At 39.0% G+C, this 576716-nt stretch overlaps 8 protein-coding genes, 2 long non-coding RNA genes and 5 pseudogenes across 35 annotated transcripts in view; 7 read left to right on the forward strand and 8 right to left on the reverse strand.

Moving 5' to 3' along the window:
* Window positions 1-76, reverse strand: part of LOC127491546 (protein phosphatase 1G pseudogene) — a 5136-nt pseudogene extending 5060 nt beyond the window's left edge.
* Window positions 1-13117, reverse strand: part of LOC138849056 (uncharacterized) — a 108865-nt gene extending 95748 nt beyond the window's left edge. The window contains exons 1-2 of one of the 2 annotated variants that reach the window (XR_011387435.1): window positions 9416-13117; window positions 689-800 (exon numbers count right to left, since the gene is read on the reverse strand). This is a non-coding gene — a long non-coding RNA (uncharacterized lncRNA). Of the gene's footprint in view, window positions 1-688; window positions 801-8805; window positions 9376-9415 lie in introns of those variants that run through there. The other variant, XR_011387434.1, reaches the window with a different exon arrangement.
* Window positions 13118-44310: 31193 nt separating this feature from the next.
* IQUB (IQ motif and ubiquitin domain containing) lies at window positions 44311-180252 on the reverse strand. 6 transcript variants are annotated; one of them, XM_070071265.1, is made up of 15 exons: window positions 179822-180252; window positions 179485-179630; window positions 159514-159905; window positions 157528-157662; window positions 151549-151710; window positions 151292-151464; window positions 150943-151098; window positions 146963-147173; window positions 142786-142851; window positions 99997-100172; window positions 83470-83640; window positions 81746-81922; window positions 64736-64984; window positions 49305-49490; window positions 44311-44782 (listed from the first exon to the last, which is right to left on the reverse strand). In XM_070071265.1, exons 3-15 carry the CDS (start codon window positions 159899-159901, stop codon window positions 44600-44602), a joined length of 2433 nt encoding a protein of 810 aa, XP_069927366.1. In that variant the 5' UTR covers window positions 159902-159905; window positions 179485-179630; window positions 179822-180252; the 3' UTR covers window positions 44311-44599. The 6 variants fall into 6 exon arrangements, with proteins under 6 accessions (XP_069927366.1, XP_051704872.2, XP_051704871.2 ...); XM_051848912.2 differs by lacking the exon at window positions 179485-179630; XM_051848911.2 differs by lacking the exon at window positions 179485-179630 and having other exon boundaries at window positions 179736-180252.
* LOC100349074 (survival of motor neuron-related-splicing factor 30-like) lies at window positions 107381-108517 on the forward strand (annotated as a pseudogene).
* Window positions 180253-185139: 4887 nt separating the features above from the next.
* NDUFA5 (NADH:ubiquinone oxidoreductase subunit A5) lies at window positions 185140-208636 on the reverse strand. Its single transcript, XM_002712094.5, has 5 exons — window positions 207454-208636; window positions 207109-207153; window positions 200298-200414; window positions 190763-190828; window positions 185140-186895 (listed from the first exon to the last, which is right to left on the reverse strand). Exons 1-5 carry the CDS (start codon window positions 207550-207552, stop codon window positions 186794-186796), a joined length of 429 nt encoding a protein of 142 aa, XP_002712140.4. The 5' UTR covers window positions 207553-208636; the 3' UTR covers window positions 185140-186793.
* A 5622-nt stretch (window positions 208637-214258) lies between these two features.
* On the forward strand, window positions 214259-271932 carry ASB15 (ankyrin repeat and SOCS box containing 15). Of its 14 annotated transcripts, none has more exons than XM_051848916.2 (12): window positions 214272-214347; window positions 235778-235872; window positions 247034-247105; window positions 252144-252252; window positions 253810-253862; window positions 253951-254082; window positions 255481-255639; window positions 260744-260989; window positions 262983-263154; window positions 265012-265582; window positions 266082-266235; window positions 269527-271932. In XM_051848916.2, the coding sequence occupies exons 4-12, from the start codon at window positions 252146-252148 to the stop codon at window positions 269703-269705; spliced, it is 1773 nt and encodes a 590-aa protein (XP_051704876.1). In that variant the 5' UTR covers window positions 214272-214347; window positions 235778-235872; window positions 247034-247105; window positions 252144-252145; the 3' UTR covers window positions 269706-271932. The 14 variants fall into 14 exon arrangements, with proteins under 14 accessions (XP_051704878.1, XP_051704876.1, XP_051704879.1 ...); XM_070071267.1 differs by lacking the exon at window positions 214272-214347 and adding an exon at window positions 231186-231290; XM_051848919.2 differs by lacking the exon at window positions 253810-253862.
* Window positions 264593-288627, reverse strand: LOC138849058 (uncharacterized). The gene is made up of 3 exons (XR_011387437.1): window positions 288376-288627; window positions 287181-287243; window positions 264593-264895 (listed from the first exon to the last, which is right to left on the reverse strand). It is a non-coding gene; the product is annotated as an uncharacterized lncRNA (long non-coding RNA).
* A 4273-nt stretch (window positions 288628-292900) lies between these two features.
* On the forward strand, window positions 292901-302471 carry LMOD2 (leiomodin 2). Its single transcript, XM_002712092.5, has 3 exons — window positions 292901-294262; window positions 300135-301520; window positions 302027-302471. The coding sequence occupies exons 1-3, from the start codon at window positions 293990-293992 to the stop codon at window positions 302051-302053; spliced, it is 1686 nt and encodes a 561-aa protein (XP_002712138.1). The 5' UTR covers window positions 292901-293989; the 3' UTR covers window positions 302054-302471.
* A 16716-nt stretch (window positions 302472-319187) lies between these two features.
* Window positions 319188-402819, reverse strand: WASL (WASP like actin nucleation promoting factor). 5 transcript variants are annotated; one of them, XM_051848925.2, is made up of 12 exons: window positions 402291-402784; window positions 355706-355840; window positions 352001-352087; window positions 351556-351652; window positions 348797-348820; window positions 345723-345783; window positions 341484-341652; window positions 340010-340052; window positions 337432-337585; window positions 331523-332040; window positions 326912-327020; window positions 319188-321804 (listed from the first exon to the last, which is right to left on the reverse strand). In XM_051848925.2, exons 3-12 carry the CDS (start codon window positions 352084-352086, stop codon window positions 321743-321745), a joined length of 1323 nt encoding a protein of 440 aa, XP_051704885.1. In that variant the 5' UTR covers window position 352087; window positions 355706-355840; window positions 402291-402784; the 3' UTR covers window positions 319188-321742. The 5 variants fall into 5 exon arrangements, with proteins under 5 accessions (XP_051704885.1, XP_051704884.1, XP_069927372.1 ...); XM_051848924.2 differs by having other exon boundaries at window positions 345723-345813; XM_070071271.1 differs by lacking the exon at window positions 402291-402784 and adding an exon at window positions 378172-378280 and having other exon boundaries at window positions 345723-345813.
* Window positions 369183-369350, reverse strand: LOC127491955 (U2 spliceosomal RNA; annotated as a pseudogene).
* A 49899-nt stretch (window positions 402820-452718) lies between the features above and the next one.
* LOC100338811 (activator of 90 kDa heat shock protein ATPase homolog 1 pseudogene) lies at window positions 452719-454231 on the reverse strand (annotated as a pseudogene).
* A 9788-nt stretch (window positions 454232-464019) lies between these two features.
* On the forward strand, window positions 464020-480897 carry LOC100337977 (hyaluronidase-4). 2 transcript variants are annotated; one of them, XM_008258250.4, is made up of 4 exons: window positions 464020-464203; window positions 466177-467136; window positions 475677-475766; window positions 480431-480897. In XM_008258250.4, the coding sequence occupies exons 2-4, from the start codon at window positions 466216-466218 to the stop codon at window positions 480860-480862; spliced, it is 1443 nt and encodes a 480-aa protein (XP_008256472.2). In that variant the 5' UTR covers window positions 464020-464203; window positions 466177-466215; the 3' UTR covers window positions 480863-480897. The 2 variants fall into 2 exon arrangements, with proteins under 2 accessions (XP_008256472.2, XP_051704886.2); XM_051848926.2 differs by lacking the exon at window positions 464020-464203 and adding an exon at window positions 465253-465354.
* Window positions 480898-511116: 30219 nt separating this feature from the next.
* LOC100337723 (hyaluronidase-4) lies at window positions 511117-526637 on the forward strand. Its single transcript, XM_002712068.4, has 3 exons — window positions 511117-512409; window positions 520826-520915; window positions 522443-526637. Exons 1-3 carry the CDS (start codon window positions 511456-511458, stop codon window positions 522851-522853), a joined length of 1455 nt encoding a protein of 484 aa, XP_002712114.2. The 5' UTR covers window positions 511117-511455; the 3' UTR covers window positions 522854-526637.
* Window positions 524343-530716, forward strand: LOC127491547 (small ribosomal subunit protein eS27-like; annotated as a pseudogene).
* Window positions 530717-552486: 21770 nt separating this feature from the next.
* On the forward strand, window positions 552487-573574 carry SPAM1 (sperm adhesion molecule 1). Of its 2 annotated transcripts, none has more exon segments than NM_001082672.2 (4): window positions 552487-552677; window positions 564934-566094; window positions 566789-566878; window positions 572788-573574. In NM_001082672.2, coding segments are annotated over 3 exon segments (1584 nt in total). In that variant the 5' UTR covers window positions 552487-552677; window positions 564934-565140; the 3' UTR covers window positions 573328-573574.
* The last annotated feature ends 3142 nt before the right edge of the window (window positions 573575-576716 follow it).

Raw genomic sequence — 576716 nt, forward strand, 5'->3', positions numbered from 1 at the left:
ATCGGATGTGGAGAAACCAGGACGCGAACCGGCGCCAATATGGGAGGCTGGCATTGCAGGTGGCAGCTGCAACCATTATGCCACAACACTGACCCAGTGTTCTTATTTCAATGACCATATTTCTACAACAATCTCCACCTCAGAACCCTTGCAGCCTCTACCCATTGCCCAGTTCCAAAGCCACTTCCACATTGTTAGGCACTTATTACAAAAACATGTTACTCTTTTTCTTTAACTTTTATTTAATAAATATAAATTTCCAAAGTACAGCTTTTGGATTACCGTGGCTTTTTTCACTGATAACCTCCCTCCCACCCGCAACCATCCCATCTCCTGCTCCCTCTCCCATCCCATTCACATCAGGATTCATTTTCAATTATCTTTATATACAGAAGATCAATTTAGTATATACTAGGTAAAGATTAACAGTTTGCACCCACACAGAAACACAAAGTGTAAAGTACTATTTGAGTACTAGTTGTACCGTTAATTCACATAGTAACACCTTACTCTTGATACAAATCTGTATTACTTAGTGTTCTCCAGAGAAGGAGAGAGAGAAACAGAACAATACAAAGACAGAAAGAGAGAGGGGTGGGAGGAGGGAGGGGGTTGAGAGAGAGAGAGAGAGAGAGAGAAAGAGAGAGAGAGAAACAAGGAATTAACTCATAAAATTATGGAGACTCACCAGTCCAAAGATCTGTGTTAGGAAGCTGGAAACCCAGGAGCATTGATGGCATAAGTCCAGGCCACATGCAAGCAGAATTGAGACCCAGAAGAGTTGACATCTCAGTTTGTACCTAAAGGCAAGAAACATCTAATTTGGCAACCCAAGGTGATCAGGCAGGGAGAATCAGTCTTTTTGTTCTATTCAGGCCCTCAATTGACTGGATAAGGCCCATTCACACTGGAAGAGCAGTCTTCTTTACTCAGTCTACAGATTTAAATTTTGGTCTTCTCCAAGTACACTACTTTGAAAACTGTACACACAGAGTAAGTATTACTGTATGCAAGTCAGAAAACCAACCAGGGTGTTCGGGGAAATGCGAGAGAGAACACAGGCTATGACAGATGACTAACTGTATTACAAATTAATGACATATCCATAGTTCAAGATGTTGGGGAAGCAGAGAATTGAAATGTGTAGCTTCAAGAAACATGGTTTGGATTGGCTATGCAAGGCTAAAGAATATCAGTGCATTGTATTCTGACAACTATTTCTCATCAGAGTATAGGTTAGCAATTATGAATCTGTTTTATATGTATACTAAGCTTGAACAAAAAAGTAAATGTGCTGTAGACAATGAGAGTCAGGTGTCTGTCAAAGAAAAAAGTTATAAATAAACAAAAGAGGAATGGTAACAAAAATACCATGAGAGTGAACTGTAATCTAAGGTATCAGTATATACTCAGATTATTTTAATAGAGAATGATAAATTCAAAAATACAGAAGTATGTATACAAATAATCACACAAATATATATTTTCTAGTTTTGTCCTCTGTGAGGTCCAGAAAGCAGTGACATTCAACAATGAGTACACATTACACCCAGATATGGGCTTAGAAATACCATTATTCATGGGGCTAGCACTGTGGCACGGAGGGTTAAGCCTCCACCTGTTGCACTGGCATCCCATATGGGTGCCAGTTTGAGTCCAGGAAGCTCCACTTCTGATCCAGCTCCCTTCTGATGCACCTGGGAAAGCAGCAGAAGATGGACCAAATGCCTGGGCCCCTGCACTCATGTCATATATCTGGATGAATCTCCTGTCTCCTGGCTTTTACCTGGCCCAGCCCTGGCCATTATGGCCATTTATGGGGTGAACCAGCTAATGGAAGATTCCCTTCTCTCTCTCTCTCTCTCTCTCTCTCTCTCTCTCTCTCTTTCTCTCTCTCTCTCTCTCCCCCAACTCTTTCTTTCTAAATCTTTAAAAAATCACTCTACTCAAGACATCCATTTACAGAAAAAAGGAAGGAAAGGAGGGAGGGAAGGAGAGAGAGGAAGGAAGGAAGGAAGGAAGGAAGGAAGGAAGGAAGGAAAGAAGGAAGGCAGGCAGAAGGAGGGAAGGAAGGAAGGAAAAAGTAATACCATTATTTAATAAAAAGGACACAGGATTTCCTGGAGAAATAGCTGATTTAGGGCTACAAACAATAAAATATGAGTATAAGATGAGCTTGGAGCATTTTGTGGTGCTAGAGAGTAAGGCTGTGATAAAGTAGGATCAGCAGAAGGGGAAAGAAGAGAAGGGAAAGGAAGGGAAGAGAAGCTTTAGGGGCATGTCATAAAGACAAAGTAACCAACCTATGGGAGCTCTTCATAATCAATACTAGAGCAATTTGATTATAATATTAACAAATAAAAAGTAGGAAGATTCCACAGGATTGTAAACAATGACAATCATATCCGAAAATGATCATTTCATTCCTATACTTGTGTTGGTATTCTATATTAACTGCCACATGTCAGAGAAAACACATATTTCTGTTTTTGAGACTGGCTTATTTCATTAAACATAATGGTTTCCAGTTGTATTTATTTTGTTCCAAAAGACAGGACTCCATTATTTTTAATGGCTGAGTAATTTTCCATGGTGTGTGTGTGTGTGTGTGTACACATACATACCAATTTTCTTTATCTAGTCATCAGTTAATGGGCATCTGGGTTGATTACATATTTTAGCTATTGTAAATTCAGCTACATTAAAAATAGGGGTACAAATAACTCTTTCATATGCTGATTTCATTTCATTTGGGTAAATTTCCATGAGTGAGATGTGTGGGTCATACATTAAATCTATTTTCAGATCTCTAATAAATCTCCATACTGTCTTCCATAATGGTTTAATGGTTGTTCTGGCTTACATTCCCATCAACAGTGGATTAGGGTAACTTTTTCCAAATTCCTTGTCACAATTTATCATGTTTTGATTTTTGAATGACAGCCATTATAGCTGGAGTGAAATGATAACTCGCTGTGGTTTTGATTTGCATTTCCCTGATAGCTAGTGATCCTGAGCATTTTTTTTCATGTGTCTGTTGGCCATTTGTATTTCACCCTTTGAAAACTGCCTCCATGTCCTCTATTTTTTAACTCTATTGTTTGGTTGCTGAGTTTAAAAGCTCTTTTTAGATTCTGGATATTAATTCTTTATCATTTGCATAGTTTGCCAATATTTTCTCCAATTCTGTTGGCTACCTCTTGCCTTTGTGTTTTCTTTGCAGTGCAGAAGCTTCTTAACTTGATGTAATCCCATTTGTCTATTTTTTCTTAGATTGCCTGTGCTTCTGGGGTCTTTCCCAGGACATCTTTGCCTAGACCAATGACTTGCAGGGTTTCCCCAGTATTCTCTTTTAGTAATTTGTTGGCGTCAGGTCATAGATTTAGATCCATGAACTACTGTGAGTTGATTTTTGTATAAACTTAAGGTACATACTTCTGCATGTATAGATCCAATTTTCCCAGAACCATTTCTTAAAAAAACCATACCTTTTCAAGGGATTGATTTCAGCTCATTTGTCAAAGATTAATTGGTTGCAGATGTATGGATTAATTTCTGGGTTTCCTTTCTGTTCCATTGGCCTACATGTCTATTTTAGTGCCAGTACCAGGAAGTTTTGATTATAACTGCCCTGCAGTATGTCTTGAAATCTGATGTTGTGATGCCACTGGCTTTGTTTTTGTTGTATAAGATTTCTATATTTATGTGGGGTCTCTTGTGTTTCCATATGAATTTTAGGATCATTTTTTTTAGATCTGAGAAAAAAAGTCCTTGGTATTTTGATTGAGACCATAATGAATCTATAAATTGCTTTTGGAAATATGAACATTTTGATGTTAATTCTTCCAATCCAAGGACATGGAGGATTTTTCCATTTTCTGTGTCTTCTATTTCTTTCTTCCATGTTTTGTAATTTCCATTGTAGAGATCTTTCACTTCCTTGGTTAAATTTATTCCAAAGTTGAGACCGGCACCATGACTCCCTTGGCTAATCCTCCGCCTGCGGCGCCAGCATCCCATATGGGCACCGGGTTCTAGTCCTGGCTGCTCCTCTTCCAGTCCAGCTCTCTGCTGTGGCCTGGGAAGGCACTGGAGGGTGGTCCAAGTGCTTGGGCAGCTGCACCCATGTCGGAGACCAGGAGGAAGCACCTGGCTCCTGGCTTCGGATTGGCATAGTTCCAGCCATAGCAGCCATTTGGGGGGTGAACCAATGGAAGGAAGACCTTTCTCTCTGTCTCTCTCTCTCACTGTCTAACTCTATCTGTCAAATAAAAAAATTTATTCCAAGGTATCTAAAATTTTTTGTAGCATTGTGAGTGGAACTGATCTTACAAATTCTTTTTTAGTCATAGCATTGTTTGTATGTAGAAAGACTATTGATTTTTGTCTATTCATTTTATATGTTGTCATTTTACCAAATTCTCTTATTAGTTCCAATAGTCCCTGGGTGGAGATGTTTTCATTCCCCAAATATAGCATCATGTCATATGCAAATAGGGATAATTTGTCTTCCTCCTTTTCAATTTGTATCCCTTGATTTCTTTTTCTGGATAAAACTTCCAGGACTATGTTGAATAGCAATAGTGAAAGTGGACACCCCTGTCTGGTTATGGATCTTAGTGGAAATGCTTCCAACTTTTCCCCATCCAATATGATGCTAGCCATGAGTTTGTAGCATACTGCTTGGATTTTGTTGAGGAATGTTCCTTCTATACCCATTTTGCTTAAGATTTTCATCATTAAAGGTTGTTGTGTTTTATCAAATGTTTTTCTCATTTATTGTAATCATATACTTTTATTCTTTGTTAATATGCTGTATAACATTTATTGATTTGCATGTATTGAATAATCCTTGCATACCAGGGATAAATTCCACTTGCTCCAGGTGAATGACATTTCCTGATGTGTTGTTGAATTTGATTAGCCAGTATTTTCTTGAGGATTTCTGCATCTATGTTCATCAGGGATAATTAGTCTATAGTTCTCCTTCTCTGTTGTATGTTTTTCTGATTTTGGAATTAAGCTTGCTGTCCTCATAGGAATTCAGGAGTGTTCCCTCCTTTTCAGCTGTTTTGAGTGGCTTGAGAAGAACTGAAATTAGTTCTTCTTTAAAAGTTTGATAGAGGTCAGTAGTGAAACCCTCTGGTCCTCAGCTCTTCTTTGTTGAGAGAGTCATTATTACAGATTCAATCTTAATCATTTTTATTGGTCTATTTAGTTTTTCTATGTCTTAATGACTCAATTTTGTCAGATTTAATGTGTCTAGAAATCTATGCATTTCTTCTAGATTTTCTAAATTTTTTGGCATATAGCTGTTTGTAGTAATTCCTGGTGGTTCTTTTTGTTTCTGTGGTATCTGCTGTTACATCTCCTTTTTCATCTCTGATTTTATTACTTTGGGTCTTCTCCCTCTGTTTTTAGTTACTTTGGCCAAAGATATATCAATTTTGTTTGTTTGTTTGTTTTCAAAAAACCACCTTTTAATTTCGCTGAATTTTGTATCATATTTTGGTGTCAATATTTGTTTATTTCTTCGGTAAGATAATTAGTTCTTTTCTCCTACTAATTTTGGGTTTGGTTTGTGTTGTTTTTCTAGGAACTTCAGTTGCATTGATAGATCATTTATTTGATTTCTTTCCAATTTCTTGATGTTGGCACTAACTTCTATAAACTTCCTTGTGAAGACAGCTTTTGCTGAATCTCATAACTTTTGATATGTTGTTTTCTCATTATCATTCATTTCCAGGAATTTTTTAACTTACCTTTCTATTTCTTCTATGACCCATTATTCATTCAGAAGCGTGTTTTACAGTATCCATGTATTTGGATATTTTCTAGAATTTCTTAAGTTGTTAATTTTCAGTTTCATTCCACTGTAGTCATAAAAGTTACATGGTAGGATTTCAATGCTTTTTAATTTATTGAGACTTGTTTTATGGCATAAAGAAAGTTCTATGCACAAATGAAAAGAATGTGTGTTCTACAACCATGGAATTAAATGTTCTATAGATGTTATTTAGGTCTGTTTGGTCCAGAGTATCTGTTGTTTGTTGATTTTTTGTTTGTTGATATGCCTGTTGATGAAAGTAGGATGTTGGGGCTGGCATTGTGGTGTAGTAAGCTAAGCCAAGGCCTGTGGCACAGGCATCACATATGGGTACCAGTTCGAGACCTGGCTGCTCCGCTTCTGATCTGTCCCCCTGCTAGTTTTCTTGGGAAAACAGCAGAAGATGACACACATATTTGAGCAGCTTTTCTCACATGGGATATTAGAAGAACCTCCTGGCTCCTTGTTTTGTCTTGGCCCAACCTCAGCAACTGTGGCCATTTGGAGAGTGAACAAGCAGATGGAAGACCTCTCTTTGTGTATTTCTCCCTCTCTTTTTGCAACTGTGCCTTTTAAATAAATAAAATAAATCTTTTAAAAAATAAAGTGGGGCATTGAAGTTCCCCATTATTATTGTGTTGGAGTCCATGTCTTCCTTTAAATCCATTAACATTTGTTTTAAATCACCAGGCACCAGGCATTGGGTACATATACATTTACAATAGTCACATTTCACTTTTGAATTGACCTTTAATCATTACATAATTCCCTTCTTTGTCTTTTTAAACAGTTTTGGCTTTAAATTCTATTTTGTTTGATATTAGGATGATGATGCCTGCTTGTTTTTGTCTTCCATTAGCATGTAATATCTTTTTCCATACTTTTGTGTTCAGTCTGTATCTTTGTTGGTGAGGTGTGTTTCTTGAAGGCAGCAAACATGGGTCTTACCTTTTAATCCATTTAGCCAGTCAGTATCTCTTAATTGGAGAATTTAGGTAATTTACATTCAAGGTTATTATTGATAAGTAAACTTTGTCTTACCATTTTCCACAAATATTCCTATTGGATAATAATCCTATTGGATTTCCTTTGTACTTTTACTAGGAGACTTTCTGCCTTAACTTAGTTTCATATTGATGACTATCTTCCCTGATCTATGTAGTACATCCTTAAGCATCCTTTGTAAAGCTGGAAAAGTAGTGACAAATTTTTTCAATTTCTGTTTTTTTGGAAGGTCTTTATTTTACCTTCATTTATTAATGAACGCTTTGCAGGGTGCAGTATTATGTGTTGATAGCTTCTTTCTTTTAGGACTTGCACTATGTGTCTCCATTTTGTCCTAGCCTGTAGAGTTTCTGATGAGAAATCAGCTGTTAGTCTAATTGAAGATTCTTTGAAGGTAATCTTGTGGTTTTTGTGAACATTTTAGAATATTTTATTTATGTTTTACTGTTGAAAATTTCACTATTATGTGTCATGGTGAAGATCTTTGCTGATCATACCTGTTAGGAACTGTATGTGCTTCCTATCCTTGATGTCTCTTTCTTTCTCCAAATTAGGGAATTTTTCTGCTATTATTTCCCTGAAGAGGCCTTCTAATTCATTCTTTTTTTCCATACCTTCAGGAACTCCTAAGACACACATGTCTGATCATTTGATAGTATCCCATAAATCTTGAACACTGTTTTTAGTTTTTCTAATTTTTTCTTTTTCTTTTGTCTGAGATATTTCCAAGGATCCAAGGATTTGTCTTCTACCTCAGACATTCTTTCTGTGCCTCACCAAGTTTGTTATTGAGGTTTTCCACTTTATTTTCTATTTTACATATTGACTTCTTCATTTCTTTTTTTTATTTAGTAAATATAAATTTCCAAAGTACAGTTTATGGAATACAATGGCTTCCCCTACCCATAATTTCCCTCCCACTCGCATCCCTCCCATCTCCCGCTCCCTCTCCCATTCCATTCACATCAAGATTCATTTTCAATTATCTTTATATACAGAAGATTGATTTAGTATATATTAAGTAAAGATTTCATCAGTTTGCACCCACACAGAAACACAAAGTGTAAAATACTGTTTTAGTACTAGTTATAGCATTATTTCACATTGGACAACACATTAAAGATAGATCCCACATGAGAAGTAAGTACACAGTGACTCCTGTTGTTGACTTCACAAGTTGACACTCTTGTTTATGGTGTCAGTAATCTCCCTAGGCTTTAGTCATGAGTTGCCAAGGCTATGGAAGCCAGAAACAAAGGGACTTCTTCATTTCTAATATTTCAGTTTGATTTCTCTTCAATATCTCTATTTCTCAGTAAAATGTTTCATCCGTATTGTATATGGATTTCTTTATCTCATGAATTTGAATTGCTTTGTTTCTGAGTAATTTTTTCTTATTTACTTCTTTGTAAGTCAGAAGAAAGGTGTGTGTGTGTGTGTGTGTGTGTGTGTGTATATATATATATATATATATATATTTCATCCACAGGTTCATTCCCCAGTTGGCTGCAATGGCCAGGGTTGGGCCAAGTTAAAGCCAAGATCCAGGCGCTTCTTCAAGGTCTTGCTCATGGGTCCAGTGGTCCAAGTGCTTGGGCCATCCTCTCCTGTTTCCCAGGCACAATGGCAGGGGGCAGGATTAGGAGTGGAGCAGCTAGGACTCTAATCAACACCTATACAGGATGCCATCGTGCCAGTCCCTCTGAATGATCTTATGATCATTCTTTTGAATTCACTTTCAGGCATTTTATCAATCTCTTCATCTTCACATTCTAATATTGAACTGCATCAAGCATTATCTGCTGCTTTCTCAAGCACAGTACCACAGAATTGATGGGAAGAAGAGCAACCAGACTGCAATTTGGGATGCTGACATCACAGGCAGAAACTTAACCTATTATATGGCAATGCTGGCCTCTGCTTTGAAATCTTATCTCTGTGGAGGCACAAACTAGGAATAAAAATTGAAATACCTATTCCTATAACAGAAGGGCATAGTACAACTCAGCATCCAATTCTTATAAGTCTTCTGTAAATCTGAAATACATATTTTTTAAAAAATAAGAAGTTAAAAAAGAAACAAATTTCAGGACTACAGATCAGCAGAGGGACTGAGCCTTCCTGGGTTCTTCCTGCTGTACCATTACAGGGTGCATCACCACTTCCCCCACAATATGAGCACTAGGAAAACAGAGGATGAGATTGTTCTATTTGCCAGTGTATCAGCCAGTGTCTGTCAATGCCTAACATACAATAAATTCTCAATAAGCACTTGCCTAAGGGAAAAATTACTTTGTAGTATTAAAAAAATCTAGGTTATGGGTTACATCCAATACTCATATCATCAAGATGTCATTTTCCCTTTTGTTTTCAATCTTTATAAATTGATTTTATTAAGTGAACCAGCTCTGATCTCAGATTGATTTTTTTCCAGAATTCTTCTGATTTTGGCAATACATAGAAAAAAAGATCAATACAGGAGGATCCAATTCAAATGTTCAATATTTGTCAACCAGGTAAACAAATGCTTTCTGTTGTGGATGTGTAGCCTTCAGTCTACAGTAAATCATTGACTAAACTTACTGTTGTCAGGAAGAACTCAAGAACTTCAATTTTTTTCTAGGATAAAAGAAAATGTGCATGACAAAGTATATAGTTTAATTCATTTGTAGGCAGCTATGTTGTTTCATTATTAGCTATATTTAGAATTAGAATTAGAATTAGAATTACATATACAAGAGCAATTCTAAATCTGAAACACTTCTTAAAACCAGAAGAAAAAATGATCTGTTGAATAACTGTTTTTAATTTTAACCTGATATCCAATATAGAGCTTTTTATTAAAATTTTTATCATTAAAAAATGGAAAAAAATCTTCCATGGTCAGCGATTGAAAGAACAAACATCATCAAAATTTCCATACTACTGAAAGCAATTTACAGAGTCAATGTGATCCCAATCAAAATACCAATGACATTCTTCTCATATCTAGAAAAAAATAATACTAAAATTCATATGGAAACCCAAGAGAACCTGAAAAGCTAAAGCAATCTTATACAACAAAAACAAAGCTGGAAGCATCACAATACCATATTTCAAGACATATGACAGGGAAGTTATAATTAAAACAGCCTGGTATTAGCACAAATAAAGATGTGTAGACCAAAGGAACAAAATAGAAATTCCAAAATCAATCCGTGTATCTACAAACAACTTATTTTTGACAAAGGAGTTAAAATTAATTTGTGACCGGCGCCACGGCTCACTAGGCTAATCCTCCGCCTTGCAGCACTGGCACACCGGGTTCTAGTCCTGGTCGGGGCACCGGATTCTGTCCCGGTTGCCCCTCTTCCAGGCCAGTTCTCTGCTGTGGCCAGGGAGTGCAGTGGAGGATGGCCCAAGTCCTTGGGCCCTGCACCCTCATGGGAGACCAGGATAAGTACCTGGCTCTTGCCATCGGATTAGTGTGGTGTGCCGGCTGCAGTGCGCCAGCCGCGGTGGCCATTGGAGGGTGAACCAATGGCAAAAGGAAGACCTTTTTCTCTGTCACTCTATCTCTCACTGTCCACTCTGCCTGTCAAAAAAATATCAATTCATAGAGCAAGGACAGTCTCTTTAACAAATGGTTCTGGGAAACTGGATCTCCACATGCAGAAGTATGAAACTAGACCCATACCTTACACCGTACACAAAAATCCACTCAAAATAGATCAAAGACCTAAATCTACAACATGATACCTTCAAATTACTAGAAAATATTGGGGAAACTCTGCAAGACATTGACATAAACAAAGACTTCTTGGAAAAGTCTCCAGAAGCACAGGCAATCAAAGCTACAACTGACAAATAGGATTACATTAAGCTGAGAAGCTTCTGCTCTGCAAAAGAAACACTCAGCAAAGTAAAGAGGTAACCGACTGAATGGGAGAAAATATTTGCCAGCTATGCAACTGATAAAAGGTTAATTCAGAATCTATAAAGAGCTCAAGAAATTTAACAACAACAAAACAAAAATATATTTGAGAAATGGACAAAGGACTTGGACAGGCATTTAAGAGAGGAAATTTAAATGGCCAACAGACACTTGAAAAAATGCTCAGGATCAGTAACCATCAGGGAAATGCAAATAAACTGTATAATGAGGTTTCACTTCATCCCAGTTAGAATGGTTTTCCTACAGAAATCAACAAACAAATACTGGTGAGGATGTGGGGGAAAAGGTACCCTAATCTACCACTGGTGGAAACGTAAACTGGTACAGCCACTGGGGAAGACAGTATGGAGGTACCTCAGAAATCTGAATATTGATCCATCATATGATCCAGCCATCCCACTCCTGGGAATACCCAAACCAAAAGAAATAAGTATATGAAAAAGTTATGTGCCCCACTTTCATTGCAGCACAATTCATAATATGCAAGATATGGAATCAACCCAGATTTCCATCAACTGTTGACTGAATAAAGAAACCATAGTATATATACACTATGGAGTACTACTCAACTGTAAAAAAAAAAAAGAAATTCTGTCATTTGCAACAAAATGGATGCAACTGGAAACCATTATACTTAGTGAAATAAGCCAGTCCCAAAAAGAGAGATATCATATGTTTCCCCTGTACAAGGGTAAGTAATAGAGTACTTACAACGTAATAAATTGAGTTGAAATGAACATCTTTGTCTCTTCTGTTGAGGAATGGTGTTTTCTCTTTCTTCATACTATTTGTTGAGCTATTTTACTTAGTATAGAGTTAAACTTATTGTCATTAAGTAAACTGAAAAATCTCTAAAAATTAAGTGTGGGAATGGGGGAAGGAGGGGGAAGAAGGGCTGGAGCATTGGTGGGAAGGAGGGAGGTATCACTATTTTCCTAAATCTGTGTATGTGAAATACATGAAACTTGTATAACTTAAAAGCGGTGGGGAATATCTGACCCAAGGTCCATATAAGGCATGCAAAATCATTTTGTCTAGCCCTTCCAAGGCAACTGCAAATAGGCATCCTCAAAATTGAATAAATTCATAGCAGGCTAATTTTTAAGTTGATAATATTGCATGACCACAAGTGATGTTATAAAATATCCAAATGGCTTTTGGCATAAAATCTGCCCATCCCACAGCCATAAAAAAAACAAGTTCATAGCCAGAAATGACGGATGGTCAGAGATGACAATGCAGAGGGTTGAAACCTTAGTCATTTCCTTATAGTTTTTACAAGGACATTAAATCTCTGAGTGTCTGACAATCATAGAAACCACAATGTCCAAAATAAAGTCCTACCAAAAAAATAATTTTCACTGCTTAATAATCTCCTATACACTGGGTCTGAAAATGTACCTATGAAAATATCAAGATCAATTCATCCACACTGTAAAATTGATGGCATTTATGTGATTCTGGAAAACTTGAAAATAGAAGGAGGAAAAGCAGTCAATAAAAAATGAAATGACTGAACATAATTTTGAAAGATTCACTTAAAACAGAAATACTTTGCTCCTGGAGCACAGTTTTCACAAACAACACAAAAGCTCATAGTCAGCAATCAATGTAGTTCACTAAATGCAAACTGAAGAACACTAACAAAATAACCCAGATGCTATTGTTCTCCTGAACCTGTACAGATTCTCATCTGGTTTGTTAAAATCAAAAATGCTGATTTTGGCATTTCTTCTCTTCACAGGTGGAGTGTGACTTTGTTTACCTGCCTGAATAATGCCAGAAAAGGAAAATACAGGCCATTGCACAGAGGGTGCTATTTTATTCCCTGATTGGAACTGTCTTCCCTGGGATTAAGTTGTTTTTCACGGGTATGGACTTTTCTCAGACATCTTTAGCCTCTCCTACAATGTAGCATCAGAACAATTCAGAGAACAGGATAGGCACAAAGGGAAGAGGGAAATCAGAGTGTTTCAATATTAAATTTTAAAATTTTCATCATTTGGATTTTATTGGTGAGAAAACTACTACAATAAATTTATACTGAGTGAACACTCTTATTTCTTAGATTGAACAATTTTTAATATCTTCATAAATTCAGCTGATGTGATACTCTCATAAATTATTTTATAGGAAGTAATTTTTATGCCGAAAGTCAAATTATGCATACATATATAATTGCATATGAATGAAAACCTGCCTCAAACTTTCCTCTCAGAAATTTGCCTGCAGTTTATATGTGAATCTGAAGAACATAATCTGTATAGAATCAAATAAGGGACATGAGATTGAGGGGTTTTTTTGGAATATAGAGCTGCTATTAAAATAACAGCACCTATTTTGTATTTTTACTAAATAAAATTATATTAAATATACAAAATATTAAATTATTGAATATAGCTAAATCACTGCTTAAAAGGAAATTTACAACATGAAATACCTATGTGAGAAAAGAAACAAGGTTTCAAATGAATTATCTAATTTTCTATTGAAGAAGCTAGGAAAAGATAAACCAACCAGCCAAAGTAAGTAAAAGAAAGGAATTAATAAAAATAAGAGGAGGAATCAATGAAATAAGCAACAAATAACAGAAATAGTCAATTAAGTCAGAAATCTGGTCTTTGTAAAATGCAAAAATTTAAAAAAAGATAAACCTCAACAAGATAAATTTTTTGATCAATAGCAAAAGAAAGCACTAATTAATATCTAAAATAAACTATACAAATGATATATATATACACATGAATAGAATAAAATATTATTAACAATTTCATGCCAATGAATCCAATGCAGGTGAACATACATTCACAAAAAATGACACAAGAAGAATACAAAATCTGAATAGCCCAGGATTTATGAAGAAATCTGAATTTGTTAATAAGCTCTTCATATAACACCAATCCCAGATGGTTTCACTCATGAACATTTTCAGATTTTTGAAAGAGAAATGGCATTTCTACATTCCTACCAATGTTTTCATGAGGTCACAACAACCCCGATGCCAAAATATTACAAAGAAAGAAATTCAGAGACCAATACTTCATAAAATAGTTGAAAATATCTTGAAAAAATACTAGCAAATCAACAAAAGTAATACATACAAAAACATACTACATCACAACCAAATGAGGTTTCTCTCAAGAAAATAAGATTAGTTTTAACATCCAAAAATCACTCAATGTATCATCATGTTGGAAGAATAATGAAGGAAAAATGCATAATCACCACAACAGATTTTTAAGAAAGCTTTTGAAAAAGTCTAAAACCAATTCGTGAATAAAATAGTCAGCAAACTAGGAATAGAGAGGATCTTTCATTTAAGAAAGCCTGTGTATGAACAACTGATACTCATGTAATGTAGAGATAGCTCACATAATAAAGCAAGAAAGTAAAAGATGTAAAAATTAGAGAGCAAGTACACTTGCCTTTATCCACAGAAAGCATAATTATTTATGAAGAAAATACAAGGAGTCCAAAAATACTACTGAGGTTAATAAATAAATTTAGCAAAAGTTCAGATCCAAGCTGTGTTGTATGTGTATATATAAATGATATTCCTACATGCTAGAAACAATTAGAAAAAAATAGAAATAAGTGTTTTTAAAAAGTGTAGAACCTCTATACAGGAAACAAAAATGGCAGATGTGAATTTTAAGACACCTATAGAGGCATAATAATGAGTTCTGGGATTGGAACACCTCATCTGGATACGGTGTCAGTGCTCTCCAAACTGATCTGCAGACAGCGTAATTCCAGCCTCAACCTTAACATATTTTTTTCTGCAGTAATTGGTGAGTTGTTTCTAAGAGTTACACAGAAATGAAAAAGACCAAAGATAGCCAGAATAGTCCTGAAGAAGAGAAAAAATTGGAAATTTGTACCACTTGCCTTTAAGATCTAATACAAATTAATTAAAGCTTCATTAATCGAGGTAAATAGGCTAAGAACAGAAGTTGGAGTTATGAAACTAACCATCATATATTCAGTTAGTTGATTTTGGACAAAGGAATCAACACAACAAATAGAGGAAATTCTTTTCAACAAATGATGTTAGAAGAACTAGATATCCAAACATAAAAAAATGAAATGGGGACAAGCTTTTAGCCTAATGGTTAACATGCTGCTTTGGATGCTTGTAGCCTCTATCAGAGCATCTGAGTTTGATTCTGTTAATGCAGACCCTGGGAAGTAACAGTCATAGCTCAAACACTGGGTTCCTGTCACCCATGTGGAAGCTCTACATTGAATTTTAGGCTCCTGGATTTGGTGATGGTCCAGCTCCTCTGTCATGAGCCTTTGAAAAATACATACTTCGCTACATGCAAACTTTACCTCAGCAATAAAATAATGCAAGAAAAATTCAGTTCCTTGTCTACACTTCAGTCATTACAACTAAAAATTGCAACTACAGATTTATTGGAGAATTCAAGATCCTTTTTGTTAGTGCCTTGTCATAGGTTGTCAAGTTTATGTCTTAGAAAATATTGCTTTCAGGAGCAGGGGTTGTGGCACAACAGGTTGGGCCATAGCTTGCAACACCTGCATCTCCTTTTCTCTCCCTCTCTCTCTTTCAAATAAATACATAAACAAAATTATTTTATAATTATTTTTATTAAAATAATAACACCTTATTATGTTTATTTCTTACTCATAGTATTTATGCAAGTAGGTCAATGTTAAAACAAAGTATCCTTATGATTTGAAAAGTGCACTGCTTTCTTTCTTCACACTTCCGTATCTCATGGAGAGAGCCTGACCAATACATGGCATTTAGATTTATATCATGAAGGTCTTCCCCTAAGAATTATTAAAATGAAAAATGGAAAAACCATGACTAAAAAGTAGACCAATGTGGCCAACATTATGGCGCAGCAGTTTAAGCCAATGCTTGCAATGCCAGCACCCCATATCAGAGAAGTGGTTCAAGTCCTAGTTGCTTTTAATCCCTGCTAATATGCCTGGGAAAGCACAGAAGATGGTCCAAGGACTTGGCCCCTGCCAACCAAATGGGAGACCCATATGGATTTCCTGGCTCTTGGCTTCAGCTTGGCTCACTCCTGTCCCAATTCTAGCTGTTGTGGCCATTTAGGGAGTGAACCAGTGGATGGAAATCCTTTCTCTCTCTCTTTCTCTCTCTCTCTCTCTCTTTACTTCTCTCTCTCTCTCCCTCCCTCCACCCATGCTTTCTAAATAAAATAAAATAAAAAACAAGCAGAAATATCAACATGAGTTACAGGAAATAATAATGTAATTAAAAGCTGTAAAATGACAGAAATTAAATATGTTACAATAACAATTAAAATCTATCGAATTTTCTCCAAAGAAAATGATTGCGAAAGATAAACTGTTAATATAAAACAGCTCAGTTTTTTTTATCAAGTGAGAATTACTTATTCCTTATTCTAAAGCAACTTTTAAAATTAATTTCTGCGTTTAAAACTGTCACATTTTACAACAAATTTATAAAATAATAAAGCCTACAAAGATCAAGACAACCCTACAGTCTTTTTTTCAAAGTTAAATCAATCTTCTGAAGTTTGACAATGACTGGCTTTATAAACTAAAAAAGAGAGAATTAGTGAGTTGTTGTTTCCCTGAAATTGCCCAGCTGCCTCTAATTTGGGAAAGATAAATGCAGGTTAGGAAGACCATTTGAGTCTGCCAAACAGAAGCACTAGCAGGAAGCCACACTGAGTGGGAGGGAAGAGACTGAACAATCCATTTGCAGATAAAGCTCTTGAGAAGTTGAGGAAGTTTTCTGAGTAAATACCACAGGAGGTTCATAATAACATCAATACTTACACAGTTCATACCTGCAAAGTAGCAGCAGCAGTGACTGTTCACACTTCATACACCAGGACCCTCGCTCTGTAAAACAGAGTCCTCTTGTCAGTAGTTCTCATACACAAGAACAGTAATGACAAGGGATGTCACTTGGGTGAGATAAGAACATAAGTGCTATTGGACAAATCCCATGGTGCCATGCCATTCATCTTCAGTTAAGAACCATGTGTGCCACTAAGAAAATGACTGATCACTTCAGGATAAATCTAATTTTGCAAGAGTCTCCCGCCAACACACTGCTTATAAAACAATGAAAGGAAGAAAGGAATATATGCTATCTTACAAGAACAATACAAACAAGACAATATCACTTACTCATTCAACAGACAAGTGCTATGTCCCAAATACATATACACTCCAATTTTTAACAATCCTGCTGCTGAAGTATTGCCACTCTTTTTAAATAGATGAGACTCAGAAAGATTGTAGTTACTTGTCAACCAGATTTCCTTAAGGATATATATAGGTAGTATTTTACTTGACATTTTAGCTTTCAGGCACAAAGACTAGCCCATATTAAACTTAATCAGGATAAAAATCTAGCATGTGAAAATGCATATTACCAAAGAGAGACAGGCTTACAACTATAAATGAAAACATTTGATGGGTTATTAGGAAATAATAGCCCAATCTTTGGTTCATAACTGGTGCTTGTACATAATTCAATCCACAAATCCAATGCTCACATAAAACACAAAATTCCAATAAATTATTTTGTCAGAGTCAGAAAAATATAAGACTTCTGACTTGTGTAAAACTTTTATACTCTGTTCATGATCGATTTGTTTCTGCATCCCTCATATTCATCTTCATACCAAGCCCTTTGAGTCAGCAATGATTAAACCATTCTGAATAATTTTGATATGCTTTTAATTTGTTTTGACACTATATAAAAATGTCAACTCTCTATAATTTGAGGATAATCACTCTTATCATGTGTATGTTGGGATTGTGATTTAATTTTGCATTTCCTGGGGGAGTGAAAACATTCCTATTCAGCTTATGTTTCACAAGCATTCTGCAACAGCTGTCCACAGGATGACATAAAAAGCAGACGCTAACTATGTCATTATCACAAACTGTTCACACTTGAAAGGTTCGTGTTTAGTACGTATTTCTTTTTCCTGATTACATAAATGCCTAACATTTATGAAGCTATTTCCTTCTGCATCATTGAGAATGGAGTTAGGAATAAGTGTATAAATTGATGAAGGTACTTCAAAAACTCCACTGAAAATGAAATTAAAAGAGAATGGGATGTTCCAACATGGAGGCTAAGAAACTCTAACCACCAGCTCCCCACAGAGACACCAAAGTGAAAAGCTATATGCACACCAAGTTGCCCTCACAAGAGCTATGGAAGATAGGCCAGTGCCCGTAAATGGAGTCTGTGGACTTGTGCCAGTATCAGGTGGAGACCTGTACCCTGGTGAAAAAGTTTTGCTTTGGCGTGTATCACCACCAGCTCCCTCTAGGCCTGGTGTGCACTCCCAAAGTTGCACAAGATTTGGTGATTGTAAGACCCAAGTGTGACCCACCTAGGGCCTGGATGAGGAGCTGCCCCTTTCACCCCACCTACAACCTAGAGCTGACAGCAGAATATTACAGGATTGTTTTGGGACTCAGTGCCAAGCTGATAAATGCCAGCATGGAGCAGATTCCAAGGGTCTTTGTTCCCAAACCTGTGCCTGAGGGCAGAGCCTATACATCTATTTTCATGCCCGGTGGAGTTATATGGTCCTAGTTCACCCAACAAAGCTGTACTTCAGATATTGAGGAGAGAGACACACATTAACAGAAAAACAAAACTTGACAGAGATTATCACCACCAGACTTCTGCTACAAGAAATGTAAAATACGGGGCCAGCACCATGGCACAGTAGGTTAATCCTCCACCTGTGGCGCCGGCATCCCATATGGGAGCCGGATGTAGTCCTGGCTGCCCCTCTTCCAATCCAGCTCTCTGCTATGGCCTGGGAAAGCAGTAGAGGATGGCCCAAGTCCTTGGACCCCTGCACCCAGGTGGGAGACCAGGAAGAAGTACCTGGCTCCTGGCTTCGGATCGGCATAGCTCTGGCCATTGCGGCCATTTGAGGAGTGAACCAGCAGAAGGAAGACCATTCTCTCTGTCTCTCCCTCTCATTGTCTGTAACTCTAACTTTCAAATAAAATAAATTAAATATTTTTTAAAAAGAAAAAGAAATATAAAAGACAATAAGACAATATTTGAACTGAAAATAAGAGATGCTACCAAGTAAGAAGAAAATATCAGAAGATAGAAACAAAAGATTCAGAATGCTATAGTGTTGTGAATTTGTTGTGTAAATCATTTATATCTTTACTGTGAAGACTAAAAAAATATAATTACTATCCTAAAATGTTAAGAGAGAGGCAATGTAGAAAAAGAGGTAAAATGTAACAACAGAAGTTCAAAATTTAAGGAAAATAGAGCACAAATGTAGAGCATTTTATTAGAATGTCTTACGTCTTTAGTCTTTAATTATCTCTTTTCTTATATTTATAATGAATGTTAAGTTTTTTCCTATCAAGCTGACTTGTTATAGCCAAAAGAATCTTTTTTGTAAGCCCCAAGGTAATCTCAATGCAAAATCTATACATAGACTTACCAAAAATAACAAGCAAAGAATCAAAGTGCACCACTAGAGGAAATCACTTAAACACAAATAAATATTATAAGACAGAGAGAAAGAAAGAAACTACAAAAAAATGTAAACCAAATAACCAAAATGTCAAAAGTAAGGCCTTACTTATCACTAATTACCTTAAATGTCAATGGACTAAATTTTCAAAAAAAATATAAAAAATGACTGAATGGATTAGAAATCAGGACCCAATTATATATTATTTACAAGAAATTCACTTCGGGGCTAGTGTGGTGTAGCAGGAAAAGCTGCAGTCTACAATGCCGGCATTCTGTATGGGTGATGGTTCAAATCCTGGCTGCTCCACTTCCTATCCAGCTCCCTGATAATGCACCTGGGAAAGTATCAGAAGATCAGAGTTCTTGGGCTCCTGTACCCACTTGGGAGGCCCAGAAGAAACTCTTGGCTCCTGGTTCCCATCTGGCCGATTGTCGCTCCCCCTCTTCGCAGAGGAACGACACAGGACCCACGCTGTTCTTTTGTCTGCTCGGCCCTCCCCGGGTTTGCTGCTGGTTCTTCCCGGGTTGGCTACCATCTCTTCCACCTCTGTGGAAGGGCGGTTCCCCCTGCCACTTTCCCCACTTCCACAGGGGAGCAGCACACCGCCAGCCGGCTCTCTCGGGGGCTGCTCAGATGTTCCTCAGGTGTTCCTGGTGCATGTTGTCTCTCTCCTCCTTTATAGTCCTCTTCCGCCAATCCCAACTCTGCTACCCACACGCCGAGTACGCTGCTCTCCTCCAATCAGGAGCAGGATCAGCTCCTGCAGGTCATCACTCAAGTTGGCGAGAGGCAGCTGTGTAGAAGTTGTTACTCCCTTCTCAGCGCTATATTGTGGGAGAGCAGATGCATAGAATAAGTCTTAATTCCAGTAACAGTCTAGTCCGAGTTGCTCCCCACAGATCCCCCTTTCTTTTTATTTTTGGCGTTGATACGCTCCTGTCTTCGGTGCCCCGCGGCACACACTCTGCTCTGCTTGCTGGAGTTGCCCACAGGTGCTTACAAGCCCTACCAATCAGGCAAACCGAATCCGGGTCCTCTCTTCACCATGTTGTGAGGAGGTTTTTAGGCGCTGATGCGTGCCTGTGTTCGGTGCCCTGCAGTGCATGCTCTGCTCTGCTAGAACTGCCTGCAGGTGCTTACAAGCCCTACCAATCAGGCAAACCGAATCCGAGCCTTCTCATTGCCGTCTTGTGGGGAGACTTATTGGTGTTGATAACGTGCCTGTCTTCGGTGACCTGCAGCCACCCACAGGTGCTTATCGTCTTACTAATCAGGCAGACCAAATCCAAGCTCTCTCATTGCCGTGTTGTGGGGAGGCCTTATTTTTCTTTATTTCTCTATCTCTGGGCATTCCTAACTCTCCTATTTTACTTCTATCTGCCAGCATTCCTATTTCTCTCATTTTACTTCTAAACTTCTGTTTCTCTTATCCCCGCGGCTTCCCGGCGCCCGCCCCGAGGCTGCTTCTCGGCACCTCGCCCCGCGGTGGCTTCCCGGCTCTGCGCGGCTTCCCGGCTTCGCGCACACTCCGTGGTCTCTGGGCCCTTTGCGCCCGCACCACGGCCTTCGCGCCAGCCCCGCATTCCCTATCTACTTGCATCCCGTGCGCTCTCTCTGCGCGCAGCGGCTTCCACGAATCACACAGGCTAGCTCACGTTTCCACCACCGGTTGGTTTAGTTTTCAGTCTAAGTTCCCCGGGCTAACCTGACGAAATGCAACCTATAGCTTACGTCTCCACTCCCGGTTTGGCTTCCCATCTTTTGCTCCCCGGGCTAATCTGATGGATTCCAACCTGGCTTACGTCTCCGCCACTGGTTTTAGCTTTTCGCCTTTTGCTCCCCGGGCTGACTTGAAGAATTCCAACCTGGCTTACGTCTCCGCCTCAGCCTACCCCCGCGGCTTCATCCTCCCTAACATTTTTCTCTACCCGGTATGTTTCCTAACTTTTCTTCCAACAATATTCCCCTCTCATTTCTCCTGGCTTCTCCCCACAGTCCGGATCCGAGTCTAAGTTTCTTCTAGGTTTCACTTTCGCTTTTAATCTCCTAGCTTCCCCGCAATAGTCCGCATCCCAGTCTATGTTTCCTCCAGCTTTCACTTTCGCTTTCAATCCTAACTTCTTCCGGCACTTTTTCCGTCCGGCTTTTCCCTAGGCTCTTTGCTAGTCTCTCTCTCCGGTATTTTCCCACTTCTTCCCGCTTCTTCCCCCCTAGGTTTCCTATCCGAGTCATGGCACCATTATGTCTCCTAGGCTTCCTATCCGAGTCACGAGACCATTATGTCGCTCCCCCTCTTCGCGGAGGAACGACACAGGACCCTGCGCTGTTCTTTTGTCTGCTCGGCCCTCCCCGGGTTTGCTGCTGGTTCTTCCCAGGTTGGCTACTGTCCCTTCCACCTCCGTGGAAGGGCGGTTCCCCCTGCCACTTTCCCCACTTCCGCAGGGGAGCGGCACACCGCCGGCCGGCTCTCTCGGGGGCTGCTCAGATGTTCCTCAGGTGTTCCTGGTGCATGTTGTCTCTCTCCTCCTTTATAGTCCTCTTCCGCCAATCCCAACTCTGCTACCCACATGCCGAGTATGCTGCTTTCCTCCAATCAGGAGCAGGATCAGCTCCTGCAGGTCATCACTCAAGTTGGTGAGAGGCAGCTGTGTAGAAGTTGTTACTCCCTTCTCAGTGCCATATTGTGGGAGAGCAGATGCATAGAATAAGTCTTAATTCCAGTAACAGTCTAGTCCGAGTTGCTCCCCACAGCCGATCCCTGGCCATTGCAGCCATTTGTGGAGTGAACCAGTGAATGGAAGATCTCTCTCTCTCTCTCTCTCTGCCTTTCCCTCTCTATATATATATAACTCTGTTTTTCAAATAAATAAATAAATCTTTTTTTATAAAAGAAAAGAGAGAAATTCATTTCACCTATAAGGAAACACATAGACTGAAAATGAAAGAATAGAACGTGGTATTTTATGAAAATGGAACCCAAAAGAAAGCAGGAGTAGCCATATTTCTATAAGGTAAAAGAGATTTTAAATCAAAAGTGGTAAAAGGAAACTAGGAATGTCACTATACAATGGTAAATTGTTTGTTTGTTTTTTAAAGATTTTATTTATTTGACAGGTAGAGTTACAGACAGTGAGAGAGAAAAAGAGAAAGGTCTTCCTTTTGTTGGTTCACTCCCCAAATGGCCACCATGGCCAGTGCTGCGCCAATGTAAAGCCAGGAGCCAGGTGCTTCCTCCTGGTCTCCCACATGGGTGCAGGCGCCCAAGCACTTGGACCATCCTCCACTGCCTTCCCAGGCCACAGCAGAGAGCTGGACTAGAAGAGGAGCAACCAGGACTAGAACCGGTACCCATATGGGATGCTGGCACTGCAGGAGGAGGATTAACCCAGTGCACCACAGCACCAGCCCCTGTTTGTTTTTTGTTTTTTACCTTCTATTTTTGGATGCAGGTAGGTGGCTTATGACAAGAGAAAGCTACACCTATCAACAGCTTGTACCCTCCCACCTCCATTGAGAAGTGAGCCAGGCTCCAGTAGGCAGGGATTCCATGCTCAGGACCCACAGACATAGCAGCAGCAAACAGAGGGACTTGTGCTCACAGGAAAGTCGCCACAAATCAAAGGAGCAGGTCATCAAGCAGTCCGAACTAGTGCTGAAAACACCAGGGACTAACACCAGACATCCCATAGCTGTGAGAAGGATGGGACACAGCAACAGAGGTCAACACCCTCCTCCATACAGATAATCAGAGAAGAGCTACAAAGCTCTCTAATAACAGGAGAAAGATGGATGTGCATTTTTAGTATTATTCAACATAGTTCTGGAGATCTGAACTAAAACAATTAGGAAAGAGAAAGAATTAAGAGCATCTGAATTGGAAAGGAGTAAGTCAAACTGTCACTGTTTGCAGATTGCATGATCTTATTTATAGAAAACCCAGACTCTACCAAGAAGCTATTGGAAACTAATAAATTCATCAAAGTTGCTGGATGCAAAGTCAATGTACAAAAATCAGCTGCATTTTTATACACCAACAGTGAATCATCTGAAAAAAAGAATCAAGAAAGCAAAAAAGAATCAAGAAAGCAAAAAGTTAAGTAAAATATATAGGAATAAATTTAACCAAACAAGTGAAAGATCTCTACAGTGAAAACTACAAATCACTTATAAAAGAAACTGAAGAGGACACAAAATATTGGAAAGACATCCTGCATTCATGGATTAGAAAAATCAATATCATTGAAATGTAAATCACTACCCAAAGTGATTTACAGATTCAGTGCAATCCCTATCAAAATCCCAATGACATGAAAAAAAAATAGTAAATCATTGTCAATGAGATGCAAACCTAAACCACAATGAGCCATCATCTCACTCTAGTAAGATTGGTTATTGTCCAAAAGATACAAGATAACAAGTGTTGGTGGCAAGGATGTAGAGAAAAGGGAATGCTTTCACACAGTTGATAGGAATGTAAATTAATATAGCCATTGTGGGAAACAGTATGGAGATTCCTCAGAAATACCAAAAATAGAACCACCACATTGTGAGTACAGGAGGATAACTAGATAGGAATGGAGGTATGGAATCATAGAACTTTCCATGTCATAAGGCAAGTAAATCACAGGGTTAGCAGATGTCTCACAAAAAGAAGCTGTATTGTCAGCCATTTAGACTTCTAAACTGGCTGTGGTTTATTATAATATCATCAGCACTGCAGTTGTAGTACAACTAGACTGCAAAATCATCATGACATATCCAAAAGAACCTTCTTAGGGAATAAAGTAGGTGGTACCCCCCACCTTGAAAAACCCATCTTATTACCAGAACTCCCCCTTCCTCCCTGCTGAATATTCTGCTTCACCACTACAGGATGGAAATTTAAAAAAAAATATCCCTAGACCTCTGGGCATGTGCTATCTTTCCAGCCCTCTTGCTTTCCCTCTCTTTAGAGTATATTATCACTTACAGTATACTTTGTTTGCTAGTTTAATGCAATGTTGATATGTTCTAGAATTCTTTCTTGTGGGGGCACCAAGAACCTGGACACACTGTAATCCAGCAACCTTGGTTCTGATTAAATATCCAAAGGAAATAAAATCTGTATATGAGACATCTGTATTCCCACATTTATTGTAGCATTGTTTATAACAGCCATGAAATGGAAACAACCAAGTGTCCACAAACTGATAAATAAAGAAAATGTAATTCCTATAAACAATGGGTTATTAATGAACCATGAAAAAGGCTGAAATTCTATCACTGGTAATAATATGGCTGGATCTGGAGGTCATTATGTTAGGTGAAATAAGCCAAGCACAGAAAGACAAATATGTATATGTAGAGTCAAAAAAAAATAGGTGTTCTCTTAGAAACTAAAAGTGTAATTGTGGTTACCAGAGGCTGGGAGGAAACTAGAAATGTAGGAGTTGAGGAAGTTTGATTGAGAGGTATTGGCATATAGCTAGATAAGAATAAGAAGTTCTGGGATTCAGGGGCTGGTGCTCTTGTGCAGTGAACTAAGCTTCCACCTGCAGTGCCAGCATCCCATATGGGCACTGGCTCCTCTTCCAAGCCAACTCTCTGCTTTGGCTTGGGAAAGCAGTGGAGGATGGCCCTAAGGCTTGGTGTCCTACATGTGCATGGGAGACCCGAAAGAAACTCCTGGCTTCTAACTTTGCATCACGCTGGCTCCAGCTGTTGCAGCCATTTGGGGAGTGAACCAGCAGATGGAAGAACTTTCTGTCTGTAACTCTACCTCCCAAATAAACAAATAAATCTTAAAAAAAAAAAGTAGTTCTGGACTCTATTGCACAGTAGAATGATGTTAGTGTTAATTTACTCTATATTTCTCTATTTAAAAACACTAGAATATATTTACTCTGATTAAACATTAATACATGTAACAAAATGTAACTTTGTACCCCATATATATGTACAAATTTTATATGTCCGTTAAATTTTATGAAAGATAATGGAGGAGCTGTTGCTATGGTGTAGAGGGCTAAGCCTCCACCTGTGGTGCCAGCATCCCACATGGGCACCAGTTTATGTCCATCTGCTCCTCTTGCAATCCAGCTCCCTGGGAATGCAGTGGAAGATGGCCTGGAAGCAGAGGATGGCCTGGGAAAGCAGTGGAAGATGGCCATTTGGGAAGTGAACCAGTGGATGGAAGAGCTTTCTCCAAGATTCTCTCTCTTTCTGTAACTGCACCTTTCAAATAAATAAAGTCTTTTAAAAAAATATAATGAAAGATTACCATTGGCCTCACAGTTTACACACCTGTTGGATGCCTGCATCACAAAAAGGACTGTTTGGGTTTAGGTGCACGCTCCACTCTTGACTCTGGATTCCTGCCAGTGTGGATCCTGGAGGCAGAAGTGATGGTCAAGTAATTGGGTTCCTACCACTCACATGGGAGACCTGATTGGGTTCCCAGCTCCCAGATTCTGCTCTGGCCAAAAAGCCCAGATTTTGTTGAGATTTGGGGGAGTGAGGTAGTGAATGGGAGCCCTCTCCTCTATTTACATCATATCATATCATATCATATCTATCTAATTGTATTTATATCCTTATCTATCTATATTTCTGTCTCTGAGTGTCTCTGTGCCTCTCAAAATATTTTTTTGACAGGCAGAGTGGACAGTGAGAGAGAGAGAGAAAGGTCTTCCTTTGCTATTGGTTCACCCTCCAATGGCCGCCGCGGCCGGCACACTGCGGCGGGTGCACCGCGCTGATCCGAAGGCAGGAGCCAGGTGCTTATCCTGGTTTCCCATGGGGTGCAGGGCCCAAAGACTTGGGCAATCCTCCACTGCACTCCCTGGCCACAGCAGAGAGCTGGCCTGGAAGAGGGGCAACTGGGACAGAATCCGGGGCCCCGACCGGGACTAGAATCCGGTGTGCCGGTGCCGCAAGGCGGAGGATTAGCCTAGTGAGCCGTGGTGCTGGCTCTCAAAAATATTTTTAAAAATTTAGAATATCGGAGGAGGCAAGATGGTGGAATAGGAAGGGAGCACACTGATAGTCCGGGGAGAGATAGTTTAATAAAAGTGGAGATACTGCAGGTTCAAGGAAGAGTAGGGGAGGAAACAGCAGAAGAAACTCTTCCGGAACGCGTGATTCACAGCGGACCTGCGTGGAGAGCGTGGGAGCCCACAGTTCGGGACACCAGCGGCAGACTCAACACACCAGCACTGGAACGCGAGGTGAGCCGAACCTCAATAGCCCGAGACACCGGCAGGCAAGCGGAGAGAGGAGACTAGAGGGAACGACCCCCGGCGGGGGAAGTTCACCAGGCTAACTGGAAGAGAGAGAGAGAGAGAAGAAAAAAAGGTGACTGATACGGACATGGGTTTCTCTCTCTCTGCTCACCTCTCAAGGACGAGCAAGACAAAGAGCAGGCGCCATCTTGGACATACGTCATAAGCAGAGCGACCTCAGGTCTGCACCGGCCCTGAGCCTAGCAGAAAAACCTGACTCTGGGCGGGGCGAATTAACAGGAGATTAGGACCTAGTAAATTTGTGGTGCTACTGAACTGAGACTGTGAAAAAAGAGACGGTGGGGGAGAGAACTCACGGAATTCACGTAAGCACTCTCCAGAGACACTACAATTCCGTAACTTTGGCAACCCAGTGGGAGACTGAAGGAGAATTTGAGCCCACTCTGAGGGCAGAACAGATTCCCTGTGTGGTCCTTGGGAAAGAGCTTCCCATCTCTGGCTCCTGTGGGTATATCATTTGCCTGCTAACTACCTCCAACTTCGTTCAGCTGTGCGGAATTACTTCCCTTTTGAATCAAAAAAAAAAAAAAAAAAGAAAGAGAGAGAGAGAGAGATTTACCACGCCTAACCTGGGAGTGTCACCTTTGGCACACCAAACAGAGCTCTCAGGCCACACCCATCTCAAGCCCTAAGGCTCCATCAAAAACAGATAGTCCACTTAATCTAGAGTCATAGTATAACAAGAAAAAGCACCACAGTGAAGAAACCAAATATCTCCAATATGCCAAATAACAAATGCAAAAACCGAGGTAAGAAAAACAAGGAAGTCACCATGACGCCCTCAAATGAAAAAGACACCCCAATTCAAGATTATGAAGATGATGACATAGAAGAAATGCAAGAAGCAGATCTCAAAAAATTGATAAGAACATTAAGAAGTTCTCAAAAACAAATTCTTGAACTACAGAAATCCTTAATGGACAAGATAGAAAATCTCTCTCGTGAAAATGAAATATTAAGGAGGAATCAAAATGAAACGAAACTAGTACAACAGGAAACTGTGATAGTGACTGAGTGAAGAATTCAATAGATCAAATTAAAAACACAATAGAGAGCCTTACAAACAGAATGGGTGAAGCAGAAGAGAGAAGATCGGACTTAGAAGACAGAGAACAGGAAAGGATACAGTCAGACCAAAGAAAAGAAGAGGAAATTAGAAATCTAAAACATATTGTCGGGAATCTTCAGGATACTATTAAAAAACCCAACATTCGGGTTCTAGGAGTTCCTGAAGGCAGGGAGAGGGAGAAAGGATTAGAAGGCCTTTTTAGTGAGATATTAGCAGAAAATTTCCCAGGTTTGGAGAAGGACAGAGAAATCCTAGTACAGGAAGCTCACAGAACCCCTAATAAACACGACCAAAAGAGATCCTCACCACAACACGTTGTAATTAAACTCTCCACAGTGAAACATAAAGAAAAGATCCTAAAATGTGCAAGAGAGAAACGTCAGATTACTCTCAGAGGATCTCCAATCAGACTCACAGCTGACTTCTCATCAGAAACTCTACAAGCTAGGAGGGAATGGCGAGATATAGCCCAGGTACTAAGAGAGAACAACTACCAGCCCAGAATATTATATCCTGCAAAGCTATCATTTGTGAATGAAGGTGAAATAAAGACTTTTCATAGCAAACAGAAATTGAAAGAATTTGTTGCCACTCGTCCAGCCCTGCAAAAGATGCTTAAAGATGTGTTACACACAGAAACACAGAAACACGGTCATCAATATGAAAGAAGGTAAAGGAAGGAAACCAAGGAAGGAAACCTCACAGCAAAAGATCACAGGGAATTCAAAGCATATATTAGAACTTCTCTTTGGCAAATGGCAGGGCAAAGTTACCACTTATCATTAGTCACATTGAACGTGAATGGCCTGAACTGTCCAGTTAAAAGACACCGATTGGCTGATTGGGTTAAGGAACAAAACCCATCTATTTGCTGCTTACAAGAAACACATCTTTCCAACAAAGATCCATACAGACTGAAAGTGAAAGGCTGGAAAAAGATATACCATGCCAACAGAAATGAAAAAAGAGTGGGCGTAGCCATCTTAATATCAGACAACATAAACTTTACCACAAAAACTGTTAAGAGAGACAAAGAGGGGCACTATATAATGATTAAGGGATCAATACAACAAGAAGATATAACAATTATCAATGTATATGCACCTAACTACAGGGCACCAGTTTATCTAAAAGATTTATTAACGGACTTAAAGGGAGACTTAGACCCCAAATCAATAGTACTGGGGGACTTTAATACTCCACTCTCAGAAATAGACAGATCAATAGGACAGAAGATCAACAAGGATACGTAGATTTAAACGACACTATAGCCCAAATGGATCTAACAGATATATACAGAACTTTCAATCCTACAGCTAAAGATTTTACATTCTTCTTAGCAGTACATGGAACCTTCTCTAGGATTGACCACATACTAGGCCATAAAGCAAGTCTCAGCAAATTCAAAAGAATTAGAATCATACCATGCAGCTTCTCAGACCATAAAGGAATGAAGTTGGAAATTAGCAACTCAGGAATCCCTAGAGCATACGCAAACACATGGAGATTGAACAACATGCTCCTGAATGAACAATGGGTCATAGAAGAAATCAAAAGAGAAATTAAAAACTTTCTGGAAATAAATGAGGATAACAGCACAACATACCAAAAATTTTGGGACGCAGCAAAAGCAGTGTTAAGAGGAAAGTTTATATCAATAGGTGCCTACATCAAGAAATTGGAAAGGCACCAAATAGATGAGCTTTCAATTCACCTCAAGGATCTAAAAAACCTACAGCAAGGCAGACCCAAATCTAGTAGGAGAAGAGAAATAATTAAAATCAGAGAAGAAATCAACAGGATTGAATCAAGAAAAACATTACAAAAAATCAGCAAAACGAGGAGCTGGTTTTTTGAAAAAATAAACAAAATTGACACCCCATTGGCCCAACTAACTAAAAAAAGAAGAGAAAAGACCCAAATCAATAAAATCAGAGATGAAAAAGGAAACGTAACAACAGACACCACAGAAATAAAAAGAATCATCAGAAATTACTACAAGGACTTGTATGCCAGCAAACAGGGAAACCTATCAGAAATGGATAGATTCCTGGACACATGCAACCTACCTAAATTGAACCAGGAAGACATCGAAAACCTAAACAGACCCATAACTGAGACAGAAATTGAGACAGTAATAAAGGCCCTCCCAACAAAGAAAAGCCCAGGACCAGATGGATTCACTGCTGAATTCTACCAGACATTTAAAGAAGAACTAACTCCAATTCTTCTCAAACTATTCAGAACAATCGAAGAAGAGGGAATCCTCCCAAATTCTTTCTATGAAGCCAGCATCACCTTAATTCCTAAGCTGGAAAAAGATGCAGCACTGAAAGAGAATTACAGACCAATATCCCTGATGAACATAGATGCAAAAATTCTCAATAAAATTCTCGCCAATAGAATGCAACAACACATCAGAAAGATCATCCACCCAGACCAAGTGGGATTTATCCCTGGTATGCAGGGATGGTTTAATGTGCGCAAGACAATCAATGTGATACACCACATTAACAGACTGCAGAAGAAAAACCATATGATTATCTCAATAGATGCCGAGAAAGCATTTGATAAAATACAACACCCGTTCATGATGAAAACTCTAAGCAAACTGGGTTTGGAAGGAACATTCCTCAATACAATCAAAGCAATCTATGAAAAACCCACAGCCAACATCCTATTGAATGGGGAAAAGTTGGAAGCATTTCCACTGAGATCTGGTACCAGACAGGGATGTCCACTCTCACCACTGCTATTCAATATAGTTCTGCAGGTTCTAGCCAGAGCTATTAGGCAAGAAAAAGAAATTAAAGGGATACAAATTGGGAAGGCAGAACTCAAACTATCCCTCTTTGCAGATGACATGATTCTTTATTTAGGGGACCCAAAGAACTCTACTAAGAGACTATTGGAACTCATAGAAGAGTTTGTCAAAGTAGCAGGGTATAAATTCAATGTATACACAGACAATGCCATGGCTGAGGAAGAACTTCTAATATCAATCCCATTCACAATAGCTACAAAAACAATCAAATACCTTAGAATAAACTTAACCAAGGACGTTAAAGATCTCTACGATGAAAATTACAAAAGCTTAAAGAAAGAAATAGAAGAGGATACCAAGAAATGGAAAAATCTTCCATGCTCATGGATTTAAGAATCAATATCATCAAAATGTCCATTCTCCCAAAAGCAATTTATAGATTCAATGCAATACCAATCAAGATACCGAAGACCTTCTTCTCAGATCTGGAAAAAATGGTGCTGAAATTCATATGGAGGCACAAGGACCTCGAATAGCTAAAGCGATCTTGTATAACAAAAACAAAGCCGGAGGCATCACAATACCAGATTTCAGGACATACTACAGGGCAGTTGTAATCAAAACAGCATGGTACTGGTACAGAAACAGATGGATAGACCAATGGAACAGAACTGAAACACCAGAAATCAACCCAAACATCTACAGCCAACTTATATTTGATCAAGGATCTAAAACTAATTCCTGGAGCAAGGACAGTCTATTCAATAAATGGTGCTGGGAAAACTGGATTTCCACGTGCAGAAGCATGAAGCAAGACCCCTACCTTACACCTTACACAAAAATCCACTCAACATGGATTAAAGACCTAAATCTACGACCTGACACCATCAAGTTACTATAGAACATTGGAGAAACCCTTCAAGATATTGGCACAGGCAAAGAATTTCTGGAAAAGACCCGGGAGGCACAGGCAGTCAAAGCCAAAATCAACTATTGGGATTGCATCAAATTGAGAAGTTTCTGTACTGCAAAAGAAACAGTCAGGAGAGTGAAGAGACAACCGACAGAATGGGAAAAAATATTTGCAAACTATGCAACAGATAAAGGGTTAATAACCAGAATCTACAAAGAGATCAAGAAACTCCACAACAACAAAACCAACAACCCACTTAAGAGATGGGCCAAGGAACTCAATGGACATTTTTCAAAAGAGGAAATCCAAATGGCCAACAGGCACATGAAAAAATGTTCAAGGTCATTAGCAATCAGGGAAATGCAAATCAAAACCACAATGAGGTTTCACCTCACCCCGGTTAGAATGGTTCACATGCAGAAATCTACCAACAACAGATGCTGGCGAGGATGTGGGGAAAAAGGACACTAACCCACTGTTGGTGGGAATGCAAACTGGTCAAGCCACTATAGAAGTCAGTCTGGAGATTCCTCAGAAACCTGAAGATAACCCTACCGTTCGACCCAGCCATCCCACTCCTTGGAATTTACCCAAAGGAATTTATCTTGGCAAACAAAAAAGAGGTCTGCACCCTAATGTTTATTGCAGCTCAATTCACAATAGCTAAGACCTGGAACCAACCTAAATGCCCATCAACGGTAGACTGGATAAAGAAATTATGGGATATGTACTCTTTAGAATACTATACCGCAGTAAGAAGCAACGAAATCCAGTCATTTGCAACAAAATGGAGGAATCTGGAACACATCATGCTGAGTGAAGTAAGCCAGTCCCAAAGGGACAAATACCATATGTTCTCCCTGATCGGTGACAACTGACTGAACACCAAAAAGGAAACCTCCTGATGTGAAATGGACACTATGGGAAACGGTGACTTGATCAGCATAGCCCTGACTGTTAATGAACAACTTAATACATTATCCCTCTTAGTAGTTTTTTAATCTGTTCTACTTAATATGACTGGTTTAATTCTGTAATTAATACACAGTTATTCTTAAGTGTTGAAAATTAACTGAAATGTGATCCCTGTTAAACATAAGAGTGGGAATAAGAGAGGGAAGAGATGTATAATTTGGGACATGCTCAAGCTGACTTGCCCCAAATGGTAGAGTTAGAAACATACCAGGGGATTCCAATTCAATCCCATCAAGGTGGCATGTACCAATGCCATCTCACTAGTCCAAGTGATCAATTTCAGTTCACAATTGATCATAATGAAAGGACTAAGAGTCAAAGGGAGCACATAAACAAGTCGAGTACCTGCTAACACTAACCGATAGAATAAATAAAGGGGAGAGTGATCTAACATGGGAAGTGAGATACTCAGCAGACTCATAGAATGGCAGATGTCCTAAATAGCACTCTGGCCTCAGAATCAGCCCTAAAGGCATTCGGATCTGGCTGAAAAGCCCATGAGAGTATTTCAGGCATGGAAAGCCAAGACACTCTGGCAAAAGATCTCTGTGAGTGAGATCCCAGTGGAAAGAACAGGTCTTCAAAGAAGGAGGTACCTTTCTCTGAAGGGAGGAGAGAACCTCCACTTTGACTATGACCTTGTCTAAACAAGATAAGAGTCGGTGAACTCAGAGGGCTTCCATAGCCTTGGAAACTCATGACTGGAGCATAGGGAGATTACTGATGCCATAGACAGGAGTGTCAATTGGTAAAGTCAACAACAGGAGTCACTGTGCACTTACTCCTCATGTAGGATCTCTGTCCTTAATGTGCTGTGCATTGAGATTTAATGCTATAACGAGTACTCAAACAGTATATTTCACTTTGTGTTTCTATGGGGGTGCAAACTGTTGAAATCTTTACTTAATGCATACTAAACTGATCCTCTGTAAAAAAAAAAAAAAAAAAAAAAAAGAAATTATCAATTCCCAACTTGACTCTCACTGGGATTAAACATGACAATAGGTCTGATCTGATTTCATCATCATTTAAAAAAAAATCCATTATTTTTCACTTTATGTTTCTGTGTGGGAGCAAACTGTTGAAATCCTTACTTAATGTATACTAAGCTGATCTTCTGTATATTAAGATAATTGAAAATGAATCTTGATGTGAATGGAAGGGGAGAGGGAGAGGGAACGGGGAGGGTTGTGGGTGGGAGGGACGGTATGGGGGGGAAGCCATTGTAATCCATAAGTCGTACTTTGGAAATTTATATTCATTAAATAAAAGTTAAAAAAATGTGAAAGAATAAAATGCCTACATCAAAAAGGATGACCCTGTGGAAAAAAAATTTAGAATATCATTTGATATTGTCAGAGATCCTGATTTATATTAACAAAAAATATGAAAAAAAATTTTTCAACCAGCTATTGGAAAATAGAATTACAGCTTCTTCATTTAGAAAAATTTAATCACTTCTTAGACATCTGGGCTCTAACAAATTGCTTTTGAGTGTCAAATTCCAATTCAATGGAAATATTACTATATTCCTTGAGAGAATTCCTCCCTTATGCATTTAAACATCTAGATCTATTGAATCAAAGATTTAGGAAAGTGATGACTCTCTTCGTAGGTTGTGATACAATAGTTTAAGAGGCTACTCTCAGCTTTTTCTTCCCATCCTGGTACCTTATGAAGACAGGATAGATAGCACATCTATTAGACAATTTTACCTACTGTTTTATAAACCAAAGATTTTGACTATGAAAGAGAACCACTTTTGGGGAAATCATTTGAGGCATATGCTGCATGTGCCTTATATGGGAGAGCACTCCAACCTCTTAGGGTGTTGTCACACAGATGGTGTCATAATTTAACCTTTAGTAAGCCATTTTCATTTCATTTCATCAAGCTGGATATTTCTGGGGGAGAGGAAATAGTAAGGGTAGCAAATTCTGTGAATATGAATCCATCTCTTATTTCTCTGTGAAATGAATTCCTTCAGAAGGTAATGTTATCTGTGATATCATAGTAATAAATAAGGCTTTCTGTAGATCCATTAATGATTTTGTGGACAGAAATACTATAAGCAGATAAGACAAATCCATATGCATATTAAATATCAATCTTCTTTGGAACAAATTTCTGCCCACTTCATAATGGAAATGATCCAATACAATCAACCAGCCAGCGGATGGCCAGTGGTTTTCCTGAAGACTATTATGATCATGTGTTTTACTATTGGCCTATGCTTTGGTAGATGAGAGACTCAACGGTGGTGATGACCATCAGCCATGGTGAGGAAGAATCTTTGTGATTAAGCCCATAGATAAGCTCCACCCACATTGTTACAGTCATTTTGTAAATGGGCCCAGTGACCAAGCACCATGAAGGTAATGATATCCACAAGAGGAATCATCTTGTCCACTTATTGACAGGCTCCTTTGTAGTGAATGCCACTGGAGTATACTTACATAGGGTGTGTCCATCTACATGCAATTTCCACAGAACTCCTTGTCAACAATTTTCTGACATTATTATTCCCACATTTCTTGCCAACTGACCAACCTTTCAGTCACCACCATGCAGTTCTGTAGACCCATACTAACCATGATTTCCCATTCCACAAAATGTAGGTAACCAGATGTACCACCTGAAACTCTTTAACTTTATGTCTGTCTTTCCTGGCCAGCCTGATGGGAACTATGGCACAGTAGCAGCATGTGTGCAGACCTTGCTCTAAACCAGAGCATTTGTTGACACCAGTGTCGCTCCCCCTCTTCGCGGAGGAACAACACAGGACCCTGCGTTGTTCTTTCATCTGCTCGGCCCTCCCCGGGTTTGCTGCTGGTTCTTCCCGGGTTGGCTACCGTCCCTTCCACCTCCGTGGAAGGGCGGTTCCCCCTGCCACTTTCCCCACTTCCGCGGGGGAGCGGCACACCGCCGGCCGGCTCTCTCGGGGGCTGCTCAGGTGTTCCCTTTAGATGTTCCTGGTGCATGTTGTCTCTCTCCTCCTTTATAGTCCTCTTCCACCAATCCCAACTCTGCTACCCACATGCTGAGTACGCTGCTCTCCTCCAATCAGGAGCAGGTCCTGCAGCTTGTTGGTTGAACTGGAGGCAGCTGTGTAGAAGCTGTTTCCTCCTCTCCCAGCGCCATATTGTGGGAGAGCAGATGCATGGAATAAGTCTTAATTCCAGTAACTTAGTCTAGTCCGAGTTGCTCCCAGTTGCTCCCCAAACACCAGGTGTACAGATCCTTCTATCAACCAGTTCATTCTTTAAAATTCCATTTAAGTTGGGGCCAGCATTGTGGCATAGCAGGTAAAGCTGCTGCCTACAATCCTAGCATCCCATATGGGAGCTGATTTGTGTCCTGGCTGCTCCACTTCCAATCCAGCGCCTTGTTATTGGCCTGGAAAAAGCAGCAGCAGAGAGCCCAAATGTTCATATCCCTGCCACCCATGTGTGAGACCCAGATGAATTCTGGCTTTGATCTAGCCCAGCACTGGACACTGAGGTCACTTGGGGAATGAACCAACTGATGAAAGATCTCTCTCTCTCTCTCTTAATCTCGCCATCTCTCTCATCTCTTATTCTCTCTCTTTCTCTGTAACTCTTTCAAATAAATAAATCTTTTGAAAATTCCATTTAAGTTGTCAGAGAGAACTCTCTATGGGGTCCTACGTGTCAGTGGATGGATAAATGGGAAAGTGGGAAAAGAATGGCATATACTATGGGAATCTAAACTCACTACTTCATGCAGTTTACAAGTAACTTCCTTGTATGTGTGAAATATATATGTGTATATATATCCATATTTATAATTATTCACATTTTTCACTTAGAAATGGAACAATTTCGTGCTTAGCCAGCTTTGTGATTAGGTTAACTTGACATAAAATGCACTTTTTTGTGTGCATTTTGAGGACCACTGTTATTTAATGAATCGTAATTATATGTTCAACTTCTACCATGACCAAAAAGAAGTCAGGAGAACATTTTTTGACAGAAAAAAAAACAAAGACTTACTCCAACAGCCTAGGTGTCTATGTTGTTATTCTTTAAGAGGGCTTGTCACAGGATACATGTAGCATTTATGTCTTCTACAGACATTTCCAATGCCATCAAATTTTCTGAGACCATTGGCCCAAATGGAAGGAAAGCCTATATGGCTGAAATACCTTATTGAATCAAAACTAAGAGAGTTAAGGTTCACTCATAAATAGGAGAGAAAAGAATATCCAAATGTGATATATGTTGTCTCCAGAATCTAAGAAGTCAATTCATAACTGTGCCTCCTTCACTCTTTCAAACAAAGTATGACAAATGGCTTCTAACTTTAGAGAAGAAATTTGAACACTCCCTGTTGTATCAGTCAATATTCAGGCAGCAGACAAAACATCACCATAATATGAAAAGGAAAATTTTAATATAAAGAATTCTTGACTAATAACAAGGGATTATCTATTACCAATAGATACAAGAATAGAACAGTAGATGTAGGGAGCAATCAAAAGGTGGTGGCAGACATTGGCAAGGTTGACATTTAGAGCATATTGAAGATTGAATAGATATGGCAGAGAAGTTTGCTGTGGTGACACAAGCCGGAATTGACAAATAGGAAACTGCCTATCTGGTTACTGGCAAAATTTACAGGAAAGCCAACTGATGGGATGTTGACAAGACTCACTGCAGAATGAATGCCACCACCGTGTGTTTTAGTCATTATCAGAGGTGCTGGAAACGTGCTGGATAGTATACAACCCTGTGTGTTCTGCTTATTGTCCCCCGCACTTTATGTCTTGCACTCACTTATATGTACAGGCAGTAAGTAGCATATGAGAACCAGGAAAATAATCCCCTCAAGACATTGCCCCTTCAGTGGCCTCCACTTACAATACTTAACATGGTCCCAACTGGAAAAGAAGGAATATTTATAGTGTCTAGTTTCAGTGTCACAATTAGAGCAAAGAAAGATGGATTTAGTGCTGAGAAGCAGTAAAATGACAACTGACTCTGTGGACCCCTTTTGCTTCTTAGCTCCTACTGAAACTTTCAACCCATCTTTGCATGTTCTATACTTTCATCTAATAAGATAAGCTACCCTTTGTATGAATGATGACTTTCTTGCCATTTCTCCAAAATTAGGAAATTCATGTTCCAACAGTTATTGAATCTATCATTGGCTATACAATTTACTTTTCAAATTCAGTCACAATATGACTGAATTCCATTATCTAAATAATAAATTATAAATTTAATCTTCAAAAACATTTATATAAAATAGTAATGGGAAGAAGAAAAGAGAAAAAGAAAATGATTAACATATCCCAATACATACACATAACAAAGACAAAATATATAAGCCTTCCTTTCTATAACTGGTTACAAGGCTTCAGATATATGTTTCTTCCTTATTTCACATCCCATTCCATTCTTCCTTTGTTCTCAGCCAACCCCAGCTGGTCACCATTCTTTACTTGGTGGTGAGACTAAAATCCTCATTCCTGAAGGGTCTCAGTTCTCAATTCCTTGCCTTACTTAGATTCAGAAGTTTTCTAATAAACTTTGATATACAGCAAAAAGTACTAAAAGTGCCCCTGGGCTCCATACACAGTTCTATATTTGCACCACCACCATTTTCTTTCAGCAGTGTGACAGGATCCTGAACTCTCACAAGAATAATCTCTTACCCTTGGGCATAAAGATATCTTACTAAAATATGAAGGGTGCCTGCTACTTTAGGTTTACCCAGTTCAATTTACAAATATTGTACATGTAATGGGTCAATATTTTGGCAAGATATCCAGAAACCAAGGTGTCTCTGGGATCAGGAAGAAAAGTTGACAGAGATCAAGGGTAAAGGAGTGAAGAGTTACTATTGTTTATGCCTCCTGAAAGATAAACACATATATTTCTGCTAATGGGAATTGAAAACACTTAATAGGTCAATAGGTTTATACCAAGTAGTGGAGATGTGTAAGCTTGCTTCAATAAAGATGTCACAAATTGCAACAGGTTAAGCCACCGCCTGCCATGCTGCCATCTTTATTCCATCAGTAGATGCAAGATCTTTCTATTTTTTTTCTCTCTCTCTCTCTGCAACTCTGCCTTTCAAATAAACAAAACAAATCTGTTTTTTTTTTCAAAGAATAGGGGCTGCCATTATGGAGTAAGATAGAAAACTGCTGTATGTAACACTGGCATCCCATATAGGCACCAGTTCATGTTCCAGTTGCTCCACTTCCAATTCTACTGCCCACCAATGGCCTGGGAAAAGCAGTGGAAGATGGTCCAAGTGCTTAGTCTCCTGGTTTCTGGCTTTGGTCTGGCTCAGCCCTGGCCACTGTGGTCACGGGGGAAGTGAACCAGCAGATGGAAGTCTCTCTCTCTCTGTTTCTCCCTCTCTCTGTAACTGCACCTTTTGAATAAATAAATAAGAGATACTACAACTGTAGCCACAATTTGATGTGGTTTGCAATTGATGGCTGATAATCCACAGATTTTTAGACTTAAATAGGATTTACACAAGCCTAAAATGTGGTCAAATGGGAAGATGATGGGAATCATCACATTTCTAGTATCTGCTATCATTCCTTCATGGATATAGTATTGTTTCTTGTTTACTCCTCCTGTGGGAGAAGAGATTGGAATAGTATCAGAGGTTTTCATTTGGCCTTTCCAGCTCTATTAATAAAAACCTTCACACTTGGCTCAGGAAGCTTATGTAATGCTGCCAATTACTAAGTATATGTATTTCCCCTCTTGATATTATTTGACTGGGGGAAATGAGCATAGTAAGGGTCTACAGTTGCAATGCAGCCATTACTGGATTTATGCCAAGAATCAAACTGTAATTATCGTAGACTCCACTCTGACCATAGGGTTGCATTGTTTTGAACATCATTTCGGAGACAGTGACTAAGAACCCCTAGAATGTCTGGATCTTTTCCCTAACTGGTTAATGACATGGGTTCCACTAGTAAGAGGCCTTGGAGGAGCACTCACAGTAAACCCATGTGTGGAAGGGTTATTCATTAAAAAAGTCAACTTCCAGGGCAGGAGCTGTAGTGCAGTAGGCTAGGCTTCCGCCTGTAGAGCCAGCAGCCCATATGGGCACAGCTTTGTGCCCTGGCTGCTCCTTTTCTAATCCAGCTCTCTGCTATGGCCTGGGAAAGCAGTGGAAGATGGTCCAAGTGTTTGGGCCCCTGCACCTGCATGGAAAACCTGGAGGAAGCTCCTGGCTTCAGACCAGTCCAGCTCTGGCCATTGGGGTCATTTGGGAAGATGCCCAGAAAATGGAAGATCTTTCTCTTTGTCTCTCCCTCTGTCTATCCGTAACTACCTCTCAAATAAATAAATAAAATCAAAAAAAAAAAAAAAAAAACACCTCAACTTCCTCCTCCATTTAGGCTTTGTGTCTGTGAAGTGGTTTAGGTCTCAGAACTCTGTGAAAAAACTTGATTCCTCTCCACAGCACCTTAAGTTCATGTTACAGATAGAATCTGTTGGCTAATATAAGTTAATTAAAACAATAATGGGCTGCTTTAATGGTTTGAGTGGCGGCCCATATACATATGTGTCCATGTCATATCTTCACTCTAGGAATATGATCTTATTCTAGACAAAGGGTCTTTGTATATGTAGCTAAACTAAAGATCTTGAGATAAGAACACACCAGATTAGCCAGATGAGCACTAAATTTAATGACAAGTGTCCTTAGAAGAAAAGAGATAGGCATCTGAGGAGGAGAAGGTAGCATGACCACAGAGGCAGAGATCAGTTGGGGCAAGGCAGCCAAAGAAGCCAAGGAATGCTGAAAGTCATGAGAAGCTAGAAGAGGATTTTCCCATGATTCAGAAGCAGTGCAGCTCTGCCAACATCTGAATTTTAGATTTCTGCTTCTAGTTTTATGAGAACATGTGTTTCTGTTATGTAAGTCACACAGTTTGTGGCAATTTGTTATGATAGCCCCACAAAATTAATACAGCTGTCCATTCCATTCCTGTGGTTCTGATTATCAATAAACTATTGTTTTAAGCCTCTGCAGGGTCAAACCACACTGCCCTTCAGTGCTTTATTAAAAGATTTTTATCTTTTTTTTTTTTTTTTTTTTTTGACAGGCAGAGTGGACAGTGAGAGAGAGAGACAGAGAGAAAGGTCTTCCTTTGCCGCTGGTTCACCCTCCAATGGCCGCCGCTGCAGCCGGCGCACCGCGCTGATCCTGGCAGGAGCCAGGAGCCAGGTGCTTTTCCTGGTCTCCCATGGGGTGCAGGGCCCAAGCACCTGGGCCATCCTCCACTGCACTCCCTGGCCATAGCAGAGAGCTGGCCTGGAAGAGGGGCAACCGGGACAGAATCCGGCGCCCCAACCGGGACTAGAACCCGGTGTGCCGGCGCCGCAAGGTGGAGGATTAGCCTATTGAGCCACGGCGCCGGCTCAAGATTTTTATCTTGATAAGAACACTTGAGATCTACTCTCAACCTATTTTAAGTGTACCGTATCATATTATTATCTGCAGGCCCAGCACTATATAGCAGAAAAATGGAACTCATTCATCTTGTATAAATTTTATACCCACTGATTAGCAAAAGTGAAGCATCTTAAAACTAGCTACAAAAGAAAGATGTCATCATCCACAAGCTAAAGGAAGAAAACAAAAGAATAGTGCCAGAATTCACAGAAAGTTGTAGTGTAGGAGGAATGATCACCCAGTGTAGCCACTGATAACAGAGCAAACAGCAGTTGAAACAACCTACCTGAATAAATATTCTAACCTCTTTCTTTCAGCTCTCAAATTTCCTTGTCACTCCTCTCAACTCTACTCCACAAGGCTTCCATGCTTATGAATTAATGCTAGAGTCAGCATTAATGCATCAATGAGAGAATCTTTAAACAATTTAAATCTTTTATTTGCTTGTCCCTGGCTATTTCCCCCTTGCTGTCCGACTATTCAGCCCTCCATATTGTCTTCACTCATTATTCTCTGAGGGGTTCTCCTGAATCTTCTGGTGAAAATGTGGTCATTTTCATTCCAGTATAAACCTGCATTTGTCTTTATTAAATTGTTGATGGTTTATTATTGATTAGTCTCATCTGTAATTTGTTGCTTAGAAAGTTTCCAAAACTTTTTCTTTGCCTTATTGCATTCGGATCTGGCTGAAGAGCCCATGAGAGTATTTTAGGCATGGAAAGCCAAGACACTCTGGCAAAAAAAAAAAAAAAAAAAAAAAAAAAAAAAAAAAGACGTAAATGAAAGATCTCTGCAAGTGAGATCCCAGTGGAAAGAACGGGCCATCAAAGAAGGAGGTAACTTTCTCTGAAGGGAGGAGAGAACTTCCACTTTGACTAAGACCCTGTCGGAATAAGATCGAAGTCAGCGAACTCAAAAGGCTTCCATAGCCTTGGCAACTCATGACTAGAGCCTAGGGAGATTATTGACGCCATAAACAAGAGTGTCAAATTGTTAAGTTAACAACAGGAGTCATTGTGTACTTACTTCTCATGTGGGATCTGTCTTTAATGTGTTGTCCAATGTGAAGTAATGCTATAATTAGTACTAAAACAGTATTTTACACTTTGTGTTTCTGTGTGGGTACAAACTGATGAAATCTTTACTTAATATATACTAAATCGATCTTCTGTATATAAAGATAATTGAAAATGAATCGATGTGAATGGAATGGGAGAGGGAGCGGGATATGGGAGGGGTGTGAGTGGGAGGGAAGTTATGGGGGAGAAAGCCATTGTAATCCATAAACTGTACTTTGGAAATTTATATTTACTAAATAAAAGTTAAAAAAATTTTGCTTTGTCTATGAAACCTTGAAAATAGAAGCTTCAGTGTACTTTCCTTCTTGATGTTTGGTTCCTTAAGAACAACTGTCACATATTATGCTTTTGTTAATACAGAAAAACTGTAGACATCTTGGAAAATATGCGGCTAAAATGTTGTCAAATATTTATAGAGAGCAAATACTTAGATTAGATATCTCAAAAACGTTGAGACAACATTCTCATAACTGCTGAATGGAATTAACAGAAAAATTCTATACTTATATGGCATTCAAATATATATGTAACGTTATAATTTTATAGATATATATATATATTTGCCATTTAAATATAATATATAATTATATATAAAATTGCATTGGATGTGTTACTGAAATATTGCTATTTGAGTTATTTTCACTTATTGGGGGGAGGTCAGCATACTTTCTATGCAGCCCTCCAGCTCTTCTCTTCCCTTTATTTACCCTGCTTATTGCCATGAAGCCATTTGTATTATGTCATCTGATTCCTACAGTTCCAGTTTCCCATATGGGACCTGCCAATGGGAAACCTAAGCAGGAGAATAGAAGTGCAAAATCAGGTCTTGGTTTCACTGCTTCATGAGATCTCATAGGACTGGCTGTTCCTTGATAACTGGTAACTGAGCTCCTCAATCATCTTTGTGACATTCTTTTTCTGGTTCTAAGACTTCTCCCTCCCCAAGTTCATTTAAGATTAAGGGTAGAGTCTGTCTGATAGAGGCCCATGTTCCTCAATCATTGCTTTAGCTGTCCATACCTTATAAAAGTATCTTTTATAAATAAACTCTCCTTGAATTATGATACTTTGAGTGTCCCATCTATTTTTTGTCAAGACTGATACAACATTGCTCATCATTGTAGGTCTCTGACATATACAACAGCTGAGTTACTTCAAAAAGTTCATGAAAAATAAAGTTATAAGATAAATTTACTGCAGTGCAAAAATATCTTAAAATCCATGTATATATGGCTGGTGCCACGGCTCACTAGGCTAATCCTCCGCCTTGTGGCACCGGCACACCGGGTTCTAGTCCCGGTCGGGGCACCAGATTCTGTCCCGGTTGCCCCCCTTCCAGGCCAGCTCTCTGCTGTGGCCAGGGAATGCAGTGGAGGATGGCCCAAGTACTTGGGCCCTGCACCCCATGGGAGACCAGGAGAAGCACCTGGCTCCTGCCTTCGGATCAGCGCGGTGCGCCAGCCGCAGCGTGCCGGCCGCGGCGGCCATTGGAGAGTGAACCAATGGCAAAGGAAGACCTTTCTCTCTGTCTCTCTCTCTCACTGTCCACTCTGCCTGTCAAAAAAACCAACCAAACAAACAAACAAAATCCATGTATATGAGAAGTCTTCAAAAAGATTATGGAAAAATGCATACTATGAAAAATGTATGAATTTCAAAAACAATTTTTCACAGAAATATACATTTTAAATTCCATTTTCCATTAACTTTTTGAAGTTCCGTTGTGTGGTCAAAATTTATTGGAAGAGGCAGTTATTATAGTTTATTTAACTCATTCATTCTTCCTACACTGTTTTATTATTGGCGTTTCACTAAATTGCATCATATGGGAGTTGCTAACTACAGAAAACTTGTTTGGAGCAGAAAAATGGTACTTAACAAAAATGCAAATTTTTGTTTGGTGATTTTTTTTTTTTGACAGGCAGAGTTAGACAGTGAGAGAGACAGTGAGAGAGAGAGAGAGAGAGAGACCGAGAAAGGTCTTTCTTCCATTGGTTCACTCCCCAAATGGCTGCTACGGCCAGAGCGCTGTGCCGATGTGAAGCCAGGAGCCAGGTGCTTCTTCCTGGTCTCCCATGCGGGTGCAGGCACCCAAGCATTTGGGCCATCCTCCACTGCTTTCCTGGGCCACAGCAGAGTGCTGGACTGGAAGAGGAGCAACCGGGACTAGAACCCCGCGCCCATATGGGATGCCAGCGCCACAGGCAGAGGATTAGCCAAGTGAGCCATGGCGCTGGCCCGTTTGGTGATTCTTTTATTGGGATTCTGAGAAGGATGGAAGGTGAAAGTAGAGAATAAAAGGCAAAGATTCAATTATTAATACTGAAGTATTAAATCTCTTATCCTACTTACAAAAATTTTTTAAAAAAGAGGATTCTGCAACGTTTTCTCTCACCCACGTACTAACTACTCTCCTATAACTTTATTTTATCTAAAGTAGATTACACTTTGATTAAAAATTAAGATTATGTTTAGCTGTTGCATTTTAACTACAATATACTTGAATGTTACTAAAAATTTAATGTGAAAATATGTAATAATACAATGTTCTCTTTACTTTTAAATATGAATTTTAGGAACAAAGTTGCATTCCAGTTTAACACTAATTGCCTAACAACAAAACATTTACACACTGTTACTTCCTCTTCATACAAACTTACAATATTTTGAAAAACAAATAATTAAAATAGATAAAAAGATAAAATTCCATTTTCATATTGTATGATCTCTATATTACTGTATTTGCAATGGGCAAAAATGCTGATCATCAGACAAATATTCATGGTCTTCTAAAGATAAGGCCTTTGGATTTCTATAATCTTGGGTGCAGTATCTGGATGATATCTCTTTCTGATCTCATCTATTTCAGCATCATCAAGAATAAACGCAGCAAGTGCTGGAATCTGAGAAAAATAGTTCTTAGCCAGGATATGTTTGTGTTTGATCATGTGAATGAACAAGGGTCCATATCCCTGAAAAGAAAAAAAAAAAAAGATCAAGTTCTATTGAATATATCACAGATTGTGCTAGGTATCTAAGTTTTACAGATACATTTTGTCAGATCTCAGTGTCTCTGCTTATTAGTTCTTTCTGACCAGAATACATTTTGTTCTCACTTTCTCTATTGTCTTTCAAAGTCAAGCTCTTAGGAAGTTTTAGCTGGAAACCCTTCCCTGACTCCCCTTTTAATCCTATACCAATGTTAATTACTCCTTTTTTTTTTTTTTTTTTTTTTTTTTGACAGGCAGAGTGGACAGTGAGAGAGAGAGACAGAAAGGAAGGTCTTCCTTTGCCATTGGTTCACCCTCCAATGGCCGCCACGGCCGGCACGCTGCAGCCAGTGCACCGCGCTGATCCGAAGGCAGGAGCCAGGTGCTTCTCCTGGTCTCCCATGCGGGTGCAGGGCCCAAGTACTTGGGCCATCCTCCACTGCCTTCCCGGGCCACAGCAGAGAGCTGGCCTGGAAGGGAGGCAACCGGGACAGAATCCGGCGCCCCGACCGAGACTAGAACCCGGTGTGCCGGCACCGCAAGGCGGAGGATTAGCCTATTGAGCCACAGTGCCGGCCGCTAATTACTCCTAATAGTCATTGTCCTTTTCATGTGTATTTACAGGCTTGATTTTGTATAGCTGTGATGTACCCAGCTTTCCTAACCTTTATTCTGGCTAGGAGTGGCCACGTGACAAGTTTCTGGTGTGTGTGTGTGTGTGTGTGTGTGTATTCACATGCACAAGAAAGCTTTTTAAAAGGTTTTTTTTTTAAGAGCAGGAAGATTCAAGTAGGAAGCACCTTTAGCCTTCAAAGATATAAGGCAGGGAAGGAAGCACCTATCTTATCACCAAGAGTCCACAAACATTAGAGTGAAAGCCAAAGGTTAAACACAGCTGAAGGAAAAGTTAGAGGCCTGAGTTTCTGAGAGCACTGTGGGGGCTGCCATATAGCCACAAACTGCCAACCTCTGGAATTATTTCATAAACCACATTTGACTAAATCATTATAAATTGCCTATTGTGTATTTGCAATTGAACTCAAATGCAGCTGAAACAATGAAAACATGTTTTTTTAAATATTCTTCATTTCCCCCAGACACTTACAACATGTATTTGACACATTCAAAAGTAATTTCTTATTAAATTAATAAATACAACCTATTCTCCTTCTTAATCTTAACTGGCCCTCTTTTCAGTCATAAATACCACCTTCCTAAAATTTATTTTCTGAGAGTAAGACATTCCCTCACTAAAGATTAGAAAGTGCTAAGTTGGAGTATCCTGGTTTATTTTGAATTTTCATCTTTACAAGAAAATTTACTACACGGTAATATTCACCCTTTACATTAATTTAGCTTTGTCCCACTACTACTTAGTCCATATTTCATTCAAGGAAGATGAACACACTTCTGTTAAGGCATATTAATTTTTATATTACAGAATCTTATAGGTTTTCAAAGTGGCTTTAAAGAAAAAAGCTAAAAATAATCTATTAAAGTGAAATAAATATGGTACATGCATTAAAAGGAAAACTAAGTAACTACTAAAGAATAATGCAATATGGAAAGATCTAATATCTTCTGTTAAGTAAAGCAAATAAATCAACTTGCAAAACAATGTAATATGAAATCAGTGCTACAAAGTAGAAACACCTGCATACATATAAACAATCTTCTAGAATGACTTTAATAAATTGTGCATGACAAACATCTGTTATCCCTGGAATATGAAGATAGGGATAGAAGGATATGTGGAGATTTTTATTTTCTGTATTATATGATTTTATTCTATTAAGAATTTTTTAAATCAATAATCCATTGCTTTTGTTACAATTGAAAATAAAATGCACTGGGATGAGCATTTAGCCAAGCAGTTAAGATGCCTACATCCCATATCCAAGTAGCTGGGTTTGATACTTGGCTCTGCTTCCTGATCACTTTCTTGATAATTCAGACCCTGGGAAGCATTGGTGATGCCTCAAGTAACTAGGTTCCTTCCACTTTCCCCACACACACCTGGATTGAGTTTAGGCTGCCAGCTTTGGCCCAGCCCATTACAGGCCATTAGAAGTGTCTGAGGAGGGAATCAGCAATGGGAGCACCTCTCCCTGGGCGTGCGTGCGTGTGTGTGTGTGTGTGTGTCTAAAATAGTTTCTTAATTAAAAAATAAAATGCACCAAAAATTTTAAAGTACTTTCATATATGCAGTCATTGCCTAAACTGATTCAATCCAAGCACTATACCAAGAGGTTTAAACAACGGTCTGTTTAATCCTCCAAGTTTCTGTGTTATGAGAAATCATTATCTCCTTTTCAAAGATGAGAAAACTGGAGCATTGAGACATTAACAAACTTGCCCAATTTCCCCATCATAAGTGAAAGAGAGTATTCAAGGCTAGGGCTCCTTTTATTCCCTTTACTGATTCCATATTTTAAAATAATCCCTCTAAAAATTTATGAAGCAAACAAATCAAGTCGTAATGTCCTGCAGGTGGTTAATGACAGAGACATGGAAGAACTGAGTCAAGATGGCAGATTTTGAGTCCATGACTGTTCCTATTCTTCCAATGTGCACTCTGTAAGAGGTGGATCTGTCTTAAGATTCCCAGAGCAGAAATCCGTTCTCATGGCCTTCCTATACACTGCATCATGATTAAGGAAGTCAGATTACTTTAAGTATTTTTGAGTATTTTTTGTATTTGAGTATTTTAATTACTTTTTACTCACTGAGAAAGTATGTATCTCTGTGTACTGAGCAAATTCTAAAACTGTTTTAACCTCTTGGAAAATATACACTATTTTTTAACTAGACTGAATATTAATACGTAAAAGGTTAGACCAGCCCCAGACCATAAGAATGGCAAATGTTTTTTGAGTTCGTCTGGTTGAGAACTTAGATCCATTTAAGACAGAAGTTCTGAAATTAGAAATGCATGTGAATAGAACATTTAATTTGATACTGAAGTAATTTGATTAAATACACAAAGGGAATTGTGTGGATTTAATTGGAACAGCACTGGAATGAACAGCACTTTGGGAATGAACTTCAATCTCAATGCGGGTCTTAGATGAAATGATATTGCCAGTATTGGCTTTGCTTTCAGTAATTAAATATTTATAAGGCAGCTTAGCTTACTAAATATAACATTTAACACAACTTCAAATTCTTGCTGCCCTTTCTTTCAATCTGTAGAGAGAATCAGTTCCTAGCCTGGCTTCTTAAAACCAAAAAACTACTGGAAAAAATAGCTAAAAATTTAATTCTTAGCTTTTTCTCTTCATATCTCCCAACACCTCCCTCACAGAAGAAAAAAACAGGCAAGGAATAGCACTAATAAAATGACTATTACATTTAATGTCATTTCTTTGTTTTCTCTTAGCTAACATCCTGCATAGAATTAAAGGTAAATCAATTTAATTAATAGAAGGGAGAGAATTAGTAACAGTTCTTGGAATCTTGGGCTGACTTAGTGTAAATGGAGCTAAGAACTCACTAAGGGCCCCTCAATTGTGTTCATAAAAGTGTTTTATAGCCTGCATCTTGTAAGTTACTGAAATTAAATGGTATTTAATTTTTTCAGTCCTTTCTCCACTCCTACTTAGTTGGACAAAAACAAAAAAGGCATTCTCATCAATATGGTTGCCAAATAGAATTCAAAATTATGAACCAGATTTACTTGAGAATTGAGTGTGCCTTTAGGCAAATTTGTGATGATTACGCCAAGAAGGAAAGATGTTGGGTTCTATAAAACCTACCTCACACTACTACTCACATATTTATTACAAAAATACTTACTAAACCCCTACACAGTGACTGGCACTACTGTAGTATTAAAAATATAGATGTAAATAAATTAAACAGAATCCCTATGGCTGGCACTGTGGCACAGCAGGTTAACACTCTGGCCTGAAGCGCCGGCATCCCATAAGGGCGCTGGTTTGAAACCTGGCTGCTCCACTTCTCATCCAGCTCTCTTTTATGCCCTGGGAGAACGGTGGAGGATGGTCCAAGTCCTTGGGGCCCTGCACCCATGTGGGAGACCCAGAAGAAGTTCCTGGCTCCTGGCTTCAGATCGGCACAGTTCCGGCAGTTGCAGCCAATTGGGGAGTGAACAAACAGATGGAAGACCTCTCTCTGCCTCTCCTTCTCTGTCTGTGTAACTTGGACTTTCAAATAAATAAATAAATCTTAAAAAAAAAAAAAAACACACAGAATCCCTGCCTTCATGGAAATTTCTATAGAATTAATTGTACTTGAACTTGCTATCAGGAGGGAGAGGGATCCTGAGAGGATCTTTACCTTTTATTTGTCTTAGTTCCCTTTTAATGTTAATCTCTGCCATGCATACCATTAACACATTTTGTTACTGTTTATCCATGAGTTCTGTTTCTTAATCACATGGAAATATTTCAATTATGCATGGAATGCAATTTAAAACAGTCAAATTAGCTCTAATCACCATATTGATTCAATTAAATTCTCATAAACAGTTTGCCTTTCTTACCTGTACAACACTACTTAGCTTGAGATGAGCGGCTGCTTCATCTTTGGTAAGAAGAATGCAGTTCCAGGGGGACCACTCCAAGGACTTATCCCATCTGACCATGACCAAATCATTGAGATCATCCCAATCACTAAGTACTGACTGCGATGCCCAAATGTTCTCTGTCAGGTACTGAATATCCTGTAGCTGCATGTCAAAATAAGTTTGAAAATATTAGTTTTCTTCCAGAAATACTTTTTTAAAATTACTATGTTAATTGAGGGAATATTTAAATTATATTGAATATGTTATTTTAAATTTTATTCAAAGTATTCAAATTTCATGTATTTCCTACATATAGATTCAGAAGCATAGTGAAATTTCCCACCCTGCCCTCTTTCCTGCCCATGCTCCCAGCCTTCTTCCTCCTCCCTCTCTTATTCACATTCTTATTTTTTACAATGATTTACGTTCAGTTAATTTTATGCTCATAACATTAACCCTAACTAAGTAAAGAGTTCAACAAATAGAATGAAGAGAAAAAAACACTTGTCTTCAGCAGCGGAGACAGGGGCTGTAAGCAATCATTAAATCTCAAAATGTTCATTTCACTCCAATAGATTACCTTTTAGATTCTCTATTAGTTATCACAGATCAGGGAGAACATATGGTATTTGTCTTTTTGGAACTGGCTTATTTCATCAAGTACAATGGTCTCCAGTTTCACCCATTTTATTGAAAATGACAGGATTTCTTTTTCTTTCTTATTTTTACTGCTGTGTAGTATGCCAAAGTGTATATATATATCATTATTTCTTTATCCAGTCTTCAGTTGATGGACATATGGGTTGAGTCCATATCTTAGCTATTGGGAATCAAGATGCAATAAACATGGGAGTACATATAACTCTTTCATATGCTGATTTCATTTCATTTGGGAATAGGATAGTTGGATCACATGGTAGGTCTATATCCAGATTTCTAAAGTATCACCATACTGTATTCCACAGTGACTGCACCAGTTTTACATTCTCACCAACAGTGGATTATGGTACCTTTTTCCCCACATCCTCACCAGCATTTGTCCTTTGTTGATTTCTGTAAGAGAGCCAGTCTACAACTGGGGTGAGGTTAAATCTCATTGAAGTTTTCATTTTCATTTCCCTGATGCCTAGTGATCCTGAGAATTTTTTTCATATATCTATTGGCCATCTGAATTTCCTTTCTTTAGAAATATCTCTTCAAGTCTTTGCCCTTTCTTTGTAGGATTGTTTTGTTTTTAGGTATCTTGGTCTCTTTATGGATTCTAGATGTTAAACCATTATCAGCTGTGCAGTTTGCAAATATTTTCTCCCATTGGGTCGGTTGCCTCTTCATTTGCTAAGTGTTTCTTTTGCAGTGCAATAGCTTCTCAGATTGATGTAGTCCCATTTGTCTCCTTTTGGCTTTGATGGCCTGTGCTTCTGGGTTCTTTCCACTGCCTACATCTTGCAGAGTTTCCCCAGTGTTCTCTACTGATCTGATGGTATCAGGTCATAGATTTAGGTCCTTGATCCATTTTGAGTGGATTTTCTTGTAAGTGTAAGGGAGGGGTCTTGTTTCATACTTCTGCACTTGTGAATTCAGTTTTCCCAGCAACATTTATTGAAGAGATGGTCCTTGCTCCAAGGATTGATTTTAGTTCTGTGGGGAGCAACTGGGAGCAACTCGGACTAGACTAAGTTACTGGAATTAAGACTTATTCTATGCATCTGCTCTCCCACAATATGGCACTGGGAGAGGAGGAAACAGCTTCTATACAGCTGCCTCCAGTTCAACCAATAAACTGTAGGACCTGCTCCTGATTGGAGGAGAGCAGCGTACTCGGCGTGTGGGTAGCAGAGTTGGGATTGGCGGAAGAGGACTATAAAGGAGGAGAGAGACAACATGCACCAGGAACATCTGAAGGAACACCTGAGCAGCCCCCGAAAGAGCCGGCTGGCGGTGTGCCGCTCCCCTGCGGAAGTGGGGAAAGTGGCAGGGGGCCCGCCCCTCCATGGAGGTGGAGGGACGGTAGCCAACCCGGGAGGAACCAGCAGCAAACCCGGGGAGGGCCGAGCAGACGAAAGAACAACGCAGGGTCCTGTGTCGTTCCTCCACGAAGACGGGGAGCGACAAGTTCCTTTATAAAGTTTATTTTAGATGCATGGTTTGAGTACTGAAGTTTCAATTCTGTTCCCTTGGTTTACACGTCAAATTTTGTGCCAGTTATAATTAAAACTGCCCTGTAGTATGTCTTGAAATTTGGTATTGTGATGTCTCTGGCTTTGTTTCTGTTGTATAAGATTGCTTCAGCTATTTAGGGTCCCCTATATTTCCCTATGAATTTTAGCATCGGTTTTTCTAGATCTGATAAGAATGTCATTGGAATTTTGATTGAGTTCAAGTTGAAACGGTATATTGCTTTTGGTAGTATGGACATTTTGATGATACTGATTTTTCCAATCCATGAACATGGAAGACTTTTTTCATTTTTTTCTGTCTTCTTGTGTTTCTTTCTTTAATGTTTTATAATTTTCATCATAGAGATATTTGATATCCTTGGTTAAATTTATTCCAAGTTATTTAATTTTTTTATCTATTGTGAATGAGATTGATCTTAGAAGTTCTTTCTCGGGCCCAGTGCTGTGGCGTGGCAGATAAAGCCACTGCCTGCAATACCAGCATCCCATATGGGTGCCAGTTTGAGTTCTGGCTGCTTCTCTTCCAATCCAGCTCTCTACTATGACCTGGGAAAGCAGTAGAAGATGGCAAGTCGTTGGGCCTCTGCACCTACATGGAACACCTGGAAGAAGCTCAAGGATCTTGGCTTAAGAAAGTCCCAGTTCTGGCAATTGTGGATGTGTGGGGAATGAATCAGTGGATGGAAGACTTCTCTCTCTCTCTCTCTCTCTCTCTCTCTCTCTCTCTCTCTCTCTGTGTGTGTGTGTGTGTGTGTGTGTGAGCCTTGCCTCTGTCTCTCTGTAACTCTTTCAAACAAATAAATAAATTCTTTAAAAAGAATTTCTCAGTCACAGAATTGTGTATATACAAATCTATTTATTTTTATGGGTTACTTTTATATCCTGCCATTTTACCAAACTCGTTATGAATTCCAATAGTCTCTTTTTTTTTTTTGAGCACCAGACTTTATTTTTATATCATAAGCCACACAATGATTTTTTTCTTCTTACAATGAAAAGCCTGTTGTCCATGTTTTCTAATTACAATTTTTTTGATTTTCAAGGGCATACTCAGAGCATGGGTTACAATCACAGATAGGTGCAAGATACCAGGCTGCCCACACAAGCCAAGGTCTCGAGTGCTGCTGAACTATGCAGAAATTGGCTACATAAGCTAGAATAGTACCTTCCTAATCTAATCTTTACTAGAAGCCCCAAGTTCAAAGCAGACTCTTTTTAAAATGTATCCCCTCTTTGCAATTTTTTCTGTAATTATTTAATTTCTTTATTGCATTTATTTAAAGGTTTACTTGGATATATTCTACAGTTTTGACATCCTAACCATTGTAGTATTTGTAGCATATAGTGAATTAAAGCTTTATTAACATCTATCTTTATTCTAGTGGGAAGTATATACCAGAGAGCCTGTTGCCTTTTAATTCTTTTCTACAAACAGCTCAACCTTGCATAAGGCATTAACCCTTTCTTCTACACTAACATTCTGCTTGATTAAAATTCTACAAGGCAATGGACATTTTGGAGGTTATGAGACTAAGTGCTCTTCCAAAAAATTAGGAAGACAGCAATCATTAGCAGGACCACCAGGAAGCTCCGGCTTGCTTATGCAGAGTGTAGTTCCCAACTAACCTAAAGCCACCAAGAGGGCCGCAGCTGTCCTTCTCACACCTTGCTGAGACAGACCTTCTGCTATGACCTTGTCAGCCAGCCGAAGTTGCTGTATCAGGGGATACAGTTTTTTTAAAAATATTTATTTATTTTACTTGAAACTCAGGGTTATATGAGAGAGGAGTGAGGAGAGGCAGACAGAGAGAGAAGTCTTCCATCCGCTGATTCACTCCCCCAATTGGCCGCAATGGCCGGAGCTGCACCCATCTGAAGCCAGGAGCCAGGAGCTTCCTCGGGGTCTCCCACGTGGGTGCAGGGGTCCAAGGACTTGGGCCATCCTCTACTGCTTTTCCAGGCCACAGCAGAGAGCTGGATTAGAAGAGCAGCAGCTGGGACTTGAACTGGCGCTCATGTGGGATGCCAGCTCTGCAGGCAGTGGCTTTACCTGCTACACCACAGTGCCAGCCCCAGGATACGGGTTTTGTAAAACCCTATAGGTGCTTTCTAAAATACAGTATGCAATGACTATAACGAGCTCTCCTTGTCAGTTGCTGAGTTTTATCTTTTTAACTACAGCAATTTTAAGTCTCTTTCATCCACAGTTCTGACAATTACCTAAAAAATTTGCAATCAGATTCTTGGAGAAGACTCTAACAAATATCCCCAAATATGGGTTTCTGGCAGCTTTAAGTTCAATAGACTAGCTTAGAATTTCCATAACTCTGATTTTTAAAAATGCTAAATTCATAAAATTGCTAATGGAAACACTTAGCAAGAATTAGTTACAAGACTGAATTAATGAAATTTGTGAATTTCTTTTATTAAAATATTGATTTTGGTACTGAAATGCTTCACCTTTTAGTTTCAGGGAAAAAATTTTCCTGAGATGTCTATGATTTACAATGCTTTGGCAAAGGTATACTCTTGTAAAAAAGATGGAAAGATTTACCTTTTCCCTCTTAATTTCTCCAAATTTAAAAACTCCTGATAAGTATTTTTTTTAAGATTTATTTTATTCATTTGAAAAACACAGTCACAGAGAGAGGCAGAGACAGAGAGAGTTCTTCCATCCACTGGCTCACACCCCAAACGACCACAACGGCCAGAACCAAGCCTATCTGAAGCCAGGAGCCAGGAGCCTCCCCCGGGTCTCCCATGTGGGCGGCAGGGACCCAAGGACCCAGGCCATCCTCTACTGCTCTCCCAGGCCACAGCAAAGAGCCGGCTCGGAAGTGGAGCAGCCGATCTTGAACTGGCACCCATTTGGTATACAGGCAGTGCAGGCCGGGGCTTTAACCCACTGCGCCACTTCGCCAGCCCCATTTTTACTTTTCATGGCATGGTGGTTGTTTTCAGGAGTTCAGTAAGGGGCCAGTGCTCTGTTGCAGTAGGGTAAGCCCCGCCTGCAGCACCAGCATCCCATTGGTTTTGTCCCTGCTGCTCCCCTTTCGACCCAGCTCCCCGCCCAGGGCCCGGGGAAACAGAATATGGCCCAAATGCTTGGGACCCCACACCCACGTGAGAGACCCGGAGTAAGCTCCCAGCTCCTGACTGCCCCACCTCCAGCAGTTGTGGCCATTTGGGGAGTGAACCAGCAGATGGAAGACCCCCCTTTCCTTCCCTCCATAACTGTGCCTCTCAAGCAAACAAATCTTTTTAAAAGTTATTTATTTATTTATTTATTTATTTTGACAGGCAGAGTTAGACAGTGAGAGAGAGAAAGGTCCTCCTTTTCCATTGGTTCACTCCTAATGGCCTCTATGGCCGGCGCACTGCGCCGATCTGAAGCCAGGAGCCAGGTGCCCCCCCCCCCCCGTCTCCCATGCAGATGCAGGGCCCAAACACCTGGGCCATCTTCCACTGCACTCCCGGGCCACAGCAGAGAGCCGGACCAGAAGAGGAGCAACCGGGACAGAATCCGGTGTCCCAACCGGGACTAGAACCTGGGGTGCCAGCGCCGCAGGAGGAGGATCAGCTCAGTGAGCCACGATGCCAGTCCCAAACATTTGACTTTTAACTTCTAATCTCTCATGGATGGATACTTTTGTAAAATACGACAAAAAATGTTATGGCAATAAAAAATTGCTATAAAGTTCCCAAATATTTACTCTCATTTTCTGCATATATCTCATAGTTGAAAATTTAGAGACTGGCACTAGTCTCTGGGAAATGGCTTGGCTGACTTCCAGTTAAAGGCTTCCCTACAGTTCTGATTCAGTTTCTCATGCAGATTAATTCCCTGATGCACCCGAAGATGTTTACATGTCTATATGCCTTTTCACATTCCTTACATTTATAGGTTTCACGACAGTATGAATTCTCTGATGTGCAGCAAGACTGAACTAAGTTCAGGTCCTTCCACATTCCTTACATTTAAGGTGTTTCTAATAAGTATAAATTCTCTGATGCAGTCAGAATTTGTGCCATGAATAAAGACCGCCAGGGGCCGGAACTGTGGTGCAGCAGGTCAATGCCCTGGCCTACAGCGCTGGCATCCCGCACGTGCACCGGTTCTAGTCCCGGCTGCTCCTCCTCAGATCCAGCTCTCCGCTGCAGCCCGGGACAGCAGTAGAGGACAGCCCAAGCTCCCGGGCCCCCACACCCACATGGGAGACCCGGAGGAAGCCCCTGGCCCCTGGCCCCTGGCCCCTGGCCCCAGACCGGCACAGCTTCGGCCGTCACAGCCATCCGGGGAGTGAACCAGCGGATGGAAGACCTCTCGCTCCAACTCTACTTCTCTCTGCGACTCTGTCCCCCAAACAAACAAAAATAAATCTTTTTTTAAAAAAAGACCTACACATATTTCTTTCATTTAAACTGTTTTACATCCATAGAAATTGGTGTTCAGTAATATCACACAGAAGTGTAAAGGCATTTCATATTCCTTGTAGTCAAAATATTTCTAATGTCAATTTGATGGTAACAACAAGCTGCCCATATACAGGAGAGGCTTTTGCACATTCCTTACATTCATGGGATTTTTCAAGAGTAAGATTCCTCCTCACATTAAGTTACCCACAAACAAAAATATGTCCTTTCACATTTCTTCAATCACGCTGTTTCACGGTATCAGTCTTCTCATTTGAGGAAGTTGTCCATATACAGTCTTCCCCACAGTCTTTATATTTGTAGGGTTCATTACTACTAAGCGTTCTCTCACACTGATCCCAGTTCGAGCCATGAGAACAGGTCCTCCCAAATTCCTTACATTGATAACATTTCTCTCCAGTGTGAAATAAATCTCTGAGGAACAGTGAGTTGACAGCCATCACACATTTCCCCACTTTTTTACATTCATAGGATTTCTCACCACTGTGGACTCTCTCATGTTTAACAAGGTTTGAACCCCAACTAAAGGCCTTCCCACATTCCTTACATTCAAAAGGCTTCTGGCCAGCGGGAATTTTCTGATGCTGAGCTAGGTGACAGCCACGACGAAAGGCCTTGCCGCAGTCTGTGCACTCGTAAGGTTTCTCTCCGCTATGGATTCTCTCATGTTGAACAAGACTGGATCCACCGCTCAAGGCCTTCCCACACTTCTTACATTCGCAGGGTTTCTCCCCAGTATGCAATATCTGATGGCGAGTCAGTTGATAACCCCAACAAAAAGCCTTGCCATATACTTTACATACATAAGGTTTCTTCCCAGTATAGGTTTTCTGATGCTGAGTGAGGTGATAGCCACGACCAAAGGCCTTGCCAGTCTCTACACACGTAGGGTTTCTCGCCAGTATGGCTCCTCTCATGTTTAACAAGGCTGGATCCCCAGCGGAAGATCTTCCTGCATTCCTTACATGCGTAAGGTTTCTCCCCAGGGTGAAGCCTCTAAGGCACCGTAAGTTGACAGGCACTGAAGAAGGTCTTCCCGCATTCCTCACACTCAAAGCGTTTCTCATCTGTGTGAGTTCTCTCATGGTGAACAAGTTTTGACCCATGACTACAAGCTTCCCCACATTCCTCACACACACGGGGCTTCTCTCTGCTAGGAATGCTCTGATGTGCAGTGAAAGACCTGCTTTTCCTGTGGGTAGTTACTCTTGCGTAGCTGATTGCCATTTGGCTGAAATAGTCCTTCTTGATGTCCTTGCAGTCCTTCAAGTTGCTTTTTGAACTTTCAATTGTTTCCTAAAACAGATGCTTCAAGGTCAAAGGTTTTACTTTTTTCCTTTATCTCCCACTGGGAAAAATTTATTTCAAAAATACATCTTTGGTGTCGTATGTTGACTCCAACTCTACATTTCCAGTGGAGAACACGGATGGGCACAGGAGGCTAAGTGATTTCACAGAGGACCTCAGAGACAGCATCTTACTGTAGTTCTCCAGCATCACGCCCACGTACAAGGCCCTCTGACCAAGTCCAGGCACTCCCACTCCTCCTGAGAGAAGTCAACCGCCACACCCCTGAACATCACCAACCCCTGCAGTGCCAGAATCCCATGTGGGTGCTGGTTTGTGTCCCGATTGCTCTACATCTGATCCAGCTCTCTGCTGTGGCCTGGGAAAGCAGTGGAAGATGGCCCAATTCTTTGGGCCCCTGCACCCACGTGGGAGACCTGGAGGAAGCTCCTGGCTCCTGGCTTCAGATAAGCACAGCTCCAACCATTGAGGCCAACTGGGGAGTGAACCAGCAGATGGAAGACCTCTCTTTCTCTGCCTCTCCTTCTCTCTCTGTGTAGCTCTGACATCGGTCATTGTTACAGAATTGTGAGAAGTAATGAACACTCCATGAGGTCTCTCTATTGGTGAAACACGGAATCCAGAAAGAAAGAGCCAAGACCCCAAGCTTCTTCAGCAGAAGGCTTCTGGCAGTGCCGAGTTCTGAGCCCGCTGGCCAACACCAGGGACTGGACTGCTTCGTCTGGCCCAGATCAGACTCCCTCCTGCTAGGAGGAGCCACATGGTCCAAGCTCCAATCTCTTTCATGAGCTCAGGACTGAAGAAAGTCAATCAAGCCAAGGGAGCTGGGCAGGATATACATGAGCCCAAAAGCTGATTTCTTAACGCATGTTAGACCATCCACGATATGGAATACTACCAAGTTGGTAAATGGTAACCACGCAGAATCCACACCCTGAGGAGGACACCGGGAAGGGACCGGAGGCACTGCGGTTCGTCTGCATGCAGAGGCTTAGGGGAAAAGAGAGCCGGGAGTCCTGAGAGGCTGGGAGCCAATCTGCGGACGAGCTCTTCGCGGGCAAACGCGCCCCGCTCCCCCTCCAATAGTCTCCTAGTGGAGTCTTTCAATTCATCTCTATATAGTTATCATACCATCTGCAAATAGGGATAGTTGACTTCCTCCTTCTGAATTTGTATCCCTTTGAGATCTTTCTCTTGACTAATGGCTTTGGTTAAAACTTCCAGGACTATATTAAATAGCAATGGTGAGAGTGGGCATCCTTGTCTAGTTCCACCTCTTAGTGGGAATGCTTGATACTTTTCCCCATACAATAAGATGCTGGCTATGGGTTTGTCATGAATTGCCTTGATTGTGTTGAAGAATGTTCCTTCTATACCCCATTTGCTTAAAATTTTTATCATGAAAGGATGCTGTATTTTATCAAATGCTTTCTCTGCATCTATTGTGATAACCATATGGTTTTGTTCTTCAGTTTCTTAATGTGATGTATCACATTTATTGAAATGAATGTTGAAACATCCCAACATACCAATGATAAATTCTACTTGGTCCAGGTGAATAATCTTTCTGATCTGTTGCTGGATTCAATTAGCTAGAATTTTGATGAGGATTTTTACATCTATGTTCATCAGGGGAGATTCTAATACGGGAGAACGGAGACAAGGTGGACTGATCTAGGCTAGGAGAAAATAGTAAAATAAATAAATAAATACATAGAAAGAAAAAATGTGGAGAAAGTACATTCTCGGGGAGAGTGGGAAGGAAAACTGCAATGGAGATTCTGAGGAAGCAGGAGAGAAGTCACAGATCTATGTAGAAGGTGCAGATGCACAGCAATGAGCACAGACACAACACAGGACCCCAGCAGCACTGAGCTGGAGAATGCACCAGCTTTGGAGAACAAGGTGAGATCAGACTGCAGCAGCCTGTGACACAGGTGATATAGCCAGAGGGAGAGCCTAGCAGACTACACAGTCTCTGAGTCTGGCCCAGAGACTTGAGGGGAACAAGTACCTGCTCAACTGATGAAAAAAAAAGTGGGCACATCTCTCTCCCCCCATCATCTCCACAACAGCGATCAGCAACCAGCTGAGAGAGGGTGGGCACCTTTTTGTCATAAATACATAGCAGCTGATAGGGCCAGTTGCCATCTTGTCAGCAAGAAGACCTATCTATTTGCCTACTATAAGAAACACACCTCAGCAACAAAAATACACACAGACTGAAAGTGAAATGATAGCAAAAGGCATTCCATGCTAATGGAAAGAAAAAAAAAAGAGCAAAAGTAGCCAACCTAATAGCAGACAAAACAGGTTTAACATAAAAACTGTTAAAAGCTTCAAATAAGGGTACTATGTAATGATTAAGGAGCCAATTCAACAAGATGTAACTATAATATATGTATATGCACACGATTACAGGGCACCTGGCTATTTAAAAGAAATGTTAAGGGATCTAAAGGGAGACACAGACTCTAATACAATAGTAACAGAGACTTCAACACCCACTTTCATTACTGGACAGATCAACTAGACAGAATCAACAAAGAAACAACATAACTAATTGACACTATGGACCAAATGGATCTAAGTGATATCTACAGAACTTTTTACCCCACCATGGCAGAATACACATTCTTCTCATCAGTGCATGGAATTTTCTCTAGGATACACCATATGCTAGGCCATAAAGCAAGTCTCAGCCAATAAAAAAAAATATCTAAATCATACCACGCTTCTTCTCTGACCACAATGAAATGAAGCTGGAAATCAACAACTAAAGAATCTCTAGACCATATGCAAACATATGAAGACTGAACAACATGTTCCTGAATGAACAGTGGGTCACAGAAGAAATCAAAACAGAAATAACAAAAGTTCTGTAAATGAATGAAGATGACAATATATCATAACAAAACATAGGGGATACAGCAAAAACAGTTTTAAGCAGGAAGTTTATAAAAATCAGTGCTTACATGAAGAAACTGGAAAGGTACCAAATACATGAGCTATCCATGTATCTCAAGAATCTAGAAAAACAACAACAAACTGAACCTCAAAATAGTAGGGAGAAAGAAATAATTAAAACTAGAGAATAAACAAAATTTAAACAAAAAATACAAATGATCAGTGAAATGAAGATCTGGTTTTTCGAAAAAATGAACAAAATTGATACACCATTGGCCCAACTAACTAGAAGAAGGAAAAAAGAAGATCCAGAGCAATAAAATTGGAGATAAAAAATGCAATGTAACAGATACCACAGAAATAAAGACTAACCAGTAACTATTACAAAGAGCTGTATGCCAACAAATTAGGAAACCTAGAAGAAATTGATAGAGTCCTAGACACATACAATCTACTAAAATTGAGTCATGAAGACAAAGAAAAATTAAACAATAATGAATACACAAATTAAATCATTAAAAAAGACCCTTGCAACAAAATAAAGCCCAGAACCAGATAGGTTTACTGCTGAATTCTATCAGACATTTAAAGAGAAACTAATTCAAATTCTTTTCAAGCTACTCAAAACAATTGAAAGGGAGAGAATCTTCCCAAACTTATTGTATGAAGCCTGCATTACCTTAATTCCTAAACCAGAAAAAGATACAACAGAGAAAGAGAACTATAGACCAATATCCCTGATGAACATAGATGCATAGATGCAAAAAGCCTCAACAAAATATTAGCTAATTGAATCCAACAATATCATAAGATCATTCACCTGGACCATGAGTGATTTATGCCTGGTACGCAGGGATGGTCCAACATTCACAAGTCAACAAATGTGATACATCACATTAACAAACTGAAGAACAAAAACCACATCGTTGTGACCAGAAGAAAACCAACTTTAGTGCTTCCAGTAGTGTAATATTTGTATCTATTCTATGCCAGCAATGTCTGCTGTGCACCATGTCCTATTACTATAAGTCATCTGATTTATAAATCTAAAGCTAATTTGTTTTGTAATAGAATTGAAGGCAGATATGTATAATATAATCAGGATTGGCCTATAGATATATATAAGTCTTTTATTTTGACAACTTTTTACAAATACATTATATTAGGGTATGAATGCTCCAAATCATGCTCTTGTCTAAAGTTTTGGGATTTTTATTGTTAAATGTAACATTTTAATGGTTATAAAAATTTGTATAGATATGAATATAGTGTTTAAGAAAATAAATTCTACATTTTTACATGTGAAAAAAAAATCATCTGGTTATCTCAGTAGATGCAGAGAAAGCATTGTTTAAATATAGCAACCTTCATGATGAAAACCTTAAGCAAATTGAGTACAGAAGGAACATTCCTAAACACAATCAAGGCAATTTATGGCAAAACCATAGCAAACATCCTATTCAATGGGGAAAAGCTGGAAGCATTCCCCTTAAGATCCAGAACCAGAAAAGAATGTCCACTCTCACCATTGCTATTTAATATAGTCCTGGAAGTTTTAGCCAGAGCCATCAGGCAAGAAAAAGAAATCAAAGGGATACAAATTTGGAAGGAGGAAGTCAAACTATCCCTATTTCCAGATGACATGATTCTATATATAAGGGATTCAAAAGAATCTAAGAGACTATTGGAACTCATAGAAGAGTTTGGGAAAGTGGCAGGACATAATATCAACACACAAAAATCAATAGCCTTTGTATACACAGACAATGCCATGGCTGAGAAAGAACTGTTAAGATCAATCCCATTCACAATAGCTCCCAAAAGAATTAACTACCTTGGAATAAATTGAATCAAGGATGTCAAAGATCTCTACAACTAAAATTATAAAACACTAAAAAAAGAAATAGAATAAGCAATTTAAAATAAAAAAAAATCCATGTTTGTGGATTGGAAAAATTGATTTACAGTCTAGTAGAATAAACAGTCAAAACAAATCCTCATGCACAAATATATATATATAAGACTGTTACAATGACATGTATGCAAAGAAGAAATATACATTAATTAGAAATTCACATTTTGGGGCCAGCACTGTTACTCACTTGACTAATCCTCCGCCTGCTGTGCCAGCATCCCATATGGGTGCCGGGTTCTAGTCCCAGTTGCTCCTCTTCCAGTCTAGCTCTCTGCTGTGCCTGGGAGGGCAGTGGAAGATGGCCCAAGTGCTTAGGTCCCTGCACCCACATGGGAGACCAGGAAGAAGCACCTGGCTCCTGGCTTCGGACAGGCGCAGCTCCAGCAGTTGCGGCCAATTGGGGAGTGAACCAACGGATGGAAGACCTTTCTCTCTCTCTATCTCATTGTCTATAACTCTACCTGTCATATAAATAAAAAATAAATAAAAAATAAAAATAAATAAAAATTAAAAATCATTTAAAAAGAAATTCACATTTTAATATTTTAAATTTTCCATGTGTATGGCTAGATCTTTATTTTTAATTTTTAATGTTGCTTCTCTGATCACACAATCTGAAACACCCCCCACAGTAACTCTCTTTTGTATTAACCCATTAGCTTCTCCAAAGAAATTTACTATAGCTGAAAGAGAGATGACTTTGTCTATTTGTTACTTGTTTACTTCTGCTTCCTGCTCTCTCTTCCCCTATCTGTGTAGTATAGATAGGGTCTCATCTTTCAGCTCTTAGGAGACTGCTGGAGTACACAATAGGTTCTCAATGGCTCTTTTTACATGAGTGAATGAAAGTGTATCTTTATGGGAAATAAATTACACTATAAACTCATACAGTGACTTTTCAAGAAAGTATGAAGGAATTTTAATTATATATAATAGAAATTATTTTATAATGATACAATATATCATTGTATTGGAGTATTTAGAAGTTAGCAATTTTAATGTTCAAATATTTAATAAGATTTAAAAACTGTAGAACAAATTTTAGACTCTCAATAACTAATTCTTCACATGACTTCTCTCCTTTCCTAGTCAATGATTATTATCAATAAATTCAGTCTTGAGCTCATACAAGTATGGCACTCACAAGTAAATTGGAAGTGAAAAAAGGAAAAAAAGACCAGGAGAAGCACCTGGCTCCTGCCTTCGGATAGGCGTGGTGCACCGGCCGCAGCGCGCCAGCCGTGACGGCCATTGGAGGGTGAATCAACGGCAAAAAGGAAGACCTTTCTCTCTGTCTCTCTCTCTCTCACTATCCACTCTGCCTGTCAAAAAAATAAATTAATTTAAAAAAAAGAAAGAAAAAAGGAAAAAAAGTAGGAATGTGAGGTTCATGTGTAAAACAAAAATTTTCAAATTTTCATATATTTTAAGTTCTCTCTGAAACAGCCTTATAAAGGATTCAAGATGGTTTGTGTCAAAAATATCTTGCGTATATATTTTCCATCAATAGCATCCTTTTTCTCAATTAGCACAATGCTAATATGAGGAACAGCCCTTGTATTGTGTTTCTGCCCCTATAAACACCACCCTAAGAACCAGGAATGTGCTGCAAGCCCTAACTGTACCCACCTTCTTGCACCCCAGTGTTCTGCTCAGAACCAGGAAACCCTGAATCCAGATTCCAGAATCAGTGGCTCTTTACATTCTGCTCCAGTCCCATCAATACCCAAAAACAAGTTACATAAGTGTACTTTTTCAGAAAAGCCCCTCATAATCAGATTTTTCAGAGGCTTCTGAAATGGAAAAATCTTCCATGTTTATGGACTGGAAGAATTAATATCATAAGAATGATCATACCACCCAAAGCAACTTACAGATTCAATGTGATCTCAATCAAAATCCTAGGTGTAGGTACTAATAATATCCCCATTTTATAGCTAAGTAGATTGTGGTACATACAGGTTAATTCATGTGTCCAAAGACATAGCTGTTGAATGGCAGAGAGGAAATTTGTTATGCGGCTTCCAATATTCTGCACCTATGTTTGAACCTCTATCTTAACCTTCTGCATCAGCACTAACTGTGTTTATTTCCTCAGTGTAAAAATCAGATGCCCAAACTATGTAACTTCTCTGCTGTAACAGCATGGTGACATTTTTGCCTCAGATTTTCATGCACACTATTCCCATTGCCTAAAATACTTTCCTCTTCAAGGTCACAGGATTAATCCCCACTTGTGTGCATTCCATCATATAGAACACATCCTCAGGCAAGCATTTTTTAGTAATCAATTCACATTAATTAACCTTTCTAATGCTTAAATAGTGCTCAACACTAGCCCTTCTAACCCCTACTATTTGTTTTTGGGGTTTTTTTCCCCTCAGGAACTTGTAATTTTTTTAAAATTTCTATCTTCTTATCTAGTTTGAAAGATCTGGTTACCATTGCATTTCCAGAGCATAACATAGTACTTAAATATCATGAATAAGTTGACACCTATATCATAGGAATGGAATCATTGTCCACATTAAAAAATCAAGGGCACTATTTCTCATACAAGAAAATGTTCAATTGCTCTTCACTTTATGGCACTCTAACAATTTTGAAGACAGCCTCCTTGTCAGAAACAAATTTATGCCATGATTGGCTTCACTTATTGATCATACCTGCATCAAGAAAGCAATTTTAGAATCATCTTCATACTCAGTTTCTGAATGGTAGAGCCGCTGAAGTAAACACTTGTACTTCAAAAATGATTCTCGTTGTCGTGTCTCATTCTCAAGGTTAATACAATGACGACACCGATATATGCGGTGTGTGGTAGATGATACAGGAAATTCTGTAGAAGGCAAATAGAGCTGGCAACTGTGGCAAAAATAAATCTTCTTATAAAACTTCAATGGGTCTTGAGGGACCTAAATTTAAAAAAAATAGAAAGTATAAAATCTAAGCCAAGTACTAACCAAAAGATGCATTGATGGCTAAATTATATTAGAATTAGATTTTTTAAAATTGGTTGCTTTTTAAAGTTTTTCTGTTCTATACGAAATGTAAACTTCAAGCCATATTCATTTACTATGCTGAAATATTAAAATTATATTATCCATCATCATCTGATAGTAAATCACCTAGAAAATTAGTTGACTAAAGAAATACTGTAAGAAGCTTTTAGCACTTATTTTTAAGAATAATTTAGATTTTAATGCCATGCTTCATTAATTTTTCTTACAAGCAATAGCTAGATTCACATATAAATAAAAGTTCACTATACCAATTGTTTTTCTAATTTTATTTATCTTTAAAAATTGGATTAGTTCATTATCAATGTTAAAAATTTGAAACTCTCAATCTAAAGCAATGGGGTTTCCTTTTCTTCCACTTGGCCCCTCACCATCATTGCCAAAGCCCCTGGTGCACATGGCTTTCACTCCCCTTGCCAGATTAGTCACACAGTGAACACTCTACCCACTGCCATGTGCCCCACACTCACCTGAGTGGCTGTAGTACTCTCTCTCCCATGTGCCTATAGCCCTGTTGCCAAAGGCACTGTACCCAAATGCCTAACATTAGTTCTGAAGATTTAGGGAGACTAGAACATGATGACTGACTGAAAAGCATAGCCAACATAGCATACCAAACTAAAGGACATGTTTAGGACAAAGTCATTTACTATGAAAGCCAGCTTACGAAAGTGTTACAGAAAACTGATCCACTCGATGTGTAAGCCTCAATGTAGGGGTACAAGAAGTGTGAAAAGATGGCAACATCCCACCACCTCCAAACACTACAATAACTTTTTAGCAACATATTCAAGCAAAAGTTATTAACATAATGCCTCAGAAAAAAATTCAAAAGATTGATTATAATGAAATTTAATGAGATTCAACAGAATGTAGAAAGACAACTCAACAAGGCTTGGAAAAATTCAAGATATGATGGAAGAGTTTAGCAAAGAGATGAATATCATGAAAAAGAATAAAACAGAAATCTTAGAAATGTAATCCATAAATCGTACTTTGGAAATTTATATTCATTAAATAAAAGTTAAAAAAAAAAAGAAATGTAAGACTCAAGAAATCAGGTAAAATTATAGCTGAAATGCTAAACAGCCTAGATCAAGCAGAATACTACTGAATTTGAAGAAAGGTTTTATGAAAGATCCAAATTAGTAAAAGGATTAATATCCAGAACATATAAGTAACTCCCCATTCTGAGTATAAGATTCTGTTTAAACTAAGCTAAAAACTTTGGCCCTTTAATTCCTTGAAGTTGACTAAGTGCATCCTCTTCATCATCTGTTCTCTCCTAGAAAGTTGTGGTCAGCTCAGTGGTATTGTTTCAAGTTCTTTTACCAATGTGCAATCCAAAAAACTGCATACGAATCACTTCTTTTTGAAAAAAAAATCAGTATTTTTAAAATTCTAGCATATAGCTTAAGATATTAAGAGATACATTTCTTTCAAAATGAAAGTAACAAAAGATAATCCACAGACTTGTGCTAAATACAAGAAAAATATTAAATTTTGTTGCACTTAATGCTTTCACAAAGATATGAGCTAAATATTTGGTGTTTCTTTGCAAACAGAAGAGTAACATATTCAAATTAGAATAAAATGGGGAGTATATTGAATATTATCACTGATTGAAAAAGCTACTGAGCATCCCAAGATGGAAGAATAGTGACAGGGTGGTCTGATTTACACAGGGTGAAATTAATATTTAAAAAAGGAGAGAGAGTACACTCTCAGCTTAAAGCTGCAGGAGAGATGTGGTGGGAGATCCTACCAGAGCAATGGAGGTGATCCAGACCCATGCTGAAAGAGCAAAAACACAACAGAAGACCTGCCAACTTGGATCCAGAGAGGAGGACATCTGCCCTACCAAGCCAGGTGAGAGAGGACTCGACAGGCCCAAGGTGCTGCTGATACAATAGGAGGGAGAGCTTGGTGAACTGCTTTTGGAGTTGCACAGTGAACAGTAGACGACCAATTGCCCAGAGGTGAGGGAAAAAAGATGGCATGTCTCTCTCCCTCCCCCTCCACCTGGCTACAGCAGAGACCTATGGCCAGTTGGGGGACGGTAGCCGATGCCAGGGGAAGCTCCTGTGCCAGTTGCACGTACCAGTTGCCCAGCAAATGGGGAGGAGGAAGAGCCACCCCTGCAAGGGGAAGTGCCACATGTGGAACTCTCCATCCCTCCCAGCACAATTAAGAAGGCAGTGGGGCTGCAGCAGACAAGTACTTTGTGTGCCTCTAAACCACAGATATAACCAGAGGAAAAAAATTCTATAAATGGGAGCGGGAGAGGGGAGGGTTGCGGGTGGGAGGGAAGTTATGGGGGGCAGGGAAAGCCATTGTAATCCATAAGCTGTACTTTGGAAATTTATATTCATTAAATTAAAGTTAAAACAATTCTATAAATGATGAAAAATAAAAGCAAAAATTCAAAAAACAAGAAAAAGGAAGCCACTATGCGACCCCCAAGGAACACTACAACATTTCAATATTAGAATGTGAAGATGAAGAGATTGAAGAAGTGCCAGAAACAGAATGCAGGAAACTAATCATTGGATAAATCAGAAGCAATCAGAAGCAAATTAACAAATTAAAAAAATATATGATATGAATGAAATTTTTTCTCATGAAATTGAGATCTTAAAGAGAAAGCAAAAGGAAATGTTAGAAAGGCAGAATTCAATAAATCAAATTTTAAAATGCAGTGGAAAGTCTTAACAATAGAGTGAGTGAGGCAGAAGAAGGAATATTCAAGCAAGAAGACAAATGTCTGGAAATTTTACAGTCAGATCAAAAATAAGAAGAATCTTCAGAAATTACTACAAAGAGCTGTATGCCAACAATCTGGGAAACCCAGAAGAAATGGATAGATTCCTGAACACATACAACCTAACTAAATTGAGTCATGAAGAAATAGAAAACCTAAACAGACCCATAACCAAGACAGAAATTGATTCATAAGACCAGCCCAACACAAAAAGCCCAGGACCGGATGGCTTCACTGCTGAATTCTACCAAATATTTAAAGAAAAACTAACTCAAACAAGCTATTCAAAACAACTGAAAAGGAGGGAATCCTCCCAATTTTTTTCTATTAAGCCAGAATCACCTTAATTTCTAAACCTGAAAATGACACAACAGAAAAAGAAAATTACAGACCAATTTCTCTGATGAATATAGACGCAAAAATCCTCAACAAAATTATGTCCAATCAAATCCAACAAAATATCAGAAAGATAATTTAAACAGACCAAGTGGGGTTTAAGTCAGGTGTACAGGGATTTGTATATCCCAGGTATGCAGGTTTAACATTCACAAATCAATATATGTGATACATCACATTAACAAATTGAAGAACACTAACTATATTACCTCAAAAGACACAGAGAAAGCAATTGACAAAATACAACACCGTTTCATGATGCAAACTCTAAGAAAACTGGGTATAGAAGGAACATTCCTCAACACAATCAAGGCAAATTATCGCAAACCCACAGCCAGCATCCTTTTAAATGGGAAAAAGTTGGAAGCATTCACAGTGAGATCTGGAACCAGACAAGAATGCCCACTCTCATCATTGCTATTCAAGTTTTAGCCAGAGCAATTAGGCAAGAAAAAGAAATCAAAGGGATACAAATTGGGAAGGAGGAAGTCAAACTATCCCTATTGCAGATGACATTATTTACATATAGGGGATCCAAAAGACTCCACCAAGAGACTATTGGAACTTACAAAAGAGTTTGGTAAAGTAGCAGGGTATAAAATCATCACACAAAAATCAACAGCTTTGTATACACAGACAATGACATGGCTAAGAAAGAATTTCTAAGATCAATCCCACTCACAATAACTTCTAAAAAAATCAAATACCTTCGAATAAATTTAACCAAGGATGTCAAAGATCTATACAATGGGAATTATAAAACATTAAAGAAAGAAATAGAAGAAGATAAAAAAAATGGAATAATCTCCCATGCTCATGGACTGGAAGAATCAATATCATCAAATGTCTATGCTACCAAAATCAATTTAAAAATTCAATGTGGTATCAATCAAAATACCAAGAACATTCTTCTCAAATATAGAAAAGATGATGCTGAAATTCATATGGAAACACAGGGGACCCTGAATAGCTAAATCAATATTATACAACAAAAACAACAAAAACAAAGCTGGATGCATAACTATACCATATCCAAATTTCAAGACATACTACAGGGTAGTCATAATCAAAAAAGCCTCATACTGATACAAAAAACAGATGGATAGACCAATGGAACAGAATAGAAATGCCAGAAATCAGCCCTTGTCTTGACTATTGAGGAAACTTTTTTTTCCCATACTAACGCTGAACTCTTTACTCAACACAGAGATAATCATATTTTTATAAAGTAAATTGAAAACAGATACTAGTAGGGGCCAGTGCTGTGGCATAGTGGGTTAAGCCACTGCCTGCAGTGTCAGAATCCCATGTGGAATGCGCCTTCATGTTCAGCTGCTCCACTCCCAATCCAGCTCTCTGCTATGGCCTAGGAAAACACCCATGTGGGGACCCAGAGGGAGATCCTGGCTCCTGGCTTCAGATTGTCCCAGCTCCAGCCATTACAGCCATTTGGGGATTGAACCAGTGGATAGAGGATATCTCTCTCTCTCTCTGACTCTGCCTCTGCCTCTCTGTAACTATGCTTTTCAAATAAATAAATAAATGAAACATTTTTTTAAAAAATAGATCTTAGTAAAAATAAGATTGGGAATAAGAGAGGGAGGAGGAAGGTGGGTGGGAGTCTGGGAAGTGGGCATGGTGGAAAGAATAATCATGCTCTTAAAGTTGTAATTATGAAATGTATGAAGTTTGTAACCATAAAATGTAGTTATGCATACATTCCTACGAACTTACTTCTATGGGTACAGTTAAGAACTTCCCATGGGACTCCAAATCCCCTTAAACTAGGTAGTAAAAACAGCATTTTAAGTGTTAAAGTGAGCATATGAATAGGATTAAGTTTAAAGTGATCATATATATAGTACTAAGTATTAAAGAGATCATATAAAGAGGATTAAGTGTTTGGTAATAATAACAGAATTAAAAAGGAGTTAATGCTCCAATATGGGAAGCAGTCCACACAGCTGACTCATAGAATGACAATTGCTTTAAGTAGCACTCTGACCTCAGAATCAGCCTTTAAGACATTCTGGTTTGGCTGAAAAGCCCATGAGAGCATTTCAGGCTGGAAAACTAAGACACTGTGGCAAAAATTGACCTACATGCAGGACCTCTGTGGGTGAGACCCCAATGGAAAGAAATGTTCATCAAAGAAGGATTTACTTTTCTCTGAAGGGAGGAGAGAACTTCCACTTTGCTTATGGTCTTGTCGAAATATGGAAGGAGTGTGTGGATTCAAAAGGCTTCAAAAGCCTAGGCAGCTCATATCAAGAGCTTCTGGTAATCACAGACATCATACCTAAGAGTGTTAATTGTTAAATTAACAACAGGAGTCACTGTGCACTAACTTCCCATGCAGGACTTCTGTCCTCAAAGAGTTGCATTATGAAAGTTAATAGTAAAATCTGTTCCCAAATATTTATCTCATTAAGTGGAAGATATCCTTATGTCTCATAAGCTATAATTATGTCTATGTGCTATCATTTTGGGTCCTTCTCCAAAGTTAATTAAGTTTATATATATATATATATATAAACTTAACATAAATATATGTTATATATAACATATATAATATGTTCTTCAAAGTTAATTAAGTTTATATCTGTATATATATATATATTTATATATATTATAAATTAAACCTGATAAAGGTTTACTTTTATTGAATTAAAAAGTAGTTTTTTTCCTTATTGTAAAAATAATCATTCTGGTGTCCTATTTCACAGTGGGGTAACAACAGTTAACAATAGCATACAGCATTTTTCTAAATAGCTAGAAGAAAGACTTCTGAATGTTCACACTACAAAGAAATCTTGAATATATGAAGCAATGTATTCTGATTATCCTAATTTGATCATTAAAATCTATTCATGTATCAAAATATTATAGTGTACCCCATAAATATGTACAATTATTTTGTCAATAAAAACAAATAATCTTCAAAAAAAAGCAAAAGGTACTTAATTTACTTGATTATTTTATGTTAGAAGTGTATGTTCCTTAAATAACAGCACATTAATTTACTTTGAGAAATAAATTGCTTATAAGCATAATTTTCAAATAACTAAAAATTACCCCCTCTTTAACCTAGTTTAACTATGATTAATAGAACTCTTACTAAAATAGTATAATATTCTTTGCCTTATAAATACAACATATATAATATAATTTAAAAATTCTTAATGTGTCAGGATATTTTTATAAGCAAATACTATGGTATTGTGCTAATATAATACAGTTCTTTGCTTACTGTACAATGTATCTGCCTCTTTCTGCTATCAGCCGTCACTTTCCACTGCTGTAATTATGCCTGTATATAAAAGCTCTTACATCTTTTTAAATCTTTTTATATCCTTTTTGCAGATAAAAAATCAAGTCCCACAGTTTATTACACTTTCTTGTACTCCAGTAGCTTCAAATGTCATCCAAACTGTGAGTACCCTTAAGTCCATTACCAAGTCGACCTCTCCACAGGAACAGAAATAAACAAAAGAGATGTTTATTTCCCATTACACTAGAAACTCTTCACAGCATGTTCTTTGGAGAATCTGACCTTCCTCTTCTGTTATTCTACAGCACTTTGTTGTAAGCAAATATTCTAAGTAATCTGAGTAAGCAGATATTCTAAGGAGTTCAGAGATTATTTAGCTTGTTTTCTAGGTTACTGAATTAATCCCCCCTACAGCTGCTGTCTGTGTGAGCAGCTGCTTAACACTCCCATTAAAATCTGTATATCTTATTAAATATTGGACAATTTATTTGGACTTTTGTTATCTATTCTTTTGGAATGTAATTTTTTAAAAAAAAATCAATTAAAAAGAATTTAGAAATTAAGTAACTTATATTCTTCTAAAAGTTTTGACTAAATATTGAAATTTCATTTTGTCAAAAAAGTTAAAAAATGTTTATTCAGCCTTTTAAATAAAAGACCCAAACCATTCACATCCATAGACTCCACATCCATAGAGTCAACCAATTATAGATATTTTTTAAACATTTTAATTGTGTTTGCACTAGACATGTGCAAACTTTTCTTATCATTATTCATTGAAAAAATACAGTATAGCAATAATTTGCAATTTGTATAGCATTTACATTGTATTAGGTAAGGTATGTAATCTACAGATGATTTAAAGTATAAGGGAAAATGTATATAGATTACATGTAAATATTACACCATGTATTAAGGAACTTGTTATATCTGAGAGGGGTTCCAGAAACCAATTCCTTATGGATACCATGGATGATTGTATAACCCTAAAACTAATAATTGAAATAAAACACTACTTATAATCCTTTAGTATCAGTTTCCCTCCTCTTGCCCCCAAATTTACTTCCTGTGTTTTAGATGGTTCTGCTACAATAAAAGGCAAGGAAGCACTTATCTTGGTGTCCAAGAACAAAATCTCCACAGATGCTGAGCATCTGGGAGTTGGAGAACATTAATTCAAATACATGTTAAATTTGTAGTTCTCTCAGATTATCTTTACAGATATGTTCAGTAATAATTACAGCTATGTGATAGGTATTATAAAGAAAACAGACACAGGATCCTGTCGCTCCCCCTCTTCGCAGAGGAACGACACAGGACCCTGTGCTGTTCTTTTGTCTGCTCGGCCCTCCCCGGGTTTGCTGCTGGTTCTTCCCGGGTTGGCTACCGTCCCTTCCACCTCCGTGGAAGGGCGGTTCCCCCTGCCACTTTCCCGACTTCCGCGGGGGAGCGGCACACCGCCGGCCGGCCCTCTCGGGGGCTGCTCAGATGTTCCTCAGGTGTTCCTGGTGCATGTTGTCTCTCTCCTCCTTTATAGTCCTCTTCCACCAATCCCAACTCTGCTACCCACATGCTGAGTACGCTGCTCTCCTCCAATCAGGAGCAGGTCCTGCAGCTTGTTGGTTGAACTGGAGGCAGCTGTGTAGAAGCTGTTTCCTCCTCTCCCAGCGCCATATTGTGGGAGAGCAGATGCATAGAATAAGTCTTAATTCCAGTAACTTAGTCTAGTCCGAGTTGCTCCCAGTTGCTTCCCACAGGATCCAAGGTGGCTAGATAGAGTGTAGCCATGCTGGGATATCAAAAAAATAGAGGAAGGACCACGTTTCCACGAGTCTGACTGACAGAAATTTTTACTGGAGAAAAGACAAAACAGCAAAGACTCTGTGGGACAAGAAGGGGGAGAACAGAGACACTGCTGCATTTGGCACCCTGTGCAGCCAACTGCCAGCTTTGAGCCGCCATCTTATCAAGTCAAGGTAGAAAGAAATTGCTGCATACCCTGCCGCCCACGAACTTAGCTGAGAGAAAATTCTATAGTCACTCAATGACTTTTACTCCAGCCTGGGGAGCTGCAAGGGGTCTCAGCAACTGCTAAGTTCTGAGAAAGAGAGCCACATTATCTTCCTCCACTCCCTTAAGCTACAAAAAGTGTTAGACTAGGCTGTGAAAATCATATAGCAGACCTCTGATCCCCTAATACTAGAAGGGATAGAAGTCAGTCAGGACAACTTATGGAGATCCCCTGCATCTTGCAATTGTGAGAGTTTGGGACCATTAGCCCCAGAGCTACACCCACTGACTTTATGTGAGCCATGTGGTTCCCCTAAGCTTCTAGGGGCTGGCAGCAATAGCCCATAAAAATCTGGTTCCTACTATGGGTGATCTGGGTAATGATCTCACTGTACCCTGAAACACCAGGACTGTAACACTTAGTTCTAATTTCCTCGGTCCCATTGGAATATACCTGGTAGAACGAGGAAAGAACCAACCTAACTGCATTTTACCTCTTTTGAGTCTTATCTCTTAGAGCAAAATCTCCTAAATACCTTATAGTCACCCTATAGGGCTATAGCAGGGGTCCAGTTCATATCCCCTAGTCACAAAACCAGGGATGTTGATGTTATAAGTCACTGTACCAGTTGGGCTTTCTAAGAAAGACCTAAAATAAGGCCCACCCACATCACACAGTCCTAGAGCCACAGTAATTGGTGTCACAAACCCTAGCATCATTTATGTTTGCCTGTGGATCTAGGGGACAGCTATTTTTACCTCCCTCAGTCACCAAGGAGACTGACATTAAACTCTCTGTGGACTGAAGATACACACCCCAGGAAACCCACATTCATCTCAAAGCCACACTTCCATCTCTATGAACTGTAGCAGACTAGACCACTGTGTCACTTATAGATACAACTGACATTGATTAAAACAAAGGAAATCACCAGGGATGACACCCCTGGGCTCACCTAGAACCAAAGCCAAAGCAATAAGCCAAGTGATACCAGCATTCCTGCTAAGCCATAAACTCTTTTCCAATATAACCTACTAAATAAAGAAGGGACAGTTACACCAGAGACATAGATATCAACTTAGGGACAGAGGAGACATGAAGAAGAAGGTAGCATGACTCTTCCAAAAGAAATAATAGTCCTCCAGAATTACATCCTGAACTGATGGAAATCTATTAAATGGCAGAAAGAGAATTCAAATATTGATTGTAAGGTAACAAAATGAGATGCAAGAGAATTCAGACAGATTAAAGAAAGGAGGAAATTTAAAAAAGAAATGAGGAAATCAATGAGTGACATGAAAATACTACTAAGGAGACAGAACTCAGTAAGAAGAACCAAATAATTTTAAAAAGACTCTCACCAAAAGTAAAGTCCTAATTAAATTATATTAAGCCAATTAGGAGAAAAGAAGAACCAAATAGAAATTTTGAAGATTAAATTTCAAACAGAGAAATAAACAAATACAATTGAGAGATTCAACTCACCAGAATAAACTAAGTGGCAGAAATACTTTCTGACCTCAAGGACAAGACTTTTTAAAAAACCCTCCCGGCAACAAAAAGAAAAATAAATTTAAGAAAATAAGGAAAGTCTATGCAAAATATGGGATACCTTTAAATACTCAGTTATTTGCATTATAGTTATTCCTGAAGTAGAAGAGAAGGAAAATGCATTGAGAAGAGGATAAATGCAATTATACTTGAAAATTTCCCAGGTATTGAAAAAGACATGCACATCCCGATATAAGAAACTTAAAGAACTCCCAAGTAGAGTCAACCAAAAAAGATCTGCTCCAAGACATATTGTAGTCAAATTGTCAAAAGTTAAGGAAAGGTGAGAATCCTAAAATGGTAAGAGAAAAGTATCAAGTTACATTTAAAGGAAAACCAATTAGACCTATAGCAGACTTCTCAGTGGAAACCCACAGAAGAGTGAGATGATATATTCAAGGTTTAAAAAAAAATAAAGTTGAGGTCAGCAGGTTATGCCACTGTCTGCAATGCCGGCATCCCTTGTAGGTGCTGCTTCAAGTCCTAGCTACTCTGCTTTCAATCCAACTCCCTGCTAATAGCCTGGGAAAAGAAGCAAATAATGGCCCAAGTGTTTGGGCCTATGCCACCCATTTGGGAGACCCAGAGGTGGGACCTGGCTTCTGGCTTTGGCCTGGCCCAGCCCTAGCCTTGGGGAGTGAATCAGAGGACTGAAGATCTCTCTGATATCTCTCTCTCCCTCTCTAGCTTTCATTCTCTCTGTGTAACTCTTTAAAATAAATAAATAAATCTTTAAAAAAAAGAAAGAAAAAAACTTCCAGAGCTGGCACTATAGCAAACTGGTTAAATCTGCTGCCTACAAAGCCAGCATATCATACAGGTGCTGGTCCCAAAACCTAGCTGCTCCATTTTTAATTGAGCTCCCTTCTAATTGTCTGGGAAAAACAGTTAAAATTTACCCAAGTGTTTAGGCATCTGCCAGCCATGTGAGAGACCTGGAGGAAACATCTGGCTCTTGCCTTCAGCCTAGCCCAACCCTGGTTGTTGTGGCTATCAAGAGAGTGAATCAGCAGATGACCTCTCTGTTTCTCCCTCCCCCTCTGTAACTCTGACTTTCAAATAAATAAATATTTCAAAAAATAGAAATAAAATAAAATAAAAAATATAAAAAAGTAAAAAATAAAAATCTTCCAACCAAGAATATGATAACCCACAAAGCTATCCTTTAAAAGTAAAATAAGGTATTTTCCAGACAGTAAAAATTAACAGAATTTACCACTACCAGACCAACCTTACAAGAAATTCTGAAGGGAGTTCTGCATTTAGAAGAAATATCATGAAACACATGACACCATCAAATTCATCAACTGAAAAGTTATAATGAATAATCAACAAAATGACAGGTATTATTTCTTATCTATCTATACTGATCTTGAATGTAAACAGGTTAAATTCTCCAGCCAAAAGACTTGGGTCTTTTGACTTAAGTCTTAAAGACCCACTTTATGCTGCCTAAAAGAAAGACGCACATAGACTGAAAGTGAAGGGATCCAAAAAGATATATCAGGCAAATGGACACTAAAAATTAGCAGCAGTATCTAACCTCATATCAAATAAAACAAACTTTAAAACAAAAACTGTAAGGGCTGGCACTATGGTGCAGCTTGTTCAGGTGCCTCCTACAGTGCTGGCATCCCATTTGGGCAACAGTTTGGGTCCTAGATGTACCTCTTCTGATCCAGCTCCCTTCTAAGGTGCCTTGGGAGGCAGCAGAAGATGGCCCAAGTCCTGGGGCACCTGCAACCACATGGGAGACCCAAATGAAGTTCTTGGCTCCTGATTTTAGATTGGCTCAGCTCTAGCCATTGCAGCCATTTGGGGAGTGAACCAGTGGATGCAGGATCTCTCTCTCTCTCTCCATCTCTTTCTGTAGCTCTTCCTTTCACACAGACAAATAAATATTTTTAAAAATTGTAAAAAGAGACAGAAAATGATATTACATCTTGACAAAATGTTTGATTCAATAAGTTGGAAGAACCATAAATATATAGGCACACAACACAAGACTAAGCAGATATGTACAGAAAATACTATTAGACTCATTAGACTATTAGGGAAAGATAGACTCCAATACAATAATAGTGGGTCACTTCAAAATCTCCCTCATCAATGGACACATCATCCAGGCAGAAAATTAATAAATACACATTAGAGTAGAAACACACTATCAAGCAAACGGACCTAACAGACACTTACAGGACAATTCATCCAACAGCTACAGAAAACACATTCTTCTCATCAGTGCATGAAACATTTTCTAGAATGCAGAACATATATTAGGCCACAAATCAAGTCTTAGTAAATTTATAAAGACTGAAATCCTAACATGTATCTTCTCAGAACACAAAAGAATAAAACTAGAAATTATCAAGAACAATAGAATATTCATAAATACATGGAAGTTAGACACATGCTGCTGAATGATAAATGGGTCATTGAAGAAATTAAAAATGAAATTAAAAACTTACTTGAAATAAATGAAAATGAAAACACAACACATCAAAATCTGTGAAGTACAGCAAAAGAAGTATTGAGGGAAGTTTGTAGTATTATGTATTTATATTTAAAAAAAAGAAATTTCTGAAATAAAATATCTAAAGATACATTTCATTGACTTAGAAAAACAATAACAAACCAAACCCCAAATCAGCAGAAGGCAAAATTTAACGAGAATCAGAGCATAAATAAATGAAATTGAAACTAAAAAAAACAAACAAAAAATGTTCAACCAAAAGAAAAGCTGGTATTTGTGAAGATAAATAATATGGGTTAACCACAAGACAAAATGACAAAGAAAAAAGAAAAAACCCAAATACAATTAGAGATGAAAAACTAGACATTACAATGGACACCACTGAAATACAAATGATCATAAGAAACTACTATGAAAAACTACATGCTAACAAACTTGAAAGCCTTGAGGAAATGGATAAGCTTCTGATTACATAAAACCTACCAAGATTAAATCAAGAAAACTATAGACCATATAAAACAGACCCATAAGCAATGAGATTGAAACAGTAATCAAAAATTTTCCATCAAAAACATCAAAAAATCCAGGATCTGATGGCTTGCTACTGAATTATACAAAACATTTAAAGAGCAACTAATTCCAATGCTTTTCAAACTATTCCAAACTATTGAACAAGATGAAACTCTGCCAAGCTCTTTTTATGAGACCAGCATCACTATGACAACAAAAGCAAATGAAGATACAATATGAAAATAAAACTACACAGGGCTAACGCTGAGGCATAGCAGGTAAAGCCTCCACCTGCAGTGCCAGCATACTTATGGGTACCAGTTCGAGTCCTGGTTGCTCCACTTCCAGTCCAGCTCTCTGCTATGGCATGGAAAAGCAGCATAAGATGGCCCAAGTGCTTGGGTCCCTGCACCAGTGTGGGAGACTGGGAAGAAGCTCCTGGCTCCTGGCTTTGGATTAGTGTAGCTCTGGTCATTGTGGCCATTTGGGAAGTGAATCAGTGGATGGAAAACTTCTCTCTCTCTGCCTCTGTCTCTCTGCAACTCTTTCAAGTAAAATAAATAATTTTTTTATAAAAAAGAACTACAGACTTTATATTCTTAAGGAACATAGATGCAAAGAATCTCAACAAAATATTAGCAAATAGAATCCAAAGCCACATCAAAAAGATCATATACCATGACCAAGTGGGATTTATTTAAGAAATACAATGGTGGTTCAACATTTGCAAATCAATAAATGTCATAAATCACATCAACAGCATCATCAAATTACTAGAGGAAAACTTTGGTGATACTCTGTGAGACAATGGTATAGCCAAAGGCTTCTTGGAAAAGATTTCAAAAGCATGGGCAATAAAAGCAAAAATAGACAAATGAAATTACATTAAGCTATGAAGCTTCTGCACTGCAAAGGAAGCACTCAATAAAGTGAAGCAGTAACTGACAGAATGGGAGAGCATATTATCAAGCTACAGAAAATAAGAAATATCCAGGGTCTATAAAGAGCTCAGGAAACTCAACAACAAAATATACAATACAATTAAGTAATGGGCAAAGGACATGAATGGGTGTTTTTCAAAGGATGAAATTTAAGTGGTCAACAGATAAATGAAAAAATGCTCAGAATCTATAGCCATATGAGAAACGCAAATCAAAACCACAATGAGGGTCGGCGCCGCGGCTCACTAGGCTAATCCTCTGCCTTGCGGCGCCGGCACACCGGGTTCTAGTCCCGGTCGGGGCGCCGGATTCTGTCCCGGTTGCCCCTCTTCCAGGCCAGCTCTCTGCTGTGGCCAGGGAGTGCAGTGGAGGATGGCCCAAGTGCTTGGGCCCTGCACCCCATGGGAGACCAGGAGAAGCACCTGGCTCCTGCCATCGGATCAGCACGGTGCACTGGCCGCTGATCCATTGGAGGGTGAACCAACGGCAAAAGGAATACCTCTCTCTCTGTCTCTCTCTCTCACTGTCCACTCTGCCTGTCAAAAAAAAAAAAAAAAAAAACCACAATGAGGTTTCCCCTCACCCCAGTGAAAATGACTGTCATTCAAAATTCAAAAAACAATGAATGTTGGCAAGGACATAGAGGAAAATGTATCCTAACACACTGACAGCAACCAATCCAGTTAAAAATTGGGCAAAGACCCTCAACAGACCGTACTCAAAGGATGCAATACAGATGGCCAACAAATATATGAAAAAATGCTCAAATTACTAGCCACCAGGGAAAGGCAAATCAAAAGAACAATAAAATATTACCTCACTTTTGTCAGAATAGCTAAAATCCAAAAGACAGAGATCAACAAATGCTGGTGAGGATGGATGATGTGGAGAAAGGGAAACTCTTATACACTATTGGGGTATATAAATTAGTGTAGCCACTGTGGAAAACAGTATGGAGATTTCTTTAAAAACTAGAAATAGACTTGACATATGAGCCCACAATCTCACTATAGGGTATATACCCAAAAGACATTAATTCATTGTATCAAAGAGATACTTGCATCACCATGTTTATAGAAGCACTATTCACAGTAGCCAAAACATAGAATCAACCAAAGTATCCATCATGAGATGAACTAATAAAGAAAATGTGCAACAAAATGGATGTGACTGGAGGACATTATGTCTAGTGAAATAAGCTGGACACAGAAAGACAAACACTACATATGCATATTCTCCCTTATATATGGGAGCTAAAGTTTAAGAAAAAATTTGAAAAGAAAAAAAAAAGGGAAGAGATGCCTGCATAAAAATGGCTGCAAATATAGTTTTGTAAATCTTTGTTTTGTATCTTTCTCAAACCAATGGTTAAGAATGTTATATCACTGTAGTTTTAATGATCTGAGAATACTTTAAAATTTACTGTATGTGGGTGCAATTGTCATCTTTCCATTTGGTTACTGTTTATAGCTCTTGTTATAACTCTATATTCCTGCTAAACTAGGGTCTTTTTTGCATTTACATATTAACTTCCTATTTGGTAGAGCATTAACCTCTTGACTGTAATGTAAACTGAAAATATGTTATCTTCAAAATTGAGAAAGAAAGAGTGAAAAGGGTGGGTGATAGTCAGGAAAGGGAGGGAAGGAGGGAGGAAGGAAGGAATATCATTACATTCTTAGAAATTTTATCTGCCATCGACATTGAATCTGATAGAAGTAAAAAATTTTAAATAAATAAAAAAGGGAAGATAAAATCCAAGAAGGAAAACCTTTATTGCTAGCACCCTCTATAATGTTTGCAATGATAGACACTCAATAAACATTTGTTCAATTTAAAATATGTACATAGGCTTTTTAAACATTCCTTCCAAGGTTGATAAATGTGCTTATGAATATCAAAAAATCATGATACACAAAGTTGCCATTTTACTAACTAAATCATTCCACACACCCAGCAAATGTTCCTTAAATATAGAATATGTTCAATATTCTTATACACTATTGGGGTATATAAATTAGTGTAGCCACTGTGGAAAATAGTATGGAGATTTCTTTAAAAACCAGAAATAGACTTGACATATGAGCCCACAATCTCACTATAGGGTATATACCCAAAAGACATTAATTCATTGTATCAAAGAGATACTTGCATCACCATGTTTATAGAAGCACTATTCACAGTAGCCAAAACATAGATTATATGTTCATTAATTATATGTATAATTACATTATACATTCAATGTATTCTGTATTTATAGATTTATTTATAATGTGTTTGCCAAAGTAAAAAATCCAACAAGGTATAAGGTAGGATTTCAGCTAGGAATAGTTTTACTACCTCAGAGCCCCCATTAAGAAGACATGAAGTCTGAGTTTAAAAATGAGTAGGAGTTTGGCAAGATGAGCTAGAGGATGGCATTCCAGGCATAAGCAACTGTGTGTGCAAAATCATGGAGGTGTGAAAGATCACAATACATTTAATGTAATGCAATACTAAGTTGAAAGTTGGTTCAAAAATTAGGCAAGAATTTAAGGCTGGAAATGCAGACATATAAGAAGTTAAAATAGTAAGCTTAATTTATCAATATAAAGATGAAAATCACTCAAAGAAAATCTCACCAATAAGATGGTCTTCCATATGAATTCCAAATAAAGCATTAGGCAAAATTTGAATATCCTTTAATTTGCTATATTACATCCTAGGACTTTAAAAAGGAAGGCAGAGGCTAAAGTGTAGTACCTTAAGGTGTCTTGCAACTTCAGGATTAAACAGAGGTGTTTTTATATAATGGAAAAAGAGTGTTGCAATTCTTTTTCTGAGCCCTTCAAGGTTATGAGGTTTGACTCCTCTCATCATAAGGTCAACTTCTCTGTCAATCAATTCTAGGATTTCCTGGGTCAGTTTACATGCATGTTCCTATAAAAAATACAAAAATATCAGTATGAAATTTTAAAAACCACTGAGTTTGTTTTCAAAATTTACATCCAGCAAACTAATTCCACATTCCAGAAGAAATAAAACATTACTGACAAGAGTATGAACTGATACAACTAATTTTTTAAAAATTGGCATTATCTAATAATAAAATTTGAAGAGCTGCATAATCTATGACTCAGAAATTCTACTTTTAAGTGCTTCAGAGGAATATGCACATAGATTTATTGTTTACTGTAGCTAAAAGTTAGAACCAAATATCCCTATGTAAATGCTTAATAAAATTATAGCTTATTCATACAATGGAACATTATATAATACATGGAAATGGATGCACTATCATTATCTATAATAACAAGCTCAAATCTTCTACATTAATTTTGAGTAAAATAAACAAAGCACTAAATAATACATAGGTTCTAATTTCATTATAACATATAATTTCATTCTCTTTGTATCTCTGCCTAAAAAAATATGTAAACATTGATTTATTGAACTAAGTATTAATCTTAGTTCAATCTATATTTGCACCCAGTGAATAAATGTGTATTTACATTTAGAATATTCATACTCTATTTATATTCATAATGCACCACAATATGAGAATTCTTAGGTAAATATTAATATATCAATCCTATCCACCCCCAAATTATTTTTAAAATTTATTTATTTATCTATTTGCATGCATCTCATAAATTCAACTTTAGGAACATAGTAATTATTCCCACTGTACATGCTCTCCCATTCCTCTTCCTCCTCCCTCTCATATTCCCAGTCTTATTTTTACTAAGATGTATTTTCAATTAATTTTATACACAGGAGATTATTCTAGGTAAAGAGTTTAACATTTCATGTGAGAAAGAAAAAGAAAATGAAAAAAAAATTGTTCCTCAACAGTCCAGACAAGGGCTGTTCAAAATTATTGCATCTCAAAGTTAATTTCACTTTTTTTAGCATTATTTATTTGAGAAACTTAATTTTCTTTAAAGAAGAACCCAAAAATGATACATCTTTTGCAAGCACTCAGACAAAAATATAACTTTTGAGACATAAGACTATCCTCCGCTTAATACACTAAAATGAAGTAAATCTTTGAGAACAAGTTTTACTATTAACTCTCATAATACAAGTCTTTGAGGACAGAGATCCTGCATGGGAAGTTAATGCACAGTGACTCCTGTTGTTAATTTAACAATTAACACTCTTATGTATGACGTCAGTGATTATCCGAGGCACTTGACATGAGCTGCCTAGGCTATGGATGCCTTTTGAATCCACAAACTCCTCCAATATTTCGACAAGACCATAAGCAAAGTGCAAGTTCTCTCCTCCCTTCACAGAAAAGTGCATCCTTCTTTCCCATCCCCAAATTATACCTAAACAATATATTTGTTGATAAAATAATAAAATTTCATAAATATTAATAATCTTTATAATTATTTAATGCAAAAATAATTTGCTTCTTTTAGTATTCAACTTTTGATTGATTGTGACCCCCACACCCTGGAGTTAACAGAAAGTTAACATACCTTCACGGTGTGTTTAAGTGTTAGGAGTACATCCAGCCTCTCATCTTGAGAGAGATTTTTCAGCAATATGCATTTGTAGATGTTTTGAAGTTCTCTGGCTCTGATAGTGAACTGTGTATCCATCTTGATTATGTAGCCATTAGGTGTTCTCCATGTCTTTGGAGCTGAACACTTAAAAATGATATTATACTTACAAGTATCAGTTAATTAAAGGCTAAAACTAACCATTTTTTCCTTCTGCTAAAAGTTTAATATCATTTATGAATAAAAGTATCATTAAAACTTAAGACAATGAATTGAAGAATTTACAAACCAGGCAAAAGTGAAAGTTTTTTAAAGACAATAAAGAGCTTTGCAGTCTGAAGAAGTGAAAACATTTCTACAGGAATTAGGACTTGCTACTAATTGTACTAACTAGTATGTTGAATGGCTTGACAAGTATACAAAATTATTCATTAACCACATGGGGGAGTAGAGGAGCATGCTATTTAGAATGTTATCAAAAAAAATATGCTTGGTTCAATTATATTGGTTGTGTAAGTGTGTCTTCATCACGCCTTTCCAATTGAGGACAACTTTTTGTGGAGCAACTGTGACAATCTTCAATATATTTATGTTTAAAAACATACTAAAAAGGGGACTTTGTGCATTGTGTTTAGGTTTATTTTTTGGTGTCCCATAAAAATAAACCTAAACAAATTAAAAATCCTTCACAAAGCAGAAATCCATAGTGAAACAGCTATACAGTTTGCCTTCTGGATCCTTGTATTTCACATCTTGGAATTCAATCAACCAAAGAAGGAAAATATTTTGGAAAAAAGATTTCATCAGTGCTGAACATGTATAGACCTTTTCTTTTTGTCATTATTTCCAAAACAATACAGTATTAACACCTATTTACATAGCATTTACATTGTATTAGGTAGTAAGTAAACTACAGATTATTTAAAGCAAACAGGAGGGTGTGCATAGGTTATAGGCAAATACATCATTTTACGCAAGGTACTTAAGAATCCATGGATTTTGGTATCCTCCATGGTCCTGGAACCTATCCTCCATGGATATGAAAGACTAAATCATTTTGCTATGCTATCTTACGAGTTCTGTGGTCCCTACCTCTCTGATATTCCCTAAGATTCTCATTTCCTATTTCCCAGTATGCATTGGTACCTCCCAACCTAGCTCACCTCCTGAATTGAGGGCAACAGATGGAGTTTACTCTCTTTGAAGCTCATCTGAGGACTCCCACATTAAGAATTCAGAGATCAGAGGCAGTTGTTGATGGAATGAGTCTACAGACTCAGCAACACAAGAATAATCTATAATCATGTTACTTCTGACTACCACTAATTCAGTTCCGTCTTACTGAGATTTTAAGAGAAAATATAATCACCAGCTATTTCAGTTAAACCTTATCTATCGTTTCTCTTCACTTTCCAGTATAGAGCTGCTCGATTTCTTTCCCTAATTATAATTTTTCAGAAACAAAGTTCTGTTAATCCCAATTCTTAACTGTTCAAGTATCAAATGTTTTTGTAAATTACTTGATGTTCACTTTAGAGTCCATGTAGCTTGCTTTATGCCTATTTTGAATTATTTAATCCTTAAATGTGATATAATTTTGAACCTTAAATAGAAGTTCTATGTATTGGAATAAATCAGCAGGAATGTTGACTAACCAAATACAGGTATAATATAATGCTGTATTTTAAATAACAATATAATAAGTAATTTGTTTAGTTCTAACATCAATTTACTTTCAATTTGTACATTTTATACTAGCAAGATTGCATTGGTAACTGTAAGGCTAATTCTTAAAAACAACTATATCTGATATGTTTTCAGAGTAATGGCATTATATCCTGATGAGAACCAAAATGAGTGTTGTTTAGAGTTAAGAAATTTCACCCAAAAATTTAAATTCTCAGTTTTAATCCAGTAAAGGCAAAGCTTCAGTCCTATAATTTATTTTGTTATTTGATAAATATAATATTAAATAAAACATTAATAATAAAATAGTTTATCACTTAATTATGAGTACTTAGAAACACAGAAAATTTAAATGAATATAGCCTTGTTTTGGACACACCTCATAATTAATTTTAATACTTATTTCAAAGCTTCTTTAGAAAGTGGTTAGAAAGTAATCTTAAGCTAAGTCTCATATTGCAGTATTCTAAAGTCTATCTAACATCTTAATCTTTTTGCACGTAATTTTTCTCAGACTGGCTCTATTAAATATAATTTTCTTTTGGGGCTGGCATTGAGGCATGGCAGATTAATCCTCCACCTGCAATGGTAGCATCCCAGTATAGGCCCCAGTTCATGTCCCAGTTGCTCATCTTTGATTCAGATCCCTGTTGATACATCTATGGAAGCAGCAGAAGGTAGCCCAAGTGCTTGGGCCCTTCTATTCAATGAGAGATTCAGAAGAAGCTCCTGGCTCCTGACTTCATCCTGGCCCAGACTTGGCCATTGTGGCCATTTGGGGAGTGAACCAGTAGATAGAAGACGTCTCTCACTGTCTGTCTGTCTCTTTCTCTCTCTAACTCTGCCTTTCAAATAAATAAATCATATATAAATATATGTATATATAATTTTGTTTTAACCAGAGATACCAACAGTATCTTTTGCTCTACAGGTCAGTAACTTACTTCATTAGTAGTAATCCAAGTGTAATAACCTTTTAATGAAATGTCTACTTTATCTACTTCACTGTATTTTTTCCAGTTGGTAGACTGACTTAACTCTACATTCCTTCCAAGTTTTTAAAGCCCTGTGGAATACAGTATTCCATGGAAATAGTTTAGGCTTTTCTAAATACACTCTACAACAAATCCTTCCTGTCCTTCAATTCTGAATTAAAATCCTTCCTTTTCCATAGAGAGGGCTCTGTGGGAAAATAAGGGGTGATATGAGTAATGACCACAGATAAATAGATAACTAGAGGTTGCTATGAAGCACCTAACCGCTAAAAAGAAAAAAATGTAACCTAAAGAATAACCGAAAGATAGCCAGATTAAAGGGAATTGAGAGGTATAATCAAAAAATCCTAGATTTGAAATTTAAGTTCCCTAGAGTTGATACCAAGAAGATAGACAAGATCTGTTTAGTAAAACCGTTTTTATACTCGGATGTATTTCTGCAAACAGTGATAACTTAGTCTTCAAGTCTAAGCTTCTTTGATTTTAGGCTTTCAGGTGTTTTTTTATTCTGACAGGAAAACGTCAACTTTGCTTATTTCTCTTTCCATTTCCTTATTTCTTTGAATGAACTGGCTGTAATAAGAGATGTACAACAATCATGTTTTTAAATTGCTTTAGAAGAGAGCAGCATAATAAATTCCATTTAGCTGACAACAAATGAGATAGTACAGGCTCTGAAGGAGAAAAACAGAACAGCAGGGAGAAACGTTTCAGTGAGGGTAAGGTGGAGGGATAACAAAAACCTCAAGAGGAGCAGCCTTCCACAAAGAAAAGAAATGACTATACTGTAAAAATATGTCTTTTCTTCCTACTGAATTAGTCTTCAAGTCCCTAAGGGCACAAATTAAGAGAAACCTTAACCCCTCGAAAACTATTGGGTAGTGATCACTGTTTCCACAGCAAAGGGCCTTTTGTTCATCCATAGTGACACCCTTGTTTACTGTAGCTCTCAGAAAAAGATGGTTGTATTTTTGTATCCCATTAGCTGTTGGCCAGCTGAGTATGGAGAAAAAGCATTAAATTACACAGCTAACAAAAATTGCAGTTTTTAAGCTTTAATTTTTAAGTTTTAATTGCAATTCAGAACTGATGTTCAAGTAAAAAAAAAGAAAGAAATGGTCTTGACTATGGGGAAAATAGCTTACAGAAATTCAAATTGTCTCACAAGTTGGGTAAAGAGCACTCAAAAGATATATTAGAGGGGCAAGCACTGTGGTGCAGTGGGCTAAAGCCACTGCTTGCAATGTACACATCCCATATGGGCACCTGTTTGAGGCCTGGGTGCTCTACTTCCAATTTAGCTCCCTATTAATGCACCTGGGAAAGCAGTGGAAGATGGCACAAGTACTTAGGCCCCTGCTCCCACATGGGACACCTAGAAGAAGCTCCTGGCTCCTGGCATCAGATGGGCCCAGCTCTGGCCATTGCAGCCACTGGGGAAGTGAACCAATGGGTGGAAGATCTTTCTCTCTCTCTCTTTCTCTCTCGCACTCTCTCTCCTTCTCCCTATCTGTAACTCTGCCTTTCAAATAAATCTATATATACATCTATATCTATTATATCTATATCTATATATCTATATTAGAAACCAGCTAATGACCATTCATTCAAATTTTTGCCTGAATTTCTACACATCTCTACAAGTTTTTTAAATTTATTTAATAAATGTCAAATTTACAAAGTACAACTTTTGAATTGTTGCAGCTTTTTCCCCCATAACCTCCTTCCCACCCGCAACCATCCCATCTCCCACTCCCTCTCCCATCCTATTCTTCATAAAATTTTATTTTAAATTATCTTTATATACAGAAGATCAACTTAGTATATACTAAGTAAAGATTTCAACAGACTGCACCCACACAGCCACACAAAGTACAAAGTACTGTTTGAATAGTAGTTTTACCGTTAATTCTCATAGTACAACACATTAAGGACAGAGATCCTACATGGGGAGCAGGTGCACAGTGACTCCTGTTGTTGATTTAACAAGTGACACTCTTTTATTTATGGTGTCAGTAATCACCCAAGGCTCTTGTCATGAGCTGCCAAGGCAATGTAAGCCTCTTGAGTTCACCAACTCTGATCTTATTTAGACAAGGCCATAGTCATAGTTGAAGTTCATTCCTCCCTTCAGAGAAAGGTACCTCCTTTGATGGCCCATTCTTTCCGCTGGGATCTCATTCACCGAGATTGTTCATTCGGGTCATCGTTTTTGCCACAGTGTCTTGGCTTTCCATGCTTCCGAAACTCTCATGGGCCTTTTAGCCAGATCCAAACGCCTTAAGGGCTGGTTCTGACATCTCTACAAGTTTTAAACATTTCATAATCTGTGGAAGTCACTGCTTGAAGTGTTAAAATTACAAATTATTTAATAAGTCAAAAAATCTTTTGAGTCAGTTTTTATTAGACCTTTTATTAAAAGTAAGAACTTAGCATAAAATCAATTATAACTTATTAGTTCAGTTCCTTAAATGGACTAATCTAAAATCATATTAATTATTCAGATAAATTCAGAATAAAACAAAAAATAAAGTATTGGGGGCCAGCATTGTGGCACAGCAGATTAAGCCAGGATTTGTGACCACTGCATCTAATATTGGAAAGACAATTCCAGTCCCAGTTGCTTTGCTTCCACTCCAGCTTCCCACTAATGTTCCTGAAAAGGAAGCTAATGGTGGCCCAAATGCTTGGGGCCCTGCCACACATGTGGGAGATATGGATGGTTTTCCTGGATCTTGACTTCAGCCTGGCCCAGCCCTGGCTATTGTAGTCACCTGGGGAGTGAACAAGTGTGGATGAAAGACTCTCTCTATTTATCTCCATTTTCTATCTCTCTGTCTTTGTGTGTGGATGTGTGTGTGTGTGTATGTGTTCCTACCCTCTCCTTGTGATGTCCTTTAAATAACTTTTAAACATTTAAATAAACAAAATACCTGTTCAATAAGCCATATAGTATTTAAAATGAATGAAATTAAGCTAAAACCAAAACATAAAATTTTATTCTACAAAGTTGTTTCCAAATTATAGGAAAGTAATTATTTCTCTTTAAATATCTATTTTGGGGCCAGTGCTGTGGTGTAGTAAATTAAGCCACCACCTACAGAACTGGCATCCTATATAGACACAGTTGCTCCTCTTCTGATTCAGCTCCCTGCTAATGTGACTGGGAGGGTAGCAGAGGATGGCCCCAGTGCTTGGGTCCCTGTCAACGTTATAGTGATCAATTTAGAACTTATACTTTGCAGCCAGCACTTTGACTCACTAGGCTAATCCTCCACCTATAGCACCGACAACCCGGGTTCTAGTCCCAGTTGGAGCACCAGGTACTAGTCCAGGTTGCTCCTCTTCTAGTCCAGTTCTCTGCTGTGGCCTGGGAGGGCAGCAGAGGATGGCCCAAGTGCTTGGGTCCCTGCACCCGCATGGGAGACCAGGAGGAAGTACCCGGCTCCTGGCTTCGGATTAGTGCAGCGTCGGCCATGGTAGCCATTAGGAGAGTGAACCAATAGAAGGAAGACCTCTCTCTCTGTCTCTTTCTCTGTCTCTCCCTCTCTTTCTCTCTCACTAACTTTGCCTGTCAAAAAATAAAAAAAGCCGGCGCCGCGGCTCACTAGGCTAATCCTCCGCCTAGCGGCGCCGGCACACCGGGTTCTAGTCCCGGTCGGGGCGCCGGATTCTGTCCCGGTTGCCCCTCTTCCAGGCCAGCCCTCTGCTGTGGCCAGGGAGTGCAGTGGAGGATGGCCCAGGTGCTTGGGCCCTGCACCCCATGGGAGACCAGGAAAAGCACCTGGCTCCTGGCTCCTGCCACCGGATCAGCGCGGTGCGCCGGCCGCAGCGCGCTGGCCGCGGCAGCCATTGGAGGGTGAACCAACGGCAAAGGAAGACCTTTCTCTCTGTCTCTCTCTCTCACTGTCCACTCTGCCTGTCCAAAAAAATAAATAAATAAATAAAAAAAATAAAAAAAGAACTTAGAGTTTGCATCATGGCTCTGGTTGTTTGCTTTGACATCAGAAAACACTCTAACTTTATCTAATTTCAGGGATTAATTTTAATATGCTTTTTTCTGATGGATCCAGGATGGCTGAATAGGGAAAACAAATGCTGATTTCTGACCCCAGGAAGAAAGGAAAGCTGAGAAAGTGCAGACACTGGGGGAGTTGTTGACAAGTTTGCAGTGGAAGAGCTAAGAAAGAAGAGAAACACCGTGGAAGGCTGTGGATAGAACAAACATACAGCAGTGAGCCTGGACACCACTGGCAACTCCACAGCCACGGACTTCTGGGGGGATGCCAGGTGAGGAGATGCCAGGTGAGGAGAGTCTGTGATAGCCAGTGTCACTGGTGATATTTCTTGAGGGAGAACCTTGCAGATCACAGTGATTTTGAGTCTGGCCTAGAGCGCTAATAGGCAGCACAGTGCCCAGCTAACCCCATGAAGGGAGAGCACATTGCTATCCCCACATCCCCCAACAAGTTCACCTGATAACCAGCAGGAAGGCAGAGCCATATTAATAAGGCAAGTAGAAGCTGATGAGACTCACACACACAACTGGGGATTTAATCAGAGGGATACATTTGTTGTCCCCACTGATGTTGAGTCTGGCTTGAAGGGTTGGCAGGGAGCAAGGGGCTCATTTAGTTTTGCAAAGTGATCCCAACTCCTTGCTATACCACAGATGCCTGGACTTCTAGTTTCCAGGAAGAAAAATTGACTGGCAGCTAGCTTGGGAAAAGCTTTTGTTCTCTCAATGGACAGGGAAGTCTCACTGGGCTGACAGTGGAGTACCTGCTCTCTGTGATTGCAACAGCCCTGAGCTCTGTGTCACTGGGACTTCTATGACTGCACTACAGGCCTTGGGGTATGGTAGGGTCTCTGGGCAGTCGCCATATCTGGCTTCAGAGACTCAGAGTTTAACTGGGATAGGCCATTGCAGAGGGTTCTGTGCCAACACTGAGGACCATGAGGATACTTTGTGTGATCTGTGCATCTATGTGGGTGGGGTGTGTAGCCACTGTGGGTATTGGTCCCTAGGCAAAGAAGAGGTGATTCCATGATCATGCCAGCCAAAGTGATCATACCCTCCCCCATACTAATGAAAGAGATCAACTCTGCCCAACCGGGGTGTGACTCTAGACTCTTGCCCCACCCTTCAGCACTGAACAGACCTCCTTAGCCCCAACCAGGACATACCACTGGATATCCACTGAAGAAGCAGATATTACATTAAGCCACAGAGGCATAGTTCAAAAATAAAAGTCATCAGAGGAAAAAACCAACAAGTGTTTTCACAAATGCCTAAAAATAAATGTAGAGATACAAGAAACATGAACATGGAAGACAATATGATTCCCCAAAAGGAAGGCAACAAGACTTTAATATTAGAAAGTGAAGATGAAGAGATTGAAGGAATACCTGAAAAGGATATCAAAAGAATGACCCTAAGAGCACTCAAAACAACAGAGAAGCAAATACACAAGTTACAGAAATCTATACACAACATGGATGAAAATTTTTGCCAAGAAATAGATACTGAAGAAAAATCAAACTGAAATATTAGAAATTAATAATTCAATATGTCAAATAAAAATACAGCACTAATGACAAAATAAACTGAGGTAGAACAAGGAATAACTGAGCTACAAGACAAATCTTTTGAAATATCTCAGTAGACAGAAAAGAAAAAAATTAGAAAAATCTAAAATAGTGCTCAGGATTTATGAGATACAATCAAATGATCTAATACACATGTAATAGGAGTTCCTAAAGGTGTGGAAAGACAGGATAGATTAGAAGACAAATTTAGTAAAATAATAGCAAAAAATTCCCCTACTATGGACAAGATAGGGACATCTAAGTATAGGAAGCACATAGAACTCACAATAGAAATTATCAGCAAAGATCCTCACCATGACACATTATACTCTAGCTTTCAATAGTAAAAGAAATATTCTAAAATGTGCACAAGAGAAATGCCAGATTACATTCAAAGGATCTCCAATTAGACTGACACCAGATTTCTCATCAGAATTCCATAGGCTAGGAGACAATGGAAACATAGTTTTTCCCCAAAAGAAAAAAACTGTCAATCCAGAATACTGTACCTGCAAAGCTCTCATTTATAAAGAGAGGTGAAATAAAGACCTTCCAAAACAGAAATTGAAAGAATTTGTCACTATTCATCCAGCCTTACAAATGATACTTAAGGATGTGCTACACACAGAAACATAAAAAGATAGTCATCATCATGAAAAAATGTGAAGGTGGAAAATCTCATAGTAAGAGTAAAAAAGAAATACAAACCAAATAGGAATATTTATGAAAAATGGAAGGACCAAGCTGTTCCTTATCAATTACAACCTTTAATGTAAGTGGCTTAAATTCTGCAATTAGAAGATACAGACTGTCTGAACAGATTTAAAAAAATAAGATCCATATACTTGCTGGCTACAAGAAACACACCTCACCAAAAAAGAAACAGACTGAAAGTGAAAGGATAGAAAAAGATATTCCATGCTAACAGAAAGAAAAAAGAGCAAGAGTAGCCATCCTAATAGCAGACAAGCAGACTTTAACACAAAAATATTAAAAGAGACAAAGAAGGGCATTATGTAACGATTAAATGATCAATTCAAAAGTAAGAAGTGACTGTGGTAATATATATGCACCCAGTGACAGGGCACCTGGCTATTTAAAAGAAATGTTAATGGATCTAAGAAGACCTAGACTCCAACACAAAAACAATGGGAGACTTCAACACTTTCATCAATGGACAGCTCAACTAGACAAAAAAACATTAACAAACAATAGATCTAATCAACATCATGGACCTTTCAAATGAACCTGATTGATATCTACAGGACATTTCATCCCACAGCTGCAGAATACACATTCTTTTCATCAATGAATGGAACTTTCTCTAGGATACTGAATATGCTAGGCCATAAAGCAAGTGTCAACAAATTCCAAAACAGTGAAATCATACCATTGTCTTTTCTGACTACAATGGAATGAAGCTGGAAATTAACAACTTAAGAAATTCTAGAAAATATGCAAACACATGGATACTGAACAACAGCTCCTGAATGAACAGTGAGTCAAAGAAATAAAAAAAAATCCTAGAAATGAATGAAAATGTCAAAACACATACCAAAAGTTATGGGATACAGCAAAAGCGGTGTTAAGAGGAAATTTATAGCAATTAGCACCTACATCAAGAAATGTGAAAAACATCAAATAAATGATCCAACGATGCATCTCAATAACCTGGAAAAATAAGAATAAAGCAACCCAAAATTAATAGGAGGAAAGAAATAATAAAAATTAGAGAGAAAACAAACAAAATTGAAACAAAAACATTACAAAAGATCAGTGGAATGAAGAGCTGTTCTTTGAAAAAGTAAACAAAATTGATACACTATTGGCCCAACTAACTAAAAAAAGGGAGAAGATGCTGTGGGGAGCAACCCGGACTGGACTGAGTTACTGGAATTAAGACTTATTCTATGCATCTGCTCTCCCACAATATGGCGCTGGGAGAGGAGAAAACAGCTTCTACGCAGCTGCCTCTTGCCAACTTGAGTGATGACCTCCAGGAGCTGATCCTGCTCCTGATTGGAGGACAGCAGCGTACTCGGCGTGTGGGCAGCCGAGTTGGGATTGGTGGAAGAGGACTATAAAGGAGGAGAGAGACAACATGCACCAGGAACATCTAACAGGAACATCTAAGGGGAACACCTGTGCAGCCCCCAAGAGAGCCAGCCGGCGGTATGCCACTCCCCCACGGAAGTGGGGAAAGTGGCTAGGGGGAACCGCCCTTCCACGGAGGTGGAAGGGTCGGTAGCCAACCCGGGAAGAACCAGCAGCAAACCCGGGGAGGGCCGAGCAGACGAAAGAACAGCACAGGGTCCTGTGTCGTTCCTCCACGAATACGGGGAGCGACAGATACAAATTAATAAAACCAAAGATGAAAAGGGAGATGTTACAATGGGTTCCACACAAATAAAAAAATCAGGAATTACAACAAACAGATATATGCCAACAAATTAGAAAATCTAGACGAAATGGGTAGATTTCTCAACATAGACAATCAGCTAAAAACAAGTCATTAATATCTCAGAATCCTAATTAGACCAAAAACTGAGACAGAGATTGAATCAGTAATAAAGACTCTCCCAGCATAGAAAAGCTAGAGCTGGATGGCTTCACTGCTGAATTCTACCAATCTTTTAGAGAACTAATTCAAATTCTTCTCATATTACTAAAAACAATTGAAATGGAGGGGATCCTCCCAAATGCCTTCAGGGGAAGCATCACTTTAATTCCAAAACCAGAAAAGATACAACAAAGAAAAAGAACTATAGACTGATATTCCTGATGAGCATGAATGCAAAAATCTCAACAAAACACTAGCTAATCAAATCCAATATATCAGAAAGATCATTCACCAGGATCAAGTGGGGTTCAGCCATGGTATGCCAGGATGGTTCAACATATGCAATTCAATAAATGTCATACATCACATTGAAGAATAAAGTACAAATGCTTATCTCAATAGACACAGAGAACTCAATTAATAAAATACAACATCCTTTAATGATAAAACATTAAGAAAATTCAGTATACAAGAATATTCCTCAAAACAATGAAAGCAATATGGCAACCATAAAACAACACCGGATTTAGTAGAGAAAACCTGGAAGTATTTCCAACTAGACAAGGATACTCACTTTATAACTGCTGTTCAATATAGTACTGGAAGTTTTAGCCAGAGCCATAAACTAAGACAAAGAAATCAAATGGATACAAATTGAATGGAGGAAGTCAAATTATCACAGTGTGTAGATGACATGATCCTATATACAGGGGAGCCAAAAGACTCCACTAAGAGACTATTGGAACTCATAAGAGAGTTTGGTAAAGCTGCAGGATATAAAATCAACACACAAAAAATAACCATTTATATAGACAGACAATGCCATGGCTGAGATAGAACGTACAAGATCAATATCATTCACGATAGCTACCAAAAAAGCTTAAATACCTTGGATAAATTTAATCAATGATGTGAAAGACCTCTACAATGAAAATTACAAAAGAAGGAAATAAAAGGAGACACAAAAAATGGAAAAATTTCTATTTCATTGATTAGAAGAATTAGTATCATCAAATGTTCATACTACTCAAAGCAATTTTCAGATTAAATTGATTCCAATCAAAATACCAATGACATTCTTCTCAGATTAAGAAAAAATGCTAAAATTGATATGGAAACACAGGATATCCCAAATAACTAAAACAATCTTAAATAACAAAAACAAAGCCAGAGGCATCACAATATCAAATTTTAAGACACACTACAGAGTAGTTACAAACAAAACAGTTTGGTACCTGCGCAAAAACATACATGTTGACTAATGGAACAGAATAGATAGCCCAGAAATTAATCCATGGAGCTACAACTAACTAAACTTTGACAAAGCAGCTAAACTCAATCCCTGAAGAAAGTACAATCTCTTCAACAAATGGTGATGGGAAAATTGGATCTACACATGCAGACATATTAAACAAGACCCCTTCCATACCTTATACAAAAAACCAACTCACAATGGATAGGGATATAAATCTACAACCCAGTACCATCAAATGACTATAGGAAAATGTCAGGGAAACTCTCTAAGATGTTGATATTGCAAAAGACTTCTTGTAAAAGACTTTAGAAGCCCAGGCAATGAAAACAAAAATAGACAAATGGGATTACATCAAGCTTTGAGAAGCTTCTGCACTGCAAAGGAAACACTCAGCAAAGTGAAGAGGCAACAGACACAATGGGAGAAAATATTTGCAAACTATGTAAAATGATAAAGGATCGATATCCAGAATCTATAATGAGTTCAAGAAACTCAACAATAACAAAACAATAATCTAGATAAGAAATGGGCTAAGGACATGAGCACACATTTTTCAAAGGTCAAAATACAAATGGCCAACAGACATAGGAAAAAATGCTCAGGATCACTAGCCTTGGTCTAGTGATGCTAAGAGCTGGTGAGACTTTTAGGTGGCAGAGCCCAGGGGGAGGTGATTGGATCATTAAGGATGATGCCATGTGAAGAAATTTATACGGTTCTCATGGGACTCAGATTATTTCTTATAAAAGGGAAAGACTGGCCTTTCTTCAGTTTTCCTGGCTTCTGATTTACCATGTTACCACTCTTGCATATGTTTCCCTTTATGATGTCATCTGCCATAGGACTTTACCTAGAGGCCAAACTGTTGCACCCACACAATTTTGGACTTTCAGCTATCAGAATTATGAATTAAACAAACCTATTTCTTATAAGTTACCCAGCCTCAGGAATTTTATTATAGCAATGTAAAACATTAATACAAGCAATACCCAAAAACCATCTTCCTAGCACAGAACGACTCTTTCCATACACAAGATCTTTCTGCATCTCTGTTCTACCTCCACCAACTTACCAAAGTATTTTCCAAACAATGAAAACAAAAACTTCCTCACTGGAATTCTTGTGAACAAGATTTCCTTATCTCACCTTCTTTGAGCAAGATTCACATAAAGTCCACTGAGGGTACTAATACTTCATGAGAAAGGGTAACAATTATGAGTAGACTCTTGGGTTACTTTTATATGTTGGGGTTTGATCTACTTAGGAGCTGTCTCCATATGAGTTTAGGAGGAAAAAAGCTTACAGACATTGCTAGACAAGCAGCACTAGGTGGGGAGGTGTTCTGAGCTTAAAAAAAAATAGACATTATGTAAGTATTTGCAACGATTAAATTTAAAATAGCTTACATGAAATAGAAAGTGGCAATGATAGCACAAGTTAGAAATCTACAGAAGGTCAAGCCACAAATAAAGAGAGGTTCCCCCCCATCCTCTCCCCAGTTCCTTCAAACATGTGTGTTATTCTGGGAAAAGGCTACTCTATCTGATGTCATTAACAATCAGACATATAAGTAACAGTTCCCAGTGACAAAGCTGGAAGCAAGACAAAGCAACTTGCTAAGAGAATATGTTTAATTTGAAATATAACACTGGGGAAATATGAATATTATGGCTTCTATAAAGTAGACTCATCTTTCCTAGAGTTAAGATATGCATTAATCTAAAATGATAGTATCTAATTATATAATTTATTGATGATAATTGGAATATAAAATTATACCACTCTTATTTCTGTACCTTATTTTCCCCCATGCCTTCCTTCACAAGCATTCATTGATATTCTGTCGAAAGCAATGTGCTAAAATAGGAGGTGCAGAGACAAAAGTCAGCTTCAGTCATAAGAAATTCAGAATCTAGGAATTATTCAGACATCTAAACAGATATAATAAGGGTTGACCACTAAAAACAAAGAGTTGAGATAGAGTCTAATGAGGGCATATAATACAGGCTAACGACAGAACATCAGTTCCTTTCTGGAAGAAGTCATCTATGCTTGTTTTAAAGGGTGAGAAAGGAAGGAGAGAAGATTCCATGTAGAGGGAAAATCAGTTGCAAAAGCATCAAGGGTGCACAGTATTTCTGGGCACAAGCAGATAACTGATCATGGCTGGAGCAGTGTGGATGTGAATGTGCACTGAGAGATGACAGTGCGACAACAGTGTCATGTGCTTGGTGTGCAGAGGCAACATCACAAAAATACTTGTTCCCTGAGGGCAATGGGGAGGGACAAGATCAGAATTTTGTTTATGGATGTGAGAGAAGTGAATTAAGTGACTCTATAAGTAATAACCTAATTTGGAAACATAAAGTTATCCAGATGAGAAGGAAAATCAGATTCAATTAAATCAGTTTCAAGTTCACATACACACAAGGCAAGGCAAGGCAAAGAGGATGCCAGGCAAGACAGAGAGGAATTGCCCCAAATCAGTTCCCCAGAAGTCACATCCTTTCATGCTCCAGGAAAATCACAAGGCATTCCAACAGGCCTCACGTTAGCTGTGGTCTTTTCCTAAAAAACCCTATGCAAGGGCACAAGGGCACAACAGCAGAGCTATTTCCAGTAAAGATTTAAGGAGCTGTTAAACAGTAATAGAACAGGCCAGCACCGTGGCTCACTAGGTTAATCCTCTGCCAGTGGCGCCGGCACCCTGGGTTCTAGTCCCGGTTGGTGCACCGGATTCTGTCCCGGTTGCTCCTCTTCCAGTCCAGCTCTCTGCTGTGGCCCAGGAGTGCAGTGGAGGATGGCCCAGGTCCTTGGGCCCTGCACCCACATGGGAGACCAGGAGGCAGCACCTGGCTCCTAGCTTTGGATTGGCACAACGGCCACTTGCAGAGTGAACCAACGGAAAAAGGAAGACCTTTCTCTCTGTCTGTCTCTCTATCACTGTCTAACTCTGCCTGTCAAAAAAAAAAACAGTAATAGAATAAATAGGTTGTTGGTTAGATGGGGAAATCAAAAATAACATACAGTCTAAAGCAAATGAGTAGATGGGGAAGCATCCATAGAGATAGATTGCATGTATGCTGCAGGATAGGATCAGCTTGTGAGTGAGTGGGGCAAGGGAAGGTGAGAAGACTTAGGGTATCCATGTCAACGTGTACTCTTAAGATATTTGTAGAGCAATGACAGTAGGCAATTGGACACATGATTTGGAAACTCCTAAAATAATCTAGCTCTGGAACTGCAGAGTTACAGGATACAGGTAGCAGTTAACACCACCAGTAAACATACATCAACTAAGAGAACATACAAATTAGGAGAAAGGCATTTAGAAAATTAAAAATAAACAGTTGTTAAATAGTAATAACAATCATGGATTAGAAACAATACTGGCTGGGGCTAGCACTGTAGAGTGGCAGGTAAAGCAGTCTGCAGTTCTGGCATCCCATATATGCACTGGTTTGAGTCCTGGATGCTCCACTTCTGATCCAGAGAGAGCTATGGCCTGAGAAAACAGTAGAATATGGCCCAAATCCTTGGGCCCCTGAACCTGTGTGGGAGACCTGGAAGAAGCTCCTAACTCCTGGCTTCAGATCAGCCCAGCTTCAGCCACTGTGGCCACTTAGGGAGTGAACCAGCAGATGGAAGACTTTCTCTCTCTCTCTCTCTCTCTCTCCCTCCCTCCCTCCTGACTCCCTGTAACTCTGCCTTTCAAATAAATTAAAAGAAAATCTTTTAAAAAGAAGAAAAAGAAGAAACAATACTGGCTAATATCTTGAAGAACTGTATTCCTCTTCTTCTTATGGTTGGATTGACTACTAATTGCTTGGAAAGATCAGGTTTAGAAAAGGAAATTGGTCACTATGGAAACAGGCTATTCAATATCAAATAGGCATGTTGACCACAAAAGGGTAATTACTTTATTCTTTACCTTAATTGCATGTTTTTGTGGGCTTCAATAATCATGTATCCTTTTGTGCAGAAATTTCCTGCCAGGTTATGATGCAGTAAGCCGAAGCAAACACACTAGTCTCCAGCTAACTTCCCCAGGTTGCTTACCATCAGGATATTTTGTGACTTTAACACTCCATACTTTCATCAGGGTGCAACTAATCTAATTATTTTGCTAGCCTAAATCTAAATGAACTGAGTCACAGGAAAATGTTTCCATCTTTTCCTTCATGGTCAAATCTGTTTAGTGAAGAACATGTCAAATTATGTTAGTTGTTAATCTGTATTCTAGGCTGCAGTTAAAATCCAAAGCATAGTGTATTCACAAGAAAAAATAAGAAAGAGAATTTAAAGAAATGTTTGTCAAAATGTGCAACAAAATTCATGGAAATTCTTATGCTTTATGATTGTTCCAACTTTTTAAACTAAGGACACATTCATATTTAAATAGTATTTATTTCACTGACCTTATCCAAAAAAGCTTGTATTGCCACTTCCTGGCTCGTCATAGAAGCATCGTATCTATGTCTCCCAATGGAAGCAATTAACTGGGTCTCTTTTTCCAGCAGTTCACATAAAGCAGCTTTCCTTTCAGCTCCAGTGAAAGACTGGTTAATGCGTTTAAGTTCTTTTTGCTTCCACACTAAAGGAATAACATGAAAGACTCTTGAGTTTCAAAAATCTCAAATCTTTACAGAGCATTTTTACCATCACAGTTTATTTTTGTACCATTTCAAACAATATACATTGATATAATCATCCATACTGTATACCTGATATGTGGAGACAAGATAGGATGAAACGGAAGCTAAAAGACATGAAGCAAGCAGTAAAAATAAAGTCAAGCAGATGAGCAAAAAGAAATCTGTTCAGATAGCATCAAATTATGCCATCCAGTCAACATGTATACTCACCAGCACTAAAAAAAAAAATATGGGTTGGGTTTTGTGGTAGCCATAAACATGCACTACTCAGATTCCCCTTCAAGAGAGCACCTGCCACAAGGAGTACTTGTAGCTGACAATTCCAATACTTTGGATCTGTGGCAGTGTTGGAACAGAGGCCACACTCTGCCCACAAAGCTCTCAATCAATTACAGCAAACCAGGAGGGAATCAGGGCCTGCCTTGTGTCTGCCCCAAAATAGTTTTCTGTGATCAATCACATAAGTGCTGATTGATGAGATGGCTTAGATTTCATCAGGCTATATTAGTTTGAGATTCGCCAAACCCCATTCTTTTTTCCTTTCCTCTCTCAGGGTCTACAGGTTTTAAACTTATTTCCAATCTGAAGACCTGCTACTACCTCACCCTTTGTCTTTCATGTCTAACTCTACCTTGCTATCTCCTTCCTTGTATACCCAAAATGATACAGTTTTGTGTAGAACTATTGACTTTGTTTCCTTCATTCAATTACGTTCCATTTTCCATTTCTTCACAAAGTCCTACATTAAAGCAGTAAACATATAATTACATTCACTCTTTTTTTAAAAAAAAATTATTTATTTTAAAGGCAGAGTTACAGAAAGAGAGACAGGCAGACAGACAAAAAGAGATCTATCCACTGGTTCACTCCTCAAACATCTATAGCAGCTGGCTGGGCCAGGCCAAAGCCAAGAATCAGGAGTTTCATCTAGGTCTCCCATAGGGATGCAGGTGCCCAAGGACTTGGGCCATTTCTGCTGTTGTCTCAGGCATATTAGTAGGGAACTGGATCAGAAGTGGAGCAGCCAGGACACAAACCGGTGCTCATATGGGTTGCCAGTGTCACATGCAGCAGCTTAACCCCCTAGGCCTCGTCTCTGGCCCCTATATTTACCTTTTTCAATTGTTATAATGTTTCTGACATGTTTAAGTATTGATTGCTAATGTTTCTGACATGTTTAAGTATTGATTGCTGTCAATACCGAAGACAAAACATAAAATGTCAAAAACTTTTAATAGATTCGCCTTATATAAAGAATACCATATCATATTCTCAAAATTAAGCTGTATCATAAAATATGGAATGCTACATATTACTCCAAACTTAAATGAATAAAACTTTTTGAGCTCAGATATATGCATCTTAACATGTGTTCCATTCAATTCTTTTTTTTTAACTTTTATTTAATGAATATAAATTTCCAAAGTACAGCTTATGGATTACAATGGCTTGCCCCCCATAACGTCCCTCCCACCCGCAACCCTCCCCTTTCCCTCTCCCTCCCCCCTTCCATTCACATCAAGATTCATTTTCAATTCTCTTTCTTTACAGAAGATCAATTTAGCATATACTAAGTAAAGATTTCAACCGTTTGTACCCATATAGAAACACAAAGTGAAAAATACTGTTTGAGTACTGGTTATACCATTAAATCACAATGTACAGCACGTTAAGGACAAAGATCCTACATGAGGAGTAAGTGCACAGTGACTCCTGTTGTTGACTTAACAAATTGACACCTCGCTCTTGTCATGAGTTGCCAAGGCTATGGAAGCCTCTTGAGTTCACCGACTCTGATCATATTTAGACAAGGTCGTAGTCAAAGTGGAAGTTCTCTCCTTCCTTCAGAGAAAGGTACCTCCTTCTATGAAGACCTGTGCTTTCCACTGGGATCTCACTCACAGAGATCTTTCATTTAGGTTTTAATTTTTTTGTTTTGTTTTTGTTTTTGTTTTTGTTTTTGTTTTTCCAGAGTGTCTTGGCTTTCCATGCCTGAAATACTCTCATGGGCTTTTCAGCTGGATCCGCATGCCTTAAGGGCTGATTCTGAGGCCAGAGTGCTGTTTAGGACATCTGCCATTCTATGGGTCTGCTGTGTATCTCACTTCCCATGTTGGATCGTTCTCTCCCTTTTTTATTCTATCAGCTAGTATTTGCAGACACTAGTCTTGTTTATGTGATCCCTTTGGCTCTTAGTCCTATCATTATGATCAATTGTGAACAGAAATTAATCCATTCAATTCTTATAAACAATTTTAGGAAGAAAATTATTTTTTAGCCCATATTTCAAAAGTAACTATCTTATCCACACTAACTGAAGCATGGGGTCACAAGTACTTTTAGAAATTAAATCCATCAGCCCCTTGTTTAACCTCCCAGCAGTTTGGACAGGTTCTATTTGCCCACTGTAGTCTTAGTAATTGTGTGGGAGGCAACAGAGTTAATTTTTTCTGACTAAATAACATTTTTTGAGTATCTGAATATAGCTGTTACACCCCACTTGTATTTTCTCTTCCACAGATGTAAACACTTCCATTTCTTAAACTTCAGACCATTTGATGTCACTTCCTTTTCAACCAAAGTTCCTCTAGTGTGGGGAGCAACTGGGAGCAACTCAGACTAGACTAAGTTACTGGAATTAAGACTTATTCTATGCATCTGCTCTCCCACAATATGGCGCTGGGAGAGGAGAAAACAGCTTCTACGCAGCTGCCTCTTGCCAACTTGAGTGATGACCTCCAGGAACTGATCCTGCTCCTGATTGGAGGAGAGCAGCGTACTCGGCGTGTGGGCAGCCGAGTTGGGATTGGTGGAAGAGGACTATAAAGGAGGAGAGAGACAACATGCACCAGGAACATCTAACGGGAACATCTAAGGGGAACACCTGTGCAGCCCCCGAGAGAGCCGGCCAGCGGTGTGCCGCTCCCCTGCGGAAGTGGGGAATGTGGCAGGGGGAACCGCCCTTCCACGGAGGTGGAAGGGACGGTAGCCAACCCGGGAAGAACCAGCAGCAAACCCGGGGAGGGCCGAGCAGACAAAAGAACAGCGCAGGGTCCTGTGTCGTTCCTCCACGAAGACGGGGAGCGACATAATGGTGCCGTGACTTGGATAGGGAAACCTAGGAGGGAAGAAACAGGAAGAAGTGGAAAATTACCAGAGAGAGAGACTAGCAAACAGCCTAGGGAAAAGCCAGACGAAAAAGGTGCCGGAAGAAGCTATTGAAAGCCTAGGCATAGACTCAGATACGGACTATGGGGGGAAGCTAGGAGAAATCTCTAAGGTCGAAAGTGAAAGTGAAAGCTAGAACAAACAGACTCGGATACAGACTGTGGGGAGAAGCCAGGAGAAATGAGGGAGGAATACTGTTGGAAGAAAACTTAGGGAAATATACCAGGTAGAGAAAAATGTTAGGGAAATTGAAGCTGCGGGGGGCAGGCCGAGGCGGAAACGTAAGCCAGTTTGGAATTCTTTAAGTCAGCCCGGGGAGCAAAAGGCGAAAATCTGGAACCAGAGGCAGAGACGTGGGCCGCCAGGTTGGAATCCGTCAGATTAGCCCGGGGAGCAAAGGACGGGAAGCCAGACCGAAAGGCGCAGACGCGTGAGCTAGGTTGAATTCGCCAGGTTAACCCGGGGAACTTAGATTGAATACTAGTGGCGGAAACGTGAGCTGGGGCTGTGTGACTCGCGGAAGCCGCCACGTGCAGAGAGCGCACGGGGCGCTAATAGATAGGGAACACGGGGCTGGCGCGAAGGGCATGGAGACCGCGGAGCACGCGAAGCCAAGCCGCGCAAAGCCGGGAAGCCGCGCAGATGGGAGAAGCGCGGGCTGAAGCGGCTCAGAGCCGGGAAGCCGCCAAGAAGCAGCCTCGGGGCGGGCGCCGGGAAGCCGCAGGGATAAGAGAAACAGAAGTTTAGAAGTAAAATGAGAGAAATAGGAATGCTGGTAGATAGAAGTAAAATAGGAGCAATAGGAATGCCCGGAGATAGGGAAATAGAGAAAAATAAGGCCTCCCCACAACATGGCAATGAGAGAGCTTGGATTCGGTCTGCCTGATTAGGGAGGTGGTGAGCACCTGCGGGCAGCTAGCAGCTTATGCGCCGCAGGTCACCGAAGACAGGCACGAATTAACATCAATAAGTCTCCCCACAATACCGCAATGAGAAGGCTTGGATTCGGTTTGCCTGATTGGTAGGGCTTGTAAGCACCTGCAAGCAGTTCTAGCAGAGTAGAGCATGCACTGCAGGGCACCGAACACAGGCACGCATCAGCACCTAAAAACCTCCTCACAACATGGCGAAGAGAGGGCCCGGATTCGGTTTGCCTGATTGATAGGACTTGTAAGCACCTGTGGGCAACTCTAGCAAGCAGAGCAAAGTGTGTGCCGCGGGGCACCGAAGACAGGCGCGTATCAACGCCAAAAATAAAAAGAAAGGGGGATCTGTGGGGAGCAACTGGGAGCAACTCAGACTAGACTAAGTTACTGGAATTAAGACTTATTCTATGCATCTGCTCTCCCACAATATGGCGCTGGGAGAGGAGAAAACAGCTTCTACGCAGCTGCCTCTTGCCAACTTGAGTGATGACCTCCAGGAGCTGATCCTGCTCCTGATTGGAGGACAGCAGCATACTCGGCGTGTGGGCAGCCGAGTTGGGATTGGTGGAAGAGGACTATAAAGGAGGAGAGAGACAACATGCACCAGGAACATCTAACAGGAACATCTAAGGGGAACACCTGTGCAGCCCCCGAGAGAGCCGGCCGGCGGTATGCTGCTCCCCCGCGGAAGTGGGGAATGTGGCAGGGGGAACCGCCCTTCCACGGAGGTGGAAGGGACGGTAGCCAACCCGGGAAGAACCAGCAGCAAACCCGGGGAGGGCCGAGCAGACAAAAGAACAGCGCAGGGTCCTGTGTCGTTCCTCCACGAAGACGGGGAGCGACACTCTAGTTTAATCACAGTATCTTGTAAAATATGGCACACAAAATTCCTATCAAGGTAAAGCCTCCTACACAAGCAGCTACCTTCCTTCTCCCAGGTCTCTACTGAAATGATACAAGAAATATGAAAGGAGGGAGAAGAAAGTCTTGAATCAGTACAAGAAATTCAAGAGCATTGGGTCCATATGGTAAAAATCTTGAGTCAGTTCTAAATAATATAGTACAGATAGTATTGAATAAATGAAAGACATGGTCAAAAAGGTACACAAATACTGAGTCCAGACTGTTGTTGGGTCATCTCAGAAGATGGACATTGTAGCAGAAGATGGCAAATATCAGTTTAAGTGACTCAGAGCTAGAGAAAACTTTAGGCGATGGCTCCATTTCAAATGATAGTTCACCATGTTATAAGAAAGGCTTGGAAACACTTTAAGAATGCCTAACATTTCAACTTACTGAGGAAGGTAATGACACATGGGATGCTAGTGCTTCAGAACAGGGAGTTAACCCCCTGCACCACAGCACTGGCACCAGACATTTACTTAATTAATCATTAATAATAGCCACATAAATACTTTCTTTTACATGGAGATAATTCATCATTATATTGTCAAAATGATAAAGTTTTAATGTCTCATGAAATGAATTCTGACCATAGAATCAAACATTTTTTCTCTGAACTTTAAGGCTTATTTCTCTGATATGGTTACTATAACTACCAAAACCCTATCTCTGTTATTATTATTATTTTATTTTAAAATGTTCCAAACAGAGGCTGGCATTGTGGCAAAGCAGGTTAAGTTACCACCTGAAATGCCAATATTCCATATGAGTGCTGGTATGAGTCCAAGCTGCTCCATTTCAGACCCAGCTCCCTACTAATGTTCCTGGGAAGGCAGCAGATGACCCAAATCCATGGGTCTTTGACACTCATTTGGGAGACTGGATCAAGTTCCAGGCTCCTGGCTCCAGCCTGGCCCAGCCCCAGCCATTGTGGATATTTGTATAGTGAACTAGGAGAAGGAAGATATATATCTCTGTGCTTCTCCCTCTCCTTACCTTTCAAATAAATAAATAAATGTTTTAAATACTTTTAAAACTATGTCTATTTTTTTAAAAATTTTAAAAATACAGAAAATTATAAAAATATTCAAGGGTCACAAGAAGATTTAATAATTTTTAACATTTGTCATGTTCACTTCATATGTAAATATTATACTGATAGTAATTATAGTTTACATATTATTTATTAAAATGCATATCATTTTTCTAAAAATTAGGAAATAATAGCATCAGATTCACAACAAGGATCATAAAGTGAAGAAAGAAGGGTATAGTATCATATAAGGGATATAATTCAAAGAATACAAAATCTAAAAACATCTATATGTTGAATAATATGGCATCCACACATTTTTATATTTTAGATATTTTATATTTTTATTTATATCCACACATTTATATACATATATCCTATATATAAACTTCCACATATGAAAGAAACCATATGCAATTTGTCTTTCTGTGTCTGACTTCACTTGGAATAATGTTCCCCAGTTTCATCCATTTTGTTGCAAATGTCGGGTTTTAATTCTTTATATGGCTAAGTAATGTTCCATCAGGTATACATACCAACTTTTCTTTACGCAGACATCCACTGATGAAATTCTAGGTTGATCCAATATATTTGCTATTTTAAGAACTCAGATGCCTTAAACACGACAGTGCAAGCATCTCTTTTACACCTTGACTTCATTTCCTTTGGATATATTCCCAAAGTGGGATAGCTGGGTCCTGTGGTAGATCTATATTTAGTTTTTTCAGGAATCACCATACTGCTTCCCACAATAACTGTACTAACTGCCATTCTGATCAATAGTATATCGGGATTCCCTTTTATACGCATATTTGCCAGCAATTTTTTTAACTTATGGTTAAAGCCATTCTAACTAGAGTAAGATGATAACTTATTGTGATTTTATTTGCATTTCCTTTATGGCTAGCGATACTGAGCATTTTTCATGCGTTAGCTATTTGTATTTTTCCTTTTGAAAAATGTCTAGCTCTGCAGACCGAGTTCTTCTTTTTCACACCTATTGGCCTTGTCGTCACGGATACTTTTCCTATTGCTGCTTCCCCTGTTGCCACTGCCACCATCACTGGGCTAATTTGCCCCTTTCCCTTCCCACTGCTCCACCCCCACATCACACAAGATGTCCAAGGATCTAGCAAAGCAACTGGCAAGCTACAAAGCTCAACTCCAGCAAGTTGAAGCTCCATTATTCGGAAATGGAGAAAATGAAGAGTTGCTAAAATTGTAGAAAAATTTACAAGAATATTAGGACTCAAACAAATTTAACTTATCTGAAAAGGGTTCCAGATTTGGGATTCTGAAATAGTTTATCTGAGCATAATTAAGTGGCTCTCTATATCCCTGAAATGCCTTCCTTCAGTAGAGTACTTGAGTACACCCACTTTGACCTGCTGATACGTAGATCACAACACCTGATGCTTCCTGGAATTGCTGATTCTGTGACCACTGCCCATCTGTCACTGAAGGAACAGTTTCAGAACTCAGACCCGGGGGGGGGGGGGAGGAAAAGTAATTAATGGAAGTCATAGAACTAACCAAAGACCTTCTGTCAGCTCAACCTTCTGAAACCTTCAGAGAGTTTTGCTTCTACTCAGCCCACTCATTTATGGAAAGTAGGAGACAAATGTATGGCAATCTGGAGTGAAGATGGACAGTGTTACAAAGCAGAAATTGAGGAGATAGATGAAGAAAATGGCATCGCTGCAATCACCTTTGCTGGTTATGGCAATGCTGAAGTAACACCACTATTGAACCCCAAGCCTGTTGAAGGGAGGAAGGCAAAGGAAGACTGTGGCAACAAATCCATGTCAAAAAAAGAAATGATTGTCCGGCAACATGAATATAAAAAATAGATTGGTTTGGAAAAAAAGCACAGAGAATAAAAGAGCTTTAACAGGAAACAGAGGACCAGAAGGTGAAATGCAACAATTCAACAACAAAGCCAGGTAAAGGGGAGCATTTTTGCTTCACCAGAGAGTACAACTGGCAAAGTTGGAGCAGGAACTTGTGAAATTGCTGATAAACCCATGACACAATATCAAGATATCTCTAAATACAAAGTCAGGCATTTGATGCCTCAATAATCAGAAAAACTGTTGGATTTCATCTCTGCAGGGCTTTACATTTACCTTTTTATCCTTATATTTTTCTAAAGGTAAATTATTTGTTAGATGAGTTAGGAAGATATCAATGTCATTGTTTGCTTCAGGAGAATGAGACTTGAAGAAACTGCATTTGAGAACTGCTATTCGTTTAACTTTTTTCATTACTACTATCACAGTTCCCTCAGTTTGTTGAATAAAGCAACTTTTCTAGATAGGTGCTGTGAGTTCAGCACTAAATGAATTACTAAGATCTTAATATCAGGCCCCCACTAAACTGATAGTACATCCTTTTTATTATGAGTCATAACAGAATTTTCATATGCTTTGAACTTAACATATCACGGCAGTTCTTAGAAGCATCAGGGCAAAACACCAACCTGCTAAAGAGATCTTTATATATATATATAATATATATAAATATATATAATATATATAAAATGTATAAAAATATATAAATATATATATATATATCTTCAATTTTAAAGCCTAACTATTGTCCAGTTAAGCTTAAATATGAGTTAATTTGTAAATAGCCATTTGTTTAGAGTTTTTCCTTCAATAACCTGTTTTCTAAGCCTGTTAGGCCATCTCTAAAACTGATCTATTTTATGTTCATTCATGGAGCTTTGATTTTATGGGAGAAACCAAACATGTTTAGGATGAGCAGCTGTAAGGTTTGCTGTTTGGCTTTTTTTTGTATATTGGCTTTTTTTCTTGTGTTGATTTTTCACTTATGATGGTAGTACCATTTTTTGGATGTGTAATGTTTATATGGGAAAACAAAAAGCTGATGTATAGCTCTGTACATAGTGTGGATACTATTTATTGGTAAAAAAAAATGAGGCTATATTAATGAACAAGAATATTGAATGTTTCATCATTAAAAATTTTATGTGTTTCTACTGCATTAATCTGGCCATAATTTCCCTGTATATTATGTTCATGTAGCTGACTTTGTAATTTTTGTTAACTAGATTAAGTTGCCAGCATTTGTTGGTGTAAGTGATCACCATTAATCTTGAGTTGAATTTAAGCTAAAAACATGTATAAAAAAGACCCTCTAACTAATAGATGATTTTTAGGTTGTATGTTAATTTTAATTTTATATGTTTAACTTTTATTAAATAAACAGTTTTTAAAATCTAAAAAATAAATGTCTATTTAGGGGCTGGCATTGTGGTGCAGTGGGTTCAGAAAAAAATCAATGATGCCAACATCCAATATCTGAGTGTTGACTTGAATTCTGGCTGCTCCACTTCCTATCCAGCTCACTACTAATGCACCTGAGAAAGCAACGGAAGATTGCCCAAGTATTTGGGCCCCTGCCATTCATATATGAGACCTAGATGGAGTGCCAAACTCCTGGCTTCAGCCTGACACAGCCCTGGCCATTGTGGCCATTTGAGAAGTAAAGAAGCAGATGGAAGATCTCTTTCTCTTTTTGTTTCTACCTTTCCCTCTGTCATTGTGCCTTTCAAATAAATAAATAAACTTTTTCTTAAGGAAAAAATTTCTGTTTAGACCCTTTACTCACTTAACTGGATTACTTGTTTCATTGTTGCTGAATTTCTTGAGCTCTAGTCACTTCTTATGTGGAAGGAACTGTGCATAATTCTACAATATACACAAAATTGAGAAAAGACAGTTTCACTTGAATGAACCACCATGTTTCCTTGACTCTTCGTAGCTAGATGGACTGTAAAATCCCTCAACAAAAACAAATTTTCTGTTTTTTCTTTCCAGCGCTCATCATCCTAAAGTCCAACGTTTTCACCACAAGATTTAAAAACTTCCTTTAGGTAGATATCTGCTTGACAAAAGAGTACTTCCTCTTGAATTCTATTAGATATGATTCAATCAAGTTAAATGGACTTCATATTGTTATATTCCAGAAATGTTTACTTCTTCATAAACTTGCAGGACTATTTCAGAATATATTACATTTATACGTAATTTTATAATTAGAAACTATATTAGCCTTATATTTAAAATTTCTGGTTTACTTTAACATTAGTATCTGTGAATTGGAAAATAAATACCTGGAGCCATAAGTGTTTTTTCTGACCTTCCTGTTATAACCATTATCTTTCATGATATCTTATTTTGCAGTTTGATCAGAATACTCTTTCTCCCCTCAAATTTCAATTTGAAATCATCCTGATCAAGTCAAAGACTTGCCAGTCATGTTCTTCATAACAATCCACTATGTCCTTTAATAGGAATACATTATTCAGACACCGTACAGCTTGGCAGCTTGGACTGTCCAGCAAGAAGATTTGTAAATTTAAAAGATGAATTATGCTCAGCAAAAGGACTGTAAATTTAAAAGCTAAATTACATTATGAAAGTCCAGGAAATCTATGATTGATGAGTTTATTATTTAAGAACAGCTTTCTCAACCAAAGGAATTTTTAAAAATATGACAGAATCCATATACCAAAAAGTAGTGTATGAATGAAGAGAAAAACTTTGCTTGTAAAAATAATATTTGAGAATATTTATGTCATATTTGGATGTTCCCAAAAAGCAAATAAAAATTGAGTGATATTAGTAAACCTATTTTACTTTTTGGTTTTACATTAGACATCTTTAGAAGCTGTAAAATGCTTAGGACACCATGTTATTATTGAAATTATTCTGGAAACCTCAAAGAGCAACATACTTTTCTCCCATATTAATACTTAAGTACATATGGATATAAGTGTATATTCTAGTTCATTTACATTCATAAACATTCAGATTTTCCTCTTTGTTTAAAATATTAGTGTGACTTTTTAAAAAGAAGCAACTCAACCTAGCTAATTAGAAGTGAAGCTAACTGAACTTAATTCTAAGAAAATTCTCCATTAGATAAATAGCCTCCCTATAAGTCTATTGTAAGGGATAGAACCAGTCGACAGTAAAACAGAATGTCCTAACTACTAACAAGACATAGAAAAACACAAGACACAGAAAAACACAGGACACAGAAAAAGTAAAACAAATCTGATTGTATATCTGATCTCACAGTTTCCAGAACCATACAGAGAAGCTCTTGCATGAAATAACAAGAGAAAGTTCTCTCCCTTTCATAAAAATATATGCTCCCTAGTAATGACAATAACAAATTTTAAAAATTTATATGCTGTGTTGGTTTTCTAGGGCTGCCAAAGTGAAGTTGCATAGATTGGGTAGCTTAAATAACACAAGTGCATTTCCAAACAGTTCTGGAGGCTAGAAATCCAAGATCAAGGTGTTGGTAGGGTTATTCTCCACTGAGGTCCTGTCTCTTCGGCTGGCCATATTCATTTACCTTTATATGTTTTCCCTCTGTACATATCTATGTCCTAATCTTTTCTTCAACTAAGTAAAACAATTGTACTGGCTTAAGGATCACCCATATGAGTTGGTTTTTTTTTTTCTTAATTCTCTTGTTAAAAGTCCTATCTCCAAATATAGTCGCAGAGTAAATTACTGAAGGTTACAATTTAACATGAATATGGGGGTGGGAGAGTTGGAGACAATCTCAGCCCATACCAGATGTCATCGACACAAATATTTTTAAGCAAAAGATATCAAATTGGCTCTTTGAAAAAATGAATTTATTTTGTGTCCTAATCTTCTTAGACAAATATCATAATTTCCAGTGTCTTAAGTTCAACTATCAAGTAAGGGATAGGACTAGTATCTAAAGTCCATACTCATTCTAAAATTTCTGAAATCTAAACTGACAATTTCAAAACAAGAAATTAGAAAACACACAACGTTTTTTACCACTAGCAAATTAAGTGTACCTGTGTTTTAAAATTCTCCTCATAAACTCAACACCTGGGTGAAGAGAACTAAGATTTGCACTAAAGACCTACAGTTGGGTACATCAATGACTGAGCCCAGAAAATCTAATGAAGCTAGAAGTTAAGGTACACTGAGATCAAAAGGTGGTAATAAGAGAAAATTTTGAAAATATAATTTATACAGGTCAAAGTAAGTATAATTTATACAAGTCAAAGTAAGACAAAGGACTAGAAGATTCAATTCAACAAATATTTTTCAGACTTAATAATCAGGGACCTATTAGGTTCAAAATTGAACAGTTGATAGGAACTTAGAAAAGTCATGGAGAAAGAGTCTCTGGGAGATCCAAGATGGTTGAATAGGGTATAGCCACACTAACTTTAGCTGCTCTGGGACGTGAAAAGAATAAAGGAAGGACCACATTTCCACGGGTCTGACTGACAGAAATTTTCAGTGATGTGAAAATAACACAAGGACACCACGAGACAAGGAGAGAGAAGACAAAGACACCATTCCAGCCAGCCATGCAACAGAGTAAGCTGCTGGCTGTGAGTCGCCACATACCACATCAAGGTAGAAAGAAACTGCTGCCTGCCCTGCTGCTCGCAGTTTTAGCATAGAGGGCATTCCACAGTCACCCACTTACTTATAATTCAGCCTGGGGAACTGATGGCTCTGAAGAACTTCCAGGCTTGCAGCAGGGAAGCTACACTGCTTCTTCACCCCACCATTCCTGCAGAGCACCAAACATGGCAGTGTAAAGTCAGGCAGTGTGCCTCTGCTCAACTCCTACTAGCATCGGAATTAGGGCCAAGAGGAGACAACATCTCCATGGAGAGAAGTGAGGAGAGTCTGCAGCAACCCATGCCACTGCTGATATTGCTCAAGGGAGAACCTCGCAAAACACACTGACTTTGAGTTCAGCCTGGAATGCTAGCAGTGGGTAGGGTGCCACCTAACCCCATGAAGGGAGAGCACACTGCCTGCTTCCCATCCCCTCAACAAGGGCTCTGGGTGACTAGTAGGAATGAAGCACCATCTTAGTAAGGTGAATACAGACTGCCACAGCACACATGCATGCAACTAGCAGATTTTATCTCTGTGATAAATCTACTGTCCACATTGACTTTAAGTATGGCCCAGAGCATTGATAGGGTGCAGGGCACCCACTTAAGCTTGTGAGGCACTCCAATCCCCTCACTCTATCATGGATGCCTGTAATCAAACTGTCTAGATCAATAGTAACAGGCAGCTGGCTCCAGGAATGCCAAGGCTCTCCCCATGGATGGAGCAGGCTTTCAGGGCTAGTGAATGAGTGGAGCTTATGAACTGGGATTGTAAAAAAAAAACTGAAGGTGTGTGGGAGAACTCATGGAGTACCTGAACAAATTGGGTATAGAAGGAACATTCCTCAATACAATCAAAGCAATTTATGAAAAACCCATGGCCAGCATCCTATTGAATGGGGAAAAGTTGGAAGCATTTCCACTGAGATCTGGTACCAGACAGGGATGCCCACTCTCACCACTGCTATTCAATATAGTTCTGGAGGTTCTAGCCAGAGCTATTAGGCAAGAAAAAGAAATTAAAGGGATACAAATTGGGAAGGAAGAACTCAAACTATCCCTCTTTGCAGATGACATGATTCTTTATTTAGGGGACCCAAAGAACTCTACTAAGAGACTATTGGAACTCATAGAAGAGTTTGCCAAAGTAGCAGGGTATAAATTCAATGCACAAAAATCAACAGCCTTTGTATACACAGACAATGCCATGGCTGAGGAAGAACTGCTAAGATCAATCCCATTCACAATAGCTACAAAAACAATCAAATACCTTGGAATAAACTTAACCAAGGACGTTAAAGATCTCTACGATGAAAATTACAAAACCTTAAAGAAAGAAATAGAAGAGGATACCAAGAAATGGAAAAATCTTCCATGCTCATGGATTGGAAGAATCAATATCATCAAAATGTCCATTCTCCCAAAAGCAATTTATAGATTCAATGTGATACCAATCAAAATACCAAAGACATTCTTCCCAGATCTAGAAAAAATGAAGCTGAAATTCATATGGAGGCACAGGACACCTGAAATAGCTAAAGCAATCTTATACAACAAAAACAAAGCTGGAGGCATCACAATACCAGATTTCAGGACATACTACAGGGCAGTTTTAATCAAACCAGCATGGTATTAGTACAGAAACAGATGGATAGACCAATGGAACAGAATAGAAACACCAGAAATCAACCCAAACATCTACAGCCATCTTACATTTGATCAAGGATCTAAAACCAATTCCTGAAGTGAGGACAGTCTATTCAATAAATGGTGCTGGGAAAACTGGATTTCCACATGCAGAAACATGAAACAAGACCCCTAACTTACACCTTACACAAAAATCCACTCAGCATGGATTAAAGATCTAAATCTATGAACCGACACCACCAAATTATTAGAGAACATTGGAGAAACCATGCAAAATATAGTCACAGGCAAAGACTTCTTGAAAAAGACCCCGGAGGCACAGGCAGTCACAGAAAAAATTAACAATTGGGATTGCATCAAATTGAGAAGTTTCTGTACTGCAAAAGAAACATTCAGGAAAGTGAAGAAGCAACAGACAGAATGGGAAAAAATATTTGCAAATCATGCAACAGATAAAGTATTAATAACTAGAATCTACAAAGAGATCAAGAAACTCCACAAAAACAAAACCAACAACCCACTTAAGAGATGGGCCAAGGACCTCAATAGACATTTTTCAAAAGAGGAAATCCAAATTGCCAACAGGCACATGAAAAAAAATGTTCAGGATCACTAGCAATCAGGGAAATGCAAATCAAAACCACAATGAGGTTTCACCTCACCCCGGTTAGAATGGCTCACATGCAGAAATCTACCAACAACAGATGCTGGCGAGGGTGTGGGGAAAAAGGGACACTAACCCACTGTTGGTGGGAATGCAAACTGGTCAAGCCACTATGGAAGTCAGCCTGGAGATTCCTCAGAAACCTGAAGATAACCCTACCATTCAACCCAGCCATCCTACTCCTTGGAATTTACCCAAAAGAAATTAAATTGGCAAATAAAAAAGCTGTCTGTACTTTAATGTTTATTGCAGCTCAATTCATAATAGCTAAGACCTGGAATCAACCTAAATGCCCATCAACAGTAGACTAGATAAAGAAATTATGGGATATGTACTCTATAGAATACAATAGAGCAGTTAAAAAAAAAAAAACAATGAAATTCAGTCATTTGCAACAAAATGGAGGAATCTGGAAACATCATGCTGAGTGAAATAAGCCATTTCCAAAGGGGAAAATACCATATGTTCTCCCTGATCGGTGACAACTAACCGAGCACTAAAAGGAAACCTATTGAAGTGAAATGGACACTATGAGAAACAGTGAATTGATCAGCCCTTGCCCTGACTGTTGATGAACAACTTAATACTTTATCCCTTTTAGTATTTTTTGTTCTACTTAATACTGTTGGTTGAACTCTGTAATTAATACACAATTATTTTAAGTGTTGAAACTTAACTGAAAAGTGATCGCTGTTAAATATAAGAGTGGGAATAAGAGAGGGAGGAGATGTACAATTTGGGATATGCTCAGTCAGACTTGCCCCAAATGGTAGAGTTAGAAACGTGCCAGGGGATTCCAATTCAATCCCATCAAGGTGGCATGTACCAATGCCATCTCACTAGTCAAATTGATCAGTTTCAGTCCACAATTGATCATAATGAAAGGATTAAGAGTCAAAGGGATCACATAAACAAGACTAATGTCTGCTAATACTAACTGATAGAATTAAAAAGGAGAGAATGATCCAACATGGGAAGCAGGATACACAGCAGACTCATAGAATGGCAGATGTCCTAAATAGCACTCTGGCCTCAGAATCAGCTCTTAAGGCATTTGGATCTGGCTGAAGAGCCCATGAGAGTATTTCAGGCATGGAAAGACAAGACACTCTGGAAAGAAAAAAAAAAAAAAAAACACCTAAATGAAAGATCTCTGTGAGTGAGATTCCAGTGGAAAGAACAGGACATCAAAGAAGGAGGCACCTTTCTCTGAAAGGAGGAGAGAACTTCCACTTTTACTATGGCCATGTCTAAATAAGAATGGAGTTGGCGAACTCAAGAGGCTTCCAAAGCCTTGGCAACTCATGACTAGAGTCTAGGGTGATTACTGACACCATAAACAAGAGTGTCAATTGTTAAATCAACAACAGGAGTCACTGTGCACTTACTCTCCAGGTAGGATCTCTGCCCTTAATGTGCTATACTATGTGAATTAACGATATAACTAGCACTCAAACAGTACTTTATACTTTGTGTTTCTGTGTGGGTGCAAACTGTTGAAATCTTTACTTAATATATGCTAAATTGATCTTCTGTATATAAAGATAATTGCAAGTTAATCTTGATGTGAATGGAATGGGAAAGGGAGCAGGAGATGGGAGGGTTATGGGCGGGAGGGAAGTTATTGGGAGGGAAAAAGCCACTGTAATCCAAGAGCTATACTTTGTAAATTTATATTTATTAAATAAAAGTTTAAAAAAAAGTACTGTCAATCAAGAATATTGTACCTGCAAAGCTCTAATTTATAAATGAAAGTGAAATAAAGACTTTCTATAACAAGCAGAAATTGAAAAAAATTTGTTACCGCTTGTCCAGCTTTACAAATGATACTTAAGGATGTGTTATACACACAGAAACACAGAAATATAGTGATCATTATGAAAGAATGTGAAGGCAGAAAATCCCCTAGCAAAAGTAGAAAAGAAATTCAAAGCAAACAATAGGAATATTTATGGAAAATGAGAGGACCAAGTCATTATTTATCAATAATAACCTTTAATGTTAGTTGCCTAAATTCTCCAATTAGAAGACACAGATGAGCTGAATGGATTAAAAAACTAGGCTCATATACTTGATGCCTACAAGTAACACATCGTACCAACAAAGATATACACAGAATGAAAGTGAAATGATGGAAAAAGATATTCCATGCTAACAGAAAGAAAAAAAGAACAAGAACAGCCATCCTAATATCAAACAAATACACTTTCACAAAAAAAAAAAAAAAAACCTGTTAAAACAGACAAAGAATGGGATTATGTAATGAGTAAGGGATCAATTCTAAAGGAAGATGCAACTATACTACACGTATATTCACCCAATGCCAGAGTTCCTAGCTATTTAAAACAAATGTTAATGAATATAAATAGAGAAACAGATTCCAATACAATAGTAATGGGGGACTGCAACACCCCACTTCATCAATGGACAGATCAACAATATAAAAAAGCTTACAAAGAAGCAGCACAGCTAATCTACATTACAGACCAAATGGACCTGATTGATATCTGCAGAACATTTCATTCTACAGCTGAAGAATATACATTCTTTTTTAAAAAGATTATTTATTCATTTGAAAGGCAGAGTTACAGAATGGCAGAGACAGAGAGAGAGAGAGAGAGAGAGAGAGAGGTCTTCCATCCGCAACTGCCAGAGCTGCACTGATCCAAAGCCAGGAGCCAGGAGCTTCTTCCTGGTCTCCCACTCAGATGCAGGAGCCCAAGGATTTGTCCTATCTTCTACCACTTTCCCAGGCCAAAGCAGAGAGCTGGATCAGAAGTGCAGTAGCCAGGACTTGAACCAGCACCTATATGGGATGCCAGCACCACAGGTAAGAGCTTCACCCACTATGCCACAGCACTCACTCCAGAATATACATTCTTTCATTAGTGCATGGTACTTTCTCTAGGGTAGAGAATATGCTAGGCCATAAAGCAAGTCTCAACAAATTAAAAAAAAAAAATTTGAAATCATACCATGTGTATTTTCTGACCATAGTGAAATGAAGCAAGAAATTAACAACTTAAGAAACTAGAAAACATGAAAACACACTGAAACTGAACAACAGCTCCTGAATGAAGAGTGGGTCAGAAATTTAAAAAAATTCCTAGAAATGAAGATGAAAACACGATGTATCAAAACTTATGGGAGTGGAGCCAAGATGGCGGAATAGTGAGGGCGCGCACCGATAGTCCGGGAAAATTTAGTTTAATAAAAGGGGAGTTACGGTAGCCGCAGAAAAAAAGAACCAGGAAAAAATTGCACGGGAATCGTGAATCGGAGGACCTACTGGGAGAACAAGGTCGCCCACCGCGCAGAAGCCAAGTCGCAGGACCGAGCCGCAGAAGCCCCAGGGTCGGCACGCCAGTGCTCCAAGGGGAGTGAACGCCACACAGACAACAGCGGGGAGACTTGGGACGCTCAGGGCTCCGAGTCCACACATTGGCGCTGGAAGGGGAGGTGAGCTCAATAACCCGAGACATTGGTGGGGAAACGGGGGTCAGAATCTAGAGGGGGGCCGGAAAGTGCAGCAAACTCACTACCTGAAAGAAGGAAAAAAAAGCTTCGGGGTTTCTCTTCCCCCTAACCTTGCAAAGGTTACAAGGCTGCAAGGCTTGAAGAGACAAAGAGCAGGCCTCCTCTCTGGATTTACATATCAATGGGGGAGAGCTAAGGAACTGAGTCACTACAATTCAGTAGCCTAGGCAACCCAGTGGGAGTCCAGAGGAGCCAAAGACTGGAAGCTAAATACCATCAATTCTGCACAGCCATGCCCTGCAGTGTTACTTACCCCCTGAATAAATAAAATAAATCAATAAATAAAAAGAGAGAGATTTACCACGCATAACCTGAGGGTGTCACCTTTGCACACCCTTAACCAGGAAGAACCAGGCAGAGCTCTCAGGCCGCACCCATCTCAAGCCTCCAAGGCTCCTCCAACAGCAGGCAGTCCACTTAACACGGACACAGTAAAAAAAAAAAAAAAAAAAAAAAAAAAAAAAAAAAAAAACGCACAGTGACGCAAGAAGAATTAACTATGCCGAGTAACAAACACAGAAATAGAGGGAGCAAGATCAACGATGACACTATGATGCCTCCAAATAAACAAAACACCCCAAGCCAAGAGTATGAAGATGATGAGATAGAAGAAATGCAAGATACGGATTTCAAAAAATTTATGATAAGAACATTTAGAAGTTTTCAAAAGCAAATCCTTGAACTACAGAAATCCTTAATGGACAAGATTGAAAATCTCTCTCGTGAAAACGAAATTTTAAGGAAGAATCAAAATGAAACGCAGAAACTAGTAGAACAGGAAAGTGTTATAGTGAAGAGAAATCAAAATGAAATGAAGAGCTCAATAGATCAAATGACAAACACATTAGAAAGCCTTAAAAACAGAATGGGTGAAGCAGAAGAGAGAATATCGGACTTAGAAGATAGAGCACAGGAAAACATACAGTCAAACCAAAGAAAAGAAGAGGAAATTAGAAACCTAAAAAATATTGTTGGGAATCTACAGGATACTATTAAAAAAACCAACATTCGAGTTCTAGGAGTTCCTGAAGCCATGGAGAGACAGAAAGGATTGGAAGGCCTTTTTAGTGAGATACTAGCAGAGAACTTTCCAGGTTTGGAGAAGGACAGAGATATCCTAGTACAGGAAGCTCATAGAACCCCCAATAAACATGACCAAAATAGATCCTCACCACGACACGTGGTAATTAAACTTACCACAGTGAAACATAAAGAAAAGATCCTAAAATGTGCAAGAGAGAAACGTCAGATTACTCTCAGAGGATCTCCAATCAGACTCACAGCTGACTTCTCATCAGAAACCCTACAAGCTAGGAGGGAATGGCGAGACATAGCACAGGTGCTAAGAGAGAAAAATTGCCAGCCCAGAATATTATATCCTGCCAAGCTCTCATTTGTGAATGAAGGTGAAATAAAGACCTTTGATAGCAAACAGAAATTGAAAGACTTTGTGGCCACTCGTCCGGCCCTGCAAAAGATACTTAAAGATGTGCTACACTCAGAAACACAGAAACACGGTCATCAATATGAAAGAAGGGAAAGGAAGAACACCTACCAGTAAAAGAGCATGGGAAGCTCAAAGCATATACTAGAAAATATTTCCAGGAAAATGGCAGGGCAAAGTCACTACGTATCAATAGTCACATTGAACATTAATGGTCTGAATTCTTCAGTTAAAAGACACCGTTTGGCTAACTGGCTCACAGAACACAACCCAACTATTTGTTGCCTACAAGAAACACATCTCTCTAACAAAGAGGCATGCAGACTGAAAGTGAAAGGTTGGAAAAAGATATTCCATGCCAACAGAAACCAAAAAAAAGCAGGTGTAGCCATATTAATATCAGACAAAATAAACTTTAATACAAAAACTGTTAAGAGAGACAAAGAGGGACACTATATAATGATTAAGGGTTCAATTCAACAGGAAGATGTAACTATTATAAATGTATATGCACCTAATTACAGGGCACCGGTCTATTTAAAAGATATGCTAAGGGACTTAAAGGGAGATTTAGATTCCAATACAATAGTACTGGGGGACTTCAATACTCCACTCTCAGAAATAGACAGATCATCCAGACAGAAGATAAACAAGGAAACAGCAGATTTAATTGACACTATTGCCCAAATGGATCTAACAGATATCTACAGAACTTTCAACCCTACATCTACAGACTTCACATTCTTCTCAGCAGCGCATGGAACCTTCTCTAGGATTGATCACATACTAGGCCATAAAGCAAGTCTCAGCAAATTTAAAAGAATTAGAATCATACCATGCAGCTTCTCAGACCACAGCGGGATGAAGCTGGAAATTAGCAACTCAGGAAACCCCAGAAAGTATGCAAAAACATGGAGACTGAACAACATGCTCCTGAATGAACACTGGGTCATTCAAGAAATCAAAAGAGAAATCAAAAACTTTCTGGAAGTAAATGAAGACAACAACACAACATATCAAAACTTATGGGATACAGCAAAAGCAGTATTGAGAGGCAAATTTATAGCAATAGGTGCCTATACCAAGAAATTGGAAAGGTACCAAATAAATGAGCTTTCAGCGCACCTCAAGGACCTAGAAAAACTGCAGCAAACCAAAGCCAAATCTAGTAGGAGAAGAGAAATAATTAAAACCAGAGAAGAAATTAACAGGATTGAATCCAAAAAAAACATTACAAAAAATCAGCCAAGCGAGAAGCTGGTTTTTTGAAAAAATAAACAAAATTGACACCCCATTGGCCCAACTAACTAAAAAAAGAAGAGAAAAGACCCAAATCAATAAAATCAGAGATGAAAAAGGAAACGTAACAACAGACACCACAGAAATAAAAAGAATCATCAGAAATTACTACAAGGACCTGTATGCCAGCAAACAGGAAAACCTATCAGAAATGGATAGATTCCTGGACACATGCAATCTACCAAAATTGAACCATGAAGACATCGAAAACCTAAATAGACCCATAACTGAAACAGAAATTGAAACAGTAATAAAGGCCCTCCCAACAAAGAAAAGCCCAGGACCAGATGGATTCACTGCTGAATTCTACCAGACATTTAAAGAAGAACTAATCCCCTTTCTTCTCAAACTATTCAGAACAATCGAAGAAGAGGGAATCCTCCCAAATTCTTTCTATGAAGCCAGCATCACCTTAATCCCTAAGCCAGAGAAAGATGCAGCACTGAAAGAAAATTACAGACCAATATCCCTGATGAACATAGACGCAAAAATCCTCAATAAAATTCTGGCCAATAGAATACAACAACACATCAGGAAAATCATCCACCCAGACCAAGTGGGATTCATCCCTGGTATGCAGGGATGGTTCAACATTCGCAAATCAATCAATGTGATTCACCACATTAACAGACTGCAGAAGAAAAACCATATGGTTATCTCAATTGATGCAGAGAAAGCATTTGATAAAATTCAACACCCTTTCATGATGAAAACTCTAAGCAAATTGGGTATAGAAGGAACATTCCTCAATATAATCAAAGCAATTTATAAAAAACCCACAGCCAGCATCCTATTGAATGGGGAAAAGTTGGAAGCATTTCCACTGAAATCTGGCACCAGGCAGGGATGCCCACTCTCACCACTGCTATTTAACATAGTTCTGGAAGTTTTAGCCAGAGCCATCAGACAAGAAAAAGAAATCAAAGGAATACAAATCAAGAAGGAAGAAGTCAAACTATCCCTCTTTGCAGACGATATGATTCTGTACTTAGAGGATCCAAAGAACTCTACTAAGAGACTATTGGAACTCATTGAGGAGTTTGGCAAAGTGGCAGGATATAAAATCAATGCACAAAAATCAACAGCCTTTGTATACACAAGCAATGCCATGGCTGAGAAAGAACTGCTAAGATCAATCCCATTCACAATAGCTACAAAAACAATCAAATACCTTGGAATAAACTTAACCAAGGACGTTAAAGATCTCTACGATGAAAATTACAAAACCTTAAAGAAAGAAATAGAAGAGGATACCAAAAAATGGAAAAATCTTCCATGCTCATGGATTGGAAGAATCAACATCATCAAAATGTCCATTCTCCCAAAGCAATTTATAGATTCAATGCAATCCCAATCAAAATACCAAAGACATTCTTCGCAGATCTAGAAAAAATGATGCTGAAATTCATATGGAGGCACAAGAGACCCCGAATAGCTAAAGCAATCTTGTACAACAAAAACAAAGCCGGAGGCATCACAATACCAGACTTCAGGACATACTACAGGGCAGTTGTAATCAAAACAGCATGGTACTGGTACAGAAACAGATGGATAGACCAATGGAACAGAATTGAAACACCAGAAATCAACCCAAACATCTACAGCCAACTTATATTTGATCAAGGATCTAAAACTAATTCCTGGAGCAAGGACAGTCTATTCAATAAATGGTGCTGGGAAAACTGGATTTCCACGTGCAGAAGCATGAAGCAAGACCCCTACCTTACACCTTACACAAAAATCCACTCAACGTGGATTAAAGACCTAAATCTACGTCCTGACACCATGAAGTTATTAGAGAACATTGGAGAAACCCTTCAAGATATTGGCACAGGCAAAGAATTTCTGGAAAAGACCCGGGAGGCACAGGCAGTCAAAGCCAAAATCAACTATTGGGATTGCATCAAATTGAGAAGTTTCTGTACTGCAAAAGAAACAGTCAGGAGAGTGAAGAGACAACCGACAGAATGGGAAAAAATATTTGCAAACTATGCAACAGATAAAGGGTTAATAACCAGAATCTACAAAGAGATCAAGAAACTCCACAACAACGAAACCAACAACCCACTTAAGAGATGGGCCAAGGACCTCAATAGACATTTTTCAAAAGAGGAAATCCAAATGGCCAACAGGCACATGAAAAAATGTTCAAGGTCACTAGCAATCAGGGAAATGCAAATCAAAACCACAATGAGGTTTCACCTCACCCCGGTTAGAATGGCTCACATACAGAAATCTACCAACAACAGATGCTGGCGAGGATGTGGGGAAAAAGGGACACTAACCCACTGTTGGTGGGAATGCAAACTGGTCAAGCCACTATGGAAATCAGTCTGGAGATTCCTCAGAAACCTGAAGATAACCCTACCGTTCGACCCAGCCATCCCACTCCTTGGAATTTACCCAAAGGAGTTTAAATTGATAAACAAAAAAGCGGTCTGCACCCTAATGTTTATTGCAGCACAATTCACAATAGCCAAGACCTGGAACCAACCTAAATGCCCATCAACGGTAGACTGGATAAAGAAATTATGGGATATGTATTCTTTAGAGTACTATACCGCAGTAAGAAACAATGAAATTCAGTCATTTGCAACAAAATGGAGGAATCTGGAACACATCATGCTGAGTGAAGTAAGCCAGTCCCAAAGGGACAAATACCATATGTTCTCCCTGATCGGTGACAACTGACTGAACACCAAAGGGGAAACCTCCTGAAGTGAAGTGGACACTATGAGAAATGGTGACTTGATCAGCATAGCCCTGACTGCTGATGGACAACTTAATACATTATCCCTCATAGTATTTTTTTTTGTCTGTTCTACTTGATATGACTGGTTTAATTCTGTAATTATCACACAGTTATTCTTGAGTGTTGAAAATTAACTGAAATGTGATCCCTGTTGAACGTAAGAGTGGGAATAAGAGAGGGAAGAGATGTGTAATTTGGGGCATGCTCGGGCTGACTTGCCCCAATTGGTAGAGTTGGAAACATACCAGGGGATTCCAATTCAATCCCATCAAGGTGGCATGTGCCAATGCCATCTCGCTATTCCAGGTGATCAATTTCAGTTCACAATTGATCATAATGAAAGGACTGAGAGTCAAGGGGAGCACATGGGCAAGTCTAGTATCTGCTGACACCAACCGATAGAATGGATAAAGGGGAGAGTGGTCCAGCATGGGAAGTGAGATGCTCAGCAGACTCATAGAATGGCGGATGTCCTAAATAGCACTCTGGCCTCAGAATCAGCCCTAAAGGCACTCGGATCTGGCTGAAAAGCCCATGAGAGTATTTCAGGCATGGAAAGCCAAGACACTCTGGCAAAAAGATCTCTGTGAGTGAGATCCCAGTGGAAAGAACAGGTCTTCAAAGAGGGAGGTGCCTTTCTCTGAAGGGAGGAGAGAACCTCCACTTTGACTATGACCGTGTCTAAACAAGATAAGGGTCGGAGAACTCAGGGGGCTTCCATAGCCTTGGAAACTCATAACTGGTGCATAGGGAGATTACTGATGCCATAAACAGGAGTGTCAATTTGTGAAGTCAACGGCAGGAGTCACTGTGCACTTACTCCTCATGTAGGATCTCTGTCTTTAACGTGCTGTACACTGAAGCTTAATGCTATAACGAGTACTCAAACAGTATATTTCATTTTGTGTTTCTATGGGGGTGCAAACGATTGAAATCTTTACTTAATGTACACTAAACTGATCTTCTGTAAAAAAAAAAAAAAAATTATCAATTCCCAACTTGACTCTCACTGGGATTAAACATGACAATAGGTCTGATCTGATTTCATCATCATTTAAAAAAAATCATCTATTATTTTTCACTTTATGTTTCTGTGTGGGAGCAAACTGTTGAAATACTTACTTAAGGTATGCTAGGCTGATCTTCTGTATATTAAGATAATCGAAAATGAATCTTGACGTGAATGGAGGGGGAGAGGGAGTGGGAAGGGGGGGGTTGTGGGTGGGAGGGACGGTATGGGGGGGAAGCCATTGTAACACATGAGTCGTACTTTGGAAATTTATATTCATTAAATAAAAGATAAAAAATAAAAAATAAAAAAATAAAAATAAAAAAAACAAAAAAAAATAAAAAAAAAAAACTTATGGGATACACCAAAAGTAATGTGCAGAGGAAGGTTTCTAGCAATTAGCACCTACATCAAGAAATTGGAAAGGCATCAAATAAATAGTCTAACAATGCATCTTAAGGACCTAGAAAAATAATAAAAAAAATTAATTGGAAAGAAATAAGAGATACAGGCCAGCGCCGCGGCTCACTTGGGTAATTCTCCACCTGCAGTGCCGGCACACCGGGTTCTAGTCCCGCTTGTTCCTCTTCCAGTCCAGCTCTCTGCTGTGGCCCGGGAGTGCAGTGGAGGATGGCCCAGGTCCTTGGGCCCTGTACCCGAATGGGAGACCAGGAAAAAGCACCTGGCTCCTGGCTTCAGATCAGTCCAGCGTGCCAGCTGTAGTGGCCATTTTGGGGGTGAACCAACAGAAAAGGAAGACCTTTCTCTCTGTCTCTCTCTTTCTCTCTCTCTTTCACTGTCTAACTCTGCCTGTCAAAAAAATAAAAATAAAAAGAAAGAAGAGATTCAAATTGGAAAGGAGGAAGTCAAATTATCTGTATCTGCAGATGACATGATTTCATATGTAGGGGAACCAAAGACTCCACTAAGAGAGTATTGGAACTCATAAGAGTTTGGAAAAGTGGCAGGACATAAAATTAACAGGCAAAAATCAAGAGCCTTTGTGAATGGGCCATCAAAGAAGGAGGCACCTTTCTCTGAAAGGAGGAGACAACTTCCACTTTTACTATGGCCATGTCTAAATAAGAATGGAGTTGGCGAAATCAAGAGGCTTCCATAGCCTTGGCAACTCATGACAAGAGCCTAGGGTGATTACTGACACCATAAACAAGAGTGTCAATTGTTAAATCAACAACAGGAGTCACTGTGCACTTACTCTCCATGTAGGATCTCTGTCCTTAATGTGTTGTACTATGTGAATTAACGGTATAACTAGCACTCAAACAGTACTTTATACTTTGTGTTTCTGTGTGGGTGCAAACTGTTGAAATCTTTACTTAGTATATACTAAATTGATCTTCTGTATATAAAGATAATTGAAAATGAATCTTGATGTGAATGGAATGGGAGAGGGAGTGGGAGATGGGATGTTTGTGGGTGGGAGGGTGGTTATGGGGAACAAGAGCCACTATAATCCAAAAGTTGTACTTTGAAAATTTATATACATTAAATAAAAGTTAAAATAAAAAAGAGCCTTTGTATACATAATCTTATAGCTGAGAAAGAACAAAGATCAATCTCATTCACCTTAGCTACAGAAAAAAATTTAAATATCTAGGGATCAATTTAGCTTCCGAGATCAGACCCTGCATCTAGGGAACAATTTAAATAAAAGTGGGAAAGATGTCTACAATGCCTATTAGAAAACATGCAAGAAAAATAGAGAAAGACACACAAAAAAAATAAAATCTTCCATGATTGTAGATTATAAGAATTATCATCAAAATGTCCATACTATCAAAAGCTATTTACAGATTCAGTATGATCTCAGTCAAAATACTAAGGACATTCTTCTCAGATATAGAAAAACTGATGTTAAAGTTGATAAAGAACCAAAAGAGACTCCAAATAGCAAAAGAAATCTTATACCCCCCCCCCAGAAAAACAAGCCTGAGGCATCACAATACCAGATTTTAAGAAATACTATAGGGCAGTTAAAATCAAAACAGCCGCTAGCACTAAAATAGATATGTTGACCAATGAAACAGAATAGAAGGTCCAGAAATCAATTCACACATCTACAACCAATTAAACTTTGACTAGGGAGCTAAAATCAATTGCTAGTAAAAGACAGTCTCTTCAACAAATGTTGCTGGGAAAACTGGAAGTAGACATGTAGAAGTTTGAAACAAGACCCCTACAAAAATCAAGTAGAAGTAGATCAAGGATATGCATTTATGTCCTGATACCATCAAATTACTAGAGAAGAACATTGGGGAAACTCTGCAAGATATTTACATAGCCAAAGACTTCTTGGGAAAGACCCCAAAAACACAAGCAATCAAAGCTAAAATAGACAAATGGCATTACACCAAGCTGAGAAGCTTTTGCACTGCAAAGGAAACATTCAACAAAGTGAAGAGGCAACCAACAAAATGGTAAAAAATATTTTCAAACTATGAAACTGATAAAGGATTAATATCCAGAATCTATAAAGATCACAAGAAACTCAACAACAAAATTGAAATTTGGGCAAAGGAGTTTTTCAAAAGAGGAAATTCAAATGGCCAACAGACACATGAAAAAATGCTCAGGATCACTAGCCATCAGGGAAACACAAATCAAAACCACAATGAGGTTTCACCTCACTCCAATTAGAATGGCTCTCATACAGAAATCAACAAATAATAAATTCTGGCGAGATTGTGGGGGGAAAGGTACTCTAATACACTGCTGTTGCAATTATAAACTAGTACAGACATTGTGAAAGACAGTATGAAGATACTTCAGAAAGCTGAAAATAGATCTACCATATAATCCAGCAATCCCACTCCTGGAATGTTCCCATGAAAATTAAATGAAATCAGCATATGAGAGAGTTATCTGTACCCCCATGTTCATTGTAGTTCAATTCACAATAGTTTAGTTTTGGTATCAACCCAGATGACCATCAACTGATGACTGCATAAAGAAATTTTATATATATAAATAAATATAAATAACATTTATATATATAATATATATAAATAATAAATAATAAATAAATAGTATATAAATAAATTTATATATATATAAATAAATATATATATATTTATATATATATAAAATTTTATATAAAATATATATAAATAAATATATATATAATATATATAAATAATAAATAATAAATAAATAGTATATAAATAAATTTATATATAAATAAAATAAATTTTACATGTATGGAATATTACTATGTTGTTAAAAATGGAATATTGCTATGGAATATTACTCAGTTGTGAAAAAAAGAATGAAATACTGTCTTTGGCAACACAATGGATATAAAGGAAACTATTATATGTGAAATAATATGTGAAATAAGCCAGTTCCAAAAAGACAGGTACCATATATTTTCCCTGATCTATAGTAATTAACAGAGTACCAAAAATGTAAAGTATAGGAGTGAAATTGACATTTTGAGATTTGATGATCTTTTACAGCTCTTATCTCTATTGTTGAGGAACAGTGGTTTTCTTCTCACAACAAAATAAAATCAGAGAGGAAATTTAAAAATTGAAACAAAAGATCATTGTAATGAAGAGCTGGTTTTTGAAAAAGTGAACAAAATTCATACACCATTGGTGCACCTAACCAAAAATGGAGTGGGGAAGAAAATTCAAATTAATAAATTCAGATGAAATAGGAGATATTACAATGGATACCAAAAAAATAAAAAGAATCACCAGGAATTACTGCAAACTTTTATATGCCAACAAATTGGAAAATCTAGAAGAAATGTGTAGATTTCTGGACACAATCTACCAAAGTTGAGTCATGAAGACATAGAAAACCTAAATAGACCAATAACCAAGATGGAGATCAATCAATAACATAAACTCTCACAACAAATGGATTCATTGCTGAATTCTACCAAACTTTTAAAGAAGAACTAATTCCAATTCTTCCCAAAATATTCAAAATAATTGAAAGGGAGAAAATCCGCCCAAAAGTCTTCTATGAGGGCAGCATCACCTTAATTCCAAAACCAGAAAAAGATACAACAAAGAAAAAGAACTACTGACCAATATCCTTGATGAACATAGATGGAAAAATCCTCAACAAAGGACTAGCTAATCAAATCCAAGAACAAATCAAAAAGATCATTCACCCAGACCAAGTGGGATTAATCCCTAGTATACAAACATGATTCAACATATGCAAATCAATAAATGTGATACATCACATTAACAACTGTAGTATAACAAACTGTAGTATAAAAAACATGTTTACCTCAATAGACACTTAGAACTCACTTGATAAAATACACATCCATCCAGTATAAAAACCTTAAACATATTGGGTATAGAAGGAATATTCCTCAACACAATCAAGGCAATACATTACATTACCATATTAAGCAGCATATTTAATGGGGGAAAGTAGGAAACATTTCCACTAACAACCAGAACCAGACAAGGATGCCCACTTTCACCACTATATTCAATATAGTTCTGTTAAGTTTTAACCAGAGCCATTAAGCAAGACAAAGAAATCAAATGGATATAAATTGGAATAGAGAAAATCAATTTATTCCTGTTTGCAAATGACATGATTTTATATATAGGAGAACCAAAAGACTCCACTAAGAAACTATTGGAACTCATAAGAGAGTTTGGTAAAGTTGCAGGATATAAAATCAACACCAAAAAATCAATAACATAAGTATACAAAATTACATATTGACCAGTGGAACATAATAGAAACTCCAGAAATCTATCCACATATCTACAACCAACTAATCTATGACAAATGAGCTAAAATTAATCCCTGAAGAAAGGACAGTCTCTTCGACAAATGGTGATGGGAAAACTGGACCTATGCATTCAGATATATGAAACAAAACCTCTTCTATACATTATACAAAACTCAACTCACCATGGATAGGGATCTAAATCTATAACCTGATATCATCAAATTACTAGAGGAAAACATCAGGGAAACTCTGTAAGACATTGGCATAGGCAAAGACTTCTTGGAAAAGACCCCAGAAAAACCCAGGCAATAAAAAGCAAAAATAGGCAAATGAGATTACATCAAGCTGAGAAGCTTCTGCACTGTAAAGGAAACACTCGGCAAAGTGAAGAGGCAACTGACATAATGGGAGAAAATATTTGCAAACTATACAAATGACAAATGATTGATATCCAGAATATAAAAGGAACTCAAGAAACTCAACAACAAAATAAACTAGTTAAGAAATGGGCAAAGGACATTAACAAACATTTTTCAAAGGATGAAATCCAAATGGCCAAAAGACATATGGAAAAATGATCAGGATCACTACCCATCAGGGAAATGCAAATAAACACCACAACGAGGTTTCACCTCACTCCAGTAAGAAAGGTTATCATCCAAAAATATAAAAACAATAAATACGGTGAGGATGTAGGGGAAAAGGTACCCTAACACACTGTTGGTGGGAATGTAAACTAGTACAACCATTATGGAAGACAGTACGGAGATTCCTCAGAAATCTGAAAGCAGATGGACCATATGACCCAGCCATCCCACTACTGGGAATTTATCCAAAGGAAATGAAATCAGCATGTAAGAGAATTATCTGTACCAGAATGTTTATTGCAGCTCAATTCACAATAACCAAGATATAGAATCAACCAAAATGTCCATCAACTGATCAATAGATAAAGAAAATGTGGTATATACACACTATGGAATACTAGCCAGCCATAAAAAAAAGAATGAAATCCTGTCTTTTGCAACAAAATGGATGCAACGGAAAACCATTATGCTTAGTGACAATAAGCCAGTCCCAGAAGGACAAATATAATATGTTTTCCCTGATTTCTGGTAATTAGTGTATATATAGTATTTTTAGAAAGTGCAATATATATGAGCAATACTGACAGTTTGAGATTTGATTATTGTTTACAGTCCTTGTCTATATCCTTGAGGGACAGTGTTTTTTTTTTTATTTGTTGAATTTTTTATTTAGTGGGGGGTTAAGCTTACGATTATCAAATAAACTGAAAGTATTTTATTATAAAAATTAAAAGAAAAATAAGACAGGAAGAAAGGAGGAGTGAGTGTGGGACCATGGGTGAAAGGAAGGGATGGGGGGAAGTATCATTGTACTCTTAAATCTATATGTATGAAACACATGAAACTTGTTTATCTTATATAAATTTTTAAGGAAAAAAGAGTCTCTGAGCTCAATTCATACAATCAAGAGGTATTTTTAGAAGATGCTTGCCCCTGTGCTAAGTCTGAGATAAGAGTCATTGTTTGGTGAAAGGTAGGACTTTCCATGTGAAGGAGACAGCGTGTGTGATAAATACAAGGATGTACACCAGAGGCTCATACAGGCTGTTGAGTGAAGGTGAATAAGTCAAAAGAAGCCATCTCCTAAAGAGTCATGGACTTGACCATGTAGGTCAAGAAAACCACTGATCATTTAGGAGAAGAAAACCACTAAAGCATTTTAAATCAGATCTTCATTTTTGATAAATCCCTCTGGTCAGAGAATGGCCCACCAATAATCACCTGAGACCAGAAACGAGGGTAGATTTACATGTAGACTGTGAAATACAGATCTAGATCTCCAACAGTAATAATAATCCTTTCTGTGATTTCATATACACTGGACCTTAAACTGTGGGTCCATCTTTAGGAAGACTTCTCAGTCAAATCAAAAATCCTACAAATTTCTTGAAGCTTTAACAATATAATATTCTGAAATGGAAGTCATGTACCTAACTCTGTTACATATTTAGCCTATATTTATTTCTCTAATGAAGCAATTATCACATTATACATTGTTTTAAAATCATTACCAATATGACTTTCCTTTCCTACCCAGATCCTTCGTAGCAGTTAATTTGTACATAGTAATAGACTTAATAAAAATGTACTAAATGAGAAACATAATGACAAAGTTAACCACCTCTGAAGAGACTGTGTAAAACTTAACAGGGACCATTTTACAATTAGCACAACCATGTTGATTACTTATTAGTATAATCACTGTCCAGACTGCTTTATACATTAGTATATTCTCTCATTTAATTACCTCTATATTCTCCTCAGACTATACTGTACTCTTCAGGAGGTAGAAAATACAGAATACATAAAAACATCTACTCTATCAGCACTCCTGGCATTTGACATTGTCCTGAGGATGTTTCAAAGTTGCAAGCAGGTAACAAACTTACAATTTATTGCATTCAGCCTGATCAAGAGTTATTAGAAGGTTAAGAGTGTGAGTTAAAAAGATCTGAGTCACCTTGCCCAAGGATGACAAAAGTATTACAAGGCCAATTACAAAGACTAAGTACATAAGTCCTACAATGGCATAACAGAGAGCTCTACTCCTCAAACCAGAACACTTTGAACTCTACAAAGTGATATGCAGGTTTTTATTTAAAGCTAAAGTCCATAATTAATAAAAAATTTAGATGACAATTTTGTCTTAAGACAATTTTGTCTTAAATATGTTGTAATTAATTTTTCTTTCTCTTAACAGGATATTAGCATAGTATCGAAGAATTTTTCATATCTGGCAAAATAAGATTTGTTTGCATTTAGTCTTTTTTAACCACCATTTCCATGTGCTCTACTAAGTGGTGGATAGAGTAAAGTAAGTCATCAGGTTAACAGCAGAAATGCCAGTTCATTTACAGTATCTTGCTGAACTTCAGTAAAGCTGAGATAACTATATGCTGATGGTATGAAATTTATACATACTTCTACAAGTGTATACTGCTTTCTTCCACAGTAAAGGGTTTCATTCCAGGACTTATCCCTGGATTAAGTGCAAGGTGTCCAGCGCATAACAGATCTTCCCAGGCAGACGAATCAATTCATTCACAGGCTTTTATTGGGGTTCCGCTCCCGGGTGAGGTTCCCCGGTCCCAACAGAGCAACAGAGCGGGGGCCGGGGAAGTCACGCGTCAGAGATTGGGAGAGCTCCTTTTATAGATTCATGGCATGGGAGTTAAAGGTTGAGGCGGGTCTGATCCTCACTGGTTGACCTTAAGGCACCCGCAGGGACCTTGACAAAGACTTTTCTTCCCTGGAAGTACAGGTAGGAACTTTCCATTCCCAGAACTATAGGTCTTTCCTCCATGCGGATCCCAAAGCTACCATTAAAGAATCTAGGGATTTTTTTTCACACGGGACTCACTAGAAGGCCCTTCTAGGTGATTTTTTGTAGAGATAGTATGAAATACATTGAAAGCCAATGACCACCAGTAACTATCACTAAACAGTAGAATAGACCACCTTAAAAAATGATAAACACTTTATAAAAGAAGAATTTCCCTCAAAAAAAAAAAAACGGTGTAGAAAAATTCTGTGGGTCAGAAGGAAAAGTCATGAAACTAGAATCCATGGTGGCAAATGGGTATTAACAATTTCAAGAGCTCTCAGCACATATATTAGTCTCTGCACCCAGAAAGTTCTTGGAAGAGATGAATAGATGAGAAGGACTTTGAACTTGGAAAAGGAAAAAAAAATGAAGCTGAGACCCTTCACACTTCAGCCATGCACACAGAGTCAGGAACTCAAAAGTTTACTTTCAGTACCAAAAAGTATCCTCAGGCCAAGGGGTTTGATGAGCTGGAGGTTTATCTGAGAAAAATAACTTCACCCCAAGCCTTAAAAGAATTCTAAACAAGGGGCTGGCATTACAGTGCTGTGGGTGAACCTGTTACTTGTGAGGCTGGCAACCCATATTGCAGCAGCAGTTTGAGTTCCTGCTGCTCTGCTTCTGATCCAGCTCCCTGCCAATGTGTCTGGAAGATAGTGGAGAATACTCCAAATGCTTAGGCCCCTGGATCCATGAAGATGACCTAGATAAGAGTTCTTGGCTGCTGGCTTCAGCCTGTAACAGCCCTGGCCATGGAGTAAACCAGGGAATGGAAGATTATCTCTTTTCTTTCTTTCTCTCTCTCTCTCTCTCTCTCTCTGCCTTTCAAATGCATAAATAAATCTTTAAAAAATTTCAAAAGTTTCAGCTAATAAGCCTAAAATTCAATATTTAAAAATATCCAATGGATATAGTCACTAAAAGACATATACAAATAATATTAATCACAACTTCATTCATAAAAGCCAAAAAAAACCACATAACATTTACCAATTGGAAAATAAATTTTCATATAATTATTCAATGAAATACTATATAGAAATTTAAAAGACCAGAATAGAACAAGCAGAAAAAAGTAACTTAAAGAAAGGTCTTTTGAAACATATCATGGAGACAAAAATAAAATAATAATAATTTAAAAATGAAGCTAGCCTCCAGGACATTTGTGAATTCATTAAGTGAACAAATATTAGAATGTGGGGGTATCCCTGAAGGCAAAGAGAAAGAAAAATGCATAGAAAACTTATTAAATGAGACAATAGCTTAAAAACTCATCAATCCAGGGGAAGATAAAGATATACAGACACAGGAAGCCAATAAAGTTCCAAACACACATGACCAGAAATGATTCATTACATGTCATATTATAGTCAATCTAGCAAAAGGACAAGACAAAGAGAATTCTAAAAACTGCAAAATGAAAAGCACTTTTAAGGGAACTCTGATTATACTAACAGCAGATATTCCAGCAGAACTCTAAAATGCCAGGAGGGAATGGAAGGACATATTCTAAGTTCTTTTTAGAACTTTTTTTTTGAAAAAAGAAAAATGCCAACTACAAATGCTATACCCAAAAAAGCTTTCTTTCAGAAATGAAGAAGAAATAAAAGATTTTGCAGGACAAGTAAAGACTGAGGGAATTCATCACCACCAGACCAGCTTTACAAAAGATGGTAAATGAAGTCCTACATCCAGAAGCAAAAGAGAGATAACTATCATCATGGACACACCTAAGAGTATAAAAGCCACTAGAAGAGCAGACACACAAAAGAGAAATAAAAAAAAAAATCAAATCATGTTGATACATTAATCTATCAAACCACAAAGAAGAATCAAAAGAGAGAAACAAGAGAACAGATAATTAAAAACTAAACAGAGTTAACAAAATGACAGGTGTAAGCTTTTACTTATCAATAATAACCATGAATGGAAATGGACTAAATTCCAAAATTAAAACTTACAGAATGGCTCAATGGATAGAAAAACAAAACTCAGTGATAAACTGTGTAAAAGAAACTCAGGTTACCAGTAAAGACAGACGTAAACTGCAAGTGAAAGATAGAGGAAGGTATTCCAAATAATAGAAACTATCAGTGAGCAAGTGTAGCTATACCTACATAAGGCAAAACAAACTTACAGCTAAACATATGAAAAGAGACAGGCCGGCGCTGCGGCTCACTAGGCTAATCCTCCACTTAGCGGTGCCGGCACACCGGGTTCTAGTCCCGGTCGGGGCACCGGATTCTGTCCCGGTTGCCCCTCTTCCAGGCCAGCTCTCTGCTGTGGCCCGGGAAGGCAGTGCAGGATGGCCCAAGTCCTTGGGCCCTGCACCCCGTGGAGACCAGGAGAAGTACCTGGCTCCTGCCATTGGATCAGCGCGGTGCACTGGCCGCAGCGCACTGGCCGCGGCAGCCATTGGAGGGTGAACCAATGGCAAAGGAAGACCTTTCTCTCTGTCTCTCTCTCTCACTGCCACTCTGCCTGTCAAAAAATAAAAATAAAAAAAGGAAAAGAGGCAAAATAAGGTTGCTATAAAATCATCAAGGGATAATTTCAACAAGACATAACAACTGAAATATGTGTGCCCCTAATTCTAGTGCACTGAAGTTTATGAAACTGAAGTTTATGAAACGAGAATCATTTGTTCTAACTGAAGAGATCAAATCCAACACAGTAATAGTGGGGAAATTAAATACCTCACTTACATCAATGGACAGATCATCAGACAAGAAAACACACAAGAGATCACAGTGAAATTATATTATGACCAAATGGACCTAAAAGACATTTACAGAACATTTCATCCAACAATTGCAGAATATTCATTCTTTTCAGCAACACATAGAACACTTTAGGATAGACCATAAATTAGGCCATAAAACAAGTCTCAATCAATTCAAAGAAATTATACCATGTTTCTTTGCACAATGTAATAAAACATAAACAAAAGAAACTTTAAAATTTGTACACCAAACAACCCAGGACTGATCGAACAATGGATCACTGAAAACACCAAAATCAAGTTTAGAAATTTCTCAAAACAAATAAAAATAGACCTACAACTTACCAAGATTTATGAGATACATAAAATGAGTACTAAGAGGCAATTTTATAGCAGTAGATGTCTACATTTTAAAAGAAATAGCAGGCAGAATATTGTGGCACAATGGATTAACCAGCTGCTTAGGACACCCACATCCCACGTCCAAGTGCTTGGTTTGAGTCCCAGATATTATGCAGTTCCAGTACACCTTCTTGATAATGCACCTAAGAGGCAGAGAATAGTGGGCCAAGCAATTTCATTCCTACCACCCATGTAGGAGACTCAGATGGAATTCCTTGCTCATGGCTTCAGCTTGGTATAGTCCCAGCTATTACAGGCATTTGGGAAATAAATCAGCAGATAGATCTCTCTCCCTCTCTCACTCTCTCCTTCTTCCCCCTCTCCCCCTCTCCCTCTCCCTCTCTATCTCCTTTTCAAGTAAATAATTAAATCCTACTTAAAAATGGATAACTATAGGGGACACTGCTGTGGCACAGCTGGTAAAGCTAACGCCTGCGATGCTGGCATTTCATGTGGGCGCTGGTTCAGGTCCTAGCTGCTTCTCCACTTCTGATCCAGCTCTTTGCTAATGTTCCTGGGAAAGCAGTGGAAGATGGCCCTGATGCTGTGGGCCCTTGCACCTACATGGGAGACCAAGAAGACCAGCTCTAGTCGTTGCAGCCATTTGGGGAGTGAACCAGCGGATGGAAGACCTATCTCTGTGTCGTTTCCTCTGTGACTCTACCTTTCAAATAAATAATTCAAATAAATAATTAAATCTTTAAAAAAAGAAAAGAAAGAAAGAAAGAGAAAAAGAACTACTAGAACTGATTAAAAAATCAGTAAAGTTGCAGGCTCAAAATTCAACACACAAAAATTAGTAACTTGTTTTGCACCAATTATCTCATAATAGCTACCAAAAAAAAAAAATCAAAAAAACTTGGGATAAATTTAAACAAGGATGTGAGAGATTTCTGCACAGAAAATTATAAAACATGTGAATAAATTGAAGAAGATATTAAAAATGGAAAGACTTTCTATATTCACAGATTGGAAGGATTAGTATTACACCAAAATATATATATTACACAAAACAATTTATAGATTCAATACAATCTCCATCAAAATAACAATGACATTATTTTTTTGTAAAAATTCATTTTATTTATTTGAAAGACAAACTTACAGAGACAGAGAGAGAGAGAGGTCTTCCATCTGCTGGTTCACTCCCCAAATGGCCACAAAGCCAGAGCTGAGCAGACTCAAGGCCAAGAGCCAGGAGCTTCCTCTGCATCTCCCATGTAAGTTCAGGGGCCCAAGGACTTGGCCCATCTTCCACTGCTTTCCCAGGCACATTAGTAGGGAGCTGGATTGGAAATGAAACAGCGGAAACTCAAACCGGCACCCATAGGGGATGCCAGTGCCACAGACCAGGGCTTTAAGCCACTGCACCACAGCACCAGCCCCAACAATGACATTCTTTACAGAACTAGAAAATCTAATCCTAAAAATTCGTATGGAAGAACAAAAGACCTAAATAAACCAACACAAACTTTAAAAAAAAAAAAATCTGCAGGCATCAATACAGATTACGACACACAAAATGAACTATGGTTACCAAAATACTCAAGTATTGCAACCAACTGATTCTTGACAACAGTGCCAAAAACATACAACAGAGAAAGGACAGCCTCTTCAATAAATGATTCTGGTAAAACTGGCTATCCATATCCAGACTGAACATGACTCCCCACTTTTCACCCTGCATAAAAATATATTCAAAATGCATCAAAAATTAAATGTAAGACCTGAACTATGAACTTAGTAGAAAAAATGCAAATGAAACACTGTAAGTCATTAGTATAAGTAACTTTTTTTAAGAAGACAACAGAAGCAAAACTAGATAAACTGGATTATATCAAACTAAGAAGCTTCTGCACTGCAATCACCAGATTAACAAGAGAACAAATAGACTGGGAAAATATGTGCAAACTATTCATCTGAAAAAGAATTAATATCCAGAATAAATAAGAAACTAAAGAAACTCAACAACAAAGCAAACCATCCAGTTAAGAAATAGGCAAAAAATCTAAGTAGACATTCCTCAAAAGAAGAAACATGAATGGACAACAAATATGTGAAGAAATGCTCATTATCACCACCAGTCAGAGAAATACAGTTCAAAATCACAATGTATGATCTCACTGCAGTTAGAATGCCTATTATCCAAAAACATAAAATGACAACTGCTAGTGAGTATGCAGTAAAATGTAAAGTTTTATACACACACTGTTGGTGTCACTGCAAATAAATATAGCAATTATGAAGAACGGTATCAAGGTTCCTCTGAAATCTAAAAATAGTTCTATCATATGACCCAGCTATTCCACTTCTGGGTATGAATCTAAAGGAAATGAAATCAGCCTATCAGGAGACACCTGTACTCCTATTATCTGCAGCACATTACATTAAGTGAAATAAACCAGACACATAAAAGACAAATACTGCATGCTCTCTCTCATATGTAGAAGTTCAAAAAAGTTCATTTGAACTTAGAGTCATAATTACTAGACTGGTTAAGAGCATGCAGAGAAAGGATAGAGAAAGGTAGGATAAGGATACCAAAACACATGTTCTGTTTCTCCACAGCACAGTGGGGCAACTATTGTTCACAATTATGTATTACATATTACATAAAGAGCTGGGAAGGAGGAGCTGATAGGTTCCAAACATAAGATAAGGAAATGTAAATGCCAATTGCCTGATTCAATTTAACACTGTATACATGTGTTGAAATATTGCATGATACTTCATAAAAATGTGGAAGTACTATATGTTGATCAAATTTCAAATAAAATCAATGTAATTCACCATACCAAAAACAAAAAAGAACATCAATAGATATATTTGACAATTATCTAATATTCACTCTTATGATAAAAAAAATCAAAGAATTAGGAATAGAAGTAAATTTCCTCGGTCTGATAAAGGACATCAGCAAAAAAAATCTATGGGTAACATGATATTTATGGTGAAAAATGGAATGCATTCACCCTAAAATTAGTTGGGTGACTCAGTATTGATAAGAAATTAATTTTCCCTAAATTGAACAAGATTCAACTCAGTCACAACAGGTGTTTTGGTAAAAATCTACAAATTCATTCTAAAATTTTTTAAATGGAAATACAAAAGATCTAGAATAGCAAAAACTACTCTGAGACAGGAAAACAAAGTAAGAGAATTAATACTTCCTGATTTTAAATTTATAAAGCTACTGTAGCCAAGACAGTGTGGTTTTGATGTAAAGATAAATAGAAGAATGGGACAGAATATAGAGTCTAGAAATAGACCCACAAATATGTTGGCAATTTATTTCCCACAGAAGTAAAAAATAATTCAGTGAAGAATTGATGTCTAAAGCAAAAAGTGTTGAAAGAATTTAATACTCATATTCAAAAAAATGAGAAAATCTAGACTTCCTATGATTGAAAACAAGGTAATGAAATATATGCTCTCTTGGCCGGCGCCACGGCTCAATAGGCTAATCCTCCACCTTGCGGCGCCGGCACACCGGGTTCTAGTCCCGGTCGGGGCGCCGGATTCTGTCCCGGTTGCCCCTCTTCCAGGCCAGCTCTCTGCTGTGGCCTGGGTGTGCAGTGGAGGATGGCCCAAGTGCTTGGGCCCTGTACCCGCATGGGTGACCAGAAGAAGCACCTGGCTCCTGGCTTCGGATCAGCGCGATGTGCCGGCCGCGGCGGCCATTGGAGGGTGAACCAACGGCAAAGGAAGACCTTTCTCTCTGTCTCTCTCATCTCACTGTCCACTCTGCCTGTCAAAAAAAAAAAAAAGAAAGAAAGAAAAAGAAAAAGAAAGATATGCTCTCTTACCATTCCTATCAAGCACTGTATTAAAGTCTTAGTTAGTTCCCAAAATTAAGTTAGTTAGTTCTGAAACTACAAAATGAGTTTAGCCAAGTCTGAGAATGCAAGGTAAACATTGATAGAGATATCAACTGTATTTCTACATAGTAAGAACAGATCAATGGAATTTGAAACTTAAAGAAAAAAAAATGATTTCAAATGGCAAACGGCTGTGGCAGCCATTTGGGGTGTGAACCAACGGAAGGAAGACCTTTCTGTCTCTCTCTCTCTCTCTCTCTCACTGTCTAACCCTACCTGTCAAATAAGTAAAAAAAAAAAAAAAAAAAAAAAATAGGCCCAAGGGAGTTCTTTACTCCCTTCCATGACGGGAGTTCCAACTATGAACCAGGGAGAGAAGGCAAAACTATGAACCAGAAAAAAAAGCCCTCAGCAGACACCAAACTCTATGAAATAAATTTATGTTGTTTACAGACTACCCAGTTTGGGGTATTTTGTTAGAGCAGACCAAGTCAACTATAATATTAACACAAATACAGAGACAGCTCAATGGAGAAAACACAGTATTTTCAATGAATGGTAGGGAACAATTAATGTTCAAAAGCAAAAAAAAAAAAGAAAAAATGAAAACTCACCTCAAAATACACCTCACACACCATACAAAATTATTTCAAACTGTATTTATAGACCTAAATGTAAAACATAAAACTATAAAACTTCCAGAAGAAAACATGGGGAGAGAAGAGCTTATATTTGGTGATAGATTTTTAAATGTAACATCAAAAGCATGATCCACACAAGAATGAAATGATACACTGGACTTCATCAAAATAAAAATTTTTTGCTCTGAGAAAACTGAAAAAATGAAAAATCAAGCTGAAAATTGCAAGGATGGAAACCTTCCATAGAGGCTGCAGGGAACAGATAAATCCTTGTGAACTCACTCTCACATCTCAGGTTCTCTTTTAATCCTCAGCTGCTGTTTCTCCTCCCCATTCAGTCTGAGACAGGTGAGTAGGAAGGTGCAGTCCTTACTTAACTGGGTACATCCCTATTCTCCAGGCCTGACGGATGATTTAAATTCACTATCCAGAGCTGTGGAGCTGAATCTCTCTCCTTGTCTCTTTTGTGAAGCCAGAGAGATGCACCTATACTCCACACAGCTATTTATGGAGGACAAAATCTCCTCATTTCTCCAGTTTATCCCAATTCACAAGACCTAGGAGGATTTTGAATCACCTTGTTGCTCACTTACACTCTCTTCTTTGATAGAAAATAAACATATCTCTGCTTAAAAAAATCCTGAAGGGTGCACATTTAGCACAGTGGTTGACACATTCCATTTTGCAGTGACTGGGTTTGAATCTTCTTCTCCCTCTGATGCATAACCTGAGGCCAGCAGATGATGGCTCAAGCACTTGGGTTTCTGCCACCTGCATGAGATAATCAGACTGCATTCTGAGTTCCTGGCTTCAGCCTGGCCTACCCCAGCCCGTTGCAGGTATTTGGGAAATGAAGCAGTTATTGGAAGATTTCTCTCTGTTTCTGTATTATCTCTCTGTGTTTAAAATAAATACGAGAAAATTTTAAATCCTGGAATGCTATATCTCTCAATGCGGCAGCACTATCTAGTGTCAAAGAAGTTTGTCAGAGTCCCGAAGTTTGACACAGTGGGTTGAGCCACTGCTTGTGACACCAGCATCCCTTATCAGAGTGCTGATTTGAGTCCCAGCTGCTCCACTTCCAATCCAGATCCCTGCTAATGCACCTGGGAAGGTAACTAATGATGAGTCAAGTATTTGGCCCCCTGTCACCCACATGACTGACTCAGTTGGGATTCTTGGCTCCTGGCCTCAGCCTGGCCAAACTTGACAGCTGCAGCTACTTAAGGAGTGAATCAGTGTGTGGAAGGTCTCTCCCTTCTCTGTCACTCTGCATTTCAAATAATTTTTTTAAATCTTAAAAAAAAAAGTGTGTCAGCTCTTCTCCAGCTGTCTAGATTTTCTGGGCTGGAGTCAATCTCCAGTCTTCCAACCTAGGCAAAATACAGGCACCAGTGTCCACCAATCACAGGGAACATATTTCAAAGCTCTCCAAAAAGGTCTCATAAAGTTCCCCTCACCAGACATGAAGTTAGAAATAGTACAGCCTCCTGACCGTCTCCCCAAAGTACTTTGACTCCCTCCAAAAACTCCTTTCTCTATCCCTTCAGATCCTCTTTCCTATTGGTTTTTTATATCTTTGATCTTGCTGAGTACTCTGTGAGCCAAGGAACAGGGCCTTCCTCATTTCCCCTACAAATCTTTATGAGGAAGTAAAGCTGTCACACTAAACTATAGCATCCTGATATCTCATCCATTGGAGCCTCAATCAAAATGAGGCAGGATGATAGTAAAGTATTCTCTGCAGAATGCTAAAACAAGAAAGACAGAGGTGACCAATGCTGGAAAGGCTGATGGAGAAGTTAAAGCTCTCCCATTCTCCTGCAGGAGCACAAACTAGCACAACCTCTGAAAAATCAGCAGGATCCTCTAAAATTGAACATATGCATATATTATGAACCTCAAATTCCACTCCTAAGTTTATACACAAGATATATAAATGTGTTCATATATACCTTATGTGTATTCATCAAAATATGGTTGTAACAGTATTCCTTGTACTTACCAAACACTGAAGAAAAATTCACAAGGATACAAATAAAAAACTGTGGTACATTCATGCAATGGCACACTATATAAAAAGAAGGATAAACACAAGTACTTGCAATAGAATGGATGACTCTCATGACTATATTGAATTTTAAAAGCCAAATTTTTCAAAAATCATTCTTTATAATTCAATATATACAAAATTTCAAAGAGGAAAGACAAGCTCAAAAATTCAGGTTATCTTTAGGATATCGAATGCTTAATACTTGTTTTTTTTTTCAACTTTCACCACCAGTATCAACTCAGATCAATTAAAGTCAACCCCAAAATACTGCTGTAAGAAACAAAACATAGCAATAAAACATTGTTGCCTGTAAATATATACATATATATAAATTGCATAACATATTTAAATTATTTTTCATAAATTTATATCATTTTCTTTTATTACTGATTGATAGGTTAACTTAACTTTGTATTATGAATTATAGTTCAAGCATGATTATCACTATGAGCCACAAGAGGGCAGCAATTACAAAGACTGGAGTTTTAAATAAGGAATAAAGAAAACTATTAAATAAGAGAGCAATATAAATTATTAAGCTTATGAAACCAGAAATTTTAACCACAACAAAAAAAACTTAAAAAATTATTATTCAAAAGGTTTTAATTTAGCACTGACAAAAACAGAGATGTCTCTTTTATGTAAGAAATTTCAGTTGTCTCATTTTCTTTTCCCTACACACAAATCATGTGTGGACTTATATAAAATATACTTGCTGGCCGGCGCCGTGGCTCAATAGGCTAATCCTCCGCCTTGCGGTGCCGGCACACCGGGTTCTAGTCCCGGTCGGGGCGCCGGATTCTGTCCCGGTTGCCCCTCTTCCAGGCCAGCCCTCTGCCTGTGGCCAGGGAGTGCAGTGGAGGATGGCCCTAGTGCTTGGGCCCTGCACCCCATGGGAGACCAGGAAAAGCACCTGGCTCCTGCCTTCGGATCAGCGTGATGCACCGGCCACAGCGCGCTGGCCGCGGCGGCCATTGGAGGGTGAACCAACGGCAAAGGAAGACCTTTCTCTCTGTCTCTCTCTCTCTCACTGTCCACTCTGCCTGTCAAAAATAAAAAAATAAAATATATTTGCTAACTTTAATATGAAAGTTCTGCATAAAATTGTTTCCTTATAACAATAACTTACATCTGTTTAGAACATGATACTTTTTAAGTAATATTATAAATGTAATATTTTGCATTTTTCACTTTAAATTCTTTGAAGTAAATGGTCCAGAAATTATTAAATCCTTTTCATAGATGCAGAAACTGAAGCTTAAAAAATGAACAACTTTCCCTACTTAAAATCATTAATAAGTTTAAAAAGGAAAAACTTCCTTCAATATATTTTTTACTATATTATAGTTGCCTGTCAACCAAACAAAAATAATAATTATACTTGTAAATTTGCTTAATATAAATGCTGGATATTATTTTAAATAGTTCTCTGCTATAATATAACTTCAGTTTTATTCATAGACCCTTGGCTAACAATGCTCTCTATTGAACTACTGACACTTAGAAATAATCTCTTCTATCATATCACAGAGCAAAATGGAAATACAAGTAAGGTTTGAAGTAAAACAAATAGTATTTCCAGAGGTCAACAATTGAAAGAGGAAGAAAGATATGCACACATCTAGGAAGCAGGCTAAAAGTCATCTCAAACATTGTTACATGAAGTTGTAAACATTACTGAAGACACTCAATTTCGTGTTAGCAGAGACGTACTGTTTGTTAGATCTGGTGATTAACTACATCATCTTAAGTTTATAGTATATTACCTTATAGTTATTTTAACAGACCCTAATCCAAAACCTAAAACCGTATCCACACATAACACTCACCAAAAAGTAGTTTGTTTACAGAAACAAAGTGATATAAGGAGGCTTGCTTAAAATTATATTAAGAAAATCATGGAGAAGTCAGACTCAATTCCTTGAATAAAAGGATCATTTTTAATTAAAAAGAATGAGGGTCCAGCATTGTGGCATGGCAGGTAAAGCTGCCACCTACAATGCCAACATCCCTTGTGGGAACCAGCTCATGGATGTCCCAGCTGCTCCAATTCAGATCCAGCTCCACGCTAAAACACCTGAGAAAAGCAGTGGAAGATGGCTCCAAGTGTTTGAGCCTCTGCTACCCATGTGGCAGACATGGATGAAGCTCCTGGATCCTGGTTTGTGCCTGCACCAACCCTTGCTATTGTGACCATCTGGGAAGTGAACCAGTAGATGGAAGATCTATCTCCTTCTCTCTCCCTCTCTCTGTAACTCTCACTTTCAAATAAATAAATAAATCTTTTAAGATGATTTATGTCAAAATTCAAAATATAAGTGAATTATTCCCTCATGGAACCTGCAGTCCAGTGGTAGAAACATATATTAGCAAAAGATGTGGTGATATGAATTAAAATTTGGGGGTGCAAGAAGGACCATGATATGACAGGATATACAAGTTACATTGTCAGTCACAAAAATCTTCGCCTAGGTGACATTTTACTTGAGATTGAAAAATGGGCATTGGGGAAAGGACTCCAAGAAAGGGAATAGTGTACCTACCACTCTGAGTAGAAAGTGCTTGGCTTATTCAAGCAAATGAAGTTTCAATTTATTAATGACTAGCAAGTGTGAAAAATAAGGTATAAAAATCACAGTATAAGCTGGTGAGGACGCAGGGAAAAGGTGCCCTAATTGCAGGGAAAAGGTGCCCTAATCCACCATTGGTGGAAATGTAAACTAGTACAGCCATTGTGGAAGAGAGTATGGAGATACCTCAGAAAGCTGAAAATTGATCTACTATATGACTCAGCCATCCCACTCCTGAGAATTTATACAAACAAAATGAAATCAGCATATGAAAGCGTTGTCTGTACCCGCATGTTTATTATAGCTCAATTCACAATAGCTAAGATATGGAATCAACCTATCACGATTTATATATATAGTATAGAATACTCCTTAGCCATAAAAAAGAAAAAAATCCTGTCTTTTGCAACAAAATGGATGCAAGTGGAAACCATTATACTTAGTGAAATAAGCTAGTCCCAAAAAGACAACAGCATAGGTTTTCCCTGATGTGTGGTAACTAACAGAGTACAAAAGAAATGCAATGTGTATTGCAAAATTGACATTTTGGGATTCAATGACTGTTTACAGCCCTTGTCTCTGTTGTTGAAGAACGGTGTTATTTTCTGCTTACTATTTGTTGTATTCTTTAGTTAGTATAGGGTTAATCTTTGAGTATCAAATAAGCTGAAATTATATCATTGTAAAAATTAGTAAAAGAAACAATAAAAGAGGAAGGAGGAAGGGTGGGAGTATGGATGGGAGAGAAGGTAGGGTGGAAAGTTTCACTATGTTCATAAATCTGTATATGTGAAATACATGAAGTAGGTTCACCTTAAAAATAAATGAATTAATTTAAAAAAATGGGCAACACTATAGGGATTCAGGCCATGAAATAGAATGATTTAGCATTTTGCACAATTACCACTGGTGTTAATTTCCTATTAAGTCCTGGGTCTTATGTTTATTTGTTTGCTTACTTGCTTACTTCTGTTGTTTTGTATTAAACTATAACATGTGAGTAGATTTATTGCTCATGTTGAATTTTCATAAATCACCTTCAAAATAAAGTTTCATATTTGGAAAAAAAAGTCAGTATTTAGAGAATATGTGATTATATTTATATATTATTATAAATAGATTGGGATTAGAAAGCTATTGCCAAGCTCTTCCTCTAAAGACCAACATCAAATAGGATGCTAGATTGAGGGATTAAACAGCTCAACTCTAAGTTCACAAATCTCCCAAATCAACATAAAACCTGATGATACAACAACCTCTCTCTTTATCTTGCATGCAGAAATGTCTTGTTAAATAATATACTAAAATTTAAAAATTTATAAAGCAGTGTACATATTTTATCAATTAACTATTAATATAAAAGCAATTCCAATTTTATTCCAGCTTTAATTCGTGTCCCAAATGTAAGACATGATTCATCTTTCTAAATTCTCTAGTCCAGATTCCCAAGAAATCTACATAATAGTAATGGTCTTCTTTTTGTCTTTAGCAAAACTGTTTTCTCTGCTAATGAAAAATTTAACAAATGATATTTTAAACATCGTCAATGTCAAACTTACGTTCTAGTGCATTATAAAGAAGTTCAAAGTCTTCATTTGTTCTAGGATTATGCCTCCGGTAATAGTCCAGTTGCATCCATTCTTCTTTTTCTTTCTTCTTCCTTAATTCTTCCTCTGCTTCCCACTCCAATCTCAATTTTCTCTGTATGTTTAATTTCTTCACAAAGACTTTAGCATGCCATTGCCTGTAGTATGTCTGAATCCTGATCACCTATACTCATATTAAAAAGAAATTTAAAAAGTGTCTATCATTAACTTATTGATCAAATAATAAAATCCCAATTCAAACAACAGAAAAACCTGAGAGTCCAGTTGTAGCTCTCTGTAAGATATTCTCATGTAGACTAGCATAAAAATCATAGCTAATGTTTGTCATTGCTATTGGACTCTAAATCTAGCAAATATACTTTCATAGTAGGTTGTCAATACAATGCTTAAGAGCACAGATTCATGAGTAAACCTTAGTCTGAAACTTGCTTAGCTACTCACTAGTTGTTTGATTTAGGGTAAGCTATGTGTCATCTCTGCTTTGGTACACTCATATGTAAAATAGTGACATATAGATTGCTTAGCCCAATCTGTATATCGCAAGTCCTCAGTAAATGCTATTATTGTGGTGAATCTGAATTATCTCTAGCTTATCTTAACTTTTATTACTTTAGATTTATTTTTAAGCAAACTTTTATTCCCTAAACATATAGCAGGTAGGTATGTGTGGAAAGCACCAAGGGCAGATTAGATAAAAGAATTAAGCAATCAAATATTTATTAAATTTATATGAAATGTAAATATATGTGAAGATACGATATATTACTAGATTCTCAAAAACTTAATAATATAAATGGGAGAGTTGATAACTTTATTTACTAAACTCATCAATAAAATGTGGCGAGGCTGGATCAAGACTGAGGAAATAATATTTACTGTCATACCCCTTCTCCCCATCCTAATGATTGGTAATTACAGAAAGATTATATAAAGCAGAGGTCAATAAAGACACTACACCAGATCATACTAAAAGGGTCTGGCAAAGGAAAAGAAATTATGAAGAATGCATTTGAGTATCTGATTTATAATTCTGGAACCACTTCTGCAATTTCTAGCTTGCCTCTCCAATGATATAAATTTCTTCAATTTATTCCAATTGCCTATCAGATCCTCACTGGATATGAGGAATGAAAGATGAGGTAGAAGAAATGAAGAAAAGGCCGGCGCCGCGGCTCACTAGGCTAATCCTCCACCTAGCGGCGCCAGCACACCAGGTTCTAGTCCCGGTCGGGGCGCCGGATTCTGTCCCGGTTGCCCCTCTTCCAGGCCAGCTCTCTGCTGTGGCCAGGGAGTGCAGTGGAGGATGGTCCAAGTGCTTGGGCCCTGCACCCCATGGGAGACCAGGAAAAGCACCTGGCTCCTGGCTCCTGGCTCCTGCCATCGGATCAGCGCGGTGCGCCGGCCGCAGCACGCCGGCCGCGGCGGCCATTGGAGGGTGAACCAACGGCAAAGGAAGACCTTTCTCTCTGTCTCTCTCTCTCACTGTCCACTCTGCCTGTCAAAAAATAAAAAAATTAAAAAATTTAAAAAAATAAAAAAAATAAAAAAAGAAATGAAGAAAAGAAGAACTAATAAAGGTTGTTTATTTTTTCAGAAGATAATACAGCCTGATTACAGATATAGTTGGTATAAAAATTTTAGGAATGTTAAAAATGGAACTGCAAGTAACTATTAAAAAAATAAAGTACCTATTTCCAAATTATAAAAGGACAAAAAATAAACACCTTTGATCAAAGCAACAAACTGAAGAAAAGATTAATGAAAAGATAAACAATTAGTAAATAAAGATAGATGGCAAGAATGAAGACAAAAATATCAGTAGTTACTAATACAATCTTACCTAATATAAGACAAAAATAAATACTAAGCAATTAACTTATAAAGAATAAAATAAACATGACCTGGCAGAAAGGAATAGATGAAGATATAAGAAGAACTTATTATAAATTTACTTCTTCTGCTGGCTTTTAACTAATGCCTCTGTTCACAGCACACACTTCATTTCCACTCCACACAGAACCTCCAGTTCACTTTCTAAGTTTCCATGGGGCAAAATCAATGAGTCCTGATGCCATCCTCACTGTTATACATTTAGATTTCACTTTCTCCATTCTAATAGGTCAACACTTCTCCATCTGTTTTATGCCTTCAAAAATATCAACTGGCATTTACTCTTTCTTTTCATGTAATCTTGGTCCCTGTGTTTTTATTCCTCTAAAATTAATTTTTTTTGGAGTTTGGAATATGGCATAAGCAATTCCATTTTCCTGCCTCATTTCCAGTCTCATCTATTTCCTCACACTAAGAAAACTTCAAGCTTCTTGAGGAACAATATGCTGTTTTTTAAAATGCACTAATCACTACTGCCATGAGGGAGTTCACATGACACAGTTTAGGCCAATGACACGTAAGCGGAGGTCTTCAGGTGAGGCTTTCAAGGGAAAGCCTTAAAGACAGCACACATGAGACATGCTGCCTTGGCCTTTCTTTTCTTGTTGCATAGAATGAAGATATGATGGTAAAGGTGAGTAAACCATTTTATCATCGCACAGTAACAAGCTCACAATGAGATTAATGGAGTGCAAAGACAAAAGGAGCTAAAGTTTCTAATAACATCACAGAGACCCATCCAAGCCTAGCACAGTAAGAAAGTAAAAATTAGTTTGGACTGAGAAAGTTAAAGATCATCATGTTCTAATAACAGTCAGCTACAAAATTAATAGGAAACAATATTTCTCGCAAGGACACACCACAGTTACAAAATGTCACAACTGTCTCTGAGTGAATACTATTTTCTTGCTAGCTGAGAAACTCTGTTCCCCAAAATCACAAGTTAACTTTGCTGGTTGAAATTATTAGACCAGTAAGAATGAAACATCACATTCTGGCCTACAGGATGTAAATGACAAAGAGAAGCAGCTTTGGTTTATAATAAGGTACTGAATTTCTGAGAAGCTCAAAAAAACAATATTCTACATCTTTTTATTCCTAAGAGAATAAATCGGACCTTGGCCTGCTTCACAGTCCAGATCTGATGGTGATCCGTTCATACACAGCCTTCCTTTGCATTAACACTATCAAGATCCCATTTCACTTAAATTTTACCTAAACTTCATTCTTCTTCAAAATTCAATAATAACTTCATCCTTTCTTTTGTTTGGTAAAAAATTAGTTTAAACTGAAAAAGTGAAAATTCATCAGGTTGGTACAATAATTGGCACCCAGCTACAATGTGAGCAGTCTCCTTTGGGACAATGAGTCAGTGGACTTCACTGTTTTGGTACCAGAAGTTTATCTCTCAAGATTTAGTGTCAATCGAGCTAGAACAACAATCTCCAGATTTCTTGTTAACAGAAAACCAAAATCTGCCATTTAAATCACTGCTTCCGGGTCATTTTTACACATAGCTAAAATAATGGTAGGAGACGGATCCAACTATATGCTCCATGAAAGAACATACTGGTTGAAAGCAAAAGGATGACAAAAGATAGTCCATCAAACACTAAGATGAGAGAGTTATAATGGTTATAGGAATATCAGGGAAAGTGGATATTAATGTTACATTCAGTCTCAATTAGTCTGGAAAGCACCCTACATGATTTTTCTGTGACAAGAGTTAAGGTCCTGGGACAGAAGTGTTGAGAAGGCTAATAAAGACCAAGGCAACAACAACAACAAACACTCGAATTTCCCTAAGCAAAAGAGACGAATTAGAAGTATTTAAGCTTCTGGTCCTTCACATGGAGGGATATTAGATATAAAGACTGTTTTTATTACCAATGAAATATGACCCATACTCATGTGCATTCTTTCTAAAGCTGGTATGGCTTAGAAAAACTTACACAGGCACACACACACACACACACACAATAAGTAATTAGCTTAATTACTCTAATTTTAATATTTAATATTCATCTACCAAGTTATCTTACCGCCTGTAATATTCGATCATGGTATTCTTCAGCTGAAAAGTATTCTCTTGGTTTTACCAATTTATCAGTTATATTTGAAACATACACACCAATTTTAGTCATTTGTGTGGATGTTGTATTTGTAGTTTGTTGAAACTTTTTTCTCTGAAAAACTGTCTAAAATAAAAACATGGGAAATTTAAGTAAGTGTCCTCTCTATATATACATACATAAGTATGCAAAGAGAATTATGTTTCCATGTATTAACTTTTATTACTTTAATTTCTGTAAAATTATTTAGAAGAATTGAGAATCATATATTATGCATCCTATAACTTCAGAAACCAAAATGGAAAAATAAAAATACTACCTGTGTATCCCTACAAAATACATTAGATTTTCCAGAAATCTTCTTAGGTACAGTTTGTGTTCCAGCATTATGATACTCTACTCCTGTTATTTTGTGTCTGAATCCACCAAGAAATGGTTTGTGAAAGTCACATTTGATAATCTCAACAGCTACCTCCTGGTACTGATCAATGCCTGAAGAGATAAAACCAAAATTAAATGAAACTTCAACTACAAAGGGACTGTAAAATACTTTATCCAGGACATCAAATAACTAACCAGTTTCTATGGTGACAGTTATGATGTGAGAGATTTTATTTAGTCCATCTACTCTTTTGATTGGATACAGATCTGGATTTGTAGAAAAGATTTCCATTTGTATAATTTCCTGTGGCTTGACTCCATATTGAACTAGGGTCTCATTATTTTTAACAATTTGTCCTAAAAAATGAAAAATTTTAAGACATTTTATAACAGTAAAAATGGCTATCTTCTTTTGGCTGCTTTTTAAATGACAAAAATTATATATATTTATGGTATACAATAAAATCTTTTGATATACATATACATTGTGAAACAGTTAAACCAAGCTAACTGGTATATCTATTACTTTGCATCCTTATCATTTTTCGTGATAAAAACACTTAAAATCTACTCTCTTAGTAACTTTCAAGTATTAACTATAGTCACCATGATGTACAATAGATTTCTGGAAATGGTTAATTATATGTACTCATGTTAAGTGGATGGAAAACATCAAACATACTTGTAGCAACACATATTTAGTTAACAAATGTAGTACTAATGATTTCCACCTCTTGCTATAAAGTTAGTATAAAAAACTCCAAACTAGGAAAACCTATAGTGGCTTTCTTGAGCAGGAAATCAGCATTGTAAATAAAACTACAACTCTCAATCATCAGAAATAAATGCATAATAACCATGAAATTCTTAACATTTAAAAACAAATCATTCTACAATAGGAGCAGAATCATATTCTAAATATTGGCGCTATAAGAAAAAAACACAATGTGTTACATGCAACCACAAGCCATATCAGGGAAATCATGATTATTTCAATATCCCAGTCTCCTAGTACCGAAAGGCAGACACTTAGAATTCTGAAGAACCCCTTCCTTACTTTCTTTCCAAAATAATACGCCCACAGAAATTAATTCATGTCAAGGTAGAACTAAAATTCAGTTTTGGGTTAAAAAAGTAGATATACTGTTATTTTTTATCACTTCAACTTTTTCGCCCTTCTCCATCCTTCATGCACCTTGCCTTTGGTGCTTTGGATAAATTGACTAATTTTCTTTCTCTATTTTAAGATGTACAAAAACTATAATAATGCTAGAGGCTGCCATTTTGTGTCAGAAAGTTTATTAATAGAATCTATATTCAGGAGGTGGTGTTTAGCCTAGCAATTAGGATGCCTGAATTCCATATTAGAGTGCCTGTGAGCAATGTCCACCTCTGGTTCTCAACTCCAGCTTCCTGCTAACGCAGAACCTGGGAGACAGCAGATAATGGCGCAAGTAATTGGGTCTCTTCCACCCATGTAGAAGACCTCAACTGAGTTTTAGCTCTCAGCTTCAGCCTGGCCCAGCCCCAGCCATTGTGGTATAGGTAGGCATCTGGGGATTAAACCAGTGGATGCTAGATAGTTCTGTGTGTGTGAGTGTGAGTGTGCATGTGTGTGTGAGTGTGAGTGTGCATGTGTGTGTGTCTCAAATAAATGAATAAATAAATAAATAAGAATTTAATGCTTTTAAAAGTTAACATGAAAAAAAATTAACATGGTTGTTTGGGCTTCATAACAAGTTGAAAAGGGCCCCAAATATGTCTAGATCCTAACCTCCAGGGCCTATGAATGTTATTATTTTTTTTTTTTTTTTTGACAGGCAGAGTGGACAGTGAGAGAGAGAGAGACAGAGAGAAAGGTCTTCCTTTGCTGTTGGTTCACCCTCCAACGGCCGCCGCGGCCGGCGCACTGTGGCCGGCGCACTGTGGCCAGTAAACCGCGCTGATCCGAAGGCAGGAGCCAGGTATTTATCCTGGTCTCCCATGGGGTGCAGGGCCCAAGCACTTGGGCCACCCTCCACTGCACTCCCGGGCCATTGCAGAGAGCTGGCCTGGAAGAGGGGCAACTGGGACAGAATCAGGCGCCCCAACCGGGACTAGAACCCGGTGTGCCGGCGCCGCAAGGTGGAGGATTAGCCTAGTGAGCCGCTGCACCCGCCGAATGTTATTTTATATAGCACAAGTGACTTTGTAGATCAGATTAAGAATTTTGAGTTGGAGAAACTATCCTGTATATCTAGTTAGTTCCTAAATGTAATCACATGTGCTCCTGTAAAAGGAAAGAAAAGGATTTGACTACAGAGTGAGTTACATTACAGAACTGAAAGAGACTTGAAGACACTACATTTACTTTGAAAATGGAAGAAGGGACCAGTGAGCTAATGAGTGCAAGGAATGCAACTCTAGAAACTAGAAAGACAGGACGTGGATTCTCGTCCTGCTGATACCTTGACTGTATCTCAGTGAAACTGATTTAGGACTTCTGGCGTCTAGAACTGCAAGAAGAGTGTATGTGTTGCCTTAAGCCACTAAATTTTTGACTCACTATTACAAAAGCCATAGAAAACTAATACAGGTTCCCACAGAGCTCTTCATTCCTCTATTCATTTCCATAGCAGGCATACACCCACCAAACTTGAGCTTCAGTTTTAGTAGTAAATGAAAGTACCTGTTGGGGCAGGCATTGTGGCACATTGGGATAAACAACCCCTTGGGATGCCTACATCTGGTATCAGAGTACCTGGTTCAAGTCCCAGACATTCCAAGGTTTTATCCAGCTTCCTGCTAATGTATCTAGGAGGCAGCTGATGATGGCCCAAGTACTTGGATTCCTGCCACACAAAATGGGAGACATGAATGGAATTCCTGGCTCCTGGATTCAGCTTGACCCACTGTACATTGTTGTGGGCATTTGGAGAGGGAACCAGCAGATGGAAGATCTCTCTCTTCCTCTCTCTCTCTCTCTCAAATAAAGCACATGTTTTAGAGAGCAGTTGGAGTAGAACAAGGCTGCTTGCAATTGCTGCTGACATAAATCTGACTCAGTGGTGATAGCTGGTACTTACATATAATAAAAGGAAAGTCATGAAGTACAAAGAACAGAGAGATCTTTAGGTACCACTGGCCAGCTACCCAATCTCAAAGTGCTCTCCCTCAATTTTGAACTTTATGCCCAGCAATTTAAAATTTCATGTTTGGAGTATTAACAAGTTCAGAATATCACTTTTCAGCCATGTGACTTTGCAGAAGTTCATACAGCTTTAGTTTCCTCCTCTCATTTAAAAAAAAAAGCCTAAACTTCAAAGGATCATTGTGTGGATTAAATGATAATGCAGGCAAAACACCTTCTAGATATACTCACACACAGTAAGTGCTCAATAATTTAACCATTATGAACATTATCATTATTACTATTATCACTAATAATTATTTATATTTTAGTCTTGTTTCTCCAATCAGACTTTAATAATTAGTTATTTGAATATACAAGCACCTTACTTTTGGAGTACATTCCCTATAATATGTGGGTACTATAAAACATTCATGGAAAATGGATTCAAAAAATTATTTATTCTGGTGTAAAAAAATTTTGAAATCCATGCATACATGGGAACTTTAAAAGTTCACTGAAATACATATTATGAAAAAATTATACATGGGTTTCAAAAGTTTTTGTGCCAAAATTCCAATTTTCTACCAAAGTTTTAAAGTACCCTCATGGTTTACAAAAAAAAAAATGAAATGAAATTTAATTGAGTGGTTTTCTCTGGAAACTTTTTGTGGTATTTTATAAGTCACAACCAAACAGTTTTTTAAGCATAAGCTTTTCTTTTCTTCTTTATTTGAAAGGCAGAGAATGAGACAGAAAGACAGAGACCTCCCATTCACTGGTTCACTCCTCAAATATCCACAGCAGCCGGGGGTGAACTAGTTAAAGCCAGGAGATGTGAATTCAGTCCAGGTTTCCCACGTTGGGGCAGGAACTCAAGCATTTGAGCCATCACCTACTGTCTCCCAGGGTCTGCATTAGCAAGAAGCTGGAGTCAGGAAAAGAGCCAGGACTGGAACTTTGGCACTCCAAATGAGATGTGGGCATCCCAAGAAGCATTTTAACTATAAAACCAAAAGCCCACCCCAGCACTAAACTTTGAAAATTAAATATTAGAATCTGCTTCAGACATATTCTATGCAAACATATATTTGTTATGTTGGCCTCATTAATTTCAAAGAGCTCTTCCTATTATGATACAAAGAAATATAACTCCAGGGGGCAGCTCAATATTGTCCGCAAAATATAAATATTCTTGACTTCATGGAAATGACCTTACTGTATAGTACAATCTTTTCCTATACATTCTCCATTACTATAAATTTTTCCAGTCTCTACTCTGCCCATTCTCCATATTTAATCTATTTCCAATCATTCAAAACTTCTTACAACTTTCCACAAGTTCCAGGTATTCTCATCTCTTTGGGACTTGGCATACTGTTATCACTTCATTAATTTAAACTGTTTAGAATATCCTAGCTTCATTGCTCCTGTTCCCACAGTTTTTCATGCCTACTTCCATTGTATCACGTGGTAAAATTGCATACATCTTCTTCCTTACTAGTTTGTAAACAAATTGAGATTGGTAATTTTGTCTCAGGCTTCTTTTTATCTTCAGTTCTTAGCACGGTATGTAGAAAAGCATATGTCCTCATTAAAAATGTGTTTAGCCGTTGTCCTGTCAAGAAACAACTTACTATTTTATTCCTTTTAGTATTTTTTTGTTCTACTTAATACCATTGGTTGAACTCTTTAATTAATACACAATTAGTCTTTTAAATTTAACTGAAAAGTGATCCCTGTTAAATATAAGAGTGGGAATAAGAGAGGGAGGAGATGTACAGTTTGGCACATGTTCACTTGGACTTACCCTAATGGTAGAGCTAGAAACATGCCAGGAGATTCCAATTCAATCCCATCAAAGTGGCATGTACCAATGTCATCTTACTTGTTAAAGTGATCAGTTTAAGTTCATAATTGATCAAAAAGATAGGATTAAGTGTCAAAGGGATTACATAAATAAGACAAGTGTCTGCAAATAATAATTGATAGAATTAAAAAGGAGAGAATGATCTTACATGGGAAGCAGGATACACAGCAAACTCATAGAATGGTAAAAGCCCTAAACAGCACTCTGGCCTCAGAATCAGCCCTTAAGGCATTTGGATCCAGCTAAAAACCCCATGAGAGTTCTCAGGCATGGAAAGCCAAGACACTCTGGCAAAAAAAAAAAAAAAAAAAAAAAAAAAAAAAAAAAACACTAAATGAAAGATCTCTGTGAGATCCCAGAGGAAAGAACGGGCCATCAAAGAAGGATGTATCTTTCTCTGAAGGGAGAACTTCCACTTTGACTATGGCCTTGTCTAAATAAGATCGGAGTTTGTGAACTCAAGAGGCATCCATAGTCTTGGCAGCTCATGACAAGAGCCTCAGATGATTACTGATGTCATAAATAAGAGTGTCAATTGTTAAATCAACAATGGGTGTCACTGTGCACCTACTCCTCATATAGGATCTCTGTCCTTAATATGTTGTACTGTGCGAATTAACGGTAAAACTACTATTCAAACAGTACTCTGTACTTTGTGTGTCTGTGTGGGTGCATTCCATTGAAATCTTTACTTAGTATAGATTAAATCTCTACCTATTAAGTCTTCACAGGTGAACTCAAAAGACATTCCGGATTATTCCTGTAAGTCAATCAGAGACCTTACGTACCTCTTCAAAACAAAAAGGATAAACAAAGCCTTTGCTTTCTCACATCAAGACTGCTGCACCATCTGTTGAAATCTCTACTTAGTATATACTAAGATGATCTTCTGTATATAAAGATAATTGAAAATGAATCTTGATGAAGAATGGGATGGGAGAGGGAGTGGGAGATGGGATGGTTGCGGGTGGGAGGGAGGTTATAGGGGGAAAAGCCGCTATAATTCAAAAGTTGTACTTTGGAAATTTGTATTTATTAAATAAAAGTTGAAAAAAATGTGTTTAATAGATAATCGCATAACCACAATATCCAAAGAGTAAATAGCAAAACATTTAGTATAAGAAATCAAAGATTTTTATTGCTTATATGTTAAAGCTAAGGAAACCTTGATCAACTTACTAGCCTCCAAACTTACCTGCATATTTCACTTGCAGCAAGTAAGGTGGGACATCTAATAAGCGTGAAAAATGATCCTTGAGTTTTTTAAAAACGCTGTCAAGTTTAAAAGGAATTATAACTTCCTGGCCCACAGGGCTAAGTATAACTTTTACTGTAGGTAAAAAGACAAAAGAAAGGATTGAAGTCAAGCATAACAAGATTCAGCAACCTGGAGTTCCCCAAACAAATACAAAACTAACAGTCAATTTTTAATCATATGGAATGCAGCCTGCCTTTGCATGCTTCCCCACTACAGTGCAATGACTTTTAAGAAGTCACCGACATTCAGTTGCAAGCTTCTGCTTTGAAAATTAACCCAAAAATCTCAAGAATTAGCATCCATTTTTCAATGCCTGGTATATAGTATTCAGCTATAAGCATAGGAAATATTTCAGAAAATCAAGCATTATTGTGTAGTGACTACAGGAAAGTGAGACAGAAATGGTGTCCCAAAAGTTGGAAAGGTGCTGCAACTACTTTTCACAAAAATGGACATTATACAGCTCATACTCCACTCTACAAAACAGGAAATGAAGATGTTTCCATCTTAAAAATAAAAACTATTATTGCAAAACATTTACCTATTCATAAAGTATAGGAAGGAAATACAGCATTTTAAAAATAATGTAAACTTTTTTATTAATATCTATAGAATTTATATTTTAATGGAGAAAATAAAGATGAAGTGGAGAATGCACACTGTGGGCCAAAAACTTTTATGTATTTCTAGACACTTTATGTTGTTAACATAAAACTAAATGAGATACTTACCAATAATCCCATAACAAAATTTAACCAGGCATCAGCATTGTTAAGATTCTTTGAGTATGTTAAAGTTTGTTTCTCTAGTTATCTACCACAAAGAGAACACTTTCACAGCTTAAACACATGCTATATTATCAGAAAGCTACAAAAAGCTATGAATAAAGTATTTTTAAAACTTTCATAGCAGTGACTTCTTAAACTTTGGGAAGGGAAGCTATGTTAAGGAATTTGTGAAGCTCAGGAAGTATAGTACTCAAACAACTTTTTAAAAAATCACCATGTGTTTCTTATAAGTTATATTTTCAGGCAATGACAGAAACATCCAAATTGGAAGCCAAATTTCCAATGAATAATAAAATTGAGAGATTGATCTTAATTTGTCTTCTTGCTTTCCTCCTTCTTATTCTTCCCTTGTGTGTGGATGCTCCACACTATGGGAAAGTATCCCACTGGATTCAAAAGCTACATGTTGCCAGCCAAACTAAGCTATTGTTGTTATAATCATCAAATTATGGACCATGCACTCCACCCTATGGACAGAATCTCTCTCAAAACACGCCGCTATAGAGGGAAAAACAGCAGTTAAACGCCCAAGTAGAACAGGTCTCTTTGTAACCGCATTATTGCTCTTCACCCACTGCTTTGTCCCCAAGAATGTGGTAATTCCTACATGCCATCAATATTCTTTTGTCTAGCAATTTAAAATTAGCCTACAATGAGAGGCAGCAATTCTTCTGAAGCTAAAAAAAAGTTAACACTAAGCAGACTATAGAAATATGTAAAAGCAACATGATATATAGAATGAACACTGGATACAAAACCAGGAAATCTGGAGTCAGGCTCCCATCCGACCTCTTATTAGGTATGCACAATTAATTCTAAATTGGAATGCAAAGAAGTTTCAATTAAACTCAAGAATTTGTCCACATTTCTGAAGGTTCTTAAACATATTTAACACCTACTGTATTTGAAAATTTATCAATTTTAAAGTTAATGATGCTCATCTGTTGAGGAAGAACAACCCATGCAGGATAATGAGGTATTCACACATAGTTTAGAGATTCAAGTGCAACTATGGACCTCTAATGTTTAAGGAAAAGGGAAAGCAAGTATTCCAATAAAAATAAATAACCAAGAAAACGGAACCATTCATCACAATGAGGAAATGAAATATTCTGTCTCTCCTTGGTAATATTACCTGTTGCTGAAGACTCTACCACCGATGTTTGCAAAACCTCCTTTATGGCCTTTATTCTATCCAGAAATGCCAGATTATCATTTGCACTTGGTTTGTGACTCTGTCTTGAAGTAAGTAGAGCCGGTCCAGGTGACTGACCCTCTTCCATGGGTTGTTCTTCATCACTTGATTCTACACTTGAAACGCTGTGGTCAGTTTGCCCCTCATTAGGTATTTCACGGCCCTCATTGAGTTGGTTCAGTTCGGGCTCATGCTCTTCAGTTTGTGCTGACTCTGCAAGCTCTTCAGAGGGAACTGGAATGTCCACAGTGTCAAGGGTATCATTGCTTTCATCTGCCAAATCAACCGTCTTCTGAGCATCAAACTGTTCCTCCTCCTGATCAGACATTTTTCTAAATTAAGAGAAATAAACACATTTATTACATATGAAACAGTTTCTACACAAAATATCAAATCCATAAATGTTAACAATATACTATAATGTTGTTCCTTATTTTTTTAAACATTGATTATCCTAGTAAAAGCATCAGGCAAAAAATCACTGGTGAAATTTTAATAAAAACACTACAGAAACTAAAAATGAGTAACAAAAAGAGAACCTCAAAACAATAATAGAACAGAATTCTTGAAAAATTACAAAAATAAAAACCTTTAAAATATCCTGCCACCACCTCCTTATTAAATAAAATATGCCTTAAGAAAGAAAGAAATTGGCCGGCGCCGCGGCTCACTAGGCTAATCCTCCGCCTAGCGGCGCCGGCACACCGGGTTCTAGTCCCGGTCGGGGTGCCAGATTCTGTCCCGGTTGCCCCTCTTCCAGGCCAGCTCTCTGCTGTGGCCAGGGAGTGCAGTGGAGGATGTCCCAGGTGCTTGGGCCCTGCACCCCATGGGAGACCAGGAAAAGCACCTGGCTCCTGGCTCCTGCCATCGGATTAGCGTGGTGCGCCGGCCGCAGCGCGCTGGCCGCGGCGGCCATTGGAGGGTGAACCAACGGCAAAGGAAGACCTTTCTTCTCTCTGTCTCTCTCTCTCACTGTCCACTCTGCCTGTCAAAAAATAAAAATTAAAAAAAATTAAAAAAAAGAAAGAAAGAAATTTTGAATTACTTTTTGTGACTACATAACTGACATGTGATTTATGCTTTTGGTTTTACAAATGATTGGAAGCTCTAGAAAACCAGTCAGAGCCACAGCAACTGTACACTCAGTCACATGTCCTCTTGGCATACAGAGCAGGAGTTGGATCAGAGCAGGGAGGAAGCAGCACATCAGGGAGCTCACATATAGAAGCTGGAAGCCAGGAATGCAGGTGAGTAGAGAAGGAGCCCTGAGGACAAATTTCTGGCTACATCAGGGGGAAGATTAAACGTAGGAATAATGGAAAGCTCTACCTGGAGCTTCTACTTTGAACACAAATCCTGTGAAGGAAAAAAAAAATCCCTAGTCAACTAAATTCTCTGACTAGTAGAAAATGGAATACCTGAAATAAAAATATATAAATGTTGAACTCTGTGACTAATCTATGTAATATTTAACAGAGTTCAAGAGAGTTAGGAGACAAAAAGATTTTATATGGAATGTTGCAAAGGGACAAGGATATGAAAAATATTGGCAACTAAGAGCCATGGAGAAGAGAAAAAGAAAATCTAAAATATGTTTTTGCTAGGCATGTACTTTTCTGTGAGCTAAGTATGATAGAATATTGTTAAAGTAAAAAATAACTGATGCAGGCATTTGGCCTTCCTAGTGGTTGAGATGCTGTTGAGATGCCTGTGTCCATATTGGAGTACCTGAGTTCCAATCCCAGCTCCACTCCAGATTCTAGCTTCCTGCTCATGGAGACCCTCTGAAGCAGCAGGTTATGGCTCAGATAGTTGGGTCCCTGCCACCCACGTGGGGAGCCTGGATTGAGTTCTGAAGTTCTGTTAAATGCTTTTGGGGAGTGAACCAACAGATGGTACATCTCTGCCTCTGTGTGTGTGTGTGTGTGTATGTGCACACACATGCATGTGTGTACATATGTGTGTCATTCTGTCTGCCTTTGAAAGGAAAATGTTTTTAAAAAATAGGAAATTACAATAGTAATATGCAATTGGGAAGGGAAAGATTTATGCTGTTTACAAAATTAAGAGACATACACTTTTTAAAAAATGATTTTATTTATTTGAAAAGCAGAGTTACAGAGAAACAGAAAAAGACAGAGAGATATCATCCATCTGCTGGTTCACTTCCCAAATGTTCACAATTGCCAGGACTGGGCCAGGCCAAAGACAAGAGCCAGGAGCTCTATCCTGGTCTTCCATGTGGGTGGAAGTTACCTGCAGTTACCAAGCTGACTTTGTAGTGAGGAAAACAGAAAATAACTAAATTAGTAAAATATAGTCACAAAAAATATAATAAATAAAGGAAGGTGGCTAAGAAGTATGAGTGTTAAAGGGGAGAGTGCTAGAGAAGGTTTTGCTGACGTGTATCTGGTAGGGAAGGAAGACTCACTGTTAACATTTAAGCAAGAGGCTAAAATGAGAAAATAAGCCAGGCATGAGGACAAATTAGGAAATAAAAAACAGAAAACTTCTAAGAAATATGTGGTCATCTTGTGTGGCTAGAGAGCAGTAAACTGGCAGAAAAGTAGAAGAATTTGAAGTCTGAGAGGAGGTTATGGGGAGAGGGCTTTGGATCATATGGGGCCTTGTAGACAATTACAAGACTTTAGCTTTGATTCTAGGGGAGGCAAACAGAAGGTTTTAAGGAAAGAAATAATGCTCCAACGCACAGCTTAACAGAGGCACTAGACTGCTGTGTTACCAAGAAGACATCATGGGATACAAAGGAGTACAAAGCTGGTAGGCCATCAAGGGTCTACTGGAAGCCAGTGAGAGCAATTCAAGCATGAAAAGCCAAGACACTTTTGCAAAAAATATCCTACATGAAGGATCTCTGTGAGTGAGACCCCAGTGGAAAGAACGAGCCATCAAAGGATATACTTTCCTCTAAAGGAAGGACAGAACTTCTACTTTGCTTATGGCCTTGTCTAAATACCAGTGGAGACCGTGGATTCAAAAGGCTTCCATATCCTAGGCAGCTCATGTCAAGAGCCTCGGGAGATCACTGACATCATATATAAGAGTGTTAATTGTTAAATTAACAACAGGAGTCACTGTGTACTTACTTCCCATGCAGAACCTCTGTCCTCAATGAGTTGTACTATGAGAATTAACTGTAAAACTTGTTCGGTTTTTTACATTTTGTGTGTGTGTGTGCGTGCAAATTGTTCAAATCTTTACTAAGTACAGAGTTGGTCTTCTATGTATAAAGTTAATTGAAAACAAATCTTAATGGAGAATGGAACTTGTAAAAGGAAAAAGAGGAGGAAGTAGGGTGGGAAGACAGGTATGGAGGGAATAATCACTATCTTCCTAACATTGTACTTATGAAATTTGTACTAATTAAATGAAATTTTTCATTAAAAAAAAAAAAAGTAAAGAAAAGATTCCAAAATGTGCATGAGAGAAACACCAAATTACTTTCAGAGGATCGCCAATTAGACTCACAGCTTACTTCTCAGCAGAAACCCTACAGGTTAAGAGGGAATGACAAAATATGGTCCAAGTATTAAAAGAAAAAACTGTCAACACAGAATATTGTACCATACAAAGCTCTCATTTATGAATGAGGGTGAAATAAAGACTTCTATGACAAACAGAAATTGAAAAATGTGCAACCACTGTCCAATCTTATAAAGATTCCTAAGGATCTGCTACACACAGAAAGAAAACCGTCATTATGAAAGAATGTAAAGGTAGAAAATCGCCCAGTAAAAGTACAAAAGAAATCCAAAGTAAACAATAGGAGTATTTATGGAAAAATGGCAAGGTCAAGTCACTACTTATCAATAGTCACCTTGAATATAAATAGCCTCAACTCTCCAGGTAAAAGACATAGACTGGTTGAATGGATTAAAAAACAAGACCCATCAATTTGCTGCATACAATAAACACATCTCAACAACTAAGATAAATGCAAATTTAAAGTGAAAGGATGGAAAAAGATACTCCATGCTAATGGAAAGCAAAAAAGGGCAGGTGTTCCCATTCTAAGACAAAATAGACTTCAACAAAAAAAATTTTAAAAAAGACAAGCACATTATGTAATGATAAGGGATCAATTCAACAGGAAGATGTGACTATAATCAATGTATATCTACCCAATTATCAGGTGCCTGCAAATTGCTTTTGGAAGAATGGATATTTTGATGATACTGATTCTTCCAATCCATGAACATAGAAGAATCGGTGAACATAGATGTGTCCGATGGCGGAATAGTGAGGGCGCGCACCGATAGTCTGGGAAAATTTAGTTTAATAAAAGCGGAGTTACGGTAGCTTCAGAAAAAGGATCAGGAAAAAAAATTGCAGAGGAAACTCTTCCGGAGCTAGTGGCGGTGACTCAGAGGACCTACTGGGAGAGCAGGGTCGCCCACCACGCGGAAGCCGAACCGCGGAAGCCGCAGTCTGAGCGCCAGTGCGGGAAGGGGAGTCGATGTGACACAGACACCAGCGGGGAGAGGAGGGACGCCCAGGGCTCCGAGTCCACACATCGGCACTGGAAGCGGAGGTGAGCTCAGTAACCGGAGACATTGGCGGGGAAACGGCAGACAGAATTTTAGAGGGAAGCAGGCTTCTAAGCGGGAAAGTTCAACAGACTACAGGAGAGAAGGGAAAAATAAAAAATAAAAAAAAAAAAGGTGGGGGCGTACTGGTACAGACAAGTTCCTCATTCCGCCAACCTTGCAAAGATGAGCAAGAGACAAAGAGCTGGGATATACATAATAAAAGGGGAGAGTTAAGGCTACAATTCAGTAGCCTAGGCAACCCAGTGGGAGTCCACAGGAGAAACGGAGCCTGCACAGACTCTTTGGGTAGAAGCCAGAGATCTGAAGCTAAATACCATCCATTCTTCTCAGCATTGCAGTATTACTTATCTCCTGAACAAAAAATAAAATAAAATAAATAAATGAATAAATAAATAAATAGAGATTGACCACACATAACCTTTGCACACCTGTAACCCTGAAGAACCAAGCAGAGCACTCAAGCCACACCCATCTCAAGCCTTCAAGGCTCCTCCAACAGCAGGCAGTCCACTTAACACAGACATATAAAAAAAAAACACCTCAAAGGAAGCACATAAACAAGTCTAGTACCTGCTAATACTAACTGATAGAATAAATAAAGGGGAGAGTGATCCAACATGGGAAGCGAGATACTCAGCAGACTCATAGAATGGTGGATGTCCTAAACAGCACTCTGGCCTCAGAATCATCCCTAAAGGCATTCCGATCTGGCTGAAGAGCCCATGAGAGTATTTCAGGCATGGAAAGCCAAGACACTCTGGCAAAAAAAAAAAAAAAAAAAAAAAACCCTAAATGAATGATCTCTGTGGGTGAGATCCCAGTGGAAAGAACAGGTCTTCAAAGAAGGAGGTACCTTTCTCTGAAGGGAGGAGAGAACCTCCACTTTGACAATGACCTTGTCTAAACAAGATAAGAGTCGGTGAACTCAAAAGGCTTCCATAGCCTTGGAAACTCAGGACTGGTGCATAGGGAGATTACTGATGCCATAAACAGGAGTGTCAATTTGTAAAGTCAACAACAGGAGTCACTGTGCACTTACTCCTCATGTAGGATCTGTGTCCTTAATGTGCTGTACATTGAGACTTAATGCTATAATGAGTACTCAAACAGTATATTTCGCTTTGTGTTTCTTTGGGGGTGCAAACTGTTGAAAGCTTTACTTAATGTATACTAAACTGATCTTCTGTAAAAAAAAAAAAAAAAAAAAAAAAAAAGAAGAAGAAGAAATTATCAATTCCCAACTTGACTCTCACTGGGATTAAACATGACAATAGGTCTGATCTGATTTCATCATCATTTAAAAAATCATCTATTATTTTTCACTTTATGTTTGTGTGGGAGCAAACTGTTGAAATCTTTACTTAATGTATGCTAAACTGATCTTCTGTATATTAAGAGAATCGAAAATGAATCTTGATGTGATTGGAAGGGGAGAGGGAGTGGGAAAGGTGAGAGATGCGGGTGGGAGAGACAATATGGGGTGGAAGCCATTGTAATCCATAAGCCGTACTTGGGAAATTTATTTTCATTAAATAAAAGTTAAAAAAATAAAACACCTCACGGTGATGGAAAAAGAATTAACCATGCCAAGCAATAAACACAGAAATCGAGGGAACAAGATCAACGATGACACTATGACGCCTCCAAATAAACAAAACACCCCAAGCCAAGATTATGAAGATGATGAGATAGAAGAAATGCAAGATATGGATTTCAAAAAATTTATGATAAGAACATTTAGAAGTTTTCAAAAGCAAATTCTTGAACTACAGAAATCCTTATTGGACAGGATTGAAACTCTCTCGTGAAAATGAAATTTTAAGGAAGAATCAAAATGAAACGCAGAAACTAGTAGAACAGGAAAGTGTGATAGTGAAGAGAAATCAAAATGAAATGAAGAGCTCAATAGATCAAATGACAAACATATTAGAGAGCCTTAAAAACAGAATGGGTGAAGCAGAAGAGAGAATATTGGACTTAGAAGACAGAGAACAGGAAAGAATACAGTCAAACCAAAGAAAAGAAGAGGAAATTAGAAATCTAAAAAATATTGTTGGGAATCTACAGGATACTATTAAAAAACCCAACATTTGGGTTCTAGGAGTTCCTGAAGGCATGGAGAGAGAGAAAGGATTAGAAGGCCTTTTTAGTGAGATACTAGCAGAGAACTTTCCGGGTCTGGAGAAGGACAGAGACATCCTAGTACAGGAAGCTCATAGAACCCCCAGTAAACATGACCAAAAGAGATCCTCACCACGACACGTTATAATTAAACTCACCACAGTGAAACATAAAGAAAAGATCCTAAAATGTGCAAGAGAGAAACGTCAGATTACTCTCAGAGGATCTCCAATCAGACTCACAGCAGACTTCTCATCAGAAACACTACAGGCTAGGAGGGAATGGCGAGACATAGCACAGGTGCTAAGAGAGAAAAATTTCCAGCCCAGAATATTATATCCTGCTAAGCTCTCATTTGTGAATGAAGGTGAAATAAAGACCTTTCATAGCAAACAGAAATTGAAAGACTTTGCCACCACTCGTCCAGCCCTGCAAAAGATACTTAAAGATGTGCTACACTCAGAAACACAGAAACACGGCCATCAATATGAAAGAAGGTAAAGGAAGAACACCTACCAGTAAAAGAGCATGGGAAGCTCAAAGCATATATTAGAACTTATCTTTGGCAAATGGCAGGACAAAGTCACTATGTATCAATAGTCACATTAAACGTGAATGGACTTAGCTCTTCAGTTAAAAGACACCGATTGGCTGACTGGCTTAAGGAACAGCACCCAACTATTTGTTGCCTACAAGAAACACATCTCTCTAACAAAGAGGCACGCAGACTGAAAGTGAAAGGTTGGAAAAAGATATTCCATGCCAACAAAAACAAAAAAAAAGCAGGTGTAGCCATATTAATATCAGACAAAATAAACTTTAATACAAAAACTGTTAAGAGAGACAAAGAGGGGCACTATATAATGATTAAGGGTTCAATTCAACAGGAAGATGTAACTATTATCAATGTATATGCACCTAACTACAGGGCACCAGTCTATTTAAAAGATATGTTAAGGGACTTAAAGGGAGATTTAGATTCCAATACAATAGTACTGGGGGAATTCAATACTCCACTCTCAGAAATAGATAGATCATCCAGACAGAAGATCAACAAGGAAACAGCAGATTTAATTGACACTATTGCCCAAATGGATCTAACAGATATCTACAGAACTTTCAACCCTACATCTACAGACTTCACATTCTTCTCAGCAGCGCATGGAACCTTCTCTAGGATTGATCACATACTAGGTCATAAAGCAAGTCTCAGCAAATTTAAAAGAATTAGAATCATACCATGCAGCTTCTCAGACCACAGCGGAACGAAGGCGGAAATTAGCAACTCAGGAAACCCCAGAAAGTATGCAAACACATGGAGACTGAACAACATGCTCCTGAATGAACACTGGGTCATTCAAGAAATCAAAAGAGAAATCAGAAACTTTCTGGAAGTAAATGAGGATAACAACACAACATACCAAAACTTATGGGATACAGCAAAAGCAGTATTGAGAGGCAAGTTTATAGCAATAGGGGCCTGTATCAAGAAATTGGAAAGACACCAAATAAATGAGCTTTCAGCGCACCTCAAGGATCTGGAAAAATTGCAGCAAACCAGACCCAAATCTAGTAGAAGAGAAATAATTAAAATCAGAGAGGAAATTAACAGGATTGAATCCAAAAAAACATTACAAAAAATCAGCCAAGCGAAGAGCTGGTTTTTTGAAAAAATAAACAAAATTGACACCCCATTGGCCCAACTAACTAAAAAAAGAAGAGAAAAGACCCAAATCAATAAAATCAGAGATGAAAAAGGAAATGTAACAACAGACACCACAGAAATAAAAAGAATCATCAGAAATTACTATAAGGACTTGTATGCCATCAAACAAGAAAATCAATCAGAAATGGATAGATTCCTGGACACATGCAATTTACCAAAATTGAACCAGGAAGACATCGAAAACCTAAACAGACCCATAACTGAGACAGAAATTGAAACAGTAATAAAGGCCCTCCCAACAAAGAAAAGCCCAGGACCAGATGGATTCACTGCTGAATTCTACCAGACATTTAAGGAAGAACTAATTCCATTTCTTCTCAGAATATTCAGAACAATCGAAAAGAGGGAATCCTCCCAAATTCTATGAAGCCAGCATCACCTTAATCCCTAAGCCAGAGAAAGACTCAGCACTGAAAGAAAATTATAGACCAATATCCCTGATGAACATAGATGCAAAAATCCTCAATAAAATTCTCGCCAATAGAATACAACAACACATCAGGAAAATCATCCAGCAGACCAAGTGGGATTTATCCCCGGTATGCAGGAATGGTTCAACATTCACAAATCAATATGATTCACCACATTAACAGACTGCAGAAGAAAAACCATATGATTATCTCAATAGATGCAGAGAAAGCATTCGATAAAATTCAACACCCTTTCATGATGAAAACTCTAAGCAAATTGGGTATAGAAGGAACATTCCTCAATATGATCAAAGCAATTTATGAAAAACCCACGGCCAGCATCCTATTGAATGGGGAAAAGTTGGAAGCATTTCCACTGAGATCTGGTACCAGACAGGGATGCCCACTCTCACCACTGCTATTTAACATAGTTCTGGAAGTTTTAGCCAGAGCCATCAGACAAGAAAAAGAAATCAAAGGAATACAAATTGAGAAGGAAGAAGTCAAACTATCCCTCTTTGCAGACGATATGATTCTTTACTTAGAGGATCCAAAGAACTCTACTAAGAGACTATTAGAACTCATAGAGGAGTTTGGCAAAGTGGCAGGATATAAAATCAATGCACAAAAATCAACAGCCTTTGTATACACAAGCAATGCCATGGCTGAGAAAGAACTGCTAAGATCAATCCTATTCACAATAGCTACAAAAACAATCAAATACCTTGGAATAAACTTAACCAATGACATTAAAGATCTCTACGATGAGAATTACAAAATCTTAAAGAAAGAAATAGAAGAGGATACCAAAAAATGGAAAAAATCTGCCATGCTCATGGATTAGAAGAATCAACATCATCAAAATGTCCATTCTCCCAAAAGCAATTTATAGATTCAATGCAATCCCAATCAAGATACTAAAGACATTCTTCCCAGATCTAGAAAAAATGATGCTGAAATTCATATGGAGGCACAAGAGACCTCGAATAGCTAAAGCAATCTTGTACAACAAAAACAAAGCTGGAGGCATCACAATACCAGATTTCAGGACATACTACAGGGCAGTTGTAATCAAAACAGCATGGTACTGGTACAGAAACAGATGGATAGACCAATGGAACAGAATTGAAACACCAGAAATCAACCCAAACATCTACAGCCAACTGATATTTGATCAAGGATCCAAAACCAATTCCTGGAGCAAGGACAGTCTATTCAATAAATGGTGCTGTGAAAACTGGATTTCCACGTGCAGAAGCATGAAGCAAGACCCCTACCTTACACCTTACACAAAAATCCACTCAACATGGATTAAAGACCTAAATCTACGACCTAACACCATCAAGTTACTAGAGAACATTGGAGAAACCCTTCAAGATATTGCCACAGGCAAAGAATTTCTGGAAAAGACCCGGGAGGCACAGGCAGTCAAAGCCAAAATCAACTATTGGGATTGCATCAAATTGAAAAGTTTCTGTACTGCAAAAGAAACAGTCAGGAGAGTGAAGAGACAACCGACAGAATGGGAAAAAATATTTGCAAACTATGCAACAGATAAAGGGTTAATAACCAGAATCTACAAAGAGATCAAGAAACTCCACAACAACAAAACAAACAACCCACTTAAGAGATGGGCCAAGGACCTCAATAGACATTTTTTCAAAAGAGGAAATCCAAATGGCCAACAGGCACATGAAAAAATGTTCAAGGTCACTAACAATCAGGAAAATGCAAAAAAAAACACAATGAGGTTTCACCTCACCCCGGTTAGAATGGCTCACATACACTACCAACAACAGATGCTGGAGAGGATGTGGGGAAAAAGGGACACTAACCCACTGTTGGTGGGAATGCAAACTGGTCAAGCCACTGTGGAAGTCAGTCTGGAGATTCCTCAGAAACCTGAATATAACCCTACCATTCGACCCAGCCATCCCACTCCTTGGAATTTACCCAAAGGAAATGAAATTGGCAAACAAAAAAGTTGTCTGCACCCTAATGTTTATTGCAGCACAATTCACAATAGCCAAGACCTGGAACCAACCTAAATGCCCATCAACGGTAGACTGGATAAAGAAATTATGGGATATGTACTCTTTAGAATACTATACCGCAGTAAGAAACAACGAAATCCAGTCATTTGCAACAAAATGGAGGAATCTGGAACACATCATGCTGAGTGAAATAAGCCAGTCCCAAAGGGACAAATACCATATGTTCTCCCTGATCGGTGACAACTGACTGAACACCAAAAAGGAAACCTGTTGAAGTGAAATGGACACCATGAGAAACGGTGACCTGATCAGCATAGCCCTGACTGTTAATGAACAACTTAATTCATTATCCCTCTTAGTAGTTTTTTTTTTGTCTGTTCTACTTAATATGACTGGTTTAATTCTGTAATTAAAACACAGTTATTCTTAAGTGTTGAAATTTAACTGAAATGTGATCCCTGTTAAACATAAGAGTGGGGATAAGAGAGGGAAGAGATGTACAATTTGGGACATGCTCAGGCTGACTTGCCCCAAATGGTAGAGTTAGAAACATACCAGGGGGCCGGCGCCGTGGCTCAATAGGCTAATCCTCCACCTTGCGGCGCCGGCACACCGGGTTCTAGTCCCGGTTGGGGCGCCGGATTCTGTCCCGGTTGCCACTCTTCCAGGCCAGCTCTCTGCTATGGCCAGGGAGTGCAGTGGAGGATGGCCAGGTGCTTGGGCCCTGCACCCCATGGGAGACCAGGAAAAGCACCTGGATCCTGGCTCCTGCCATCGGATCAGCCCGGTGCGCCGGCTGCAGCGGCGGCCATTGGAGGGTGAACCAACGGCAAAAGGAAGACCTTTCTCTCTCTGTCTCTCTCTCTCACTGTCCACTCTGCCTGTCAAAAATAAAAAAAAAAAAGAAACATACCAGGGGACTCCAATTCAATCCCATCAAGGTGGCATGTACCAATGCCATCTCACTAGTCCACGTGATCAATTTCAGTTCACAATTGATCATAATGAAAGGACTAAGAGTCAAAGGGAGCACATAAACAAGTCTAGTACCTGCTAATACTAACCGATAGAATAAATAAAGGGGAGAGTGATCCAACATGGGAAGCGAGATACTCAGCAGACTCATAGAATGGTGGATGTCCTATACAGCACTCTGGCCTCAGAATCAGCCCTAAAGGCATTCTGATCTGGCTGAAAAGCCCATGAGAGTATTTCAGGCATGGAAAGCCAAGACACTCTGGCAAAAAAAAAAAAAAAAAAAACTAAATAAAAGATCTCTGTGAGTGAGATCCCAGTGGAAAGAACAGGTCTTCAAAGAAGGAGGTACTTTTCTCTGAAGGGAGGAGAGAACCTCCACTTTGACTATGACCTTGTCTAAACAAGATAAGAGTCGGAGAACTCAAAAGGCTTCCATAGCCTTGGAAACTCATGACTGGTGCATAGGGAGATTACTGATGCCATAAACGGGAGTGTCAATTTGTAAAGTCAACAACAGGAGTCACTGTGCACTTACTCCTCATGTAGGATCTGTGTCCTTAATGTGCTGTACATTGAGACTTAATGCTATAACGAGTACTCAAACAGTATATTTCACTTTGTGTTTCTATGGGGGTGCAAACTGTTGAAATCTTTACTTAATGTATATTAAACTGATCTTCTGTAAAAAAAAAAAAAAAAAAAAAAGAAGAAGAAGAAATTATCAATTCCCAACTTGACTCTCACTGGGATTAAACATGACAATAGGTCTGATCTGATTTTATCATTATTTTAAAAATCATCTATTATTTTTCACTTTATGCTTCTGTGTGGGAGCAAACTGTTGAAATCTTTACTTAATGTATGCTAAACTGATCTTCTGTATATAAAGAGAATCGAAAATGAATCTTGATGTGAATGGAAGGGGAGAGGGATTGGGAAAGGGGAGGGTTGCGGGTGGGAGGGACGTTATGGGGGGGAAGCCATTGTAATCCATAAGCCGTACTTTGGAAATTTATATTCATTAAATAAAAGTTAAAAAAAATAATCGGTGAACATAAAAGATTTTTCCAATTTTTTTTGTATCTTCTTCTATTTCTTTCTTTAAAGTTTTGTAATTCACATCATAGAGATCTTTGACATCCTTGGTTAAGTTTGTCCCAAGGCATCTTTTTTTGCAGCTATTGTGAATGGGATTGATCTTAGAAGTTCTTTCTCACCTGTGGCATTGTCTGTGTATACAAAGGCTGTTGATTTTTGTGTATTGATTTTATATCCTGCTACTTTTCCAAACTCTTCTATGAGTTCCAAAGGTCTTAGTGGAGTTCTTTGGATCCCCTAAATAAAGAATCATATCATCTGCAAAGAAGGATATAGTTTTACTTCTTCCTTCCCAATTTGTATTCCTTTGGTTTCTTTTTCTTGCCTAATGGCTCTGGCTAAAACTTCCATTACTATTTTGAATAGCAGTGGTGAGAGTGGGCACCCCTGTCTGGCACCAGATCTCAGTGGCCAACATCCTTTTGACTAGGGAAATGCTGGATGCATTCCCCCTAAGATCTGGAACCAGGTAAGGATGCCCACTCTCACCACTGCTATTTAATATAATCCTGGGTGTTTTAGCCAGAGCCATTAGGCAAGAAAAAGAAATCAAAGGGATTCACATCAGGAAACAGGATGTCAAACTATCCCAATTTGCAGATGACATGATTCTATATATAAATGAACCAAAAGAATCCACTGAGAGACTATTTAAAATCATAAAAGAATTTAATAAAGTGGAGGATATAAAACCAATATGGAAAAATCTATAGCCTTCGTATACATAGACAATGTCATAGCTGCATAAGAACTTTAAAATCCGTTCCATTCACAATATTTCCAAAAAGAATTAAATACCTTGGAATACATTTAACCAAGGATTTGAAAGATCTCTATGATGAAAATTACAAAACACTAAAGAAAGAAATAGAGGAAGACATTTTTAAAAAAATGGAAGAACCTTCCATGTTCATGGATTGAAGAATCAACATCATCAAAATGTCCATACTACCGAAAGCAATTCGCAGATTCAGTGTAATCCCAATCAAAATGCCAACTACATTCTTTGCAGATCTAGGAAAAGTGATGCTAAAATTCATATGGAAACACAAGAGACCCCAATAGCTAAAATTATCCTATACACCAAAAACAAAGCCAGAGGCATCACAATGCCTGATTTCATGACATACTACAGGGCATATATAATAAAAACAGCCTGGTGCCAGTAGAAAAACAGTTGTGCAGGCCAACGAAACAGAATAGATAATCCAGAACTCAATCCATGCATCTACAACCAACTTATCTTTGACAAAGGAGCTAAGTTGAATCCTTGGAGAAAGGACAGTCTCTTTAACAAGTAGTGCTGGTGAAACTGGATCTCCTCATGCAGAAGTATGAAACTAGACCCATACTTTACACCTTGCACAAAATCCACTCAAATTGGATCAAAGACCTAAATCTATGACCTGATACCATTAGACTACTAAAGAACTTTGGAGAAACTCTGCAAGACATTGGCATAGGCAGAGACTTCTTGGAAAAGATCCCAGAAGCACAGGAAATCAAAGCCAAAGTTGACAAACAGGATTACATCAAGCTGAAAAGTTTCTGCACTGCAAAAGAAACACTAAGCAAAGTGAACAGACAACTGACAGAACATGAGAAAATATTTGCTAACTATGCAACCGATGAAACATCCAGAATCTAAAAAGAGCCCAAGAAATTGAACAACAAAACAAGCAAGCCAGTTAAGAAATGGGCAAAGGACTTGAACAGGCATTTTTCAAAAGAGGAAATTCAAATGGCCAAGAGACTCTTGTGAAAATGCTCAGCATCACTAGCCATCAGGGAAATGCTAATCAAAACCACAGTGAGGTTTCATCTCACTCCAGTTAGAATGGCTCTCATACAGAAATCAAAGACAAATGCCGGGGAGTATGTGGGGAAAAAGGTACCTGGGCCCACCATTGGTGGGAATGTAAAGTGTGCAGCCACTGTGGAAGACATTATAGAGATTCTCTGAAATCTGAATATAAACCTAACATATGATCCAGCCATCCCACTCCTGGGAATTTAACCAAATCAAAAGAAATCAATATATGAAAAAGTTATCTGTACAGCCATGTTCATTGCAGAAAAATTCACAATAGCTAAGATAGGTAATCAATAAGACAGGTAATCAACCCAGATGTCCACCAATTGTTGATTGGACAAAGAAATTCTGGTACATATACATTATGGAGTACTGCTCAGCTGTGAAAATAAAAATGAAATCCTGTCTTTTGCAAAAAGATGGATGCAATTTGAAACCATTATTCTTAGTAAAATAAGCCAATGCCAAAAATACAGACATCATATGTTTTCCCTGACCTGAGAGAACTAACAGACTACTTGAAATGTAATGTATTGCAGTGAAATAGACATTTTGAGATTTGATGATTTTTACAGACTTTGTCTCTTCTGTTGAAGAACTGTGGTTTTTTTTTTTTCCTCTTCAGATTTTTTGACCTCTTTTACTTAGTGTAGAGTTACCTATACCACCATTAAGTAAATTGAAAATAGATCTTTGTAAAAAGTAAGAGTGGGAATGTGAGAGGGAGGAGGAGGAAGGGTTGGAGCCTGGGCAGGAGGGAGGGTAAGGGCTGAAATGTCACTATGTTCCTAAATCTGTATATATGAAATACATGAAACATGGATAACAAATAAAATTTAAAAAAAGAAGAATCAGAGCATCTGGGGAACAGAAACTGGCACTCCTAAATGGAATGCCAGCACTGTAGGCAGCAGCTTAGCTCACTGTGCCATAATAGCCCCACACTTATCTTCTTAATAATCAGCAATGATAAGCATGTATTCAACCTAAGAGTAAGAAATTTCAAGGTTTCTAAATCATAAAACTATGTCGATTATAGAAGCAGAAAGTACCTGACTGCCACCCAGTACAGTTCTCAGCTTTGGTCTGCTAAAATGTGCTTTCAGGAGGCTCCACTCAGGAGTCAAGACTGCCTGGATTTAAATCCTGACTTAATAACTTCCTGTTGAGAGCAATCCTCCAGCAAACCCAAGTGTCCCTATTTGTTCTTGCTGGATATGACAAAAATTCCAGGCCATGACCACTGTTTACCCAGATCACTTCCCAGGCCTGTGTTAGCAGTATAAAATTGTGACACTTGAGATAACATCTTCCCCCAACAAGACCTTCTTTAATTTCCTATAAAAGTAGTAAAATCCTAATGTGCAATCATCCACATAGGTTTGCTTAAATGGTTTGGATATGGTCTGAATATGTCCCCCAAAGTTTCAAGTGTTAGGAACTTGGTCCTCAGTGTGGCAACGTTGGGTGGTGGTGTTGACTTTTAAGATCCAGAGCTCAGTGAGAGGTCATTGGCAGTGTTGCCCACAGAAGGGATTAAAGTGATTCCCGTGGGCCTCTGAGTAAGTTCTCCTGAGAGCAAGCTGTCCTAAAAGAGACCCTTCCCCATGCTCTGGCTTCCTGTCTGGTGATATGACTGCTCATCCAACACATGCTCCTGCAATTATGATCACATCTGCCATAGCAGCCAAGACTTCTGCAAAGCCAGCGCCATGCTGTTTGGACTTTCTACCTCCCAGATGATGAGCTAAATAAGCCACTTTCCTTTATCACTTACCAGCCTCTGGAGTTTCATAATAGTAGCAGAAAATAGACTCACACATTTACTTACCTGTGTCACCCTGTAGGACTTGAGGGTCATGAGAAATTGATACAAATGTGAAGCACTGGCTACTTCTTTTGCCATGAGCTCTTTGTCTCTGATCCAGCACTCAGGAAAAAGTGACAGGCTAACTTACTGGCTTGCAAGTAGGGTAAAATGCCAAATCCTTCACAGTTCTTGATACTTGATACCTGTGTCACTTTAAGATACAGAGAGTTCCTAACCCCCTGAAATTCTTTTTCCTCACTTGTGAAATGGGAAGGTAATGGTTTTAACACCATCAGTTCTTAAAAGAATTAAATAAAATAATAATTCCAGCATATAGTAAGTGCTCAAGAAATGTTAGCCATAGTGGCTAACATAGTGGGTAAAGCTGCCCACTGTGACACTGGCATCACATACAGGAGCCGTTTCAAGTCCTGGCTGCTCCACTTCCAATCCAGCTTCCTGCTGATGTGCCTGAGAAAGCAGAAGATAGTCCAAGTGCTTGGGCCCCTGCATCCATGTGGGAGACCCAGAAGAAGCTCCTGGCTCCTGACTCTGGCCTGACCCAGCTCTGTCTGGCCATTGCAGCCATTCGGGGAGTGAACCAGCAGATAGAATCTCTCTCTCTCTCTCTCTCTCTCTCTCTCTCTCTCTCTTTCTCCCCTCTCTCTCTCTCTCTCTGCCTTTCAAATACATAAATATTTTTTTTTTTAAAAAGTTAGCTGGATTCAGCATTGTGGCACAGCAGGCTAAGTCACCACTTGTGACTATGGCATTCCATATCAGAGTGCCAGTTCAAGTCCTGGCTGTTCTGCTTCTGATCACACTGTCTGCTAATCTACCTGGGAAAGAATCAGATGATGGTCCAAGTACTTAGATCCTTGTCACCCCTGTGAGAGACTACAATGAAGTTTCTAGCTCCTGGCTTCTGACTGGCCCAGCCAGGCCATTGCAGCCATTTAGGCAGCAAACCAGCAAATAAAATATCTTTATTTCTGTCTCTCCCTGCTACTCAGCCTAATACATATATGTTAGATAATTACTAATGAAACTTTTCTAAAGTTTCCAAAAGACTAATGATAATAATATATTAAAATATCTCAGAGGAATCACATACTCATTTTAGTCAAAAGGGAAAAAATGCCTGTAACATAAGCCATAATGTTAGCAAATATATATACTAAATTACTTAATCCTCATGGGTAGGTGTCATTATGCTCATTTTACAGATAAGAAAATCAGCATGGTGAGTGTACATAATTTTTTTAAGATCACAAAGCTAGCAAGCAGTATTTATGGGATCAAAATCCAGGTAGTCTGGGTTCAGAACCCATGTTCTTAATCACTTCACTGTGTTGTATTTCAGTGTAGGCATCTGTGGGGGCTAGGAGAGAGGAGGAAAGGTGTCCTGGTGATTAAGAAAAAGTATAGGAACTGCTGATTTTTCTCTTGATGAGGAAGCTGAGACCCACGGATACTTCAAGGTAAGTTAGTGTTGGTCAGTCTCAAACAATTTTACCATCAAACAAATTATCAGAGGCTGTCTTGCATTTTTAAGTGGGAAATATGACTAGTATTATAGTAGTCAATTTTTTTCTCACCCATCTAGATTAAGCAACTACTTATATTGGTTCTTAACATCCCTCAGATGTATTTTAAGATGCTCTACTTGTACAGGTGAATATTATACTCTTGCTGCAGTAGATACAAACATAAATGACAAATCACACAAATTGCAGTGTGAAATGTAAAATGTGAAATTCCAGCACAAACAGCTAGCGGGAACCGATTGTAACTGTAGTTTGAAAAAAATGCTTAAAATTCTTTTCATTACTATAACTGTTAATTTTGTTGTTACTGTTTTTAAAAGAATAATATATGTTTACAGAGAATAAATAAACCTAACAGAAAGACATAAAGTAATGTCTGATTAGCCTGATACTCTTAATTTTATTCTGCATTACTAAACAATGTTAAGTTTTATCTTCCCAGAAACTATGTATGAAGCTAAAATTATATAATAAAGTCATATTTGCTTGTGATCATATCAATGTATCTTTAAAATCTACATTTCTGTTTACAATTTTAATTTTTATATTAATGTCAACATACATTTAACATATTTTTAACATTAATCTCTACATAAAACTTCATTGTAATTTCATTTCAGGGCTAAGCCCTATTATATTCTGTTATTGTCCTACAGATGGTCATTTGTCTCCATCATCTCACTATAAAAAATAGTTCTACAGCAAACACCTTGTACAAACATCTCTGTATTCATGGGCAGATAATTTTAAGTTTCCAGAATTAGAATGGATAAGTCAAAGAGCAAGCAGATCTTAATTTTGCTAAATCCTATCAAATCGCTTTGCAAAAAGGCAGCAGAACAGTCTCTGGGTTCCTTATGTGGTTATATTGTTTTATGAATTTTAACAATTAAATACCTCTTTATTGTGTCTCCCAATTATATTTCCCATCATGCATTTCATGCTGTTTCTTTTACTATACAGAAGTTTTAGAATACTAATGAAATGTTGATCCTTTGCTTATGCCAGTTCCCAAAACTTTGTTTAAAAACCACGTCTCACTGAAACGTGCATTCTTATTTTCATCCATCCATCCATGTTGGAGAAAACAGCTCCAACACGCACAGAGTTAAGCGTGAAAGCAAAGTACAGAACCGTCTGTGCAATACTGCACATACAATCATATGTTGCGAATGCACAGAGCACCTCTGGAAGGGCAACTGGGTTACAGAGGGGGATGGGTACTGGACAGTTTCACTGTTCATTCTTTTCATTGTTTGAAAGTTTTATCAAAAGTTTTAATGTTGGGAATGACGCTGTAGCGCAGCCGGTAAAGCTGCCGCCTGCAGTGCCAGCATGCAATATGGACGCCAGTTCAAGTCCCGGCTACTCCACTACCCATCCAGCTCTCTGCTATGGCCTGGAAAAGCACTGGAAGATGGACTAAGTCCTTGGGCCCCTGCACCCATGTGGAAGACCAGGAAGAAGCTCCTGGCTCCTGATCCACGCAGCTCCTGCCGTTGTGGCCAATTGGAGAGTGAACCAGCAGATGGAAGACCTCTCTGTCTCTACCTCTCCTCTCTCTGTGTAACTCTTTCAAATAAATAATTTTTTTAAAAAAGTTTTAATGTTACTATTTAAAATTTCTAAAAACTTCTTTATATTTGCATCCAAGAGCCCCTCTTTTCACCTATAACGCCTGGCATAACTCTGACCGTGGAAACCTTGAGAAACCTAGGATGTTAGTGTAAGCAGGAAGGCAGGGATCCAGTCCAATCTTCAACCAAACGGCTTGCTGGCTTTTTAAGTGTGTCAAGAGACAAGCACCGCGAGTGTACAAAATACGCGAGCGCCGGACGCGCACCGTGTGACCACGAGGAGTCCACAGCGAAGGCGCGGCCAGCGCGGGTCTGGGCTAATGGGGCGCGGCCACCGGGACGAGAGCGCTCGGTGAGGCGAAGGGCCCTGCCTCGATGCTGCCGACTCCCGTCCCACACAGGACAGACGGAGCTAGAAAGGAACCAAGACAGGACGCTCTGAGCGGTTTTTAAAGTAACCGTAGGACTGTCACGACCGGCCAGGCCGCCCGCCCCGGACCAGCCCCCGCACACTGACCTGAGTCTCCAGGGCCAGAGAGCTGCTGGCCAAGGCCGGCTCTAAGCGTCCGTTCGGGAGAGGGGAGCCAGAACCTGTCGTCCTACCTGACTGAAAAACGCAGCTACTCCGCTCCTAGCGGCTCCTCGGGCTGGGTGGAAGCAGCGTTGATACTCCCGGATTCTGTTAGCGGCCGTATCCTAGCAACGGCGCCGACGCCGCCTGCTCCTGCCGGGCCCGCCCGCCGCGAGCGGAGCCGCTTCCCGCGCTTTCCCCGTCGGGCGGGAGGGGAAGGGAGAGCTGGCAGCCTACATCCCGAAGACGAAGAGGACTCCTAGACCCCTTTTACCCTCGAGAAAGGGCACGATTCTCCCAACAGAACTCTGGACAACAACTTCAACGTTACAGATAAAAATAAAAATCTGAAAAAAGTTAAGTATCACGTGAAGAGGCAAGAAATTGCCAACCTACTTTGTTAAATCTGCAACTTGACTTTCAGGTTGATGGTAACGAAAGAGAAAAAGGAGATCTTAAACATAACAGCAGCTAACATTTATTGTCACTAAGAACCTTACAGTAATTTCTAATTTAATCACTCGCTTTATTAGAGGTAGTATTAGCCTCATTTTACTAATAAGGAAACTAAGAGACATAGAGATTTAGCCTGACTCGAGCCTAAATTTTTAAGACATAATCTATGCCTTTGGTATTTAAAAAGAATCCAATCTTAATAAAATTAAAATCTTTGTTCCCTATTTCATGAGTTCATTGCTTTGTTAAAATTCCAATTTCATCTCCCAAAACTGCCAAATGTCACTTTTTCAGTTCTGATCCTATTTTAAAATAGGTATTTCCTACAAGCACAATATGAAATATGTATTATACTCCTGATTAAAAGTGGATTGAAATAAATTGAAATGAAAGCAATCACATTTTAATCATTTCCACAATTTCATTGAAAGTAAAGGGATTAAACCACATAAAGATAACAAGTATTAGTTTTTCAGGGTACACCTGGTGTGATCAGGGGCGTACAGACAAGTTCTTCCAAATCATTAGTCTTCAAAATCCTTTCTTGAATTTTACTAATGAAATTCCAGATTTTCAACACTTGCTTTCCTGAGTTTCCTCTCATTCACTGTACTTCATGTTACAGTGTGAAAACCCAAGGCATAAGAATAGAGGCAGGAGACAGAACAACAAACAGGTGGTAGAGAACTTTAATTACCTGTTTTCATGTGCCTTGATATCCATTACATACTCATTTCTCACTTAGGGTTTGCTGTGGTGATGACTTTATAATAAATCTTATTTTGATCAAGGTACCATGCTAATGTTAAAAAATCGGCATTCCTAGAAACTAAGTACTATTTAGTGGCAGAAAAGAATAGTGTCTCCAACTTTTTTGTATTAGGTTTATATATTTATTTCAAAGTGAGAGCGTGAGTGTTAGCACAAGAGCATGTAAGAGTGCTTCCATCTGTTGGTTCACTCCCAACATGGCCGCAATGGCCCAGGGCAGGGCCAATCTGGAGCCAGCAGCTTCCTCCTGGTCTCCCAAGTGGGTGCAGGGGCCCAAACACTTGGACCATCATCTTCTGCTGCTTTCCCAGGCTAATTAACATTAGCAGAGAGCTAGAACACAAGTGAGCTGATGCCTTATACGGGATGCTGGAGTCAAAGGTGGTGGCTTACCCAGGTACACCAGAGCAGTGGCTTGCTACAACTAAATCTTTTAAGTACCTTAGTACTGAGGTTCCTCCAGTAGTCTATATAGCTTGGAAATGTTATCAGCACATCAAAACCACACACACATACACACAGATACACAGCTATTTGGTTACATAAAATAAATGTAAATGCAAGCTCAATTCAATTACAAAAATGGAAAACTTTACAGTATCATTTTTCATTTGACTTTTCAAAATAAATCTACACATTACCTCAGGATTTATAGCCCCAAATAATTTATATTTATCTCTCATGAATCATGTCAGCATTTGTTTATACATTTCTTTAGCGTGTTTTTCTTCTTATTTTACAATACTATTTCTTTTCATGTGTTTTTATTTTTACAAAGATGCCATCTAGTGGCTTTCTGAAATCAAGCATTTCAAAGTATTTCCAATGTCAATCCAGGTAAGACTGTACCTCGATGTAAATTTTAAAGAATTAAGGACCTGTGCTCACTTCAGCAGCACATATACTAAAAAGAACAAAGAACCTGAAAATTATGCTTACGAAATTATCAATATGGATCGAATTTGGATCACAGTAACTTTTTTAAAAAAACATTTATTTATTGATTTGAAAGACAGAGTTAGAGAGTTACAGGCAGAAAGAGAAGTCTTCCATCCGCTGGTTCACTCCCCAAATGGCTGCAACAGCCAGAGCTGGGCCAATCTGAAGCCAGGAGCAAGGAGCTTCTTCCAGGTCTCCCAAAGCGGGTGCAGAAGCCCAAGCACTTGGGCCATCTTCTACTGCTTTCTCAGGCCACAGCAGAGAGGTGGATTGGAAGAGGAGCAGCCGGGACTTGAAGCGGCACCCATACAGGATGCCAACACTGCAGGCAGTGGCCACACAGTAAGAGAGGCCCACAGTACCTATTCCAAAATTTTTGGGACAGATGTGTTTTATATTCAGGATTTTTCAGGTTTTTGAATGGTAATATAGGTATATACTTTACATTATGTAATGAATTCAGTGAAGCGACCCAGAATCAAACACATTAATACTTTCATTGCAAAATATATTCACATTCACATTCAAGTGGGATAAAGACCACAAGGGCCTTATAAAATTTAGGTAAGGTTTTGTTTCCAAAAGAATTACAGGGAAAAATTCCTTCCACTTTCAGAGATTTTCTGAAATTGTAATTTAGATAAAGAATTATGGACCAGTTTTACATGGAAAAAAAGAAAATTAACCATCCAATTATAAAAAAAAAAAACAGCAAAATGTAACATTCTGTAATAAAAGGTAAAGTTTATCTTTGGAAAAGCAAAAAGGTTCACCTATAAAAAGAATTCACAATATGTGAAGATCACAAATAATCTGTAGGCAGCCCATAAACAAGTCATAGACAAGTCAAGGTCAGTCTTGGCTTTGGAATCCCTAGAATAAAAAAGTCACGTACTCCCATGTTGAAGGAGAATGATCAAACAAGAACACTCTGTTAAAATTAACTATGTTACGACTGTGTTGTACAAAGCCTGATAAGTTGCTTCTATATGTTGCTACCTTCTGTGTTGCCTTGAGCTACAGCTGGTTTATATAAATATTGCTGAAGACACTGGAATAAACAAGCCTTGATCAGCCTTGTTGTCTTGGCTCCATTCTCTGCACCCTTGTCCCTTTTCTCATTCCCATGCCCCTCTTCAGGTTCTGTTCGACTGGTGTGGCTGGCCCGCACAATAATCCCAAAAAACAATCTCTACAGCACTTTTCACGTTGTCATATGCAGAAGCTGAATCTAACACAAATTACATTAAAGTATATCAGAAAAAGTTAACTGCTGAAGATTTCTTTTGAATTTTATTAAATAGCAGTGCACAGTGAGTTCTATTTACAAGTTATATGGCACACTGACAAAATATACACTGGTTTTAAGTTTCTTTCTATATGTGATCTTCCATTTTCTCTTTTCCTGTCATTATGCTCACAAAATCATGTGTTGAGATAGTTGAAACCCTTGTCACTCTCAGGAGCATACTCCTCCAATCCTCCTTAGACATGCAGTATGAAGAAAAAAGAGATCAGTTAACACACTGGAATTTTGGGGAAGCCTATGACAAAGTCACTATTTTCCTCACTACCTAAGTTTTAGATTATTGTCTCTAAATAAAGACCTTCAAATAAGCTTCTCTGGTCCCTTTCAGTAATTCATGTCCCTTATCACACTTCCACTTTGATTTCCTGTGTATCTTGTCTAAAACAAAACCTCATCCTCCTCTAAACTCCAACTGTTTTAGTTTTTTACTGAAAAAAAAACTAGCATTACTAAATATTGCAGCATAGGCTACAATCAATTGTAGAGTGAGTTTTAATGGAGAAGTAACCTGCAGCGAATATACAATACCTCGTGTTCAGCAACTTGGTTCCTAACCCTAAACTCCAGAACACATTTCATAAGATGCTAATTATCTGCTTGTTTATATAACTACAGAGGCTTCCAGAAAAAAGAAAAAGCTAGTATTAGCCTTTAAGTGGCAACTTTGCTCCGTTGATTTCACCTTCAGAAAGTGAAACATTTATGTTAATCAGCTTATCTTGATTAGAAAAGGAAATAAACAAAAGACAGGCTTTCTTCCATCCCTCTGAGGGAAAAAGCAAAGTGAGCACAGAATGAAGAGTGAAGGGACACAGTGAATCCTGAGACCTGGGACAGATCATGGCTGCTACTGTTGGCAACACACTGATTCTGTTCAGCTGATAAACTACTTCTCCAGCTCATCCTGATGGAGGAAGCATGGCAACTCTGAAAACTGAACCTGTTTGCCCAGGTCAGTCATGGTATCTATGTTATCCCTATAAAATCACATTATTAATACTTCTTTTCACTCTTTAAATCATTCCAGGTCGGATGATACGGTAATCCTAGACATAAGGCCCTTTTATCTCAAAGGAAAAAATGCCAAAAATTGGAAAATTCTGAACTTAATCTAAGTGTGAGAAAGAAGACATCAACCTTGTTATTTTCTTATTTGCCAAGCATTTGTGCTACCTTCTGCTGCTGTCCCAGGTGCATTAGCTGAGAGCTGAATCAAAGCGGAGCAGCCATAAACTGGCACCACCAGCTTAACCCACTAAGTTGGCCCCATTTCCCAGATTTTTGTTGTTTCCTATTTCCTTTTTACTTCCTTTCCATCTCCTTTACTTCCTGTTTCTTTTGTTTCCGTCTTTTTCCCCTTCTTTTCTGATTTTTTGTGATGCAATATGTTAAGCTGCAGCTTGCAACCCTGGCATCCCATACTGGAGTGCCTCTGTTTGAGTCCTGATTGTGCTTCCAATCCAGTTTCCTACTAATGCAAACCTGGAGAGGCAGCAGGTGCTAGCTCAAGTAATTGAGTCCCTGTTACCCAAGAGTGAGACCCAGAGTGATTTTGGGCTCCTGCCTGAAGCTTGGCCCAGCCATAGCTGTTGCCGGCATCTGGGGAGTGCGTCAGCAATAGGAAGTTGTCTCTTTCCTTCTCTAACTTTCAAATTTAATTTAAAAATAAAATTACAAATGAAAGAAAGAAATTCTACTTCTTTTGCAAAAACAGGCCATCTCAGAGCCAACAACTAGCCTGAACTTACTGAGTTCATGCTGGCAGCAATATTACAGGAAGAAAGGATCCCTGGGTTTCTGGCTGCCAGGAAGGCTTTTTCCCACTTCCCTTGCAGAAGAAGTTGCCTTATAATCTGCGAGGAAGTAACTCCTCTACACCTTATTTAATACTTTTATTAACATTCACTTTATAGTTCTGTGAGGGGAGAAATGTACCAAAAAAAAGGAAAAATGCAATTTTTATCATTCTGAAGGAATGGTTTGTCACAAAACATAGCAAAACACACAAACATGAACACACATCGAAAAACAAAACCGCTGTCTATGAAGGGAAGAAATACCAAGTTAGATTAAGATATTTAGAATTGATGGGGGAGAAGGAAAAAGGTGAGGACACACGAAAAGTAATTTTGTTTAACGGGAAGCTTACTGACTTCTTTTTCCTCAAATAGCATTTGTCTTCTGTTTTAGAGATACAGCTGCACTTATATTAGAAATTTAGTGAAAACTATTTAGTGATTCCACTTTGAACTTCTACCATATGACTTAGGTATTTTGAATATAAGCCTGTTTGTATGCCAGACAATCTGGAGAAACTCATTTAACAGCCATTTTAAAAAGGAAATTCTACCTCTCTTCTGATGTGGTTGTATTGACCGATAAAATTAATGGATAAGGGCCAGAAAGGTAACTTCTTTAAACTAAAAAAGTGAAAAGCTTTTCCAACTACCTCTGTACAATAAAAAAATTTCAAGTACCAAATAAATTTCCTCAATAGTATAATAAATCCTAATTTAAAGGTAGATAATATCTACGCAAAGATGATAGAGTAACAATAATAAAATGTTAAAAATATGCAATTGCAAATGGAATAATTCAAATATAAACTAATACACTAATAATGAATATGGCAATCAATATAATTATATATCTATATTTTACTTTATAAACATCTGATCACAGCCAGAGAAGTTAACCACAACATAAAATTTTATCACCAACCCTTTTTGCTGTTTTCTTACAACTAAATATAATCACCCTTACTACTTCACTTCTAACACTAACCTGTAAATTTGTTTAGGGGCTGGTGTTGTAGTGTAGCAGGTAAAGGTGCTGCCAGTGATGCAAACATCCTACATGGGCACCAGTTCACGTTCCACCTGCTCCACTTCTCAACCAGCTCCCTGCTAATGGCCTGGGAAAGCAGTGGAAGACAGCCCAAGTGTTTGGGCCCCAGACACCCAAGTAGGAAACCTGGAAGAAGCACCTGGCTCCTGGCTCCTGCCTGTCACAGCCCTGGCCATTGTGGCCTTCTCGGGAAGTGAACCAGAAGATGGAAAACCTCTTTCTCTTTCTCTCCCTCTCTGTAGCTCTTTCAAATAAATAAATAAATCTTTTAAAAAAAATTGTTTAGACAAAAACAACTAAGTACCTTTCCTCCCAAATTTTTCTGGATAATTAAAAAACTAAATGATGTATTGAAGACTCTCCTAAAGATATAGCCTTTTGATTATGGCCTCTCTATTGAAATTGAAGACTTAACAGGAATTTTTCTAATTAACTCTCAAATCTCCCCACAACCTCTCTGTTCAATAAATACCATCTCTGAAATAATCTGAGCAAATACTTTATAAGTCAAAAACTGATTCATAAGACTCTTACCATAATAACTAATTTAGTCTCCTAACTATGCCCCTTTTCAGTTTTCTTGACTAAGATGTCAATAACATGGAAACATTTTTAAATATAATAGAACATTTAATTACACCAGTTTCCCATCAACCTATCAAAATCACATAATTTTAGATGATTATATTGGCCATTTCCACTGGTTGGCAGGAGGTTCTTCCACTAATGGCTCCCATGGTTTCCACTGCATCATTTTTCTTGCCAGACTTAGTTCATTTTCAGCCTGTTAGTAAAAATTTATAAAAAGATCATTTGATTTTACTTTCCAACAGTTGTTCTCAGCTAGTGATGAAATTTAACTATCAGAGCTACTACTTTCATAATATTATCTCATGATTCATTCTACTATCAAATTAACAATACTTAATTAAATTACCTTAGTTCTCACAGCTACATAATCATAAGAAAAGCTATCTTTTGATTTCTACATATTTGATATCTGTTGTAATTAGTGTTCAAAAGTTTACTTTGTTAGATTTTAATACCAATTGTGTTTCACAAGTTCTCTGAGGACCAGAAGCATAAAGGTACTTTAAAAAGTTTGTTGAAATATGACAAAGTATTACTGAGATTATTTATCAAACACAAAATATAAGAACATATTTTAAAATTATAACTTTACTACTAATTGAGGAGAAAATGCACAATTAAAAAAAGAAGAAATGAGAAATGATTTCTCCTCATTAAATTAAAACAACACTCTTACCAACACACTTGCTATAATAGATATTTCTGAAATACTGCTGTGGCACGAGAAATTAAGCTTTTTATAAAATAATCTGGTAATACGGACCAAAACTTAACTTATATGTGAGTTATATGACTAGTAATTAAGGTTCTGATCCAAATAACAGAAAAATGGAAAAAGATGTTTGTACAACCATATTAATCAAACTATTATTCATAATAGCAAAATATTTTTAATTTTATGTAAAAAATATTTAAAAGTACAATTTCTACCAAAAAAATTGCAAAGCATTTGATTCAATTATTTTCCAAGCTATCAACCATGTTTCACTGAACAAAAAGGAGTTATCTTCCTGCACACTCAGCACTTAAATTATATAAAACAGGGAATAAAAAAATCATTCTGATGAAAAAGACTTATTCAGGAAGCTAATTTTAGCATGTACTTTGGGTTAGTATAAACCTAGTCTAATATTATATCCCACCAAATTTTAAGAAACAGAAAACAATTTATCATCATTTTTTTCCATTTTCGATTAACTTTATACACAGAAGACCAGCTCTATACTAAGAGTTCAACAATTTGCAGGGAAAAAAAAAAAACTGTTCCTCAACAGTCGAGACAAGGGCTATTCAAAGTCATTGCATCTTGAAGTTAATTTTCACTTCTTTATTTTTTCTTTAGAAACTTCATTAACTTTAAAGAAGCACCCAACAATGATACCTCTTTTGCAAGCAAGCATTGAGACATTTTATTTTTATACATTTTAATACAACACTTTGAAGACAAAGGTCCTGCATGGGAAGTTAGTGCACAGTGACTCTTGTTGTTAATTTAACAATTAACACTCTTATATATGACGTCAGTGATCACCCAAGGCACTTGACATGAGCTGCCTAGGCTATGGAAGCCTTTTAAATCCACAAACTCCATCAGTATTTAGACAAGGCCATAATTAAAGTGAAGTTCTCTCCTCCCATCAGAGAAAAGTACCTCCTTCTTTGATGACCACTTCTTTCCACTGGGGTCTCACCCACAGAGGTCCATTTTGCAGGACATTTTTTACAACAGTATCTTGGGCTCTCCATTCCTAAAATGCTCTTGTGGGCTTTTCAGTTAGACCAGAATGCCTTAAGGGCTGATTCTGAGGTCAGAGTGGGATTTAAAGTAATTGTCATTCTATGAGTCTGCTGTGTGGATTGCTTCCCATGTTGGAGAATTCACTCCCTTTTAATTCTATCTACCATTATTACCGTACACTCAATCCTATAAGATGGTATTATTACCACACAGCCGAGGGGGATTTGGGGTCTCATGATAAGTTTTTAAACTGTACCTTTAGAAGTAAGTCCATAGGAATGTATTCAGAACTATACAGCTGTACAGTTACAAACCATACATTTCATAATTACAACTCTAGGTACATGATGATTCTTCCCACCATGTCTGCCCTCTCACCCATCTTCTCACCCCTCTTCCTCCTCCATCTCTTATTCCCACTCTTATTTTTTTACTGAGATCTATTTTCAGTTGACTTTATACACAGATGTTTAACTCTAGGTTAAATAAAGAGTTTAGCAAACAGTATATAAAAAAAAACAAACAAAAAAAAACTGTTCCTGAACAGTAGAACAGGGGCTGTTCGAAGTGTCAATTTCACTTCTATAGATTGCCTTTTAGGTGCTCTATTAGTTATCACAGGTGAGGGAGAACATATGGCATTTGTCCCTTTAGGACTGGCTTATTTCACTAAGTATGATATTTTCCAGACTCATCCATTTTGTTGTAAACAACCAGATTTCATTTTTTACCACTGTGTAGTATTCCATAGTGTACATATCCCATAATTTCTTTACCCAGTCTTCAGTTGATGGGCATTTGGGTTGATTCCGTATCTTAGCTATTATGAATGGAGCTGCAATAAACGTGGGGGTACTGAAAACTCTTTCATATCCTGCTTTCATTTCCCTTGGGTAAATTCCCAGGAGTGGGATTGCTGGATCATTTGGTAGCTCTATATTCAGATTTCTGAACTATCTCCATACTGTCTTCCATAGTGGCTTTACCAATTTACATTCCCACCAATAGTGGATTAAGGTACCTTTTCCCCCACATCCTTGCCAGCATTTATTGTTTGTTGATTTCTGTATAAAGGCCATTCTAACAGGGGTGAGGTGAAACCTATCATGATTACTTTAACCCATTAAGAAGTTATATTCACTCTGGTCGTAGTATAAAAAAAAAATTGTATTTTTCAACAAAAATGCAGATGATTTTAAAAACCAACCTTGAATATTCAAATCAGTATTTTTTCTAGCCTATTCATTTTTGTACCTTATCCATGATCAATGAAAAAGGAAAAATTCAGATTCAGGTTAAACAAAATTAAACTGCAGGATTTTGTCTTATTTCTTGCATACGTATGACTACAGCAAAAAAGAAGGAAAAATGACTTAAATATTCTAAATATAAAAATATTAAGTTTTCTAATCCTAGTGGCTCTTGACAAGGATGCTTAAATTTTACTATCAAACACCTATTCTTGTCAAGGTTAATATTTGAGTAACAATGTAAAATCAAATTCAAATACATTCTGCAACTAAAAATAGTTTTTTAACTTGACCAAGTGCTTAATAACCAAAAATAAAAACACATTTTAATTTTAAATTCAAACATCTGTATTTTTACATATTAAAAAAAATACCAAGCTCTTAAAATAAGCAAATGCATCTAAAAAGAGAACATTGCTAAAATAACAGTAAGACTTAATTTAACTAAGTTAAGGCTAACAGGAATGTGCTGACTAAATTCAAAGAAAAGCAGGCGCCGCAGCTCAATAGGCTAATCCTCCACCTAGCGGCGCCAGCATACCAGGTTCTAGTCCCGGTCAGGGCACCAGATTCTGTCCTGGTTGCCCCTCTTCCAGGCCAGCTCTCTGCTGTGGCTCGGGAGTGCAGTGGAGGATGGCCCAAGTCCTTGGGCCCTGCACCCCATGGGAGACCAGGAGAAGCACCTGGCTCCTGCCTTTGGATCAGCGCGGTGCGCCAGCTGCAGCACGCCAGCCATGGCGGCCATTGGAGGGTGAACCAATGGCAAAAGGAAGACCTTTCTCTCTGTCTCTCTCTCACTATCCACTCTGCCTGTCAAAAAAAAAAAAAATTTTTTTTCAAAGAAAATCAAATTTCAAACTTCCAATGAACCTTCAGAAATAGAGTCTAGAATCAATGATAAATATTTAATTGACTTACACATTAAAAACATCACATTTTCTATGTTTAAATCATTTTACATTTCATGAGTCAACATAAAAAACAAATTTAATTTCCTATTCAAGATGTCAGTTTTGTCTCTATTTAAAGGCAACATTTGAAACCAAACATCTATATTCAACTTTTTCTTTACCTGAAGAATCACCTCTTCTATTTGGCCACCCTGAAGCTGGTCTTCTAATTTTTTAACATCTGATTCCTACAATTTTGGAAGGGGACAAAGAAAGAAAAAATTTTAAAAAAAAGAGCACACCTGAATGTTGCAGTATCCTATATTTTAAAAACCTATATATTACAAAAGAAAATAAACAGGCAGGCACTTGACACAGTCATCAAGCCATTGCTTGGGATGCCTGCATCCCATATCAAGAGTGCTTGTGTTCAAATCTTGGCTCCTCTCTCCATTCTAGCTTATTGTTAATACACACTCAGGGAGATAAAAGGTAATGGCTACACTTGAAAGACGAATATGGGGAAGCTCACCTCTGCCTACTGTCCCCCACCCCCACGCCCAGCCCTGCTAAGATACAAAAAGGTCCAGCCCCTGGGGTTGGAGCCTTCTGCCATGTGTCCAGTCTGTGCAGGCCAGCAGTTGGTCTTCCACCTCTGCAGATTTATTTTCTCTGAATAAATTTGGTCTGGCTGCAGGAAAAAAAAATAAATAAATATATATATATATATATATATATATATATATATATATATATAAATATAAAATGGTTCAGGTACTTGGATCCCTGCCACCCACGTAGAAGACATGGATTGCATCCAGGGCTCCTGGTTTTGGCCTGATTTTGGCCTGACCAGCTCTAGTTGTTGCAGGCATTTGAGCACTGTCCTTACTAAGTTTTCACCAACTTGGTGGAAATCCATCGCATATCTCTGTAATTGTATTGTTTTTCTGTCTTAATACTAATGTGTTAAATATTTACTGACATGTTTACCAAGGAGTAAGACATATGATGCAGGCTTAGGTAAGACCTAATGCAGTCTTTTAAAAATAAATTTTAAAATATCATTTTGTTTCTCTAAGTATTTCCTACATTTCCTGAGAGTATTAACATTAAAAAGTCAATGCTATCCTATGACCCAGAATGTTCACAGCAGTACAAATTATAGCCCCAAACTAGCAACAACCCTAATGAACATGTTTAACAAAATGAATCGAAAAACTATGGTATTATATCACAGAATATAGCAATAAGAATGAACAAACTACAACTATACACAACAATATAGATGAGTCTCTCAAAATAAACAAAAAGAAATGATACACAAAAGAGGACCTACTAATGATTCCATTTATATGAAATTCAAAACAAGGCTTTGGGTATTCTAGAAATAGCTCATTAATTTGAGTGTGGTCACTTCATAAAAACTGATTAAGTTCTATACTTAGGATTTCTGCCCGTTTTTATGTACAATATTTTTTTTTTTAAGATTTAGTTACTTAGGCCGGCACCACGGCTCACTAGGTTAATCCTCCGCCTGCAGCACCAGTATCCTGGGTTCTAGTCCCAGTTGCTTCTCTTCCAGTCTAGCTCTCTGCTGTGGCCCGGGAAGGCAGTGGAGGATGGCTCAAGTGCTTGGGCCCTGCACACGCATGGGAGACCAGGAGGAAGCACCTGGCTCCTGACTTCGGATCAGCGCAGCGCACTGGCTGTAACAACCACTTAAGGGGTGAACCAACGGAAGGAAGACCTTTCTCTCTGTCTCTCTCTCACTAACTCTGCCTGTCAAAAAAAAAAAAAAAAAAAAAAAAAAAAAAAAGATTTAGTTATTTATTTGAAAGAGTTACAGAGAGGCAGAAGCAGAAAGAAAAAAAAAGAGGTCTTCCATTCGCTGGTTTACTCCCCAGATGGCTGCAATGGCCAGAGCTGGACTCATCTGAAGCTAGGAGCCAATTCCTTCTTGGTCTCTCACATGGGTGCAGGGGCCCAACGACTATGCGATGCAGGGACCCAAGGACTTGGGCAATCTTCTACTCCTTTCCCAGGCCACAGCAGAGAGCTGAAGTAGAGCAGCTGGGACTGGAACCAGTGCTCATATGGGATGCCAGCACAACAGGTGGCAGCTTTACCTGCTATGACATAACGCTGGACCCTATGTACAATATTTTTAATAAAATGTTTTTAGAAGGAAATGCCAAAACAGTAACTAGAATATTCACAACAGAGAGAAACAAAAAGAGTGCTCCCACTTACTGGCTCACTCTCCAAATGCCAGCTGGGTGGGAGCCAGAAAATTGATCCCTTTCTCCTACATGGATGGCAGGAAATCAACTACTTGAGTCATCACCACTATTTCCCATGTATCTGCACTAGCAAGAAGCTGGCACAAGGAGTCACAGCTGCACTGCAAACCCTGAAACACAGTTTGGGACACAGGCTTCTAAACCAGCATCTTAACTGCTAAACAATGACATTTATTAATTTTCTAGTAGACTGGGAACTATGAGCCAGAAACCATGTCCTACAATATACCCACATAAGTGAATAAGGCTTTTTCATTATCAGGATGGTTTCTGGACTTACAAATAGAATTCAGAAAGAGAAAAAAATACTTGAAGATTTTTAAAAACAGGAATTGACAAGTTCATGCCTCAGAGTATCTGCTAGATGGTCCAAGATACTGCTGCACGGCTTCTACCTTCCCACTCCTCCCAAATCTTTGCTCAAATATCACCTTCTTGGTGAGGACTACTCATAATTTATATTGTGGTTGGTTGAATAATATCCCACACAACACACCTCCAATTTAATCTCTGGAACTTGGGAATGTTACCTTACATGACAAAGACTTTATAGATGCAATTAAGGAGATTTTCCTGGCTTACTGGTGACAGCTTTAAATACAATTTAAGTGTCCTTTCAAGAGAGGCTGAAGGAAATTACACACAGGAAAATATTATGTGGCCATGCAGGAAGAAAGTGGAGTGATGTAGCCTCAAGTCAAGGAATTCTAAAAGCCACTAGGAACTGGAAAAAAGGATTGGATTTTCTCCTAGAGCTTCCAGAAGCATCAGCCTGCTGATATGTTGATTTGAGTCCCTAATACTAACTTCACACTTCTTAGTCTCTAGAAATTTAAGACAACAAACTTCGAATGTCTTTAAAAAGACATGAAGTTCATAGTAATATGTTATAATAGCCACAGGAAACCAATACCTATTATTCATAACCCCATACCCACTTGGTTTGCTTTCCACTTAACCATCTTATTTTTTCTTTTTTTCTTTCTTTTTTTTTTTTTTTTTTCCTCTCATCACTAACACGCAATCTCCAAGGGGACAAGAATTTTTTTCTGTTTTGTTCACCACCATCTAGGCACAAGCTGCTATCACTAAAATCATATGACATAGCCAGTGCTTCTTAGTTAAATAAATAAAAGACAGTTAAGAGGCAGGCTTTAGCCTACAAGTTCAGACATTGGTTAAGACACCTGTGTACCACATCAGATGATGTGGACTCACAGGCTCTGGCTCCTAATTCCTAATTCCAGTTTCTTGCTAATACAGACTCTGAGAGGCAGTGGTGATGGCTTAAGAAGCTGTGTCCCTGCCATCCGCAGAGACACAGACTGAGTTCCTGGCTCCTGGCTCCAGCCCAGCTTGGTCTTGGCCACTGCGGGACTTTGGGGAGTGAATCAGCAGAGATGAGAAGCTCTCTGTGTGTCTTTCTCTCCCTCCCCTCCCTTCTTTTCTGCCTCTCAGTGAAAACATAAAAATTGTTTGCAGCTGTTAAAAAAAACTTTACAAAAATAGTTCAGAAGGGACAAATAAGAAAAAATGGACAAGCAAGTTTGAGACAGACTATTTAACCCAAAATTATCTATGAAGACAAAAATTAAACACAAAATAAGGTGCTGATCACCATTATAAGAGACTCAGGAAAGGCAAGGAACGTTCAACAATATTTTCAAGTCAGGAAAAGCAAAATTTGTCATAATACTCAGTCAATACTATTTTTATTTACCAATGGTAAATAAAATACCAATAAATAAATAAAATACTGATGACTGAATGTTTACTATGTGCCCAGGACAAGGATACACTTTTTACATATATTACCTTATTCAGTGTTTGGCAGCTAACAATAAGTGTTCTAGGTAGCTATTATTATAATTATACCAATGTTACAGATAAAAACATTATAATATAAAATATGGTCAACTTTGCAAGCCACTCCAAATAAGTATTTGAATATATTGGATAGGATACAAACCAATATTTTCCACCAATATGCTATTGCTATCTTCCCTAGTAATAACCTGAAGCAATATTTATTTTTATTTTCATTGTATGCTTTAATAAAAATACTTCATAATCATAACAATATTCTTGTAACTCTATACAGGATTTAAAATCTGTGATTTTACAAAAACAGGATTGGAGACACAACTGTTCTAAAGTACTTGGGCTTATTAAACTCTATTTATATTTAGCCCTCTGAATAAACAAACATTTCTTAGGGACCTTATGTGCCAGGTATTATGCTAGATTCTTAGTATATAAAGATGAATCAAATAGCATTCATAAACAGCTTATAACTAGCAGAGGAGACACCAACATACATGGTACAGTTGAAAAGTGAGTTAAGTCCTTAAACTCTGCTTAGGGAGGAAAAGAAAAGGCTTCACAGAGGAAGTGATGACTCTCTAGGACTAAGAATTGCTTCTTGGTCCATTTTTTTATTATTATTATTTTTTATTTATTTGCGAGATAGATTTACAGAGCGTGAAAGGGAGAAATAGAGAGAAAGATCTTCCATCTGCTGGTTCACTCCCCAAATGACCGCCAACAGCCAGAGCTGAACTGATCCAAAGCCAGGAGCCAGGAACGTCTTCCAGGTCTCCCATGCAGGTGCAGGGGCCCAAGTGCTTGGGCCATCTTCTACTGCTTTCCCAAGCCAGAGCAGAAAGCTGGATCGGAAGAGGAGCAGCCAGGACTACAACCAGCACCCATATGGGATGCTGGCACCGCAGGCGGAGGATTAACCTACTGCATCACAGCACCAGCCCCTCTTGGTCCATTTTTGCTGCTAAAACAAAATACCTGAGACTGGGTAATTTACAAAAGTTTTTTTTTCTTACAGTTCTGGAAGCTGGGAAGTCCATGATGAAGGTGCCAGGAACACTGCAGTCTTACATGATGGAAGGCAGAAGGGTAAGCAAGCACCAAACATTGCATGAAGTCTCTTTTATAAGACCCTCACTCGTATTCAAAAGGAGGAATCCCCATGGCCTAATCACTTCTAAAAAGCCCTCCCTCTTAATACTATCACATTGGCCATTAACTTTCAGCACCCAAATCTAGGCAAGGCATCCTCAAACCATAGTGAATTGCCAAACAAAGTAATAAAGGCATTCTAGGAAGAGCAAAAAGAAAATACAAATGAATGCGAAAGTAAGAATACCTAGAATCCACAGAACAGCCATCAATATGATACTGCTCAAAGTGCACAAAACAGGAAATAACAGGACAAGATGAGAAGACAACCAAGAGCTGGACCTCAGAAGCCCTTCTATACCATGCTAAAGACTTATCTTCTAAGCTCATAGTTCTCAAACATGGATGTACACCATAATCATGTAGCTAAAAGGGAGTTTTACACTACCAAGTCAGCATAAATCCTTAACCTCAGTCTTCGAGAAACTGAACAGGAAAACATAGTAAGAACTTAAGCAGAAAAGTACCCTAAAATTTATACATTGAAAAAAATAATCACTCTATAACTAGCACTGTGAGACATAAAGGATGACAGAACTACCAACACATCAATTCTTTTGAAAGTAACTGAAATAGCAGAGAAACTGACCTTAGTACTAATTAAAAAAAAATGACAGTAAACTATTCTTTGGTTGATAATAGCCATGAGAAAACAGAAATAGGGCAATAAGTAAAAGAACACATAGAGATCTTTCTTTTAAGAACAAGCCAAATACATTTTGAGACTATGTGAGTGATAATGATAGGCACACAGGACAGAAAGAGCATACAGAATAAACGATTAAAAGTAAACAAGGTTATTGAGAAGGAAAGCGAGAAAGAATCAAAAGCAGAATTGAAGAGATCCACCTTGCAAACAAAGGGAAATTCCTTACAGTTCAATGATGAGAAAAAATATGTAAAGTTCATTTTCCTTGAAGAAAAACATGAAAACCAAAGAAATATTAAATTCTCCTTCAGTCTTTAATCTGAAAATTACTTCTACAACTGCCAAGTTAAGAATAAAAGTTCCAAATCAAGTTGTATTATTTGTTGTATAACTAAGGAGAATAATTCTCTTTGAACTATATTTAGAATCTCTTAAGAAATACATATTAGGCCACTTAATGCATATATAAAAATTACTTTCAGAGTTTATGAACACTATTTTGGGTAGTTATATAAAGTCCACAAAATAAGGGCTAGTATGAAAATTTAATAGTGAAATATAGTGAGATATGAAAAAACCAGCAGTCATCTACTATGTGTGGGGAGCAGGGTCCGTCTCCCACAACATGGCGGGGCGCCCGGGAGACAAATAAGTACTGAGACTGTGGACTGAAACTAACTCTATGCGTCTGATCTCCCACCATATGGCGCTGAGAGGGAGTAAACAAATCTTACTCAGCTGCTTCGTCAATTAGCTGATTCCTGATCCAACCTCGGATTGGAGGAAAGCGGCGTGCTCAGCACCCGGGCAGCGGAGCACGGATTGGTGGGAGAGGACTATAAAAAGGGGGAAGAAACAACATGCAGAGCCCCCCTGAGAGAGCCAGTCGGAGAGCTCGTTGGTGCCGCTCCTCCGCAGAGGCGGGGGAGCAGCAGCAAAGCCGGGAAGGACCAGGGAAAGAAAACAGTCCGGTGTTGTTCCTCCAGGAGTGGGGGAGCGACACTGTGTATCTATGTAAGGCCTTTGATTTAGATGCTGTTTACTTATTTATTCTTATTTATTTGAAAGGCTGAGTGGTATCTGAAAGGCTTAGACAGAAACACATTTTCCAGCCACTGGTTCATTCCCCCAAATGCCCACAATGCCCAAGGCTGAGCCAGGCCAAACCCTAGAGCCCAGAACTCAATCCAGGTCTCCTTGTGGATGGCAGGGACTCAAGTACTTGAGCCATCATCTGCTGCTTTTCAGGATGCATCAGCAGGAAGCTGATCAAAAGCAAAACCGTAAAAAGCTTGCATTAGTTCACTTGGGCTGCCATACAACACAGTATCATAGCTGCGTGGCTTGAACAACACAATTTTATTTTCTTACAATACTCAGGACTGAAGTACAAGATAAGGTGACAGCAGAGGTTGTGTCTGGTGAAGGCTCCTCCAATTAGGTTGCCATCTGTTGCTTTCTCACAGGGCTCACATGGCCTTCTCTTGCTATGTTGCTCCAGGAGATAGGTATCAGCTCTCTGGTGTCAACGATCCTATAGAAGCAGGGCCTCTTCCTTATATTATTTAACCTTAATCATTGCCCTAACAGCCCCACCTCCAAATAAGGCTATATGAGGGAGATTAAGGCATCGATCTATGAATTTTGGGTGGATACATTCAGTTTCAGCATAACAATGCCCAATATAATTTACTATTAAGAAAAATTTGGAGGCCGGTGTTCTGTAGCAGGTTTAGCCTCTGCCTACTATGTTGGCATCCCATATGGGTACTGGTTTGAGACCCAGATGCTTCACTTCTGATCCAGTTCCCTGTTAATGCACCTGGGAAAGCAGCTTAAGACAGTCCAAGTGCTTGGGCCCCTGCACCGACAGGGAGACCTGGAAGAAGCTCCAGGCTCCTAGCTTCAGCCTGACCCAGCCCCTAGACCACTAAGCCATTTGGGAAGTGAACCATCAGTTGGAAGATCTCTCCGTCTCTCTGCCTCTCTCTGTAACTCTGCCTTTCAAATAACAAAAAATAAATCTTTAAAAAAAAAAATTTGGGTCCTCTTTTATTGCAACCAAGCTCTTTTTATAATAATTCCTTTTAACAGTTCATTGAAAACAGATTTTTGTTTTGCTTTCATTCTTCTCTACTTTGTGATTAGAGAAAAGAAAACAACATTTGGTTTCTACAGGTAAGAAGCAAAAGATCACTAAGGAACTAGATAGGGGCCAGCACTGGAGCACACCAAGTTGGGCCACCACTTGTGACAGCAGATTCTCATGTAGGAGTACCAGTTCAAGTACTGATCAAGCTTCTTACTGATGCACATTGGAAGGCAATGGAGGATGGCCCAACAACTTTGGTCCCAACACTCATGTTGAAAACCAGGATGGAGCTCCTTACCTCTTGGCTTTGTCCTGGCCCAGACCTGGCTTTTGTAGCCATTTGGGGAATGAAACAGCAGATGGAAGATCTGTTTCTGCCTCTCTCTCTGTTTTTCTGCCTTTCAAATAAATAAATAAAATCTTAACAACAACAACAGGAACTAGATAGGAGGGTGAGCATTCTGTGCAGTGGTTAAGCCACCACCTGACACTTCCAGAACCCCTATCGCTGAAGTGTCTGGGTTTGAGTAGGCTTCACTCTCCATTCCAGTTCCTGCTAATAATGCACATCCTGGGAGGCAGCCAGGTAATGGCTCAAGTACTTGGGCCCTGCCACTAACGTGGGAAACTAAGAATGAGTTCTTGAGTCCTGGCTTCAGCCTGGCCTAACACCAGCTGTTGTAGATATTTGGGGAGTGAACAAAAGAATATGAGAGTTTTCTCTGCCTTTTTGTCTCTATTTCACATAATAGGAAAATAAATTAATTTTTTAAAACTAGATAGAGGGGGCCGGCACTGTGGCACAGGAGGTTAATCTTCCACCTGTGGCACCGGCATCCCATATGTGCACCGGTTCTAGTACCAGCTGCTACTCTTCCAATCCAGCTCTCTGCTGATGGCCTGGGAAAGCAGTAGAAGATGGCCCAAGTCCTTGGGGCCCTGCACCTGCATGGGAGACCTGGAGGAAGCTCCTGGCTCCTAGCTTCAGATCAGCCAGCTCTGGCCATTGCCACCGTTTGGGGAGTAAACCAGCGGATGAAAGACCTTTTTCTTTTTTTTTTTTTTTTTAACTTTTATTTAATGAATATAAATTTCCAAAGTACGACTTATGGATTACAATGGCTTCCCCCCCATACCGTCCCTCCCACCCACAACCCTCCCCTTTCCCACTCCCTCTCCCCTTCCATTCACATCAAGATTCATTTTCGATTATCTTAATATACAGAAGATCAGCTTAGTATACATTAAGTAAGGATTTCAACAGTTTGCTCCCACACAGAAACATAAAGTGAAAAATAATAGATGATTTTTTTAAATGATGATGAAATCAGATCAGACCTATTGGAAAGACCTTTTGCTGTCTCTCCCTCTCACTGTCTGTAACTCTGTCAAATAAATAAAAATATTTTTAAAAAATTTAATTTAAAAAAATAAATAAATAAAACTAGATAGGGAAGAAAGAAAAAACAGAAACAAGGTTAACTCAGGCCAGAGACCTGACCCAATGTATAATAGTGTCTTGCATATAGAAAACACCCAATAAACAGTAGTTTCTTAAATGAAGGGGAGATAATATGGAAAGCAAGCATAAGAGGAAGACTAAGAGAAACAGAAGTATTTGAAGCAACTGAAATTTTTTGTTCTTGTTAAATATTCTACTGAATATCATAAATCCAGGAAAACAAAACGGATATACTGACCACTTTCACCATACTCAGCTTCTCATTTGTAATCTGTTCTGTATATTTTCTATATGCTGCATTTTTAGGCATCTGTTGAACAACATCAAGAATCTTCGTGTACAATATTCTCAGCCTCTGAAAAGACAAAGCATGTTAATTTCCACAGGTTAAAAAACCACCACAAATTAGGGGAATATTTTAAAATCTGACCAAAACAAAACCAGTTAACTCTTCTTTGCTGTAATTTCTTCATGTCTATGCCCCAAATCCCTACCTTCTGGCTTAGGAAAGATGTAAGTATAAATGTGGAAACCTTTCTACATTTTGTCTGCATAACGAAAGTTGTACCTAAGTCAACAACGAGTACCAAGAAAAGCAACTTATTGTACCTTACCTTTCTCAGAAATCAAATCACTTAGAAACCAGTATTTCTCTGGGCCAGCACTGTGGCGCAGTGGGTTAAAGCCCTGGCCTGAAGCACTGGCATCCCATATGGGCGCCAGTTCTAGTCCCAGCTGCTCCTCTTCTGATCCAGCTCTCTGCTGTGGCCTGAGAAAGCAGTAGAAGATGGCCTAAGTCCTTGGGCCCCTGCACCCGCGTGGGAGATCCATAAGAAGCTCCTGGCTCTTGCCTTTGGATCGGCGCAGCTCCAGCTGTTGCGGTCATCTGGGGGGTGAACCAGCAGATAGAAGACCTCTCTCTCTGTCTCTACCTCTCTCTGCAACTCTATCTTTCAAATAAATAAAATAAATCTCTAAAAAAAGAAACCAGTGTTTCTCAAAATGAGGTCCTCAGCACTACAAATTTTCTTTTAGGTTTCTTTCCATGTTTCTTACTTGAATTTCGTATTTGTAATTATTAGATCAATATGATCATATCTAAATGCATACAACCACAGTATTTCAATGTTGTTGCTTATGATTATGACTGGACTGATACCACCATCAGTTTATCACATGGTAAGAAGAAGTATGGCATATCCCAACTCACAATAAGTAATAATTTTTAAAAAATTACATACTATAAGTATGTAATTGAGAATGTTTTATTTTTCCTTGAAATTAATTTGAAATTTATTTTAGTCTAACTGTATAAAACCCATAGGAGCTAATAAATAGTTTTATTCACATATTGAGTTCTCAGCCTGCCAGCGCCGTGGCTCAATAGGCTAATCCTCTGCCTTGTGGCGCCGGCACACCGCGTTCTAGTCCCGGTCAGGGCACCGGATTCTGTCCCAGTTGCCCCTCTTCCAGGCCAGCTCTCTGCTGTGGCCAGGGAGTGCAGTGGAGGATGGCCCGAGTGCTTGGGCCCTGTACCCCATGGGAGACCAGGATAAAAACCTGGCCCCTGGCTTTGGATCAGCGCAGTGCGCTGTCTCTCTCACTGTCCACTCTGCCTGTCAAAGAAAAGGAGTTCTCAAAAAATTCACAGAAAATGCTTATGAAAAAACCATAAATGAATTTTTAAAACTTTTACTCCAAAATAAACTTATCTTTTAATTCTGTTTTTCTCTTGAGTCCTTCACATATGTATGCATAGATTACAAACATACACAAACCTTGAGAATCTTTAAGACAGGTTTTTCTTAGAAAGCAGTATGCATATTTATTCTTTATTTAGTATTTGAATATGATGCTGCATAACAGAGACTATTTTACATTCTACAGGCTGGGTATCCCTTACCCAAAATTCAAAAGCGTTTTAAAGTTTTTGGATTTTCAAATACCTGAATACACATAATGAAATATCTTGAGGGATAGGACCCAAGTTTAAACACAAAACTCATTTGTTTCACAAATACCTTATATACACAACCTAAAGCTAATTTTATACCTTTTTTGTTGGCCCTGTTTTTGCTGTGAACCATCACAGAATCAAGTATGCAATTTTCTACTTAGGAGTCATGTCAGTACTTAAAACCTTCCAGATTTTTTAGCTTTTTGGATTTTGGATTTTCAGATTAGGGAGGCTCAAACTGCAGTGATGTAAACCTTGTCACATGTCATCAGAAATGAGGGGCAGAGGACTAAGCCTCATTTTTTCTAAACTTCTAGCAAAGAAGATGATAATATAAAGTTCTGGGCAAGAGACTTCTGTTCTGGGGCTGGTGCTGTGGCAAAGCAGGTAAAGTCACCGCCTGCAGTGCCAGCATCCCATATGTGTGCCAGTTTGTGGCCCGGCTGCTCCACTTCCAATCCAGCTCTCTGCTGGGAAAGAAGTGAAGGATGGCCCAAGTCCTTGGTCCCCTGCACCTGTGTGGGAGACCTGGAAGAAGCTCCTAGCTCCTGGCCTCAGATTGGCCCAGTTCCAGCCACTGCAGCTATTTGGGGAGTGAACTAGCAGATGGAAGACATCTCTCTCCCTCACTCGCTCCCTCTGCCTCTCTGCAACTCTGCCTTTCAAATAAATAAATTTTTTTTAAATCTCTATTTTTCTCTCTCCTGAAAAAAATATGGTCTTAGAACATTATGAATAGGGTGGGCATCTAATTTATCATCCAAGCCAGGTTACGTCAGGCAGTGAAAGTGGATAATATTAATCATTATGTCAAAACATAGTGTAAACCAGAACAATCCAGGTAAACAAGAAATATTCACTCTGTTTGTGAGCATTTCAGTTATGTGTTCTCCCAAAGAACGTTCACTTTTTTGTTCAGTAAAAACATACTCTGCTCAGTACTATCATGTGTAACACTGTACTAAGCACTGCTGGATACACTGGATGTAAATTCTACTACCAGAATGCCTAAGGTATTATAAGACACAGGAGAGGAAAGTTATAAACACAATACAAAGTAAAGTGCAAGTGTGGCAGGGGTGGGAAATGTGTAGAGCAGAGAGAGACAAAGTATTGAGCAATGGTTAAGTGCAGACTCTTAGCACCCAACTGCTGAAAAGCACTGGTTCCACAGCTTAGCTACACTTGACAAGTGACTTCCATGTCTGTTTTTGTTCCTCAATGTAAAATGGGGATAATAATACCTGCTTCATAGGATGTGGTATAACTTACAATAGCACCTGGCACTTTAAGCATCACTAAATGTTAGCATTATTATTCTTTAGGGGCCACGGGAAAGGTAACACCTGAGATATACCTGGTGCTGTTGGAGAAAGCAGTTTGCATTAAGACCAAATAGTAGAAAATTAAGCAAACAGAATATAGTTCTATTTTCTTGAATTGTGCTATACAACACAGTAAGTGCTACCCAAATATGGGTATGAAGCATTTGAAATGCAACTAGTCTAAACTAATATGTGTTAAGTATAAAAGTTTACTGGACTTTTAAAACTGGAAGACTATAAAATATCATTAATTTTATATAATTATATATTGAAATGATATTTCAAATATTAAGTTAAATAAAATTAACTTTCTTTTTAATAAAAAAGTGAATTCTAGAAAATTCAGGATGCAATTTGAACACGGCTAACATTTAAAATTCACATTGCATTTTTAAGTAGACAACATTTGGCTTACAGAAATGATCAGGAGATAAAGGTGGAGAAAAGGTCTGATTGTAACGACTTTGCAGTCCAAGTTAAAGTGTTTGGGCTTTATTCTCTGGACCATGAAAAGATTTAGAAAAATCAAATGATTTAGATTTGTGTTTCAGGAAAATTAAGCTAGCAGTGGGTTCAAAAGATCACAGAACAAATGAGGCAGAAAGGTCACTAACAAAGTTGCTGCGAGTCTCTAAACAAGGACAATGACCAAAACTATGGTTGTAATAGTAGGAACAGAAAAGGGGGTCACACTGAAGGGTTACTACAGAAAAGAATCAACAGGGGCCAGCGCTGTGGTATAGTGAGTAAAGCCACCACCTGCAGTGCCAGCACCCCATATGGGTGCTGGGTTCAAGTCCCAGCTGCTCCACTTCCGATCCAGCTCTCTGCTATGGCCTGGGAAAGCAGTAGAAGATGGCCCAAGTCCTTGGGCCCCTGCATCTGTGTGGGAGACCCAGAGGAAGCTCCTGGCTCCTGGCTTCAGATAGGTGCAGCTCCACCAGTGCAGCCAATTGAGGAGTGAACCAGCAGATGAAAGACCTCTCTCTTTCTCTCTTTCTCTCTGCCTCTCCTTCTCTCTGTATGTAACTCTGACTTTCAAATAAATAAATAGATCTTTAAAAAAAAAATCAACAGAGTTCATCTACTGGAATGGATATGAAGAAGGTACAAAGGCAAGAGAAATATTAACTATGATATCCAAATTCCCAGCCCCAGGAATAGAAAGATTCTGATACCAGAGTACCAGTCCTCAAGAAAGATGGAGAAACCATGAATTCAAACTTAGTCAATAACAAATATAAAGTCAATATGAACTCATAATGGGTACAAGACATTCATGCAACAGGTATTGTTTACCAATGACATACCATGTGCATGTCAGAGTTCCAGCAGTAAATAAAACAGTAAGGGAAAAAACCTCTGCCTTTATTAAACCAACATTTTAGTAGACACAGACAAACAAGATAAATCCATGCGATATGGTCTGTCGAACAGTGACCTATAGAGGCTCTGTAAATACCCAGGCTTTCATTTAGAGTGATATGGAGTCACTGGAAGAGTTTAAGGAAAGGAGCGGCATGACCTGACTTACATTTTAGCAGAATGTCTGGTGGCCTGGATGAAAAAACACTAACTGAGGCAGATAACAAGAGTTAGAGGCAGAAACTGGATGAGAAAACCCACAGCACTGATGATGGTAGCAGAGCAGATTATAATACCAGAGAGGTGGTGAGTCATGGTCAAAAATCTGGATATATGTTGAAGGTAGAATCTCCAGGATTTACTGCAGTTCTACATACAGAATGTGAAATAAAGGAAAGAATCCAAAATAATTTCAAAGTTTTTGACTTGGGTCAAAAGAATGGACTTGCAATTCACTTGGCTGAATGAACTTGAGGGAAAAGCAGATTTTAAGGAAAAGATCAAAGACCCCATTTTGGACAAAGTTTGGGTTGCCTGTCTGACATCCAAGTGCAGATGTGCACTAATCAGTTAAATATACAAGACTTTGATAAACTGAGAGGTCAGTATTTGATATGGAAATCTAAGAGTGACAAGTGTATAGATGGTACTTAAAATCATTAGAATCAGTCCTATCAGGAATAGAAAACAAAACTAAATAAATTTATTTATTTGAAAATCAGAGTTATAGAGAGAAGGCGAGACACACACAGAGGTATCTTCCATCTACCTGTTCACTCCCCAAATCAAGAACTAAATCTTGAAAAACAACAAAATTAAAAACCGTGATAGGAAAGGACATATGGTACAGTGGTTAAGATGCAGCTGCTTGGCCAGCGCCGCGGCTCACTAGGCTAATCCTCCGCCTTGCGGCACTGGCACACCAGGTTCTAGTCCCGGTCGGGCACCGGACTCTGTCCTGGTTGCCCCTCTTCCAGGCCAGCTCTCTGCTGTGGCCCAGGAGTGCAGTGGAGGATGGCCCAGGTCCTTGGGCCCTGCACCTGCATGGGAGATCAGAAGCACCTAGCTCCTGGCTTCGGATCAGCGCGGTGTGCCGGCCACAATGGCCATTGGAGGGTGAACCAACGGTAAAAGAAGACCTTTCTCTCTGTCTCTCTCTCTCACTGTCCACTCTGTCAAAAAAAAAAGAAAGAAAAAAAGAGATGCAGCTGCTTGAGACTGCCTGCATCCCTTAACAGAGTCCCAGCTCCATCTGGATTCTGACTTCCTGCTAATGTGCACCCTGAGCAGCAGGTGAGGGCTCAAGTACTTGGATCCCCACCACCTACATGTGAGACCTGGACTAAGTTCCCAGCTCCCGGGCATTTGGGGAATTAACCAGCAGATGTAAGATGAAGATGTGTGTGTGTGTGTGTGTGTGTGTGCACACGCGCACACGCACGGGTATCTCTCTCTGTGCCTCTCAGTAAGTATAAATAAATAAATAAGGATATGAGGACTAACCAGAAAAGCAGAAAACTAAAGACAGGGGGTTCACAACAGGAAACTGAATAATCTTGACATCCAACAAAGTGCTTGACAGAGAGCACCAAATGTGTCAATGCTGCCACTGGATCCATTAAGATGAGAAATGTAAGCAGCTGACCACTAGACTGGCACAAAGAAAATTATCAGTGACCTTAAAAGTGCATTCCAGGAGAAGTAAAAAATTGGAGAGAATAAGTATAAAAAGGAGAGAAATGGAGTGGTTATTGGAGAAGATTTAAAGGAGCTTCCTTTTTGATGGAAGCTTTCCTCAATGCTGATTAGAAAGACGACCCAGTACAAGGGTAAAGGCACACCATCTACACCACCCACGCAGACACAATGAGACAAATGAAAAAGGAGGAAATACAGAAATGGGGCCAGCACCCCATGGGGCTCAGGTCTCAGTACCTGCTGCTCCACGTTCAGTCGAGCTCCCTGCTAACGCACCTGGGAGACAAGCAAGGATGACCCAAGTGTTTGGGCCCCCGATGGAGCTCCTGGCTTCAGCTCCTGCAGTTGGGGCCATTTGGGGAGCGCACCAGAGGATGGCAGACCTATCTCTGTAACTGCCTTTCCAGTAAATACATCTTTAAAATCAAAAAGAGAAAAGAAAGATACAGATTTAGGAGGGCGCTGACAAGAGAGAAGCTACAAGAAACCAAGGGGGAAAAAAACATCTCTAGAAATACAGTTTAACAAAGAGTCTGCAGGAAAGGCGGTGCATCGGATCACGCTCTTGCCCTGAAGAGCGGGTTGTAGTTTGGGGTTTGAAATATCCGTATCCGGTTAACGCTGCAACACACAAGGTCACAGGGCTCCAATCTTCCTTGGGAACTTGAGGATTAGAAAAAAAAAAAAAAAAAAAAAGTACCTACCTCGTGTGGACTTTCACATACAGCCAATCCCACAAGGCCAGTGGTCTGTTCAAAAACAAAACACGATTCATGCTGTTTACTGTGGTTTCCACGCGTCCACCACGCGACGGAGCTGCAAAACCGCGACTCCCAGGCTAAACCTGGTCTAAGCCCGCTGCCCGTCGGGCAAGCCTCTTCGCAAAGTTCCGCGTCTCCGCGCAGAGTCCCCAGCCTGATCACCCCGAGAACAGTGCGTGGACAAAACCCCAAACCTCAGCACTCAGCCCGCACCCCCGGGGCAACGGGCTGTCAGGCTGAAGCCAGGCTGACACCCTCAATTCCCAAAGTGACCTCCATTTGTCTCACCTTCTTCAGCAAACCAGCCATGGCTGAGCCGAGAAGCCGAGAACGCACAGCCTTCTGGGAAACTGGCTCAGACTTGCTCAATCGAGGAGCCGAGAACATGCAGCCTTATGGAAACCTCGCTCAGACCTGCTCAATCGACCGCGGAAGCCGCCTCTCCGACACCTTGGAAACTGGTTTCGCTTACTCCAGATCTCCGAAAGAGCAAAACGCTGTGCCCCACAAATCCCAAAAGAAGAAAATTGACGCACCCGCAATGAATACACTAGGGGCCACGCTCGGCTTGGGGACCGTTGGCGGGAGGGTCGTGTGTTAACCTGTGTTATGTCTCGGCCCTGTCCCTACTAAGGCTGTTGGCTTGCCCAAAGTTGAGGGAAACACTCCAGACTACCAAAAGTATCTCCGATGCAGTCGCTGTAGACACCTGCACTCTGCTTAGCCTTTGGCGACTTCAACCTCCCTTAGTTGATTTCAAATAAATAATTAAATCATTTTTTAAAGAAGGTGAGCAGTAGTGGAGCTGAATTCACATCGACCAAAGTGCTCCTTGTCTGTATCCTCAGTCTTAGGAACCGAAGCAGCATGCAGTGTGGGGCGCTGCCCGGTGATTATTTGCGGCTTCCCTGGCTGCAGTACATCTTCCATTGTCTCGTTTTCCCAGCGGACGCGATACCACACCAGCGATTGAGCGCCCCCTATCTGCACGTTTCCGGGATGGAATCTGTAAAGCGGGATCTCACACTCCGGGATCCACAGAATGAAGATCTGTATCAATGAACGGCTTAGTAAGTGTTCTAAAAGAAATGTGTGGTCGCGAGGAAAAGGCAATAACCAACCGAAGATGGTGGGTGACAAGTAAAACGAGGAATTTTTCTAAGTAGGAGAAAAGCGCAACAAATTCAAACAACACAGGAACATTGGGACAGATAGAATGTACACTATGACTGCAGGTGGTTTGATGTGAGTGGAAAGATGTGATAAGGTAAACTGCTTAAGGTCATGAATGGCCTACAGATTTTGTAATTTACTCTCTAAGAAATGAGAACAATTAGAATATTTTAAATATCTGAGTGATATCAAATTCATGTTTCAGGTACACAAATGACTGGTAACAGTTGAGGAGGAAGAGTTGGGAAAGAGGGCAAGATTAGGGACATGAAATTAGAAAAAGAAAACTAAATGAAAAGCAGAGCAAAAGAAATAATGATTAGAGCATAAATAAATGTTTTAATGGAGAAAAATCAGTAAAACCAGACATTGATTCTTGGAAAAGGTCGACAATACCTTTAGAAAAAAAACAAGACTCACTACTGTCAAGAATAAAGAGCCATCATTCATGACTTTATAGAAATGAACAAGAATAAGAAGCAATACTGCAAACAACTGTATGTTAACAAATTAGATATTATAGGTAAAATAAATTCCTAGAAAGACACAAACTATGTATACAATTCAAAAAGAAATAGAAAATCTGAATAGATCTACAATGAGTAAAGAGATTGTATTAGCAAGGAAAAAACTGGATAGTTTTTTGGTGGGTGCAAAAAAAAAGCCCAGGTCCAGATAGTTCACTGGATAATTCCACCAAAAAACAGTCAACAAATACTCTTTCAGGAGTTATTCCAAAATATAGAAAAGGAGGAAATATTTCCTTCTATATGGCAAGTATTATTCCGATACCAACCAAAGAGATCACAAGAGAACTTCAGAACAATATCCCATATGAATAGACACAAAAATCCTTAAAAAATATGGCGAACTAAGTTCCGCAATATATGAAAAAGAATTGTGCACCATGATCAAGTGGGATTTATTATAAGAATAAAGGTTGGTTTAACATCCAAAAATGAATTAATATAGTGTACCATTTAATAGAATAAAGGACAAAAACTTTATGATTATTTCAGTAGATGCAAAGCAGCATTTGACAAAACCAATGCCCTTTCATGATAAAAGCAACCAACCAATTAGAAACAGAAAAGTCTTCAACCTAATAAGAAGAATTTAAGAAAATCTCACAGTTAACATCACACTTAAGGTGGAAATGCTGAATTCCTTCCTCATAAGATCAGTAACAAGGCAAAGATGTCAACTCTAGCCATTTCTATTTAACATTGTATTGGAAGTTTTTGCTAGGGCAATCAGGCAGTTCTGAAAATGGAGGGAATATGGAGAGATTTAGAATAAATGGAAAGAAGTAAAACTATCTCCACTCATAATGAAGGACCTTGAATATAGAAATATTAAAAAAATACACACAAAAACTATTAAATAAACTCAGAAAGGGTGCATTAATATAGCCAAGACCAGCTCAGGCTACCATTACAAAGTACAATAGAAAGTGGTGTTTAAACTACAGAAATTTATTTCTCATAGTTCTAGATCCTGGGATGTCAAAGTTCAAGATAGATAGTTCAAAGATAAGATAGATCGGTTGCTGAGGCCTTTTCTCTTGGCTTGTAGGTGGTTAATAGCTCAGTATGTACATGACCAAGAATGACCAAAAACAAATTTGAAAAAAGAACAAAGCTGGAAGACTTTTACTTCCATATCTCAAACATTACTACCAAAATGTATTACTCAAGATAGTGTGGTATTAGCAAAAGACTGACATTCAGATCAATAGAACATTTAGAGTCCAAAAATAAATCTTAACTTTGATTTTCAAGAGGGAGCTGGAATAAGTCAATGGAAAAACATTTTTTCGGCAACTGGTGCTGGGAAAACTGGATAGCCATGTGCAAGAGATTGAAGCTGGACCACCCCATCCCACATCACCCACCATAAAAATAATTTAGAATGGAACACAGGTCTATGGCCAGAGCTAAAACAATAAAACTCTTAGAATAAAAGCCCTAAGAAAAACTACTGGAGGCCAGCGCCATGGCTCACTAGGCTAATCCTCCATCTTGTGGCGCCGGCACACCGGGTTCTAGTCCCGGTTGGGGCGCCGGATTCTGTCCCGGTTGCCCCTCTTCCAGGCCAGCTCTCTGCTGTGGCCAGGGAGTGCAGTGGAGGATGGCCCAAGTCCTTGGGCCCTGCACCCCATGGGAGACCAGGAGAAGTACCTGGCTCCTGGCTTCGGATCAGCGCAGTGAGCTGGCTGCAGTGCGCCGGCCGCGGGGGCCATTGGAGGGTGAACTAACGGCAAAGGAAGACCTTTCTCTCTGTCTTTCTCTCTTACTGTCCACTCTGCCTGTCAAAAAAAAAAAAAAACTACTGGAAATTTTATAATCCTGGGTTAGGTAGTGGCTTCTTAGCAATAATACTAAAAGCACAAGCAACAAAAGAAAGATAATTTGGACTTCAAATTTGGGCTAAAACCCCATCAAAAATGGGTTCCGACCCTGTGGTATGAACAGCAGATGCTTTTGAGAAAGCAAGTAAATATAACAGGAGTAATAATTCTCTGGGAGTGGGAAAAATGCAAGAAAAGGTGCCCAGAGAGGTCCTCTGGAGACAGGTCAGAATGCAGTCTTTAACCTTGGGCCTCAGTAGATGAGCCGCGAGGTAAAATGTGCAAGTTTCATCTGTGTATACAAATAAATGGCCCTTACTACAATCTCACAGAGCCCACCTACAGATCACTGAATGATGAGTGTCATATAGCCATAGGCACTTCTCTAAGGGTTTTAAACAGGGAGCACTGGGATTGAGATTGATATTTACATAGATGTCACATCATTGGCAATGCAAAGAATATGTCTGAGTGTGGCAAGTGTAGGGGCAGAAAGGCCAAGTGCAAGAGTCTAAAAAAAAATGAAAGAAAAACCATCAATAAAAAGATTGATGATTGTGACTGCATTAACACTTTAAACTTCTGAATAATCAAAGATGCAACTTAAATAATAAAACAACCCATAGGCTGGGAAGAGGCATTTGCAACCACATATAATAACCCAAAGATAAATGGTGCTTAGAATATGTAAGGAATTTCTGTAAATCAGTTTTAAAAATGAATACCCTAAAGTTCTCCTTGCTATCTTTCTTGCCTCCTTCTCCAGGATACATTAAGAGACTTAATATGGGCAAAATGGCTGGCTCAGTACCCAAAACATAACACCACACATTTAATTGCTATCAACTTAACTGTTTCACTATGATTATTCTCAACCCAGGAGCTATAACAAACCTTTTCCACAGCACTTTGCTCAAAATCCTCATTGGATTTTTTTCACTCAAGTGTAAAAGCCAAAGTCTTTACACCTGCCTACAAAGTCCCCACCCCTCGCTTAGACACAGACACCTCAGCCAGTAGAATATATATAATGTACATACACACACACCTGCACATGCTCACATATGTGCAAGGGGACTGCCAAAAGTTTGTGGGGAAATGGAATGAAAAGATTAGTTGGAGCAAGAGTTGTGACATAGAGGATTGAGGATTAAGCCACTGCTTGAGTTGCCTGCATCCCAGGCCCAAGTGCTTAGGATAGAGTCTCACCTCCATTTCCCATTCAGCTTTCTGCTAATGTGCACCCTGTGAGACGGCAAGTAAAAGCTCAAGTACCTGTATCCCTGGTACCTATATGGAAAATCCAGATGGAATTGCTGGCACCTGGCTTTGGCCTGGCCCTGGATCGGCTATTGAGGACATTTTGGGGGTAATCCAGTAGATGGAAGCTCTCTCTCTCTCTCTCTCTCTCTCATTCATTCATTCTGCCTTTCAAGTGAATAAATATAAACTTTTAAAAAGATAAGCTGATTTTGGTTTAGAAAATTTTGAAATCCATGCGTAGTTTTTTCATAGTATATATTTTGTCTGAGCTGTTTGAAGATTCCTCATATGCAGAGATTTCAAAATTTTTTGTACCTATATAAACTGATCTTATTTCATAAAATATACAAACTTTTTAAAGTCCTTTCACATAAATCTCCAAATTGCACAGGCTAAAATATAATCAAATAACTGGCAAAGCATTATTTATGTGTGCATCTGTGGTCTCTGAGAATGTTTCTAAAGAAATTAGTGTTAGAATCCATAGACTGAAGCAAAGACTACAGCCACAAATGTAGCTGTATATCATCTAATTTGTTGAAAATCAAAAAGGCCAAGAAACTCATTCTTCTTTGAGCTGGGATACACATTCCCTTTGACCCTCAGGCATCAGTGCTCCAAGTCTCCAGGCCTTCAGACTCCAAAAAGGACCTAACTGGCTCCCACTGGACTTAAACTGAATTGCACTACCAGATTTCCTGGTTTTCCAGCCTAACGAGGCTGATCATCATGGGGTTGTTCAGCCTCCATATTGTGTGAGCCAGTTCCTATGATAAATGTATCTCTCTCTCTTTCTCTCTGTCTACCGCTACATACATACATACACACACACACACACACACACACACAGGGGTTTCTGAAAGTTCATGGACATGAGCATTATCTCTTAATTCTGCATCCTATCCCCACCAATATCCCATTGATTCTGTTTTCCTGGAAAACCCTAATACTATATTCCCCCAAATTCACACATTGATATCTAAACGTCTGCTAACTCAGAAGGTGAGCCTTTTTGTTAACAGATTCATCACAAATATAAGTAAGCTGAGATCACTAAGGTGGGATCTTACCCAATAGGGGTGATACCTCTGTTGGTACTTTATTAAAAGAGGAAATTTGGACATGCGCACACACACACACACACACACATACACACGGAAACCACTCTGCATGATGAAGGCAGAGATGGAGATGATGCTTCTATCAGCCAAGGAACACCAAAGATTGCCAGAAAACCACCAGAAGATAGCAGAGAGACAGGGAACAGATTGTCTCTCTCAGCTCTCAGAAGGAACCCACACAGACTGCACACTGGTCTCAGACTTCCAGCCTCCAGGACTGTGAGATAAGGCATTTCTGTTAAGTCTTCCCATTCATAAAACTTTGTCACGGTCACCATACCTAAAGAATGCACTGAGTAGTAAATCAGTTCTGTCATATGCTCCTCTCTTTAGAATAGCTGTTCCTAAAAACATGAACCTTGGGGATACAATCTTTCTAGTTCTGATTGCCCAAGAATAAGCCTTTACCATAATTACCATCACAGTTTTCAATTTCCAATATTTAATCACCCACAATTATAAAATTAGAAGAGAATATATATATTAACAAACATATACATGTATGAATGACATTTGAAAGATACGTTTGCATGTATATGAACAAATAAATATAAAGAAACCTAGGCCAGCGCCGTGGCTCAATAGGCTAATCCTCCGTCTGCAGCACCTGCACACCAGGTTCTAGTCCTGGTTGCCCCTCTTCCAGTTCAGCTCTCTGCTATGGCCCGGGAGTGCAGTGAAGGATGGCCCAAGTCCTTGGGCCCGGCACCCGCATGGGAGACCAGGAGGAAGCACCTGGCTCCTGGCTTCGGTTCAGCGCAGTGTGCTGGCCACAGCGCACCGGCCGTAGTGGCCATTGGAGGGTGAACCAACAGTAAAGGAAGACCTTTCTCTCTGTCTCTCTCTTTCTCTCTCACTGTCCACTCTGCCTGTCAAAAAAAAAAAAAAAAAACTAAATTTGAGCTAATCCATTGAGCCTGCTGTATCCATCGACTCCTCTGCGAAGTGACATATGGATCTGGACACACTGGATCACTCTTCTCAGGAAACCACATTAGGACTGGATAGAAATGTCCTTATTTTTCAGTCCAATCAATGACATTATAGTCACTGGAACTGAGATGAATTGCAGTTTATGAGGTCACGGTCTTTGTTTCCTATTGCTCTAGATTCTAAGAATTTTCATCATTGTTAAATGTATTCTAGAATATGGAATTATATGATTATGAAAGATGCATATATTTTCATTTCTTGTTAACTTTGGATTCAGGCTTCTGCTTTGCTGTATTTTCTAGAAACACCAAGGCTAGACAGAGCTAACTGATCCTAGCTAAGGTACTGCATAACTGATCAATTCCATGTGGTAGGATTATGTATAGCTTTTCTGTGCCAACCCTTTTACAAAGAGGCAAATGTATGGAGATGGCTTGATAGTGGTATTCTATGGATAAGGACAGCAGAATGAACTACAAAAATGCAGCATCTTTGGCACCTGTGATATCAGAAGGGGATTGAGGAATGTTTTAATGTGAGTAGCAATGAAATTCAGTGCAGCATATTCTTAGGTGGGAGAGGAGTTTAAATGCACTCCATTCTCAAGTAGGAGAGGTAAGCTGTATTAACAAGAGGGGTAAATGTTCCAATCCTCTTCAGGAAAGAGATGAATGTTGGGAAGTTCTTCTGTAAATAAAGTTAGCAGGACAGGTGGGTTACAGCCAAAATCTTTGTGTCACATTTTCGCCTTGTGTGTCTCCAGTACGAAAACTCTTATTTCTCCAAAATTAGGAGACTAGAAGAGTTAGGACTCCCTAAACTGCTTCTCAGTAATGTGAGGCTCTAACCTTACCAAAGTTAGGAGGTGAAAATGTTTCTTTGGAATCTACAGCCCTGGAGATCCACTCCACAGCCAATAACAAGAGAAGGCTTGAGGCCTAAACACTGAAATGCAAGAAGGCATTTCAATCCTCAGGGCAGGAGAGGCTCATTACGGAAAATGTACATTTAGGGCACTTGTACTGCCTTTGCCAGTTTCCCCTTGGTTTTCATGATAGAAGAGCAGAGATGAAAATAACTTCAAATCAGGGAGCATTCTTTACTTTCTCAACATTGGGGGAAAAACAGTCTGCTGAAGTTAATTGTTAAAATAGACAAATATTCAAATTCTAGTAGTTTGGATATTATCCATCTGTGCCTCCATTCATATCAGGTATGTTCAAAATGATTTGGATTTTTGCTTGCTTCTCCATCAAGATAATTATATATTTCAGGTGTTTGAGGTTTTTCAGGTTTTTTGAGGTCCTCATAAAAATGGGCTGAAATGAAGATAAAAGCCATTATCTGTGTTTAGCAGTCATTTCCCTCCATATGGTTGAGGTGATCAATCGTGTGTAAATGGGGATGACCACCAGATTTGGATAAGATTTTATATTAAGGTTACACAGAGCTGTCTCCATTGAAAAACAGAGGGAATCTGTGAGAGTACTGGATCACAAGGATCTCTAACCACCTCACCCTGCAACTGGGGGCCGATCTGGATCCACTTCTGTGAACCAAATGTTGCTGTTTCTCATTTAAGAATGAAAAGATGTGGTTAGCATTGTGGCATGGCAGGTTGAGCTGCTGCCTGAAACATTGGCATCCCATATTGTCACCAGTTTGTGTCCCAGCTGCTCCACTCCCAATCTAGTTCCCTGCTAATGGATTGAGAAAAGCAGTGGGGAATTGCTCAAGTGTCTGGGCCTCTGCCACCCACTTGAGAGATTCTAATGAAGTTCTTGGCTCCTGGTTTCAACCTGGCCCAGCCCTTTCTGTTGTGGCCATTTAGGGAGTAAACCAGTGGATAGAATCTCTCTGTCTCCCTCTCTCTTCCCCTCTCCCTCTCCCTCTCCCTCTCCCTCTATAATTCTGGCCTTCAAATAAATAAATAAATTTTTAAAAAAATACTTAGTCTAAAAAAGAAGTGATGTAGTATAAGGTAATATGTTAAAGGAGATGAGAACTATTATTAGCATAAATGATAGTAAGGATATGTTAATAAAGAAAATGACAACAAAACCATAATTATTTTTAAAAATGAATACCTTAGTGGGATTTAGAAATAGATAAAATTATGTATAAGAAAACAATTGAAAATGATGAGAAGATATTAAAATTTTTTTAGATTTATTTATTTATTTGAAGGTCAGAGTTACAGAGAGAGAGAAGGAGAGGCAGAGAGAGAGAGAGGTCTTCCATCCGCTGGCCGCAATGGCCAGAGCTGTGCTGATCTGAAGCTCCTGGTTCCTGGCCTAGGATCGGCGCAGCTTTGGCCATTGCAGCCATCTGGGGAGTGAACCAGCAAATGGAAGACCTCTCTCTCTGTCTCTACCTCCGTCTGTAACTCTTTCAAATAAATAAAATAAATCTTTGAAAAAACATTTATACTGTATTTTTAACTAATCTTATCCAACATAAAATGACAAATTAAGTGAAATAAACAAGATAAAATGATTAACTTCCCTGGTAATTTACAAAAGAAAGAGGATGCAGAAGAGAACTAGAGTGTAATCAAAACACCTTCATGTGGATAACGTAGATAGAAACTAAAGCAAATGATTGCTATGATTATTCTTTATCTAAGAAAATATGTATTATCATGGAGTTTGACTAAACCTTTGTCAATCATACTAAAAACTCACAACTGTTGTCAAAGCAATTGACTGTTGTCAGACTGTCCTTTCCACAGAAGGCTACGAGGGCTGCTGCTGCTGCAATGCCCAGGTGAGCAGTCATGTGATCCTCCCTAAAAGGCCTTTTTATTTTGGTGATAATCTAGGTATGAGCAAGGAAATCAGATGTGCCTTGCTCCCCTGTATCCATACGCTTGAAACTGATTCAACTTGTTAATTATGGGACTGAAAAGAATGGTCCTACAGAGTCCTTCCATACTAGTTCTAGAAGTGACACACTGCAAGGGAGATAGATAATTCCTCCTTCCCTAAATCTGAGCAGCTGGATAGGTTTAGATATCTTTGCTTCTTGAGCTCCACCCAGTTTCCATTCCTATTAAAATTTACTCCTAACAAGTTTATCTCTTGTGTAGGCTTCTCCTCATAATCATTAAAACTGAAAGGAACTCTCTGAAGGATTATAGTTCTGCAACTTACAGCCTCCCAGCTTGGGTGAATCCTTCACTTCTTTGGATCATGGCCAATATTCGTATTTCTGTCTGTAAAGTACACACTGGTTAGAGTAGGTCATCCTGCTTATGGGTGGTTCAAGGATCCCTATCTGTCCAAGTCTATGTTCCAGTACACTGAATAGAAGTTGTAGTATTTGTTCCCATTAAAGTAATAAATAAAAAATAAAATTTATTTTGAATTTCCTTTTAAACAAAAATAACTGAAAGCCTCCAAACTACACAGCAGATGATTACCTACCAACCACAGTGCTTGCTGTGTCCTTAGTGGAAGTCAAATGCTATTGGGAGTGCTTTATGAAACCCTTACATTAAAAGACCTCACAGTTGGCTGGCGCCACAGCTCAATAGGCTAATCCTCCACCTAGTAGCGCCGGCACACAGGGTTCTAGTCCTGGTCGGGGCACCGGATTCTTTCCCGGTTGCCCCTCTTCCAGGCCAGCTCTCTGCTGTGGCCCGGGAAGGCAGTGGAGGATGGCCCAAGTCCTTGGGCCCTGCACCCCATGGGAGACCAGGAAAAGCACCTGGCTCCTGCCTTCGGATCAGCGCGCCGCGCTGGCTGCAGCGCGCCAGCCGTGGCGGCCATTGGAGGGTGAACCAACGGCAAAAAGGACGACCTTTCTCTCTGTCTCTCTCTCTCTCACTGTCCACTCTGCCTGTCAAAAAATAATAATAATAATAAAAAAGACCTCATAGTTTTGTCTGTTATCTAGTCTTTATTTTTTTTTTTTATTTATTTTTTTTTTTTTGACAGGCAGAGTGGACAGTGAGAGAGAGAGACAGAGAGAAAGGTCTTCCTTTGCCGTTGGTTCACCCTCCAATGGCCGCCGCGGCCGGCGCGCTGCGGCCGGCGCACCGCGCTGATCCGATGGCAGGAGCCAGGAGCCAGGTGCTTTTCCTGGTCTCCCATGGGGTGCAGGGCCCAAGCACCTGGGCCATCCTCCACTGCACTCCCTGGCCACAGCAGAGGGCTGGCCTGGAAGAGGGGCAACCGGGACAGAATCCGGCGCCCCGACCGGGACTAGAACCCGGTGTGCCGGCGCCGCTAGGCGGAGGATTAGCCTACTGAGCCGCGGCGCCGGCCTTGTCTGTTATCTAGTCTTAAGTTGTTTTTAGTTCTTGTCTCACTGAGATTTTTTTATTTTTAAAAGATTTATTTATTTATTTATTTATTTATTTGAAAGGTAGGTTACAAAGAGGCAGCGGCAGAGAGAGAGAGAGAGGAGTCTTTCATCTGCTGATTCACTCCCCAAATGCCTGCAAAGGCCGGAGTTGGGCCGATCCAAAACTAGGAGCCAGGAGCTTCTTTCTGGTCTCCCACACAGGTGCAGGGGCTCAAGCACTTGGGCCATCTTCTACTGCTTTCCCAGGCTATGGCAGAGAGCTGGATTGGAAGTGGAACACCCGAGATTTGAACTGGTGCCCATATGGCATACTGGCACTGCAGGTGGCAGCTTTACCTGCTACACTACAGCTCCAGTCCCTTGCCAAGGTTTTTAATTGTCTGGAATCATTGTGTATGACAAGTATAAGGAATGTCAATTAAAGAAAAAATTTAAAATGCTAATTATGTAAAATTTACTTCAAAATATTTGGACATTCATCAGCCTGATGAAAGTGATTTAATATGATATAATCTCTAGGATATGAAAAAGCAATTTTAAAAAGAATATATATCCAATTTGCCTTTCCATTTATGGGAAATGAAAGTATATTGAAGATAAAATGTGGGTTCAGTTTCCCAAAATCTGACTACTATATCAAGAAAATATAAACAGTTAAAGTTCTTTTGATGTATCTTGCTAAATTGCTTTTCAAAGCAGTGCTACTAATTTACCAAATAACCAGCAATGTACAAGAGATACTATTTCTTTCATTCTTTTTCTTTTTCTTTTCTTTTCTTTTTTTCTTTCTTTTTTTTTTTTTTTTGACAGACAGAGTTAGACAGTGAGAGAGAGAGACAGAAAGAAAGGTTTTCCTTCCGTTGGTTCACCCCCCAAATGGCCGCTATGGCCGGCATGTTGCGGCCGGCATGCTGTACCGATCCAAAGCCAGGAGCCAGGTGCTTTTCCTGGTCTCCCATGGGGTGCAGGGCCCAAGCACTTGGGCCATCCTCCACTGCCTTTCTGGGCCACAGCAGCGAGTCGGACTGGAAGAGGAACAACCGGGACAGAACCGGCACCCCAACTGGGACTGGAACCCAGAGTGCCGGCGCCGCAGGCGGAGGATTAGCCTAGTGAGCCGTGGCGCTGGCCAAGAGATACTATTGCATCAAGTCCTCACTGGCAATATATTTTAATTTTAGAAATGTTGTTTATTTATTTGAGAGGCAGAAGAGCAATGAGAGGGACAGAGAGAGAGAGAGCGGGAGAGAGCGAGAGAGTGCTCTCACCTGCTGGTTCACTCCTCAAATACCTGCAATGGTTGGGGGCTGGACTGGGGCCAAAGCCAGAAGCCAGTAATGCAATCTAGGTCTCCTGTGTGGGTGGCAGAGACACAACTACTTCAACCATCACCTGCTTCCTCCTAGGGTGCACATTAGCAGAAAGCTGTAGCCAGGAGCTGCAGCCACGAATCAAATCCAGGCACTTCAACATGGGGCATGGGGCATCTTAACCACTAGGGTAAACAACTGCTTCTGAAATTTTTTTAAAGATTTATTTATTTATTTATTTCAAAGCCAGAAATACAAAGAAAAGAAGGATGAGAGAAAGACAGAAACAGAGACACAGAGAGACAGAGAGGGAGAGGTCTTCCATCCACTGATTCATCCCCAGATGGCTCCAATAGCCAGGACTGCGCCAGGCCAAAGCCAGGAGCCAGGAGCTCCTTCTGGATCTTCCACGTGATTGCAGGGGTCCAAGCTCATGGGCCATCTTCTGCTGATTTTCCCAGGCCATGAGCATGGAGCTCTAATGAAAGTAGAGCAGTTGGGACTTGAACTGATGCCCATATGGGAAACGGGCATTGCAGGCGGCAGCTTGACCTGCTACTCCACATTGCCGACCCCTCTGAAACATTTTTAAAAGAAAAGTGCAAACAAGCAAACAAGTATATATAGTCCCACTTGTCTGTGTTTGCCATTGTTGCCTATACTCTCAATACCATATCCAAAAATTTCTGCCTCGACCAATGTCAAGAAGCTTTCCCCTTGTGGCTTCTTTGGATAGTTTTATAATTTCAGGTCTTACATTTAAGTCTTTACCCATTTTGAGTTGATTTTTCTGTGTTAAGACAGGTGCCGGTGGTGTCATGTCTAATTGCCCATGTTTGAGGTCTTCCAACATTGAACTTCATTCTGTCACTTTTATTTACCCAACCATCTTTTTTTTTTATAAAACACCTGATTTTCTTTTTTAAAAAGATTTATTTATTTATTTGAAAATCAGAGTTATACAGAGAGGAGAGGCAAAGAGAGAGAGAGAGAGAGAGAGAGAGAGAGAGAGGTCTTCCATTCGATGGTTCACTCCCCAATTGGCCCCAACAGGTGGAGCACGCCAATCCAAAGCCAGGAGCCAGGAGCTTCTTCTGGGTCTCCCACATGGATGCAGGGGCTCAAGGACTTGGGCCATCTTCTTCTACTGCTTTCTCAGGCCATAGCAGAGAGCTGGGTCAGAAGAGGAGCAGCCAGGACCAGAACCGGTGCCCATATGGGATGCCGGCACTTCAGGTCAGGGCATTAACCCGGTGAGCCACAGCGCCGGCCCCATCTCTCCAACCATCTTAAGCTATGCATTTAATTCCTTAACCCACGATACTTTGTTTAAATGATCTCAAGTAATATTATTTTTCTTGAAGAATAGATTCATTTCTTATTCAGTAACAAGCAATTCATGGACATTTGAGTAGTTCTCAATTTATTTTCCTCCACAGGACTTTTTTAGATTTTATTGTATTTTTCTTATTTCAGTCTTGAAAAGCTTATTGGCTTTATATCCCACTGTTAGATTTACATCTCACTGTGATGTTAACTCCAAGCTCCTTTGAACTCTACTTAAGACACATGAGGGAGAAAAATGTGGAGAGAGAGATAAGAATCCACTATGAGTAGGCTAAATTTATCCTTTTCCTGATGCAATGAATTAGGTCATTTACATTTAATGATATGACAGATTATATTTGCTCCTTTTTTATAGTTTTAAAATATGTTTCCCTGTACAAGCTGGTTTTACTTTTAATGTAATACTTTATATTTTTAGGAAAGCTTGCGTTTTTATTTAGTAATTTACTCTATATTTATACTATGACATAACTAGCTTGGTTTTCAGTTTTTCTAAAACAGTAACTGCTAGTTCTTTACTGGGAGAAAAATGAGAAAAGTATTGCGTTCCTTCTTTCTCCTACCTTCTGGGTGTCTCCTCTAACACTGATTTTTAATAAAAACATTGCCTTTCTTAGTGTTTGCCTTCACATGTTAAACATACTTATACTTGCTTTTTTTTTTTTTTTTTTTGTACTTTGGATAAATGCACTTCCTTGTACTCCCAGCTACTCCAGATGAGGCAATCAAGACTACTTACCTTGTTTTCCTTTCCTGACACAAATTTATGTTATTTGTGTCACTTTTATATTGGCAAGGCATAAAACATCAACATTCTCCTTTGTAACCTTAATCCCTACATTTCTTTTACTATAAGTTTTACAGTAAAATATTTTCAGTGTTCTGTAGTAATCCAATTGTCATAGTTACCCAAGTCATTATTGTGTGGGTGAAGTAATTCTCTAGCAGTCTCCTAAGAAGGTCTCATGGGTCCTTGCCTATTACTGGGTGAGAAATAGGCCTGGGCCCTCAAGTTCAAAGCTTTGATGTTTGTGACCTTGAAAGATGGTTTGGCCAGCTATAAGATAGTTTGCTAACACTTTCTTTCCTTGAGTATTTTATAAAACATTTCTTGAGAGAAATAGTATGCCAGTTTACTTTTTCTCCTTATACGTGACTTGATTTTTTTAACCTGACAACACAAAGTTTTCTTTTGTAATCTTTAAAATTTACTAACTGACATTACCATGTTATGTTTCCATGTTGACTTTGTATATTTCTCTGGCACACACAGTGTGTCCTGTGGGTATTTAGATTTAAATCTTATTTCATTTCAGAAAAAAAATGTTCTTGATTTATAACTTCCAATTATTGCTTGGCTTCTAACTTTTTTAGGCTCTCCAATTATGTACTTATTTGTACTTTATTTGATTATTTGATTTGTAGGTAAAAATATAAATATATGGATATGCACAATATGCCTTACTATTCTTTTTAATGCTTTGTTTCAATTTCATTTTGTTTGTTTTTCTCATTTTTATTCTTTATGTTTCTTATAATATCCTCATCAGAATCTTCTTTTCCTCAAAATACTTCAAATTTGGTCAACATTTCTTTTTCTTCTTTTTTGAGTTCTTTGCTTTAATTCAACATTTCCAATTATTATATTTCCATCTTCTTACCAACATTTTGCATTTATGCTTTTCAGTCTTCATAGCTCAAGTATTCCATGTTCATTACCTGTTTTAATGTAAGTCAGGTTTTATTGGACCAGCTATGTCCAAGAAATAACAAAGGGGCTGCTTTGCAAAGCTATGAGTCAATTTTGTGATTCCCTGTGTAGTTCCCCCTTCTCTGCTTCTCTGAACCAAACCACATCCAAGAAGGCTGTACTGCCACCTTGCTCTCTTTGATTCTTACACAAAATGCCACAATGATAAGAAATAATTGTTGCTATAGACTTTATTCTGAAGGTCTAGCATCTGCTACCAACAGAGTTTCTCAACCCTTAATATTTGTATCTGTGTTTAAGAGTTTGCTGATTATAATATTCCAGTTTTTATGAAAATATGCTATGTATTTTGTATTTTTTGTCATTTCTTTTTGCTTCTGCAGAAATTTCCAAGAGGGAAAAGAAAGGCAGTCAACCTTTGTAGCCATGTTTAAGCCAAAAGACTTTACATTATCTATTATAAGCCAGGTCTTCACTCCATATGCCTATGTGATTGGTATTTTCAACTTACATGTAAAGCTAAACTAAATTAAATCCCATTCTTGAGTTATTCTGGTATATTGACATGATTTTGTATTTTTATTTTTTAAAAAAAGTTTTAGTGATTGTGTTCTATGTTACTTTGGAAGATTCTAGTCATTCTTATTTGGATACTTATAAGAATTGTCTCTCTTCTAGAAAAAGCACTATGTTTTAAATGTTTTTATAAGAGAAGGCGTTTAGCCTAGTTGTTAAGATGCACTCATGTCCCACGTCAGAGTGCCTGGGTTCAATTCCCAGCTCTGACTCCTGATCAGGCTTCCTGACAATGCAGACCCTGGGGAATAGCAGTGATGGCTGAAGTAACTGGGTCCCTGCCACCCACATGGGAGACCTGCATTGAGTTCCAGGCTCCTGGCTCTGGCTCCAGCCCAAAGCCAGCTGTTGGATGGAGCTTCCTCTCTCTGGTAGAGTATATCTCATATAAAAATTTTAAAAAAGGCTTCTACAACTGACTGCTTTGGTTTCCTAACAGCTGTTAGAAAATTTATGGCCCAATTTTTGGTTCATTTAAGACAATTGAATGCATCATGGTAGTATTCATTTTTGTCTTAAATTGACTGTTTTTTTAATTAAAGCTCAATTTGCTTTCTGTCATTTTATTTTGTTGTGCTAAGTCAATTTTAATTCTTCATATAATAATGTCTTCTTTTCCAGATTTTGAAAACCTTCAAATGCAATGTTCACAGAAATTGCTAAAAATGTTGATAAACATATTAATCATATTGAACAATACAGAGTCAAATTGACATCAACCTATTATTAAGATTTTCTTTAGATATGGTTATTCATCCTTAAATCCACTAACTGTTGTGGGAATATGTTTTCTAGCTGTTTTATTTCAGGCTCTGGCCACCACTTGTGATGAGACTTCAAAGCAAGGACATAACTGCCAAAATAGGAGTAGGATTTGTTACCTTTTTAAAGATTTATGTATTTATTTGTTTGAAAGTCAGAGTTACAGTGAGAGAGGAGAGACACAGAGATAAAAATCTTCCATCTGCTGCTTCACTACCCATTGGCTGAAACTTCCAGGGCTGGGCCAGGCTGAAGTCAAGAGCCAGGAGATTTTTCGGGATCTCCCACAGGAGTGCCAGGGCCCAAGGACTTGGGCCACCTTCTGTTGCTTTCCTAGGAGCATTAGCAGGGGGAGCTGGATCAGAAGCAGAGCAACTGGGACTTGAACCAACATCCATATCAGATGATGGCACTGCAGATGGCAGCTTAATCTATTATACTATAGTACTGGCCCTGAAAAGGATTTATTTTAAGAGAGAGTGAGTATACATTCAGACATAAGTGTGGGTAACCCCACAAGGAGAGACACTCCAACTGAGAGGGCCAGAGAGACAGAGAGAGTCCTCCTGCTTAGGATTTCCTTTATTTATATTGAATATACAAATAGGGTGCAGTTTGGACAGCGTTCAGTGTATGTGACACCTCTGGGAAAGTTTTCATGGCTTTTCCATGTGAAGTTCAGCTCACATGTGTTCTTGGCATGCTCATTGTTGTGGAGAAGGTTAGGTGCCTCGTGGGAAAGTCAAAGTCCTCAATTGATAAGTAAGGAGGTAAAGTAAGGAGGGTGCAGGGCTGCAGAGAGAAACTGCAGAAAATCTTCCAGCTCTTTTTTTTTAAAGATTTATTTAGTTATTTGAAAGTCAGAGTTACACAGAGAGAAGGAGAGAAAGAGAAAGGTCTTCTATCTGCTGGTTCACATCCCACTTGGCTGCAATGGCCAGAGCTGCACTGATCCGAAGCCAGGAACCAGAAGCTTCTTCTGGGTATCCCACATGGGTGCAGGGCCATCTTCTGCTTTCCCAGGCCATAGCAGAAAGCTGGATGAGAAGTGGAGCAGCCAGGACTTGAACCGCCGCCCACATGGGATGCCGGCATTGCAGGAGGCATCTTTTTTTTTTTTTTTTTTTTTTTTTTTAACAGGCAGAGTGGACAGTGAGAGAGATAGAGAGACAGAGAGAAAGGTCTTCCTTTTGCCGTTGGTTCACCCTCCAATGGCCGCCGCGGCCAGCGCATCCCGCTGATCCGAAGCCAGGAGCCAGGTGCTTCTCCTGGTCTCCCATGTGGGTGCAGGGCCCAAGTACTTGGGCCATCCTCCACTGCACTCCTGGGCCATAGCAGAGAGCTGGCCTGGAAGAAGGGCAACCGGGACAGAATCTGGCGCCCCAACCGGGACTAGAACCCAGTGTGCCGGCGCCGCAAGGTGGAGGATTAGCCTATTGAGCCATGGCGCCGGCCAACAGGTGGCATCTTTACTCGCTACACCACAGAGCCGGCCCCCCCGCTCTTTTATATCCCATCTAACTTCCTACCTATCCTGGTCCTATATCATAAGCAATCTCTATCCAACTCACATTTCTTCATCTTATCCCCACGGTTGCTAGGGACATTTCGAAAGAATTATTGAAATTGTGATTTTTGCTTACCAACAATAGTCCATGCACATAGAAATTACTGTTCAAAAAAGTAAAATACAGTTCAAATTATTCATGGTGAAATAAGATTCAAATGACATTATTCACAACTCATAATTTATTTCTGACTTAATTACTCACAAACTCTTGCTGTTGAACACCCCAAACTGGTTGAAGGAGTTGCTATAGAATCCCCAAACTGATTTTGATCACTTGACTACAGCAAGCCAATTATTATGGAAGCAACTGTTGGAAGACAACATTGTAGATGATGAAAGAATTCCCCAGAGCAGATAGAGTGAGTGAGCAGAACTAGATTTATTGAATATTCTTCATGGAAGCAGCAGGCAGGCAGGCCAGCTAGAAGCTGACTACTACTGCAACATGGGCTATATTAAGCAGATACTTGGAACTGCAGTATTTTTTCCGTGATTTTCTTAGATGCGTGATTTGCATTTCTGGATGGAACTGGGGAGCCTGTACTGCCCTTAACTTGGGGGCTTTTCCAGAGTCTTTAGTTGACCCTTCACACCGATGATTGACAACAAAGTGGTGGAAGAAAGTCAGTATTTATTGTAAAGTCAAGAGCAAGGAATCCAGCAGCTAATTCTTGATTCCTGAATACTGGAGCTGGAAGAAGTGAATATCGAAGATATTAGGGTAGGGAGCTGTGGGCTTCACTACCTGCTTCTATCATGTATCTGTTGCAAAAATCAACACATTCATCCATTCAAGGCCTCCTGATGCCTCTTTCATTCTCTATTATTGCTCAGACATTAACAGCAGCATTTCTGTGATCACAACTGTATGTTTTTTAGGCTGTAGGAAATTAACTTGGCCTAGACACTCATCATTTTATTATTATTTTTTTAATCACCTGAGCTGTGAACATACCTCTCTTTCCTCCTTTGTCTGGGTCTTTAAAAATTTCTCCTTGGGGCCGGCATTGTCGCACAGCAGGTTAAGCCAAAGCCCTCATCCCATATTGGAGTTCCAGTTTGAGTTCAAACTACACTATTTCCAATCTAGCTTCCTGCTAATGCACCTGGGAAAGAAGCAGATGATGACCCAAGTACTTGGGACCCTACCATTGTGAGGACAGCATCTCCAGCAGTCCAAGTTCTTGCTTGGTGTGAGAGATGAATTCAAAGCAGAGACATTGATAAGGTGTAGGAAGGAAAAAGGAATTTATTTACAGTGATGGTACACATTTAGGCATGCATGAGAACATCTTCTCTCCCTTTATTGGGTAGGGGGTGGTGCTTTAATTGAATATACAAATTGGGCAGAGTGGGAACAGGGCTTCAGTGTAAATGATTTCTTTTTTTTTTTCAACTTTTATTTAATAAATATAAATTTTGAAAGTACAACTTTTGGATTATAGCAGCTTTTTCCTCCCATAACCTCCCTCCCACCCACAACCATCCCATCTCCCACTCCCTCTCCCATTCCATTCTTCATCAAGATTCATTTTCAATTATCTTTATATACAGAAGATCAACTTAACATATACTCAGTAAAGATTTCAACAGTTTGCACCCACACAGATACACAAAGTATAGAGTACTGTTTGAGTAGTAGTTTTACCATTAATTCACATAGTACAACACATTAAGGACAGAGATCCTACATGGGGAGTAGGTGCACAGTGACTCCCGTTATTGATTTAACAATTAACACTCTTATTTATGATGTCAGTAATCACCCGAGGCTTCTGTCATGAGCTGCCAAGGCTATGGAAGCCTCTTGAGTTCACAAACTCCGATCTTATTTAGACAAGGCCGTAATCGAAGTGGAAGTTCTCTCCTCCTTTCTGAGAAAGATACCTCCTTCTTTGATGGCCCGTTCTTTCCACTGGGATCTCACTCGTGGAGATCTTTCATTTAGGTCATTTTTTTTTTTTTTTTTTTTTTTTTGCCACAGTGTCTTGGCTTTCCATGCCTGTGAAGCTCTCATGGGCTTTTTAGCTGGATCCAAATGCCTTAAGGGCTGATTCTGAGGCCAGAGTGCTGTTTAGGGCTTTTGCCATTCTATGAGTCTGCTGTGTACCCCGCTTCCCATGTTGGATTGTTTTCTCCTTTTTAATTCTATCAGTTAGTATTAGCAGACACTAGTCTTATTTATGTGATCCCTTTAACACTTAATCCTATTATTATGATCAATTATTAACTGAAACTGATCACTTTGACTAGTAAGATGGCATTGATACATGCCACCTTGATGGGATTGAATTGGAATCCCCTGGCATGTTTCTAGTTCTACCATTAGGGATAAGACCAAGTGAGCATATGCTGAACTGTACATCTCCTCCCTCCCTTATTCCCACTCTTATATTTAACAGGGATCACTTTTCAGTTAAATTTAAACACTTAAGAATAATTGTGTTTGTTACAAAATGGAAGAATTTGGAAAACATAATGCTGAGTGAAATAAGCCAGTCCCAAAGGAACAAATATCATATGTTATCCCTGATCTGTGACAACTAACTGAGCACCTAAAAGGAAACCTGTAGAAGCTAATGGACACCATGAGAAACAATGACTTGATCAGCCCTTGTCCTGACTGTCGAGGAACAACTTACTATTTTATTCTTTTAGTATTTTTTGTTCTACTTAATACCATTGGTTGAACTCTTTAATTAACAGTGCAAATGATTTCTAAGAAGGTGTCATGTTGTCTCTGACATGTCATCTAGAGCTGCAGCATATACATGATTATTGGGGAGTCATGTCAGGTGTATGATAGAGAAATGGATGAGCTGAGCCTGTAGCCATATCAGATCAACACAGAGAGGGGTAGAGTTTTAATGGTATGTGGCTCTGGCTCAGAGACTGCTTATAGTCTCTCAGCTCCCTATCCCTCACTTGCTTCCTGCCTAGTCAACACCATCGCCATCTATGTAGGAGAGCTGAATGGAGCGCCTGCCTCCTGGCTTCAGACTGGCACTGGCCCAGCTATTGCAATCATTTGGAGAGTAAACCAGTGGAAGAAAAAGTCTCTCTCATTCTCTATCACTCTGCCTTTCCAATAAGTAAGTAGAACTTTTATAAATGTTTTCCTTAAGCCTTTAGTACTCACTTATTCATTCATTTTGTTAGGGTCATTTGAATTGAGGCTTTAGTTTTTCTGCCATTACTATTACCAGTCTTTATATTTATTCTAGACCTTTGTTGGCTTTTGTATTTATTCTTTTTTTTGAAAAATTTATTTTTTTATTTCAAGGGTACAGTGACAGAGAAAGGGAGAAAGAGAGAGAAAGAAAGGAAGAGAGAACGAGAGAGAGGCACTTCTAGCCACCAGTTCACCTTTAGATGTCTGCAACAACCAGGGCTGGGCCAGGCTGAGGCCAGGAGCTAGCAACTCCATTTGGGTCTCCCATGTAGGCAGCAAACTCAAGGACTTGAGCCATCATCCGCTGCATCCCAGGCAAATTGGCAGAAAGCTGGATCTGAAGCAAAGCAGCCAGGACTCAAAACAGTGCTCTGATGTGGGATGCCTACATGTGAAGCAGTGAGTTAACCTTCTGTGCCACAATGCCTTACCTTGAATACATTTTAATATCTGAGCTCATAACAGAGGCTGCTATGTACCACAGTCATTTCATTCAGTGCCTCATCCTTTTATTCACAGTGAGTCCTTGCATGCATGGTTAGAATGTTATGGTACAGTCTGTTCTACCAATGTTGAAATTCATAATACTGAATCTTTGCTACCTTTGTATTCTATACAGTTTTGTTTTTCATATTTCATCCGCCTGTTTGAAATACCCAGTTTTGTTTCTTCATGAATATAAATCAGTGATGATATAATTTATGTGCAAGACATTTTGTATGCTAAGAATCAAATATTAATATTAACAGTAAATATTACTGGTTTGTAAAAATGTTTGTCATATTGACTTTATAAATTATATTAGAGTATATTGATTCCTTATTAAAGAAGGTTTTCCCTTGAAATTTCAGCTTAATTGGTAAAATCTTATTTATAATTTAAGAATAAGGATCTTATGTTTAAAACAGAAAATTATTAAACTTCTATATCACAATGTGCTCACTGCAGAAGCAATTAGTGACATGCTTGTTATTTGTTTTTTGTTACAATTTAGTTCTAAGCAAAATAGTCTCCCTGAAAATCTTCTTAAAATACTCTTACCAGTTTTTGTTTTTTTTTCCTCCTTCTACTAATCTCTGCCTAACTCTAGCCTTAGAGCTTAATATATAATTGTATGTGAAAACGAAAGTTGAAAATTAACTCTGAACAGGTTTGCAACCTGCCTGATACCATGGGATTTGCAAATCTACTCTTCCTTCAGCTCCTGGGAGTTGAGTTAATTGTGGTGAATCACACTAATGAAATTTTTTACTAGATCTTTATTAAAAACAAATATATTATGCTATAGAATTCATTGTGGATTTGGCTGACGACTCCCAGCCTGTCTCTCCTTGTATTGTGAAATTCCAATTTAGATGTTTAGTTTAAGTGAGAACATACTGTGTGATGAAGCTTCTGGTGTCTCTGGCTGTAGTTTAGGTCCCCAGGCTTTTCATTTAATTCACATTTATGACAGCTCATGTTGTGCAATGCCCAAGTGCTAGAATTGCTATGTATGGGGTGAGTGTTTGGGCTAGCAGTTAAGATACCTGGATACCATATTGGAGTACCTTTATTTGAGTCCCAGCTCACATCTTATTCTAGCTTCCTGCTAATACAGATTCACAAGGCAGCTTTCATGGCCCAAGTAATTGGGTCCCTGCCACCCATGAACCTGGGTTGAATCCCCGGCCCCCTGGTCCAGCCCTGGCCATTGCAGGCATTTGGAGTGTGAACAAGTGGGAGGGGCAGAGGGTGGTTTCTGTCAGCTTCTGTCTCTAACCACTCAAATAAGTAAATAAATAAATAAACACTATACAAAGCAAATGAACTAAATGTGATAGGAAAATAAAGGAGGAAAAGGGAAGAGGGCTCTGGCAGTGTTAGAAAATGTTCATGGAGATAGAGAAGGAAGATTTAAGTTAGGTCCCAAAGGAGCAGAAGAACTGTAGGAGCAGAAGAACTGTAGGAGCAGCAAGGAAGGGCATTTGAAACAGGGAATGAAGTGAATAAGAACCCAGGGGAACAATGTGCATTTCCAGGAGCACGCAAAGGACTTGGCAAGCATTTGGCTTCACTGTTGAGCTGCTTGAATCACTTAGTGAAGCAGCCATCGTAGTAGACACGGAAGGTCTGAAAGTTGAAAATTAACTGCTCTGCTTTGGACCACTCAAGCAAGGACTGCTCAGGTGTGAAGATTCTGGACAGCAGCATTCCTGGTTCCAGACTGAGAACAGAAAAGGCCATACAAACACCTGTACCCATGCACAGTCACACTTCTAGAACATTTAACATAATGGTCAAAAATCCTAGCTGTTTCCCCTCACTGGCTGTGTGACCATGAGCAGTTTTACTTAGCCCCTAAGCACTACTTCTCCCTTGAAAAATGGTGACTATGATCTAACACCTATTTTTCAGGAATGCAGAGAGGATTACATAAGTTAATGCATCCAAAAGGCCAGGATTGTATCACAAAGCATTTTTTTGCAGTTTGGAAAATTTTGACCAACTCTCTATGTAGATACAACCATTCACCAGGACATTCACAGGGTGAGTGGAAATAAAGGTGGATTTTAGTTTCCTTGCCCCTTCATCTTCAAGTTTCAGGGTACAGCCCGACCAACAGGGCAAAGGGCCTAATATAACATTTGGTGACAACAAAAACCTCAATAAATACTAGCCATCATTATAATTATGAAGCAGTAAATCACTTCAAAACACAGTGGTGAAGCTCACTCAGAAGCCATCCGCATGCCTAAGGCTGCTAAGAAAACAGATCAGTATTCACAATGCACATCAAGTCTTTGAAAAGAGTTCAGAATTCAGTCTTGGAAAGTGAACTAATGGGAGTCGTTACTGGGTCACTCTCCTACCACCAGAGGGTGCTGGCTTTCCTGTGTGCACATCTTCAGCTTGATGCAATACAAAGGAACTCCCTTGAGAAACATCTACCTACCAACAGGACAATCCTCAGGGTGGTATCTGCCTCAGTTCTTTGCATACAGAACATGTTTTTGCATACACAGCACGTGTTTTGCACAATGTTTTCAAACACAGTTCTGAGCTCTCTCACTAGAAAGTGGAAGGCACTGGAGGTGTGTGGAGAAACTCCACTCATTCTCCATCCCTTCGAATTTGAAACCAGAATGTCATTGTATAAGCAATTTACCGAGTAACAGAATCACTTTACTCTTTGTCCTCCTCCATCACTGCTATTGTGGGAGTGGAGGCAGGACACATCATCTACTAATACAAAGGTTAATGTCCAGAGATCCCTAGTCTTCACGCCACACAAAGGGGTTACTTCCCAACTTAAGTCCTAAGGATATATTTTGTTGTTGTTATTTTCACCATCCTCTCTCTTTTCAGATTCTAAAGAACTTATGAGCTTTATGACATAACAAAAAAACCAATGAAAAATCTTTGGGTTGAACTTATGTACATCAAATTTTGAGGACTTAATACGTAAAAAATAACTTAATTACATTATAGAATGAAAACTTTCTGTTGTGGCCATTTAATCCATGTATGTTCAAAGATTTTCTCCCTTTTTGGCACTCCCCATCCAAAAAGTTGTGAGGATGGGGCCAGCACTGTGGCGCTGTGTGTCAGTCCACTTTCCTGCACCACTGGCATCCCATTTCTGAGTGCCAGTTTGAGTCCTAGTGCTCCACTTCCCATCTTGATCCCTGCTAATGTGCCTGAGAAACAGTAGTTGATGGCCCAAGTACCTAGGTTCCTGAAACCCACATTGGAAACCCAGAATGAGGGCCTAGCTCCTGAATCCTAACTTTTAACTGGTCCAGCCCTGCTGTTGTGGCCATTTGGGGAATAATCCAGCAGATGGAAGACCTCTCTCTCTCTCTCTCTCTCTCTCTCTGTGTGTGTGTGTGTGTGTGTGTGTCTTTCAAATAAATAAGTCTTTTTTTAAAGATTTATTTATTTATTTCAAAGTCAGAGTTACATACAGAGAGAGAAGGAGAGCAGAGGCAGAGGCAGAGAGAGAGAGAGAGGTCTTCCATCCGCTGGTTCACTCCCCAGTTGGCTGCAATAGTCGGAGCTGAACCTATCTGAAGCCAGGAGCCAGGAGTTTCTTCTGGGTCTCCCACACGGGTGCAGGGGCCCAAGAACTTGGGACATCTTCTACTGCTTTCGGAGGCCACAGCTGAGAGCTGGATTGGAAGTGAAGAGCGGGACTCTAACTGGCGCCCATATGGGATGCCGGCACTGCAGGTGATGGCTTTACCTGCTATGCCATAACGCCAGCCCCATAAAAACATGAGACCTCAGTGAAACTTTTCAAAAGATTTCTGAAAATCTTTTAAAACTACATAAATGTGGCCGGCGCCACAGCTCGATAGGCTAATCCTCTGCCTGCGGCGCCCGGCACCCCAGGTTCTAGTCCTGGTCAGGGCACCGGACTCGGTCCCGGTTGACCCTCTTCCAGTCAAGCTCTCTGTTTTGGCCTTGGAGTGGAGTGCAGTAGAGGATGGCCCAAATCCTTGGGCCCTGCACCTGCATGGGAGACCAGGAGAAGCACCTGGCTCCTGGCTTCGGATCAGCGTGGTGCACCGGCTGCAGCATGCTGGCCGCAGTGGCCATTGGAGGGTGAACCAACGGAAAAGGAAGACTTTTCTCCCTGTCTCTCTCTCTCTCACTGTCCACTCTGCCTTTCAAAAAAAAAAAAAACTACATAAATGTTTTAGTTGCAATAAATGGACTGTACAGAGCCTTTTAACTCCCCAGCCATGTACCCTGGGACAGAAATTGTGTTTCTGTGACTCTGTTTATTTGTGAGCAGAGAGCATCTCATTAACTTGAAACAAATTCTATATCTAAATTTCAATGGTAAAATATCTTCAAAACAAAGAGAGGGAGGGTAAAGTTTTGACTGTTTATGATATTTTCCTACATAAAACATCCCCGTGGCTTTCTTGCCCTATGAGGCCTAGAACACTTGATGGAATGGCTTAGCTCCACATGTTTTAAGGTCATGTCCTTATGGAAGGAAGAATGTATGAACATTGAAGGCTGGAACTATATTAGAATATCCAAAGGGAATGTGCATTTCAAAATCTTCAGACTAGGGGCAGGCATTTAACCCAGCAGTTAAGATGTCACTTGGGAAACCCACATTCCAAATTGCAGCACCTGCATTTCATTCTAGCTTAGCTCCCAGTTCCACCTTCCTGCTAATGTGTACCCTGTGAACCACATATAATGGCTCATGTACTTGGGTACCTACTACCCACATGGAAAGCCTGTATGGATGGCCCATCTCTAGCTGTTGCAGAAATTTGGGGAATGAACCAGCAAGGGGAGCTCTCTTGCTAGCTCGCTCACTCTCTCTGCTTTTCAAATAAAATAAAAAATAAACAAAAGAAACATTTTAAAAACTTATTCAAGGATAAAGATGAGATTCTTAAAAACTTTTAAAAATAGGATATTCAGACTGTGTACATCATTTTTAGAGATTCTGATGAATAATAGCATTTACCCTAGGTCACCTCAAAGAGAAAGCCTTTTCTATTCCCCACTGCCTTAGAAAAAAAAATCAAGCCCTGAATTTTTTATTCAGAATAAGATGTCCTACATATTTTAACTCCTGCCTAAGGCCCAACTTATCTTCTACATGTTCTCAATGCATTCTGGGACCAGCCATAGTCAGTGTTTGTACTTCCCACACACAAACCCTTTCCCTTCAGACCCACATGCATGGTGTCTGCCATGAGAAACAAAAACCACAAACATGAGAGAATTAAGACCCAGGGACTATTCAAGATTTCAATTAAAAAAAAACTAGAAAACTTTATATCAGTTCAAAAGAGAATTTTGAGTAAGTTCAGACATACTTTTTCTTGGGTGAAAAGATTCAATATTTTTTGACACGTCAGTTCTTCTCACAGCAATCTATTTTCAGTGTACTTCCAATCACAATTTCATTTTGACTACTGTAGGTGATTCTAAAAGTCATCTTCCAGGGAAATTGTGTGAAGTAAAACTATTTTTAAAGAAAACTTATGAAGGAAGAATTGTCCTCTCAAATTTCACATCATTCTATGAAGTTGTAATAAACAAAATAATGTGAACCAGTAAGGAAGTAGACAGGTATGCAATAATGTGCTAGCATTTCCCTAGCTTTTTTAGTTGTAGGATAAAATTATCCAAACAAATAACTCAAAGAATCTTGCATTTGAGTTGTGTAGCAAGTCCTTTTTTAGATATTCACTTTTGCATGTTAATGGTTCTGAAAAAACGAACCGCTTAAATGTGTAAAATGATTAAAGAAAAAATTTTATGGAAGCAAGAGTAAAAATTCCCACCTAGTCTCTTAAACCCAATATAGAAAGCACTGGAATAGAGTCCCCAAATGATACCTGGGGACCCATTTGTAATATAGCTGGATTAACATCTCTATTGTCTGAGCTGAATTTCTTTCTTTCTTTTTTAAAGACTTATTTCATTTATTTGAAAGGCAGAGTTACAGATAGAGAGGGAGAGACAGAGAGTGTTGTCTTCCATCTGCTTGTTCACTCTCCAAATGACCACAACAGCCAGAGCTGGACCAGGCTGAATCCAGAAGCCAATGGCTTTTTCCGGATCTCCCACAGGAATGCAAGGGCCAAAAACTTGGGCCATCTTCTGCTTTCCCAGGCACAGTAGCAAGGAGCTGAATTGGAAGTGGAGCAGCAAGACTCACACCAGTGCCCATATGGGATGCTGGCACTGTAGGTGGCAATTTTATGCACTATGCCACAATGCTGGCCACTGACTGGAATTTCAATTGTCTTATTATTTTATTTTTTCCAACTTGATTGAGGTGTGATTGGCAAATAAAAATTGCATACATAAAAGGCATACAGTGTAGCTATTTGATAAACATATCTCAAAAGGATTACTGCAATTAAGCCGACTGACATATCCATCATCTTGTGTGTGTGTGTGTGTTTCATAAGAGCATAGATCTATTCCTGGCACACCTTAAGTGTGCAATACCTTGTTATTAACTATAGTTATGCTGTACCTTTGATCTCTAGAGCTTATTTATCTTATAACTGAAAGGCTGTCCTCTTCAATCAATATTTTGCCCACCTTCCTGCCCCTGGCAACCATTATTCTACTCTCTATACTGGTAAGTTAAACTTTTTAAACTCTGAATATAAGTGATATTGCACAATATTTTTCTATTTGTGATTAGCTTATTTCACTTAACATAGGTTCTCCCAAGTTCATCCATACTATCAAAAATGCTAGTTTTTCTTCTTTTTAAAGGCTAAATAATATTCCCTTGTAAATGTCCAGCACATTTTCAATTTCTATTCATCTACTGATGGACACTTAGACTGATTCTGTATCTTTGCCATTACAAATAGGGCTGAAATGAACATGAGAGGGTAAATAGTTTTTGAGATATTAATTTCAATAGCTTTGGGTATATACTCAGAAACAGGATCCAACTCTAGGCCAAGCAGAAGCCAGGAGCTGGGAACTCAGTCTGGCTTTCTGATGTGGGTGGCACTGTCCCAACTACCTGAGCTATCACTTTCTGCCTTCTAGGGTGCATTTTAGCAGGAAGGTAGAATTGGAAAAGAAACTGGGACTCAAATCCAGGCACTCTGATAGAGTGCAAGTAACCACTGCACCAAACTCCCTCTCTCCAGATCCATTGTAAATCAGATAACTTGCTTTTTAGATATTGCATTTATGAGTTCATCATATATTGTGGATAGATGCATTGCAAATCTTTTTTTCCCCTTTTCTTGGGTTGCCTTTTCATCTTGCTGATTATGTTCTTTGCTGTGCAGAAACATTTCAGTTTGATACTCACACTTACTTATTTTTGCTTTTATTGCCTACATTTTTGAGGTCATATCCCTCAAATTCTTGCCAACCCATTGTCAAAGAGCCTTTTCCCCTGTGTGTTCTGGTAGGAATTCACAGTTTCAGGTTTTAAGTGTTAAGTCTTTAATTTTCAAATTGATTTTTCTGTATAGTGTAAGATCCAGTGTTGTTGCTTTGCATGAGAATATCCTAGTTTTCTCCACACTATTCACTGAAGACACTCTATGTCCCCATGGTGTACTCCTGGTGCCTTTGTTGCATTGTTTATTTCTGTGCTCGTACTCTGTGGATCTGGGTGTGTCTTTTCATGTCATGCATGTGTTACTCAGTTTTGATTACTATGGCTACAGTTTATAATTTGAAATTGGGGCTATGATACCATTTGCTTTTCTCTTTCTCAAGAATAATTTCATTATTTGATGTCTTCTGTGGTTCCACACAAGTTTTAAGATTTTCTTCTTTAAGAAAATGTCAGAATATTGATAAAAATAGTATTGAATCTATACATTGCTTTGGATAGTATGGACTTTTAAAAAAAGATTTATTCATTTATTTAAAAGGCAGAGTTACACAGAGAGGGAGGAAAGGAGAAAAAGACAGGCAGAGAGAGAGAGAGAGAGAGAGAGAGAAAGATAGAGTGAGAAAGAGATTTTTATCTTCCACCCCCTTGTTTACTCCCCCAATAGCCTGGAACTCTATCCGTGTCTCCCACATGGGTGCAAAAGGCCCAAGCACTTGGGCCATCTTCTGCTGCTTTCTCAGGTGAATTATCAGGGAACTGTATTAGAACTGGAAGATCAAGGACTTGAACCAACACCTATAAGGGATTCCAGTATCACAGGTGGCAACTTAGTGTACTGCATCACAATGCTGACCCCTGATATGGACATTTTAACAACATTAATTCTTCCAGACCGTGAACACAAGATAGAATTTCACTTACTTCTGTCTTTTTTGGGTTATTTCACCAACATTTTATAATTTATAGTGTACAAATGTTTTACTTCCCTAGCTAAATTTACTAAAAAGTATTTTTTTAGCTATTGTAAAGGGGATTGTTTCCTTAATTTCAGCTTCACATAGCTTGTGGCTACTGTACAGAAACACTAATTTTTGTATGTTATTTTATTCACTTGAGTCCTTTTTTTTCCTTTAGACTAACATAAAGCTTGAAAATTTTATCTTCTCCAAAAACCAACTCATTTTTTTAAAACATTTCTTGATTTATTTTTATTGATTTGAAAAGCAGAGAGAGAGAAAGAGACAGAGAGCGAGAGAGGGACAGATCTTTCTTTTGCTGATTCATTTTTTAAATGGCCACAAGACCCAGGGTCTGGGTCAGACTGAAGCCTGGATCCAGGTACTCCATCCAGGTCTCCCACACGGGTGGCAGGGACCCAACTTGAGTCATCACTTGCTACCTCCTAGGAACACGTTAGCAGGAAGCTGAATTGGAAGAAGATGCAGAACTTGATCCAAAATGTCCCTAAAAAACAATTCTTAATTTCTTTGGTATTTTGTAATGTTTTTCTAGTCTCTATTTCATTTATTTCAGCTGTGATTTCTCTTTTTACTTACTGGTTGTTCAGCAGTTTGTGATTTAATCTCAATATATTTGTGAATTTTCTAGTTTTCTTTCTTGTCTCTTACTATTATGGCTAGAAAATATATTCTTCTGACTCACCTTAATTGTATTTAATTATTAATTATATTAAATTTTAGTTAAATTAGAAAATACTCACCACATAATCCAGTCATCAGTGTTCATCAAAATATTTGACATATTGATGAGTACCTCTGTGCCAAGCACTTTACTAAACTCTAGTGATGGAGTGGTAGAAGTAGCCTAGTACAGAACACCCCTACTTCTTATCATTGGTTTAGTGTGACTACATCAGTAAAAACTACCCTCTCATCATTTGTCTTTGTGCTGCTGCATGGTATCTAAATGACCTGAGTGAGGTCAACCACGAGGGTTCTTCCAGGGACCGATGACATCAGTGCTCCTGGAGGAATTCAGTGCATGTCATCCATAGTTTGAGTTGTTTGTTCTTCAGAAAACAAAACAAAAAAAGTGTGAAACACAGCAAGAATGAACAATTATCAAAATACTGGGAATGATGCTAAGAATTAAGGATTTATTTTCTTTTCTCACATTTCTGTTCCGCTTTATACATAGCAGAAATCAAATGTGCATTTGTAATCACAGACCACAAAGGCAAAACTAATGAACAAATGCCATAAAGGAAAAAAGGAAGGAGAAGGAGGAAGTCTGAAATATATCAAAGGAAAAATGGATCCAAGTAAGATATTTGAGTTTATGGGTATTGCTTACTAAACAGCAAACTAATAGGATAGTTTAGAGTAAGAATCTCCAGGGTGTTTGAACAACACCATTTTGCTCAGAAGGCAAATATGGAGAGACAAAACTGTAGTTTTGATAAGGCTTTACAAAGAAGAGGCTGAATCAGTAGGAACATAACTGGCTTTGTGTGACTAATGTGATTGTGTGACTAATCATAGCACATGCTGTACTTTTAATTGACATTCAAAGGCCTGCAAGCTCCATACTCATTTTCAGAAACACAGACTACCTGTGGGCAAAATGAGGAGTAGTAGCAGCAGGCACTTTAAACACAAAGCCCAAGATGCCATATTGATCCCTGGAAACTCATATATAATGCCACTCAAATCTCTTACTCTCCAGACAGAAATGGGTTGGTCCAAGGACAATCCCTTTAACATTGCGCTCCAATCATTTTAACCTAGAACTCTTCACAACAGGAGCTATAATTATCACCCTGAAGCAGGACATGCACTTCTTGCTATATATAGACAGAAGGGACTGTGTTTGGATGTCTATTGCTGTATGTGCCTTCCTCAGACCGGCAGTGGTATTCAATAGTCCTTCAATGTTGAATCATCCCCCTCTGTGAAACTCCCTCACCAGACAAACCAGAATCACATTGTTCAAAATTCGAGAGGTTATTTTGTTTCCACTTTAAAAGTCAACTTCACAAACATGCAAATATGGAGGTGATTGTTATTGTTATGAACAAATCAATCTTTCAAATATTTATTGTTACTCCACAGTGTTTTATTGTGTATTTAGAGAAGATGAACTACTTAAGCAATAAATCTCATGAAAATGGTGGGTGCCATGGGTCAATGCATTATTATTAACATCACTCCTATATGACAGGGTAACAAATTGAATATCAAAGAGAAGAGACAGTAAGTAATAAAGCAGCATTTATTGGTAGGTTATATAGTAGGTTATTACTATTGACATATTATATAGTAGGTTATATATAGTATATATATTATATATAGTATATATATAGTAGTATAAATAGGTTATATAGTAGGTTATTACTATTGACATGTAACCATTCATTTTACCACACAATCTCTCTTTTCTTGTCCTGTCATTTAAAGGTCATTTCAAGTATTGTATGGCATAGGTATACCTATAATGGACATTGTATAAACATATAAAACAGGCATATATTGATTGGCTTAAGAGCAGAAATGTCACTAAAATATACTAAAACACATATTAAAGTATTGTGTACACATTTTCTCATAAATTTCCAATATTGTAACCTGATTGGGATGCAGTGAATTAAACCACTGCCTGCAACACCGGCATCCCATATGAGTGCTGGTTTGAGTCCTGGCAGCTCCACTTCCAATCCAGGTCCCTGCTAATGCACTTGGGAAAGCAGCAGAAGATGGACCAAGTGTGGGGATCCTGCCGTCCCTGTAGAAAACCTCGATGGAGTTCTCAATTCTAGGCTTTGGCCTGATCCAGACACAACCATTGCAGACGTTTAGTGGGGGTGACTGCAACAGCCAGGGCTGGGCCAAGTCAAAGCCACCATCCCCTGCTTGCCATGTGCATTAACTGTAAATTAGATCAGGAGCAGAGTAACCAGGACTTGAAATGGTACTCTGATAAGGTGTGCAGGCATCCCAAGGGTCAGCTTAACTAGCTGCACCACATTACTTGCCCTCAGTTTTTCAGATTTTGAAACATTCACTACCATCCACAAATTTATTTGTTAACACAGAGTACAAAACAGAGGTAACAGAGATGAAAAGCAAAGCAAGAGCATAATAGTGTTCCTCAAAGGCTAGGGTGTAGAGACTCAGAGAAATGGGAGTGATCAATTACAGCATATCCAGCAGAGGACCCAGAAAACAAGAAATCAGAAGACTCTGCCCACTTTAGAATCCAGGAGGTCATTGTAATCTTCGAGAAGTATTTTTTCAGTGGAGGGGAGGCCACAGAGGCCACATGGCCTTGTGTGTTCTGACTACAGCCCAGGTTAATCCAAGGATAGTCATGTCAAACTAAATTTAATGCAGATTGAAATAAATAAATAAAATAATTTAATGCAAATTATTTTCATTGGAAAATCAGTAGGATAGTAAACTTTTTTAGGAAAAAAAAAACTCAACCACAGTTCCAACTTTTTCCTGATATTACACCTGCTACTCAAAGTTTTTAGACTGTATTCTCCATAACTTGACCTAAAAATTCTTGATCAGATATCACTGATTGACCTGCCTCCAACTGTGCATGACACTGTTAGTTATTAAAAGCAAATCAAAAGAAAGCCATTCAATTAGTATAATGAGAAGGTTGCATTTAATGATACTTAACCCGAGTCTAAAAGATGAAGAATGAGAAATAGCATGTGTTGAAGTTTGTCAAAAAGTAGATTAGAGTCTGCCCCTTCACAGACTCATAGATTTGTCTCCTGAACAAATTACTTTGTTTTAATTCCACATAAGTGATTTGTTTTTGTTCCTTTAGCAGGAGCCCTCTATGCTACTGAGTTGGCAGATCATTTGTTTTTGAGCCAATCAGGACAGGATAATCTTATTATACCGCTGGGCTTGTGTTTCTTTTGATGAGAGTCTAGAGAAGTCATGGGTCATACTTTACCGCGTGCCAGGAACCACTTGTGTTTCAGTTGTCCAAGGTCAGATCTTAATTTAACCACCAACTGGATACTTAATTTTAGATACACAGAGGAACACATTGGCTCCAGGGCACTTCCTCTGGTTTAGGAAAGCAAGTCCCTGGATAAGAATGACAAGATGATCATTCCAAAAGGTGAGATTATGAAATATTTGATCTGTACCTCACCAACTAGCTTATAGAGTAGGTCTGTACTGACAATGTTGTAAATAGATGGAAATGCATATGTGGCAGCTACTCGTTACTTTTTTATTAATTTACCTGTGAGCATGCCTGTCTAGCACTAACTAGTAGAATAAAGCCAAGCTTGTTTGTTTATGCAAATCAATTCAATTGCATAATTATTAATCATAGCAGAAAATCATATCATGAGAAAAGTAGATCAGTAATAAATATGCTTACAGGAAATGTGAATGATTAAGTGATATTTTAAAATAGTTAAAGTTCTATCAATACTTCTTCATCACTTGCAAAACATAAATGTTTCACATTCAGATAGAAAAATTTCTTTAAATGAAGTAGATGAAAAAACCCAAACTCAGTAAAGTTGTTAGTTTGTTTCTTCAGGTTGGAAAGTCCTTAAAATTTGTCTGACACCATTACCCATGTCGTCAGTAAATGAGCAGATAACACCTAAGGCACCTTCTGCATTTAGCATTATCTTGATTTCCATAAAACGGCAATGATGCGAAAAAAGTTCTATCATGTGCTGAGAGTTTTAAATTATTGTAATAAACTATCAAAATTTTACACTTTGGTTGTTTCAATAGGAATGCCTTATTTTCAAATGAAAATTAGCCTAAAATTTTTGTTTCCCCTGGAGTTGTTAGATAAGCTTGCTCAAACTTTCAGAAAACTTTTTCTGAGGCATATGAATTTTGAGGTCACAAAATGAGACCCATTTCCACTAATTGCATCAGAGTCGCTGGATTATCAGCTTTGGTTGTTTCAGCCCCTGTGTTATCGCATTGCTGACTGTGTGTGTGTGTGCCACTTCTCTACTACTCACTGGGTATGCAGGCTTTGGGTAAATTACCTAACCATTCTCTGCTTCAGTTTACTCATCTGCAAAGGGTTGGGGTTGACCATGGGAGTTGCTGCAGATATCAAAAAACATAATCCATTCAGTGTGCTTAAGCACTCCATAGATGTTGGCTACAACAGTTATTAAATTCAAGACAACAAATGTTTATTGAGGACTCACTGTATGCTTGACTCTGTGCTAAACCTCAAAAGAGAAGGAAGATACTGGTGATATTTCTAAGGAAAAGTCTGGAACACATTGTTTTAAGGTAGCAACCTGTTGAGGTCCTGTATGTCTGTGTCCAGTGCTATGCCTAGAACTTAGCAGACACTGAATATATATTTCTGAAAAACTGATAGAATGGTCTGAGAATTCTTAGGGAAAAAATAATATTTACCAGGAATGGATGGATAGACTCTCTTCTGTCTTTTTTGTAACTAGAAGAAGAGAATGTAGTTAGCTCCATGCATTTGTGTTCAACAAGGCATTTGCCAATATCTCTTGATGATGGCCTGGTTATCAGAAGGAGACATTAATACTTGATGGTGGTGCCTTTAAGAGGATTTATAACTGGATAAACAGCTTTTCTCAAAAGGTGCAAACTAATCGATCAATGTCACCATGGAAGCCTTGTCCTGTGCCAACTTCTGTTGAATGTTTATCATTGTCAAAGGAGCATAAGGACATAGGAAAACATGCTTGGTAAGTCTGAAAATAGAACAATATTTGGAGGGATAGAAAATGCATTCTATCTTAGCAGATAGAAACAAAGGTCAAATATAAAAAAGATTAAATGTAATAATAATAACTAGATCCTTATACAGAATTTTACAGCAAATTGTGAGAACAAAACACATGACTTGTAGAATTTTGTGCTACTAGAGTTCAAATCAAGCTTGTAACAGGATAGCCCCAAAATTCATCTGAGCTCCGGCTCAATTAATAAGTATATACTAAGAAAAGGGAGATATTCACATGCACTTACTGTTGTTCGGTCTGCATGTAGACCCTGTGGCTCAAAGCCACTTTGAGAGACAGATGCGTAAATGAGTGTGTGTGAAGGAAAGCAATCAAAATGGGAATGAGGTGAGATCACGTCATGGGAAGAATGTTCATCCAGACTTGTGAGGACGTGGGAAGCATCAGCAGAGACCTGACAAGTCTTTCTGGAAGATGTTTAAAGAGTTCTCACATTGCACAAAAACAACACTTGTTCAGCGCGGCTCTCAGGAAGAGACCTAGCGTCAAGTGCTTTGAGGAAATAGCTTCACCCTTGGTGTTTTTCTTAGTTGTTAAAGTAGGCCAGAGGGCTGTGTGGGTCATCATAAGCTCTTTGTCACAGTAGTGTTGAAGCCAAAGAAGGCCAATGGCTTGCTGGACATGTTGGAAATGGAATTTACATGTATGGGGCCAATGCTGTGGTGTAGTCGGTAAAGCCACCGCCTGCAGTGCCGGCATCCCATTTGGGTGCCGGTTCGAGACCCGGCTGCTCTACTTCCAATCCAGCTTTCTGCTAAGGCCTGGGAAAGCAGTAGAAGATGGCCCAAGCCCTTGGGCCACTGCACCTGCTTGGGAGACCCGGAAGAAGCTCCTGGCTCCTGGCTTCGGATTGGCGCAACTCCAGCCATTGGGGCCAGTTGGGGAGTGAACCAGTGGATGGAAGACCTTTCTCTCTCTCTCTCTCTCTCTCTCTCTCTCTCTCTCTCTCTCCCTTGCCCTCTCTCTCTGTGTAACTCTGACTTTCAAGTAAAATAAATAAATCTTTTTCAAAAAAGGAATTTCCATGTGGAGCTATCTCATGGTCTTTAACTCTCATGTCTTCTAATTCTGGGGAAAAGGAATGAAAAGAAAATATAAGTTTCTAGGAGAGCATGTTCAAGGGCAAGAAATAGCATTGAAACTGTCTCAAAATACAGAGTTCTATTTCCCTCTTCGAGAAGAGTTCAATCACCAAGTAATTACAAGCCATGTTTACTCTTTGCGTCATGCCAGACACAGCTAACCAGGCTGCTAATGCAGACAGGTCAGGATCTGAACAGCTGCTGCCTCCAGCAGCATGAAATTAATGGTATATGATTTCAGAGCAAGAGATAAGAAACAAAATGCATCATCATTATTGTCTATGTGAGTTTTGAATAGAAAAAATATTAAATTGAGTCCCAGATAGGAACTTTTGCTGTGTCTAGGAACAAACCATCCTAGAGAGAATATATCTCTATGTTATTTGTTTATGTATAAACATTATACTTTAAGGTCTAGAGATATTTAATTTTGACTATTTTCATAGCTATTGAATATAGTCGAAACATTTTTTATTTGCACTACAACTCCGTTGTGCAAACCAAAAGTAGCTTTTTAATTGTCTGGAAATGGCCTCACCTTCTTCTCCACCTGCCACTTACTAATCAGCGAAAACTACACTTTGGTGTCATTCAGACACTTACAGCTTAGGGAATGAAGCCCACTCATGGGCAATGCAGGTGCAAGGACCAGTCTTTCGACTTTCTGCTCCTTCGCCAGCTTAGATGCTCTCCCACCAGGTTTTTGCAGCCTTCCTGTAAATGTGGGCAGTTTCCTTCTTCCCATACTGCTCAGCTCTGAGAGGTCAATTCTAGGCCAGTTTTCCCAATGCAATGTTGTAAGCTTTGACTGTATAAAGTCAACCTTAGTTCCCTTTTTTTGTTGTTGTTGTTGGTGGTGGTAAAAACACTTCAGATCTGCTCTCCTAGCAAATTAAGTATGCAATCCCAGTACAATGTTAACTACAGCACATTGTCGTACATTAGATCTTTAACTGACACTTTGTGTCCCTTCACAACATCCTTTACAATCCTTACCCCAGCCCCTGATACCTTCTGTTCTGCCGAGTTTCTATGAATTTTATTTTTTTAATTTCACATTTAATTTAGATCTTGCAATATTTGTCCTTCTGTGTCTGGATTATTCCATTTAGCATATGTCCCCCAGATTCATTCATGTTGTCATAAATAGCATTATGTCCTGCCTTTCAAAGGTTGAATAATATTCCATTATAAATATATACCATGTTTTCTGTAACCATTCATCAGTTGATGGACATTTAGGTTGTTTTCATCACTTGGTTATTTTTAATAATACTGCAATGGATACAGGAGTGCAAATATATCTCTTCAAGATACTGATTTCAATTCCTTCAGAAATACATTCAGAAGTGGGACTTCTGGACCATACAATAGTTCTGTTTTAAAATTTTGAAGAACTTCCATGCAGCTTTTCATAATGGTTGTACCAAAAGAAAAAAGTATGTGAAGTGATGAGTAATTTAGTTGGCTTAATCATGGTTGCTATTTAACAATGTATGCATATATTTGTATACCTTGAACATTTTTAAATTGTATACTTCAATAATGTTAGGAAAAAAGTCAACTTTGTTTACTTAAAAGTGGTAATATCTGGGTGCCGCCACTGTGGCATGGTGGGTTAAGTGTCACCTATGATGCTGGCATCCTATATGAGGCCAAGTTCAAGTCCTGCCTGTGGCACTTCAAATCCAGCTACTTGTTAATGCATCTGGGAAAGCAGCAGAAGATGGCCCAAGTCCCTGAGCTCCTGCACCCATGTTGGAGACCCTGATGAATGCAGCTCCCTACTCCTGGCTTAAACCTAGCCCAGCCCTGGTCGTTGTGGACATTTGGGGAGTGAACCAGCAAACGTATGAGTTTCTCTCTCTCTCTCTCTCCTTCCCTCCCTCCCTCCCCCACTTCCCCCCTGTCTGTTTGTAACTCTGCCTTTCAAACAAAATAAATAAATCTTTTTTTTTAAAAAATGGTCATATCCTGTTATTTGAGCATCATTTTAAAACATGACAGTTTGCCCATGACATTAAATCAGCCTAATGAAGTAATTTATCAATTTATCATTTTGGGGCTATGAGATTCCAAAAAAATAAAATTTGTAGACACAAAATAAATGCCAAATCATGAAACCATTCTATTGTTGATTCCACGATATCTTTAAAATTACATTGTAGGGGCTGGCACCATGGCTCACTTGGCTAATCTTCCACGTGTGGCACTGGCATCCCAAATGGGTGCCGGATTCTAGTCCCGGCTGCTCCTCTTCCAGTCCAGCTCTCTGCTGTGGCCCCAGAAGGCAGTGAAGGATGGCCCAAGTGATTGGGCACCTGCACCCGCATGGGAAACCAGAAGGAAGCATCTGGCTCCTGGCTTCGGATCGGCGCAGTGCCGGCCATGGCGGCCATTTAGGGGTGAACCAACGGAAGGAAGACCTTTTTCTCTGTCTCTTTCTCTCACTGTCTAACTCTACCTGTCAAATAAGTAAAAAAAAAATACATTGTAAATAAAGTGTGGAATGTCCATTATTTTGTATATAATAACTTTTCATAACAAAACCAAAAAATGAAATTTTCCTATTTAACACTTGCTTTTCCTCTAATAGGATAAATCTTGATGATTTTCTCTGGGACTCCAGTAGATGAGTTCATCACTCAAGAGTTGTAGCAGTTTCAAGGTAAGAGAAAAATTCCTCAGTGTATCAGGGTCCCCTAGTACACAGTAGAAGCCAACACCTTCAGAGCCCCAAGTTTGGATCTGGGCTGGCCTTCTGTTAAATAGTGAAGGAAATCACATTTTCCTATGTTGCCTTTTTTGATCCTCTCTTCTCGCCTCCCTCTAAATCTCAGCCTTAGATTGTCTGTCATCCTTGAGCCCCATGCCACTCCCAATAGCTCTCCCAAAAAATTCTAGCTCTATACTGGGGGCCAGTGATATACTACTGGGTCATTACAGGGGACATTGGAAAATGGAACAATAAGCTCTAAAGGACAGAATCTCTCGCTGATGTAACAGAATGGCAATGATGTGACAGGTGGTGAGGACAGTATGATATTTATGGACACAGTGCTCTTCCTTGTACCATAGAAACAACTGTGTCCACTCCGCATTCTCTTAAGGCTGGCCCTGTTTTGGTATCATGGAAATGATTTCAATTTTGTTATGCCCAAGACAGGGTGTTAGGGGAGATAATATTAAACAAATTTTGATTTCGTCAGGAGTAAGAAACTAAAAAATTCACAACAAACGAAGTAATATGTGTTAGTGCTTGTTCAGGGAAAAGGAGAACTTTGGTTCCAGGTTGGTGGAGTGACCATGTTTCAGAGAAGCTCTGAGGGGTATCGCACACTTAATAGCCACCTTAATAGTAAGGCATCAGCACAGTTGATGGCTTGGAAGTAGTTCACAGAATCCGATGCGGAGAGTGTCATGTACTCGTGTTCACTGCTGCATCATTTCTTGCAACATCACCTAACCTCCTGACCGTTTCACGCAGGCACCAAAGCTATGCTGATTCTGCCCCCCCCCCCTTTTTTGGACAGTGATGTTTAGATTCCAAAACAAAAATGGAGACAAGCTTAGGATACCTCAGACCACCCTAAAAGAAAAAAAAAAGCTTTATTGCAAGGAGCCAAAGAAAAAGATTTATGTGTCCCTGGAAGCTATTTTTTATTTTTGGAAGTTATTGTCATCAAGAGCTGGCTGTGAAAAGCCCCATTAAAGTGTTTTATTCTAAGGGCGATAGAGTGTGGGGGGTGTTTTCCTGCAGCTTTTGAAAGACCTTGGAAGTGAAGGTGTCCCCACTCTGCTCTGAATGTGCTTACCAGCTCTGTGACAGTGGGTGGGTCTTTAACTTCTTGGAGCCCAATTTTTCATTTCTGCACAATGAATCTACAATGCCTACAACATAGAATCACAGTGAAGATTTAAAACAAGGTGATGTATGTAAAATGCTTTGTACAGGACTTGAAACAAAGCAAGCACTTCTTACTACTGTCACTATTTCTGTTATTACCAAACATTGTAAAATTTACATGGCCACCAAACGTTTCCTTTTCCTATAGTCTAAATTGGAGATTTAATTCATCCCATCTGTAAAGCAAACTAGTAACTATTAATAGAAGAATAATATAATTGGCATTTAGCACTTGTGCTAAATAGTGCTTCTTTATCAGGGGTACATGAAAGAGATCCAGAGGATCCATGCATTTCCTAAAATCACATGAAATATTTGAGTGGGCATGTGTCCCTCAGGAGACAGAATCCATAGCTTTCACCAATGTCTTCCTGACTCTACACAAACCTAACTAGTGCTTCTAATGAAAAGGTTAATTATACAATGTGATTGCCCCAGTCGTTTTGTAAATAAGCTAATTATAAAGAATAAATTATCACATTATTGGGCTTCTCCAGAACAATAATGGTAATACTCAAAATAATAATAATAATAATTGAAAATTATTTTTAAAAGGAGTGTTACTGTTTTTAGACTAAGAAGTGAAACACCTATTACTAGGTCTTAAAAGATCTCAAAGGGGTGGGTGTTTGGCTCAGTGATTAAGACACTGCTATGAATGTCTGCGTCTCTTATTGGAGAGTCTGTGTTCGAGCCCTCGTTCTGCTTCTGATTCCAACTTCCTCCTAATGCACACCCTGGGAAACAGCAGCTGATGGTTCAAGTGATTGGATCTCTGCCATCCATGTAAGAGACCCACATTGAATTCGTGGCTCCCAGCTTCAGCAGTGGTCCAGCCCCTGCTGTTGGGAGCATTTTGGGAGTGAACCAGTAGATTCAAGATCTCTTTCTGTCTGTACAGCTTTATCTGTCTCTCTGTCCATCTGCTCTCTGCCTATCAAATGTAAAGATAGAAAGGCTTTCTTTTTTAAAAAGTGTCAAAATATAACCTGGCCTATCCTCATAATCTTGAGTGGTGTTTTACTTAATTTTCAGTGGAGTTTTGTCAGCCTTCAGTTGGTTTTGAGTCTTTGTTTAAACTTGAAGTAGAGATCAACAAATGTCCTCTTCCTTTCTCCTTACATCTTGATTATCTCCACGTCCATCCCAGTGGTCTGGTCCTCCTTTGATTGTTTGTCTGACACCTTATTACATTTGTCCAGTGATCTTAACTTCATCCCAAGTTTGCAGTAAGATGTTGCGGATAGCTGGTATTGGGTTGGAGTTGTTCCTCACAATAAGGGTTTTTCCATCATGTCTACCCTCCTGTCATTAGGGATACAAAACAGTTAAGAACCTAGATAATTTCCTTTTTGATGGCAGTTAAAAGGGCCAAGGAAGAAAAAGGAAAGAAAGAAAGAAAGAAAGAAAGAAAGAAAGAAAGAAAGAAAGAAAGAGAGAAAGAGAGAAAGAGAGAAAGAGAGAAAGAGAGAAAGAGAGAAAGAGAGAAAGAGAGAAAGAGAGAAAGAGAGAAAGAGAGAAAGAGAGAAAGAGAGAAAGAGAGAAAGAGAGAGAGAGAGAAAGAGAGAGAGAGAGAGAGAGAGAAAGAGAGAGAGAGAGAGAGAAAGAGAGAGAGAGAGAAAGAGAGAGAGAGAAAGAGAAAGAGAGAGAAAGAGAGAGAGAGAGAGAGAGAAAGAAAGAGAGAGAGAAAGAAAGAGAGAGAGAAAGAAAGAGAGAGAGAAAGACAACTTTCCACAAACCAACTTGGTTCTCTAAGGAGCCTGTGGTGTCTCGCATACTGGAAGCCCAAATTTCAAATGGGCTTAGATTTAAGCTAGTGATTTAAATAGACAAAAGGATCTATATCCTGTTACTAATCCCAGATCTTTGCCGTCCCCCCAAACACCATAGTGATATCAGAAAGTCTCCAGGCAATGCCAAAGGTTTAACCTGTGATCCAGTTGCGCTGTTTGAAGGACTAACTGCTTGTTAGTAATGAGTCAACAACTTTCTTACAGTTATCCCAGAAAGCTGATGTTTTCTATAGTTGGCTGTGAGAGGCAATAGAGGAAAATGGCACAGAGAAAAAGGAAAGTAAGATTTGCTTACTTTCCCTTAGAAATCTGATAGATCAAGTGAAAATATGAAGTAGTTCAAAGAGTATGTGAAGAACTGACAAAGCAAATACAGAATGAGTGTAAATCCAGATGCTGGATAAAGTGTCACATAGGAGTAGTTATTCACAGATAAAGAAGATTGAAGAAGAATTGAAGAATTGTAGTTAGGACTTCCAGGGGAGGGAGGCCAGGCTTAAGGCAGCATGTGGCTATGAGGGAAGGATCTCATGAGTGAAGAGGAAAAAGAGCTAAAAGCACAGAAGTGAGAAAAAATAGAATCATGCACACAGCAAGCAATTAAATCTGTTCAGTGGAAATAAAGATTCAGCACCCAGCAGAAATGATCAGTTCAAAAAATAAACCTGAGCCTGAATTATGGTTCAGTGTCTATTTATTAACTCATTCACTCACACAACACACATTTAGAGACCATGGCAACATATCTCAGTACTGCTGTTACAGTCTCTGCTCTTATCTAGTTACATTCTAGGAGGAGGAGACAGACAATGAACCAATAAACAATAAATAAAAAGTAAAGTACCATTTGAACCTATTTGATAATAGGATTTCTACAGTGATCCAACATTAGTCTTTGAGGAGACTGGGATCTCACAATATGAGGGAGCGGATTTAGTGGCATTATGCCACTGTCTCATATGCACTCTCTGAACATTGTCACCATCATATTCCCCCTTTGTGGTGATAATAAGGCCTCTGGTATACATGATGAACAATAAAACCATAACGACTTCATTGAGTGGGTATGCAGTTTGTCCATAGGTCAGAGACCTTGTCTACCAATTTGTGAAGTGTCTTTAGAGTTTGAGATTATCTAGCCTTGAGGAATAAGGAGAGGGAAAACACATGTCAAATCTGTTTTGGAAATTCCCTGAAGACTGTTCTGATTGTTTTCCCTTGAATAGACATATTATGGTGTAAAATTTCACACAGAGAATAGATTTTGCCTCAAAAAGTAACACTAATCAAAGATAATTTCATATTGATAAGTCAACACAGCTTTAGAACTATTTTGATTTACTTACTACATTTTCTCTGTAACTATGACAAAATAACTGATGTAATAGTCAAGATATTCACTTGATATTTGGAAGAGATATGCCAAGGAAAAATAATCTACATTTTAATGTATTATCATCAGGAGGGATGGGCAGTTGACAGCAATGGCTTGTAACAGATAGAGATGTGTAAGGGAAGGAGGGCTGGTCTACACAGGGCTGGTCTCTATCTATGGCTGGAATTAGGATGGTCCTCATCTCAACTGTTCAAAGAATGCTCTGAGACACCTCGGACCTTAGAAATCACTGCTCCCTTATTTCCTGTGTTCCATTTCTCCTTGGATTGAGTTGTAACTGTCTACTGTGCTGAGCAAACTAAATGGGCAAAATTAGCATAAATCAGAATCTTGGGGAAGGTGAATTCTTATAAACCCAACTGCAGCCATAACTAAAAGAAGTCAAAAATTAGAAAATGTGGATACCCAAAGGGCAGATAATTCAAAGTTTCAACAATGAGGACACACTCAGTTAATCAAATGGATTTCATGTATTATATGGATTAAAATGTACTGTGTTTGTTTTCATTGATAGGGAAAGGTAAATACAATTTCACTTTTCACTTTGCATTTTGCATGTTATTCTATATTACCGAAAATAAGAAACTGCCTCTTTCAAAATTATATGCAGGCATGGGTGATAATGATGACTTTGATGAAGACCATCTTACAAGTTATGATATTCAGCTCAGTATTCAAGAATCGATTGAAGCCAGCAAGAATGTATTTTATCCCGAAAGGTAACCTTCAAATAGACTATTCTCAACTAAATTTCTTCATGGTATTCATTTTGTTGTAAGATCAAATGGGCAATTTTCTGATTTCTTTAGAAAAATGCTAACCCTTATTTTTCTGGTTGGGAACTGAATATCTTTGCAAAGGCCACCATGTACGCATTTTAGAAATACGATCTTTCACAAATACCTCCCTCATTTGGAAAAAGAAAATAGTCTAGATGAAAAAACTCCTAATTGAATTAATGTAGAGTGAAAAAAAGGCAGGGAGTAGTTTGAACAAATTTGCAACTACACTTCATACAGGAATATAGAGGTCTACACGAGAGCCTGCTCTTCTGCAGTCTCAGCTGACCCTTTACAAATGACATATTTCAGTTCTGCATCTTTAAAACATGAAGAATAATGCTAATCCACCTAAGCCTATAGGTTCAATGAATTGGAGAAAAGTCATAGAATTTTATTAAATATGCAAAAGTAATATATAAACTACCACTTACTTAATTGTCTATTAGCCAAATGACAGGAGTTAACAAGGTAAAATACACATAACACTGAGGTATTATATAAGTAGGAGTTGTAAGGTTTAAAACTACAAAAGTGAACTTCTCTCTTGAAAAGCACATATTATACTTCTGATAAAAATAAACTACAGTTTACATTTACATTCTACCATACCATGCATTCTGGAATTTGGTATTATTTTGATAGTTTGAGTGCTATGAAATTACGACTTCTGAGCTTTTAAAATGGAAATATTACATTTAAATTTCTGGTATTTTTCATCTTTCCCTCCTCCCTAACATATTTTAGAGCTTGAGAGTCCCCCAGGAGTCATTTACCACACCAGAATGCCAGCAGATGTTTCTGCTTAATAGAGTTAAATAAATTTGTTATGAAATTCCTCGTTTCAATCTAATAATCACATGCCAGAGAATTGCCATGAGGGTTTAAATAATGCCCTGCTGGGCCAGTGATTGGGAGTTTGTTCAGTTAATACTCTGCCTATTTTCACTTGTGGATAAATTGATTAAAAGACTCTAACATGCAATGTGGACCACAAGTTCCCAAGTGTCTAATTAGCAATTATTAAGTTCAAAGCATCAAACAGTTAATGAGTACAGATTTTTTTAAAGTTGGAAGAAGCCTTAAAGAGCCTTTTTTCTCAGATGAGAAATAAGTACCCAAAAAGACTAATTCCACCCCTATTTCCAAATCACAAAATCAGGCTGTGACCTGAACACAGGTCTTCTTCTTTCACTCCCTTGGTTTACTCTTTTTTTTTTTTTTTTTTTTTTTTTTGCTGCTTATGGAGATCTCACAACAGTATCATAATGTTGTGTTTTGTCATCTTCATTAATATCCTTAGATCCAGTGTATCACAAAATACACTGTATTTGGCTCCCAGACCTTTACATTTTTTAAAGTAGAAAAACTCAGATTTGTGCATTTCTTATAGCTCTTTTCATTAAAATTATGTACAAGAACAATATACATTAAGCTTTTTGGTTCCCTGAAGTATACCACTAGTATAAGCATGGCTTCTTTTTCTTTCTCTGGTAGATTTGTACCCTTAAGTGAGCAAAACAGAAAACTTGTGGAGGCAATAAAGCAAGGTAAACGGGCGTACTGTCTATAGTGGCGTGGATGGTGATTCCACCTTGCAAAGATAAGCTTTGTTACGCCTCAATGTACTTAATTTAGGTCACATTCTTGAGCTCCAGGAATATGTGAAGTATAAATATGCTCTGGATGAAGCTGATGAAAAAGGATGGTTTCCACTGCATGAAGCTGTTGTTCAACCCTTGCAACAAATACTTGAGATTGTTCTGGATGGTAAGAAAACATAAAACCGCTTTGACCAAACCAGAGCTAGAATATAGAAGTTATGGATGCTGCCAATGAACATAACAAATGGAAAGAAATAGAAAAGAAAAGTGTTTTTGAAGTGTGAAAAAGGCATTACAGATGTTTTAAACTCAGAATACAAAAAAGAGCTCATTTTGTGACTTCAGGGATCATTCCGTGCATCTTTTGATTTAAGAATGTGATATAAGTTGGGGGGAAGGTGAGGCTAGCACCCTAAAATGATGAAAGTTTATAAATATAATGAATCAGTTGATTCAATATTAAGGCTTTTTCTTTTGGAAGTCTTATTTTTACAACAAACTACCTTTTGAGTTTCCAAAAGATTATTATTTACTGCAACAAGCAGTACTTATATTTGTCCTTACATTACATATTTTTCATAATATAAACATGAACACATATTGCGATAAATATACCCAATGTTAAACATTAGTTCATGTTGACTATCCCTTATCTGAAACACCTGGAATCAGAGCATTTTGGGTTTTTAATTTTGTTCTGATTTTGGAATATTTTATATGCATTGTGACTTATCTTGAGCATAGAACTGAAGTCTAAATATGAAATTCATTTTTATATACACTTTATACACATAGCCTGTGTAATTTTACAGAATATTTTTTGAGAGAAAGAGAGACATAAGGGAGAGAGGGAGACAGTTGACATCTGCTGGTTCATTTCCCAAATGCCTATAACAGTCAAGAGCAGGCCTGGGGCTAAAACCGGGAACCAGGAACTCAACTCAAGTCTCCCACGTGGTATCAGGGACACACCTACTTGAGCCATCACCACTTCCTTCCAATATCTTCCCTGGAAGAAAGCTGGAAGCAGGAATGGAATTGGGACTTGAACCCAGGCACTTTAAGATGGAATGTGGACTTCTTAATGCTAGGCCAACCACCCACCCCAATGTATATTTTTAGTACTCTTGTATTTTGGTTGTGACCCATCACATAAGCTCAGATCTAGAATTTTCTTACGTGGTTTCCCATGTCAGTGTTCAATAAGTTTGACATATTGGAGCACTTCAGAGAAAAGGTGTTCAGACTAGGGATACTCAACTTGTGATGATTGTTATAACATAGTGCTTCTCACATCTCAGTATCGTACAGATGCTATGAGCATATCTTCTTTCAACTTTCAGGGTTTCTCACTAGTTCTCTGTTCTGGGAGATAACGGAAATAGAGCCACCAGCTAGAAAACTAGACAGACAGACAGACAGACACAGGATGTTAAAGATGTTTCACTTTTTCATCAATTGATTTTGTTCAATCTGGTGTGTATAACTTTGGGTTATTCTGCTCTCTATGATATCTTTTAAGTCAATGTTTGAAAATTCTCAACACAATGCTTTCACATCTCAGCATCTTATAAGACTCTGTGGGAATTCAAGACCTGTGATGGAGAAACACCCTTGACTTTGGCAGTCAAAGCTGGTATGGTGGAAAATGTAAGAATTTTACTAGAGAAGGGTGTGTGGCCCAACACAAAAAATGACAAAGGAGAGACACCGCTTCTGATTGGTAAATGACCTTTTTTCCCTAGAACTTTCATAGTTTAAAACAAATAAGGAATATTTAATAAGTATTTGTTGGAAACCATTGTGTCTTGGATAAAATTATTTTACCTCAATTTCTTCTATCCCGTGAGCCCCTCCCCTAACTCCCATTTCAACTGTCCTATGATTTTACTTTCCAAATGTGAAATATGGGTGCAGCTTTCAGAACCCAATTATAGAGAATGCAACTAACAAGGAGGAATCTGAATTAAAGTCATGAAGCCAGAGGTGCCAAGTTTGAAGGAATATTTGCTAGGTAGGATCTCATTTCAAGGAATGTTGCTTGTGCAACAAGCAGCCAGAAGAAAGAGGAAAAGCAGGTGACCTCAAAATGAGACACCAGGTGTCTGTCACAGTAATCAGGCTAAACTAGAATCAAGCGGTTGCCCCTCTTCCAGGCCAGCTCTCTGCTGTGGCCCAGGAAGGCAGTGGAGGATGGCCCAAGTGCTTGGGCCCTGCACCCACATGGGAGACCAGGAGAAGCACCTGGCTCATGCCTTCAGATCAGCGCGGTGCGCCGGCCGCAGCACGCTAGCGGCGGCCATTAGAGGGTGAACCAATGGCAAAGGAAGCCCTTTCTCTCTGTCTCTCTCTCTCACTATCCACTCTGCCTGTCCAAAAAAAAAAAAAAAAAAAAAAAAAAAAAAAAAAAAAAAAAAAGGTATAAGGGAATCTGGGATAGTTAGTATAGTTAGTGTTTACCTGGATGGCCTGGGAACAGCTAATACTTGGGAGATTCTGTTGCTAAAAGGAAAGGGGGAAGCATGAATTATAAGGAACAAGTTCAGCTGAGTGTTGAGGGCTGTACATGCAACATTAGCAGACAGTCTCTGATAAATGCCATTAAGTGTTTGTGTTGCAGTAACATGTGCTTTCCATAAATAAATCAGGATTCTTTTCCTGAGCATGCTCTGCCTGCACCAAGTGGAATATGCACCTATGTATCTATAGGTTGTTTTGCCACTCTTAAGGTGATCCGCTTTTTTTTTTTTTTTTTAAAAAAAGGCAACATAACCCATGGAATGTTTGCAACAATATCCATGTACTTCTTCTCCTACTATAGATACCCTTCAAGGTTTACAAAAAAGGTACTCTTTTCCAGAATTGAATGAATGTATTGTTTCACTTGGCAAATAGCTAATGATTCTCCAATGCTATTTTCAATCCACTTATTTCTTAAATGACAACTAAGTTTTGATTATCACTGATTTGTTTGTATTTTTCTTTAATGCCACAATATAATATTAAAAATTTACATACATTTCCGTGTTCTGTATGATGGTTTAATTTTCTCCTATAGTATCTTCTAAACTGTGGGAATCTTATCAGTAACTTATCAGAGTGGAAGTAGAATTAACTTTTAGAAATAACATATTTGCAGTGTCAATTGGTTATGTCAAAGAGAGGATAAAAGTCTCTAAGAAGGAATATCTGGAGGTGTTCTCTTCCAACCCCCCCACCCACACATCTGGACAAAGGGCTCTTTCTTGGGTTGGCATACCCAGGACGTTGGTGATGAAAATCACATAAAGTCTTTGTAGGTTCTATGGGGAAATGGGTTATCTGTGGCATTTCTTTGGTTTTGTTCTGGAACCACTGGGCTGCTTTGAAATTTGCTATTCACAATCCTCTAGCTTGTATTGTTCCTCTTTTTCTCTGTATGAGGTACTTTTTACTTTTCTTAGCCTGATGCCATCATCCCTATCTCTGTTTATGGAATATCCTTGGTTGGCCAAGATAATAATCATTTTGTCACTTCCAGGAAATTTCTTCCCTAGCCATCACTTGACCAATACTTAAAGGCACTTTGGTGCACCACAGTCAAGTTCCATCTGGCTGGCTGGTGGTAGACATTGGATGTGTGACTCTCTGACACTTATTAAAGGGGTTTTGCACTTGGACTCCCTCTGCCCACCCTTCTGGACTTGTCACTTTTCCCCAGTGGGACAATTCCAAGTTTCTCCTGGCTAAGGGAGCATGGGGTGAGGAGGAGGGCAGGGATGTGCTTGGCACAGCATCAGTTCTGCTGCCCTCCATACTGCATGACCTTCTGCTGTTTAAAGGTCAGTTCATTTTACTTCTGATATTTTCACAGCTGTGACATTCTCACAAATCAATATATACCCTCTGCACCTCTCCTCTTTCAGTTTTCTAGCTCTTGTCAAAGTACCTTAGAAACCTCTGTAGGCTTTATGAGTCAGAAAATCATTCATGGCTGATGATAAGTAAAAGACATAAGCAAAATACAGATAGTCAGAAAAAGAAAGAAAAAATGAATTTAAAACTTAAGCTATAAAATGTTCAAAAGTGCCTATAATATGTGTAAATTCCCTGAACGCTTTAACTGAAATTTATTTTTCTTTAAGCATTATATAGACGATATAAATTTAAAAATTAAAATTTCTAAAGGAATTCTAAAGAATTCTAAATTTTAAAATTTTAAATTCTAAAGAATTTTTAGTTTATGTATAATAGATTCTACTGTTTTTTATAAGTGTATAAAAGCTTAAGAACTTTTTAAATTCTTACTTTACTTAATCAGCTTTTTAAAAAATATTTATTTATTTATTTGAAAGGCAGAATTACAGAGAGAGAAAGACAGATGGAAAGATCTTCCATCCGCTGGTTCACTCCCCATATGGTTGCAATGGCCAGAGCTAGGCCGATCTGAAGCCAGGAGCCAGGAGCTTTGTCAGCATCTCCCACATGGGTGCAGGGACCCAAGCACTTGGGCCACCTTTTATTGCTTTCCCAGGCCATAGCAGAGAGCTGGATCAAAAGAGGAGCAGCCAGGACTGGAACCAGTGTCTGTGTGGGATTCTGGCACCCCAAACAGCAGCTTTACCAGCTATACCACAGCGCCAACCCTTTAATCAGCTATCAGACGCCAATACTGTCCTTTAAATATTTTCTTCGGGGCTGGCATTGTGGTTTAGTAGGTTAAGCCTCATCTGTGGCACTCACATCCCATATGGGAACCGGTTCATGTCCCAGCTGCTCCTATTCCAATCCAGCTCTCTGCTTATGGCCTGAGAAAGCAGTGGAAGATGACCCAAGTGCTTGGGCCTCTGTACCCACATGAGAAAACTGGAGGAAGCTTCTAGCTCCTGGCTTCATATCGGCCCACTGGCCATTGTGGCCATTTGGGGGGGTGAACCAGCAGATGGAACACCTTTTTCTCTATCTCTCCCTCTCTCTATAACTCCACCTCTCAAAGAAATAAATAACAAGAAGGAAAGAATTTTCATTACTTCAGTCATTTTTGGTTAAGTATGTCTTCATGAATTTGCTTAACAGGAGTTTCCCACAATTTTCCTTACTATATCTATAAGAAATATATTCTTGGGTGCCAAAAATTTAAAATGGAACTGAAGCTTTGATTTAAAAAAATATGTTTAATTGAAGATGTCCTAAAAATGCTATTATTTTCTTGAATAAAGATGAATGTCACTAATCAATATGTTCTCTGAGTCAAAAAAGAAACAACATGAGAGAAGAGGATGATAGTTTTAATGCACTTTTTCTAATTATAAAACTGCAATAGGAGCAAGAAGATAAATGAGGACACATTTCTCATAGTTTGTTTAGCTTGCTTGATGTTTGCTCTGCAGTAACACCAGCTAGGATGAGGTCATCCCCTGTAATTAGAGCTTCCAGTAGCAGCTGGGCAATGCAGGGTGGCATTTGTCAACAGGTTCCACTGCAGACAGTGAGCAGGAGAAACACTGGGATCCCACCTCAGTCATAGCTTGCCTGTCATTAGGTGAAATGGGCAGTTTGTCCTCATCCTCCTGTTAGTCCATTTGGAGCTGTTTTCCTCATCCTGGCCTTAGATCTTTGGTGCATGCTGCCTCCTCAGTGCCCAGAATGTTCTAGAAGGCCTCATACTCCTGCCTTACCTAGTGAAAGGCCACATTTTGGGTCTGTCTTCAAAGAGAAGACATAAGTATAAACTTCTGCTGTGAGAACTTTAAATGTCCTGAATGAGGACCAAATCTTTTTCCTATAGTCCACTGTGCCCAAAACAGAGCCTTTCACATAAATAGCACATATTAACTGAGTGAATAAACAAACAATATTGAGTGGATGAGTAAATGTAACCTATATGCTTCTTTTAAAATTTTACTCATTGAAAAGAAAAAAAAATGTGCTAGAATTACACACATCAAAACAGGGACAATTATTAAGAAATAATCCAGAAGGGAAAAAGACACCACATTACATGAGTAAATGTAAACTATATGCTTCTTTTAAAATTTTACTCATTGAAAAGAAAAAAAATGTGCTAGAATTATATACATCAAAACAGGGACAATTATTAAGAAATAATCCAGAAGGGAAAAAGACACCATTTAAATGCAATTTCAGCTATTACAGACAAGCAGAGGGAGAGAGAGACAGGCATCTGATTTAGTTACTCTCCTAAATTGTACTACATTAGCTGTCACATACTTCATCTATTTGGAATAGCTGAACTGCCAAGATTCTATACAATTGTTAACTATTGTTAACTTCCCATTGAAAATAGAGAAAATTCATTTAATAATTACTGCTATAGTTCACAGGGGGGAAATCTGTTTCTATAGGGGGAAATTTAATAAGCTATTTACATATGGGGTTCCAGGGTTCTAAGAGTGACAAAATCATATTAGTAATAATAATTTATTGAACTCCTATTATATACTTGGTACAATACTAAGTATTTTATATACAAGGCTTAATTTACACAACCCAACAACAGACAATATTTCCATTTGGTTGGTGAAGAGATTAAAATCTAGAAAAAGTACTCAGAAAACTTCCTATCCTAGTCATGTGCCTTTTCCATGCAACTCTTCTCCCCCGGGTCTTAAAGAAAAGGCAGTATTATCTTGCACACTAATACTCTACAAATAGAAACTTGGGCATAAGAAATAGAAGGGGTATGAGAGATACAATATGTCCTTGTAGAAGGAAGAGGAATAGTTAATAACTACTTTGATAATAAATTTGGTAATGAGCTCAATATCATCAAGTATTCATGTTAATATGCCTATTGTTGGCTACTTTTTTTTGAAATCATTTTCCAGCTGTTAAAAAGGGCTCCTATGACATGGTATCTTCTCTGATCAAACACAACACCAGCCTTGATCAGCCCTGCGTCAAGCGATGGTCAGCAATGCATGAAGCAGCCAAGCAAGGCCGAAAGGATATCATAGCTCTGCTGCTGAGACATGGAGGCAACGTGCACCTGAGAGATGGGTTTGGAGTCACACCATTAGGTGTTGCTGCTGAGTATGGTCACTGTGATGTATTAGAGCATCTAATCCACAAAGGTAGGTGAAAAGGAATGACACTGCTCTCACTTGTCCTGCCTCCCAAATGCCTTTTCTCCATTCCTCACAGCCTCCACTTCCTTCTCTGAATGTAACTGGGCATAAGGCTTATAGCTAGCCCCCTCCACAGGCCCTTTTCCAAGACTCCACTAAGCCCTATGCATTGTGACCTACAAATCTGGAAGTCTAGCCCTGATTGCTGTCTTTAGAGACAGCCCGTTTTCACATAGATGATACAGGAGGATCTCGCTTTCATCTTCTAAACTGATTCCTCCTATTATTTCTACTATAATAATTATTCTCCAACAGGACTAATGCCTCCCCCACCTACTTTCCCAAATTCAATCAGTTGCAAAGTCCTATGGCGTCTCTCTTGTTTCTGTAATTACAATTTTTCAAACATCCTGATCAGTCTCTTCTGATCGTTCTTGGACCAATTTGATCATTCCCTAACTATTCTCGAGATCTGTGGATCCATTCTACACTTTGCAACTTGGTTCTTCTCCCTAAAGGAGAACTTTTTCAAAACATCGCCCTCCTTATCATTTAATTGTTTTTCCAGGCTTACCTTCATCACTCCGGTCTTGTATCCTGTGCTTCAGCCAAATAAATTTGCAGTATCCCAAAGCATACCTGGTATTTACCCTGAGTTTGAGTCAGGTCCCTGCCCTCATCGGCAAGACTTTCCACCACAATTCAAGTCAGTCTCTCTTTTTTTTTTTAATTTATTTTATTTTTTGATAGGCAGAGTGGACAGTGAGAGAGAGAGACAGAGAAAAAGAGGTTTTCCTTTGCCGTTGGTTCACCCTCCCATGGCCGCCGCGGCTGGCGCGCTGCGGCCGGCGCACCGCGCTGATCCGATGGTAGGAGCCAGGTACTTATCCTGGTCTCCCATGGGGTGCAGGGCCCAAGCACTTGGGCCATCCTCCACTGCACTCCCTGGCCACAGCAGAGAGCTGGCCTGGAAGAGGGGCAACCGGGATAGAATCCGGCGCCCCGACCGGGACTAGAACCCGGTGTGCCGGCGCCGCAAGGTGGAGGATTAGCATAGTGAGCCACGGCGCCGGCCCAAAGTCAGTCTCTTAAGGCCCCATTTTACTAAATTCTTTCCTAGTTCTCCAGGGTAGATTGTCACATTGCTGTCCTCTAAACTCTCCAAAGAGCTTTATAGAACTGCAGGACAAGGAGATGAGAGACCTCTTCCTCACCTGATTTCTGTCACCTACTTGTTATGAGATGCTGGCATAGTTACTTCATATCTGGTCCTTGGTTTCCTCATGTGTACATGAAGGCTAGGACCACATGATCCCCAAGGACCCTCTCTGGGGAAAAAACAAAACAAAACAAAACAAAAAACTACCGTTTTGCAGCCCTCACCCATGTATCCTCATTGAATTATCAAATAAGCGCCATGAAAAGTTCATGCTGTGTTATTGCAAGGTATGGATGCAGAGGGGCAGAGGGGCAGATATGCAGAAATAATAACTGCCCAACTCTCACCATCAGCAGCAGAACCATAATTCAAACACACAGCTGTTCCCCTTATATTAAGCCTCCTAGTTCTCGCGTCACTTGGATGTCATATTATTTGTGTTCTCTGATGGTATTCTGTTTTGTTTCCCCTTTAAGCTTCTTAAAGTACTCAGATTAATTCACACAAAGTGTTTCCATATAGAGGGTGGTCAAATAAATATTTGTTAAATTGAAACAGAGTATTAACTATTGCCTTCAAATTAAAAGGCCTAATGATACCTTTTCCTGAAAGGAAAATAGGCTTGTTGATTACTGTCAAGTTTTTGTGATGCAAAGATTTTCTAATAAATTGAAACTTTCCATGTGAGTGTTTATTGAAAATATTGAGGACACAGATGTGCTTAATCCTACACTTCTAAATTTACATCATTACCAGAAAGGAAAACAACAGATTATTATTAAGGGGACTATTTTAATGATGCTACAAAGTTATCACTGTGCCACCTGTCTGTTCCACCAGGTGGTGACGTGCTTGCTTTGGCAGATGATGGGGCATCACTGTTGTTTGAGGCAGCCGGAAGTGGCAACCCTGACTGCATTTCCCTCCTGCTGGAATATGGAGCAAGTGGCAATGTGCCTAACAGAGCAGGTCATCTTCCTATACACCGAGCTGCCTATGAGGGACATTATCTGTGAGTAATAAATTATAGGGTGATCATTTTAAGGTAAAAATGAAAATTGCATTATTATAATCACAAGTCACTCTCTAAGGATACTCCCAAAAATCTGAAGAGAAGTAAGCAAAAGTTCACAAGCTTTGTATTTAGATGATTAAAACTTGATTTTTCTCCCTTCTTTTCATAGTTTTCCCTTCCACAAAATGAATTTATATTATTTTTATTGTGAAAAAATTCTTTTTAAGAAATTATAAAATATGAGCATTCTGCACAAGCTTCCCAAGAGTCCTTTTCTGTTAAAAAAAAAAAAAAGTTGTTTAACAAAAGGCAATGGAGTTTTTAAAACTGCCCTTAACAAAGGATTAAAATTTATGGAAATACTATGTATTATTCCCGTTATCTTCTAGTATCCCCAGGGTATTTTGGTATAATGTCAAAATATTCTTAAACATAAAAGTGTCATTATAAGTTCAGATTTCTTTATTACATACAAACAGTGAATAGATTTTTAAGTCACAAAATGTGTCCTTCTCATCACATCGTTTAGTCGAGAATCACTTTATTAAATTGTCCACCATGAGGAGATGGCTTTAGGCAATCAAATATATCTCATAAATTCTAAAACTCTGGAGTAGTTAGACTTGATCATTTTCAGTGACCACGTTCGCTGAGCGGTCAATGAAGCGTAACCGATGCTAAGTGACACGCTGTTAAAGTTTACCTGGATTTCCTCCCAGTGTTCATAAATTCACACATGGTAGCTCTGAATTGTGCACAAGAGATCAAGTTATCCTTGCCTGTGGCTCTCCTACGTGTCTAGCTAGTTGACCAAGTGAGAGATTCACAACTATTTATTACATGTACTTTAAGATATGTACACTGTGGTCAGTTATTTCAATTGGCCTGCTGCAAGATTGATGGACTAATAAAGACTCCTCCTTTGGTTAATATTCAATTGCATGTTGTGTGGAAGACTACAGTATATACAGGACCAACGTAAAGAACAGATTGCTTAGGAATCAGTGAAACAGGAATAATTAATGAGAATTTACAAGGCTTAAATTCTGGTATTTTCTTTATACTTAACTGTGAGACTTTAAACAAGTCATTTTCCCTCTCCTGACTTCATAGTCAATAAAATCATTGAACTAAATGATATCCAAGGCCACTTCCAGCTTTTACTTTCTATGATTCCATGATTTTAATTGTCAAAATTACAAAGCATTTTTGTGGCATCAGAAGGGCTTATTTTTCTTTCATGCTTCCTATTAAATAGCACTGGCTGCTTATAAAAATTACTGTTCAGAAATGGATGGGAAGATGCAGGGGTGGGGGGACCTGAGGAATCACAACTATAGGACCAAACATAAGACTGGAAGAATAGGAACCTAAAAAACTGAACTAAATTGTGCTAAATAGTAGTAGCTCAACAAACAAAGGCTACATGTTTCTCTTTTTTTTTTTTTTTTAAGATTTGTTTATTTTACTGGAAGAGTTACACAGAGAGAGGAGAGGCAGAGAGAGAGAGGGAGAGAGAGAGAGAGAGAGTCTTCCATCTGATGGTTCACTCCCCAATTGGCTGCAACGGCCAGAGCCGCGCCGATCCGGTAGCTTCCTCTGGGTCTCCCATGCGAGTGCAGGGTCCCAAGCACTTGGACCATCCTCCACTGCTTTCCGAATTCACAGCAGAGAGCTGGACAGGAAGTGGAGCAGCCAGGTCTCAGTGCCCAAGCTACATGTTTCTGTATAAGATCATCTTGAGAAAAAAAGGAAAAGTAAACAAACTGTTTTCACTCATTTAGTGAGGAATCTGGTTTATTTAATGACTTGGTTTTCTTTATGCCATGTGGATATTTCACTCTTTTTTTCTAGGGCACTGAAATATCTCATCCCAGTAACATCCAAACATGCAATTGAGAAAAGTGGACTAACTCCAATCCACTCAGCCGCAGATGGACAGAATGCACAGTGCCTGGAACTACTCATTGAAAATGGGTTTGATGTCAACACCCTACTTGCTGAGCACATCTCCCAGAGCTACGATGATGAGAGGAAGACTGCACTGTATTTTGCAGTTTCTAATAATGATATCCATTGCACAGAAGTCCTTCTGACTGCAGGTGCAGACCCAAACCTAGATCCCCTCAACTGCTTACTTGTGGCAGTCAGGGCCAATAATCATGAAATCGTCCGGCTACTTCTCTCCTATGGAGCTAATGTTAATTGTTATTTTATGCATGTGAATGACACTCATTTCCCCAGTGCCATTCAGTATGCCCTAAATGATGAAGTCATGCTGAGGCTATTGCTGAATAATGGCTATCATGTGGAGATGTGCTTTGACTGCATGCATGGGGACATCTTTGGAAATTCATTTGTGTGGTTGGAGATAGAGGAAGAGGTAGTTCCAGGATGGACATCTTGTGTGATAAAAGACAACCCGGTGAGTTACCTCATTTTCTTCTTCATTGCATCATCCTAATTCTTATAAATGTAATTCACTTAGGAATGCTGTTGAGAAAAACCAACCCTAATCTTGGAAAAATTTTATTCTTGAATTATTGTTTGCAATGATATGGGAGTGTAAAAATAAAACCAGCCAAAAAAAAAAAAAACAATTGGAACAAATGTAGAAGATTGTGAAAGCGCATGTTTTTGTCACTTATGCCTATTTGATAGAATACTGGGGCTACAGAGAAAGGAGTGGGACTCTTTGTTGTGCTGATCACAGTAACTTCAGAGCTGTGCACATGCATTCGGGGCTCATAGCTTCACTGAAACAAGGAAACAACTTTTCAATTAATTTTCCACTTTGTGTTTATTACAAGAAGGTATTTATCTCCTACAACAAGAGAAAGAGTGGTTTTTCACAATAAAATTTAGTGCTTATGTATGTGGTATAAAAAAACTACTACTAAACTAAATTTTGTCAATTTTCTCAGTTTTGTGAGTTTATTACAGTTCCTTGGATGAAACACTTGGTAGGCAGCGTTATTCGAATACTCATTGATTACATGGATTATGTCCCCCTTTGTGCTAAACTGAAGTCTGCACTAGAAGTTCAGAGAGAATGGCCAGAAATCCGCCAAATACTAGGTAAAAAAAAAAAAAAAAAAAAAAAAGTTTTGCCTACATTTTTTAATTGAAAATTTACATGAGGGATGTATCTTAATGTCTTCTTCGATGCTTTTTCAGTTCTTTATTTTCAGAATTATCTGGAGTTTTAAAAATCATTCTTCACATTTTGTTACACATTTTTTGTTTTCTTGATATTTTCCAACTCTTTAATTGTATAATGAGTAATAGTATAGCTATAGTAACATTCTAACCACAACTCATTTTTTAGAGTTAGCTTCTGTAATATCTATCATATGATCTGTAGGCTGCAACCTCCATGTGGGCATGGATCTGCTTTGTTTCCTTTTGTATTCTCAAGGGCAAGCCTGGTGTCAGTAAGTACTCAATAAATATTTACAGAGTAAATGAATGAATGGAAGGGTTTAGAATTACACTGTTGATATGCTTTCTTGGAAGTCTTTTATCTTTAAAAAGATTTATTTATTTATTTATTTATTTGTTTGTTTTAAAGGGGGAGGGAGGAGAGAGAGAGAAACTCTTCCATCCACTCGTTCACTCCCTCAGTGGCCACAACAGCTGGGGCTGAGTCACGCTGAAGCCAGTAGCCAGGAACTCCATCCTGGGTGGCAGAGGTCCAAACACTTGTCTCATCTTCTGCCCTCTCAGGGACATTGCAGGAAACTCTCTCAGGTCTTAATTGACAAAGTCCTACCATCAAAGATTTGTGCTGTCAACAGGCCACAGCGTAGTTTCTAGGTGAAAATGTAATTATAATCATGAAAGTGAGCCATAATATAACTGTTTCAATGAAGCACAGTTTACATTACTCCAAATACAAATAGAAACAAGACAAAATGTCATAGATTGGCTATGACTCCTCTTTCAAAATATGGCTTTAAAAGAAAATGAACTTTTAGAGGCCAGCATTGTGGTATAGCGGGTAAAGCCACCACCTGCAATGGTGGCATCCCATATAGGAGCTGATTCACGTCCCAGCTGCTCCACTTCTGATCCAGCTCCCTGCTAATGGCCTTGGAAAAGCAGCAGAAGATGGCCCAAATGTTTGGGCCCTTGGCACCCACGAGAGAGACCCAAATGAAGCTCCTGGCTCCTGGCTTCACAGCCGTCTGGGGAGTTAGTCAGCACATGGAAGATTCTATCATCTCCGCTCCCGCCCCCCCCCCCCCACGCCTCCCTCTCTGTTTGTAACTCTGCCTTTCAAATAAATAAATCTTTAAACACATTGAAAAAATGATAAGGACATAAAGAGAAGAAACCGTAGCTTAAAAGAGACTTCAAGGACATAGCAATTTAAATAGTATGCTTTAGTGTAGGGATAGTACTTGCAGATGATGAAACTCTAAGGGAAGTGATTAGGATACAAATCAGAAAAGAAGGTGCTTATGGGGGAAGGAAGAGACCCAGATCGGATGGACTGTGGAGGGAACCCTAGGATATCTGGTATCGTATTTCATGAGCAGGGGCATAATCAAAGATGATCACCTAATAATATTTATAACAACTTATGAAAGTTTCCTATGTGTAGTTTCTCTACCAGTATTTTATCTTATAATTAACAAGCTTAAAACAGCTTGGAGATTACAAGGGAAAGAACAGTAAAGCTTTGTTAAAATAATTCCCAAAAATTTAGACAGAACATGACAAGGAATTTAACTCTTGTCTGCCTTACTTCAAAACACAGCTTTGCTTCAAAGCACTTCTACACTGCTACTGCACTTCCTATTATAGCTAAGGTTTTATTTCTAAATATTAATTGTTCGTGTATTTTTATTGCAAGAGTCACCAATTCTGATGAGTTTAGAAAGGCAATACAAGTAGGCAAAAAAAAAAAAAAAAAAAAAAAAAGGACTTTGGTGTTGCTGTTTGTCTTATACAAGTCAGGTAGTTGCTATGAGCATGCTTAACCACTGGATGTCAGAATTATCCAGATATACTGAAGGCAGTGTCCAAGGAATCTTCAGAAAATTCATGGAAAATGTATATTTTAAAAACTATGCATAGATTTCAAAAATTTTTTGAGCTATGATAAATTTTTAATTCAATTTTCCATGGACTTTTTGAAGTACTCACATACTTGTTAGTGAAAATAATAAAATTATGACTTGTTTTAAAAACTTAGATTATATTTTCCTGCCTGTTGTGGTAACAATTTCTTCTCAATAATCTTTAAAAAACACTTTCAGTTTTTTTAAATAAATAAATTTAATAAATCTCAAATGTAACAGAAAAGTCATCAGTATGATTATTAAATCGAATGATAGTATTTATTGAATAATTAAAGGTGCCTATTTTCTAATGCTCTGTGTGAACTAATTTGGTTAATCTTCAAACAACCTTGTCAGGTATTTCCCAATATTACCACATTTCACAATGAGAGTACTCATATCTCAGGGGTTAAGTAACTTGTCCAGGGTCACACAAATACTAAGTGACAGAGCCAAGATTTTAATCCAAGTTGACTGTGTCCTGAGGTCACCTCTAAGTGTATCTGCTATGCTGCTCTTTTATGCATTCATATTGCTTGTATGGGTGGTTGTTTAAAAGTTTGTAGGAAAAAGGAAATAAAAGATGTCTATTTTGGTGCAAAAAAAATTGAAATCCATGCATGCAAGGGGTCTTCAAAAACTTCATGGAAAAAGCTTATTACGAAATTTTTTAAAAAATGTTTTGCTCCATGATAAATTGATCTTTTAATTCCACTTTCTATGAATTTTTAAAAGTACCCTAATATATCAATACAGCACTTTTAACATAGGCAAAGTAATAATTGATGATAAAACTAGCATTTTGAGTAACATTGGTATCTATATATGTTTTAAATATAAAATATTTTGATGTCAGACACTGGCAAAGCTCAGATTGTGCTATGAATAATGCATGGATTTGTATCAATGTTTCTTGAGTAATAACTCATCAGAAAGATTGCCAAAAGAGAGAGGAAGTAAAAAAAATCTGTATAATACCAAGAATTAAACAGAAAGAGATATGAGACTTTCTTAAATCAAATCCATTCATTCATTTACCAGCTTCTAGCTGAACACCCACAATGAGCCAGACTCTTCCTGGCACAGACACAGATTGAATCTCTGCTCCTATGGAGCTTAGATGCTGGAGATGTAGTCCAAACACTTAACCTGCAACTGGAATTTCAAATAAAATCACTAGTTGCTGAAGTGTGCACATGTTTTTCAAAATGACAGCATGCATGTTAGTCTGAAACAGCTTGTATCTTGTGCATCTGTCCACTAATATTGTTTTTAATATTTGCTTGTTCCCTATTCATTTTAGAGAATCCTTGTTCGCTACAGCATTTATGCCGGTTAAAAATCCGAAGACTTATGGGACTCCAGCGACTCTGCCAGCCAGACTTAATGAAGAGGCTTCCTCTACCACCAGTTATTCAAAAATACATATTATTTAAAGAGTATGATCTCTATGGGCAAGAGCTAAAATTGCCAGAATTTTAAAATACTATTTTAAAACATGATTTTAAAAAATATTTAAAAATATGATTCCCTCAGAGAATTGCTTAGAATCATTTAAGTGAATTTAAAGTCACTGTCAATTTTATAGGTGGATCACATGTTCTTATGGGAATGATGTATTTTATGTCTAAGGATCTTTACATTTTTAAGTGAATATTTGTATTTGTATTTCTATTGATTATCTGAACTTAGTCTTCAAATTCTCCCTATCAAGTGACTCCTACAATAGCCACAATCAAGTCTCTATATTAAAAAAATAATAATAATAATCCTTTGCTCAAACCTACATCTCCCACCAGGTGCTGGCCTATTTCTCTCTTCTCTTTGATAGCCCCACTAAATAAAAAAGCTCCAGTTTCCTGCACCAACATCTGGACCCTGTTGCCTCCAGTGCAACTATATTCTTGTTGCCAAAAGCAGTGAGCATTCTTCAGTCCCTCTTCCAATTGATTCCTGTAGCATCTGACACTGTGGTCTTCTCTCCTTTCCTCTTTTTCTTCTAATGCTATGTCCTCTGGGAAATTTCCTCCACTTTCTTGGCTACAGTCATTTTCCTGGTGACTACAACCTTTATGCTGAAAGTGCAGCACTTCTCATGTGCTTGAGGCTTCGGTAGACAACTGGCCTATGGACATTTGAACAAAAACACATCTCAAATTCAATAGGACCCCAAATGAAATCACCACTTCCCTTCATAAAAAGCCCTGTTCTCTTGTGTTTTCTAACTCAGTAGTTAGCACAATGATCAACTCAATTTCCAAAAGAAAAAGCCTGGACAAGGATTACCCCATTTTCTTCATCTGCTATAACAAATTACCAAATCCTAGTATCTCTTGAAGTCATCTACTGACATGCAGGCTTCTTGATTTGGCTCAATTTCTGGCTATTACCTTTTCTTCCCTGGCATTACACAGTGCAGCTTATCTGGCTTGCACACCTTCTGTCTTGCCCAAACACGCATGTCCTTACACACAGCATCTCAAACAGATTTATCATAAATCTATATAGAGTTTCACTCCCCCGTGCTCTGAGGATAAAGTCCAAGGTTTTCACATGGCCCTTCATGCTCTCACTCCTGCCTTCTTAACCTTACCTCTTGTTGTCCTCCCTCTCCTCCCTCCCCTTTAGCCATGGTAAACACTTTCTAGAAGTTTATTCTTTGAACAGTGACTCCCAGATTTGAAATTTTATATAGCACAGCAGTAGTTTTTGTTCCCTTAATTTTTTAAAAAAAAACATCTATTTCAAAAAATGCTACCATGGTCATTTCTTAAGAGGGGTCATTTTCATGCCAGAAAATAAAATGGTCCCAAACTCAGTCATTAAGCTGTAGTGACTTTAACATTGAAAAGACATACAGCATTTTCCTCATTGTCCCATTGATGGGTAAAAATGGAATCAAGGTCCAAGAAGTAACTGAGGACCTTTGTGTGAGGACTGCTGTAGAACAGACCTGTAGAATAGGTCTTTGCCTTTCCTCTCCTCCTACCTGAGCCTTCTTTCCACTTCCTTTTGCCCTTCTGGGTCAGATGAACTCCCCTCACCCTGCAGAGCCCAGGTTAGATGTGGCTTCCTCTAGCTTGAGAGGCTACTACCCAGAATTTCTGCTGGATTGTTCCTGTGCGTCTTCCCCCCTAGACTGTACGCTCCATGAGAGCAGGGTCTACATCTGTTTGTCTCCAGAATTTCTTCAGGACCAAACACATTCCCTAAAGCAGAGGGTGTACAGTAATTATCTGTTGCACATATCAAACGAATGAATGTTGTTAAAGACCCTCAGAAAAATAATCAGTAACCTCATGCTCAAATGATAATTTTGAATTTGTGAATTGGTTAATATAATCATTTAGATTTATTGTTATCAGATTTTAATAATGTATTTTCTCATATTTATTTTTAGAGGTTCCTATATTTTTCAATAAGAATACCTCACTGGTTTGTAAAGTTTTCAACTTGTATTTAACTTTGGCTATTTTTGAAAGGTAAATAAGTATAAATAAGGACACAGTTAAGGCTGTAATTTTAACCTCTTATATTACATAGAAACATATTTTGTATAAATTAAACTGTAAAGCATTTAATTTGAACTGTAATGTTTTGTACATGATTTCATAATTCCTGTGTTGCTTTCTTAGTTGTACTTAAAATGCTTTGTTACCTGTAGTTATTACTCCAAATAAATGACAATAAAAAATGGTACTGAAAATGACAATTTGCTTCATACTTCAAGCACTAAACTGTAATACACTGAAGTTTGAGCATTTTTGTGTAGATATATTATGAAATACCTTGTTGTAAAATCATAAATTAGCTGCATACACTATAGGTTTTGAGAGAGTACTTTTAGTATTTGTAACCCATGAGGAAGTTGTGTCTCATGACACTGGAGCAATTGCTGTGTCCGAAACAGATGGGGTCTTTTGCTCACCACATTTTAAACTCTTCTAGCAGGGTTCCTGTTTCTGGGAGGGCCAGATAGGCAGAGGAGCTGATTTCTAGCTCCTCAGGACTCCCTCTCCCCGAGCACGTCACTTTATCCAGGAGAAGGCAACAGCTGCATCTCCCCAGGAGCTTCGCAGAAGCCAAAATTCTGCAGTGGTACCCGTTGACCCTCTGTGGAGTCAATGCGACCCAGCTCCAATGCCACCTTTCCCAGCTGCCAAAAAGTCTGTGGCTGTGGGTTTTGAACTGTATCAAATGGAGAGTATAACGAGAAAGAAGAAGTACATCCGAACTTTCACTGGAGGGATTTTTGTTTTGTTTTGCTTTTCTGCAGGCCACTACCAAAGAATATCTCCATTTCTGGCTAAATAATTTCAAGACATACATTGAAACCAGGTGCTTCTGGAAAAATAGGAAATGTAAATATTGAATGTCAGGCATAGAATTTTCATAATACACATTGCCATGAACTTGTTAAAGACCTGCCATGTGTTCTGAACATTTTAGTGAGTCACAGGACATGTTTCCAAGCACCCGGATAACAGCACAGAAGATAGGAAAATGTTTGCATACTGGGCAGAAAGTATTCACAGGCAGAACCCCATCATAGGCAGGCTTTGGAAAAATCAGTACACACAAGTCCAACCAGAAGATGGAGTCTCTCAAGACGCAGAGAACACACTTAATCCTTTCTCTTGCATTGACCTTTCACCAGAAATTCGTATCCAAATTTCAGTTTCAAGTGTCATTACTCTTATATATAACCGCCTTTCAAATCTTGTATATCACCTCCTTTCAAATCAGAAATCGTTTATGACATCTAAAAATTCTAAGTTGCCTCAAGTTATCTCTGTAACAGAATGAATATGATACACACATATATATACACATCCACACAAGTGCACATATATGACCTACACATGTAACACATATATATACATGCACTGAAGTATGTCATGTCATTGCAGTGTCATATGTAATGTAAATAGCCAAGACATACACTTGTATTCCAATACCACATAGTATTGCTTACATGTGGAACCTAAAAATGGCAAATTCATGAGAAGAAAGCAGAATGGTGTTACCCAGGACTGAGAAGTAGAGGGGAAACGTTGAGGAGATTTAGTCAAGGATATAAAGTTTCAGTGAGCACGAATAAGTTAAAGAAATCTATTCTGCAGCTTGATGAATATAGTTAACAACAACACAGTGTATACTTGAAAATTACTGAGGCTACATTTTACCTGTTTTCACACACACAAAAAGACAAATACTGTGAAGTAATGAATATGTCAATTAGTTCAATTTAATTATTTCAAAATGTAAACATATTTCAAAACATCTTGTACATCATAAAATATAATTTTTTTCAATTAAAAATACAAAATATATGTAAAACATACCGATTACCTTGATAATATATTAAGTTATACAAATAAATGTTATCAATAAGAAAACAGACTTTGAGGCAGCTTGAGCCAGCTCTTGCAAACTATTAGCTGCTTGATTTTGATTTAGTATGAGCACTAAGAGCACATGAAATAAGAGCTCTTACTATTATTATTATTATTATTAGATAGTGGTAGTGTCCAGGGCCAGAGCTGCAAAAGTTGAAAGGTTTGGTCTCATGCTATAGACCTTCAGATTGTCATGACTGAATATGAAAGCATGAAAAATAATGTAAGTGATTTATGGCATCTATTATATCTAAATAGTTGGGCAGCACCCAGAGGATGAAAACTTAGCAGAGAATTTTCCTTAGCACATAAAACCTCATGACTTGTTTTGCTTTGTAATGCTCTCATCATCAATTATTGACAAAGGAATAGAGATATATTTAGAAGGAGCAGACTTATTTGACCTCAGTAGCCCGTGTTATGTAATCTCAGGGAATGCTGGAGATGTCTGGGGATTTGCTGTTTTCAGAAGGAGGCGGTCTAGTAATTTGAATCTGGGCACTGGGAGCCCCTGAGTTCAAATGCTGGATTGGCCAGTGATTCTACCAAAGGCACTTGACAGGAATTCACATTCTATGCTTTAGATTCTAGTGAACTGGGGGCAGCAAATTGCCCTTGCCCTGGAAGTCTGCCATCTCAGGATCCCCCTAGGAGCTTAATGATAAAGCTTCTTGAACACAGCCTGTGGTGTCAGGTAAGGTAGAAGATGTAGAAGGTGGTAAATGTGTTACCTGCCTTTGGACTGAGTGCCCAGTTATTTCTCTTTGAAGCAAACCACACTCCGCCTTCTCAAGGCAGCTTTTTTATGCTTTGTGGAAATTAAATAATGAGACATGATAGACTGTGGTTAACAACCCATGTCTCTGAATATCTGAATATGTCTTCTTGTTGTTGCTGCTGTTTTTTTTTAACTTTTATTTAATGAATATAAATTTCCAAAGTACGATTTATGGATTACAATGGCTTCCCCCCCATACCGTCCCTCCCACCCACAACCCTCCCCTTTCCCACTCCCTCTCCCCTTCCATTCACATCAAGATTCATTTTCAATTATCTTAATATACAGAAGATCAGCTTAGTATACATTAAGTAAGGATTTCAACAGTTTGCTCCCACACAGAAACATAAAGTGAAAAATAATAGATGATTTTTTTTAAATGATGATGAAATCAGATCAGACCTATTGTCATGTTTAATCCCAGTGAGAGTCAAGTTGGGAGTTGATAATTTCTTTTTTTTTTTTTTTTTTACAGAGGATCAGTTTAGTATGCATTAAGTAAAGATTTCAACAGTTTGCACCCCCATAGAAACACAAAGTGAAATATATTGTTTGAGTGTTCGTTATAGCATTAAATCTCAATGCACAGCACATTAAAGACAGAGATCCTACATGAGGAGTAAGTGCACAGTGACTCCTGTTGTTGACTTTACCAATTGACACTCCTGTCTATGGCATCAGTAATCTCCCTATGCTCCAGTCATGAGTTTCCAAGGCTATGGAAGCCCTCTGAGTTCGATTCTTATCTTGTTTAGACAAGGTCATAGTCAAAGTGGAGGTTCTCTCCTCCCTTCAGAGAAAGGTACCTCCTTCTTTGAAGACCTATTCTTTCCACTGGGATCTCACTCACAGAGATCTTTTGCCAGAGTGTCTTGGCTTTCCATGCCTGAAATACTCTCATGGGCTTTTCAGCCAGATCGGAATGCCTTTAGGGCTGATTCTGAGGCCAGAGTGCTATTTAGGACATCCGCCATTCTATGAGTCTGCTGAGTATCTCACTTCCCATGTTGGATCACTCTCCCCTTTATTTATTCTATCGGTTAGTGTTAGCAGGTACTAGACTTGTTTATGTGCTCCCTTTGACTCTTAGTCCTTTCATTATGATCAATTGTGAACTGAAATTGATGACTTGGACTAGTGATATGGCATTGGTACATGCCACCTTGATGGGATTGAATTGGAATCCCCTGCTATGTTTCTAACTCTACCATTTGGGGCAAGTCAGCTTGAGCATGTCCCAAATTATACATCTCTTCCCTCTCTTATTCCCACTCTTATGTTTAACAGGGATCACATTTCAGTTAATTTTCAACACTTAAGAATAACTGTGTATTAATTACAGAATTAAACCAGTCATATTAAGTAGAACAGACAAAAAAAACTACTAAGAGGGATAATGTATTAAGCTGTTCATTAACAGTCAGGGCTATGCTGATCAAGTCACCGTTTCCCATAGTGTCCATTTCACTTCAACAGGTTTCCTTTTTGGTGTTCAGTCAGTTGTCACCGATCAGGGAGAACATATGGTATTTGTCCCTTTGGGACTGGCTTATTTCACTCAGCATGATGTGTTCCAGATTCCTCCATTTTGTTGCAAATGACTGGATTTCGTTGTTTCTTACTGCAGTATAGTATTCTAAAGAGTACATATCACATAATTTCTTTATCCAGTCTACCGTTGATGGGCATTTAGGTTGGTTCCAGGTCTTAGCTATTGTGAATTGAGCTGCAATAAACATTAGGGTGCAGACCGCTTTTTTGTTTGCCAATTTAAATTCCTTTGGGTAAATTCCAAGGAGTGGGATGGCTGGGTCGAACGGCAGGGTTATCTTCAGGTTTCTGAGGAATCTCCAGACTGACTTCCATAGTGGCTTGACCAGTTTGCATTCCCACCAACAGTGGGTTAGTGTCCCTTTTTCCCCACATCCTCGCCAGCATCTGTTGTTGGTAGATTTCTGCATGTGAGCCATTCTAACCGGGGTGAGGTGAAACCGCATTGTGCTTTTGATTTGCATTTCCCTGATTGCTAATGACCTTGAACATTTTTTCATGTGCCTGTTGGCCATTTGGATTTCCTCTTTTGAAAAATGTCTATTGAGGTCCTTGGCCCATCTCTTAAGTGGGTTGTTGGTTTTGTTTTTGGGGAGTTTCTTGATCTCTTTGTAGATTCTGGTTATTAACCCTTTATCTGTTGCATAGTTTGCAAATATTTTTTCCAATTCTGTCGGTTGTCTCTTCACTCTCCTGACTGTTTCTTTTGCAGTACAGAAACTTCTCAATTTGATGCAATCCCAATAGTTGATTTTGGCTTTGACTGCCTGTGCCTCCCGGGTCTTTTCCAGAAATTCTTTGCCTGTGCCAATATCTTGAAGGGTTTCTCCAATGTTCTCTAGTAACTTGATGGTGTCAGGTCATAGATTTAGGTCTTTAATCCATGTTGAGTGGATTTTTGTGTAAGGTGTAAGGTAGGGGTCTTGCTTCATGCTTCTGCATATGGAAATCCAGTTTTCACAGCACCATTTATTGAATAGACTGTCCTTGCTCCAGGAATTGGTTTTAGATCCTTGATCAAATATAAGTTGGCTGTAGATGTTTGGGTTGATTTCTGGTGTTTCAATTCTGTTCCATTGGTCTATCCATCTGTTTCTGTACCAGTACCATGCTGTTTTGATTACAACTGCCCTGTAGTATGTCCTGAAATCTGGTATTGTGATGCCTCCGGCTTTGTTTTTGTTGTACAAGATTGCTTTAGCTATTCGAGGTCTCTTGTGCCTCCATATAAATTTCAGCACCATTTTTTCCAGATCTGAGAAGAAGGTCTTCGGTATCTTGATTGGTATTGCATTGAATTTATAAATTGCTTTTGGGAGAATGGACATTTTGATGATATTGATTCTTCCAATCCATGAGCATGGAAGATTTTTCCATTTCTTGGTATCCTCTTCTATTTCTTTCTTTAAGGTTTTGTAATTTTCATCGTAGAGATCTTGAACGTCCTTGGTTAAGTTTATTCCAAGGTATTTGATTGTTTTTGTAGCTATTGTGAATGGGATTGATCTTAGAAGTTCTTCCTCAGCCATGGCATTGTCTGTGTATACAAAGGCTGTTGATTTTTGTGCATTGATTTTATACCCTGCTACTTTGCCAAAATCTTCTATGAGTTCCAATAGTCTCTTAGTAGAGTTCTTTGGGTCCCCTAAATAAAGAATCATGTCATCTGCAAAGAGGGATAGTTTGAGTTCTTCCTTCCCAATTTGTATCCCTTTAATTTCTTTTTCTTGCCTAATAGCTCTGGCTAGAACCTCCAGAACTATATTGAATAGCAGTGGTGAGAGTGGGCATCCCTGCCTGGTGCCAGATTTCAGTGGAAATGCTTCCAACTTTTCCCCATTCAATAGGATGTTGGCTGTGGGTTTTTCATAGATTGCTTTGATTGTATTGAGGAATGTTCCTTCCAAACCCAGTTTGCTTAGAGTTTTCATCATGAAAGGGTGTTGTATTTTATCAAATGCTTTCTCGGCATCTATTGAGATAATCATATGGTTTTTCTTCTGCAGTCTGTTAATGTGGTGTATCACATTGATGGTCTTGCGCACATTAAACCATCCCTGCATACCAGGGATAAATCCCACTTGGTCTGGGTGGATGGTCTTTCTGATGTGTTGTTGCATTCTATTGGCGAGAATTTTATTGAGGATTTTTGCATCTATGTTCATCAGGGATATTGGTCTGTAATTCTCTTTCAGTGCTGCATCTTTTTCCGGCTTAGGAATTAAGGTGATGCTGGCTTCATAGAAAGAATTTGGGAGGATTCCCTCTTCTTCGATTGTTCTGAATAGTTTGAGAAGAATTGGAGTTAGTTCTTCTTTAAATGTCTGGTAGAATTCAGCAGTGAATCCATCTGGTCCTGGGCTTTTCTTTGTTGGGAGGGCCTTTATTACTGTTTCAATTTCTGTCTCAGTTATGGGTCTGTTTAGGTTTTCGATGTCTTCCTGGTTCAATTTAGGTAGGTTGCATGTGTCCAGGAATCTATCCATTTCTGATAGGTTTCCCTGTTTGCTGGAATACAAGTCCTTGTAGTAATTTCTGATGATTCTTTTTATTTCTGTGGTGTCTGTTGTTACATTTCCTTTTTCATCTCTGATTTTATTGATTTGGGTCTTTTCTCTTCTTTTTTTAGTTAGTTGGGCCAATGGGGTGTCAATTTTGTTTATTTTTTCAAAAAACCAGCTCCTCGTTTGGCTGATTTTTTGTAATGTTTTTCTTGATTCAATCCTGTTGATTTCTTCTCTGATTTTAATTATTTCTCTTCTCCTACTAGATTTGGGTCTGGTTTGCTGTAGGTTTTCTAGATCCTTGAGGTGAATTGAAAGCTCATCTATTTGGTGCCTTTCTAATTTCTTGATGTAGGCACCTATTGATATAAACTTTCCTCTTAACACTGCTTTTGCTGCGTCCCATAAGTTTTGGTATGTTGTGCTGTTATCCTCATTTACTTCCAGAAAGTTTTTGATTTCTCTTTTGATTTCTTCTATGACCCATTGTTCATTCAGGAGCATGTTGTTCAATCTCCATGTGTTTGCATATGCTCTAGGGATTCCTGAGTTGCTAATTTCCAACTTCATTCCTTTATGGTCTGAGAAGCTGTTGCTGCTGTTTTTAAAGATGTGTTTATTTGAAAAGAGGAGTGGGGTAGGGGGAGGGAGAGATTTCTTCTATCCACTGGTTCACTCCCAAAATGGCTACAACAGCCAGGGATGGGCCAGGCTGAAGCCAGGAGTCCAGAACTCTATCCTGTTCCCTTACCTGGGTCACCAAGGCCCGAGTACTTGGGTCATCCTCTCTTGCCTTCCCAGGTGCATTAGCAGGAAGATAGATTGGAAGTGAAATAGCAGAGACTCAAACGAGCACTCATTATGGGATGCCAGTATGCCGTGTAATTAATATGTTAATTAGTTAATTGGTGCTGTCCTCGGAATACACCTTGATTAAATGTAGCAAAAGTTTAATCACTTGTGACTGGAGGATGCTCACATTTGCTTAGGCTTTTCTTCAACTGACTGGAAACCTGTTTATCTGCCCTTAACTATCCACCTAGTCCACTCTTGGGAGGCCACACTAAATAATTAGTTGAGGTACTAAAAAGATTAAATTTACTCTGTGGGTTGGAGGGTACCCTGATTAAACCTGAACTTCAACTACATTGAGTAGTGAGTCTATTGTAACTGAAGACACTTTTTCCTTTTTAATTTTTAACTTTTTTTTTTTTTTTTGACAAGAAGAGTGAGAGAGAGAGAGACAGAAAGAAAGGTCTTCCTTCCATTGGTTCACTTCCCAAATGGCCGCTATGGCCGGTGTGCTGTGATTTTTAACATTTTTTAAGGTTTATTTATTTATTTGAAAATCAGAGTTATACAGAGAGGAGAGGCAGAGAGAGAGGTCTTCCATCCAATGGTTCACTCCCCAATTGGCACAACAGTCGGAGCTGTGCTGATCCTAAGCCAGGAGCCAGGAGCTTCTTCTGGGTCTCCCACGTGGGTGCAGGGGCCCAAGGACCTGGTCCATCCTCTACTGCTTTCCCAGACCATAGCAGAGAGCAGAGGATCAGAAGAGGAGCAGCTGGGACCAGAACTGGCACCCATCAGGAATGCTGGCACTCCAGGCCAGGGCGTTAACCCACTGTGTCACAGCACTGGCCCCTGAAGATACTCTTTTAAAGAGGAAGCAAAGCTTTTTACTTGACAATCAATCAAAAGTAAAGTTTAAAATGCAAGTGAATTTCAGAGGCAGAATGACAGTAAATCTTTTCTTAACAAATTTTGACAAGGGAAAGTTCACAGAAAGAAAAGTCTAGGTGTTTCCTAAGGTCATGAATGTGGAAAGAATCTTGAGAAACATTTAATTCATTTGAATATGTCTGGAAGTCTGCTTGGATAACAATGCCTTTCATTTGTCCTCTGTTTTACAGTTCACAAAGCATTTCACATACATTATCTCACTTGATTGTTTTTTTAAGATGTATTTATTTATTTGAAAGGCAGACTTACAGAGAGGCAGAGGCAGAGAGAGATCTGTACTCCTCAAATGGCCACAACGGCTGGAGCTGAGCCAGTCCAAAGCCAGGAGCCAAGAGTTTCTTCAAGGTCTATCATGTGGCTGCAGGACTTGGATCATCTTCTGCCACTTTCCCAGGCCATAGCACGGAGCTGGATTGGAAATGGAGCAGCCGGGACTGGAACCAGCGCCCATGTGGGATGCTGGCACAGCAGGCAGCGGCTTTACCCACTATAGCCCCTCTCACTTGATTCATATAAGAACTCTAACAGCAGGGCAGGGCAGGTTAATTACCTCCTTCCTGCAGATGAAGAAATAAATCATGTGGTTAATTAAATTAATTAAAGGCCAGAACTAGGGCTCAGCCTGGGATTTCTGACCCCAAACGCAAGCTCTTTCTATCTCGTTATTTTCAGGTCATCAAAAAGTGGAAGAAATTAGAATATGCATCAACCATATAAACACAATGTGGCATGCCTATACAATGGAATATTGTTCATCGACAAGCTGTACCATAGGTGAACCTCAAAAACATTGGGTATATGAGAAAAGTCAGACACAAAGCACAACTCCATTTATTTAAATATCCAGACAAGGCAAAGATTTGAAGAGAAAAAACAGATTAGTAGTTGCCTGGACTGGGGATGGGAACATGGGTCAATGTGCACAAGGGATGTTTGTGGAATAATATACCTGGTTTGTAGTGGTGGCTGCACAAGTTGGTGAATTTACTAAAAAAAAAAAATTGAAATTCACACTTAAGGTGGGCAAATGTTATTGCATGTAAAGTACGTCTCATAACATCACTTTAGAAGAAGGTATTTGGCCTAGCAGATACGACACCAGGACACCCACATCCCAGTTAAAATGCCTGGGTTTGATCCCCGGCTCTGGCTCCTGATTCCAACTTCCTGATAAGGTGGACCCTGGGAGGCAGTGCTGATGGTTCAAGTAACTAGGCTCCCAACATCCATGTGGAAGACCTGAGTTGGGTTTCCAGATCCCAGCTTTGCACCTGCTTCCAAACTATTTGAAGAATGACCAGTGGTCGGTCATTCTCTCTCTCTCTCTGTCTCTCTCTCCCACTCAAAACAAGAAAAATTACTTGGGATGGGGGCGGTGTTGCGGCATAGTGGGTAAAGCCACCACCTGCAATGCTGGCATCCCATATGGGCACCAGTTCTTGTCTCAGCTGCTCCACCTTTGCTCCAGCTCCCTGCTAATGGCCTGGGAAAAGCAGCAGAAGATAGCCCAAGTGTTTAGGACCCTGCCACCACGGGAGAGACCTGGATGAGGTTCCTAGCTCCTGGCCCAGCACTGGCTTGTTGCAGCCATCTGGGGAGTGAAACAGAAGATGGAAGATGTCTTTCCCTCTCTCTCTGTAACTCTTTCAGATAAATCTTGTAAAAAATTACTTGGAAAAAAAGGAGTAAGAGAAGCAAGTCTCTCACTGACAGATGATCCAGTGTTATAACCTCACTGAGGAGGCCCAGCTGAACAACAGTCATGTGACTCAGAGGAAGCACTTGGTTCTTGGCAGCAGCACACAATTTATTCATTTTGACGCACTGACAAGATCAGTAAAAGCAGATGATGTGGTCTTCAAGGGCAGCACAATGTTTGCTGTCTTCATACATCTTATCTGGGCCCTTAATCTAGACAAATGCAGCTTGCTCGGCAAGCCTCTAACATGCTCAGGCCAGCTGTAATATGACTTTTCTACCTTTTTCTCTTTTTAAATTTAAAAATAAATGCAGACAAATATGCAGTTCTGAGGGCTGGCAGTAAAGGTTCCCTGCGTGGTGAAGGGCCAGGGACGAGGTTACCAGCGGGATCCGTCTTCTGCAGCACCTTAGCTCCAGTTCCGACTGGATGCAATTGAAGAGAGCAAGGAGAATGGGAGAGTGTGGAGATGAGTGCTGGGGGAATTCAGGGCCAACACGTAACAGGCTGTGGGTCTCAGGAACACAAGGTACTGTGTCAGGAATTGTCAGTTAGGAACTGCGAGTCTATGCAGAGAGACTCTCTTTGATTCTCGTGATAAAATTGTAGATGACAAAACTCAGTAACCATGTATGAGCTTTCAAGCACTGATAGGACCACAATTGGGCACACTGAGTTCCCGTGTTCCTGCTCCTGGATTGACTTTGCCTCCCATCTCTCTCTTCATAGCAGCATCTCAGCTTTGCTTTGCTTTGATTTTATCTTATTGATTTGAAAGGCAGACTTACAGAGAGAGAAGGAGAGACAGGTCTTCCAAATGTTAGTTCTTTCCCCAAATGGCCGCAATTGCTAGGGCCGAGCCAGGCCAAAGCCAGAAGCCAGGAGCTTCTTCTGAGTCCCCTAGGTGGGTCCAGGGGCCCAGACACTTGGACCATCTTCCACTGCTTTCCCAGGTGCATTAGTAGGGAGCTGGACTAGAAGTGGAGCAGCTGGGACTCCAACCAGAGCCCATATGGGATGCCAGCATTGCAGGCAGCAGCTTAACCTGTTATAGCACAACGCTGGCCCTGGATCTCAACTTTTCTGCTCTTTAAGGTACCACTGCCCTGTGGGATTTGGAATTTTCTAAAGGTGCAGTTGTCATAAAGCTGAGCACAGAGTGTCTCAAGGAAAAGGACCATGTCCTGGATGCTTGCCTGCCACATCATTCTTCCTTACAGCATAGTGAGGCAATCTGTCCAAACCCAGCACTAACACTTGCTGAAATGAATGAGAGATCTATTTTCCCCCAAGCAAAATTCCCTTTATTAGAATGTCAATTAATGGGGACCGGTGCTGTGGCACAGATGGGTAAAGCCCTGGTCTGAAGCGCCGGGATCCCATATGGGCGCCGGTTTGAGTCCCAGCTGCTCATCTTTTGATCCAGCTCTCTGCTATGGCTTGGGAAAGCAACGGAGGATGGGCCACATCCTTGGGCCCCTGCACCGGCGTGTGAGACCCAGAAGAAGCTCCTGGCTCCTGGATTCGGATCGGTGCAGCTCTGGCCATTACAACCATCTGGGGAGTGAACCAGTGGATGGAAAACCTCTCTCTCTCTCTACCTCTCTGTAACTCTTTCAAACAAATGAAATAAAATCTTAAAAAAAAAAAAGTCAGTGAATATCAAATGTCTCCTCTTTCATAAGTGGAATTCCTATTAATGTTGCATAAAAAAGAAACACAATAGATGAAATTCAGCTATTTCCCACTTTTGGATTCTGAACATCATTTGGTTTTATCATTAGAGCTTTAACATTATCAGTTTATCTGTTCATTTACTTGTTACTTGTCCAGGACACATCTTTACATGTCTGAATCAGATTCACAAATGATAATCACACCCACTACACACCAGGTCATGAATTGCATGCTTTACTACAAGTCTCTTCCATCCCATTTCATTTTGATGTATTTTGAAATGACCAACTAGTAGACCTCAAGGTCAAGCAGCTTACACTTACAGAACGTAACTATATTCATCAATTACAAGCTCAGATATACTTAAAGAGATTTCTTAACCTCTCAGGACTTGAAAATCCATTTTCATCCTTTGCAAAATGGAAGTAATCGTATTTATTTATTCAAGTGTTGAAGTAGTAACTAGTAGTAAGTAGTAGTATGTTCAATTATTAAACAGAGATCAAATTGCTATGATATACTACCTGGAACATTGGCTGTATACAAAAGTACCTTGCAAACTATAAATATCAAACAATTGCAAGATATTATTATAAATAGCTCCAGTAATTTTAAATTTGACTCACGCTCACTACCACACGTTGGCATAACTGGGAGATTTGCTTGGCTGCCAAGTGTGAAAGTGAAGACCTGATAAGGGAGTTGCCAGTTCTCATCTGATCCCTGTAGCCTGTTTGGTCTGTCCAGCTGTCTGTCCAGAACCTGACCTTTGCCTGACATTCTCCCCTGAGAGCCTCTCTCCGGCTATTTGCGAAGCTCTCAACAAACAAACAGAGTAAAGTTGGAAATCTAACTTCCTTAGAAGCCTTAACATTCTCAACAGTCTTATTACAAACCATCTGTGGGAAATGTTGAGAACTCAAACCCTTCTGTGCTGTGGGAAACATGCTAGATCTATTTCAGGAAGCAACTTTGCACCTGCAACAGTGAGAGAGATTAGATAAGGCTTAAAAATATAAAAATAAAAGGCAGGTTCTAGTAGAAAGGGTGAAAATTGGGAACAGATTGTTTAAAGTAGATCGACGGGGGGCAGGCACTGTGGCATAGCAGGTAAAGGCGCTGCCTATAGTGCTGGCATCCCATATGGGTGCTGATTTGTGTCCTGGCTGCTCCACTTCCAATCCAGCTCTATGCTATAGCCTGGGAAAGCAATGAAGGGATGGCCCAAGTCCTTGGGCCCCTGCACCAGTGTGGGAGACCCAGGAGAAGCTCCTGGCTCCTGGCTTCGGATCAACACAGCTCCAGCCGTTGCGGTCTTCTGGGGAGTGAATCAGTGGATGGAAGATCTCTCTGTCTCTCAGCCTCTGCCTCTCTGTAACTCTTCCAAATAAATAAATAAATCTTAATAAAAAAGTAAATCAATCCTTGACATTTATAATAAGAGAATTTCCAGTTTCTCAAATTTGCAAATAATATAGGATCAGAGATCCACTTTTCCTCATCATTCAACAGAGGCCAATTTAAATAAGAAGGGCATCTATGAAATGAATAGAAATGCCACCTTGAGATCTGAACCCTTGGGAGCCAGACAGGTCCATTCGTCAGTATGGGAGCCACACTCAAGCAGGCTCAGACTGACCATGAAGCATGAGCGTCTAGGCCTGTGAGCACCAGGGTTTCCAGTTGTGGAGAGCTCTGGTTACTATCAGGTAGCATTTCTGGAAAACTACTTGGAGAACTCTCAGAAGAAGGAAGCCTGAATCACCTAAGACCTAGTACTTTGTGATGATTTCTATTATTGTTTTAAATACATTTCCACTTTTAAAACTAGTTTTATATTTTTAATGTTGTATTATTATTTTTAAGAAGATCTCCAGCATTGTAGAATCTTCAGTCTCTTTAAGACCTGGATGCATCCTGCTCTACACTCCAACTAATGGGCTCTGTTGTGTGTGTGTTTAATGCAACCTACTTCCTGAACATCAAATAATCATTGTAGGCCTTGGAGACAGCCACTGGGACAGACCCAGCCCTTTCCCTCAGGGAAAACCCCTGTCCTGTGAAGAACTATTGGAAATAAGCCATCCCAAGTGTGATCCTGCCATGAAGCAGTTCTGTAGCAGCAGGAGCACCAAGCTAGCCTCAGGCATCAGGACCAGTCTCCCTAGGATAGACCTGAGCAAAATGAAGAAGAGACAAAGGCTCTCCCGGCAAAGGGAGGAGCAAATGCAGTGATTTGGGATAGAGTGAGTGTGGTGAGTCACGAGTGAGAGGCAGGGAAAGTGACCCAAGCTGAGGCCAGAGAGCAGAGAGGTGAAGAGGTCTGATCCCAGAGTGGGGAGGGGACATGGGGGGGCAGAATGTTGCTGAAGTTTGTATCTGAGGCATGACAGAAGTCATTCAAGGGTTTTAAGCTAGCAATGACCTGATGAAATTATGGTTTTGAAAAGACTGCCTGTATTATAGGAAGAGGGAGAGAATCAGCAATGATGCATCAGGGATACTAACTAGTTCACTGCTGCTATCACAAGAATACAGGACAGTAATTTACATCCAAGACAGAGAATAGCAGGAAGCAAAGCAGGAGTTCAAGAGCTGATTACCCTGGAACTGTGATTGAATATGGAGGTGTTGTATGAGGAGACAAAGGAAACACAGGATGCAGCAATGGTAGGCGAGGCCTGGGGATGGGGAAGGAGAAAAGGGGAAGTCAGAGTACTGATTTGGGGCTGGTTGAGTTTTAGTACCTCAGTAGTTACTTTCATGAAACATTTTCAAACTTGAGGATATCAACTCTTTCAAATCATTGAAACTACATATGATGAATCTTCAAAAAGTTCATGGAGGGAACAGATGTCCAGTCTAGTGATTAAGACCCCTGCATCCCACCTTGGAGTGTCCTGGGATTGGATCCCTGGCTCCATTTCCTGACTCCAGCTTCCTGCCAAGGCAGAGCCTGTGAGGCAGTGGTGATGGTGGAGGTAACTAGGGTTACTTTAAGGGAGACCTGTGTGGAGTTCCTGGCTTCTGGCTTCTGGCTTCTGGCTTCAGCTTCAGCCCAACCATCATCTGTTGCAGGACTTTGGAGGATGAATGAGTAGTTGGTAGCTGGCTCGCTTGCTCTCTCTCTCTCTCTCTCTCTCTCTGCCTCTCAAATAAATACAAAATAATTTAAAGAATGATTTTGGGGGCCTGCATTGTGGCACAGAGGGTAAAGCTGTTGCCTGTGATGCTGGCATTCCATATGGTTGCATGTTCATGTCCCAGCTGCATCACTTCTGATCCAGCTCCTTGCTAATAGACTGAGGAAAGCAGCAGAAAATGGCCCAAGTGTTTGAACCCCTGTCACCCACGTGGGATACCCAGATGAAGCTTCTGGCTCCTGGCTCCTGCTACAGCCTGGTCTAGCCCTGGCCACTGCAGCCATTTGGGGAGTGAACCAGCAGGTGGAAGATCTCTCTCCCTCTGTCTCTCCCTCTCTGTGTAACTCTGACTTTCAAATAAATAAATGTCTTTAAAAACAATGCTTTTAATGTTCATGGAAAATGCACGTTATAAAAAATATATGCAAAGATTTCAAAATTTTCTGCACCAAAATAAACTTACCTTTAATTCTATTTTTCCATAAACTTTTTGAAGTACCCTCATTAAAGTTGTAAATGACAAGGCCTGTTGAAGAATAAGGCAGAGGGTGAGTACAAATAAGTTTCTAAATTAAACATTAAGCCTGAATTCGGTGTCATATGATATATAAATATTAGATATAATTAAAATTAAATATGCTCATATAAAATGTTCAGTTAGTGTTATTTTGTGATTACAAATAGAAATACCTATTACAAACATCCTGAAATACAAATAATTCCTGAAATTACCAAAGTCCTTCCGAGATCTGGGGATAATTAAAGTAAGAAAACAATTGATGGGGCTTCTCAAGTCTCTTGAATATGAATTGCCAAAAGTATACAAGTCATAAGCAATGTCACTACTTTTAGGAAGTGGGATCTCCCTCTACTACAAAGTGTTGGGCTAAAGTAGGGGTCAGGTACAGGTATTCTTAGGGGCCTGTAATGTCCATGAACAGTATTTTTTTTTTTTTTTTGACAGGCAGAGTGGATAGTGAGAAGAACAGAAAGGTCTTCCTTTGCTGTTGGTTCACCCTCCAATGGCCGCCACGGCTGGCGCGTTGTGGCCGGCGCACCGCGCTGATCCGAAGGTAGGAGCCAGGTGCTTCTTCTGGTCTCCTATGGGGTGCAGGGCCCAAGCACTTGGGCCATCCTCCACTGCCTTCCCGGGCCACAGCAGAGAGCTGGCCTGGAAGAGGGGCAACCGGGACAGAATCCGGCGCCACGAGCGGGACTAGAACCCGGTGTGCCGGCGCTGCTAGATGGAGGATTAGCCTAGTGAGCCACAGCGCCGGCCCATGAACAGTATTAACAAGTATCTGCCTTCTGGCACAGTTGCTTCTGTGATTTTGGGAGATATTGATGAGTTTTGCTCACTCTCTGGTTGGGTATCTATTAATATAGGACTGATACATTTGTCTGTATTTAAGAAGGCAAAGTATGGCTGTGAGGGAATGTCAGCGATGTCCTCTTAACACTAGATGATAATAAAGTCCCAGATTCCTTGATAGAATCCTTTAAATGAAAGATATTCATCATCTATAATAACCTGCCAAAGCGTTATGCTAGTGGCTTAAAAAAAAAAAAAAAGGATGGGGAGAGCAAGATGTCAAAACAATTTCTTTAAAATAATAAATGTGTCAGGCCATTTTGTCTCATCGCCACTGACTCCCTACCTCAATTCCAAAAGAGCTCAGCCTTGGCTTTGGTTTCCACACTCCTGTGTGTTTGCTCTGCCTGGAAAGCTCTTCATCCACTTCTGCACCTTCTCAGACTCCACCCATATTTTCATCTGTCCTCCGCAGCTCTTCTCTCCTTGGCGCCTGGTTGGAGTTATCACTGCACTGTCTTGTTGTCAGCTGCCTGCCTCTCTCCCATGAGCATGAACTCTTGGAGGGCAGAGACTGACTGCGCTGATTTCTATTTCTGTTTGTAATCCTAGCTTCTAGCACAGACCTAGCCTGGAATTGGTAACTGGTGAATGTGTGTTGAAAAAACAAACACACACATAATAACATCTTCAAAAAGAAACAGAAAGGCAAAAAAAGATTGAAAAAGGAAGTTCTGTTTTCACATAAAAAACCATTGTAATTCATAAGCTGTACTTTGGAAATTTATATTCATTAAATAAAAGTTTAAAAAAATCAATTGTCAATATATTAGGAGATGGTGTCTGAATCAAGAATTAAGAAAAAAAATTCCCTAAATAGACTTTTTCCTAAACAAAAAGTGCTAATTTTCAAAAGGCTTGTTGTATTTGTGACTCAAAAAAAAAAAAAAAAAAAAAAAAAAACACTCCAATTCTGCTCCGTAACAAAATGTGACACGAATTAGAAATTCCAAAATAAAAAATACTGATGGTTGAATAAATATGTTTGGATATTTTCAATATAGAGAAGGTTCCAAGACAATTTAAATTATTCACCACACTTATGTCCAGCCAGAAGATAGCTTTGTTCACACAGCAGAATTATATTGTATTAATATAAAGTTTCTGGAGGGAACTTACAGGAAGACCCCTGAACTGAGGTCATCCATGAGTTGTGATCAATGTCACAATCAGTAACTTGTATCAAATATACTATGATTTGTATCAAATATACTAATATACAAACATAAGGAATCTCCAAAAAGCTTATGGGGAATGTGTATTATGAAAAAAAACTGTACGTTGATTTAAAATTTTTGGCACTAAAATAAATTTCTATTTGAATTTTATTCTTCCAAGAACTTTTGATATTCTTGCAAGTGGCCGTTATTCTTAAGTTCTTAGGATAGTGTCCTTGGAAGGCCATAATTTTGTCAGTGATTTTGCCGCAAACACCTCAATGCCTCCTCAGGAGTCATTTTCAGAATCTCTATGGAACACTCAAGATTTGACAGAAGAAAATAACAAGATTATAGTCATTTTGGGTTGTTACAGTAATCAAAACAAAAACTATGAGCTTATTTTTTACAAGATCAGTTTAACCAGTTTTAACCAGTAAGAAGTAAAATTTTCTAAGGATTGGAGCCTCCAAAAGTAAGAAGGAGCTTTGGAAATGGACTATTTTCCCTGGTGATGTTCAAGTAAATACTAAATAATAAAGTGAGTATTAATATTTTCAAAAGTCCTTTGGAATCTGAGAATCTGTGATTCTAAGAATATTTGAGTATTTTATAGTCACACTAAATGTGTATTATAATTTGTAAGCACCAAGCCCTTTGTTCTCCACGTCTGTGTTCCAGTGTTAGAGAGCTCCCTGCATTAAAGAGTAGCTCCTACAGTCTTTCTTTCCTCTTCTTTAGCTCTGTTTTTCTCCATAGAATTTATGTCTGATGGGTTCTGCATTTGCATGTTCATTTATATATTGTCTTTGTCTTTACAAGCTCCATGAAGGAAGGAACTTTATGGGTTTTTTTCACTACTTTAATACCAGTAACTAAATTAGAATTTGGCATGAAATAGTCAAATAAGAAATAGACCAAAAAATTACAGAAAAATCATAAACTTGAGAGAGAAAAACATAATTCCACTATTATTTGTACAAAATGACATACCCCAAAACTTTCACAATGGTCACTATATCATATATGCCCAACACTTAATTGTTGGAAAAATAAACTTGTGCCATGACTACATGTATTTTTGTCTCCTCTTTTTCTCAAGGAACACATACATTTCACATAGCTATAAGCATTGTTCATCTTTTTACTTAAAATGTCTTTATCATCTCAGCTAAAGCTTTGGTTGTCATGGCTTGATGGCATTGCCAAAAATCAAATACATTTTCAAATAAAAAGGATGTGTTTCTACTGAGACTACGTGGAAGTAGATGCTAAGGCTATAAAAAACCAATGAACTCATCATTTCCAATTTCAACATCATCTCTCTCATTAGCATCAGTGAAAAGTGCCATGATTATTCTTGGAGGCAGAAAATCATAATGAGTCCAGATCAAAATAACCAAAACATTCTTGCAAAAGAACAAAACTAGAGAATTCACACTTGTTTTGTACAATTTTTAAACTATTTATTTGAGAGGCAAAGAGACACACACACACAAAGAGTGAGACTGAGAGAGAACACTTTCATCTGCTGGCCCACTCCTCAAATGCCCACAAAGAAGTCAGCAGCCAGGAACTCAATCCAGGTCTCCCAAGTGGGTGGCAAGAACTCAACCACTTGAGCCATCACCACCACCTCCCAGGGTGTGCATGAACAGGAAGCTGGATCCAGGTCTCAAACTCACATTCTCTGGTGTGGGACACAAGCAATCTAATCAGCATCTTAACTGCTAGGCCAAACACCCAATCCCAGAAGATTTAAACTTCTTAATTTCAAAATGTCCTAACACAGTACAGTAATTAACACCATGTGGTATTGGCATAAAATTGACAAATAGATCAATAGAATAGAATTTAAATAAAATAATCCCTTCATTTAGTCAATTTTCCACAAATGTGCCAACACAATTCAAAAGGGGAAAATAATCTTTTAAAAAAATGCCAAAAAATTGGGTATCTGCATACAAAAAGATAAATTTATAGCCTTACCTTACATATACACAAACATTAAGTCAAAATGTATAAGCCCAAATTAAAACTCTAAAACTATAAAGCTCTTTGAAGAAAATATGAGTATACCTCTCTGGCCTTAGGTTAGGAAATTTTTTTTTAAGATTTTTAAAAATTTTTTTGAAACGCAGTTACAGAGAGGCAGAGGCTGAGAGACAGAGAGATCTTCCATCCACTGGTTCACTCCCCAGATGGCCACAATGACAAGAGCTGCACCAATCTGAAGCCAGGAATCAGGAGCTTCTTCCAGGTCTCCCAAGAGGGTGCAGGGATCCAAAGACTTGGGCCATCTTCTACCGCTTTCCCAGGCCATAGCAGAGAGCTGGATTTGAAGTGGAGTAGCAGGGACTCGAACCTATTATGCCTCAAAGAGAAAAACTGATAAACTGGACATTGTCAAATTACCAATACTTACTCTTTGAAAGATGCAAAAAAAAAAAAAAAAAAAAAAAAAAACAAGAAAAAAAAAACAACAACAAGCCACAGAATGGGAGAAAATTTCTGGAAGTCTTGTATCTGATAGATTACTTGTTTTCAGAATATAGAAAGAAGTCTCAAAACTCAGTAATAAGACAACTCAATTTAAAACTGGACATAAACCTTGAATAGATATTTTACCAAAGGAGGCTTAAAATGCCAACAATCACATTAGTAGCTATGAGGGAAATGAAGAGTAAAACTATCAACCCACACCCACTGAAATGACTATTGCCAGACAAACAATCACAGATCAGGACTGGAGAAACTGGAACTCTCATCCATCTTTGTTCATGGGCACGTAAATTGGCACAGCTATTTTGGAAAACAGTTTTGCAGTTTCCAAAAAGCCCGTTTATATGGACAAGGGTTGTTACAGCAGTTAAGGTGCCCCTTGGAACACCTGCATCCCATATTGGAGTATCAGTCCAGCTCCTTCATTTCTGGCCCAGCTTCCTGCTAATGCTCCCCCTGGGAGGCAGAGACGATTGTCCTTGTGGGAGACCGAGACTGTGTTCGTGACTCCAGGCTCCAGCCTGCCCAATCCTGGCTTTTGCAGGCATTTGGATAGTGAACCAGCAGATGGAAGACCTCTCTCTCTCCTCCCCCCTTTCAAATAAAATTAAGATACAACAACAATTTTTTTTAAAAAAGCAAATGTACCATAGATCCCAATAATTCCACTCCTGTATATCTGCCCTAGAGAGAGGGAAAATGTATATGTTCTCCAAGACTTGCACATAAATATTCATAGCAGCATTATTGATAACTAAATCCTAGAAATAATCTAAATATTCACCAACTATTGAATGTATAACCATAATATATTTTATACATGTATTGATAAATGTATATTTCTATGCATACATATTTTAACATATTTTATATATCCATGTTAAAATTACATTTTAATGAAGTTTTGTAAACTATCTATGAGGATATTTTTTAAAGTTCATGGAAAATGGCATTAAAAGATAAGATTATTTTGGCGCAAAAAATTTACAAAATCTAAACATAGTTTTTTATAGTATGCATTTCTGTCAACTTTTGGAAGACCCTTTGCATGTATTTTAACACATTTTAAAAAAATGTGTTAAACATTTTAACACATACCCTTTTATGTATTTTAACACATTCATTTAACATTCAATTTGTGTGCATATTTATACATATATATAAATGATTTCAAATTATCACCTCTTCAATTTTCAGTGTAGATACACATCTGGATTTAAATTCCATCTCTACCACTTCTTAGCTCTATGCTCCTGGGCTATGAAACCTCTCTGAGTCTGCACCAGTTAAAACATGGACCCAAATACACACCTTTCAAGATGGTGGGATTAAATGAGATAAAACATGGGAAATGCTTAGCACTGGGCTGACACAGTGTCTGTCCTTAATAAATCATACCTTGCATTACTGTCTGTATTTTGGAGATGTTTTTGTTTGCTTGTTTGTTTTTGCAAATCTAGTTATTTCCCTAATACTCTGGTACGGAGAAGCCATTTGTGTGGTGGAGCACTTGCAGCGACTAGCCTGACTTGAAATTTTTCACCTAATTTCTCAGAGTCTCAGTTGCCAAAATCTGTAAATGAGGGGCAGGTTATTCACCTCAAAGGAGTTACAACTAGGGGAAGTATAAGAAAGTGCTTTGTAAACAGCCAGGCACAATACAATTGCAAAGCACCATATTACAATGGTCCTCTGTGTCCATTCCTACCAGTCCACCCACGATATGTTTATGGGAGAACCTGAATAACCACCCAGAGAATACTGTGGAGTCTACTTCTCAACCCCTAAGACTACAATGAAAGAAACTGTTCATGGTCATGGCAGTGGTGGAGACAAGTCATTTTCAAATTAAATCGTACTGCCTGTTTGAACACAAAGTGAAAAGAACTGTGCTGCTCCCTGTCTGAAACATCCTCTGTGTGTCCTCAAGAGCTATCAGGCTCTGCTAAATATGGCCCTGGCCAGTGTGCTAATAATCCCCGCTGGTTCTGGGACCTCCATCCACCACTGATGTGACATTCTTTGTGTTCAAATGTCTAGCTGACGTCTGATGCTTAAAACAGCCCATGCTTTCACCCTCTCTGCATTGTCACAGCCCTGCATCACCAGTCTTAAAAGGCTACGGCAGCCACTCCTAGCACCAGTTGCTGACCTGCCTGCCCACTTGCCTCCCTGCCTGCGTCTGGCTGCCTTGAATGCCTGGATCTTCAAGCTCCTTGTGGGTCTGACAAAGCAGGGACCATGTCTACCTTTGGCTACAGAAGAGGACTTAGTAAATATGAATCCATAGACGAGGATGAACTCCTGGCTTCCCTGACAGCTGAGGAGTTGAAGGAGCTAGAGAGGGAGCTGGACGACATTGAACCTGATCGCAACCTTCCTGTGGGGCTAAGGCAGAAGAGTCTGACGGAGAAAACTCCCACAGGGACGTTCAGCAGAGAGGCGCTGATGGCCTATTGGGAGAAGGAGTCTCAGAAACTCTTGGAGAAGGAGAGGCTGGGGGAGTGTGGAAAGGTAGGCTCTCGGGACTTTTCCTTGGCTGCCCCCACTTCCCCACCTCCACCCCAAACCCAGGCACCTGAGATGTCTCTAACTTCTCAGTCCTTATCACTTTAATTTTCTGTAACTCACCCGTACCTGCTACTGAAAATTTTCCAATGCTTAAATTGCCATGTAACATCCACAGCCACCCAATCGATCTTAACAGGTAAAATGAGTGACTTAAAATGGGAAAATAACTCACAGCCAAGGTGTGGGTTTAATTATTTTCCAAACATGTCTTAGCGGAGTGATAAGTAGGTGATGTGGCATAACATAAATGCTGGTACTTTGAAGAGTTTGTGGAAAAATAGAACTAAATGATAGGTTTACTTGGATGCAAAAGATTTTTGAAATTATACATGGCTTTTTCACAATTCGCATTTTCCATGAACTTTCTGAATACTCATTGTGTGCATATACAATATGTTTCTTTCAGCTAAGTTCATTTATTTTCTTTTTAAAGACGAAAAAAGAGAAATCTGGTGGCTTTGAGTGTGATAGCGGTTACCATAAGAATAGCTTTGACTTTCCAACATTGAGAGGTGTGAGCTGCGGGGAGGTCAGGGACTGGGAGTCAGGGGGGCCTTATTTCTAGTCCTGCTCTGTCCTGAAACTCTTAAGCCTTGAACAGTCGCTTCTTCGGGGTTCTTTTCCCTTCTTTTCCCGTGTCTGCCCAGGGAGGGAGTCAGATTCATTGTTTCTTCTGTGAACCAAGAACTCAGAGTTAAAATGTACATGTGCTTGCGCACATGTCCACAACATTTGCATACAATTTCAAAATGACGACACACATCCTAAACCCAGCTGAGGACCCGGGTTAACTATGCCTATGCACACGATCCCTACGAGTCCTTTCAGCTTTTCAGTGGTGACTCTGAGGCCAGGACTTGTGCTTATATCGAAGCTCGGGCTTTTTGAGCTGCTGTGTACTGCCAGAAAACGATTACTTTGAATTTGCCATGTGAGCCATTTACCGGAAGGAAATTCAGAAGAGTATGCTCTGGGCAAGTAGTTATAGCAATGAAATGTTTGTCTAAGAGAGAAATTCCTGAAATTGTGGCAGAACGTAGGCCAGGAACAAGTTCAAAACGCTTGTGATCTGTTGAAATCGTCTAAAATCAACATGGGCCACGCCAATGGCAAGGCTACCACAGTACTAACTGGGTGCTGTCGGATGCTTGTGAAGGGACGAGGTGTAGGCCCATTTGCACCAAGATAAATGTGAATTCTGTCCATGTCAATCATTGCAGGAAGGGCCACTGGGATCAGGCCAGGGTGTACCAAGGCCACAGTGGCTGCCTGGATTGAAGAGCTAGAAGGAGAGGAGAGAAGAAAAGACACACATGAGATTAGCCAGGATCTCAGCCAGTCAACTCCTCCCAACCTTAATTTGAAAAGGCTTTCCTTTCTCTGATGTGGGAATGAACATCAAACATCTGGTGAAATACAATGGCCTTTTTATTACAGTTATTAAAGAATTTTCTTTATCAAGACAAGAACATTATCCTCTAGGACAAATAGCTCACTGTAGCAGTAACCCAACAAAGGCATTTTAATATCACATTGTCAGGAGGGCAGTGAGAATCAAAGGGTGAAGCCTGTTGTCAGCTGTTGATGGAACTCACCTGATCCTGCCAACAGGCTGCTGCTCCCTGCCAATGGCTTATCAGCTCAATTAGAGAGGCCGCTGTGCTGATGAACTTTGAATCCTCTCTCGGCTAGTTCACTTTTCTCCCACCACACTTTCCCTGCTGGCCAGTTGTCTCTGTCGTCACCAGAAGGGCTGAGCAGAAGAAGCTGATGGAGGGTGTAAATCCATTTCCACCACAGCAAAAACTCAAAGCAGCTGAGGGCTGGCGTGTGCGTGTGTGGTGGGGGAGCAGCTGCAGAAGGGAAAGGCAATGGTAGCACAGACCGTGAGAAGGAGCTGGAGGTCTGAGTGGTCAGGGTGCTGGCTCTGTAACAGTTTCTGAAAACACTGCAATGGCTGTCAAATGAAAATCTGCCCAGCTGGGTTTACACAAAGTAGGCTGTGTTAGAGCACCAAGGGGCCCTGGGAACCCGTCGGTCTGCTTCCCTAGCTTGAGTATTTGCTGGATTGTAGGCACTAGTGCCAGTTTCTCCACATGATCTCATTTCATTCTTACATTCTACACATGAGAACTGAGATGAGGCGAAGTTAAGAAACTCGATGAAGACTAGCAGCTTGTAAGTAGAACTGAAATTCAAATTCAGCTCTATTGGCACAGAACCACAGCTCTCAAGTATGTATGCTAGACCAATGGCCATCTGCAGCACCTAGGAACTTTTTAGAACTGCTAATTTTTCACAAAATGCCGAATGAGAAACTCTGGGGATGGGACCCCCAATCTGTGGTCTAGCAAACCCTCAAGGTGACTGCGACACATACCAAAACTGTGACGCTCAGAACCACTCAACTATAGTTTCCTTAAGACCCAGGTGGGTTTAGTGACTTGTCGAAAGTCAAACACTTCTTTATGGGCAGAACCAGAACCAGAACCAAAAAAGACAAGCATCTTGCCACCTTGTTCATTGCAATGATGCTAGGGAGAGGACCAGGACAAATGCACCAACATTCCCCTTCTCTTCATTCAGCCTCATTGCCACTTCCCCCTCCACCTTCCCTCCCTATCCCCACCTTCCCACCTCCATTCTCCAAAGAATTGGCCTCAAATCCAAAACAGTGGCCTTTTGGAGATCTATATAATTTTTAAAAGAAGCGAGGTTTGGTTTTTGCAACCTCCTACCTCCCTTCTCTAGACCCATTTCTCTCTTCTTGGTGCTCTTCTTCCAAATATCCACCTCTTAAGTGATTGACCATCTCAGATGGTCCAGGACCATCTACAGATGTTAGCCCCAAAAATCCTGCATACTCAGAAATTCCTTGAACTCAGGCAAATAGGGTAACCATCTGTCCTCCAACGCCCACCTGCCCCTATCAATACTTTTTCCTAGGTCTAGATTCTACTCTCTGTGGTTATTGATCAATGTCAGCTTAGATCCATTTGGTCAACAAATATTTATTGAAGCCCTACTACATGCTAAGCATTGTGCTAGGTGAGCAAAGCAGACAGGGCCCTTGCTCTCACCCAATTGTCTATTGGAGAAATGACAAATAAAGTGCAATAAATACTGGGGGTGGGGGATAATGATGCATGAAAATATGTTACAGGGATAATGTGAAGGCTTTCTGGATGAAGTGTAATTTAAATGTCACAGGACAGCTCATATTGCTGGAGAGCAGTTTTAGATATTATTTTTCCAGGTACATTTTGATGGGAAAACAGCTCTTGCAGGCAGAGCCTAAAGAGCATTAAACAACCAAAGGGGATGAAAGTTAACAGTGGCATAAAAGATAGTACACCTTGGATTTTGAGACACTTTTCCTTCAAATACTAAAACAACTAAAAATGTGCATTGACAGACACACACACATATACTCAGCTGACACAAGGGAAAGGGATTTGGGGTGGTGTGGGGGTGAGGTGAACTCTGCCTACAATTCTTCTTTCCGTCAATTAATCCATTTGCTCCACTTCTGGGCACATATAAAGCTTCCTGACCCTCCTCATAGAGAATGAGAGGCTTGGTTATAGCCCAACTTATTCTTTTGAGCTGCTGGGTTATGACTTCCAGCCATCTGCCACCAAACATCACACACACACACACACACACACACAGGCACACACACACACGCAGTGTTCCTCTCCCTGTTGCTCCTGAAGAAGTGAGTAAATTAAGACTGGACTAGTCATCCCAGGAGTGCCTGACCCCTTCCCCAGGCCATCACTTGGTGCCTGCCACTCCAAACAAGTGGATAACTCAAAGCTATTTTGTGATCGCAACTGGGCAAACAAACCTGGAGACAAGTGTGGTTTTCCAAAGCTCATCCACGTGCCTTGGGCAGCAGCAGGCCTTAGGGTCAAAAAGAATTTTCTATATAGGGAGAAGAAAGAATATGCTTCCAGGACAGAGAGTGCCCCGGGGCTTTAGAGAAGGTAAGGAGAACTAAAAAGACTGCATGAGGAAAAATTGGATTTTGGCAATAATCTCGAGACTTTTTTAATCACAAAAGATAACAAGAAAAAAAGAAAGTCACTTGGGCTTCATTACACAGCAAGTCCTATATACAGGAAGGACAAAGATATAATGAAATTCTGTTTACTTGAAAGCCTTCCATAATTGATACATTTTAAGTAATTGAAGCCCATCAGAATGAGCAGTGGCTTTCTTCAACATTTCTTTTTTAAGATTTATTTATTTGAAAGGCAGAGATACAGAAGGAGAGAGGAAGAGACACAGAGAGAGAGAGAGAGATCTTCTATCCCCTGGTTCTCTCCCCATATGGCTGCAATGCCAGAGCTGCACAACAGCCAGAGCTTGGCTGATCTAGTCAGGAGCTAGGAGCGTCTTCCAGGTCTCACACGTAAGTGCAGGGACCCAAGTATTTGGGCCATCTTCCACTGCTTTCCCATGTACATTAGCAGGGAGCTGGATTAGAAGTGGAGCAGCCGAGAGGGATATGGGCACTGCAAGCAGTGGCTTAACCCACTACACCACAGCAGCCAGCCCCTGCTTCAAGATTTTCTACCATTCTCTGCTATTCCACATTACTGGCCAGATCTAGTGCTTTCCAAGGATGGTTCTCTTTCCCACCTGGTCTCCTGCAGTCCATCTCATTTAACCCTGAGCTAGCCAAAAGTTTCAAGTTGCTGTGCCCAAAAGAGTGACCTGAGTATTTTTCTGCTTGGACCTGGAGTTTGACTTCCTGCTGCCCAGAGCAGCAGCAACCCCTTTTCCAGATCAGGAACAGGTGGAGAAGCCCCTCTCAGGTGCTGTGGAGCCTCGTAGTCCCTGTGCCCAGCTCTGTTGCTGAGTAAATAAATGCTATAGGGAGCGAATGACACCCCTGCTTTGTCTTCACCGAGACAAGGCAGACAAAGAACACATGGCTCCTGTCACATCTGCTATTGACACAAATTTGGGGAAGAATTTTTGAGCATTAAATAGGGGAATTCATTTACACGTTACATATTTTTGTTGTCATTTGTTTGTTTGGTATGGAGAAATAAAGAAGAACAGGGGCGTGATTCCAGAAGGAAAGGTTAAATTTGCCAAATATAAGGAGCAAGGAGTTAAAAAGGTCAACTCTGGGAGTCAAGAGAGAGAAAAATTTATCAAATGTTTTCAAAGTCAGGGTTCCAACTGATTTATTCAAATTGGCAAAACGATAACATATTTCTATTCAATAAGTTGAACTTTGGATATCTGTACAACACAAAAGAAATGTTTGTAGAAACAGCTATTGATGGTTATGCAACAGAACGTTAACCTTGGTCACACGAATTGGAGAAATCAGAAGCAGAGTATTGTTAACTGTTTTCATTGTAGACTTTCCTATTTCTTGCCAGGAATTACTTTTTTTAAAAAAGATTTATTTATTTATTTGAAAGTCAGAGTTACACAGAGAGAGAAGGAGAGGCAAAAAGAGAGAAAGATCTTCCATATGCTGGTTCACTTCCCAATTGGCTGCAATGGCCAGAACTGCAGCGATTCAAAGTGAGGGGCCAGGAGCTTCTTCCAGGTCTCCCACTTGGGTGCAAGGAATCAAGGAACCTGGGCCATCAGCTACTGCTTTCCGAGGCCACAGCAGAGAGCTGGATGGGAAGTGGAGCAGCCGTGTCTCAAACGGGTACCCATATGGGATGCCGGCACTGCAGGCGCTGGCTTAACCCGCTATGCCACAACGCTGGCTCCCTTGAATTACTTTTGCAAATTAAACGAATGTGTTTAAAAATGCTAATAAAGACAACATGTTCTTTAGGTTGCAGAAGAAGACAAAGAGGAGAGTGAGGAGGAGCTTATCTTCACTGAGAGTAACAGTGAAGTTTCTGAAGAGGTGTACACTGAAGAGGAAGAGGAGCAGGAGGAGTCCCAGGAGGAAGAAGACAGTGAGGAAGAGGACAGTGAGGAAGAAGAAGGAGCAATCGAAACTGCAAAAGGTATCAATGGAACTGTCAATTGTGATGGTGTCTGCGCTGACAATGCTAAGCCAAAGATATTTAAAAGTCAAATAGAAAACATCAACCTGACCAATGGCAACAGTGGAAGGAGGGCAGAGTCGCCGGCTGCCACACACCCTAGTGGACGGAGGACAGAGTCGCCGGCTGCCATACACCCTAGTGGAAATCCTACAGTCATCGAAGATGCTTTGGAAAAGATTAAAAACAACGACCCCGACACCGTCGAAGTGAACTTGAACAATATAGAGAACATCACAACGCAAACCCTCACCCGCTTTGCTGAAGCCCTCAAGGACAACACGGTGGTGAAAACATTCAGTCTGGCCAACACGCACGCGGACGACAGCGCAGCAATAGCCATTGCGGAAATGCTCAAAGTCAATGAGCACATCACCAACGTCAACGTCGAGTCCAACTTCATAACGGGAAAGGGCATCCTGGCCATCATGAGAGCGCTGCAGCACAACACGGTGCTCACGGAGCTGCGCTTCCACAATCAGAGGCACATCATGGGCAGCCAGGTGGAGATGGAGATCGTCAAGCTGCTGAAAGAGAACACGACGCTGCTGCGGCTGGGGTACCACTTCGAGCTCCCCGGACCAAGAATGAGCATGACGAGCATTCTGACGAGAAACATGGATAAGCAGAGGCAAAAGCGGATGCAAGAGCAGAAGCAGCAAGAAGGGTCTGATGGAGGAGCCAATCTTAGGACCAAAGTCTGGCAAAGAGGAACGCCTGGCTCCTCCCCATATGCCTCTCCCAGGCACTCGCCCTGGTCATCCCCCAAACTCCCCAAGAAAGTCCAGACAGGGAGGGGCCGGCCTCCATCTCCTGTGGCCACACCCCCTCCTCCTCCTCCACCCCCTCCCCCACAGAGGCTGCCACCTCCTCCTCCACCCCCGCCCCCTCCTCCTCCTCCAGAGAAAAAGCTCATCACTAGAAACATTGCAGAGGTCATCAAACAGCAAGAGAGTGCCCAAAGGGCATTACAAAATGGACAGAAAAAGAAAAAAGGGAAAAAGGTCAAGAAACAGCCGAACAATATCCTAAAGGAAATAAAGAATTCTCTGAGGTCCGTGCAAGAGAAGAAAATGGAAGACAGTTCCCGACCTTCTACCCCGCAGAGATCAGCTCATGAGAATCTCATGGAAGCAATTAGAGGAAGCAGCATAAGACAGCTAAGGCGGGTAAGTAACCTGAGAGCGAACATCCAGGCACAGAGCTAGTCAGTGGGTCGGCGGCCAATGCGTGGTGGCACCAAAGTTGCTTTTCAGATGCTGGTTAGTATTTCAGCTGTCTGGGTATGTGAGAGCAAGTGTACCCAGTCTGAAACATTAGGGCAGGAGCACAAGTGAGCACATTTCCATTTGACAGCTACTGGGCCTCCTTCTTGGTGTCTCAGTCCTCTACCTTCCAGGACCATTTAAGACACTCCAACATTTAAAAACCCCAATTTCTCTAAAGAAAAATCAGACAGTATAACATTTCAAAATGATTCATTCACCACTTGTTAAACATTTTCCCAGAGTTGCATGTGATTTCAGACTTAATAATGTAAACTTTGGAAACCATGCAGCAAATCATTAATCTGTGCTGAGTTCTTCTCAGAGAATACTGCTAGAGACATACCCTACAGATATTTTCCGCTTTATCATTTGTGTTGTTTCATTGAAGAAAATTCCCTGTTTTGTAGGTGGAAGTTCCAGAAGCTCTACGATAAATGCAGGATCTGTGGAAGAGGATGCAGAACTGTTTTTGGTGGCATCAAATAAAACGCATTGTGAGATGTTTCTAAGATAGCTTCTTCAATTTGAAGTGTTCCTCGACTTTACAAAGAATTTTAAGAAACAATCAGCATGTTTCTTCTGTAAATATGAAAATAAACTTTTTTTATTTTACAAGATTTGTATTGGCAAGAAGCAGTTAAAGATGCTCTTCATATCTCTGAATGTGTTGGGAACTCTGAGCTGTAACAAGGTAATGAAATGTGCTGTTATTTTTATAATCCCAATAAATTTAGATTGAGGGTTTTTTCCTTTTTTTAAAGCTAAACTAATATTTTCCTGTGCATTTATACACCTGTCAGGAATGTATGCAACCTTGCAGATTATTAAAAATATTACATTCTCACCCAGAAAGAATTTGGGTCCTTAGCATTTGCCTTTCTTTGTGTCTTCATGTACAAAAAATCTGATCAGATTTCTTTCTAAAGGACTGGTATAAAGAACGTCCTTAAAATATTCTTTTGGTAATAACAGGCTGAGGAAAGAACCTCCAGTGTGGCTGTTACCATTCTGGATTCATTGACGTTGGACCCAGATGAAAAGCTGATGCCCCCCCCCCCATTTCCAGAAGGCTGACAGGGGTCCAGAAGTCAATTCATTCATTGATTATTAAAATCAACTACTTATGGAAAGAAAAAAAGTTGGAAATTAGGAATTTTCTTGAGAGAGAGGAAATCCGTGCTGGAAGAATGACAGGAAGATAAACTCTCTAAATCCAGAGTTACCTTGTAGCAGATGATGGAGATGTACTCTGAAGTCTACCCTTGAAGTCTGCTGGGACAAGCCTTAGCCCAGTGGATCTCAGCCATTTTTTTAAGTCCCATACACATCGTGGTGATGCCAACCTCCACAAACTCACCTTAAGGTGATTCCCAGCAATCATTCCACTCTATCCTCTGTCACTCAAGAAGTGTTAAAGTCCAATGAGAGAAAGACCTGTGGGACAGTACCTTTACTCCATTCTAGTGCTCCATGCTCAATTACAAAAGCTATAAATCTTCTGTAAAGTCCTTTGTATTAACTGTGATTAGTGATGTATCCTTTGTATCCTGCAGATTAGAGCAATGGTCTTGGCAGGCTCCCTGGGCCGCCCATTCGACAATTGTTTGCATTGTGTGAAGAGCTTTGGATTTTCTCCAATTAAGAGGATTGTGCTTCACTAGAAATTTCTCCAATCGTTCTTGGATCCATTTATTTTTGTCTGTTTCTATGGTTGAGCCATTCTCTTTATCAGTAATAATAACTACTGATATAGCCACTTAAAGAGTTCCGGAGGTCCAGGAGCTGTCAGTGACCTGGCTTGGTGTGAGGGGGCTGGCAGGTGACTGACAGTTTCTGAACCAAGTTAGCTACTGCACTTTTCCTAACGACATTAAATAGATGAGGAAACTGAGGTGCAGAAATGTTAATTTTGCAGTGAGTTGAATGTGGGTGTCTCTGACTCTAAAACCCATGCCCCTTCTGCATCACTGCACCTTGCTGCTTCCATCCAGACTCAAATCTCCAACCACCACCCCACCACCACCACTGTTAAAACAGCAGTGGGGATTCTCTTTCCTTTTGGAGTGAATTCTGTTTCTATTAGTATTGGCAGTTTGTTAAGGAAGTAAAACCTACAGTTTAGGTTTTTTAAAAGGGGTGTGTGTGTGTGAATTTAGAACAGAAACCCAGACAGACCATACTTTACCCTGATTCCTCCTTGTGTGCAAGCAAACTGAAGGGGAGGAATGAGAGGTGAACAGCTTCCAGCTCCATTCTGATGATGCAGAGCAAGTGTTTGCTAATCATCCTGGTTGCTGAGGCAACAGTGCAGGAATCCCAAAAGCGGACTGGGTGGCAGCTCTCCTGAGAGAGCAGGGAAAGGCTAGTATTTTTGTTGCCAGCAGCAGGTTAGGGTGGAGAGCTTGACCAGGTTTCTGACCAGAAGTGAGTGATAATGAGACATATTTTCTCCTATGCATTTTATTTTATTATTTTTTGAGATAGCATATTTTAAATTTCCATTATAGCCAAAGGCTTATTGGCCTCACTAAATAAACAGTTTATTTATTTTTATTTTTTTTAACAGGCAGAGTGGACAGTGAGAGAGAGAGAGACAGAGAGAAAGGTCTTCCTTTGCCGTTGGTTCACCCTCCAATAGCCGCCGCAGCCGGCGCGCTGCGGCCGGCGCACCGCGCTGATCCGATGGCAGGAGCCAGGTGCTTCTCCTGGTCTCCCATGGGGTGCAGGGCCCAAGCACTTGGGCCATCCTCCACTGCACTCCCTGGCCACAGCAGAGAGCTGGCCTGGAAGAGGGGCAACTGGGACAGAATCCGGCGTCCCGACCGGGACTATAACCCGGTGTGCCGGCGCCACTAGGTGGAGGATTAGCCTATTGAGCTGCGGCGCCGGTTCAAATAAACAGTTTAAAAAATAAAAAGTGAAAAGAAAATAGTCCAGCAAAAAAACAGGCACTGGCTATACACAATAATCAAAGGAAAAGATATTCAACTTCATTCATATAAAGTAAATTTAAAAATAGTCATAAAATAAAAGGCTGCCCTGGTAGAGTATTTTGTGCCTTGGGAGACAGCTGAACGCACTTACTAAGCACTTCCCAAAATAAAGATAAGGATGACAGATCAGAGACTAAATGAATCCATTTATCATTTGGGAATGATTTTGTTCCAGAATCCAGCACTGCAAACGTACAAGATACCATGATGGTCACTATTCAGCACAGCACGGACATCCTAGTTCATACTCTCAGCAAACTCACAGAGTTGGTATGAAAGCTCATTAGCTCATCCTCTATTAAGAGCTTTTAACTCACTGGGAAAGAGGGTGTCCAAGACCAGATAAAGTGTTTAGGCTATGATTTATATGTACATGTCAATCTCTGAAAATACACCTCATCCTAATTTGCAATGGCGCCAGAATGCTGAGTCTCATTTGCTTCACAGGCCCTGCTGCTGTTGGTATTTAATAACTCAGTGTCAGCAGGATCTTGATTTAATAACTTTCCTGAGAGAGTTGCTACCAGTGAGTGAAGGGAAGAGGCAATAATGGTTGCAGTATCCATAATGACATGCACTAAAGACGGGGGTAAACTGATATTCTCTTGAAAAGACCTCACAACTACTTCCTTTCATGACAAAGTTCTGCCCTTTTGTTTCTGAGAGGTTCTTCAGGTGGACCCTTATTTCCATTAATCACCAATTAGTATGATATTGAAAGCTAAGAGCATGCACAAAACTCAGCAACATGGTACTACAATGCACGTACTTAGCTTCCACAAATATTTTCTGAGTAACTGAATGTTCCAGATCCCCTTCTGGACACCTGAGATGCACAGTGAACCAAGGAGATGAAACCCCTGTCCTTGGGGAACTTACATGCTAGGGCAAGGAGGGAACAGCACCACTCCTTCATGAATCCATGTATTTACTTATCCGTTGGCCCCTATCTATGAGGCACTATGTTCTGTGCTGGGGAGACCAGTTCAAATTAGAAAGTGTCCTCCAGCTCAAAGCACAAGGAACCCTAGGGAAACCAACTCCTCTAGAAGAGTTACAACACTCTTCTTAGTTCACAGTTTTGCAAAAACAGCTGTAGGATGGATTTGGTCTGTGAGTCACAATTTACCATAGCCCTTTGACTTAACAGGCATAACAGGGTCAAGGGAAGCTTCTCAATGGTGGTGACACCTAATGATTTTTAAAGAAAAGACCATCACTTGTGTGTGTGTGTGTGTGTGTGTATGAGAGAGAGAGAGAGAGAGAGAGAGAGAGAGAGAATATCTAAAGATAGAGGTGTTTGAAGTTTGAAGAAACAGGGTAGCACAGAGAATGGCTGAAAACTATGGGATTTAATGTAATTCTGTAAAAACAATTTGGCAAAAAGTTAATATTCCATTTTTTTCTAGTGTTGCCACTTTTGGTGGGTTAAGAATACTAAACAGACATATGTTGTATAGTTTCTGCATGAGCTTTTCTTTTTAATAAAAATATTAGATGTGATCATTAAGAAAAATCAGAACATAAATGTACATCTAAGCAAAAGAACATATAGAATCTCCATAACTCACATACACAAAATGGCTGTTGACCCTTTAGTGTATGTCTTTTTAAATCCTTAATGCATATCTGAACATGTACACGACTACTTTTTCCACAAATAGGAGAAGATAGTTTACATATCATTATACAATCCACATTTTATTTAAGCAATTACAGTAACTGTTGAATATGTAGATTATTTTGACTGTTCCAGCTCATCCCTTATTACTTAGTTATTCCAACTTGTAGCTTTTCCAAAGATCCCTAGGAAAAAAGATTGGAAGATTAGAGCTAAAAAGCTGTCTTCCAGACAGGTGAGGGTTGTGAGGCATCAATGTTGTATACAAAACTGGAAATTAGGGGTTAACCACATTGTCGTGTTTACCAAGTTTCTCTAGGCCAGATGCTAAGCCTATTTGGCCCACAGATGTGTATATTAGCAAAATGCTTTTCAGAAAGTCAGGAAAATATTCTACATCTGCATAAAAAGACTGGCATGGAACACAACCTGAGCTACTCAATTATGAAAGCCACAAGGAACAGTGAAAGATTGCAAGAGGAGTGGCATGATGTTTATATAGATTTTTAAAATACAATTCATGTAACTGAGAAATGGAAGGGTGGATTCAATGAGGCCTAGGCTGGGAGCAGAAGAGTAATTAGACTGCTGTAATGATCTAAGAATGAAGGGATGCCAACTTGAAGCATGAATGAATGCTACCTAGGTTTAGAGATCAGAACAAACAGAACAGCAATTAGGAAAGCATAAACTCCATAGAATCTAGTTGCTAGTTGAATGTAGGGAGCAGGGGGCAAAAAACAAAGGAGTCTAGATTGACATCTGCATTCCTGGCTGAGCCATATGGGTGGTCCCAAATCTCACAAAATGGGATAAGGAATATAGTACAGGCAGGTTCTGGAGTTCAGTTTAAAATACATTGCCTCTGCATTACCTGTCCATTTGAATGGATGAGTCTGGAACGTTGGGGTAATTTTGCTGGAAGTAAGGATTTGGAGGTCATGTAGTATAAGTGTCATTTGAAGAGATGGGTTTGGGAGTGGGAATTTGGCACAGCACTCAAATCACCATTTGAGACACCTACATTCCTATATTACAGTACCTTGTTTGAGTCTTGTCTACACTGCTTCCGACTCATTGTCCTACAGACGTGCACCTTGGGAGTAAGCAGATGATGCCTCAAGCACTTGGGTCCCTGCCACCCACATGGGAGACCCAGATGGAGATTCCAGCTTTGGCCTGGCTTAGCCTTGACTGTTGCAGCCATTTGGGGAATGAACCAGCAGATGGAGGATTTTTCTCTGTCTCTCCAATAAAATGAAAATAAAAGTCCTCCCCCCGCTTAAAAAGCAGGAGTTTGGATATGAGAGAGAGAGTGTGTGTGTGTGAAGAACAGCAGAGACAGTATGGCCAAAGAGGACAGAGAAACCAGAGGAGAGTCATGTTGCAAAGCAGAGAGCTACACTAAGCAAGGAGCCATTAACAGAAAAAAAAAAAAATTAGGGAATTACAGATACCGAAAGTGTCCACTTTATTGGCCTTGGTGAGAGCAAATTTACAGGATGGTGGAGATGGAAATTAGATCATAGGGGTCAAGTGCATGACTCACCAAGATGAAGGGTATTTTGCATAGTTTCAAACAATGAGTATGCTGCTGCCATAGAGAATCAGAGGGTCACAAAATCTCAGAATAAAAAGTCACATCTTCCTGGTATGTCATTTTTACTTGACAAGAGAAAAATATTTAATATATAAAAAGTATTTTATGTATGAACTTATATCTAAGATAAAGTCAACTGGAAACTTCATCCAGAAGTGACAGCTCAATGTCTTCAAGATTCCGGAGAATTCCTTGATGGATGGAAGGATGGGGCTGAAGGTTTATCAACATAGGGTCATCCTTGGGTCCATATTCTACACGTGCATCTGGTGAACCTATGATTAATGCTTGTATCCCAAAGCACATGAACCACATCATCCCCTTTTCTTGATTTCTATATTCAATATTGCATGGAAATTTGGGAAACTAAGTTGGGATTGACATTACAGTGATACAAATGTCTTCAAATTGAACATGAGATACTCTGTTGTTAAAATCCTCTATCAGAGGTATTTTTCCCACCAGCTATTTTATCCCATATAAGTCTGTGTTTTCTTGCTAGTAAGTTATTCCATCCTTCCTTTTCTCACCCTCCTAGATGACTCTTGGGAATTTCACACAGTAAATTCATTTCTCTACCTCTTCCCAAAGGCAGTTCTAGTTTTATCTTTGCAAATCCAAACTGCTCAATGTGGTCAGAAGATCAAAAGGGCTTTTTATTTAACAAGAGTCACTCTAAATAAACAGCTGTCAATAGAATTTTTCACTCGTTGGAAAATGGTACATCTTCTCATTGACAACCACAAAAACCCTTGCTAAGTCACACAATCTGTTATCTGGATTAGTGCATTGATGTTGCTTTCTAATTAGTTTCTCCATCTCCATTCTCATTCACCCTCAATATGTCTTCAACATGCCAGAGTGATAATTTCCCAAAATGCAACCCTGATTACATCAGTTTCCTGCTTACAATGTTTCAGTGGTAATCCATTTTCTGTAAAGTCCAAATTCTCTTTTAGTACCTACTACATTTTGTCTTGCCTTAAATTATCTAAGTACATGTCTTAATGTTCCTCATATTCTACTGGGTTGATATCTGGGAGATCAGATACTATATCATATTTTGGTATCTTATAAATAGCAATAATACGATACAGATACCTAAATATATGGAGATAATTAGCTCAACAAAAATGGCACGACTGTATCTTCTCACTGCTCCCAAGGTGGCCAAATGGTATGGTATCCTTTATTTGTTTGTTTTTGAGCAATTATTAGATGTTTCATGGTGTTGTTCAGCTATGAAAAAAGTCCTAATCAGTCATTCATCTTGGAACTTCATTATAGAAAAGATGTTATTTTGAAAAGTTTATAATTAGATATGTTGCCATACTACAATGTTTCTAAGCCAAAAAGGGAGGATGAATGTTAGGCATTTTACCCTCAAATACTTGTAATATATACTACTGGACTCCAGGGAAACATGGTGAACACCCTAACAAAGTGAATTAGAATACTTATAATTGCAGTATTCTATGATTTCCACCTCTTGAGGATGAATATTGAGATTTATAGATCAATCCATAGATCGCGGTTGGGCAAATCAGACCAAAAATACCCCAGAATCAGAAAATGAATAGCCCATTTGGATGGCCAGATGTGGGGACACATCCACAGAACCAAAGAAAAATTCTTTATGCAGATACAGTCATTATCACCTTGCCCTAGTGGTGGTGCTGGTGAGCAGATGTGGGACATATGTAACCATGAGGTCCAATCAGAGCAAGAAGTGACCCAGACTTTGGCAACAAGCCTGGCTTATGGCTACTGAATACCATCCTTGAAAGTATAGGAGAAGGACAAGGTAAGCGGAACTGAATATCTGAACTAGCAGACTAGTAAAGAGAGTAGTTCAGACAGGTTGGGTAGACTCTTGGCATAAAAGAAGTCTATTAATCACTGGTTCGGTTTGGATAGTTCAAGAGTAAATGGCCTAGAACTCCTTATAGAAAATGGTTCCCCACTGTGGAGGTTGGCATTGGAGGATGGTGCACTAGGAAAGGGAACATCAAAGTCTTGGCACATTGTGTATAAACTGAAAACAATCCATATGCCTTCAATATTGCTATTACCCACAAATACATATTTCAAATTGAAAAGTTAAATGTTCATCCAGAAGGCTCACGGTTGAAAAATGAAGTTTAGAGAGGCAAGACTGGTCCTCAAGCCTAGGACACAGCAGGACCTAACCTTGGAGGCTAAGGGGTTCCAAGGAGTACATCATTAAGAAGCAGCCAATAGTGCACAGTTAGGAAACATGTTAGGCCCAGAGTTCTGTTCTTTTCTTTTCTTTTCTTTTTTTTATTTTTTTTTTTTATTTTTGACAGGCAGAGTGGACAGTGAGAGAGAGACAGAGAGAAAGGTCTTCCTTTGCTGTTGGTTCACCCTCCAATGGCCGCCGCAGCCAGCGCACCACGCTGATCCGATGACAGGAGCCAGGTGCTTCTCCTGGTCTCCCATGGGGTGCAGGGCCCAAGCACTTGGGCCATCCTCCACTGCACTCCCTGGCCACAGCAGAGAGCTGGCCTGGAAGAGGGGCAACAGGGACAGAATCCGGTGCCCCGACCGGGACTAGAACCAGGTGTGCTGGCGCCGTAAGGTGGAGGATTAGCCTACTGAGCCACGGCGCCGGCCTTCTTTTCTTTTCTTTTTTTTTTTTTTTTTTAAAGATTTATTTATTTATTTGAATGTCAGATACAGAGAGAGAGGAGAGGCAGAGAAAGAGAGAGAGAGTCTTCCATCTACTGGTTCACTCCCCAGTTGGCTGCAATGGCCGGAGCTGTGCCAATCCGAAACTAGGAGCCAGGAGCTTCTTCCAGGTCTCTCATGTGGGTGCAGGGACCTAAGGGCTTGGGCCATCTTCTACTGATTTCCCAGGCCATAGCAGATGGCTGGATCAGAAGTGGAGCAGCTGGGTCTCGAACCTGTGCCCATATAGGATGCCGGCACTGCAGGTGGTGGCTTTATTTGCTACGCCATAGCCATAGCATTGGCCCCAGGGCCTGCGTTCTAAGAATATTTGCATCTACTCTCTCTGACCCTGCTTCCTCATATCCCAGGGGGCACTGGCTGGGCTGAGGGGGAAAAAGGGGCTGTGTAGCCTTCAGTCAGGAAATTATTTGGCAAGCCAAAGACTGACAATTGGAAAATGGAATTACCATTCTCAAAATTCAACTGTCTCAGGAGGTGAAATTTTAATGGTCTTTAAAACCCTAACTCTTTAGTTCATTAGGCAAATTTTACTCTAAAGCTTAGGGTTTTACTTTGACCTGTAGTCTATCTGCATACTGGCTAACTTGCACTATTTTTCTGACAACAAATCAGTCTTTACAACAAATTGAGCAGGCTGTTAGCAATACAACCTTTTGGTGTCACATATTCAGAATTTTTAAAAATTATTCATATGACTGAAAACTACACTGGTCTCTCATCGAAATACTGTAATCATAAGTACAAACTGCTAAATTTCTCTCTTCCTGAATGAAATCCAAGATGACCTATTAATCACTGTATACACACACACACACAACAAATGATCTAGTCATTCTAGGTTACACTTCGCAAGTTGTGTTCTGAATTTATCATGGAATAGTTCCCCTTCATGCTGGAAAGGGCTGGTGGGAGTGGGAACACCCCAGTTTAAAAACCAATACATTCATGTGAACAAGTCAGTCAGCAAACAGCAGTTCAAAGGAATGCTTTACATTGAAGTAAAACTGGAAAAATGGAATAATTTAAAAAAATTATTTTCCGTTTATTTGATAGGCAGAGAGACAGAAATGGAGAGAGAGATCTTTCATCTGCTGGTTCATTTCCCCATTGCCCACAAGTGACGGGCCAGGTCAAAGCCAGGAGGGTACTCTGGCGCCGCAGCTCACTAGGCTAATCCTCCGCCTGCGGCACTGGCACTCCAGGTTCTGGTCCCGATTGGGGCGCCGGTTCTGTCCCAGTTGCTCCTCTTCTGGTCCGGCTCTCTGCTGTGGCCCGGGAAGGCAGTGGAGGATGGCCCAAGTGCTTGGGCCCTGCACCCTCATGGGAGACCAGGAGGAAGCACCTGGCTCCTGGCTTCGGATTGGCGCAGTGCGCTGGCCATGGCGGCCATTTGGGGGGAGAACCAACGGAAGGAGGACCTTTCTCTCTGTCTCTCTTTCTAAACAAACAAACAAACAAAAGCCAGGAGGGTAGAACTCAATGCAGGTCTCCCACATGGGTGGCACAGACCCCGTTACTTGTGCCATCACCCGGTCTCTCCAAGGTGGCTCACAGCAGGAAGCGTGATTGGAAGTGGAGGCAGAACTTGAACTGGCACTCTGATAAGGGATGTTGGTGTTCCAAGAGGCATAGTAACCACCTTGTTAGATGCTCATCCCAGTTTTTTATTTTTTTTAAATTACGTTGAAGGGAAGAAATGAGAGAACACACTTATTTACACCTATCTGTGAAAGAGTCTCTAGAAGTTAAGCTTCCACCTCCTGCAGCTCTTGCCTTTTCAACATGTTGCCAACTGAGAGTTGTGGAGACCAGGCAGGAGACTAGCAGTCAGCTGAAAACATCCTACTCAAGAGCAGCAAGGTAACACTCAACAACATCTTCATTTTTTTTCTAAATGCTGCCAAGAATTTTTGATGATTCTTTGCAGAAACACTCAAGAAAATTTAACAGAAACCTTGACCTGTCAGAACTTGAAGTGGATTACAATTCTTTTACTCCAGAAGTTGTCACTATAAAAGCTATTTTTAAAGAAATGAAAACTTTTTAAAAACATAAGCAAAAACCAAAACCAAAAAATGGCCATCAAATCCAAGTCATTCTTGACATCCATATATTAAAAGCCACCACTGGGTTGACAAAAGATAGCAAATGCTTAAGTTACACAGGCAGAGATTAAATTCACGAAGACTCTGAGATAATTCTAAATATATTCTTGTGTAATCAAATTTTTGAGCATTTGGGATTACACAAACATACTAGTTACCTAATCTGCTATTTCAAATGGAAAAAATGTTTTAACGGTGATGAAGTAGAGAATGCGGATCAGGAATAAGCAAAACCAAAAATTATAAAAACACTTTACTCACATATTCCAAAATTTGGAGGCTGTTCTAATCTCAAAACTTGGCCTTGACTTGCCTTAGTGACTGCTGGCTTAGCTGCCTCATGCTAACATATTTTCCTTCCTGTTGCATTTTTTTTTTTTTAAACAGAGCATGACAGCATTTCCCTTTGAGTCTTTGCTTCTGCATAAACAGAAAAATCTCAAGCCTTCCACATTTAAGATAAAACTACTGGAGTTACATTTTTATTTTTCATCCAGACCATCACTGGTGTTTCAATCGCCACCATATAGGCAGAATACTAAGGTGGTTAAAGGTTTCTACTTAGACAGACTGGAGTTTGAGACCCAACTCTGCCACTTATTAGCTATTTACCTTTGGGTAAATTATTTGACATTTGTTTCATTTGCCTTGGCTGAAAAGTTGGAATATCTTGCTCATACAAAACATTTCATGTAGTGCCCAACACTTAAAGTGTTCCCACGAATACTGGTTAGTATTATGATGGGTGCTTTTCAATATGATCTAGGAACAAGGTGAGCACGGCCATGAGAATTTTGTTAGTTCTTTCCTTTTGATGGCTTCCTTGTTATCAGCAAGCCGTCCAAACTGAAAAGATGTATTACAGGACCTCTGCAGAGCAGGATATGCCTCAGGATGCGTCCCCAAGGAAGTCAGAAAGCAGTCTATGGTGGCAGTGACAAATTAGGTGGGCCTGTGTCTACTGTGTCCTCTGGGGAGTGTTTATCAGAAAAACACTTCTGCTGGCTGGTAACTGCGCTGCCACTACAAAGCAGGCGCAGTCTTTGAAGTTGTCCTTGCTCTTAGGAGAAGGTCATGCAATGTTCACTGAGCTCTCCATTCTCCAGTGTCAATTCCCTTACATGTTATAGAACACACACATCCAATCCCAGATACACCCTGGCCCTCTTAAATTACCTTTCAATTACTACTAATTTCTGGGATGGAACAGGGGAACAAGAAGGATGAGTAGGAACTATAAAACACTGTATTGGATAATTTCTATCACAAGTGGTGTGGAAATTATGGTCACAATATTCTGAGAAGTGAAGCTGGAGGACAGTTTGAAGGAGCTTCTTCAAGAGAAGCAGTAGCTGGAGACTGGGAACCCATCTGCCTAATTCTGAAACCTGTTGTTCCTTGTGGTTTCCTGTTCAACCCTGTGCAGCAGTTTCTATATTTTGAGACGATTTGGCTGTGAGGGGAAGGCAGGTTGCCAACGGGAATTTAGGTCTTGAAACCAACACCAGAGGAAAGCTGTTTGCTGGATTCTGAAGTTTACGTAGTGTTACTTACGTTTGTTCAGAAATCAGAACAACTCTGCTAAGTCAATTAATACCATTGTCAAGGTGTCAGGCCAGTTGTTCCAGAGGAAATAGTCAAATGTAATACCCACACACATATTTCTCAGAAGAGCATGTTGGGTACTGAGATTTGTGCATGTCCAAAATTCCATGTAAAGGTCCTTCCCCCAATTAAAAGAAAATGAACAACTATAAGAAGTGCTTAGGGCTGGCGCTGTGGCATAGTGGGTAAGGCCACTGTCTGCCGTGTCAGCATCCCACATGGGTGCCGGTTCGAGTTCCGGCTGCTCCACTTCCGATCCAGCTCTCTGCTTGTGGCCTGGGAAAGCAGCACAAGATGGCCTAAGTCCTTGGGCCCCTGAACCCAGGAAGCTGCTCCTGGCTCCTTGCTTCGGACTGCTGCAGCTCCAGCCATTGCGGCCATTAGGTGAGTGAATCAGCAAATGTAAGACCTTTCTCTCTGTCTCTGCCTCTTTGTAGCTCTGCCTTTTAAATAAATAAATACTTTTTTTTTTAAGAAGTATTGATTTTGCTTGGACAATACCATTAATATTGGACAATACCATTGCGGGTGGGAGGGAAGTTATAGGGGGGAAAAAGCCATTGTAATTCATAAGCTATACTTTGAAAATTTATATTCATTAAAGTTAAAAAAAAGGTACATGATTAGTGAAGTAGGCTTTGCAAAGTTTTACACAATCAAAATTAACTCAAATGCACATTACATTTGTTTCTCCTGAACTGGTGACACGAGGGTGCATTTAATAAAATTTAGATATGGGACAGATGTTTGGGGCAGCAGTTAAGTTGCCACCTGGGTTCCATTCTTGCCTTCAGCTTCTTGCTAATGCAGGCCTGAGGCAACAATGTTGGCTCAAGGAACTGGGTTCCTGCTACTGATTTGGGAACCTGGACTGGATTATCTGGCTCCTGGCTTCTGCCCCAGTCTCAGAAAATGCCGGCATCTGGGGAGTAAACCAGCGTTCAGGAGCTGTCTCTATGCTTCTCAAATAAAACAACTTGCATTTGAATGGAGAAGTGCAGACTGAGCTTTAGTTGGTAACACAACTAAGGAAAATCTGGTGTTTAAAAAAAAAGCCTTCTTAGGGCCAACACAGTGGTGCAGCTGGTTAAGCCAACACCTGCAGCGCTAACATCCCATGGGGTGCTGGTTCATGTCCTGCTCCTCCACTTCTGATCCAACTCCCTGCTACTGTGCCTGGGAAAGAAACACAGATAGCTTAAGTGCCTGGGCCCCTGCACCCAGAAGATCCTGGCTCCTAGCTTTGGCCTTGCTTTGTCCAGGCCGTGCAGCCATTTGGAGAATGAACCAGCTGATGGAAGCTCTTTGTCTCTCCTTCTCTCTCTGTAGCTCTGCGTTTCAAATAAATACATCTCTTTTTCAAAGAAAAGCCAGGTGCTGCATCAGGGTCTCCCATGTGGGAGGCCGTCTTCCACTGCTTTCCCAGGCCACTAGCAGGGAGCTGGATTGGAAGTAGTGGAGCTGGAATAGGAACTGGCACCCATGAGGGATGCCAAAGTTGCAGTGGCTTTACCGGCTGTGCCACAACGCCAGCCCCAAAATTTGGTGCTTTTACATTCACACTCTTACACAAAAAACAAACCAAAAATATATGATTTAATCAACTTCCCAAATTTTGTTTTCCTCCTTCAAAATGGAGACTTAGAATATATTTCTTAATTTTACTCACTAAGCATTCTCCCAATCACCAATCTTTAAAAATGCTCACAAAGTCTCATTTCAAACATTCTCTGCCTCCTTAGACTACCATCTGGCTAAAAAGAGAAAAGAAATTCTTTTTAGGCCAGAAGCACTTTTAGGGGCTCCAGACAACCACAGAACTGAGACACAAACAGCATTGTTTCCCTGTGATTAACTGGACATTATGCCATTTTCTTCCTTTTGTTTGTTTCAACACCACAAACAAGAAAGGCATCTTTTATTTTCCTGCCCCTTTTCCAGGAAGGTTGAAGTACAAGCATCTAATTAAAACCTCACTTCTCTCACCAACGATAAAACCAGGACATCAGATCTGAAGAGTTCTGCTTGTCCTTCTACACCTTGGAAGAACTCCTAGTCTTTGTCAGTGCAGCTGTTACCTGGAATTATTCAGAAAGATGAATATATTCTCAAATATTCTGTCAGGCAGGTTGTTATAAAGGGCTTACAAAATAATGTGTCCAAGTATACACAGTGCCTGCCTATTTACATATCCATAAGAAACTAATGAAAATAATTTGGATGTAGAATAAAAACCTCAATCTCATTTCAACCTAGTACCCAATGACAGAAGTACCCTGTGATGACCAAATACTTGGGCAATGCAGGTGACGGCCATCACTGGGCCAAAATAAGATCACATGCTTCAGAGTCAGAGGCTGGTTCTTCAAAGCCAGCCAGCTTTCCTGGACAGACGGGGGAACAGGATGCTGGTGGCTTCCATCAGTATCCAGATAATATGTGCAGCTGCAAATCTTCAGAAACAAACAAAATCTGCAGTTTATCCTTAAGAATGGAAAACAAGGATATAGTGTTATGGTGCATGGAAAAGAACAACTGAAATCAGCAGTCAGATTTGGCTTCTACATGAGACCCTTCTGACCGTGGGAACACCAGCTCTCTGAATACGGGTATTCCCACTGCAAACAGAGAATGGGCTTGACAGTGTCCCTGTGCCTATCCTGTTGGAACTGGACAGCCTCCCAATGCCTTTCACTTATGACATAAGTATTTTAAATGTAAAGGATGAAAGTATAGGTGGGACTTACCTTCCTCCACTGTTGTATCTTAATGCATACCACATATTTAGTTCTTAATAGCTGTTTGAATATCATGATATTGATGCTTAAAAAACCCTTAGAAGTAGGCCTTTGTGACTATCCATTCACACACCTAGCAATAACCAAGGTAAATTAAATTTAGGTCATGATAGGCCAAAGATTCCAAGATAGAGAAAACTGTTTTGTTCAAGTTCCATAATGCAATTTGATACTGTTAAAACTGAACTCCCTTTTAAATAGAAAAAAAAAAAATACTCGAGTAACAGATTCTGTGGTGGTTGAAGAACTCAGGGGCCACTTCAAATTTTCTAGAAACTCCCAATACACAATTATCTTATTATCTATAAACTATTATACTAACTCAAAATAATTGTGTAGGGGTTGGCATTGTGATATAGTGGGTAAACTGCCACCTGCAATGCCAGCATCCCATACTGCTCCTCTTCTAATCCAGCTCTTGCTAGTGTACCTGGGAAAGCAGTGGAAGATGGCCTAAGTACTCAGGCCCCTATATCTGCATGAAAGACCCAGATAGAATTCTAGGCTCCTGGCTTCAGGCTGGGCCAGCCTCAATCATTGGAGCCACATAGGGAGTGAACTACTGGATAGATCTGTCTGTCTCTTCCTCTCTGTAATTCTTTCAAATAAATAACTATTAAAAAAAAAAAAAGAAAAAAAAAACAAAAAAACTGTGTGCTACTCGTATCTTGTCAATCTTGACGGTGGTACAGATGGCCAGTTTGAGTTACACTAGAATTGTGTGAAATTAAATACTGTGTCAAGAGATAGTATAATCATCAATGTATTTTTTAAAAAATAAAAAAAGCTGGTGCTAGCTGCTGCCTGCAACACCAGCATCCCCTCCGAGTGCTCCATTTCCAAACCAGCTCCCTGTTAATGCGCCTGGTAAAACGGATGATGGTCCAAGTACTTGGGCCCCTGCCACCCATGTGGAAGACCTGGATGGAGTTCCTGGCTCCCAACTTTGGCCTGGCCCAACCTCAGCCATTGTGGTCATCTGGGAAGTGAACCAGTGGATTAAGATCCCTTTCAAACAAATAAACAACAAACCTTTATATCCTAAAGCAGATGCATCTAAACATGTTTTGCTGTAAATTTTTTGATGGATTATAAGTGGAGGGTAACATGTAACACAAGACACAAGGAAAAGTAGTCTTAGCATTAGTTGCAAAGTATGTTCCCCATCACACTCATTAATAGCCAGTTTATTATACTTTTTCCAGGTGGTTTTCCTAAAATAGCAAAGTTAAAAAAAATAAATGATCAGGAGATAAGAGAACACTGTTTCGGAAGTGAGATGTGACAATGTCATTAAAATGAATGTGCAAGGTAAAATCCTTCACCTTTTTCCACAGAGGATTTTCCGTGGGACTATAAATAGGCCTTATCTCTACACTTGGCCTCTAAAACTCTGTTCCAAAACCAGAGTCATTTCAGGAATCTCTCCATTGATTAGATAAACATGTGACAGCAACAATTCTGAGGTATACATCACTTTAAAAATTATTTAGAAAGTTTGTTAATAAATTCCTAATGGCTATACAAAAGAAACAGCTTTTTAATGGAACATATTTCTTGAAATGTTTGTTAAATGTGGCTAGAGGTTTCAGAAAGCATTCTGTACCATCCTACACTCTGAATTCCATAACTCAGTTCAATCTTCAGACACCCACTTGTGCCAGGGTCAGGAAAACAGAAAGTTCTATTTATCAAAAACTGAGCTCTGGTTTAAAATGAGCACCATATTTGATACTGTTTATTAAAAGCTATTAATTTACCAAACTTCTATATTGCCTATTTACTGGAACTACCAGTAAACTGTACTATCACTGTAATTTAGGAAACTTCAACATTTTTGGTATATGCAAGAGTTCCAAGCAGTGTGACCTTGCTAAGTGAAAGCTCTGCACAGCACAGCAGTGAAATCCAAGGGAGCTGCCCAGCAGCTGTTCTGTCTCCCCACAGAACAGAGTGTAACATTCTTGTGCTCACCGTGTTTACTTGATGGCACACTCACTGTCAGGCTGCATTGCAGTCTGCTGAAAACTTCAACCACAATCATTCACTGCTATGTACCCTTTGTTGTACACTGCTGTTCAAAATTATTTTTACCTATTTTTAATCTCTTAACACATGAATAAAAAGCACACTATTTTATACTGTTTGGGTCAAATTAATTTTATTATGCTCCATGATGAATTGCCACCAGTGCAACATCCTATTCACTATACATTTCAAAAAAAATTCACATACTAAAACAAAATTTCAGTTGATAAATGGAAATGAATGATTGAAAGTCTTTATGAATCTCATACATACAATATGTGGCTAGCTGAAATTGTCTATCACGTAGCACTTAGATATAAAAAGCCTCATGCTAGTTTGTTAAAACGCGAAGGCTACCAGACATCATTTAGCTGGAGTATATACGCGAGGCTTTCAGACAATGCACAGGTATAGTGCTGCTCACAGTGCGAGATGGTGGAGGACTGAAACATGCAACCTGGTATCTTACTTGGTAAAGCAAATTTAATACTCATGCCTGGACTGAACTCCACAGCTGTTGTTTCAACCAATAGTTTAGATTGTGCAACAACAGTCTTTTTTTAATTAAAGGAAAAAAAAAACAACACTACTCAATTACCTTTGGCAAGTTATATGCTCATTTTAAATGTTTAAAATTCTGTTTTCAACTCAAAGAGTTCTGCTCAGAGCAGAGCCTGACGAATATTTACCAAACCAAAGCTAGCTGGAAAAACTGAATTGGCCAAAAGTTAAGTGATCTAAAATTTGGCATTATCTTAAAGACGCTTCTAGGAAAGTTTTTTATAATGTCAAAAATTTTAAATAGGAAGAGGTTTGACGCTATTTAAAATAATCATAATATTCTATTTACCATTTGCACAAATTCCTAATTTCATTGGTTCCTAGCTGTCCAGCCACATCCACACCGACTCACTGAGCTCAAGCCACAATAAAAATGATAGTAAGCAGAAGAAGGTTTCAAGCAGCAGAGGGCACTGTTTTTGCAGGAAACAAAAAAGCCTAGAATCTTTCCCATGTGCTTAAATTACTCTTGCAAGGAAGGTAACATTCTTTGAATAACTTAACTATTTTACTGCACCACTTACTGCTTTCAGCAACAAAACCTTTTAAATTACTTCTTATGATAACTAGATGCATGATCACTAAAGATTATGTAATAACTGGTTAAAATTCAAGCCACATCTTGCAGGTCCAGCCTGTCAAGATCATGCCAATACTAGATTTTGGTCGGTACAATTCTGGATAGCATAACTTTTAGTTGGATATTGTGACTACAGTAATGAAATACATTTGGAACTACATTCTGCACATGACTCAATGTGAGAAAAATATGTCTGCATTTAAATCAAATAATTTTCTACCTAAAGTTTAAAGTAGGTAGGCATGATAATTAGTGCTATAAATATGAAATAACCGCCTTTAGGCAAATTAGTGTATTACTGTAGAAAGGCAAGGAAATCCTAATTGCAACACACCATTTAGTATGCATAACAAATGTGCAGGTTGTAAAGTTTTATTTTTAAAAAGCTATCATTCAGGTAGGTATTCAAAGAAATTTGACATTAGGTCAACAAATCTTTAAGGAAAATGTAACCTTTCACCTGACATTTGATAAAAATCTCAAGAAATTATTAAAATAAAACTATACAGAATGTTAGGTTCAGCATTACAGTACATACTTTTGCCAATCAGGTAAGATTTTATGTTTGGAACTTCTCAATACTCAATCTATACAAATTGCAAAATAAAATACTTAATTTCATATCATTTTAATAATATTTTGATCTCTATAGCATTTGAGACCAAATGTTGGAGTAACCATAATGCATGACCCTCTTCAGTTCATGTAGAAGGAAATTAAGTTCCAAATCTCAACTTAAATCTTTTCTGTTTCAGAATAATACCAAAAATATTTTTTGAATTTTTGCCAAAAAGAGTCTGCCACATTTGTTACAGCACAAACATAGCCTCAGTCAGTCGAGTACAGGCATGGAAGGGCTCCATATGATCCCAGCCTGTAAATACCATTGTACCAACACAAGGCAACACTGCTGTCACAGGCGTGTTACTGATTCTCCCCACCAGTGTCTCTGTAGTGATTTTATGTAGAGTGTATTGCTAAAATTTGAGAACCTGTATCAGTGTGGTGATGTCTAGAGAACTGTGCAATGTATCAGCTTCAACATTCATATGTAGCATTGTATTCAAAATGAAGGGTCTAAAGAAACTAAGGTTTGCATCACTTAAAAAACAATGTAGTGCTATACTAGGTTTTCATAAGAAAATTTAGGTACAGAAAAAGTAGGGTATGAAAATAGTGTTTTCCTTCTGCATTATAACTAAATTACATTAAGGTTTTTGTCAGTCTCACATACAATATTTAAACTCCCTTGTTGATGGAATGAAAAAATATTCACAAATCAAGTGAGCATCCTGGTGTAAACTTGCACACAAGTAACAGGGAGTACTTTGTAGAGTATTATGACAAACCTTTACAGATTACATGAGGTATTGCACAGATTAATTAAAAAAAAGCAAAAAAACAAGGCAACAAAAATATACAGCAAATTGGTAGAACATTTACATGATAATTTTACAGAATCCATAGACAGAAAGTAGTGTTTAGTATTTCACCTTAAAAATATATATATAACATATAGATCAGTCTTCCCATTCATCATCGTCCTCAAAGTCTTCTTCATCATCTTCTTCATCATCCTCATCTACAAGAAAACCATCAAGACAAACAATTTAAATATATGAATAAATAAAACGATGTTCCATAATTCTGGGGTGATTCCTCCAAGTATTCAATTCCTGGAACATAAACCATTATGTTTTAGATTTTTATTATTTATTTTTAAATATTTTATTGAAATACAGTATACATACCAAGAAATGCCCCAAAGTATACAGATACGTGAGGTTTTTTAGGGTCATCTGATCATACTCAAAACCAACAGTCAAATTAGAACAAAGCGTTACTAGTACCCCAAGAGTCCTCATTAGTTCATGCTCCCATTTCTTTTTTCAAACATGTGAAGTAAGAGTAAACTGTCATTTACATAATATGATTCAGTTAAGCACTATTTATAACTATATACCAAATTATATGACATCCACACAAGTTTTATACTCTCTGCATATATTAATTACCACAAAAAAGAGAAAACACGTGCTATTTTTCTTTTTCTCTCTGGCTTATTTTACTTAGCATTATATTCTCTATTTGCATCCATTTTGTTGCAATTGTCAGAATTTCATTCTTTTTTATGGCTGAGTAATATTCTGCTGTGTATTTGTACTACATTTTCTTTATGCAGTCATTAGTTGATGGACATCTAGATTGACTCCATGTCTTACTTAGCTAATGGGAATGGAGCTGCTATAAACATGGGAGTGCAAGTAACTCTTTTGTATATTGGTTGATTTAATTTCCTTTGGATGTATTCCTAGGAGTGAGATAAGTGGGTCATATGATAGACCCATTTTTAGTTTTCTGAGGAATCTCCATAACCATCTTCCTTAATGGCTGTACCAGTTTGCTAAAGGCAGAGTGAGAGTGAGATTTGAGAATGAGAGAGTCAGAGAGAGAGAAAGAGAGAGAGGGAGACAGAATCTTCTGCTGGCTCATTCCCCAAATGCTCCAATGGCCAGAGCTGGGCCAGGCTGAAACCAGGAGCTCAGAACTCCATCCTGGTCTCCCATGTGGGTACAGGGGTCTTTATCCAATTCTTTCCCAGGTGCATTGGTAGGGAGCTGGAATGGAAGCAAAGCAGCCAGGACTTGAACCAGTACTTTGATATGGGATGCCAGTGTTACAGGCAGTAACATAACCCACTGTGCCACACTGCCAGCCTCAGTCATTTGATTTCTGGAGAAATCTGTTACTAAGACAGTCTAAAACTCCAACCTTGTCTCAAATGTGTCAAAATGGTAGGTCTTTCTGAATTTCAGACTCATATATCATGAATCCAGCAGCTTCCTTGCACCTTTTCTCTTTGAAAAAAAGATTCATTTTGTTATGTATTTGAAAGGCAGAGTACAGAGAGAGAGAGAAAGAGAAAGAGAGATATCTTCCATCTGCTGGGTCACTTCCCAAATGGCCCCAACAGCCAGGACTGGGTCAGGCTGAAGCCAGGAGCCAGGAACTCCATCCAGGTCTCTTACATGTGTGGCAGGGTCCCAGGTGCTTTGGCCATCTTCTATAGCTTTCTCAGGTACATTATTAGGGAGCTGGATAGGAAGTGGAGCAGCTGGGACTCAAACCTGCACTCCGATATGGGATGCCAGCATCACAGGTGGCAGCTTACCCCACTGCACCACAATGGCAGATCCAGAAAGTCATTATTCAAGAGGAATATCTGGCCACTTGCTGATGAGAATAATGTAAACTAGTAGATGGGTGTTTTTTAATAAACATTCAAAGAAATAAAAAAATAGGCCACAAAAACAACAAAAATAAAACTGGTATATTGTTCACCTATTAATTCCAGCAGTAATTTCAGTGATAAGCAGGAACTCCGTCAACACATTTTTCTTTTATTGATTTTATTTATTTGAGAGGCAGACAGACTGAAAGAGACATCTTCATCTACTGGTCCACTCCCCAAATGTCTACCAACAACTGTGGCTGGATCATCACCACACCTCCAACAACCCTCCAATGACTGGGAGCCAGGAACTCAATCCAGGTCTCTGATACGGGTGGCAGGGACTCTATTACTTCAGCTATCACCTGCTGCCCCCAAGGGTGTGCATTAGCAGGAAGCTGGGATGAGGACCTGAGCCAGGACTTGAATCCAGGTACTCTGAGATATGAGTATGCAATCTTAACTACTGGCCAAATGCCCACCCCTAGTCTCTTCTCTTTTAAATCCACTGACACCACTTATGTTGGTAAACCTAAATAAAGCCTGTCCTCATTTTTGATCAAAAGCGTTTGACACAGATGATTACCTTGTCCTCCATCAAACATTGTCTTCATTTGGCTTTACACACTCTCCAGTCCTAAGACTTATTAGGCCTTCTCTTCTGTATCTATATCCATTCTGCTGATCTCTAGTTTCATCACATTAAACACAACTGACCCAAATTTACTTAAAAGTCAGACTTCCGCCTTTAATTTCAGACTCAGAACCAAATTAACATTGACATTGGAATTCCCAATAAACACCTCAAACTTAGTATGTACAAAGGCAAAACTCCTAATTTTTCCTCTCAAACTTGCCCCTCTTTTCTGTTTTCTTTTTCTCTTTTCTGTTAAAAACATTACATCCTTCTAGGTGCTCAGGTACAAAAACTTGGGAGTAATCCTTCACTCCTCTCTTTTGTCACACCCCATCTAGAATCCATCAGCAAAACCAGTGATCTCCACATTTAAAATAAAACTAGTATCTAACCACTTCTCATTGGTCCAATAAACTCTGCTCAAGCCTCCATTATCTATGGCTTGGATCATCACTACTCCTCTAACAATCACACATCAGGTTGAGAATAAAACCAACATATTTTAATCATCTCCAAAGCCTTATAAACTGGTCTCCTACTTCCTTCCTTACTACCCTTTTCTAGTCATACTGACTTCCTCATTGCTCCTCAACCTCAAGGACTCTGCACTTGATCTCCATCTGGCACACTCTTCCCCAGTTTCTTTCTTTCTTTTTTTTTTTTTTTTTTTAGAGAGAGAGAGAGAGAGAGAGAGAAAGGTCTTCCCTCCATTGGTTCACCCCCCAAACGGCCGCTATGGCCGGCACGCTGCATGGATCCAAAGCCAGGAGCCAGGTGCTTCCTCCTTGTCTTCCATGCGGGTGCAGGGCCCAAGCACTTGGGCCATCCTCCACTGCCTTCCCAGGCCACAGCAGAGAGCTGGACCGGAAGAGGAGCAACCAGGACTAGAACCCGGGGTGCTGGTGCCGCAGGTGGAGGATTAGCCTAGTGAGCCACAGTGCTGGCCCCCAGTTTTCTATACTATTCTTCCTCTTTTTGGTCTTTTAGCAACACCTCAGTTAGGCCTCATGATACCATGTCAAAAGGAACCTCCCTCTTGTATCCTGAAACTCCCTATCTCCCATTTCTGCTGCATTTTTGTCCTGAGTACTTCTCACTATTTAATTAACATTTTATATGTATATAAAATTTTTTGTTTATGGTTTGTTTCTCTCTCACTAGAATGCATGCTTTCTTGAAGGCCTGGGTTTTTGTTTTATTAAAATTTTATTACTATTCCATAATAAATATTTATAAAATGAATTAGCTTATTCTATCCCTGTAATGTAGTAAAGGAATAAATATGTCTACTTAAAGAAAACAAATGTTGCTCAAGGATCGTAGCTATCTACATTGCTACAGAGAAAGAAAAGGAAAATAACATTTACTTAGCACCTATCAGGTTGCTAGGTAATCTGTTGTTTATATACTATTTAATCTCACATCAATCATATGATTTGCAAATTCTCTCCATGTAACAAATAAGAAAACTGAGGTCCACAGAGATTAAATTAAATAAAAGTGCTAATAAGAATAAGATCTGATTCTAGTACATCATGCTTGAGAAGCTAGTAAACCCTTCAACCAATGTAATCAGCCAAACCTGTATCTTGCTCTATTTTTAGAAGCATTATTCATTTATGTGGCAGTATGTATATAGTTTAATAATGTTTAAAATAGGTACTGGCTTAATAAAATAAGCCTTTTAGGAAATGCAAAACAAACAAACAAACATACAAACAAAAAACCACACAACCCAAAACCAAAACACAACACCAAACTTTGAAGCAGTAGTGGAGTATGGTTTAGCCTACTGGTTAAGACGCCTACATCCTACACTGGAGTGAGTACCTGGATTTGATATCTGATTCCAGTTCCCTACTGGTAGACTCTGGGAGGCAGCAGTGATGGATGAAATCATCAGGTCCTTGCCACCCATGTGGGAAGCCCATTTTCAGTTTCCAGCCCCTGGTTTGGGCCCTGGCCATTGCAGGCATTTGCAGAGGCAACCAGTGGATGGCATTCTCCACTTACCTATTTCTGTCTCTCCAATAAATAAATGAATAAATAAATAGTTTTAGAATAAGTAAGTTAATATTCTTTACCAAACTCCTTAAATGTAGAAATCACCCAATTTCTTAGTCCTAATTCCCACAGATCAAGAAATTTGAATTTTCTATCTTGAAATGTCATAAGAATGAGACCCAGAAATCTCAAGCCTTGTTTAAAGGTGGCTTGTCAAGAATTCTATTAGTGTTTCCTGGTATAGGAAATAAGGTTTTTTTTTTTTTCTCCCAAAGCTGTTGCTCCAATTTATAGTTATGGCTGCAGTGTCCTGGCATTCATTAGGTTTCAGGCAGACTAGTCAGAGGCATCAACTGTTTAAACTATGCCCCAGACTGGCACCGTGGTGTAGCGGGCAAGATGCCACCTGCAGTGTTGGCATCCTATATGGGTGCCAGTTCGAGTCCTGGCTGCTCCACTTCCAATCCAGCTCTCTGCTATGGCTTGGGAAAGCAATAGAAGATGGCCCAAGTCCTTAGGTCCCTGCACCCACGTGGGAGACCCAGAAGAAGCTCCTGGCTTTGGATCTGCACAGCTCCAGCTCTTGCGGTCACTGGGCAGTGACACAGTGGATGGAAGACCTCTCTGCCTTTGACTCTCTGTAACTCTGCCTTTCAAATAAATAAATCTTAAAAAAAAAAAAAAAATGCCTAGAATCTCGAACAGTAAGTTACTCAATTAGCAGAGAGAAAGCTAGCCATGACAGTGATAAAATATAAATTAAAAACAAAAACAAAACAGAACTCAAATATTCAAGTTTTTAAAAAACACACATACCTGAGGAATGAATGGCTTTGCTCCTTTTCTGCATCACTTCCATTAATGCACCTACAATTCCCGAAGTGGGCGCAGGTGTTGGTGGTGTAGACTCTTGGCCATCAGATACCTTGGAAAAGAAAGTTAGCACAACTCAGTGAATCCTTTTCCAGAAAGTTTTATTTTCTTAGACTCACTTATCTTGTAAAAGAAAAAAAATTTTAAAGGGAAAACAAACTGACAACCCCAGAACATGATTAATTAAATTAAGAAAACCTGCTGCCTTAGAAGTATTTTCTTTCCTTAATGCATATGCAATCAACACTTTTCTAATTAAATCCTTTCCTGAGTAATACTTGTCCTTGTAACTGGGTTACTTCTGTTTATTACAGCACACAAACCTTAGATGAGGAATTTAAAGCTATTATCAAGGGACAGCATTCTTAAACCCAGAATCATACTGAAATTCCAAGAGTTGCTATACAGGTGTGAAGCTCAGGTAAGATGATCTGTAAGATTGGCAACTGCAGAATTTATGCCTTACTAGAAAAACTGAGCTTGTACCTTTGTATATTTATATCTCATGTGATATAATATTATAATTTAAAAAAAAGATTTATTTATTTATCTGAAAGGTAGAGTTACAGAGGGAGGGAGAAACAGAGGAAGGTCTTCCATCAACTGGTTCACTTCCCAAATGGCTGTAACTGCCGGAGCTTGGCCGATCTAAAGCCTGCAACTTCTTCCAGGTCTCCAACATGAGTGAAAGGGGCCCACGCACTTGGAACATCTTCTATTGCTTTCTTAGGCCATAGTAGAGAGCTGGATTGGAAGAGGAGCACCCGGGACAGAAACCAGCACCTATATGGGATGCCAGCACTGCAGGCAGAGACTTAGCCTACTATCCTACAGTGCTGACCCCATAATGTTATAATTAATATGTATATATTACAACTCAAAATGAACCTCTCTTCTCATAGCATACAACTTCTCTTTAAGGAGTTTAGCTGAAAAGCTTGCAAAATGTACCTTCCTTGCAAGGCACCTAACTATTCCTAAGTGAAGTACTTTGTTCTGCTCCGAACACTCAGGGAAACAAAAAAATCAAAGACTCTAAGATCTGATTTCTCAGAATGACAGTCCACACAAAATTATCTCCACTTCTAATATTCATACTTAAAAGGGAGAATACAGGAAGTCTGTTCATGTTCAGAGAAAAAAATGCAATTCTGAAAGGACTACCCTAAATGCATTTAACTGTTTTTATATATTCATTGTAAACCTTGCCTATGGACTTACTGGTATAATTTAAGATTATAATTAACAATTTAGAAAAACTAGCACTTACACAAGTTTTGTGTGTGTGTGTGTGTGTGTGTGTGTATTTAACATCTATTTAAATTCTAAATCATTTCCCAGAGAGAAAAGTCATTTTATTAAGACAAACTTTTTATTATGGTCTTTGTAACTCTTCCCCTGGTACTATTTGTGATTTTGGACAAAAGACCTTTTTGTAAAAAAAAATGTTCAAAGGAGACCCCAGTAAAAAACAGATTCAGTCAGTCATTAGTATTTAAGTTTTAAAGATCATATGCTATTACCAGGATAGAAGTAGCACAAATGGAAAAAATAAATTGTTTCAGAGCTTTCTATTTCTGTACAAGGTTCTCAAAGAAGTTTAACAGCAGCCAGGACATTTAGACTACCTTTAAGCAATCTGATAATAAAAAGCAGCTAGTACAAAGCAGGAGTACAACACTGTCATCAACATACTTTTTGGAGTAGTTATTTGGACAAGATGCTATTTGAGGAACTAAATACATGGAATAAAAAAAGAATTGAAGGAATTCAAAATACATATAACTGAACACTTATATATCTCCTGCCTATACTTTAAAGTACATCTGAGGTTTTATATTGTCATTTACCACAAAATAAACTGATTAATTTATATAGAAAATTTAAAGAAATACAGCCAAATAAATTTGAACCACAAATGGTTATTTTTAAAAGTAAAGTAAAATTATAGACTCAGATCCCATGTGTATAACAGAATCATTTATCAACTATGTAGTCTATGATAACAAACTAAATGTAATTAGAAGGAAAGTGAGTACTTGGATTAAAAAAAAGGCATAGTATACTATATTTAGAATGGAAAATATTTTTCTAAAATGAATTCAGAGATCAAGGCTGTTTTTTTTTTTTTTTTCTGAAGACAGGAGCTGGGATGGGAAGATATGAGGAAAGTAAATAGGAAATTGAATGCTGCTACTTCTTTAGTTATGTGAAGACAACATTTTCTTCATTAAAAATAAACCACCACCTTATTATAGTTAAATGAGAGAAAGAAAGTTTATTGTGGAGAAAAGAAGAAATGGAAAAGGGAAAACAACAAGTTCTGTTAGGAATGGGAGGTAGGGGAATGACACAGGAACTAGTGGTGATTCTAAGGTAAAAGCTAAAAGTAACCATATTAAAACTTGCTATTCACCTGGATTATGGTCATTCTGACATGAATTCTCCCCACTTAACAGTATGTAAAGTTCTCTAACTGCTCTTGAGAAATGTTTAGTCTAAACTAAATGGGAGAAGGAAGCCAAGATGAATGCCCACAGGCTGATTTAAGTGTGTCCTCCTGAACATATGTCAAGGAAAGATCTAGCGGCAGAACGTTTGGCCTAGCAGTTCAGACAGTCCCTTATGAGAATGCCTGGGTTTCACTCTGGCCTCCTATTCCTAAACCCAGCTTCCTAACGCAGGCTTTGGGAAGTAGCAGTGATAGCTCAAGTGACTGCATTCCCGCTATCCATATGGGAGATCTGGATTGAGTTCTCAGTTTATAGCTCTGACCTTCAGCGAACGGTGTTACAGGCACTTGCAGAATGAACTGCAATTGGAGCTGTTTGTCCCTCAAAATAAATCTTAAAAAGGAAAAGTTTCGGTTATATTTTAAAGGTCAGATGTTCTAAATCTATGCTATGCTAATGTTTGAATATTTTCATTTAATCAGTTGTTTCCTATACATCACTTTTCCTTCTACTGAGATCTAAAAATTTATCTTTAACCCCAACATCACAAATTAATTTTCAGTTAACATGTCCTCGGGCCAGGCATTTGGCATAGTGGTTAAGGTGCTGATCTGATGCCTGTATTTCACATTGGAGTGCCTAGTTTCTAGTCCTGGTTCTGTTCATGAATCTAGTTTCCTGCTAATATGTACCCTAGGAGGCAACAGGTCATGGCCAAAGTAGATGGGTCCCTGCCACCTACACAGAGACCCAAATTGAGTTTCTGGCTTCTGTCTTTGGCCTTGCCTGGCCTGGCCCTGGCTACTGAGGGCATCTGGGGAGTGAACCAGTGAATAGGATATCTCTATCCCTCAAATAAATAAAAATAAACCCAAAAGTTAAAAAAAAAAAGTCCTCTGTCATTTCCATTTACCTTATAGAAAAATCTAATATCTACTACCTGTCTCAAGTCCTATAGAACACACTAGTTATGAAAGCTCAGAAAACACAGAGGTTAGGCCCCAGTATTGTGGTTGGCAAACTATAACACGTAAGCCAAATTTACCCTATCTCTTGTTTTTGTTCTTTCAACAGCATCACCAACCAAACCTGAAAGTTAAGAATGGTTTTTATACTTTCTAATGGCTGAACGAAAATCAAAAGAATATTTATGATGTGAAAGCTGTACCACCTCTCCTAATTCCGAGAATCTAAAATTATCTGGGGGCTGGCACTGTGGCATAGTGGGTAAGGTCGCCTGTAGTGCTGGCATCCCATATGGGCGCTGGTTAGAGTCGTGGCTGCTCCACTTCCAATTTAGCTCTCTGCTATGGCCTGGGAAAGCATTAAACGATGGCCGAAGTCCTTGGGCCCCTGCAACAATGTGAGACATGGAAGAAACTCCTAGCTCCTGGCTTCGGATGGAAATGGCTCAGCTCTGTCGTTGTAGCCATTTCAGGAGTAAACCAACAGATGGAAGACCTCTGCCTCTCTGTAACTCTGCCTTTCGAATAAATAAATCTTTAAATAAAAAAACAAACAAAATCAACTGTTATCACCGTTAGAAATTCTATTAGAAGCCTTTCAAATTTCTGTGGGGTCTAATTTTCCACTAATCTAAATTTTAGAACTTGGAAACTTCAGAATATGATTTAGTTTTCATAAACTTAGTGGTCTGGATTTACCAAGGTAACTACAAATGAGCTATTTTTAATTCCCTATAGTTTAATAAGGATTTTTTTTTTGTTAAAATGCTTTATATTTAAAAGTCTAGAACAAAAAATTGCAAAAACATTGCAAAATTCCATTTATATGAAGCTCTAGAACAGGCAAAACTAATCTGTGGTAGTCAAAGAGTTTTATTTTGCCTGCAGAACTAACAGGGAAGAGGTGTGAGAGAACTTTCTGGGATGACAGAAATGTTCTACACTGTGATATAGGAGTTTACCAAACTGAACTAAAAATTGCTGCTGTTCATAATTTATAACATTTTACAAATCACAGAGCTAAAAAAACTAAATAGCAAGAGAGAAGTAAAAGAATAAACTTTTCAAAGAACTAACGAATTACTTCAAATTCCACTGTGATGGATGATCTACAATGAAAAGAACAGATTACTTACAGACTTCAGCTGAATACCCTGTCGAATCTGGTCTAAAAGTGCATCCCTTCCAGAGCAGGACACCGGTCGACTGTTCTGTTCCACTTTCTTTAGCTGAGCACCCTCTCTAATTTGATCTAAAAGAGCTGCTTTGCTTCCTGCAGGAGCTGGAACTTGATGGTCCCCATCAGAAGGCAGGCCAGGGGGAGGTGGTGGCCCTGGTGGAGGAGGTGGTGGTGGTGGGGGCGGTGCCAGTGCGCCTGACAGAGGTGGAGGTGGTGGTGGTGGTGGAGGCCCTGTAGGTGCTGAGGAGGGAAGGGCTGGAGGCGGAGGAGGGTACATCCTATTTGGCGGTGGTGGAGGGACTCCCACACCTGGCCTCGAAGGAGGCGGAGGTGGGGGTGCAGCTGTGGGGGCTCTTGAAGGTGGTGGAGGAGGGGCACCTCTTCCCCTGGCAGGAGGAGGGGGAGGGCCTGAGCTATGCGGAGGGGGTGGAGGAGGAGGTGGCCCTGCCCTTGATGGTGGTGGAGGTGGTGGTGCTGAAATGAAAACAGAAAAAAACAAAGTATGCTTTTTTCTCCCCTATTGAAAAGGCAATTCACTTTCACATGTAAAAAAACAAAATAATATTAAGAACAAAAAGTCTCTTCTTTGCATTTTTTTGCAAAGCTAGCTGTGCATAGATGTTATCATAATTTTATTTGGAAATATTCAGCTTGATTGCCCTCCTGTTTCTCGAAAAAGTCACTAGCTTTTACAAATCAGTACCAATTTTGGAGGTGTGGGGAATTCTTTATGTAATAATAAAAACAACAGTGACATCGAACATTTGTTAGTATTATTTTTCATTTAAAAAGTAATGAGTGTCTTCCCTATTCGAAGAATTAAGTACATTTAGTATTTCTTTTAAATCAATTCACATTTGTAGACTTAAGAACAGAATGGTTCCTGCAGAGGCCTAAGTCAGCTGGACCACTATCCCTGCTCAGAAGAAGCCCTGTTAGTCACTTGACGGTACCATGACTTCTCAACAAACCCAGGATATTCGTTTTACCTTAAAAGAAGTAAGCTTCACCTCTTAGGGTCATTATAGTAAAAATGATTAACAACCCCACTGTCTGCCTCTCTCTATGTACAGATAACAAAAGAGTAAGGGAATGCAATGTACCTCCTTAATCAATATTCAAGATGGTAAATATTACCAAATATCCTCCTTGATTTTTAATGTGACTGATAATCACACATTAATCTGTCTTATTTAAACCTGATTCAGAGCACATACCCACCCTGTAGGAAAGTTATAAACTGCAGCCAAACAGAAGCCTGGGAAGCAGCCATTTCAGAAACTTCTGAATTTCAACACTCTGTTTGACTTGCTGAACAAACTCTAACAAAACTGATTATTTCAGCTGACACATTTAGAATTAATGTAATTAATGTGGTATTATCTGTTAGAATTTATTCACATTAAACTGAGCCAAAACTCAACTATGCTTTTTCTTTTAAAATACAAAGCTCTGTCATCTAATTTACATTGGTACTTCTGATATATAGTATGATGTCCTAGATTTCTAAAAGAAAATCAGTAATCCAGGAATGGCACAGGGAGCTTGTTTGCTCACCTGAAATGCTCAGTTATTTATCAGGAGATGTGTATTGATTATTAACAAATTAACAAATCAACTGAATTATTATGAACTGCAAAATTAAACTAAACTTATTAACCAAAAATTACCATTATTCTGATATCAACAATGTTTATTTACATTCTAATGTTTACATTCTCTTGTTCTATTCAAGAAATCGCAGGAAAACAAAGTAAAGCAACTATGTTGGAGAATAAGACTAAAACCTTAAAGTATGACATTTTATCTTTATTATATTTCTGTAGACATGGCTTTGTCATAACAATGTGCAGGTTGAACATCCCTGATAAAAAAATCTGAAATCTGAAATGCTCCAAAAATCTAAATTTTTTTATGATGATACAAGTGCAAATACCACAATTGACCTCATGTGACAGGTCACAGTCCAAACACAGACACCCTAAAAATACTGTTATAAACCACCTTCAGTAAATATGTGTAAGGTTTATTTGAAATGTAAATAAATTTAGCGTTTAGACCCAGGTCTCAATCCTAAAATATCTCACTATGTATATGCAAATATTCCAAAATCCAAAACACCACAAAATCTGAAATACTTCTGGGCTCAAGCATTTCAGATATAGGATGCTCATTTTTGCTTTATTATTTCTCCGTTTAGACTAAATAGAAAAATTAACTATCTTTAGGAGAAAAGAAATCCTAGTATCCATAATAGCTGTTTGCATTTACTGACACAAAGTTTAAATGGTAATGATGGATATTCCTATACAATGTACTCAATCATAAATAGGTAACTCAGCTACAAATAACAACAGGTTTAGAAATTCAGTAATGCATGATAGCAGCAGGAAAAAACAAACTCACTCCAAGGGAATAAAATGGTATCTTCCAACTTCACTTGTGAAACCCATCGAAATCATGTTATAAATATTTACCACCAAATATAATTATAAATATTAACTGAAACATGCAGCAAGGCCTGTATTCACATCGGTATTGCTTCTTGGCATATAAACTTTTCAAATTGGAAATAACATATATTTGGAAGCAGGAAAATTACTCTGCTTAGTTACAGGCCATCACAATGGATGTTCCTAGGATTTATGCTTAAGATAAACTGAAAGTGTGGACACTGTAGCTAAGGTTCACTGAATTTTCTAACTAGACCAAAAATAACATATTTTGCAATTAAAGGACCAAAGAGAGGCTATGGCATATATATTGTATGTATACTCCTGATATAAATACAATACAATAAACCTTCAAACAGATATTAAATTTCATGTTAATGTTTTAGGTTTTTTATTTTAAATCACAATATTTGTCTACACTGGTATTTTAAAAATTTGGGCATCTGTTAATCAAGGGAAAAGGATTCAGCCTATTCTACTACATTTTGTATGAAACAAATAATTATTCCATGTGTTTTCACTAAACACTGGAACTTACAATAAGTGTATTTATTGGAATAATTTGGGGTCCAGTTAACACCCATTCAGACAGACACTAAATCATTGCCCCAGGAAAGGGAGAGCCTTAACTTATAATTAATCAATTACTAGTTACATCAAATTTGAGTACAGTATAAGTTCAGTATGTCTATTATTTTGTGACAGCAAACTTATCTATGTTTTTCTTGAAGAAAATACCTACTAGCAACTTTCAATTTTTTATAGTCTGTATTATATTTACATGAAAAGCAGAGTATGCAAAAGACATGCTATATTCCAAGGTAAAAATGTGAAAGAACTGACAGGAAAAGAAAGGAGACACGGTAGACAAAAAAGTCTTGTAAGCAGGCACTACACTCTGCAAGGGGGACATCTGACAATCTATATATTTTCAGAATTCTAAGAGCCACCACAGGCACTAGACCCAGAATGGTAATGGTAGAGTTTTCAAAAATGAAATAAAGTGAAGCAAACATTAGAAAACTGCTCTTACTATCAAAGCTTAGTTAAAAAGAATGAAACTACAGAAAAAAAAACCACACACACCTTATCTTGATGGCATACTATAAAGTAAGTCTGATATATTTAAACCCAATTATTATTTCAGATAAATGCTGATAGTGACTACTGACAGACAACTCTACACATTTGTAAGTATTATAAGCTGCATAACACATAAAAGATGGACTATTATAGACTTCAAGAGACTAATTAAAGAACTATCATATACTCTCAAGATTCAAAAAAACCAGAAAAATTTTATTTGACCCAAATTTACATTTATGGGAATACGGACAACTCTCTGAGTGGGTATCTGTAAAACTGTGGTTTTTTTTGTGTTTATTTCTTCCTCTCTGGTGCAAATTACTGTAAGAATGTAAACTGATTTTATATAGGTTATTGAAAAACTGTCAAATGTGAAAAGCAATCACTAAAAAATACTAAGAATAATTAGTAATAAACACAGGGATGCTTTGGAGGACTAGAGGTGTTTTTTTTTTAAATCCATAGAATTAATAAAATTATTTAAATGATAATCAAAGAATAAGCTCTGATTCATACAGAATTAATTTTTTAAAAATTTTGGCATCTACATTTCCAAACTATTAGTTTCACTACCAGGCAGAAAGCCTCACTGGAAATGATACAAGCAGGATATATGAGCTCTAGCTCCTCTGAAAAGGAACACATCACAACATGCATAATTTAGAGTGCCAGGTTAAATAATATCCCAATACATACCACTCCATTGTGGTGGACCTACAGAACAGATTATTATAAGTTAATGGACTTCAAACAATTGTATACACACAGAAAGGTATGTTGGAAATCGCAAGTCAAATTACTTTTTATAAATCTCATTACATAAAAGCATATTTTAAGACAATTTCTTTAACTTTTCCTTTCCTAATTTTTTCCATACTTTTGAATCTTAAATTATGTGCCCTTTCTACATGATTTTGTGGGCCTTACACAGCCTGCAGGCCAAATGTTTCCCTCCTCTAATCTAAAATGTTCCTGAGAGGGTCTTAAATACAATAAAAAATTGCTCTATCTTATACTTTATTCTCAAAAGACATTTTTAATGCCTTTGTCTTTTTTTGGTTGGTTTCATGGAATTCAATCAAGAACCCTATCTAATTTAATGTTTTAAAAACAGGTGAAATAAAAGCAGCACCAATAAAGCTTAAAAATTAATCTAATCAACTAAAGATGGTCAGCTAATAGTTCAGACGTCCAGATGAGAGGTCAGCAGTATGGCTGGTTCAGTAATGTCAAGGGTAATTGTGAACTTGTACACCCGGACAGCTGAGAGAGCCTGAGAACATCTGCTGCTGTGCATTCAGAGGCAGAGTGAGAGACACACTACCATTCTTAAGGCCTTCCATCAGCTGCAAACCAACAGTGACTAGGACTGAAGTGGAGCATTTAAAAAAAATCAATGGTGCTGTGCCCAAACAATGTGGAAATGTAATTTGTTCATAGTAAGATAAATCAACATTCTGCTAGCTTCAGTGGAAAAAGTGCTGTTTTTCTACAACAGTAATTATGAGCTTCAACTTGTTTACATATCTACTTTCACAGCAGACTGACAGCAGAAACCATATCTTCACATCTAAATATCCTAAATCCAGTGCTGGCATAATATTAATGAATACATCAAGGAATGCATGCATGAATGAGTAAATCAAACAAATGAATTTATCAATCAAGACTGAATAGATAGCAGAGGCAAAAAAGGTCAGTCAAATTTCTAATTTAAAATGATAGCTAAATTCTTTTTAACTGAAGTTTTTGCTCTGCTATGGTGTAATGAGAATGTAAATACTAGGAAGAGAAGCAATCTCGTATGAACAAGGTGGCAAAGATGACTATCAACAAACAACATAATTTATCTGCATTTTACTGTGATAATTAAGATACAACTAAAATGTAAGATACTTCAAATGAATTATCAGATCTTAAAACACTGCAAATTGTACTCTTAGGAACTAAACGTAATTTTTATATTTTATACAAGAAAAAAGTCTGCATTTCAAAATTAATAAAAAGATTTACATTTATATTCTGAAAATACCTTATTGATTAAATAACTACTAAATTACAACCAACCTTAACAGTGATTTGCAGGATTCATGGAGTAAATTATTTACTTAACTATAATTTTTTTTCTAAATATGACAACTGGAAAATTTTGTGTGGATTTTCATAAATTTAATATAAAACTTTAAAAAATCATACCAAGTTTTTAGTTGCAAAATAATATAATATATAATATGATGGGCCAAATTAACTATCAATAAATTCAAATATTTTGCTCAAAACTGAAGCTGACATCAAAGATAAAAAGAAAAATAGAAATAAAAGTTACCTTGCCTTCGCAGTTCATTTTTAACAGCTTCCACACCTCCCGTTTTTTCAATAAAGTCATATATAACTTTTGATGTTTCTCTGTCTTTAAGTTGTGCCTCTGAGATTCCACACATATCAAAAAGATTCTTCAATTCTGGATCCAAATTATTCAACTACAACAGATAAAATAACCACAAACTATAAAAATCTACCCTTGTTTATTAAAAATAAGTATGACAAAGTATAATTCTCATATGTTTTTTGAAAATATTTAAGTTAATTCTTTTTCCTTTTAAAAAATATTTCTTTATTTCAAAGGCAGAAATACAGAGAGAAGGAGTCAGGGAGAGATAGGGATAGAGGGAGAAAGATCAAGAGATCTTCCGGGGCCAGTACTGTGGCATAGTGGGTAAAGCTGCCGCCTGCAGTGCCAGCATCCCATATGGGCACTGGTTCAAGTCCTGGCTGCTCCACTTTCGATCTAGCTCTCTGCTATGGCTGGGAAAGCAGTAGAAGATGGCCCAAGTCCTTGGGCCCCTGCACCCATGTGGGAGACCTGGAAGAAGCTGCAGGCTCTTGGCTCTGGATCGGCACAGCTCCTCTGTTGCAGCCAATTGGGGAGTACACCAGACCTCTCTCTTTCTCTCTTTCTCTCTCTGTATAACTCTTTCAAATAAATAAATAAATCTTTAAAAAAGAGAGAGAGAAAGAGAGATCTTCCATTCACTGGTTCACTATCCAAAACGCTGGGACAGGGCCAGGCCGAAGGCAGGAACCAGGAGCTACTTCTGAGTTTCTCAGAAATGGATGCAGGGGCTGAAATACTCGGGCCATCTTCCGCTGCTTTCCCAGACACATTAGCAGGGAGCTAGATTGGCTGTGGAACAGCTGGGACTTGAACCGGTGCCCATAGGGTTGCTAGCACTACAGGCAGAGGCTTAACCTTCTATGCCGCAAGTCCAGGCACAAGTTAAATAAACTTTTAATGCAGTTACAGTATTTATATGCTAACAAAATAAATGTTAATGGAGCCAGCACTGTGGTGCAGTAGGTTAATGCCCTGGCCTAAAGCACCGGCTCGAGACCCAGCTGCTCCACTTCAGATCCAGCTCCCTGCTATGGCCTGGGAAAGCAGTAGAAGATGGCTCAAGTTCTTGGGCCCCTGCACACTCGTGGGAGACCCGGAAGCAGCTCCTGGATCCTGGCTTTGGATTGATGTAGCTCCAGCCATTGCGGCCAATTGGGGAGGGAACCATCAGATGGAAGACCTCTTTCTCTCTCTCTGCCTCTCCTCTCTCTGTGTAATTCTTTCCAATAAATAAATAAATCTTAAAAAAAATAAACGTTAATAAATCTAAAAGGAGACATATACTCCAATACAATAGTAATGGGGGACTAAAAGCACATTTTCATCAATGTACAGATCAACTAGACAGAAAACCAACACAGAAAAAACAGCCAAATGACATTATAGACCAAAAGGACCTAACAGATATCTACAGAACCTTTCATCCCACAGCTGCAGAATACAAATATGGAATCAACCCAGATATCCATGAACTGATGAATAGATAAAGAAATTATGGTATACATACACTATGGAATACTCAACCGTAAAAAAGAAAAATCTTGTCTCTGGCAACAAAATGGATGCAACTGGAAATTACTATACTTAGTGAAATAAACCAGTCCAAGAAGACCAATACCATATGTTTTCCCTGATCTGTGGTAACTAACAGAGCACCAAAAATGTAATGTGTAAGAGTGAAACTGACATTCTTAGATTCATGATTGTTCTCTACTGTTGAGGAACAGTGTTCTTTTCTTCTTACTATTTGTTGACATTTTACTTAGTGTATGGTTAGTCTTTTGAATATATAGCAAACTGAAAACAGATTACTGCAAAAATGGAGAGAGAATAAGAAAGGAAAGAGGAAAAAGGGTGAGAGTGTTTATTGGAGGGAGGGTAGGATGGGAAGGGTCACTATGTTCCTAAATTTGTATATATGAAATACATGGAATTTGTTTACCTTAAATAATAATAACAGAATAAATATGAACAAAGAATAGATCTTACATTTTATCACATCTCTTTTTTGTTCCCTGACTTCAGAAGAAGAGAATTCTTGATTTCTATTAACCCATTCATGATTCAAACATCAACAATGTGAATCTATTTCACCTTGTCCCAGGTTAAGATTTAAGTATAATCACAAAGAAAGACAAAAACAGCAAATCAATTTGAAAATCCAAGGGTAAGGACATTTTTGTAATTTTTAGCCCTTGAATAGTGCTCAACAGAAAAAGACACTCAATATGTATGAGATTAATGTGGTAATTATAACAAAAATATTGAAAATGATTTTTGAACCAAGTCACAAAATAACTTTGTTTTTAAAGATCTAATATGAAAGGACGGTACTATGGTTCCAAATCTCAGTAGTATATACACATAAGCACAACTCTTCCAAATAGACACTAGAAGCTGCAAACATAAATAATAATAAAGAAATAAGCCCTTTGAAAAGTCTAAATGCAAGTCATAACATTCTTACATATTTATATCAATATTGTATACAGCTTGAAAAGACACTCACATCAAAGCCTGTATTTGGATCCCAACCAACATGTCCAATGTGCCTAAAGTAACAAGTAGAAAAATAAAATGCATGAAGGGCAATAAAAACATATATGTAGGAAATCCAATTCTCCAGTGGAATTTTGGGTCTGAACGAACAGTTCTCACAGACATACCGGTATTCTAGGAAAAATTATATACAAGGAATTGGAAGATCAGGATTCCAGCCCTGGTCTTGCTACCAATCTTAACGTTTTTGTACAATCTCTCCAAGAACTATTTACCAAGTTAGCTTAAGAATATACAAGCATTTCATATATATGCATATATATGCATTTTATAATTATGTATATATAAGCATGTACATGCATCTGAGATGACAAAAGTTTTATAATGAACTAACAAAATAATGCATATGAAATTCTTTGAAATGTCATATAATACCAAATGCTTTTACTGCCTTAAGGCAATACCAAGAGGCAATTTTCAAATATCATTTACATGGTGAAGTGAGAAATTTTTTATTATTTTTGAATTTTCAAAATTCATTTGAGAGGCAGAGAGACAGATAATAGAGCTCCCAATCAATAGTTCACTTTCCAAATGTCTGCCAGGACTGGGCCAAACTGAAGGTAGGAGCAAAGAACTTAATCTAGATTTTCCACATGGATGGCAGGAACCCAACCACTTGAGTCTTCACTTGCTTCCTCCCAGAATGAACATCAGGGAAGCTGGAATCAGGAGCAGAGTCAGGACTCACAGTCACTCTGATATAGGATGCATACAGGTGATATGAACATCCTAACTAGTGGCTTAATTGCTAAGCCAAACACCCATTCTAAGAAATTGTTTTTATATCTAACTATTAATTGAAAAATAAATTTTCTCTAATTTTTATTTTCTGATGGTTGAAAAGTAAACAAACCATTAAATTTACAGAATGACTACTGAGCAACTGCCTTTAAAAACAAAATATTCCAAAAAAACCTTGCAACAACAAAAAGTATGTAAATGATAAATGTAAGCACCTTCCTCCCAAAAAGAAAACAAAACATTCCTAGTAAGTTAAAAATCAAGGAGCAGGCATTGGTGTAGCAGTTAAGATGCTGCTTAGGATGAATGCATCCCATATTAAGAGTGCCTGGATTTGAGTCCTGGTCTACTCCAGGTTCCAGCTTCTTGCTAATGTCCACCCAAGTGGTGGCTTGAGCACCAAGTGGTGGCTCAAGTACTTGAGTTCCAGACAACCAAGTGGAGCTCCTAGCTCCTGGCTTTGGCCTGGCCCAGTCCGGACTGTTATGAACACCTGGGGAGTGAACCAGAGGATGAGAGCTCTATGTGGATGGCAGCTCTGAGTATTTGCACTGCTGGCCCTCTTCAACACACGGGCCCGTCTTCTCTGCCTTCCAAATAAATAGAAATTAAAAGAAAAAAAATCAAGAGCAGCAATGAATAAATCAAAAGTGAAGATAAAAATTAAAGAACTGTCTTACTGGAAATTACTTGGCGTTCCAATATCTGCCTTGGTTAATCTCTTCTTTTTAGCTTTTCCTTTCTTCTTTTCTTTGGTATGGGAAATATTGTTGACTTGTGAACCATAAAATCTATTTGTTGTGATTTCTGGGTTTTTTATGTCAACTGTAGCCATGGGTAGATTAGGACCTGTAAGCAAAGATAAAATAATATGAAAGGGATATAATTTAAGATAACAACTATATATAATTCATATTAAATCTTTTTCTGAAGTAGAATCACTTCAATACTACGAATTAAGTTTAAACTTAAACCTGAATGTTATTTTTGTAAATAATGAAGTACTGCTTAAAATTTAAAACCTACACTAAATTCTTAAACACATTAGCATAGATCAAATATGTATTTTATCACATTAAATCTCATGAATATGAACTTCCAACTAGAATTTAAATTTAAATTTAAATGATCTGACCCTTTAAATCTGTACTTTGATTGCTGCATAACCAACATACTGCTCTTTGGTGGATATCATATAACAGTAAGAGAAAACATACTGCTCTTCGGTGGATATCATATAACAGTAAGAGAAAACACAGCAAAAGAAAATCTACATTTGTTTTAAATTTAACAGAAATTTAGTCTTACCTCTTTGTTTCAACTTTATTAGTCCATGAGGGAAAAAGTACTTATAAAATTACTACCACATTTTTTTCCAAAACTGCCATACATGACTCTAGTACATCAGTACACAACCTCAACTATCATACTGATGAGTTCAAAAACTTCAAATGGAAAACATTCTTAAAACACTTATCTTTCACAAAGATCAACAGTAAAAGTAGGTACTTTTAGATATTAACAGTCTTCAGTAACACTAAATGTAGCACAAAAAGAGTTAAAGTGTGAACGCAATGCATTCATCCTAAATTTTTTTTTACAAATTTAACTGACAGGAAACATATGTTCCTTAGAGAGTTATTTACTGATTCCTTGGCAAAATCCCCCAGAATACCAAGTTCCTCAGAAATGATTACATTCACAACTTTAAAAATGCTGTATAAAATACAATCAGCATTGTGTAGAGAATGTGTTAACACAGCACATTTGAGACATATCTAGACAGCCCTCCTTACAAGGCTAGCCTTCCGCTGGCAACTGGTAGAATGTGCTAGGCAAAGGATGCCTGTATGATTTGCCCCTAGAAAAGACCCAGCACTAAACTATTTCTTTAGATGACATTTCACATGTGTTCACAATCAATTACTGGTTAAATTGATTCCACTGGGAGAACTCTAGGAAGCTTACATGTGATTTCCTAAAGACTGCATCCAACAGTCTTTCCCTTTGTTAATTTTGCTTTTTTCTTTCCACTGTAATAAATCTTTGCAATTACAACTATATACTGAGTCCTCTCAGTAAATCCCCAACCATGAGGGTAGTCTTGGAGGTTCCTAACACAATAGCAAAATGGCAAATATCTTGAAAAATCTCAAGATATTAAACAGTAATACAAATTAGGTAACCACTAAATGACAATTTGAATCTAATTCTTTATGCTGAAAATTCTAAACGTATTCCATTTATTAAAGCTAACAGAAAATGTTTACCCACATGAGTGAGTTATAGAATCTGCTTTCTCTCAACTTCCTTACTAAAGATGGAATTGAGATAAAATAAAATTATGAAAGCCATATGCCACCTCAGGAGACACATAAACAAGCTAGAAAGATGTATGCTTTGAATGTCACCAAAATTTGGCTATTTTCATTCAATATTCAGTCTATTTACATGAAACGATCTATAAATGATCTGAACATTTTATTTACAATTTTATTAAAAATTCCATTGGAAGTTGCTGATATTGGAAAAAATAAAATTATTTCTTCTTGATAAAAAAATGGAAGCTAGTGAACGTAAATAAAGTCATTAAAAGCTTTTTCATGTTGAGGAATAACCTGAACATAATTGGATCAAGAAGTAAAGGTTAAACAATACAGAATGATTGAAAGACTGATTAAACAGTAGATAGAGACCTGGATGTTCAGATAACACATTTCAATGTTTAGTTTCACAAAATAAGGAATTTATTGAGAATACCCAGAATCCAGGGTTACAGAGTCAAATTAGAGTCTCACTCATACTTTCATACCCTTATCTAACGATAATCAGTTTTTACTTCTCATTCTTGCCATTTTCCTATTATAATTTATCTTTACCAGTTACAGTAATACCATCCAAAATATGATGCTACAAATTAATTACTCTTATGTTTATATTTAATAGAATTTAAGAATGTAATGACAGATTTAGGAGTATGAGATTTAAGCATCCTCTTGATTCATTTCACTTTCCTGAAACAGATGTTCAAAAAGCAATTATAAGGGGAAAAATCATTAAAAACAAAAAACAACCATTATTAGTTTTTAGGACAAAACAACAAAAATATTTTCCTGTTGCTTTAGTTTATTGTACTATACATGACCTAAATGGTAACAGAATTGGTTTAAGTTATTTTAAGTTATCCAAGCTAATTATTCTTTTCAAGGAAATAAATCAAGGTTCTCATAAGCCTGATTTATAATTCACTAGACAAAGTTGACTTAGCTGTCTCTGAAGAAGGTTCAAAACCCAGGAGTGCAGTGGAGGATGGCCCAGGTCCTTGGGCCCTGCACCCACATGGGAGACCAGGAGGAAGCACCTGGCTCCCGGCTGCGGATCGGCGCAACGCGCTGGCCGCAACGCACTGGCCATAGCAGCCACTTGGGGGGTGAACCAACAGAAAAAGGAAGACCTTTCTCTCTGTCTGTCTCTCCCTCTCACTAACTCTGCCTGTCCAAAAAAAAAAAAAAAAAAAAAAAAAAGGACAATGAATAATAACATTTAACTCATAACACAGTCAAACTGTATTTCCTCTCCTCCCTCTACCTCAAAAGCAGGCATGAATATGTTACTATGCATTTGCCAGGCAGTTAAAAAGTCTGAGCATTATCTTTTTAGAGTTAATATAGATGAATTTCACTAGTACTGGTTGAAACATTATGTAAATAAGCCTATACAGGAAAATGCAGATTGTAGGGATATATAGAAAATAAGTATTAAATGGGAAATTAGTGTTTGTTTTTTTATTATTATTTTATTCTATTTTATTTATTTATTTTTTTTTACAGGCAGAGTGGACAGTGAGAGAGAGAGACAGAGAGAAAGGTCTTCCTTTGCCGTTGGTTCACCCTCCAATGGCCGCCGCGGCCGGCGTGCTGTGGCCGGCGCACCGCGCTGATCCGATGGCAGGAGCCAGGAGCCAGGTGCTTTTTCCTGGTCTCCCATGGGGTGCAGGGCCCAAGCACCTGGGCCATCCTCCACTGCACTCCCTGGCCACAGCAGAGAGCTGGCCTGGAAGAGGGGCAACCGGGACAGAATCCGGCGCCCCGACCGGGACTAGAACCCAGTGTGCCAGCGCCACTAGGCGGAGGATTAGCCTAGTGAGCCGCGGCGCCGGCAGTGTTTGTTTTTTAAATCTTTCATTTTATACATGAAAACTAAGGATAAGAGTCAGGTGACCTTATGAAGTCATATAAAGGCAAACTTGGGTACCTTGGTTCTTAGCCCACTATCCTTTCTATTAGATATTCCATGTTTTACAAAGGAGTAAAACTAGAGGGTAATCACAATGCTAATTTTACAAATGTCACTATACTTTATTTCTTCACAAGTTTATCACTTCTCTCAAATTCCAGTTTGATAACTCATCACTCAATAAATATTTACTAACAACTTGCAGGATTTATAAAAAATATTTTATATACATATAAGAAGCTAAGGTACTTGGTTATTTCTGCTGAAAGTATTTATTTTAGAATTTGAGGGTGTTGAATAAAGTTTAAAAGGGTATTCTAAAGCCTAATTAAGTATGTTTCAAAAGTGACAAATAACCTGTATGAAATACCAGAGTAATTTTTCATTAAAGTATTAATGGAAGCTTTGTTAACAGATATTCTTAAGTCATTTCTAGTAAAATTTAATTATTCTATTTATGAAATTATTTATCTTAAGAACATTTACTAATATATTAATGGAGGATTCTTTCCTGCTTTTGCATAAAACAATCAAAAGACAAATTATTTCCTTTTGATTATGTACAACTGCCACAGGAAAAGATTTTAAAATATTTTTGTGAACGGACATGTCTAGTTAATTTTAAATCTAAAAGAACAAACTAATACTTCCCTTTAATTACATAAAAAGCAGAGAGCTCTCACCAAGATAAAACAGTTGAGAAACAGGTGGCCCAGAGGCCTCTGATGTCAAGCAGTCATGAAGCTGAGAACAAATCATGGGAAAGCGTATAAGCTAAAATGTGGGATTGACCAATAAAGAAATTAGGAGTTAGTAAGGAAGATACCAAGATGCACTTTAGGTATATATGTAATTTCTATATGAAGTGTCTTTTCAATGATTACAGTTTGAAAAGGTCTGGTAAACTGATTCTTTAAATGAAGATCTGAGACAGACTACCCGCATGGATATTGCAGGAGAAGGTTACGGTGCCCACTGCCACCTGGTGGTGGTGCACCAAATGCAGTAACACATAATGCTACTCTAAAACAATGGTCTCCACCAAGTGGCGAGAAAAAGTTGTTGTAGAGCAGGAAAAAATATTAAAATTCCTGTTACTACTTATTTCATTCTTTATTGTACATATATGTTTCATGTTATATGTATATTTTATAAATAAATACCTATACAAATATTGGCAATACATGTTTTACAATTGTCTTTTAATGGTTCTTTTAAAAATTACTCCATTTATTTAATGAAAAAAAGTTTGGGACTATTGCACCAAAGGTGAAAACTATAAAACTAAAGATCTAAAACAAACAGCAATGTCATAGAAAGGAATCACATTTAATCGTAAATGATTCTCTTACTAGGGATAAGAAAAATCACGAGACACCACTGCTTCACAAAGAATTTTCAAATCCTTATTCACAGAAATTAGATGTCGCTTCAGAAACACATTTTGTATGTATTGAAAAACTTGGATATTTTAAAATACTAAAGTACTGACATCCTTAGTTTTTACACGCAAGTACTAGGAAGCCTTCCCCTTTGGTACTGAATATATATGCTCATCAAACATAAAACAAATTCAAAGCGGTTAAAATTCTAGGCACACATCAAGCAAAAAAATTCTACCACTGCATTAAAAGGTCACAGATGAACACCTGAGACTTAGTTGCCCCTGCTTTCTTTTGCCTCTGCCACATACTAACTATGTGTCTTGAGACATATTTTTACCCTCCCTAGGTCTCAATTTCTCCTTCAAAATCATATTGACTTGCAAAGCAGTTAAGGGGCCAAGCTCTAGAGTCATATATATGTCTTAAAACTGAATACTCCTCCTTGAGGCAGAATCCTGATATACCACCTTACTAGTTATGTGATCTTGAGCAAGTTACCTATCTGTGCCCCGTTTCTTCACCTACAAAATGGAGATAAAAGGAATTATTTTGGAGGATTACTGAACAGTGTCCAGAAGATAGTAAATAATCATTAAATAGTAGCTGCCAGGGTCAGGGTTATAGCATAGCAGATTAAGCTTCTACCTGTGATGCTGGCATCCCATACAGGAGCCAGTTTGAGATCCAGCTGCTCCACTTCAGATCCAGCTTCCTGCTAATATGTCTGAGAAAACAGCAGAAGATGGCCCCTGCACCCATGTGGGAGACCCAGAAGATGCTCCTGACTCCTGGCATTGGTTTGGCACAGCTCCAGCTGTTACAGCCATTTGAGGAGCAGCTGCCAATATTACTGCTGTCATCATCTTCAAAACTAGTATTTATTAAGCACTATGCCAAGCTCTTTAATCAATTGATTTAATCTCCACAGCCACCCTGGAAGGATTAATATTTATTTTTAAAAGAGAAAGTCAATGTACACAATACTTGGCACACGATAAACACTATTCAAGGTAGTTAGCCATTTTAAAAAAATTAACAAGGTAAAAAAACCCCAAGTTTAATACAGTAATATTTGGTTTATGTTTGTATATTAAGAGTACAAATTTAAGGACATCAGAGGCAATACATAATTTTAACATGTAAGCCTCAATGACCATCAATAGTTGTCATATATTAAGAAGTCTGCATGATATAACTTTTCCTTGAATAATCATTCTAAGTTATGATGAAAACATTTGAGATTGTTTTTTTTAGAGCAGCAATATTCTCTATTATAATGAAGGTTCCTGGAGCAGTGGTTCTTTATCTTCATAGCCATGGACCCTATTGACATGTGATGAACACCAGAATCCTCTCTTCAGAGAGAAGAACATAGATCAATTATAAAATGTAGCACATGGGGCTGACGCTGTGGCACAGCGGGTTAATGCCCTGGCCTGAACCGTCAGCATCCCATATGGGCACCGGTTTGAGACCCAGCTGCTCCTCTTCCAATCCAGCTCTCTGCTGTGGCCTGGGAAAGCAGTGGAGGATGGCCCAAGTCCTTGGGCCCCTGCACCCACGTGGGAGACCCTGAGGAGGCTCCTGGCTTCGGATCAGCACAGCTCTGGAAGTTGCGGCCAATTGGGGAGTGAACCATCGGATGGAAGGCTTCTCTCCCTCTCTCTGCCTCTCCTCTCTCTGTGTAGCTCTGACTTTCGAATAAAAAATAAATCTTTAAAAAAAATGTAGCACATAACTTCAAGGAAGGCATCTGCAATTCAGGATGAGAATCTCTGGCCTAGGTATATGGAACCCTATCTTTTACATCTTGGTATTCTGCTTTAATTCTCAGGTATCCAACAATCAAAAAAAAAAAAAAAAAAAGATCCATAATACTTCCAGTGTTCAGTATCAATCTAAGGAAGGTTATATGCAACTACAATTAGTTTTTTATTTGTTTAAAGATTTATTTATTTAAACAAATAGTTCTAAACATACCACCAGAGTGATAAGGGTTTCATGTAATTATAAATCCATTTATATGAAATATTTTGAAACAAGAATAGAAATTAAAATTTTAAAATACGAAACTTGTAAAATATGCTAGGCAAAATTTATTCTTTTCAGAAAAGATTTTAAGATCAGATTATATAGTCTAAATTGAATCAACTGTGAACACAGAACTAAGATAAAATAGTGACTTTCACTCTTGGTACTCTTCCTTCACATTAGAAAGATACCAAAGATAGTACGTTTCCTAAGTCTTAACTGTGATTCATTGATTTAAAATAAGAACACAATAAATTATAGTATTTGATCACATATATGCCACTACAAGAACTGAACAATAATCTAAAATCCTTTTGATCAATAATTATCAAAGAGCTTACCATTTGGGGGATCTCGTCTTTTTTCTGTGAGAAAATAAATTAGGATAATATTATTAGACTTATGTAATATAGCATCAACATAAAAGTTAATTCACTTAAATGCTATCTTATTCCTAAATGTATGCGCAGATGATTAAGAACTAAGATTAGAACAGTTTCTAAAGAACTGTCATAAGCAGACATCTAAACAAACTGAGGATGAGAACAATATGTTCAAAGGCCCTAACCAGAGTACAACATAAAAGAACTATATGAAGCCTGGGCTAAAGTCAGCAAAAGAAAGAGTGGAAGGAGGTACGTTGGGGAGAGTCAGGGTTTAGATTACAACAGGTCTCACAGTCCACAGTTAAGGAGTATAAGTTTTGTTCTATGTATAATATGAAGCATGAACATGGTTATGAATAGGGCAAGTGACACAATCTAATTGATGTTTTAAAAGTTTACCCTGGCCACTATATAGAAAAGATAGCAGGGGATAGAGAGCAGGGAGACTAGTCAGTAAGCAAGAACAGTTCTACAGTTGGCACATGATACATGATGGTGGCTTGGATTAGGACAGTAGCAGTAGAGGTGTGAGAAATAGACCCAAGGCATATTTTTAAAGGCAAAACCGAGATTCACTGATAGGATTTATGTGACTGAGTGATGAAGTAGAGCAAACACCTTTTACTAAGGTAGGTAAGACTAGCAGAGAAGTAAAGACAAGTCTGAGTAAAAAAAGCTGGGGATGGTAAGAGTGTACATGGACCAGGTGTTCTGCTCAGAGACTTAAGACTTAAGTCTAAAGGTTATTTTCACACTCAGTTTGAGTGGACAGTCTGAAATTCAATGGAGAGGTCAATGCTGAAATGAATTTTTGAGAGTCATTATCACATAGATGCTTTTCAAAGTTATGAAAGCAAAAAGGGAAAGAGAATATTCAGAATTTTGAGCACTGAGACCAGAAAAATACTGAAAATCTACAGTCAATTATGAAGGAAGAAAACTGGGAGAATTTTTACCCATTTTTTTGCATTCATACTTCCATATATCACAATTGCTCAGAACAAGACATTATTTTAGCTTTCAGACAGTTCAAAAGTAAATGAATAACTTTAAATTAATTTCCAAGTATTTTCTAATACAAAACTTTTTGAAATTATAAAAATATTCATAAACAGCTGATACTATAAAGTAAGTCTATAATTAACCACAACTCAAAACCATTAGGATTTAATTAGTGTATTATCAATGGGAAATATAAAGGTATTCATCCATCTGATGACCACATGAAGTAACAACTATCTGAAGCATTTGAAGTAAACAAGTCCTATCTATGAATATGCAAGTCAATCTTCAAATTGGTGGATGACACTAATATGGAAATATACTGAGATGAATATAAAAGCTCACAGTATAAATTCTAAGAAGCAATTACTTAGATATATGATATCACCCATGCTTGAGAGACAAACACACGAAAAAATTGGGGGTGGGGTTAGTCACATGAATGACTACCCAACAGAGACTCAGAGTTTCTCTAATGTTATCTTTCTGCTTCTAAAACATTTTGGCTAAACATCCAGGAACTATCTAAAACAGAATTTTTGTGCCAGGTAAAATATAGCTTTAACTTACATGCCAACTTCAAAATTAACATTTTTTTCAGTAAGGGATTTTACTTTTCAAAATACTCAACATATCACATGTTTTAACTGAAAGGAGCCCCAGAAAACCCCTGGGCTAATACTATAGCATGCCAATGAAGCAGGCACTGGATCATAACAATAGCATGAAATCCTTTCCTAGGACAGAATTAAGTGGTAAACTTCCATGATTCCAAAAAGTTAAAAGAAAGTAACAGGGCTGTAACAATTCTATTCAATCACTAAAAGTAGAAAATAGTAAGATCATAACAGTGAAGCAGTAACTCAGTTTATTCTCATTTTTACCTCACCCCCTTCTTGGAAATTCTCTAAGATAACAATCAAAATATATAAAATACAATATATGCTTTTGCATTGTTGTTTGCAACTCTTGCTTTTTGGTTTCTAAGCTTGCCAAAAGAATTTGCTTACAATGTATAAAATAATTTTAAAAGTTTAGCTAGCATTGTGGCATAGTTGGCAGACGCTGTCTGCAACGTCGTATCCCATATGGGCAAAAGTCTGAGTATCAGCTGCTCCACTTCTGATCCATGTGTTTGGGAAAGCATTGGAAGATGGTCCAAGTTCTTGGGTCCCTGCCACCCACATGGGAGACCAAGAAGAAGCTCCTGGCTCTGGGCTTTGGCCTGATGCAGCCCTGGCAGTTGAGGATGTTTGGGGAGTGAACCAGCAGATGGAAAGATAGCTCTCTTGCTCTCTCTCTCTCTGTAATTCTTTCAAATCAGTAAATAAAAATCTTAAAAATAAATAAATAAATTACAACGCTATTAAAAACCTAAGTTTAAGAGTCAAGCTTGGTTACTAAAATGGGTCATTCAGTAAAATTGAAAAAATTAGTTCTCAATAAAAATACCATTTCATTTAAGGTAGGAATTGACAAGCTTCTTTGGTAAAGGGCCAGAGAGTAAATATTTTAGGTTTTGATGGTCATACAGCTTCGGTGGAAAGTATTCAACTCTGTTATGGCTAAAAACTAGCCATAGAAAACAGGTAAATTGATATAGCAGGGTTTGGATAAAATTTTATTTATAAAATAGGCAGTGGGTCACATTTGTCCCATTAGTCAGTTTGCTGGCCCATTTTAAGTAATTAAAGAAAGAAAAAAATGGTTACCAGATTTCCTTTGTCGTCGACCCAACAAATCTGTAACTGCTTTTCGGAATTTTTTTGCTTCTTCTTCATTGGCAAAATTAAGAGCAACTTGACAAGTCTGAAATATTTTAATAAAACAGGACAAACAACAAAATGCACAAATTTAGCTTTATATAAGAAAAACAGTAAGGACCAACAAAAGTACATTTCTAAAAAAGGACAGATGGACTTAACTAGCAGAAAAAAATTATTTTATTTTATGATCTGAGCTAACCCATGAAAGTAAAAAGAATGCTATTAGAAAAAAATTACCGATCACAGCAGACACTCAAACTGTAAAAGGAATACTTCATCAGAATAGTAAATGGAATCTGAACTTTCAGTAAGTTTCCAAAAATAAAATCTGGATTAGAAAAGGCAACCAATGGAGAAATCAAACATGGTAATAAAGGAAAATATGACTTACATCTCCAGCAAAGGTATGAAAATATCCTCTAGGACTATTATATACAAAGTTATTATATAACTCTTGTTCCCACAACAGTTTCCCATCCTAGAAAAAAAGTAAAAATTCAAGTAAGACCTACCAATACAAGCTCTAGAAATAAAGCAGATGACTCATATTAAAGGAATGGTTTATATTAACATAACTTTCACATAGACATACATCAGCATCATCTTGTAATAACCTAATCAGCAATTTCATAATAACTATAAGCTCTGCATAGCATTTCTTTCATAAAACCTACACATCAAGTGAGTTTAATTCAATATACTAAAATATAATCTCATTAGCCAAGCCTTTCCACATACAGTTTCGGTCAGATTTATAACTGGAATAATTATTTGACCATCAATGTTACATGGAAGGAGTAGGATGCTTTTGTACATACACTGACATAGTTACATCAGCAATACTTAGACTGTGCACTATCAAATTTTACAGAAATATTTTGTTCTTCTTAATTTTGTACATGTATACTCTACACAGCTCATTAATAATCTTCAAATTCTTAACTTTTACAGAATATTTTCCTAACTAAATATAGGTTTATCAAACTTTTCATGCTGCAGAAAAAGATTGATGATTAAAACACATCAGTGTTAAACTACAGATAAGAGAGTTGGGGATGACCACTGTATCACCATAATGTAAAAGAAACATATTTAGGCCAGCGCCGCGGCTCACTAGGCTAATCCTCCACCTTGCGGCGCTGGCACACCAGGTTCCAGTCCCGGTCAGGGTGCCGGATTCTGTCCCGGTTGCCCCTCTTCCAGGCCAGCTCTCTGCTGTGGCCCGGGAGTGCAGTGGAGGATGGCCCAGGTGCTTGGGCCCTGCACCCGCATGGGAGACCAGGAGAAACACCTGGCTCCTGGCTTCAGATCAGCGCAGTGCACCGGCTGCAGCGCGGCGGCCGTGGAGGCCATTGGAGGGTGAACCAATGGCAAAGGAAGACCTTTCTCTCTGTCTCTCTCTCTCACTGTCCACTCTGCCTGTCAAAAAAAAAAAAATTTAACCTTAATATAAAATGTGCCTAATTCTGAGTATTCACAGCAATGTTACTTTCAAATGAAAATAAGTGAGAGAAACATAATCACTTATTGCTCTATTCTGAAATGCAAGGTTCCAATTAGACCACAATTTAAAACTGTAAAATACACTGCATAGACATTATGACCAGTTAATGGAATTTCTTTCTTCTTATATGGTTGTATGTGTATTCCATTCCTAATTAGTGTTTCTCATTATGGATGAGAACCGTCAAAGTACTTAGGAATGTCTTTCAAACTATGCACGTGTTTCCCATCTGCCAGAATCACTGCCATAGCAGCCACTGTATTGGGAATGCATGCATCTCTCAGCTGTCTTAGGGCATAGAGAAGTAAATGCTGAAAAGAATTCACTTGGGGAGGGTGTTGTGATGTAGTGGATAAATCTGCCACTTGTGATACTGGCATCCCCGATATGGGTACCAATTTGAGTCCCAGCTGCTCCGTTTTCAATCCAACTCCCTGCTAGTGTGCCTGGACAAGCAGTGAAGATGGCTCCAGTACTTGGGTCCCTGCCAACCATGTGGGAGATTATGATGGAGTTCCAGGCTCCTGGCTAAGTCTGGCCCAGCCCTGGCCATTGCAGCCATTTGGGGAGTGAACCACTAGATGGAAGATCAATATTGTAGCCACTTGGGGAGTGAACCACTGGATGGAAGAGCAATTTCTCTCTCTCTCTCTCTCTCTTTCTCCTTTTCTAATTCTAATTCTGACTTTCAAATAAATAATTATATCTTTTAAAAAAATTGCCTTATATTACTATGTTAATAAATTAAATCTCACTTAACCTCAATGAAATATATTTTAACAGATCCAGCCAGTCATTCCATTTTATAAATACATAAGCTAAGGCCCAGAGCTGGAAGAATGTTTGACCACAGCCTATCTGATAAAATTAATAACCAGGAGTTTAGTTTTCATAATTAAAATCTCATTTTACTTACTGCCATATGTAAATATGAACCATGAAAGATGACCTAAGGACTCAGGGGCAAATGTTGTGGTGCAGCAGGTTAAGCCACAGCATCAGCATCCCATACTGGAGTGCTGGTTGTGTCCTTGCTGCTATACTTTTTTTTTTTTTTTTTTTTTTTGACAGGCAGAGTGGACAGTGAGAGAGAGAGAGACAGAGAGAAAGGTCTTCCTTTGCCGTTGGTTCACCCTCCAATGGCCGCTGTGGCCGCCGGGCTGTGGCCACCTCACTGCGCTGATCCGAAGGCAGGAGCCAGGTGCTTCTCCTGGTCTCCCATGGTGCAGGGCCCAAGCACTTGGGCCATCCTCCACTGCACTCCCAGGCCACAGCAGAGAGCAGGCCTGGAAGAGGGGCAACCGGGACAGAATCCGGTGCCTCGACTGGGACTAGAACCCAGTGTGCCAGCGCCGCTAGGTGGAGGATTAGCCTATTGAGGCTCGGCGCTGGCTGCATCCAGCTTCCTGCTAATGCACTTGGGGAAGGCAGTGGAAGGCTGCCAAAGTACTTGGGCCCGACACCCATTGCAAAACCATGATAGAAATCCTGGCTCCAGCTTCAGCCTGGCCCAGGCCTGGCAACTGTGGTCATTTAGGGAGTTAATTAGTAGATGGAAGATTCTCTCTCTCTCTCACTCTGCCTTTCAAATAAATAAGTGCACATTAAAAAAAAGTAATAATATAGAGAAATCTCTGTTGTTAACAAAACCATTCTTTCAAAAAGAAAAAAAAGGTTTTTAAAGAAGTAATTGACACCTGATCTTATCCAAAACAATAATTACTTGTATGGCCACTACAAGAGATGAACACCTGGTAAAAAGCATCTAATCTATGACAAAGTGGATTTATGATTGAGAATGAATACAGAGCTGTAAAAATCTGAATATACTTATGATGAGAAATAATATAAGGGAAAATCAGTAATACATGTTTATAGATATTATGTAATGTTTTAAAGCTAGGCTGAAGTAAATAATAATACATATCAAGCTAAAATATTCTTTTGTTATTCCATAAGAGGACTGTGTATGCTACTCTATAATGGACAAGATAAAATAGTAACTCTCACAAGAAAAAGAAAAATGTTGGGAAAGCTCAAGACCCAAATGCAAAACTTTTTAAAAAGTAGCTTCAAAATGTGGTGGCTGTGGAAAAATAAAATGGTGAACTGCAATATTCCCTTCCTGTGGGGGTTGTGTTCCAAGATATTCAGAATTCTCTATATGCTACATTTTTCTCCATACATATATACCTATGGCAAATTTAAATCATAAATTAGGCATAGTGAGAGATTAACAATTGCTAATAAAACATAACAATTTTAACAATACACTGTAATAGAGTTAATTAAAATTCATGAATAGTTTATTCAGGAATCCTCCATTTAACATTTTGGGATCATGATTGAAACCACAGAAAGCAAAACTGAGGATAGCGGGAATACAGTATTCATACGGGTTAGGACATATTCCCATTTGGTCACAATATCCATATATCAGTAATTAAAACCAAGCTTCATCCTTCTAATGAGTTTAAATATAATTTAATTATTACATACAGGTTCCATAAATCCATATTAAATTAGACTTGAGTCCGACCATCTAATCTAATCTAAACCTACAATTTAAAGATAAAGCAAAACAGAACTTACCTTAATGTCAAATATTCTTAAAAAATAAGATCTCTGTGGATTGTCCTTAACTAGACATGCAACCCCACTGCACTTCTTTGACCACATACAGTTCCGATCTGCAGCATATAACTGTACCACTGCTGAAGACATTGTCTGCAAAACAAAATTTATAGCCGTTAGGTTCAAAAAACAGTCAGATGATCACAGAGCTTGTTGCCACCTTAACTGCAGCCCCTTGAGAGAAACTGTGTCAGGACCACCAAGCTTCACTGCTCCTGAATTCCTGACCCACAGAAACAAGGAGATATATAAACAGTCACTGTTATTTTAAGCCACTAGCTTTTGAAGTAACTTTTGAAATTATTCCAAAGTTATTTATACAATGATTAATAACTAATACAACTTTATAACAATGATTAGTAAAACATTTATTGATGCTTTAGATGTGTCAGGAATACAACATCATTTAATTTTTGTTACTATCATCACTTCATTTTATACTTAAGAACCACTGCTACAGAGCATAAGCAATTTGTCCAGTATCATCAGCTAAAAAAATTCCAAGCAATTTATGACTTTAGATTCTGTATTCTTATGCTCTGTTTTATACTGCTTCCCAATAAAGAGAATATTTAAACAATGTAGTTGTTTAATAATTTAAACAATGTAATTGTTTACTAATAAACAATTGTTAGTAAAGGTTGGCATCCACAAACCAATTAAATACTTTGTAGCAAAGGTACAAAGCTGAACTTGAAAGCAGGATTGGTGATTACCCTTTATGGTGCTGATACTTCAAATATTTCACCTGGAAGATAGATTTTAATATCTCATTTTCTAAACAGTAAAATGGAAAGAAAAAGGATTCTAAGTGACTTGTACTAGTGGCCACACAACTGAAAGCTATAGTGAAAGTATGAAAAAAATGACCTGAGTGCCTCCTGTCTCAATTTTCCCAAGGATAGGAGCTAACTAGAATGCTTTTAGATGCACTGCTTCATCATATGCAATTTTAGGACATTAAGGTATTCCATTAATGATACTATGTTGGGGGGTTGGCGCTGTGGTGCAGTAGGTTAATCCTCTGCCTGCAGTGCCAGCATCCTATATGGGTGCTGGGTTCTAGTGCTGGCTGTTCCTCTTCCGATCCAGCCTCTGCTATGACCTGGGAAAGCAGTAGAAGATGGCCCAAGACCTTGGGCTCCTGCACCTGCATGGGAGACTGAGAAGTAGCACCTGGCTCCTGGCTTCGGATAGGCACAGCTCCGGTCATTGCGGCCATCTGGGGAGTGAACCAACAGAAGGAAGACCTTTCTCTCTCTCTCTCTCTTCCTCTCACTGTCTGTAACTCTTCCTCTCAAAGAAATAAATAAAAATCTTAAAAAAAAAAAGATACTATGTTGTCATCTATCTTATGAGTCTATAATAAAACAATAAACATACCAATTTTTGTCCTAAACTAGGTTTTCTTTTCACATTAAAATACAGAATATAAATATTCAATTTTGTTTTTAAAAAGTGAAACACACATATTCTAAGATAGCATTTACAAATCTTCAGAAAGCAATAATTACCTGTTCTGATTCAGAAACCTCATTCCTAAACTGGAATTTAATAACTTAGATAATGAAAAATGCATATCCTTAATGTAACTAAAAATATTTTTTAATAAAAACTTACTTAGTGAAATATAAAAATTGACTAAATAATTATGGTACTTTAGTTCAATGGAATTTGGACACTATAATAAAAATAGACTACATTAAGCTTTAAGGAGACACTGTTTTGGATTTACTTGACAATGCCTGGATACTGCCCTCCTTTGGTAAAAGGACAGCAAGGAACTATTGTATACACGTAGCTTCTAACCGTTTCAAAGCCTGAAATGCCAGATCATCACTATTAGGAATCAAGAGTTCCTAATAATTTTTCCAGGTAACAGTGCTCAATGTTAGCTTTTTAACTTTTACAGACCAAATTCATCTTTGAACTTTATACATGGTGGTTATGAGCAGGCCACAAATCAGCAGGAAATTTTCCACAAAAAGACCAATGAAAAATTATGAAGATAATTCAGAAACATGAAAAATGCACTAGTGCACTGGATTTAAAGGAGACTATATGATGTGGGTATACCTTTGGCTTGTTTGAAATTTATCTGTGTGTTTTTGCAAGTGTACCATCTGAGGCTGACAACTCCATAAACTTCCTATTCCACAAAGCTATAGCACACAAAACTTCAGAAAAAAGAGATTTCACATAGAGATGATCAAACAGAAGGCTGAAGAAATCAAGTTTTCATTTAAATTACAGCTCTTTTACTTTGATACTATTCCTGACCAGCTGTTGTGGGCATCAGGGTATTAAGAAGATCGGTTCTGTCTCTCAAGTAAACAAATAAAAGTTAAAACAACAACAAAATCTTAATAAATAAAGATGGGGTGGGCATTTGGCTTAAAAGTTAAATTGCCCCTTGAACACCTGCATTCCACTGCAGTGTCTGGTTCAATCTCCAGCTCCTTCAATTCCTATCTTCCTATTAATGTGCATCTTGGGAAGCAGCAAACTGATGCAAATACTTTGGTCCCTGCCACCCATGTAGGAGACCCTGATGAAGTTCTAGGCTCCTGGCTTCAGCTTGGCCCAGATCTGGCAATTGTAGGCATTTGGAGAGCGAACCTGGGAATGGAAGATTTCTCTGGGTCTCTCTGCCTTTCAAATAAAATGAAAATAATGTTTTAAATGGTAAATTTCAAAAAACACATTCACTTAAAATATTCTATAATCTTCCATAGACACAATTTTCCAAAATGTGTTACAATCTTACATGTGTAGGTGTACCTATCTCACTTCTTCTTACCTTAAACTCCTAAGTATAAAAATGACGTATCATTGTACCTTACAAAGCCTTTTTTGAATGGCTCAGAATAATTACAGTCAATACAAAGGTACCGTTCTTTCTTTTTTTTTTATTTGACAGGTAGAGTTATAGACAGTGAGAGAGACAGAGAGAAAGGTCATCCTTCCATTGGTTCACTCCCCAAATGGCCGCCACGGCCAGTGCTGCTTCCTCCTGGTCTCCCCTGCGGGTGCCCAAGCACTTGGGCCATCCTCCACTGCCTTCCCAGGCCACAGCAGAGAGCCAGATTGGAAGAGGAGCAACCAGGATTAGAACCCAGCACCCAAGTGGGATGCCGGCGCCACAGGCAGAGGATTAACCAAGTGAACCATGGCACCGGCCCCTCAAAGGTAGCTTTCAAACATAACATTAAACATATAAACACTAGACAATATAAAAACAGCAACTATCCCTTAAACTTTAGACTGACAGTGGCTTAATTAAGTTTTTAAAAACATTCCTTCCATTCCTTAAAGTAATTGCAGCTAATCAAGTCCATTACTTTTTGCCTTTCACAATCAAGACAATATTAATGAAAAATACCCTGAGGACAAGTGCTTAGAAAGGGAAATCTACAGGGTAAGTGCAGTGGCACAGGGGGTTAAACCTCTGCTCACAGCACCACATCCCACCAGATTTATGGTGAAGCTCTGGTGGGAGAATAGTGGTATCACTGACACTTTACAAAAGGTTAAGGAGGATGATGGCTCAAAGAAATCAGAGTCTACAAATGAATAACTTGTTTTAAGAAGGAACAAGGTGATGTTTAAGATGAAGTCTACAGCAGCAGACCATTCAATCAATCAGTGAGGAAAAAAATCCATCTTGTTTTTGTCCTAATTGTAGAGGACTATCAAAACAGCAGAAACAATAGCCCACACCATAGCAACTCAACTGACCCCACTTACATAATTCTGACTGAACACTTAAGTGGATAAAACTTTCTGCTCCCTGAGTATCAATACTGTTAAATCCAGATCAGCTTTGTACATAAGAACAGAACTTTCAATGGAAATTTTAAATAAGTGGGATCAAGATCCTGAATCATTTCTTCAAGGAATTGTTAACAGGAGATGAAATGTGGATTTTCCAGTATAAGCCTACAGACAAAGTATGATCACAGTAATGGTTATCAAGAGGTGCGTGAAAGTAGTAGAAAGGAAAAGCAGACTGTTCATGGCCAAAACTGCCAACAATACTTTTTTTTTTTCCTCCAATTCTCAGGCATTTTACATTGCTGATTTTCTCACAAGGCAAAGAATGATAACATGCTTATTAGGAGAATGTTTCGACAAAGGTAGCCAGCTTTAGCACAATGACACTCAGGAAAGCTTCCCACAGAGTTCCTCTCCATCACAAGAATGCTCCTGTTAATTCCTCTCTTAAACAATGTCAATTTTCTAAGAGTTGTGATGGAAGAGCATTAGGTACCCACATTACAGCCCTGAACTGGCTCTATGACTTCTTTTTGGTTCCTAATCTTAAAATATCCTTAAAGAGCACCCATCTTTCTTCAGTTAAAAATGTACAATACTGCACTGATGTGCTTAAATTTCCGACACCCTCAGTTCTAAGGGATGGACCAAATGCCTGATATTGCTGCTTACAAAAGGGTTTTAAATTTGACAGTGCTTACATTAAGAAATGGTTTTTTAAAAAATCTTATCTTTTAATTCCATTTCACCCACAAACCTTTTGAAGACCCTTTGTATAACACATCAGAGTAAGAATTTTAAATCAGGAAAATAGGTGTTTCTCTAATTACAAAATCAGTTAATGACAGGGGAAAGAATAGAAAATACCAGGACTCACAGATCCTTGCTTTCAACAACCAACTACCTACAACAAATACTAAGATAACTAGAATAACTGTACACAACAATTAGTACTTTAAATAAAGATTTTTTCAACAAATAGGCAAAATAAACTGACAGGGGAAAAATCAAATCACTGAATAAAATCAAGTCTTTTCTATGATCACATTGGCTTAGATTAATAGACAAATACTTCAACTTTTGTATATATGTATGGATGTATTATGTGTGTATTTGGTCCCAAATATCTAAAAACTAATTTGGGGAAATCCATCTTAAGTTTCTTATTATATACAGGGAAGCTTTAAATATGTTTTTAGATGCCCTGATGAATAATATATTCACATGAAATAATCCACTACCCTTACTATGAAAATGTATATATTATAAAAGAAATACAAAGAAGTTGCTTGAAATCTTGTAATTATTTACTTATGCCATGATCTGAAGGAACTATCTTCTAAATAATTAAAGTCTGAAAACACCTGGTTATATGCTGACTTCGTAAATCTAATACTGAAACTAATAATTTTAAAAATAAAAGCAATGCGCCTGATGGTGACAAGCAATTCCAAAGTGATGAGTACCAGTGAAAAAAACTTTCCAGGAAAACAAAACAAAAAATCAATTTTGGATGGACTGGATATTATCACCTGGTAACTTCTACAATCAGGAAACTGGAGAAGCAAAGAGAAAAGAAAATGGTAGCAACTTAAAAAGATTACATCAAAAAAAGAAGACTTCACAAGAAACAGTTTTTGCTTACTTGTTTTTAATTCAAGGTTGGAGGAATGCAGGAGGAGGCAGGAAGAGCACAAAAGCAAAAAGTAACCAACAGAATAACAAAATGAAGAAAAAGGGAGCCAGATAAAACAGCTGCTGTCTTAGGGACCAAACTTGGTCTTTTTTAGGTCTTAGTAGCTACTCACGAAAACTGCAGTAGTAGACATATCCGGTTACCAAGAATTTATTAGGTAACTGCTAGGTACAAGACATTGTGATAAATGTGGGTCAGGGTAGAAATGAAAGGGGATTGAGCGCAAAAATAAATTAGTCAGATGTGGGCCCTGTGAAAACCCAGTCTAATAGGAAGACAGGCATTAATAACAACTACAAATGCTACTAAGGGAAAATTTGGTACACAAAGAAAACAAAATACAGCTGGTGTAGAAAGGCTTCCCCAGGCTGGGGCTGGCGCTGTGGTGTAGTGGGTAAAGCCTCCCTCTATGGTGCCTGTAAGGCCGCCAAGAAACAAACACTGGAGTTAAGGGAAAGGTTTATTGTCAGGTGGGGGAAGCCCAACGTTGGGGGTGGTGGTGAGAGAGTAAGCAAGAGAGGAATCAGGAGAGAGAGAGGGCATGTGTGCTGGAAGCAAGTCCTGTTATATTTTGCAGGGGCAGGGGCAGGGAAGTAGGAACAGCAAATCCCATCAGGGTGGGGGTGGAGCTGACACCTGTGGTTGGGACATGGGGTTTAGGAATGAAATTTACTATGCAAGTGGCCACTGGGGCCAGAGCCTAAGATGGTATCTGGGGCACAGATGGCGCCACAGATAAGATGGCACCATTTTACTAACAGCGCTGGCACCAATATGGGTGCTAGTTCAAGTCCTGGCTGTTCCACTTCCAGCTCTCTGCTATGGCCTGGGAGAGCAGTAGAAGATGGCCCATGTCCTTGGGCCACTGCACCCACATAGGAGACCTGGAGGAAGCTCCTGGCTCCTGGGTTTGGGTTGGCCCAGCTCCGGTTGTTGCAGCCATTTGGGGAGTAAACCAACGGATGGAAGATCTCTCTCTCTCTCTCGCTTGCTCACTCTCTCTCTCTGTGCCCCTGCCTCTCTGTCCTTCAAATAAATAAATAAATCTAAAAAAAGGCTTCCCACAAGTAGCATATATCTGAAGGATGAAAAGCAAAAGTCATGTGAATAAAGTGGCGGAAATGGGGAGGAAACAGTATTCTATGTAGACACAACAACAAAATCCCTACCATGGGAAAGTGCTGGCAAAGTCTGAGGATCTGCATAGGGCAGGGGACAAGAAACAGAAGACTGACATGTCATGAAATTGCAAACTTAATACTAAAGTAAAAAACATTAACTCTGTGCTTCAGGGAGATGAATGGTCACATACAGCTACGAAACCTTGACTGCGGATTTTGGTACAGTGGTGTATCACTCTGTAATGGCCCTTGATACCTCTCAACATCCAAGTTCTAGCCGGCGCCGCAGCTCAGTAGGCTAATCCTCTGCCTTGCGGCGCCAGCACACCAGGTTCTAGTCCCGGTCGGGGCTCCGGATTCTGTCCCGGTTGCCCCTCTTCCAGGCCAGCTCTCTGCTGTGGCCAGGGAGTGCAGTGGAGGATGGCCCAGGTGCTTGGGCCCTGCACCCCATGGGAGACCAGGAGAAGTACCTGGCTCTTCCCATTGGATCAGCGCGGTGCGCCGGCTGCAGCGCGCCGGCCGCGGCAGCCATTGGAGGGTGAACCAACAGCAAAGGAAGACTTTTCTCTCTGCCTGTCAAAAAAAAAAAAAAAAAATCCAAGTTCTTAGAAGATACTCTCTTCCTCTACGGCCTTTGGATGTCCACATGACTTGTTTTGACCAAAAGCACACCAGGAATGATAGTAGAAGTCTGAAAAGTATATGTACATTGTGGACTGCCCTCTTGGACATATTGCCCTTAAAACTAGGATCAAAGACCATATACAAAAGCAAGGCCCAATCCATTACACCTCTCCTAAGTCCAGCCCCCCCATTAGACCTGCCAGCCAAATCCAACTGCATGCATAAGCCTCAGTGGCACCAGAAGACTAATCACCCAGTCATTCCAGAGAATCATGAGAAATAACCTGACAGTTCTTTGAGTTACTAAGTCATGAGGCAGTTTGTTTGCAGCAACATACAACAAATACTGGGGATTGCTTTAGTATACAGGAAAACATATGACCAATGATAGCTACCTCTAACTTCTTCCTCCATTCCATTTACTATGGACATATGTATATTTTTTTTCAAAAAAGATTTATTGATTTGAAAGGCAAAGTGACAGAGACAGGCAGAGACAGACAGAAAGCTCACCTATCCACTGCCTCATTCACTCCCCAAATGTTCACCAACAACTAGGCCAGACCAGGCCCAACTCTGGACCCAGGAACTCCATTCAGTCTGCCATGTAGATGGGAGGGGCACAAGAACTTTAGCCGTAATCTGCTGCCTCCCAAGATACTTTAGCATAAAGCTATATCAAAAGCTAGCAGCCAGGACTCCAACCATTCACTGTGATATGGGATGTAGGCGTCCCAAGAAGAATAACCCACTGCAACATGATGCCCACCCCTAGCTGTGTGTTTAACCAATAAAATAACCAATAAAATTATTAAAAATTTTAATTATAAATCGTAAAAGTTTTAGACCTGACATTTACTACAATCACGCATTCTTTTTCAAAAGCCATTTTAAAAATCACCTGACTGTATATACAAAAGCCAAAGTGAAGGATGAGCTGGAAAGTACACTTGGCTAAGTCACTCATAACTATACCAATCTTTTATGTTTTAAATTCATACATTCAGAAAAGTGTAAATTACAATGTGGCACAGACTTTTAGCATTACCTGCAAGCAATCAAAATTATAGATGCTAAAACTTCAAATGACAAGGCTTACTGTATTCTTAATTTTCTACTTTGAGGATTGTCATTTACAAATAATGGTGAGGGATAATGATATCATTAACAGACTGGGTAATATTTGCAAACAGGTGTGGACACTGTTAAAAGGGCAACTCGCAGGCGTGGCTTGCTCTCTTCTGCTTCTCTCTTCCCTGTAGCTTAAGTGGACCTGCCTAAAAGGAATTTTTCTTCTGTCTCCTTTTCTCTGACTTTCATAAAATCAACTGGATTATGATAAAACCTGAAACTTGTGTTTGGATTTAAAAAAAAATTATTTATTCATTTGAAAGGTCAAATTGTAAGAGAGAAGGAGAGAGAGGAAGAGGGAGAGAGAGGGGGAGAGAGAAAGGGAATTAGGGAGAGAGAGTTGTTCCACCTACCGGTTTCCTCCCCAAAATGGTCCCAATGCTAGGTCTGGGCTGGACTGAAGCCAGGAGCCAGCTTTATCTGGGTCTCCCACTGGGGTGGAGAGAGGCTCAAGCACTTGAGCCATCTTCCACTGCCCTCCCAGGAACACCAACATGGAGCTGGATCAGGAGTGGAGCAGCCAGGACAGGAATTGGTGTCCATATGGGATGCCACAACACATGTGGGGCCCCTGGATTTGGATTTTTTAAGGAAAGAAGTTATAAAGGAGGCCTTTCCATGTCAGCTTACCAAAGTTTAACATGACCATCTGAGACTGAAGTCCTGATAACATGGGAAAGGAGGAAGAATGGGAGTAGAGGGTGATTTTTTTTGAAACTCATGTAATAGAGCAGTATTCCAAAAATTCATGAAAACATGTACTATGGGGGAAAAAAAGCATGGATTTCAAAAATTTTTGCATCAATATAAACTTATCTTTTCGAATTTCCATGAACTTTCTGAAGTACTCTCTACTCTGATCATTGCAAAATATTAACAAAAAGATGAGGGAACAGTCTGCATAGCCTAATTTTCATCACATTACATGCTGAGGATACCCAAAACTGCCTCAGAAGTCACTGTCCTCTCTTAAATCTTGATCCTCCATTTCAAAACTCTGTGTTCCCAAAAGTGAGACTCTTTGTCATCCTCCTTTTATGTAGCCAACTCTGCTCATCTTTCAATCTTCCCTATAAATATCACCATAGGGCCCAGTCCCTGGCTCCCTGATCCCACTTTCCCTTAGTCAGGAACAAAGGCCTAGCCACAGAATTCCCAGTGCCTAGTTATACTCATTATAGCAGTTACTGCATTGTCATCGGTTCACTGACGTTTCCACACCAGATTGTCATTTTCCTGAAGACAGGATCCTGTCTTATTTCTATATTCTTCTAGCACTATACCAGACTTATGGTAAGCAACTGTAGAATTGTTAAAACACACACAGAGTGTTAACACTTAACCTACTGTTATACCTGAACATTTATGAAGATAAGCAAGATAAGCTTGCCTGTTTGCTCAGCTTCAATCATCAGAAATCAGAAGGAAACAGTTCCTCCTATCACTGGACCCTGCCAACAAGATTCTCTTTAGTAACTCAGTGAACTGGTGATGTGACTAGGCCCTTTCAGACTACACAAATGATCGTGTTAAACATTTTTTAGTAGAGAGGAAACACTAAATAACACCAATAAAATTCACAGTTAATAAGCCATTAAGAAAAAAGCATGCTGAGAAATTAATTTCATGGAAAGGGGTATTTTGAACAGCAGAAATCTGATATAGATATAGTATAATGGTTTTCACACTAGGAGGCACAGATATTAATAATTCTCTTGAAAAGATGCCCAATCAAATGCATCCTCAACAGCAGAGCTGCTAAAAATCCTCCAGTCTATTCCACATTTTTAGAAAATATGGGCATCATTCAAATCATATTGTTTATGTAAGCCAGTAGCAAATCTACAAAACACTAAAAGTTTTTGACAATTAGGAGGCCAGACAAGTATTACAAAATCAAAGATAATGTAATATCCAGTATGAAATAAAGAGCCATAATTGGCTAGCAACAATCCTAATAAGCCAAGCTTCCTTGACTCAAAGTCTTAACAAAGTCAGAAATGAACAAACTCAGATGATGCAATAGGATAAGACAATCTGTGTCTTATAGTAACAAAGATTCTAAAGCCAGGAAATGCAGCACAATATAACAGTACAAAAATGCTCACACAGACCATCTAGTTTATCCTCTAAGAGTTAAAAAAAAAAGTTCTGTTGAACTCAATCAGGTAAAGTAACAGCACATTTGAGAAAGACTTCTACCAAAATTGTAAACATTTCAAATTTTACACTTACTAATTCAAATCTTCAGAACCTTAAGATTATCGAAAATTACTCAGACACCTGGAATTTTCTAGATTATCAAGAAAAACACCCACTTTGCTTGTTAAATATACTGTAGTTGAGCTATACAACAGGACACCATATCGCTGCTTACAAAATGACAATGATATAAAGAAAAGTTGACAAGATACATTGTTACACGGGGAAAAAAAATCAAGGCTATAAAAGGAAGTTGTGTATGCTAACATTTGTACACAATAGCAGGAACCAGAATAACTTGTATTTGCTTAACTAAGCACAGAACTGTCTGAAAAGAAAAAGTAGTTATAGTTCCTATTGTTTAGAGCTTCTGTGTGTGCCCCTAAGTTTTGTCAGAGAAGGAATGACTGTGCAAATATAGGATGTGCAGAAGATAAGCTTTACACTTCATTTCCATGTTTTGTTACTTTTAAGTCACGTGAATATTCTAGTTTACCCAAAATTAAATCTTTGAAAAATACACACACAAAATAAGAAGGCTGATTTAAGTCATATTATCGTGTAAGTCTGGAGCAAAACACACACGAAAAAACACATCTTTCCGACCTAGTAACAGAAACTCAGGAAGAATTCTGATTAGCTTTTATGTCTTCCTATTAAAAATCAAATGTGAGCACTGCTGAGTAACATATTGTTGCTACAGAGGCTTAAAGGAAGAAAGAGAAAATGTTGGCTACTATAGGGAGATAGCCTGTCTATAAAGGTCAAAACTGATAATGTCTTTTGCAGACTTTCTCTTTGAGTCTGTTGAATGCTTGGACATGATTAAACAAGACAAGAAAATTTTAAATTGAATTCTGGGCCAGCACTGTGGCTCACTAGGCTAATCCTCCACCTTGCGGCGCCAGCACACCGGGTTCTAGTCCAGGTCAGAGCACCGGATTCTGTCCCGGTTGCCCTTCTTCCAGGCCAACTCTCTGCTGTGGCCAGGGAGTGCAGCGGAGGATGGCCCAAGTACTTGGGCCCTGCACCCCATGGGAGACCAGGAGAAGTACCTGGCTCCTGCCATTGGACCAGCGCAGTGCGCCGGCTGCAGCGCGCCGGCCACGGCGGCCATTGGAGGGTGAACCAAAGGCAAAGGAAGACCTTTCTCTCTGTCTCTCTCTCTCACTGTCCACTCTGCCTGTTAAAAAATAAAAAAAATTAAAAAATTGAATTCTGTATTTGTGTTTCTATATTCAACTCTAAATTACCTAGGCATTTAAAGATAGTCACAGGGATGATATGAGCATATTCAATTTGCTTTTTTTAAAAAAAAATATTTGAAAGACAGAGGTACAGAGAGAGGTAGAGCCAGAGAGAGAGAGAGGAAGGAGAGAGAGAATCTTCCATTCCATTGGTTCACTCCCCAAATGACTGCAACAGCCAGAACTAAGCTGAGCTGATCTGAAGCCAGGAGCCAGGAGCTTCTTCCCAGTCTGCCATGTGGGTGCAGGGGCCCAAGGACTTGGGCCATCTTTCACTGCTTTCCCAGGCCATAGCAGATAGCTGGATAGGAAGAGGAGCAGTCAGGACTTGAACCAGCACCCATATAGGATGCTGGCGCTGCAGGCTGGGGCTTTAACCTGCTGCGTCACAGTGCCGGCCCCACATTTGCTTGATTTTCATATTTACAATCTAGATGGGGGAACGACATGCAAATGTAAAACTGATCTGAGAGTAAGTAAGCAAAATATGAGACTATGGAAGTTTAGAGTACTTAGCCTTAAATAGAATCATTAGATGTATGAGGCATTTCTCGACTCTTTCACTTTTGTACAATGTTTTGAAGGTCTTAATAAATAAAATCAGTTTGAGAATAAAAAAAAGAAAGCACAGGGTAAAGTTAAGAGCTATTTACAACAGTTCAAATTAATACTAAACCTAACTGAAGACTTTACACAACATTTGAGACTCTCTTATATTATATATAAGAATTAGTTAAAAAAAAAAAAAAAAGTAAGAATCGTTCTGAAGTTTTGTTTTTAAGATTTACATTTTATCCTGGCCTGAAGCGCCGGCATCCCATATGGGCGCTGGTTCTAGTCCCAGCTGCTCCTCTTCTGATCCAGCTCTCTGCTATGGCCTGGGAGAGCAGTAGAGGATGGCCCAAGTCCTTGGTCCCCTGCACCCACGTGGGAGACCCGGAGGAAGCTCCTGGTTCCTGGCTTCAGATTGGCACAACTCCGGCCGTTGCGGCCAATTGGGGAGTGAACCATTGGATGGAAGACCTCTCTCTCTCTCTGCCTCTCCTCTCTCTGTGTAACTCTTTCAAATAAAAATAAATAAATCTTTAAAAAAAAAAAAGATTTACATTTCATTCATAATTCAAGAAAATTAAAATTGAAGTATGAAGCAATGATGAGAGAGTTAGTAATTTGAATAATTATTCAGTAAAGTAGGTTTTAAATTCTTCAACCAGCTTCATGCTGCCAGTTTCAAAGGGTAACATTTTTATTCAAAATCAGTATTTCTAACTCTAGCTATTATTACTGAAACTCAGTGAAGAACATTCAATGAATTTTGTGTTCAATTGTAACTCCTATGATAAGCAGGAAGCTAAGTGACTTAAACTAAAAGGTAAATCATGCTTTTTTTTTTCTTTTAAAAATCTTTACCATTAAAGATGGGGGAGAAGCCATCTTTAATATGGCTTAACAGATAAGGCTGCTGCCTACAGTGCCAGCATCCTGTATGGCCATGGGTTGGAGTCCTGGCTGCTCTACTTCTGATCCAGCTCTCTGCTATGGCCTGGAAAAGCAGTGGAAAACTCTGCCTTTGAAATAAATTAATAAATCTTTAAAAGAAAAAAAAAGAGCTTGGGGGAGAGGCAGGGAGAGAGGAAGAATGTAATTTATGTAGCACTATTGCAGAAAAAAACACTACACACTATAAAGGCAAAATAGCAAGCTAATGATTTTCCCTCCAAATAGAAAAGGGTGCCCCTTAGATCTCATGTACATATTTATAATTTACAAATCTACACTTGATCTTAACCAAAAGGCCGAGAAGCCTTTTGGGGCCGGTGCCGTGGCTCACTTGGTTAATCCTCTGCCTGTGGCGCTGACATCCCATATGGGCACCGGGTTCTAGTCCCGGTTGCTCCTCTTCCAGGCCAGCTCTCTGCTGTGGCCCGGGAGGGCAGTGGAGGATGGCCCAAGTGTTTGGGCCCTGCACCCACGTGGGAGGAAGCACCTGGCTCCTGGCTTCGGACCAGTGCAGTGCCAGCCATAGCGTCCATTTTGGGAGTGAACCAACAGAAATAAGATCTTTCTCTCTGTATCTCTCACTGTCTATAACTCTACCTGTCAAATAAATTAAAAAAAAAATTGCAAATTCTATGGCTCCTAAATAATCTATATATTTAAAAAAATGTTATTGTCTTCTCCAGGAAGTTCCAGATATGGGTGACTTGGGAGAGTGGCAAGTGGGAGCATATTCATGAGTTCTAGACTCTTTCCTGTTGCTCTCAGGAGTAGCACTAACAAAGTAGCTGACTGATGCACACAGCTATTTTAACATAGGTAAAAATTTAGCCCCCACACCCCGTTATACTAGCCACATTTTTCAAGTATTCAGTAACCACATAGTCCAGTGACTAACATATGGAAAAGCATCACATACAGTTCTATTGGCTAGTACTGCTCTGTAAAGTCCCAGGGAAGACATCTTATGCAAACAGTTTCTTAGAAGATGATATGGATTTTGAGGTCTGCAATGTGGTACAGAGGGTTAAGCTGCCATCTACAGCACAGGCATCCCATTAAGGGCACCAGTTGGAGGCCTGGCTGCCTCACTTCCCATTCAGCTCCCTGCTAATGTGCCCGGGAAAGCAGTGGCACATAGCCCATTTCCTTGGGCCCCTGCACCCAACATGGGAGACTCTAATGGAGTTCCTGGTTTCTGCTTTTGGCCAAGCCTGTTGCAGCCATTTGGGGAGTGAACTTGCAGATTCAAAATCCCTCCCAGTCTTCTTTCTTTCTCTCTGTAATTCTGCCTTTCAAAAACATAAAAGAATTTGTAAGGACAAGGGAAGGTCAGACTTGAGATCATTATGTAAAGGAATGTGCACAATAAAAAAAAAGTAACAAAATCATATTATTCACAAAGGATCTAGATAACACAGAAACTAAATATGTACAAGGGACTAATTCAGTTTGGTAAATATTTATTTTATGTGGACAATAGGAAACTAAGAGTTGGTCCATGTATTTAAGGAGTAAGCAACTTTAACAAAGGATAATATAAGTTCCAAAATGAAAGCAGGGATAAAGGTGCTCTGGGAATGCTAAGGGAGCCTGAATTATAACTGTGTACAAGGTCAACAGAGAGAATTAATGATGTCCCAGGGAGAATAGTGTGGTGACTGAAAGCATAGACTCTAGTAGGGTAGATTCAACCACTTATTATTTTTATTTATTTATTTATTTATTTGACAGGCAGAGTGGACAGTGAGAGAGAGAGACATAGATAAAGGTCTTCCTTTTGCCGTTGGCTCACCCTCCAATGGCGCACCGCGCTGATCCAAACGAAGCCAGGAGCCAGGTGTTTCTCCTGGTCTCCCACGCGGGTGCAGGGCCCAAGTACTTGGGCCATCCTCCACTGCACTCCCTGGCCACAGCAGAGAGCTGGCCTGGAAGAGGGGCAACCGGGACAGAATCCGGTGCCCCGACCGGGACTAGAACCTGGTGTGCCGGCGCCGCAAGGGGGAGGATTTATTAGCTTATATGATGTTAAGCAATTGCCTAACTACCTTATCCATGTTTTCTCATCTGCAAAATGGGGATAATATTCCTAACCTCATGTAGTTAATACATGTAAATTGCTCCAAACAATCCCTTCAATGCGGGGCTATTAGATTAAAGGAAATAATATATACAAAGTTTGCTTAGAATATTGCTTGGCATTGTTTGTACTTATTAAATTCATATTATCAGATTTATCAGTTGCTATACTGTTAACAAGATCATGTTAAAGCTCTACTACTAGTTTACAGTAACAATTAGGGGACTAGTATTTGCAAATTTTCAAAAAGAAAGATAACCCCACAACTTTACTGTCTACAAATCTGGGATTGTACTAAAAATGCACTTCAGTGCAGTAAAATACTCTGAACAAGGGCATCTGAAGCAGGATTAGTTCAGTGATAATTCAACTTAATAGTCAGTCATATCCTGTATCTTAACAGAATTTTCACGAGCTTGTATACTTTTCACAAACCTACTATGCGCTACTGGACAATTCCAAAGTTAGACACTCAATGTCTCTGCAGGAACAAGCACTTGTGTTGATAAATTAACTTGTGTTGTGATAAAATAACTTGTGTTGTGTCGTAAATTAAGGTCCTCTCCCAGGAATTTAGAATTCCAAACTGATACACAAGACTGATGGGATGAGAGAGGAGGAGCCTAAAAGTTCCACCAACTCCTGCTGTTTTTCTGAGTTTCTCAGCCTCTTACAGTTCCTAAAGTTTTGTTGTTCAATTCCCGTTTGGATTCCATGGGATTCTTTAATAGCCAATAGATTCCTTTTTGCTTAATCCAGACAAAAGTAGTTTCTATCAACTGTGCAAAAAGAATCTTAATAATATACTTCTTAGGGGCTGGACTTGTGGCTCACTTGGTTAATCCTCCGCCTGTGGCGCTGGCATCCCATGTAGGTACCGGGTTCTAGTCCCAGTTGCTCCTCTTCCAGTCCAGCTCTCTGCTGTGGCCCCGGGAGGGCAGTGGAGGATGGCCCAAGTGCTTGGGCCCCTGCACCCACATGGGAGACCAGGAGGAAGCACCTGGCTCCTGGCTTCGGATCGGCATAGCTCCAGCCGTGGCGGCCATTTTGGTGGGTGAACCAACGGAAGGAGGACCTTTCTCTCTGTCGCTCTCTCACTAACTCTGTCAAAAAATAAATAAATAAAGTATATACCGCATTTATTCTCACATTGCAGAAATCATGAGTATCAGTGAGAAATGACAGTTTTTCATATATGTATATGCTATGCTATATAATGGTAAAAATATATCAAAACATATACCTTGCTTTGGCCTAAAGTACTGGAATAGCTCCTAACAAGATACTCTGCTCCTATTTTATTTTCCTTCGTGAATTCTTCTTGCTAATTATGCTTTTTTTTCCCTAAAGATTTATTTATTTTTTGTTTATTTGAAAGGTAGAGTTAGAGAGTGAGAGTGAGAGAGTGAAAAAGATCTTCCATCCGCTGGTTCACTCTCCAAATGGCTGCAATGGCCAGGGTTGGGCCAGACTGAAACCAAGATCTTCCAGGTCTCCCATGTGAGTACAGGGGACAAGCACTTGGGCCATCTTCCTCTGATTCCCCAGATACACTAGCAGGGAGCTGGATCAGAAGTGGAGCAGCCAGGACTTAAACTGGCATTCATATGGGATGTCAGCACCACAGGTGGAAGCTTAACCCTGCTACACCGCAATGCTGACCCTACCAATTATCTTTTAATAAACAAGATTCATGCTTTTAATAAACAGATTCATGCTTAAAAAAATAACTGCAGCTAGTTCCTATTTGATAAAATAAGATTTGAACTCTTCAAAGCCTCAGCTCTTTCTTGGTCCAAGGCAAATCAGTTCTTTTATACTCACATCTGGCTTTTAATGCAATATGCATCAGGAAGAGAGCAGCCAAATAACTTGCAGATCCCCAACATATCATTCTCATCTTTATAGGTGGGGTTGGTTCTGGTGGGATATCATGGCAAACTCTGCAAACTTCATGTAAGTATTTCAAATATCATACTCTTGATCAAGTTATGCCTGATTCCCTCAGCAAATACTTTCCCCTCCTTCTATACTCATCAAGTTTTGTGTACAAATCAAATAAAGCATTCCTCATTGAATGACTTGTTACATGTTCCTACGTGAATTCTGCTTCACACAATGCACTGTTCTCCCTCTAAAGACAAGGGTCATTACACTTTATGCATACACAGCTTCTAGTATAGTATATTATATGCATTTAGTATTCATTCACATGCTAAACTGAATCAAGAGAGGCTTCTTAGCATCCTATTTATCATTGCTACATTATAAAATTATCTTAAATAATTTTCCATGGGTAGCAATTACTTATCTGTGGCACTAAAATTATTCTTACTAGGGTGACAACAATTTTCTTCCTGCAATTCAATTAATCACAAATGTCAGTATGACATGGTGAAAAGCCTCAGTTAATACATTTCCTTTTCTAATATTTCAAATGCCACAAACCACAGAAGGGACTAAGCATCTGAGGACCAAAAATAAAAGTATCAAAGTCCATAATGTACATTTCTAAGAAGAATGTACATTCCCCACTAATTTTAAAAGCACATCAAGGCCAATAAGTCAGATGAGTATAGAAATAGGAAATAATTTCCAGTACATTTGGTTAGCTGAACAATGTTATGGTTTTTCAAGTCAGTCTTAAAAACAGACAATGATCTGGTGTTGGCACTGTGGTGAAGCGGGTAAAGCCACAGCCTACAATGCTGTCATCCCATAATGGCACTAGTTCGATTCCTGGCCACTCCACTTCTGATCTAGCTCTCTATTATGGCCTGGGAAAGCAGTAGAAGATGGCCCAGCATTTGGATGTGAGAGCAATTCAGGCATGGAAAGCCAAGACACTGTGGCAAAAAATATCCTACATGAAGGATCTCTGTGAATGAGACCCCAGTGGAAGGGGTCATCAAAGAAGGATGTGCTTTTCTCTGAAGGGAAGAGAGAACTTCCACTTTGCTTATGGCCTTGTCTAAACATTGCTGGAGATTGTAGTCACAAAAGGCTTCCATAGCATTGGCAGCTCATGGCAAGAGTCTTGAGTGATGACTGACATCATAAATAAGAGTGTTAACTGTTAAATTAACAACAGAAGTCATTGTGCACTGACTTCCCATGTAGGACCTCTGTCCTTAATGAGAATTAATTGCAAAACTTGTTCTCAAAACAGTATTTTTTACGTTTCGTGTGTGTGTATGCAAAGTGTTGAAATCTTTACTTAGTAGAGTTGGTCTTCTTTATATAAAGTTAATTAAGAATGAATCTTAAGAAGAATGGGAAGGGAGAGGGAGTAGGTGGTGGGATGGGAGTGGGGGTGAGAGGGTGGGTATGGAGGGAAAAACCACTATATTCCTGAACTTGAACCTATGAAAATTATATTCATTAAATGGAAACTTTAAAATAAAAAAAAATAAAAAAAAGAAGATGGCCCAAGTCCTTGGGCCCCTGAACCTGCGTGGGAGACAGAGAGAAAGCTCCTGGCTCCTGACTGACCCAGCTCTGGTCATTGCGACCATTTGCGGAGTGAACCAGCGGATTCTCTATCTCTCTTTAACTCTGCCTTTCAAATAAGTAAATAAATCTTTTTTTTTTTTTAAAGAAAAGGGGGAATATATGAAAATATATGAAAAAGGGAACTTCCTTAATCTGATAAAGGACATCTATTAAAAATCCTGTTTCCCCAGCCGGCGCTGCGGCTCAATAGGCTAATCCTCCGCCTGTGGCACCGGCACCCCGGGTTCTAGTCCCAGTCAGGGCGCCGGATTCTGTCCGGGTCGCTCCTCTTCCAGTCCAGCTCTCTGCTGTGGCCAGGAAGGCAGTGGAGGATGGCCCAAGTGCTTGGGCCCTGCTCCCGCATGGGAGACCAGGAGAAGCACCTGGCTCCTGGCTTCAGATCAGCGTGATGCACCTTTCTCTTGGTGTGTCTCTCTCACTGTCCACTCTGTCAAAAATAAATAAATAAAATCCTGTTTTCCCCATGAATATCAAGAACAAGGATATGATGTCCATTCTTATCACTTCTATTCAATATTATATTAGAAGTCTAAGCCAAGGAAATAGAGTAAAAACAAATAAAAGGCATAAAGATAAGAAGAAAGAAAAAAAGTTGCCATCATTCATAGAAAACACAATTAGGTACACAAAAAACATAGACTCAAAAAATATTATTTAATCTAGCAAGTTAGGAAGACACAAGGTAAGTATATAGTATATTTCTGTATGTTAGCAATTAATAATTAGAAGTAAAATTTTAAAGTACTACTTACAATAGGACAAAAATACATATATAGAAATAAATAGATACTGATATGTCAGATTCATAGATTGGAAAACTCAATATGCATCTCCCCACACTGACATATATTAACATAATCCAATCAAAATCCCAGCTTATTTTCTGGAAATAGTTTGAAAAATTCATTTTAAAATTCAGATGAAAATTCAAAGGACTTAAAATAGCCAGAAATAATCTTGAAAGGAGAAAAAAAAAAGATGGTTTACCATACCTAATTCTAAGATTTATGATGAATCTACAATACTCAAATCAATATATACTGGCCAAAGCATAGAAAAACAAATTAATGAAATGAGTTGGAATCCAAAAATAGATCTAAATATATATAGTCAACTAACTTATAAAAATAGTTCCAAACCAATTCAAAGGTGAAAAATAAGGCTTTTTAACAAATGATAATGTATTAAATGGGTAACTGAATGAAAAATCTGTAAAGAAAAAAACCTTATGACCAATTCTTGTAACCTTTTCTGTACTTCATATACAAAAATAAATTAGAAATTAATTATAAGCCTAAAGATAATGAGTTAGAACCATAACACTTCAATGAAAGGTTGAAGACTCTCATCTTGGCATAGGTCAAGATTTTCTAGAATTCAAAATGCGTTTTCTAGAAAAGAAAAAAAATGATATATTAGTTCTTATCAAAACTAAAAAATCTCCCATCAAAAGACATAATTCAAAAACTAATTAGAAAAGCCACATATTGAGAGAGAAATAGTTTAAATTTATCTCTATCAAAAACATGTCTCCAGAAAATATAAAGCACTCCTAACAAATCATTAACAGCAAATAACTCACTGAATGAACAAAAGAACTGAAACCTACATAAAAAAAGGAAAGATATACAAATGACTAGTGAGCACAAAAAAGCTGAACAGCACTAGATACAAAAGGAATGCGAACAAAAGCCACACTGAGATATCATTTCACATTTACCAGAATGACCAAAATCAAAAAGACTGACTACATCCACTGCTGAAGAAAACATGGAGCAACTACAACAGTCATGCATTGTTGGTGAAGTGCACAAATGGTAGACAGCCACTTTCAGGACTATCTGAAAGTTTCTTAAAAAAGATAAATATACCCCTTCACATGACAATGTAATTCCTCTCCTAGGTATTTACCTTGTGAAATAAAAGCATGTGACACATACACATAAAGAAATTTCCACAACAATATTCACAGGAGCCTTATTTATAAAAGCCAAAACCTGGAAACAACTCAAATAGCCATCAACAGGAAACAAAGTGCAAGTATGTTTACCAGTGGAACAGTATTGACCAATTAAATAGGATGAATATTTGTGCAATAACTTACACGGTGCTCAAAAACATGTTGAGTCAAAGAGACCAAAGCTGACAAGACTGGGCCTAATAACAAACAAAAAAGTGATTGCAAAGAGTGGGCTAGAAGATGGGGGAGAAGCAGAATTCCAAAGTAACTGACTGGATAAAGACACAATAGAACTTTTTGAGATGTCAGAGTTATTAACTAGCTACACAATGTATCATTTTTGTTAAAATTCAACAAACTTAGTAAATCTGTATCTATTACTGTATATAAGCTATACCCTAATTTTGAGAAAAGTATCTTAATGTGCAGTAGAACTTTCATAGCAAACCAACAAATACTACTATTTTCTTATGCTGAACACATCTTTGTTTCAAAGCAGCTAATTAGAAAGTCCCTATTAACATAAATATTAATCAACCTTTCTAATATGAAAGATAACACTTCACTTTAAAAGGGAGACACATAACTTGATTATGAAGTACACTGCTATATTCATGCTCTAATTTTTCAGCATCCAGTCTGACATGACTTTAGCCATCTAGGTTAGAACTGCCCTCTCGTCTTTTTTTAGGTAACCCTTACAGTCATCCCAAACCCTTTAGGACAAACCAAGTTGTTCAGGAGAGGGGGATGAGAAGGAGGCTGGCAAATGGATACCAAAATACAGTTAAACACAAGTAGTAACTTCTAGTGTTACAGCACAGTGGAATGACTATAGGTCACAATAATATACTATACACTGTAGGAAGAACTAGAATACAGGAGTTCATGGGTGTCAAACTTAAAGAAAAGACAAAAAAATGGAAATGCTAACAATCTGATTTGATCAGTTTATGCTGCACACATGTGAAGGATTGCACTGTACCCCATAAAAAGAAGCAAATATTATAGTATTATATGCTAATTAAAAAAAAAGTATGAGTAAAATAACCTGCATCTCGTATCCGACACCTGGAACTATCTTATGTGCTGCCTGGAATGTATACTATTTCTTGAGAAAACCAGGTGCACTCATTAGCCACAGACCATCTTTTCACAGAAAACTCTTTTTTTCTCCTGCCTTGTGCCATAGTGACCAACTGTCCTGTGGCCGTCCAAAACTTTGCTTCTGTACATAAATCTCTAATAAATAACACTCTGTCTGCCTCTTTCTTCAATTTCAGTTCCTTTTGCTTTGGTGGCCAGTTCCTGTATACTGGGTTTTCTAGAAGCAGCATTCATTACCTCTTGTGTTAAACAAAGATGTCTCTAGAATACTTAGAAAAATCATGTTCAACATTCAGAAAAAATGGGGCCAGTGCTGTGGCTCAGCGGGTTAACGCCCTGGCCTGAAGTGCTGGCATCCCATATGGGCAACGGGTTCTACTCCTGGCTGCTCCTCCTCTGATCCAGCTCTGATACTACTGGATCCAGCTCTGATACTAGAAGATGGCCCAAGTCCTTGGGACCCAGCACCCACATGGGAGACCCGGAAGAAGCTCCTGGCTCCTGGCTTTGGATCGGCTCAGCTCCAGCCATTGCAGCCATCTGGGGAGTGAACCAGCGGATGGAAGACCTCTCTCTACAACTCTGCCTGTAAAATAAATAAAATAAATCTTAAAAAAATTTCAGAAAAAAAATCACATTTAAAAATTCAGAACCTTTTTATAACATTAAATACAACTATTGTTACTTATATTTGTTTATAATCTTACATGGGGATTGAGCACTCTCAAGAATTACAAACAGTATACTAGGTAATCATTATAAAATGTACAAATTCAACAAGGCAAACAAAAATTTAAATAGTATTTTTCCTTTAACTGAACAAGCCTATTTCTTGGAAACTATCTTCATAAAATAAAAAATCAAGTCTATGAATACAGGTGGAGTAACAAAGGGAAGAGAGAAGAGGTGAGGAGAGGTGAGAGGGGAGTGGGCAGAAAAGAGAGGGAGACAGAACTCTGCAATACTATGTTACGGGTGAAAAAGAAAAACTATCCATCCCTAAAGAGTTGGTAAATCTGTACAGTATGTCTACTGAAAACAATACACTACTAGCACTAAACAACGTCCATAGAAAACTGATTTCTATAACTGTGGGGCCTTTCCGAAGAGTAAGTACATACATGTATTGCCACCATTCAATAACCTGCACAAAACAAAATGCTCTTGTCCAGATACTTTTGCACATTAGCAAGTATTGTTTCTGGGAAGTACAATTCATGAATGATTTCCGCTGTTATCCCTATTATTCTGTGAACTATCTAAGTCTACACTATCCAAAAGAAACATATGAGCCAAACAATTTCAAACTTTTTACTAGCCAATATGTAAATTAAGTGAAATTAATTTTAATAAATTTTAGCTAAGTATCATTTAAACCTGTAATATTAGAATATTGATGAAACATTTTTCCTCCCTTTTTGCACTAAATTTTAGAAATCTAGTGTGTATTTCACACTTATTGAACATCTCAATTTGAATTACATTTCAACTGCATAGTAACCACAGGTGGTTAGTAACTACCAGATAGTGTACTACACAGTACAGTACTCAATCTCTAATATTAGCAATATATTTTTCATGAAAAAGAAAAGTTACTTTTTAAATAAGTCACTTGACTGCTACACAGAACTTTTTCCAAAGTCTCACAGCTGTGTATTACATAATTTTCTGGATTACTTCAAATGTTTTCCTAGCATTCTGTGGAAGATTCTTGTTTTTAGAAATGAACAGGTTGATCTGAGCTTATGGAATAAACAGATACAACAACACTAAAGTTTATTTAAAATGCAGCAGTAAAATGAATTTTCTGGTATATGCTTGGGTATCTCTATAAAACCAATTCCTTGATTTCTACATTTTTCAATAGTGAGTTTCTGACAAATTCAATAAGTAGTTAGTTACATTTAATTACATATTATGATTGAACATTATTTGGAGTCCCTTCACATGAACTATGATCATACAGAATATATTTAATCAAATAAGCAGTTAAAAAGGTTTTTAATGGGGCAGGTATTTGGTGTAACAGTTAAGACAACATAATGGATATTACATCCCAGGTAGGCGTGTTTAGGTTGGAATCTTAGCTCCACTCCTGATTCTAGCTTCCTACCAATATAGGCCCTGGGAGGCAGCAGTAATGATTCAAGTAGTTAGATCCCTGCCACCCAGGAGACTCAAATCGAGTTCCTGACTCCTGGCCCAGCCCCAGTTATTGCAGGCTTCTGGGGAGTGAATAACAGATGGAAGCTCAAGTGTGGGTGGATGCGTGCGTTCTCTCTCTCTCTCTGTCACTCTTTCAAAAAAAAAAAAAAAAAAAAAAAACTTGCTCTGAATTGAAATCCAATATAATAACAACAATGGCAATAATTAAGTTCACTTTAATTTTTTTGTGGGATACAGTAAAAGCATTGTTTAGAGAGAAATTTATAACACTTGAATGCACTAGCTAAGAAAAAAAAGTTAAATCAATTCCTAAGCAAATATCTTAGGAAACTAGAAAAAAAGAGTTAAATACAAAGTAAACACAAAAAAACTTTAAAAAAATTACAGCAGAAAACAAAGTAATTTCAATAAAGAATTTTTTTAAAAAACATCAATAAAATTGACAAACTTCTATTCAGCGTAACCAAAGTATGAAAAAAAGGGAAGACACAAAATAACATTAGAAATTAAAGAGGGCTACAAAATTTATTTGAAATGCTTGGAACCAAAAGTATTTTACATTTTGGAGGTTTCCCAAATTTGGAATATTTTGCACAAATGTCATTGGTTGAACATCCCTAATCCAAAAGCTGAAATACTCCAAAATCTGAAACTTTTGAGCACTATGGAACTCAAAATATTTTGGACCTAAAAAGATATATTTTCATTTTATTTGAAAGGGAGAAAGATATTTTCTATCTGCTGATTCACTCTCCAAATGCCCACTACATGCAGGGCTGGACCTAGCCAAACCCAGAAGCGGGTCTCCCACACAGGTGGTAGGGACTGAAGTACTAGAGCCATCATCTACTATCCTTCCCAGGGCATGTGTCAGCAGAAGTTGGAATCAGAAGCAGAGACTAGAACCAGGCACTCTCCCACAGAATACAGGTGTCCAAGCAGCAAACTGCTGCACCAAATGCCATCCCAATTTTGGATTTCTGAGTATTTCAGATTTTTGGGTGAGGGATGTTCAACCTGTATCACTATCAATTCCATGGACATTAAAAGGATAGCAGGGATGTGCGTCTGGCTTCGTGGTTTAGATGCTGCTTAAGACATCAGCATCCCATATCGGAGTACCTCAGTTCTGTACTTGGCTCCTGACTCCAGCTTCCTGCTAATATAGACCCTAGCAGACAGTGGTGATGGTGGTTGGGTCACTGCTACAAAGGTCAAATGTAAAGCTATAAAAGTTGTAGCAGAAAACATAGAGAAAAATTCAAGTGATCTTGGAGTTGGCAATGACATTTTAGATACAACACCAAAACCAAGATCCATGCATGAAAAAAAGTGATTAATTGGCCTACATTAAAATTTTAAAATTCTGTTCTGTGAAAGACAGTGATAAAGGAATTTAAAAAGGACAAGCCACGGACTGAGAGAAAATATATGCAAACAAAAATCTGACAAAAGAAATTGACTCTAAAGTAAACAAAGAACTCTCAAAACTCAACAATAAGCAAACAACTCAATTAAAAAGACAGGCAAAGGATCTAGACATCTCACAAAAATGATAAAGAGATGGCAAAGAGGCATACTGTCAAACTGTGGTCTTCCTACTTTTCACTTGTTGAAAATTATAATTAGTGGTAAAGTAAGCCTGTGAATATAGAGTGGATTAAAATTATACCTTTGCAAAAACTGATGAAGACTGGCCGGCGCCGTGGCTCACTAGGTCACTAGGCTAATCCTCTGCCTTGCGGCGCCGGCACACCGGGTTCTAGTCCCGGTTGGGGCGCCAGATTCTGTTCCGGTTGCCCCTCTTCCAGGCCAGCTCTCTGCTGTGGCCAGGGAGTGCAGTGGAGGATGGCCCAAGTGCTTGGGCCCTGCACCCCATGGGAGCCCAGGAGAAGTACCTGGCTCCTGCCATCGGATCAGCACGGTGCGCCGGCCACGGCGGCCATTGGAGGGTGAACCAACGGCAAAGGAAGACCTTTCTCTCTGTCTCTCTCTCTCTCGCTGTCCACTCTGCCTGTCAAAAAAAAAAAAAAAAAAAAAACCTGATGAAGAGAGGAGGAGAGATGAGGGAGACCAGGGGAGTGAGGGAAGTATGGTTGTCTTCTTGGAACTGTACATATGGAATGCAGGAAATCTATTCTCTATATTAATAAAAAAAACTTTAAAAATAAAAAAGGAAGTGATGCTCAACATCATATGGCATTTGGAAATTGCAAATTAAAACAATGAGATATAAGAAATCTATTAGAATGACTAAAATTTGAAACACTGATAACAGCAAATACCAGTGAGGACATGGAACAAGAACAGCAAGCCAATCTGTAATGGCTACACACCATATGATTCCAACTATGTAATCACTCCGCAAAAAGTAAAACTATACAGAATGTCTAAAAAAAAAAATCAGTAGATGCCAGAAGGAGGAGGAGGAATGAATAATTGGAGAATAGGGTTATTTTTAGGACAGTTAAATTACTCTATGATACTGTACTGGTGGATACATAATATTGTGCATTTGTGAACACCAAAAGTCATATATCTGTACAACATAAAGAGTTAAATCTAATGTGTACCATGGGTTTTACTTAATACCAATGTACCGATAGTGGCTTATCCACTGAAATGAATTTATCACACTAATGCAAAATGTTAAGAATAGAGGAAACTGGGGGAGGAAGCAGGGAGGTGGAGTACATGAGAACCCTTTGTACTTTCTGCACGGTTTTTCTGTAAACCTAAAACTGCTCTAAAAAACAGTCAATTAACTAAAGAAGGCAAATCAGCTACCTATATTGAGCAAGCAGTATTTTAAACATAAATATGGACCAGGAACCAAAACCAATCAGGCAACTGAAGAAAAGTGGCAACAAAAAGTGGGACTACTACCTTAATATAAGCACAAATGATTAATACAGGAAAAAAGTTTTTCATTGAGAATTTTTGAAAAATCAATTAGTATCTTCAAAAATATTTAATTAGGTATTATTGTAATAAAAATAGGAAAGGAGAGTAGGCTACTATTACAGATCTATCACTAATTACAGAAAATACTCCATCAAAAATAGAGAAGCCCCTTATCACTAAAAAATCAAGACTAGTTAAAAATCAAGGGTAAATTTTACAGTATCTGGCATATGATCAAGAATTACAAGGTATGACAAAAAGCAGGAAAGTATGATCCAAGGTGAAGACAAGGATGAATCACCAAAAAAATCTGACATAGATGATAAGATCAAGAGACAAGGGCATCAGGACAGCTATTGGGCTGGGCGTTGTGGCAGTGTTTAAGCCACTATTGAGTTGCCAACATCTCATAACAGAGTGCCAGTTCCAGTCCCAGTTACTCCACACTTCCAATTCAGCTTCCTTCTAATGCATGTGGGAGGCCACAGATGATGGCCCAAACACTTGGCTTCCTGCCACCCACACAGGAGGCCCACACGGAGATCCTGGCTCCTAGCTTTGCCCTGGCCCAGCCCTGGTTGTCACAGGCATTTGGGGGGTAAATAAGCAGATGGAAGATCTCTCTCTCTCTCTGCTTTCCCTATAAAAATAAATAAAAGTTAAAAAGGTGTTTGAAAAAGCCATTAAAAAACTATAATGTCTGCAGTAAAAAATACAGTGGATGGTATTAGTGGTAGACAAAAAGCAGAAAAAAAAGCAATGAGCAATGGGGCAGTAAGAACAGGGGCAACATCAAGCAAACTAGTATTTGTGTGAGTGATGCCCAGGGAAGTGGGGCAGGGAGTAGATGTTTGACAATATTTATGAAAGATTTCCAAACTTCACGCAGACTTCTTATAAGCCCATGGATCCAAGAAGCTCAAAAAGCTTAGCATAAGAAAACAGTAAGATGGGGCAGTGTTGTGCCGTAGTGAGTTAAGCTGCCGCCTGTGATGCCGGCATCTCATATAGGCACCAGTTCCTGTTCTGGCTGCTCCACTTCTGATCCAGCTCCCTGCTAATGTACCTGGGAATGCGATGGAAGATGGTCCAAGCAGTTGAGCCTCTGCGCCCATGTGGGACACTGGAAGAAACTCTTGGCTCCTGGCTTTGGCTCAGCCCAGCCCCGTCACCACAGCTGTTTGGGGAGTGAAACAGTGAATGGAAGACTCTGTCTCTCCCTCTCTGTCACTCTACCTTTCAAATAAACAAATAAATCGTTTTTTAAAAAGAAGGTAACAATAGGAAAACTACATAAACGTATATCATATTCAGATCCCTTAATACCAACAATATAAAGAAAATCTGAAAAGTGGTAAGACAAAAAAGATACAATATACACAGAAAATTAATGAAATGGACAACATCAGATTTCCTGTAAGAAATAATGAAAACCATAACATACTGGAGCAACACCTCTAAGGTACAGAAAGAAAAAACTATCAGCCTAGAATTTTATATCCAGTGAAAATATCTTTTCAACACTGAGGGCAAAATATACTTTTGAGATATACAAAGCTAAAGAATTTGTCAGCAGGCCTGTATTACAGGAGATGTTCAAAAAATGAAGAAAAGAAAGGCTGAAGGGAAATAGTACCAGTGAGAAACCTGGACTTACACAAAGAAATTAAGGGCATGAGAAATGATAACCAAGTGGATAAATACAAAGCTTCTTGCTTTCTTACTATTTAAATCTCTTTAAAAGATAACTGAATCATTAAAGCAAAAAGAGTAAAAATATACTGTGGAGTTTATAACATACGTAGATGTAAAATATATACCAGTAATATAGCTTGACAGGAAGAAATGGAATTATGCTACTGTTAAGTTCTTACACTAAATGTGAAATGGCACAATAGTCCTTGGAAGCAGACTATATTTAGTTAATGTATGTACTATAAACCCTAAAAAAAGTAAAAAGCAAAAGAGCTACAACTAATAAAAAGGACATTAAGGGGAGAGAAAATACTAAAGTAAAAAGAAGCATAAAAAAAGGGAAAACAGAAGAAAGAAATGAGAACAAAAAAATGAGCCAAAACAGAAAACAAGTAAAAAGATGATAGATTTAAAGTCAACAATATTGGGGCCAGTGCCGTGGCTCACTTGGTTAATTCTCCGCCTGTGGCGCTGGTATCCCATATGGGCACCAGGTTCTAGTCCCAGTTGCTCCTCTTCCAGTCCAGCTCTCTGCTGTGGCCCAGGAGGGCAGTGGAGGATGGCCCAGGTGTTTTGGTCCCTGCACCCGCATGGGAGACTGGGAAGAAACACCTGGCTCCTGGCTTCAGATCAGTACAGCACCGGCCGTAGTGGCCATTTGGGGAGTGAAGATGCGGAAGACCTTTCTCTCTGTCTCACTCTTTCACTGTCTATAACTCTACCTGTCAAATAAAAAAATAAAAAATAAAGTCAACAATATCAATAATCACACTGAATATAAATAGTCCAAGCATCCATATCAAAGGACATATAACATCAGAGTGGATTTAAAAGTGAAATCTAACTACTGTTTGCCCTCCTTATCTATGAATACAGGATGCACAGATTCAATCATGTATGAATAAAGATTATTCAGAATAAAAAAACTGCTTTGCACTGATCACATATTTTTTGTCATTATTCCCTAAACAACACAGAATAACAATATTTACAGACATTTACATTATATTATGCATTATAAATAATCTACAGATGATCTGACGTATATAGGAGGTTGTGGACATTGTGGCACAGAGGGTTAAGTTGCCACTAGGTGCCTGAATCCCTTATCAGAATGCTAGTTCAAGTCCCAGCTACTTCCCTTATGTGCCTGGGAAGTACCTGATGATGGCTCAAGTATTTGAGTTCCTGTCACCCATGTTGGAAACCTGGATGGAAGTCATGGCTCCTGGTTTCAGTCTAAGCCCAGCCCTGACGATGTGGCCAATTGTGGAGTGAACCAGCAGATGGAAGATTTCTGCCTCTTTCAGAATAAATGCATAAATCTTTAAAAAAAAAATAAAGAAAGCTGCTCAACATGGTCTATGGGACAAAGGAACTCGCTTCCTAATGACAAAAGGAAGAAGACAATACAACTATAAACATTTATACACCTAACAAAGAGATTCAAATTATATAAAGTAAAAACTAATAGAACTGAAGGGAGAAGCAGACTCTTCTTAATTACAAAGAATTCAACACCTCTTTGTCAACAATCAATAGAACAAGCAGACAAAATAATCAGTAAGGACGAAAGACAACTTAAACAATACTGATGACCTACCTGACACAGTCCAACATATGCAATATGTGGGATGCTACTAAAGCACTACTTAGGATGAAATGTGTAACACCAAATACTTGTGTTAGAAAAAGAGGAAAACAAAATCTCAAATAACTCAGTAATTACCACCTTAAGAAAAACTAGAAAAAGTTATTAAAACCAAAGTAAAGGACTGGCATTGTAGCATAGCAGGTTAAGCTGCTACCAGCAACACGTGCATCTCACATCAGAGAGCTAGCATGAATCCCAAAAGCTCCACTTCTGATCCAGCTCCCTGGCTAATATGTCTGGGAAAGCTGCAGAAGATGGCCCAAATTTCTTGGGCCACCACCATTCACTGAGACCAGGATGGACTTACTGGCTCCTGGGTGTGGCCTGACCAGTGCTAGCTACTGCAGCCATTTGGGAACTGAAGCAGCGGATGGAAAATCTCTTTCTTTCCATCTGTCATTCTGTTTTTCAAGTAAATAAATCAATCTTTGAAAGCAAAATAAGCAAAAGGAAATAAAGAACATAGGAGAAATCAATATAATAAAAGCAGAAAAATGATATATCAATGAAACTAAAAGTTAACCTGCTTAGATGATCAATAAAATTGATAAACTTCTATCGAGACTGAGTGGAGGGAAGGTCAAATGGTACTGAAGATCCACTTTAAAAGAATACAAGAGAAGTCAAAGTGGGTAGGGATACAGAGCAATCAAGATTGGCCATGAGTTGACACCCACTGAATCTGGGTGACAGGTACATATAAGTTCATTTTGCTATTTTACAATGTATATATTTAAGTTTCCATAATATGATGGTGGGCATTTTGGCACAGCAATTAAGATGCTGCTTAGGATGACCACATCCCATATCAGAGTGTCTAAGTTTGTGTCCTGCCTTTGCTTCAGATTACAGCTTCCTGCCAATGTACATCCTGGGGGGCAACAGCTCATGAGGCCTAGGTACTTGGGTCTCTGCCTCCCCTGTGGGAAACCTGAATTGAGTTCTGAGTTCCTGGCTTCAACTTGGACCATCACCAGTTTTTGCAGACATTTAGAAAGTGAACCAGCCAACAGAAGATCTCTGTCTGCTGTTTCAAATAAAATGAAAATAAGTAATAAATAAAAACATTCATAAAAGATTTTTAAAAATAAATTTCTATAAAACATATTTTTAAAAAGCATGGAATAAATCTATGTGTTCCTTATATAAACTGTCCAGAATATAATCCTATTCAGATACAATGCTGACATACATATGTGTATGCATACATGTTTATAAAAAGTATGAAAAGAGTCAAACCATTAAGAGCTTTCCGTGGAGTCTAACTGTATTATTGAAAGAGAAGGGTAAAGAGTTATTTTCACTTTTAACTTTGTATAATACATCAATGTGCATATGTGTGTGTGTGTGTATGTATTTTAAACAATGAGTATAACTGGGTCTCACTTTTATACTTTTAAAAATGCTAAAGAAAATAGTAGTACACAAGAAAATCAACAAACCACAGGGAAGGAAATAATACAAACAAAAAATACTTTCTAACATTAAGCCTCAAAAATCAATTCTTTCTAAATTAATCTACAAATCCAGTGCTATTCCAAATCAAAGTATTTGTCATTGTTGTTGTTAGAAAGCAGGGATAGACTTTCTTTGAAGGGAGGAGAGAACTTCCACTTTGATTATGGCTTTATCTAAATAAGGTCAGAGTTTATGAACTCAAGAGGCTTCCACAGCCCTGGCAACTCATGACAAGAGCCTCGGGTGATTACTGACGTCATAAATAAGAGTGTCAATTGTTAAATCAACAACAGGAGTCACTGTGCACTTACTCCTCATGTAGGACCTCTGTCCTTAATGCATTGTACTATGCAAATTAATGATAAACTAGTATTCAAACAGTACTTTATACTTTGTGTGTCTGTGTGGGTGCAATCTGTTGAAATCTTTCCTAAGTTGATCTTCTGTATATAATTAAAAATGAATCTTGGCCAGCACTGCGGCTCACTCGGCTAATCCTCCGCCTGTGGCGCTGGCACCCTGGGGTTCTAGTCCCAGTTGGGGCACCGGATTCTTTCCTAGTAGCTCCTCTTCCATTCCAGCTCTCTGCTGTGGCCCAGGAGGGCAGTGGAGGATGGCCCAAGTGCCTGGGCCCTGTACCAGCATGGGAGACCAGGAGGAGGCGCCTGGCTCCTGGCTTCAGATAGGCACAGTGTGCTGGCCATAGGGGCCATTTGAGGGTTGAACCAAAGGAAGGAAGACCTTTCTTTTGTCTGTCTCTCACTAACTCTGCTTATCAAAACAAACAAAAAAAAAGGAATCTTAATGAAAAATGGGATGGGAGAGGGAGTAGGAGATGGGATGGTTTGCAGGTGGGAGAGGAGGGGGTTATGGGGGAAATAAAACCACTATAATCTAAAAGTTGTATCTTCAAAATTTATATTTATTAAATAAAACTTTAAAAAAAAATCTGGGGTAGAGAGTAAAGCATTGAGGAAATAAAATAAGTATATTTAAAAAAATCCAGAAAATATTAAAAAGAACGGTAATGAGGGACCTATTCTAATCAAATTGCATCATCATTATAAAGCTATACTAATTAAAATTATGTACAAGAAATAAATGAAAGAAACAGGAGAGAATTCAAATCCAATGAAATTGAAAAAAATTTTGCAAGCTACCTATTTGACACCAGATTAATATCCAGGGTCTGGCACTGTGGCACATCAGGTTAAGTCACAGCCTGCAGTGCTGGCATCTCATACTGGCTCTAGTTCAAATTCCAGCTGCCCCACTTCTGATTCAGCTTTCTACTAATGCTCCTGGGAAAGCAATGGAAGATGGCCTGAGTCCCTGGGCCTCTGCGCTCACACTGAAGACTTGGAAAAAGCTCCTGTCTTTGGCCTGGCACAGTCATAACCATTGCAGCCATTTAGGGAGTGAACCAGCAGATGGAAGATCTCTGTCTCTCTTCTCTCTCTAACTTTCAAATAAATAAATAAATCTTAAAAAACAAAGAAGACAATGACTTATATCCAGAATATATATCAGCAACTTAAAAAACTCAACAACCAACTAATCTAGTTAAGAAATGAGTAAAAGACATCAATAGACAGTTCTCAAAAGAAATATAAATGGCCAACAAATACATGAAAAAATGCTCAACATCACTAGCCATCAGGGAAATGCAAGTTGAAACCACAATGATATATCATCTCATCCTTGTCAGAATGGCTAAAATCCAAAACAAAGAAGTAACAAGTGCTGCTGCAGATGTGGAAAGGGGAACACTTATACACTGTGGAAATGTAAATTAGTGCAGTGGAAAAGAGTATAGCAATTTCCTAAAAACCTAGAAATAGACATGCCATATGATCAGGAATCCCACTTCTGGGAATACACCCAAAAGACATGAACATCTTCTATCAAAGAAATCCTGCACCACCATGTATATAGCATCACTGTTCACAACAGCCAAAACATAGAATCAACCAAGGTGTCCATCATCAGATGAATAAAGAAAATGTGTACACGTGTCTATATACAATGGAATATTATTCAGCTAATAAAAAATGAAATTCTACCATCTGCAATAAAATGGATGCAACTGGAAGACATCACGTTGAGTGAAATAAGCCAGACACAGAATGACAAATAAAACATGTTGGCCCTCATTTGTGGGAACTAAAATTTAAAAAGACAAAAAGAATAAAAAACAAGAACTGAAAAAGAAATGCTTATGTGGTATCAGCACTGCTACAAATATAGTTTTGTTAAACTTTGTTTAATATTTTTGTCAAACGAATCATTATGGGTGTTATATTACTATAATTTTAATGATGTGTGATTATTTTAAAATCTACTGTAGGGGCCGGCACTGTGGTGCAGCAGGTTAAAGTCCTGGCCTGAAGAGCCAGCATTCCATATGGGTGTCAGTTCGAGTCCTGGCTGTTCCTTTTCCGATCCAGCTCTTTGCTGTGGCCTGGGAAAGCAGTAGAAGATGGCCCAAGTCCTTGCACCCCCGCACCTGTGTGGGAGACTGGGAAAAAGCTCCCAGCTTAGGATCAGCTCAGCTCCGGTCATTATGGCCATCTGGGGAGTGAACCAGCAGATGAAGATCTCTCTCTCTGTCTCTACCTCTCTAACAATGTCTTTCAAACAAATAAAATAAATCTTAAAAAAATAAAAGAATAATGGGTGGCATATCATGACTTGTTTTTCAAAAAAAATCTACTGTATATGGCTCAAAAATTCAAAACCAGATCTCAGTACATATTGTAATTTAGTAAATTATAAACATAACATTTCAAATAGGTTGGAGAAATTTATTTGGACACAACAAATGGTATGGAAACAACTAACTAACCATTAGTGAAAATATGAAGCTAGATTATACTACATGTTTTTCAATGTCACCTTCAAAATGATTAAATATTACATGGTTAAATAAAAGCATGAACATACTAGGAAAATGCTAGTAAATACTTTTAAAATTCTGACCTAGGAAAGTGTTAATCAAAAGTTGATATGGTGTTAGAAAGAATATTATATTTAAAAACTATACAAATATTTAAAAACTGTACAATGACCAAACATATGAAAAAAAAAAAAAAAACCTTTTCTCAAAAGCAACACATTGCCAGAAAAATATAATACACAATTTTCTCCAAGTTAGTAAAAGGCAACTCAATAGAAAAATGCTAAAGATAAGATTTGACAATTCACAGATATCGTGAAAATGGCCTGGGTCAGCTTTGCGGTACAGTGAGTTAAGCCCACTGCCTTGTCATGCTGGCATACCCTATGTGCACCAGTTTGAGTCTGTCGGCTGCTCCATTTCTGATCCAGCTCTCTGCCAATGTGCCTGGGAAAACAGCAGAAGATGGACCAAGTACTTGGGCCCTTGTCACACACACACACACGGGAGACCCAGATGCAGTTTCAGGCTCCTGGCTTCACTGCAGTCCATCTGGGACTTCTCTCTTCTCTCTCATCTTTGACTTTCAAATAAAGTAAATCTTTAAATGTACAAAAGACCCAAGATGTTCAACCTCATTAAAAACTACAAATCAAACAATGAGGTTTTTTTCACCAGTGAGACTGTCAAAGCTAATTTTTTAAAGAGCAATTTATTTATTTGAAAGGCAGAGTTAGAGAGAGAGGAAGAGACAAAGAGATACTGAGATCTTCCGTCTGCTGGTTCACTCCCCATATGGCCACACAAGAAGCCAGGAGTCTGGAACTCCATCTGGGTCTCCCACTTGGGTGGCAGTGCTTCCATGGCTTTTCCAAGCACATTAGCAGGGAGCTGGATTGGAAACAGAGCAACCAGGACTCAAAGCAGCACCTATATGGAATGCAAGCATTGTAGGCAGTGCCTTAACCTGCTGTGCCACACAACACCAGCCCCTAAAATATTTTTTAATATCTAGCATTGATAAGAACATCCAGGATAGTAACAACTGCCTTGGAGGACAATTAAACTGTATTTATTAACATTTTTAAAGAAAATTTCATTGGCATTTAATAATTGTACATGTTTATGGGGTATGCTAATCTAACAATGTATACAATGGATAATGATAAAAGCAGGATTCTAGGCATTTTCATCTCCTTAAACAACTGTCATTTCTTTGTGTTGGAAACTTTTTAACTCTTCAAGTTCTTTTTAAAATATATACTAAAATGTTGTGAACTATAATCTCCCTAGTTTACTGTACAACATTAGGATTTATTACTTTATAACTATAAAAAGTCAGCTTACTCATGGTTACGGGTTGAATATGTTCCCCAGAAAAATCAGCTAAAAGTCCTAAATTCTAATCCTGTGAATTTTACAATTACTTGGAAAGAGTGTTTTGCAGATGTAATCAAGTTAAAATGAGGTCATTTGGGTTGACCTTAAGCCAATATGACTGATGTCCTCTCAAGAGAAGACAGAGAGACAGACAAGGAAAGAAGGCCATGTGATAGTAACACAGGTAGAGGTTGCAGCGATGAACTACAAAACAACGCATCGAGGATTGGGAGCAACTACCAGAGGGGTGAGGGACAGATTTTCAATGACTCCAGAGGAATCAACCCTGCCAACACCTTGATTTCAAACTTCTAACTTCCAGAGCTCTAGAGAATTAACTTCAGTCTTTTAAGATTCCTAGACTGTGGTACTTTGCTATAGGAGACATAGGAAACTATCACACCCCTCAAAAGAGGTTAATAAACTATATATTATATATATATCTTAAAATAATGCAGCAATATTATGTAATGTAATAAAAAGGATACAGTAGAAACAAAAGAACACAGGAATACATAAAGTACGTATTAAAAAGTTAAACTGCAGAATATGCATAAAAACACATTTCTCTACCTCTTTTCTCTAATGCTGGTCAAGTCAAATACAGACTAACCTGCTCCCCTCTATAAACCTGACCTTGAGACCTTTACAGATCTACTTCTACTCCCACTGCCCAAATTATGTACACTCTGTAAAGGATTACACAAGTTCTACTCCTACAATTCCTACTATCTAGCCATTTCCACGAGGAGGTTCTATTGGAACTGGAATTCCCACAGCCAACTAAATATTGCCAATTTTTTGACAATGTTTTAGTATCTAGCCTTGAAATGGCAACTAGATCTCTATTATGAACTTGTACAAATGTCATACAAATTACCTGTATTTGGGGAGTCAAGCAAAAGGCAGAAGACAACCCTCAATCTGCTGTCTCTGCCTTTCAAATAAAACAGAAATACATAAAAACAAATATTTAAAAGACTGAAGTTCGGGGCCGGTGCTGTGACGTAGCGAGTAAAGCCGCCGTCTGCAGTGCCAGCATCCCAAACGGGCACCTGTTCAAGTCCCAGCTATTCCACTTCCGATCCAGCTCTCTGCTATGGCCTGGGAAAGCAGTAGAAGATGGCCCATGCCCCTGGGCCCCTGCCCATGTGAGAGAGCCAGAAGAAGCTCCTGGTTCCAGGCTTCCAATCAGAGCAGTTCCAGCCATTGCGACCAATTGGGGAGTGAACCAGCGGATGGAAGACCGCTCTCTCCCTCTGCCTCTCCTTCTCTCTCTGTGTAACTCTGACTTTCAAATAAATAATCTTTAAAAACAAACAAACAAACAAACAAAAAACCACAAAAAACAACTAGGCCAGTGCCGTGGCTCAATAGGCTAATCCTCTGCTTTGCGGCACCGGCACACCAGGTTCTAGTCCCGGTCGGGGCGCCAGATTCTGTCCCGGTTGCCCCTCGTCCAGGCCAGCTCTCTGCTGTGGCCCGGGAGTGCAATGGAGGATGGCCCAAGTCCTTGGGCCCTGCACCCCATGGGAGACCAGGAGAAACACCTGGCTCCTGCCGTCGGATCAGCGCAGTGCACTGGGCACAGCGCCGGCCACGGCGGCCGTTGGAGGTTGAACCAACGGCAAAGGAAGACCTTTCTCTCTGTCTCTCTCTCTCTCTGTCCACTCTGCCTGTCAAAAAAAAAAAAAAAAAAAAAAAAAAAAAAAAAAAAAAAAAAAAAAAAACCAAACACAACAAACTGAAGTTCAAGGACTTCTAAAATCTGACCCATTATCTCAAGTAAATACCATTCTCAATTCTAACCAAGCCCATCTATTCAATGTCTTCACACACTCTAGACACATTTTCCTGTATATCAACTGAGTTGTTTCCTTGATCCTGACATAAATTCCAAGGCCCATTTAAATTTAAGGTCCTTTTAATCAAGTCCCACAATGATGTATCAAATCCCACAACAATAAAACTATCTTTCCTCTTTATTATCCAAATCTTCAATATATGTTAGCTTGTGGTATTTCTTTTTATGCATGGCTTTATTTTCCTCAGCTACACAGTAACCTGAAGTTAAGGTAATCCTTCTTACACTTTCTTGTATTTCAAAGTCCATGGAGGGTGTTGGGTACTCAGTAAGTCCTCAATACTTGGTAACATATGACTGAAAAAACAGAGAAATCATTTGATTCTGACTGGCTTTAAGCACTGTACAAAAATCAATGAGCTCCTTTACTAATAAGGGATTTCTTAGGTATTTATGTATCTTCTTATAATTTTATGGCAACAAAAGTAATTCACCACACTTGAGACAGCATTTCACTTAAAATGTCTTTCCTTTGCAACCACAAGTATGATAAGCAACTTCATCTCTAAATAGTCCTAGCCACTTCAAATCTCTGTTAAATTTATGATAAAACTTGAAAAACTTTTCAATGTCCTAAAGTTACTCTGCATTTACTTGTGATATCTCCACATACCATCTTTAACAGCATTTTATATTCCCTAGATGTCTTTTGTATTTCCTTTTTGCTTTATTCCATCAAGTCTTTAATGAGTATACTTTTTAGAGATGAGTTTCTACAGTAAATTGTCAGTCAAGTTAAAAATGAGGAACCAAGGAGTTAAGGATTAAAACCAAGGAGTCAGGGGCCAGCGCCATGGCTCACTTGGTTAATCCTCCGCCTGCAACCCATATGGGCATTGGGTCCTAGTTCTGGCTGCTCCTCTTCCAGTCCAGCTCTCTGCTGTGGCCCGGAAGGGCAGTGGAGGATGGCCCAAGTGCTTGGGTCCCTGCATCCGCATGGGAGACTAGGAGGAAGCACCTGGCTCCTGGCAGCGCCAGCCATGGCAGCCATTTGGGGAGTGAATCAAGGGAAGGAAGACCTTTCTGTCTCTCTCACTGTCTAGCTCTGTCTGTCAAATAGAAAAACAAACCAAAACAAAACAAAAAAAAACAAGGAATCAAAGACTAAAAATTAAAAGACAATAATAGCAACTGAAATACGTTAGCGTATATCTTTCCTTTGATCCTATTTTCTTTCCTTCCCCCCTCTTTCCCTCCCATCGCCCCTCCTCCAGGGTTTAACACCAGCCCTTTGACCCTATTTTTGAAAGGGGACTCTTCTAGGTTTGCCTCTTCAATGTTTCATTCAATGATTTGGTCTCTCTAAAAAAGGCTCACAATTCCTGTACAATCAAGTAACTCCAAAGTAAGCCTGATGATTTCTACTTAACAGCACTCTTAACATTGCTCTCTCCTGCTTTTGGGAACGCTAACAAAGATGTAAAAAATAAAAACACTTGAACTATAAGCTTAATTTTGTTTGTTTTGAAAGCTAATAAAATTTCATGAGTATGGTTTTAGATGCAATTGGCTAACAAGAGAGAAATTCTTTAAAAACTCCATTTTAATTAAAAAGTAATCTATTGGGACCAGTGCTGTGGCGCAGTGGGTTAATGCCGTGGCCTGGGGCGCTGGCATCCCATATGGGTGCCAATTCAAGACCCGGGTGCTCCACTTCCGGTCCAACTCTGCTATGGCCTGGGAAAGCAGCAGAAGATAGCCCAAGTCCTTGGGCCCCTGTGCCCACATGGGAGACCCAGAAGAAGCTCCTGGCTTCGGATCGGAGCAGCTCTGGCCATTGCTGCCAATTGGGGAGTAAACCATTGGATGGAAGACCTCTCTCTCTCCCTCTCTCCCTCTCCCTCTCTCTCTCTCTCTGCCTTTCCTCTCTCTGTGTAACTCTTTCAAATAAATAATCTTTTTTTTTTTAAAAGAAAAAGCAATCTATTTATAATAAGCCAAAATGCTTTGTAATAACAAAGAATAATAATTACAAATCTGCAAAGAGTTGTTCTATTACTATGGCCTTTTGATTCTGTTCACCCTGGTCTTTTTAAAGTAAAATGCCTATTAAGTTGCAACAGTCAGAAGAAAGTGAATTCCAAATGGGAATTTTCGATGAAAGAATTTGAAATTATCTTTCATGTAGACAGATGCTATCTTTTTCTTCACTGTGTAAAATGCACAGATGCCAGGGTTAAAACAGCAGGGCTGTTCTTTCTGTGCTACAGGGTGTCCTTGGCACTTAGAAGAGTCAGACTGATAGAATGTTAAAACCAGGAAGATGGTGGAGTTATCTTGTCCAACCCCTCATTTTCAGATTCTTGTTCACATTCACAATTAATGGTAGCCAAGCACGGACTAAAGTCCAGAACTCTTAACTCTTATATCAATACACCTTTCTTCTTTTTCAGTAGCTTCCAGGGAGCCTTAGGCTGCCCAGAAACTCCCCCAAAGGCTATTCAGCTTAAATCTTAGTTTCCATAATTTATAATTAACTGACTTTAAGCAAAATTGTTGGATCTGATTTACCTAATTCAAAATATATACAACAGAGTTCAAAAATTACTCTAAAACCTCCATGTCAATAACAGGAAATATAAACCGAGTAGTGACTAATAACATTAGTAACAACTTTCTTTCTTAAACTTCTCTAAGCTCCCTTTAAAATTTAAGGCACTTTGGAATACTTTCTGTAATTACTACACTACTCTGAAATCCTTGTCTAAACCCATCTTATATATCTAAAACTAAAGCTCAGACTGGTCAAGAGATCTGCCCATATTTAAGAGCTTAGACTAATCAGAAACAGGATTTATAACCCACCCTAGTCGGAGTCTTCTGAATCTCTTCCCGTGCTTACAGTCCACCCTGTATTACAAACACTTTTGTGCTTGCCTATGTTCTCTATATTAGATAGAGGTATCTCCTCATCTTTGTATATTCCAAATCTAATGGATTTTAATCATTACTCAAGGTGAAATAGGGGCTGGGGCTGGCGCTGTGGTGCAGCGGGTAAACTCCCTGGCCTAAAGTGCCGGCATCCCATAAGGGCGCTGGTTCAAGTCCCAGATGCTCCACTTCCAATCCAGTTCTCTGCTGTGGCCTGGGAAAGCAGTAGAGGATGGTCCAAGTCTTTGGGCCCCTGCACCCATGTGGGAGACCCAGAGGAAGCTCCTGGCTTCAGAATGGCACAGCTCTGGCCGTTGTAGCCCATTGGGGAGTGAACTATTGGATGGAAGACCTCTCTCTCTGCCTCTCCTCTCTAACTCTGACTTTCAAATAAATAAATAAATATTAAAAAAAAAAAAAAAGATGAAATATATTCCCAGCCCTAACTTCCCACCAATAGTGTCTTAACTCACTCAAGACAAGGATCCCTGTAAGCACATCTTCCCCTTCTATACCTATATAAGAATCACTACCCAAAGGTCTGATTTAAAACAGAAGGGGAGGAATCTGGCCCAGCAGTTAAGCTGCCACTTGGGACATCCGCATCCTCCATCAAAAGTGCTTGGCTCACGTCCGAGCTCCTCCACTTTAGATCCAGCATCTTCTAATGCAACATCTTGGGAGGCAGCAGATAATGGCTCAAGTGTTTGAGTCCTAGCCACCCTTTAGGAGATCCAGACTTAACTCTGAGCTCCTGGACTCAGCCTGGCCTAAACCTGGGCTGCTCTGGGCATACAGAGAATGAACGAGAAGACGAAGGTCTGTCTGCCTATCTCTGTCTTCCAGCCTTTCAAAAAATTTCAAAAATAAATATATACATACATAAATAAAATAGAAACAAAGCAAAGCAATTGTTAGCTGCTGCTACCACCTGTATTGATTAACCAGAAGTAAACTACTTTGTTCTAACAAATAAAGATTGAAGTCCAGATAGTAACTGCATTAGAAATCGATGAAGCAGTGAGAAAGGTTGAATGAACACCTAAGAACTGAGCAAGTGAGCAATTATAATTATTCATTCAGTAGGAACTTGCTGATCAGTTTGCTAGGAGCTATAGAAATTATAGAAAACTACCAAGGCATAATGTCCATCTTCCAAAAATTACATATATGAGAAAACAAACAAAATCTAACTGAAGAATATGAGCAAGTTAAAACAAGTGCTGAAGAATTCAAGGAAATCAAGGCTAAAGTTGATTAATAAAAATGGCTTCTTAAATAGCTAGGTGAATACTCAGGTAAAAACAAACCAGGTGAGTGTAGTGAGAAAGGCAGTGGTCAACAACTTTATCAACTCCATCTATTAAGATCAGAGATGGCTGTAGAAGGTTAAAGTTTTATTCCTCCCCCCTTAATCTTAATTTCTTACTTATTCAAAAGTATACAATGAATCCTCATTCAAAACTATACAATAAGTCCTCAAAAAGTTCACTGAAAATGCATATTATGAGAAAAAAATTACCCATAGAATTTAAACTTCTCTATAAATTTCATTTTCCCATCAACTTTTTTGAAGCACATGGTATAAAACTCCACCTGGCAAGATTGCACAGTCTTTATTGAAAGTAATCATGGGCCAGCGCCGCGGCTCACTAGGCTAATCCTCCGCTTTGCGGCGCCGGCACACCAGGTTCTAGTCCCGGTCGGAGCGCCGGATTCTGTCCCGGTTGCCCCTCTTCCAGGCCTGCTCTCTGCTGTGGCCAGGGAGTGCAGTGGAGGATGGCCCAAGTGCTTGGGCCCTGAACCCCATGGGAGACCAGGAGAAGCACCTGGCTCCTGCGATCCGATCAGCGCAGTGTGCCGGCTGCAGCGCGCCGGCCACGGCGGCCATTGGTGGGTGAACCAATGGCAAAGGAAGACCTTTCTCTCTGTCTCTCTCTCTCACTGTCCACTCTGCCTGTCAAAAAAGAAAAAAGAAAAAAAAGAAAGTAATCATGGACAGTAAGATAACCACAATGTTTTAAAAGGGAAAAAAATACTACAAGTTAATGAACAGCATTAAAACTATGTATTTTTGTGAAAATATATAACGTATACTTACATATAACTTCAAAAGAAAGCTCAATTTCCACTAATTCTATTTTTAAAAACTGTGGCAAAACAATAAAATTTTCTGAAAATTCACTTTCTCCATGAAAGCAATCACCAATCCTGAGTGTCCCTTACATGTAGGCATATGTCCAGCAATTGAGACATGTATTTCTGCAGTTTTTCTGTAGGTTGTAACACCTATCTTTATCACAATACCCTTCCCTCACTCTATCTAGGTAAGACTAGGTTCTGTTGGAGACCTTCTAATTGTCCTTGAACTTCCACCAGTACTGCCTTACTCAGGCTCTCAAGGTATTTCATGTGAACAACTGTAAATACCCCTCTAATCTCCTCTGTCTCCACTCTCACAATCCTCAATCCACCTTCTATACTGCCTCCACCATTCCCCTCAAAACTTCTAAAAATCAAATCTGATCTTGTGGTTTCCCCACTTATTAGTGCAATACTTCCTCTCAAAGCTATGAAATGCACATTTCTGATATCTTAAGGAATCAGAGAAATGCTGTGCTGAAAGAACTTGTTTTAAATTAAACTTGACTCACAAAATATAGGCTAAAGATGGAGGGGAAAATTCATTAGCATTTTCACTGTTACTTTTCCAATATAACATCTAATGTTTCTAGGATTACTGTATCAGAAACAGTGGACTTCACCAGTGGGTTTCAAATTGTAAAACATATTAGACTTCCTTTAAGCTTTCTAAAAACAGAAATGCCCAACCTCCACCCCAGACTCAGTGAATTTATCTAGAAATTGGCCCCAGCCATAAGCTTTCCTAACAACCTCCACCATGGTTCCAATGCATATCTAAATTTGAGAAGCCAAGCAGAAATCCTTATAGCTCCAGCAACAAACTATCAGCAACTATCCTAACTTCCCAAGCTATCTCATGCCTCTCACTGACCTGGAAAACTATCATCTCAAATATTCACGTTTGGCTTTTACTCATCCTTTCTCTCACTATCCTCTCTTCTGATCCCCTAAACTTTTATTAGACAGTTTCTACATATTTACACGCAGTGTCCTCCTAATCCACATGCCCTATTCCCATGAAACCTGCAACAGGAAGCTTAAGAAACTTTCTAAAGTGACCAAAGTTTGCTGACTACAAAGTCAAGGTGTTTTCCACTGTGGCATGCAGCTTCTTAAACATCACTCTGAACTACTGACTTACTCATCAGTTTATACGTTTGTTTCCTTTTTAGAACACCAAGCTCCCTGAGGGCAAGCACAACCCCGATTTTGACCTCAACATTTAGTTACCCAACACATGCTTGTTGAATCTAAGAAGGAATGAAGCTCTGAGAGAGAGAGAGAGAGAGAGACAGAGACAGAGAGAGAGAGAGAAAGTCTGGTTCATTTCTTGAATTCTTAGAGCTCTCAATAAACTTCTTGCCTAATACATTTGGTCTGACCTGTAAACCTTATTGCTGGATTTATTGTAAAAATGTATGAAAGTACTGTTTTACACTACAAAAGACTGTATAATCAGTAAAGGGAAAAAAGATTATTGCAAAAATTTAAACTATTATTCTCAATGTTACTCCCTATCACCTGGGGACTTTACATTTTAAAGTTAATCTTCCTGACAATTTCATTCCACAAGAACAGGCAACTGTAACAAGTGTGGTTTTAAATGACAGAAATTCAAAAGGTAAAGCTGATTAATAAAAGATGGCATAGAGAAATTGAGCACTGACTACTGACAGCCTATTCGACAATCTGCTTATGCTACCCAGTGAGCAATACTATCTTTCTCTTATCAGGATATGTTCCACATATGTCATTTTTTTGAACCCAGTAAACATTATAGGAAAGCACAGAGCAATTTGTCAGTATACTTGTGTATAATATGTGTAATATGCTTCCTACCTAAAGTTTTAGTATGTCTGGTATGTAAAACATGTACAACTACTTCCTTTTGGATACAGATTATCCAACATATGTAATAAACCAGCAAAGTGGATTTTTTGTTCATTTACAGATAACAAAGAGCTGGAGAGTGTAAACTGAAAAAAAAGTAAAAAGAAAAATAGTGCTGCTTTAGAAATCCTGCATTTTTTCTTAGTTTCTGACAATAAAGAATGAACTGGTGATTCCTTTAGCATCACTTTTACAAACAAAACAGTAAGGAGAAAAAAAAAAGATCCTCTTCTAACTAAAACAACATGATGTAGTGGAAAGTAAAATGGGCCTAAGCACCAGGAGTCCTGGTTTTCTAGTTCCAGTTACATTACCAAATGGTTGTGTGACTTGGTGCTCAGTGGCTAAGTTTTCCCATTTGTTTACAAAATTGTGTGGGCGAGGAGGAAGTTAATTATATTTAAAGTTGTTTCACAAAAATGTGATTCTGAGCCGCCCTTCTGTCCTTCATTCTGATCATTCGATCAGTAAACTCCATGTTCTTTAAGATCTACATCCAGAAATACGAAATACCCCTAAAACTGAATGGAATGATTCAGTCTCCAACTGTGTGGCACAAGATATAAAGAGGAGCCTCTAATAAAGTTAACACTTAATCTGGTAACTTTCCAGAAACTGTTTAACCCTAACTTTTTAAACAAACAGGTGCAATCTGGTTTGGCATCTCTTAACATGCCTAAAGAGGGTGACAGAGTGACACTACCCTGTTGAAATTTCCGTGGGTGTTTCCTGGGTTCCAGCGCAAACTCTGCAGGTGCCAGCAAGCAGGGAGAAAGGGTCCCAGCCAGCACTGACTGCAGCTCAAGCCAGGCACCGCAGAAAGATCCCGACACAAGGCCTATACCACGGAGCAGAACCTCCCCACCCCCAGAAGTGCCAGCAGCCAATGTAATGAATGCTTCCGTCAACAACACACATTCTCCTTCCCACAGCACCCTGCCCCTTCCTTGCTCCCAACCGGCCATCTGGGGTTGGAACCGGCCGCACAGCACCAGCCTAAGAACCACTCTCGGCCCCAAAGGCCAAGAACTACTAGAGATCGAGGTTTCCGTGCGCAAGGCTGCGGGGAGAACAGCACCCGCTCCTACAAATGCAAAAATAAAAAAATCAGTGGGGAGGAGATTAGAAACCAGGCCTAGGCGAGGCTGCTGTGGAAATAAACCCTGCTTCTGTGCACTGGGGAGCAGCAGCGCTTCCTGCCCCTGTTCTGATCCTGGAGTTCCCAGGAACCTGCACTCCATCCACTCCCTGCTGCAATCTGCAAGGGGCTCCACTCCCCGAGACCTACCCACTCCCCAAACCTCTGGCATTGTTAGGAAAGGGACGCCCGGGTTCCACACAGGAGGTGACGCGAGGGCAGAACAGGGGTGGTCCCCTTTCTGAGCGTCAGGGGCTCGGGCGCTCTGAGAGTAAAGTTGGAACCGGCAGCCAGGGCGCGGGCCGCGGAAGGGCCGCGGAGGTGACACTCCCTTGTTCTCGGGCAGCTCCGGAGACGGCGTCCGGCTGCCCCGGCCCGCACCCAGGGAGCAGGGCGAGGGCGCCGGCCGCGGGAGGCCTGGCTCGCGGCGGGACTCTTTCCCCGCGCCACTCGCGCCTCCTTCCCGGTCCCCAAGCCCAGGCCCCCGGCGGGCAACGTCGAAGGTAGCGACGCAGTTCTCGACCACTGACCACACATTTCTTGCCGAGGAACGTGAACAGGGACTCGTTCTCCTGCGGGGTGAGCAGCAGGGACCCCACGTTGGTGACCCTCCGCGGCGGCGGCGGCTGCTGCTGCTGCTGCCCGGAGCTCATGGTTGCGCCGGCGGGGATGAGAGTCCAGGGCCGTGTCCTCCGGTGAGTGGGCCACGCTCGTCCCCCCTTCTCAGTGACAGGGGCGAGAAGCAGCGGAGTCACCAGCGCAGCATCTCGAGGCTCCTCCGGCGCGGGGAGGAGGAGGAGGAGCTGACGGCGGGCCGCGCGGAGGAAAGGACGCTCCCAGCTCCAGCCCGGCTAGGCTTAGGCCCGATGGTCGTTGTCCTCGCACTCCGGCGACTGCGCTAAACTCCCAACTCCTCCTACAAGCCTCCTGCGGCGCCGGCGGCGGCCGCACAATCCAACATGGCAGCAGGGGCGGGCGAGACCACAGTACGCAGGGCGCGGGGGAGCGCGCCGGAAACGCGGGAGGAACCCCCCCACTCCGGGGCAGGCCTCGCCGCGCCGGCCGAAGCCCCGCCCCTTTCCGGCCGCGCGGGGGCTGGTGGGGCTCGGCTCCCGGACCTGGCTCCGGCCTGTGGCCTTTGGGTACCAGGGACTGAGGAGAGGATGAGGATCCGCTACCGCGGTGGTCCGCCGCCCTCTCTTCTGAGGGTGCGCACCTTGCGAAGCGTCCTTTCTCAGTGGCGGAAGTGGGACGCGCACGCCGCCTGTCAGAAAGGTCTGGAATCTGGAGGGGACAGTTGGGCGCGCGTGCCGCCGGCTTGGGGCTGAGCCGCAGGTGCACACTCCCGACCCGACTTCCCCAGAGGGAGCGGAGACGCAGGCCTCTCTCCCTGCGTTCCTGAAACGCATCTTGATGCGGGCAAGTCTCCAAACGCGCTTAGAAAACGCTTCCGCCGCCCCCCTGGCTCGCTTGTCACGTGCGATAAATGCTCTAGGATGTGTACCATTTAAATTCGAGTTCTGTCTTTCAAGGACCCTGAACTTACAACCACTCCGTGAATTGGGAGATAATCCCCCCATCTTTTTCTCTTTCTTTGGAACCCCAAAGTTCTTGTATTGTATCTACCCAGAGTTCTTGTATTGTTTCTCATTTTGAGAAGTCACGGCCGGAAAACGCCTTACCTGGTTAAATTCTTAGAGGTAAACCTCGAGCTGATGTGTGTGCAGAAATGTTGTAAGTTGTCTGGGATAACCCCCTTTATTCAGTAAGCTTATATGCTCCACAACTGTTGTGAGAGGAAATTTTGAAATATGGAAATGGTAAAACTGGTCCACGGGGAACAATGAATCGTGCGTCTGACCTCCACGTTAAACGTATCCGCATTTGTGCACACACTTTAATGTGTTTGCTAATTCTCAGTTTCAATAAAAAAAAAAAAAAGTGGTATGTGAAGACATCTTCCTAAGACAAACTTTGATAAAGCTATTTGATTTTAGTGGCTCTGGTAACTTCCCATAGAAATCCCCAATGTATTAAGTAGATGAATAAACCATTATCAGTGCACTTGGGAAATATTAGGAAAATTTATGGTTAAAGATGGTCTAGTAAAATTGAGCAGTTATAAATCTGCAAAAGGAAATGAGGGCGTTACACCTTGGAGATTTTCATATAATATGTGGATATTTCAAACTTGACCTTGATTAATAATGTTATAGAAAAATGGAGGGGTAACTGTTCATAAAGTAGTTTAAAAGGACAGTAGTGGAAATGTAGATCCGGAGTTACCTCTGAATCACAGAAGATAAACCTGGGTGCTATTTTGTCTTTGATCACAAATGCAGCTACAGGTGGAAAGCAGAGTAACAGCAGCAAGCTGTTAAAGTTACTGGGAAGTGATAGACACCAAAACCCTTATGTTTTTGAACCTGTAAATAAGTTTAATACTAAAAGTACAGACTTCAGGTATACTTTAAGTGGCAGTTCCTGTTAAGCCTCTTAGAACTTTATGGAACTTTGGACAAGTTAACTTCTGTAAGTCTATTTCCTCATCCATAAAATGAAAACGATTTGTTTCGTAAAGGTGTAGTGTAAGTATTGAAATTGCACCTATTTCCAAGTTGCAAAATATGATAGCACATATAAGGAACTTACATGTAGTGAGTACTCAAGTATTAGTTGTCACTTACTGTCCTTGCCTATCGTCTATTCTATTCTCCTTTGGCTAAAGGCTCAAGTTGAATGAAAATATATTGTTTTACCTTTGTTCTGTCTAACCCTAAAAGCTATCCTTAGAATTTACAACTCTACAAAATCTCCAAATATATGATGGTAAATTTGGAGCATTTTCTCTTTGTTGGCAGGATAGTATACCCCAGTATGCCAATATAGCAAAACATTGAAAAACTATAAATCTAGGAATCCTGTTCACTTGTAATTAATAAAAACTGAAAGAATTTTTATGCTACAATATCAGCTTTTAAAATGTGTAGATCACAGTATTTTTAGTTTTGGTAGTCTTTCAACCTCTTATATTCCCAGACTGCAGTTTAAATTGCTTTATTTCTTCCAAAAATATTTGTCTTACCCAAATGCAATTTTCTATTAACCCTTGTTCAATTTTATTTAGATTTCTTAAGATTGAAAATTAAGATCATCATAGACTTTTTTCCTCAAGCCCAGTTTCTTTAATTTTTCCTTAGCCCTTTTTCCTCAGGCCCAGTTTCTTTAATTTTTCCTTAGCCCAAAGTTCATAAAACTGCACTTTAAGCTTTTATTTTCTTCAATGTTATATTTTGCTTTTCATTGGGCTTTTTCCAACTCCTTGATATTCTGCAAATATGGAAAGTGTAAGCATGAAGGTTTCATTGGAAATAGGACTTCCTTACTCGTTTGAGCATGTGAACAGGCAACACTTAGGGTTTCCCCCTTATCATGCATAAAGGATTCTATTTTTCCACGTTTACCCTGAGATCAAGAAGTGCCGGCTATATTTATTTCAAAAGTTCTAGCAAGTCCTTTCTGCCTTTCATTCTTGATAGCATATCCTCTGTTTGGCAGAACACAAGACATCTTTCAACTTTGTTTTCTTTGGCAAATTATATTCTTATCTCAAATTCTTTTTACCCAGTTTCAGGGGTTGGATTTAATCCAGGAAATAAGCATTTGATTTCACTTCATCTGGAAGTAGCTTGAAGTTTGTAAGCCAGGTTAAGAAGACTGTGAGGACTTTATCTTCATATACATATAAAACATATATGCTATATTAAAATATGTACATGACATATACATAAGGCAATTCTTGCATTTAATTTCTTCCACATAACTCCTTGCCTCAACTAGAACCTGTTCTAAAACTTTATTTCTTTGCTGTGATCCGTTAAGATAGAAGCCTCATTTTCACAGAAAACATCAGCAGTAGTGTTTATGGGAGTAAGGGCATATTTTCAGAGGCATTCCCTGCTGCTATCATTATACTTTGCAATTTTCTCTTGTCCTGATCCTTAGTTATCCATTTTTCTTCTTTACAAGTATCACTGTTTTATGTGTTGCTACAAGTCTTCTGCAACACACTATTCCCTGGCTAATGTTAATCATTTAAAGTGTCATGACACCCTTCACTGGGGCGGCGTTGGGGTAGTGTGGAGATAGCAGTGCGTGGCAATCCGTGGTACTCACCAACCTTTTCAGTCACAGTTGTGGGCACTGATGTACTGCTTGAGTGCAGCAGAACTGAGTGAACAGAGACAGAGCAACAGAAAATCTAGATTCTGTAGAGGTGAGGAATGTCATTTCTTTCATGCAATCTCCAAGCATCGGGAGTTGAAAATGTTCGTGTTGTAAAATATCTCTGCACATTTAATGTAAATGTTGCATACTGCAGTGCTGAAAAGAATTTTCCTAGTGGATGTTCTGCCAAGTTGCATGTTGACTATTTTTCATGAACTAAAATCTTGAAAAGTAAGCTAGCAAAATTTTTTTTGCTCTCCCTTTAAAGATTATTTTAAGCATAAGGCTCTTTGGAGCTTACATTTTAAGGAATTATTAGCTTATTTACAACTCATTCTGATTTTTTATTACTGAAAAACTGAATTGTTATTCATGCTAGTGAATTATCAGTGAGTTCCTAACACTATATGACTAAGTCTCCAGATACTTAATACCTACTTTTATTCAAGAAATGATTTCAAAAATTCCGAATGTCAGATCCCAAGGCTCCCACTTACTGGTATTCCAGCCACAGCTCTTTAATATATATTTGATGGCTCTTAGTTTAATGTTCCAAATGAATACCTTTGACTTTATTATAATGTGTTCAAGGTTACTCTTCAGTGTAGGTGAGCAGATAGCTTGGATACTTGGAATAATTTGAAGATGTCACATGACCTTATTATTTCACTAATAGTATTGGGGTAAAGAATATGATCTATCATACGTTTTCTAAAGTCAATTTTTATTTTTATAAAGTGACAAATATACAGGATTCCAGTAGTTGATTGGTGCTACAAAACTTAAAATGTCCATACTCCTTCCTGCATTCCCATGTGCTGTCTTCAGAAACATCTACTTTGAGCTCTTGGATCTATTTCTTCTGGTTTTACCTGTAAACTTATACATAATATGCCATTTCTATTTATTTACTAATCAATTTAAAACACAGCTGTTAACTTCCTATTATAAATGGTGAAGATTTATCTTTTAAAAATTATTTATTTGAAAGGCAGAATTAAAGAGGAGAGAGAGAGAGAGATTTTCCATCCCATTGATTCATTCCCCAAATGGCTGCTATGACCATGGATGGCCAGGCCAAAGCCAAGAGCCAGGAGCTTCTTCTGGATCTCCCATATGGGTATAGGGACCTAAGTACTTGTACCAGCTTCCACTGCTCTCCCAAGAGCGTTAGCAGAGAGCTAGATTGGAAATGCAACAGCTGAGACTCGAACTGCCACCCATATGGATGCTGGTGTTGCAGGCCATCCCCAAGATGTATCTTAACTGCGACTGACTTCTCCTTTGAGAAGTACAGTTTTAACTTAAGAAGTGTTTAAAACATTAGCATTCAGAATGTTATTCTCTGATTAGTCAAGTATTGTACTTTGCTTACATTCTTCAAAGTTTGTGCCCCCCCCCGAATAATTCCATCAACTTTTCCTTTAATTTTTTTCATTTCTATATAATTTAACAGCTATAAATCCCTCCCCATCTCTCTATATTATTTAACAGGTATGAAATCCCTCCCCAATACATAATCAACCTATCAAACAGATGCATTTTTTTGTGTGTCTGAGACCTCTCTCCCAGAGCCCTCTATCAGCCCGTTGAATGGTGGCTACATTGCTGTTGTATGGAATCTTATTTAGTGATTATCCTGAGACTTCCCTTCTCCTGCTTTCTGTTATAAACCTTCTGTTTCTTGGATACGATGTCATTTATCTTTTAGATACATAGAATATCTACGATTTCTTTTGTATATGTTTGGCAATGACAGTTCTTTAATGATTTCCTAAGAATAATACACAGGAAATAAAATTTTTGAGAGCTTTCCTTATCTAACAATGTTAATTCTAATCTCACCCTTGGCTAATAGTTTAATAAGGTATAGAATTTCATATTGAGAGGCCGGCACCTTGGTGTAGTGGTCAAAGCTGCACCTGAGTTCCAAGCATCCCTTATGGCTCTTGTTTCATGTCCCAGTTGCTCCACTTCCAATCCAGCTTTCTGTTAATGCACCTGAGAAAGCAACAGAAAAAGGCCCAAGTGCTTGGGCCCCTCCAGCCATGTGAGGACCCAGAGGAAGCTCCTGGCTCCTGGCTTTGAATTGGCCAAGCTCCAGCAATTGCTGCCATTTGAACCGGCAGATGAAAGATCTCTCTGCAACTCTTGACCTAAACAAGAAATCTGGGAATAGGAATCATCAATGAATGTATGCTCTAATAAGCCCTCCTGGTGATTCTGATGGACTGATCAGAGAACATCCAAGGGATTAAATTTACCACTACCCCCAACCTTCCTTTCCTTCCGCAAGCATATAGGGCATATAGCATTACATAGACTATATCTGTACCACCTACCTTGTTTGGGAGGGTACTGGTAGTGAACCCACTGAGATTTATTCTACATAGGGTAGATTCTGTAAGCAGAATGTCTTCATTGTTCACAACTGGCAAAAGAGCCCCCGGGTTGAGCAGCGTTTCGCTGATCCAATCTGAGTTCTGATAATAACTTGTCATGTAATCTTAGTAAAGTCACTCAACCTCTGCATGCTTCAGCTTACTTATTTGTGAAATGAAAGGAATGAATTAATGATTGATAAAGTCCTTCTCAGCTCCAAATTACCTAATCATTTCTATGTTTTTTAGACTTAAAAAATCTAGCGTCTTAGGACATACTTCCTGGAAATGAATGTAACTTATAAACTTATATAACTTATATTGGAAGATGGATTAGTAAGAGCTAAAATTTCTGCACATAAAATTTCTACTTTTAATTACCTCACAGTAGGAAAAAATGGATAGTCACTAGTTTCATGAAATTATGGATATAATATATTATTTATATTCAACCCTAGATTGCATAATACTTGATCATTGTTAAATCAGTCACAATTCAGTTTCTGATGATTGAGAATTAATATTATCCATTGCTTTTTGTTTATTTTTTTAAAGATGAGGAAAAATATTAAACATTCAATTTAGCTAGAGTCAGTGGTCACATTAGAATAAATTCCTTATTCCTTCTTCAGGAGTCATTCAACTCAATATCTTTATTTAGAATCAGTGTGTTAGAGCTGGCAGGGACCTTAGCAATTATGTAGTTCAAAGTCCTCATTCACCTATGCCTGAAATGGAAAGGCAAAAAGACATAAAACAATATGTGGGTATATTTGGTTTGTTACATAGCAACAGCTGTTGTTTAAATGTGTCTAAAAATTTCGTTGAGAGCCACCATGATATGGTGTAATGAAAATAATGCAAACATGGTTAGACTTTGTTGAACTGCAGTTCTGCAGTGGTCAGATTGCTTACCTTCACTGCACCTCATTTTTCTCATCTATACAAAGGAGAAAATATGTATCTCATGGGGATATTGTAGGAAGGAAAATTGAAATAATGTATGAAACAATGTACATTACAAACCACATTACAACATATGTTATAGGCTACAAAGCCTGCCGGACACTAGCTTCTAAGTAAATGGTAGATAGGAATTAAAAAAAAAGAAAATTCAAGAATTGTAGGTCAAACTACTTAGCCATATTTATATGCACCCTAACGTGTAAATAACCTGATCTACAGGAAGTGAGACTAGGGAGCGTAAATCACTCTACAGAAATGTCCTCCTGCAGCAAGAAGCTCAGCCTGATATTGCACATTCAGTCACTGACTTTGGGGGAGGTAGGGGAATGTTTTGCCAAGTTTCTGGAGAAAGCAGCAACTGTGAGCCTTTGGCAGAAAGCACTCTCAGCAGTTAGGAGAATGGTACATGAGCTGGTCAAGGGGATTGAGCAGACACAGCCATGGTGTCGTTTCTTTAGAAGAGTGCTAAATCCAGGATTTTTCCTTTGTGCTAACAGCATGCCAAATGATAGCTTCTAAAGTTGTGTAAGCTGAACCTAGTTTATACTCTTTGAGTCCAGTCGTGGGCCTTGGCACCCAGAGGAGACACCTTTTGCTAATTCGTACCATAGTGATAGACAGACTAGTGACAGCCCTGATTCATATGCTGCAGGTGAAGAGCCTCAGCAGTTACTGCTCAGCTTTGCAGGAAAGGAGATACTAACAAATATTTAACAGAGAACAATACTTAGATCTAAATTATACTTTTATCAAAGTCAAACAATTATTTTTGTTTGCTTGATCTTCACTGAATCTTGACTTGATTTGCAGCCAGAGTAATTTCTAAGTCCCTGAAGCATTTGGAAGCATTTTTAGATTTCTGTTCTCAGCTCTAACTCAGTAGTGCCTGAGACTTCAGAGAAACCTTGGCATCAACATGCCTCAAAGGTTGTATTGATCAGAAATGCAATGAATTTAAATCCAGGAAATTGTTTTCAAGACAATAGGAATTCTGAAAAATCAAATAGAGGACAGTGAACAAACCCAGAGATTAGGCACAGTAGAAAGTCACTATAACCTTGAGGCTGGAGGAACAGTGGGAGAAAGTGGAATCATAGCTGATCTGTTCAGTGGAAACTGGGACCATGGAGGAGGAAATCCACTCAGGAAAGACAGAAGTGGAAACCCTCCATAACTTTTCTTTATTTAATCCTCCAGTATTCTGCAAAAGCTCATGTGTATTGTGGTAGTCAGGTGCCTAAATATAAAACAGCAAAGGTGGCCGACATTGTGATGTAGTGGGTAAAGCTGCCACCCACAATGCTGACTTCCTATATGGGTGCCGGTTCATGTCCTGGTCAATCTACTTCCTAGTCAGCTCCCTGCTAATGGCCTGTGAAAAGTAACGGAGGACAACCTAAGTGCTTGGGCCTCTGCTACCCCAACTGGACCAGGATGAGGCTCCTGGCTCCTGCTTTCAGCCTGGCTCTGTGCTGGCCATTGTGGCCACTTAGGGTGTGAACCAACTGATGGAAGATCTCTCTGTCTCTCTCTCCATATATATATATATATACACACACACACACACACACACACACACATATATAAAACACTGACCTTCAAATAGTAAATAATAAAAAAATGAAATTTGGGATAGCACCTTGGGCTTGCTTAAAAAATAAAAACAGCAGAGAAAGAATGAGAAATTGATTTCCTAGCAAATAGTCAAGGACAAGTACTATATTATTTGCTAGAAGGCCCTAAGTTCCTTGTCTCCTTCAGAGATGGCAACACATATATCATAGTTTCAAATTCATTTCTTCTTGTTTGTACTTTTCCTATTCAGTTTCTGTGCATTACTACCTTTCAGATTATTTGCTGATAACTAGATTCCATATGTATCATCTTTACTGCTCTATATTTTCCTGTAATAGATACCTACTCTTCTTCAAAACTGATATCCATGCTCTCAAGCAGGGATAGCCATGTCCATATTTTCTGATCAAGTCCTCTTGCCATAGATTGGACCAGGAGTACATGTCAATCAAAACTGTATCCTGAAATCTGGGAATCACTCACTATAAATATTAGTGTATACTGAGTGCATCAACTTAGTGTATGTGTACACACACACAAACGCACGCACTCAAGTAATGGGAGGCAACGTTTTCTGTGTGTGTGGAAGAGAAAGCAGAATGAAGTAGAACCAACATAAATAGATGAGCTGTGCTCCCCAGAGAAGGAGATACCAACAAGAATAGCCTGTGAGCCTGATAACTTTACATTCCCTAGTTTTTGTCCTTTGTAAGGCCCAGTTTCACTTCTCATCTTTGGATTTTGAGAAATACTTCGCTGGCTTGTATAAATTCATTCCCCTTTTCTGGTTTTTCCAGGAGTTTTCTGTTACCTGCAACTAAAATATTCTCAACTAAGATAACATCTTAACTAACTTGAACAAGTGATTTACAAATCAAGTCACGTACTCACTGTCACACATTTCCAGTTTTCCTTCCTTAAGATGGGAAGATATAAATAATGATATCTTGCTACTTCGTTCACCTTGGTACTCTTCATCTAAAGCTATTGTGTGTTTATATTCAATTACTGAGACATTGAATTGATGAAAGAGGAATGCTATCGCAAGCATCAGAACTGACTTGGCATGTTGATTCAGTTCCTACACAATGATGGTATCTACATGCTTGCACATTACAATGTTATGACACACATAAGGAGAATGTGTCACACTGTCACAGTTTCCTGTTTAAATGTAAGTCTAGGAGACAACCCAATCTTCCTTAGGCTCTCCAAGCACCATGAGATACATTGTGTTGTGAAGGACAATTGGTAGACTGCTTCACCTCCACAAGGCACCTTTTGCTGTCAACTCTACTCCAAGATAAAAATTGAATTATCACTGGATACACAGGTTGAAACAAGGGACTCAGTTATGTCCCATAACCATCCAAAAAGGCTCATTGTTACTGAAGTCTTAGAAAGAATAGTAAAATGTCCTTTGTTTGGAAAGAGATATATGCATTAGAACAGACTCCCAGAAATGTCCCTGAGGTATCCTGTATTTGATGGTATTTGTAATTAATATTATCTGTAAATACTGTAATCTGGAATTAATCACTTGATGAAGTATCTGATATACTTCCATCTACCTGCTGTTCAGATCATTGCAACATAATTTTATTTTATGCAGTGAACTAGCACAATATCAAGTGCAATAGAGAGATGGTCTAAGAGAGCTGACTGCTTGAGAAATGAGCAACTTGTGAGTCTCACAATATCCTTCCAATAAATTTCTGTTGTGTACAACTGGAAATAAAAAGTGATCCTTTTTCTTTTTAAAAAATTTTATTTGAGAGACAGGGTTATAGACAGAGAGAGGGAGAGACAGACAGACAGGGCTTGCATCCACTGGTTGACTCCCCAAATGGCTGCAGTGGCTGGAGTTGGGCCAGTCTGAAGCCAGATGACAGGAGTTTCTTCCAGGTCTCCCACATGGGTGCAGGGGCCCAAGCACTTGAGCCATCCTCCCCTGCTTTCCCAGGCACATTAGCAAGGATCTGGATCAGAAGTGGAATATCCGGGATTTGAACCAGTGCCAATGTGGGATGATGGCACTGCAGGCGGAGGTATAACCTACTATACCACAGCACCAGCCCCCTAAGTGTTTCTGAAGTTTGTACCATGGAGGTGGTTATAGGCCACAGATCTTCCAGAAAATTGAATTATTTCAAATTGGTTATCAGGCTGTGATGAGGCAAGAGGCAGTGAAATTCTCATTCATATTCCAACATTGGAAACTATATTATCTCTTGTTATTAGGATATAGAATGTACTAGGACTCTATAAATATTTAGGGCCTGGATAAGTAAATATGTCCAGGGGTCAAGTGGTCCTGTTGCCAGTTTTTTTAAAAGTATTCTTGGAACACATTATTCACATTCTTTTATGTATTATCTATGACTGCTCTGATGCTACCTTACACCTCACAAAGCCTCAAATACAGAAAACGTGTGGCAACCCTTGCTTTTAGGAAACTTTATAGTTCTGGCCATCAAATAAGAAGGAATTTAAGAATTAGGGCCGATGCTGTGGTGGAGTAGGCTAAACCTACGCCTGCGGCACTGGCATCCCATATGGGCACGTTTGTGTCCCAGCTGCTCCTCTTCCGATCTAGCTCTCTGCTATGGCCTGGGAAAGCAATAGAAGATGGCCCAAGTGTTTGGGCCTCTGCACCTGCATAGGAGACCTGGAAGAACTCCTGGCTCCTGGCTTTGAATCGACTCAGCTCCAGCCAGTGCAGCCATTTGGAGAGTGAACCAGTGGCTGGAGAACCTTTCTCTCTGTCTCTCCCTCTGTCTTCAACTCTACCTTTCAAATAAATAAATGAAATCGTTAAAAAAAAAATCATGAGATGGCATTGAATATGTTAACCAGGAAGAATGACAAACTTTAGTCTATAAATCCTGCCTCAAAGCACAGCCTGGTACTCAGGGACAATCTATAGTAATTCTGAACGAATCTGTCTTGAATAGTTGGAGGACTACGATACCTAAAAATGAAGCTCATGATTTGTTCCAGTGTTCCTAAACTAATGATGTAAGAGTGATAGTATCCTTTAAAATTATTTATTTATTTATTTGAAATGCAGAACAACACAGACAGACAGACAGAATGAGAGCTATTCCATCTGCTAGTTCACTCTCCAAATGGCTGCAAAAACCAGGGCTGGGCCAAGCTGAAGCCGGAAGCCAGGAACTCCATCTTGTTCTCCCACTTAGTGACAGGGACCCAAGCACCTGGGCTGCCATCTGCTGACTTCCCAGGCTCATTAACAGGAGGCCGGATTGGAAGTAGAACATCTGGTACTAGAACCCAGGCACTCTGATATATGTTGCTGCTGCTGCAAGTTACAACTAAACCCACTGTATCACAATGCCATCACTGACAATATCTTAAGCACTTTATAATGACATAGGAAATGACCATGAAAATAATATGTAACAAGGAAATTCAGTAGTTATTTTATTGTAAATTTATTTTATTGTAAGTTTCTAGATTCATTGAATTTAGGATGTTAACTTTTTAAAATTTACAAAACAGGCAACTGTTCATGTTTGCTCATCTTTGTGGTGATGACAAATAGTTGTTAGGAGAAATTTTGGGGGAAGGAGAAACAGGCATATTTAGACATTTTTTGTTCATTTATTTCACAGAAGGAAAGGAGAAAGAGAGAGTGAGAGAAGTAGAAAGAGAGAGAGAGAGAGACTCCCATCCACTGACGTACTCCTCAAATGCCTACAAGAGGAGCCGGGAACTCAATACAGTCCTCTTATGTGGATGGCTGGTACTCAGCAGCCTGGGCCATCATCACTGTGTCCCAGGATTCCCATTAGCAGGAAGCTGGATTCAGCAGCCAGTCATATGCAGGTATCTTAACCATTAAGCCACATGCCCACCTTGAGGCACCATTTAATGTTTCTTCAAGTTTTTAACCATGAGTGAGAAAGTAACTAATTTTCTAAAGAAATTTAGATTTTCCAAGACATATTTTAAAAAGTCACTCAGTGCTGTGGTGCAGCGAGTTAATGCCCTGGCCTGAAGCGCCGCCATCCCAAATGGGCACTGGTTTGAGACCTGGCTGTTCCACTTCCGATCCAGCTCTCTGCTATGGCCTGGGAAAGCAGTAGAAGATGGCCCCTGCACCTGCATGGGAGACCTGGGAGAATCTCCTGGCTCCTGGCTTGGGATCGGCGCAGCTCCAACCATTGCAGCCAGTTGGAGAGTGAGCCAGTTGATGAAAGACCTCTCTCTGCCTCTCCTCTCTGTGTAACTCTTTCAAATAAATAAATAAATAAATAAATAAATAAATAAATAAAATCTTAAAAGGAATTTTGTCCATCATTATGTGATTGTAAGGTTCAAAGATAAAACATAAAAATGTTGTGTGTTTTTTTGTTTGAAATAAATATGGACATTAAGTGTTTTATCAGTTTTCAAGAAATTTTACTGCCAAAATTTCAACAAATTTTTAACAGTTGGAAATCATAAGTAATTAAGGATCTTTTTTTAAGATTTATTTATTTTTGAAAAAGTTACAGGGGGAGAGGGAAACACACATACACATATACACAGTCTTCCATCTGACAGTTCACTCTCCAGATGGCTGCAACAGCCAGGGCTGGGCCAGGCCCAAGAAAGAAGCCAGGAGCTTCTTCCAGGTCTCCCATGTGCATGCAGGAGCCTAAACAGTTGAGCCTTCTTGTGCTGCTTTTCCCAGGCCATTGGCAGGTAGCTGGATCAGAAGTGGAGCAACTGAGAAACAAACAAGTGCCCATAGAGATGTCAGTATATCAGGTGGCAGCTTTACCCGCTATGCTACAATGCTGGCCCCAGGAACGTTCTTTATTATTATTATTATTATTATTATTTGAAATAATTAGAGAGGAGAGTGGGGGAGAGACAGAGAGAGAGAGAGAGACAGAGCCGTCTTTCAACCACTGGTGCATTCCTGAAATGGCTGCAACCAGAGCTGGGCCAGGCTGAAGCCAGGAGCCAGGAGCTTTATCCAGGTCTCCCACATAAGTGCAGGGGCCCAAGAAAGGATAGGAAAGAGAAACCATGTTAATATAGGCAAGGTGAAGAATTGACAGCACAATATTAACTATGTATTAGGGATTTTTGCAAGTCAAGTGTTTTAAATGTAATTAATTAGGTGGTGAAATCACTGCTCTTGACAATATTGGATATCTATTAATTCTATGGGAAATGTGATAAAGGGACTTAGGGTCTGTTACTGTAATAATTTGCCCATACTTCCTTGTTAGTTTTTATAGATTTCAGAAAACTAATATCTGCTAATGAAATAGTTTGCTCTTTCAAAACAAACCCATTAGAAAGCAAATATTTATGCAATAAAAGAAATAATTTTAATGTGTAATTGATCAGAAACTAAGACTTAAAGAAATAACTGTTTTTGTAGTTCAATTGCCTATTGTACGTATTTCAACTCACTCAATACCAAAGGAGTACAAGGGTTTTTCTTATTCTTCATATTTATTTCAACCAAGACTATGACTGAAACTACTTTATTTCTAAAAATAGCAAACAATATACCCTTCCTGCTTCCTTAGTAAGGCGAAAACATTGTCCCAAGGACATTTATTCCCCAGACCTGCGTATTGTCTGGAGATGTTCTATCACTCCTGTTAGTTTAGGTTCATTTATTATCAATTTTACTCTTCCTTAAGCTATTTTAACTTCCTAAGATATGCTTTCCAAGGCCAACTCCCACGCTTTCTTTCATTTGTCTTTTGCTGTTGTCCCATTGTGTTACTTCTTTCTTCAACAGCTGGGTTCTTGGTTTCCCACTCTTCAGCCTCTATGCCTGTAATTCCTAAGTGAAAAGGCCCTTGGATTTCTAACAACTTACATTCTGTCCTTGGGGACATTATGTTGGTATTTAACCTACTATAAAAGGGCTCCCAATTATACTTGTCACTGAACTCTTTGAAATATTAAAAGCTTTTTGCTTTTTATTGTTAATAATTATTGTCTTCTCTTGATTTTCAAAGCATATAAATCTGTCCTCAAATAGCAATATAGAACACCAGTATTCCCAAACCACCACGTACAGCATAAACATCAACTGTTTGCCTTCAGTTACTTTCAAAACCCAGTAAGAGATGTGGGGTTTATGAGAATTTTCAATAGAAATGATTTCCATTAAAATCCCCAGGAAACCTGAGTTTATTTTTGATTAAATTATATCCCTGGAAGGTGGCATGGTTGTACCATATTAACTTAAGTCTTTTGTGGGACAAAATTCACTGAGTTATATTTTTAAAACTTTTTAGAAGATGGTTTAAGCAAAAGCTTTAGGTATTTTCTTTTATATTAATTATTTTCTTTGATTATGAAATTGCTGAGTGTATTTTTTCAAGAGTGATGAAGTCTTGGTATGAAAAATGCTAAGTGAGAAATTTAGAAAAATTGGTTGTACGGGCTGGTGCTGTGGCATAGCCGGTAAAGCCCGCCGCCTGCAGTGCCAACATCCCATATGGGCACCAGTTCGAGACTCAGCTGCTCCACTTCTGATCCAGCTCTCTGCTATGGCCTGGGAAAGCAGTAGAAGATGGCCCAAGTCCTTGGGCCCCTGCACCCGCGTGGCAGACCCAGAAGAAGTTCCTGGCTCCTGGCTTTGGACCAGCACAGCTCCGCCCTTTGCGGCCAATTGGGGAGTGAACCAGCAGATGGAAGACCTCTCTCTCTGCCTCTCCTTCTGTCTCTGTGTGTGTAACTCTGACTTTCAAATAAATAAATGCATCTTTTAAAAAATTTGAAAAAGAGAAAATAAAGCAAAAATTAAAAAGCAATTTTCATAGATTTTGTTGATACAGTTTAAGTGTATTTTCTGGTGTTTTTTTTTTTTTTTTTCCTAGTAATGATCTGTCTTACTAAGGTACTTCCCATTTAGCAATTCTGAGTGTGTGAACTACAGGGCATTTTGATTACATGTCCTGGGCCATGGCTGCTGCAGTGCTTCCTTGTTTTTTGTTTGTCATCTGAAGAGTGTCTAAGGCAGGCAGAGTCACCAGTGTGTCCTGTACATATGCACCGCCCTTATTTTAGTAATGGCACTCCCATTGCCACTTGGGGAGCTACACCCTTTGTTGTATGCAAACTTGGTGGGACTGTCAATCCAGAGGTCCTCTCACCTTTGAGCAGGTGGATATGCAACTCAAGTGAGACCAAGCAAATCTTTACTCCCTGAAATTTGTGTTTCAAAAGGAGTTGCTCTCTAACAAACAAACAAAAAAAAATGCAAAAGATAATTCATTCTTACAGTGACTAGCTGAGGAGATTGGCCATTATTTTCTTTTGCTATTATCTTGGCAAATGAAGTTAGCTTCATTTCTGTCCTGTGTCCTGTGTAAGATTTGTATGACCCTCCCTATCCTTCTAGTAAATTCCTTTTATTGTTTTCTATAATTTTTTTCTGTTTTTAGAGACTTTCTAAGTAGACTCTGTATCGATTTTTTAAAAATTTATTAATTTATTTGAAAGACAGGGTTATAGAGAGGCAGAGAAAGAGAGAGGAGAGAGAGAGAGAGAGAGAGAGAATCTTCCATCCACTGGTTCACTCTCCAAATGACTACAATGGCTGGAGCTGGGCTGATCCAAAGCCGGGAGCCAGGAGCTTCCTCTGGATCTTCCATGTAGGTGTAAGGGCCCAAGCATTTGGGCCGTGTTCTGCTGCTTGCCCAGGCCACAGAAGAGAGCTGGATCAGAAGTGGAGCAGCGGGGACTCGAACTGTTGCCCATATGAGATGCTGGCACTACAGGTGGCAGCTTTACCTGCTATGCCACAGTGCCAGCACCCTCCAGAACATTTTGACATTTTAAATTGTGTTTCTAGTGTCAGCTTATAAATCCAATGTAAGAATCTACCAATGCTAAAGTAGAACCTGTATGATATAGTCACATTAAGAGAAACACGAATACTAAGTTTGTTAGCCATGTCTGTTTAGTCTTTCTTCTTACCTCAGGAGAATTATGGCTTCCAGCAAGAGGATCTGCCTTAATCAATCTCTCTTATTGCATCAAGTATCTATTATGATTAAGGCACATACAGAGTAAAGATTTTTGGGAGGACAAGAAGATTAAGAACATAGCTTTAGGGCTCAGCATGTGGCGTAGTGGATAAATCCTGTGGTGCCAGCATTCCATATGGGCACTGGTTTGATTCCCAGATGCTCCACTTCTGATCCAGCTCCCTGCTAATGCACCTGGGAAAGCATCAGAAGATGGCCCAAGTTCTTGGGCCCCTGTAATCATGTGGGAGACCTGGAAGAGCTCCTGGCTTCTTGCTTCAGATCCACCAAGCCCTGACCATTGCAGCCGTTTGGGAAATGAACCAGCAGATAGAAGACCTCTCTCTCTTTCTCCCTCCCTCCTTCCCTCTCTCTCTCTCTCTCTCTGTGTGTGTGTGTGTGTGTGTGTGTGTGTCTGCCTTTCAAATAAATAAATAATTCTTAAAAAACAAAGAACATGCTTTTAGGTTTCAAAGACCTAACAAAGCGGGTTGGAGTCCATAAAATCCAATTGTAAGAGTGGTTTCATGGTGAGACTGTATGCAGATGTGCCCCGGGATCTGTCCCTGTTGAGGGAGGAAGAAAGCAGGAGCAGGCAGAAGGAAAGTAGAGTTGTGAAACAGACCTAGCAATTGTTTTGGTCCATCCAGGAGAACCTCTGGAGCTAGGATGTCCCTGCAGGGTATTCCTAGATGATTTTAATTAGTCTTGGCTGTGAGCTGCCAAGGAAAGGGCATGGCCTCGTTTGAGGTGGTACTCTGCAATTGCAGCGGCCCTGAAGGGGCTATCTGCCAGCAGCCTTCCCAGCAGCTGGTGTCACAGTGCGCTTGGAATGAGGATGTGGGTGATGCCTTGCAGTGTCCACTACAGTTAACCATCGAGTACCAATAGCTACCTCAAATCCAAAAGGAAAGAGGTTTCAAAAGATAAAAACCAAAAGCTTGATCACTTACTGATACATAAAAGAAGCTTTTAGATTTCATGACCCAGTAAAATTTTCCTTTAAACCTTTTATTTTTGACATGTAATTATTTTTAAATCAACTTGCTCATTAAAGAGGCAGGATTTAAAAAAAAATTTTTTTTGAAAAGATTTGTTTTATTTATTTTAAAAGCAGAGTTAGAAACAAAGAGAGGGAAATCTTCATCCACTGGTTCATTCCTCAAATTTCACAATGATCAGGGCTAGGCCAACTAAAGCCAGGGGCCAGGATCTTCTTCTGAGTCTCCCATGTGGGTACAGGGGCCCAAGGACTTAGTCTATCCTCTATTGCTTTCTCAGGAACATAAGCAGAGAGCTGGACCAGAAGTGGAACAGCCTGGACCCAAACCAGCTTCCATACAGGATGCCTGCATCAGGCAGCGCCTTTACTCAGTATGCCACAATGCTGGCCCCCTGGATATTTTAACACAGAAAGTTAGGCTGGATGTGATGTCAGAACAAAGGGTTAGTGGTTTGATCTGAATGAATATGCCTACCTAAAGAAATTAATTTCATTTTGTCATAGCCAGGAGAAAAATGTTTGTTACTGATTGCTTGTGAACTGGCCATTTGGAAATCATTTCCATACTGGGATATTAAGGGGGAAAAAAAAACCCTATCATGGAAGCTCCAGGGAAGACTTTGTGGAAAAGGTGGCATTAAGGCTGGGCAGTCCTGGAAAGACAGGCAGCAAGGTGAGTCATGAAGAGGTTCCTGGGTGAGTGAAGCACGTGAAGAAGGTGGCAGTTGGGAAATGCAGGAATCCTGCTCAGGAGGAACATTTGTCATGTGGAGGAGACCAATGACTAATTCAGAAACTAGAGTACAATGGGGCCAGGTTATTCAAGAGGCAATGGGGAAATAATGGACTTTGGAGCAAAGAATTTACATAACCAGAGTTGTGAAAAGACTTATCAGTAAACAGGTTTCATTTATTATATATATGCTTAAAATAGATTATGTGGCAGGGATTCTGTGTCCACTGTGAAGCTACTGTTATGATCCGTGAAATGTTATAAGACATGGATTAGGGATGTTTCGTTGAGAGTATGAAGGAACGAATTGATGTCATAAACAGAGCAGGATTAGAATCACCAGGATTTGACAATCCATTGGGGGTCTTAAGGAGAAGGAGTAGCAAAAGATAATAATTCCATTAATAGCAAAATAGAGTGAGGAAGAGATAGATTTTGGAAAAAAGATGAGAAGTCCAGTCACAGGCACTTTGAATGTAAATATTTGGCCTTGGGAAGAGGAAATCAAAGGAAAAATCTATTTCTAAATAGAAAATGCTTTATAAAACATTAAATAAAAACACTTCCCATTTCTTGCTATATCACAGTTAAACTTCAACGGAGAACTGTATAAAAACAGTCTTCCTTTAAGTGGTGCCAAGTTAACGGACTCTGATGGATGTGGGAACTGTTTCTTCACTCTTCACTGCGAGTAAATCGCAGTCAATGATGAGGTCTGCCCCTATGTAGATTTCCGTAACCAAATACCAGATTGCTGCACCTTGGCACTGTGGACACTTTGGACTGCCTAATTGTTTTGGGGAGATTTCCTGTGCATTGTAGGATGCTCAGCAACATTTCTGATCTATATCCACTAAATGCCAGTAGCACCCCACATGGTGACAATCGAAAGTGTTGCAAGGTACCTTACTGTCTTCACAGGTGAGGGGGAACTGTGTGAATTCCTGTTTGCTCATGTCTATGGGAAAGAATCAGGGAAAGTGGTCTGTCATAGTTGAGCCAGGTTTTGCAAATTTTAAAAATTGAGTATTTACAATTTTAGTCAATACTTGTCTATTTACACCTAGTTTGCTTTGTTATTCTCTTTAATATTTCTTTTTTTTAATGGAAGAGGAAGGTAAATACAAATTGATCACTAGCTAAAACTGGTTTTTAAATTTAATATTAATTTATACTAGTTTGATTTTGTACTAATTCAAACAAGAAATAACTAATGTGTAGTTATATATTCTTAGGATAAATCCCATCACATAGAGTGTTTTTACTTAACATGCATTTCTTACATGGTATTTGCTTTCAACAATCCAGTTTTCCTTGATGTGTATGTGTGCATTTTCATCTTCTTTTTTAATATTTTATTTATTTTTATTTGAGAGGTAGAGTTATAGACAGTGAGAGGGAGAGACAGAGAGAAAGGTCTTCCATCCACTGGTTCACTCCCCAAATGGCCTCAGCGACCGGAGCTGTGCCCATCCGAAGCCAGGAGCTTATTCCAGGTCTCCCATGTGGGTGCAGGGGCCCAAGGACTTGGGCCATCCTCTACTGCTTTCCTAGGCCATAGCAGAGAGCTGGTTTGGAAAAGGAGCGGCCAGGACTAGAATCAATGCCCATATGGGACTCTGGCACTGCAGGCAGAGCATTATCCTACTGCGCCATGGCGCCGGCCCTGCATTTTCTTTACAGTGAGCAATTCACTGGTACAAAACTTCACTGTTTTATTTAAATCCCTTAAGCTCATGATTCAGAACTCAAATTTTCTCAATCTAAATGAGAATGTTTTAATTATTCAAACTGAGCTTTCTTTTTCTTTACCAATGTTTGTTCTTTACTTTTATCTCTCTTTTCAAGTTCTCTGCTTTCTAATTAATGAATTCATTTAGTCAGTCAGTCAATAAATCCATCTTTATCCTTTCAGTCCCCAAACATTTGCTTCCCACCCTGTCATGCATGGGAGTCTGCTAGGTGGTAGGGAGTCAAGAGTGAATGAGACATGGCCTCACATGTCCAATTCTTGGCCCTGTGTTTAGCTCACTGAGTGTTACACTCCCCTGCCTTGACCTTGGTCACCACCACACGCTGTGAATTTTGACTCTTCTTCCTGCTACCCTTCTCCCTTTCTGCTCTCACCAGTCCCTGTGACCACCATCCTAGATCAGATGCCTAACTTGCATCATTGCAATAATTGCAAAACTGCTAATTAGTGGATCTCTCGTCTTTCTCTGATTCATATTCAACACTGCAGTCCCAGGATCTCCCTGCAATGCATATCAGGTTTTGTCACAAGCTATTCAAAACCCCTTCAGTATTTTCCACCCCCCTCCCATGAAATTCATGATCTGCACAGCATACATCCACCACACCTGCCTCAGCTTTCAGGGATCCTTCCTGAAACTCATCAGTTCCTTGAATGAATGTTCTCTCACCACTGAGGCCTTTTCCCTTCTGACTCTTCACTTTGACATTTCTTATCTCCCACTTCCTTTACCCCTAGCCAATTGCAAGTCACACTTAATGTCTTGGCTTAGGTCTCTCTACTTCCAGGAAGGCTTCTCTAAGTTAGGAATCTCTTCTGTGTGTACTGAGAGAGACCTTCTGTCTGCTACTTCACTTCTCAAATGTCTACAATAGCTGGGCCTGGGCCAGAGTGGAGCTAAGTATCAGGAACTAAATGGGTCTCCTACATGAGTGACAGGGACCCAAGTATTTGAAACATCACCAATGTCTCCTACCCTAAGGTTGTGCATTAGCAAGAAGCTAGAAGTAGAAGTGGAACTCAAAACTAGGCACTCTGATATGGGATGCATCTGCAAAATGGCAAATTTCTCAGGCAACTGGTGTAATGGAAAGCCCACTAAACCAGGAGTTAGGAGACTTGAACTCATATGAAAAAAATAGAGGCCAACACATGTATCTCAAGTTTGCAGGCTCACGCTCGTCAAGCTACTTCACTTATCTGGAAAATAAGAAGAATTGAATCCAAAAGGGTTCTCATTCACATGCAGCACTTTAAATTCTGCCTTTCAAATAAATAAGTAAACTACCAAAAAAAAAAAATGGACTGCACTGACATGATTAAATTTTATGACCCTCAGTATATTAGAAATGGATTAAATGGCTGGTGTCATTGTTTACAAAATTGTCTGGCACTTGGTGGAGATTTTGTTGATAAATAAAATTTATATTGTTAATTTTTTTCTTTTTTAAAAGATTGATTTTATTTATTTGAAAGACAGAATTACGGAGAGAGGTAGAGACAGAGTGAAAGGTCTTCCATCCACTGGTTCACGCCCCAGATGGCCGGAGCTGCGCCGATCTGAAGCCAGGAGCCAGGAGCTTTTTCTGGGTCTCCCACTCATGTGCAGGGGCCCAAGGACTTGGGCTGTCTTCTGCTGACCCAGGCCATAGCAGAGAGCTGAATCGAAAGAGGAGCAGCCGGGACTGGAACCGGCACCCATGTGAGATGCCAGCGCTTCAGGCCAGGGCGTTAACCTGCTGCGCAATAGTGCCCGCCTCAATTTTTATCTTTTTTTTAAATTAATTTATTTATTTGAAAGGCAGATTTACAGAGAGAGAAGCAGAGAGAGAGAGAGAGAGTCTTCCATACACTGGTTCACTCTCCAAATGGCCACAAAGGCCAGAGCTGGGCCAATTTGAAGACAGGATCCAGGAGCGTCTTCCAGGTCTCTGACATGGGTGCAGGGGTCCAGGCACTTGGGCTATATTCCACTGCTTTCCTAGGCCTTAGCAGAGAGATGGATAGGAAGTAGAGCATCGGGGACTTGAACCGCACCCATAGGGGATGCTGGCACTGCAGGTAGTGGCTTTACCCACTGCCACAGTGCTGGCCCAATTTTTATCTTTTGATTGCATTTTTCCATGAACATCTTGAAGTCAGCTTGCATTTTGGATGTATTGGGTTAAATATAAAATATTACTAAAATTAACTTTATATAATATATATATATTTTAATGTGGATACCAGAAAATGAGAAATTACACATGCAGCTTCCATTATACTTCCATGAGACAACGCTGCCCAACACTTAACATTCAGGCCCTAAATCATATGCCACTTATTTTACTTTATAGGAAGGCAAAAATTTTTAGCCTTTTGGTGAGTGCTGTACTGCAGCAGGGTAAATACAAGCTTAGCATGTCCACATACCATCCTGGAGTGCTGGTTTGAGTCCCCGCTATTGTTTTCAATCTTGCTTCCTGTTAACAGGCTGGGAAGGTGGCAGATGATGGCCCAAGTACTTGGGTCCCTGCTACTTATGTGGGAGATCTGGATGGAGTTCTGGGCTCTTGGCTTCAGTGTGATCAAGCCCTGGCTGTTGCAGGCATTTGGGGAATGAACCAGTGGCTAGAAGTATTTTCTCCCCACCGCCCCTCCCCCGCCAGTCTCTTCCTCTATCTCTGTCACCATGCCTGTGAAATAGATTTAATTAATTTTTTAAAATTAGCCTGATAAAGTTAGAAACTCCTTAAGGATAAGTTCTATGTTTCTATTTTTTTCCAGTGGCTTAAAACAGTTAGTGGGGCTGGCGCTGTGGTGCAGTAGGTTAACACCCTGGCCTGAAACACTGGCATCCCATATGGGCACTGGTTCAAGACCCGGCTGCTCCACTTCGGATCCAGGTCTCTGCTATGGCCTGGGAACGCAGTAGAAGATGGCCTAAGTGCTTGTGCCCCTGCACCCACGTGGGAGACCTGGAGGAAGCTCCTGGCTCCTGGCTTCAGATTGGTGCAGCTCTGGCCATTGGGCCAACTGGGGAGTGAACCAGCGGATGGAAGATCTCTCTCTCTCTCTCTGCCTCTCCTCTCTCTGTAACTCTAACTTTCAAATAAATAAATAAATCTTAAAAAAAAAAAAAACCACTGTTAGCACATGACAAATTTTATGTGAGTGGTAGAGACCCTGACACTTGGGGGCCATCTCCTGATGTTCCCAGGGTGTACATTTTCAGGGAGGTGAAATTGGATAGAGCTGGGACTTGACCTTAGGCTCTGTGATATGGATCTTGGGCATTACAATAGTGCTTAACCACTGTGCCAAATGACAACACCTTTTCATTTTCTTTAATCTAAATCTGTTTAAAAGTTTTTGTTCGTTTGTTTTGTCTTTCACAACAGTAATTCTTTTTTTGTTTTAAGATTTTATTTATTTATTTGACAGGCAGAGTTATAAACAGTGAGAGAGACAGAGAGAAAGGTCTTCCTTCCATTGGTTCACTCCCCAAATGGCTGCTACGGCCAGCGCTGCGCCAGTCTGAAGCCAGGAGCCAGGTGCCTCCTTCTGGTCACCCATGCGGGGTGCCGGGGCCCAAGCACTTGGGCCGTCCTCCACTGCTCTCCCAGGCCACAGCAGAGAGCTGGACCGGAAGAGGAGCAGCAGGGACTAGAACCAGCACCCACATGGGATGCCGGCGCCACAGGCGGAGGATTAACCTAGTGCCCCGACAACAGTAATTCTTTTAAGAGTTCAGGCCAAGTTTTTTAGTGATGAGATACAGGTTATGAATCTTTTGACAAGAATACAAGATAAGCAATATTGTGCCCTTAGGCACTACACCAGTGGCACAGACTGTCAGTTTACTATTTCAGTGATGTCAGCTTGGCTAAGGTGGAGTCCAGTAGAGTTCTTCACTGTAAAATTACAACTTTTTTACTTTGTAAATCATAAATAATCAGCAGGGAAATTCTTTGACTATCTAAATATTCTATCCCTCTTCAAACTTACACTTGTATTTTTAGCTTATATTGATGGAGCTTTTTTAAACTAATTATACTTCATGAACCAAAACAATATATTGCAATAAATTGAATTCAAAAGTGGTTAGAAGAATTCAAATGAATTCCATTAAGCAGATCTTAATGAGATTTACAAAGTGTAAAACATGCCACTCTTTTCATCAGCTTATTTTGTTTTGAAAAAATAAAGCTATTTATATACAAGTCTATTATTCATGTTAATATGTAACTGGTTTATATAAGGCCCCAGACTCCACGTTTTAACTAAACTTTTTTTTATTTTAAAATTAATATTATTTAAACATTTTAAAGTGTTAATTTTTAATAAAAAATACCAATACATAAGATTCACACACACCAAAACTCTATGAGATCCTTCAATTATTTGAGTTCATAAAGAGATCTTGAGAGGAAAAATTTTGAAGACCATTGTCTAAGACCAAATAAAATTCTGGTATCAGTGCTACATCTTGGAAATTTCTTTGGCCTGGCAATTAAGGAGAATTAAAACTGAGATTCCCAGATAAAAGCTTCCTCATGGACAAAAGCACTGTTAGCATAGTTCTGAAATGTTCCACGGGACATCCTTATCTTTCAGAGACACATAATACCATATTAAGAGCTAAAATAATGTGATATCTGGAATTTTCTTTAAAATAATACATTAGAGATAATAATGGTGATAGTGGTGAGGGTTTAGGTGGAAAGGGAATAGATGAAATTAAAATTATACTGTTAATTGTTGAAGCTGCATGATAGCTTCATGAGAATTCATTATGAAATTCTCTCTATTTTTTGTGTGTTTGAACATTTTCAAAATAGAAAGTTTTTTTTAAAGGTTTCATCTCCACATAAATGTTTTTAAAGAGGCAACCAAACATAATAGTTAAAAATGTCATAATTATTTAAAACAATTATATACTCTTGGATTTACGTAATACCTTTCTTCTAAAGAGTTAAAATTAATTCACCTAGGCTAGGTTTTACCACATGAGTACTCATTATCTATTGCTTTAGCAATAGATAATTTCCAAAGCAAAAACAAACACACTAGATATACATTAAAACTATCAGATAATGAAAAGTAATATCACATTTTTCAGAATTAACTGCAATACAATATGTATTGCTTGGATGAAAATTCTGTAATTCTCATTGAAAGGGTAGCTCCTAAAATCAGAGAGACTTGAAATTGTTTCCTAGCTCTGCTACTTTATAATACTTATTATAACACTAACAACAACAGAAATACTAACAAAATCAGTATTTATTGAGCCTAATATGTGACAGATCTTGTGTTAAATCTTTACATTATTCAGTAAATCTTTACAATATTATGAATTGCTTTTGCTCAGTAAGCAAGCTGCCCAGAATCATGTTTGCTAAACATTTGAGTAGGAATTCAAAGTTAGGGCACCACATCATTATACTGGCTTTTATCCACTATATTACATTGCCCTAGCTTATCAGTTAAATGCCTTAGACACATTATTTAATGTTTCTCAGTCTTGCTCCCTTATTTAATAATAGAGATAAAATTAGTAACTATTGCATAGGCACAAGAATTGCATCAGGTAATGTATAGAAAACACTTGTCATGATGGCTGGTATGTATAAAAACATCAAATATCAGCTACTGTTATTTTCAATACCTAATTTTCTTCAATAAATAGTAAAACTTTCTTAAAATCATTGAGTAATAATATCCGAAAGTATCTGAACAGCCAAATTAAAAATGTCTAGGAGTAGTTCTGGAACTGTCTCCAATATAATAGCCACTAGCCAGCCACATGGCTACTTGGCCTAAGAGTAGTCACAGCTCTGAGGGACTATTATCAGACTGCAAATTTTTAAAAAACCTTTATGCATTTATTTGAAAGACAGTTATGAGGGAGGTTGAGAGAGAGAGAGAGAGAGAGAGAGAGAGAGAGGGAGGTCTTCCATCTGCTAGTTTACTCCTCAGAAGGCTGCAATGGCCGGAGGTAGGCCAAGTCAAAACCAGGAGCCAAGAACTCTATCTGGATCTCCCACATGGGTGGCAGGGGCCCAAGTACTTGGGCCATCTTCCAGTGCCTTCCCACCCACATTAACAGGGAGCTGGATTGGAAGTAGAGCAACTGGGACTCGAACTGGTGCTCTGATATGGGATGCTAATGTCATAGGCAGCGGCTTAACCTAGTGCACCACAGTGACAGCTCCCAGACTGCAAAGATTTAATATAAAGAGGAAAATTAAAATATGTGACTAATATGTTTACATTGTGTGTTAAAATAATAATACTATGGATATACTTTAAATTATCAAAATTAATTATGACTGTCATGTTTTAAAAACTTAAGGTGACTATTGAAAAATGTAAGATTGCATTGTGACTCTCATCATGTTTCTATGAACACTGTTGGTCTAGAGCTTGTGTTACTTCATAAATGGAGGGTTTTTTTTTTAAAAAAAAAGATTTATTTATTTATTTGAAAGTCAGAGTTACACAGAAAGAGGAGAGGCAGAGAGAGAGAGAGGTCTTTCATCCGCTGGTTCACTCTCTAATTGGCCGCAAAGGGCGGAGCTTCGCCAATCTGAAGCCAGGAGCCAGGAGCTTATTCCAGGTCTCCCACGTGGGTGCAGGGGCCCAAGGACTTGGGCCATCTTCTACTGCTTTCCCAGGCCATAGTAGAGAGCTGGATCAGAAGTGGAGCCGCCAGGACTCAAACTGGCAACCATATGGGATTGCTGGCACTGTAGGCAACAGCTTTACCTGCTATGCTACATCACTGGCCCCACGGAGTTTGTTTTATAAAGAACCTTTCATCAAAACCAGAGATTCTGCTGCTTTCTGTAAGTGAAGTCATTGATAATGTAACCAATATCTATAACATTTAAAGAAGAGATAGTTGATCTATGCAACTGTAGAACCCTGCACAGAGTGGCTTTCAGGTCAGAAGATAGCATTCTTCAGTTATCATCCCACGTGCTAAGTGAGGATTCCATTGTGTATTGTTCTTCCCCAGCAGCATGACCTTGTCATTCAAATTATGCAGCTTCAGGAAAAGAGCTATAAAAATGGCAAGTATCCTTGAGCTAGAAAAATAAAAATGTGTCATTTGCTTAATGGTCTTATGAGCTTCCTGTTGTTATTCTTATCAACACAAATACTAATATTAGATGCACACTAACATAAAATAAGTTTTCCCTTAACCATATTAAATCAGTTTTTTCAAAGTGTTTTCCAAAGAAAATGTGGAGTGATCATACATTCTATTTTTCCTGGTTCAAATGCAGTTTATGTCTGTTGCTGTGGCATAATTATATAATTATTCTTTTTTTTTTTTTTTTTTTTGGACAGGCAGAGTTAGACAGTAAGAGAGAGAAAGAGAGAAAGGTCTTCCTTTTTCTGTTGGTTCACCCCCCAAATGGCCGCTATGGCCAGTGTACTGCGCCAATCCGATGGCAGGAGCCAGGTGCTTCCTCCTGGTCTCCCATGTGGGTGCAGGGCCCAAGGACCTGGGCCATCCTCCATTTCCTTCCCGGGGCTGTGGCATAATTATTAACCATTCTCCCCTTCACCCTAAAACCCATCTGACTCTGAGCAATCAATTACATCGTTGCTTTTCATATGACCCTCCTTGATGAAAGGATTCCTTGGTTAAACAAGTTTTTGGAAATAAATCATACTCTACTTCCCTCTTAGAAATTTACAACACATAATTGCATCAGAGTAGTTGTATAACTGTCTTGTTTAATTTAGTTTAACTCAATATTTCCTAAATTTCTTTCATCATTAATCTCCTTTTTTCCTTTAATACATATTAACAGTTTACAGAATGTAGTTTAGAAATACTCAGAAGTTTTTCAGGCTGAGTTTGTGACTAATAGATTTCTACCCTATGACATGAGCAGAAACCTGCTTAAATAAATGTTTTTCTTTTTTAAAAAAGATTTTATTTGAAACACAGAATGACAGAGAGCTTCTATCTGCTGGTTCTATCCCCAAATGCCCACAACAGCCAGGGTTAGGCCAGGCTGCAGCCAGGAGTCAGGAACCCTATCTGGGTCTCTTATGTTGGTGGCAAGGACCCAAGCACTTCAGTCATCATCTGCTTCCTCCCAGGTGTATTAGGGAGTAGGATCAAAGCACAGAGTAGCTGGTACTTGAACTGACACTACTGTTTGGGATGTGGGCATCCCATGCAATGGCATAATCCATTGTGCCATGGTGCCTGTCCCAGAAATGCTTTTCTTTAATTGATGATATGGAAATCCAAGTGTTAATTCTGAAAATCATGTCCAAGTCATTTCATTTCAATAAATACTGATACTATGCTTGCTACAGTTTACATCTGGGTTGATACTGGTGATGCAAGGATCATTTAGACGTTATCACTATCCTCTTGAGGCACATAAATGTGTACGTTGATTGCCTCCTCTGTGCAGTAATGTTTTTCTATATTTGGTAGATCAGCTGTTTTCCATCATTTCAGTTATAGTTCTTGCCACATTAGTGACATTCTATAAAAGTCAGTGAATTAATCTGGTAGAATACACATGACTGGGTTAAGTGTTGGAACACAGATACAAAGTAAGTACTTGTAAAACAGAAAGAAGGGACTGTTCAATTTTTCCCATGGTTGATGGAAAGGATTTCATTAAGGAAGTGCTATGTGAGTGACGACTTCAGGAAAATTTAAATGCTGATAGACACGGGGGGCATAATTATTTCCAGGCAGAGAACTGTTTTTACAAAGAAGCAATATCAGAAAAAGTCTATGTAAGCTCCTGTTCCATGCTGTTGGGGATAGGTTAGAATGACAGGGGGCAAATATAAGTTTAAAAGGATAATCAGAACCAAACATAAGGGCTCTTTATTATTCAAGGAGATTAAAGAAATGACTTATGACTTTAACTACAAGAACTTTATGAGACGAGAGAGTACACTTCAGTGAAGTTTTGCACTTCTAGCCAACACTTTATGAACCTAAACAAAATTTCATAGGGTGTTAAATCTCCACCAAAGAAATTAAGTATACTGAATCATCATCAAGCATAGTAACATTTGGTCATTCTCTTTCAATAAAATAATTGTCATACTGTGTTTATGAGTGATCTTACTATTTTAGGAAGTTTCCTCCAGAACATACCTGGCCACTGTGTGTGCGTGTGTGTGTCTCCCTGATAGAAACAGAGTATATTTGTAACAGGGAGTTTAACTCTGTGGTTTTAATATTCTTTACTATTTCTCATGTTTAATAAATAATTTTCCTAGTGTTTAAAAAACATGTCCAAGTTCATTTCTTTCAGACTCTTTTAATCTATTTATGAAAATAAAATATCAGGTGAGTTCAAACTACATATAACCTATAAGATATTTAGCAAGGCTGTTTCTTGTGACATAATAATCGGGTTTTAAAACTCTTTGTGTGGCAGATGTTTGGCCTAGTGGATTAAACACCACTTGGGACTCCTGTATATCCCATTGGAGTGCCTGGTTTCTAGTCGCAGCTCCACTCCTGATTCTAGTATCCTTCTAGTTCGCACCCTGGGAAGCAGCAGGCCATGGCTCAAGTACTTGGGTCCCTGCCAATGACATGGCAGCCCAACATTGAGTTCTGGGCTCCTGCCTTTGGCCTGGCCCATTCTCAGCTGCTGTAGACAATTGGAGAGTGATCCGACAGGTAGGAGCTCTCTTCTCTCTGTCACTGTCTTTCTCAATGACAAGCAAATAAATAAAATAAATAATAAATTAAAAATTAAAAATAACTCTTGAGATATTGGCAATCTAGAACCTCACATTTTTTACCAGTTGAGAATCTGCTTAATTCAACTATAAAATATGACATAAATCCCACACTGACCTCACTTAATGACTAGCCAAAGGAAAACAGAAGTTTAGAGGTTTTACAGCTGCTGACAGTAAGTCCTTGGAAAGAATTATTTTGGAATATTCTTACTGTTGCCAAAGAAGGGAGTTAGAGAGGTCAGAAATAGGAAACTCAGAAGAAAACAAGCCTGTCAGCATTCAAAACTGATTACTAGGGAATTACTCTGTGGTTAAAAATCCACAGCGTTTCAGCAACTTTATTTAGTAATGTTTATCCCAAAGGACTTTCATTGCATGTATTTTGTTACAAATGAATTTGCCTACCTTAACTCTATAAAGAGCTCTACAAACCACATCTGCTTTGATTTGAATTTTCCAGTTTTCACGATGGCTACCAACCCCATTGAAAACAACGAGCCTTCCAGGATGTGGGCAGAGCCCTGGCAGTCACAGCGTTGACTTCTGTGGCTGTTGCTCTTGTTATTGCACATGTCTTAAAACAATGCAGATATGGAGCTGTGGCCTCCATCATTAGCAACTAGAAGTCTGTTATTTGTGTCAGTTCCCCTTATATTGAGTGTAACAAAGGAAGACACATGCTTTTCTAACCTAAACCAGATGGATAATTTACTTTTTTTTAAAACTTTAATACCTGTGCTATAATCAATTATTGAAAAATTAAATACGTTGGTTTCTCTGAACACACTGAAACACTCTTGCTTGGATTAGATAACCACAGTGCTGGTAATGTGAGTTTGTGGAGAGTAACTGAGTTGACTGAGATTCTGAGGACCTACACTCAATCTTCGATTTATTTACCATGAGGTTAATCTTGTCTAAGGCAGGTTAACTTCCTCAGTGACAATGTCACCATCTTTAAAATGGGGTTCATGACCCTTATATCACAATGATGTGAGGATCAAAAGAGATTGCATGTATCACAGTATTTTATTCAAACAATACTGTAGAAGGGGAGATCCAAGATGGCTGAATGGAGAGTCCTGTACTGGCCTCCAGCAAAGAGAGGCAGCAGAACAACAAAGCAAGGACTGTGTTTCCAGAGCCTGAGGGGAAACTTCAGTAAAGGAAGTGGGATACACAGCAGACTCATAGAATGGCAGATGTCCTAAACAGCACTCTGGCCTCAGAATCAGCCCTTAAGGCATTCAGATCTGGCTGACGAGCCCATGAGAGTATTTTAGGCATGAGAAGCCAAGACACTCTGGAAAAAAAAAATAAATGAAAGATCTCTGGGAATGAGATCCCAGTGGAAAAAATGGGCCATCAAAGAAGGAGGTACCTTTCTCTGAAGGGAGGAGAGAACTTCCACTTTGACTTTGACCTTGTCTACATAAGATCAGAGTTGGCGAACTCAAAAGGCTTCCATAACCTTGGCAGCTCATGACAAGAGCCTCGGGTGATTGCTGATGCCATAAACAAGAGTGTCAATTGTTAATAACAGGAGTCACTGTGCACTTACTCCTCATGTAGGATCTCTGTTCTTAATGTGTTGTACAATATAAATTAATGCTATAACTAGCACTCAATTAGTACTTTACACTTTGTGTGTCTGTGTGGGTGCAAACTGTTAAAATCTTTACTTCATATATACTAAATTGATCTTCTATATATAAAGATAATTGAAAATGAATCTTGATGTGAATGGAATGGGAGAGGGAGTGGGAGATGGGAGGGGTGTGGGTGGGAGGGAAGTTATGGGGGGGGAAGCCACTGTAATCCAAAAGCTGTACTTTGGAAATTTATGTTTATTAAATAAAAGTTAAAAAAAAGAAGAGACAAGACATGTAAACAGCACAGAGAGTCTGATAATCAGCAGAGACACACAGAGAGAAATAAAGAAATAAAGGCCACCACAGCCGCTGTCCCAACTCCCCAGCTGGGGAACTCCATCTTGCGAAAAGTAAGTGGGAAGCTTCGCTACCCCAGCCATCATCACAGACAGATGGTTTAGGAGAATTCCAGTCCTCACTGGCTTAAATTTCAGAAAGCTGACTGGGATCTGAACAACTAGCTTTGCTCTAAAGAAAGATCTTCCCACCCCCAAAGCCCAGACCTGAGCTGCTGCCATACAGCCACTGCTAAATACCATTCTGTCCTAAGGGACAGCAAACAGCTCTGCTGCCACTGGAAGACTCACATCCAGAAGCAGGGAGATCCACAAGACAGAGACCAGATCCCTCTCTATCCAGCAGCTGTGGGATTGCGTGGCTCAAGGCTTGGAGCCACACTCACTCATGTGATTTAGGGCAATTCCCCTGTGCTTTTTTGGGATTGGTGCCAGCAGCAGCTAACATACAAGCTTGTATACAGGCCTCACCTGTATACACTTCTTGTCCTGCAGCTCCAGACTGTAACTACTAGTATTATGTTCACTGAATCACAGGAACTCATCCTACAGGACCTAAGGAAGACTGCATTCCACTGATCCAGGCCTCGCCTGAATTCCATTTCACCATCCCCACCAACCAGTGAATAATCTCCAGCATAACCTGTCTTAATTCTGTGGACTGGAACAAGGACCTCTTCAAATTTCTCAATGCCGGTACTAAGATTTTTTATTCCATAAGCTCCACTTTTACCCATGCCCAGTGATCCAGACTTAGGAAAATCCTATCTATATCACACAGTCCCAGGACCATAGCCATTGGTGTTATAAGCTCCAGCATCACTCAGAGCTTGCTTGACCAGAGAAGGGAACTGTCACCAGTATGATCTACAACACCAGGAACAGGGTTACTGCCATCTCAAACCCTAGTGTGCTTGACATCCAACTCCTTGGGCCTGTAGACACACACTTTGATCACACAACTACCTCTACAAACTCCTGCAGACCAGATGACTGTGGTAGTCTAAACACCACTGACATTGATGATAGCTGAAGAAATCACTGAAAGGTTACACTTCTGGGCTCACCAAGAACCAAAGCCAAAGTAACTACCTAACTGACACATCACATTACCTCTAAACAATAGCAGAATCTTTTCCAGTGAAAACTACCTCATAAAGGAGCTGTTATGCCAGACGTATAGACGTTAACATACATACAGGAAGCATGAAGAAGCTAGTAAGTGTGGCACTTCCAAAAGAACAAAACAGTCCTTCAGAAATATATCTTGATTAAAAAAAAATCTATGAAATGTCTGAAAAAAGAATTCAAAGCAATATTAAGGAATTTCAGTGAGATGCAAGAGAAATCAGACAATTCAAAGAAATAAGGAAAACAATTCATAATATGAATGAGAAATAGAAGTCACTAAAAAGAACAAATCAGAAATTTTGGAGCTGAACACTTGAATCAATGAAATTAAAAATAAAATTGAAAGCTTCAACAACAGAATAGACCAAGTTGAAGAAAAAATTTCTGATCTCGAGGACAAGACTTTTGAACTAACTCAGTCAAAAATAATGCAAAATAATAGAGAAAGCCTACAAAACACATAGAACACCATTAAGTTAACAAACATTCATATTATAGGGATAATTGAAGGAGAAAGAAAAAGGCATTGAGAATTTATTTAATGAAATAACCATGGGCTGGTGTTGTCACTATACTGGCATCCTACATTGAAGTGCCAGTTCAAGTCCCAGATACTATGCTTCTGATCAACTTCTTGCCGACATGCCTAAGAAGGTAGTGGAAGATGGCCCAATTACTTGTGCCCCTGGCACCTATATGGGAAACCTGGATATAGTTCTTGGTTCCTGGCTCCTGCCTGGCCCATCCTTGGGTGTTGCAACAATTTGAGGAGTAAACAAGCAGATGGAAGATCTCTCTCTCTCTAATTATACTTTTCAAATAAATAAATCTTTTCAAAAAATTAAAAAATAAAAATTTTGCTTAAAACACTGATTAAAAAATAATTGACAGCACAATACATGGAAAGATAATCTGGTTCATTGGTTGAAATAATTAATATTGTTAAAATATCCATACTATCTAAAGAAATCTACAGATTCAATGTAATTCCTATCAAAATACCAATGACATTCTTTACAGAACTGGACAAAACTATCCTAAAATTCATATGGAGTTATGAAAGACCTAGAACAGTCAAAGTGATTCTAATAAATGAAAAGTCAGAAGTGTCATAATACCTGATTTCAAAGTTCAGTATAAAGCTATGGCCATTAAAACAACATGGTATTGGTGTAAAAGATGGTATATATTTTGAGTGGAACAGAAAAGAGGGCCAAGAAATTAATTCACATACATACAGCCAACTGATTTTGACAAAGCTACCAGGAAAATGTATTGGAGAAAAGATAGTCTTTTCAATAAAAAGTGCTGATAAAAGTGGACTTACATATGTAGAAGGATGAAATCAGATCCCTAATTCTCACTATATAAAAAATTCAACTCAACATTGATTAAAAACCTAAATATAAGGCCTGAAAATACTTCAAGGCACCAATGTGGACAAGGATTTCTTGAATAAGATTTAAAAAATTCAGGCAACATCCAAAAGCTGTGATTCTGTCAAACTCAGAAGTTTCTGCACAGCAAATGGAACAATCAATGCAATGAAGAGACATCCCACAGCATGGGACAAAATATTTGCAAGATACTTATCCGACAAAAGATCAGTATCCACGCTCTATGAAGAACTCAAAAAACTCAACAACAAAATAACAAATTAATAAATTTGCAGAAGACTTGAGTTGTTCTCAAAAGAAGAAATATAAATGGAAAATACAGGAAAAATTGCTCAATGTCAGTAGCTATCAGGGCAATAACAATTCAAAACCACAAAGATATCACTTCAACCCTCTTAGAATGGCTATTATCAAAAAGACAGAAAGTAACAAATGCTAGTGAGAATGAAGAGAAAGAGAAACTCTGGAGATGTTCATTAGTTTGGCCACTATAGGAAAAAGTACGGAGGTGTCTTTAAAACACACACACACACACACACACACACACACACAAAACCAAAACAACTGGAGCTGGCGCTGTGGCCCAGTGGGTTAAAGCCCTGGCCTGCAGCGCTGGCATCCCATATGGGTGCCGGTTCTAGTCCTGGCTGCTCCTCTTCTGATCCAGCTCTCTGCATGGCCTGGGACAGCAGTAGAAGATGGCCCAAGTCCTTGGGCCCCTGCACCGTCATGGGAGACCTGGAAGAAGCTCCTGGCTCCTGGCTTCAGATTGGTGCAGCTCCGGCTGTTGCAGCCATTTGGGGAGTGAACCATCAGATGGATGACTTCTCTATCTGTCTTTATCTCTCTCTGTAACTATGTCTTTCAAATAAATAAAATAAATCTTGGCTGGCGCCGCAGCTCAATAGGCAAATCCTCCGCCTGTGGTGCTGGCACACTGGGTTCTAGTCCCGGTCAGGGCGCTGGATTCTGTCCCGGTTGCTCCTCTTCCAGTCCAGCTCTCTGCTGTGGCCTGGGAGTGCAGTGGAGGATGGCCCAAGTGCTTGGGCCCTGCACTCGCGTGGGAGACCAGGAGAAGCACCTGGCTCCTGACTTCGGATCAGCGCGGTGCGCTGGCCGGGTGAACCAGCGGAAAAGGAAAACCTTTCTCTCTGTCTTTCTCTCTCTCTCACTGTCCACTCTGCCTGTCAAAAAAAATCTTTAAAAAAAGAAAACAACTAAAAGTATAACTACCATAAAATCCAGCAATCCCACCACTGGGTATGTATCCAAAAGAAATGAATTCATTGTGTCAAAGAGATGATATATGCTCCATCTTGTTTATTGCAGCATTGTTTACAATAGTCAAGATATGGAATCAAAAGTATCCAAATGGTTAAACAAAATGATTGAATACTGTTCAGCCATAAAAAAGAATAAAGTTGTGTCTTTTAAGGCAAATGGACGGGCTGGCGTCGCGGCTCAATAGGCTAATCTTCTGCCTGCGGTGACAACACCCTGGGTTCTAGTTCCGGTTGGGGCGCCGGATTCTGTCCTGGTTGCTCCTCTTACAGTCCAGCTCTCTGCCGTGGCCCGGGAATACAGTGGAGGGTGGCCTAGGTCTTTGGGCCCTGCACCCACATGGGAGACCAGGAGAAGCACCTGGCTCCTGGCTTCAGATCGGTGCAATGTGCCGGCCATAGCAGCCATTGAGGGGTGAACCAATGGAAAAAGGAAGACTTTTCTCTCTGTTGCTCTGGCAAATGGATGGAACTGGAGGACATTATGTTAAGTCAAATAAGCCAGATAGAAATACAAATACTACATATTCTCCTTATATTTCAGAGTTAAAAAAAAAAACAGTCTTAACACAGAATGATGATTACTAGGGGCTGTGAGGGGTAGTGTGGATAGTGGGAGTTTGGATAACAGATAATAAATCAGTCAGATCAAAGGAGTAAAGTTCCTGGTGTTACACAGTGTAGTGGTAGGACTATGGTTCACAATAACCAAGTATGTATCATTTGAACAAATAAAAAAAAGCAATTCCAAAATGCCAATCACAAAATAATGACAAAGAAAAGGAAATATTCATTTCTTTGTTAGAAATATTGCAAGCTTGCATTGAAATATCCCACCGTAGTCCATAAATTTATACAATTAATGTAAATAATTTTTTCTAAAATCTATGAGAACATAATGTTTATTTAAATGAACATTATGTGAATGCATTTTGTCTGAAGTTAATCTCTTGGGAAGTAGTCAGCTAAAATTAGATCATGATAGGAATGTTTAGATCTTTTGTCTGTTAAGTTAATACTTTGTATATATCTTTAATATTATGAGAACCTTGTTTAAATGAATATTACCTGAAGGATATGTTTTGCCTGAAGATATCTTGATCAATTTAGTTTGTTTCCAAATTAAAATAAATAGATATAAATAAGTACTTTAAAAATAATGTGCTGTGTTTTTTTGTTCCCCATCCTTCCCACAATCACATCTCTACTTCCTCTTTGCTTCTTGAAGTTCCTTGAATTCAAAGCATGGGACACATGGACAGCCTCAGCTGTGTGCCAATTTATGAAAGCGCTGAAACAGCCCTGGATTACACTGAAAATAAATGTTGCCAAGTAATGCAAGCTTTGACCTGTTATCCCAGGAAAAAATATAAATTTTCTGTCCCATTCCTGTCAAAGTAGGCAATCCTTTGAGCAGAAATAAAAACACAAAATGAAACTCACGTTGTTAGAATTACTTATGTTTTCTGAGTTTTCTTGCACACAAGAAGTTAAAACAGCCAAAATCCCAAGGTTAAATTATAGGCCACAGTCTTCTTTTTAATTACATTTTTAAATTGTTGAATATGCTTTCAACACCATGGTCACATTTTTTCAGAACATTGACTTGCTTTGATCTGTAGAAGTCATCAGTCATCAATACTGGAAATTGCTTCCATGTAAAATAATTTATGAACATAATCTTTCATAACCTCTAAATAAATGCTCAACTAGTAGTTTAGGTTGAAAGAGGTGCCAAATAATTTTATTGCCCTTACTATGATTTTTTTACACATATATTATTGTACTCATTATGATTTTTACACCTCTACACATGTTCCCTTTCTCCTGCTCTATTCCCTGCTCATTTTCTGGGTTAACTGAAAAATCGATTCTTCTATGATACTTTCCCTTCCCCTTTACATTCTTACAGGCAATTATGATACTTCCTTGATTCTAAGATGTTAGCATTAAAAGAAATCAGAGCCAAAAAAAATATTGAAAGTATATATTAGTTTTAAGACCTGTTCCAATGGAGAAACACTAAAGTGACCAAACAAGTCCTAAAATCTAGAAAATGTGATGGAGGTTTCTTCTATGAGCAACTCTAGTCCATAGTACAGCTCTATTTCAGTACCATACCTATATCTATCTACTTATCTATATATGGTTTTGAATTTGGTCCATGGATTTGGGTGAAACAAAAGCTATGTCATTTTATTTTGAAAAATTAAACTATGTCTTACTCTGAACTCCTTTGTCAACATGCCTGATATTAATTACCAGAGAATTCTTTCTCAGTATTGCTCAGGATTTTCAGTGGTATTATATAATTCATACTATATCATACTAAAGAAGGGATTTTTGACTTGAGTTTATTCTAGATATTTCATTTTCATGCCGACTGCTTCAGCTAATTTGGCCTAGATGAAAGAAGGCTGTTCTGTACTGGAGTGGTACATTTCCTCCAGTCTCAGCTCAGCACTAGGAATCTGCTCCAAGGCTCACAGGGCCACAACAATGGAGATTGAATCACCGGCCACCACCTATGTGCATTTCTTATCAGAGTTCCTGCCATCCTCTTAGATTCTGAATGGGGGTAGGACTCAAATATTTTTTTTTTTTAAATATTTATTTATTTATTTGAAAGAGTTACACAGAGAGAGAAGGAGTGGCAGAGCGCGCACGCATGCGCGAGAGAGAGGTCTTCCTCCATCCACTGGTTCACTCTCCAGCTGGCTGCAAAGCCTAGGGCTGTGCCAATCAGAAGCCGGAGCCAGGGGCTTCTTCTAGGTCTCCCATGAAGGTGCAGGGGCCCAAGGACTTGGGCCATCTTCTACTGGTTTCCCAGGCCATAGCAGAGAGCTGGATTGGAAGTGGAGCAGCCAGGACTTGAACTGGTGTCCATATGGTATTGCCAGCACTGCAGGCGGCTCTGGCCCCAAGGGCCCAAGTCTTTGCATACCTTGGGAAATCACCTCTAGGCCCAGTCTCTTGCTTCTTCACACCCCATAAGGTGAGGAAGTATAATATTCCTCAGGGGGCCTGAACCTAAACAATTTAACTTTCTTTCTGAAGAGTTTTGTTTGTGTGTATTGAGTTGAAGAGAATCACCTATAAATGTAAAGAGAAAGCAAACTTTACTTTTCAGTTACAGAACAGGAAAAGAGATCATTTATTTTACCATGATGAGTCAACACCTAGCTTTAAGCAACAAGCAAGACTATCCAGTTGGTTTGGTATGTTTGTCCATCCCATCCCAGTAAACCCGGGTCTTCTTGTGAATAAGGGGCTATGTTTCTTTGTGAAGGAGTTCTCAGTGCTGAGCATAGTACATGTTATCAACCCATCAATATTGGCTCAGTGAATTGAAGACATTGCAGGTTAATACTTTCATGTAAAGTAATTCTGGTCTTAGGAACTTTTAAATGCATTAAAATGTGAATCTAATTGGAAGGAACTAGAAAAGCAAATCTGTTTTCTGACCACACTATTTTGATGAATTCTCCTATGATGTACAAGGAATATTCATTGTCAAACATGCTAAGTAGGAATTTTAAAAAGCTGGGATCTAAAATAGCTCTCAGTTCTGCTTTTTACCAGTGAGAACCCATTCTCTTTGTGCTATGTGTCTGTTCACATATTGTGAAGTTAGTAAAGTGTTCTGAATTTAGATGAAAAGTACACACTGTTCATTGAGGGCACAGAAATATCTTGGGGAAATGAAACATTTGATGGGTACACAGATATTTGTACTTTGCTTTCATTACATATTTAGCTGTTTGGTTTATATCATTAACAAATATCAAAAGCATTTCATGTGAGAACAAGGAAGTGCCTTGGTTACTGTGCAGTCACGAGTGTATACTTCAAAACCTGTGATATTTTACTACCTCTGTTCTTAAAATTCCTTCATTTAAAGCATAATTTTAAGACAATTTTCAAATTAGTTTTGTAGGTTGCTGAAGCCTGGTGCTTTCCATTCCTCTCTTCACTATCTAATAAGTATGAACCACCAGATCACTGCCATACATAAAAGATTACAGTCACTCTGAAAGAAATCACTTATAGAAGTTGTTATAATGCAAATCAAAGAGAAAAGCTTAAACTCCAGACACTGAAATGACCCATGAAGTCTTATTTCAGCACATGTTTATCAACACATCCTCTACAAAAGGTCTACATTGGGCTCTGGTGAAAACCATGGTTTATCAGTAAATGCCACCCTCAAGGGGATTGTTACTCCTGTAGGTGGGAACAACACAAACACACAAATAACTGTAATTCAGGTCATGCAGTGAGGAAAAGTATAAAAGAGTTCAGAAAGTAGTGACCACTTTCAGCTAAAGGAATTGGGTATTTCATCTTAGAAAGGACATAGAATTGTACCTGAAGTTCATTTGGAGAAGGGGAGCCTGGAAGGGAAGGTGTGGCAAAGCAAGGTACAACTCTGAACAAAGGCGCAAATTCAGATCACAACAGGCAAATCAACCACTCCAAACAACAGTGACAAATATGTGTCATCATATTTCCTCCTGCAGTATATCAAGTGTGGTTATTTCCTTGGAATAAAGGAAAGCTTTATTATAAACATATGCTCCATTATTTGTTACCTCATAAATATTTTTAAAAATGGCCAACAAAAAGTACATTAGAGTAAACTAGTACTTTATGAAATTTTTTTGCTACTTTCCGCATTTTTCTTATCAAAGTATGTTCCTGGTTCAGGATAGCTATTGTATTAAAGTTCTCCAAAGAAACAGAACCACACATATACACAATGGTTTATACTGTATGTTGTATACATATACATGTATATGTATATACATATACATGTGTATGTGTGTGTGTGTGTCTATGGGTGAATGAGGGGTCTTCAATATAGTCACGGAAATTGTACATTATAAAAAAACATGCAGATATCCAAATTTTTCTGCATCAAAGAAAGTATCTTTCAATTCCATTCTCATATATATACATATATATGTACATATATAATTGATATATAATTGAATGGACAGAGGAAGAGAGAGAAAGAGAGAGAGAGAGCACAAGATCCAGAGTAAGAGTGAGCGATTTTAAGAAATTGGATCCCATGACTGTTGGGATTGGTAAATATGAACTGATGGGTAGTCTGGAACTTCTCTAAGGAGTTTTTATCACAGACTTCAGTTTGGAACAGTCCTTTTGGGGTGAGCTTTAGCCTTTTATGGTAGTCAACTGATTGGCTAAAGGGAAATCTGCATTAAAGTATATTGATTTAATCTCATTTAAAAATATTCTGGAAACACCTAGACTTGTGTTTGACAAAACAAGTAGGTACTATAGCCTGGTCAAGTTGACACATAAAATTACCTTTCATGGCTGTCATGAATCAGGAAGATATGGCAGTAATGAAAACGAGGAAATAGTAGTTTTTCATTTTATTTACATAGCTCATAAGGTTTTGCAAACATTTTTGCATATGTAGTATTAAAGAAGGGAGCATACCACTATCAACAGTGTTGAAATGACAAATCTGAAGCATAGAGACATTAGGAACCTAATTTCTGAGCTGAAAGAGTCACAGCAGTTGTCAGAATTAGAACTGATATCTTCTGACTCATTACCTCATGATTTTTCCATTGCACCAACCCAAATTCCTATAGCATTTATTATCTGTAAGCCTCTCTTTAAACTTAGTGCAAGGTATCTTTTCTTACAATTGTTCTTTCTATTGAATTAAATTCTACAATACTCCTGTTTATGAACAACCTTGTTTACCCTACATATAACTAAAAATCCATATTTTTTCTAAAAGAATGAATTCTGCTATAATCCTGTTTAGGCTGGTTAGCAATTTGTTTATGTAACCTTTGATGACAGACCCTTGAATTAGTTTTCTTAAAAGATGTTATTTATTTATTTGAGAGATAGAGTTATAGACAGGAATATGTAAGCCCTGGGAATTTTGTCAGCTCCAAAGAGGATACCCACAGGCAGTAACTGATCCTAGACTTATCATTGAGTTTGACAATTTGTGACTTGAACATGGCTTCATGTCCAAATAGACAAAAACTCATTTTCTATTCATATAACACATAATTGAGATTCTATTATCATTCTGTTTTATAGATTAAAAAAGACCTTAAAGTTGAACAATTTGTCATATCCACACAACTCACGAGCCTCTGATGAAGAATTGAGGCCTTTCATATATGCTAGCTGTATGAAAAGTACTGCAATATAGTTCATCCCCATGCTTTTAAAACTAATTCAGGGGCCGGCCCTGTGGTGCAGTAGCTTGATCTCATGGCGCCAGCATCATATATGGGTGCCAGTTAGAATCCCAGCTGCTCCTCTTCCAATCCAGCTCTCTGCTATGGCCTGGGAAAGAAATAGAAGTGCTTGGGTCCTTGTATCTGCTTGGGATATCCAGAAGAAGTTCCTGGCTCCTGGCTTCCAACTAGTGCAGCTCTGGCCATTGTGTCCATTTGGGAAGTGAACCAGTGGATCTAAGACCTCTGTCTCTATCTCTCCCAGGGCTTACATATTCCTGGGAAAATAGGGGAAGGCCCATGGAAATGACCATTTTGCTCTTGAGTCCTTCTGTTTACTATATTCAGGGCCATTTTGTACGTAAACTCAAACATGGATGACTGCTCAATCTTCCAAATGCTTAACAGCAGTTGAGCACTGTTTCTTTGCCAGCCTCCTTGGGCAGGCCGACCCAACACACTCCTCTTAAAAATGTTGTCTTACAAAAGATGCTCAAGACATGGCATTTAGTGGTCAATTCTCATTTGTATTCAAACATCCATTCTCAGAAAAGGGCTTGTTACTTCCAGAATACTGAATTCAACCACTTGAAGAAATCCACAGTCCTCCTCTTATTTCATCACTGGAAGCAACTTGGTTGGATCACTTTCCCAAAGCCTCCATTTATATCACCTTTGGGACAGTCCAGTTTAACTCCTTTGTTGGTTGAGGATTTTGAAATGAATCCAGTTAACTCTCATCCTGGGGATTAAAGAAATCTGGACTCAAGAGCATAGAGCCCTGACTTATCTTCACTGATTAAAATGCAATGGAAAAAAGAAAATACAGGCAGATCACAAAACATATAGCAGTTGAATAATTTGCATTGCTTTTTTTATTATTATTATTCATAATGCTATGTATGTGTATTGATTATGCTCCATTGACTCTTTAGTGTCTGGAGAAGCTTTAAGATATAGGGAGGGGCCAGCATTGTGGTGCAGTGGGTTAAGCTGCTGGCATCCCATATTGGAAAGCTCGTTCAAGTCCTAGCTGCTCTGCTTCCTATCCAGGTCCCTGCTAATGTGCGTGGAAAATCAGCAAGATATGGCCGACATACTTGAGCTACTACCACCACATGGGAGACCCAGATTGAGTTTCAGGCTCCTGGCATTGGTCTGGCCCAGACTCAGCTGTTCTGGACGTTTGAAGAGTAAATCAATGGATGAAAGATCTATTTCTCTGTCTCCCCCATCTCTGTGTATTTCTCCCTTTCAAATAAAAAAAAAAAAAACTTTACATATGTAGGAGAAAGACAGCCCTTGTTTGGATTCTTGGCTCTGGATTTTTTGTTTTGCCTCTTGGTTCTGCCATTTATTATCTCTGTGCATTTAGGCAAGTAATCACACCTAGCCTTAGTTTTTTGTTGTAAAATTAATTGTGAAGGTTAATTTCACATAACCCATATTGCTTAAGCTTTACTTCTCAAAACATATAATTATTTCATATGTATAATAATATCCAAAATATCAAGATTTTGAGCCCGTGCTTGGTTGATGAGTCCATTTCTCCTGTTTGTGAGGTCCCATGACCAAAGTTTGCCCATAGTCCCCTTTTCTCATGTCTTGTGCCACTCCTGGAATGCAGAACTCTTGTTCTTTTTTCCTCTCTTGGGAGAACTCCTTTAGCACTGCATGATCAGAGGGATTTCTCACAGAAGAGCAGGTGGGCCCCAAGAAACAGGTCTGTCACATCCCACCCTTTTCCTTCCATAGCATTTGCATGTCTAGGGGATAGGGAGTGATAGAAGGAAAATCAAGTGCAGTCTTCACCCTCATATTCCTGTTGACATTTAGGCAACTTATCAGCTTAGCCTGCTCCTTCACATCTTCCTTAACAGGATATGAGGTCCCTTTTTTGCACCAGCCTCCTTCAAGGGACCCTGGTTGCCCAGCTTGGTTTGTGGGTGCCTGAACACAATAGGCAAGGCTAGGTTTGAGGTTTTTTTTTTTTAAAGATGTATTTATTTATTTGAAAGGCAGAGTTACAGAGAGACAGAGGCTGAGAGAGAGCGAGGTCTTCCATCTGCTGCTTCATTCACCAGATGGCCTCAATGGCTAGAGCTGCACTGATCCAAAGCCAGGAGCCAGGAGCTTCTTCCAGGTGTCCTACACGGGTGCAGGGGCCCAAGGACTTGGGCCATCTTCTGCTTTCCCAGGCCATAGCAAAGAGCTGACTTGGAAGTGGAACAGCAAGGCCTTGAGTTGGTGTCCATATGGGATGCCGGCACTGCAGGCGGCAGCTTTACCTGCTACACCACAGCGCTGGCCCCTTGAGGTCTTTTCTATAGAAATTCTAGAACCATGCGAGACCATGTGTGTGTTTAGATATGTGCTTGGGTATTTCAGAACATTCTTTTTTTTTTTTTTTAAAGAAGCTTTATTGGGGCCAATGCTGTGGTACAACAGGTTTTGATTTTTTAAAACAATGTATTTATTTGAGAGGTAGAGTTACAGAAACAGGGAGAGACCGAGAAAGGTCTTCCATCCTCTGGTCCACTCCCCAACTGGCTGTAGCGGCTGGAGCTGGGCTGATCTGTAGCCAGGAGTCAGGAACTTCTGGGTCTCTCCTGCGGGTGCAGGGGCCCAAGGACTCGGGTCATCTTCTACTGCTTTCCCAGGCCATAACAGAGAGCTGGATTGGAAGTGAAGCAGCCAGGACTCAAAACAGCACCATGGGCAAAGGCTTACCATACTGCAGCACAGTGCTGGCCCCTCAGAACTTTCTATGATGGCCATCAAACTCCTGAAACTTTCTGTAACAGGCAGTCATACTATCCAGGATATAAGGAACTTCATACCATGTTCCCAAGTTGTCCAGTACCAAAATATTCCTTAAAACATGTAGTGTCTGCCACCCAGCAAGATCTCAGTAAGTACAGTTTCTTTTTATCTTCTCTGTTCAAAAATAATTTGGTGTATTTGTTAGAAAGTTAACTATAAACATGTTTTTGTCTTTAGCTAAGCCAGCAATTTTTGCGGTGATAAAATAAAGACCCAAAGTTGTGTGGGTCATAGAGCATTTCACGACCTGGAAGCTTACTACCCCAGCAGCCTATACAGCTGAAACATGGCTGTGTTCTTCGACTAGCTACTAGAGAAAGAGTCACGATACCACAGCCTGGTGAGAGCTGTACGGCACGGACTCAACGCACAAAGGATCCTTACCAAAAGTGGTGCAGAAAACAATTAGTTCCTCGAGTGCCATGTGATGGAGACTTATAGGACAGGACACTCAGGCTAAGGGTGAGGCCAAGAAACAAGGAAAAAAAACTTCCCCAAAGTTTATGAGAAAGCAGGAAGCCAAGTGTTTGCAAACTATATTGCAAGGGACTGAGACCTCTACAAAGGTTGTGTTTAGGTGAACTTTGAACTTTTGCCAATGCAAAGAATAAGGGCTATTTATAAATCCCTATTTGGCGCTGAAGGGAAAAAGCAAAAATTCAAACACAGGAGATGATGGGGGTAGATATTTTGGGAAAACAGAAAATGATAAGTAGAGCCAGGCTAACATAGGACAAGTTGTCCAGACCCAACCCAATCTGAGACAATTCTGTATTCACTCTGGTTGGAGAATTCTCATAAAATAGTTAAGGAAGAGGATCTACAAATTGAACCCAAAAATAAGCACATATGATGTTTCTATTATGAAATTTCAAGTAATTTTTTAATCTTTAAGACAATCATGATGTTCCATTAGTTTCACTAAGAGAAAAGAAACATGCCCCAATACACAGAAAAAGTAACAAAACAAGTCTTAGAAATCCTATTTTAGAGGTTGGCGCCGTGGCTCACTTGGCTAATCCTCCGCCTGCGGCACCAGCATCCCATATGGGTACCGGGTTCTAGTCCCAGTTGCTTCTCTTCCAATCCAGCTCTCTGCTGTGGCCCGGAAGGGCAGTGGAGGATGGCCCAAGTGCTTGGGCCCTGTACCCGCATGGGAGACCAGGAGGAAGCACCTGGCTCCTGGCTTCGGATCGGCACAGTTCTGGCCGTAGCAGCCATTTGGGGAGTGAACCAACAGAAGGAAGACCTTTCTGTCTCTCTCACTGTCTAAATCTATCTGTCAAATAAATAAATAAATAAATAAGAAATCCCATTTTAAACATAGAGTTTTCATATGACCTAGTAATTCTGCTCCTGGTTATATACCCAAGAGAAATGAAAACATGTGTCCACACAGAAAAATTGTGTGTTAACATTCACAGAAGCATTATTCATAATAGCTGAAAGGGAGAGATAACCCAAATGTCCATTGATAGGTTGAATGAGTAAACAAAGGTAGTCTGTAATGACAATGGGGTATTATTCAGCCATGAAAACAATGAAGGGCTGATACATACACAATACAGACAAACCTTGAAAACTTTGTTAAATGATAGAAACTGGTCACAACAGATCACATGCTATGATTCCATTTGTATGAAATGTCCAACATAGGCAAATCTATAGAAAAAGAAAGTTGATTAGTGGTTGCTAGAGGAGGAGGGTGTAGGGATGGGACACAGGGAGATAATAGCCAAGGAAGTACAAAGACTTAAAAAAGAGAAGAAAGAGAAGAAAGAGAGAGAGAGAAAGAGAGAGAGAGAGAGAGAGAGAGAGAGAGAGAGAGAAAGGAGAGAGAAAAAGAAAGAGAAGAAAGAAAAGAAAAAAAGAAAAGAATGAATCTGAGTTACCATTTGGGCTCTCAGGGATCAGCACTGTGCTACAGTGTGTTAAGCCACTGCCTGCAATGCTGACATCCAATATGAACACAGGTTTTGAATCCCAGCTGCTCCACTTCTGATCTACTTCTCTGTTGTTGTGCCTGGGAAAACAGCAGAAGATGGTTCCAGTGCTTGGCCCCTGCCAACTACATGGGAGACCTGGATGGAATTTCTGGTGTGGACTTGGCCCAGATCCAGCCATTATGGTCACTTGGGGAGTGAACCAGCAGATGGAATATATTTTTTTCTCTCTCTCTCCTTCTCTTTTTAAAAATTTATTTATTTGTAAGGCAGAATTACACAGAGAGAGGAGAGGCAGAGAGAGAGAGAGAGAGAGAGGTCTTTAATCCTCTAGTTCACTTTCCAATTGGCTGCAATGGCCGGACCTGTACTGATCCAAATCCAGGAGCCAGGAGCTTCTTCCAGGTCTCCCACGTGGGTGCGGCAGCCCAACAACTTAGGCCATCTTTACTGCTTTCCCAGGCCATAGCGGTGAGCTGGATCGGAAGTGGAGCAGGTGGGACTCGAACTGGTGTCCATATGGGATGCTGGCACTGCAGGCGGTGGCTTAACCCACTACGCCACAGCAATGGTCCCTCTCTGTCTCTCTTTTTTCTCTCCTTTCAAATAAATAAAATAAATTTCTCTTTTTTTTAAGAGTCCACGTTCTCCATCTTTCTTAACTGCAAAAGCCTATTGAATAGAACTTTTTGCCGTATGTACTTGGACACTATAAAATACACGAGTTTGGTATACATATGAGGCAAAAGCAGGTAAAGTGAGTCCTTAAAAGAGATAAGGTTGGCGCTTCTGGGTAGCCGGTAAAGCTGCTGCCTATAGTGCTGGTATCCCATATTGGCGCCAGTTCGAGTCCTGGCTGGTTCCAATCCAGCTCTCTGCTGTGGCCTAGGAAAGCAGTAGAAGATGGCCAAGTCCTTGGCCCCTGCACCTATGTGGGAGACCTGGAAGAAGCTGCTGGCTCCTGGCTTTGGATTGGCACGGCTCTGGCTGTTGTGGCCATCTGGGAAGTGAACCAGCAGATGGAAGACCTCTCTCTCTGCCTCTCCTTCTCTCTCTGTGTAACTCTGACTTTCAAATAAATAAATAAATCTTTTTTTTAAAGGAAACATGGGCCTCTGAACACTTAAAAAATAATAATTAAAAAAAAGAAAAGAGATAAAAACGATCCTAGCTTAAGGGGACTCTATGATAACAAATGGGTAACTTGGCAGGAGGTCTCAGTGTTCATCTGCACCCTTCTCTTTATCCAACAAAGGTCTTCCATTCTCTCCTGGCTACTGAACATCACAGAGAAACTTGGGAGACAGGGTCAGGGTGAGATGCCAGAATAGGCCCATTACAAAACTGCTGTTCACCTTTCAAAAACGACTAAAGTTCCAAACTTAATTTCCCAAGGACATAATATTAAATTTGTGAGAAAAGTGCCATCTAGTTACATGGGGCACAAATACTTGAAAGCTAAAAATTCAAAATCTTTTATTTTTCATGCCTTTGTCAAAAAAAAAAAATCCAGCCATTAATTTTTCAACAAATAATTAAGATAGCCATAAATTTTTCAACAAGTAAGTGTGAAGAAGAGCCCCCTGGTGGCCAGTTAGCCGTAAGTGTCCAGAGGACTTGAGGCCGGCAGTAAAGATCCTGGCCTATGGCTCACAAACTTTCTAAAACTGAGCATTTGCCTCTTTTGTGATATCATCATTATCAGAACCTGCTTTAATTTACCTGGGTTTCATATGGGTAGCTACCAATGAGAAATGGTAATTTGAAAAGTCATAATCTTCTATTTATCTGTATTCTGAGAAGAGGTTTTCGGTTCTCAGATCTCAGTTTCAAAGCACGCAAAGCTTTTATTTGGAAACTTAATTACCACCATGGCAGAAATATTTTAAAGCTCCCACGTTTACACATTCCTCAGTAAGCAATTTCCCAAATTCTCCTTTCATGACCACCCACCAGATGGCACTATGTCCTTTCATTTCCTAAAAACATCAGCGTCTTCAGGGACATTTATACAATGTTTTAAGTACTCTGTATTAATGTTCAGATTTTCAAGCTTTTGCTATTCGAGACTACAGCTCGGAAACAACAGGAATTTTGGAATTAGAAACCTGTCCATTGTAATTAGAGTTAGCAGCTACACATGTAGATGCTTAAGTCACTCGTGTATTTAAAGAAGAAGCAAAGTGATTATAGGCAGCTGTGGAATCTGCAATCACTGGCGCCTCCACCCTTCCTCTGCTTGATGCCTTATTCTTAACAAGTATTTCCTTAAAAACATTACCATGATCTGTAACTTAGTCTTGAGTGAAGATTTATAAAGATCTTGTAATGGGGGCAGATATTGTGGTTCAGTCCATTAAGCTGTTGCTTGTGAGTCCGCATCTCATATCAGGTGCCTTGGATTGAGTTCTACCTGTTTTCAATCTGGCTTCCTGCTAATGTGCCTGGGAGGCTGCAGATGATGGCCCAAATACTTGGGTCCCTGCCACCATGTGGGAGGCCAGGATGGAATTCCAGGCTCCTGTCTTTAGGCTGGCCTATGCTGAATTATTGGGGGTATTTGGCAAGTGAATCAGCAGATGGGAGCACTCTCTCTCTGACACTTCCTCTTTCTCTGTCATTCTGCTTTCCAAAACAATAAAACTTCAAAAAAAAAAAAACACTTACAATGTTGTTCTAATCTAGCTTTAAGAAATAAAGCTATCTCTAAAAGAGGATAATATTCATCCTGTACCTAAAAGCAACTTGGAAAATAAAGAGCTAAAATTAGGAGGGAGCAGGTGGCCAAATGAGTGAGTCATGTACATGGGGCTGCAACAGAGACAGACTGAACATTCTTTTACTCCCCTACATTTCCGGGCCCCTTGCAATCAGATAAATCCTTAGGGCGAGTCCTCATAGTGAAATATTAGCAACTGCTAAGTGTGTCATTTCTATGCTGGGGTAATGAAAAGCCTGTGAAAATTTCTTTTCTTTTTTGACAGGCAGAGTGGACAGTGAGAGAGAGAGAGAGACAGAGAAAGGTCTTCTCTTGCCGTTGGTTCACCCTCCAATGGCTGCCGCGGCCCGCGCACCGCGCTGATCTGATGGCAGGAGCCAGGTACTTATCCTGGTCTCCCATGGGGTGCAGGGCCCAAGCACTTGGGCCATCCTCCACTGTACTCCCTGGCCACAGCAGAGCTGGCCTGGAAGAGGGCCAACCGGGACAGATTCCGGCACCCCGACCGGGACTAGAACCCATTGTGCCAGTGCCTCAGGTGGAGGGTTAGCCTATTGAGCCACAGTGCCGGCCGCAAATTTCTTATGCTTCTCTTTTCGCCTAACAAAATCTTCAAGGAAGCTGCAAGCTTATGATGGTGCAGCTTTACAAAGTGGTGGCAGCTCCACTGGCTTGGGTCTCTGGATGACTGTATGAGAGAGAAAGTTCTCACAACTCAGAGGGGGGAGATGTGAGGTGAACAAAAGGTTAACTTTTACAGATTTTAAGCTACTGAGATCTTAGTGTTGATTGTAACCCTTGAGCACACACCCAGAATAATGCCAGGTTTCTCTCTGCAGACTGTGCCACTTATACACTCCTAAGAAATACATGGCTTCAATCTGTCTCAGATGATTTGCCACTGGAATTTTTTTTCCTTAGACATGCATGTTTTTAAAATTATGTTTGTTCAGCATATGTACACAAAAGAGAAATCACCCTCTAAGCCCACCCCACAGAAAACAAGGACAAATCCAAGGTGTATGTGGAGGGGATTGGGGGTGTAATCCTGCCAGTCACAAGCCCCCCTCAGGAGATGGCTGAAGTGTAGGGCAGGCTGGAGCTACAATAAGTATACTCCAGAGCCAAAGATCTGTTTGATGTCCTAAGAGTAGTGCCACTGCCAGCCCTACTGTGGCCACTCTTCCTCAGGAGCAGGGATGCCTGTGCCTTCCATGCACAGCTCTCCTTTCTTGTCAATGAAAGTCAAGGTCATGGTGGCAAAGTGCTCCTCTGGTCAAGGTTTCTGGTCAAGATTTAAACCTTTGTTTCTCAGGGGCCATATAGGAAATTTCCCCAGAGACATTGCCATTTACCATGTGAAACTTCCCTCCTTCGTCTGCTTCTAACATTGCAGGAGCACGGGTGAAGGCTTATACCAATGCTTGGGTGGTAAGCCCTCTGTAGAGCTCCTCCGGTGGCACCAGGAATATTTCTCTAAGAGTGATCTTCCAAGTGGGGATTTTGACACCAATAGGACTGGCCTGGCTTTTTGAGGAGTGGACTTAGCCTTGAGTTCCACAGGTTTCCGTGCTGGCTCTCGCTTTGGGTCTATTGACTCTATTCATTGTAGGCAAGATCATGCCCCGGGTGAACTCTGCTATGAGAATGCTGATGTAAACTCCCAGTGCTTCTTTTAGAAGTTCCGCCCCTTCTGCCTTCATTAAGGCCACAAGATTTGTGTCAGGCTCATTTTTGACAGGCAGAGTGGACAGTGAGAGAGAGAGAGAGAGAAAGAGCTAGAGAGAGAGAGAGAGAAAGAAAGGTCTTCCTTTTCTGTTGGTTCACCCCCCAATGGCTGCTGCAGCTGGCACACTGCGCCGATCCAAAGCCAGGAGCCAGGTGCTTCTCCTGGTCTCCCATGCGAGTGCAAGGCAAGGACTTGGGCCATCCTCCACTGCACTCCAGGGCCACAGCAGAGAGCTGGCCTGGAAGAGGGCCAACCGGGACAGAATCCGGCACCCCAACTGGGACTAGAACCCGGTGTGCTGGTGCCGCAGGTGCAGGATTAGCCTAGTGAGCCATGGCGCCAGCCCAGGCTCATCTTTGGAAAGGCTCACACCAGTCTCCACTTCATCCACACTGTTTTCATCAGACAAATTGGGGATCTGTACACGTCCCTCGTATTGTACTCCTGATTTCGAGGTTCCTGGCCAGTTGAGTTTGATGCTCCATTCATAAAAGAAGGTAACTTTGCCTTTGCGATTGTTAATGGATGCCTCTCTATCAAGCTTACTCACTTCAGTCACCCCACACTTGCCCTCTTCATTCTGCAGGTGCACTGCCGGGAACAGTGTTTTTGGCTTATCAGTGGAGCAATCTGAAGCATCCCTCTCTGTCCAGTGCCAGTTGTTGATGTTGGTGGCGTCTGTCTGCTCCCCCGTGATCCAGTGTGCGTTGCCCTCACCCCACTTGGCCATCGGCTTTCCAATGGCACCCCACCAGCTCCCAAGCTGTCACATATTGTGTTTGAAGCCTTAATGTTTACTTTCCTCTTTTTATAAGAATTAATTACAAAAACTTCTAGAAAAGGCATATTAGCATAAGCTTTATGGACAGGGCTGGTGGGAGTCCTAGTGGTGTCATTTTATAAACAAGGTTACATACCTTCATATGCATCAGTTTCCTCATTTCTGAAATCATAGTCACAATAGCACCTGTTTGACAAGTTTGATGTGAGGATTAATTAAGTCAGTTAATAAATATATTTTAAGTGATATTTTTGACAATAAATAATATAATTTTCTTTTTTCCCCCTTCTTACCTCCTATATTTACCTTAGTTTTTAGGAGGTTTCCACTTGTTAGGATGAATTTAAAATTTTTTGCATGAGATACACAAATAAGATTCTACTGCTGATATACAAATTTGGATTGTGCAGCAGGACAATAGCTCCTTAAGTTTGGAGAACTCAGAGGAACAGTTACACAGTATCCTCTCTTCTTACATTGCCAGGCCCTCCTTGGGGTAAAACCCAGGAATTTTGGGAGGAGGTGGAGAGTATCAGAGTCAGAGGTAGGGAAACAGATGTCTTTCTGCATTTTTCCTCTCTGGGTTTTGGCTCTAGCTAAGTACTAACAACCTTTAATTAACCGAGATAATATGCAGAGTGCAGAGGTGCCCTTCCATTCTCCCTCTCAGTTTTTGAGCCTCTGAAAGGAGGCAAGCATGCTGGCTGCCAGATTCCAATCTGGAGCACAGTCCCGCAAATGAACTATGGCCGGGTGGAGGAAAGCCCAGAGATGTAGCTTTCCTGGGCTGTCTTTGACCCTGTGTGGTGTAGACTGACCTGAAATTGTGGAGTATCAAGCTGGCAAACCTCCAGGGAGAGTCACCATAGCAGAACAAGAGGCCCAGTGGCAAGTATTTCAGAAGACACGTAGGACGGACAGAACACACGGGCAGATCCAGAGCAGTTGGTAGAGCCAGCAGAGGATGACATTCAGCCTGGGCAGCCAAGCGGTGGCTCAGGCTAGAAAAAATGAGTCACCAGTACGCCAGCCTTAAACTTTAGCCTTAAATACGGAGAGGGTAAGTAACAGTAGCCAGGTGGATAAAGAACATTGCACTGAAAGCTTTGAAGAGGCAAAGGACATTATACTCAAGACCTCTGGCTATTTCCTGCTACTAGGAGATTGCATTGGCTCCCCAGCACCCCCTCACTTCTTACACATGAAAGCCTACAAGATGTAGAAAAGAAGAGCTGGAGTGGATTAACTAGATTAACATCAGTTCTCGAAGTTTTGGTCTCACTCTTAAAATTTATGGAGAACTCCAAAGAAGTTTTTTCATTGTTTGTTTTGTGTTGACCTTATAGATTCCTTGAAAGGGTCTTGGCTGCCGTTTGAGAAATGCTGAGCTGGAGGGAGGCACAGGCTGGTCTGTTGCAGGAACTTGAAGGGTGATGGCATGACTAGACAGTGATCCAGGGAGGAGGGATAGGAAAGGCAGTCAAAAGTGGGCTCAGAGGGGATCCTGAGGGTCTTGAAGGAAAGGGGGAGCCATCTAAGAGCTTTGAGGAGAGGAGTAGCATGCTCTGACTGAAGCTGGTAAGAGGACACTGTGGTTGCAGTTCGATTGGAGCAGGGAGGGGTATAGCAGGGAGTCTTATGGGAAGCAATGCAGTAATGCAAAGGAGGACATCCATGTTTACCAGACTTAACTCCCTGTCAATAGACTCAGTATTGTTCAAGTAGTGCCATTTCCCTTGAAAGATTCACCCTCAGTTGTCTTCCTTTCTTTGTTCCCCCTCACAGCCTATGTAAATTGTTTCTTAATTGTGCCATTTCCCTTTAATTTTCTTGTTAAAGGCAATACAGAAAAAATTGTTTTCATAACTCCTGTTCAGTCAATGTTTTCAGTTTTCTACTCTGTCAGCAGGTTTATTTTTAAAGATCTTTTAAAAGTTATAACTCTTTGAAAGGCAATAATCAAACCTTTTGTTGACTTTTTTTCTTAAATTTCCATTTATATTAATTTCTGCCTCATGTTTTCTCTTCTTTCATCAAATGTATTTTCCCACAAAGAATTGTCTTGCATTTTAAGCTGGGTCTCTCTTTGACTTCAATTCCAATGTGATTTTTTTTCTGAGTACATTTTTTGGAACATGAATTCATTATAAAGTAAAAATAGGAATTTCTTTTCTTTGGGTACTTAAAAAATCAAATAAGTATATCATCTGCTGTGATTTAATTAAGCTGCAATCACTCCTTTGCCTGCATTTTTAACTATTGCTTCCAGTGCAATGCCCATTTTAAATCTCAATGTTAGTTTGAAATGTAATGCATTATACAGCCTTGTCCTCTACACTATACATTCCCTGAAGTGCAGGCTTCACTGGTCTTCCTGGACCCAGCACCCCCTTCCTTGTTCCTCCCTGACTAATGAGCCTAGGATCCATTTAGGCATTTTCCATGTTATTTGTTTCTCATTAATTTCAAGCAAAGAAATGTTATAAAATCTACTAAAAATGTTTAAATGGCATTAGAATTTATTAATCCAGGAAAAAAATTGTGGTGTATTTTCTGTGGACCTTACCCAGAAATAAGTGGAATATTTCAGTGTACTCATTAACTCGGACTGAAGATTATCTTAAGGCTTTCCTCTTGTGAATAGAAATGGTGAAAGGGTAAACATTGGTGGGGCCGGTGCTATGGCATAGATGGTAAAACTGCCACCTGCAGCGCTGGCATCCCATATGGGTGCCCATTTGAGACCCAGCTGCTCTACTTTCATTCCAGCTCTCCGCTATGGCCTAGGAAAGCAGTAGAAAATGGCCCAAGTCCTTGGGCCCCTGCACCCACGTGGGAGACCCAGAAGAAGCTCCTGGCTTCTGGCTTCTGATCTGTGCAGCTCCCGGATGAAAGACCTCTCTCTGACTCACTATAACTCTGCCTTTCAAATAACTAAATAGATGTTTTAAAAAAGAAAAGTACACATTGGTTTATTAATGATGGCTAACAATTCTTCAATTAAATTTAAAAATACCAGGAATAGGTGTTTTGTCTAGTTAAGAAGCTGCATGGGATGTGCTAATCTCATACCAGAATGTCTGGGTTTAAGTACTGGCTCTAGTTCAGATTCCAGCTTCCTGGTAATGTGCACCCAGGGAGGCAGGAGGTGATGGCTCAAGTGTTTGGACCTCTGCTATCCACGTGAGAGACTTGGAGTGAGTTTTAGGCTTCTGGCTTTGACCTTGCCCAGCCCTAGATCTTGTGGGCAATTTTGGAGCAAAAAATGGATGTAAGGTCTCTTTTTATCTGACTGTATGTCTGCCTGCATGTCTCTCTGTCGCTCTGCCTTTCAAATAAAAGTAAATACATAGATATACAAATGCAATAAAAAGAATGAGGGAGAACAATAAGGTAATTCAAATATTACAAACAATAAAAATTTAAAATTCTTATTTTTAACTATTTTAAACATTCATACATGTATTAAAGAATCAACTTAATAAATTAATATATCTATTTGATAAATCAAAATCAATAATTTTATTTCATGCTTGATTTTATTTTTTAGTTTCCTATTCTTCCATTTTGCAGGCCAAGTAGAAATTATTATAAATCTTCTACTGTCAGTATTATGCGTCTTCTGGATTCACACAGGGAAATTACTATAGGTACCCATATAATTCATTGTCTATCTTGGAACAGTTTTGAGGATTAGAAGCTTCAATGGTAATAATGATCACAGTCAGTGTAAAATATGATTGCTCCAGTAAATCAGAACATCTATCTGGTCACCCTGGAGACAGGTGTGAGAGGAGCAGATTTTTCCCCCTTAGTTTTTGTGTTCCGGAGTGGGGAGGATTTCCAGAATAGGGTGGAGGAAATATTTCCCTATGTTATTTCTTCCTTTCTTATTCCTGCACAGAATAAGAGGAGTGATTTTGCTGACTGATGAGTGGGATAAAAAAACTGAGCATGTAACCTCCAAGTATGACTATTGCTGAAACAACCAGCATAATGCTTGATACATCCGAAAAAGATTTCCCCGGATGCTTGTTGTGAAAGTTTCTGATGTTATATAAAAAGAGAATGTTTTGCTTCATGATTCTAATTTTACATGTCCATATGGACTTTTGGAAATTTAAACATATCCCTCTCCTCAGCACAGCTCCCCTTACTGTAAATCTTTTGATAGTCTTCAGATAGAATGTTCTTTTTAAAGGAGAGCTTTCTTCTCTTTTTACATATCAAAGGATTCTTTTTTGTTCCTGGCAATCTTCTGCTTAATTTTTAATCTGTAAAGATAATTCGTTATGCATTAACAAGTGCTTCCATTAGAAGATAAATCAAGTTCCATCTTCTTTATTTTGTATATCTTTGAGCTATGTTTATAATTAATATAAATGTAAAAATATAACCAAAATTATAGAGCGCAGAATGAGAATTTTTTTTTTTTTTGTTCAAGGGCTTCCCTACAAAAAACTGCAGCTTGAAGATCGTTTTCAAAGACAACTTTTTGTTATATTTGAGCACAATATAGATTTCTCTTCGGAATTAAATCCTGATTTTTTTGCTTAAGATTTGTTTATTTATTTGAAAGGCACAAAGAGAGATGGAGCGAGCATGCGCCATACACCTGCTCGTTTAGTTCGACTCTGTCCAGACTCTGTTCCTCCAACGCTCCAGGAGTAAATGTGAGGGCCATAACGTTGAGAGGCTGGCACTGTGCAGGCATCCCTTCTTCAGGAGGGATCCTCTGAATGCTGGCTAAAGGACCTCTGGGGAGAGGCTCAGAGACCACAGTCGCTGCACATGAGTTCCAGGCAGGATGCTGTCTTCCCTAAGTGAGTTACCCACTATCCCCTTCACGGTTTTGAAACTGATAGATAAGATCTTCACCCAGCCTTTAATCACCTCAGCAACTTTGCCTTTTCATGGTTCTCCTCTTCCATAGCTTGTCATTTGAGCCCATAATTCTATTTTCATGTTTCTTCTTTTCTCTGTAGATAATTTTCCTCTTCACTTCAGCACAGATGACCAACTGCATACTCCTATAAAAATTCCCAACTGCCCATTATGCATCGCCTTCCAAAAACATCCAAATCTCAAAAATCACTGTCTGTTACTTTTTGTGTATATCCTTTGTCTCTTTCTTCTGCCTCTTCCCTCCCAACTCCACTCCATCTGGAGTCCCTTTGTGATTTTATCCCATTAAAATCCTGCTTATTTTTCAAGCCTTCAAAAGTACCTTCAGCTTGAAGCTTATCCAGATCTTCTAAACCATATTTGATATCTTCATGTTTTGAATCCATGTGGCAGTCTCATTATTTCAAACTCATGGAACTGATTGTACTCCATAAAATATGTAGGCAATTAAATAATTTCTTATGCTTATACCAGAGTTCACAATTTACTCCCACTGTGCTATGAACATGCTAGGAAATTGTAACTTTCCCTACCTAAAACTAAGCTAATTATCCTTAAAATCATCACCTTCCTGATGTGAATAAACACAGTAGTAAGTGGCGTATACTCATAGAAGTGCCATTGTTTTTGAAAAGAAATGTATGGAGAATGTGTTTACACGTGAATGCTTCCTTAGTTTGCCCATCATTGAGCATAAACGATTCATGTGTGCAACAATATTGCAAACTCCAGTGCTCTGGGAAGTGCTCTCATGTGGAAGTCCCACCTCTAGTCCCAGTTGCCTGTTCTGGTTTTTACCAGGAAGAGTTCTAAAGGAAGGGAGAAAGAAGATTTTCATTTAATCAACAACTTTGCATCTCTTCTGCTCTAGGGTCCACTGCTTTTACTCTGTGACCTATTGTGGTAGTTTGCTCAAGGATTTTTCTTAGCCCTTTCTTATGTGACTGTCAACTTATCATGGAGCCTCTTATCCACCTTCATGTAGCTGGATAGCTGGCTATATTTATCAGGAATAGTAAATAAGTGTCTTTTTCTATGTTATAGCTCTCTTTTATCCAGAGTGTGAAGGATTTTTTAAAAAGATTTAATTTATTTACTTAAAAGGCAGTTACAGACAGAAAGAGAGGGAGAGACAGAGAAAAGTCCTCCATCCACTGGTTCACTCCCCAGATGGCCACAATAGCTGGAGTTGGTCGGATCTGATGCCAGGACCCAGGAGCAGCTTCTGCGTTTCCCATAGAAGTGCAGGGGCCCAAGCACTTGAGACATTCTTTACTGCTTTCCCAGGCCATAGCTGAGAGCTGGATCAGAATAGGGACAGCCAGGACACGAACTGGTGCCTGTATGGAGGCTTAGCCTACTATGTCACAGCGTGGGCCTCATGTGAAGACTTTTGAAAGGGAGGCAGTCTCACACTGTGCCTGTTTAGCATTCCCTCTGGTTTTTGCTAGGAAAGAGTGACTTCTCAATTCCACAGGAATATTACACATAATATATAGTTTGATACATAATAGTTTCACTGTCTCTCAAATCCTCTGTATTCCACCTGTTCATCCTTCCCTTCCTCTAACCCTTGGACACCATTGATCCTTTTACTATCTCTGTATTTCTGCCTTTTCCAGAATGTTATACGGCTGGAATCTCACCCAGTAATATAAATTTTTCTCCACATCTTTTCATGGCTCATTTGTTTTAAAAAAACTTCATTCTCTTAAAAATGTGTGTGAGAGAGAGAGAGAGAGAGAGAGAGAAATATTCCATCTCTTAGTTCATCCTGCAAATATCTACCTGGGCCAGGTGGAAGCCATGAGCCTGCAACTCAATCTGAGTCTCCCATGTAGGTGGCAGGTACCCAAGTACTTCAGACCTCACCTGTTGTATATTAGGAGGAAGCTAGAATTGGAAGCAGAGCCAAGACTCAAACCCAAGCACTATGATATGAGATGTGGGAATTACAAGACGCATCTTAAATGCTGTGCCAAAGGCCTTCCCCAGATCATTTACTTTTAACTCTAAATACTATTCCATTTCCTGGATATACCACAGTTTACCTATTCATTCCCTTATTGAAAGACATCTTGGTTGCTTCAAAATTTTGGCAATTATGAATCAAGTTGCTGTAAACGTTTATGTATAGATTTTTTTGTGCAGTTATACATTTTCAAGTCATTTGGGTAGATGAAAAAGCGCACAATTATTGAATCATACAATAAGAGTATGTTTATCTTGGTAAGAATTTGTCATACTGTCTTGCAAATTGGCAGTACAATTTGGCATTCCCATCAGCAATGAATGAAAGAGAGAGAGAGTTCCTGTTGTTGTATGTGCTCATCAGCACTTGAAGTTGGAATTGTTCTGGACTGTGTTCACTCAAATAAGATGTAGTGATATCTTACTGCTATTTTAATTTCCAGTTCCCAAATGACACATAATGTTGACCATTTTTTCATACACTTATTTGCAATCTATATATCTTCTTTGGAAAAATATCTTTGTAAGTCTTTTGTCTACTATTTAATCTGGTTGTTTATTTTCCTATTGTCATGTATTAAGTGTTCCTTGTTTATTTTAGTCACAGCCTTTTTTTTTTTTTTTTTAAAGATTTTGTTTATTTATTTGAGAGGTAGAGTTACAGACAGTGAGAGGGAGAGACATAGAGAAAGGGCTTCCTTCTGTTGGTTCACTTCCCAGATGGCGCAACAATCAGAGCTGCGCCGACCTGAAGTCAGGAGCCAGGTGCTTCTTCCCAGTCTCCCATGCAGGTGCAGGGGCCCAAGCACTTGGGCCATCCTCTACTGCTTTCCCAGGCCACAGCAGAGAGCTGGATTGGAAGAGGAGCAGCCTGGACTAGAACCTGGTGCCCTTGTGGGATGCTGGTGCCACAGGTGGAGGATTAACCTACTGCGCCACTGGCCGGCCCCTAGTCACAGCCTTTTATTAGATATTTCTTCTGCAAATACTTTCTCCCAGTCTGTGGCTTGTCTTCGTACTCTTGACAGTCTCTTTCACAGAGTAGGAACTTTTAATTTAATGAAGGCCAGCTTAACAACTATTTCTTTTATAGGTTGTTCCCTTGGTGTTGTATCTAAAGAATCATTTCCATGCCCAAGGCATTCTGGATTTTCTCTTATGTTATCTTTTAGGAGTTTTATATTGTTTTTGTATTTTACATTTAAATGTCTATAACTTTTGCAATGTGTATAATTATGTTGGCTTCATCAATATATCCCTTGACCTGGTTCACTGAAACATATTAAATACTCAGAAAGATTTGTTGAATAAAAATTCAAGAGTATGTATGTATTTGTGTATGTTAATGTATGAGTTTATATATGTTATGAGTAGGAAAATGTAGAGCTAGTCTGATATCTTGGATAATTAAAATGATTAGAAAAATGAATATCAGAGGACATTATGTAGAAATAATTATATTTAAAAATTCATACCACTCATAATGCATACTTTTGTACCATAGCAGAATTTGTTATAAAATGCATTCTCTAGAGGGTGGTGTTGTGGCCAGCAGGTTAAGCCACTACATATAATACCAACCTCCTATATGAGAGTCCCAGTTTGAGTCTTAGCCGCTTCCCTTCCATTCTAGCTCCCTGTTGATGCAAGATGGCCCAACTACTTGGGCCTCTGACAGCCACATGCGAGAGAGAGAGAGTAGATGGAGTTTTGGGCTTCTGGATTATGCCTGGCCCAACCCAGGCCCTTGCAGCTATTTTGGGAATGAACCAGCAAATGGCAGATGGATCTCTCTCTCTCTCTCTCCCCCTCTCTATGTCAGTCTACCTATCAAATAAATAAATGTTAAAAAATAAAATAAAATCCATACTGGGGATTAAGGTAAAGCCCAAAATAAAATTTTAATGAGCTGGTAACATTTATACTCACATAAAATATGATCAAAATCTTCTAGAAAAGGATACATAATTGAATTTTACTAAGTACAATATTTTGTATCATTTTGCCCCTGGAAAGTGTCACATGATATGATATTCAAAAAAAAGAATGTTTTTTCCTGAGGAAGTCACAATTTATTAGGCATTCACAGTCATTCTTTGGTGTCTGCAGGGAATGGGCTATAGACCCCTACAAATATCAGAATCAATGGATATTTTATCCAAAGTGATGTAGTATTTATATATAGCCTATGCAATACTCCTGTGTCATTATTATCATTTCTAGATTATGTATATTACCTTATAAAATGTAAATACTATATAAATAGGTGCATTTACTGCATTGTTTAGGGAATAATGACAAGAAAAATATTATATGTTCAGTTACAGACCCAATTTTTTTCTCAAATATTTTCTATCTGTACTAGGTTGAATCCGTAAACATGGAACCCATGGATACAAAGGGCCAACTGTAGAGCCAGCATGTACCACCATGGTATGAAGGAGATAAAGAATAATATTTATGGGGAATGGAAACTCTTGCATTTCTCCTAACAGCAGGCAAGATGAAGAGGATCTTTACTTCTTTTATTTTTCCGGGGGAATGGCAATAAGACTTCCTAGTTGGAGAAGGATGAAGGGTGTGGCGCCATCTCTGGTGACATGAGACTCATCTGGTGCCACAATACAAATTCCACACAGAGTCAATTCACTTCCAGGAGTAATTAGCATTCACACTGGCTGACTAAAAATTTCACTGTGTAGTGCAGAAAGCCTAGGATTTGCTCAAGTACAAACATGGGCTGTGACAATGTGAGAGTTAATATGTGATTTTAGTTGGTGTCTTTTCCTGTGTTCATTACATTAAGACAATGGGAACTGCATAGATAATGTACACCTATTTTAAAAGACTGAGTTGAATTACATCAGAGAAAAATATGATTACTACTTTTGTACAGAAAGTACACAATAAACTAATTTTGATACGTAAGTTCAACCATATTTTTTTCAAAGTGAGATCTTACTGGTTGGAACATACCAACTGTTAGACGGTTCTTATATTCTGGGAAGATTCTTTGGCAGTTTTTGTCCCAACTGACTAGTTAGAAGGTACAAAAGAGCCAAGCTTCACTTGGACTTTAACTGCTGAAATACAATCTAATTTCTTCATGGGAAAATTTTGGAGTAAAAGAACAAATTGGGTTTTCAGCTTATTTACATGTCTGAGAGGCAATAGCACCAAAAATCCACAATTAACTCACAGGTAATTGACATCTCTTCCTGTTTTCTATTTCAGCCTATTTTACTTCTAATGGTAATTTCTCTGTTATTTATTTTATTTATTTTTCACAGATACAATTCTAAGAATATAATGATATTCATTCCCCCCTCATTCCCGCCCCCTTTTCTCTTTCTCTTCTCCTTCCTTCCTCCTTTCCTTCCTTGTTTTTGAGATAGCACATTTTGAATTTATATCACAGTGAAAAACCTAATGATCCACTAACTAAAGAGTTCAAGAAGTCAAAAGTAAAAAGAGTACAGTTCAGTGGGAATATATGCAAGGATTATAAATAACAATCAAATAAGGGGCCAGCATTGTGGCTTAGTGAATCAAGCTGCTTGCTACAATGGTATCCCATATAGGTAGCGATTTAAGTCTTGGCTGCTCTACTTCTGATTCAGCTATCTGCTAATGCTCTTGGGAAATTAGCAGAAGATGACCCAAGCACTTGTATCCCTGCACCCACGTGGAAGATCTCAATGAAGCTCCTGGCTCCTGGCTTCACCTTGACCTAGCCCTGGTGTTGTGGTCATTTGGGGAAGTGAATGGATAGAAGATGGAAGATCTCTCTCTATTCTTTCTCTCTCTCTGTGTGTGCCTTTCTGTCTCCCTCTGTGCTCTTTCATATAATAAATGTTAGAAAAAAGAAGATGACCATTTACTCATATTCAGTAAATTTTAAAATGATCACAGGTCATTACAACTATAGTGGCATCTCCTTCTTAATCATTGGTTTGAAAAAGATACAAAACAAAGTTTGACAAAACTTTATTTTCAGCAAAACTGATATACACAGGCATTTCTTTTTTGATTTTTTTTTCTTTCTGTCTTTTAAAAATGAAGGATAAACCTTGAGGTCAGTGCATTTCAAATTGTGTGTAAGATATTTCAAGTTAGTAAAGTTTATTTCTTTTTGCTTTATTTCACATTTGCTAAAATACCAATATTCATTAATTTTCAACTAAGGATATTCTTGAAGTCACCTTTCCAGTAAACAATAAAAAGATATGGTAATCCACTAAAGTTTTTTTTTTCTAGTTCCTCATACGGTAAAGGGCTTGTCAGTACAGGATTGTCTGGGTTAGTATACAGGAAACTGAATTCAGAACAGCTTGCAGATTCAGTTTGCATAGGTGAGGATTTAAATGAAGCATCGTATTTATTCATTTGTTAAAAAAAATTATGTATTTATTTTGAAAGGCACAGTGACAGAGAGAAGAAGCCAGAGAGAGAGAGAGAGAGAGAGAGAGAGAGAGAGGGAAAGAGAGAAAAAGAGAGTGATTTTCCATCCACGGGTTTACACTCCAAATGGCCACAACAACTAGGCTGGGCCAGGCAGAAGCCAAAAGCCAGGAATTCATCAAGGTCTCACATGTGGGTGCAGGGTCCCAAGCACCTAGGACATCTTCCTAAGCTTTCCCAGGCATGTCAACAGGGAGCTGGAGGGGAGCTGTGGAGCAGCTGTGACTGGAACCTGCATTCACATAGGGTATGCTGGTATCACAGGTGGTGGCTTAACACACTGTGCCACAACACTGGCCCCCACATTTCAAATTATTAAAAAAAGTTTCCTGGGGCTGGTGTTGTGGGTTAAATCACTGCCTGTGATGCTGGCATCACTTATGAGCTCTGGTTGGAGTCCTGGCTGCTCAACTTCAGATCCGTTTTCCTGCTGGTGCACCTGGGAGGGGAGTAGAGGACGGCCCAAGTGCTTGGGCCCCTACAACCCACATGGGAGACCTGGCTGCTTGCAATCATCTTGGGAGTGGATGAAAGATCTCTGTGTTTCCCCCCGTCTGTAACTGTACCTTTCAAATAAATAAATCTTTTAAAAAGTTTCATTTTTCATTCCTTGTTCAAATGAAACTTTGAATTAGGCCTGCATACTATATTAATAAACCTCATAGTGTTTTTAAAAAAATCTGACCTATTCATTGTGTACTTCAAAACTACAGGACTCCAGGAAACGACTGTGATGCTGAACACTACAGGCCATGAGCAACCAGTGGGTGGCAGGATTGGGAGTGTTGCTGCTCTTGTCCATGGACACTCAGCCAGCCCTGAAGCCAGCAATGCACCCAGTGATCAAAAACCAGCCTTTCAACATTTTTTGGGCTGCTCCAACAGTGTATTGCAGGCATAGCTTTAATGTGAATATGAACCTCCAGGTATTTAACATTTTATCCAACCCTACAGAGACAGAGAGTGGATCAACAATTACCATATTTCATCCAAATGAATTGGGCAATTACCCTTATTTCTCTCAAGACGGAGACTCCTATAATGGAGGGATCCCGCAGAACATGAGCCTGTCTGCACACCTCAAGAAAGTTGCCAGCGACATCACAGAAGTTGTCCCTTGGTGGAGAGCAGAAGGACTTGCTGTTATTGACTGGGGAAGTTGGAAACCCCAGTGGGACAGAAACTGGGGCAACAGGATAACATACAGAGAACACTCCCTGGCCTTCGCTAGGAACCATCATCCTTACTGGTCAGAAGCGAAAGTGGAAAAGGTCGCCCAACAGGAATTTGAAAATGCCGGAAGGAGTTTTATGAATATAACTCTCACCCTGGCTTTAGAAATGAGACCAAAACGTTTATGGGGCTTTTATCTCTATCCAGACTGCTACAATTATGATTACAAAGTAAATTCAGGCATATACACAGGTAATTGCCCAGATGATGAAATTTTCCGCAATGACCAACTCCTGTGGCTGTGGGAAAAAAGCACAGCACTTTATCCTTCAATATATTTGGATAAAATACTGAAGTCAAGTGCAAATGCTTTGAAATTTGTTCATTATCGTGTTAGAGAAGCCATGAGAATCGCTAATATGACTAGACATGACTACGTTTTGCCAGTTTTTGTTTTTTCCAGACCATTTTATTTACATAGCATTGAAACTCTGTCACAGGTAAGAAAAAGTACAGTCACTCACATAAAAAAAAGTACCATTAATAGAATTATACGTAAATGTCTAGAAAGAAATGTTGAAAAATAGTTATTTTCTCTTAGTAGCAGAAAGTTATTCTATTATTATAGGTATTTATTTCCTCAAATGTCAACCTAATTCTGAAACAGTGTCACTGATGATTAGATGTACACTGAGAATTTTTGCACAACGATTTTTTTCTAGCTTAAAATTCACAGAGTTTTTCTGCAGAACAATTGTTAAAACTTTAGTTAAATCATGTTAACAGATTAATTTTAACCAGGAAGAAATTTCAGAGTAAATTTCTATGAAAGCATACAGTGGGTTTCCAATCAGAAACATATAAAATAGAGCTTAGGGAAAGCTACAAAACAATCACATTTTTCATTATATTGCATTTTTATGTTTTAGTTTTCCTGATTTTTTAAAAAAGTGACTTTATCTTTAAGAGTCTACAGTACCATCTAGTGGTTATTATAAAAACATTGAAAGTTATGTAAAAACATGGAATCTTTAGAGAACACAAATTGGGAAATGCAGAGATGTGGAGATGAACTTGTTTGGAAGTTAATGAATTTGCAGATACTAGAAGCATTTAAGTTTTAACCGCATTGTAAGGATGCACTCATTGGATGGTTAGCTAGGTAAAAAAATTCCAGAACTCTTCATTCACACCTGAGAACTAACAATTCAGTTATATCCAATAAAGAACGAGGCCTGTTGCATAGATGATGCATAACTCACTTTCTTAGACCACTGATGTTTGAAGTGAGGATATTTAAATGCAATAGCCATTGCCAAAATATTGCAGGATAAAATCTATTGACCCAAATATTATTCATTAGATTTGACATTTTCCTCACTGCAGTATAACTAAGTATTCAAAATAGGTATTCAGAAGGTGAAGAGGTAATGAATCATAACATCATGGAAAATATTTGGAGGAATCTCAGAGGTATCTAATCCACCTGCCACACAAACATGAATCATTTCTTATCTGGGCCCATGTTAGAAGGGGCAATATTAATTTATAGAAAGTCGTTGAATAAGCTGCATCTTCTTTGCCTCTGGATAATTTCATACTTCTAGTTCTACCTTCTGGGTGTGACATAGAACAAATCAAATCCTTTCAAAACCCAGTTTTTCAAGTGTCTTAAGACATCACTCATGTGGTATTTCTCAAGTGATAGATCTCTCAAATCATGTCATTTTTTGAAGTAGTTTTAGGAAAAAGACTAGATTATATTTAGTCATAAAAATTACTTATTGAGGCGTTGTCATTGTAGCAGAGCAAGGCCTGCTTCTGGCTTGGTCTGGCCCAGCCCTGGACATTGTGGTTATTTGGGGAGTAAACCAGCAGATGGAAGATCTTTTTCTTTCTCTATCTCTCCCTTTCTCTGTGTCACTCTGACTTTTAAATAAATAAAATTACTCTTAAATATTATTTGTTGAGTTTATAAAAAGTGTTAGGAATAGTATATTACTGATACATTCAGATAGTTTATCTTGAATAAAATTGAGAGATGAGATATTTTCATGAATGTCTTATTTATGTCTTTTCCATTTTTGTACTATTAGACTGTTGAAGTAAATTATGGATTGAGTATCATCTAGAAACTCTACATCAGAAATCTTACTCTATTCATCAAAAAGTATAGATTTATCTGAATATAATATTGAAATGTTTTCATGATTTCCTATTGCCTTGTATATTTCACATATCAACCTAAAGCGTGGATTTTTCTTGTCTGCTAAGTAACATAAATTTTTCAATTTAATTTTCTTACCAACTCTGCCTGGTCTTTCCTTTCAGAAATGTCTTAATTTAAACAAAAGACTTGATTTATGTGTGAGGAATGTGATACCAATTAGTCTAATTGAAGAATAACTTCCTTTCTTGTGTCACATTGACAAATTGCAAAACACAAGTATTACTAATACATGTTGGTATCCATAATATGAAAAATAAAAAAAAAAAAGTCGGAAATGTTCCAACATCTGAAACTTTGAGCCCTGGTTGATGCCACCAGTGGAGGATTACATTCTTGACCTCATGTGATGGGGGTCACAGTCAAAATACAAATGCATTACAAGTACTGCACAAAATTACCTTCAGGTAACGTGTACATGAAACATAAATGGATTTTATTTTGAGTCTTGGATTCCATCCTCAAGACATCTCATTTCATGTATACAAATATTCCAAAATTTAAAAAAATCCCAAATCTGAAGCACTCAGGTTTCAAGCTCTTCAGACAAGGAACACTCAACCTATCCTGCTGAACCTCAGGGAAGCTTTGCTGTTGCCAGGCCATTTACTCATTCAAGTTTTTGAGTGCTATACCTTTGCACTGGACTCTCCACACTTTGTAGATGAGGCAAGAATGCAGGTTGCTCCAACAGTTATCCCATCTACCACACATCTCTCTCTATTTCCCATATCTTTGCTCTTGGTATATAATCTCCTTTATTTTCCTTTCTTCCTTTTCTTTTCTTTTCTTTTCTTTTCTTTTCTTTTCTTTTCTTTTCTTTTCTTTTCTTTTCTTTTCTTTTCTTTTCTTTCTCTTTCTTTTGACAGGCAGAGTGGACAGTGAGAGAGACAGAGAGAAAGGTCTTCCTTTTTGCTGTTGGTTCACCCTCCAATGGCCGCCGCTGCCAGGGCACTGCAGCCAGTGCACCGCACTGATCCGATGGCAGGAGCCAGGTGCTTCTCCTGGTCTCCCATGGGGTGCAGGGCCCAAGCACTTGGGCCATCCTCCACTGCACTCCCTGGCCATAGCAGAGAGCTGGCCTGGAAGAGGGGCATCTTCTATTAAAATAAAGATAATTTTGGACCCTATCTTACAGGGTTGTTGTGAAAATCAAAAGATACAATGCATATATTTTTTTTTTTTTTTTAACGGGCAGAGTGGACAGTGAAAGAGAGAGACAGAGAGAAAGGTCTTCCTTTGCCGTTGGTTCACCCTCAATGGCCGCCGTGGCCACTCCCTGGCCACAGAAGAGAGCTGGCCTGAAAGAGGGGCAACTGGGACAGAATCCGGTGCCCTGACCGGGACTAGAACCTGGTGTGCAGGTGCCGCAAGGCGGAGGATTAGCCTAGTGAGCCGCGGCACCGGCTGGTATATAATCTTAAACACAACTTCCTCAGATTCTTTTTTTCTTTTTTTGAAGAAGCATTTTCTTTCTTTTTTTTCATTATTTTAATCATAGAAATGTTGATGTACTTCCTTAAGCAAAAGGTTTTTAAAAAGAAAAGTTTGGGCTGCATTTTTTTGTTGTTACTGCCTCTGCCTTGTCTAATAAAAATGACCCACTTTTTTGTGTGGGATTCAACTCTAATCCTAGGATTTCTCATATCCAGAGAATATGATCATTGAGATACTTTATGAACAGAATATGTGTTCTCAAGAAAATGCCACAAAGCAATAGCAATGTCACTTTCTTTTTACACTTCAAAGAACACTTAATTCCACAATGTTAAAAAGAAAGGTTTTTGGTAATATTTCAACCCTTTGGCTTTTTTTAAAATTTATTTTTTCCTCCCAAAGAAACCTTTTATTTAAGGAATACAGACTTCATGCATTACGTAAGTACAGCTCTAGGAATATAGTGATTCGTCCCACCATACTGCCCTCCCACCAGTCTCCCATCCTTTCTCCTCCTCCCTCTCCCATTAAAGAAGCATTTTCTATTTTTTTTAAAGACTTATTTATTGATTTGAAAACCAGAGTTACAGAGAGGCAGAGGCAGAGGCGGGGATAGGGGAAGAGAAAGAGAGAGGTCTTCCATCTACTGGTTCACTTCCTAAGTGACGGCAATGGCCAGAGCTGGGCTGATCTCAAACCAGGAACCAGAAGCTTCTTCCAGGTCTCCCACATGGGTGCAGGGGCCCAAACACCTGGCCATCCTCCAGTGTTTTTCCAAGCACATTATCAGGGACCTAGTGCAGCTGGGACTTGAACCAGCGCCCATATGGATGCCAGCACTGCAGTGCCGGCCCCACCTCCTCAGATTCTTGGTGAATTACAGTCTACTTAATTACCCAATTTGAGAGTTGCTTGGGCACTTCTCTTCTCTTCCTCTAAGACTTTTCTATTTTGATTTCTAAGTAACTCTTCAACTATCCCTTCTGCTGTACAAGAACTGACATTGCCTTTGTTGAGGCCTCACCATATCTCACTGAACAATTTCCATCATCTCCTAATTGGTTATCTTTGTCTATATCATCCTGACAGCATGTAAAATTATCTTTCAAAGTTGAAAATTTGTGTCTTTCTAGTACTAAAAATTTATTGTGTCAAGTTGTAACACTTTAAAATAGCAATTTTTTAAAAAAATATTTTTAATGTAGAAAAGACGAGCATTTAATAGCTTGATGAAATACAACCCGTACCCATACACAGTAAATTTACTGTTACGAGAACTTCTAACCCTTCCCAGGTTCTCAGAATCTGGGTACAGCATTATACAAAGTAGCCACTCCATAGATATTTACTTATATGCAAAGATTCATATGCTTTCACTTCTCCTCAAATTCTGTGCACTTTACCACAGGAGTTGTTGGTTGTGTTCGGGAGGGCTGGTATTCTTGCTGCATATGAGCCTCTGTTTTATTCTTCCTTATAGGCACGAAACTGCCCTCTTGCCTCTCTTGTGAATTCCCTTTCATTCTCAGGGCCCCGCCTGCAATTTCAGCTGTTCAAGGAAACTTTCACAGACTCTCTTCCATGCAGTATTAAGCACTTTTAATCAAAATATGCCCTGTGAGTGATACTAAAATTGAAACTGATACTGTAATTACTTCTTTATATGTCTGTCTCATCTATCAAACTAAAGCATTCCCTCAAGAACATGACCTGGAATCTGTTATTTGCAGCAATTAGAACATTGTCTGGGACATCATAAATATTATCAAATAATTTAAGAATAAATTAAGGATCCACTGTTTCCAATTCTGCTATGGTTCTCCGTTTTAGAAACAAGGATAACATTATTTTTTTAACTTTTATTTAATGAATATAAATTTCCAAAGTACAGCTTATGGATTACAATGGCTCCCCCCCCATAACTTCCCTCCCACCCGCGACCCTCCACTCTCCCGCTCCCTCTCCCCTTCCATTCACATCAAGATTCATTTTCAATTAAGGGATAACATTATTAATGTGTTCTTTACCTTAGTCAATGGGTAGAGTCTTTATTTTTTAAAGATTTTATTTATTTATTTATTTAAAAAGGAGAGAGAGAGAACGAGAGAGGAAGGAGAATAGAGAGAAAAAGAGAGAAAGAGGGAGAAAATGTATCTGAAACTGTAAAAGCTGTATTCCTATGCATTCCTATGGACTTACTTCTAAGGGTACAGTTTAATAAATTTGCCATGGGATCCCAAATCCCCTTGGGCTGGGTGGTGAAAGTAACATCTTAAGTTTAAAAGTGATCATATAGGTGGAATTGATTGTTAAAGTGATCATGTCAATAGGATTAAGTGTCGCTCCCCCTCTTCATGGAGGAGCAACACTAAACCCTGCCTAGGCTTCATATCCGAGTCACGGCACCATTATGTCGCTCCCCCTCTTCGTGGAGGAACGACACTGAACCCTGCCTAGGCTTCACATCCGAGTCACGGCACCATTATGTCGCTCCCCGTCTTCGTGGAGGAACAACACAAGACCCTGCGTTGTTCTTTCGTCTGCTCGGCCCTCCCCGGGTTTGCTGCTGGTTCTTCCCGGGTTGGCTACCGTCCCTTCCACCTCCGTGGAAGGGCGGTTCCCCCTGCCACATTCCCCACTTCCGCGGGGGAGCGGCACACCGCCGGCCGGCTCTCTCGGGGGCTGCACAGGTGTTCCTCAGGTGTTCCTTCAGATAGATGTTCCCCTTAGATGTTCCTCATGCATGTTGTCTCTCTCCTCCTTTATAGTCCTCTTCCACCAATCCCAACTCTGCTACCCACATGCCGAGTACGCTGCTCTCCTCCAATCAGGAGCAGGTCCTACAGTTTATTGGTTGAACTGGAGGCAGCTGTGTAGAAGCTGGTTCCCTTCTCAGCGCCATATTGTGGGAAAGCAGATGCATAGAATAAGTCTTAATTCCAGTAACTTAGTCTAGTCCGAGTTGCTCCCCACAATTAAGTGTTTACTGCTAATAGTAAATAGAATTAAAGAGGAGTAAATGCTCCAACATGGGAAGGAGTCCATACAGCAGACTCATAGAGTGACAATTGCTATAACTAACACTCAGTAATCTCAGAGTCAGCCCTAAAGGCATTCTGGTCTATCCGAAAAGCCCACAAGAGCGTTTCAGGCATGGAAAGCCAGGACACTCATACAAAAAGTGTCCCTACATGGAGAACCTCCCTGGGTAAAACCCCAGTGAAAAGAAGTGGTCATCAAAGAAGGATGTACTTTTCTCCAAAAAGAGGAGGGAATTTCCACTTTGCTTATGGCCTTGTCTGAATCCTGATGGAGTTTGTGAACTCAAAAGGCTTCCATAGCCTACACAGCTCACATCAAGAGCCTCGGGTAATCATTGATGTCATACATAAGGGTGTTAATTGTTAAATTAACAATAGAAGTCACTGTGTACTAACTTCCCATGCAGGACCTCCCTCCTCAAAGAGCTACAGTATTAGCATTAATGATGAAGTTTGTTCCCAAAGATTTACCTTGTTCTAGTGTGTTATATTCCAACCCATCATAAGTTCTATTTATGTCTAAGTGTCAAACTCCATTGCCTGTATTTTTAGGCATTTTTTGAAAGCTTATTAAGTGCCTCAAACATGAACTCTTGGATACATGTATCTCTGAAATTCCTACCTCACATGTTTTAACATAAAGCCAAATACAAAGTACAGAATGGTTAAAAGCCTCAGGACTTCTGATGAGACAGTTGCTTCAATGCATCTTATGGTGTGCTAAACCTTTGTCTAAGGGATAATTTCTCTTACATCCCACTAAACCTGGAATCTGGGAAAGTGAGGATATAAAACTTCCCAAAGCTCAGGTTTCTAAACTAGAAGTAGATTACCTGGGATATGTTCTAACTCTAGAAGAAGTGTGTTCTTCCAGTAAAAAGAAGGGATGCTATTTTATATATGGTCCTCATAGACTAAAAAGGCAGCTGAGGATATTTCTGGGAATGGCAAGATTCTGTGGAATTTGGATTCCAAGATTTGGATCCCAAACTTTTGTATATAGCTTTAAAGAGGTCCTGAGACAGACACTGTGCTGGACAGTGTAGCTACAAGAGTTGTTCCAAAGAATTAAGGAGCTTCTAACAGAAGTTCTGACATTGGAAATTGCTGATGACAGGATTCTTCGGAATATGGATTCCAGGATTTGGATTCTAAGCCTTGTATTTGCTTAAAAAGCCCCTGACACAGACACACTGTGCTGGACAGGGGACCTACAGAAGGTGTTCCAAGGAACTAAGAAGTTTTGACAAAAACTCCAACATTAGGAATTCCTAAACAAACCATTCACAGAAAGATCCTCTTCAGATCAGTTGCAGCGTAAATGGAAGGGACCTTACCAGGTGCTACTAAGCACAACTACCTCAGTAAAATTAGGGTTAAATCTCTACCTATTAAGTCTTCACAGGTAAACTCAAAAGACATTCCTGATTATTCCTGTAAGTCAATCAGAGACCTTACGTACCTCTTCAAAACAAAAAGGATAAACAAAGCCTTTGCTTTCTCACATCAAGACACCGTCTGTTGAAATCTCTACTTAGTATATACTAATAATCAGTATATACTGATTAAGGGAATGGAATCTCTGAGGGGGAATGTTGTAGGCAGGCATATAGGTTAGAACTGATCAGGTTTGTGAGCTAGAAGACCATGCTTTCACCATGCCCGTGTGACCTCATATCCCTACCTGACTACACCTGTGTGCCCACTGGCCACTCAGGCTAGTCAATCACTCCTCTTTAGAAGTGAATTAAAGGCCTGAAACACAGTGGGCCCAGCCCTTTTTGGCCCCCTTTTTGCCATGTTTCCTTTTTGCCCTGGATCCACTTGCTGTCCTGGTGCCTTTGGGGTGCATGGCCTTCGGGCCACCTGCCCTATGCTTTCTGGCCTACATACTCCTCCACGTGGCTGGCTTCTGGTACTCAGTATGAATCCAGATTTCCCTCTCTTAGATATGGCCCCTCACTCTCCTATGTGTTTCTCCCATTGACTATAAAGCTTAACAACTGAAAAAAAAAAAAAAAAGAATCCACTGATTCACTCACTTTTCAAATGGCTGTAAAGGCTGGGGCGGGGGGGGGGGGGGTGCGCAAATTGCAGCCAGTAGTAGCCTGGAATCCCATCCCTATCTCCTATGTGGTAGCAGGGGCCCAAGTACTTGGGCCATCTTCTGTTGCTTTACAAGGTGCATTAACAGGAAGCTGGTTCAGAAGTAGAGCAACCGGGACTCAGATGGGTGCCCATATGGCATATTGGCATCTCAGGCAGCAGTTTTACCTGCTTCACCACAAGTCTTATTGAATTATCAGAAACTATTCCTAACATTTCTCTTTTCTAGGAAGACCTAGTGCATACAATTGGTGAAAGTGCTGCATTAGGAGCAGCAGGAATAATATTGTGGGGAGGAGATGAGTACACTACTTCAAAGGTAAGTAATGATTTTTCTGTCAGTATCTTGAACATATTTTAGATATTTGGAGTTTAAAATATTTTTTCCACATCAAAGCCAAATCGTTGCATATTATCTGCTACCTTGACTTTAATGAAGTTTGATGGCCAGAGGGACTAACATTGTGTGAGCACCTACTCTGTGCCAGCCTCTGTGGTTAGCAGAGGGGTAGGAAGAGCTCAATTCTTCCAATCAGGCAGCCCTAAATAAGAGGTTGATAGTTTGGATTCTAGGAATGTACTTCGGGGCATCTTAATTAACCTCTCTGAATCTCAGCTCATCAGTCTAAAAAAGCTGAATTAAACTAAATAAAACAAAGCTACTTTGCAAGAGTTTTGTCAGGTAATATGTGAAAAGGAAAAATAATATTAAATTTAAAAGATAAGTAATTGTTTCATTCATAGCAAGAAGGGTAAATTCTCCAAATGATTATTTTTCTGATTAAATAGAAATTCACACAAGAGTAAAACATATTTGTAAATAAAGGTTTATTAATGATTTACTGTGGAGTAGTGGGTTAAACCTCTGCCTGTGGTGCCGGCATCCCATATGGGTGCTGATTTGAGTCCTGGCTGCTCCACCTCTGATCCAGCTCCCTGCTGATGGCCCGGGAAAGCAGCAGAAGATGGCCCACTCTTGGGCCCCAGCATTTGCATGAGAGATCCAGAAGAAGCTACTGGGTCCTGACTTTGGATTGGCCCAGCTCTGGTCTTTGCGGCCATTTGGAGAGTGGACCAATGGATGGAAGATCTCTGTTTTTCCCTCTCTCTATCTGTGACTTTGCCTCGCTAATAAATAAATAAATCTTATCAAAAAAAGAACACTGAATGTGAAGTCTACCTTTTTAACTTTTTTTGAAGCACACAGTACAATGTTAACTAAGTTGTACAGCAGATTTCTGGAATTTATTTATATGGCATAAGTGAAACTTTACACCCATCGAATAACAACTTCATTCCCCGCATCCCAACCCCTTGACAATTACTATTTCATTCTCTGCTCTGTGAGTTTGAGTATTAGGTATCATCTGTAAGTGAACTCATGCAGTGTTTGTCCTTCTATGCCTCCTTCATTTTACTCAGCATAACATCTTTTAGATTCACCTGTATTTGTGGCAGAATTTCCTTATTTTTTAAGATTAAAATTAATATTCTATTGAATGTATATTCATTATTTTTATTCATTGCTCTATGGATGGATATTTTGGCTACAGTATTAAACATGGAAGTGAAGATACCTCTTCAAGAATGTGATTTCAATTCTTTTGGGTATATTCCCAGAAGTATATTGGTATATATGCTGGGTTATATGGTAATTCCATTTTAAACCCATTTTGAATTTTTTAAAGAATTTCCACACTGATTTTCATGGCTGCTATACCATTTTCAGTCCCACCAACCTGGTACAAAGTTTCCATCTTCTCTACAAGCTCATCAACACTTGCCCTTTTGTGCTTTGAAGACAATGGTCTTCCTAAAAGGTGTAAGGTGATTAACTCACTGAAGTTTTCACTTATATTTCCTTGATAATATTGATGTTGAGCATCATTTCACCTTTTTTTTTTTACAATTTGCATGTCTTCTTTAGTGAAATATTTATTCAAGTTGTTCGCCATTCTTAAAAAGTAGATTATTAGTGTGTTTTGCTGTTGAGTTGTAGGAATTTCTTAGATATTTTGGATATTAATGTCTTATAAGATATGCTTCACAAATATTTTCTGCCATTCTAGATGTTCCTTTCTCATTAGTTGATTGTTTCTATTATTGTACAGAAACTTTTTAGTGTGATGTAGTACCATTTGTTCATTTTTGTTTTTGTTCTCTGTGTGTTTCAAATAAGTAAAAGGTCTTCTTATTAAAAGGTATACCTGGCGGAGCCAAGATGGCGGAATAGTGAGGGCGCGCACCGATAGTCCGGGAAAATTTAGTTTAATAAAAGGGGAGTTACGGTAGCCGCAGAAAATAGAACCAAACAAAAATTGCAGGGGAAACCCTTCTGAATGGAGCAGGCGTGAATCGGACGACCTACTGGGAGAACAAGGTCGCCCACCGCACGGAAGCAAAGTCCCGGGACCCAGCCGCAGAAGCCCCAGGGTCTGCGCGACAGTGCTCCAAGGAGAGTGCACGCCACACAGAAAACAGCGGGGAGACTTGAGACGCTCAGGGCTCCGAGTCCACACATCGGCGCTGGAAGGGGAGGCAGAGTGGACAGTGAGAGAGAGAGAGAGACAGAGAGAAAGGTCTTCCTTTGCCATTGGTTCACCCTCCAATGGCCGCCGCGGCCAGCGCGCTGCGGCCGGCGCACCGCGCTGATCCGATGGCAGGAGCCAGGAGCCAGGTGCTTTTCCTGGTCTCCCATGGGGTGCAGGGCCCAAGCACCTGGGCCATCCTCCACTGCACTCCCTGGCCACAGCAGAGAGCTGGCCTGGAAGAGGGGCAACCGGGACAGAATCCGGCGCCCCGACCGGGACTAGAACCTGGTGTGCCGGCGCCGCTAGGCGGAGGATTAGCCTAGTGAGCCGCGGCGCCGGCCCAAACATTATCATTTTTGTGCGTACCACAACATGAAGAAGATTGGGAAACACTGCCCTAGAGGATTCCTTATTACACTGAAATGCCAGGGACCACCAGGGCGCCATCTTCATCTCTCTCTTGAGGAAAAAGATAAGAACATCATGTCTGCATTTCTCGGAAGGCCAAGGAGGCAGGGGACAGTCCCCTCGTGTCTCAGGTCCTGGGCAGGCTCACACCACAGAGGCATTGGACATTATGTTTCAACAAAGGGACAAGGGTCTGCTCCTGCTTCTCCCCATGAGCGACAGCCTGATGCATACCACCACATAGGGGAAACTGCTGATGTGAACAGATACACACTTGCTGGTCCACCAAAACTGAATGCCCGGAGAGGCAAAGAAACATCCCTTCTCCACTCGGAGACAGGCTACCTCTGGCCCCCGGCTCTTCCACAATCTCGTCTTTGTCTTTACTCACTGCGCGCGGTCCCCTCTTCACCTGGAGAGTCGCTGTGTGTGTCACGGCAGTGAAGTAACGGGCATCCTCTCTTCCCCAGGCCACTCTGCTCCATCATTACTCACTGTCTCTGCACCCTCAGTCCTTCCTGCCCCCTGCAATTCACACACCCATCTCTCTCTTCTCCTGGAGAAGGTTCCCCATTTGGACCTCTGGGTCCTCTGGACTTCTAATTTTCTTTTTTCTACTGTCAATCACTTAATAAATGTAAAGGTGCTCCTTAACGATTTTAACTATCTTTTGCTAAGTATTTAATAGATACAAAAATATGAGGGTACTTCCAAAAGTTGGTGGAAAAGCAAAATTAAAAGATATGCTTATTTTCAGGGCCGGCACCATGGCACAGTGGGTTAACATCCTGGCCTGAAGCACCGGCATCCCATATGGGCACCGGTTCGGGACCCGGCTGCGCCACTTCCAGTCCAGCTCTCTGCTATGGCCTGGGAAAGAGGTAGAGGATGGTCCAAGTCCTTGGGGCCCTGCACCCATGTGGGAGACCGGGAAGAGGCTCCTGGCCCCTGGCTTCAGATTGGTGCAGCTCCGGCGGTTGCGGCCAATTGGTGGAGTGAACCAGCGGATTGAAGACCCTCCCCGCCTCTCTGCCTCTCCTCTCTCTCTGTGTAACTCTTTCAAATAAATAAATAAATCTTAAAAAAGATATGCTTATTTTGATGCAAAAATTTTTGAAATTCGTGTATATAAAGTGTTTTCAAAAAGTTCATAGGAAAATACATATTATGAACTCAAGCATTTCTTTTCATTTTTAACTAAATTATTTGAAAGGCACAGTGACAAACAGAGCAAGAGACAGAAAGTGACATCTCCCATCTGCTGGTTCACTCCCCAAATGGCTCCAACAGTCGGGACTGAACCAGGCTGAAGCCAGGACCTAGGAATTCCATTCGGGTCTCCCACATGGGTGGCAGGGTCTCAGGCGCTTGAGCCATCGTCTGCTGCTTCCTAGGCACATTAGCAGAGAGCTGGACTGGAAGCAGAGCAGCAGGGACTTGAGCCAATGCTCCAATATGGGATGTGGGCATCCTGAGCAGCAACTTAACCCAATGTACCAGAACACCTGCCTCCCACAGGTTTTTTATACAACATATTTTCCACAAACATCTTGAAGCCTTGTATGCATAGATTCCATTTTTTTTTTGCACAAAAATAAACTCATGTACCCACTATTCTATTTAAGAAAAGGAATACAATATTACCTTGACATCTGAAATACCCTATGTACCCCTACTCAACCCCATATCATTCCTTCCCCTTCTTAATTGTGTTCTTCCTTTCCCTTACTTTTCTCTGGGTTATTATCACATATTTGCATTCCTAAATAATATTTCATTTTATATGCTTTTGAACTTTATTGAAATGGAATAATTTACCATACATTAAATTTCTAAGATTCAAAAAAAAAAAAAAAAAATAAATAAAAGGTATACCTGATCACTCATATGACATTATAAAGGCTTAGTCCTCACTTAAAAGATTAATTCCCCTGAAATGCTTTTCTACCTTAGCCTTATCAAATACAAAACTTCTGGCATTAGTACCAGAATAATGAGATCACATTTTGAGAGCACTTTAAGTAGATCTCTATTTTCCCCACAGGAGACCTGCTTATCTGTAAAACAATCTGTTCAAGGGCCATTGGGTCATTATGCTGTTAATGTGACATCTGCTGCCAAGTTCTGCAGTCAAAATCTATGTAATAATCATGGAAGATGTGTTCGGAAAATACCTGAATCCTCCTCCTATCTGCATATGCCTGAAAGCAGCCGTAAAAAGTACATCGTCAACAAGAGCCTCAGATTCATCCTTTCTGAAACCAGTAAGCTGAAGGCAGAGACAGACATGAAGAATGGATTTGTATGTCACTGCTATTATGGCTGGCATGGGGAGTCTTGCCACCAGCAGCGTGTTTCAGAGCTCTTAAGTAGGAAGAATACAGCTTCTACTGCATGCTTCGATTTATCAGTTTTTTTCTGCATAACTTTATTTCTGATTCTGCTGAAATTTTTTTACTTACTACTACAATATTAAATTTTTCCTGGAAGAGTAGAAAACTTTGACTTTTTCTTTAATTTCAATATATTTATTGGTTTTATGGTTTAAAAAAGTAACCATTGACTCCATTCGTTGATATAGCAATTACTTATTGAGTGTTTATTTTGTGTGAATCAATAGGAATAAGCAAGTTTTATATATATATATATAATATATATATGCCTACAGGGACTGTAAATTCTTATGAGAAAATCAATAAAAGAAAAATAAATAGACAAATGCATATATATATATCAGGTGATGGTAAGTGCTGCAGAGAATAATAAAGCAGAATAAAAGGGTTAGAGAGTGTGAAGGAGTACTGGAAAGTATAAGGGTGGTCATAAGGACTCTACAATTATATGATCTGAAGGCAGAAGGAGCAGTTCAAGAATAGTGTGGGCAAGGGGGGAGGGTAGAGTGGAAACTATCACTATTCCTGAATCTGTATATAGGAAATACAGGAAATTTGTATACCTTAAATAAAATATTTTTTTTTAAAGAATACACCTAAGAAAGAGCACTCTTGGAATAGGGAAAAACAAATACAAAAGAAGGTAGGTACTCAGACTCTAGGGGTTGGGAGTCCCTAAATAATACAATGCTAAATTATTGGGTTGAAAAACATCTATATTGAATGTCCAAAGAAATGCCAGGGCTTTTGGAAACCCATTTAGCTATCATTGATATCAGAGGATATATCCTATTAGAATCCCATAAATAGGAATTTATATTAGAAATTATTTTATATGATATTTTTGGCTTATTAAAGAATGTTGTATTTGAGCAATTCACCAGTTCTCAATACATGGTAATTCATTTGAACAATTCATGAGGTCCCTTGATGTGACCTAGTTATAATCCAAGTCATCTTTCATAAAGATTCAAAAGAGATAACAGCTCAAATACTATTTTTTAGGGTAGATAATTTCCTTTTTAGCACTTTCCAAATATTGCACTTTCATATGTACTTTGTCCTGGCATACAGACAGGGCATTGATAGGCAAATCACAGTCAGATTCCTATTTCAGTTCACTTGTTTGTCTACTCATTCGCTATTCAGTCATTTATTTGGGGAATAAGTAAATGTTAAAGCAGTAGCAAAATTGAGGCTAATTTGGTAAATTTTCCCTTTTGTCTGTGTCCTTCTGCACCAAGACTCCAACTGTGGTAATTAGATTCTTATGCCCAAACACAAAATGTTTTTACAACTATTAAAGTTGGTATAAAACCATTGCAAGTGAAAAGGAAAGACTCCCTCTGTCCTTACAGTGATAAAATGTTCTTCAACAATTATTATATCTGGGTTCTGATATGGAATGAATTCCAGTAAAGTAGGAAAAGGCAAATACTAATAAATGTTATCACCATTTTGAACAAGAAGATATAAAATAAAAACATATCTAATTTTGTCCAGAAACAATGTATAAATCAAAGAATATACAAAAGTTCATTGTTTAAACTTACAGTGCCACCAAAATTGTCAGAACTTAAGAAGGACTGAAGTAGATAAAAAGAAAACTGAAATATATGATTAACACATTGAAGGAAATAGTAAGCATCTAAATCCTATTACTCACCGATAATCATTTGACTTTTTTCTTGATAAAAGATTATTAAATTTTTTCCAATTAAATTTAATAGGCAGTAAAAAAAAAACCCTAAAACCAAAGGAACTACTATATTTCTAATCATGGATTTTTCAGAAGTTTGTTTGTAAAAAAGACTGCTCAAATTAATAATAGATAATGAAAAGCATCCAGTTTTTGTTGTAATTTTTAATTTTTAAATTTCTTAAAAGATTTATTTATTTATTTGAAAGTCAAAATTACACAGAGAGAAGGAGAGGCAGAGAGAGAGAGAGAGGTCCTCCATCTGCTGGTTTACTCACCGATGGACTGCAATAGGCGGAGCTACGCTGATCCGAAGCCAGCAGCCAGAAGCTTCTTTTGGGTCTCCCACGTGGGTGCAGGGGTCCAAGGACTTGGGCCATCTACCACTGCTCTCCCAGGCCATAGCAGAGAGCTGGATCAGAAGTGGACCAGTAAGGTCCCGAATCAGCACCCATATGGAATGCCGGCACTGCAGGCGGCTGCTTTACCCTCTACGCCACAGCACCTGCCCCCTGTAATTTATCTTTGTCTTACATAATTTTGACTTTCCAGATTATATAGTCAACTAACTTATAAAGAGTAATCAATTACATCTAATCTAAGAACAGATATACACATCCCTATGCTTTCTTAAAGAAAATATCAAAATTTAGGCTATGTTGCATTATTAATGATAATTTTCCAAGAGGAATTAAGTAAGGGCTCATCTATAAGCAAAATATCTTACAAACACTAGAAATCACTTTACTAAGTGAAACATGTATTTTGAGATAATGACAGCGTTTCTGTTTGAAAGCCAAGGAGGGCTTGTTTCATCAGAAAATTTCTTGCCCAATGACTGTCCATTGCCTAGGGCAGTGTTGTTTCTTCCCTCCTATTGTTAAAAAAAAATCACAGTAAAGGAAATCCAAGATGGCTGAATAGGGTACAGCTTCACTAACTTAAGCTGCTTTGGGATATGAAAGAACAAAGGAAGGACTCTTTCTAGGGGTCTGACTGAGAGAAATTTTTGCTGAAAAAGTGGACATGCTCAAGCTGACTTACCTCAAACGGTAGAGTCAGAAACATATCAGGGGATTCAAATTCAATCCCATCGAGGTGGCATGTACCAATGCCATCTCACTAGTCCCAGTGATCAATTTCTGTTCACAATTGATCATAATGATAGGACTAAGAAACAAAGGGATCACATAAACAAGAAAAGTGTCTGCAAATACTAGCTGATAGAATAAAAAAGGGAGAGAACGATCCAACATGGGAAGTGAGATACACAGCAGACCCATAGAATGGCAAATGTCCTAACAGCACTCTGGCCTCATAATCTGCCCTTAAGGCATGCGGATCCGACTGAAATGCCCATGAGAGTATTTCAGGCATGGAAAGCCAAGACACTCTGGGGGAAAAAAAAAAAAACCTAAATGAAAGATCTCCACAAGTGAGATCCCAGTGGAAAGAATGGGTCATCAAAGAAGGAGGTACCTTTCTCTGAAGGGAGGAGAGAACTTCCACTTTGACCATGGCCTTGTCTAAATATGATCAGAGTCAGTGAACTCAGGGGGTTTCCATAGCCTTGGCAGCTCAAGACAAGAGCCTAGGTTGATTACTGATGCCATAAACAAGAGTGTCAATTTGTTAAGTCAACAACAGGAGTCACTGTGCACTTACTCCTCATGAAGGATGTTTGGACTTAGTGTGCTGTATGTACATTGAGATTTAATGCTATAACTAGTACTCAAACAGTATTTTTCACTTTATGTTTCTGTGTGGGAGCAAACTGTTGAAATCTTTACTTAAACTGATCTGTATCTAAAGAGAATCGAAAATGAATCTTGATGTGAATGGAAGGGGAGAGGGAGTGGATAAGGGGAGGGTTGCGGGTTGGAGGGACGTTATGGGGGGGAAGCCATTGTAATCCATATTCTGTACTTTGGAAATTTATATTCATTAAATAAAAGTTAAGAAAAAAAAGACTCCATGGGAGAAGAGAAGAGAAGACACACCACTGTGGCAAGCTGTGTGGTGCAGTCAGCTGCCAACTGTGAGCTGCCATCTTACCATGTCAAGGTAGGAAGAAATTGCCACATGCCCCTCTGCTCACTGTTTTAGCTGAGGGGGAATTACACAGTCACCCAATGACTTTTTCTTTAGCCTGGAGAGCTGACAGGGGTCTGAGCATCTGCTGGGCTTAGAGCAAGGCAGCTGCTTTGCTTTCCTCCCTTTCTCCACCTGCACAGAGCACCTACTTGGTATCAAAAAGTTAAACAGTGCACCTTTGTTCTGCTTCTACCAGCATCATAGTTAAGAGTAAGGGCAACATGTGGGACAAAGTGCAGATCCCCTGCATCTTGGGACTGTGGAGTTTTGGGGCATTAGCTCCAGAGCTACACTCATACACTCTATGTAAGCCAAGGGGATTCACCTTAGATTCTGGGGAGCTAACACCAGAAGCAACCCATAAAAAATCTGCTCTCACCCTGGGATATCTGGGTAGTGACCCCAGTATACCTTGCAATGGCAGGATTCTAACAATTCATTCCAAATATCTTGGTGCAACTGGAATCTACCTGATGGAAATAGGGAAGAACCTACTTGAATTCTGCCTCTCTGGACTCATACCTTCCAGGGTAAAATCTCTTGTATACCTTGTAGTCATCCTGCAGGGCTGGAACAGAGTTCATTTTACATCCCCAAGTCCTAGGACTAGGGCTGTTGGTATTATAAGCCACAAACACTAGTTGGACTCTCTTAGCAGGAACTGAGGAAGGGTCCATCCATATCACATAGTCTTAGAGCCACAGCAATTGGCATCATTCAGGCTGGCCAGTACGACAAGGGGGGTAGCCACCCTTGTCTTCCTCAGCACCAAGAACAAGGCCCTGGCTATCAAATTCACCAAAGACTGACACTAAACTCTCTCTGGACCAAAGATACACACCCAAGGAAACACTTATCTCACAGCCACACTTCTATCCCTACGAACTGCAGCAGACTAGACCACTGTGTCACTTATAGACACACCTTACATTAAGAGAAAAGAAATCATTCAGAGATTACACTCCTGGGCTTACCTACAACCAAAGCCAAAGGAACAAGCCAAGTGACACTCTGCATTCCAACTAAGCCATAAAATATTTTCCAATAAAGCCTACTCCATAAAGAAGGAATGAGTATACCAGGTGTGACATGCAGAAGCAAGGAAGTGTGATTCTCCAAAAGAATACACTAATTCTCCAGAATTAGATCCTGAACTGAAGGAAATCTATGAAATGACAGGGAATTTAAAATAATGTTTGTAAGGAAACTCAAAGATATGCATGACACTGCAGATAGATTAAATAAATGAGGAAATCAATGAATGACATACATGGAAATAATACTAAGGAGATGGAACTCATTAAGAAAAACCAATTTTGCATATGAAATTTTCTTTTTTAAAAAATGTGTTTATTTGAGAGGCAGAGTTAGAGAGAAAAAGAAAGAGAGACAGAGAGGTTTTCCATCTGCTAATTCACTCCCCAAATGGTAACAATGGCAAAGCTGGGTTGATCTGAAGCCAGGACCAGGAGCTTCTTCTGGGTCTCTCATGTGGGTGCAGGGGCCTAAAGGTTTTCCAGGCACTGCTTTCCCAGGCAATTAGCAGGGAGCTGGATTGGAAGTGGAGCAGCTAGGACTTGAATTGGCACAGGCAGAGGGTTAACCTACTACACCATAGCCCCAACCCTGGAGATGAAATTTTCAGTCAGTGAAATAAAAGATATGATTGAGAGCTTTAACAGTAGAGTGGGTCAAGCAGAGGAAAGAATTTCTGACTTTTAGACAAGAATTTTGAAATAACCCAGACAAAAATAAATAGAAAAGAATTTTAAAAAATGAAGAAAGTATACTTGAAATATAGGATTCTATGTGTTATAGGTATTCTTGAAGGAGAAGAAAAAAGAAAAAGGCATAACAAAATTTCCCAGGTCTTGAAAGAGACCTGGACATCCATATAAAAGAAACTCAAAGAACCCCAAGTACACTCTACCAGAAAGGTCTTCTCCAAAGCATAGTGCAGTCAAATTGTCAAAAGTTAAAGACAAGGAGAGAATTCTAAATATAGTAAGAGAAAAGTGTTAAGTTACATATAGAGGAAAACCAATTAGACTAATATCAGACTTCTCAATGGAAGCCTTACAGTCCAGAAGAGTGGGATGATATATTTAAGGTCTTAAAAGAAAAATTCCAACCAAAAATATTATATTCAGCAAAGCTATCCTTTAAAAGTAAAGGAAAAATAAAGTATTTTTCAGATAAGCAAAAACTGAGAATTCACCACCAGGCCAGCATTACAATAAATTGTGAAGGGTGTCCTGAAATAAAACCCTACATGAAAATACATGACACCATCAAATTCACTAACAGAACAGATGGAATCGTTATTCAGTCAACAAAATGAGAAGTCTTAGTTCTTATCTATCTACTAACTTTGAATGTAAATGGGTTAAATTCACCAACCAAGAGACTTAGATTGGCTGAATGGATAAAAAAATCATGACCCCACTATATGCTACCTATAAAAAACTCACTTCACTAAGATACAAACATATTGAAAGTGAAGGGTTAGAAAAAGATATACCAGACAAATGAAAACCAAAACTGAACAAGCATAGCTATCCTGGTATCAGATAAACCAGACTTTAAATAAGAAACCATAAAAAGAGACCAAGAAGGGCATTATATTTTGATAAAAGGTTCAATGAAACAAGAAGATATAACAATCATAAATATATTTGCACCCAACAGAAGGCCACCCAGATATACACAGCAAATACTATTACACCTAAATGGAGGGATAGACTCCAATACCATAATAGTGGGTGACTTCAACACTCCACTCTCAACAGTGGACAGATCATTTAGACAAAATGTCAATAAAGATACATCAGAGTTGAAATTTACTATCGAGAAAATGGACCTAACAGTTACAGGACATTTGTCCCAATAGCTTCAGAATACACATTCTTCTCAACAGCACATGGGACATTTTCTAGGAAAGACCACATATTAGGCTATGAATCAAGTTTCAGTAAATTTAAAAAGATTAAAATACAAGTGATTATAAGAAATTACCATGAAGGCTTATATACTAATAAACTAGAAAACCTCAAAGAAATGGATAAATTCCTGGATTCGTAAAAGCTATCAAGATTAAATCAAGAGATATAGACAATCTAAACAAACCCATAACAAGCAATGTCATTGAAGCAGTAATCAAAAGTATTGAAGCAGTAATCAAAAGTGTTAAATCAAGGAAAAGTCTGGGACCTGATGATTTACTACAAAACATTCAAAGAGAAAGTAACTGTAACACTCTCAAACTATTCCAAAACATTGAACAGGATGGAACTCTACCAAACGTTTTATGAGACTAGCATTACTTTGACACTAAAGCCAAATATATGATACAAAAAGAAAACCACGAATTCATATCTTTAATGAACATAGGTACAAAGATTCTCAACAAAACACTAGCAATTCAAGTCCAAGATCATATCAAAAAGGTCATACCTCATTACCAAGTGGGATTTATCTCAGAAATGCAAGGGTATTTCAACATTCACAACTCAGTAAAAATCACAAATCACATCAATAGAATGAAGAACAAAAGCCATATGGTCATCTCAATAGATACAGAGAAAGCATTTGATAAGATTCAGCAACTCTTCATGATAAAAACTCTCCGCAAATTAGATATAGGAGTATTCCTTAAAATTATAAAGGATGTATACCATAAGCCAACAGCCAATATCATACCAAATGGGAAAAGCTGAAAGCATTTTCCCTCAGATCTAGAACAAGACAAGGATGTCCACTTTTGCCACTCTTATTAAATACAGTATTAGAAATTTTACTAAGAGGAGAAAGAAATAATGAATATCAAAGTTGGAAAAGAGGAAGTCAAATTATTAAGTTTGTAGATGACATGATATCATACGGGAAAAACCTAAATTTTTCACCAATAAGCTCTTAGAATTAATTGATAAACCAATTCAATAAAGTTGCAGGTTACAAAATAAACATAAAAAAAAGTAGCTTCCTTGTTTGCTAATGATGAATTCACAGAAAGAGAAATGAAGAAAGAAATTCCATCCATAATAGTCACACACACAAAAAATCAAGTAAATTTAGCAATAAATTTAACCAAAGAAGAAAACGATCTCTACAATGCAAATGATCAAACACTGATCAAAGAAATCATCAAGGGCACAAAAAAATGGAAAGATATTCCTTGCTCATAGATCAGAAGACTCAATATCATTGATGTCTATACTACCTAAAGCAATCTACAGATTCAATGCAATCCTTATCAAAATATCAATGACATTTTTTATAGAATTAGAAAAAGCCATCATGTGGAATCGCAAAAGACCCAGAAAAGCTAAAGTGATCCTGAACCAAAGAAAAAAAAAATCAAGCTGGAGGCATCACGGTACCTGACTTCAAAGCATACTCCAAAGCTATAGCAATTAAAATAACATGGTACTGGCATAAGAACCAAAACATAAATCAATGAAACAGAATAGAGAGCCTGGAAATTCATTCACATACGTACAGTGAACTTATTTTTTGACATACTGCTCAAACCATGCAGTGCGGTAAGGATAATCTCTTTTTTTCTTTTTTTTTTAACTTTTATTTAATAAATGCAAACTTCCAAAGTACATCTTTTGGATTATAGTGGCTTTTCCCTCCATAACCTCCCTCCTACCCTCAACCATCCCATCTCCCACTCCCTCTCCCATCCCATTCTTCATCAAGATTCATTTTCAATTATCTTTATATACAGAAGATCAACTTAGTATTTACTAAGTAAAGATTTCAACAGTTTGCACCCACACAGAAACCCAAAGTGCAAAGTACTGTTTGAGTACTAGTTTTACCATTAATTCACATAGTACAACACATTAAGAACAGAGATCCTACATGGGTAGTAAGTGCACAGTGACTCTTATTGTTGATTTAACAATTGACACTCTTATTTATGATGTAAGTTATCACCTGAGGCTCTTGTCATGAGCTTCCAAGCTATGGAAGCCTGAGTTCGCCAACTCCAATCTTATTTAGACAAGGCCATAGTCAAAGTGGAAGTTCCCTCCTCCCTTCAGAGAAAGGTACTTTCTTCTTTGATGGCCCATTCTTTCCACTGGGATCTCACTCACAGAGATCTTTCTTTTTTTTTTTTGACAGGCAGAGTGGACAGTGAGAGAGAGACAGAGAGAAAGGTTGCTGTTGGTTCACCCTCCAATGGCCGTCGCGGCCGGTGCACTGCGGCTGGCGCACCGCGTCTATCCGAAGGCAGGAGCCAGGTGCTTCTCCTGGTCTCCCATGGGGTGCAGGGCCCAAGTATTTGGGCCATCCTCCACTGCACTCCCTGGCCACAGCAGAGAGCTGGCCTGGAAGAGGGGCAACCGGGACAGAATCCGGTGCCCCGACCGGGACTAGAACCTGGTGTGCCAGTGCCACAAGGCAGAGGATTAGCCTACTGAGCCATGGCGCCAGCCCTCACAGAGATCTTTCATTTAGATTTTTTTTTTTTTTTTTTTTTTTTTTTTTTTTTTTTTACCAGAGTGTCTTGGCTTTCCATGCCTGAGAACTCTCATGGGCTTTTTATCGAGATCCGAATGCCTTAAGGGCTGATTCTGAGGCCACAGTGTTGTTTAGGACATCTGCCATTCTATGAGTCTGCTGTGTATCCCACTTCCCATGTTGGATCCTTCTCTCCTTCTTAATTCTATCAGTTAGTATGAGCAGACACTAGTCTTGTTTATGTGAATTTTTTTGACACTTAATCCTATCATTATGATCCATTATGAACTGAAACTGATCACTTTGACTAATGAGATGGCATTAGTACATGCCACCTTGATGGGATTGAATTGGAATCCCCTGGCATGTTTCTAGATCTACCATTTTGGGCAAGTCCGATTGAGCATGTGCCAAACTGTACATTTCCTCCCTTTCTTATTCCCACTCTTATATTTAACAGGGATCACTTTTCAGTTAAATTTAAACCCCTAAGAATAAGTGTGTGTTAATTAAAGAGTTCAACCAATGGTATTAAGTAGAACAAAAAAAACACTAAAAGGGATAAAGTATTAAGTTGTTCATCAACAGTCAGGACAAGGGCTGATCAAGCTATTGTTTCTCATAGTGTCCATTTCACTTCAACAGGTTTCCTTTTAGGTGCTCAGTTAATTGTCACAGATCAGGTAGAACATATGATATTTGTCCCTTTGGGACTGGCTTATTTCACTCAGCATGATGTTTTCCAAATTCCTCCATTTTGTTGCAAATGACCAGATTTCATTTTTTTTTTTTACTGCTGTGTAGTGTGCTATAGAGTACATATCCTATAATTTTTTTTATCCAGTCTTCTGTTGATGGGCATTTAGGTTGATTCCAAGTCTTAGCTATTGTGAATTGAGCTGCAATAAACATGGAGGTGCAGATAGCTCTTTCATTTGCCAATTTAATTTCCTTTGGCTAAATTCCAAGGAGTGGGATGGCTGGGTTGTATTGTAGGGCTATATTCAGGTTTCTGAGGAATCTCCAAACTGACTTCCATAGTGGCTTGACCAGTTTGCATTCCCACTAACAGTGGATTAGTGTCGCTTTTCCCCCACATCCTCCCCAGCATCTACTGTTAGAATGGTAAGCCATTCTAACCGGGGTGAGGTGAAACCGCATTGTAGTTTTGATTTGCATTTCTTTGATTGCTAGTGATCTTTAACATTTTTTCATGTGTCTGTTGGCCATTTGGATTTCCTTTTTTGAAAAATGTCTATTGAGGTCCTTGGCCCATCTCTTAAGTGGGTTGTTTGTTTGGTTGTTGTGGTGTTTCTTGGTTTCTTTGTAGATTCTGGTTATTAGTTCTTTATTGGTTGCATACTTTGCAAATATTTTTTCTCATTCTGTTGTTGCCTCTTTACTTTTCTATTTCTTTTGCAGTACAGAAACTTCTCAATTTGATGTAATCCCAATTGTTAATTTTGGTTTTGACTGCCTGTGGCACCAGGGTCTTTTCCAAGAAGTTTTACCTGTGCCTATATCGTGTAGGGTTTCTCCAATGTTCTCCCATAATTTGATGGTGTCAGGTCCTAGATTTAGATCTTTAATCCATGTTGAGTGGATTTTTGTGTAAGGTGTAAGGTAGGGGTTTTGCTTCATGCTTCTGCATGTGGAAATCCTGTTTTCCCAGCACCATTTATTGAATAGACTGTCCTTGCTCCAGGAATTGGTTTTAGATCCTTGATCAAATATAAGTTGGCTGTAGATGTTTGGATTGATTTCTGATGTTTCTCATCTGTTACATTGGTCTACCCATCTGTTTCTGTACTAGTACCATGCTGTTTTGATTATAACTGCCCTGTAGTATGTCTTGAAGTCTGGTATTGATATGCCTCCAGCTTTGTTTTTGTTGTACAAGATTGCTTTAGCTATTCGAGGTCTCCTGTACCTCCATATGAATTTCAGCATCATTTTTTCTAGATCTGAGAAGAATGTCTTTGGTATCTTGATTGGGATTGCATTGAATCTATAAATTGCTTTTGGGAGAATGGGCATTTTGATGATGTTGATTCTTCTAATCCATGATCATGGAATATTTTTCCCTTTTTTGGTATCCTCTTCTATTTCTTTAAGATTTTGTAATTCTCATCGTAGAGATCTTTAATGTCCTTGGTTAAGTTTATTCCAAGGTATTTGATTGTTTTTGTAGCTATTGTGAATGGGATTGATCTTAGAAGTTCTTCCTCAGCCATGGCATTGTCTGTGTATACAAAGGCTGTTGATTTTTGTGCACTGATTTTATATCCTGCTACTTTGCCAAACTCTTCTATGAGTTCCAATAGTCTCTTAGTTAGTTCTTGGGATCCCCTAAATAAAGAATCATATCATCTGCAAAGAGGGATAGTTTGACTTCTTCCTTCCCAATTTTTATCCCTTTAATTTCTTTTTTCAACAAACAATGTTGGCAAAACTGGAATATATACAGATATATATATACACACACATATATAATTAGATCCATACACCACATACAAAAATCAACTAAGATAGTCCAAATACCTAAATTTAAATCCTGAGACTATAAAGTTGCTGGGCAAAAATCTAGGAAAAACATTCTAAGACACTGGTGTAGGGTACAGCTTCTTGGAGAAGGCTCCCAAAGCACTGGCCACAAAAGCAAAACTAAACAAATAGTACTGTATCTAATTTAGAGGCTTTTTCCCATCAGAGGATGTGATCAATAGTGAAGAGACACCCAACAGAATGGGAAAAAATGTTTGCAAACTACCTATTTGACAAAAGAGTAATATCCTGAATGTATCAGCCACTTAAAAAGACTTAACAACAAAAACTCAATCAATGCAGGTGAGAAATAGGCAAAGTACTTCAATAGACAGTTTTCAAAATAAGAAATACAAATGGCCAACAGATACATGAAAAAAATTCTCAATATCACTAGCCATCAGAGAAATGCAAATAAAAACCACAGTAAGATATTACCTCATCCTGTCACAATGGTTAAAATCCAAAACATGGAGAGTAACAAATGCTGGTGGAATATAAATTAGTGAAGCCACTGTGGAAAGTGGTGTAGAGATTTTTTAAAACACTAGCAATAGGCCGGTGCCGCGGCTCAACAGGCTAATCCTCCGCCTTGTGGTGCTGGCACACCGGGTTCTAGTCCCGGGCGCTGGATTCTGTCCCAGTTGCCCCTCTTCCAGGCCAGCTCTCTGCTGTGGCCAGGGAGTGCAGTGGAGGATGGCCCAAATACTTGGGCCCTGCACCCCATGGGAGACCAGGAGAAGCACCTGGCTCCTGCCTTTGGATCAGCATGGTGCACCGGCCGCAGCGCGCCGGCAGTGGCGGCCATTGGAGAGTGAACCAATGGCAAAGGAAGACCTTTCTCTCTGTCTCTCTCTCTCACTGTCCACTCTGCCTGTCAAAAACAAACAAACAAACAAACAAAAAACTAGAAATAGACTTGTCATATGATACAGCAATCCTACTACTGTATATATACCCAAAGACTGAAGCACATTGTATCAAAGAGATATTTGCACCACCATGTTTATAGCACCACTCTTCACAATAGCCAGAATTTGGAATCAATCATGGTGTCTATCATCGGATGAATGAATAAAGAAAATAAAGCGTATGTACTCAAGTATAAAAAAAAGAATGAAATTCTACCATCTGCAACAACATGGACACAACTGGAGGACATCTTGTTGAGTGAAATAAGCTAGACCCAGAAAGATGATGAATCCATGCCCACGTCTTATTTGTTCTTCCATATCATCTTCGTTTTCCTATCAAGAGAGATACCATGGTTGCATGGGACTGAGAATAACCTGGTGGATGACTGAGAGCCTCTGACCAGGTCCTCTCTGGTAAGGCTTGAACTTTTCCTGACGAAAACCAGACCCTGACAGCCTGACAGGATATCTAAGAGTCTATCTCCCTCTCTTCTTTCATTTCTGACTTGGCTTCTCCTCAAGGGTTGGGAGGGAAGGGTGCAACTTCCAGGATTCCCCTGGTTATCCTCCTTGGAGTGACCTGGATGAGCCTGAGAGACACTTTTCTAAAACCTCCCAGAAAAGTTGAGAACAGCCTTAGTCACTTTCTCACTCTCACTTGCATGTCCTCATTTTCCCAATGAGTTTATAGCCAGAGCCTTTTGCCAGATCTCATTCCTGCATCCAACATAGGATCTCATTCCTGACCCATTGCATTAGTAAGTGAGGCCTCCATTGCCTCAAACACACTCTGGTGACATGTGCCTGGTTCATCCCCCATTTAGGGTTCAAGGTGTTCAGTTGGTTTCCCTTGCTTGGGGGAAATGCCCATCCACCACAGCTTAGAACTGGGATGCTGATCTAAGTGTGGAGATTCTCGTTCTGTCCTCTTAGAGGACTCAGAACTTAGGTTCTCGGTTGGGGTTATTCTTTCTTGGGGGTACCTTGTGAAAGGAGTCTCTTCTCTCAAGCCATATTTTGCCTAATCCATGGGTTCTAAAATTTCTCATATTTCACCCAACTCCCCTCTGGCCTGCCTCTTAAAAAGCTTTTGCAAGTTGGTTCTAAAGGGAAAGATGAAGTAGAAGCAATTAATTACTCTGTACTAAAATTTGGCCACAATATGAATGAGGCAATGACTCAAAATGGCCAGAATTCAGCACCTTTGAACTCCAAATTCTGCGTGACCTTAATAGTTTTACACAGAAAAATGGCAAATGGTCAGAGGTCTCCTATTCCAAGTTTTTTTCCTCCTCTGAGGTCAGCTTTCCACAGTCCAACTTCTCATGGAGGAAGAAGGCCTGGAGCTTCTTAAATCTTCTGTCTCCCCACCTCTGCCTTCTCTTTCTTCACTTGAGAAGTCAGCGTCTCAGAAACACACAGCCCTCTGCTCACTCCATACCCCTCTCTCTCCGGTGCCTCCTCCTCCCTCTCGCCAGCAGCAACAGGGGCAGTTGCCGCCCCTCCACCCTCTTCTCCCCTGAACTCTCTCTATACTGCTCTCCTCAAGGGAGAAAAGCCTCCTGTAGGCCCTCCACCCCACTGTTCTCTCCCTCGTCCCACTCTCTCTGTGATATGCACCCTCCGCCCTTCCAACCCAGGATTCTCCTGACCCTCCATCTGCAGACCCTGATTACCGTACATCTAAGCCTTAGCCCTCCTCGGAGTGTTAGCGATATGGTGCCGTCTTATCTAAAGCCCCGGGCGCCATCTTGGCCTCTCCAGGACCCAGCTGGCTTGTTAGGAGTCAGGTGACCCAATGGCCCAGTCATAAGTGGCAACCCCACCCCCACTCTAACGGGATTAGCTGTTCCCATTCGCTCACCTCTGCGAGTCTATAGCAAGGTCTGTTTTCTGACCTAGGCCCTTTTATTTGCTCTCCCCTTCCAACCTGTCAGATTTTCCCCATCAATACTTACTCCAGCGTTTGGTGTGTTTTGTGGTGGCCTGCCATGGAGGTCATCTTCCCTCATTCCAAGCCCTCTGGCAGGAAAAAAGGCTTGGGGCCTCCTCTTGAACCCTAGACTTTCCCTTCTTCTGCTCTTGCTGCTCCCTCAAGGGTGCTGCCACCTCAGAAACAGGACCCTCTATTTGCCCTGCTCCCCTGTCTGGCTCTTCCCCACACACTGACTCTTTCCTCTTCCTGACCCTTCCCTCTCCTCTCTCCTCCTGGATGCAGATAGTGTAAAGGCTAGCAGAATGCTTATTGCATCTGGGACATTCCAAACTCCTAACACACTGCATTGTAAACTTCACTCAGGAGGTTTTCTCATATCTTCTGGCCCAATCCTATCAGGGTCCATGCAAGTGCTTTGCACCTCCCCCAACAAGCAGCTCCAGAAAGGACTCTGCCTGCTGTTCAAATGCAGTGAAGCCTGATTTCAACACCACCCATGGTGAAAAAGCACTTCACTCTGCCCAGCTTCCAAAGTAACCACCATCATCGGGGGGACAGCCTAGGGTCAGTAACAATCCAAGCAGAGCTGTAGATATGCTTTGAGATGCCACCCATTCGGTACTAACCTCTTATTAAGGCCAGCCTTCCTCTCAGGCCAGTTAGGTAATGGAAGTCAAGAGGGTATCTTTCCCTAAGGAGGTTAACAACTCCCTTATGATGTATCTTCCAGTACTCCATGTGAAGAGACAGCTGTGGACTTCATATGCACCTGGCCAAACCTTAATGCCCACATGATTATTTTTGAGCTCCTGTCAGTTTCTGTTTGCCTCTCAATAGGAAAACTCCCTCCTGGTTTGGACAGCACCTTTCTTAGGTCCTCTAATAGTGTCTCTGTCCTTAGTTTTAGGCCCTGTGTATTTAATCTGCTTGTTAGATTCATTTGCTCCAGGCAATAAAATTCTAGAAGGTCATGCACATGAAACCTCAAATGTGAGCTAGTGCTGTAGCCCCCTGAAGAGGCCACCTTCAGCTGGAACTCTGTCTTGACCATGGGTGCCTACTCTGCTCCTATTCAGTTTGAAAAACTCAGCTTCAGTCCTCACTGAAACCCCTGACAGCAGCCAGGGTTTCCATAAGCAGAGTGAGCAAATAAGGGAGCTCAGGACTAGACGCAGGCCAGACTAACTCCATCCCACAGCTCCTTGCGAGAGTGTACACACTAAGCAAAAGAGGGCGTTCTTTCTCTTTGGCAACCAAGCATATGGACAGGACTCTTGCTTTCCTATTTCCCCCTTTGTCCTCATTTTGGCCGTCTTTTCCACCATAGGCAATGTTTCTAATTTCTCCTTTCACTCTCATGATCATGGTGCTCCTATTCTTACTATGTATAATTAACATATTTAAAAGTCCTTACAGGAGGGAGAGACTGCTGTATCCCAAGCCATCACACAGGAACAACACAAGACTGCTCTTCTTCAATCAATCTGATCCAGAGTACAGATACTCATCCCACTCAACACCCTGCATCAGCAGGAAGTAGCCAGAAAGAAACCGGCACCCCATCTCCTTATATATATTCAGAGTCAGGATTATGGAATAAGGACATTAGCCTTAGCCATTTTAGGTTCTTGTTACCCCTGCCTTTTTTCAAGAGACCAGTCTCACATCCTGTATTTTTCCCACACCACCCCCTGCATTCTTTTCCAAGTTTGAAAGCTCCCAAGCCAAACCTGAAGAACCAGTGTGGAGAAGCTTGCCTCCACCTATTGTCCCCACCCCCATCCCTAGGCCACCTAAGATATAAAAAGGCCCAGCCTGCTGGGGTCTGGGCCCTCTGCCACGTGTTCGGTCTGTGCACACTGGCAGTTGGTCACCCACCTTTTGGGCCTTCTGCCATGTGTTCCATCAATGTGCACACCTGTGATTTGTAACCCACCTCTGGGTATTTATTTTCTCTGAATAAATTTGGTCTGGCTGCAAATTCGTGCTCTGCCTCCTCTCTGTTTTGAGCCTCTTTTTCTTACACTTGACATTCTACATTTGCTGGGGCACTGAAAGTTTTGACCAGTTTAATTGTACTGGAAGAAATATCTTAATTGATCGCTCTGATAATAGGTACTCCATCCACTTTCAATTTTCAGATCTCAAGATTTCTCTTTTCAGTGGAAGAGACAACACCTATTTCAAGAGTAACTTTCTATTATTGTTTTTGTTTGTTCTTGATTTTTAACTTTTTTGAAGCTTTTTTTTATTTTTACTTTTTAAGAATTTCTGGCTTACTCAGTTTTATCAGTCTTTGAGTCATGCCACTCTTTCTTGTGTTTGTGTGTGTGTGTGTATAATGTCATGTGCTAATGACTACACAATAAATACATACATATGTTCAGCCTACCATATTAAGCCATTAGTTCTAGTAAATTCATGCTGTATTTTCTCAGAATAATGCCTAATGTTCCACCAAGGGTCAGTTATTCCATTATCAGAAATAGCATATTAGGATCTATTTTTAAAATAATATATGTTGTAGTTCACAAAGCCCCCCTTTTCTCTTTAATCTGTATGTCTTAAATATACAGTTCTTGTCACATCCCTGTTTTCCAACTAAAGTCTCAATCAAAGTTTTCTTTCTTCCTTCTGAAGTCGGTGAATTTAAACTGGGTATTTTCAGAAAGCAATGGTCATTTATACCAAGATGCTTTTTAAGAGACTCTGACTCCAGTTTTAAAGAGACTTAATGCGAGCTTCCAGTTTAACTTGGAGGCCTGAGTCACCCCTGTAATAACATGTTTCTTTGAGCCGATGGGGCATCCTTTGCCACTCAACCTCTGCTTTGCCCCAGGTGACTAAAGGACCAGCAGCAAACAAAAACAAAGGTAAATATACTTTTTGCTCTATTTTAAAAATTTGTAAAGATTGCTTTTAGAAATATGTTTTCTTAGAGGAAAGCTAATTTTAATTTCTTGCAATACCCCAATATCTTCATAAGCTTAACTTTACTGTATTTGTTTTTCAAATGCAATACTCTTCAAAATGTAAGCTTGAATTTATGAACCTAACACCCAAAGAATTACATTTACCATTGATAATTATAAGTAAAATTCCAGCTTGCTTTTTGCTATAACTTTACATTGTAAAATAATTCTTACTTTAAAGACTACCCAAGTTTTGCTTCATCTTACCTCTATATGCAGTTTCTCTAAGGAATAGCTTTTTCAGTCTATCATAATCCATACTCAATTTAACAGCATCAAAATGTATTCCACAAAATAGGTTAACAAACTACTTGCAAGTAAGTCATAGGAATGCCTAGTTAATGAGTCATGTATGACTATATGGCTATATTTTATATAACTGATAGTCATGAATAATTCCTCAAGCTAACTATAAACATAAATGTTTGCCATTGTGGTACAAATTCATTTAATAAATTATTTTATTATTGCATAATCTTTAATGAACTGTTTTCCACAGTTACTGTACCTACCATGATGTGTTGTATTATTACCATACATACTGTGTTGGGCAGTACTAGAGAATTATTATTGGCAAGAATAACTTTTAAGAAACAGGAAATTTGAAAGACTTCAGAAAAGGGATATTTTTTGGTCATAAAGATAAGTTTTACACTTTCTTTCCAAATACTAATAAAGTGACTGAATATTTAGAGATGATCATCAAAAGGCCTTTCAAAAAAAAACTTGTATAAAATTGTGAGGAGGAAAATATGTATGATGATACTTCAAAAACATTCATGGAAAATGGAATTGAAAGAGGTTTATCTTGGTGCAGACATTTTTGAAACTTATGCATAGTTTTTTCATAATATATATTTTCCATAATCTTTTAGAAGATCCCTCATGTGTACATTTAGATAGATTTTCCAGTAGCTACATTAGCAAATGTAAAGTAAAGATTTGAAAATAGTCTAGGAAATTAAAGTTGGTATCTGTAACTCCTTAATTGCCAGCCTTGGATTAACTAATCTATAGGCTTTCTTTTTTTCCAAGCACCACACAATAAAACAAAGCATAATCATTTTAAGAAAAACTTTTGTCCTTTCTATGGGCACATATTGAAATAGAAATAATTTTGATTCTCTCTTTTACCTGTTTATACAAATATATTTTATATACAAATATACAATATACTTTTTATACAAGCATACAATATACTTTTTGTTCTATTTTTCAAAAGTAAAGATTGCTTTTAGAAATACGTTTTCTTAGAGGAAAGCTAATTTTAATTAAACTTCCCTTTCCATATCACTTACATTTTGTCTTTCACATTAGAATGCAACGCTGTTACACACCAACCAGACAGGACAAATGATGCTGGGTTGCCATGTTTTATTAAAAATTTTGGAATTCCCCCCAAAAGTTTGATTTACATTAGAATCATTGGTACTTGAGATACTTATCTTACTGGTAAATGTAAGAAAGCTTGGCTGCATGATTTATTTCAGTCTTGTAAATTGGAATTAGTTTGATGATGGAAGGAAGCTCTCATTGAAGGAGTCATGGGAAAAACATGTAAGAGGTGTTAAATGGAGAAGAAAAATCCTCAACAAATAAGGTTATAAAAAGTTATGTGCAAAGTTTCAGTATTCACATCCTTGTTGATTTTTATGAGACTCATAATACATAACACATATTTCATAGCAATAAATTTATGTTTAAATTTGATTCTTTCTTGAGAAAAGCATTAACAAATTTAGCAATTAAATTTATATTTATACTGGAATGATTGCCTGTAATTGCTTGTTTGTTGAAACCTTAGCCTTCCTAGATTAGCACATTCCTTGAATTTTTCTACATATTAGAATTGCAGATGCCATGAATGTCTCACAGGGAAATCCTCTAGTGTCTTTTTCATGGAGTAAAGCCTCTACCAAGCTATGCAAAGGTCTAATGTTCGTAATAGATTTCACGTTACCTCTTATGTGTATTTGAATAAAAATCCCATTCTTCAAGGAACACTATTTCTCTCTCACAATATATTGTATGGTTTTGTGATTCTAGGTGGAATTACTTCTGCCTTTGACATAGGCATTTCAGAAGAAGCTCAATGCATCTTTAGTCTAATGTAAAATCTGTGATTGAAACATTTCTGAATTTTCTTAGTGTGTTAGGAGATCATCTAAAGATTGCATTTGGAAATTAAAATATATTTTTAATCTATTTTTAAACATTTTTGAGTTACAGGTTTTGGATATTAGACTGCATGCAATTAGGAGTCTTGAACAAATAAAATTATTTTTTAAAGATTCAAAAATATTTGTATGGAAAAGTATTTACTTCATACTTATGATTAGTACTTGTATATATTGCTATAATTAATGCAGCAACTCAACTTTCTTTTTTAATATTCAAGTGCAAAACAGTTTTCATACTGTGTGAATAGGTAACCAGAGCAGAGAACAACAAGTTCTCTCATGATGTTTCTTAAAATGCATGCAAATTAATGATTAATTAACAACTCTGTTTGGTGTTCCAACAGTTTTCTTTTATATAGAAACAAAGCATAATTCACTTGATTACATGATAAAATATACTATTTTGCCATTAAAACCTGATGGAAGTAAGGCTGACTGACCCATTCAGTTGTGACATCACAATTCATCACTGAGCCAGGGAGTTGACTTGAAGTGGAAAGTGGGCCTTAGTTGTATTCATGAACTACTGTGTACAGCTAATCACACAAGATCCAAAACTAAAATGGAAAAAAAAAACACATGCAATTTCATTAGCTCTTAGTTCCTTCATGGGGCCGAATCTTATCAGATTGCCTAATTTTGATGAACTTCACGGTTTATAATCAAGTTTACTGAAAGGTTGAGGGGGATATTTCAGATATGAAGCATTAGTTGCAATGCCAAAGGGCACTGCAAACTCAGGCATGAATCAATTAAATATTAGGAGATCAGAGCATGGTGGTAAAACAGCCATAGAACAATCTAATTCAGAAACATTTCCATCTGGGCTGGAAAATCTGTCCTGTGTGAAAATGCCAAACCAGAGAGAGGGCTACAGGATTGTAGAAAGCCCTGGAGAAGGGTATAGGGCAAGATTCTGGCAAGATTCTATATTCTTCAATTAGAGAATTAGAATTTAAGCTGCAGTTCAAAAATGTAATTTTAAGAAACTGAGATTTCTGTTCATAAGCAGAAAATAAACATCACTACTATGTTTGCATAAATAAGATGTTATTGGGGCCAGTGTTTGTGGTGTAGTAGGTTGGGTTGTCACCTGCCACACTGGCATCCCATGAGCACCAGTTTGAGTCCCAGCTGCTTCACTTTCAATCCCTGCTAATGTGCCTGGGAAAGTAGCAGAAGAGGGCAGGAATGCTTCAGTCTTTGGCACCTATGTGGAAGATCCAAATAAAATTCCAGGCTCCTGGGTTTGGCCTGGCTCAGCCATTTGGCAAATAAACTAGAGGATAGAAGATCGCTTTCTGTCTCTTCCTCTCTGTCTTTGGAACTCTGCCTTTCAAAAAAACAGACTTTTCAAAAAAGTAGAGACTTTTAAAAAGGCAGATTTAAAAAACAAATAGATAAATAAAATAATGGCATTATTATTCACCCCATCCCCAAGGAAAAAAAACAAGCATTGTGATATGCTTAGAAAGGTAAATTAAAGCAATGGAAATCAAAACTGAATAAGTAAAACAGAGAAACATTGTTGTTGTACTGGGGAAGATAACTGACTTCAGTGTGTAAGATTTTGACCTTTGTTCTACAGTGGCTTCTATTATATTGTACTTAGGTTTTCTTGTTTTGTGTTATAAACACAACAGGGTAGGTGGACAGAATTTGAAGAGTGCAATCAAATTTGAGAAAGGTTTTACAAGAGGAAAGTGAGAGGAAGAATAAAAGAAAAACTATTCTAGAAAATTGGACGATTAAAAAAATAGGTTAGAGATTAAGCTTTATCAGAAAGATATAATTGTATGAAATACAATGGTATTGGAGTGTATAGTAAGATCCAAGAAAAAATTATTTAAATTTGAATAGATGACAATCCATTTTCCTGAGTTACTTAAAATTATGTTCAATAAATCATCCAAGCTAATCTACAGCCAAGCAAATAAGAAACAACAATCAACACATCTTTTTCATATGCAGTTCCTCCATTGTAAGTAGATTTTTGTCCTGTTTACAATCACAGAAGGCCTATTACTCTACAGCACAATTTCCCACTTATAAGTAACGAACTGGCATCCTGCACTGCATTTTGTGGTGTGTAAGTATACTAATCAATTTCCTCAAGCCTATCATTAGATTCCTACTGAATGCCTACTAAACCATTAACCATTGTTAGTTTTCTTTTACCATAGATAATTAATCAGCCTATAATTAGCTCTCAATACCCTTGTGTCAGAATAGAGCCCTAACTTGAAGCTCTGGCTGATGTGTTCAATTAAAACACAAAGTCCTTTTTATTTCCTGAAAAGGGCTTTTTCTTGCCAGATTGCAGAAAACCATACAATTCTCTTTAATAAGATTATAAAAATTATGTTTGTAAAAAAAATCCAACTCATATGCGACCTTCTTTAGGACGCTGTGCCTGCTTTCTTATAATCAGAATTAATTTGCTTCTCCTTTTGTGTTTCTGAGCTTTACGAGCTTTTAATTAAATCAGTGGTTTCCAATAGCTACCCAACATCATAGTAAACAATCCCAGCAAAATTCACTTCCCAAAGAAATCTCACTCAACCGTTGCCCACTTCTCTCTTAGTCACCTTGTTCTTCCTAGAGGTAAGAAATGTAACCATCCCTTGAATGTCTCCCCAGAGACATTCCTCAACACACACATGTATTATATATCATATCATATCATATCATATCATATCATATCATATACCTGATGTATATGATAGCAGTGTATGTCTATCTTTCTTCAAAAAATGGAAGTATTTTACACATGTCATATTTAATTTCCTTTTGTAAAAAATTTATTTGAAAGACAGAGTTACAGAGAGAAATATTCTATCCACTGGTTTACTCCTCAATTGGCTGCAATGGCCGGGGCTGGCTCAGACTGAATCCAGGAGCCAGGAGCTTTTTCTGGGTCTCTCTCATAGGTGCAGAAGCCCAAGCAGAGCAGCTAGGATTTGAACCAGGGCCCATATGGGATGCGTCATAGGCAGCAGCTTTACGCACTACACCACAATGCTGGCCCCGTGTCTTACTTTCTTAAAATGTGAAGCATATGTACAGCCATGTAAAATAATATATATATTAAAGAATATTTTAATATCTGTGAATGCCCATATCAAATGTAGAGTCAACCTCATTCTTTGTTACAGGTGCACAGTTTTCCATGGTGTGAGCCATATTTTATTTAACCTGTCCCTTAAAGGACATTTGTTTCCAACCTTGGTAATTATAAGCTGTGCTGCAATGAATAACACAGAAACAGAATTTCTAGGTGAAAGGTTTTGTGCATTTGTAATTCAAATAGGAATTTTCAATCTTCTGTTCCCACAAGGAAGTTACTATTCCTTCATTTCAAACTGGTTGGAGTCAATCCTGCATATTTCATGTTGCTCAACTTTCTTAGATTGCTAAACTATGTGTATCTGTACAGAGAGGTGGGTGCCATTTGTAAGGCCCTGCAAATTCTAGCTTCTTTTTTTTTCTAGAAGAGGGAAATTTATTGTTTTCTGAGGACAGAGTCCCTGCCCTAACTATTTTAGCATCAGTGCTAACTAAACTTCAAACATCTTGCAAGCAATCTGTAAACCTATAGGTACAGCCTGCCCTGTGGACAACTAGAAGTTAATTTTGATTAAAAAGTTATTTCCTTTTCACTAAACACTGAGCGTTTAGAATAATAGTTGAAAATATTCACATCAATTACTATGGGAAAAAACCCTCTTCTTTTATAATAACTGTTTTTATCATTTGGAGGATAAAGAAATGAACTTTTTAAAAAATGGTTCACAAATTCCTTCGTTTTGTGGATCTGGTGGCTGTAGTTCTTGCAGTTCTTAGCAGCTTCCAGGAAGCTGGCCAAGTGTGTTGGGTGCCCCCCTCCAGTGGGTTGGGCCATCTCCCTTTCTTCTCCTCTTGAACTAAGCAATCCCTGTCAGGACTGGGGCAGAATTTGAGTTAAGTCAGTTTATCTGGGAAAGGATAAAGTGATCTGGCCAGAACCATTCACATTTCAAATGCTTGCCCTCTAGTCTTGCACCTTGATCTTTGTGAGTCCTCAGGCCTGAGGTTGGGTCTCACCTCTACATCCTCACATCTCTCTCTGTTTAATCTACCTAATGTGCAACTTTCCTAGTTCATGGTTGGGGTCATATTTTGGGAGAGGGGAGTGTTTTAAGTTAGAATCTTGACTACAGACATTGAAGGAGCTTAAGTCACATTCCACGGACCATTAGATTGTTTTCCAACTCAAAAGCTTAGAGAGCTGAAACTTTAAATCAACTTCATATTATTTTAAGGAACTTAGTTAAAAACAGGTTGACAAAGGGAACATTTTATTCAAAATGTGGTCTCAAGACTTTATGTGCTTTTCCAAGAAAGCTGTTGATCTTGGCTGCAAGACATTTCAAGTCCTAAAGGAGAAGTACTTCTTCTTAACAAAGACTAGTTCTACATTTTATTTATTTTTATTTTTTAATTAATTTATTAAATTTATTTATTTGAAAGGCAGACACATACACACACAAATATACACACTTGGTGGGGGAATCAATCAATCCTTCATCTGCTGGTTCACTTCCCAAATAGCCATGATGAAAGGCAGAAGTCAGGGGCTTCTTCTGGGTCTTCCATATGGGTGGCAGGGGCCCTAGGACTTGGGCTATTTTCCACTGCTTCCCTAGGTCTTCAGCAGGGAGCTGTATTGGAAGTGGCGCAGCTGGGCTCTAACCAGCACCCAACTCCAGCTCCAGAATGCATGCTTCTAAACTTTTTCCAGGCTACTCACTCTGATTGTAAAGATTAGGGCAGGTCACCATCATGTGGCATGAATGAATAAAATTACACTTAGATTATGAGAAGCTTAGATTTGCAACCAAAATTAAAATATCAGGGTTGATTTATGATATATATGCTCATTTTTCTGTGTGGTAATTGTTAAAAATATTATTAAATTCTTCTAAATAACTGTTTCAAGCCCCTCTCATTTCTGTCTTGTGTTATCAAAAGAGCTTCCTTACAGTCTTCGGCTGCTTCTCTGTTATGCCTTTTCTTTTTCAGGCAGCCCAAGGAATCCAGTTAAGCCTAAGTAAGGTCACGTCATTCTTCTTTCCACATCCTCCAATTCTTTCTTGTCTCACTAAGAGTGAAACCCACAGTCCCTTCAAGGCCATAAAAGACCCTCCTGCATACTTCTTTGTTTTCTTTTGCTTAGTCACTGGCCTGTGATGTCCATCCAGCACAACTGCTTCCCCCATATTTTCTCAGGCGTCCTCCAGGCTAATTCCTCTTTATCTTTCACAACAGTGAGGGCTTTCCCATTTGAAAATGAGTCCTTTCCTTATTTATTTTCTCCCATAACCATTCAATGTACCACATGCATTTTATTGACTCATCTTGTTTATTGTCAAGCTCCCCTAAAAGACTTGAAGGTCTGTGAGGGATGGTGCCTTCATCCGTTTTGTTCACTGTTGTATTCCCAGTGCTTAGCATGGAAACCTGGCACACGGAAGATGCTAAAAAATGTCCTGAATTCATGTTCTAGAGTGAATAAAGAGTGCTTCTGCCTTCACTCAGGTGTGAATGCCTCCCGAACCACCAGGAACACACCTGCAGTCAAAATACTTGGGGTTTGTTTGGTTGCAGTGAGGGAAAATGCATTTACATCTTTGGGAACCATGGGGGCTGTCTCAGTAAGGAGTGTATTAGGAAGAACCCACTATAGGACTTAGGTATTGGTTGAGTGATTGGGGGAGGATCAAGAGGACAGGCATTTGCTCTAGACTGGACGTGTCAGAAAGCAGAGGCAGTTCTGTGGTTGCATAAAGAATAGCAGTCATTCATTTAGCACGAGAGAGGGCTGTCTGGTATTCTGTGGGCTGCACAGTGGCCTTGTTTTTCCTGTGCTTAAACCAAATTTAAAAGTAGCCTTTCTTTTTCTCATTTTATTGTGGTTTGACAATGATCATGTCTGGGGCCAGCATTCTGAGATGTCTGTGCCCGATAGGAGAACCACTGGCTTCCTTGTGAACACCACAGGCTTCTCAATGCCAGATGTTACTCTTTTTCTTTCTTTTAAAAATTTATCACAAGAATTAAGCTTTTGTGGGGGAAGGAGTGAGAGGAGAAATAGGAGCAAATAGGGTACAGAGGCTTCTTCATGGACTCGACCTGCCTCCCTCAAGGCCACCACCCCTTGCTTCTCTCTCTCTCTCTCTGTTGGGAGGAGGAGACAGCAGCCAGGTGAGGGTGTGTGGCCTCCTGGAAATAGGCCTCACCATTCTGTTGCTTCGTCCATTCTCTTGCAGCAGGGTAAGATCAGACTGAGGGGTCAAAGTTAGCAGAGTAAAAGCCAAGCCTTCCTCGCTGTGGCCCTTCCTTCCAGCACGGAGGGTCAGAAGAGGAAGCTGCTTCTTTTCACCTGTGCCTTTCGCAGGTGTGTCACTCTGAACACCTGTCCGGGGACCTTCTGCATATCTGCACTGAAGTTTACACCTTGAATCAGGGGAGCTAGTACTTCAAATGCATCTCCTGGTGAAAAAGAAAAATGGGTGATAAACTACGGGGGACAAGTCCAGGTTAAGTATCTTGAAAACACTTCCTAAAATTCTACCAAAGACTCACAAGCCTTTCTGGGGAGATTGTGAGAGAAGGAAGGGAGAAGAAACCAAAGGAAGGTTGTCATTGATTAGGGTTGAATGGCCCCTTTACCAGTTTCCTCTTTTTTTTTTAAGACTTATTTTTTATTTATTTGAGAGGTAGAGTTACAGACAAAGAGAGGGAGAAACAGAGAGAAAGGTCTTCCATATGCTGGTTAATTCCCCAAATGGCAGCAATGGCCAGAGCTGAGCCGATCTGAACCCAGGAGCCAGGAGCTTCTTCTGGGTCTCTCATACTGGTGCAGGTGTCCAGGCACTGGGGTCATCTACTGCTTTCCCAGGCCACAGCAGAAAGCTGGATCAGAAGTGGAGCAGATGGGACTTGAATTGGCACCCGTATGGGATGCTGACATGGCAGGCAGAGGCTTAGCCCAGTCCGCCACAGTGCAGGCCCCAGTTTCCCCTTAAGGCCCCTCAAAACTTCTCATTTGCTTCCCCTATTCCTTTCCTGAGTGTTTCCCATCTTACACTTTAGCTCTGACTCTGGTCATCTTTTTCAAGTTCCTGCTTTCTTGGGAGAGCTGCTTAGGACTGTATTGCATTCCTCTGGCCTGATTTCAGGCCCCTCCAGTCAGAACTTGCCAAACCAGTGTTTCTGCAGACCAATCTTCTCCCACGTAACTCATTACACTCTCCTTAGATCTCTGGTGGAGGAGGAAGATTTGAATCTTTTTAAAAAATTTTTATTTATGTATTTTATTCGAGAGGTAGAGTTACAGAGAGAGAGAGAGAGAGAGAGAGACCTTCTATCTGCTGGTCATTTCCCAAATGGCTGCAGTGGCTGGACTGTTCTAAAACCAGGAGCCAGAAGCTTCTTCTGGGTCTCCCACATGGGTGTAGGGGGGCAATACTTGGACCATCCTCTGCTGCTTTCCCTGGCCATAGCAGAGAGCTGGATTGGAAGTGGAACAGCTGGGACTCGAACCAGTGCACATATGGGGTGCTTGCCCTGTAGGTAGTGGCTTTACTCTCCATGCCATAGCACCAGCCCCTAGAATAGATTTTTTAAAAGACACATGCAAGAACTGAATTGTAAGATTAAAAAAAAAAAATGCACTGACCCCACTCCCATTAATGAACTCATGCAAATTCCTTCTTATTACCCTGAGGCAGTATGTAATAAAAAAAAATCCAAGAGAAGGATTAGTTTTGAGTAGCACAATTCTTTTTGTACTCATAAAGTCAGATTCCCTTGACAATATTCTTTTCTTCAAACTATAATTTAGACCTTCAGTATAATATATTTCATGTCACTAGGTGGGGGTAATCTTATTTATTTTTGTTTTGTGGAGGAGTAGCACAGATATTTAGTCAATGAACAAAAATATGCACTGCTGGGGAGTGGTTGCTTAGTCTAGTGTTTACAACATCCAAATCCCACATCAAAGTGCCTGGGTCTGATTCCCAGCTCGGGCTCCAGACTCCAACTTCTTGTCAATTTAGATTCTTGGAGGCAACAGAGATGACTCAAGTATTTGGGTCCCTGCCACCTATATGGAAGACCCATGTTGAGTTCTTGACTCCCAGTTCTGGCCTCTGCCCAACACCAACCATTGTGGGGATTTGGGGAGTGAACCAATGGACAGAAATTCCATTCATTTACTGCTCTTCCTCTTAAATTAAACAAAAATAAATTTTACAGAAAATTTCTATGTCTATGGCTCTTAAAAACTGATATTTTGGGGTTGGTGCTGTAGTATAGCAGGTAAAACCGCCGACTGGGTGCTGGCATCCCATATGGGTGCCAGTTTGAGAGAATCGGCTGCTCCACATTTTTTTTTTTTTTTTTTGACAGGCAGAGTTAGACAGTGAAAGAGAGAGACAGAGAGAAAGTTCTTCCTTTCCTGTTGGCTCACCCCACAAATGGCCGCTATGGCCGGCGCACTGTGCCGATCTGAAGCCAGGAACCAGGTGCTTCTTCCTGGTCTCCCATGCGGGTTCAGGGCCCAAGCGCTTGGGCCATCCTCCACTGCCTTCCTGGGCCACAGCAGAGAGCTGAAGTAGAAGAGGAGCAACCGGGACAGAATCTGGCACCCCAACCAGGACTAGAACCCGTGTGCCGAGCCAAGTGAGCTGCGGTGCTGGCCAAGACTTGGCTTTTCCACTTCTGATCCAGCTCTCTGCAATGGCCTGGGAAAGCAGTGGAAGATGTCCCAAGTCCTTGGGCCCCTGCATCTGCATGGGAGACCTGGAAGAAGCTTCAGGCTCCCTGCTTTGGATCGGCCCAGCTCTGGCCGTTGAAGCCATTTGGGCAGTGAATCAGTAGATGGAAGACCTCTCTCTCTCTCTGCCTCTGTAACTCTGACTTTCAAGTAAAATAAATAAATCCTTGAAAAATAAAATAAAATTAATTAAAAAACCTGATGTTTCCTTCAGGATCTCTTTCATGTCTTTCAATAAGGCTTTATAAATTACTTAAAATTTTTGTACAATTACATGTCCTTGGCCTGAGAAATACTATAGGGTCAGGCCATTGATTCCTGGTGGTGTAAAGTCACAATGACATACAAAGTGTAGGACACAGTGATGGATTTTGCAGAAGAAAACACACAGGAGCCTCTCTATCAGTCAGCTCTCAGTTTTAAACAACTGGAGCAAAACCTTGCTTACTTGAGCAGAACAATGCTATGCGAAAAGGACAATGTTGCCACTGCTAATTAACACCACAGTTATCAGGTTCTCTATCCCAACCCCACCCCCCTCCTCTAAGGCTGCAGCTCCCAGACACTGGCATTTCTGTTACCAATGGCAACACCACTTCTCAGGCTCTTTAAATCCTGAGATACAAATTAAAAGTCTAGAGTAAGATGCATCTAACTGGCCTGGCCAAGGTCACATACCAGCATACAAGCTGTTAAAGAAGACTGGGAGAGCATCCAAGTACTTTGGCTTATTTAATGAAACATGGGATCTGTCTCCCATCAGTCCACCCAAGGTACAGAATTCACTACAGAGGAAAGGGGTCTGTATATGGGGCTCTCTGTCAAGAAACACACATCTATGGTACGCCCTAATCTATCTCTGCTAGACATAACCACGATGCATTTTTAAAATGATACTAAAGGATACAAAGGTTTGTGCTATCAAATCCTTCGATTAGTTGATTAAAAAATTGTTTGGTAGGAGCTTTACCAACAACTCTCAAAGGAAACGGGACAAAGTGGTTGCTGTCCTGTTTCTCTTACCATCCAAGTGTCTACCCATCTTCGCATCTCACCTTGAAGATTTCATCTCTATCACTGCTTGCCACTTTTTCTTCCTATGCACTTCCTACTCCAGAGAAGTAATTTCTTGTGTAATAATACATTTCAATTATTACAACTTTATGTTGCCTTACCTTCTGTGTAACATGATGTCAGACATGCCTGTTTATCTCCCTCAACCTTGGTTTGCTAATTTGTAAAATGGAAATGTTATCATAAACTTTAAACAATTATTAAAAAGACTAAATGAAACAAATATTTACAAAGCCCCTAAGCACCATGCCTGGTACTTGATGAAGTTTCCAAAATGATAAAGAATATTATTTTACACCTCTGTTTGATCATGAACTTCTTGAAGACAAAGACCACATCTTATTCACTTTGTATTCAGGACATGGGGTCTGGTGCTCCATGAATGTGAAATTTAAATGCTTGTCCCTGAATATAAGTTAGGTCACTACACTTGTTCTGTATCTCTGTTTATTAGACGATCTCTTTGAGACATTTAAATGAAATGCACCTTAAAATATAAATATGTGATAATAATAATAATATCCAGTTAGATATTTTTTTTTGACAGGCAGAGTTACAGGCAGTGAGAGAGAGAGAGACAGAGAGTAAGGTCTTCCTTCCGTTGGTTCACCCCTCAAATGGCCACCACGGCTGGCGTGCTGCGTCGATCCGAAGCCAGGAGCCAGGTGCTTCCTCCTGGTCTCCCATGCGGGTGCAGGGCCCAAGTACTTGGGCCATCCTTCACTGCCTTCCCAGGCCACAGCAGAGAGCTGGACTGGAAGAGGAGCAACTGGGACAGAACCGGTGCCCCGATTGGGACTAGAACTTGTGTGCCAGCGCCACAGGCAGAGGATTAGCCTATTGAGCCATGGTGCCGGCCCCCAGTTCAATATTTAAATCTTTTTTTGTCAAAATAACCACTAACAGGAAATTAAATTTCTCCACAGGTCATCTGTTAAAGTAGAAGATAACACAGGACTTTTATTTTAGGATGAAACTGTTATCTGAAGGACATCTAAGGCTTTGTGTTGTTCAACCAATACATCTCACATCATGGCTGCTCATGCTTTTCATTCTGAAGTCAATCTCTTCTCTAAAACCTGCACGGCTCCCAATTTACCAAAGGAAACCTTTTATTGCAGCTTGGAATGCTCCAACGGATCAATGTTTGATGAAATACAATTTAAAACTAAATTTGAAAATGTTTCAGGTGATTGGAAGCCCTTTGGCCAAGGCCAGGGGGCAGAATGTCACTATATTTTATGTCAACAGATTGGGATACTATCCTTGGTATACATCAGAAGGGATTCCCATTAATGGAGGCCTCCCTCAGAACATAAGTTTGCAAGTCCATCTGGAGAAAGCTGATCAGGACATCAATTATTACATCCCCGCCAAGGACTTCAGTGGACTTGCTGTTATAGACTGGGAATATTGGCGACCACAGTGGGCCCGGAACTGGAACACAAAAGATGTCTACAGACAGAAGTCAAGAGAGCTTATTTCTGATATGCAAGCGAATGTATCAGCTACTGACATCGAATATTTAGCCAAGGCAACCTTTGAAGAAAGTGCAAAAGCTTTCATGAAGGAAACCCTGAAATTGGGAATTAAGAGCCGACCCAAGGGCCTTTGGGGTTATTATTTATACCCTGATTGCCATAATTATAATATTTATGCCCCAAACTACACTGGGTCATGCCCAGAAGAGGAAGTTTTGAGGAATAATGAGCTCTCGTGGCTCTGGAATAGCAGTGCTGCTTTATATCCGTCTATAGGCGTCAGAAAAGCCCTTGGAGACAGTGAAAACATTTTGCGCTTTTCACAGTTTCGAGTGCACGAATCCTTGAGGGTCTCCACCATGACATCTCACAATTGCTCTCTGCCTGTATTTGTCTACACAAGGCTAGGATATAGAGACGAACCTTTATTTTTTCTTTCTAAGGTAAGAAACTCCTCGCTCATTGTGGCAGATTTCTTCCCTATCTCTAAAATATATATTTCTTTTTAAATTAAGCTCTCCTTAAGAACTCCCAGGTAATGGTCTATCAGATAAAAGCTTAATTCTTGCTTGATGAGTATCCACTTAGACTCTTTATTTATGCAAAGTGAATTTTTATTACCTTATTATTCTTTTAAGGTCAGAAGGAGTTAAAGTGCAATACCTGGAACTGCTATACTTCCTGTCCTGACTTTGAATATACCCCCTTACAATGGACTGTTTTGGAAGGTTATTGAAATGGTTGGCTGTGAACAGTTTATAAAGTCTGTGGGGATATTTTTAAATGAAGTCATTTACTCACACATGTAGTAGTAGAATTAATGACATTCTTGTTTCTGTCCCCACCATCTCAAATATCAAGGGAAACAATGTTTTCTTTCAAATACATAATCCTTTATTTTTTAAAAAAAATTTTATTTATTTTATTTGAGAGGCATAGTTACAAACAGAAAGAAGGAGAGGCACAGAGAGAGGTCTTTTATCTGCTGATTCACTCCTCAAATGGCTGCAGCGGCCTGAGCTGGGCTGACCCAAAGCCCGGAGCCCGGTCTCCCATATGGGTTTAGGGGCCCAAGTACGTGGACCATCCTCTGCTGCTTTCCCAGGTCATAGCAGAGAGCTAGATTGGAAGAGGAGCAGCTGGGACCGTAGCCCCATGGGATGCCTGCACTTCAGGAGAAGGCTTAGCCTACTACCTCACAGCAGCAGCCCCTCAATTGCATAATCCTGGCTTTTATAAAGAGGATAAGGGAGTATAACATGTGAATATACATGACACTACTAAATTGCACAAGGAAACTTCAAAAGGTTTGTGGAAAATGAAATTAAAAAAAAAAATAATACCAGTGGGTGAGTGCGTGGCTTAGCAGTTGTTTCCCTCATCCATATCAGAGTGCCTGAGTTTGTTCCCTGGCTCCAGCTCTTGACTCCAGCTTCCTGATAATGCTAAAATTATAAGACAATTGCAAAAAGTAGATGAGCTTATGAATTCAGCCATCTTGCTTTCTCTTGCCTTTGTGACAGCAACGAATGGAAAATTGGTAACAGTTGTGTGTTTTTAAACTTAATACTTAAATCATTAGTACACCATTTTGTAGCCCAAGTTCAAACCTACAGATAGAAGTTCTATTCTGTCTATTTTTACCTGTCTATAGGCTGTCAAAGACCTCATACAAACCAGGAGGTAATTTTTAAAATAGGTGAAAATAAACAATTCAAAAACAGATGAATTTTTAGCTAGATTTTCCTTCCTCTTTCTCCTTTTTGCTAGTATAGACACTTAACTAGAAACCTCTAGGGAAAGCAGTTGGTAGTCTAGTCTTTGGATTTGTATATTTATATTTATAATTTCTACTCTGAGAAAATTTGAGACTTGGTTAGACCTTCATATCTGTGATGTAGTAGTGTTTTAAGATGTTACTAGATACCAAGGGCTTAATATAGTTTAATGGAGATATTTCTTCTTTTTCCACCATTACAACTTTCAATTCACCAGCATGTGTTAAAATATAAAGGCATTCTGAGTGTTGGTATCCTAATGAAGAGGCTTGGGAAACACCCAAGTGGGGACTCTATAGTGACTAGCAGGTATCTGTGGAGCATGGAGCAGGCAGTGGGGGGAGCTGTATTCATCAGAGAGAAGAGTGCCAATGTACAAAGCATATGCTGTGTCTCAGATGCCATTCACAAGACGGGGAAGGGAAAAAAGTCCACGGTGAGCTGACATTCATAATGCCCAGAAAAATCAGTGGTAAATAAAGTGATTAGTGAAGAATGACAAGCAATTAGTACGATCTGGAAGATTTTAAGAAGTTACCTAAATATAGGCCGGTGCCGTGGCTCACTAGGCTAATCCTCCGCCTTGCGGCGCCGGCACACCAGGTTCTGTCCCGGTTGCCCCTCTTCCAGGCCAGCTCTCTGCTGTGGCCAGGGAGTGCAGTGGAGGATGGCCCAAGTGCTTGGGCCCTGCACCCCATGGGAGACCAGGAGAAGCAACTGGCTCCTGCCTTTGGATCAGCGCGGTGCGCCGGCCACGGTGGCCATTGGGGGGTGAACCAATGGCAAAAGGAAGACCTTTCTCTCTGTCTCTCTCTCTCACTGTCCACTCTGCCTGTGGAAAAAAAAAAAAAAAAAGAAAAGAAAAAAAAAAGAAGTTACCTAAATCTTTTCAGAACAATCTCAATGCTGGAATTGAAATATAAGACCACCTTCTTCTGTGAGAATTCTTTCCTATATTTGGCTCAAAAAATCCCTTTATTTAGTGATAAGAAATGCACTTTTGGGAGAAACAATAAACTTTTAGGAACAAAATGTTCTTTTGTAGAGATTAGTTCAGATTACTGGTACATTTTGCATGTTCTGCAAACCTGGGGTATGCCTATCTCTCTGGTAGCTTTTGCTTCAGATAAACTTCCATTCTCCCCCAGGAAAGAAGGAACAGTTTAGGTCTCACATTTTACCCCTTCTATCTTCTGAGCAGCAAGCTGTTTGCAAGATTATAAGTCATCAGCATACTTACCACTGTATCCTATCCACCATAAAAATGTGATTACAATTTGTAAAATACTTGATAGTCATTTGTACCAAATTCAGATTACTGAGGACTTTTGTATTTGACTTTCCCAAAAAACCTGCGTACTTAAGAATATACACTTAACATACAGTTAAAGTTAGAAAAAAGCTTTACCAAAAGGTAGCAAATCTCTTAATCTTCCTGGACTTCAGTGTCTGAAATGGGTCAGTGTTACTTGCCTACTTACCTCACAGAAACATTATGAATGTCAAACGAGAAAATGCATATGAAAATTGGAAGCACTAAAAAAGTTCACACGTATCTAAAGTTGAACATGGGGTATCTAAGAATGGAATCGCAGGCAGCAACCATACTTGAGGGAATAATATGGAAGCAGTAACACCTGATTTCACACAGAAGGTTGCCTACACTACTTACATATAAATGTAAGCTAGGTATAACTCGATATTATGCTTTAAAAATAATTGAAAGTGTTTCCATGGCTATAGACTTTAAGATAATTATCCTTGTAATTAATGAATGTTCCCTCATAGGGAGCTCATTCGTGATGCTCCAGCTCCCCATAGTGGGTATCTCACTTATGTGCACTTTGTTCAACATCTGGACTGAAAACCCAGTGTGGGAAGAGTCCTGTATGTATGTAGCCCCATCTTCTACTTCTGGCACTGTCATTCAATCTCCTGGATAATGGGCAGAGGCCAGGCAGCTCTGCACTCCTCTGGGCCCTGGGAGTCCACTTTCACTAGGTCTGCATTCCTCTATTTCTCTTTTCACATGATGTCATCCATATGGCTCATACTCTTCGAGGTTCCACTCAGAGGCATCTGATTTGTGACTTCCCTCGCTGGTGGTGTCCTGGCTATTCTGCAGCCCAAACACAGTTGCTGTGTGACTTGGGTAGTATCCTGCTCTCTGCTCGGTGACCGTGAGCTAATTTGGGGAGAAATCTGCATTAATATCTATTACAGCCTCCTCTCCCTTCAAACATGTGCCTGAAGACTTGCCATCTTATATTAGTTTCAATGAACCCTCTCACAATGACATGGAAAGACACATTGGAATGAAACTAGCATCACCCTCAGAAGGTGTGGATGTCACTACAAACATCTGTAAGCTCCTAAACTTATTGAATACAGTTCAATAGCCTCTAAATAGAAAATACAAATGTTGTGTGTCCCACCTCCTCTGATGACAAAGCTTCCACCCAAAGGAAGGCAACTGAGGATTTCTGCCCCTCAGACCACACCATGCGACTAGCTCGTTTCTATCCAAGGAAGTTTTGAAGTGGTGGAATATGTCTTTGTGGAAAGGGGTAGAGGACATGGACCAGCAGCATCTGCAGTCCAGATGCTGCATGGGTGGCTCCTCTTCCAGCTCGCTCATCACGCCACTCATCATTTTCAAAATGTTTTTGCTTGCATTTTTTTTATTTGGGTCTCCCAAAAGTCTGCCTCCCTGCTCAGAACAGTCAGCTCTGACCTGTTCTACAGGTACTGTGGTCATGGGAATGGGAATGGATGTGAACCTGAAAAGGAAATTTGTTGCTCCCCCTCTTTGTGGAGGAACGACACTGAACCCTGCCTAGGCTTCCTATCCGAGTCACGGCACCATTATGTCGCTCCCTGTCTTCGTGGAGGAACGACACAGGACCCTGCGCTGTTCTTTTGTCTGCTCGGCCCTTCCCGGGTTTGCTGCTGGTTCTTCCCGGGTTGGCTACCGTCCCTTCCACCTCCGTGGAAGGGCGGTTCCCCCTGCCACTTTCCCCACTTCCGCGGGGGAGCGGCACACCGCCGGCCGGCTCTTTCGGGGGCTGCACAGGTGTTCCTTCAAATAGATGTTCCTGGTGCATGTTGTCTCTCTCCTCCTTTATAGTCCTCTTCCACCAATCCCAACTCTGCTACCCACACGCTGAGTATGCTGCTCTCCTGCAATCAGGAGCAGGTCCTACAGTTTATTGGTTGAACTGGAGGCAGCTGTGTAGAAGCTGTTTCCTCCTCTCCCAGCGCCATATTGTGGGAGAGCAGATGCATAGAATAAGTCTTAATTCCAGTAACTTAGTCTAGTCCGAGTTGCTCCCAGTTGCTCCCCACAGAAATTACCTTGAACTAAAGATTTTTTTCCTTTTCAAAAATTATAAGAAAACTGCCCAGGAGGACAAAAAAAAGCTGAAATTTTATAATCTTTATGTGTCAGATTATAGATTTCTCTTTCAAGTATAGATATTAATATAAGTGGTAAAGGAAAAGTATAGTGTAAGGTTCCCCTTTTATTTTTCACCAAATCACTCAATACACTTACTAGCACATAACTGTTGCAAATTCATCTTTGGAGTAAAAAGTGAATACTTAGTATTCTGAAGAGTGAAATATAGACTCAACTCTTAATTTCTCCCTGAAATGCCCTAGAACATGTTGAATTTTTAAAAAATATTTATTTGTTTGAAAAGTAGAGCCATGGGGATAGGAAAGGGAAAGGAGAGGGAGAGAGAGAGAGAGAGAGAGAGAGAGAGAGAGAGAGAGAGAGATTTCAACTGTTGGTTCACTCTCCAACTGCCCATAACAGCCGTGTCTGGCTCCATCTGGGTCTTCTGCATGGGTGGCAGGGGCCTCAGTATTTGGGACATCCACTGCCTTCCCAGACACATAGGGAGCTGGATCAGAGGCAGAGGAGCTGGGACTTAAACTGGCGCTCCAACATGGGATGCCCGCATTGCAGGTGGTGGCTTAACACACTGTGCCACATGTTAAGTTTTTTAAAAAAATTTTATGTAAGGTACACAAATTTCTTATATGTCCTATATACATATTCAGGAACATAATGATCCTTCCCCCGCCACCCTCTCTCCCTCCCTCCACCCTTCTTCTTCCTCCCTCTCCTATTCCCATTCTTAATTTTTATGAAGATCAATTTTCAGTTAACATTATACTCATAAAATTAACCCTACCCTATGTAAAGAGTTCAATAAATAGTATGAAGAAAAAAAAACATGTTCCTTAACTGTCGAGACAAGAATTGTTAAAAATCATTGAATCTCAAAATGTCAATTTTACTCCTATAGATTATTTTTTAGTTTCTCTATTACTTACCATAGATCAGGGAAAACATATAGTATTTCTCTATGTGACTGGCTTATTTCATTAAGCATAGTGGTTTCCAGCTGCATCTGTTTTGTTGCAAATGGCAGGATTTCATTTTTTTATTATTTCTTTTTTAAAATTTTTTTGGAAAACATTATGTTGAGTGAAATAAGCCAATCCCAAAGGGACAAATACCACTTGTTCTCCTTGATAGGTGACAACTAACTGAGCACCAAAAAGGAAACCTGTTAAAGTGAAATGAACACTATGAGAAACGGTGACTTGATCAGCCCTCACCCTGACTGTTGATGAACAACTTAATATGTTATCCCTCTTAGTATTTTTTTGTTTGTTTGTTCTACTTAATACTTTTGGTTGAATACTGTAATCAATACACAATTCTTCTTAAGTGCTGAAACTTAACTGAAAAGTGATTGCTGTTAAATATAAGAGTGGGAAAAAGAGAGGGAAGAGATGTGCAATTTGGGACATGCTCAAGCTGACTTACCTCAAACGGTAGAGTTAGAAACATACCAGGGGATTCCAATTCAATCCCATCAAGGTGGCATGTACCAATGCCATCTCACTAGTCCCAGTGATCAATTTCTGTTCACAATTGATCATAATGATAGGACTAAGAACCAAAGGGATCACATAAACAAGAATAGTGTCTGCAAATACTAGCTGATAGAATAGAAAAGGGAGAGAACGATCCAACACGGGAAGTGAGATACACAGCAGACTCATAGAATGGCAGATGTCCTAAACAGCACTCTGGCCTCAGAATCAGCCCTTAAGGCATGCGGATCCAGCTGAAATGCCCATGAGAGTATTTCAGGCATGGAAAGCCAAGACACTTTGGGGGAAAAAAAAAAACCTAAATGAAAGATCTTGGCCTTGTCTAAAAATTATCAGAGTCAGTGAACTCAGGGGGCTTCCATAGCCTTGGCAGCTCATGACAAGAGCCTAGGGTAATTACTGATGCCAGAAACAAGAGTGTCAATTTGTTCAGTCAACAACAGGAGTCACTGTGCACTTACTCCTCATGTAGGATCTTTGTCCTTAGGTTGCTGTACATTGAGATTTAATGCTATAACTAGTACTCAAACAGTATTTTTCACTTTATGTTTCTGTGTGGGAGCAAACTGTTGAAATCTTTACTTAATGTATGCTAAACTGATCTTCTGTATCTAAAGAGAATCGAAAATGAATCTTGATGTGAATGGAAGGGGAGAGGGAGTGGGAAAGGGGAGGGTTGCGGGTGGGAGGGACGTTATGGGGGGGAAGCCATTGTAATCCATAAGCTGTACCTTGGAAATTTATATTTATTAAATAAAAGTTGAAAAAATTTTTTTCAACTTTTATTTAGTAAATATAAATTTCCAAAGTACAACTTTTGAATTATAGTGGATTTTCCCCCCATAGCCTCCCTCCCACCCACAACCATCCCATCTCCCACTCTCTCTCCCATTCCATTGTTCATCAACATTCATTTTGAGTAGAGAACTTCCACTTTGACTATGGCCTTGTCTAAATAAGATCAGAGTTTGTAAACTCAAGAGGCTTCCATAGCCTTGGCAGCTTATGACAAGAGCCTTGGGTGATTACTGACATTATAAATAAGAGTGCCAATTGTTAAATCAACAACGGGAGTCACTGTACACCTACTCCCCATGTAGGATCTCTGTCCTTAATGTGTTGTACTGTGCGAATTAATGGTAAAACTACTACTCAAACAGTACTCTATACTTTGTGTGTCTGTATGGGTGCAGTCTGTTGAAATCTTTACTTAGTACATACTAAGTTGATCTTCTGTATATAAATATAATTGAAAATGAATCTTGATGAAGGATTTAATTTTTTACCACTGTGTAGTATTCCATAGTGTATATATACCATAATTTCTTATCCAATCTTTAGTTGATGGACATCTGAGTTGATTCCATCTTAGGTATTGTGAATTCAGTTGAAATAAACATGGGGGTGCAGGTCACTCTTTCATATGCTGATTTCATTTCCTTCCCTATATTAATTTTTAAACACTAAAACAATAAACCTTTAAGATTATAAAACGAAAATTCTTCCTGCTGAAATTTTTTCATCTGTCTTAACCGTATTGTGAAAAATCCAGGTGCCTTTGCCGTGAATGGATGACTCACAAATGAAGTCCATTAAATCAGGCACTTTGAAATTAAACACATATAATGTCAGGGATTAAGTACACAGTCTAGACCAAATCAGCAAGCTCTTAACATTGCTTCTTTGCCTGGCCTTGGGAATGAAGTAACAGGAACCCGTCTGAGTAACTAAGGAGCTGAAGTTCCACTGGGGTATGTAACAGAATGGGAAGGATTCTGCTTAAGAGGATTGCATTTGGGGAAAGAAAATGCTTGGCCTCTGTTTCTGGGTCATATATTGAGGTTGGTTTCTAGGTATATGCCACTAGTCAGCTTCATTTAAACAATTTTTTGATAACTATTTATCCTCAGGCTAATTGCCTTCAAATAATTTCTCCCATGGTGAAATGTGTTTTTCCTTAAACATGTTTATATGAACTTGCTTCTGCTATGGAGGATGATTTTGAACATTGGTTATTGAGCATTTGTGTTTTTCTGAGAAGTGGAGAATAGTCTCTCAGATACAGGAGCCCAGGTCCTACCCTGCTTCAATGAACTCAGTCTCTAATCTCAATTTATGGTGGATTGCCATATAGCCAAAGTCACGATGAACTCTATTCTCTTCTATCCAGCAAGACCTAATCAGTACCATAGGAGAAAGTGCTGCATTGGGAGCTGCAGGCATTGTTATCTGGGGAGACATGAATTTGACTTCATCTAAGGTAAGTCCACACTTCGAAGGCATATTCCACATTTTTTAGAGTATTTACTCTGCTTTCCTGCACAGCTCATTTCAATAAAGCTCTCATGGCCCACACCGTAAACCAGCTTTATAATAAAAGTCCAAATCAGTGCCCAATACATACAATGAGTCAGTAAATATTATTAACTTGTGAAAATAACAATCATAACACAGATACTTGTTGACTATTTACTATCTAGCTAAGAATTTTTGTTTTGGATTTGCCCACTTACTTATCATATGAGGTAGTGGCCATCCTCATTTACAGATGAGGAAACAAGATTGGAAACCTGAGCAGTGCAACATCTAGTTAGTAGTGGAACTGGCATTAAGCACAGACCATTCGACCTTAGAACCCATATGCTCAACCATTACATTAAATGCACTTTATTCTACTTTGAGAAGTAGTATCAGATAATAATTTTTTAATCTTCATATTGAAGTTTTTTTCCTACAGCAATATCAGCTGAAAATTAATAGTATTTAAAATAAGATTTATGTATCTCTTCATATTTCTCCCGGCTGAGAAAAATCTTCTGAGTTTTCCCCAATCCACATTAATCACAATCTCTTCTGTGTTTCCCTGTGTCATTAGTTTATATCTTTATAGTGTCACATATTTTGACTTGACTTATAATACTTGCATCCTGAAGACATTTTGTTAAATTGAATTTTTTATAAGGCCAGGATGATGATATTATTTTTAGACTCTGTAGACTCAATTTGCTGCTTTTGAGATTATCTTTCATGGAAATATTTATGACTATGACCACCTATGAGGATTAGATGCAAATGGAGTGGAGCAATTCTTGACACCAGGTGTGAAATTCCACTGCAGCTGCCATGTGAGTCCTGAGCAGAGCTCTATCAGGGGCTGTGTGCACAGCTTGGTGGCCTCTGTTTAAAACTTATAATAGGAATCACACAACTATAAATGACCTGGTTAGCCTGCTGACTTGCCTATATTTGAACTGTACATGGACATTAGAACCCAGATCAAATAATGTCTGAACAGAATTATGAGAAAACCCATAGTTTGACATCCAAAAAGAATTGAGTGAAATATGATGATTTAGGTTCTAACACAACCATGAAAGGCATCCTGTCACTGAATGGTAGTCCAGGTGTAGAAGCTCTGGTACAAATCCAAATTTGAGTTTGTTCCTCTCCTTTTTTTCACACCAATTAACTTGTACACTAGAAGGAGGAAAAAAAATGGTATAAATTGGAGGAAGGCAAGGTCTCATATGCTGACTCTGGGGTCCATTTGCAAGTTCAGTTTCTTAGCCCACCTGTAACATACTTTTCCCACCTCCTGTCCCTTAGACCTGTCCCCTTACTCATATGGGAGTTATAGTGCCTAGGAGTCTCAGAGTTCACCAACTGGCACTAAACCATAAGATTTAAGGTTTCAGTCAAGTGCAAAGAACTGCCTTGAGGGCCTAGAAGCTCTGATTGTATCAATATCAGGAAAAACACTAAAACCCATTTGTTTCTACATTTCTAGGGCAACTGTACAAAGGTGAAGCAGTTTGTGAGCTCTGATTTAGGGAGCTACATTGTCAACGTGACCAGAGCCGCTGAGGTGTGCAGCCTTCACCTCTGCAGGAATAATGGGAGGTGCATAAGGAAGATGTGGAGAGCACCTGATTATCTCCACCTGAATCCTGCAAGTTTCCACATCGAGGCCTCTGAGGACGGAGAATTCATTGTGAAAGGCAAAGTATCTGATACAGACCTGGCAGTGATGGCCGAGAAGTTTTCCTGTCATTGTTATCAGGGATATGAAGGGGCTGATTGCAGAGAAATGAAGACAGTAGATGGCTGCTCTGGGGTTTCCTCTTTCTCTGGCTCACTAATAACACTGCACTTTCTGGTTTTAGCAGGTTATCAGAGCATTCAGTTGTGCGATAATTGAGTTTAAAGGCAATTGTGTGGCCTCTAGTATCATCACTTAAGGAAAAGAAAGAACTCAAGACATTTCCTTTCTCCTGTGAACTCCACTGAGAGGTATTATAAGGAGACATTATGTGTGTCACTTAAAATAAACAGAAACATATTACTTTATTTCTCAACAATTTGGCTACAAACAACATCCAGGAGTACAAATCAATGCACTTTTCTTCAGTATTGGAATGTATAAGTTGTACTTAAACTAAATCTAATGTGTTTTAATATTTTTATGAATGTACATATGTGAACATGTACATATAAATATTAAATTATTGATTTCAAAGACTGTTTTTTCAGCTACCAGTTTATCTTAGGACAGGTTACTAAGTAGTCATTTGATCCAACAGAAGGCATCACTGCAAGGCACAAGCTGGTCAACTGGTCCAAATGCAAAATTTCTATTTCAGCCTCAGGCTCCCTCTAGATATCTGCTTTCACCCAATCTCTGCTTACAGAACTACTCCTGACATAGCTTCTCCCAAGAGGGCAGGCACTGAGACAAGGAAGCTGTTCTCAACTCATTGCAAAGGCATCTATTCAAATAAAGTGGCTCCCTCACTACCACAAGTCCTTCCCTCACAGGACCCTGGCAGTCTGAATACTGCAGAAGCTTTTGGGCCAAGGTCCATGATTCCTTAGGCTCATGCTGCTGTAGCTGGAAGCTGCAGCCATGTTCAAAAATTGCAGTTGTAGGTTTTTGCAAGAAAAAATAATCATTGAAGACAAGAATTAGCAAATAACATTTAAGGCACCCAGAAATGTTGAAAATGGGGCCTATCAGAAAAATTAGATATTTTTGCACCTTCTCTCCCACCTACATATGAGTTTTGAGTAGTGTTTTAGGGAAATTTGGATCTAATTTGAATCATGGTTGTATGACTCTGCACAAGTTATGTTTCTCATTTTGTCATTTGAAATTTGGTAATAAGATTCCTACCTCAATGAGTTATTCTAGAAATAAATGGAATAATATATCCCTTGCATACTTTAGCTCTTAATACATAAGGCTGATCCTCAATTATATCTTCGTCACCAAAGTAATCGAACAGCTCAGGCTAACATGGGTTCTAGGGCTATTTCCTCTTCCTGTTGCTATGTTGTATTTATATTCACTCATGCACTATGTTGGTTTCCTGAGAGGCACACCTAGTGGATAAGATTTCCTCCCCTTGGAGCTTATCTTACCGGAAGAGAGACTCAAGAAAGATGTGATGTTGTTTAAGAAGGAATGCTAGTTGATTCTCCTCCCTCTCCACCTCTTATGTGTGTCTTTTGGTGACACATTTCCAGTTTTTAATTCAACTCTGGATCCCTCTTAGCAGAGGTTACCGACATTGTTCAATATATTTTTAAATATAAAACACAAATAAAACAAACACTTTTATAATATCAGGAATGAAAACATTACTTAGATTAACTTTTTTAAAAATTAAATTTATTTTCATATCGAAGATATGACTACAGTATAAAACTTTGTAAAGTATAAAAATAATAAGTGAAATCACCAATAGTCACTCTAACATACTGGTAATTTCTGGCAAATTTTTCTAACTTTTCTTCTATAGACTTTTTTTTACATCATTGTAATAATAACACTTGCAAATATTTGATCCTGCATTTTCACTTAAATATATAAGTAATTTCCATAGTATTTTTAATCCTATAGATATAATTTTAAACCTATTTTTAAGGCCACATAAAAATCTACCAACTAGATGTTGAACACTTTAACAATTTTCCCTGAGTTTTAACTCTTAAATTCAAGCTTTTGCTATTTGGTCACCTTATCAGAGAAGACTTTCCAGACTTCCTCCTAATTTATTCATTTACCTATTAATCAATTCATCCATTCATTAATTTATTGAGTATTACTTCTTACCAGGCACTGTATAGGGTTTGGAATACAAATTGGAGCAAAACAGACAAAAAGAGATTTGCCTTCTTGGAACTCATGCTCTGGTTGGGGGAGACAGCTATTAAACACACAGATAAGCAATTTGTATGACCTATTAGGAGGGAAAAGAAAGTACCACAGAGAGCAGAGAGGTGGAGAGGGTGTGTGCCACATGTTGGGGCTCTCGTAGGAGACAGAGTTAACCCAAGGAATCCTCAGGGGAAGGAAATTTCAGGCAGATTAATCATCTGCTACACATTCCGTAGAAAACCTGGTGTATTTGAGGAGCTAAGAGGTCACTGGGGCTGGGATAATTCCCTCCTCCACCAACATCCCTTGTGTATTCTTTGGTCTACAGCATCTAGCACCATTTGACATAAAACATGTTATGTATTTATTTTCTGTCCTCCTTCACTAGATTGTAAAATAAGAAAAGGAGGACTTTGTTTTGTTCACTGACAACACTACTTGCTGCAGTGCTTGGCATATGTTAGGTGTGTAACAGGTATTGTTAAACGGAAGAATCAGTGAGTGACTCAGAAACTTGGACCAGTGGAACCCATGAATATGTTGTAAAGTTTTTGTTTTTATTGTGCATATTGAGTTATGGTAAGGTCATCTTCAAGTGTTATTATTCTGTTCTTACCCTAGCACAATAGTCTATGACATCACATAGTGCAATTCCCATGTAAACAGCTGAGGCCTGTCGAGAATAAGTCATTTGGCAAACTCAAACAATCAGTAGGTGAAAGAGCCCAATCGGGAATCTCAGTTGCCAAATTGTCTTTCTATCATAATTTTGTCTTCCTCTTCTTGTAATTGAATTCAAATACATTCATTCTGGTTTTGATCATGAATTTATTAATGCATTTTAAATTTTTCTTTGTTTGGGCTGCTACTACTGGTTATGTTCAATCACTCTCTGGTTCTTCCAGCTGTAGATTTAATTTGGCTCCCTGTTCCTGTAGGAAATCCTCCTTTTAAACTGCTTAGGCTTCTTATAATCATACTAACTTTCCCATATGGGAGCAGTAAGATAATCAACCTCTCTAATCTTTGGTGTTCTTTACATAAAGCAGATAATAATGATATCTTTTGTCCTCTTAAACAAATTTAATAATATACATGATGTAATAGCATTAAAAACTGGCACATATGTTCAGGATATGCTCAAGCTGACTTACCTCAAACGGTAGAGTTAGAAACATACCAGGGGATTCCAATTCAATCCCATCAAGGTGGCATGTACCAATGCCATCTCACTAGTCCCAGTGATCAATTTCTGTTCACAATTGATCATAATGATAGGACTAAGAACCAAAGGGATCACATAAACAAGAATAGTGTCTGCAAATACTAGCTGATAGAATAAAAAAGGGAGAGAACAATCCAACACGGGAAGTGAGATACACAGCAGACTCATAGAATGACAGATGTCCTAAACAGCACTCTGGCCTCAGAATCAGCCCTTAAGGCATGCGGATCCAGCTGAAAAGCCCATGAGAGTATTTCAGGCATGGAAAGCCAAAACACTTTGGAAAAAAAAAAACCTAAATGAAAGATCTTTGCGAGTGAGATCCCAGTGGAAAGAACGGGTCATCAAAGAAGGAGGTACCTTTCTCTGAAGGGAGGAGAGAACTTCCACTTTGACCATGGCCTTGTCTAAATATGATCAGAGTCAGTGAACTCAGGGTGCTTCCATAGCCTTGGCAGCTCATGACAAGAGCCTAGGGTGATTACTGAGGCCAGAAACAAGAGTGTCAATTTGTTCAGTCAACAACAGGAGTCACTGTGCACTTACTCCTCATGTAGGATCTTTGTCCTTAGTGTGCTGTACATTGAGGCTTAATGCTATAACTAGTACTCAAACAGTATTTTTCACTTTATGTTTCTGTGTGGGAGCAAACTGTTGAAATCTTTACTTAATGTATGCTAAACTGATCTTCTGTATATAAAGAGAAACGAAAATGAATCTTGATGTGAATGGAAGGGGAGAGGGAGTGGGAAAGGGGAGGGTTGCGGGTGGGAGGGACATTATGGGGGGGGGAAGACATTGTAATCCATATTCTGTACTTTGGAAATTTATATTCATTAAATAAAAGTTTAAAAAAATAAAAAAAAAACCTGGCACATATGAGTAAAAAACCCCTAGCAAATGCAGCTATTATTGTTAGGTACTTTAAATATTGGTCCTCATAAGAGCTGTGACAAATAATATTACTTCTATTGTGAAATAGAAGACATTACATATAACTCAGAGTAGTGAAATGGTCTAGTTAATATGACACAGAAGTACCAATGGCCTGAACCTTCTCTTTTGAATCTTATCCTAGTTATCTTTTCATCAGAGCTCAGTAGGAAAAAAAAAACTTACTTGTACTTATTTCTTCTTTACTAATTTTCAGAGAACTATAACTCAAGGAACTCTAGATGGCAAATAATATGGATTGATCAACAAATGAAAAGTAATGAAAAATTTCATATGTATGTCAACATGAATATTGTTCAGTTAATTATAATGTGTATGTACAATGGGATAACATGCAATTTTCAAAAAGAAGAAAGAACGATATTTATATGCCAAAAGATATCTAAAATAAAATTGTCCTATTTGGAATTTGTTTTGACCGTTTTCTAATCATATTGAGGGAAACTTGTGATTGATACATTAGAAGTATATTTTCCATCACATTTTACTTATTTATTTTGACTTTTTATTTGAAAGATTGAGAGAAAAAGAAATTTTTCATCCACTGGTTAATCCCCCAAATGTCCACAATGTCAGGGACTGGGCCAGGCTTAAGCAGGGAGCCAGGAATTCAATCTGAGTCTTCTGTGTGGGTGCCAGGAAGCCGCCACCTCCCAGGGTGCACATTAGCAGGAAGCTGGAACTTGAACAAGGCACTCAATAAAGCCTGGACTTGAACAAGGCACTCAATCAAGGATGTGAGTGTTCCAAGCAGCATACTCCTGTACCAAATGGTCACCACTGCATTTTATAAGGACTTCCTGTAGATATCTAAACTAATTAGTTTCCTAAGCATCTACTGGGTATGGAATTCAAAGAGATACGGGTTAAAAAAGCTATACATGATTAACCAACCAAATTCAAGGACACTATAATGTCATCAAGAAAAAGAACCAGGAGAAGCCATCATGAAGCCATACATACTGAATGTAAAAATGATGTACAGTGCTATCAATATTTTGAGATTTTGCCTATTCTAGGCCTTGAACAGCAGCTCTGTTACAGTACCATAATCGTAAACTTACAGAATAAAGATTTAATAATTGCAAAAAATTTTTGAGTCCAAGTAAATGTTTTATATTTTTTTGCTTCTGTTCGTCAACTAAATATATACAGACACTGCTACTGTTATCTTCAACAGTGATCTTAAGAAGTTGGAAAAATTTGAAATGTTACTGAAAATCCGTATGTGAACTTGACACTTTCTTTGTGTTGACATTGATGTCAGGCATTCTGAAATGGGACGTGAGTGTCCCAAGAGGCAGCTTAACCCTCTGAGCCACAACACTCACCTCCAGACTCTTTTATTATTAAAAAAGTTATAGTAAGTGAACAAAAAGATTTGACTTTTTTGTTTTCCATATTCAAGAATATAGTGTGTTAGTTTATTTTGGGTTTTCTTTTTGGACTCAAAATGCTGATTTATTCCTTATAATGCCTTCAGTTTCAAAGAGGTTACATGTTCAAGTGACAATATAGAAAATAGACTCTGGGAGGAGCCAGCCTGATGGTGTAGTCAGTTAAGCTACCTGTGACACCAGCATCTTATATGACCATATTAATGATTTCCTGTTTGCTGCTCTGCTTCCCATCTAGCTCACTCCCTGCTAATGAGCCTGTATAAGCAGTGGGAGATGGCCTCATTGCTTCAACCCCTAATACCATTATTGGAGACCTGGTTGAAGTTCCAGGCTCTTGGCCTTGGCCTACTTCAGCCATTTGGGGAGTAAATCCATCAATGGATGGAAGATTTCTCTCTTTCTGTCTCCCTTTCTGTCTCTCTCTCTCTCTGTAAGTCTGCCTTTTAAATAAATAAATAAATTTATTTATTTATTTTTTAAAAGAAAATAACAGTGACATAACATATAAGTGCTCTCTTCAAAAAAACTTAGAAATTAAAAATTAAAAGTAAAATAAAAGAACAAAAAACTCAACAAAGAATTCTGTATTCAGGGAAGCTACATTTCAAAACTGAAGGTGAAGTAAAGACATGATCAGATAAACAAAACAGAGAATTGGTCATTTCCAGACATACCTTAGGAGAAAAACAAAAGAAAATTCTTCAGATTGAAAGCAAGGGAATTCCAGACAGTAATTAGAATCCACACAAATAAAAAAGAACCCTGATAAGAATCGTTATGTAATTACAAAAGGCAGTATTGGGGTCAGCACTGTGGCATAGCGGGTAAAGCTGCTGCCTGCAGTGCCGGCATCCCACATGGGCATCGGTTCGAGTCCTGGTTGCTCAATTTCCAATCCAGCTCTCTGCTATGACCTGGGAAAGTAGTAGAAGATAGCCCAAGTTCTTGGGCCCTTGAACCCATGTGGGAGACCTGGAAGAAGCTCCTGGCTCCTAGCTTAGGATCAGTGCAGCTCTGGCCGTTGTGGTCAACTGGGAAGTGAACCAGAGGATGGAAGACTTTTCTTTCTCTCTCTCTCTGCCTCTACTTCTCTGTAACTCTGCCTCTGCTTCTCTGTAACTCTGCTCTCAAATAAATAAATCTTTAAAAAATGGCAGTATAAATGTGTTTTTTTCTCTCCTTTCTTAACTGACTTAAAAAGCAATTGCATAATACAGTACACTTATATACTAATACTATATATGTACATATGTACATATTACATATATAGTACATATGCATATGCATACTATATATAAGTATATAATATATAATATATTATTGGGCTGATATCATGTAGAAACATAATTTATGATAGGAATTTTAAAAGCCAAGAAATAAAATTTCCATATGATACACAATCTCATACTAGGCATATGTCCAAATAAATGAATTTATTATATCAAAGAGACACCTGCACCACATTTATTTAAGCACTATTCATGATAGGCAAGAAATGGATTCAATCTAGATATTTACTGATTTAATGAATGGATAAAGATTATGTGGTATATATATATAAAACTGTAATATTACACTGTAATAAAAAAGGAATTCTAACATTTGCAGCAAAGTGGATAGAATTAGAGATCATTATGTCAAGTGAAATAAAAAGACACAGAAAGACAAATACTACATGTTCTCTCTCACATATGGAAGTTAAAAATAGACAATATGAACTTACTAGAATTTGGAAGAATGAGAGTATCATATAAGATTGACTAAAAGGTTTCAAAGTAGGGTTAGATTGAAGTAATAAGCTCTTGGGTTCTAAAGCACTGTGGGATGACTATATTTCATAATAATACAGTATATGTTTTAGAAGAACAACTGAAAGATAGAGGCAGGTAGTTTCCAAGCACAAAGAAAAGATAAGGAAAAGGAAAAGCTAGTTGCCTGGATTGATTGGCTTATGCTATGTAAATGTGTTGAAATAATACACTGTACCCCACAAAAATGTACAAGTACTATATATTAATAAAAATATAAAAAAAACAAAACAATGGCCTTTCTGGAAGAGACAACCTACCCATGCGAGCACGTCTCTCACAACGGATCTCTTCTATCCCTCTCCAGAAGAGAAGAATGCAAGAAGCAGCACCTGGTGCAGAGCCCCAGTTCCTACTTCGTGGCTGTGAACTGCCCTGGATGCTATCAAATCACCATGTTTTTTAGCCATGCACAAATGGTAGTTTTGTGTGTTGGCTGCTCCACTATCCTCTGCCAACCAACAGGAGGAAGAGCAAGGCTTAAGAAGGATGTTCCTTCAGAAGGAAGCAGCACTAAAAGCACCCTGAATCAAGATAAGTGAGAAGCCTACCCAATAAGCACAGTTTGGATACATCCTGCTCACTGTCTCGCCTAACTGTGAGGAAGTTCCGGCCTCGTGTATTCAGGGACAATCAGAAGAGGGGCATCCTAGAGTCATTTGGGGCAAATTAAAAAGAGGAATGTTGAAAGCTCACCTGCACCAGACCCATCCTTCATAACTCTCACTACCACGACGACTGGCGACCACACAGGAGATACTGATGAAACTGGTGCTATCATCTGTTGAAGGAAGTGAAGTTGACTACTCTTACATGTGATGCCCAGGCCAGAGAGGGGGAAAGTGCCTATGGCCAGAGACCACTAGAACTGGGGAGCTGGAGAAGACCTTGGAGAAGAGATAAAAGAGCACTGTTTGGAAGAAGAATGTGTTCCATTTTCAAACATACGGTACGAGAATTTTCAAGAAACAGATTTCTACTTGGTCAGCTGGCACTGAAGTCGTTTACGTTTTACTTCTTTTGATGTGTTAACAATATCAAGGAAGAAAATAAGCTGTGTGAATAAAGTGACTTCAGAAAAATTAAAAAAATTGTAAGAAAAAAGTAAAAGGATGGGAAAGATATATCATACAAACAGCAACCTCAAGAAAACTGGTGACTATACTAATATCAGACAAAGCAGACTTTAAATTTTAAAAATTACTAGAGATTAAATAAGATATTTTATAATTATAAAAGGGTCAATTAACCATGAATATACAGCAATTGTAAGTATATATACACACCTAAAAATAGAGCATCAATATACATGAAGCAAAAACTGACAGAAATGAAGGGAGAAAATATAATTCAGCTATTACCTAATAATTTCTTTAATAACCCAAGTTTAGTAATGAATAGAGATGCTAGTGTTGTGGTATAGTGGGTAAAGCTGCAGCCTAAAAACTGGCATCCTGTATGGGCACCTGTTTGTGTCCCAGCTGCTGTGCTTCTGATCCTGTTCCCTGCTAATGACCTGGGAAAAGCAGCAGAAGATGACCCAAGTACTTGGGCTCCTACTACCCATGTGGAAGACTTGGCGGAAGCTCCTGTCTCCTGGGTTAAGCTTGGCCCATCCCTGGCCATTGTGGCCATATTGGTAGTGAGCCAGTGGACAGAAGATATCTTCCCCTTTGTCTCTCCCTATCCCTCTCTGTGACTCTGTGTTTCAAATAAATAAACTAATATTTGCAAAAATGAGGAATAGAAAGGGTAGGTAGAAAATATATAAGAAAATAGAAGACTTGAACAACATTGTAAATAAATTTTATCTAAAAGACATGTGTATAAGATTCCACACAAATAATGGAGAAGATTCCTAATAAGTGTTGTGTTTTTGAGCTGATCCAAATGGTCTAAAACTGACTATGCTGATGGTTGTACGAATCTGTTAATATACCAAAAAAGCATCGAGATGTACACATAAATGGGTAAATTGTGTGACATGTGAATTACATCTCAGTAAAGTTGTGTTTAAAAAACAACAACAACAAAAAACCCTGAGCTGCACTTTCGAAAGTACCGATTTAATGGATTTGGTGTGAGGCAAGGGCCCTGGTGTTTGTTTATTTGCATTGTTTCACAAATGATTCTAGGGTTAAGAAATAGTCTACACGTTTGCTCTCCTAGGTAACCTAACTTACTGGGTACACTATAGCACAGTTAAACAGGTTATAGAAGAATGTGGAAGAACAGCAAAAAAATAGCTCAGTGACATCTTGAAAATTCACTCTAGACTCTTGCTTCTGGTCCTGGTCTGGCCCTGGGACAATAGCATCAGCAGCACCTGGGAATTTGCTAGAGATGCAAACTCAGACTGCACTCCAGACCTCCTGAATCACAGGCCACATTTTGCAAGGACCTTGATCATCTGTTAGAAGTTCAAAGTTTAGGCCGGCACCGTGGCTCACTAGGTTAATCCTCCGCCTCGCGGCACTGGCACACCGGGTTCTAGTCCAGGTCGGGGCGCCAGATTCTGTCCCGGTTGCCCCTCTTCCAGGCCAGCTCTCTGCAGTGGCCAGGGAGTGGAGTGGAGGATGGCCCAAGTGCTTGGGCCCTGCACCCCATGGGAGACCAGGAGAAGCACCTGGCTCCTGCCTTCGCATCAGCGCGGTGCGCCAGCCGTGGCGGCCATTGGAGGGTGAACCAATGGCAAAGGAAGACCTTTCTCTCTGTCTCTCTCTCTCTCTCACTGTCCACTCTGCCTGTCAAAAAAAAAAAAAAAAAGTTCAAAGTTTAGGAAGCTCTGGTCTAGAGAATTTTCCATCAGAGAGAACAGCGTCTTCCCAAACTGGAGACACTGCTGCATCATGGCACCGTGACTGCTCACAGGATGCCATGACTGCCAGTGGGAGAGCTGGACCTTCACATTTGTCACTGCCACCATCTGAGATGTAAAAGGAATATTGGTTTTTTTTTTTTATCTCAATTTGGGGTTGTCACCCTGACATTCATCCTTGAGAGGGCAGTGTCAGAATGGCCACCATGGGAGTTAGCAGGGAGGAAAATTGCATCTTCATGGTACACTTATATGATTTCAATCAATACAGCACTTTAAGTGCATTCCTTTCTAACCTGGTTTCACCCCTAGGTCACCTGGGTTGCTCAAGAATGAATTTCAGGTCTAATGCAAGGGAAATCATTTTTTTTTTGTAAGTCATATAAATACTGGAGTTATCTGTGATAGGACTCTGTCTGCCTACTTGATTAATTTTACATCAATATTTAACTGTTTTTCTGCTATCGACAACTCTAAAATATGGTTCATTGTCCTTTTTAAATAAAATTATATAGTCCATTGTGCCATACTTTTGTCAATATGTTCATACTTAAATATATTTTATATTAATTTCATATTTATCAGTCTTGGCTTTTGACAGCAAAAAAAGTCTATATCTAATCTGTTGTCCATATTTACATAATATGCAGTACATTGAAAGCCAGTGTTCTCTAGATATTTGTTGAATTCAAATGAAGTGATAAGCAGCAGTGAATTAGAGATCACAAAATATGTTGTACTTTGGGGTACTAGGCACAGATATATTATTTACTGCCTAAGAAATTGTAACTTCTCTGAAAGTAGTATAGGCTTAGCACAGACTTTTTGAAAGTGTCCAGCTGAAGTGGTGCCAGGGGACGAATAGCAGAAATCTCCAGTGATGTGAGCAAATATTTCACCCATATGCTGTATGTTTGACTTACATCTTGATCTTCCACCTACTGGTTCACTCCCCAAATGCCTACAACAGCCACAGTTGGGCCACACTGAAGCCAGGAGCCAGGAACTCCAGGTCCCCCATGTGGGTGGGAGGAACTCAAGTATTTGGGCCATCATCTGCTGCTTTCCAGGTGCATTCACAAGAAGCTGGGTTGGAAGAAGTAGAGACAGGACTCAATCCCAAGCACTCCACTATGGTTTGCAGGTATCTTAAGGGTTGTATTAAAGTGCTGTGCCAGAATGCTTGCCTTACCTTCAACTTACTGAAAACAGACTTTCTCATAACTCTGTTACCCTTGGGCCTGAATGGAAAATACAGAAAGAGGTGAGGGAGAGAAGAAATAAGGTATTTGTGACTAATCATTAGTGACTAGGTTAGAGGGGACTGAATTTTCCTGACTGGGTGGATTCCTTCTGTTTCCTAGTTTAATAATTAATCACAGATAAATAAGAAGAGATTTGCACATTGAAATCAAATGCTGGTTTGATACTTCCCTATTCTTTCCTTAGGTTGACCTTTGGCCCACCCACTGTGAAAAGATACTCTCAATGCTCCCACAAAGCCCTCTTTTCCATCAGCTGTGGTTTTGTCTCTCATTGCCCTTAACTGGACTTCTTGTGGGAGCAGCCTGAAGTTGCCGCTTGGAGACTTCTTCATAAAATTACATCCTTTCTTGGCTTCATCTCTCTCTCCCTGTTCTGCTTCTCCCATTCTACTAGGAAATTTTTCCTGTGGACACTTTCTTAAAAAAAATCAATTGCACATGAAAATTCATCTTAGAATTTGCTACTGGGGAAATTGACCTCAGTCCCATTTACTCTCCAAATGCTTAGAGACAAACTGTATATATAAAAATGGAGCTTGCCTTTTGCCTGAAAGCAATATCAGGGACAAGTCAAAAACCCAAGTTGAAAAAACACATTCAGCATGGGCCACAAAGTACTAATTTCTCCTAATATTTCGGAGCTGTTAAGCAAATCAATATTAAAACACATGGTCAGAAATCTACCAACAACAGATGCTGGCGAGGATGTGGGGAAAAAGGGACACTAACCCACTGTTGGTGGGAATGCAAACTGGTCAAGCCACTATGGAAGTCAGTCTGGAGATTCCTCAGAAACCTGAAGATAACCCTACCGTTCGACCCAGCCATCCCACTCCTTGGAATTTACCCAAAGGAATTTAAATTGGCAAACAAAAAAGCGGTCTGCACCCTAATGTTTATTGCAGCTCAATTCACAATAGCCAAGACCTGGAACCAACCTAAATGCCCATCAACGGTTGACTGGATAAAGAAATTATGGGATATGTACTCTATAGAATACTATACAGCAGTATACTAAACTGATATTCTATAAAACAAAAAAAAGAAATTATCAATTCCCAACTTGACTCTCACTGGGATTAAACATGACAATAGGTCTGATCTGATTTCATCATCATTTAAAAAATCATCTATTATTTCTCACTTTATGTTTCTGTGTGGGAGCAAACTGTTGAAATCTTTACTTAATGTATGCTAAACTGATCTTCTGTATATAAATAGCATTGAAAATGAATCTTGATGTGAATGGAAGGGGAGAGGGAGTGGAAAAGGGGAGGGTTGCAGGTGGGAGGGACGTTATGGGGGGGAAGCCATTGTAATCCATAAGCCGTACTTTGGAAATTTATATTCATTAAATAAAAGTTTAAAAAAGTCAAAAAAAAAAAAAAAGAAGAAATTAGCAATTCCCAACTTGACTCTCGCTGGGATTAAACATGACAATAGGTGTGATCTGATTTCATCATCATTTAAAAAATCATCTATTATTTTTCACTTTATGTTTCTGTGTGGGAGCAAACTGTTGAAATCTTTACTTAATGTATGCTAAACTGATCTTCTGTATATAAAGAGAATTGAAAATGAATCCTCATGTGAATGGAAGGGGAGAGGGAATGGGAAAGGGGAGGGTTGCGGGTGGGAGGGACGTTATGGGGGGGGAAGCCATTGTAATCCATAAGCCGTACTTTGGAAATTTATATTCATTAAATAAAAGTTAAAAAAAAAAACACATGGTAGAAGGACATGAGCAAACAGAACAAAGATGGTATGAATGGCTCAGTTTCTTTTAAAACAGAAGGAATTATTATTAAACTGATAATGAGATACCATTTTTACATTACTCAGATTGGCAAACACTTTACAAAATATTAAAATAGTGTTAGCTTGGGTATAGGGAATTAAGTTCTCTACATTCTTTTTGAGCCATTGTGGCTTAGTGGGTTAAGTTTCCACTTGGGATGCTGGCATGCCAAACCAGAGTATCTGGTTCAAGGCCTGGCTAATCTACTTCCCAGTTGTACCTAGGAAGTAGAGGATGATGTCCCAAGTACTTGAGTTCCTGCCACATCCTTTGGAGTACTGGATGGAGTTCCTGGTTCCTGGTTCCTGGTTCCTGGCTTCAATCTGGACCAGCCCAGACTATTATGGCCATCTGGGTAGTGAAACAGCAGATGGAAGCCCCCCCCCCTCTTTTTCTCTCTCTCTTTGTCATTATGACTTTAAAATAAATACATGAATATTTTTAAAACATTTGGAGGAAGTGCTATTTGCATTTAATTTCTGTGAGTTAGCAATTATCTATTACATTTTAAAGTGAACATGTCTTACCTTTTCAACCTGATTTCTTTCTCTCTCATTTTTATTTTTAAATAAAAATAGTTCTGTAATACCAGTTATCACTGTGAATTTTATCTATTTACTCTTATTGTCTGTTTCCTCCTGCTAGGATGCATACTCCATGCAAGTACACACTGTTCTGTGCAGTTTACTTGAATATCCCCCATGGCTAGAACAGTGCATGGCATGTAGTATATGGTCTATTAACATTTGCTAAATTTTTGAATTAAGTAATTGGCACCTATGGTATGGTTTGAGAAGCCCAGTGAGTCCAGAGCATTTTCTCAATATCCTTCTGTGGTGTCTGAATTCTCACTTGGGCAATCTGTGAAAAAATTGAGGGAGACTATTAAAACACACTAACATTGTTTATTATGGGTTGAACATCCCTAATTTGAAAATCCAAAGCCCCAAATTCCAAACTTTTTAAGTGTCAACATGACACCACCTAATCTTGTGTGACAGGCCATAGTCAAACGCAGAAGACTAGACATCCAAGCTATGTATTTGAGGTATATGTGAAACACAAATGAATTTTGTTTAGACTTGGAACCCCCCTATTTTTTTTTTAAAGATTTATTTTAGTTATTTGAAAGGCAGAGCTACAGAGAGGCAGAGGCAGAAAGAGAGAGGGGGGAGAGAGAGAGAGAGAGAAAGAGAGAGAGAGGTAGGTTTTCCATCCATTGGTTCACTCCCCAGATGGTCAAAATGGCCAGAGCTAGGCCGATCCGAAGGCAGGAGTCAGGAGCTTCTTCCAGGTCTCCCATGTGGGTGCAGGGGCCCAAGGACTTGGACCATCTTCTACTGCTTTCTCAGCATACCAGAGAGCTGGATCAGAAATGGAGCAGCCGGGTCTCGAACCAGTGCCCATATGGGATGCCAACACTGCCACAGCACTAGCCCAGCACTCACCTTATTATCTATATTAAAATATTGAAAAATAATCCAAAGTCTGAAATACATAGAATCCCAAGCATTTCAAATAATGAATATACAACATACATAGTAATATATAAAATAATATATTTATGTGCTTGTTAAAGTAGAAATATGTAATATAAACTATTACAGCATAAACATTCCAACACAAATAAATTAAGGAATTGGAGCAAGAGAGAAGTTCATCCTAACTGGGGCAGTAGGCAGGAAAGATCAGAATCATGAAGTAAAATTGACTGAGTTGCAAACAAGTAAAGTTAGGCCCTGGCTATAGTTTGGGGAGCTTGCTTGTATTGTAGAGATTAAGCTAAGGGGATTCTTATGATAGGAGTACAGTGGAAGAAACCAGAATAAAAAGTCAAAACAGGCATAGTGTTTATAGAAAATACCAAGCAGAGAGGTGAAATACAAGCTACAGAGGAAAATTGAAGACATCAGAATGGAAGAGCAGGCAGATGCAGTGGGTTTTAGCAAAATCCAGGGGAGATCAACAGCCTCAGAGCTTAAGTGCAGAAGGAATCATGGAAATTCACAACATCATTTCTGGGCAAGGAAGACAGGGATGTGAGGTAACAGCAAATTTAAGCAGGTATATGACAAAATCATGAGGATTCCCCAATTTTGCCACTATTAGGAATTTGGAAGGGCACAGAATTGAGGTGGGGAAAAATCTCTGTGCCTTCTGAGAGTTCACTACTCCATGGCTCAATGATGTCTGGAACTATGCTTGACTGTACAGAGCAACACTCACTACAAGAGATCCAGAATTCCTTTTTTTTTTTTTTTAAGATTTATTTATTTGAAAGGCAGAGTTGCAGAGAGAGGAGAGACACAGAGAGAGATCTCCCATCTGCTGGTTCATTCTCTAAATGGTCGCAATGACCAGGACTTGACCAGGTTGACGCCAGGAGCAAGGACCTTCATCCAGATGTCCCACGTCGGTGCAGAGGCCCAAGGACATGCACCATTTTCTGCCGCTTTCCCAGGTGCATTAGCAGGGAGTTCAGCTTCTGAACTGAACATCCGTATGGGATGCTGGCATTGCAAACTGTGGCTTTAATCTTCTGTGCCACAAAGCCTGCCCTGAGATCCAAGATTCTTCAGTGCAGTATGGTAAAAACTTCTGATTTGGCCTCTTGGTTCCAGCCACACTTCTTTCTGCACCTTCTAGTATTTTCTCTTACTTAAATTTTTAAACTTTATTTTTGAAAATGTATTCATTCTTTAATCTTTTTAAAAATCTTATTATTATTAGTAGTATTACTTTGTTAAAGGTAGAGAGAGAGATTAGCTTCTAAAATGCCTGTAACAACCTGGGACTGGGCCAATAGCTGGGAGCTAGGATTTAAATCCAGGTTTCTCGCTTGGGTGGCAGAGACCCAAGGACTTGAGCCATCACCTGCTACCTTCCAGGGTGTGGAATTGGGAGCACAGCTGGGTTTAGAACCAAGACACTCCAATAGGGAATTTGGCTGTTCCAAGCTGTTTCTCAACTGCTAGGACAAATACCCATCTCTGAAAATTTACTTTAAATCTTTAAATCTATCCAGTAATATCTCACATATCACTCAGGTAGCCGTCAATGGAGCGTATCTCTTCAGCTGAAGAGTCTTCCTGGATTTACCTCATTGGTTGTTTTCTTCACTGGACATGCTGAACCAGTCCTCCAGGCGTTCTCCAATGAAGGAGAAATGGTTCAGAAATCTGAATCAAGGGGTGAGGGTGATGTTTGCACCATCTGAGGTTAAAAAAAAAGTTGAGAGGCATCTGTGGAATGGAGTTAATACTTGTGCCTACCTCAAGGGATATTAGAATTAAATGTGTGAGTATGTGAAGAGAGAGAACAAGGGAGAGAGAAGAAGGGAAGGGAAAGAAAGACTATTTGACTCTCTTAGATTTAGAACTGAAGTGTTCTTTGCCCTGGTTTCTCATTGTGCTTTCCGTCACTAAAATTTCTAGGCCATTATTAATGGCCCCAGTCTTCACCCATGCCTTGTGTTTGTCTGATACCATCCTTTGACAAGTCTGACCTTAAGTTAATCACTGCTGGAGAAATCAGATGGTATGATATATTAACCAGGAAATGAGACCCGCCACAAATCAAACTTCCATCTAATTTAGGTAAAATGTTTGTCTCTTAGTTTAAAGGACTTATTTCAAGTTCTTAAGTCTCATGATATGGAAAGTAAAAACTCTGATTAGTACTTCCATTTTCCTGATCAAAACTCAGTAAATTAAGTTAAAACATTAAGCATAATTTAATTGCCAGGCCAACACTTCTAAGCCTTTGGGGTATATGAACAAAAAAAAAATTTGTTGGGTAAAATTAAAAAAAAAAACAAAGCAATCATTTTGTTAAAGTTGTCTAAATCAACAGCAGACAGATGATTTAAAGGAGAGAGCATTGTACCAGAGTCTAAATGCATACCTTTGAAAGTGGTTAGACTGCGTGCTTTAGTTGCTTTTTTCTTCAAATGATGTTGATGATCAATTATACAAGTAGATATCATCTACATAGCACACGAGACCATTAAAATATTTAGTCTCTCTTTTCTAGAAAATGTCTTTAAATGCCATAATTATTTACTGATAATCTTTAAATGATTTTATAATCATTCATTGATTATCTAGATTTTAAATATTTGGTAGAAATTGCTTTCTGTTATCAATTTCTCAATGAAATTTTAATGAAAGAATTGCTATGTTTATTTCAGTATTCAAAATTTTATAATAAAATCATACATTTGGTTTAGGATAGTAATGAAAGTTACTTATGGCTGTAGATTTTGCATATCAATAATTAAAAGTAACAAGTGAATAACAGCATTTTTTGGGTCAAAAATAAACATCTATTAAGTTGCTAAGATACTAGTTAGAGGCAACCCTGGGACACTCATTGTCCTGTGACTATGTTCACAACTGAGCACGTGCCCTTTGAAGTTTCTCTTCAATCTTTTTTGGTTATCTTTCCATCTGTCTGTTCTAGGTTGTTTTGCTTTGTTTTAAGGGAAAAGAGTAGATTTTATAAAGATTGTGTACCATCCCCTAACCACATACTTGGTTCAAATGTTGTAGAATCTCTGAAGCAGGTGACTATTCCTCGGTATTTTCTTTTCTTTTTAATTTTCATTTTATTTGAAGAGCAGATACACACACACACACACACACACACAGAGAGATCTTCCATCTGCTGGTTCATTTCCCAAATGCCTGCATCAGCAAGGGCTGGGCCAGACTAATCCAGGAACCTGGAACTTGCCCCAGTTCTTCCACATGGATGGCAGGTAAGCACTCTGATATGGAATGTGGGTGCCCCAAGCAGTGTTTTAATCTCCATGCCAAACACCTGCTCCATACTCTTGATTGTTTTCACAGTTGATTTCCCAGGTCCTCTCAGAGTTCCTTCCTTTCCTGTGTCTTCTCCCAAGTGGTGAGTCTCTGGAACACTTCCCTTCTGTCATCAACTAGCCAAATTCTTAGTATCTCTAGCACCAAGTTCATATCTCTTATAACACAGGTGAGAATGAAGGGGCACCTGTTTTGTTCTGTGCTTGGTGAGAGACAAATACAAGTGTCTGGCTTGTCATTCATCAGGGCGAATGTGCCCCAGTTGTTATGGATTAAGTGTACATGAGTAGATGGGCAGAGAGAACATGAATAATGAATGCGATTTTAGTACACTAAAAATATTTGTTTGTATATAAGGAACATATTTCATATATTCAGTTTTTTTATTTTTTAAACTTTTATTTAATAAATATAAATATCCAAAGTGCAACTTTTGAATTATAGTGGCTTTTCCCCCCATAACTTCCCTCCCACCCACAACCATCCCATCTCCCACTCCCTGTCCCATCCCATTCTTCATCAAGATTCATTTTCAATTATCTTTATATACAGAAAATCAACTTAGTATATACTAAGTAAAGATTTCAACAGACTGCACCCACAGAGACACACAAAGTAGAGAGTACTGTTTGAGTAGTAGTTTTACTGTTAATTCAGTTTTTTGGAAAGATTTATTTATTTATTTGAAAGGCAGAGTTCACACACACACAGAGAAATAAAAGAGAAAGAGAGAGAGAGAGAGAGAGAGAGAGAGAGAGAGAGAGAAATATCTGCTGGTTCACTATCCAAACGGCTACAAGGGCTGGAGATGGCTAGTCTGAAGCCAGTAGCCATGAGCTTCCTAGGGTCTTCCACATGGGTGGCAGCAGTCCAAGCACTTGGGCCATCTTCTGCTGCCTTTTTAGCACATCAGCATGGAGCTGGATCAGAAGTAGAGTAGCTGGGGCTCAACCAGCACACAAATGGGCTGATGACATCACAAGCAGTGACTTTACCTGCTACATCACAATGCTGGCCCCAACAGTTTTAAGAACATAATGATACTCCCCCCCCCCCTTCCTGTCTTATTTTAGTTTTTTCAATGACATACTTTCAAGCTACTTTATAATCACAAATCTAATCCTCTGCTAAATAAAGAATCCAACAATAGTAAGTGGAAAAGCCACTGTTCTTCAGGAGTATAGACAAGAGCTATAAACAACAATCAAATCTCAAGATGTCGATTTCACTCATACACATTACATTCTTAACTCTGTATTAGTTATCACAAATCACAGAAAACATAAGATATATATCTTTTTGGAACTGGCTGATTTCACTAAGAATATGGTCTCCAATTGCATCTATTTAGTTGTAAAATATTTCATTCTTTCTAAGGCTGAGTAGTAGTCCATTGTGTATCCATTCATAAGCTGATGGACATCTGTGTTGATTTTATATCTTAGCTATTGTGAATTGAACTATAAACATGGGTTACTGATAACTCTTATATATGTTGATGTTTTTCCTTTGGGTAAATTCTTTTAAGTGGGATGTTTGGGTTACATGGAAGATATATTTACATATTTCTGAGGAATCTCCCTAATGTCTTCCATAATGATTGAACTAGTTTACATTCCTACGAACAGTATATTAGGGTACAATTCACCCCACATCCTCACTGGTATTCTTTGCTTGTTGATTTCTGTATGAGAGCCATTCTAACTGTGATGAGGTGAAACCCCATTGTGGCTTTGATTTTCATTTCCATGATGGCTAGTGATCCTGAACATTTTTTCATGTTTCTGTTGGCCTTTTGAATTTCATCTTTTGAAAAATGGATTGCTTTGTTGTTGTTGAGTTTCTTGAGCTCTTTATATATTCTGGATATTAATCCTTTATCAGTTGCATAGTTTACAAATATTTTCTCCCATCCTGTCAGTTGCCTTTTCACTTTTCCTGAGTGTTTCACTTGCAGTGCAGAATCTTCTTAGCTTCATGTAGTTCCATTTGTCTATTTTTACTTTTATTGCCCATGCTTCTGGGATATGTTCCAAGAAGTCTTTACCTGTGCCAATGTCTTGCATTATTTCCCAAATGTGTTCTAGTGATTTGATGGTATTGGATCATAGATTTAGGTTCTTGATCATGGAATAATTTCTGGCTTTTCTAATCTGCTCCATTGTTCCAGAAATTTATCTTTGTGCCAGTACCATCCTGTTTTGATGATAATTGCCCTGTAATATGTCTTGAAACTGGTATTCTGATGTCTCCATCTTTGTTTTTATTAAGATTGCTTTAGCTATTCAAGGTCTCTTGTGTTTCCATAATAATTTTAGGATCATGTTTTCTAGCTCTCAGAAGAATATCCTTGTTATCTTGATTGGAATTAGATTGAATCTGTAAATTGATCTGGGTAATATGAACATTTTCATGATACTAATTCTTCCAATCCATAAACATGGAATATTTTTCCCTTTTTTGGTTCTTTCTTTGATTTTTTATTAATGTTTTTTAATTTTCATTGTAGAGATCTTTCATAACCTTGGTTAAATTCATTGCAAGGTATTTAAATTTTTGTAGCTACTGTGAATAAGACTGATCTTACAAGTTCTTTCTCAACCATGGCATTGTCTGTGTATACAAATGCTGTTGATTTTTGTGTGGTGATTTTATATCCTTCAACTTTGCCAAACTGTTTTGAGTTCCAATTGTCTCTTAGTGGAGTTCTTTGGTTCCCCTATGTATAGGATCGTATCATCTACAAACAGGGATAATTTGAATTCTTCCTTTCCAATTTCTACCTCTTTGATTTCTTTTTCTTACTTAATGGCTCTGGCTAAAACTTCCAGAACTATGTTGAAGGGTAATTGGTGAATGTTGCATTCTTGCTAGTTCCAGACCTTAGTTGAAATGCTTCCAGGTTTCTCATTTGGTGTGATGCTGAGTGTGGGATTCTCATATTGTCTTGATTGTTTTGAGGACTGTTCCTTCTATAGCCATTTTGCTTAAGGGTTTTATCATAAAAAGATGTTTAATTCTATGAAATGTTTTCTCTGCATCTATTGGGATATTTATATGGTTTTTATTTTTCAGTTTGTTAATGTGATGTGTCATGTTTGTTTATTTGCATATATTGAACCATCCCTGTATTCCAGGGATAAATCCCACTTGATCCAGGTTGATGATCTTTTTGATGTGTCAACAGATTTGATTAGCTAGTACTCTATTGAGTATTTTTGCATCTTTGTTCATATCAGGGATATTGATCTATAATTCTCTTCATTGTTATATCTTTTTCTGATTTTGGAATTAAGGTCATTCTGACATCATTTGAAGGAGTATGGAAGGATTGCCTCCCTTTTAGTTATTTTGAGTAGTTTAAGAAGAATTGGGATTAGCTCTTCTTTAAAAGTTTGGCAAAATTAAGCTGTGAAGCCATCTGTTCCTGGGCTTTTATTTGTTGGGAATGATCTTTATTACTCATTCTGTCTTGGTTTTTGGTCTCCTTAGGTTTTCTTTGTCTTCGTGCCTCAATTTTGGTAAATTGCATGTGTCCAGAAATCTATTTCTTTTAGATTTTCCTATTTGTTGGTATGTAGTTATTTGTAGTAATTTCAAATTTGTTGGTATATAGCTATTTGTAGTAACTCCTGATGATTCTTTTCATTTCTGTGGTATCCTTTTTTTAAACTTTTATTTAATGAATATAAATTTCCAAAGTACAGCTTATGGATTACAATGGTTTTTCCCCCCATAACTTTCCTCCCACCCACAACCCTCCCCTTTCCTGCTCCCTCTCCCCTTCCATTCACATCAAGATTCATTTTCAATTCTCTTTATATACAGAAGATCAGTTTAGTACATATTAAGTAAAGATTTCAACAGTTTGCACTCTTGGTATTCTTTTTAACAATCATTTTCATACTGCTTTAAAAGATTGAAGTTCTAGTCTTTCTTTTTGGATACCATCTGTCATACATTTATGACACATTCTGCATGCTAGATATATTGTTTGTTTTAATGACAACAACAATAATGGTCATTAATGATTGCTCCTAACCTTTAGATTTAACAAATTTGTTAATAGCCAAAATAAATTGGCTTGAATTGATTTCAGAAATAATATTGTTAACTATTACTTCTTTAATTTTTGTTAACTGGTCTTTCTTTTCTTTTATAAAATATAAGCAAAACTAGCTCATTTGGCCATACTAATATAATCACTAAACATGGCAAGAATATCTGGATTCTATATCAGGAATGTGTCTTGCCAATATTCTAAATATCACTTACTTATTCCACTAATCTGATTTAAAAGACTAAAAGATTTCCATGTAAGTCACATTTCACAGGTCAGGAAAAATGGCAGCTTGTAATCTAAGCTTGCATCAAGTGTGTGGCAAGTACAAAGATGCAAAAGATGCAAAAAGGTAGTCAAGTTAATGCAATGCATAAAAAGGCTTGGGTCAGTTTGATGTGGGGATGAAGTCATGATCTGTGAAGACTTTCTGGTGTAGGCTTCCTTTGTGAAGCACACTGGTCAGTGATGCTCATCATTACCAGGCACCTGCTCTGCCATCAGCTCTGGCTCTTCTGCAGTATGAATTTCTTGAGTATTTAATTTCCAAGAACAATTCCATGATGGCTCACATAGTTAGATTAGTTGTAAAAAGTTTCTTAGGGCAGCATTAATGCTAGCAGGTCTCTGAATCATTGAATGATTTTGAGATTTACCTCTTTTTTCATGCAATTTACTACATTTTATATAGAAGAAGAAGAAGAATAGGAACAACTCACATTATTTGGATACTTTCTAAATGCCAGGTATGAGAGGAAAAATAAATTTCTTCTAGTTTCTTAAGTTCTGTGGCTGGAGTCTGTGAATTGAACTGACAAAGGACTGATTAGCAGGAAAAAGTAGATACATTTTATTTGAGAGGCCGGTTCTGTGGCGCAGCGGGTTAACGCCCTGGCCTGAAGCGCTGGCATCCCATATGGGCACCAGTTCTGGTCCCGGCTGCTCCTTTCCAACCCAGCTCTCTGCTATGGCCTGGGAAGCACTGGAAGATGGCCCAAGTCCTTGGGCCCCTGCACCCACGTGGGAGACCCAGAGGAGGCTCCTGGTTCCTGGCTTTGGGTCAGCACAGCTCTGGCCATTGTGGCCATCTGGGGAGTGAACCATTGGATGGAAGACCTTTCTATCTCTGCCTCTTTTCTCTCTTTGTGGGTCTGACTTTCAGACAGATGAATAAATCTTTAAAAAAATTTTGAGAACTATGTTACCTGGAGGCCTTCATAGGAAAAATGAAGATCCAAAGAAGCAGTTAGAAATGATTATATACTTTTTTTAAAAACAAAAATGGTAAGTTAATGGAGAAGTGACAAGACAAAGGAAAATGAGTTTAAATTTCTAGGGTAGATAATTTGTGGGAAAGTAACAGAGACCCAAGAGGAATTAATGGAGGGCCAGGATTATTTTATTAAGTTTATTTGTGTTGAGCCATTTCAGTATCAAGTCTCAGTCTTCAGTCAGAAGAATGTTCTATTCTAGAAAGGAAGGGCACGCAGCACATGGAGAATTTAATGCTTTGCTTGAGGCAGAAGGGGGGAGATGGAGAGGAGGGCTCTGTGTGCATCTGTTCCTGCTCAATCACCTTCATGTCACAGTTAACAACATGCCACGGTTGTGCATTCTGGGTGACATCTTACCAATCCCTTTGTAGCCTTTATCTAAAACTTTACCATAAATATCTCATAGCAAAAGCTAAACTGGTGGCTGTAGAGAGAAGAATCAGGTTAGTAACTGAGTGGTAAGACATTTGCACAGGGAAACTACTATGCAGCAAATCTAAGAATCATTTTCCCAATCCCATTAAAGTAATCTTCCAATTCTAGGAATAGAGCAGTCGAATAAAATGGTGGAGCCTCATTTATCAGATGGGTAGTGTTAATCTTTTCTGTTAAAAGGCATAAATTAGACACTTTATCCCATCCAATTCACATAGAAGTGTGATTACACAAGCTGTTTCTTTTTTGGGCAATCGCTTACCTAGAGTTCAACAATTTTCTAGTACAACAGAACTAAGCTACTAACTTCAAACTAAAGTGATCTCAATATTTTCATGGTATTTGTGAAGAACAACTTCACATGTCCCCTTAAAGGATAGTCTCAGACTCAGAAAGTACAGCAAAATGAGAATTTATAAATGATCTTACAAGATCAGGAGACTGGTGAGCCAGTGCATCCAGGGCAGTTTCATCAAGAAATGTATTCCCTAGTATGCATGTCTTCCTCCAGTTTCTCATTGGTTGAGTACTAAAGGTTTGCAATCCTCCCAGCATTTACTTCAGCTGTTTTGGCCACTCCTAATATGCTATTTGCCTAAGACCTTTCCAGGTGCTTGTAACCTAGCTATTATGCTGGCTAGCTACAGGTAACTTTCCATACATCTGCCAGCTATTATGCTAGCTAATTGTCTACTCAAGCTAAACACCTTACTTTGAAAATGAACCCAAAGTTAACTTCTCACAATCTCTTCTTTTTTTTCTTTTTACAATTTTTGGTCTCATTTTCATTTTTATTTTGATCTTTTCTTTTTACCTTTGGGTATTTTATGGAATGTCAGGGTGAAGGGGACAGTTGAACTAAAGCACAAGTCCCAGTCCAATTGGACGATAATAGGACATGGAAGTTCCTCTTTCCACAATACCACCAGACATCAGTCTAGGGTAGAAGGAACGCTCCGTAATTACTGCTGTCATACTCACAAGTAATATTCAAAGTGCGTGTCAACAGTTCTTTCACAGTTTGTTGAACTTAGCTCCCTGCTTGGAGAGCCCAGAAGAATAGTTCATGTTCCCTATGGAGAAAGAGGTCATTGCGCTGGAGTTTGACCTTTGCAGTGTGTGGAAAAGCAATGACAGGGTTTTACAAGTCTTGTTTCCTCTTGTCTCTTCATCCTGGTATAGAGCTAGTATGCATCAGGATGGGTATCCCATCCTAGGGGAAACAGAAGCACCTGTGGCTAAAGTGAGGGCTCGTACTGAAAATTTGACCCATTTTACCCAGGCATTCACATCTCTGTACCCTGTCTCAATTTAAGTCCTGACAGATCTTCCCCCACGGTTCTTTAGTAATTTTTAAGGATTGAGCTAATCCATAGTTAAACTTCTCAGAGTCACTTTTAAGGGCTCTTTGAGTGATACATGCACTTCCCACTGGTCTTTTAAGCACTCCCCGCCCCAGATCTCTTTTACCAGTCTTTTTCAACAGTTTGTAAGGACATTCCAGTCGTCAGGAGCACTTGACAGGGGCTTCACAACTGGATCAGAGCTTGTCTTCCTTCCAGGTGTTAATCAGCACCAAGTTGCTGGGTTGAAAGTGAGGCACCGTGGACTCAAGAGGTGGAATCTGGGCAAGGAGTCCTTTTAACCTGAGGAATGATCAGTCTTCCTACCTTGGGTATTTACACACCCTCCACATACGTGCTTAGTGATGATACAGACTCCCACACATCCATAATCTCCAAAGATTGCATTGCACACATGGATGTTAGAAGCACAACATGTATTCGACTTATGTACGTCATAAGTACAACATGTATTTGACATCATTATATCAAACCATTTGGCCAAAACAACCCATGTAAAACTCAGTTTTCCCAAACAATCAAGACTCAAAAATTACAACAGAAAAGCAAATGAAACCTTTACTTAGTTTAGTTACAAAAACACAGAAAAACCTTAGCTAGCATTGATATCAGCATCAACAAGAAAACATTCTTGTGTTTATAGCTTTCGTACCTAAAAGTTGTAAACTGTAGAAATATCAGTAAAAATTTTATGTCTAAAAGACAAAATATTTTAAGTATCATGAAAAAAGAGCTAGAAGATCAGGTAATCCTGCTATTTGAATTTTAAGCTTCAACCTAATCTCACACAGCATTTAACTTCTACAAACTTAAACCCTTTTCTTTTACTTTTATTTGCCCCATCTCTATTCCCTAAACTTAATCTCACAATCAGATCTCAGCATAGGAGATTAATTCCTATCTCAGGTGCATAATTTTTTATTTTAATATTGGAATTTGGAATCTCTCCCCATTCACATGAGTTTTTCTGGAGAATTCTGTAACCTCTTGGTTGGTAGTCACAGAAAAACTGGCAGCTCCAATATCCCTGTATTTCTCTCCTACCTGTTTGTTGAAATTTGGGATTTCCCCGCTTTTTGTGCAGGGATTTTGATATACAGAGGAAACCATGATTTTTGCTTTTTGTCTTTGCTTTTCATGCCACTCATCAATGTTTTGTAATTTCTTTGTGATATCAAGTCAGCTCTTGGTTATAGAATTAACTTTTAAAAGTCCTTGTTTCACTAAGTCCTCCTGATCTAGTCCAGAGTACTTCCTCCTTTGATCTCTAATCTTTTTTGGAAAGCAGAGGGGGTTTCCTCTTTTTCCTGTTGAATTTCAAATGCCTTGGGAACATTTAGTGACCTGGGAATGTATTCTTTGATTACTTGAATTATTATTTCCTTGAGAATCCCCCATTTGTGATCCATCCCTGGGATCATTACTATTTTACTTGGTGTCAACATTTAAAATCTTTTTCAAGCCAACGAGCCTCCCTATCCAGGACCAGAAGAATACTCTTTTTCCTAAATGGCCATAGCTGCCCTCCTAATCACTCCCCTATGAATAAGATATTCATTTGAGACATCATTTCAGTCCAGGTATAAAAGTCCTTAAATTTGCTCCAACTTTTCTTCTAAAAGTGACTTCATTTAACTGCCCTATTACCTATTCATTCTCCTGGTACTTATCTGAACCAAATCTGAGACAAATAAAAAGAAATTTCTTTTTTTTTTCTTGTCCTTAGTCCAAGAGCCCAAGGGTTCCAAAGCCTTAACATTCTCCCCAATATACTATCTGCGGAATGTCACAGGGAACCTCTTAGGCTACCCCTTCCCTATATCTAGACTTTTTACTTCCCATTTTTGACCTGTCACCCTGTCTTGGTTTCCTGTGTACTCATTCCCCGCTTTCGGCCATTGGATGTTTCTTGCGTATGTGTTCAAGCTCCTATAATGGAGATTTCTTGCACATCCCCTGTGGATTTCCTGAGAACTCAACCTCCTCCTGCTGGAAATTGCTTGCACATCACAGGACTCACTTTGTTCACACACACTCGACCTCCAAGAATACCCAACCACCTAGATGGTACTTGAAATTCCATTTTTCTACCTTGGCTCACGCACAAGGTTGCCTAATTACCACAGTATCAGATTTTTCTTCTGTGTCACCTTTTTCTGCCTTCCAGATAACAGTCTCAGGCTTTTCTGTGGCTTCAGCAGGCAGATGGGGTATCTGGACAGAGAGGGCCAACTAAAATTCCGTAGGATGCATCTCCCCCTCTGCCAGATCCCCTACTCCAGCAGGCACCCAGATCCCAGAAAAGACCCCAAGTTGTGAGAAACAACCTCACATGTCCCATTAAAGGACGGACTCAGATTCAGGAAATGCAGTGAAAGTGAGATTTTACTAATGCTTTTGCAAGGTCGGGTGCCTGGTGGGCCAGCACAATCAGTGCAGTTTTATTTTTTAAAATTTATTTTATTTATTTATTATTTTTTTATTCCCTAGTAAGCAGATCTCTACCCCAATTTCTCATTGTCTGGGTACCATGATATTAGAATCTTCCTGGCATTTGCTTTAACTATTTTGGCCACTCCTAACATCCTGTTTGCCTAAGAACTTTTCAGGTGCATGTAAACTCACTGTTATGCTGGCTAGCTACTGTTAACTTTCCACACATCTGCAAGCTATTATGCGAGCTAGTTATCTACTCACAGCTAAACACCTTAATTTGAAAATGAACCCAGGGACCAGCAAAGTGGCGCAGCAGGTTAAAGCCCTGGCCTGAAGTGCCGGCATCTCATATGGGCGCCGGTTCAAGTCCCAGCTGCTCCTATTCCGATCCCGCTCTGCCCTGGCCTGAGAAAGCAGTAGAAGATGGCCCAAGTCCTTGGGCTCCTGCACCCGAATGGGAGACCCAGAAGAAGCTCCTGGTTCCTGGCTTTGGATCAGTGCAGCTCCGGCCATTGTGGCCATCTGGGGAGTGAACCAGCGGATGGAAGACCTCTCTCTCTCTGTCTCTACCTCTCTGTAACTCTTTCAAATAAAATAAATCCTAAAAAAAAAAAAGAAAAAGAAAATGAACTGAATAGTTACTTCTCACAGTATTGAACTCTTGTTCTATCACTGTGGAAAGATCCAGGATTGCCTTTGCCAACCTTCTGTTTCAAAACTTGAAGATAAGGTCCTCAGCACTAAAAAGGATGTGGAGAAGCAATAACAGCTTATGTGCTATGCAGTCTTATTTGACATGTTTATGTGGCATTTTCTTATTCATAAAGGAGCCCAAGTTTGTAATTTGGTTAACATTTGAGGGGGAGTATTTTTGTGACAGAAGGAACTAGGTATTTAAATCTGCAATGTCCTAACCGTTTAGGTTGGAGCCCCTTTTATAGCTTCTTTCCACATATGATAGAAAGATCATAATTTTTCATGGACAAGATCAGAGTAGAACCCTGAAGTCCCCAGGTCCAGTGTGTTTCATAACCTTTGTCATGGATCATGGAAGTTGCACATCTCCATTTTCCATGTAATTAGTTAATTAGTAAGAGCAGAACATGTGAACTATTTGTCATGAGAAGCTAACAGTCGGCTTTGGGAGCTGTAAGGCTTGGTTTTGTCACCTAACAAAGTCAGTCTGGAGTTTGAGTCTACGCATCCAAAATTATGGAGTTTGGTAGCTTGATTAGAGAAGTAGCTGCTCTACCCCAGCTCATGCAAGACTTTCTGTGATCAGAAGAAACATTTGGAGATTTGGCAAAAGTTTATGTCATAAAAGGCTATTCTAGAGAAGTTTATGACCTTCATGAAGGTTTGAGAGTGCTGCTGGTATAATCAAATCATATAAATTGATTCCATTATTGTTTTGGTTTGTCAACCACGAAGGATTTGGTACCATGTCTTTTTTCAGTACAAAGGGGAAAAATCCCTTCTAAAATTTTCACCTGAGCAAAGGACAATATTTGAGATTTATAGTTTTTTCCAGACCAAATGAACTTACTAGAAAGAAGGGAAGAATGAAGTTTTTCTGCTCATAGATACTATACCACTTCATTTATCCATCTTCCATATAGTTACTTTACCAGTTGTATACATTGCAGGAATTAAAAACAACTTCAGGTTTTTTCACGTGGTGTAGGTGTTCATCAGCACTGAGACTGATTGGTTAATAAGACCCGGTTTTGGAAAACTTGTTGAAGGAGGAATTAGGTTTGTGCCTGACATGTTTACAAAAAAGTAAGGTTTGTAAGAGAGAGACACAGATTAAAAGGGAAACTTAGTGGAAGGTCATAGACAGATTAGGTTGATATGTAATATGCAGTCAACTTTTCAAAAAACAGGGAAAGGGAAAGTTTTATTTACAAAGAAGTTTTTTTCCATTTTCTTTTCTCAGTGAAGAGAGACTTAAAAGTTGAGAAATAGATGAAAATCAAGTTTCTCAGTCTATGATCTTGAGGAAAGCTGTGTACTTTGTGATGTCATCTGCTTCTAGAATCTTGGTATTGTTATGCAGTCATCAGTAGGAATGGTCTTCTGGTGTCCTGGGAGCAGTGGTCTGTTTCTAGCTTATTGTGGTTCCCATGAACCCAGGAGGAGTTTCTTATAATTTGATGACAGTGTAGGTGGTTGGTAGTACTTCGTGAAGTCAGTCCCAGCAAGGTAACAGTACATGCTTTCTTCTAAAAATCTGGATGTCTATCTGATCTTTTGGTTAAAAAAGAACAAAGTTTGTGAGTTGACGGAGGCCACACCTTTTTGGTGTCATGTGTTATTACTTAATATGCTCTAAGTAAACTAGTTAGTTCTTGTATCTAGCAAGGCAAATTGCTCACTCAAGTCTCCATACTGTTTACTCAATCCAGGAATGGTAAATGTTAAAATATAGCCTTGGCAGCTCATGACAAGAGCCTAGGGTGATTACTGATGCCAGAAACAAGAGTGTCAATTTGTTCAGTCAACAACAGGAATCACTGTGCACTTACTCCTCATGTAGGATCTTTGTCCTTAGTGTGCTGTACATTGAGATTTAATGCTATAACTAGTACTCAAACAGTATTTTTCACTTTATGTTTCTGTGTGGGAGCAAACTGTTGAAATCTTTACTTAATGTATGCTAAACTGATCTTCCGTATCTAAAGAGAATCGAAAATGAATCTTGATGTGAATGGAAGTGGAGAGGGAGTGGGAAAGGGGAGGGTTGCGGGTGGGAGGGACGTTATGGGGGGAAAGCCATTGTAATCCATAAGCTGTACTTTGGAAATTTATATTCATTAAATAAAAGTTAAAAAAAAAATCAGTAGATAAAAGTGGCCAAAAACTATTTCTAAAGGAGTTTGTCTGTCCCCTGATTGGAGAACTTGACATTTTTATTAGGACCAAAGGTAATACTTTTAGCCATTAAGTTCAGTTTCTTGAAAGATTTTTTTTTCTGAAATTCATTTCATTTCCAGATTTTTACATTACATTTGCCGTAATGATTAAGGATGAGTGAAGTATGAAATTTTTAGGGGCTTCCCGGACTTTTCACAAGGAAGTGGTTATTTCTGCTGAAAAATGAGTTCCTTCATCTGATTCATCTGAAAAAATTAGGAAAACTTTCAGTTTTTAATTTCTTTACCCTCGTCCTGTTGTCAACACATCTAGTTGGATAGCATTCGGCCATTCACCAAACTTGTGAAAAATAAAGTGTAAATAAATAAATAAATTTGGCGTATCATGGGACAGTCTGGGCCTTGGAGGATTCCTGAGCATATGTTGATTATCTCCAGAAATTTGGTGATATTTACAAGTAGTGCACTGGGAAATAATTTGATCAGAAATTGGCTGCCAGGGTAAGCCAATTGTCTTTTAGTTTCTCAGTTCTCTCTTAACTGCACATATGGTCCATCTGATGACCCAAAAAGTAAATAAATAAGTATATAAATATAAGGAGCTTATAGTAAGTATGTTTTACTCAATGTATGAATCATCTGAAAAGTGTTTGTTATCTTATGTACCCAATTGCTTTTCTTCGTATGGTGAGACATTTGCCTGATTATTGGTAATATTGATCTGGGATAAAATTTATAAGTTGGGTGGAAAAAGGATAGGTGAATCCATTTTCATGTGCATATTTAACAGCCCTGTTAGCCCTGTTGTTCCCTAGAAATACAGTATCAGCTTTTATCAGTGACAGGAAGCTAAGCACTGTGATCACAGAACCAGGATTGGCCTGAAAGCCAAGCACGACTGAGTTCAGCCTGGGATTAGACAAGAGGCATTGCAGAGAGCTTCCCTAGTAAAGCTATGATATTTATAATAAGCATCTTGTATGTAGCAGCTCTTCAAGTCTTGCTTCAGTTACTACTGTCCAGTCATACCTGGGTGTGTCAGCCTCATGCTTGGCAGTAGAAGGCATACTTGTCTGAAGAATGCTTGAGCTCTGTAGCCTTTGGATGATACACTTTGGTTTCTGCTGTGCATCTGTATTCTACAGTGTTGTCATTGACCATAATTTTGAATTTACTGGAATTTCAAGTGCATCAAGTTCATTTATTTAATTAACTAATTGACTGGGTTAGTTTGGGCAGGAGGAGGGACTGACAAAGATTCTCTCCTTGACCAGACTCTATCCAGGCTCATCTGGGCATTCTTCTTGATGAGGTCTCCATCCCTGGGCTTCTGTATTCAAACTTTTAAGGCCCTTTACTAGCATGGATCCCTCTGAGTTGGTTTAGCAAGAATTCCCCATCTTCCACATGGTACCGTGTTTGATATCTTGTGGCTCTTCATCCTCCAACATCTCCCAGTTAATATCTGATCACCCTGGCCTGTCTTCAGCAAAATCAAGTCAGGTCAGGTTGTTTGCAATCCCCACTTTATTTCTGTTGTTTCACCTTAATGAGCTTCTGCTGACCCTCACCCTGCTTCTTGGCTATAAATTACCAATTTTCCCTGTTTTATTTGGTATTAAAAACAGTTCTAAGCCATGGTTTTATTTCTCCTATTGGAATAGTTTTTCTCGAAAATTTCTGCTTTGTATGGTTTAACCACTGCTAGCTCTATATTTTGGATAACTTCATGGCTTCTGATGGTTATGCTTAAACTTTTTCATGTTCAAGTGTTACCGTTGGCCATGATTTTGAGTTTAGTGAAATTTAATGAGCACATCTAGAATGTATCTGTGGAGTTTAAAACTGAGTGTCTCTGAAAATTGAGCAATAATCTAGTCCTATAGCTAAAGTTCTATTTGTTAAATATTCTTTAATTAGCCCTGGGTTCTTACAAAGATTTTGGATACCGAATGGTATTTACATTCTATCAGAGTAATTCTCCTCCAAGAATAAGATAAATTATTTTATTAATTTCAACAAAACACCCTTCGTACCTAGGTATCATTCATTTCTAAAAGCCAAGGTATTAACATTTTTACTGCATATCAATCTGATTGGCTTGAGGATCAATATTTAGAATTCAAGTTTAATCAGATGATGATTTTTCAGCTTCTTAGATATATTATTTCCTGGTTATAGTAGAATAGACAAATTTACTGCATGAATTGAACATGTATGAAGTATATCTGTATGTCCCACCATAGCAACTAAAAAATTTTGGTTCAGGAACTACTCTTGAGGGATTTCATTATTTATTTGTCTCTCTATTTCTCCTTTCTCTTTCCATCCTAGGGAAAAGGAGCATAATTCGAAAACTAGTATTTTCCCATAGTAACAAATATCAAATGTGACTTTCTTTATAATTTTGAAAATATGAATTCTTATTTATTTATTTTGTAAGGAGAAATTATTTTTACTGTTAGTGTAAATACTGTGCATTCTTAAGTGCCTTAAAGTTCATTCTTCATCAGTGTGACACTGTAGAAATCTGTCATTAATGTAACAAAGTGCTTAGCAATCAATACAACAGCAAGAGGACTTGGTTTTACCATTGGATTCAAACTCACTTCAAATGCTAATAAGATTTTATAACATTCTTATGTTAATTTACCATCTTTGTTATCTTCTCTGCCATGGCATTTGAAATTGCTTGGATTAAAACACACATACACACACACAACACACTAAGCACACACACGTTTCTGCTCCCCATCACACACTAACATATCAATATGATTAAGTCTTTCTTTAATTGACTGGGCAAAGGCCTGCCTTTTCTCATCTGACAGGTTAAAAACTGCAAAGCTATCAGACTGGATCAACTTCTGACTTACTGATGTCTTAGGGAAAAACTTTAAAAATTTTACTTCAAAAGTAAGTGATCATTTTTTCTTTATAGCATAGCCTAGTGGGGCAAATAATGTATGCATTTCTGAAAAATGATTAGAAATTATGTAATGTGGCTCCTTTTTATGATGAACTTCTTCAGTGTTGAGAGTAGTTTTTCTGGCAGAATATTGTGCCTGGTAGTAGTTATGCAAAGTAAGATAAGCAATTTCTTTAGCTTTGAGAATTCTATGCCACTCATAACATATCCAGGACAATACTGACAAAATTAAGGTGAAAGCAAAAGAAACCCAGAGAGAATAATAATAATAATGAGAATATTAACAAAGAAAAAAAGGAAAAAGAAATTGATATAATGCTATTTAAGGTGGCATTAACTTATTTTATAGAAACAAATGTATGATATCATGATATCTGGGACCAGTGTTATGGCACAGAGGGTTAAGCTGATGCCACTTGCAATGCCAGCAAGTCAGTTCCAGTCCTGACTACTTCAATTCCAATCCAGCTCCCTGCTTATGAGCCTGCGAAAGAAACAGAAGAAATCCAAGTGGTCCGGCCTCTGCCACTCATGTGGGAGGCCGGGATGGAGTTTTAGGCTCACATACACACTCACTCCTTCACACACACACTGCCTTTCAAATAAACAAATAAATCTTTTAAAAATAGAAAGTTTATGATATCTATTTCTTTCTTTATTTTTTTTCACAGGCAGAGTTAGAGAGAAAGGTCTTCCTTCTGTTGGTTCACCCCACCAAATGGCGCTATGGCCTACGCGCTGCACTGATCCGAAGCCAGGAGCCAGGTGCTTCCTCCTGGTCTCCCATGCGGGTGCAGGGCCCAAGCACTTGGGCCATCCTCCACTGCCCTCCTGGGCCACAGCAGAGAGCTGGCCTGGAAGAGGAGCAACCGGGACAGAATCCGGCGCCCCAACCGGGACTAGAACCCGGTGTGCCAGCGCCGCAGGCAGATGATTAGCCAAGCGAGCTGCGGCGCCAGCCATGATATCTATTTCTTACCAAATTACCTATGAAATATCACAGCTTAGGAAGAAATTTCCTACAGAAGGTTCTAGCTCACAATCTCCTTCCTAAAAACCCATGTGAATTTTTCTGTTTAATGAAGAAAGTTGCATGGTTTTTGCTTCATGGGGTATTGTGCTGGTCTCTATCTTTTTCAAAACTCTGTTTGGATTCAAAACTTACCTTCAGTATTATTCTCCTCATGTCAAGTGCTATTTGCTTAGTATTGTGACTATGCCTTGAGCATGTTTGAGCTGTTTTACAGACTATAGATTATGAATGAGTTAAGCCTTTTCTAAAAAAAAAATTTGTTTGTTCTATTTCAAAGGCAGAATGACAGAGAGAAAGAGAGAGAGAGAGAGATATCTCTTCCATCTGCCGATTAACTTCCCGATACCCACAATAGTCAGGGCGGGGCCAGGCTGAAGTCAGGAACCAGGAACTCCATTCAGGTCTCCCATGTAGATGGCAGGGGCCCAAGCTGCCTTGAAAGATGCATTAGCAAGAAGCTAGATTGGAAACAGAGCAGCAGAACCTGAAAGAACGTTCTGAGATGGAACACTGGCGTCACAAGTGGTGGCTTAACTACTCACCACAAAGTCAGTCCCATGATTTAAACGTTGGAACTCTCTCCATCACCTCCTACCCCTTCAGTAATGTTAGGTACTCCTTTCAGCAAGGTTATAATCTTGCCTTTATCTGTATTTGCCTTTATTTCTGAAATTTTTACCTTTATATTTGTAATAATTTGTATTCAAAATCTATAACAAGCTGGCACCGCAACGGTCGGAGCTGCACCGATCCGAAGCCAGGAGCCAGGAGCTTCATCCGGGTCTGCCACATGGGTGCAGGGGCCCAAGGACTTGGGCCATCTTCCAGTGCTTTCCCAGGCCATAGCAGAGAGCTGGATCAGAAGAGGAGCAGCCAAGAATAGAACCAGTGCCCAAATGGGATGCTGGTGCTTCAGGCCAGGGCTTTAACTCGCTGAACCACAGCGCCGGCCCCGATGTATACTTCTGACTTGCTAATCATTTATCCAACTATCATCTAGTTTCTCAAATAAAAAGTGGGAACAAAATAAAATTTGATGCCAGCAATTATTTTTCTAGCACAGATTTAAAGCTCAGCTTCTCTTTTGGCTAGGAATGGACATCATCATAAATTTGTATACTCTTCTTTTTTGGAATACAAGGTATTTGGCTTTTTAAAAATATATTAAATTATGTATATTTAAGTTATACAACATAATGTTTTGGGAAGATTATGATATTTGAATTTCATTTTTATTTATTTGAAAAGAGCAGAGTGACAAAGAGAGAAACACAGAGATCTTCCATCCACTGGTTCACTCTCCAAATGGCCACAACAGAAGCAGCCAAGCAAGGCCAGGAGCTTGACATTCCCTCTGAGTCTCCCATGTGTGTGGCAATGGTACAAACACTCGCACCATCTTCTGCTTTCTCATGCAGGGAACTAGATCAGCAGTGAGGCAACCAGGACTTGAACCAGCTCTCCAACTTGGGATGTGGGCATCACAAGGGACAGCTTAACTCATTGAGACACAGGGTTGGCTCCCAGCTTAGTGTTTTTTTCCTTATACTTTATGTTTTTTTTTTTTCATGGAAATGTGATAGTAATACAAAGAGAGAAGATTCAATATAGGTAAGCAAAAGAGTGCAAATCAGAATAGAAAAAGTCCAACAAGAGAGCCAAATTTCTTGGTTTAATTCTTTGCTATTCTTTCCACAACAGATGCCTTATTTCCATACAAGTGCTTTCCCTCCAGAGAATCACAGATTGTCTCCAGAATCAAGAGTCTCTGTATGGGTTAGCTCCATGGAATTAAGAACTGAACTAGGTACCATCATCTTGCCATTAGAATTGTTATAGATTTTTTTTTTTTTGACAGGCAGAGTGGACAGTGAGAGAGAGAGACAGAGAGAAAGGTCTTCCTTTGCCGTTGGTTCACCCTCCAATGGCCACCGCGGCTGGCACGCTGCGGCCAGCGCACCATGCTGATCCGATGGCAGGAACCAGGTGCTTCTCCTGGTCTCCCATGGGGTGCAGGGCCCAAGCTCTTGGGCCATCCTCCACTGCACTCCCTGGCCATAGCAGAGAGCTGGCCTGGAAGAGGGGCAACCGGGACAGAATCCAGCGCCCCGACCGGGACTAGAACCCGGTGTGCCAGCGCTGCTAGGCGGAGGATTAGCCTGTTGAGTTGCGGCCATCTGGGGAGTGAACTAGCGGTTGGAAGACCTCTCTCTCTGTCTCTACCTCTCTCTGTAACTCTGTCTTTCAAATAAATAAAATAAATCTTTTTTTTTTTAAAAAGTACACATATCAAGTCACTGTTTCTCATAGTGTACATTTCACTTCAACAAGTTTACCCTTTGGTGCTCAGTTAGTTGTCGCTGATCAGGGAGAACATATATTTGTCCCTTTGGGACTGGCTTAATTCACTCAGCATGATGTTGTCCTGACGATTGATGTACAATGTAATACTTTATCCATTTTAGTATTTTTTTTTGTTCTAGTACCATTGGTTGAACTCTGTAATTAACACACAATTATTCTTGGGTGTTTAAATTTTAACTGAAAAGTGATCCCTGTTAGGAATTTGGAAAACATTATGCTGAGTGAAATAAGCCAATCCCAAAGGGACAAATACCACTTGTTCTCCTTGATAGGTGACAACTAACTGAGCACCAAAAGGGAAACCTGTTAAAGTGAAATGAACACTATGAGAAACGGTGACTTGATCAGCCCACACCCTGACTGTTGATGAGCAACTTAATATGTTATCCCTCTTAGTATTTTTGTTTGTTTGTTCTACTTAATACTTTTGGTTGAATACTGTAATCAATACACAATTCTTCTTAAGTGCTGAAACTTAACTGAAAAGTGATCGCTGTTAAATATAAGAGTGGGAATAAGAGAGGGAAGAGATGTGCAATTCGGGACATGCTCAAGCTGACTTACCTCAAACGGTAGAGTTAGAAATGTACCAGGGGATTCCAATTCAATCAGAGTCGGTGAACTCAGGGGGCTTCCATAGCCTTGGCAGCTTATGACAAGAGCCTAGGGTGATTACTGATGCCAGAAACAAGAGTGTCAATTTGTTCAGTCAACAACAGGAGTCACTGTGCACTTACTCCTCATGTAGGATCTTTGGACTTAGTGTGCTGTACATTGAGATTTAATGCGATAACTAGTACTCAAACAGTATTTTTCACTTTATGTTTCTGTGTGGGAGCAAACTGTTGAAATCTTTACTTAATGTATGCTAAACTGATCTTCTGTATATAAAGAGAATCGAAAATGAATCTTGATGTGAATGGAAGGGGAGAGGGAGTGGGAAAGGGGAGGGTAGCGGGTGGGAGGGACGTTATGGAGGGGAAGCCATTGTAATCCATAAGCTGTACTTTGGAAATTTATATTCATTAAATAAAAGTTAAAAAAAAAAACAAATTTATGTGGGAAAAAAGTACACATAATAGATGCTCAGAAAATATGAATATTTCATACTTCTAAATTGTTAAAAATTCTTTAAGCATGTGTTTACATGATTTTGTATGACACAATTTATAGTGTGTATTTTCATACTTTAATTCACATGGTACTTCACATAGTAAAATACTTTACATCTTTTTTTTGCTACACTGTTTTTATAACTAGCTTGATGTCTACATAATTTTTTTCATCTTTGACTTTTGAATTTGCTTTTAGTATTTCCTCATTTTCTAGATGCTACAATATGTAGTGTTGAATTTCTACATATGTGAATATCTACACATAGCTTTCTGATCTATATTATAAAATAATGTTGGATTTCCCTCAGACATGGGATTTGTGGCTCAAAAGATTTAGCCAGCATATGTTCTGGTGATAAAATTATTTTACAAAAGGAATACGAATTTTACTTTAAAGGTATTCGAAACTTAAGCTTCAGGATCTATTTCAAGAGAAAATGTGTCCTGCTTCCCCCGCAGGATCATTCTCTCCCTTTTATTCTATCCTTCATTATTTGCTTACACTGGTCTTATTTGTGAAATCTCTTCGACACTTACCCTATCTTTTTTGATCGGTTGTGTATTTATATTTATCACTTTACAGCAGACTCATAGAATGGCAAACGCCCAAAACAGCACTCCTGCCTCAGAATCAACCCTTGGGACATTCGGATCTGGCTAAAATGTCCATGAGAGTCTCACAGGCATGGAAAGCCATGACACGGTGGCCAAAAAACAATCTAAATGAAAGATCCTGGTGAACAAGACCCCAGCAGAAGGAACAGGCCATCAAGGAGAGAGGCACCTTTCTCTGAAGGGAGGAAGGAACCTCCACTGTGATACGGCCTTGACTAAACAAATTCAGAGTTGGTGAACTCAAGGGGCTTCCATAGCCTAGACAGCTCCTAGCAAGAGTCTCGGGTGATTGCTGACGTCATAAATAAGAGTGCCAATTGTTAAATCAACAACAGGAGTCACTGGGTACATGCTCCCCACGTAGGATCTCTGTCCTTAATGTGTTTTACTATGAAACTTAAAAACAACACTACTAGTCAAACAATACCCTATACCTTGTGCAGTTGTGTGAGTGCAGCCTGTTGAAATCCTTGCTTAGTATATACTAAGTTGATCTTCAGTATATGAAGGTGATTGAAAATGAAACTCGATGAAGGGCGGGATGGGAGAGGGAGTGGGAGAGGGGAGGGCCGCGGGAGGGAGGGAGGTTGGGGCGGGGGAAGCCACAACAATACAAAAGTTGCACTTTGTAAATTCACATTTATTAAATAAAAAAAGAAATTATAAATTAAAAAAAAGAAAAAAAAGAGAAAATGTGGAGTTTTTTAAGGGGTGCCGATGACTTGCTTATGTTCTAGGAAGACACTGGAACCAGCTCATTTCTTGCCTTGATACTACTGATGGTAGGTTGGTGGTTGGCATTTGAAAGCAGACTTCCTGGAAGGTTCCAGTGTTGGGACTTAGTATATCAGAGCCTTAGCAAAAGTGCTTTAAGAAGCAGATATCCACACTGTGGGCAACAGGGACAATTAGGATGCAACTTTAATAGGTATAAATTGAGTAGAAAAGGTTGAATGTCCCTTACCTGATTTTGAGTGAAAAAAATGTTTCTGAAAAGAATTTAATCTTGAATTTTGGAATATTTGCATATACATAATGAGATATTCTAAGGATAAGACCCTAATCTAAACAAATTTATTTTTGTCTCATTCAAACCTTATACATGTAGCTGGAAAATAATTTTAGATAATATGTTTAATAACTTTATGGATGAAATAAAGTTTCCTAGTGTGGAATTCTCTGTGACATCACATTGACAATCAAAAGCTTTTGGGTTTTGAGGCATTTCAGATTTCAGATTTTCAGATGGAGGATGCTTAAAATGTACTCTAATGGAAAGATAAGGCCAGAGGTTATGTGAGGTTTAATCAGCTAAAATTTTCTATGGAGATTAGGTTCTCTCTTATATTTTTTTTAAAGAAAGATGTTATTTTAAATGCAAACTTCTAGGTCTTCCCCAATTCTGTTCCCAAGGCTTATCCGAAAAGTCTCACTAAATAAGAGATATTTTATTCAATCAATTTTGAATTCTAGAAGTGCTTATTTTTTTTTTTTTTTTGACAGGCAGAGTGGACAGTGAGAGAGAGAGACAGAGAGAAAGGTCTTCCTTTGCCGTTGGTTCACCCTCCAATGCTTATTTTTAAAAAAATATTTATTTATTTATTTATTTATTTATTTATTTATAAGACAGGGTTACAGAGATTGAGAGACAAAGACACACACACACACAGAAAGAGAGAGAGAGGGAGAGAGAGAGAGAGAGAGAGAGAATCTTCCATTTGCTTGTTTACTTTCCAAATGCCCACAGTAGTTGAGATTGGGTCATGCAAAGCCAGAAGCCTAGAACTCTATCTGGGTCTCCCATGTGGGTGCCAGGGACCCAAGCACTTGATTCATCCTCTGCTGGTTTCCCAGGTGCATTAGCAGGGTGTTGAACAGGAAATGGAGCAGCCGGGACTTCCATAGGTACTCTGATATGGGACAGGGGCTTTGCAAGCAGCAGTCACACTCTCTGTGCATCATTGCTGGCCCTCTCACGTTTTTCTCATATAAAATGACCATGTGGAAACTAGATTTGAATGTTAATTCCAATAAACCTAGCCTGTTCCTTCCCTGAAATGTAGGGGAAGTGAATCCTTTGGCATTGCCTTCTCCTACTCCCTGCCATTTAGGCATTGGTGTTGGTATTTTGCATTTGAAAGGAGTTAATTTTATTTCTCCCAATATTACTTCAGGTGAAGATTTTCTAGGTCCCAATTAAGAGAGTTTGTAAGGGCTTATACCACGAAAATCTTCACATATTCTAAACATGTATGAAAAATTCATTACCTGTAAAATAAAGATCATACTGGTTCTTAATATTGCATTTTATTTTACGGTATATTCTCATTAAAATAATATATTTTTCAGTGATGGACATGAATGTATTTTTTGCAATGGTAAGGACACACATTCCTTGGAAGAGTGGTAAAATTCTCATTGTACCTTCACATGGCAGCATGCTACTAATCTGGTTAAAAAGAAAAATTCTAATTTACTCCTAATACTGAATATTTCATCTATAAACAGAGCATTTAATTATATCTTCTTGTGGATAATTTTTGCAAACACCAAATGATGAATTATACATAGTTTAATTTCTTCTCCTTAGCTCAGACCATTTTATACCACAAAATTTGCTGTAATATTTTGTTTTATGACAATTGAAATTTGTGCTCATTTATCAAGCACTATAATAAGACCAAAATTCATATATTACTGTTATAATGCTAGACTAGAGCCAATCATTTTTAGTAAAGACACAAAGAAGTAAAGTTTTTATTAAATGGTTTACTAACTTTAGACATGAGAGTACAATATTGTAAGATTTGATTAAGCAGTGTTCCAAAGAGTGCTTGTCGTTTGCTAAGAGTTTTTGGTAGGTTTAATAGTTTCAACCAAACTTTCAAATGGCAGAAGTAACTTTTCCTTCCTTCTTTATTGTCACCTTTTCAAAAAAAAGGAAAGAAAAGAAAGGTGAAATTTCACAATTTGGTAACAGTTGTTTCATATATATGGGAGACTACTACAAAGTGGTTTTCCAATAAGAATAAAAACTTCAACTGGAATTTATTTTAATTAATGGGGTTTTAGTAAGGCATTGCACACCTGGGAAGGCAGGAGGAAAAATGTTTTTTTTAAAAAAGATCTATTTATTTATATAAAAGGAGAGCTAGAGAGGCAGAGAAAAAGAGAGAGGGAGAGAGAGAGATTTTTCTTCCCCTCGTTCACTCCTCAGATGGCCTCAATAGTTGGAGCTGGGCCAGGTTCACCAGTGCTTATCCCACTGCACCACAATGCCAGCCACAAAATAGCTACTTCCACCCATCTTGTAGGCCCACTAACGATTTCAGAAGATGAGACAAACATGAACTATTATAGATCTTGTGTCATAGGTAGAGGTAAATAATTGTATTGATTCAAACATAGGAGTAGGTCTTTCACCTTCTAAAATTGAATTACATTCTTTGTGCTTAAAGTTAAGAACTTGGTAAAGCTTACATTCTTGGCGGCATAATCTTAGCAGTTTATTCCATACTTTTTTTTTTAGTTACAGATGATGCAACTTGCAAAACATTCCTGAAACATGAAATAAGAAGAATAACATTTAAATGAAACATAACCATTGTACCTCTTTAACAATCAAAGTGGTTTCATTGCACTATCTTTTGTCTATGTTTGTATCTTGTGGAAAATATTTGGTAAACCAAAGCAAGTAAGAAGAAATAGGTGTTTTCCATAGTCATTACTCTTTGCAATGGGAGTGCTGAAATTCAAGCATATCTTTTTTGGAAGTGCTGTTGAGTTTAATAGAGCATTCCAAATACTGTATATCTTCCTTCTGATTCCATGTTGCTTGACCGCGAATTTCAGAGCACCTCCTGTTATCCCAAATGTGCCCTTTTTGTGGGCCTGGAATGCCCCAACTGAACTTTGTCTTGGAAAGTCTGGTGAACCACTAGATACGAGCCTGTTCTCTTTATTTGGAAGTCCTTCAAAAGACAAGACAGGACAAGGCATTACAATATTCTATGTTGATAGACTTGGCTACTACCCTCATATAGATTCGAAAAACGTAAGTGTGCATGGAGGAATTCCCCAACTGGGGCCCTTACAACAGCATTTGGACAAAGCTAAGAAAGACATTTTATATTATATGCCAACAGACAATGTAGGTTTGGCTGTCATTGACTGGGAAGAGTGGCGGCCCACCTGGCTAAGAAACTGGAAGCCTAAGGATATTTACAGGATTAAGTCTATTGAGTTGGTTCAACAACAAAATCCACAAATTAATCTTACAGAAGCTACCAAGCTAGCCAAAATAGAATTTGAAAAAGCAGGAAAATGTTTCATGGAAGAGACTTTAAAGTTGGGAAGATTATTTCGGCCAAATCACTTCTGGGGTTATTATCTTTTTCCTGATTGTTACAACCATAACTATGATAAACCCAACTATAAAGGGATCTGTTTTGATATAGAAAAGAAGAGAAATGATGATCTCGACTGGTTGTGGAAGGAAAGCACTGCCCTTTTCCCATCCGTTTATTTGAAGAGCAGCTTACAGTCTTCTCCAAAAGCTGCATTGTTTGTCCGTAATCGTGTACAGGAAGCTATTAGGGTTTCTGAAGTACCTAATGCTAAAAGCCCACTTCCAATTTTTGTGTATACTCGACTAGTTTTTACTGATAAAATATTTCAGTTCCTTTCTCAGGTGAGTACATCAAGTTATCAAGGCTATGAAATAGTGTCCAGAAATGGTGTTGAAGACAGTATCTTTTTAAAAAAGATTTATTTTATTTACTTGAAAGACAGTTACAGAGAGAGGTAGAGATATAGAGAGAGGTCTTCCATCTGCTGGTTCACTCTCCAGTTGGCCGCAATGGCTGGAGCTGCACCGATCCGAAGCCGGGAGCCAGGAGCTTCCTCTGGGTCTCCCACATGGGTGCAGGGGCCCAAGGACTTGGGCCATCTTCTGCTATCCCAGGCCACAGTAGAGAGCTGAATCACAGCGCCAGCCCTAACAGTATCATTTTTGAAGTGAATTAAATTTTAACATTATTTAGAAATAAGAACACAAATAGTTCTACATCATTACATCATCATGTGAATGCAAAGCAAGAATGTATTTCATCCTTACAGGAATCATACAATCTCTTAGTGACTTTGGAAGATTAGGTAGAATAGATAATAAATTAAACCAGCTTCTTTTTTTCTTTTATGGGTCTGCTCTCTTGTTAATAAAAGTAGTGAAAATAATAGTCTCCAATTTTTTATACTAAGGCAGTGGCTGAATAAAGTAAACAGTGGAGGAATATTTGCTACCTTAGGGTCAGCTTGCTTAGGTTTGTGTTATTGTCCTTTTCATTTTATTCTTATTTATTAGCTCTTTTTATCATATTTTCCAGGATGACCTTGTGAATACAATTGGTGAAATTGTTGCTCTGGGGGCCTCTGGAATTGTAGTATGGGGAAGCCATACTTTAGCACGAAGTATGGTAAGTTTTATTGGTAGGAAGTAGGTGAAATGCTTTTGGTGATTAAGGGAATAAGTGATATGGTTGGCACGTAATAGTCAATTCTCAATGTTTGACTCAAAATATCTGTCTTTGTGTGGTTAAGTTGTAAGATAGAAAACATTGTAACTGTGAGGTGGGCATTTAGTGATTAAGATGGTCATGTTCCATGTCTAAGTATGTCAGTTCAATTCCTGGCTCCAACTCCTGACTCTAGCTTCTTGCTAAAGCAGAAATCGGGAGACAGTATTGCCAACCCAAGAAATTTGGTTTCTCCCACCAGTATGGGAGACCTAGATGGCATTCCTGGTTCCTGACTTTGTCTCCTGCTCAGGTGTTGTGGGCTGGAAAAGTGAACCAGAAGATGGGAGCACTCTCTCTCTGTCTCTCTGTCTCTGTCTGTTTCTCTGTCTCTGTCTCTCTGTCTCTCTCTCTCTCTCTGTGTGTCTTCCTCTCAAAGTTTAAAAAAAAAACACTGTACTTTTTTCCAGTAAGGAAACAAAAACTCAGTGATATTAATATAAATTCTCTAGGCTACATAGCTATTTAGTTGCAAAAATAAGATTACAATCTTAATTTTCAGACATGGTATTTGGGGTTAGAATATAGATTTCTCTGCCTTTATTTCCATTCTCATTTAATTATCCAGATCGGATCTTTAGTTCTCATCTCTTCAATCCTCTTGACTGAGTGCAAGAGTGCAGCTGTCATAATTGCTGTCGAATTGGAGTTGAACTTTTCCTTCTCTGATGGATGGGCAACATTAGTGATAAATGTGCCATGGAAAATGTCAAGTGAAACTCATAGCCCTGGGGTACTATTCTAGGAGCTGTAGAGAATAAACCTTATACTGTAGACTAGAAGAGATGTTTTTGAGGATTATATTCATCCCTTATCACTTATCTAGAGTAGCTGTATTGGTTTTTTTTAAGATTTATTTTATTTATGGAAAGGCAGATTTACAGAGAGAAAAGGAGAGACACACAGAGAGATCTTCCATCTGCTGATTCATTCCCTAAATGGCTGCAACCGCCAGGACTGGTCCAGGCTGAAACCAGGAGCCAGGAGCTTCTTCTGGGTCTTCAACATGGGTGCAAGGATTCAAGCACTTGGGCTGCTTTCCCTGGAACATTATCTAGGAGATGGATTGGATGTGGAGCAACCAGAACTGAAACTGGCACCCATATGGGATGCTAGTGCTGCAGGTCACAGTCCAACCCCACTACACTGCAGCACTGGCCTCCTAGAATAGCTGTATTCTCACTTCAGTTGGAAATACATAACAGCCATCACATTTGTGAAATTCTTTCAAGGTCACTTTAGGTTCTTTTGTCTATTTTTAAAAAATAATTATTGTCTCTGGTTTGATCTGCAGTAAGAAGGAATTACTAAAAACATAATGTCAGATAAATATGCCCCTTTGTACAATATTCCATATATTAGAAAATTTTTTAGGCTTATAATTCTAAGTATATTCCTAATTTGTTTTACTTGTTTTCCAAAATCCATGAGTTTTTCTTTCAAAGGTCCCATTAATTTCATGAGGGAACACTTGTAAATTCTACATACCACTTCCTTTTTTCTTTCTGAAAGAACTGAGAACTCCACCTTTAACTGTGATAAAGAATGAATCAGGAATCTTCCAATGAGTAGGATGATGTGTTCAACTTTAATATGACAATTTTATATTTGATGACACTGTTTAGAACTGTCCCCTATAGACTTTGTTCAATGTTTTTCTGCTACTTTTCTTAATTTATGTTCACTTTTGAATTCAATAATTACTTTCCCCCTTTGCTATGTAATTTGTAAACATTAGATCCATGAATTATTTGTCATGCTTCCTCTCATTCATTGACAAGTTGAAAAATTGATAATTCCAGGCTCACTTGGAGTTCCTGGGAGTTACCAGTACTGACCTAGACAAATTAAGTAAATCACTTCTTTCCATTCCTTTTATTAGACTCAGGTGTATGACAAAGACAGTTCTACTAGTCTTAGCTTGTGAGATCTGATTGTTCTATCAGGAATTTTGTGAATCAGCTGTTAAAAACAGCCAATATTAAAACTTAAATTATAAAAGCTTAAAGTTAAAAAAAGAAAATTAATAAATACTCAATACATCAATTATTTTTTTAAAGATTTTATTTATTTATTTTAGATGTAGACTTACAGAGAGAGAGACAGAGAGAAAGGTCTTCCATCTGTTGGTTCACTCTCCAAATGGCTGCAATGGTCAGAGCTGGGCCTGACCAAGCCAGGAGTCAGAAGCTTCTTCCAGATCTTACACGTGATTGTAGGGGCCTAAGCACTTAGGTCATTCCCCACTGCTTTCCCAGGCCATAGCAGAGAGCTGGATAGGAAGAGGAGCAGCGGGGACAGAACCAGCACCTATATTGGACACCAGCGCCGCAGGTGGAGGTTTAGCCTACTAAACCACAATGCTGGCCTCAATATATCAGTTATTTTACTTCATTAAGCATTGTCTATGCACCTGAGTTTATTTACATCTATTGCATCTTATAAAGGAAATACTATCAAATGGCATAGCACTCCATACCACACTACCATACAGTGTAAGGGTGGTGTACCAACCTCAATTCTGCATGCTGTGATGTCAAGTTGGAAGCTAGAAATTGGCCATGATAGGAGCATTTACACCATAGATATACAAAGGTATTTCAAAAAGTTTATAGAGAATGTGTATTATGAAAATCTATGCTTGGATGTCAAACATTTTTTATGCAAAATGAATTTGGCTTTCAATTATATTTTTCAACACACTTTTTAAAGTACCCTTGTAGACACAAATACTAATAAATCAAACTACATTAAAAGCTAGTTTTAGATTTTTCATAAATAATATTTTATGTAAACTAATCTCAAATCATTCTCTTTACTTTTGTTTTTGCAATATCTTATCTCTGGGGGTTTGAGTAAGCAAGTGCAATATCATCTGATCTTTGTACAAACTCTCACATATACTTGGTACTAGGAAAATAGTGCTGAAGAATATTGACAAAGTCTATGCATTCTTGGAGCGTGTGAGTGATTAGAAACAATATGTAAACAATGAAAACATTTTATTGTGATAGGTGCTTATATCAGTGAGCTTTTTGTTGCTACAGTGAGATACTGGAGGCAAGTAACTTTGTAAAGAGTGAAGGTTTATTCAGCTCTAGTCCAAGGTCAGGCAATTGTATTGGTTTGGTTTAGGATAACGGATGGAAATGGTGGGGAGCAGGCTGAGAAAGGATCCCTTGGTGAACTAAGAAGCAGAGAGAATGGCTGGACCCCCACATCAGTCTTTTATAAAACTTTCTCACAAAAACTACCATCTCATCACATGCTTTCAATGACCTAAATACCTCCCACTAGGCCCCACCTCTGAACATTATGAGAGGATTAAGTTTTCATCCTCTTAGTACCATTAACTTAGGATTCTGAGGTTTACAACTCTGCAGGAATTCAGGGATCAAATCATATGTAAACAATTGCAGTGCTATAAACAGAGAAAGGAGCATCCCAAACATGGGAAGCCTGTCCTGCTAATGAAATAACTATGGTGTGTAAGATAGAATTGGTGGCCGGCACCGTGGCTCAATAGGCTAATCCTCTGCCTGCGGCGCTGGCACACTGGGTTCTAGTCCCGGTTGGGGCGCCGGATTCTGTCCCGGTTGCTCCTCTTCCAGTCCAGCTCTCTGCTGTGGCCCAGGAGTGCAGTGGAGGATGGCCCAAGTGCTTGGGTCCTGCACCCGCGTGGGAGACCAGGAGAAGCACCTGGCTCCTGGCTTCGGATCAGCGCGGTGCGCTGGCTGCAGCGCGCCGGCCGTGGCAGCCATTGGAGGGTGAACCAATGGTAAAGGAAGACCTTTCTCTCTGTCTCTCTCTCTCACTGTCCACTCTGCCTGTCAAAAATAAAATAAAAATAAAAATAAATAAAATGATAGAATTGGTGTGGGAGGATTGGATAAGAGAAAGAAGGGTCACACTGCATACAAGTAAAGATTAGTTCAGTTTTATTCTAAATGCCATGTAAGAAGATGGATAGTGTATTAGTTTTCTATTACTTTGCTTCCATAAAATTACAACAAATTGGCCAAAACAACAGAAGTTTACTTCCTGATAATTCTCTATATCAGAAGTCCAACATGGGTCCCAGTGGGCTAAAATTATGGTGTAGGTAGGGTTGCAATCCTTTCTGTGACAGAATCCTCACTTGCTCCTTTGGGATGTTGGTAGATTCAGAGCTGTATTGTAGCAAATGAGATTTCCATTATCTTCCTGGTGATTCACTAAAGGCCATTCCTTCTCCTTGAGGCCCCTACATTCTTTTTTTCATGGCCTTCTTCATCTTTAAGTCAGTAGTGGTGGACTAATACCCTTGTACACTTTGAATATCTCATTTTTCCTCCATCTCATCTTTCTAATTCAGTTGGGAAAGTTTCTACACTTTCAAAGATTCATGTCATTTTATAAAACCAACCTATATATCTCAACATTATCTATTCTTCTCAAGGCCCTTGTTCAGATCTGCAAAATTTATTGTCATGTAAGCTAACATAGGCATAGGTTCTGGGGGACTCAATTGTAGAAATCTTTAGGATGTCATTTTTATGTAAATGATAAACATTATAACCTCAAAGAAGGTAGCAAGAAACAGAGTCAAGTAGAAATTGCCCAGATCCCTTGACTTGCCTGCTGACACCCACTTCCTTTGATCTGTGAAGACTAGCACAGGCAGCTCACTCCATGGATCTATTGATCATGAAGAAAGAAACTATCTTCAATGTTTTAAGAAGACAGTATTCAGGTTTTAGAACATACTGCTTTTAAGAGGAATCATTTCAGCTACTCATCATTCATATTCTGCCAGAGCTGTAGAAAAGTCATCATTATTCACATATAATTTGACTCTGTGATATTTTATATAAAAAATGTACTCAGTTGAGTCTGTTTAGCTGTTTTAAGCTGGTAATTTAGAAATCCTTTTTGATGCTGTTTAAACTTGTCTGACAAATGTCACATTCATTTCATTTATTTGTAATTTATTGAGGTTAAAGTTATCTGAAAATATGCTGGGCCCTTTGTTAAGAGTATATGCATTGGCCGGTGCCGCGGCTCACTAGGCTAATCCTCCGACTTGCGGCGCCGGCACACCGGGTTCTAGTCCCGGTCGGGGCGCCGGATTCTGTCCCGGTTGCCCCTCTTCCAGGCCAGCTCTCTTCTGTGGCCAGGGAGTGGCCGTGGCGGCCATTAAGGGTGAACCAACGGCAAAGGAAGACCTTTCTCTCTGTCTCTCTCTCTCTCACTGTCCACTCTGCCTGTCAAAAAAAAAAAAAAAAAAAAAAAAGAGAGAGAGTATATGCATTGTATCTTTTGATTTTCACAACAACCCTGTAAGATAGGCTCCAAAATTATCTTTATTTTAATAGATGATGAAACTGAAGGATAAATGAATGGATTTTACCTATGTCACCCAGAAAGGAAACTAAGGATTAGAAGGATTAGAAGGATTTAAGATTTCCAGGTTCATATAGCTAGTCATTAATGGAACTGAGACTGATTGGGACAAATGGACACCAGAGCCCATACTCTAACAACTGTGCCATTCAGTCTTCCTGATTTGTTTGGATTAATGAGGAAGATCAAGGCTAGGACAGGTTAAGCATCAATGAATCACTTATTCAGTGGCATGAGATGACACGTGAAACTTAAAAAAAGTTATCCAAAAAAGTTGGAATAATCTTGCTTGTTAAGTTTAAAAGGATACAATACTTCCTAATTCTTACTCTGTTTATTATTCCTTTAAAAATTTTTATTGCAATGAATTAATTCACACGTGAACTAACTTATCCTCTTGATATTCTTCTTATCTTATAATTTTATAGAAATCTTGCCTGAACCTAGATGATTATATGAAGAATATACTGAATCCTTATTTAATCAATGTCACCCTAGCAGCCAAAATGTGTAACCAAGTGCTTTGCCAGGAACAAGGAGTGTGTACAAGGAAAAACTGGGATTCAAATGACTATCTTCACCTGAACCCAGGGAATTTTGCTATTCAAATTGGGAACAATGGAACGTACAAAGTAGATGGAAAACCCACACTTACAGACCTGGAGCAGTTTTCCAAAAATTTTCAGTGCAGCTGTTATACCAACTTGAATTGTAAAGAGAGAACTGATATGAACAATGTTCAAACAGTTAACGTATGTGCTGTTGAAAATGTTTGTATAGACACCAATGTAGGCCCACAAGCCGTTACTTATGCTCCCAAAGAGAAAAAGGATGTTGCTCACATTCTAAGCAATACTACATCTATCAAATCGTCTACCACCATGTCTCTACCTTTTCCTAGGAAACATGTCAGTGGGTGCCTCCTAGTTCTATGTATGTATTCACAGTATTTGAAATATTTGCTATAGGCTTGTGGCAATTAGGAAATACAACATTGGATATTATCTTAAAAAATGAGTTCTATGCTGTTTTATAATCAAGATTCTACTTTGAGTTTCAAAAGCAACATATAGCATAAGTTTTGTCAAAGATGGACTAGAAGACCTACCAGCACATAGGGGACTAGTTTTCTTCTGAGAAAAGTGAAGATTTGAATAAATCCATGTTTTTGAAAATGAGTATCTTTATTTTTAATTTGTTATAAAAATGCCAAGAAAATATTAAATTGAAAGCTTCTATTTTTTAAAAGGTAATAATATCCTAAGTGTACCAGTGTGCCTTGAGTAAGAATAATGTTTTTCAGCTACTTCATCTTAGAAACTAATTCTAGCTATGTTTTTATGAAACAATAACCTTTAGAAAATGATTGTTCTGTTTATTTCTGTCCATGATTTAATATGTCTTACATTCACATCTGTAAAATATTCCAATTTTTATCTCACTCATGATTGTCAAATGTAACTTTTAAAGAGATTTATTTATTTATTTATTATTTATTTAAAAGGCAGAATTACATAGAGAGAGAGAGAAAAACAGAAAAAGAGAGTGATCTTCCATCTGCTGGTTCACTCCCCAAATGACGGCAATGGCTGGGGCTGAGCAGAGCTGAAGCCAGGATCCTGGGAATCCATCCTGGTCTCCCATGTCAGCCATCTTTTGCTGATCTCCCTGGTGCATTAGAAAAGAAGCTGTATTGGAATTGGGACTCATATGCGATGCCAGTGTCACAGGCAGCTGCTTATCAACTGTGCCACAATACTGCCCCCCAAATTTAATCTTGTGTACTTAACATGCTTGTGTCATTTAGTCACCCATTAACTTGGCCACTCACATCCTTCACCATGTTTACTTAGAGCTTTTTCTCTGCCAGGCTTGGTATTAAGTACCACAGAGTCAAGGTGAAGTGACATGCTTCTCTTATCAGAGTTTCTTGCATACTTTGAGAAGACAAACATTGGGAATAGAAAGTTACAACACAGCATGTGGCAAATGCTGTAAGTTTGGCAAACTCTGGCATATAACTAAGAATTTGGGTGTGCCAGAGCCTTCCAGAAAGAGCTGCTATGTGTGTGAGTTGCCTTAAAGGCTGAAAAGCTGTTAGGTGGTATGAGACAGAAGAGATAGCAGAAGGATGGAACACTGAACATGGTTATGATAGTGAAATAAAGTAGGTGGTGGCTAAACAATGAAAGTTTTCATAAGCCATAGTATGAAGTTATGATTTACAACAAAGTCACCCTCAGACCTTTAGACCTGCCCTGTTTGTCTCCACCCACATATCACAACAGGGTAGATGTATCTATTTTCTCTCCATCACTCCACAATAGTGTAAATATCATGGGGACAGGCATTTGGTCTGTTTTATTTGTGGCTATATCGATAATGTGATGAGCAGCACTTGGGACTGAAAGGTGCTCAGTAAATAGATGCTGAACAAATGAAACCCAAAGAGGACTTACTAAACGATTTTGAGCATGAGGATCGTCATGGCCACTTTGGATGATTCGGGAAATTTGAGATCAAATGCTGTCCTTTTCCTCTGCGCTGTATCCTTCACCCTTCACTCCAAATAAGATTCTCCTACCAAAGTTATGTTTTCCTAAGTTAGCTATGAAAGAAGACAATTTGATAATGACTTGGCAAGGATACTCTATATGGACGGTTTACTTAGAATACTTCAATGGCTTTCAAGTAAACAGTGATCAGGACTTAGAATGGAGGCAGCCAGGTGAATTAGAAAGGGAATGGGTTTCGGAATTGGACAGTTGCAAGAAAAAGTTCCAACTTCTAATATTTATTACCTACATGTCTGTGAGAGTTAACCTGGCTCAGTTTGCATTCACTAAAACCATAATTATATATATTTTAAGAGTTTTAGAGAATTTTGAATTATATACTTGCCAGTGAGAAGCATTTGGCCTTAGAAACAGCTCAGCAAATATACAGAGGGAAAAGGGGATGGATGCATTTCAAATATGGGAAGGTGCTTGCATTAGTACTGTTGGATAGAATACCAGAATAGTGTATTTCTGACAGCACAGTCTTGGCTCTGCACTTGGTAGTGAGAATAGGCTACTAACTAGAAAAACAGACTTGGCAGGAATATTTTCTATAATGCATAACTTTGATTGTGATTAGGTTTGCAGTAGCAAAATTATATCTCCAAATAGACAAAATATTTTTGCCAAGTATAATGCTGGTATCTGAGGAATAAAAAATAACATATAGTGTCTGCTTTTCTAGCATTTGCATACTGATGGGAATGACTGAAACACAAAAATTATCCATAAAATGTTACATAAACACAGAGTAAAAGTCAGAAAGCTTTAAGAACTCAGGGATTTCTAGTTAACACAAAATACTAAAGGAACTGAGAATTTGGCTTCAAAATGATACTGAATTAGTTTGTTGAATGCAGACTGTATCTCTAGACTTTCAAGTATATTATGAAACTGAGATAGTAGAGGATTCAAAATTCCAAAATGATTAGAGATTTGCTCTTATGAAACAACTGTTTTTTGAAAATGAACTTGAAAGGAGAATAAAGCCAACCACTGAATTTATTGTAAACATATTCAGTATGGTCAGAAGAAATCAGATATTTACTAAGAGACAACAAAAAATTAAGGATGTTTATTAAGGTGTAATGAAGAGTTAAGTGGTATTTGAAAAAAGTAGTGAACTCTGGAGCTATATGTACACATATCTTCATTTAGGAAAATCAATTGTTGGATTTTTAAAATACTTATTTTAAAGGCAAAATGACAGAGAGAGAGGTAGAAAGATAGATCTTCTATCAGCTGGTTCACTCCCCAAATCCCACAACATGCAGAGCTAGGGCAAACTGAAGCCAGGAGCCAGGAACTCCATTTCAATCTCCCATGTGGGTGGCTGGAACCCAAGTACATGGGTCATCACCAGCTTCCTCCCAATCACATTAGCAGGAAGCTGAATTGAAGTGTGGATTCACCAGGACCAGAACCAGACACTGACATATAGAATGTGGATGTCCCTAACCAGGCTTAACCTGCTGTACCATAGAGTCCATCCCAATTACTGGATCCTTAACATTTGCACACACTATGATACTCAACTAACAGGAAAATCATAGCCAGTATGGGTGTGTAGGACCAAGTGAAGAGTAGAAGATCACAAAACCAGAAAAACTTCTAAAGTGTTGACCTTTATTTGGCAATGAAGCAGTAATTGAAGATAATTTCTGCACTTTTTCTATGTATTAGTAACAGTGATATTTAGGTGGCATCTGACCAACCACTGAGGAAGAGAGACAGACACATACTGTTTTGTCAATTGACATTTGAGAATTTATGAGGGCATTCATTTGGTATGTACTTCA

The sequence above is a fragment of the Oryctolagus cuniculus genome, chromosome 3 (assembly GCF_964237555.1).
Source record: "Oryctolagus cuniculus chromosome 3, mOryCun1.1, whole genome shotgun sequence".
Taxonomy (NCBI): Eukaryota; Metazoa; Chordata; class Mammalia; order Lagomorpha; family Leporidae; genus Oryctolagus; species Oryctolagus cuniculus.

Coding starts and splice junctions, on each gene's coding strand:
- LOC100337723 (XM_002712068.4), top strand. CDS start 511,456: ATGAAACTGTTATCTGAAGGACATCTAAGGCTTTGTGTTGTTCAACCA. Junction 512,410..520,825: donor CTTTATTTTTTCTTTCTAAG/GTAAGAAACTCC, acceptor TCTTCTATCCAG/CAAGACCTAATCAGTACCAT. Junction 520,916..522,442: donor TGAATTTGACTTCATCTAAG/GTAAGTCCACAC, acceptor CTACATTTCTAG/GGCAACTGTACAAAGGTGAA.
- WASL (XM_002712090.5), bottom strand. CDS start 402,413: ATGAGCTCCGGGCAGCAGCAGCAGCAGCCGCCGCCGCCGCGGAGGGTC. Junction 355,841..402,290: donor TCCTCGGCAAGAAATGTGTG/GTCAGTGGTCGA, acceptor TTTGTTTTGCAG/ACAATGTCTTCAGCAGTGGT. Junction 348,821..351,555: donor TCGACGACAAAGGAAATCTG/GTAACCATTTTT, acceptor ATTTTCTCACAG/AAAAAAGACGAGATCCCCCA.
- NDUFA5 (XM_002712094.5), bottom strand. CDS start 207,552: ATGTTCTCGGCTCCTCGATTGAGCAAGTCTGAGCCAGTTTCCCAGAAG. Junction 207,154..207,453: donor TGGCTGGTTTGCTGAAGAAG/GTGAGACAAATG, acceptor GTTTTTGAACAG/ACCACTGGCCTTGTGGGATT. Junction 186,896..190,762: donor TAGAAGAGGTGATTCTTCAG/GTAAAGAAAAAG, acceptor TTTTACTAACAG/GCTGAAAATGAACTAAGTCT.
- IQUB (XM_051848912.2), bottom strand. CDS start 159,901: ATGTCTGATCAGGAGGAGGAACAGTTTGATGCTCAGAAGACGGTTGAT. Junction 83,641..99,996: donor TACAAGCTTTTTTGGATAAG/GTCAGTGAAATA, acceptor ATCATTTTTAAG/TGTTCAGCTCCAAAGACATG. Junction 81,923..83,469: donor CACTTAAACACACCGTGAAG/GTATGTTAACTT, acceptor TATTTTTTATAG/GAACATGCATGTAAACTGAC.
- LOC100337977 (XM_008258250.4), top strand. CDS start 466,216: ATGAGCAACCAGTGGGTGGCAGGATTGGGAGTGTTGCTGCTCTTGTCC. Junction 467,137..475,676: donor GCATTGAAACTCTGTCACAG/GTAAGAAAAAGT, acceptor TCTCTTTTCTAG/GAAGACCTAGTGCATACAAT. Junction 475,767..480,430: donor ATGAGTACACTACTTCAAAG/GTAAGTAATGAT, acceptor TTTTCCCCACAG/GAGACCTGCTTATCTGTAAA.
- LMOD2 (XM_002712092.5), top strand. CDS start 293,990: ATGTCTACCTTTGGCTACAGAAGAGGACTTAGTAAATATGAATCCATA. Junction 294,263..300,134: donor GGCTGGGGGAGTGTGGAAAG/GTAGGCTCTCGG, acceptor CATGTTCTTTAG/GTTGCAGAAGAAGACAAAGA. Junction 301,521..302,026: donor GCATAAGACAGCTAAGGCGG/GTAAGTAACCTG, acceptor CCTGTTTTGTAG/GTGGAAGTTCCAGAAGCTCT.
- ASB15 (XM_051848916.2), top strand. CDS start 252,146: ATGGGTGATAATGATGACTTTGATGAAGACCATCTTACAAGTTATGAT. Junction 253,863..253,950: donor TGTGGAGGCAATAAAGCAAG/GTAAACGGGCGT, acceptor TACTTAATTTAG/GTCACATTCTTGAGCTCCAG. Junction 255,640..260,743: donor AGAGACACCGCTTCTGATTG/GTAAATGACCTT, acceptor ATCATTTTCCAG/CTGTTAAAAAGGGCTCCTAT.